Here is a 576,716-nt window from a genome sequence, read left to right as displayed (position 1 = left end):
TTTCAACTCAGGGTAAGTTACCTTGGTTCATACAGAGGTGGCAGGGTTTTTCTTGAAAATTCTGGTTTTTCATCCAGTAGAACACAAGTAGAACAGCAGACTGCCAGAACAACACATGCATTTAACAGCTATAACAATTGCTTGGGCTGTAATGAAAAATAACTCTACCAAACTGTTTATCTGTAAAGGTGTGAAGTAAAAGAAATTGCAGAACAAAATAGTAAAAAAAAAAAAAAAAAAACCATTGCAATGTGATGTGTGGCCTGAAATACAAGCTGTCTAGTTTTCAAATTTGTTGTCATTAAGAGCTATTTAATGGAAAATCAGCCAGTAGTTCATTGCTCACTTTATCACCAACAAATTCAGTTTGATGATTTTACTTAGTATACATGTATACAGTTGTTGAATCCAGTCAATTTTCACTTGTAAACTCATAGGGACCAAAGGAATTGTGTGTTAGAAAAGTTTGCTATATTATAGCAAACTCCAGATTAGTTGATAATGAGACTTGGACTAGAAATTTACTATAGTAACAATAGTGAGCAAGTTCAATATATCACTGTTTGGTATGGTGACAGTTGCCTGCATTTAAAAGTATTAATAACATGAAACTTTTGTGTTGATGTCTGTGCTTAGCTATTTAAGAGAAAATTTCTTAATTTTTATAGTCCTATAATCAGTTTTGTCTTAATAATATTGGTCTTTGGTTACTTAGGAAAGAATTGTAAAACATATGTAACTATTGAAGTGTATAATTGTTATTTTTTCACTAATTTAATAAAATTAATTCAATATTTATAAGATATATGAATCAGCTAGTACAGTTAATATCCTAGAAAGTACAGAATGGTCTGATGATTTCAATGGAAAAATTGTTATACATTAACTATAATTACATATTTATAATTATATGCAAATATATAATTTATAGTTTTATATTATTACATTAACTAGTTATTTATATTTTGTATTTTTCTGAGTGAGGTGAACTCTAATTCATTGTAAGAAATTAAACATTATTCCTGTACATATTATATAATTTTATAAAATTATGCAAATATCAAAACCAGTTTTGCTAAGGAAACGTCCATTGTAAAACACAGTGGATGTGTTTTGCAATTAAACTAGACGAATAGTATTTCAAACTAGACGCTTTGTATTTCAGTTCTCTTATTTTCATTACCTTTGGATTAACCTTAGCTGATGGCAGTAATGGAAGGAAATGCATAGTTGCATGTTGAGCCAACATAACCTTCACAGCTTTAATCATTTCTTGATTACCATAACAAAGTTGTCATACAGTATAATTACCGTCTTAAAGTACTTTGGAATAGTAAAATGAATAATTAAATTTATCAGCCACAGTTAACTATTGCTTTAAGTGTGGATCAGAAGCATATATAAAAAGACATCCAATGGGATCTGCACCATTGCCTGAAGAAGAGTGCATGTTTCAGTATTAAAAGAAAAAACCAAAGTGAGTGCATGCACAAATTTATCTTGAATTTTCCAACCCTAACAATTTGACATAATTTTACATACAGATATCTCCCCTTTCCCGCTATCCAATGAGGATGCATTTCTGAAAAGCACGATAGTTATATCAGAGCAGATGTTTCTTGTAAAAATGAATGCAAGAAAAGGAGATGTGTTTATGAACATTAAAAAAGTATATAATTTAAGTGAATGATCATTATTGCAACCTAAAGTGTAATTTTTTTCTTTTTTAAAATCCATCATGAAATTTTCTCATCATCCCATATCTACCTAAGGTAGAAGTCTACCATGGCTTTTCAGCTTGTCTGTTTTAGATTTTGTGGGAGGACATTTGAATCCAACTATTTTCTTGATATTTCTGTTCATTTCCTTCTTTGCCCTTGAGCAAGTTCCCCCCCCCCCTCCCTTTTCTTTGCTGTTTTTGAGAATTTATAAAAGCTCTTCATTGGTCAGTCTGTATACACAGTCATATCACTGTAATTATTTTTTCTTATGCTTCTTGCTATTCTTGGAATATAATAGTTCAAATTCTTTTATTTTGTTTCCATTTGAGTCCACACATTTTTTTAAATGTGTGTATTTTTCAATTGAATATTTAAGTTTAGTTATAGTAGACAAACTTAGATTTTTAATAGTAAATTATTTAACCTATTTCCTTCCACTTCAAAGTTATATACTTCTCTCTTTCTCGATTTTCATTGTTTTGATCTAACTAAAATTTATATAGATTTTCCATCATGAACATTTTCCTTATTGTCTTATATATCACTACATATTTTATAACTCAATCATTCTAAACTTTATTGTTGCAGTGGTATTTTGATAATACCAGTGTGTGATACTGACGGCTTTATCCTCTTTTATTTTTTGTTTTAATATTTCCAGCAATTTATTTCAGTGAGTCAAATATCAATTGAAAGTCTATAAGGACATTTAAATACATTTGCCAATAAATATTTATCCCTCTATATTGTGCTATAGATTCTCTTTCCTAAACCCCATTTGTTCCATATTTGTGTTTTATATAATTCATGTACATAATTTATACTTATTTCCTAATAATAAGGTTATTAGTCTACAGTTTGCACGTTCCTGGATGCAACCTTCTTTATGCATGGGGAAAGTTTTTAAAAAAAAGCAATTACATTAAATAAATTTTTAATTGTATAATTTTCATATATGTATCTGGGAACAACTAAAAAAAAATTGGAACAACATAATACAGTTAACAAAAAAAAAAAAAAAAACTAATGTCATAATGTGTCATAATAGCTTTAGTAAGATAAAGGAAAAAAAGTCAACTGTTCCTAATTTATCATTATTTTTAAAATTAGTTCCTAATTTTAAAAACAATGATAAATTATTCTTTTTAAATACTTTTTTCAATCTGCTAACTTTTCCTATTTCCTATAAGGGAGATAAACTTAGGTTTTCAGATCTGTTTAAGTTTGGATAATATAGTAACACTTCTCAAGATTCCTTATAAAGATGTTCCATAAGGAATTTGCTCTTGTGTATGATTTTTGTCTTGTTCCACAAGACTCTGTGGTTAGTAGAGAGGGCATGATCAGCAATACCAGATTATTCAGGTTCAAAATACCTCACATAAAATTTATGTTCCTCATGACAAGCATCTTCCAGATTGTTCAAAATAAGAGGCCAGAAGAGCAAGGGATCTGGTAGACACCTGAAAAATAAATGAATTGGCTTTTGGTGAAGAGCGAAAGGCAGACATTTTACTGACAGTACTGTGACAATCTAGTTGTGAGTGCCCTGATAGTGAATGAGTTTAAGGACAGATATGATATGGCACATCTTGGAAATGGGGAGGTGGTGGGGAAGAGGGTCTAGAAATGAGTGATTAAGCTTGTGATAGGTCTGTGAGGATAGATTTTGAAGGTACATGGGTTGCAAAGTCTAGTTGATTGAAGAGAGGGGGGGGGGGGGTGACATGATAGAAGTTACTAAAGGGGTCCTTACAATTGATACAAGAAAATTTACAATACATGAGCACTAGAGATCACCCCTGTAAGTTGTGTGGTTAATAAGGGTGTGCACACTAAATTTTTTGCTTGGAGAGTGGTAAATGACTAGAATATATTGCCAGAGGTAGTTGTGAGTGCCCTGATAGTGAATGAGTTTGAGGGATGAGATGGATTTTGTGTGAATAATGGTTAGTATGGGTCTTCTGGCTTAATGGAGATACCTCTAAAATAGTATTAATAACATTTGCAGAGTTGCATATCCTCCTGTCAAATTCAGACTATTAAGACCGTAATACATCATGCTTAATGTTCCACAGATTACTACATAAAGAATTGCATAACATCAAATTACCTTTCTTGATAAATGGTTTCATTGAAACCTCTATTAGCAAAGCTTTCAACAGCTGTAAGATTCCTCCCTCTTCTACTCAAGAAGAAATAAATCTTATTCCACTTCCCTATGTTCAAGGAATATATGAACACATTTCAAAAAATTTAGTCTCGACATCCATGTGGCATTTCATTTTTGTCAGAAAAAATGTCCACCTTTCTCTTTTTGCCAAAAGACAAGCTTTCTTCACTTAATTTTCCAGGTGTCTATTAGATTCCTCGCTCCTGTGGCCTATCTGTTTTGGACAGTATAGAAGGTCTGCCTTTGTCTCTCTTGAGGAATGTAAATCTTACACCAAGTATCTTATACCTGCACAGTCCAGCCTTGTTGAACACATTACTAAGCACAGAATTCAATGCCTAGTAGAGATGATATGATCATCAGAATCCTAAATAATAGCAGATTGTTATGGAACATCCTTATAAGGAATTACTTTGAAACTTGTGAAACATTACTATATTGTCCAAAGGTAAATAGATGTGTATTTGTCTCTCTCTCTTATGGACAATGCTACTTTTTCAGTCTGCTAATCTTTCCTAATTTTTTTAAATTTATTTATTTCTATTTTGTATTGTTTTAATTTCTTTTATTGTTTTATTTTTTATTGTTTTTTTTTTTGTATTGTTTTCTTTTAATTTAAGAATTGACTATTTGTTACCTTACCTAAAGCTATTGCTTTTAAAAATCTTTGTTAATTTTATATTATGCTGTTCCTTTTTAATTTATGCCAAAGACGTCTTAGATACTTATACAAAAATTGTACCATTAAAAATAAATGTACTGTATCTCATGTGAGTTATTCTTTTTTTTTTCTTTTTTTTTGTCTAGTATTACACTTGTGTTTTTCCTCCAATTCTAAGACAGGTAAGGATTATTCTTCCTTATTTTCAGTCATTGAGATTTCTCAAGAGATGGGCTTATTTGAACAGTACTAAATAGTTTCTCATCCCATACATCAAAATTTTATTTAATCGAGGAAGAGACGAAATCCAATATTTCATATCTTTCTTGAGATTTATCTGTTTTTACACTTGTGTAATTATTTCGGTAACCTCCATGGAGTCAACAGACTCATCATGGGGAGGCCCATCCAACCAGCAACATATCTCTTATAATGAGCTTTGAAGTTATTTACACTACTTACATTCACAATGCACTCCAGCAATGCATTCCACTCACTAACAACTCTCCACATAAAAAATCTACTCCTCACATCCTTCTTCACCACATTTTTATTCAACTTCCAATGATGGCCTCTAATTTTTCCCATCTTAACATCCACTCTTTTTATAATTCCTTCTGTATTAATCTGATAGAATCCCTTAACTAACGTATCATATCTCCTCTTTTCCTCCTATAATCCAACCTCTGTAATCCACGTTCTCTCAAGTTCTCTTCATAACCAACACTTCAGAGTCCTGATTTGTATTTTTACCCTCTCTAGTGTTTCCACATCATAATGAAAACTAGGTGACCAAATCTGGGCACAATAGTCCATATATTTGGTGACCAATGCCTTATATAGAGGCACCACCATCTCCTTATCCCTACATGTCAATGCACTTTTTATCATAGCAGCAATACAGTGTAGCCTTTGCAATGTTTGCGATGTGCCATCACAACTTCAGTCCACTTTCTATCATCACTCCAACATCCCGAATCTCATCCATCAATGCAGTGTGTAGCCTTATATCTCTGTGTCCCAAAATGTAACGCCTTGCATTTATTAATATTAAAACTGCAACCCTACTTATTTGTCCAAGCTAAAAGTTTGTTCAAATCTTCTTGTAGAGAATTAACATCAGCACTACTCCTGATACAGAATTATCATCATTGGCAAACATTTGAGTCAGTCCACATGAGTATTTCCTCATTGTTATCAAACTTTTTCACAATATTTAGTGTTAGATTTTTTGCAAAAATTTGTCTAAGGTAAACAGCCTATAACTTCAGAATTTTTTTTTTACATTACCTCTCAGATTTCCTCGTATCTTTCATTTTTGATGCCATAGGTTTATATGCTTCTAAAGTTCTTTTATTGTACTATATACTAATTTATTTTCATGAAGTGCATTCTGACATATACAGCTTTTTTTAACTATTTTAAAGCTCTCTTGTAAATAATCTGTGTTCTGAATAGTTTTTTCCCTTTTATCTTCTTTTGATTCCGCAGATCCTTTATTTCAGAAGCAGGTTATTACTATGTCTCTCTCTTTCTCACTTGTAATATTTGATTTATTATATTTTCTTTCTTTGTTTGCAATGATCAAGGCAGCTGTCTTATATTTCTTCAAACACACAATGGGGTCTTCAACCTTTCAGATAGTGCGGGCCGCATTAAAAATTTCAGCGAAGCCCTCAGGCCACTAAGCTATACTGCGGTGTTTAGAATTGTAAGATGCTTTCCAGATTCGCAAAGAATGCTGTGCATTTGTTACTTTACATAAAATCCTATAAAAATAAGCAAACTCAGCTTTAAGAGTGTAGATAGTAGTCAGGTTCATGATAAGTAAATACAATCAATACTTGAAAAAAAGATAATTTAATGAAAATATTCATTTTTTACAATGTCAATGGGCAACTTGGCAATGTTTTTCCTTGACTAGCTTGTCAATGTTTTTCCTTGACTAGCTTGTCAATGTTGGAAGTTGTGATGCTCAGATAAACAAACTCAGCTTTAAGAGTGTAGATAGGAGTCAGGTTAATACAATCAGTACTAATGATAAGTAAATACAATACGATCAAAAAGATAATTTAATGAAAATATTCATTTTTTACAATGTCAATGGGCAACTTGGCAATGTTTTTCCTTGACTAGCTTGTCAATGTTGGAAGTCGTGATGCTCAGAGTATTCTCGAGATGTTGGTCCGTAATCTGAGTTCTTGTCTTGGACTTCACATGCTTCATTCTGGAGAAGAACTGCTCACATAAGTATGTGTTTCCTAACAAAGTGCACATCTTCAAAGCATGCCAGTGAAGATTAGGGAATGCATCCTCAGAAATGTAGTCTTTGTAAAATGTAAGCAAGGGCACATTGAATAATTTTTCTCTCAAAGAAAAGTTGTTTTGGAGTTCAAGCAGCTCCATTTGACTGAGCGTGGCATTTTGGCAGCATTGACATGGAATGGCATTGAAAATAAATCTAAAGAAGACTGTTGGTTACAAAAATGACTAAATCTCTCTTTGAACTTGCTTCACAACACGGCTAATTTTGTAGCGTATTCATCAGTTGGACTCAGCGAGAAGCTGAAAATGAGTAAAGTCTTTTTTTGCGAGTTGTGCCTCCCAAAGTTTGAGCTTGGTCACAAAAGCATTAATGTGATCAGAGTGTGCACCAGTTGATCTTTGGATTGTAGCCGCGTATTTAGGTCATTCATATGCAATGAGATGTCAGTCACAAAGGCAATGTCTGTCATCCACTTCGGATCGTTAAATTCTGCAATTGGATTTCCCTTGGTTTGCATGAACTGCTGTATTTCGCTCCTTAAGTCAAAGACTCTTTTAAGAACCTTCTCTCTGCTCAACCAACGCACATCAGTATAATAAACCACATCGCCGTGATCTGCTTTGCACTCTTGGGTCAAAAACTCTTGAAATTGATGGTGATTCAATCCTCTTGCCCTAATATTGTTGACAACAGTCACAATAACTTTCATGGCATTCTCAAATCCAATTTTCATGCACAAATTCTCCGGGTGGATGGACGAAAGCTTCTAGTTCTTTTCGTAGCAGCACAACAAACCCTTTGTTCTTTCCCACCAAAGCAGGGTACCATCAGTTACCACACCCTTGAGGTTGGTTAAGCTGAGGTCAAAACACTGGAACGTTTTCTTGGCGGCTTCAAGAATATCAGCGCTATCAGTTCTTCTGTCACATTGAATTGTTGATCAATGCCACAGACAAAGATAGCCAGTTGTGCTGTATTATTCATATCTGTGCTCTCATCTAAAGCAAGTGAATGTGACGTAAATTCAGACGACCGTTTTTTTTTTAAAGTTCCTTCAGTGTTATTGGCAAGTTCTTCGACATGTCATGCTACAGTTACCCAGACAAACTCAGTTTTTTAAACACTTCCTTATTATTTGGGCACAGAATAACTCCAGCAGCAATTAGACACTCTTTCACACAAATTCGCCATCCAAGAAGGCTTTTGATTTTTTAGCAATTTTTTCAGCTAGTACATAACTTATTTTGATGCACGCTTCACTTTCTTCCCTTTGCCTTTTAAGTGTAACCTGCTGGCATTTTAAATCAATTTGGAAATGGTTTACTATGCCTACACGAAGCCGCCCTTGAAGGTGATCGAAATTGGGCTCATGCTTTGTCTCATAGTGTCTTTTTATATTGTATTCTTTTGATAGTGACACTGACTCACGACAAATTAAACACACTGGCTTATCGTCGATCAGCACAAAAAAGTACAAATTGGTCCACTTTTCATTAAAAACCCAACAAGAATCACTTAATTTAAGCTTTTTACTCGTAGACGCCATAGCGGTGGAAGGTGAACCCAAAAAATGATCCAAAATGGCCATGTAATGGTTATTATCCACTGAATATGTCTCACACTAATGAAAATAAGTCTCACAATATAAAACCACAATAGGCTATGGCTGACACAATGAACCTGCGTGCACTTATACACGAATATCACACTTATGACTGACTGTGGATGAGATACTCTTGTATTTATTATGAAAATAACGAAGTATCGAGAACCTTCGAGATGTATCTGGAATACACTAGACAGCACACTCGAACTACTGCTTAGCCATCTATCTGCGACATTACTACTAATACTTAAGTACTGCTTGGCGCTGGTAGATGGCTGAAGAAGCATGTTTATTTAATATTTATTTTTATAGGAATTTATGTAAAGTATCAAATGCACAGCATTCCCTGTGAAACTGGAAAGCATCATACAATTCTAAATACCGCAGTATAGCTAAGTGCCCTGCAGGCTTCATTGAAATTATTTTTTTATTTAAGCGTGTTTTAATGTTAAGTAGTTATTTTTTCAAAATGGCCAGTGGGCCACGGCAAAGAGCTCTACGGGCCATGCGTTGAAGACCCCTGACATAATGTATAGGAGTCTTTTTACTTTCCTTGAATTTAAACTTTATTTTTGCTGATTACAATCTAATGATTGGAATCCAGATCTATTTTCTTTAAAGTTTTTACATTTGGAATTATGTTTTCCCTCCTTATGTTGACTAGGATATAATAATCAACATAGTATCCACATTTGTCATCTATCTGAAAGTGACTGGGTGCATGAATTGGAAATTTTTTTTTTCTGCTTTTAATCTTAGTGAAATTAACCTTCTGGTATTGAATTTATTAGATGCTTTTTTAGTATGATTGCATTCCTTCTCAATATATGCTATCTTTTCTTCTTTGATGAAAAATTGTTACTCTTTTTTTTTTTTAGAAATATATAACTTTCATGCATCTATCGAGCTTCTGGCATATAACTACTATGTTTCAGTTAAATTGTTTTACTGATTTAAGCTTTCTGATTTTAAATAATGTTCTTACATTAAGTTTTGACATGTTAGTAATATTATTTCCTTCTCCAGTTCTCTTGATTCTCATAATTACCTCTGGGTAGATGTGGTATCTCCCCAAACAGAGAGCTAATAAGTCTGTTTTTTTTTCTACCACATACAAAAGGTTGTAAGCCTGTAGTACATTAGTACCATGAGTTGACTAAGAATTTTTTTGCATTATTATTGATTTTTTATATAGTCTGGAAACACTGCTGTAGAGACTAAACATTAAGCCTCCAGCAAGCAGGGCATTGGTTTCACACTGGGCAATGAAATTCATCTTTCACCTAAAGACAATCACAAACATCCATACTGTTATGACCTCTTTGGGGGCCTGTGCTTCCTGCAGTATTGTGAAGAATAGTATGAACACAAACTTGTATCGTAATTAAGTTTAGAAAGGTCTACTCCTGTTTTTCTGGACAATTGGTATAGAAATGTATCATAAATTCAGGAAAGGACACAATTATTAATAACAATAACAGTTTAATAAGAAAGCAACAACTGTGCATGATAAGTAATGGCTAATGATGGCCAGCTGTCTTACTAGTTTAAATGAATCTTCAATTAACTGAAAATAAATATCTTATTATGGTAAACAAACAGATTGGAAGCTTAATACAGTTAATTACTTCTGACACATGATCTGAGTAGAAAATTTAAATCACTTACCTCTAATTTTCATTTTAAACATAGTAACATCTAAAGTCCTAAGTAAACTAAGACAGAGCAAATTATACATTACTGTAGTTTTATATACACTGGATTTCTTTTTGTGGGAAGTCAGCTCTGAGGTGCAAGCATATATTCACATACACAGGAAAAATTGGCTAAATCCTGACTGGATTAGTAGGTTACCATGTTTCCATCAGTCCCTTGAATAGTTCTGGCATTCTTCACAGGACGATAACTCTTCTGGCCTTTTGTATAAGCAATTTCTGGGCACTGAGAATCTAACATTCCAGATGACTGAATTATTGAAAGCTTAGAGTAAATATGTAAGGATAACTTTCTAGGAGAATTAATTCTCTTCAAGCATTCTTTCTTCTTTAAAGGTTTTTTGAAAGTTAATAAGTAGCAAGGGCAGATTCATCATTTTGATATTCCAACAGCTGTCATTATTGACTTTTTTTTGTTTTTTTAGCACTTCCTGTTACATTTCTACTTTCTTATCCATTTTCTCTCTTGTGCGTTCTGCTGCTTTTTCCATACTTCTCATGCTTCCATCATTCTAGAGAGTCCAAATTTTGTCATGGACTTTCCCAGTTCTTAGTTTTAGGCTCATGAGATGCCCTATTGCTCCTTCTTCTGCCTTCGCTCAGCTTATTACTCACTTTTGTTTTATAGAATGCTTTCAAATGATGTAGCATATTATGCTACTCAAAATTTGAATGTTTGTGAGAACTCAGTTGGAGGGGGGGGTAGTCTATATCAGTGCTTCCCAAACTTCTGGATGTCAGGGCCCCCTTTGGAAAAATTAAAATATTTCATGCCCCCCCCCCCCCCCCCGGAAGAAAAATCGTAATATAGACATATATTATTATAATATTTATCGTATTTATATTCAATACAAAACATACACAGCGAATATTGCAAAAATCAAATGAAAATATTACATTTTTAGCATCTTACATACACATTTGACATGGCATATTATCTCATATTTTTATGTAGATTTCAATGAACACTTTATTGGAGTATTTCATCCTAGAGGAGTCAGTTTTAATGCTAGAGGGGGATAGGGCAAGTTCGAGGTTTAGAGGTACAGGAGGAGAGTGTGTTTCAGATATTGAGTACTCTGGATGTCAGTAAAGCTTTGGGACTGGATGGTATTTCACGAGTTTTTAGAGAATGTGCTAGGGAACTGACAGTGCCTTTAACCTGGCTTTTCAATGAAAGTGCGGGAAAGGTGCCCAGGGAATGGAAGGAAGATAAGATAGTGCCATTGCATAAGGGTGGTAACAGACTGAAAGTGCCTAATTATAGGCCAGTTTGTGTGTCATCAGTAATATTTAAGATCTTAGAGAAAGTAGTAAGGGATCGTATACAGCAATGGGCAGATGAGGGTAATGTTATCTGTGAGAGTCAACATGGATTTGTTGACAAGGTGTGCTCAAATAGTAATATGCTAGCCTTTTATAACAATGTTACAAGAGCAGTAGATGAGGGAAAGGCATATACAGCCATTTTCTTGGATTTAGTGAAGGCATTTGACAGGGTGCCACATGATAAGCTGATATTTAAGTTGCAGCACATGGGTCTGGATGTCAGATTGGTCAACTGGATTCAGGATTGGCTGTCTGATAGGTATCAGAGAGAGTAGTGTGTGGTGGAGCAGTTTCAAGGAGGCAGAGGGTTACAAGTGGGGTCCCACAGGGCTCGGTACTAGGATATATAATGTTTAACCTTTATATCAATGACATTGCAAGGGGATATTCAGTTGTTTGCAGATGATGCGAAGCTGGGAAAGATTATTAGTAATAGTGCAGATGTGGTAGCCCTGCAAGAGGATTTGAATAAGTTAGATAGATGGGCAAATGAATGGGGGGTGTCAGTTTAATGCAGCAAAATGTAAGGTCTTGAGGTTTGGGAAACATCGATGGGATGCTGCATACTCTATGGGAGGAGTTATGCTGGAGGAAGTAGGGGAGACATGAGATCTGGGGTTGATGATTGATAGAAACCTGAAATTTAGGGGATATATTGCAAAGGTGGTGAAGGTAACACAGAGGATTGCTTCAATTATGAGAAGGACACTGACCTGCAGAAATAAAAGGGTTATCATTCCATTGTATAAGTCTCTGATCAGACCACACTTAGACTATTGTTCTCAGATTTGGTCCCCAGGATTTGAAGGGGATAAATTAACTGTGGAAAGGGTACAAAGATGGTTTCAGGACTGTACAATTTTGAGCATCGGCTGAGGGAATGTGGACTGCAGAGTTTGGTGGATAGAAGAAGGAGAGGTGATATGATTGAGACTTTTAAACTGTTGAGAGGTGGTTACAGGGTTGACACTGGGGAGTTCTTTCGCTTGGTTGAACAGTGGGAAGGAGTGATGACAAGAGGCCATCCCTGGAAGTTACGAAAGGAAACTGTGAGCAAGAGGGTGAGGAGTGGTTTCTTTGCATGGAGGGTGGTTGAACCGTGGAATGCATTGCCTGATGGAGTGGTGAGAGCAAGAACGGTCAACGAGTTTAAGGAGTGGTATGATAGACTTTGTGTTTCTTAGTGGGGAGGGACCTCCCCCTTCGATGCGTCTTGACAGACTTTATGTTCTTAGAAAGGACCTCCCACGATGAGTCTTTTGACTCCATGGAGGCCTGAATAATAATAATATATTGTTATTGTACATTTGCAGTACAAGCACATGAAACTTAAAATGATTAGTAATAAAGAAAGAATTAAAAACATAAAAGAAGTTTAATAACATTTTAATGTGATGGATGTGTTTCAATACTGCTACACTAATATCAGGTGAATTTGAAACTGCAATTCTTAGATTTCTGCTTTGAAATGAAACATATGAATAAGCATATATTTACTCATGTTCATTAAGCGGCGAAATACGCAGGAAGCAAAATTTGTGAACCAACACCAATGTGTGATTTTTTCCATTAAAATATAAAAAATGACAAAAAAGAAATAATAAAAATTAAATACGTTTCTTTTAAGATAAAAAAAACTACTTAGTCTTAAAAGATTTTAGATTTGTCTTCATTATTTCACGGCTCCGTCAACAAAACCTATGGCCCCCAAAGGGGCCGCGGCCCACAGTTTGGGAAGCGCTGGTCTATATGACCGAGTTCTAACACATAACCACAGAGGAATTTGAATCAACAACCTGTTTGGTTGGAGAATGGACTAACCACTCAACCAACCAGGCTGGCAATATATACCTTGCTTGACAACTCAATTATTTCTGATGTGTGTGTGATACTTTTATGCCATCTGCATTCATGAATTCAGATTATTATTCAGTGAGGGCATTCTTCTTTTTACTTAGTACATAGTGATATAATTTTCTTGAATTTCTTGGTTCAGCTAACTTCTTTTTCTAATCTGATTTTTGCCTTCTCGTTATGGCCATCACTCTCCTAATCGGATCTTTATTAGTCTTGTCATCACCCTTCTAATGATATTTGATCCATGTTATCCACTTTTTATGCAACTCCTGCTTTAAAGTGTTACACATTCATTTAACTCCCATATGATTAATCTTCATAGCTCTGAAGATGCTGTAGAATTTAGCTTCCTTTAGGCATCTTCTGATGATCATGTACTGTTGATTCTTCTGCCTGCAGCTTCTACTGCCAAGCCACTATCTCATGTTGACTTCTTATTTTTATTATAATCACCCACCTTATAGTTCTACAAATGCCTTCAGTCAAAGCCCTTACATACATTGTCATCTACCAGATCACGATTGCATGATCACTCTCACCAATTGGAAGCATAATGGTCAATTCATTTGTGGGCAAATTCTCAGCTGTTACTAGATCCAATGTGCTTATATTGTAAATCCCTTCCATCACATGCTACTTAAGTTAATTATCCCTAAATAATTCTATGAACTCATTTTCTTTCATCTTGCATTCATACTTTCCCCTCCATCTATAGCCACCTGGTTGAAACCACCCATAATGATAGTCTTCCTTATATCCATAAGATTTCTCTGTCTATGCATTGCATGGTCCTCTTAAGATGATTCTGGTCTGTATAGCACCTGATTGTGTATCATGTCCTGTTGAGCTCTCTCACACACACACAAAAACACCTTCACAACCACTTCCTGTATTACTCATACCATCACCACCATCATTGAAGATTTCTATTTTGGTTGGTTTTAATTCCTCTGCAGTCATTAGTAGCATTTTCCCTGCTCTTCTTATGTTGTTTGTTCTCCCTGAGTAAATTGACCACATCAAATAATATCCTTTCCTCACAGTGCCTATAATTTGTATGTTCAATACATCTAACAATGCTAAGAATGCTTCTCCTTTATTCCTGATGCTTCTGGCATTAGTGTATATACATGACAGTCAGCTATTGAACTGATGAGTTGAATTTTGAACCAGATTTCCTCCCTCTATTTCCACAGTTCACACTTCTTTCTTGGCAAAACTAGCTCTGCATTTCTTGGGGTTGTCCTCAAGCTGTCATTATGCTCACAATTTTTTACCACTTAATTGAATGGACATATCCATACTTTCATGTAATACCCAGAGACATATCTACTTTCTCTGACACTTCTCTTTCACCAAAAAAAATTCTAAAAAATTCCAACTCAATCATTCAAGTACAAACCCATCTTGCAGGCACAAATGGTGTTGCTCATGAAAGTTACTCCATATATCCACACATTGCCAACCATTTCTCCTACACAATATACTTACTGATTTGCAATCAGTTCTCCTTCACACTCACTCATACCTGCAATGGCAACAGACTTGGTCCTACTCATCTTTTTCACCTTGCTTAACTCTTTCACATCTTCTCACAGTTTACTTAAAATTTGGGAGACAGTCAATTTAAGACCAGTTCCAATTCAACAGCTATAAATTTTTAAACCAATATTAAGAGAAGGCTAAGCTCTTTTGCCTGTTACAATTTGAATTGCTTTTAGTACTAAATATTGTTATTGCTTATATACTGTGACAAGTGTTTGTGCTCTGAAGATTCTGGTTTGAAATTCACCAGAATATTTGCTACTTATTATCTTTTCGAGTTAAATACTATCAAAAACAAGATGAATGTGAAAACACTGTTGATATGTAATTGTACAAATTAATCCCCTCATACAAGAATCTTCTTAATTATGATGCATATCTGTTAGTGTTGGTGGAATACATAAAAATTCATATTTATAATTCAGTAAGAGAAAGCAATATCTCAAATAGTTTAAGAAATGGGGTTAATGATGGTAATGGACAGATAGCAGAGTATACTTCTGTTTCAGTAAATCTAAGAAATGAAGTGCATTAAAATAAGTCCTACAGTTGGTTGGAATTTATTTATTTTAGTTATTGCTTAATAGAAGCTTGGAAAAATTCTTTGTTTGGGTTTTGTCTTTCCTTCTTTCTTTGGAAGATTCTCTCATATCTAACCTGTACCTCACTTGTGATGATGTGCTTGTAGGTTTCCAAAATTTTTTGTGGTGCATGTTCCTTCATTATATTGATTTTTTTAGAAATTTGTTAATAACATATCGGTTGCTAATATTACAAAAAGATACATGATGGACTCCTTTCCTTCAGGAAAATTCTGCATGCATCACTGAAGTGATTATTATTATACTGACACACTAATATAAATAGCCAGTGTGAGTGGATAAAATTTCCACTTTGCAACATACAAATTGTGGATTTGAATCCCACTATGTCACAGAAGTTGAATGTCTTCAGGGGTAGATTCATTGCATCGGAAGGTGAGTTAGCCAGCTGGATTTCTCCTTCCAGAAATGTGAGGTTTTCATCCTGCAAAAACATGCAAATTGACCAGAAGAACACACACGCAGCTTATGAACACAACAGTTGCTTTGGCTGTAATTCCATACAAACACAATTTCATTGCCCAATATGAAACCACACCCCCTGTTTATTTAGAAACATGAAATCGCTTGGGGGGGGGGGAGACCATGTTTTTAGGTTTTGAAAACAGGGTTACTGGATTATTTAATCCTTAGCCCACAGAGGATGTGTGTGTGCTAGAGGTTTCTAACATTGAGAGTGGGATTACCATAAAAAAATGTATACAAATTATAATAATGAATTATATATAAATGTATACAAATTATACAAGAAACTGAATTATTAAATAGAACACCTAAAACTTTGCTGCTCTGATTATTCACATTGAGTAGTGCAATTAAATAAATACAGCTGCTTGTATAACTTAGTTTGATTCAAATTGTATTTCTTTGACTAAAATTTATTACTAAATTTACAATTGCATTCTGCTGAAAACAAATTTTTTAGGAGTTAAATATGTAGGTAGATAGGTGGATAGATAAATTTATAAATAATTAACACTATATATTTCATTTATCTGAAATGTAGTAACCAAGTTTAGGACCAAATATTAAGATATGTGAAGAAGGTTAATGTATAACAATGTCTTAGTCATTATATTATTTGAAATGCATTCATTTTTGAATAATATAACTAAGTTAATCCCATGTAAGAATGTTAATATAAATTAAAGATGCCAAGAAATTATATTCTTGGTCTCATCCTTTATCTAAGTGTAAGCAGACAAAGTTTGCACTTGTTTAATTTAAACACGTGAAATTAAACAAAGTTTAACTTCACGACTGGACTACCTGTGTATAGAGGCTAATGACTTCACATCAATTGCCTTAGTATCCTTACAGACATTATAATACTATGCATTATGGAAAGGGCCACTACCCAGACTGGTTGCGACCTTTATTGAGGTCTCATCAGTGGGAGCCAGACCCAGAAGAAATGCAGAAATCATACTTCCATACACAAGTAGTCAAAAGGTGTCGTACCTTATCACTAAAATACTGTCCATTGGAGATAGATGTTGAAAGTTTTTTCAGTTTCCTGGAGTACTATTACATCTATATGGTATGCAGCTTGTAATTTTTTTCATCCCAGAATGCATAAGTTTACATTTTTCCACATTAAACTGGCATCTATTATCTTTTATCCATGTTGTCAGCCTGTTTAAATCCTCCTGCAATGCCTTAACTGTTACATTAACCAATTTTCCATTGTCAGCAAACGACTGAATATTTCTCTTCAGCTCATTTCCTATATTATTTATGCACAAAATGAAAAGTAGTGGTTCAATCACAGTGCCCTGTGGCAAACTACTAGTAAACCTGCTTTCTCCTGAACTCTACTCCTGAATATACTATTTGGTATCTGATCATCAGCCACCCTACTATCCATATTACATGATAAACATATTTTAAAAAAAAAGCATCTAACATCTTATATTCCCCAGAGGTAGTAGCCAAGGCCATTTAACCCTAACTAACATTTTGAAGACTAGTGGGCAGCTAGCCTCTGCATTTAGCCAATCACAGAATAGCTGGCCCACAACTATCAGTGATATTAATTGGCACCCAAGGAGGAGATTACAGCAGACAACTGCTGCCATTTTGTGGTCGTTAATCCTACAGGGTGTCTGAAAAGTCTGTAACCAATGGAAAAATATTTTTCTTTACAGGTGAAAAATGGCATTAACACTGGAAGAGGGAGTGGAGGTAGTCCATAGTGATCATCAGGGATGGATCCAGAGGGAAGTGGTAGATAAATTTAATGCCAGGCTTGTCGGCAACAGAGCCTGTCTCTTTAAGTTTCTTCACCAGTTTCCCAATTGTAAATGACTATCTCCACTCTTTCATGCTATAAAAAAACTTAAAAACGTTTTTATGTTTTGCTTTACAGTTTTCTTTTATCAGTGTAAGCAAACAAAGTTCATGCATGTATTCTCACAGCTAAGCTACTTGTATATAGAAGCTACCAATGCAATTAATGTAAAGACATTTGCTTGTACTACATACCTGTACGTATGTTATTGTCTGAAATAGCTGTAGAAAGATTTTTCACTTGATTATAATTTAAATTACACTTGTCATCCTTCATCCAAATGTAAGCAAACAAAGTTTGCACATGTATCTTGACAATTAGGCTACTTGTATATAGAGGCTAATGCCTTCATATTAATTGTCTTAGTATCCCTCTGTTAAGGCTTAAGTTGGGAAAAATTCATGATAAAAGTTTAATGGAGTGAAACCACACAAGAAGTGATTAAAGTGGTATTTAATGCTTCTAATATTTCGTCTTGGTTACAGAGACATCATCAGGAGTACAAAATGGGACTTGTAACACACACAAAGGCAGCACAAAACTATCTAAAACACATGGATGAAAGACAAGAATCCTAACTAGGTGGGATGTCTCTATGGACACCTGTCGACAGCATTGGATGTAAACTGGGATCTCAAAATATTAGTGTTTCCCATATTTTTGGAAGTTTGAGGCAACTATATTTATTGAAATTAGACCGATTTTTAAGAGCAGCATCAGATTCTAAAAATAGTCCTAAATTTGCTCTGATGGAGCATGGTCTTTTTCCAATTGATTCTGTGAGTTGTATCCAAAGCATGGTCCACAAGGCAGGATTGATCATAGTCATGACTGCAGGTGTATTTTTTTATGTTCTTCCATTTAGATGGTAGCTGATCTTCCTGTCTGTCCATAGTAAACTAACTTGCAGGAATAAGGAACTCAATATACACTTGGAACTTAGAGAGAAGGGAATTGGGGAGGGGTTGTGAATGTATCTGTGTGAGAGTGGGTTTCCTATATACTGAAAAGGACAGGTTACCATTAGGTATGCTGATAACCAAGGTATCTAGAAAGGCAGACTATTATTAGTTTCCTTTTCCATAGTAAATTGGATTCTAGGGTTGAAGGCTATTCAGGTGACATAGAAAAGTATTGAGTCGGGCCATTAGACCATATAGAAAAGACATCATCTACATTTCTCAATCAGATAGAGGTTTTAGAGGGGCTGAGTCAAGAGCTTGTTTTTCAGAATCTTCCATAAAAAAATTGCAGCAGGTGTGATATGGGAGTACCCTCTGTTTATAAAATTTGTTCTTCCAAAGAAATAACAGGAATGGATAGCAAAGGAAAAGAGGTCGATGATCATCATCAAATTCCTGCCATGTACCCTCAAGGGGTGTACAGGATATGATAGTATTACATGAAAAATTTACATCATTACTAACTTCCTATTTTCCTCCAAATCAGTATATTAATTGTCAAGACTCAACATTATCAGATCTTATATTTCTATCGTCTAAGGCACTTTCTACAGTATCAATCCACCTATATCTTGGTCTTCCTCTGGGTCGTTTTCCTGCCAACCTGGCAGAGAACACTTGTTTTGCTAATCTTTCCTCACCCATTCTATTTAAGTGACCATACTACCTGAGATTAGCTCTGCTAACGTATTTCTGGATGCTGACAATGTCAAGTTCTTTCCTATTATCCACATTTTTAATATGATATTGCCATTGATGCCATCTGTTCATGCCTCTAATCTTTCTCAGGACTCTCATATCTGCGGTCTCTAGTCTTTGGTCAAGTGTTTTACTTCTGACCCAGCTCTCAGATCCATAAGTTAAAACTGTTTTGAACACTGTCTTGTATACATCTAATTTAGTGTTCCGACTAATTTCTCTCTTATTCCATACGAATTTATTCAATTGGCTTCCTATCATACGAGCTTTGTTAGTTCTGTTGTCTATTTCCATATGTAATTTACCATCTTCACTAAAAATCATGCCTAAGTAGCTGAAATGCTTTACTTGTTCCACAGGTTCTCCGTTCATTTTCAGTTGACATTTTCAACGATTCTGCCTATTTTCATTGTCTTTGTCTTTTTATTGCTGACTTTCATACCATATCTATTACAACAGTTATTCAATTTAGTCAGGGAATCCTGCAGACTTGTAGCAGATTTATTTAGAAGTATAACATCATCCACATAAAGCAAAGAGCTGACATTAACATCTCCAATTTTGATATCAGGTTTAATACCACATTCCTTCATAATGTGATCCATATAGATAATGAATAACAGAGGGGATAATGTACATCCTTGTCTCACACCAGATTTAACATTAAACCATCTTCCTGTACTTCAATTCTAACTGCTGACTTACAACTCAAATAAAGACTAAGTATTGCTTGATATAATGCCCCATTGACACCTATATCTGTAGCGTATTGAATAGCTTCTCTCTTGGCACCTTGTCATATGCCTTTTCCAGATCGACAAAACTCAAATATAGATACCTATTATATTCCCATGCTTTCTCGACTATTTGTCGTAAAGTGAAGATCTGATCCCGACAGCCTCTATAGGTCGATGATATCAAGGGGAAAATGAGGTGGACGATTCTTTAAATAACAGACTTTTTTTTTCTTTTCTTTTATTTGTGACTCCCACCCATTAAAATGTGTAACTTTATAGTACATTAGTTCTGTGAATAGGCTAAGCATTATTTTTTCTATTTTTCTTAATTTTTATATATATTTACATTGTCCCAAAAACTCCTCTAGAGACCAAATATTGAACTTTTTCAAGTCACTTCAAGCCTCTATTAAGTATCATAAGCAGGGTTGCAGTCTCACACCAACCAATAAAATTCATTTTCACCTGAAGATAACGAACATCTATGTCATGGCAGGATTCAAACCTGTAGTCTGTTAGAGAGCTGATACACCAACCACTTAGCCAGCATTGGGAACTTTCCGAAAAATTTTCCTCTTATCCCAAATAAATTAAGGGGAAAATGAGGTGGACGATTCTTTAAATAACAGACTTTTTTTTTCTTTTCTTTTATTTGTGACTCCCACCCATTAAAATGTGTAACTTTATAGTACATTAGTTCTGTGAATAGGCTAAGCATTATTTTTTCTATTTTTCTTAATTTTTATATATATTTACATTGTCCCAAAAACTCCTCTCTAGAGACCAAATATTGAACTTTTTCAAGTCACTTCAAGCCTCTATTAAGTATCATAAGCAGGGTTGCAGTCTCACACCAACCAATAAAATTCATTTTCACCTGAAGATAACGAACATCTATGTCATGGCAGGATTCAAACCTGTAGTCTGTTAGAGAGCTGATACACCAACCAATTAGCCAGCATTGGGAACTTTCCGAAAAATTTTCCTCTTATCCCAAATAAAACCCTGATATCCTGAAATATAACTGCAATCTAGTTATCTGAAAATGTATTGCCATACCTTTAGTGACCTAAGTAAAAATTGAGAATTGTATATAAAAGCAGAGCTTTTATATACAGAAAAAGGAATCCCCCCCCCCCTTCCTCTGATAAAAGGCTATAACAATTACATAATAACAAGTTGTTGGTTTTTATGGATATTTTCATGCATGGTCAGTGTCATAATATTAACTGTCTTTTTGTGTGTGCGGTTAGCCTAGTGGCTATGCACTATAACCATATGCTTGGGGAAGGAGTGTCCTAGGTTTGATTCCCATCGATGACGTGAAGAGCTTAAGGATCTTTCTCAGCCACAGCCAAGTTAGCCGGTCTTGGGCATTTGCAGAAGCCCCCCCCCAGTTTATCTGGGGGTTTTCATCTCAAAAGCAGACAAACAGGTTACAGTCATAGGATGTAGTACTTAATCCCTCATTAGGAGGGCTCAACCAGTCCTAAGGGGTAGTCGAGGAACGGGGAGAACCCCACACAAATAAAATAAATAAAACTATCTTTCTGTACATAAAAATTAAGTATCTCAGCTAATGGCTGGGGAATGATGCATTGGTTTTTAAGATATTGCCTTTCTCACTCTCATCCTAGGTTTGTAGGATTGACCAGCTAACACTTAACCTATGAACATTTGTAGAAGTTAGGCTGAATTCATTTGGTTGGTCCTGTCATCTTGTTAAGTGTTGGTGATAAGTTGAATCAAGAGCAATAAATCTGGTAGATAGACTTATACGTTGGTTACTCATAACTATTATTTTTTCTGAAATAACATAAACTAAAATATTAATTATAAAAAACTTTAATTAATACTATCCTATATTATAAAAAACTTTAATTAATACTTTCCTGTATTTTGACAGTGTTACATTGCCATCATCAGAGATCATAAAAAACAATTATGTGCATGTAGGCACTAACACTGGCCAAATGAGGCTGAAGAAAGGCAACTGAAGTCAGGCCAGAGTCCTGAATGGTACCCCTTAGTGGGCTAAATTGGATAGTCTTGGCCATTGGGCTGAAGATTTTAGAATGAATGCTTCCCAAATTTGGGCAGTCTCATGCACCCAAATTTGCTAAGGTTTGGAAAGTTTTTCTGGGCTAAGGCAGATTCGAAGGATAGCCTTTCATGTTTATATTTGATGTGGTGTAATAGTGTCTTCCAGCATATCCTGTGGTGGGTGTCCAAAGCATGGTCAGCAAATCCTGAGTGGTATTGGTGGAACCGGCTGTAGTCCTTGTGTTCAGATATTCTGATATTGGCTGTCCTGCCTGTTTGGCCATAGTAGGACAGTTTGCAACAAAAATTTTTAAATGCAATCAAGCCTTTTTTTGCGAACTCCATTGGGCTAACAATGTGAAAATTTACAAAAACATCGACAAATGGAAGATATGACTGAAGAACAGAGAATTTCCAAACAAGAATGAAAATTTATAAAAATTCTAAGTCGTAGTGATTGGTGAAGCAAGCACAGCAGTTTGGGGACCCTAGATTTCGATTTTCAGTTCAAATACAAGTGTTATTTTGGGATATACATCATCATTAAATTCCTGCCATATATCCTCAAGATGTGTACAGGATATGATAGTACTACATGAAAAATATACATCATAACTAACTTCCTATATACAATTTTCCTCCAAATCAGTCTCTTACCTGTCAAGACTCCAACATTATCAGATCTTTTATTTCTTTCTTCTAAGGCACTTTTTACTGTATCAATCCACCTATATCTTGGTCTTTCTCTGGGTCTTTTTTCCTGCCAACCTAGCAGAGAATAATTATTTTGCTAATCTTTCCTCTCCCATACTGTTTATGGGATATACATAAATGTGTTAAATCATTTTCTGCATTCACAAATATATATCTGCGAATGTGGTGTAATCATTATTTGTTTTTTAAAATGTGACTAGTTTCTGCTACTATTTGGAGTCAAACTTAATTTTGCTGCCAGCACAGTAGATAGCAATTACTAGTTGTCTATTTCAATTGGTTTCTGACTCTACAAGGTAAATGAAATGCTGTGTTTACAATATCCAGACACCTAAGGATGGTGAGAATAAAGCAGTAATTTGTATTAATATGGCCACTTTGTGTTTATCTGCATTGCAGTGTGTGTAATGCAGATAAACAATTATTGAACAAAATGTTGATTTCCTGTGAATATTTAATAGGTTAAATTTAATGGACAGCACTGTCAGTAGGGGGGAAAAAAGTAAACATTTAATAGAATTTACTTCTTGTTAAACATTTTCAGTGAAGAGTAATCATGCTAGACACCACAAGACAGAGTAAGGTTGCAAAATGTTTAAACCAGCATCAGAATGGCACCTTATAGATACAGCCGTTTACTAGGCTGTAGTGTAGGTCTATGCTCACGCGTACCTACACTTTTTTTTACTGTGTAGGCATTTAGAACCGAATCCTGTGGAATAGGTTGGCTACTTCTTATTCCTGGAACTATGCTATGTCTGTAGAAGTGTGTGTTCACGGGGCCAGTTTGCCTGCTTGCAGAAGGATAAACTGAGGAGAAAAAACCTGTGGTCCACGTCCAAGACTGGCTAGCTTGGCTATGTCTGAGAAAGATCCTAAGTTCTTCACATCAGTGATGGGAATCGAACACTGTATACTGATACTAGATACTGTATACAAATGATATATAGGATCTGCTAGTAAATTATACTTGACAAGAAATTACATTCACTTTTATATTCCTTTTAATTTATCATTTATAGATTATATTCCACTTTATTATAATACCACCTGCTTAACTTGTATGTTAACAATATTGGGTACTGTCAATAGAGGAATATCCAATCATATGTTGATGATACAGAGTTGAGTTTGTTGGCCAAGTGGGTAGCATATTCACTCTCCAACTAACAGGCTGTGTTCGAATTCTGCTTTGGGCATGGATGTTTGTGACTGTCTTTAGGTAGATGATCAATTTCATTGTTCAGTGTGAGACCTCTGTTCTACTTATTGGGGGCTTAAATGACTTGAAAAATTTCTGGTTTTAAGAGCAAGGTTTCCAGACTATCTAAAAAATAAATACAAAAAAGTATAAAATTAATAAAATAGGAGCGGAAAAAATCCTTTGCCCACCCATGGTATGAATATACTATAGGTTTTCAAGAAACCTTTTGTGAGTGAGAGCCACAAAAAATTAAGTGTCTGTTTGATGTTGTTAGTGCAAGGTTATGCATTTCAGAACTGAAGACAAGTAATCATGGTGATGCACAATATGAATACGTGTAGCAAATTCCCATTTATATTAATGGAATTTGCTATAAATGGGTTGATTGTTATTCACTGCCCACCATGACCCCTTAAAGAGTTAGATATAATAGTTGATGTGAGCCAAAATTTAGAGGCCACATTCTAAGGTGGTTAAATCATCATTTCAGATAACTAGTGTCGAGGAGAGCACTAATAGGAATAAGAAAGTTATCCTCCCAATTTACACGGGCTTTGATAAGAACACATCTGGGTACCTGTGCTCAGATATGGTTCCATGGAGATGAGTAAACAGTTGTAGCACCGGCTAACTAGCCGGTGCTACAACTGTTTACTAGTTAAGTGCCATAGGCCACATAACTAGGATGTTATGTGGCCTATGGCATTGTGCATATATGGACATGCTGAGGAATGTTCAAAGTTTGAAAGATAGATAAAAGAGAAGGAAATATTATAGAAACAAAAGTTATGAAGTGGGATTTTGCAGCATATAGCTAGTGGAGGAAAGAAACTCAAGGTCATCCCTGGAAGATGATTAATAGCATGTTCAGAAAATTTGATGTCCAGTTTCCTATCACTTGTAAGTGAATGGAGTAAGCTTCCAGTGGATATTGTGAGTGCGTCTTCAGTGAATGTTTTCAAGGAGAAGTGATATTGCCTTTGGAGAGCTTACTCATTGAGTCCCTGACTTCCTAGAGGTGACCACATAATAGTAATATGTTCATCCTTATTTCATACAAGTGAACAGACAAATAACATGAAAAATATCTTCATGACTGAACTAGATACTTATATATAGTGGCAGTTGCTTTTATATCTCAAGTGTGTCACTGCAAGTGCAAATCTGATGTCATGGGTAATCTGTAAAAACATCTGAATTGCAGTATGGGGGAAAAAATAAGGTTAGCTTACTTTGCACAGTGAAAAAAAAAACAAATTTCAAAACATTGCAACTGGCTATCCTTGCTGTACCCAGAGGATGCAATCAGTATACACTAATGCATCTTTCTCTACTATGTTATGTATTTGAATAGTCTTAAAAATTCTAATTTAGAGTTAATAGAAAGTCGTGAAATTCCATCTCATTGCCTGTCTTATATATATCTAGTTTAGTGTTTTGATTAATTTCTCTTATTCCATATAAATTTATTTAGTTAACTTCCTGCCATACCAGCTTTGCTAATTCTCTTGTCAATCTCCACACTTTATTTGCATCAACAGATGGCATCAATAGCAGAACCATATTAAAAATTGAGGATATTAGAAAGGAACTTGACATTCTTAGCTTTCAGGAATGCATGATTAATTCTAATCTAAGGTCTGTATCACTTGAAAAGATGAAAGATTAGCAGAACAATTGTTTTCTGCAAGAAGGTTAGAAAAAAAAACAGAGTGACTAAGATTTGGATGGATTGATGCTATAAGAAGTGGCTTTACATAGTCATCTTATATTTCAGTCTAAATACCTTAGATTGAAATATAAGATCAGATGATATTGGAATCCTGACAGATAACAGATTGATTTGGAGGAAAATTGTCAGCAAGAAGTTGGTAAGGCAATGACATAAAATATAGTACAATCATAATATCCTGTACAGACCTCCCCAATGATGCATATTAGTAATTTTATGATAGAATATTGTTAGCATTTTTTTTTTATCCAAATGTTCATCTGTAACAATTTATTATAGCAACATTTTCTGTTGTTATAATAGACTTCTGTTATATTTCAGTTAGGGTTTATAACATAATTAATCACTTGAATTTCAATAATTTGCCTATAGTTATGGAGGCATTGTCAAGTAGAATCTGCCTTTCTTGTGAAGGATGTGACTTGGTTTTAGTGTGTTTTAATTAAAAAATAGTGCATTTTAAATTAAAACTACATTGTAAATTTAATTTTACTAGACAGATTTTATCTTAATTTTTCTTCTCTTCCCTACTGATAAGGAATATGATAGCATTCTTTAATAGTTTAAAAATAAATAAAATAAAAAGGTAAACAATGCTGAGTCATTCATCAAATCAAAACATGTATACTGGTTCCTATAATCTGCATTTAAGTGCTTGTATCTGAAAATTCATACTTCTGTTCATTGGTGTTCCTAGATTTTTGTCTGGCTTTGGTGTTATATATTTATTTATGTACTGTTTTATGTAATATATAATTTCTTTTAACTTTATCATTTGTTAAATATGCCCTTAAAGAATTCACATCTAAGGAATAAAGTTTTGAATCAAAGTTACATCATGATTTGTAGCTAAGCCATGCATTAAACACACACAAGGATAGAATATTTTGTGAATATTAATCCCTCCTTAATTGATATTCATACTTGTAATTAGCTTTGAGCTAATATTTGTTTATTACTTTATCTTTCTAACAGTTTTGGTTTAAAATTGTTAGAAAGAAAAATTATATAAAATTGTTTAAAACTCTATCTCTGCTGTTTAATCAAAATGTCTGAGTTATAACATAACATCATTCATTAGAAGTGTAAAGGAGGTGCGATTAAAATGTTCAAATAGATAGGCTTACTCCATGTGTCCTAGCAAACTAGTGCCTTTCTTCAACAAGGAGTGTATGCAGAAATTTGAGTTCATTCATCTACAGAACATGCAGGTTTGGAGTAATTTATTAGGTCACTAACTTTTGATACATATCTCTCATAATGTCAGTAGAAGATAGAGTTTGTGATGTAATTAATACAACCTGATATTATCTGTGAGTATAAACTTGTTGAAATTTGTACTCTTAGAAATAACTCGTTTATACTTGTTTATACTCATTTCATATTGGATTAATCGCCTTTTATTACAATATTTTGAGATTATAGGTTTACTTTATTTCATTCTGTGTGGTTAGCTGAAAAAATGAAAACAGGTAAAACTTATTCCAGTTGTCTGTTCTTTATGAGTAGTTTGTTTGCAAATAATCTTATTTATTTATTTATTTTTCCTGGTATGCTGTCTAGTGCTAAATCGATCCATATTTTATTGAAACAGACTTTACTGAAAAAGCTTAAGTTATAAAGTGAGTTTTAGAGGATAGATCTGTCTAGGATATTAACTATAAGTGAATCTGCCCATTATTACATTTTGGTGTGTCACTTTGTTTCATTGATACAAAGTGACAGGCATATCATGGTTTGTTTCATTGGTATGATTGAGACTTTTAAACTGTTTAGAGGTGGTTACAGGGGTTAACACTGGGGAGTTCTTTTTTGAACAGTGGGAAGGAGCATGACAATGGGCCATCCCTGGAAGTTACGAAAGGAAACTGTGAGCAAGAAGGTTAGAAGTGGTTTCTTTGCATGGAGGGTGGTTGAACCATGGAATGCATTGCCTGATGGAGTGATGAGAGCGAGAACGGTCAATGCATTTAAGGAGTGGTATGGTAGACTTTGTGTTTCCTAGGAGTGACCTCCCTCGATGAGTCTTGATAGACTTGTGTTTCTTAGAAAGGACCTCCCGCAATGAGTCTTGACTCCATGGAGGCTTGAATAATAATAATAATAATAATAATAAAGAGTGGACTCAGCACTGCAAAATACATGCCACGTCCTCCATTATGTAAAATCAAATTTAAAAAACATGGAACTAAAAAAAAAAAGAGGAACATTAAATAAATATTAGCATTTCATTCTAATAGTTTTTAGTAAATTTTGTATTTCAAATAACAGACTTGTTTAATTCGAATTTTTATGTCTGGTATGTCAATATATAAGTCTCCATTTTGTTTACCATGTGTCCTTATTGTACAAATTGTTTGTTTCATGAGTGAGTCTTGTGTTCATGCATATAGAATAATCTTGTTTGAAACCTTGTCTGATTTTCTTTAAAAAAAATTATTTATACATTTTTATTTACATTATTTTTTGTGTGTTTTTGTTTAAAAATAGTTGAATGAGTTTTGATAGGTACTATGGAGAATTTGAAATCTCACTGAAGAGATTAAAAATATTACATTACATTCATTTCAAATGATAGGTTATAATATGAGTAGTATTGATGTGTAGTTTTTTTGGAAAAGAATGGATGCCTTACATCTTTTTTTTTTTTGCTTTTCATGACAAATAATTTAAGCCTTACAACATTTCAACTTACTGCTCAATTTGATATCCATCCTTGTATTTAGTCAGAGAGCTATTTAAATATATTATAAATGTATTGATTAACTATGAACTGTACAGAAACTGCCAGTATATTATTTCTATGTATTCATTATAAAAAAAAAGAAAAAGAAAAAATGTAATGTGTAATGTTACAAAAACTTGTCTTTTTACTATTCTCATTGGAATAACTCTTTTGCTATGATTCAGGATATGTTCTTGTTGATAAAATACTTTGAGCTCAAATTTGCCTCTGTATAGATTTTTTTTTTTTTTTAAATCTATATACCTTGCCTGTTGATCTTCAGACTAGCTGGTGGATTAAGGGTTTGTGTTAAATGATGCCTATTCTAAAGGAATACTTCTAAGCGCAGAGTTAATTTTTTGCACAAACTTGTGCTGAATGTACTAATTTCCTTGACAAAAATAAATAATAATGTTAATAAATTACCATTCGAATCAGGTATATTGAATTTTCATGTACCTTCACTGAAAAGATAAAGAAATATTTTGCAAATGTAAACATATTTTAATTTGTTTTGGTTTACTATGAATATTTGTGTGTATATAAATATATATATATATATATATCTATGTATATGTGTAAATTTACATGCACACAGTATGTGCCATGAAACCGGGGCTTCTCCTCGGATGTCTTCCAGTATATTTTCCCTTTAAGTACATACTTCTGTACATTAATCACAGCTATACCATAATAAAAAGCTGAAATTGTACCACTGAAAGAATTTCTTTAAGGGTCTTCTAAAGGATAATATATGTGAACATGATAAGAAGGGTATTAAGGCTAAATTTAAGGTATCATACTCCCAGCAAGAAAAGCAGTATTATGTAAAATGTTATATGCGAAGATATATTATGATACACAAATGTATAAAGGATATTGGTAAAACATATGACAATTTATACAAAACGTATGTTGTTTTGAAAAAGAGGGAAAAATGCACTCAAGAAGAAAATTGTATTTGAAATTAATATGAATTGTGAAGTATTTTTGTTAAATAAATATGCCAAAATATAGTGGACTTTGTATGTTAAAAAAAAAAAAAAAGCCACAAGTTAGAGTTTGGAAATTTCCGAAGAGAAATACTGCTTGTGATTCTTAGCTCTGGGACGACTATATATAAATATATGTGTGTGTGTATATATATATATACATACATACATGTATGTATATGTATGTGTGTATATATGTATGTATATGTATATATATATATATATATATATATATATATATATATATACACAGTATAATTTCTAGGCTTCTGTGAAGTCGCATGACTGATTGTAGGAGGCCAAACTTTTTTGTATACCACAGTATATATATCATGTAAGATCTTACTTTGAATACAATTTAGCACAGGTTGGTGCATTTACTGCCTACCTTGCAGATGTATTTTACTTATTGACCTTTACCTTTTAGGGAAGATCCCTTGTTTCCCACTACTTGTCACCCTATGCAGTAACTTTCTAGTATCTCATTGGTTTGTCTTAGTCATTAATCTCTGGATCTGCCTAACTACTTGAGTTCTCTTGTAGCAAAAAAAGTACATCAGAGTTCTGTGGTATTACCTTCCCTATTTCAACAACAACTGAAAAAATTTAATACCTCTTCTCAAACCTTGAATATATAAATTAATAGCACCTCAAACAATATACCACAGAACCCTGTGGCACAATGTTTGTCACTCTTTTCTTTTTGAGGCATTACTCTCTCCTCTCATACATAATTTATTATCTTCTTCCAGCTATTCCTGTATTTAGGCTATCAACTTATCAATTGCAGCAACAGTGTTTTGTGATGGTATATTTAACACCTTTGCAAATGCTAGAAAAATAATTGGTAGGCATTTCTTCCATCTGATATAGTGGTTACTCTGTTATAAAATGTAACTGGGATACCTAAACAAGACTCTCCCCTTAAATTCAAGATACCTATACCCATCATCTTTTTTTGTTCTACCTCTATTCAATCTCCACTACTCCTGATATACAAATAGTCTCAAGTTTGCCGCCACTTTAATGCTTCTCTTATGCAGTGGTACTCTTTTCCACTCCTTCCTCTCTTCACAGAATTTTGCCAGATTTGTTAAACAACCAAGTAATGGGTTGTTTAACAAGTCTTAATTCCTTTGCATATTCCCTTAATACACATAGTGATATCCCATCTTGTCTCACAGCATTATAGGCATCAAGTTTATTTAAAATTCAAAATAGTTTGCATTCATGGATGCTGGTATAATCTTCATTCCCAATTGTATTCAGTGCTACATCTGGCCTCCTCCTAACATGAAATATACTGATAAAATACTCACTGAACATTCTACTATATCTTTTGTGAATATAACCCATATGCCATCAGCAACAGCTAAAGCCAGACTGCCACACTTGCCCTTGTTTCTACTAACCACATATAGAATTCTAGAGGAATTTGCTTCTCTGTCTCAGCCAGTTTCTTGCTATATGTCAATTTTGTTCTTTCATTACACTCATTGGCCTATGTCTCATACCCCATCCCTTGCTTATTCAACTCATGCATTCCTTAGGACAGGTAGAGGCCCCTGTTTAGGTACGAATGAATTACTGCAGCTGGCAGATCACTCTTCTGCTGCTGCATCCTGTAACCCCCACCCCTTTACCTTCCCCATAATATTCTTTTCATAATTCATCCCCACTCTTATTTATTATTTTAACTGCAGGGATTAAAATTCCAATAAACGTTCAAAATTGCCATCAGTACTTGATCTTAAACCAGATTCTCCAGAGGAGGAAACTCAGTAGAATATGGTTCAAGATTAAGTACTGATGCAAAGCCACTAACTGTTTTCTGAGTTCATCCTGATCTCCTACTCTGTAATTCCACACTTCTCTTCAGTGAAACTTGCATATCTAACAGCCTCCCTCCTGTGTTGAACCGTGATCACTCATTAGCTAGTGACATGGTGAGGTTTTTTCTTATCACCATGTTGGGACATCATCAGATCTGATCAGGTTGCTTCTATCTGTAGTATACTCATATTATTATTAGTTGCTGTCACATATCATTGTCTCCTTTGCAAAGATCTCAGCATTGCTACTCTCCTATAACATCCTAATAAATATATACATGCTTGCTCTGCACACAACTTCATTTACTTCCATTACTATTTCCTTGACACCTCGTAGGTGTGAAGGAAAACTCCATGATCATCACTAATATCTCTGTTTTATATAAATTTATTACTTATATATTAAGCCAGGGGTCGGCATGCGGCCCATAAAAGGTTAACCATACTTACATGGCATATGGCCCGTATGTTGAATTATTTAAATAATACATTTTATAATATGAATAAATTAAAAATAATTTTATACCTATATTTCTTGATATCGACGTGCAACTTGGTGTGAGTCACATGTGATCATGTTGTGATCCATCCGACAACAACCGAGATTTTGGCGCACATTATAGAATGCATTTTCGTTAGAAAATATCCAAAAATTTTATCGATGCTTGCCAAAAAAAGCAAGGAAACACATATTGTGATGCACAAACTATATTACTTTGTTTTTACATGATAATTTTTCATTGAGTTTCATTTTCATGCTTGTTTCATACCTCGTACTTTAAATATTTCTGTTTTTTTAAGATTGATATAATAAAAATTGATAACTCAAATATTTTTTCATTTACTATTTTCGCTTAATTAAACGCTTGCGGCCTGATTATTAAAAATAAAAGTTGAATGTGGCCCGCGAGTCTGAAAAGGGTGCTGACCGCTGTATTAAGCCATTGACTCCAGCTGCTTTTTCTACCTCCAATACTAAAATTTAACCTTCTAGATATTTTCTGCTTCTGTTGCTTTAAACTTCCACAATTAGATTCTCAAGTGTGGAAGAGTAATTTTTTTTTTTTTTTTTATAATTCAGGAGAGTATAAGCAAGGAGCGATTCCTTCGTGGCTATTATTCTATATATATTACATGGAAGGCAACAATACTAATTTATAAATAATACACATCTGTGTGTATATACCATACAGTCATTTTATATATAATATACACACACAGCTTGGAAAGAAGTCAATTGACACCATAGTGGGAGATACAAATAGCCATGGCACCCAGCTTAAGATGTCGGATCTCTTCCGTTTGCTGTGATGACTGCAGCAATCCTACAGGATATAGATATATGTTCCACAAGCATATGATAGGAATCAATAAGCTTGTGGACCATTATCCTGTAGCCATGTAATGAGGTATACAGGTTGTTGTGGACATCCATCTCCACAACAACCTGTTGTGAGATGGATGTCCCTTGACCTCACCCAGTGCTCCAGTTCATCCCACAGATATTCAGTGCAGTTTAGGGTTCTGTGGTGATCAGGTCCATAAACCACACAATTTCAGCAGCCTTGTGACATGGTGCACTGTCTTACTGACAGATGATCAGTTTCATAGGAAGCATTGCATTGTCCAAACTTTAGATACCTCTCGGAGTTTGATGTTTGTGGCATCGCAAACAGCTGTGAGACCAAGAGGACCATACCATCACACTGCCACCTCTGAATTTCATATTTGAGGTTATACACTCTGGTAAGAGACAGATATTGGGCATCTGCTTGTAGAGGGTATAGCATTATTCATTGCTCCACAACACAGCTTTCCATGTCCTGCTATACTATACATGCTCTTTGCACTACTGAAGATGACACGGCATGTTGCAATCCTACCATTGAAACCATGTGATCCTTGGTTCCAAATGGTTTTGTGCAGATTCGTATTCCAGTCAATGCATGGAACACCCGACAAATGGTGGTTTTTTTACATATCTTTCATAGTACCCAATGGACACTTTTTGTGTGTCCTCTTCATGAAGAATTAGTATTTTGTTTAATTTTATTAATCACGTGAAGCCAGGAAACGGGGGAGTCATTAACAGGAATAAATGCAAAAATATATATTGGTTCATTCATTTCGTATGGTGATTCAATGGCCGTGAGCCCCTTTTACGGGGAGGTATGGTACCACCTCAATCCCTCCTATTTTTATCCGGGCTCGAGACTGGCATAGCTGAAAATGCAGACCTATGGCTGGAGGGATTGTCTTAAGTATTCCTGACTGTATCTGTGTGTGTTCATGGGGACGAGTTGTCTGCTTGCAGGATGAAAAACCCCCAGATAAACGTGGAAAAACCCTGCTGTCCACGCTCAAGACCAGCTAACTTGGCTATGGCTGAGGAAGATCCTTAAGCTCCTCACGTTATCAACGGGAATCGAACCTAGGACACTCCTTCCCCAGGCATATGGTTGCGAAGTGCATATCCACTAGGCTAACAGCGCGGACATATCTGAGAAAAGAGAGAATATTCAATGTTTTAATTCTGGAAGCCATGAGTTTATCTAGTGTGATTTGTCATAATCTGTCAGTCTGTAGTGAATAAAACACTTCTGTTTTATTCACTATAAAGGACTGCAGTACAAGTCCATTTCAGGAGTACCTTACTTTATTGCTGTTTTGATGATTATTCCTGAAATAGAAATGAGCATATTGTTGTACAGTTTTCTTTCATGTCTGTTAGCATCTTAAAACCAATTCACTAATTTTATTATTTTTATATAACTAAAATAAACTTAGTTGAAATGAAGTACTTGGCTAACCAGATCGTAATCTAAAATAGAGCGATGAATATGGCTAGAAGTGATAGTGCTTCTTAAAATTGAGAAGCCTTTAAATTTAAATATTAAGTTCTGTGAGAATTTTTTGAATTATTTCACAAAGAGCATAACTTTGTGAAGGCAGCAACGTTATAAGGTTTGCTGCTAGAAGCAGACAGCATCTTGTATATTTCTTTCATAAACTCTGAATTCTGATTGGAAGAATCGTAAGAATCTGTGTGTAAGAGTGACAGTGTTAGGTAACTGTGTTAATGGTGATAATGGTTATTATTATGGAAAGGATTATGAAGAGAGAGAGAGAGAGAGCGATTCTGTGTTAGTCTAGTTCAGACCTATCAAGCATGTGTAATGGTTATACGAATTAAGTGAATATTAAATCCAATATTTCAAAGCTGACAACAGAAACTAGAGAAGGTGTGCAAAAATTTGTTGGTCTGCACTGCACACCAATAATAATATATTGAGTTCAGTATTAATTTTTTGCACAATACTGTGCATGTGTGTATATATATGACTTCTGCATTACCTCAACCTTGGTATCGCTGCTGGATCTTGCTCCCACTGATGAGACTTCAGAGGTCGAAACCAGTCTGGATAGTAGCCCTTCCCATTATGCATTGCATTATACATGCCCAAAAATGGTATGCTTTGCATTATGGGATACATACTAAGGCAAGTGATACTAAGTCATATCCTCACATCAAGTTAGCCTCTATATACATACAAGTAGCTTAGACAATATATTTCATGCACAAAACATTGTTTTTCTTACTTGGGATAAGGATTAAAAACCAAGTATAAAATTTCTTGGTATCTTTAACGTGTGTGTGTGTATAAACAAATATTTTGATTTTCCACAATACTAACCACAAAAGGAATACAGTATTAATGTGTGTATTACACACACATAAAAATTGATGCCTCCTTTCACTCACTTCTCAGCAATAACAGCTAGGCTTCTTTAGCTCTTTAAGAGGACTGTTTTGTAAGATTTTCGTTGAACAGCTTTGTCAATGGTATTGTCACTTCCTTATGAACAATGTGATGAAATCACACTTTGCTGGCATTCACACAGCAATAAACATATTCACTTATAATCCATTTCAATCATGCTTGCACTCACAACCACTGATACTATCTATGACCCACCCATCAGGGTCGTCATTCCTTCTACTTACAGCATAAAAGAATTTTGGATTTTCTCTTATGCTGGTCTCCTTATAATAAGCAGATTTTATTTATTCCCTTATATGTAGGGAATAAATTATAGGCGCCTATAATTAGGCCACACCCAATTATAGGTGGCCACCAATGGAGACTGGCAAACAAGTGCTGCCATCTCTTGATACTTAGCACATAAACTTTATAGGAAAGTTTCGAATATTATGCTATTACCATAACTTTTACCATTTGCAATTTCTGTTTGATTTTCTTAGTCATTCATTTTACTTCATATCTTTCTCACTGTATGTGAAGAAGGTATCGCTTTGGTAATACTGTTAGCGAATATTTCTTGACTAGTTTCTATACACTTGATATCTCTTCAAATTCTTCCATTCACAGAATTACATGAAGTTGGTTTCTAAATGTACTATAATCATGTGCAGAATGTGTAAGCAGGGACAGTATACAATAGTACTGTCATATTTGAATGGAATGAGAAATAATTAGTAAAAAAAAATTTAAGGGATCAGTAAAAAAAGACTGATGAAGACCAGGGTGAACATGCTGTTAGCAGTGTGTAGAGCGAAATGCAACATCAGATCTGACAGATTCATTTGGAAGAATCCTACATCTTCCCTTCATTCTCACCTTAAGATTTGGTGAGGGTGGGAGTGAGAAATTGTCCAGCCTAAGAGAAATATTTGAGCAATGAAGTGGTGGCTTCGAAAAATTCCATTTAGAGATTTGATCTTGGATTATTGTCTAACCCAACTTATGTGGTTAAATTATTATTAAGAGCCTCATCGAGGGAGGCCAGATACTACACACACACACCAGCTATCATACTTATTCTTGGATTCATTCACGCTGCTTGCACTCACAACATCCATTTCAATCACGCACCACCCTGTGAGAGAAAAATCTAGCCCTCACCCCCCCCCCCTTCTCAGCTTCCAAGGATGTCCTTTCCCCACCTTCCATAAATTGAAAATTTTCATCAATTGAAATCCTCTTTGACCCTTTTACTGGTTTGTAAGTCTCAATCATATCATCCCTCTTTCTCCCTTGTGTCTGCAGTCTACAAATTCTCAATGTCTTCATAATCAGTATTCCACAATCCTGATATCATTTTTAACACTACTCTCTCCAATATATCAGAATCACAACAGAAACAGGAGACCAGATCTGCACACAATAGCCCAAGTGAGGTCTTATCAAGGCCTTGATAAGACCTTACCTTTACATTTGAACGTTCCTTTCAGCATTGTAATTATCTTTTGAATTGTATTTGCCACATGGTTACTGAACTTCAACTTCCTATATCTATTAACACTGCAAGATCCCTAGCCTCATCAGTTTCTTCTATTCTAATCCCACCATTAAATATATGACATTGGATATCTAATCACGCTGAAGTAAATGACTTTACGTTTACTGACATCCATTTTCCCAGGCTCAAAATTCCAGCCTATTCAAATCATTTTGCAAGTACTGTATATCAGCAGCATTCCTGATTACCCTACCTATCTTTGCATCATCAGCAAATAGCTGCATGAGTATGATGTTTATCAAATCCTTCCCAATGTTATTAATGTACAGACTGAATAACAGTAGACCAAGCACTGATCCTTGTGGTAAATTATCATAAAAAGAAAATATCTGCAAGTAAGAAGGATACAAAAGCCATGTCATTTTGGGGAGAAATTTATGCAGAGTGCTTGGTGGCAGCAAGAAACAAATCTGCAGCACCAGTTCGTGTTTAGGTTTATATTCATGGCTTGATTCAGAACAACTGAAAATGTAATATTCGATGTAATAAAGTCCTTTGGCTTTTATCCAAACAGAATGCAGAGTTTTTTCCTATCCCAAACAGAAAAAGCGGTTTCGAGAACATGGTTAAAAAGTATAATGTATTAAAATTGCACTATTTACCTTATACATAATTCAATAAAAGTGAAAAACAATGAGGATAATGCACTTGTGTAGAAAAAATGTGTTCTGCAACAAAGAAGACAGTTGCTTTGTGAACATGAATAATCTCAGAGGTTTTTTTCCCCCCCCTAAGATCCTGGCATACACTTTGTCAGTTTCCCTTGTGCTATCAACAGAAGGTGTGTGTTTTAAATCCATATTCAGATCTTGTGTGAAAATTGTTTGGCATAATGTAAATGAAATTCCCAACTGATCAGCACACTCATAGATAGTTCAAGCATCTCCTTTTACCTAATTTGGTGATCCAGATGCTACGTTTGCTTGTTTGTGTTCGCTGCCAGCTTTCGATATTCAGCCTTATTATACAACATGAATGTTTATCAGGTTTTTTTTTTTTTTTTTTTTTATGATTCTATCATTAAATTCCTGATATGGACCCTTGGGGTGGTTCACAGGATATGATAGTGCTTCCTATCTACAATTTTCTTCCAAATTCATCTACTTGTAAGAATCCCAATAGCTTATATTTCCTTCTTCTTCCAAGACACTTTTTACTGTCCACCTACATCTAGGTCTTTTTTCCCTACCATCCTGGCAAAAAATATATTTTGCTAGCTTTTCCTTTTTTTTATATTCTGTTTAAGTTACCATACCACCTGAGATTAGTCCTAACAATACCAAGTCCTTTCCTGATATCCTCATTTTTGATATATTGCCATCTGTTCAATCCTAATCTTTCTCAGAAATTTCATATCTGCGATATCCCGTTCTTAGATCATTACTTAAAACTGGTTTCAACACGGTTTTGTATTACTGTTAGTGTTTTCTCTCTTATCTCATATAAATTTATTAAGTTGACTTCCTACCATACCAGCTTTTCTAATTCTGCTGTCTATTTCCATATTTAATTTATTATCACCAGAATTGTGACTGACTAGCTGATATGCATTATTGTCCTATGGATTGACCATTCAATTAATGTTTTCAATATTTCTGACTACAGTATTTTAATTTTTATTGCTGATTTTCATACCAAATTTATCACAGCAGTTAATTCAGTTAGCCAGGAAACCTACAGACTTGCACTTGATTTATTTAAAAGCATGGCATCATCAAATTCCTAATAACCACTACATGAAAAAGTCATACCATTACTAGCATCCAATCAACAATTTTCTTCCAAATTAATCTGCTAAGACTCCAATATCAGATTTTATTCCTGGCAACGGGGGGTGGCTGGTGCATAGGCCCAGCGGAGCTGCAGCACCCCCGATTTTTCTCAATATATAAATATATTAATTTATTAATATTTGCTTGTAATATTTAATTTTATCATCAACAATCCTATACAATTCTCTTATTTTATATAAAAAATAATAAAAATCGATATCGTACTACTTGGGGGGGGGGTGAAGGACGCTAGCAGCACTGTGTCATATTGCTACATGCACAAGCACGTCATAGTGAGATGCGAGCTATTAGCATAATGCGGCACTGTCCGTCGCGCAGTTCCACTGTTTATTTTATTATTATTCCTGATACCTCCAAGGAGTCCGAAGACTCATCGCGGGAGGACACCTACAACTGTCTCTACACCTAACCTCTACTACGAATCATCTTCAACGCCATCTACCGCCCACCTCCAACACCACCACAACTAGTAATTTTTGTCTGTAAATTGCGTGTGTTCTGAAGGGCCGATTTGTATGTATGCGGGATGAAAAACCCGAGTTTCCGGGAGAAAAAAACCCTGCTACCTCCGTATGAGATCGGCTAACTCACCTTCGATTGAAATCGACCAGATAAAGATTCCTCCCGTCGCGACGAGAATCGAACTTAGGCCTATTGCAATCGAAGGGCGCAATGTACCGTTGTTCTTCCAATTGCGCTACGGAGGCATTATATTTATATGCACTTTGGGTCAGTAGTAGTGTTCGTAGTGCTTATCGTGTTTATTTTTCTCTTTAAATATTTGAACATTACAATTAAAGACATAGCATTTGTTATAGTTTTTATTTTAGAACATTATTGGGGTTATTGACAATTATGACCTCAGAGTTTTTAAGTAATTTTGAATTATACTAAAGTATAATTTTATCGATAATAAACAATATTTTTTCATGAAACAAAACAAGAAGAATATATTTTATTTTTAAGTAATATTGAATTATACAAACTATATAATTTTATAAATAATAAACAATTTTTTCATGTTTATTTTTTTTTACCATAATTTTGATATTTTATCTAAACACGTATACATTGTACTTACAGTGTGTATGTATACTTCAAAAGTTGCAGCACCCTCACGATTTCAAGCCCAGGCCGCCACTGCCTGGCAAAAAAAACTTGTTTTGCTAATCTTTATATTTCCATTCTGTTTAAGTGATCATACCATTTGAGATTGGCTCTGCTAAAATATTCCTTAATAATCTCAGTGGCATATTCTTTCCTAATATCCTCAGTTTTAATATGATACTGCCATTCATCTCACCTGTTCACTTCCCTAATCTTTCTCAGAACTCCCATATCTGTGATCCCCAGTCTTTGGTCAAGTCTTTTATTACTGATCCAGCTATCAGATCCATCAGTTAAAACTGGTTTAAAAACTGTCTTGTAGACAGCTAATTTAGATCCATATCAATTTATTTGGCTGACTTCTTATCATACTAGTTTACTAATTCTGTTGCCTGTTTCCATATTTAATTTGTCATCTTAACTATTAACATTACTGGCTTAACGGGTGAAGCAAAAGCTTTTCATATTCCCGGCTATCTTAATAGAGACTGTGAGTTGAAAGAGTTTATGAGCTAATTGCTCGCCCTGAGTAGGCTAGGAGATTAATCCTCAGTTTTGGGGTTGAGGATGGCTTTAGGTCTTTTGTGCTTAGAATAGTTCATTGCATCATAATCAGCAGCCAGTTGGATCAGTCTGTTAGGATGCACAGTTGCTTTTGAGAAGAATTTGGTTGCTATAGTCTGCATGAAAGTATAAATATAGGGGATCTCCATGTCCCGGTGCAGTTGGACAGTTCGGATGAACCATGGAGGGCCCAGGATCATTCTAAGACACTTGTTCTGAATGCGTTGTAATTTGATAATATTCGAGTTTGAAGTATGGCTCCAGGCCGGTATTGGACGAACCATCAGTTTGTATATGAGAAGTTTGATTCTGGTGCTCAGCTTGCTGTTTCTGTTGATTAACAGGTAGAGCTGAGCTATGATTTTTGATGTGTTTGCACAGATAGTCTTGATATATGAGTAGAAAGTCAGTTTTCTGTCCAGTACTACACCAAGATATTTGATCTCTGTTTTTCACTGAATTTTTGTGTTAAATAGGAGAATATCTTCTTTAGGAAGCACTGATCTAGAGAATAGGACGGCTACGCTCTTCAGAGAATTGACCAGGAGTCGCCATTTGGCAAAATATTGTTCAATTTGCAGTTTCTTGATGGCTAGGTGAGGCTTTAATGATCTGGACAATATCGCTGTGTCATCAGCATAAAGAGCTTTAATTGAAGATAATTGGTTGTGTGGTATATCATTCAAGTATAAGGAGAATAGGATTGGTGTTAGTAAGGATCCTTGTGGAACTCCGGCCAAGATGTATTTTTGTGTAGAGACTGCTCCACTTATAATGCCAAACCTTGTCAAATGCACTGGCTAAGTCTAGGAGAACAGCCCCAGTGCATTGACGCCAGTTAAAACCTGTAATGATATGCTCCACCAATCTGTGTATTTGTTGTGTGGTGCTATGCAACTGTCGTAAGCCAAACTGCTCCTCAGGCAGGATACTTAATCGGAGTACAGAATGTCTAGTAAGAATTACCTTCTCGGCAATTTTTCCGAGATTAGAGATGAGACCGATTGGTCTATAATTTTGAGGCAAAGTGGGATCTTTTCCAGTTTTATGAATTGGTATTATGTATGCCAATTTCCAGTAGGAAGGAAAATATTTGTAGTGAAGAATGGAGTTAATTATAATTATATTTGTCAGATGGACAATAGCTTTACGAGGTAGAAGTTTTATAACTGTTGGAGATACCATCGGTTCCGGGAACCTTTTTATTCTTGAATTTCTGAATAATAGCATATATTTCAGCAGGTGAGGTGGGTGCAATTTCAGTGGAATGTGTGAGAGCTGAATTGAGCGAATATCTGACGTTACGTCAGATATTCATATCTTGTAGATATGACTAATATCAAGGTGGTCGTATGCGGGTTTGCATTGTTTTTCAAGATGATTTGTTATTGCCTCAGCTTTATCAGCATCAGTGTGGATGAGACCTGAATCTGTTTGAAGAGGTTTATTTCTGTTTTTAATCTTTCGGATAAGATTCCATACAGAGTGATTGTCAGTGGAGATGGAGGTCAGTTTTTCTTCCCAGAGTTGAGTTCTATGAGCTGTGAGTGCATCTCTCACTGCAGAATTGAACCTGTTTAAGATCCGCTTGTGTTGTGGCGCCCTGGTGTTGTGGTATCTTTTTCTAGCCTTATTTTTTTCTCTAATCAGATTCATAATATCTTCAGGCAAGTGGTTGGATTTGTGGGTAGTTGCAGAGGTAGCAACTGCTGCACAGGCTGTTGTAATCTGTTTTGTTAGATTTTTGACAGCTGTTTCAATTTCATCTTTTGATTTAATGATGGGAACAGGACCAATATATTTTGGAAGCACCTTGGAGAGCCATTCCCAAGGAATAAATGAGTGAGGGGGTGGGGATAATTTTTCAAGATTTCCTAATTTTAACTGTATTGGGTTATGATCTGATGATAGAACATTGATTGTCATTAAATTGTATTGGAGTCTGATGTGCTGCAGTATGGCTATGTCCAATACATCAGCCCTACCATAAGTGTTGTGATGGGTGGGATCAGCAGGACCTATTACATGAAGGTTGTTGAAATCAGCATAGTTCTGTAGTATCTGTCCATTTTTGTTGGTGGAATGGCTATTCCAGGGAGAATGCTTGGCATTTAAATCACCTGCCACAATGGTAGGCTCTGCAGTATCAAATAAGGCGTTCAAATCCGAAAATAATAATTAAAAAAATTTTTAATTTGCCGACAGAACTCGTGAGAATCTCAATGCCAGTGACCTCAAGATTGGAGGTAGGAGGGATGTTTGTGGAGTGATGAGAGATAAAATTCTTGATTAAAATTGCCATGTCTCCACCACTGTAGGTTGATCTGTCAGTTCTGTACGATTGATATCCATAAATTTTGGGATTATCTGCCGGTCTTAGGTGCGTTTCATTTAGTAAAAGGACATCTGGCTGATGTCTCTGGACAAAATTTTGAAGTTCTAGGATCTTATTTCTCAAGCCGTTTGCATTCCAGGCTATTATCTCTAGGGAGTCTGGTTTTAATTTTTTGCTGTTCATTAGTGAGCGCTGAAATGATGACTTGGGTGTCTCTTAGAAATCTATTAGAACTTTGTGAAGGATTAGATCTGCTAAAATCTAATAGCATATTTGCCAAGGAAGCGGTAATTATAGCTCAAATTTGGGCGTGATGCTGACTGTTCTAGGGATGTCTGTTTAGGGCGGGTTACATCCGCATATGTCCTAGACTGCTGTTTTTGAGTTGTTTTTTGGGGGGGCCTCAGTTTTCAGCAGATGGACTTCTGAGTCTTTATTTTGAACTTTAGGAGGCTGTGAAGTAGTCGCTGATGTAGAGGAGCTAATAGAAGAAGAGAATGTTCCTTTTTCAGATTTTCTATTACCTGGATTATGCAAACATCCTCTGTAGTTGGCATTGTGAGGACCGCCACAGTTGGCACATAATTTGTCATCTTCAGTAAAAATCGTGCCTAAATAGTGGAAATGTTTACTTGTTCTATAGGTTCACCATTCAGGATACAGTTGTAGTTTTCAATGTTTCTGATTATTTTCATTGTTTTTGTTTTTTATTGCTGACTTTCATACTAATTTATTACAACAATTATTCAATTTAGTCAGCATATCTTGCACAGGAACTGGATTTTTTCAGAAGTATAACATCACCTTCATCAAGCAAAGAGCTAAGATTAACATCAGCAATTTTGATGTCAGATTTAGTACCACTTTCCTTCATAATGTGATTCATATAGATAATAACAGTGGAGATAATATGCACCTTTTTCGCACACCTGATTTAATATCAAAACCATCTTCCAGTGAAAAGTGCCTTAGAAGACAGAAATATAAGATCTGATAATGTTGGGGTCTTGACAGGTAACATTGATTTCGAGGAAAATTGTCGATAGGAAGTTAGTAATGATGTAAATTTTTCATTTAGTACTATCATATCCTCTACACCCCTTGAGGGTACATGTCAGGAATTTGATGATGATGATGATCATCTTCCAGTACCTATGTAGAGGTACAGGAAGATGGTTTGCTTTTTAAAATGTCCTATTTACACCATATAACTAGTGTTTTGAAGAACTTTCCTATTAGTACCTTGTTATATTCCCAAGATTTCTCAACTATATCTCTTAAAGTGAAAACCTGATCCTGACAACTTCTATTTGGCCTGAATTCAGTTTGTTCTTCAATCTTCCATTCCGCAATTGTTTTCTGCCGTTTCTCAAGTATATCTGCATAAATCTTACCAGGACACTAAGTAGGGAAATACCTCTGTAATTCTCACATTCGATTTTATTTCCCCTTTTATAGATGGGTGTTATGAGAGCTCTACTTGAATCATTTGAAATTCGACCCTCTTACCAGACTTAATGAATTATGCAGTGCAGCTGCTGTAAAACTTCTATTCCAACACATTTCAGCATTTCTGGTCGAATTTCATCTATTGCAGCTACCTTTCTACATTTTTGGTTTTTGATTACTTTTCTTATTCAGATATGGATATGAATTCCTGTTGGATGTATTCCACCACTGTGCTGACACTGCTTGTTTCATTTAGCACTTATAAAGTTATTACTTTATAGTGGTGCTTAAGGGTCAAAGCTGTATAACTGAGCGGAGACATTCACATAGTATTTAAAGGAATGCGGAGAACCGACTATGGCTTCTGACCTAATGTCCAATCTTCACCTTCTCGTGGCGCACCCTGTTGGGTATCTACTTGGATACTGAACGAACAAGGATGGACTGTCAATTTGGGATTTAGACGACCAAATTGTATTCTTATTGGTTAAACCAAAATACAAAATCATGGTACATGATTAAATTTCATGTCGGGTGGGCGTCGCCCGGTTAAAGAAGCCTCCCCCCGCGTTGTTTTCGCCAGGGAACCAGGCCAAACAGCGAAAACTCAGCTACTGGAACAAATCTGAAAACACATCCCAACTCAACATCACCACAATGAAAGATCGGTACTATCAATATAAGAAGCCTGAATGGCAAAGAAATGGAGCTACCTGAGGAATTAGGTAAGTATGAGATGGACATAATAGGGGTGACTGAAACATAAAAAGACAAAAACTGGTGAGATATTTTGAGCAATAAATACAAAATGTTATATTCATTCAATGACAATCAAGGAAAAGGAGTAGCCATAGTATTCAACACTAAATACGAGGCTAATCTTCTTGAATGGCAGGCATTCTGAAGGTGTGATGTAAGCAAATATCAGAATGAGGAACTGGACAATGAAGCTTATTTGTGCCTATGGTTCTACTAAGGTAGAAGTGGAGGAATTGTTTGAGTTTTTAGAGAAAGCAACTGACACAATGAAAAAGGAAAAGTTGGTCCTTGATCGGGATCTAAATAACAGAGTAGGAAATGAATGTCAAACATACAAAAATATTTTGGAAAAATTTGGAGAAAAGAGAAAAGCTAATAATGGCAAATACCTGTTGGATTTCTGCTCAGGACATAGACTGGTTATTACTAACACCATGTTCCAACATAAAAATGTGCACAAATTCACATGGAGAGAAGAGGCAAAGAATAAAAAACGTCTCATTGACTATGCTATTGTTGATAGTGATATTTTCTCCCTGGTGCAGGACACCAGAGGATTTGAAAATTTGACAAAGGATTTGAAATTGGAAGCGATCACTATTTAGTCTTGAGCAGGATAAAATTGAATTTCATATTGAAAAGAATAACATGTAACAAAGTTTTAAAGGGAATAAAAGTTGCGCAGCTGTCTCATGGGAACTGTAGACTGAAATACACAAAGATTATTGAAGAAAAAATGAATGGGTATGAGAACAGGAACCAAACCTTGGAGATTCTGTGGCAAGCCTTGAAGATAACCGTGATTGATTCAGCCAGAGCGGCGTGTGGTAAAGTTGTCTGCAAGGATAGAAAAATCAAAACTCCATGGTGGACACAATAAGTTAAAGAGGCGGTGAAGGAAAAGAAGAAAGCATATCAAAAGTTCCTGGAAAATAAGTCAGCTTGTTCTCTTAGAGAATACAGAGACAAATGTAAGAAAGCTAAACACTTTGTAAAACTTGCTAAACAAAAGTCATGGGAGGACTTTGGCAAGAACATAGAAAATAAAAATCAAGAAGGTGGCAAAATATTTTCTTCAAAAAATTTGTTGAAGAAGCTTAGAATGGAGGAAATAGTGCTGTAAAAGGAGTTAGAGATGAAAACTGGAGAAAAAGATATCCTTGAATTATGGAGTAATTACTTCGAAAAATTGCTAAATAAAACAAGCAGTGATATTACAGTGGTAAAAAACACTCGACAGGCATACAGTCAGGAATACAATTCTATACTTGAAGTAGAAAAAGTCATCAAATGCTTGAATTATGGAAAAGCAGCAGGAGTAGATGATATTCGACCATAAATGCTGAAGTGTGGTGGTATAAAAGTCTTACAGTGGCTGCACTGCATAGTTCAGAATGCCTGGACAGAGGTACAAATTCCAAATGATTGGAGTAGAGCTCTCATAGTACCCATATATAAAAAGGGAAATAAAACTGAATGTGAGAATTACAGAAGTATTTCCCTACTGAGTGTACTGGCATAAATATTACCAGGAACACTCAGTAGGGAAATACCTCTGTAATTCTCTCTGTATGCATTTTCCAGATCTGTATTTAAGTTTTGTCGATCTGGAAATGGCATATGACAGGTGTCAAGAAAGAAGATATTCAATACACTACAGTTATATGATGTCAATGAGGCATTATATATCAAGCAATACTGCTGAGTTGTAAGTCAGCAGTTAAAATTGAAGTACAGGAAGATGGTTTAATATTAAATCTGAAGTGAGACAAGGATGTACGTTATCCCCTATGTTATTCATTATCTATATGGATCACATTATGAAGGAAAGTGGTATTAAACATGATATCAAAATTGGAGATGCTAATATCAGCTCTTTGTTTTATGCGGATGATGTCATACTTCTAAATTAGTCTGCTACAAGTTTGCTAGATTCCCAAACTAAATTGAATAACTGTTGTAATAGATATGGTATGAAGGTCAGCAATAAAAAGACAAACACAATGAAAATAGGCAGAATCGTTGAAAATATCAACTTCATTCTGAACGGAAAACCTCGGAAGAAGTAAAACATTTTAGCTACTTAGGCACGATGTTTAGTGAAGTTGCTAAATTAAATATGGAAATAGACAACAGAATCAACAAAGCTGGTATGGTAGGAAGTCAATTGAATAAATTCATATGGAATAAGAGAGAAATTGGTCGGAACACTAAATTAGCTGTATACATGACAGTATTCAAGCCAATTTTAACTTATGGATCTGAGAGCTGGGTCAGAAGTAAAACACTTAACCAAGGACTAGCGACTGCAAATATGAGAGTCCTGAGAAACATTAGAGGCATGAAAAGATGGCATCAATGGCAATATCATATTAAAAACGAGGATATTATGAAAGAACTTGATATTGTCAGCATCCAGGAATGCATTAGCAGAGCTAATCTCAGGTGGTATGGTCACTTAAACAGAATGGGCAAGGAAACATTAGCAAAACAAGTGTTCTCTGCCAGATTGGCAGGATAAAGACCCAGAGTAAGACCAAGATATAGCTGGATTGATACGGTAAAAAGCCTTAGAAGATAGATATATAAATATCTGATCTGACAATGTTGTAGCTTTCACAGGTAACAGATTAATTTGGTAGAAAATTGTAGGTAGGAAGTTAGTAATGATGTAAATTTTCATGTAGTACTATCATATCCTGTACACCCCTTGAGGGTTCATGGCAGGAATTTGATGATGATAAAGTTATTACTCCAGACAAATAAAATATATTTTTATTCTGTTTTTATGTCACCTGTATCATCTCTGATTGCTTTTTACAGTACGTTTTCTTCATTTGTAGGTCTTTTCAATAGTCTTCAGAATATTTGCCACCTTCGTGATAATTAGTTTATTTGCTTTCTTACCAAAGTCTTCCAATGAATTTTGTTGTTGTTATTGTTATTATTATTATCAGCAGGGCCGACGGAAGCGAGCATGTGGTACATGCGGGCGCCGCCGCCAGGGAGCGGTTCATAAGTTAATTTTAAGAAAAAAGTTTTCTCATAAAAACAAAAAATTCTTAGAATGATCAATATTAAAATAAGTAAGGCCGGATACACCGAATAAAAATTTTTAAAAAATGTATATTGCCGCCACTTTGATCAGCCGGCTGTTTACAGTTTGCAGCTAGAGCAGGTAAATGCTTGCCTGCAGAATGTTGTGTCTACTGCAATCTATCTAAAGTGAAACGATGAACGGTTTTTATGCTCAGAAACAAAGTTTCGTACAAAACATTTGTTGCTAGTTAACCATCTCAGTAGCCTACTGACAGTAGCGCAGTGCCGACTATTGTTTCGTCTCTGTGTCGTGTTATGTAATAATTTCTTGTGGGTATAAAATAGAAATGGAATCAAAAATTTAAAAAAAAAGTTATCCAGTGCACAAAATCGTAAGTGTCATGCTGCAAAAGAAGCAGATGTTAAGAAACAAACTTGGGCTCTTAATAAATTTGTTAAAATATTAAAATATTCTAATGCAGATTGTAACCAACTCGATACATCAGAAATCAGAGTTGAAGAACCGTGCACATCATCCAGTTTGCATGAAGGTACTATTGCAACTCTTGAACAAGATAACAAGACGCAGGATTTAAGTGAAAAACAGGAGATTTAGTTGTAGTTGACTACGAAACTAACACATTGTTAGTCTCTGTAAATTTAGAAGATCCAGGTGAATGGGGAAATATTGATGAAAAATTACGAATTATTTTAATTGAAATGGGGCCTGTTCAAAAGAAAAATATAATATATCCCAGAGATACATATGGTCGTAAATTTGGCGACACGTATTATAATAGAAAAATTGGAAATGGTGAGCTCGTGCCAAGAACATGGCTCATTGATTCCGAAACTTTAAATTCTGTTTTTTGCTTTTGTTGCAAACTTGTCGCACCTACTAAATCAACTGAATCACCCACTGAGTCTTGTAGAAGGTTATAACGATTGGAGAAATGTAAGTACAACTTTACATAGACATGAGACTAGTTTAACTGACATGAAAAATTTCTTTAAATGGAAGGAACTTGATAAAAATTAAAAAAAAAAAAAAAACTACTATTGATTTCCAGACTCAAAGCATGTATGAAATGGAAAAGAAACATTGGACGAGTGTTTTAGAACGCTTGATTGAAATTATAAAATTCCTTGGTAGCCAAAATCTAGCTTTTCGCGGGTCATCTGATGAATTATATGAAAGGAGTAACGGCAATTTTTTAAAATTAGCCGAACTGTTTGCTATGTTTGATCCCGTTATGGAAACTCATGTTGAAAGGGCCCTTCAACGAATGCAATAGGGTACACTATTTGAGTAAAGACCGTCAAAATGAAATATTGGAAACTTTTAGTAACGCAATCAGGGATACAATTTTATTATCAATTCGAAAATGTAAATATTATTCCATAATTTTAGACTGCACACCTGATCCAAGTAAAACAGAACAAATGACCATTATTATTCGCTTTGTTTCCTGTGATAATGGAATTGTCAAGATCAGGGAAAACGTTTTAGGTTTTGCAGATATATATCAGATTCGAACGGACGTGGTTTATGTGCAACAATAATGGAACAACTGGAAAAATGGAACATTCCCATTAAAGACATGCGAGGTCAAGGGTATGAAAATGGGGCAAATATGAAAGGGGGAAAATATGGACTCCAAAATTTGCTTTTGAACAAAAATCCTCGAGCATTTTATGTGCCATGTGCTGCTCATACTCTAAATTTAATTAACGATGCAGCCAAAATGAATGCAGATACAATTAGTTTCTTTGCAATTATTCAAGAAATATAAAATTTCTTTTCATTCTCTTACAAGCGTTGGGCAATCCTTTTAAAGTTCGTAAAAAAATTAACATTGAAACAGCAATCAGAAACGCGATGGGAAAGTAAAATTAATGCAATCCGCCCTCTACGATATCAGTTAGGAGAAATTTATGATGCACTTTTTGAAATTTTAAATAATGAAAATTTTAATAAAGAAACTCAGCATGAAGCACAAACATCATGTGCTAAAATAAAGGACTACAAATTTATTTGCTCTCTTATAACTTGGCGTGATTTACTTAACAGAATAAACCCTGTGAGTAAAATGCTTCAAGACAAAAATATGAACATTTCACTTGCTTTACAATCTATCGAAAACCTAAAAATATTCTTACAAGAGTATCGATCAGATACTCTTGTAAATAATGAAGAACTGAGTGAAGAGGTGGATGGAGAACAGGAATTTAAAACTAATACGGAAGTTCGACGAGGAAAGAAGACACGACAATTTGACTACGAGCTCATGATGAAACGCCACAATCGCCAGAAGATAAATTTAGAGTGAATGTTTTATACACTTATAGACTTTGCAATATGTTCGTTAATAGAACGTTTTGAACAACTATAAACATATTATGATAATTTCAATTTATTGTATAGATTACTACAAATTAATAACGAAGATTTACGAAAAAACTGTGACGATTTAGAGATTCTCTTGAAGGACTGCGACAATAAAGACGTAAATGCAATAAAACTATATGACGAGTTATGTGCTTTCCGGGATATTTTTTGGAAGGATAATTTAAATATTCAAAAGCCCTTTCGATATTCTTAATTTTATTGTGTCCAATAATTTATCTTTCCCTAACTTTTCAATTGCTTTAAGAATACTATTAACCTTACCTGTTAGTGTAGCGAGCGGTGAATGTTCCTTTTCCAAGTTGAAATTAATTAAAACCTACTTAAGAACAAGTATGTCACAAAAATGGCTTGTTAGTTTGGCGTTAATAGCTATAGAAAATGATATATGTGCGGAATTAAACGTTAAGACCGTTATTTCTAATTTTGTGAATATGAAATCAAAAACCTTGAAATTTTAATTGAAAAAAAATGCAAGTATATTTATGTAATTTAATTTATTTTCTGTTATTCTGTAAAGATGTCATTTTTTGAATACTTATATTAAATGTTCTAATTATTTCTGAATTCTTTTCTTATTTTCTCATCTATTTTAAGTTTCTTTTATTTTTCTAAAAGATATTATTATTATTATTATTATTATTATTCCTGATACCTCCAAGGAGTCCGAAGACTCATCGTGGGAGGACATCTACAACTGTCTCTGCACCTAACCTCTACTACGAATCATCATCTCTATCAACGCCATCTGCCGCCCACCTCCAACACCACCACAACTAGTAATTTTTGTCTGTAAATTGCGTGTGTTCTGAAGGGCCGATTTGTATGTATGCGGGATGAAAAACCCGAGTTTCCGGGAGAAAAAAACCCTGCTACCTCCGTATGAGATCGGCTAACTCACCTTCGATTGAAATCGACCAGATAAAGATTCCTCCCGTCGCGACGAGAATCGAACTTAGGCCTATTCCAATCGAAGGGCGCAATGTACCGTCGTTCTTCCAATTGCGCTACGGAGGCGCTTTAGTTAGGAGGCGAGATAGTTCCACTTATAAAAATTATTAAAATATTTTTACAAGTTACTAACAATTTAGTAACTTGTAAAATGCAAGAATTTTTTAAATTTTAGTACAAATAAATTTTAACTTTAATTAAAATTCATTTTAATTTTGTTAGCGATTCGGGTCAGTGAGGATATAATCCCTGTATATTCAACGATTAAAGTGAAGTGGCTTTATTAAAATTTACTTAAAATTTTGAGCATTTTTTGAATATTCTGGTTTTTAACGATTATCCTGCCTAGCCAACATACCCGGTTCGTTACATTTAGCGAACCAACGTGTGGCTGTTCGGTCAAAATTTATTTAAGAAATTTCAAATAATTAAAATTTTTATTATCGTAAAAGAACCACACTCTCCCGGATCGTTACAGGAGCGCTTAGATAGAAATGATAGTATGTCAACAAAGAATGCCGGTTCTGAATATTAATGCTTTTTTCTGGCGGTACGCAGTACCGGCACCTTTTTTCTTAAGTTTTTAAAAATTTTGCAATTTACTGACAGCTAAATGTATTATAAATATTTCGGTAGATTGTTCTGTGTTGACGAATTGAATTTTCAGTTTTGATTACTCATAAGTTGGTACCCTGCTTTGCTGTTTCATACGCAACTGGAAACGGGAAGTTGTGTTCACTTCCAATTGCTTCCAATTTCAGTTTATCATTTCTATATTCACAATGCAAAAGCCAGGTGTTCACGTGAGTTTTGAATTAATCTAAGTTAAATCAGTGCAATCATTGTTTATAATGAGTAAAATAAGTAGTTATTTTATACCAATGAGTAAAAAAAAAAGAAGACTGAAGAAGCAGAAATTATTGAATCTACTCGTGATCCTGTAAAACAGAAAACTAGCGCCGAAAATATATTTCGTAAAGAGAATCACGAAACCAAGACCGAAGATCCACGTGGGCAAAACGAAGCAGATTCTTATTGGCTCGAATGTTGGACACTTTTGCCGAAAAATGACTTCTGCGAGAGAAACGAGTGGCTGTATGTCAAGAATCAAATGTTGGGCTGTAAAGTGTGTCGTGATGTCGGAGGTCTTGCCGTCGATAAACACATGGAAACGAAAATTTCAGCGGAGTGGTCAAATGATAAAATCAGTCATTTTGGAGAATCTCGCAAACAACAGTTAATGTCATTAAGAAAAAAGATTTACGATCATAAGGAGAATGCAGTACACAAAGCATGCCAAAAAAAAAAAAAAAAAATCTGAAGCCAAAAAAAAAGAAAAAAGAAACAGAGAAAGTTTTCCTAAATACTTTGTCTCATAATAAAGACGTAACAGGAAAAGTGTTTTTTCGAACCGCTTACAAAGTGGCGAGGACAAATCAATCATTTAACAACTTTCAAGACGAAATAAATTTACAGGAACTTAATGGCCTAGACATGGGATATATTCTTCATTCCGCAAATGCTTGCATTACCATTGTGAGCCATATCGCAAATGAAATGAGAAAAACATTAATAAACAATATAGTGAACTCCAAGAACAAAATATCGTTACTTATTGATGAATCGACAACTGTGAGTAACACAACAGCATTAATTGTTATTGTTCGTGTAGTTCTTCCTGAACTTTCGGCTCCTGTGAGTCTTTTCCTAGATTTGATCAAATTATTAGATGTACCTGCTAGAGGAAGTCTAAACTCTTTAATTAGTCATCTCGAGTGTTTGGGATTATCTGAAGATTACTTAAAGGAGTATTTATTGTCTCTAACTTGTGATGGTGCAGACGTGTTGTTTGGTGTGCGTAATGGTGTAAGGAGGCTAATGCAAGAGAAGTTTCCTAGTGTTATTTTCTGGCATTGTGCTAGTCATCACATTGAATTGTCTGTTAGTGACACAGGAACAATGTGGCAGGAGGTGAATCACTTTAAGAGTTTCATGGACAAACTTTATGTGACTGATCATGCTTCACCTAAGAATGCCAGGGAACTACAGGAATGTGCAGCGATTTTAGAACTTCAACTTCTTAAAATTGGCAGAATTTTAAGCACTTGCTGGGTTGCATCTAGCTTCCACTGTTCCTGAAGTGTGGCAAGACTTTAAATCCCTTGTCCATCACTTTCTGGAGGCACAAGAAGACAGCAGAAGCTAAACAGATCACCTTTTTTATGAGGACCGTTTAAGTAAAACGGTCCTCGTAGCGTCATACGAGTTTGTTCTTGATTTGGGCCTTATGTATGAGGCCCAAATCAAGAAGATTGTGAACTTTAACTTTTTGAAGAAAGAATTGAAAATCCTGGTCCGTACTACAATATTTCTCTTCAAAGTCAGAATAACATGAAGTTCAATGGGATTGAGCTCCACAAAAATGAAAGACACAGTCCTGCAATAAGTTCATCTGCTCTTTCTATAAGACTTCTGAAAGAAGCTGTTGGAAAGCGTCTACTTGAAGGAGATGATGCTGATTTGCCTGAATGTGCTATATTCCAAGTTTTGGCCAGAAAATCTTGGGAAGCATCTGACATCTGGTGAAGCTGAAATTAAAAAGTTAGTATGCAAATTTTGCTTAAACGAAAGAGAAGCAGTTCGTGGTTTCCGTGAATATCTTCAAGAAAATAAAGTCCTGGATATACTACTTCCTCTGAAGCACACTTTGGGCACAATTGCAATATCTTCCAGTGAATGTGAAAGGGGTTTCTCTCAGATGAATCTTATAGTAACTTCATCTAGGTTATCGCTGCTTGCACGGACAACTTCTGCACTGATGTTGATCAGGATAGTAGAGCGTCATCTCACTAAGTTCAACCCTATCAAATATGTGGACTTATGGCTGCTCCGAGGTCGTCATTCTACAGTTGAAACCGAAAGCAAGAAGTGATCTAGAGACGATAGAGACGACGAGGATTTATCGGAGGATATGTTAAAAGTGCGGAAGTTGTTATAATATATTCATGGTGAGTACCGGCACTTTTTTTTTTCAGAAAAAAGCACTGGTTATTATTATTGTTATTATTAAAACAGAACTCCATGGATTCAAGAGACTCATCGTGGGATGTCCCGCTGTATACTCTGTCTTGAAACTAGTGAGAAAACATTGCTATCATAGTCAATGAGACTTTTTGTATTTCTTGCATCTTCTCTTCATGTGAAATTGTACACCTTTGTATGTTGGGACATGGAGTTAGTAATAATTACTACATGTCATGACCAAACATTCAGCAGTAACTTACCATTGTTATTGGCTTTGCACTTTCTACAAGTCTGATAATCCTTCCCTGCTCTCGTGTTTAGATCTCCAACAAAGACTAACTCTTCCTTTTCCGTTATGTCAACTGCCTTCTCTAATGTCTCAAAAAATTCATCAATATCTTCCTTAGCAGAACCTTCTGTGGGGCCATAAGTCTCATATCCCTATTCTGATATTTGTCCACATCACTCTACTTGATATTATCAGCCATTCACAGAGGCGAATTAACTGGGTGTCACACCTGGTGGCTGCAGGGCCAGAGCTATGTGAAAAAATTAAAAGATCTATAAGAACGACATACTGTAGATATTACCTTTCGATGATGAAATGGAATAGTTTCTACTATTTTTAAAAGATAAAGACAAATTCAACATTGCCACGCAAATATACTAGGCCAGTGGTTAAATTCTAAACGAATAAGTTCCGTGGCGTTATACAAGATAACCAATTGTATTTACCTTTGAATGCTATCCGAGGAAGCTCCAAACCTCCCCGTCCCTTTCATCACGCATACGTAGTCAGGCGACTGTTGATATTAACTTTATATACACTTTCAAAACTGTAAACAATTGTTGAATAATAGCCAGTAATTTATCCTTTACAGTAATTACATAATTACTGTAAAGGAGAAAAAGTCACAAAACTGAAAAATCTTCCTAAAAATAATCAATTGTATTTACCTTTGAATGCGATTCACTAGTCGAGTGTCCAGTAAGTCAGCAAATCTTTCCTTTCGTTCAGCGTATTAATATTATCGCATTGCAACTGATGGGGATTCTGTGTTTCTGTGGATTCGTTACAGATATCTTTCTCTTCAGAAACTACATACAAACTCATTACAAACTCGTTTTGTATTATCATTGTCATCCGAGATATTTTTCCGTTTAAAGGAGGTACCAATGTACTTATCCTTAATTGAAATACATACTTACTCAAATATAACTCGCAACCCTGATTTTACTTTTCGAAAAAAGAAATTAAAAGGTTTCGCATATACCTCGCACATGAAAAAAAAAAAGTTAAATACGTTCACGTCGGGGTATAGTAACTCGCTTGCAGCAGTAAACAACACACCCTCCCAACAGCCACTGTGCTGCAGAGGCAAGAAAAACGTGTACTTTTATTATGTCAGTGAACAAGGTATGAGCAGTCTGTGGAATATATTTCTCAACAATTAGTGCAATTAGAGGCAACTGGGATAAAAACGACACTAATTAATGAATCATATGTCCCTTTCAGCAAAACCATATGTTGCACCGGCAAACACGGTATCTAACTAAAACCTATTGTTATTAATGTGTGTGAGTTCGCCTGCCAAAAAGCAGCAATAAAATTCAACCAAACGTGTTAAAATTCGTAAACTTGTTAAAACTAAGAAATATATATTATAGTGAATGTTATTATGGCAGTTTCACATATGGAATTCGATTGAAGAGAGTTAGCATTTCAACTCAATTGTCAGCTATGCTTTTATCTTTCGGTCGCGCGATCTTTTGTTAATACCGCACCAATCACATGCACATCTTAATACAATGCCATTGCTGTCTGTTTCGCTTTAGTCTTAATTATCGTAAAAAGGGAAAAGTCACAAAAAGAAAAATATTCTGGGTCCAGTGCATAAAAAAGTCACCAAACAGAAAATGGCCCAGGTCCGGTGCATAACAAAGTTTCAGGGCCCGGCCCCTGGCTGAATTTAACCACTATACACTAGGCTGCAAGAAAAATGACAATTTTTCAAATGTAGAAATTTTAGGGCTGGGAAATTTTACTGCCAGGGCTCCCGGCCAGCTTAATCCACCCCTGGCCATTCAAGAAGATCATCCCATCATTTAGTGTTGAATACTATTGTTACTTTTTTCCCCCTAATTTTTCTTGCTTGAATATATAACATTTTTTACTTGTTGATTAGAAAAATCGCACGTATTTTTTGTCTTCTTCCTTTCAGTCATGTTCGATATGTCGATCTGGTACTTTTATTATTATTGTTACGTGACACCTCCAGGGAGCCCAAAGACTCATCCAATTCTTATGCTAGTTCTATTTCTTTCCATTCATGCTTCTTATATTGATAATACCAATCTTGAATTCTGCTGATGTTGATTTGGGATGGGAATTTCGGTATTTGTTCCAGTAGGACTTTTCGTGTTCACCCTGATTCCCTGCCGACAATAAAGGGTGCCTTTATTTAATCGAGCGACTTCCCATCTAGCATGAAATTCTGTCATGTTGTGCCATCATTTGGTATTATGGTTTAAGCCAATAAGAATACAGTTTGATCGGCTAAATCCTAAAAATTTTCAGCTCAGCCTTGTTTATTCAATATCCAACTAGATACCTAAGACCACGAGAAGGTGAGGATTGGACATTGGTCAGTTCCTCCCCATCTTCCGGTCGATTCTCCGCGTTGCTTAAAAGGATACATGGAGATCTCATAGTTATGCAGCTTTGACCCTTAAGCATAACATTCGAGTTCTTTAAAGACGTTTAATAGAAGAACAGCACTACCATAGAAGTATTGTATAAAAAGAATGGTGAGAATCAAAATCTCATCCCATGTGTTTCATGACATAATTAGTAAGATAAGGTTAGAACTAAGCCTATCACGAGAGAAAGAGATTATCAATTATTCAAATTGCCTTTGGACAGAAAAAGTTGCATTTTAATGCACCACCTCAAAGTTTTCACAAAAGTTCCAACTTTGAACTATCAAAGTTGGAACTTATGCAGGGTAGTCAACTGAGATGGAGAAAAGTAGAATATCAAGACAGAGATAATTCCATTTAGACAGACAAGCTATTAATGTGGAGTGATAAGTGTGGACCAGGAAAGGAGTGTGATAAATGTCAATACAAGAAAAGAGCGTTGAACTTGTCTGCAGATCTGGTTATTAACAAAGGTGACACAAGGTGAATGAAGATTCCTTTGTAAGAAAGAATGTAGAAGTATTTTTTATAGCAGTGGAGGTTACAGAGCTATCCCATTGATTAATGGTTTGGAGATCAGTTCCTAAAATAGGTTGCAGAAGATCTTGGCAGGCACAAACATTTAAGTTTCAAATTGGTGAAATGAGTAGGAGGGATGGAAGATATTATCATCAATGAAATTATGGGCAGGGTGATGGATAGTAAGTGATTTATGTAGAGAAGAAATAGAACGCTCAATTTAGTCCTTAAAATAACTCGTACATCGGTGGAGAGGTTCCAAGAAAGGAAACTAACCGCTATTACATGCAGTGAACTTCAGAGGCAAAGTTATTGACGTCTGGTAAGATAATTCGAACCGCTACTCCAGAAACCAAAAACGGAACTTTAAGTTGCCTGAAAAATCCAATAAAAAGCTAATGATCTCACACTAAACAATGAAATCATCTGCCATCAGAAGTTCTAGTCTATTACATCTCCAAGCCATAGTGAGATTGGAACCAATCGTTTTAGGGTGGACATATTTTCTACACAGCCTATGTGCCCTCTACTTTATATCAAGATGCCAAGCTTCTGTGACGGATAATAATGTGATTGCACATGGATATATCTGTCGTTATTGTGGGTTTTCTATATAAATAGAGATCTTCAATTTTTCTTTTTAAAAATACTATTTACAAACAGGAATTCAGCTGGGCCATTGGCTACCCATTATCTCCTATATTAGCAAATATATATTTATTTAGAAAAATTTGAGGGAAAAAATAACTAATTCCTTCCCATTAAAACCAAAGCTATGGAAAAGCTATATTGATGACATTTTCTTAATTTTGAGTCATGGACCAGATTCTAAAGTAGTTTCTTAATAATCAACACCCAAAAGTACAATTTACTCTGAACTGGAAATTAAGTGTTTTCTCTGGTTCCTTGATGTAAAACTCAATCGTGTATCAGAAAAACTTAAGATCTCCATTTATAGAAAACCCACACATACCTACAGATACTTTTAGATGCAATCACATTATTATCCTCCCCAAAAGATTGAGATCTAGAACTGGAGGGAAGAGTTGTGGAATCAAGAGAAATTGTCCTCAATTTGGGCCATCATAATAATATCCTAGGAGCCTGTATAGCTCAGTGGATGTGGCGTTTGCATACCACCGTGCTTGGCCGCACGAAGGAAGACTTGATTTCGAGTCTAGTCGGCGACTAGAGGAAATTTTTCTAAGCCTTTTTTCGACCGGTTCCCGAGTTAGTCGATATCTGGCACGGGCAAGCAGGTTTTTTCTGCCGGAAACTCGGGTTTTTTGTCCTGTAAACTCAAGAAAATTGACCGTAGAACCCACATTATTTCAGACATTAAATATATTGTTAGGGTTAGGGACCACGAGATGGCGGCACATTTGAGTCGTCTCTCTTCACTGCGTACCGCTTAATTAGTGATAGCCTTAGGCCATCTGTCTCTGATTGGGTACCAGTGGAGATTGAACTGCCCACTCAGTCTCCAAAAGTTAGATAGGGCTACATGGCCTCGCCTACTCCCGTATACGGGAATAAAAAGGTGTTAGCTGATTTTTTTTTCACTCATCAGCTGTCCTGTTTTGTCGTACACGAGATCATGCCCGCATAAAGGTATCCAACAATATTCTGGCATCCAGAACAGCTTCAAATGTCAGCAATACGTTTGTAAGTTAATTTTTAGCTTCTTGTGATGTACAGAATAATTTTGTATTTCTCTTTTCATGTTATACACCTGATGAAGTTTAGGAAAACGGAACTAGTTGCCCATCAAATAAAAGCATTTTTTTCTATTTTGGTATCTCTAGGCTTGTAGTCATTAAATTTATTTAATTGTCTTATAGCAGCGTAAATTCGTTGTGTATATGTATATACTGTATATATATATGTATATATATATATACACACACACACACTATCCACCAATAATTGTCCAGACACTTTAGCAATTTACAATTGATACTAGCAAGCGAACCCTAATATCGGGTTCGTCCACCTTTGGCTTTGATCACTTCTTGCACCCTTTTAGGAAGGCTTTCCACCAATGTGCGCCAACATCAGGTGGAATTTTTTTCCATTCTTTCATCAAAGCACCACTGAGTTCAGCGACAGATCGAGGATGTGCTGCTCTCGACCTGAATCGCCACTCCAATTCGTCAAGAGGTGTTCGATGGGGGTTGAGATCAGGACTCTGCAAAGGCCATCTCTTCATACCATTCCATAACAGCTGCAGCTGTTATGGAATGGTATGAAGAGATGGCATCCATTCCATAAAATATCCACAGTGTAGGCAGCACCTGATTATCTAGCATATCTAGGTACTGAGCTGCCTTCATTGAACCACGGACAACGACCAGTGGTTGCACTCCAAACCAGCTGAATGCATCTACGTCATGACTCCACCACCACCAAATTTTACAGTCAGTACAACACACTGTGGTAACAAGCATTTACCAGGCTGCCTCCACACCCTGCCATCAGACTGGAAACAGGTGAACCTTGATTCATCGCTCCAGAATACCGTTTTCCACTGGTCAATTGTCTAGTTCACACGTTCTTTGCACCAGGCCAGACGAGCCGCCTTGTTCGTTTTTCGAGGTGATGTTCGGCTTATGTGCCGCTGCTCTTCCTGGAAAGTCAGTAAATGGAGTTCTTTTCGTACAGTATTAGTGCTCACTATGGTGCTACTGGGGCTCTTGAACTCATCATGGAAGGTTCATGCCAGTTGTGGCAGGTTTTTACATGCCACCTGTTTCAACAGCCTCCTGTCTCTGCCAGTCATTTTCGACGGCTACCATGGGTGTTTTCCTCCGCTAATGATGCCAAAATGTCTTTATTTTTTGATCATATCACCAACCTTTGATTTTAAATGCTCCAGTTGAACAGCAATGGCATGTAGAGACATGACATCAATGTGACAGCCCATGATGACACCTCTCTCTCGAAGTGGTATGGTGGTGTTGTCATACCCTGTTTCATCTGCTACGATGAAATACTGCATCCTACTATCTGTATACCAGTTTTTATGTTATTAACAAACTTGTAATGTTCCATAACTTCAAATAACACGGGGAGGTGTTATAACATGGCGTCTAGTGAAGAGAGCCGACTAACAAGTGCCGCTATCTTGTGGTCCCATATCCTACACTATGTTTACTGTCTGAAAATATTGCGGGTTCTAGTCGATTTTCTTGAGTATACGGGATTCCATACTATTGCTGGAAGAAAAAGGAGAGAATAATTCGAATGAAAAAAGAGCTGGCTTTTAGTGGACGATTCCGGAATGCTACAGAAGATTCTATTATGCACAATGTAACAATGTAGGTGATATAAGAATGTTATTCGAATATGTTTGCCTGGAGCTGGACTAAGTGATCTAAATAAAGTCTCGTTACGGAATCAGATGTATCCATGCTAATTGGTACGAATAAGATGACTTAGGTTTGTTTAGAAGAATATATGAGGAATTTTGAACCATATTAGCAAATAGAAACTTAAAATGCTAATCTCATTAATATATATAATATAATATAACGAAATCAACACGTTTGGTAACGAGGAATTCACGGTCAGAGCAATGGAATTCTATCATATTTTAAATCAACTAATCAGTGTACATGACTATGGCTTTATTAATATTAATTTATTGGATCAGTTTGCGAATGACGCAAAATGTTTTTGTGGAGAATGTATTTATGATCTTGATAGTAGTGGACTCGAGTTCAGGAGACCATAAAATATGCAGCATTCTTAAACGATTTAGAAACGAAATCAAAGGAAATTTATAATAATTAATTTAATTTGGGATATTATAAATGAGAGCAACAGGAGAGGGTAATCACATTAATGGAAGGGGAAAGTCAACCACACCTTGAATGGTATATGAATGGAGCCTAAACTATAAGCTATGCTGTTTGAATTATTAACTGCAGATATTAATCCATATGTTAAGGAAAAGAAGATAAAACAGAAAGGAGATGTAACTGCTTATCAGGGACGTTTAGGCTATGAAGTCGGTGATATACCGAATTCCTCTTCAGTGGAAGAAGTGTTCGACCCAGTGTGATGAATAACAAGCAATGAGTTTGTACTGTTGAGAGCAGGATGCATTGCCGTAGCTGAATAATAATAAGTCATGATACTATTGGACAAGTACTTAAAAAAGAAGGAAAAAATAAGCATTATTAAATTTTTGGTCTCTCACTCAGTATTTCTGATGGTGAGTGAGAGATTGAAACATCTCATAATATGGACAGTAATTTGGGCACAACTTTGTAATAATCATACGAGGGCAAGATCTGGATTTCTAATATAAATATTAGACGAATTAGTGATCGATTGTATGAGCCTCCGTACCTCAGCCAGTATAAACGAAGACCGTTGGTCGATAAGGCCTGGGTCCAACTCCCATGCCGTGAGGAACTTTATCTGGTCTCTTTCGACAAAAGGTGAGTTAGCCAGTCTCATACAAAGTTAGGGGTTTTTTTTTCAACCATAAACTCGGGTTTTTCGTCCACAAGAAAAGGCAAACCAGCCAGTAGAACACACACAATTTACAAACAAGAATACTTAGGAAAAAAGAGGTAACTGCCTTATCCCCATATTATGGTTGGGAAATCCAAGGATACTTGGAAGGCCATGGGTGCTTAAGTGCCTGTTAAAAGCTACTGATGAATGAATAGTGCGATTGTATTTATTACTCATATCCCAGATGTGAAGGTGATAATTCGATCCTAGGAGGGAAATACTACATCCATCAGAGTGGAATTTCATAAAAGTTAATTTTGAGAATATGAAAAAAGAAATAAAAAGTATTAATTGATAATACTGTTGATTGATACTATTAATTGATAAAAGAATATGTTAACGCCTGTTGTATCTAAAGGGAAGTAGGCAAGACTGTTCGGTTGTAACTTTTAAAAACTGAGGGAAAGTCAAACTGTACCATTAGCTAATCGCAGAAAACGGGCATAACACTCAATGTCTGTAACGAGCATTCGGGAAAGAGCACAGTAGACAACATATACAGTGGTAGGTGGAAGTTATCTAAATATAGTGCGAGTATGGTTTATTTTATTGAAATGTGGAATTAAAAAACCTGAGTTTCTAAGAGGGAAAAACTAATGGTCCTTATTAGAGATCAACTCAATAAATGGTCAGAGAAAACTTAGGAAAAGTTGGTCTTGTCAACAACTAGAATTGAAGTTAGAACGGCAGTTCTTTATTGGCTTTTTTTTTGTTACATTCTTCAGGCATCTCAGTGTTATGGAAAAAAATAAATAAATAAAAAATCTGCCAACGCCTATTTGTTCCCATATAGAGAATAGGCGGAGCCGTTTACCCTATCTAACTTTTGGAGACTGAGTGGGCAGTTCAATCTCCACTGGTAGCCAATCAGAGAGATTGCTGGCCCAAGGCTATCACAATATTTTTAAGGTCTGAAAATAGTCTGGGTTCGACGGTCGATTTTCTTGGGATGAAAAACCCGAGTTTCCAGGAGAAAAAACCCGCAAGCGTCGTAGAGTGCAAACGCCACTTCTACTGAGGCTCTTTTTAAAAAAAATCAGCTAACTGCCTATTTGTTCCCGTATAGGGAGTAGGCGGGGGCCATTTACCCTATCTAATTTTTGGAGACTGAGTAGGCAGTTCAATCTTCATTAGCCAATCAGAGAGATAGCTGGCCCAAGGCTATCACTGTGGTATGGATGTAAAAGTGGGTTTGGTGTCTTGCATAATTTAATGTCTTTTTTTTTTTTTTTTTTTTTTTATATATGTATAAATAAGTTTCATATTGAAGCTTTAGTCAACTTAATGAATAATTAAATCCTTAAAGAAATAAGAAATACATTGTAAGATAAAACCATGGAAAGAGTACAATAGTAAATTGGCTAATATCTAAATGTTTACATTCACTAAATTGCATTCACTAAATGTTTAATTAGAGACCATACAAATTTGAATTATATCTGGCTAGGAATCATTGATAAAATTAATCTGAAAAGTGTTACAAGTATGGAGAAGTGGAGCAGAACTGAATTAAATATTAACACTTTTTTTTGGAGGGGGGGAATGACCCAGCTGGTTACAGAAGAATTGATAAGTATTTGGGGTACTTGTGATCACTGGTCAGTTAAACCAGGAGGAGAACATGCTGATATCTTAAAATGATTTGGGATAAGGATGATGGAAGACAAAATGTTTCCCATCATCCTTACCCCAAATTGCTTTTCTACAAAAGCGCCTTCCTGACAAAGTCATCATCTCTCTTCCTTCCATTAAAAAAAGACCACCAAGAATGTTCACTGAAATGGTTGCAACACCATCCAACAGTATTTCTTTTGCCACAACCCACATTTTGGCTGGAAACATGCATGATGAACTTTGAAAAAATGTTTTATAGAATGGACTGATTGGAAGACAAAATACGGTTTAAAACTGAGCTTAGTTTGACCTCTCCTCTTTTTTTGTTCTCAATGTTGAGGTATTGGGAAAATGGTTCTCAATAGTTTTGCATATGTTGCTCTTAATTTGGTATGTGGTAACTTCTCAATGCTGTGATTTTCTTCTATAAACCGGTATCCTTCAGCCATTTCAGTGAACATTCTTGGTGTTCAGAAAATCAAAAAAAGATCAAAGGAAAAGAGCTGACGACTTTGTCAGGAAGGCAATTGCATACCTGTGGTATTTATTGGTATATGATTTATTTTACAGCAGTTATGACTCTGATTATCAATGTTTTAAAAAAGAAATCAGCTAACACCTTTCAGGGAGTAGACAAGGCCATTTTAGCCCTATTAACTTTTGGAGACTGAGTGGGAAATTCAATCTCCAGTTGATCTGCCCACTCAGTTCTCAGCCCAAAGCTATCACTAATTAAGCAGCACGCAATGAAGAGACGACTAACATGTGCCACCATCTTGTGGTACCTAACCCTAACACGATTTTTTTTTTTTTAATGTCTGAAAATAGTGTGGGTTCTACAGTCGATTTTCTTGAGTTTATGGAATGAAAAATGCGAGTTTCCAGGAGAAAAAATCTGTTTGCCTGCATTCCTCTCACTTCACATATGACTAATCAATGTGTGCTTCAATGGTTCACCTTATCTGATTTACAGTCATAGTGTAAATGTCTAGAAAACTATTCATAAAATTAATAACTGCCCCAAAATTATTTCTTCATGCATTTCCTAGGTATGTAGTGCACACCCTGAAAATATTCTCCTGGTTAAGACTTGAATTCAGGAATGGGTGGACAGAAATATGACTTCATGAGAAGAACCAAATGTGAAAATATAGCATTTTTAAGGAAGACAGGGGGTAAGAGCAATATTAACAATAGCAGTATTGTGACTAACAAGAGGCCAATAGTGTTTTGAGAGAGAAACATCTGAGTTATCCATATGAGACAGAGAACACAAGGTACAGTATGTGGTTGGGCTGTTATAAGTCTGGAGATGTGCAGAAGATGAAAATATGTACATACATGGTACAGAAGAAAGATGGCACATGGGAAGATGGAAAAGGAATTTATTGATACTGAGGGATAATTACTCCAAATAGCATGCGAGAGAAAATAGATGATCTACCACAACAAAGATAGTCAAACTTTGCCTCCTGCTTGGAAAAGTGACCATGTGATGTTGAGAAGAGGCCTGGCACATGGAGTTTGTGATTAGGAGTGAGTGTGTGTGGAAAACTACACAACAGATTATAACAAACTTAGACGACAGAATGATGTCTAAGTTTGTCATAGAAAACTATGATGTCAGAAAGTATTATAGAGAGAATAGCAATATAAATATAAATAAAGGAAATAATCAAGGGTATCTGTGGCATTAGAATTAAGAAGTTAAATGAGTGAAAACAATGAACAACAGTCACATAAAAATAATAACTGTGGAAGAAACAGAATAAAAATATAAGTTATTCATGAGCCATATAAAGCACATGAGCAAAAGAGAAATTAGCTGAGCAGATCAAAGTAATCCTATTATTATTTCACAAGTAAAAGAAAGAATGCTTATGAAAGGATAACCAACAAATACAGAATGCAAGAAAGTACAAGCAGTAGTAGTAACTGAATTGCTGAGTAATTATATTGCCACAATATTCCATCAAGGCCAAGACGATACACTGTTTGATGTGACTGGATAGATGAGATAAATGCAGATGAACTGGAGGTACTTAATATGGCAACAGTGTTACGTGGAATATTAGTGTGTGTGCGTTAAAGGGAATGGGTAGAAATGGTAATAGCTATGAATAGGTTGTTTAAGCCTTAGCATTGGTAAGAAAATGAAAAGAGGGCAAATTGGTTTCATCAGATTGGAGGATCTAAAACAGCATTTGCAAAGAGTCGACTTGCTTTGTATGGAGAGGGAGTTAAGATCTTAAAGAAGTTGGACAGAGCTCAAATTCAGGAATGGATGGATAGGAATATGAATCTTTATGGAAAGAGGGCAAATCATGCTCTAATTCATGATTATTGGTAACATAACAAAATCTGCTTACTGTAAAGGAAATGAACTAAACTAATGACTATGATGTGATTTATTTGCATTTCAGCAAAGCCTTTTCACACACTGCTGATCAGCTTTAATTATGAGAAATTGGTTGTCAGACAGATAAGAGAAAGTAGTGTTTAGTTTCAAGGGAGTTTTCTAACAGCCAGGAAATTAGAAGTTCTGCAAGCCAGTTTGGTTTTGACACTCTTGTATTCAATATTTCATAAAGGAGCTATCTTTAAATATTAAGAGTCAAATTTCTTTATCATTTTCAAATGAGGTCATCTAGTTTCAACTGAGTAGATGACTTAGTTCTTTGATATTTATAATAAAGTGATGCAAGCAGTTAATCAGAAAAATGCATATATATACAGTAGATTGCTATTTTTATGAAGTAACTGGTTTGTGAAAAACTGTTGTTAAGTAAGCTGTTATAAATCAGGTCCTAATTTCCAGTAGTGCAGTTGTCATGAATTTAGGTTATGTTTTCTTGGACACATAACACCATATATGAACTATATAATACCATACTGAAACAATCACCCAACTAAAATATCACACTCAAATAATGAATACTAAACATTTCTTTAATTATGCACAAGTGAAAACTGAACTAATGAGTTTTTTCTTTTCATAATAAATTTCCTTATATCATGACAAAAGCATTCCTGATGATGGTTGAGTCCTTAAGATCATCAGTTTCCAAATTTTTTATATAAGAGTTCAAAGTGTCTGCAAGTCTTTGTAATATAAAAGTAGATAGAGTCAGGCACTCTCTAGTTGCTTCTTCCTTGATAACTTGTGTGATCATTTCAATCTTCAATGGGAGGCTCCTTTTCATGCAGGTTCAGCAATTAGTTTACATCTTCAGTAGACTTTTACAGCCAACTGATTTGAATTCCCAACCAGAGTCATTGATGCCTTTTCTAAAAAAGATTTAAAGTCTTCAATTGAAGGATATTGCATTCCTACTGTGACACTTCTGTGGCCTGCCATTTCATACAGTCATAACAGAAAATTTATACCAGTCATAAAAGTGAGGGGGGGGAGGTTTGTAAAGCAAGGGTCTACTGTACTGTAATATTTCTGGATCCTGCAAAAACAATTTTCAGAGATATTGTTATTTAAGTTGCAACATATAGGTTCAACCAACAATACATTTGCCATCTTATCATTGTAAGTAAATTGAAACCAAATGCTACCCTTGACAAATCCATGATGACCATCACAGAGAAGCCTATGCCCATCAGCCAAATCCTGTATTCTATTCCAAACAAACCTCTCCAGCACCTTAATTACAACTGCTAATATAAAGATTGATCTATAACTGAAAACTTCTATCCTAGCACCATGCTTTTGGAGTGTCACTATTTTGCTTTCTTTCCACTCCTTAGGAATTTTTCCAACTGCAAAACTACAATTATTATACAACCAGGTCAGGACATAGCTTACTCTTTTGCATATTTCTTTCCCCACAGTCATAAAAACATCTAACCCAACCAACATGATACACTTCTGATTCTTTCATCTCTAATCCCTCTGGCATTTGTCTCTCTTCTTAGTGTCACATAGCACCATTTACACCAGTATGATGTACAGTGACAAAATGCTCATTAAATACTGTAATTCTACCACATCTTTTGCCATAACCATCCACCAATGTTATCCTTTTGTAATTATTCTTCCTCTTGATTGCCATATAGCAGAAGAATTTCTCTCTTTGGCCTGACTGGTGAACCATCTCGCATATAGCACCATGCTTTCTTTACTATGCTTATCACTTTTCTAGCTTGCATTTTATACTTCATTATGCATCATATCACTGCTGACTGTCTTGTACCTCTTCTATAACACCTTTTCCTGCATTACCTGCCTGATTTCACTGTTCTTCCTACTTCACTCTTACTCTATTTATTTTCCAACTCTGGTATCTTTTTGTCAAATGTGTCATAATCAATTCCTGCACTGTGTCAAGTTTCTTTTTTCCACAGCTCACCAACCTACAGTATTTTTGCTAGTTGATTACAAGACTTCCCATAATCACCCACCTCATAATTTCACATATATCCTGTCTTGACAGTAATCTTCTCTGCTTAACCACTTCCCAAACAAGTACCATGTGACCACTCTTACAAACCTATACATGTACTGTAAAGGCAAAGACTATGACTTTGTATAATTTTTGGATTTTATGCTGCTGGCACTCTAGATGGATGCAGTTTCCTAATTGAAGACCAGAATAATAGTAATACTAATTCTTTACTTATTACCTTTTGAATCATTCATAATGGAACACTTTCTTTTACACTTGCTATTTTGTACTGACTTGTATACTATTGTTCTTTCAAAATTTTTGTGTATCTGTAGCACAATTGGAAGAACAATGGGACAATATCCCCTTCAAGTGGAAATGATGTAGGTTGAAACCTCATCATGATGTGAGAAATCTTTAGGTGGAATTTTTCAGTTAAAGGTGAGTTAGCCTATCCAATCTCAATTATGGAAGTAGTGGTTTTTTTTTGTTTTTTTTTCCCTCTCATTCTCCTCCTGGAAACAGACACAATAGCCCAGAGAACACATGCAATTAACAGACACTACATTAGTGGGCAGTAGACAGTGTAGAGTGAATGATGGATTATGCAGGTGATGGTAATTCATGTGGTAGTAACAGCAGCGTTAAGTGGCTACCACAATGAGTCCTTAGACTGAAAAAGGTAGCATGCAACAATTTACAATAATTATTTCATGATGATTATGTGTATATTGCACATATTAACCTTCCTTTTCCTGGCTAATGCTTTTAAAATTTTCAAGTGACATTTTTTTTTTTTAATGTGACCACCATCTAAGAAAGATTTTTGAAAACCTAGAGTACATTAGTGCTGTAGAAGGGTGAAGGATTTTTTAAATTAAATTTTTTTTGTATCCATTTTTTACATGTTATTTTCCTGACCTCTACAGAGTCACGAATTGTCATATTCTAGAAGCTTTGCTCTACAAAGCAGAGCTTCCAGAATATAATGACCATGAGGATATGGTAGAACTTATTCAAGCCAGTTTAGACCTCCAATAAGTGAGACAGTGGTCTCATACCATAATGATGAAATTCTCCCACCTGTAGACAGGAAAGGAATGGGATGACCTGGGACCAAGAGGAAACAGTTGGAATTGAAGAGGGTTCTAAAATGAATAAGCAGAAAGAGCAAGGAGAGATCACATTGAATGAGTGGTATCAGTGGAACTAGCTGTAGATCCAAGAATGAGCTGTTGTGTTTATATACAAATGCTAGAAGTGTAAGAAACAAGGCATATGAAATGGTTGCTATAATCGAGTCTGTTCACCCAAAAATTGTTGGAATAAGTGAGACATGGTTAGATGAGGACAGCATCCTGACAGGAAGGGATGGAAGGGTATGATGTGTTTTGTGAGGATAGAAGGGATAAAAAGGGAGGGGAGAGTGCTATTGATAGAGATAGAGTTATGTCCATACAAAGTAGAGATGCAAGAAGGAAATAGTGCCAGTGATTTTGAGGCAGTATGGTGTGAGATAGAGGTAAATGGAGTGAAATACTTGGTTGGATGTTGTTATAGACCAGGAAATGTGGATGGCAATAGTGACTATGAAATGTATAATCAAATTAGCCAAGCAAATAAGAAAAGAGTGATCATTATGGGCAATTTTGATTATAGCAATATAGACTAGAATGATGAGATAGCAACTGGAAGTAAAGAAAATGAGTTTCTTGAGTTTTTGAGGGATAACTACCTCAGACAGTATGTAACAGAGGGCACACGAGGATTGAGGGTCTTGGATTTGGTCATCTCATCAGAGGATGTAATTATAAATGAAGTGTCAAATCACCCACCAATTGGTGAGAGTGACCATGAGGTGATTACCTGAGTGGTTGCCAGCAGTGTGAGGACCTCTGTAAGAAAAGGGTATATGTGGAACTACAAGGGGGGGGGGGGGTGATTATGAAGAGCTCAGGAGACAGCTTGCAGGTGTAGCATGGAATGAGGAGTTAGCTGGAAAAGAGATCAATGCAGCTTGGGGGATTTTCAAAAACTATCTAGTAGATGCAATGTCTAAATGTATTCCAAGGGTGAGAAGGTTAAATAAGGTAGGTGTGAAATGGATGAATAAAGAGATTAAGTATGCGATACAGAGAAAAAGGACATTATGGAGACAGCGTAAGAGAAGCAGAAATAGCCAATTCCATGAGGACTACAAAGACCAGGCAAGGCAGGTGACTTGGTTGGTGAGGGTAGCTAAAGAGAGGTGTGAACAGCAGTTAGCTAATGAAGCCAAAAGAGTTGACGCCAGCCTTGACATAAATTTTAATATGAGTCTTGCACTGGGTCAAGTTCCTAAGGAGTGGAAGGAGGGCAAGATTGTGCCACTTCATAAAGGTGATAGAAGCATCAAACTATAGGCCTATCTGTGTGTCAGGTGTTGTAGTTAAGTTGTTGGAAAAGTTTGTGAGAACCGGGATTCAGAATTGGATTGACAACAATGATATTATCTTTCATGGACAGCATGGATTTACTAAAGCTAGGTCATGTTTTAGTAATCTACTTACTTATTACAATAAGGTGACTGCTTCCATAGACAGAGGAGGAGGATACACAGTAATATACTTAGATTTTGCAAAGGCTTTTGATAGATTACTGCATGATAAGTTGACAGTCAAACTAGAGCAGATGGGTTGGATATTAGATTAGTGCATTGGATTGGAGACTGGCTATCTGATAGGTGTCAACAAGTTATGTGGGAGCGATATCCAGGAAAAGGAAAGTTACTAATGGTGTGCCCCAGGGGTCTGTTTTAGGATCATTGCTGTTTAACTTGTATATTAATGATATTGGTGAAGATTGGGATGGAGATATTCAGTTGTTTGCAGATGATGCAAAGTTGGGATGAACCATGAAGAGTAGAGAAGATATTGTGGCCTTACAAGAAGACTTGAATAAATTGAGTGATTGGGTATGTGAGTTCAATGTCGCAAAATGTAAGATTTTAAAATTTGGAAAACAAAAATGGGATGCAGAATTTATGCTTGGTGAGGATATGTTGTCAAAAGTGGAGGAAATAAGAGATCTGGGGGTGATAGTGGATAACGATCTGAAATTTAGGGGGCACATAGCCAAAATCGTGAAGACAACACAAAGGCTTCTGGGAATGATGCTGAGGACACTGACTTATAGAAGTAGGGAGATTCTTGTTCTATTGTATAAAGCTTTGATTAGGCCACACATGGACTATTGTGCCCAAATTTGGTCACCTGGTTTTTCAGAAAGATGAAGAGATGTTGAAAAGGGTCCAGAGGCAACTGACTAAGGTAGTTTCTGACCTCTGGAATGTCAAGTATGAGGAAAGATTGAGAAGATGCAACTTACAGTCTGGTGGAGAGGAAGAGGGTATATATGATAGAGACATACAAGTTATTAAGGAGTTGTTATAGGATCAATGCTGTAGAGGTTCTACAGAAAATAGTGGGAGATCAGGGAAGAACCAGAGGTCATCCCTGGAAACTGTATAAAGAAGGTGTGAGTAGAGGGGTGAGAAGCAGGTTTTTTTTCATGCAAAGTTGTGATTGACTGGAATGCCTTGCCTGAGAGTGTGGTGTCTGCAGAGAATCTGAGTGTGTTTAAAGCACAGTATGATGAGCTGTGTATGATAAAAGGACCTCCTAGATGAGTCTTTGACTCCATGGGATCTTGGGTAATAATAAATACAATCATAGTGCAGATAAATGCTAACCATGTTATGTATTTCTGTTATATCTTAATTTTTTTTCATTTATTTCAAAATTGCCTTTAAACACTACTCGTTACCTTCTATAATTTAAAAGTGATTTTCAACTAAATGTGAAGTAATCAACCTCAGGTAGAGGTGGTAGTATCACTATCAATTCTCCACAATAAAAATAAATAAATAATAATAAGAGAATGTGTACAACTGATAGATGTAATAAGCTCCCTTTATTCCTTTAATTACCTTGCATACATATAAATAAATACAGAAAATAGTCTCAAACTTATACCAATTTTATTTTTAAAAAAATATATGAAACATCGTAAATTATAAAGAACACATATTTTGTTAAATAGCTTCAATTATAAGTATACATACTGTATATTCCAAATCATTAATTATACATTTAAAATAATAAAGAACTGTATAGCACAATTAGATGCTGTTTCAATTAGAATTTTCTGGAGTCTTATAGGACATTAGTTAAAGTGCTCATAAGTCAAAAGCATTAAAAAATAAGTTGTGATTCTAATTTGCTGTTAATAAAATTAACAGTGTGATCCACAAAATATATATGAGGCTGCTAAGGTTAATAGCAGTCATACAGATAACAGGAACTGCTTCCCTCTCCCTTCTGTTACAAGCATAATAAGATAAGCAGTAACATAATAAATTTTCACTGTGTTCATTTACAGGTTAGCATGCATCCAAACATGAAAATATCTGACAGTGATGTTCTAAAAATCAAAAATATGATCATCATAAGCAATTTGTTATTGCTTACAGCGATCACAGTCTAGTTCATTTCCACCAACAACTGCTGCAAAGTGTGTGTGTGATCACTGTAAGCAATAAATTCTAAACTGAAGAAACAATTCCTGATAATTACTGATTATTTTGGAGTACAAAGAATCAAGACCAGATTTATGATTGTTATGGTTCCTAAGATATAACTTTTATGAGCCTTTTCCCTCCTCTATTAGGTCTATAATCCATCCCCAGTAAACAAAAGGATCACTAAAAGGGTTCTTTGCTAGAATGGATAACTTACAATACAGAAAATGAGAATCCTAGGTAATTCATTGTTAGGCTACTGAAAGAACTTGTACCATTTTTGCTGACATTAACATTACCTTGTAATGTGAGGCACCATACTGTAGCTTGACTAAATTTATGCATAAATCTAGCACTGCACAGAATATCCAAATGTTTGCCTAATGTCAGCAAAAATGGCACATTCTTTCAGTAGCCTAACAATGAATTAACTAGGATTCTCATTTTCTGTATTGTAAGTTATCCATTCTAGCAAAGAACCCTTTTAGTGATCCTTTTGTTTACTGGGGATGGCTTATAGACCTATATAAAAACCATTTTCATATATTTTAGCTATAGTTACAAATATATTCATCCATTAAATATATAGTACTTGTACAGTAAAAATATTGAATTTGGGGACATTTAACCTAGATGTTTAAATGTATTGATATCTGATTGATTTAGTTTGTACTTCATATATTAATAATACCATTAAGCCAAGATTTTATATAATTCAGGTATTCTCCTCTCACAACCAAAAGATGGTTGCAAACATTTTCATATGGTTTTACATATCGTGAACAGGGTGGTGGTCTCACACTCATGGATGAAAATCATATACCCCTAATATACAACTTTCTAATCATTAGATAATCTTTGTTTAACCAACCTGTACAGTGGAAAATGGTTTAAAGATGTAACAGACAATAGATAATATATTTGAAACTGAAGGAGTGAAAAAATACTATAAGCAGATAATTTGGATTCTATGATACATGGCACAGAACATATTCTCACGCAACCAAGTTATACGGCATAATTCCTTGAGTATTATTATTATTCTTTTCGACGTTTAATCGCAATTCACTTCTTGTAATGTTTAATTTTTCTATTACATTTACACAGTCATGATGTCAAAAATATTTTAACTTTACCTAATCCTTTCTGGCACGCGGACGCTTAATGTTCTCCTAGATCTTACTGCTGGAGTCGAAATTCGGGTTCGTTCCTGTAGCGATCGAGATCGGGTGATAGTTGCAACTCGAATTGGATAATATTCACCTTTCTTTAATATTACTTGGGAAGGCTCTGAAGTGTTACCTATGCTTACGGGTACCTGAGATTTTGATCCTCCAAATACTTTAGAAAAAAATGAGACTGAATTTGTGGGCAAAGCTGTTTCGGAATCTGATGAAATCTGTACATGACTTGTAGAATATTTTGTTTCAGTAAAAAGAAACCGATCCAATACTTTTCTTAGAGACGAACGTCTCTTTACTGGGCTTCGTTTCTTTATCGTAAACGACTTTTCGGCAACTTGCTTTAAATAGTTGGTACTGGAATTCACACGATGAAGACGTGTAGCTTTTCCTTTATATCTGTTATAAGGTTTGTGCACATTTTGCTTCCTTGGGGAAGTCGAATAATTTGGATCGTTGTTGTACGATATTTCTCTTTTAAACAGAGGAGTAATCTCACGTTGAACATCATCTTGCCTTTTGATAGGTCTCAGATTTAATGGTGGTTTAGTTTTGTTAAACGTATTACTAGCACCAAAACTAGAAACTTTATTAGAATAATCCTTTTTCAAATGACAAGCTTCTGCTAAGTGCCCATTTTGAGATTTTCTTCTAGAAGTGTTGCCCCGAGATTTAACGACTGGCTTCCGCAACTTGCCGCTCTCTGAAGAGCGAAGTCTTCTAGATAGAGCACGAAACACACCACCGATTCTCGATTTTCGACTACTGCTTGATAACTCGCACAAATTTCCTTGTTTAAATGGTGTATCATTTTCTTTATTTTCATGCATGTCAATAGTTTGTACAGCCACATCACTTACCTCTACAGTTCTATTCGGTTTGTTTGAATTTTCTTCATCAATGCTGCCGTTTTCATATTTATTCTGATCATTATTGCACTGTTGATGAGGATCATCGCATATTGCATTATTACTACTTTCGATCCTTTCTGTTGGTGTCATCTGTTCAGTCATCCATATCTCAGTTTGAGTACGTAAAAAATTGTTAATGAGCACACGCCTTCGTAAGTCGTAAGGACACGAGCGATGTACTGCACGATACTGCCTTTTATGCATTATCCTTTCTTTGTAATAACACTGACTCTCTGGTTAATACTATATCAACACACAAAGCCGCCTAAGAAAACACTTTTTTATTTAAAACTCAAAAAAAAAAAAGTCACTGATATCACAATTACATTACCTAGCTAGGAAATACCTCCTTCCCAGTTCTCCCAAAATGCTCTCTTGTATTTGAATCGACACACACTGGAAGCCAAGAGCTCATCTTTCTGTATTGGTGCAAAACTTGTCTAGTGTGGTTTGAATTAACCAATGAGAATTCATAAGATAAAAACTCCTTTAATTGTCGAAATTCTAGCCAGTGGTTGTAATTCAAAATTAAACTACTGTACAAATAACAGAATGTACCGAACAAGCATCACTAGCGGCGGTGCGTTAATTTTCACGTTGAATAACCATGATAGCTGAAAAAGTAGACATGCCAACCGACCGTAAAATGTATGGACTGTTCGTGAAAATACAACAGAACTGCGCATTCTCAATGATTGCGCTTCTGTAAAATACCGCGTTAGTCAAAGACTCTACGGGGATGATTGTGAAAAACTGCGGCTGTTCTTGCAAACTTGCAGTGAGTTTTGGGATGATTGTGAAAAACTGCGGCTGTTCTTGCAAACTTGCAGTGAGTTTTGGGATGATTTTGTATAACAAGCGATCTACTATAACCAGTCGCGAGGGATTGTATTAATATATGTATATATAGCTAATGCTGAGTTGTTGATAGGGCATTCAACAGGTTCAAAAATCAACTTAGTAGGTAAGTCAACCTTTTTTCAAAACAACGGCGATACGCTAGGCTTACTGCCATCAGCATCGCCATTGTTTCATTGCGTCAGCTACTGCATTAAAAACTGTCTATTATTACAATACTGTGGAAAAGGAAAGTCATGTCCTGTTCCACAGAACAAAACGTGGGTCCAACCATAGATGCTTATGAGCTCCTGGCAATTTTCAAGCATATTGGAAATCTGCTTCACACAAAATGGCCCGATAAGGTAGTAGTTCATGAAATACAAGAAGTTGATACAGACGACGCTCAACTTTTAGAACTACTTCAAGACAGCGCTACTGAAAAAGCAACAACGGCTGAAGATCATTCCCTTACTGACCACACTGATTATCAGGAGGTTCGCGCACGCAAAAAGCGCAAAACTGCGACCTCCGAACCACCAAATGTGGATGTAACGGAAGATGGCTCTGTCCCAGACTCTCCTACCTCCTCAAGGGAAAAGATCCCCCCGATTATTCTGCGTGAAAAGAATAAATGGATGTCACTAAGGAATACAATGAACAACTTAAAGATCTCTTACCACAATGCAAAGAATGTCACAGATGGTGTTAAAATTCACCCCAAGACTGTTATGGACTATCGTCGGTTAACATCTGAATTAAATACCAGAGGAATTCAGTATCATACATTCTCACTTGGTTCTGAAAAAACCTCAAGGTAGTGATCAGAGGTGTACCTGAGGATGTATCCACAGACGAAATCACTACAGATCTGCACCTGAATGATTTACCACCAATAAAGGTCAGCAGAATGACCAGGAGGGACAAGACTCCAATGCCACTAGTGTTGATTGAAATCAGTCAAACCTACAAACACATATATGACTTGACGACCATCTGTGGATTGAAAATCTAGGTAGAACCGTTAAGGAAGAGAGCTTCTACTGGGCAATGCCATAGATGTCAAAAGTTTGGGCATGCCCAGAAAATGTGTAGAGCCGAATTCAAATGCTTGACGTGTGGGGTCGGTCACCCAACCAACACATGCTCCAAACCAAAATCTACCCCGGTCAAATGTGCCAACTGTGGCGGTCCTCACAATGCCAACTACAGAGGATGTTTGCATAATCCACATAATAGGAAATCTGAAGAAGGAACATTCTCCTCTTCTATTAGATCACCTACATCAGCAGCTACTTCACAGCCTCCTAAAGTTCAGAATAAAGACTCAGAAGCCCATCTGCTGAAAACCAAGGCTCCCCAAAAAGCAACTCAAAAACAGCAGTGTAGGACATATGTAGATGTAACCCGCCCTAAACAGACATCCCTAAAACAGTCAGCATCACGCCCAAATTTGACAGCTATCATTACCGCGTCCCTGGCAAATATGCTATTAGATTTTAGCAGATCTAATTCTTCACAAAGTTCTAAGAGACACCCAAGTCATCATTTCAGCGCTCACTAATAAACAGCAAAAAATTATAACCAGACTCCATAGAGATAATAGCCTGGAATGCAAACGGCTTGAGAAATAAGATCCTAGAACTTCAAAATTTTGTCCAGAGACATCAGCCAGATATCCTTTTACTAAATGAAATGCACCTAAGACTGGCAGAAAATCCCAAAATTTATGGATATCAATCGTACAGAACTGACAGATCAACTCACAGAGGTGGAGGCACGGCAATTTTCATCAAGAATTTTATTTCTCATCACTCCACAAACATCCCACCTACCTCCAATCTTGAAGTCACTGACATTGAGATTCTCACCAGTTCAGTAGGCAAATTAAAAATTTTTGAAGCATATCATCCCCCACAAAAATCATTATTATTTTCGGACTTGAACGCCTTATTTGATACTGGAGAGCCTACCATTGTGGCAGGAGCATTTACATGCCAAACATTCTACCTGGAATAGCCATTCCACCAACAAAAATGGACAGATACTACAGACCTATGCTGATTTCAACAACCTTCATGTAATAGGTCCTGCTGATCCCACCTATCACAACATTTATGGTAGGGCTGATGTATTGGACATAGCCATAATGCAGCACATCAGACTCCAATACAATTTAATGACAAGCAATGATTTATCATCAGATCATAACTCAATACGGTTAAAATTAGGAAATCTTGAAAACGTATCCCCCCTTCACTCATTTATTCCTTGGGAAAGGCTCTCCAAGGTACTTCCAAAATATATTGGTCCTGTTCCCATCATTAAATCAAAAGAGGAAATTGAAACAGCTGTCAAAAATCTAACAGAGCAGATTACAGCAGCCTGTTCAACAGTTACTACCCCTGCAACTACCCACAAATCCAACCACTTACCTGAAGATATTATGAATCTGATTAGGGAAAAAAATAAGGCTAGAAAAAGATACCACAACACCAGGGCGCCAGAAGACAAGGGGATCTTAAACAGATTCAATTCTGCAGTGAGAGATGCACTCGCAGCTCATAGAACTCAACTCTGGGAAGAAAAACTGACCTCTATCTCCGCTGACAATCACTCTGTATGGAATCTTATCCGAAAGATTAAAAACAGAAATAAACCTCTTCCCCCTCTTCAAACAGATTCAGGTCTCATCCACACTGATGCTGATAAAGCTGAGACAATAGCAAATCATCTTGAAAAACAATGCAAACCCGCATACGACCAACTTGATATTAGTCATATCTACAAGATCCACCGTGACGTCAGATATTCGCTCAATTCAGCTCTCACACATTCCAGTGAATTTGCACCCACCTCACCTGCTGAAATATATGCTATTATTCAGAAATTCAAGAATAAAAAGGCTCCCGGACCCGGTGGTATCTCCAACAAAGTTATAAAACTTCTACCTCGTAAAGCTATTGTCCATCTGACAAATATAATTAACTCCATTCTTCACTACAAATATTTTCCTTCCTACTGGAAATTGGCGTACATAATACCAATTCATAAACCTGGAAAAGATCCCACTTTGCCTCAAAATTATAGACCAATCAGTCTCATCTCTAATCTCGGAAAAATTGCCGAGAAGGTAATTCTTACTAGACTTCAAGATTCTGTACTCCGATTAAATATCCTGCCTGAAGAGCAGTTTGGCTTCCGACAGTTGCATAGCACCACACAACAAATATACAGATTGGTGGAGCATATCATCACAGGTTTTAACTGGCGTCAATGCACTGGGGCTGTTTTCCTAGACCTAGCCATTGCATTTGACAAGGTTTGGCATTATGGTTTACTATATAAACTAATATCATCTGGTGTACCAATCGGAATCATTCAACTCATCAAGGCGTACCTCTACAATAGGCGCATGCAAGTGAGATTAAGTGGAGTAGTCTCTACACAAAAATACATATTGGCTGGAGTTCCACAAGGATCCTTACTAGCACCAATCCTATTCTCCTTATACTTGCATGATATACCACACAACCCATTATCTTCAATTAAAGCCCTTTACACTGATGACACAGCGATATTGGCCAGATCATTAAAGCCTCAACTAGCCATCAAGAAACTGCAAGAAAACCTACTGCAAATTGAACAATATTTTGCCAAATGGCGACTCCTGGTGAATCCTCTGAAGAGCGTAGACGTCCTATTCTCTAGAAGATCAGTGCTTCCTAAAGAAGATATTCTCCTATTTAACACAAAAATTCAGTGGAAAACAGAGATCAAATATCTTGGTGTAGTACTGGACAGAAAACTAACTTTCAACTCCCATATCAAGACTCTCTGTGCAAACACATCAAAAACCATAGCCCAGCTTTATCCATTAATTAACAGAAACAGTAAACTGAGCACCAGAATCAAACTTCTCATATACAAACAGATGGTTCGTCCAATACTCACCTACGTTTCACCGGCCTGGAGCCATACTTCAAACTCGAATATTATCAAATTACAACGCATTCAGAACAAGTGTCTTAGAATGATCCTGGACGCCCCATGGTTCATCCGAACTGTTCAACTGCACCGTGACACGGAGGTCCCCTATATTTATACTTTCATGCATACTATAGCAACCAAATTCTTCTCAAAAGCAACTGTGCACCCTAACAGACTCATCCAACTGGCTGCTGATTATGATGCAATGGACTATTCTAAGCACAAAAGACCTAAAGCCATCCTCAACCCCAACACTGAGGATTAATCTCCTAGCCACTCAGGGCGAGCAATTCGCTCATAAACTCTCTCATCTCACAGTTTCTATTAAGATAGCCAGGAATATGAAAAGCTTTTGCTTAACCCGTTAAGCCAGTAATTTTACTAGTTACTAGTTATTACTAGTTACTAGACTCTACGGGGAAAAAAAAAAAAATTGCACAAAATAAGTAACTATTGGTGTTTTAGAGGGCTCATATATCACAAACACAAATATATATATATATATATATATATATATATATATATATATATATATATATATATATATATATATATATATATATATATATATATATATATATTGAAAGTTTTTTTACCTTGGCTATATACTATGTTAAAGATACCAAGCAATTTTATAAGCTAGGTTTTAATCCTTTTTTTCCCCAAGTAAGCAAACATAGTTTGCGCCTGCAAATATTGCAAGTCTGAGGCAACTCGTGGTAAAGGTGGCATAAGCTCCGATCACTTTCCTTAGTATTTTCCCCTAATGCAAAGCACATCCCCTTGCGGAGATGTATGATGCTATGCATTAAAGGCAAGGGCCACTACCGAGACCGGTTTCGACCTTTATTGAGGTCTCATCAGTGAGAGCCAGACCTAAAAATACCAAGGTTGAAGTAATGCAGAGCTTATAAATTTTACCTAAACAAGTTGCCACAAGGTGCTTTGTCCTTATTAAATAAAAATCTCAAGATTTTTATTTAATAAGGACAAAGGACAATAACACACACACACATATATATATATATGATAAAGGGGCTACACCGCCTTGCCGCCTACGGCGCCCTACCCTCCTCCGAGTTCCGGACTGGTAGGGTGGTTCTCCTTGAATTCTGATGACTCGAATTTTGAAGACTCGAAAGGGGGGGTTTCCTCCCCCCTGGCGCCTACTGCACCCAACCCCCCCGAGTCCGGATTGGTAGGCAGGTTCGCCTTGAATTCTGATGACTCGAATTTTGAAGACTCGACAATCAGAGTAACCCCTGAGTTTGAAAACGTTTCAAATAACTTGACAAAAACGTTACACAGAAACGTTACATAAAAACGTTACAACAAAAAAACGTTTCAAAAACCTTACATAAAAATTTCAAAAAAAAAAAAGTTACACAAAAATGTTACAGCCCACATCCGTTTCAAGCCGACGTCATATTTGTTTCCAATTTCAGCTTATCATTTTATAGTATAGAGTAGATAAGAGATGAAAGAAGAAATATTCAGAGTCAAAATTCGCAAGTAAAACAGTTCCTTTGCATAAAGGAGGCTCTAAGACTGCGGTAGCAAATTATAGAACAATTACCATCTCGGGAGTGGTGGTAAAAGTATTGGAAAAGTTGGTTAAAGACAGAATTCACGAATGAATGGATAAGAATATGATACTCTATGTTTGTTTGTTTTTAAACAAAATCAACATTTTGTTTATTAACATTTTATAATAGAGTGACAGCTGAGCTGGACAAGGGGAATGGCTACACTGTGATACTTCTGGATTTTGCTAAGGCTATTGCCAGGATACCCCATGGAATACTGTTGTGCAAATTAGAACAAATGGGGATGGATATTAAACTAGTGATGTGGATAAGAGAATGGCTCATGGAAATACACCAAAAAGTAGTGTATGGAGGAGAAGAGTTCAGGATGAAACAGGTGACCAGTGGTGTGCTCAAGGCTTATAAGGCGTTCATGCGTCCACATCTGGATTACTGTGCTCAGGCTTGGTCCCTGGTTCCTTGGAGATGAGGAAGTGGCAGAAAAGATTCAGAGGTGAGTAGTGTAAGGAATGCTCCCTACATTGATAGATTGAGAGTCTGTGGATTACAGAGGTTGGTTGATAGGCGGAGAAGAGGAGATATGACAGAAACATTGAAGTTACGAAAAGGTTTCTATAAGATTGATGCATGGGAAATATTTCAGCAGTGGGACAACGGTGGAAGAACAAGAGTTTATCTCTGGAAATTAAGAGTGTGGTTAACAAGGGTGTGAGGACTAGATTTTTGCCTGGAGAGTGGTGAATGAGTGGAATGCGTTGCTTGACTCAGGTGTGAGTGCTTTGTCTGTAAATAAGTTTAAGAAGAGATATAGATATTGTGGATAGTTTGGGTGTCTCCCGTGATGAGTCTTCGGGCCCCATGGAGATACCAATATAATAATAATAATAAAATTGTTATGAACTATATACACACCCAAGCGAATATCACCTTATCTTCTATGTTTCTTCTCTTGAAAGATTACCACAGAACATTAAGTTCTATTGTAATAGTAAATTCAGCTGTCTCTGGTATTTTTGCTGACTTTTTCAATTTTGCCATTATGAAAGAATATTTGAAAAGGTTAGAAGATAGAGCATTTTATTTAATAGACTTATTTTTATTAGTATTAATATTTTATTAGACTTATTTATAACTTTTAAAAATTTAGACATGAGACATGAGTCTCAATTTGCACTCTTGTCCCGGGTCCCGCAATGTTACGGGAGGATATGCGACGCATAGCCAATCCCACAACAAGGAAAGAAGCATAAAATGTCCATGAAGCGATTCTTATGAAAGAAATTATTGGTGCAGGTAGTACAGCTCCACTTTGCAAGATGGGTTCGAACTGCATCATCATCATCATTATTATTATTATTACATATGGACACCTCCATGGAGCCTGTCGATTCATCATGGGTGGTCCGTTTCAAAAATATTATTCAACAATTATCAGTACATGTACAATATCTGCCAAATTTTGTCTTGAAATCATTCACGAACAAAGCACGCACAACTGACTCTGGCAATCTATTCCACTCATTCACCACTCTCCAAGCAAAAAATCAGTTTCTCACTCCCTTGCAAACGCCACTCTTATCAATTTCCATGAACGATCTCTAGTTTTCCCCTCACAGAAGAGAATTCGTGTTTATGAATAAAATGCTTTTGAAAAGAACTGTATTCAGAGTTGACTTTCTTGTGTTAAACAGCATTTTCATGCGTTTTAATGTATCAAATTAAATATTAAACTCAGCAACCTTAAACTTGAAATGGCAATAGCTGTATTGTTCCTTTAAAGAAATAAATTAATGATAAAAAATGAAGCATTATTGTATGAGCACATACTGAATTTAATGTCAGTGGTGTACACAATGATATAAAGTCAACTTCAACAATATTCTGCTTCACGTTTCCCCGTTTAACGCTGGTAGTTTATAGCTCTCATACTTACTCAGTAATACTCTAAGAGTGGTCATTACCCCTTCATTATTAGCATTCAATTAGTTATTCAGTGGGATTCCTGAAGAAAACATATACGCTGTCAGCTACTGTGTTAATTGTTGACATATGCAAAGCTTCTCCAACTACCAACACCACCTCATTAATACAACCAATGGATAGCGAAAAAGTCCTAAAATAAAATACAGTATAATTACTGACTTTCATAAAAAAATAGCTTAATAAACGTTATTGTATTTTCATCTAATTAATAAAATATATATTATAATGACCCTGTTTAGCTAGTTTGGTTAGTGCTTCACATTCTAGGGACGTATCCTTAGTGCTAATTCAAGTATGCAAAATTACTCATCAGTTTAGTCAAAGGTTTGTGAAACGTTAATAAAATAAGTTAGTATTGTTCCATTTAGTCGGTTGCTGTTGTCAGTTTCTGTGAAGAGAGTAAATAAATCATTCCTTTTGCTATGGATTCGAATTTGGCCAAACTATGGATGTTTCAAAACCGGAACATTACTGTTGCAGAGGATGAAGCTTATCGCTTTTTATACTCCCCGTTGTCTGATACCTAGGAAGCAGTGATGGCAAAAAATGTATGATCATTTAGCTCCCCCCCCCCCCTGTGAGGGCGAGGGCTAGGAGATACATAGCATCATTGGATATTAAAATTAAAATGGCTTAGGTCTTTCATGCTTGCAGAGGTCTTTTTCATTGTAGTTTGCAGCTTGTTGTATCAGTTGATTAGGGTGTGTAGTCGATTTCGAAAAGAATTTTGCTGCTAGAGAGTGTAAGAATGGGAAGTTATATGGGATATTTGTGTCTCGGTAAATTTGGACATTTCTGACGAACCATGGAGCATTTAGTATCATTCGTAAACATTTGTTTTGCATTCATTGCAATTTACATATATTAATATTGGAGGTATGGCTCCAAGCTGGAGCGAGATGTGTAATTATAGGACGAATCGCCATCTAGTAGAGTAGCAGTTTGTTTCTTATGTTTAATTTGCTGTGTCTAATAGTCAAGGGGTAGAGTTGGGCAATGGTATATATTCCTTTGCACACGTGTTCCAAATATGGTTGTTGAAGCATAATCTTTGGTCTAATAGTATTCCGAGGTATTTGGCTTCTATTTGCCATGGAATTTTGATATTAAACAGAACGATGTCCCATTTGTGGGGATGCTAAAGTGAAGAGTATAGCTGTACTTTTCTGTTGGTTAACTTGCAATCTCCAGTCAGAGAACCATTGTTCTGGTTTTGGAATGCTATCTTGAAGTTTTTTGGTCACAAAGTGTGGATGAAGTGATCTAGTTAATATTGCGGTGTCATCTGCATAAAATGCCATAATGGATGACATGGGGTTATGTGGGATATCTGTCATTTAGATTGAAAATAGAACTGGGGCCAGTTAGGATCCTTGTGGAACACCAGCCAAAATTCGACATTGGGTAGACTGTACGATTAATCTTGACCTGCAGCTTTCTGTTCATGAGATATGATTTGATTAATTGTATCATATTCAATGGAATGTTAGAAATGATGAGTTTATACAGCAGCCCGTAGTGCCAAATTTTTTCAAAAGCCTTTGCGATGTCAAGGAATACGGCATTAGGGTGTTGTTTCCGGTTGTATCAGTGATAATATATTCGATCAGCCTGTGAATTTGTTGGGTGGTGGTATAATATCGACGAAAGCCAAATTGTTCTTGTGGAATGATTTTTAGATTGTTAACTGGTTCTCGAATCTGGAAAGGATGATTTTTTCAACAATTTTTTCTAGATTTGATAGCAAGCTAATGGGATGATAATTTTGAGGAAGATATGGATCTTTGCCCGACAATGTCAGCAATTTTCCAAGGGGGAGGAAAATATTGCATTCTAAAGATTGCATTTATAATGCTAGCAAGATGTACAATAGCGCTACGGGGTAATAATTTGATAACTTTCTTTGTGATGCCTTCAGGCCCTGGAGCTTTTTTATTATTGAGATTTCCGCTGGTGAATTAGGCATCATCAGGCTAACATGGCGACGAACTTTGTATATATGGTTGATATTTATGTTTTCATATGCAGGACTGCACTGCTTTATCAAATTCCTTGCTATGGCCGATTTTTCAACATCTGTGTGTACAAGACCCTGATTTAACTGGAGAGAAGGATGAGATTTACGCTTGTTTCTGAGATTTTTTTAGGAGTATCTGGAGAATAACAGATGATAACTTATTTTCCCATTGCTGATTTCTGTGACATTTAAGAGCTTCTCTGACTGAGCTATTCAGTTTATTCAGGAGTTTTTTGTCTTGAGAGGCACGTGTGTTATGATATCTTTTCATAGCTTTATTTTTCTCTCTAATTTTATTTATGATATCTTCTGGAAGACGATTGGGCATGAAAGCAGTTGTAGTTTTGGTGACTGCTGATAAAACTTTCTTGATTTGATTGGTGAGATTTTCAATTGTTATGTCAATTTCTTCCTTTGATCTTATGGAGAGTATAGGGCTAACATATTCAGGGAGTACTTGAGATAATTTTTCCCAGACTATGAAAGAATGGGAGGAGGGTAGTTGTTCTTGATTTCCTAAATGAAGCATTATGGATCTGACGATAACTTATTTAATAATTGGACGCTGTACGGATATTTAATATTCTGAAGAATTGCAATTGTATGACAATCTAGAATGTCAGGTGCGCTAGTAGAACTGTGATGAGTTGGGTCGCCACAACAGCGTAGCTAGTTCCTGTGTAATTGAAAAGGATGCTGCCGTTTTTGTTGGCAGTTTTGCTATTCCAAGCCGGATGTTTGGAATTCAGATCCCCAGCGACGACGACAATGATGATGGACTCCGTTACGCCAATGATGGCGTCTAAATCAGCAAATAGTAAAGTTCTTGTAGGTGAGTTGTAGGCAGTATAGATTTTAAGCTTACCAGCTGAGTTGGTGTATACTTCGACGCCTGTAATCTCTAAGTCTGTGGTTGAAGGGTTGGCTATTGATGTAGTTTCTGATAAAAATGGCAGTACCAACGCCTTTGTAATCCAGTCTGTCATTTCTGTGGAGCAGGTATCCTCTTAATTTTGAATTATCTGCAGATCCTAGATGGGTTTCATTTATTAATATAATGTCTGGATTGTATGTTTGTGAGAATTCTTGGAGCTGTAAAATCTTGCTAGTTAGTCGCCGTTGACATTCTTCCAAGCAACAATTTGGAATGAGTTTGGGAAAAGATCATTTCTGTTCATTAATGAGTGCTGTTAGAATAGAATGTGTTCCATGAAGGAATCTTTTTGTAGAGGTTAGTGATGGGTTTGTTTTGCTAAAACCTTGAAGCATGGTAGCAAGAGAAGCTGCAGTTATTGCAGTGAGATTAAAATGTAGTTGGTTCTAGTGTGTTGCCATCATCGGGTGAACCATCTCAGCATAGGTTATCTCAGCGGTGGTTATCAATTTTCTTTACCTTTTCCTGAGCTTGTGGAGATTCTGCTCTCTTTTGTTCAGCGTTGTGACGTTGGGGAAACTTTGCTTCCATTACCTGCACGCGAGGTTGAGAGGTGTACTGCCATCCTGTTCTTCGTATAGTTAGATACATCCCCTATAATTGGCAGGGTGAAGGCCACTCCATCTGGCATATTTGGCCGCGGTGGTTTTAGGCTTGGTGCAGGTGTTAGTGGGGCGGTTTTCACCACATTTTCATCATCTATAGTGAGCTCTGCATAGCCTTTGAGCATGACCACATTTTTGACATCTGTGTCACTGACCCGATGAAGTGTGTTTCCTCGAAGGTTCAGGGGTGATCTTGAGCCCACAGTTCGATGTTAGATGATATATATTTTTGAAGGAGAATCTTCACAACAACTAGTGGCATCGGGCTCTTGTCAACTTGTAACATTCTGCTGACCTTAACCAGTGGTTGTTCATGGTAGCAGAGATCTGCTGCTATCTACTCACCTCAGTATTAATGTCTTCTGTTACTCCTCCGAGCACGACCTTCAGCTTTCTCTCCGAGCTGAGGGAGAATGTGCGGTGTTGGATATCCAGGGCATCAACTGTTTTAGTGATATCTAGGTCATCAACTGTTTTAGTTAGGTGACGAAAATACCCACCGTGGCTGGCTGAATTTTAATGCCCTCATCAACATTCTTCGTCCATGAGTATGCTATTTCTCTCTCTCTCTCTCTCTCTCTCTCTCTCTCTCTCATATTTGATACCAGAATCGCCCACTTGTTCTTCTCCTCCGATTTATAGATTTATAAATTTATATGTCCTCCTTTGTAGAGCGTCTCTATGCTTCTCTACTGTTTCGCGCTTCTTGCATACATGCACCTCTTAAGAATCTTTAGAATCTATGGGTGGGGGAATCACCGAGTATATTTTTTCTTTCCCTGGTCCCATGTCCATGGTCTTCCCCTTCAGTGTCATCTGCTGTCATGAAATTCAGGATCAGAAATCTTGGCCACTCGTTCTCGAACTTCTTAAACAATTTCTTGGGCAATTCTAGAGCTAGTTTTCTCTCTAAGTTCTGATTAAGATCATCTAGGCCAATGCTGCTCATTTTTAATTAGCTTACCTAAGTATCCGCAATTTTTTTTCTTTGTACAATGCTAAGTACAACGTCTCCGAATCACAGATTATATAAAACTACATCACTCCATCCTATCTGTTTGAAAACGTTTCTAGCTTTGAAAATTTATTAGATTCCACCACACCACCTAATATATGTAATATATATTAAAAAAAAAAAAAAAAAAAGATTTTCATTGTTCGAACCAACACCATCTTGATTAATTAAGGCCATAAGTGGTATTCAATTTTTGGTCCTATCTGACCTTTACACTGTTCTGGGTATCAATGAATCATGAGTACAATTTGCCAACAATGTTACTCTTCTGTTGGAAAGGCGTTGGGTTGAATCCCGTTTAGGATGCGAAGAACCTTTATAAGACATTAACTTTTTGATGTGAAAGTGTTTCATATCATACTGGGAAAAGAGGTTTTCATTCCTCAAAAACAAGCAAACAAAACAAACAAACAAAAAAAAACAGTTTATTTCATTAGTATAGAAAATAATAATAATAATCCTTTTTAAATCTGCAATATTGTAATTTTGTAACTGTGATTATATTAAAATGAAAATGACTATATGAATGGTAAGAAAACGTTGTATTTCATAAAATGTAAATTCTATTTTCGTTTTTTTATTTTATTTTAAAATATTAAACCGAATGCAAAACGCAACTAAAAAGGAGAGGGGGTTATTCCCACTTTTTTTTTTAAAAAAAAGAACTACTACCGCTTTGCTACGGATGTGAATGAAATAGTTAGATATGTAGATGGATGAGCTGGAGGTAGCAATAATATTACTGGGTGTTACTAAATCAATGCGCTTTTCAGTATCACAATATGTTATAAAGAATAAGAAGAGAGCCATAAGGATAAAGTCAAAACAAGGTAATAAATTCCAACCTGATTTCTGATCTCTCCAGGTTCACTGGTTCGTGGTTGATATCTCAATTTAAAGGCATCTTTAATTATTTGACTTATTGATCATCACTGACCTGAAAAAATTTAGTCACTGATGACGGATAGGTAGGTTACCTAACTACACTCCTATCGTGGCCATTGGCATATTAGGCAGAACTACATCTTCTCCATTTACGCCTGTGTTTTGCAGTTAATTCTACTTCTCGCCAGCTTTCCCCATTTTTATTTCTTTTTCTGTCAATACTTTGCTAAGTTAATTTAGGTCTTTCCCCCTTTCCTTTCGGGATTCATGTCAAAGCTGCTTCTTGGAGTTTCTCCTCTGTCCATTCTCAGTACGTCTGTAACCCATTTCCATCTGTGTGTTTTTATTTCGATGGTGGCACTTTTTTGGCTCAATATCTTTATATAACTCATCATAATTTATATACGTTATGGGCAAAATATTTTTAATATTTTACGCAAATATTTTTGTTTGTAAATGATTTAATTTGGCTTCCTGTTTCTTTGTCAGTTTCTGTATCTGCGATCCATATAATAATATGATCTTCACAGTGCCATTGATGATTTTTATTTTGCTTTTATTATGATGTGGGTTACTTCCATATAGTCTTTGTGTCATATCCTTTTCAGTTCCACCTCCGATATCAACACTAGCTCGTAGGTATATAAAATTGTATAATGGTTAATTTTAATTTCATTCTCGAGTTTGTTGTTCGATTTAAGAATTTCTTTAAGAATAAAGCAATGCTTCTTGCATTGCTTTATTCTTAAATGGATTCTCAGTGGAAAGCAATGCTTCCACTGAGCTACACAGGCTGGCCAGGGGACAGCCTGTGTAGCTCAGTGGAAGTGATGTTTACATTCCTCAGCGCTAAACAGCCCGAAGAAAGAGTCTCACGAGTTCGATTCTAGTCAACGACTAGGGGAACTTTTTCTAAGCCTCTTCTCGACCGGCTCCCGAGTTAGTCGATCTCTGGCACCGTCGTTCTCTCCATCTCTTCACTGTGTGCAGCTTAATTAGTGATAGCCTTGGGCCATCTATCCCTGATTGGCTACCAGTGGAGACTGAATTGCCCCACTCAGTCTCTAAGAGTTACAAAGGGCAAAAACGGCCTTTCCTACTCCCTATATGGAAATAAAAGGCATTAGTTTGGTTTTTTTTTTTGATAGTCATCTAGATTTTCTAGTTGTGGAGTGAGATTCTGTTTTATTCCTCTCCTAATATTTGCAACCTTTTTCATAATCCAATCAATGACTATGCTACAAAGTAATCCAGATATTGCTCAACTCGCTCTCACACCAGTCCTTATCTCAAATTATTTTGATTTTTTTTGCTGTGCAAATTTACAATCTATAAAACGTAACTATATGGAGGTTATCAGGGGCAGCTTGTGCATAGGAACTGCAGAACTGCAGCATCCCCCGTTTTTCTCGAAATATAAATATATTTATTAATTCATTTATATTTGCTTGTAATATTTAATTTTATCATCAACAATCCTATGCAATTCTCTTATTTTATATAAAAAATAATAAAAATCAATCTTGTAGCACTTAGGAGGGCAAAGGACCCCAGCAGCAGTGTTTTTATGACAGTGTCATATTGCTATGCACGCAAGCATATGCACGTCATAGTGAGATGCGAGCTATTAGCGTAAAACGGCACTGTCCGTCGCGCAGTTCCACTGTTGTTTATATGCATTTGCGCCAGTAATATAGTGTTCGTGGTACTTATCGTGTTTACTCCGTCTCTTTAAATATTTGGACATTACAATTAAAGACATAACGTTTGTTATAGTTTTTATTTTAGGACATTATCGGGGTTATGACAATGCATTTTATTTTAAGTAATTTTGAATTATACTAAACGGTATAATTTTATCGATAAGCCAGCCTGTGTAGTTCAATGGATGTGGCGTTTCCACACCACAACGCTTGGCCGCATCAAGGAAGACTAGATTTTGAGTCTAGTCGGCGACTAGAGGAAATTTTTCTAAGCCTTTTTTCGACCCGTTCCCGAGTTAGTCGATCTCTGACACGGAAAAGCAATTTTTTTTTCTCACGAAAACTCGGATTTTTTTGTCCCATAAATTCGAGAAAATCGACCGTAGAACCCACACTATTTCAGACATTAAATATATTGTGTTAATGTTAGGGACCGCTAGATGGCGGCACTTATTGAGCAATTCTCTTCACTGCGTGCCGCTTAATTAGTGATAGCCTTTGACCAGCTATTTCTGATAGGGTACGAGTGGAGATTGAACTGCACACGCAGTCTCCGAAAGTTAGATAGGGCTAAACTGCCTCGCCTGCTCCCTATACTGGAAAAAAGGCTTTAGCGGATTTTTTAAACAATATTTTTTCATGAAACAAAACAAGAAGAATATATTTTATTTTTAAGTAATTTTGAATTATGCCAAACTGTTTAATTTTATCGATAATAAGCAATATTTTTTCATGTTTAATTTTTTTAAAAAAATTTTACCATAATTTTGATATTTTACCCAAACATGTATATACTGTACTTACAGCGTGCGTGCGTGTGTGTGTGTGTGCGTGTGTGCGTGCGTGCGTGCGTGTGTGTGTGTGTGCGTGTGTGCGTGCGTGCGTGCGTGCGTGTGTGTGTGTGTGTGTGTGTGTGTGTGTGTGTGTGTGTGTGTGTGTGTGTGTGTGTGTGTGTGTGTGTGTGTGTGTGTGTGTGTGTGTGTGTGTGTGTGTGTGTGTGTGTGTGTGTGTGTGTGTGTGTGTGTGTGTGTGTGTGTGTGTGTGTGTGTGTTTCGAAAGTTACAGCACTCCCAGGATTTCAAGCCACGAGCCGCCACTGGAGGTTACATACTCTATGCTTTGATGATGATATAACTTAAGGTAAAAACGTGATGTACAGCACTTCCACTATCTGCATTGGTTATAATTATGCCGGTTAATTCTAGAAGGTTTTGAGAAAGAACCAACTGAACTACATCTATATGAGACTGGTAACATAATTCAGTTATGGAAGAGTAAAATTGTTGATGTCACAAGAAACAACAACAATAATAATAAATAATATCGAATGGTTTGAAAGCTTCGTATTTTCACATAAGTGAAAGATGAGTGCTTTACACAAGTTTCAAAATTAATTACCACTTTTATGAGTGGGAGAATACATGCATTGTATTCTCGGACTCATTTGGCTGTTTTGCAGGATGAAAAATCTAAGTTATCTAGAGAAAAAACTCGTTCACAACCATATGAGATTAGCTAACCTAAGTTCAGTTGAAAAAGTTCTCATAAGGAATCCTAGTTTCTCATCAAAAAGGACAAATGTGGTAAGATCATCGCAACTACTTTACGGTGGCACTGTTACAAGAACAGATTCATGTAACTTCAGAAGGTTTGGGTATCAGGATAAGTGATTAATAAATTATTCAGCAGGAAATGGTCCAGTTTTAGCTACCTGTGCAGTTCAGTGGAAGTGATGCTTGCATCCTTTGTGCCAGACCTATTGTTGTCACCTATTGTATGCCCTCACTTCATAGACCCGAGCTTGGCAATGTGCCAATAATAGTCAATTCATACTGAAGGGGGGAGGGAGAAATAAAGGATGTACGAATTGGTCACCAACATGCGAAATCAGGTGCTTTTTACGTACCAACTGTTGTACAAGCAAAATAGTTACCACTTTGAGAACTAGAATTTTCATAAAAGAAAAGCTAATTTTCCGACGTATAATAATAATAAACACTCATCCCACTAACGTATTGATTACTCTAATATCGAAATGGATTCTCCTTCTTCTGACATGCACAAAAGTTTCGATGGGTCTCGCATTTGTGGCCGTACAGTACGGGAGGAACTTTTTCTAATCCTTTCTTCAACCAGTTCCTGAGTTGGTCGATCTCTGAAATGGGCATACGGGTTTTTCTTCCGTAAACTCAAGAAAATCGACCATAGAACCCACATTATTTCAGAAAATAACTTATCCTGTTAGAGTTGGGTACCAAGAGATGGCAGCACTTGTTTTCCCACCTCTTCATTGGTTGCCGCTTATAATTAGTGATGGTTATGGACCAGCTATCTCTGATTGGCTACAAGTGGAGATCGAACTGCACACTCAGTCTCCAAAACCTAGATAAGGTTAAAAGGTCTCGCCTAGTTTCTGTAAGAAAATAAAAGGCGTTAGCGGATTATTTATTATTATCAGTCCAGTTTTATGAAAACAGAATGCTAAAAATTATTCATCAACACTATCATCATGTATAGCTTTTCTGTCATCTTCCAGCATATTGATGCAAACAGCCAATGATTTTTTAGATTTTGATATTCTTCAGGAAAGAGATTAGGTCAATTGGAATAATTCGACAGTAATTGGAAGTGCATACAGTAACAATACTAGATCGTAGCTTATGGTTGTAGTGTTGAATTAACTCAAAATAAACAAAAACCCCTGCACCGCCATGCTTTATATCAACAGCAAATTTCGAAGTCACTTTTTCAAGTAGTCTTAGATGTGAGTAGTGACAACTCCTCAAATGAAGCTAGAAAGGTTTAGTTCCTCGTTACGCATTTTAGTATTTTTGATTTACTTTTAAATTTTGTCCTACTTATATTTCATTTATTTTCATTAATGTTTTTGATCCTTTATACTAGTAAAAAAAAAAAAAGGAGTTAAACTTTCTGTACAATCTATTAATAAGTGTGTGTGATCTTACTATGTCGTGAATGCCTCTTATTCTTATTCAAGTATTCTGAATTTAGACCGTTTGAAGATATTCAATCTTCGCACTTAAAGTTGTCATGTGCCGAAGTGAATTATTTATTTAATTATTTCTCGGCCAAGCTGTTAGTATGCGAACATTCTACGAAATGTGATGTGATGTGTGTGTGTGTACAGTTTTTTGGTTTGTTGTATAACCGCACCTTTATCAACAGTGATGTGTGACATACGGATATAATGATATTTACATTTTTTACTTCATCTACTCTTAAGATATTTGCTATATAAATATTTTTATATAGTGGCTATATAAAATTTTTACTAACAATTATCCTACACAGTCTACTTATTTTTTATATACATGTAATAAATTTATGCTTAATAAACTGTGCGTGCTTAATTTGATGTTCTTATTCCAAAAAATATTCGTTTTCGACAATTAAGAAATGGGCTGTCGAGATTAAACGTGGCCGTCCCAACCTTGAAAATGATCCACGTGTGTCGAAAAAGTGTAACAACACCAGAAATCATTGATCAAGTGTACGATATGTTATTGGATGACCGGTGAGTCAAAGTGCGTGAAACTGCTGAGACTATAGGCATTTCAAAAGAACGTCGGATATATTTTGCATGAAGAATTGCAAATGAAAAAGCTTTACGGAAGATGGGTGCCATGCTTGCTCACAGCAGATCAAAAACGCACTCGCATGAAACTCTCTGAACAGTGCTTGGAGAGTTTTAACAAGAATAAAACTGATTTTGTGCGTCGATTTATTACTATGGATGAGACTTGGATTCACCATTACACACTATAATGCAAACAGCAAGGCAGTCACCAGATTAGATCGCGCCTCAGGGCGCGATCTAATCTGGTGACTGCCTTGCTGTCAATATAAGAAAATAATATAAGAAAAGTCAACAATATAAGAAAATCTCAAATTGCAATTTTGTTTTAATTACAAGATAAACATTAATGCAAAACGATTACATAATAATATTAAGTAAATGTTTGCTCTTCGGGGATATCGCACAATAAAACTGTTTATAAACTCTTCTATGTTTAAATTATAAGCTATATCCGCCTCTATCGATAGAGTTGCTAGACCGACCAATCTTTCTTGGGTCATTGCCGTTCACAAATAATTTTTGATCAGTTTAAGTTTGGAAACTTCTTTCCGCACTTGCTACGCTAACAGGGATTGTTAGCGTAGCGATGGTACAATATGGCTGAACGAGAGCTATTATTAAGCCACGCCGTGAGGCAGGCTGCCTCTATGCTACACCTTGTCGACAGTACTGCCAAACAGCACTCAAAACAGTGGACAGAAGCCGGTTGTTCAGATCCAAAGAAGACAAAGTCGGTTCCATCACCATGAAAGGTCATGCATCTGTGTTTTGGGATGTTAAAGGCATTTGGTTTATTAATTATCTTGAAAAGGGTAAAACAATATCCGGGGAATATTACTGCAATCTTTTACCCAGACTAGACTGAAAAATTTGTGAGAAAAGGCCCAGTTGGCAGAAGAAAAAAAAATCATCTTTCATCAGGACAATGCACCTGCCCACAAAGGTGTTTTGGCAATGAGAAAATTAAGGGATCTGCACTATGAATTGTTGAACATCCCCAAATTCCCCAGATTTCGCTCACTCTGACTTCTATCTCTTCCCAAAACTAAAACTCTTCCTCGCTGGTCAGCGTTTTTCTTCGAATCAAGAGATGATTGCAGCTGTAGAGGGGTATTTTGCAGCTCTTACTGAGAACCACAACAGGGACCGGATAATGGTGCTGGAGCATTGCTGGAATAAATGTATTATTCTTAAGGGAGATTATGTTGAAAAATAAAAATAATTTTGAAATTATCAATTCGTTTTTCCATTGTCAGGCTGAGAACTTTTCAGTTTGCTTTTATATCCAATATAAAATATCCAATTTTATATCCAATATATATCCAAACTGCTAATATCCAAATTGCTTTATATATATATATTAAGGTTTTTTTCCTGATCTCTGAAGAGAACCAACAAGTTTGAAATAGTTGTGAGGTCAGTGAAATCTTATCAAAATGGACTAATAAAAGCCGAATATAGAAGCACTAGGGCGGCGCCTGTGTCTTCTTAGTGGTTCACACTAAGGCAACTCTGGAGTGCCGAAGAGTGTATTCTCGTAAGCTCTCTGGTCAACTTACCTTACGAAACTTTCATAGTTTCTACATTCGGCTTTGAAATAATGCTGAATCTAATATCCACTTTGCTCATATAATTTTACTTCGCCGAAACTGAAGCCTTTTAGATCTTTATTTTAGTTTTTTTTTTTTTTTTAGTTTTCTTTTCATATCCTTTTAAATTTTTAGCTTTTCTTGGTGATATTTAATGTATATTAAATGTATTATTGAATTAAATAAAATGGATTATACAACTTAAATATGGATTACACAGTTTGTATCTTTTATTGATAAATAATACAGTGAATAATTATAATCACACTCCTAATTAAGTAGAAGTAGGACGTATGATCGTTTTTCTTTCGATTGGCCTGCTATACTGGAACTTAAAAAAAAAAATGAATGAGTCACAGTAGCTCTCATAAAGACCATCTGTCCATTGTTGAAACGGAACAGTTGAAATCAGGATCGCTAAATTGCTAAAAGACGAAATCAATATTTTATTCACAGTTGTGTTACAGGTCCTAGTTTATGAAATTAATTTTTCCTTATTTATTATTATTATTTCTTTTTAATTGTCTAGTTCATAAAATTCGGATCTTTGAGACATCTTCTAGAACTCAACATAAGGGATAAGGATTCCGAGACTGTCTCAGGTAAAATTGATCTATTGACCACTCGAACCTGAACTTTTATTCTTTTATCGATATTACCATTCTGACATGACTTTTCATCCTCTTGGGTAAAGCAGTCAAGAGGATCACATTTGCCTTCTGTTAGAAGAACATGGATTAGAATCCCGTTTAAGATAAAACATTTATAAGAGCATTTCAAGTGAGTAAACCTGTCTCATAAGGAACTGAAATGATTTTATTTTTCTAAGAATCTATAGCATACTGGTGAGTTATGTAGATTTAAGATACAAGGAACCTACCTACTGACATTTTTCTTGATGAGATGGAAAGGTATTGGGAAATGTTTTGTGAGAAGGGCTCTTCTAGAGGATAAATGGAATGAAACCGGATGCACTGAATCTGAAATGACAGTAAAATGAGGTTGGACTACTGATAATGCTTATTTTGATAGGTTTACTAGAAAACAGAGGAATGATGGATGGCAGTTCAGTAAAGCAGCCTTCAAAAATACCTAAGAAGATATAACGCTGAAACTGACAATCTGTGAAACAGAGGTTGATGTCTTGAGAGATTAAGACCAATTATCTATCTATTTACAAAAGTCAGAATTAAAAGAATGCTGCCCACTCTCTCTACAAAATTAAAGGGCATTAGGCGATTTCGTTTACTGTTTTTATTAAGTAAGTAAAAAGGCTTCTATAAAATAATAATAATTCTTTCTGTAAATATGGACTTTTTATAAGCTTTCCCTTGTGAGGATGCTTACTCTGCAATTCATAACTACCTGACGGGAAAACATCTTTCAATGAACCCATATAAACTCCAAGGTCTCCATCACAGATAATAGTGCTGATCCTATCGTCCAGGAAAAAGGAATACAAAGACATTTCTCTATTATTGAGTAGAAAAAACACAATCATAGACATTCAAAACGAAAATCTCTCTCTCTCTCTCCCTCTCCCTTCTTCAGATGTCCCACAATTCCCGTTGCTATTACGATGTTTCTGTGCTTTTTTTTTTAAGCAGCATAGTGTGTGTGTGTGTGTGTGTGTGTGTGTGTGTGTGTGTGTATTCTTCTAGGTAGTTTGCCTATTTTTAGGAAAGAAAAACTAGTTTACGGAAGAGCAAACCAACCAACACACTCCATGAAAAAAAAAAACCACATTTGACGTCCGTAGACGCCATATGGTCACTTTCGTACCTCACATGGTTTTGACAATAATGTACTCTGCTAGAATGAGTGGTAGGGTCGCAGATTCATTTTTCACACAAAGTTTGTAGGACAATCACAAACATCCATACCCACGCTGGGATTCGAACCCACAGTCTCTTGGTTGGAGAGCAAACACGATAACCGCTCGGCCAACCATTTTTTTTTAGCCTCTTTATTATCAACTTTTGCAATTATTTACGTCATAATGAATTACATACAATATATACATCGAAATACAAATCTTATACCATCATTTCAATATCGAATTTTCATGTTATATTATATCATTATGTTATGATGTAGTTGTTACATTACTGTTCCCTTAAAATGTTTTGACTTCCTTTATTTATAAACAGGGAATCTCATAACTGGTAGTTACATATACATTACTTTATATTACATCAATTAAGGTACAGTGCTATCTCGCTAATCCGAACTAATAAAAACCGTGCGCGTTCGGATTAGCGAAAAGTTCGGATTATCGAATTTTCTCCCAAGAGACAACAATAACTAGCGTTTAAGACAAAATAATCAGATTTTAATGGTGCATCAATTTAATTCTGTAAATTCTGTAAATAAATGCAATAACTGATAGAAAAAAGCTACTGTACTGTAATGTAAAACAAAAAAAAATAATAATAATACAGTACACCAGTTTATTTTAGTACAAAATTTAATTTGCACGTACCTGTACTGTATTGAGGATTCTAATTTAATAAAATTGCATAGTTCAGTACTTAACTTAATTTGCGTAAAAAAATATCCCTTTCTTGTACACAACACAAAAAAAAAGTTTCACAAAATAACGCAAAAAAAAGTTTTTTATTTCTTTGTAAAAAAGTCACTAATTTTCTTTTGCTTCTTGGAAGTTAAACTTTTTTCGAATGCTTCTTCTCGGAGCTGCATCAGCAATAAAAATTTTGTGGAATGGCGTATCATTCTTCTTAACACATTCTATACACATATTAAAACTGTCAACTGCCTCTTCATGTTTTACTTTTTTTTCCTTCGAGTTCTTCTATATACATCATATATATATATATATATATATATATACATCATATATATATATATATATATACATCATATATATATATATATATATACATCATATATATATATATATATATACATCATATATATATATATATATATACATCATATATATATATATATATATATATATATATATATATATATATATATATATATATATATATATATATATATATATATATATATATATATATATATATATATATATAGAACACTCTTTTTCCTGCGGTAGGAGATCTGTTCCAAGTGACTCAGGCGCTGTTTCCTCTGATGGAGGTGGATAGCTAGTATCCTTCCGATTTTACTTCAGATTTACCCCATTTCCACTAGAGAGTGATGCAGGTGTCGTTGTGTTGTTGGTTGGAGGGTTCGTCTGCTGTAAGGTTTGAGGTTAAGTGTGCCCCTTCTTCTGTAGTCATTCTTCTAGACTGAACTGAATTGGTCATCTCCTCCTGGATATAGTGGTGTAATTTCGATATGGTTCCGGGACTGTCTTCTCTTCCATACGCTTGGTCGCACCTGTGAGCCCAAATTGCGTACATCGTTAGGATTAAAACAATTGTTTGCACCCTGTTTATATGTTTTCCTTTTTAATATTTCCTCGTTGGTTAATTTGATTTCAGGAAGCCATCTTTTAACGGCTTTCCAAGTTACTTCTGCTTCCTTGCAATATATCATTAGGTGGTATAGTGTTTCCGGATCCTGGCAGAACTGACATGTTGTATGCCCTTCAAGAGATATACCTTTAGCCACTATCCACATCTTGGTTGGTAGGCATGCATGATGCACTTTAAAGAAAAAGGTTTTATGCCTTGGATGTATTGGGAGCTTGAAGACATTGTTTAATACCGGACTGAGTGTGATTTGTCCTCTTCTTAATTCTCTGTGTTGTGGTATGGAAATGGTTGTTCTGCTTTGTAGTACCAGTGAGACCAGTTAATCGCCATCAGTTGAAAAAATCCCTATAAAGATTATTCTGGTCTGGATAGGATTTAAATTCAGATCTTTCTTGCCAAAGGAAATCGACTGAAACCAATATTACGAGTCCAAACCAACCTTCAGTAACACCCTCAATAACCCCACCCCACCCCCCAGTACTAAACTGAAATAGTCACTATTACAAGCGTATTTTTCATATACTATTAGTTGCATGTTTTTAGTGGTTTCCATTTAGTAAAGATATAATGCTTGATTTTTTTTTCTTTTCATGCTCATACAATTTCATAAATTACGGAACAAAGAGAAAATCGCAACAACTCGGGTGGAAGAGAAGGAAAAATACATATGAAAGTCAAGCACATTATGTAAAAAAGTAATAAACCTGAGTGCAGTTATCGTATACGTGGTGCTGTCGGCGGTATATACAAATGAAGCACGGCATAAAAGCGGGCGTTTGAGGGTTGCCATTTCGTGGCCAGAGCGAGAAAAAGACATTTCGTGATAGCAAAATTCTTGGATTTGGCTGCAAGACATCATTTGAAGAATTGATGGGGAGTCATTGAAAAACTAGAGGCATGCCAAAGGCAGGCGGATGTAGACAAATACAGTAGTTGCGTGTGAGTCGTTCGGTGGTTCATGGACTGTGGAACCAATTTCAACAGTTACAAAAGGCGTCCCAGAGATAGCAATTCAGTGAAGGAAGTCCACTAGTTACAACAGCAGTGGGTGACCGAATCTCCGATTATCTGCTAGCCAAAACGAGTGCTACCACGAATCAGATACTATCTTACAGCTATGCTCTCCCATTACTGTCAAAAATAATAAATAAATAAAAGGTGATATAAAATAAAAGAAATAATAAAACTAAGTAAATTTACATACAATAAACCCGGTAACACTCAATGAAACCAATTTAGATCTCCGTGAACGCTTGCAATAACTTTATAACTTAACTAGAGTCAGATACGGGTACACTATTTGTGTTACTAGTCTCTGGATCGTGAAATATCTGTATTTCATTCTCCCGAATCGGACCTATTTTAATATGGCCTTTTTTGCTTAATATCATGGAATCAACCTCTGAAGTCTGGTGTATTTCTCATACGGCACTTTATATAATATAATAACATAAAATATATTAGCATTGTTTGTGTATCAGATTATTAACCGTTATAATGATACAGAAGACTTATCTGACTGTCAAAGAGCAGGTCGATCAGGTTGCGTTCGGAAGCAACAGCTCGTGAGGGCTGGGCTGTAAAGGCACTCCTTTGCCATAATCCTATGAGAATGCAGAAAGTGATGTCGCGAGAGATGAATGTTTTGCAAAGAACGATGTCACGAGTGCTAAATGATGACCGATACTCGATATAACTGATGACCTATAGGTGAGAGTCTACAGCCATTCTGCTGGACACTTCCTAACACCACAAATTATGCTTCAGAGGGGTGATAAAATCAAAGGCACTTTTCCGGCGGTACGCAAACAACAGACATAGAGATAACCCTCTTCACGGATGGGAAGATTTTTACCATTGAATAGTCGTTTAGCCGCCAAATCGATCGAATAAATATCCCGGATGTTCGCATAGCACGTGCCATAGCAGCCAGGACTCAGAGAGGTCATCATGATTGGTCTGTTTGGTGGAGGGATGATGTATCAGGGGGGATGTTCAAGTTGCATTTCTGAGAGAAAGGGATCAAACCACCACAGAGTGTATCAAGACACTGTGCTGGAACCCTTGGTATGGCCCCTGAACAACACCTTGTTTCATGGTAGGCAGTGGACCTTCCAACAGGACTCAGCCACTGCACATAAGGCGACGACCATATGATTGGTCTGGAAGTCCCGATCTGAATCCGTTGGACTTGTGGTCGGAACTTGAGAGAGAGAGAGAGAGAGTATTCTGCAAGAAACAACATCCCCAGTATCGCCAGCCTGAAAGGTGTAAATAATTTACTGATAGATTAAAGGTTTATGCGTTGTTCAAGTTTTAACAGTATATATGACTAGACTAGGCACAGTAATTACTTGAAAAGTTACGATTATATTAAATAAATTTATCTCTTTTTTTCTTCTCTTATTTACTGTTGAGCATCTGAACTATTGGGATCTTTACACTTTTTAACATCATCAACTTTTTTTCCGCCGCCGTCCCTCTCCTACAACAACAACAAAAGCTTTTGCTCTCTCTAAAATTAATTTCTTTGCTTGTCGCCATGCTCTCTCTCTCTCTCTCTCTACTAATGCTAACAATTGAAGACTTTTTTTGGGGGGGGGAGATTGGAGGTTCGACTAATGTAAGTTACAGACAATGAGTGGATATGATTTTCAAACGCAAAAAACTGTAGCTCAGTGGAAGGGGCGCTTGCATCTTCTGCACGAGGCCGCCCGAAGATAAACTTCAATTCAAGTCTAGTCGCCGACTGGAGGAACTTTTCTAAGCCTATCTTCGACCGGTTCCCGAGTTAGTCTATCTCTGGCACGGGCATGTGGGTTTTTCTCCCGGAAACTCGGGTTTTTCATCCCATAAACTCAAGAAAATCGACCGTAGAACTCATATTAATTCAGACAGTAACTTATCCTATTAGAGTTAGGCAGAGATGGCAGCACTTACTTGCCAGTCTCTTCATCAGCGGCGACTTATAATTAGTGATAGTCATGGGCCAACTATCTCTTATTGGCTACCGGTGGAGATTAAACTGCTCACTCAGTTTCCAAAAGCTAGATAGGGTTAAACGTCCTCGCCTACTCCCTATAAGGGAATAAAAAGGCATTAGCTTATTATTAATATTATATATATATATGAAAACATTAGTTTGAATGACTATAATACTGAGAATAAAAAGAATAAAGTTTAATGCTGAGATACTACTAGTTTCGTTGAACAAAATTCAACTTCTTCAGGTATCAAAGACAAAGAATTATGTAAAATACCATAGACATAATAAAATTACATCAACAGAACTAATATAAAAGACTGAAATACAGTTTAAAACAGGAATGCATGCTGGAATTCCAATTAAAGTTGACTACATGTGAGAGTTGTCATGAGAGTGCTAGTATTGGACAGTGGCAATGTGTGCATCAGAAAGATTGTAGCTAAGGCTGTTGTTTATATGAGATGAGTCAAGAGATATTTCTTTAGATTCGACTATCTTCCTTTCGGGCTCATCACCACACCTATGAATATTAGAAGTCTGTGGCCAGTCTACGAGGTGTTGAAGGCCATCATCCGAGTTAATTGAGAAGAGAATGTGGCTTGAGAGAGCGCTGGCCCTGGTCCTATTGTAGGATATGTATCTTCTGTGTTCCTCAATATGTAAAAGGATGGATTTAGCCATCTGACTGTAATATGGTTTGCCACATTTACACAAGATCTTGTAGACTCCTGGATACTGGAGAGTTAGATGTTTTATTTGAGGTCTCCTTAGTATTGATCGAATTCTAATGTTGAATTTCCTAAGAATTTATGCCAATTTTGGGTAGAGAGAGCTGATGTATGGTAAAGATACGAATGCTCTTGGGGAAGAAGAATCTTCAATAGTAGGAGAACGATGGTGAGAGATAAATTTATCAATTTTATTAAGAGAGAAACCATTGTTGACAAAAGTCTTTTTTAATAAATTAAGCTCATTTTCAATCTTTGTTTCATCTGTTAGTAAAGATCTGGCGCGATGTGCCTGTTTTGAAATAATTCCAAATTTCTGCGGAGGGTAGTGATGGGAAGAAGCATGAAGTCGCTGTGTGTTGGTTTTCTAAAAATAGAGATTTTGATGTTATCAGTGCATCTTGTGAGTTTTAGGTTCTAAAAGGAAAGACAGTTGTTGGATTCCAGTTCGTATGTGAAATTGATATTCTCATGAAACTTGTTGAGATGGTCTATAAAAATATTGAGGTTATTTAAGCCGTGTTCTTAAATGAGGAATACATCATCTATATAATAGTACCAGATTTTGGGTTTCAGTGTAGAGGAATTAATCACCTTTTCTTCGAAGTCTCTAAGGAATATATCAGCAAGAATCGTAGAGAGCGGACTGCCCATATCCAATCCTGAGTTCTGTTTGTAAATCTTATTTTCGAATTTGAAGTATCTTGAATTTACACAGTGAGAGAGAAAAGAAAAGAATTTCTTGGATAGTTTGTTCTTGAGAAGATAGAGGACCTCTTGGGTAGGTACATTCTGAAGAGAGAAACTATATCAAAACTTGCCATTAAATCCGATTTGTTGAGTTTGACGTATTTGATTTTGGAAACGAAATCAGCTGAATTTTTTATATGAGAGAAGGAATCACCAGATAGGTTTTTCAAGAAAGAAGCAAGGTATTTAGATAGGCTGTAAGTAGGGGAGTTTATGCCCTCAACAATTGGTCTAAGTGGAGAGTTCAATTTATGGAACGTTGGGAGTCCATATAATCGTGGTATTAGTAAATGAATCGATCTCAGTTAAAGATGGATGTTTTTTGGCAACTCTGAGGTGGTTTTCAGTAAATTGTTGGTCCTATTGTGTAATTCTCTTGAAAGGTCACTATTTAATTCAGAGTAAGTGTCAGTTTCTAGTAGTTCCAAAATTTTATTATGATAATCAGTTTTGTCTAAGATGACAGTAGTATTCCCTTGTCTGCAGAGAGCATTATAATATCATTATTTTTCTTTAAGTTTTTAATAGCCGATCTTTCAGAATAAGAAATGTTATCAGTTGGCGTATTGCATGATTTATGGTAAAAATAGCCTCCATACGTAGAAGGTTTGCTTCTTGGTTTGGAAGTGAGGATGCTGCTTTTCCTATCTCAATTAAGATTAGTTCTTTAGGTGTGGAGGTAGAAGCGATAATTTAGCAAGTATAGTTTCTTCTGCCGATGAAAGGGAATGGGAAGAATTATTTATGACAACTTTTTTTAAATAGTTAGAATTATAATGGATGAGGGACGATCCTGTATACATTATAGAGCTTCGAATTTTCTAATGAGATTACCACCACGCATTCCTGTTTTAAACTGTACTTCGGTCTTTTATATTAGTTCTGTTGATGTAATTTTATTATGTCTCTGTTATTTTACATAATTCTTTGTGTATATATATATATGTGTGTGTGTGTGTGTGTGTGTGTGTGTGTGTGTGTGTGTGTGTGTGTGTGTGTGTGTGTGTGTGTGTGTTTCCTTTAGTTATGCTTGATCCCATATTCTAATGATATATATTTGTTTTAAAAATAAGAACAATTTCAATAAATAGCCAGTTTTTAGAGAATAACCCTTCGAGGCAATGAATGCATTTTAAAATATCAAAAATCATATTTAAAACATAAATCTTTTTAACACTTTGAACATTTTTTAAAAATATATTAATCAAAATATATCTTACAACTATGGAGATATATACAATTCATAGTTAGCATGCAATATACAGAAAAAAAAAATCCTCTAATGTCCTAAACAGAATAACCCTTCGCCAAAGGGAGTAAGCAGAGATCCGTTAAGCCTAACTTACTTTGTTTAAAGTGGGGCAGCTAGTCTAGATCCTTCACGCAGTTGAAGAGTTATCCTGAACTATCAATAAATCAAAGCCTTTCAAGAGAGAGAAGATGGACATCTAGTGTCCCTAAATCCTTACCACTGTTGCATTAAGTGGCCCTAAATTCTAACATTCGCATTATTATTTGTAGCAGCGTGAATTTTATGGTCGATATTTTGAGATCCAGGGTTAAAATCTCGAGTTTCCATTAAAGGGAGACCCTACTTGCAAGACTAGATAGACTAACCGTATAATAATTCGGAAAAAAACCTATAAAAATTTCATCTAGTTGGATAATAGAGGATATCGAATAGAAGTTCTTGTCAGGCATGGCCTAAAAACTATGGGTGCAAATACCATTTATACAGGGTTACACAGGCACTTGTACCAAGAATAAAAGAAAAAATAATTTTCTCTTCAGAAAAATTAATCAGTTGCTTTATCTATTGATATAAAGTATTCTAAATCATTGGAAAAATAAGCATTAATTTTAAAAAAAGGTTTTGGAGTAGAAATGGCACTGGCTCTTTAGAGTTAGTGTTCATTAGAAGAAAACCCGTTGTTGGATCGATTCTAGTTGCCGACTATATGAACTTTTGCTAGGTCTTTCCTAAGCAGATCCTGATTAAGTTGAAATATGGCACAGGTAAGTAGAGTTTTTTTCTCCTGGAAACTCCAAGTTTAACTCAACAAAAAAATCGACTAAAAATCAGGATGTATTATTCTAGACAATAATACATCCTGTTAGGATTTAGGAGCATGAGATGATGGCAGTTGTTGCCTTCTACCCGCTTCCCTAATGGAATATCACTGATGGCCAAGGGACTTGACACCACTGCAGGGCCACAGTGGTGCACTCAGGATTTACTCTTTGGGGGCCAAGAACTCATGATTTAATCTTAGGGGAGAGTTGAATAGACGATTTGAGAATATACACTACACATTGCATATGACCTATGACTGAGCATCTGCAGTGATTGCCAATACATGATCTCCTCTGGCAAATGAAGTAGCGCTCGGTCTTCCCGAGCACTACTTCGTTCGCCTTGCGTTCACAGCGGCGAACGTGATTCCCGAGAACTATTGGGTATTCCCACCTTATGTGACCGCTAATTCATAAGTAGTATAGAAATAGAAGACACAACGCAACATAAATAAAAAAAAGGAATTTTAATTAGGAAAAGACTTTTGGAAATTTTTCTGGTGTTTTTCCTTTTTCTTTTGAGGGAAGGGCCTTTGGCCCTCCGGGTGCGCTGCTGCATGGCCGTGCTTAACTTTTCTCGAGCCTTGCGAAGCCCGAGGCGTAGAGTGCTTCAGGACCCCCTCACTCATTGTCTGGGGCTTTAAATTAGTCCTAATTTTTTTGGAGCCACAAGCTAGAGCCTTGTACACCTGTGCATAAGTTCGGCCCTGCATACCTGTCTAATTCCGAAACAGCATTAAACACAAAAGATCCACCTTCTCCTTTTGGTAATTTCCCAAAGATGTAAGTGAGATTTATTATTTCATATCTTAAATTTTCGAGATATAAATTCAAGATATAAACTCCAAACACACAATATGAAAAACACACATAAGACAATATATTATAAAAATAAAAAAAAATCAGCTAACGCCATTTTATTCCCGTATACGGGAGTAGCCGAGGCCATTTAGCCCTATCTAACTTTGGAGACAGAGTGGGCAGTTCAATCTCCTCTGGTACCAATCAGAGATAGATGGCCCAAGGCTATCACTAATTGAGCGGTACACAGTGAAGAGAGACGGCTTAAATGTGCCATCTCGTGGTCCCTAACCCTAACACAATATATTTAATGTCAGAAATAATGTGGGTTCTACGGTCGATTTTCTTGAGTTTACGGGACGAAAAACCCGAGTTTCCGGGAGGAAAAACCCGCTTGTCCGTGCCAGAGATCGACTAACTCGGGAACCGGTCGAAAAAAGGCTTAGAAAAATTTCCTCTAGTCGCCGACTAGACTCGAAATCAAGTCTTCCTTCGTGCGGCCAAGCGCCGTGGTTTGCAAACGCCACAGAAAATATATTTGATTTTATAATTGTTATTTTTAAAATCCAAACACATACACACTGTAAGTACAGTGTGTATGTGTTTGGATAAAAAAAAAAAAAAAAAAATCAGCTAACGCCTTTTTATTCCCGTATATACGGGAGTAGGCGAGGCCATTTAGCCCTATCTAACTTTTGGAGACTGAGTGGGCAGTTCAATCTCCACTGGTACCCAATCAGAGACAGATGGCCCAAGGCTATCACTAATTAAACGGTACGCAGTGAAGAGAGACGGCTCAAATGTGCCGCCATCTCGTGGTCTCTAACCCTAACACAATATATTTAATGTCTGAAATAATGTGGGTTCTACGGTCGATTTTCTTGAGTTTACAGGACGAAAAACCCGAGTTTCCGGGAGGAAAAACCTACTTGCCCGTGCCAGAGATCGACTAACTCGGGAACCGGTCGAAAAAAGGCTTAGAAAAATTTCCTCTAGTCGCCGACTAGACTCGAAACCAAGACTTCCTTCGTGCGGCCTAGCGCGGTGGTGTGCAAACGCCACATCCACTGAGCTACACAGGTATCTGTGTTTGGATAAAATATCAAAATTATGGTAAAAATTAAAAAATAAATAAATAAACATGAAAAAATATTGTTTATTATCGATAAAATTATACAGTTTAGTATAATTCAAAATTACTTAAAAATAAAATCCATTATCATAACCCCCAATAATGTTCTAAAATAAAAACTATAACAAATGTAAAAAACAAAAAAAAATCAGCTAACGCCTATGTTGTTCCCGTATAGGAAGTAGGCGTGGCCGTTTACCCTATCTAACTTTTGGAGACTGAGTGGGCAGTTCGATCTCCAGTGGTAGCCAATCAGAGAGATAGCTTGCCCAAGGCTATCACTGATTCATCGGTACGCAGTGAAGAAGGTGGCAAGCTAGTACCGCCATCTTGTGGTCTCTAACCCTAACACAATATTTTTAATGTCTGAAAGTAGTGTGGGTTCTACGGTCGATTTTCTTGAGTTTCTGACATTTTTTGTATTCAAATTTTGTATGAAAGTCCCTTGTTATATTATATACGGTTCCTTAATTTAGATTTACTTGGATAATCGGTTATTTGATTATAGCATTAGCTGAGTTTTGGAAGCCATGAAATATATTATTATGTTATATATGCCACAAAAATCTGCAGAATTTCAAAAACAGCAGAAGAAATGTATATTGGTGTAACCCTCATCTCTGCAGCCACAGAACAATTGTGAGATGAAAAATGCAAAACTAAAGTAGAATAAGGCGATATGTAATCATAAGTAACATAGCCTGACATTTGTGTTGAGAACGACTCTGGTTGGAAAACATCAAACAATAAAGTAAGAGAGAGAGAGAGAGAGAGCAAAATACATTCCATTTCTCATAAAGTAGTCTACTTAAGCGTTAATATAACTTTACAAATTTGTGAACAGGATTGATATATTTTACATTTAGGTGGAGTGTGTTCTCATCATCTTTTTTACGTATAATCACGAGGTAGCAATTACATAAATTTGTCATTCCTTTTATTGGATTTACATGTACCATCCACCGAATTAGAAACGTTTATTTAATACCTCGTTGTACCTCCTTTAGCCCGAATTACAGCACATATGCGGTTTAACGTAGATTACACAAGGTGTCGGATTATATCAACATCTACAGCATACCAGGCGTTCATCAGGAAGTATACTTTAATTGGCTAATATTTGACAGAAGAGGACTTTTCCTAGATCTTTTTTCTAACATGTCCAATGCATTCTCAAAATGAGGTTCAGATCCAGGCTTTGTGTTGGACAAGGAAGATGGTGGAAGTTGATGTCGTGCTCGCAGAACCGCTACTGAACAATTCTTCCCCAATGGACAGTAGCATTATCGTCCATTAAGCAACCATCACCTGCTGGATAAAAAGTCAACATTGTAGGATGGACTTGATCGGCAACAATGTTCATATATTCCTTGCAGAACACCCCAACCTTCCAGCAACATCAGGGGACCTGTTCCATACCAACAGAACATGCCCCACACCACCTCCAGAACCTTGAGTTGTATTTAAAAGGCAAGCGCGGTTCACTGCTTCATGGGGCTCCCGCCAACTCTCTGCCTACCGTCTGTATGTAGTATACCGTGCCTCGAACCACATGGCTTTTTTGCAGTCTTCATCATATCACAAAAACTAGGGATGCAATCGGTTCACTAACATTGACAGAAATGTCAAGTACAAGCAAAGATCTAGACATTCAATAGCTATCTGATAAAGCTATATGATATCAGATAAATAGCTGATATCCCTAAAAATCAAAACGATAAAGAAAAATTGAATTTTCAATTAAACAACAACAAAAAAAACTAGCTTACATAGGCTTCAATAACTTTTATTATGCTAAGTCTAGAAAAGAAAACATTTAGGTTTGATTATAGAGAAATAGGCTTGCAGTCTTATGTGCCAGTAGGCATAGAAAGATTTGATGATGATAATGATAGAGAAATAGAGGAATTTTTTTAATCTATAAATTGTATCCATAGGCCGCTCTAAAAAAAGAGCCTTTATAAGTTCGATTCTAGTCAGGTCCCGCTCGCTCTACCGACGATACAAAATGTGCAATTGCATGGGGTGTCAAGTTTTTTTTTTTTTTTTGGCGGTAAAATTGGCATGAACCATACAAAAAATAAGGCGGAAGGGGCGACAAAATATGCTAATGCACGGGGAGACAAAATTCCTAGGGGGTGGCCCTGATTCTAGTGGTCGACTAAAGGAATTTTTCTAGGCTTTCTTTAACCTGGTACCCGAGATAGTCGATCTCTGACACGAAGTAGGGTTTGCCCAACAAGAGATAGAGTTTTAACTCTGCATATCAAAACAATCGACCGTATGATTCACACTCTTATGGATAATTGCCCGAGTGTTAAGTTTAGGACTACGAGGTGGTGTAATAGTTGTCTGCCATACTCTCCTTCCTGAGAACTTTAGATTCATTGATGAAAAGGACTCACTATTAGCAAATGTTTGAAGGATGGAGCCTAGTTATCTCTGTCCTCAAAATGTTAGTTATGGCTAAAGCAGCTCCGCCTTCTTCCTTTGAGAAATAAAAGGCGTTGCGAGATTTACTCTTTTTTTTTTTCAATTGTGTGTGTGTACATGAAAATTGGATGCAAAAATGATAACGATCAAATATGAATATATGGATATTGGACTAAAACGCTAGAGGTCTTCTCAAAATTAGGTCATTCAGCAGGCCTCAGAGCGAGTCGCAGAAAAATTGCTAGTGAACTGTCTCTGCATTGACAATTTCTGTGATGATTATATTTATGTATCTATTAAATTTATCTATTTTTGAAACAAATGGAAATGTCCAATTAAAATTTGTTATCTGTCTGGATTCAATATAGAAGTAGGTTTAAATTATTATAACTTTAATCATAAAGTTTATAACCTTATGTGTTTTTTCATTAGATCTAGATGTCTAAGAAACCGCGTTTTACACGGTTTTTTAGATGTTATACATAATTTTTAGATGTTATACATAATACACAAGGTATACGTAATTTTTGTATCTAGAAGGAATGAAAGTTGATTTCTTTATTATAACTTTCTACATATTTCCGGCTACCGTGAAACCCCCAGAAAACATTTACTTTTCGGATTGGTGCAGTCATGACTTCTGTCATTCAAGATGCATTTCACCAAAGAACTCGCAGTTCATTACTTTTGAGTTTTTTGATTAAGTATTTTTTTCGTAATGAAATTTTAGCGAAATTCTTTGCTGGTTAAATCCGACAAGCGAGGAATATTTCGTTTATTTATTATTTCAATATGTATGTCAAATATTTAAAGGTAATATTTACAACAGTTCTGCACTGATAATACTTAAAATATTTTGACAAAACAGTACTTGATATATCATATAACCACATATAGTGCTTTGCCTGGCTTAAAAGAATAGTAGGTAGAATATTTGAAATTCTTTACCGACACTCGATAGGTAAAGTCCATTTTTTAATCCTTTACCCAGCTATAAAAAAATATTAATTTGTTAACGAAGAAATTAAAATATGTAATATCAGAAACCATGTATTGTTATTATTTATTTTATTTTTTTCGAAATTCATAAATAGTAGCAATTTGTTAAAATATACACTTACTTTTTCCAGTCCATCTTTTCTAATAGTGAGAACAGCATGCTTGGATATTTTAATGTTCATAGCTATGCAAGCAGGTAGAGATACCAAGTCTTCTTTTCTTCAAGGATTAGGCATTTGCCTGTTCTAGCTTTACTGTTTTTTTTCTCTCTCTTTCTTTTCCTTTGGGCTATATCTATCCATTTCTTATGGTAGCCAATATCTTTCCATCCTAAATGGATGTTCTTTCCATTTCTCTCTGTATTCCTTGATCTTTTCATTTACATTATAAATATCTAGTTCTTTTCTGATAGCCATGCTATTCTCTTTTTGGATAATATATTATTCATGTAGCAGTGATAGGAAAAAGGAGTACATTTCTTATATAGTCCCATTTTGTGCATCCTTTTATTGCTCTTAAAAATCTCATCTCTGCAGCTTGTATTTTACTTTTGTCTTTCTTAACTATGCCTTGGAATTATATATGTGAAATATTAAAACAGATCATATATTACTCGAGCAGCTTTAAATTTTAGGCAAAAATTTGATTTTTTATTTTTTTGATTAAAAATCCGTACTATAATTTTTAGATCGCATTCCAATTAGTTATTTATTTCTGCCTATCTTGAATGGGTTGGTAAATTTGAAGAATATAGATCACCTATTCTGTTCTGTTTTACGCTGGTGTGTAGACCTACCCGTGCAATGCAAGCTTTCATTCGACACTTGATCCGACAGCACAGGCACAGGGTGATTAACATGTTTCTGAACCATATAATTTAGTGGAAGTGGCCATTACTATGTAAAATTTTAGTTGAGTTTCTCGTTTTTTTATTTTTATTTTTATTATTCATTGTCCATTTAATTGTTCTGCAGATTTTCTTAAATTTCTTTATTTTTTCATCTGTCTTTAGCTTTTAGATATGTTATTATGCAACCTAAATAATTAAAATAATTAAAAATTCATGTTACTTTTCTGTTTATTCTAAAACTTGAAATAGTTATAAATAAATTTTTTAGCATGGACTGAGGCATGCAATAACAATGCCAAGTCATTTGCTATAAACAGTTATTTTACATAGATTCTTCATATACCTATCAGAATACCAAACTAACCACTCTTCAAACATTCCATCTCTTCCTTTATTGTGATTTTTCTAAGTATAGTCTGGATGTGTTTGTCTTTTAGCAATTTTCAGACCTTAATGTGATTGACATCTCTTATTGAATAATATTCGTATACAATCACTCTCATCGAAATATTGTCTGGTATTATAAGAATGTCAAGCAGAGAAAGAGAGAGAGATGCTCTTGATTTATTTCCATGCTTCATTTCTTTGGATTTGCTTTCATTTGTTTTATTCAAATATTTGCACTAAACACATTCCTGACGCATCTACTGCAAATGTTTAAAAAAGGAAACATTTCTTACTGGTATGGAAACATTATTTTCTCATTTTAATTGAAAGTCTTGTCCTTTTATTGAAATCTTCATTTAATTTTTCTGTTTATTCTAAACCTTGAAATAGTTGAAATAAATTCTTTAGTATAGACCGAGGCATGCAATAAATGCATTAATCCGTTTTTGTACCAGCCTCTTTTTTGTTGAACAAGGCTTGGAAAATGAATGGGAATTTTGTGTAGGAATGAAGGCCCTCATGCCAGCAAAGATAATTTCTGTAACTGTCTCAGAGCAGGTGTTTAAATTAGTAAAGCAGCAGTAGTCTGACCATGGAAAGGGTGAGTAAATTTTTTGAAGGCTATCCCACTTGGTACCTTTGTAGTTCTAAAGGCACGAGATTAGGAATATCTTGATAGTGGGCATTCTATGAGAAAGGAAACTTGCACGAGATTGTAGTGCGAGTTGCTGAGAAGAAAGTGACCATTACACTCTCCAGTTTAGAATTAGCAGTTAAATATCTCCTCTCTAACCTTGAACTATATCATTGATCTCCCAATAATTAGAACACAACTCTGGTACACTGGTTGCTACCTGTCTCTTTCTAGACATTGTAAGCACCCACAGAACTTGTTGGCATCCCTCAGCCAACTGTTCTTGTATCCAGCCCATTGATTTCAACAGTGGTTTGTCATGTGGTATTCTATCAATTGTCGTTGGAAAAAAAATGTGTAACCATCTTTGTCTAGTATAGTTGCCATTCTGTTTTAAAATGTAACGACCTTAAGAAAGCCATGCTATTCTCTTTTTGGATAATATATTATTCATGTAGCAGTGATAAGAAAAAGGAGCAGCTGTACAATACTAGATACCAAGATAAAGTTTAATGGCCAAAATTTCAAGTACTGTGATTTAGGTTAATTTCAAAATGGCAAATTAAGGGGATTTATTTGTTCCTGTGTTTTTACAGAAGGTAACATAAAAAATAATAATAATAAAAAAAGGAATTGTAGCCTCACTTTAAAAACTCTTGAAGTGAGGCTAAACAGCGGTGTTAGGTATAAATTTCAAATGTTTAGAAATGTTTTCAGAGAATGTGGAGAGTATAGAACTAATAATATTTATAGTACCTGCTGAATTTCTGTTCAAGACATTGACTATTCATCATTAACACCATGTTACAACATGAAAATGTGCATAAATTTACTTTTTTAATGTCAGTCTCACCTGTGAGTGGTTGTAAAATTGTATTATTAATATGAATGGTCCCTACTGACAGCACTTTTCTTATTACTTGTGGAGAGAACACAAGACATAGAATTGTTGGATAATGTGTGGATAATTGGGTGGGTTATGTTATGTGAAATGTCTTCTTGCAATGAATCTTTGGACTCCATGGAGGTGATCACATAATATTATGTTATCACAAACACTTGATAGTGATATATTCAGACTGGCTGAGGATAAAGAGCATTCAGGGGATTTGAAGGTGATCAGCATTTAGTTTTTGGCAGTATAAATATGTGTATAACATTGAAAAGAAAAACATGTACAAAAGTTGAAATAAAAGAAATAACCACAGTAAACATACTTTACTGAGATTATACTGTTAAATTATAATCCACTCATAAAAAATAATGGAAAATTCAAACACAACAAATAAAAACTGTGTGCTAGGTTATCATCTCACATGCAGTTGTGAGTGTGCCAGATTGTAAACTATTATACTATTAGATTAAAAAAATTACAGCAGCTAGTAACAGTTTCCCAAATTTTTGACACCAATAGTCCATTGTTGAGGTTAAGATGAAACAATGTAAAAGAACATAAGCACTCTCTGAAAAGCATTGAAATTTTTAACTGTATGGCAGCTTTGCATCCTTCTGAAGGATCTTTGTCTAGTGTTGTTAATTCCATATTTTCAAAGGCTGAATTTGTGACATTTAATCACTTGGATATAAGATTGGTGTTCTGAAATGCATTTTAAAATAGAACAGATCCTTTGGAGTGATGCAAACATGCTATAGAGAAGATCTACACATTTAAATAACTTTGTGAAGAGAATACTGAGATTATTCTGTGTGTTCCAGTCTTAATATCAGCAATGGACCATTCATTCTCAAAATTTGGAAAATTGGCACTAGCTTAGCAACTGTGTTTCATGATGTTTTATTTTTTTTTTATTTTTAGGATTCTGAATAGTATAATAATTCTGACATCCTCGCAGTTGCACATGAGAAGATAACCATTGTTTATAGCACAAAGTTTTAATTTGTTGTATTCAATTTTTCCATTCTTTATTCTTTTGCACTGGAAATGTTTTCTGCCATACACACTTGAAATATCTATAAATTACAATATAATCTTGGTAAAATACTTTTACTATGGGTATGTGTTTTCTTTGATTTCAGTATAGAAGTTTTAAAAATAATAAAATAATTCAAGTTGCAGCTTTCTAATGTAGACTGTCAATGTGGATTCAAATATATAGATATTATGGGAGAAAAAATGAGTTTGAAAAGAACCACAATACTTTAAAGAGACGATGACAAAAGCTGAAGAAAACATTGATCACTCAGGCAGCATTTTTTTTTTTTTTTTTTTTTTTTATCTCCTATGAATTCTACCCAGAAAAGTTGTAAACCTATCATATATTAGTATCAAAGCTTGGTTTAGATAATTGAGAAACCCTACTCTCAAGATAATTGCTGCTGAATGAAATTTGGCTGTTACCTAAAACCATTCACAACTATTCATGCCCCTAATGGAATTTAAGCTTGCATTATGCTATCCATTTGGCAAACCAAATTAAATTGTGTGAAATTGTCTACTGGAATAGACAAAGTCAATAGAAAAGTCAAAGCTTCATGGCAGAATTAAGAAATTAAAGCAACCGTTCTGATAAACAGGAAATCTTATTAAATTCCTGGCAATATGTCAAGTAAATTGATATATGTACTTAGAGAACACAGAGCAAAAATGTAAGGAAACATGTCAATTAAATTGATATATGTACTTAGAGAATACAGAGCAAAAATGTAAGGAAACTAAATTATGCAAAAACATAGTTAAACAAAAATCATTGGAAAAGTTTGGGAAGAAGATGAAATGTCTTCTGTTAGAAGAACCATCTATTCTATAAGTATGTTTTTGCATGGAGACTGGTAGTTGGTTGGAATGCATTGCCTTAGAATGTGATTGCAGAGATAGTGAATGCAATTAAAGCTCTTTATGATCTGCATGTGTGAGAGTGGGACCGCCTACGATGAGTTTTTTGGATTCCATGGATGTCTGACAATGAAGATAAAATATTCTGGAGGCTATTGAAGAAAATTTAGAAATGGAAACTATGAAAGGAATTGCAGATCATAAAGATTACATAAAAGTTGTAGTTTAAGTGTATTGTGGATATATTTTGCAATTGTTCTAAGACGGAATGCAGTCCTGAGTACATTTCAATATTATTGGAGATAGAAAAATATCACAAATCAGAAATGTGAAAAGGCAGGCAGAGTAAATAATATTCAACCTGAATTGCTGAAATGAGCAAATACCCTTGTACTCTTATAGAGTACGGTGGTATATATAATATACCATATATAATAGAGATGGTATTATCTCTGCAATCACTGTAGAGTACGGTGAGTGTCTGCTTGCTATCCACAATGAGTCTTTTGACTTCTTGGAGGCCTGAATAATAACAATATGATTAATTGGGACTAAATTTATCAGCAAGCAAGAGACCAGTTTTTTGTTTGTTTGTTTTTTCCCTCTTATAAAATTATCTAAATGTTATTTTGTTACCATTACAGTGATACAGCATACAGATGGCATACTAGTAAAGAAAAACATGTAAAACTGCTTTTGTGACCTTTTCTTTTTCAAGGAAATATAGATGTTAAAATAACTCTAAACTGCAATTTGATTTTTTAAAAAGTGTGAAAATTGAAAAAAAAAATCAGTGCAAGATATCTTTTGTTTGGAAACTTGCTCACAAAACAAAATATAATGAACATAAACACAACTCACAACTATTCATTACCTTTTCATAAAAATAATAATGAAAAAAAGCTTTTTTTTGGCAACCTGTTCTAAAACAAAACACAACCCAATCATTGTAATCACAGTTTAATTCAGTAGTGCTGCACCCTCAGCAAGACAGGTCAGCTGTGTTTTTATTGGATGTTCTTCATCATTTCTGAAGGTTGCTTAGGTTCAGTATTGCTCTACTTATTTTTTGGAAAGAGAAAGTCAGGGAACTTTCCTACTCTGATATCATCAGTACAACAAAAAATAAAATTTTTCTGGATGCTTGGTATGGTTGGCATTCTTCTTTTCATCTGTTTCAGTTTTGATGTGTCATTCAGGATAAACATATGGTTCAAAATCAGAATCAGTTCCTAACAGCCTTTGAATGCTCTGTCCTGGTCAGAATCACATGAAGGCAGTCATGACTTCATATTGTTTCTTGTGTGTTCTTTTGTAGTTTCTGTATATACAGAGGACATTCTTCTAAATAACTGCCAGATATTATATTCAGTAAGTAATGATAAGGAAAAAGGAGTAGCTATAACATTCCACACTAAACATGAGGCTAGTCTAGAATGGTAGGCAACTTCAAGTAGTAATTTGAGCAAAAATCAGAATGTTGAATTGGACAGTGAGACTCGTATTGTCTGTGGTCCTACAGAAAGTTTTACTAAGGAAGATAGGTGGAGAAATTTTTTGAGTTATTAGAAAAGGCAGGTGACATAAAGACAATGTTGAAGATTTTAAACATCAGAGTGGGAAATGAATGCCAGACAGGAGTTTTTGTTCAGGGTGTGATAAGTATGTCCTACACCCCCCATGGACATTCATGAAGAAATAATTTTTGAGCAGTTATTTGTTTGAAATAATTAATTTATTTATTATTTATATCAATTATTTATTTGACATAGTCTGAGTTATTACAGATGTTAAGACATTTACGGTCTAACTGTAAATCAGATAAGGTGAGTGTTGCGAAACATGCATTGATTACATATGTATATTAATGTAAGTAAAAATAAGGAAAAGGATGGAGTAGCTATAACATTCCACACTAAACATGAGGCTAGTCTAGAATGGTAGGCATCTCTCTCTCTGTGTGTGTGTGTGTGTGTGTGTGTGTACACACACGAGCAGTTGAATTAGAGATACCTGCCTAGTGGCGGGTAGTACCCCCTTTTGCCTTGATGACGGCGGCGTGGCATGGACTCGACAAGGCACCGGAAGCATTGGGGAGCCAAACTGACCCATGACGCTGCACAGCCTCCCACAATGCACAGAGATTGGTCGGAGCCGGATCCAGGGTGCATATATCTCTCTCAACAGCATCCCAGATGTGTTCAATAGGATTGAGGTCACGGGACCTCAGGGGTCCAGCCAAGCATCCTCATGTCCGTGGAATGTTCATTCACCCACCCGGCCACAATTCGGGAGTGGTGGGCCGGTGCATTGTCTTGCTATAGGTACAGATCTCCTGCAGGGTGCTGTAGGTGCAGAAATGGGTGCAGTGATCTGACAGCAGGTCCCTGTATCGTTCGCCACTGAGGGACGATGGTAGATGTGCCAGGGGACCAATTTCATCCCACGTAAACAGTCCGCATACGAGGATACTACCACCACCACCAGCCTGAACTGTACCCTGCTGGCACAAGGGATTCATCACTTCATGTGCTTGGCGACACACTCGTACCCTGCCATCAGCATGTACCAACGTGTACTACCTTGACTCATCAGTCCATGTGACCATCGAGGGTCCAATGGCAGTGTTTCTGCACCCATATGCTAATCGCTGTGCCTTGTGACGTGCGGTGAGCAGGGGTACCCTAGTCGGGCGGTGGCTTCTGTACCCCATAGCGAGGAGATGATGTTCCGGATGGTGTGGTTGCTCACACATCGTTGTTGTCCAGCATTGAATTGGCGAGTGATCTGCGGCAGTGTGGCCCGTCTATCCGCTGTTACCATCCAAGCTAGCCGACGGCATCCCCTGTCATCAACACGTTGTACACCACGGAAGTTTTCTCTGGTGGCTGTGGTTTTACCCGATTCCATGTACTCATGATACACTCTTGACACAGTGTCCTGTGAAAAGCCCAGCGCCTGCACGACTTCAGAGATGGAGTGTCCCATATGTCTGGCTCCGACTATCTGGCCGCAATCGAATTTCCTGAGATCTCATGTCTTCCCCATTTTGTGCTCGACTATTACTTAGACGGTCAGTACAAGGTCTGACGACATCCGTGCCACATGGCACTATTCCATTCACCGGGGCAACATTTCGCCAACATGGCAGGTATCTCTAATTCAACTGCTCGTGAGTGTGTGTATATATATATATATATATATATATAGAGAGAGAGAGAGAGAGAGAGAGAAAGGATAATGTGGTTCTCTATGTGAACCTGCTACATTGGATCAATGTGCATTTTTAATGGCTAAAGGCAAGCTGAAGACCAAGGAGGTAAGTGCATGTACACTGACTACAATGCATGGGAATTGAAGGCATGTATTGCAGGCTTTCAGCATTATAGGTAACTTAGTTTTAACCAACTGATTACTTGCTGCCAAGAAGTGAAGGTGCAGTTAGTTATTCCTTGTGGTTTCCTGTTAGATAACTGTATTTTAAAAAAATTTTTTTTTTTAAATATTCTCAAGAATAGGAAATGGTGAAGATATTTTGTGTACACTTGTTTCAATGCAAGAACATAAAGTCACACTTGAGATAATAAACTGTGCTCACCTCTTCAAAATTTATAGAGCATATACACCAGGTGGCACACTCTTCCAGCTTAAGATAATCTATAAGAGATGAGATGTGTGTCAGATGGCAAAATACAATCAAATAGGTAATATGACCATTAACCAAAAGTGCCAAAAATGTTATCAGCATTTGAAATAAGTACTGCTGATACTGGATCAGATAAACATCTAATAATTGGATCTATGCAGTTATGTATTTTAAAAAATAAGCAGGAAAACGATTAATGGGTACAAATTTGATACAGTATTGTTAAATTACAAACTGCTGAAGTCTTGGAGTTTAAGATCAAGTTAAAGGAAAATATAGTGGTAATTTGGGTGGACGAGAGAATATGAGTAATGATGACAAAGTGAAAAGTCCTTAATTGATGAATTGGAGCTATTTAAGATATTGCAGAATCTGAATGCAAATACAGCTGTGGGATTGGATGGAATATCAGCTCACATTTTAAGAGAATGTGCAGGGGGAATTGATGATGCCTTTGACTAGGCTGTTTAATTTAAGTCTGAGTTCTGGCAAAATCCCAAGAGAGTGGAAGGAGGACAAAATAATTCCTTTGCATTAAAGCGGATCTAAGTCTGTGGTAGCAAATTATAAACCAATCAGTATTTCAGGAGTGGTTGTAAAAGTACTCGAAAAGTTAGTCAAAAAGAGAATTCAGGTATGGTAGAATTAGAATATGATACTCTATAAGGGCAGCATTGCTTTGTGAAAGGTACATCATGCCTTAGTAATCTATTAACTTTTTACAATATGGTGACAGCTGAGTTGGATAAAGGGAATGGCTACATGAAGATACTGCGGGATTTTGCAAAGGCATTTCACAGGGTACCACATGGAACTGTCATGCAAACTGCAACAAACGAAGATAGATATGAAACTGGTGATATGGATAAAAGGATGGATGATGGACAGATACCAAAAAGTAGTATATGGAGGAGCAGATAACTAGTTGTGTGCTGCAAGGCTCTATAGCACACAGCTGCTGTTTAATTTGTACATAAATGATATAGGAAATACACTCATGAGCAGTTGAATTAGAGATACCTGCCTAGTAGTGGGTAGCACCCCCTTTCGCCTTGATGACGGCAGTGATGTGGCGTGACATGGACTCCACAAGGCACCGGAAGCATTGGGGAGCCACACTGATCCATGACTGCCGCACAGCCTCCCACAATGCACGGAGATTGGTCGGAGCAGGGTCGAGGGCGCGTATATCTCTCTCTTGACAGCATCCCAGATGTGTTCAATAGGATTGAGATCAGGGGACCCCGGAGGCCAGCCAAGCATCCTCATGTCTGTGGAGTGTTCATCCACCCACTCGGCCACAATTTGGGAGCGGTGGGCTGGTGAATTGTCTTGCTGTAGGTACAGGTCTCCTGCAGGGTGCTGTAGGCACAGGTCTCCTGCAGGGTGCTGTAGGCACGGAAATGGGCATGATCTGACAGTAGGTCCCTGTATCATTCGCCGGGGAGGGACAATGGTAGATGTACCAGGGGGACCCATTTCATCCCACGTAAACAGTCCCCATACGAGGATACCACCACCGGCCTGAACTGTACCCTTCTGGCACAGGGGATCCATTGCTTCATGTGCTTGGCGACGCACTTGTAACCTGCCATCGGAATGTACCAACGTGTGCCTGCACTCATCAGTCTAGGCGACCTTTCTCCATGCATCGAGGGTCCAATGGCGGTGTTCCTGCACCCATATGCTAATCATTGTGCCTTGTGACTTGCGGTGAGCAGAGGTACCCTAGTCGGGCGGTGGCTTCTGTACACCATAGCGAGGAGATGGTTCTGGATGGTGTGGCTGCTCACGTCGTTGTTGTCCAGCATTGAATTGGCGAGTGATCTGCAGCAGTGTGGCCCGTCTATCCGCTGTTACCATCTAAGCTTGCTGGCGGCGTCCCCTGTCATCGACACGTTGTACACCACTGCAGTTTTCCCTGGCAGCTGTGGTTTTACCCGATTCCATGTACTCACGGTACACTCTTGACATAGTGGCCCATGAAAAGCCCAGTGCCTGCACGACTTCAGAGATGGAGTGCCCCATACGTCTGGCTCTGACTATCTGGCTGAGATCTCGAGTCTTCCCCATTCTGTGCTCGACCATTACTCAGGCGGTCAGTACAAGGTGTGACGACATCCCTGTCATGTGCCACATGGCACTATTCCATTCGCCAGGGCAATGTTGTGTGTGACAGCACCATTTTGCCAACACTGCAAGTATCTCTAATTCAACTGCTCATGAGTGTAATTTGAAGTGGGATATTCAGTTATTTGCTCACGATGCAAAGTTAGTTAATCATGGTGATGTCGAGAGCTTGCATGATGATTCAAATAGGTTCACAGTATGGACAAAATATAATGGATGTCAATTTAATGTTGAAAAGTGTCAAGTTATGTATACAATGATTACAAGCTGTCTACATTGAGGGAACTGTACTCCAGGAAATTGATGAATCTACTGATTTTGGGGAGGGAGATAGTAGTTAAAAGATATATTCCTAAGTAGTCAGGGTTAAAAAGATAAGGGAGTTATCATTTCTCTTTATAATGCCTTAATACCACCACATCTGGGTATTAAGTACCAGCAGATGTTTAGAAGGTTTGTGGATTGCAAAAGTTGGTTGATAGACAAAAAAAAAGGGGGCGGCATGAAAGAAACATTTAAGTTACTCAAAGGATTTTATAAGATTGATTTAGAGGAAATGTTTCAGCACTTGGCTAGAGGGAGCAGAACAAGAAGTCATCCCTGGTACACTGTTACCCAGAAGTTGGTTAAGAGTGTGGTTAGCAAGGGCATGAGGACTAGATTTTTCTTTTGGAGAGTGGTGAATGAATGGAGTTGGTTGCCTGAGTCAGTTGTAAGTGCTTTGTCTGTTAATGGTTTCAAGGAGAGGTACGATGTTGTGTTGATAGTTTGGGTCTCCCACAATGTGTCTTAGGACTTCGTGGTCAAATTTGGACAGACTGTATCTATATTATTATATGGTAGTGAATTTTTCCCAGATTTCACTACTATATAATAATATAGGAGCCTCCATAGCTCATTCGGTATAGACGAAGCCTTTTGGTCAGAAAGACCTGGGTTTGATTGCTGTCTATGATGTGAGGAACTTTTATCTAGTCTCTTTTGACTAAAGATGAGTTAACCGGTCTCATATGGAGGTAGAAGGTTTTTTCCTCCTGATAACTCAGGTTTTTATCCCTCAAAACAGGCAAACCGGTCCTGTGAACACACGCATGGCTACAGTCATAAAATATATACTATGGCAAGGAAGGCACTGGGAAACCACTTTGCTCATAATCATCTCCCTAGTATGGTAGCATATAGCTACCCCCACCAGCTGTATGGCTGAGGGAATAGGATAATAATATAGGTACTACTGAAGTATTATATTTTTAGTTTGTTTCTTTTTATACAAAATTAGGATTAAGAGTTCTGTTATCAGACCTGTAAAAATGTTGAAGTGTTTAATTGAATGTGTGTTTCTCCTTTCTATAAACTAGCTTTCTATTCTTCTCACCTCCACTCTTTTGTATTTCTTACTTCTTTCTCTCTCCCTCAGTGCTATTAGTGCAGTTTGTGAGAGCAAGGGGGGGGGGTAATTCTTTCCTTTCAAACTAGTTTTCACTACTAAAACCGCAAGCCTATTTGCTCTAAGGCAACAACCCCACCACTAGGATACTAATCATACTAGTAACTTGACATAGGGAAACAAATATTGCTTTCAAGTCTGAAAGAAATCTCACCTAGACGGAAAACATGATAAAACACTATAAATTGAAAAAAAATTAAGAATTCTTGAGTATAGTACAAGTAATAAATTATATTTATGCTCCTTAAACATTTGTAATTTCAAATGATGATCAAGAATTATGGTTATTGCTGATTGTATTTTGATGTATTATGTGCAGCAATTTGATCTGCTATAAACATGGCCATCATTGATACATTACTGAACAACAAACTATTTTAAGAAATTTTTATAAATTATAAGTATTCTTATTACTAGTTATTAAATTAATAAGAATGTTGAATTTCATCAAGGTAAGTTTGTAAAATGTAATATTCTGTACACATTTATTTGAAATGATTCATTTTACAATCTTTCTTTCTTCCTTTGAGGTTTTTTAATTATCTTGGGATTATGCCTGGACTGGTAGCTTTTAATCGTAGATGGAGAATTGGAAGTGATGATTTGGTTTTTCCTGGCCTGATTGAATTAGGAATCCATATTATTTGGCAAGTTCTCTTTTAAATGTTGCTTATTTTGCTTGAAATTTCATAAATAAGTGGGTGAAATATATATATATATATAAACACAGTTAGTTTCATCTTCTTAGAAGACTTCAAATGAAATATATATGGAGTATATTAAATGGCTGGAAGCCAAGAAATAAATAGAAACACTATTATTTATTTAATTAAAACACACAGTTAGTTTCATCTTCTTAGAAGACTTCATTGGATGCATTATATGAAAAGAGAAATACAAAAAAATATTGCTAGAGAAAAGTCATAAACTAAATTGCCAATGTAATTTGAATGTGTTCCCATGTTGGGCTTGTATGCATTATCGTGGTCTCGTGAACACTAAAGTTAGATAGCAGTGTGATGACAGTCAGAGAGATTATAGCTCTGGCAAGTCAGTGTTAAGATATGTGATGGATTGAGGACGATTTCCTTAGATGAAACAGTTCTTCTTTTGAGTTCATCATAGCATCTAAAGATGTTATTTGATTTGTTCCAGATGGCTGGATGAGTGATGGAATTTTCATCATTAGGATCAGCAGAATTAAGGACGTGATTGATTTGACAATGTGCTGGCTCTAGTTCTGCCATTTGTGATGTGTCTCACATATTCTCCCAGATGTCATTCAATCGATTTGTTTAGGTGTACTGAGTAAGGAACAGAGCTTGGGTAGAGGAGTGAAAGAAGTCGTTTTAAATTTCTGGAGAACTTTAAATATCAGTAATGAGCTGATATATAGCCTTTTACATTATTCCTATCTTCAATATAGGGAGGAGGTGGATTAAATAGTAGCTTTCTAAGTGTTTGTTTTGAATAACCATAATTTTGAATGGTTATAAGAAGAAACTAGTTCTTTGCTGATGTCCTCTTCTTCACAGAGGAGGGAGCAAGCATGTTTACCTAATGTAGAGATAATGCAAAGTTTTCGAGGTGGATAATGATGGGATTGTGCATGAAGATATTTATGTGTGAGTGGGTTTTCTATAAATGGAGATTTTTAATTTTTCAGATACACGAGTGAGTTTAACATCCAGAAACAGGAAAGAGCCATCAACTTCTAATTCCAATGTGAATTGCATTTTTGGGTGTTGACTGTTGAGATGGTTTAGAAACTCCTTTTTAGAATCGGGTCCATAACTCCAAATTGAGAAAATATCATCTGTGTGTGTGTGTGTGTACCTATCTTCCATAACCTAGGCTTTTAAAGGAAGTTCTAACTCTTTTAAGGGATAAGTTATCCTTTAAAAAAGTTATGTTTCTACTGATCTGTTGCATTAATTCTAGTTATTTTCTTTTTAAAGATACTATTTACAAACAGAACTTCAGCTTGGTCTTGGGCAATCCTTTATTTGTCATACTTTCAAATTTATACTTGGAAACATTTGAGAAAAAAGCTATCTCTTCATTCCCATTAAAGCCTGGGTTATGGAAGAGATACCAGGAAGAGACTATGAGACAAGTAGAAAAGATGAGGAATGCACTTTGTCTTTTCTTTTCTTTTTCTTTGTCCTACTTGTAGAAGGAATGAGTTATTAAAAGTATGGAGGGAAACAGTTAACAAAAAAATCATGATTTCTGAACATAATATTTAAAGAAGAATTCCATAGCTCAGTTGTTATCGATGATGACCATTGGTTGGAAAGATCTGGGTTTTGAAACCTTTTCTGAAATATGAAGAACATTTCTCAGAGTTTTCAAGTGAAGATGAGTTAGCTGATTCTCATATGGAGGTTGCATGGTTTTTTCATCCTGTAAAAGAGGCAAACTGACCAGGTGCACGCACAATTGACAGATATAGGAGACAATGCGGTATTCAACTTATTGAGCTCATCCAAGGATGCACTTCCTCTGCTGGCCCACCCTAGAGTATACCCTATTCGTTGCATCCTTAATTTGCCCTATATAGGTGAAACAGGATGCACAATTCCTGTCAGAAAAAAAGGAACATAAATGGCACATTAAATTTAACAACTATAGTAAATCTGGCCTTTCTGATCATTATTATTATTATTCAGGCCTCCATGGAGTCAAAAGACTCATCGTGGGAGGTCCTTCCTAAGAAACACAGTCTATCAAGACTCATCGAGGGGGAGGTCCCCCCCCCACGAGAAACACAGTCTATCATACCACTCCTTAAACTCATTGACCGTTCTCGCTCTCACCACTCCATCAGGCAATGCATTTCATGGTTCAACCATCATTCCCTGAATACTCTACATAGAATTGACTGGAAAGGTCAATTCTATGTAGAGTTTACATCACACCAAAATGTGATATGAGTGTAAATTTAAGGTGGCCTGTGAAATTCTTGATCTAAAAATCCCACCCCAAGATTATGGATGGCACATATTCTACCCATATAACCTTTTGGTCTAAGAGTTAATTATAATTCGGACTGTAAGTAATCTAGGATCTTAACTCTAATATAACAACACTCATGTTAAATTATGGATTAGGCCATGACTTTTGCTGTATTAAAACTATTTATGTGAGTTTATTCTCTGATATTATAAACAGAATATAGCTTTGATGTATTTTTTTTTTATTATTTATTTTTTATCTTTTTTCACTAGAGGCCAGTAGAATAACAGTTTTTTCAAGTAGTTTATTTGAAAAAAACTGTTATTTTACTTGAAATGTAATATAGCTTGTCTTTGTATATATATATATATGTGTGTATACTCCAGATGATTACCTTACTATGAAGGTCAAAATGTTGGGAAATTAAAGTAATTATTCCTACCACAATTGTAGTCTCCATAATTTTACTGAAATGAATGCAGTAGATTCAATGCCCTATCATAAGCAGTAATGAAGTTTCTAAGATACCATGTATTTGGTATCTTAAATACCAAGATTGGGTGGATGTATTTAAAGAAAGAAAAATACCAAAAACCTAATACCAAATTTCCAAGAATAAATTTGCTTTTTTTTTTTGTACCATTAAAATTTGTTACAAAAATGATTGGAAATTTAATAATTGATTAAATTATCTGTTATGCAAGAAGAATTTGAGAAAAAAGCATTAGTAGATGCACAATTGGAGCAAATAATAGAGAAACTATTAGAACACATTATCTTTACATGTGTTTTATAGATTTAACTAAACCATTTTATAGTATACAGTTAAGATATAACAACATTTAAAAATAAGAAAAATAATGAAAACAAAATTTATAATTAAGAACACACACAATACCCATAGCACAGTTGAATGGGTATTGTAAAATAATTTTAGTTATCTGGTACATCAGATAACTAAAATTATTTATCTTATTTTAATTAATTAAAATTAATTATTTATAAAATTAATAAAAAAAGGAAAAGAGAGTTCAGAAAGAAACATTCATGACCTTCATTGGTTATGATAGATAAAGCCTTTAATAAATTAATAGACAAAAGTTTAAAATATTAACTGATCTAAATATATCATACCAGCTATCTTTATATAGTTTATCATGTCTACTTTTTAATATATATAATTATAACAATCTGGAAACAGCATAACCTATTTGCTATACAAATAAAGATGGATAAACTATTATTTGCAGATGATCAGATTATATTAGCTATATGGTGACTTGATGAGTCCTTGACTCCCTGGAGGTCTCAGATAATAACAGTAATATATCAGAAGATGATTTACCAAGATCAGTCAAGTCATTAAATAAAATTTCAGAACAATATAATATGAGAATATCTAAAGTAAGTAGAATAGTTAAAGTAAGTAAAGTAATAGCTTTCAAAAGAGAAACCCCAATAGGAAGTAAAATAGTGATAGATAATAAAATATTAAAATAAGTAAATACTTTCAAATACCTGGGATGCGACTTATCATATGAAGATGAAAGAGATATAGACATTAAAAAACAAATTTTGTTAAAGTAAACAGCATAATAAATAATATATTTAAGCCATCCCCGGTATACAAAAGCACACGAGAATCAGACTATAACATCCTGTCAAAACCAGCTTTATTATATGGAATTGAAACATGGACCATAAAAAATGAAGAATGAAAAACAAATTCAAACAGCAGAAATGAAATTTCTGAGAGAAAAACAGCTGGATAGATCAAGTGGGACCATAAAACAAATTAAAAAATTTCACATCCCTGAATATAAAACCAATTTACTAGTATATAAGTAAATACAAATACAAACAAAAATGGTTAGAACATCTAAATTGAATGAACAATAGTACACTGCCAAAAATACCACATGCATATAAAATAAATGGAAAAAGAATTCGAAGACCAAGAAAGCAGAGACATGAGATTGATAAGATGAAGGAGAGAGAAATAACTTGTGATAAAATACAGTATGAGAGAGAGGATATGAAAGGATTCTAGGCAGTGACGAGTGACAAAGTGAAAATCCTTAGTATATTACCAAGATGTGATAGTGCAGAATAAAGGACTACAATGATAAACAATTTGAAAAGCCATGTAGAAGGTATGATTGTGAGATTTTGGATATGATGAGTGAGTTTCAGGGAAGAATAGATTCATATGAGAGAGCCTGTGCTTGAATGCATTTGGTATCTGGAGTCTGCAGAACCGATTTATTGGTATAAGAGCTACTATAGAGAGTCAGGAAAAATACACGTACATCATGATGGGATAGCGAGAATCTGTGCATAAAGAGAAGTTATGCAATGAAATTAATATTAGGAATATGCTTAATCATGGAGGTGATTATGATGAAAGAATGATTGTATATTCATCTTGTTTGGACTTACGAAGTATATGCAAGATTGTCTGCATAGGTATTAGATATGAATAAAGATCTTCAAGTTGTCCAGTTGGGTCATACAGACTAAGAGGAATGTTTGCAAAAGAGCCTGAAAGTAACTTGCTATGTCTATGTATGAATACTAGGAGTATCAAGAATAAAGAGATAATTATTAATATAAATATAAAGAGATAGTTATGAAACTTATAAGGAACAGACTAGAAGAGTTGTAAGTATTATATGGAAAGCTAAGTCTGACTATTTAGAGAAAGGCTCTGCAAACTAATGACAACACAAATTAATTCCATTATTATGCTGCAAGTAAAAGAAAGAATTGGTTGAAAGAATAACTACTGAATGCAGATGGAATTTTCAAGGTGACATGCTGAAGAGGTTGCTCATATAATGAGTGTCCATTTTTCTAAGCGTTATCAACCTAATATATATCACAATTGAGCTTATTGCTGTCTCTTCACTAAATGAAAAAACTCAGGTGCATGAGGAGGAGGTACTAGAACTGTTGCATAAACTGAATAAGAATTTGGGAATATGTACTGATATCAGTACAGATGCTACAAAAGTATTCCATAGAACCGTTGATCAGCTGTATAATTTGAGTCTCAGAACAAGTAATGTTCCACATTAGTGGAAAGAATGTATGATAATCTCATTGCACTAGGGCAGTGATGGCTAACCTTTTTACCCAGGTGTGTCAAACAGCTTTTTTTTTAAATATTAATGTTGTTGATGTGCCACTTGCATACATGCATTATAAATTTAACTGCATAATCATAGATGGTGACTTATACATATCATATTAGGCTATTTATTTAATAGGACATTGATATAAAATCTATGAATTCATATTATACAATTAATTTAATAAAGTGAAATTACAAACTTACATTACATTTAATGACTTTTCTGTTGCTGAGTACTGGAAGAAAGTTGCTTTATAGAAGGGCTATAGTGTGTACATTTTAATGCTACACAGGCAGCGCTCATATCATTGCTCAATCTATTTCTCCCTTTCGATTGGATATTATTTAAGGCAGAAAATAGAGTTTCACAAGAGTGTGTAGAAGAGGTTTAGCTCTAACTACAAAATAAAATAGAAATAGGCTAACTATAAAATATAATTCTCTCAATGAACTGAAACCTATCTTCGCCTTAACTGAGAGCTATCTTACACGATTTATTGCAATTTTTTTCTCAGAATACCAATATTTTTCAACATCCAAGGTGTGTCACCTGAAACCCTCAATTGTCTCAGTGCTGACACGCGTGTCATAGGTTCGCCATCACTGCACTAGGGTGTAACTTTCGACTTATCAGTATGTCAGGAATGGTGAAGGTTTTGGAAAAGTATCTAAAAACTTACATACGGAAATGGATTGACAGAGAGTCTCTACTTTGCAGTGAACAACATGGGTTTACTAAGGGAAAGTCATTTTATATTAATGTTACCACTGAGCTAAACAAGTGGAATTAATACACTGTGATACTTTAAGGCTTTAGACAGAATATAGCATGGAAGGTCATTGCATGAGTTGCAAACGTGGGATTGGAAAAGATTTTTTTGTTTTCTGGTTATATAATGTGCCAATAATTAAGGGAAATTCTGTAATTGTATTTTTAAATTTCTAAGGTGTAGGTAATTATATATTTCAATCCACATTAATCAGATATGAACCCTTTGCATATGACTGGTACATCTGAGAGCAAGAATAGACATGAATGCAAATAGATTTGTACATTCGTTATGGTACAGTCAAAGGAATGTACAGTAATTTACAGTTGTGGTGTTATGGGTAGTAGAATAAATTATGCTGGTAAGGAATCAATTATGTCATACTACTAATTCTTTGTGCATGTGTGAATTTATGCAGAGTTTCATTTAAAAAAAAGTGGGAAGTAGTTTGTTTTGTGGAAAAAAAAATAAAAAACTAACCAAAAATAGTTTTTGTATATAATCATTAGCTTGTTTAAGAAGTACATGGAGAGAGGCAAATCCATCAAATTATTATTATTATCTGAGACTTCCAGGGAGTCAAGGACTCATCAAGGAGGCTGTAAATCACCTTGCATAGTATAGCATGTTTGTCTACCCATTCCTGTATGTGAGTTCTTACCAACTTCTCTAAAATCGTCACTGCCACATCAGAGATACCGACAGGTCGATAGTTAGACACATCAGTTTTTGCACCACCTGTGTACAATGGGATTATCATACATTCCTTCCATTCCTCTGGTATCATCCCTGAGCTGAGACTCAAGTTATACAAACATGTGAAAGGTGTAGCCAATTCGGCTGAGCATTCCTTTAGCAAACAGGCTGATATTTCATCTGTCACTGTAGACAAATTCTTATCCAGGTTATGCAACAGCTCTTCAACCTCATTTTCATGAATCTTTAACTCTTCATCCAATGTAGCAGTAGCACTTTGCACCTGCTTGATATATCTTAGCAAAGTGAGCACTTATTAACTGAACAATCTCATTAGCTTTCGACGCTCGAGTACCATCTGCATTCAATAAAGTTATTCTTCCACATTCATTCTGCAAGCCTTTAGCTTGCATGGTCAATTTCTTTTTATACTCCAATTTAGCTTTCCTCATAATACTTGTTACTTTTCTGGCCTGAACTTTATATATTTCATAACTCCTCTCACTCTTATTCTCACGATATTCTTTCCACATCATCTTCTTCTTGTGGATCTCTTGCTTAATAAGATTGCACATCCATTTCACTCCCAACTTATTTATTCTTCGAACACTAGGGATACATTCAGATATCACCTCATGTAAGCACTTTTTCAAAGATTCCCATGCATTGCTGACATTTTCTCCATTCAGTAACTGATATCATGGGACCAAAGATGGTATTCTCCTAAGTTGGTCATAATTTCCAGGCCATAACTTGTTTTAATTGGAGCATCAATACAATTAGATACTTACCAAGAAAATATAGTATGATCACTGTCGCCAATTGGTGGTAAAATAGCCATATTCCTGACAGAGACCCCTTCTGACGCTATGAGCAAATCCAACACTCTTTGACCTCGAGTTCCTTCTTTTACAGGCTGCTTGAGAAAGTTGTCTTGCAACAATTCATAAATTCCTCTTCTTTCTTTTTATGAAATTTTCTTCTACCCGATGAATGTTGGGAAAATTAAAGTCACCCATAATGATCATTCGTTTGGTAAGGCTAAATTGGGAATGCACTTCTTCATCCCCTGCAACTGAGCTGCCAGGTCTGTAGCAACACCCCATATATTTCATTCTTTTTTAAACCTCCATTTCACACCAGATAGACTCAAACTCATTGCTACATGGGACATTGTTACCATCATTGTTTTCTTGTGTTTCCTAACTAGACTTAAGTCATCTGATATCATTAGTAGCACTCCTCCTTCTCTCCTATCTATTCTGTCATTCCTAAAAATAGTATACCTATTACACTCGATTCCACTTACCATTCTGATAGCAAGATTTTACTAATGCCAACAATCTTAGGCCACATTGTATACAATAAAGTAACGAACTCAACCCCTTTGTTTCTAATGCTCCTGACTTAAGTCAGGAGCATTAGAAACAAAGGGGTTGAGTTCGTTCTTATAATTAGATTCTTATAATTAGATATGCAAATAGATTGCATATCTAATTATAAGAATAGGCTAGGTGGTAATTTATTATGTTTGTATAGACATAATAAATTACCACCTAGCCTATTCTCATAATTAGATATGCAATCTATTTGGTCTTATTCTAGAATTTTCTCTTTTCCCTTCCCAGACATACTTAAAAGGTCTGAACCCAAAGCATATATTTACACCCATTCACCACATACATAACTATGTTTGAAGACATTCATATCTTTATCACGTTTGCATACCATAGCTGAACTTTCACACACATTTTTCCTATTCCTCCCTTGATGATCTAGTTTCCCTGACTCATTGCATTAGGTCTCATACCAAGAAGTAATTTCATTAGCTTTCTGATGCCAAATGAATTCAATTATATTATTATGTATAAGAAGGATAGAATTCAAATCAATCCCATTCTTCTTATACAAGTCTTTTCTACCATCAAACTCACTCCACACATCTAAAAACTTCATCCATTTCTTCTACACAGCCTGCACGTGAATACAATTGCTATCATCACCTTCCTTCTTAACTCAGTGCTGTCATATTTGGGTAGTAATCCTACAATTTTTACTCCCACATTTCTTTCTCGCTTTCTCCAACAGACCTTTCATAAATAATGACATACTATATTTGTCATTATTTAAATTATTAGTACATACCAGAACTACCATCTCTTTTACTTCTCTTTTTTGGTTTTCAATTACATTTGTCATATTTTTTTCACTCCTGGGAAACTAGAAGTGGTGACTCCCTCGGCTAGCGAAAATTTTAAAATTGAGTCATCATATGGCCAATCGTAAAAGATTAGCAAGGCTTACCTTAATTTTGGAAATCACATGAAGAAGAAACAATAGTGAATTGAACAAGAATAAACAAGATTAAACAAGAATATATAAAATTTCTTGGCATCAAGAGAAATAAGCATTTCTCTTGATGTTAATATATTCTTCATTCTGTTGAAGGTTGATTTTTCAATATCTGTTTCTTCTCTTAATCTCTTTGGCATTCTCTGTTGTCTGTAATTAAGTGTCCTAAATAAGTGTAACATTTGACTTGGTTGTCTGCTTTAATTTTTTAACTTTAGGGTATATTTTTCTCTTCTTACTTTCATAACTTCAGTTTTTTTGGAATTTAATGTTAGCCATTTTTTTACTTTGTGCTTATTTGCTCTGTTAACTTCTGAAAGTCTTTCTTTGCAATTATCTGCATAACAAAAATTATTTATATTTCTCCCTTCAGTTCTTCCATACTTTCAAAAATTTCTTCGTTGTAGAGATTGAACAGAAGAGAAGAAAGCATGCACCTTTTTGTATTAGGAAAGTTTCTGACAGTACATTGTTGATTTTTATGTTTGCAGTTTGATTCCACTATACTACAATATAGTGGAACCAAACTGCAAACAGTCTTATGTCATTCCTGCTTATTCTTTACTTTATTAATTTCTTCATGGCAAACCATCAAATGCTTTATTATAATCTATAAAACAGAGATAAACATATTTCTGCATTTAGAAGTGTCTTTCCAGAATCATTCTGATATTGAAAACACCCTCTCTTGTTCTTCTGTTTCATATAATTTGTAATACTAATTTTATTACATGCCTCATTAGGCTTATTGGTCTGTAATCTTTACATTCAACTCTCCCAGATTCAGTATACTCTGCTTTTTTTCTGGTAAAAAAGGTGCCGATACTCACCATGAAGATGTTATTACAGCAACTTCCACACTTTTAACATATCCTCCAATATACCCTTGTCATCTCCAGATCACTTCTTCCTTTTGGTATCAACTGCAGAATGACGACCTCGGAGCAGCCATGAGTCCACTTATTTGCTAGGGTTGAACTGAGTGAGAGGAGGTCCTGATCAACATCAGTGCAGAAGCTGTCTGCACAAGCAGAGATGACCTAGATGAAGTTATTATAAGATTCATCTGAGAGGAAACCCTTTTCACATTCACTGGAAGATATTGCAATTATGCCCGAAGTGTGCTTTAGAGGAAGTGCTATGTCTGGTACTTTATTTTCTTGAAGATATTCATGGTAACCACAAACTGCTTCTCTTTCGTTTAAGCAAAATTTGCATGCTAACTTTTTAATTTCAGCTTCACCAAATGTCAGATGCTTCCCAGGATTTTCTGGCCAATACTTGGAATCTAAAATCTTAGCACATTCAGGCAAATCAGCATCATCTCCTTCAAGTAGACGCTTTCCAACAGCTTCTTTCAGAACTCTTATAGAAAGCAGATGAACTTATTGCAGGACTGTGTCTTTCATTTTTGTGGCGCTCAATCCCGTTGAACTTCATGTTCTTCTGACTTTGAAGAGAAATACTGTAGTATGGACCAGGATTTTCAATTCTTTCTTTGAAGAGTTGAACTGTATTCTTTATCTTCCTGTCTGCTTTGTACAAGTCAATATTTCTCTCTTGACTTGTACTAAGTTCTTGGAGAGCATCACATAAGGCCCAACTCAAGAACGAACTCGCATGACTTTATTTTACTTAAAAGACCCTCATAAAGAAAGGGAACTGTTTTGCTTCTGCTGTGTTCTTTTGCCTCCAGAAAGTGATGGACGAGGGCTTCAAGGTCTTGCCACACTGCAGAAACAGTACAAAAGCTAGATGCAAACCAGCGAGTGCTTAAAATTCTGCCAATTTTGGCAGAATTTTAAGAACTTTTTTTTAAGAATTTTCCACGAATTCTGCCAAGTTGAAGTTCTCGAGTCGCTGTACATTCCTATAGTTCTCTAGCATTCTTAGGTGAAGCATGATAAGTCATATAAAGTTTGTCCATGAAACTCTCAAAGCATTTCACTTCAGACAATTCAAGGCGATGGCTAGCACAATGCCAGAAAATAACACTAGGAAACTTCTCTTGCATTAACCTCCTTACACCATTACATACACCAAACAACATGGCTGCATAATCGCAAGTTACAGACAATAAATGCCCCTTTAAGTAATCTTCAGATAATCCTAAACACTCGAGATGACTAATTAAAGAGTTTAGAATTCCTCTAGCAGTTGCATCTGATAATTCGATCAAATCTAGGAAAAGATTCACAGGAGCCGAAAGTTCAGGAAGAATTACACAAACAATAACAATCAATGTTGTTGTATTACTCACAGTTGTCGATTCATCGATAAGTCACGATATTTTGTTCTTGGAGTTCACTATATTGTTTATTAATGTTTTTCTCATTTCATTTGCGATATGACTCACAATGCTAATGCAAGCATTTGCAGAATATATCCCATGTCTAGGGCATTAAGTTCCTGTAAATTTATTTCGTCTTCAAAGTTGTTAAATGATTGATTTCTCCTCGCAACATTGTAAGCGGTTCAAAACACTTTTCCTGTTACATCTTTATTATGAGACAAAGTATTTAAGAAAAGTTTCTCTGATGTTTCGATTTTTGTTTCAGAATTTATTTTTTGGCACGCTTTGTGTGCTGCACTAATATTTTGTAATTGTAAATCATTTTTCTTAATGACATTAACTGTTGTTTGCGAGATTCTCCAAAATGACAGATTTTACCATTTGCCCACTCTGCTGAAATTTCCCATGTGTTTATCGACAGCAAGACTTCCTACATCACAACACACTTTACAGCCCAACATTTGATTCTTGACATACAGCTACTTGTTTTTCTCGCAGAAGTCATTTTTCTGCAAAAGTGTCCAACGTTCGGGCTAATCATTATCGGAATCTGCTTCCTTTTGACCATGTGGATCTTCGGTCTTGGTTTCGTGATCCTCTTTACCAAGTGTATTATTATTATTATTATGCCGAGTCCCTATTTATTATTATGTGACACCTCCAGGGAGTCCAAAGACTCATCGAAGGAGAGTGTGCCAACAGCATCGAACGAATAATCCCTTCCAACTACTAACAGCACTCAAACTTGCTTAACTTTTTGCTAAGCCATTAGTAGCAGAGAATTTTCAGGGCTAGTTTTCTGTTTTACAGGATCACAAGTAGATTCAACAATTTCTGCTTCTTCAGCTTTCCTTTTTTTACTCATTGGCATAAAGTAACTACTTATTTTACTCATTTTGAACAATGATTGCACTGATTTAACTTAGATTAATTCAAAACTCAAATGAACACATGCCTGTTGCAGAGTGAATATAGAACTGATAAACTGATATTGGAAGTGAACACAACTTCCTGTTTCCGGCTGCATACCAACCTATGAAACAGAAAAGCAGGGTACCAACTTATGAGTAATTAAAACTGAAAATTCAATTCGTGAACACAGTACCATGTGTGTTCAATCAGTATATTTATAATGGAGATACAATTCCTGAGTTCATTAGGAACATACCTGCTTTCATAAATATGGTTGAATAGTTTCCTTAACTCTCCTGTTCCATTTTCTTCAAGGGCCTTTAGCATTTCTGTATGAATGTCATCATTTGCTCTGTAGTCTATATCTCTTAATATTTCTTCTTTTAGTATTCAAAGAACCACCTTCAAGACTGTTAAACTCTGGTATTATTTCTCTCTCTACTCATGCCTGAAAAAGATCTGAAATGTATTCACCCTATCTTTTCTTAACTTCTGTTTCAAATAATATGTTTTTGTAGATAACATCCAGTGATATATACTTGATATATACACTTCACTTGGTACAGAAACCAATCTATTTATGCCATGCATAATATTTTTAAAAGTGAATGTTATATATAACCTCAAAATAAGACAACTGCTTTTGAAATATCTTCTGTAGCATGAAGACATTTCACAAATACAGTAAACTCTCGATTTAACGGACTAATAGGGGGTTAGGGGTGTCCGTTAAATCAAAAGTTTTGTAAAAACTATCAAGTTTTTTGAACTTTTGAATTCTGCTTTTTTTTTATAATTAACTCCCTAAAATTACGAAAATGTGTGTAATAAAACTGCAAACAGAAAGTCACGGCACTCGACAAAGTATATAGAGTACCTTGTGCCTGTAAACTGGCTTACTTCGGACAGATAGGCAGATCAGCAACCATCCAGTTAGAAGAGCACAAGTTATACATCTGCAATCACGATTATGGTCAACTGGCCTTGCAGACCATGTTTTGGATACAACCCACAGGATCTCCTGGAAAAAAACCACCATGCTCCATTGTAAATTCAAAAAAGAAAGACTGTTCTCTGAATCTGCATCTTCCCTCAGGAATCAACCTAATTTAAACAAATATAGTTGCATTAAACTTCCCAAAATTTGGGAAACATTAATTATCATAGATCCCTCTTTACATCCTAGGCCACCTGCAAATGCCCATAGAGGGCACACCACCTAGATAGGACTTTAGTTTCACTCTGTATTGTATTTGTGTGTGCGTTGTTACAAAAAGTTTTTTGTAATCCCTGAAGATGTCTCTGTGACAAAATATTGGAAGTATTAAAATTAGTTTTAATCCTTTCTCAGTGCGTATAATATTCCATTAAACCTCCAACATGACTCATTTATTTATAATAGGAAATTAATAACAAAAAATAACCTGTTAATTTGATTATAAGCAAATCTTGGTTAAAAGGATTTTAAAATTAACAGGGTGTTAATTTTCACGTGACATACAGACTGGAAATTTTGTTCGTTAAATTTAGAGTCTGTTAAATTGAGGGTTTACTGTATTAGGTTTACATGGAAAGTCTTGTTCTGGCAGAATGCTTATACATTGGTCATCCATAATTGATAACCAATGTATAAGCATTATAAGTATTAGTTAAGGTAATTAATACTGTATAATTTTTATTAATAGCCCCCGTAGCTCAGTTGGTATAGACGGAGCCCTTTGGTAGGAAAGACAGGTTCAATTCCCGTCCAAGACATGAGGAACCCTTTATCTGATCTCTTTCGATGAAAGGTGAGTTAGCTGGGTCTCATAGAGGTAGGGGTTTTTTTTTTTCACCCAGAAACATCTCCCAGAACAGGCAAACTGGCATCATGAACACACGCATCTACAGACATAGGACACCGGGAGGCATATTGCCAACCACCTTATCCTTGAATTATGATCGAGAAGTCCAAAAAAAATTGGAAGGTTGTGGGCACTTCAGTGCCTGTTAGAACCACTGATGAATGAATACTATTAATTAGAAAAAACTTAATTAAAACTTCCAGTATTTTGGAAAGTGTTGAGAGCTTCAGAGCTACATCATCAACATAGCCAGACAGATCTGTGGTGGTGGTGGTGGGGGAGAATAGGCTTTATTTTCAAAAGTTTCCATGGAGTATTTTGCTGGGGGGGGGGGGGATACCTGATGGCTGTCCCTCTCCATTTGTTTGTAGAATTTTCCTTACCAAATGAAATAGCCCAAGTTCATAGTGAACTTAAGGCTGAGATAGATGAGGACGACATCCTGACAGGAATAGAGATGGAAAGGTATGATGTGTTTCGTGAGGATAGAAGGGATAAAAAGGGAGGGGGAGTGCTATTGATGATAGAGAAAGAGTTATGTCCATACAAAGTAGAGATGCAAGAAGGAAATAGTACCAGTGATTTTGAGGCAGTATGGTGTGAGATAGAGGTAAATGGATTGAAATACTTCGTGGGATGCTGTTATAGACCTGGTAATGTGGATGGTGGTGATAGTGAAATGTATAGTCAAATAAGCCAAGCAAATAAGAAAAGGATGATCGTTATGGGTGATTTTAATTATGGCAGTATAGACTGGAATGAAGAGATAGCAACTGAAAGTAAAGAAAATGAGTTTCTTGAGTTTTTGAGGGATAACTACCTCAGACAGTATGTAACAGAGGGCACACAAGGATTAAGGGTCTTGGATTTGGTCATCTCATTGGAGGATGTAATTATAAATGAGGTGTCAAATCATCCACCAATTGGTGAAAGTGACCATGAGGTGATTACCTGGGTGGTTGCCAGCAGTGCAAGGATCCCCTGTGATAAAAGGGTATATGTGGAACTACAAGGGGGGTGATTATGAAGAGCTCAGGAGACAGCTTGCAGGTGCAGCATGGAATGAGGAGTTAGCTGGAAAAGAGATCAATGCAGCTTGGGGGATTTTCAAAAACTATTTAGTAGATGCAATGTCTAAATGTATATCACAGGTGAGAAGGTTAAATAAGGTAGGTGTGAGATGGATGAATAAAGAGATTAAGCATGCGATACAGAAAAAAAGGGCATTGTGGAGGCAGCATAAGAGAAGTGGAAGTAACCAATTTCATGAGGTCTACAAAGACCAGGCAAGGAGCGTGACTTGGTTGGTGAGAGTAGCTAAAGAGAGGTATGAACTCTTCATAAAGATCTTTCAATCTTGTGAATGTGACTTCATGGAGAGATTGAGAGCAGTTGATGATGGGGAGGAGAGACTGACTGTAAGTGAGCAAGAGGTGTTTGGGGAGTTAAGTAAACTAGATATAAATAAGGCTGTGGGACTTGATAATATATCACTGCGTATTCTGAAGGAATGTGCCAGAGAGTTGACACCTGCCTTGACATATTTTTTTAATATGAGTCTTGCACTTGGTCAAGTTCCTAAAGAGTGGAAGGAGGGCAAGATTGTGCCACTTCATAAAGGAGGTGATCGAACTCAAGCATCAACTTATAGGCCTATCTCTGCGTCAGGTGTTGTGGTTAAGTTGTTGGAGAAGCTTGTGAGAACTAGGCTCCAGAGTTGGGTTGACAACAATGGTATAATCTTTGATGGACAGCATGGATTTGCTAAAGGGAGGTCATGTTTTAGTAATCTACTTACTTATTACAATAAAGTGACTGCTTCCTTGGACAGAGGAGAAGGATACACAGTAATATACTTGGATTTTGCAAAAGCTTTTGATAGAGTCCCTCATGATAAGTTGACAGTCAAACTAGAGCAGATGGGGTTGGATATTAGATTAGTGCATTGGATTGGAGACTGGCTATCTGATATTTATCAACAAGTTGTGTATGGGGGGGGGTGCGATATCCAGGAAAAGGAAAGTCACTAGTGGAGTGCCTCAGGGGTCTGTTTTAGGACCATTACTATTTAACTTGTATATTAATGATATTGGCGAAGATTTGGATGGAGATATTCAGTTGTTTGCAGATGATGCAAAGTTGGGACGAACCATAAAGAGTAGTGAAGATGTTGTGGCCTTGCAAGAAGACTTGAATAAATTGAGTGATTGGGCAAGCAAATGGGGATGTGAGTTCAATGTTGTGAAATGTAAGGTTTTAAAATTTGGAAAACAAAGATGGGATGCAGAATTTATGCTTGGCGAGAATATATTGTTGGAAGTAGAGAAAATAAGAGATCTGGGAGTGATAGTGGATAAGGATCTAAAATTTAGGGGACACATCGCCAAAATTGTGAAGACAACACAAAGACTTCTGGGAATGATGCGGAGGACACTGACATGTAGAAGTAGGGAGATTCTTGTTCCATTGTATAAGGCTTTGATTAGGCCACACATGGACTATTGTGCCCAGATTGGTCACTGGGTTTTCAGAAGGATGAAGAGATGTTGGAAAGGGTACAAAGGTGACTGACTAAGGTAGTTTCTGACCTCTGGAATGTTGAGTATGAGGAAAGATTGAGAAGATGTAATTTGCAGAATCTAGTGGAGAGAAGGAAGAGGGGAGATATGATAGAGACCTACAAGTTGGTAAGGGGTTGTTATAAGATCAATGGTGGAGAAGTTCTACAGAGAATAGTGGGAGATCAGGGGAGAACTAGAGGTCATCCCTGGAAACTGTATAAAGAGGGTGTGAGTAGGGGAGTGAGAGGAGGTTTTTTTCATGCAGAGTTGTGAATGATTGGAATGCCTTGCCTGAGAGTGTGGTGTCTGCAAGGAGTTTGAGTGTGTTTAAGACACGGTATGATGAGATGTGTGTGTGTGATAAAAGGACCTCCCAGATGAGTCTTTGACTCCATCAGGTCTTGTTTAATAATAATAATAATATATCGGAAAAAAATTGTGCTTTGATGAAATTCAAGGCATCCTTCAAAGGAACATTAATGAATAGAGAGGAGACATCAAAACTGATCATTGTGTCAGTATGTTGGAGTGTAAGGTTTTCTATACTGGCCCTAAAAGTAGGCAAGTTTTAATGTGTGAGGTGGTGTTACCTATATATTAGGTAAGCACTTTGGCTAGTTTGTATGCAGGTGAATCAGTTCCATTCAAAATAGGGCATAATGGCACATTCTGTTTGTGGATTTTGAGGCAGTAGGTATATCTTGGGGGGGCAGGTTCTGGAATTGTATAAATTAAGTTTATTTGAAATCTCCACAGGCCAAGAGGTAACTTTCTTTTTAATTAATATGTAATATACATTGTTAATTTCCTTAACAATGTATAGTTTTGAAAGTGGTGTGTCATATATTGCTGACTGCATATAAATATGCCTGCCTGTCTGAAACAAAAGAGATATGTTACAACATCAAGCAATAATATTCCTTTAACATTGTAGGCTGTGTTTTGCATGTATTACACATAATGTTTTTTTTTTTTTTTAAGAGTTGCAGGTTGTAGTTTTGGGAATACTTCTTGAGGAAGGCTGTTCTGGAGGATGGATGAAATAAAAGAAGAAAAAGAGAAGCAGATTTGGTATGTTTGCAGTTGCACAGTAAAGGGATGCTGTGTATTAAAAGATGCAACAGAAAGTGGAGGAATGATGCTTGCCAATTCACTGGAGCAGTGACCATGGAAATACCTGTAGAATAGACAGTACTGAAACACTGCACCTGGGAGATAAAGGTTGGAGCGAATCTGTAAGAGGGATAATCTATTAGTCTAATTTACTACCTCTGGGAACCATCAAATTTTAAGGGAAGTTTTAGGTACACTATCTCCAACATGTGGATGAATTTGTATATAGTTAAGAGTTGGTTGGATGTAAAATAGAATCTTGAGTGAAAAAGATTGCCTAGTTTTTTTGGATGCTGAAGAAACTGTTGATGTGATGTGTATATCAGGAGACTGGAGGTAACCATTAATCCAAGCAGAGAGGGATCTGCTATTGATTTGTGTATTACTGAGGGTAAGAGTAGATGGGCTGAGATCTCTTTAGCAAGAGAAAAGACTGTGTTTTGGTGGCATTGAACATGACAAGGTTGTCCTCGCCCTATTGAAGGATAGTATGTAGATCAGTGGTACAGGCATTAGATGTAGATGATCTTGTAGCCTGAGATGTCAGAGTACTGCATGGTTTGTTGAATAAGTAGGATGAGTGTAGAGTACTATCATCTACATCTAATCTGGTTAGGATTAGTGGTTATTACAAGTAGGTCATTTATGTATAGGAGAAAGAGAGTAGGTGATAGGAGAGAGCATTGGCGCCGAAGCTGAAAGAGAGGGGAGACATTTACCATGGCTTGCAGTGAACAACCAGGAGAAAGCTGACTACTCGATTAAAGAAGATGGCAATTTGTTTAGTAGGCCTCGATTTCACACACAGTCGAAAACTTTGGAAATGTTAATGATGACAGAACAAGTTTCTCCAAACCTTTTCATGGTACATGTCCAGTGGTGAGTGATATAAGCTATGAGATCAGCTGTGGATCTTGAGTAGCAGAATCCATACAGGTGGTCCTCTAAGTAGCGAAGGAGTTTGCTATTGATGACTTTTTTCATTATTTTTTGGCCTTCATGAAATCAGATTTGGATCTGTTGATGACTGATTTGCATATTCTATATGCTTTGGTATAGGCAGAGTATAAAGCTGGAGTTCTTGAAGCAAAGCCACGTACAGTAAGCTTTTTTTTTTATATATATATATATATATATATATATATACACATTTTCTGTTGAACCGGGGCTTGGAAAGCAGATGAAGATTATGGGGCAGGGCGGGGGGGGGGTGATGAAGATCTTCATACCAGTGAGAATAATTTCTGTGACTCATTTGCAGCAGATATTAGGGTCAGGTGAATGAAAGCAATAGTCAGACCAAGTAAAGGAGGAGTAGAAATCCCAGAGGTCATCTCAATTGGCTCTTTTGTAGTGCCAGAGGATGCAAGGTCAGGAATGGTTGAAGGAGGGGATGTTCTGTGAGACAGGAGACTTGTACAAGGTTGTGATCTCAGTTGCCAAAGGAGAGATGACTTCTACGGTGTATCTGGAAGGAGAACTGGTTACAAAGAGATCCAGGCTATTTGGAGAGTGAAGACAGTTACCAGGTCTCCTTCCAGATACACTATAGAGGTCACTGCTCATCTTGTACGATTTGTGTTAGGTCATTACTTATAGCAAACACTTCTGCTTCTCGTCCTGCTTGTTCAGTGATGTTAGAGTAAGGGAACCAGTTGGAATTGTAGACATTGAAGTTGCCCAGGAAGATGACTTCGCTGTTTTTTGGATTGCAGGTGGTCCAGTTTCATGGAAAGGAATGTAAAGAGGTCTGAGTGGTCATCAGTGTTTGGAGACCAGTAAATACAACAAATGAATGTTACTAAATGGGACAAGGAAACCTTCAACCAGAGAAAGTCAAAAGCAGGGAATTCTAAATTAGCTGTTCTCTAACAGACTATGTCAGATTTCACAGAGGCACATGTGACATCCTTGCATTCAAAATAATTGTGAAGTGCATAGGTTGGGCTGGACGGTAGTAGATGTAGCTGCAATCTTGGTTTCTGTCAGGAAACATTTCACATCCACTTTACTAAAGGATGTTAGTAAAGTGGATGTGAAAATGAGTTTTTATTGAAGAGATTCATTGGCATAGTTTCTATGTTGTGACTTTTTTTTTTTTGTTATGGGAACAGTTTATTATTATTATTATTACAATTAAGAGAGACCTCCAGGGAGGCCACATACCACACACACACACCAGCAATCATACTTATTCTTGAATTCATTCACACTGCTTGCATTCACGACATCCAATGGCAATCCATTCCAATCACACACCACCCTATGAGGAAAAAATCTAGTCCTCTCTCTCTCTTCTTAGTGATCTTCATTCCCAGCTTCCAAGGATGCCCTCTCATCCTTTCCCCACCCTCCATAAATTGAAATCCTATGACCCTTCCAGAAGTTTGTAAGTCTCAATCACATCACCCCGCTTTCTTCTGTTTGCTAGTATCTGTCTTCATAATCACTATTCCACAATCCTGATATCATTTTTTAACACATTCCTTTCTATTCTTCTCTCCAATATATATCAGAATCACAACAGAAACCAGGAGACCAGACCTGTGCACAATAGTCCAAGTGAGGTCTTATCAAGGCCTTCTAAAGAGGCAAAATAACATCTTTATCTTTACATGTGAACGTTCGTTTCAGCATTGCAATTATCTTTTGAGTTGTATTTGCCATATATCCCCTGAACTTCAATTTCCTATCTATTAACACTCCAAGATCCCTACCCTCATCAGTTTCTTCTAGTCTAATCCCACCAATATAATACAACATTGGATATCTAATCATGCCAAAGTGTATGGCTTTACATTTACTGACATTGAACTGACACACATTTTCCCATGCCTATAATTCCAGCCTATTCTAATCATTCTGCAAGTACTGCATATCAGCAGCATTCCTGATTATCCTACCTATCTTTGCATCATCAGCAAATAGCTGTATGTCGCTTGTCAAATTCATCCTAATATCATTAATGTGCAGATTGAATAACAGTGGACCAAGCACTGATCCTTGTGGTACCACTAGTTACCTTAAATCTTGCAGACTCAGATCCCCCGTATACCACTTTTTGATATCTGTCAGTCAGCCATCCTCTTATCCATGCTAATATTGTATAACCCAAACCCATTTTCTCCAATTTATGTAGCAGTCTATCATGCTGTATTCTGTCAAAAGCCTTAGCGAAATCCAAAAGTATCATGGTTTATCCATTCCCTTGTCTAGTTCAATGGTAGCATTGTTATAGAATGTGAGGAAGTTAAAAAAAAAAAAAAAAAAAAAAAAAAAAAAAAAAAAAAAAAAACGTTGTTCATTGCAAAATAGAAATTCACTGTCAACCCATTTCTGAATGTGAGCCCTAACCAATTTTTCCAAAAATTTTCACCACCACTCCTGATATACTTATTGGTCGATGGTTAGGTACATTGGTCTTTGCACCACCCTTGTGCAATGGAATTGCACAAGGATGGTGCAAACTCTTACCATACATTCCTTCCATTCCTGCAGAATCTTCTCTGTTCTGTGACTCATATTAAACAGCCTGGTCAAAGAAAAGAGCAATTCAACTGAACACTCTTTCAGCACACGTGCTGATATCCCATCATTTCCTATTGCTGAATTCTTATTCAATTTGTACAACAGCTCTAATACCTCGTCCTCCTACACCTGCGTTTCTTCATCTAGTAAAGAAGTAACAGTGAGCTCAATATTGCGTACATCAGATTGATAGCTTTTAGCAAAATGTGCACATTAACTGAACAGCCTGTACTTCATCTGTAACCCTTATGCCATCAGAACTTTTAACTGGCAGCTTATCAGTAGAATTCTTGTGGGTTGTCTTTACCACGCAGAGCCAGTTTCTTTTCATACTCAGACTTTGCTTTCCTTACAACAGTTGTGACTATTCTTGCCTGCTGCATATAATGTTCATAACGGACATCATCCTTATGCACACGGTATTCCTTCCACATTGTCCTTTTTCTTACGAATCTCTTTCTTAATAAGATAACACATTCATTTGACTCCTACTCTATTTATTCTTTGAACTCTCGGGATACACTCTGATATTGCATTGTTTAAGTACTGTTTAAATGCTTCCCATGCACTGTCGATATTCTTTCCATCCAGCAACCAATCCCATTCACTGAACTGAATATACTCCTCAGTTGGCCATAATTTTCTGCTTTGTAGTTCAGCATGTAACCTTTTCTGAATGGAACATTCATAAACTTAGTCACTTCCCAAGTGAGTACTTCATGATCACTGTCACCAACTGGAGACAGAATAGTTATGTCTTTAACTGAAACGCCCTCTAACACTATAATCAAATGTAACACTCTTTGCCTTCAAGTTCATTCTGTCACATGCTGCTTTAGGAAGTTGTCTTGCAACAGCTCAATAAATGCATTTTCATTCTTATCATGAGATTCTACTGCTACTCAATCAATATTTGGATAATTAAAGTCTCCCATTATGATTACTCTTTTCGTACTCATCTTTTCTATTTGGTGATGCATTTCTTCATCACTAGCAACTGATCCACTAGGTCTGTAACAACACCCCACTATGTAATTAGTCTTGTTAGATTCCACCTCACACCAGATAGCTTCAAACTCATTGCCACATGAAATAATGTTAATAATATTACTACAATCATAGGTCTCAACTCTAACTGGATTCAAGTCATCCAATATCATTAGCAGCACACCCCCTCCTCTCCTATCCTCTCTTTTCTTCCTAAAAATACAAAAATACTGTACCCTTGGACTCGAGTGTCAAGGGTACAGTATTTTTGCCACACGTCCAGTTAGTAGGTCTGATTCTGATAGATTGTCAAAGGTATAGTATTTTTGCCACACATCCAGTTAGTAGGTCTGATTCTGATAGCCAGGTCTCACTAATACCTGCAATCTGAGGTCACAGTATATTGACTAAGGCAACAAACTCTATCCCTTTGTTTCTGTTACTCCTAGCATTCGTGAATAGATATAATAATCTACCTGTTTGTTCTTTTGTATTGTCTTGTCTGTAGCCTGCCTGACACAGTTGGACAACTTGCAGATCTCTATCATTCTCTAATGCCTTACACATGTAAACATCTTTGCACACATATGATGGGTCCAAACCAGACGAACACAAACCCGAAATCGTTCTCTCCTCATCAACATTTCCATGACAAAGCCCATTCCCGTCATTAACACAGTTATATAACATTGTCGTGCTTACACTTACATTCACACCATTCCTCCCTTTATAATTTAGTTTCCCTCACTCTCCATGTTAGATCTCATACTAGTTAGTTTTTCTAGACTCCTGATACCAAATGCATTCAAGTGTAAGCCATCCCTCTTATACAAATCCATTCTTCCCTAAAACTCACTCCACACATCCAAAAACTCGCATCCATTCCTTCTACATAGCCTACGCATTGAATCGTTTGGCATCATAGTCCTTCTTCTTAATTAATTTTTATCATAGTGAGGTAAAATATTAATGATGTTCAGTTTCTCACTTTTCACTCTCACCTCTTCCAACAACCCTTTCATGTCCTCTTGCTTACTTTTCTTTTCTGTTTTTGAATTGCTTCCTTTATATTCTTAATTTTTGCTCCAGGAAAACTCGATGTTATAACTCTCATCTGTAGCATGTTTTATTATAGATTCACCATACCAAATAACTGCTTTCTTTTTACGAACATTGTCACTTATCTGATTTCTGTTATTTCCTGACTTACCTGTTTCCTTACTTTGTTGTTTCTTATTTTCCTGTTTCATTTTCTTTTTCGCCCTCTGTTCATTTAAACGCCTCTCGACGTTTTAATTCCCGCATTGTCTCTCTCTCTGATGATCTGCTTGAACTTCGCTATTTTGAGGGTTAATTCATTTTCATTAACGTTAGCGTTAATGAAAATGTAGCATTACATTTTCATTAACGCCTGTGTAGCATTACATTTCTTGCACTTTTTTTGACATCATTCAAATGTATGCTAAATATTAAAATATCTAATAAAAATATGCGATTAAATGCTAAATACACTGAAAACATTAAAATCTACACTGGTATACTACAAAACACTAAAATCTGCACTAGTATACTACAAAACACTAATTTTCTAAGGGAGAACACAATTAAAACAGACAAAAATCATCAATTTCACAGGAGCACCAAATTCACCAACCAACCACAATCAAATTATGAGGACAATTTATTTTTGTCAATGTACCACTGTCATTGTTTGTGAGAGTCTTCATAAGTTTAATTAGACGAAAGGAATATAGTGGGGACATGCAGTGAGAGAAGAGATTACAAGAAGAAACTAGCCGAGCAGACCAAGGGAAATCCCGAAGAGTTTTTTTTTTTCACTATATGGCAAGTAAGAGGAAGAATGACTGTGGCAGATTAATCTTAATGAGTGCTGATGGTTGCAAGGTGATAGAAGCAGATAAAATAGTGTGACCACTTTCCAGGGTATATCATCCAAATGAGGTTATTGCTGCTTTAACATATGTGACAAACACTAATGTGGGAACAGAGGTGAATGAATTGGAGGTTCTTAGGATATTGCAGAATCTCAATGTGAATATAGCTGTGGGATTAGATGAGGTATCAGCTCCCAGTTTGAGGAAATGTGCAAAAGAACTGGCAGTGCCTCTGACTAGACTCTTTAATTTATGTCTCAGCTCTGGTAGAGTTCCAAGAGAATGGAAAGAGGGCAAAATAATTCCCTTGCATAAGGGAAGTTCTAAGACTGCAGTAGCAAATTATAGACCAATCAGTATCTCAGGTGTAGTGGTAAAAGTAGTGGAAAAATTGGTCAAAAAGAGAATTCAGGAATTAGTAATGATATTCTATGAGGAGCAACATGACTTTGTGAAGGGTCGGCATGCCTTAGTAATTCGATAACTTTTTTATAATGGAATGACAGCTGAGTTGGATAAGGGAAATGACTACACAATGATTCTGCTGGATTTTGCAAAGTCATTTGATTGATTACTACACGGAACTCTTTTATGCAGATTAGAGCAAATGGGGATGGATATGACACTGGTTATATGGATAAGAGGGTAGCTGCACTGCTGGACAGATATCAGAACGTGGTATATGGGGAAGCAGAATCCAGGCAAAAGCTTGTGACTAATGGTGTGCCATAAGGTTCAGAGCTAGGACCACTACTGTTTGATTTGTACATAAATGATATAGGAAATAACCAGAAAAAAAATATTCAGTTGTTTTGCTGATGATGCAAAATTAGGTAGAGTAATAGTGAATCAGAATGATATGGAGAGCATGTAGGATGATTTAAATAGGCTGCCAGTATTGGCAAAACATAATGGATGTCAATTTAATGTGGAAAAGTGTTAAAGTTATTTATTTTGGATAAATAGATTAAAAGCTGTAAACTACATTGATGGAACTGTATTCTAGGAAATAGATGAAGCTAGGGATTTAAGGTTAGTGGTAGGCTGAGAGTTGAAGTTTAGTTCACATCTGGATTATTGTGCTCAAGTCTGGTCTCCTGGGTTTCTTGGGGATGATGAAGCAGTGGGGAGGATTTAGAGGTGAGCAACCAAGATGGCGAGTGGTCTGTGCAACTTTCCCTATGAGGATACTTGAGGGTGTGTGAACCAGAAGCTGGTTAATAGGTGAAAAAGAGGGGATATGATAGAAACATTTATGCTGCTTAAAGGGTTTTATAGGATTGATGCATGAGAAATGTTTCAACACTTGGCTAAAGGTATCATCCCTGGAAATTTAATAAAGATGTGGTTAGTAGAGGCATGAGGACTAGATTTTTCACTTGGAGAGTTGTGAATGAATGGAATGTGCGATCAGTCAGTTGTTAGCATTTTGTTAATGGGTTCAAGGGGAGGTAATGATAGAATGCATGGATAAATTGATTCTCCCATGATGAGTCTTCAGACTCCGTGGAGGTGTCTGTATAATAATAATACAGAGAGATACCAGTCTCTGTGCCATAACATGGCCTTGATAGTGCCCTCCAGATACCACTACTAGCACTCCCTCTCCAGACACAACCTCGCAAAGTATGTATCAGCAGAATTATGCATCAGTTGATCGGGAAACCTCCTGACTCGTTACTGTCGTGTTTGGGTCTGTGCACTAACTGGAAGCCAGCCAGAAGCACCACCGTTTTAACTAACATACCCTCAAATATGGAGAAGGTTATAGGTGTCTTAGTATGTGTATTATGGCTTTGAAGGGCATCACTCACACTCCAAGGAGAAGAGAAAGCAGAATCCCTGCTCTGGAGATCAAACATGGCATTAGCCACCTCATACCTCCAATAAGCAGGGCAATAGTATCCCCTGTGATTAGTGGCCCACTCACGTAGGAGTGAGGAAGACAAAATCACATTATGAAAAGAAGCAAGCTGAACATGCCAAAGGAAATCCCAGAGAATTAAATCTCTGTGTAGAAAGTAAAAAGGAAGAATAGCCTTAATGAATTCAGATGGTAGTAAAGTGTCAGATACACCAGAAATAGCCGAGTTGTTAGGTGTGCTTAAGTTGTGCTTTATTGAGATATCTATTCTAGGCAGCCCCATTAGATCTCTGGCTGCTGGGCAGGAACTGGATGAAAGAATAGAGGTTGATGAGTTAGAAGTATTAAATCTGTTACAAAAGTGACTCAAATCCAGCAGTTGGACTGGATAAGATATTGACATGAGGTACTGAGGTGTGTAAAAGTTTGTAATGCCCTAACCTGGTTCTTCAATTTGAGTCTCAGCATATGCAAGATAATGAATAGGAGGAGAGCAAGATAATTTCCATTATCCAAGAGTGGAACTAAGACTGAAGACACCTTTTGGCAACTCGTATAGGTAAATATGACTTCTCCATTACTTCCATCTCTGGGTTGGCTCCCACTGATGAGACCTCAATAAAGGTCGAAACTGGTCTGGGTAGTAGCCCTTCCGTTAATGCATAGCATTATACATGTCTGCAAGGAGATGTGCTTTGCATTATGGGAGATACTAAGACACGTGCGAGAGCTTAGTCCACCTTTACCATGCAAACTTTGTTTGCTTGCCTTGGATAAAGGATTAAACTAAATTTATTATAGAATTATAAACCGGTTAGTATCTTAGGTTTTGTCATCAAGTTATTGGAGAATTCATCAGAAATTATATCTGTAGGTAGATAAAAATGAATAAAAAATACAAAAAATTATAAAAATTAATAAAAAAAAATCTCCAGCCCACCTATGGTACTTCTTACTTTGTCATATTAAAAAAAAGGGGGGCAGGGATTTCCCCTAGTTCTCCCATCACCAGACTTGTTTGGAAAAATTTGCTCTGTATTAATCTTGTATAGTCCTTTCAGTAATTTGTTTCAATCATATCACCCCTTTTTCTGCCTATCAACAATTTCTGTAAGCTACAAATCTTCAACTTATCCTCATAAGGTGCTTTCCATAGACTTGCCACCATCTTGATAATTTGCCTCTGGATCCTCTCCACCTCCTCATCCCCAAGAAACCCAGGTGACCAGATCTGTGCAAAGTAGTCAAGATGGGATCTCACCAAAGTCCAATAAAGAGGTATAATAATCTCTTTATCTCTGCTCATCAGAGTGTTCTTCAGTAACCAAGTAATCCAGTGAGCTGTTTCAGCCAATTTTGTGATTTGCCCCCTAAACTTAAACTTCTTATGACCCCCCCCCCAATCCCTGGATTCATCTGTTTCCTGGAGTACAGTACTATCAAAATAAACTGGTAAACAGGTGGTAATTTTTTCCCCTCAAAATGCACAACTTTACACTTTGCTGTCCTGAACATTCATTCTCCTATACCACCAGTTTATTTAAATCATCATGTAAAATTATAACATCTTTATTGACTATTGCTCTACCAAATTTGTATCACTGGCAAACAACTGAATAGTTCCTCTCAGATCATTTCCTATATCGTTAATGTACAAATTAAATATCACGTGATAAGTTGGTATTTATGTTTCAACATTATGAGTTTGGATATCAGTTTAGTGGATTGGATTGGTAACTGGCTTTCTGATATCTGAGTCGTATATTGGGAGAGGATGTCAGACAGTAGGAAGGTTATAACTGTGGTTCTACAGGATTCAGTACTAGGACTGTTACTGTTCAGTCTAATATCAGTATTGTCACACTGGACCTTACATTTAGCTTCATTAAACTGATTTCTCATTCATTTGCCCACCTTTCAAGCTTATTTAAATCCTCTTGAAGAAGGGGGGGGGAGAAACACTGACATAATTACTAATAACTCTCCCAAGCTTCACATCAGATTATTTGCAGATGATGTGAAGCTTGGGAGAGTGATTAGTGATTGATGTTATTTCTTGTGTCAGATTAGATGTCAGTTTAATGTGACTAAATGTAAGGCTTTGAAATTTGGGATCCACAGATGGAATGCTTCATACCCACTTTTCGGTATTATATTGGAAAAGTGGAAGAAGGATCTTGGGGTGATAGCAGATAGAAATTTAAAGTTCAGAGGATTTATTGCAAAGACTGTGAACACAACCCAGAGAATTACTTTAGTACTGAGGAGGAGTCCCATTGTATAAAGCTTTGATCAGACCACATCTGGATTACTGTGCTCAGATCTGTTCACTAGGATTTGAAGTGGTTTGAAGTAACCTTTGAGAGGGTGCAGGGGTGGGTAAGAAAAATTTTATGTGTACTCTATGATGTTGGTAATGAGAATAGACTTATTCTCATTAGCTATTACTTAGGTTCAGTTTCAAATAATAAGAAATAAATTTGTTCAGCTAAGATCCATATTTCAGTCTTATTTGTTTAGTATATTTGTGTGCTTACAAACAGAAACACGATGGAAAAGTGATGATTAGTGATTTGTTTAGATATTTTTGTTGTGTTCTTAATTCCAGCATCATCCAATCAATGCCACAGATAGGTCAGAGAATCCTTTAATAATATAACTATTTAATGTTTGAACAACATCGATAATTTTCAAAGCTATTAGTTTTCGACTTATTGAGAAAAACTATGAACAGCCATACCAAGATCAAGCCATTATTTTTATTGATGGGCCAGAATTTTATTAGGACACTTTTTGAATGACATGCCATATTATTATTATTATTTGACACCTCCAGGCAGTCCAAGACTCATCGAGGAAGGGCACCTACTCTACAACTCTGTTTCCCCACTCAACCTCATCCACCAACCACATCGTCTTACACCAATGCAATCTGCTGTCCACCACTAACACTACTATTTTCACAGAAAATCACAAACAGCCATGCCCACGGCAGGATTCGAACCCGCAGCCTTTTGGCTGGAGAGCAGATACGCTAACAACTTGGCCAACCAGGCCAGCATATAAATTTGATTCCCTTATTAAATCCATAATAAATATGTATATAGAGTATCTTTTTTTAAGTAGCTTCTCCAATTTGAGGTTACCAATCATAGTATACACCAGAGTGTTCGATCCTCTGCCATTCTTCATCATCATCATCAAATTCCTGCCATGTACTCCCAAGGGGTGTACAGGATATGATAGTACTACATGAAAAAAATTACATCATTACTAACTTCCTATCTACAATTTTCCTCCAAATCAGTCTGTTACTTGTCAAGACTCCAACATTATCAGATCTTATATTTCTATCGTCTAAGGCACTTTGTACTGCATATCCACCTATATCTTGGTCTTCCTCTGGGTCATTTTGCTGCCAACCTGACAGAGAACACTTGTTTTGCTAATCTTTCCTCGCCCATTCTATTTAAGTGGCCATACCACCTGAGATTAGCTCCGCTAACGCATTCCTGGATGCTGACAATGTCTAGTTCTTTCCTAATATCCTTGTTTTTAATATGATATTGCCATTGATGCCATCTGTTTACACCTCTAATCTTTCTCAGGATTCTCATATCAGCAGTCTCTAGTCTTTGGTCAAGTGTTTTACTTCTGACCCAGCTCTCAGATCCATAAGTTAAAACTGGTTTGAACACTGTCTTTTATACAGCTAATTTAGTGTTCCAACTAATTTCTTTCTTATTCCATATGAATTTATTCAATTGACTTCCCACCATACCAGCTTTGCTGATTCTGTTGTCTATTTCTATATTTAATTTACCATCTTCAGTAAAAATCGTGCCTAAGTAGCTGAAATGTTTTACTTATTCCACAGGTTCTCCATTCACAATGCAGCTGATATTTTCAATGCTTATGCCTATTTTCATCATCTGAAACAAAAAAGACCAAAACTGGTGAGATCTTTCTGAGCAATAAATACAAAATGTTATATTCAGGCAATAACAATCAAGGAAAAGAAGGAGTAGCCATAGTATTCAACACAAAATACGAGGCTAATCTTCTTGAATGGCAGTCAGTCTCAAGTAGAGTAATGTGGACAAATATGAGAATGGGGAACTGGACAATGAGACTTATTTGTGCCTATGGTCCCACAGAAGGTTCTACTAAGGTAGAAGGGGAGGAATTTTTTGAGGCTTTAGAAAAAGCCACTGACACAATGAAAAATGAAACGTTGGTCCTTGTTGGGAATCTAAATACCAGAGTAGGAAATGATTGTGAGACATACAAAAATATTTTGGGAAAATTTGGAGAAAAGAGCAAAGCTAATAATAATGGCAAATATCTGTTGGATTTCTGCTCAGGACATGGACTGGTTATTACTAACACCATGTTCCAACATAAAAATGTGCACAAATTCACATGGAGAGAAGAGGCTAGGAATAAGAAAAGTCTCATTGACTATGTTATTGTTGATAGTGATGTTTTCTCCCTGGTGCAGGACACCAGAGTGTACAGAGGATTTGAAATTGGAAGTGATCACTATTTAGTCTTGAGCAGGATAAAATTGAATTTCATATTGAAAAGAATAACATGTAAGAAAGCTTTAAAGCGAATAAAAGTTGAGCAGCTCTCAGATGTAAACTGTAGACTAAAATACAGAAATATTATTGAAAAGAAAATGAAAGAGTTTGAGAACAGGAATCAAACCTTGGAGATTCAGTGGCAAACTCTGAAGGAAACATTGATTGATTCTGCCAGAGAGGCATGTGGTGAGGTTGTGTGCAAAGATAAAAAAATCAGAACTCCCTGGTGGACACAGGAAGTTAGAGAGGCAGTGAAGGAAAAGAAGAAAGCATATCAAAAGTTCCTGGCAAATAAGTCAGATTTTACTCTTACAGAATACATAGACAAATGTAAGAAAGCTAAACAGTGTGTAAAACTAGCTAAACAAAAGTCATGGGAGGACTTTGGCAAGAATATAGAAAATAAGTATCAAGAAGGTGGCAAAATATTCTGGAGGGTGTTGAAGAAGCTTAGGAATGGAGGAAAGAGTGCTGTAAAAGGAATTAGAGATGATAAAGGTGAAATGAAAACAGGAGAAAAAGATATCCTTGAAGTATGGAGTAATTACTTTGAAAAACTGCTAAATGAAACAAGCAGTGATGACAGCACAGTGATAAAAAAAAAACACTGACCAGGCATGCAGTCAGGAATACATATCCATACTTGAAGTAGAAAAAGCCATCAAAGGCTTGAAATGTGGAAAGGCAGCAGGAGTAGATGATATTCGACCAGAAATGCTGAAGTATGGTGGTATAAGAGTCTTACAGTGGCTGCACTGCATAGTTCAGAAAGCATGGACAGAGGGACGAATTCCCGATGATTGGAGTAGAGCTCTCATAGTACCCACATATAAAAAGGGAAATAAAACTGAATGTGAGAATTACAGAGGTATTTCCCTACTGAGTGTTCCTGGCAAGATCTATGCAAGTATACTTGAGAAACGGTTGAGAAGAATTGTGGAAGAAAAGCTTGGTGAAGAACAAGCTGGATTCAGGCCAAATAGAGGCTGTCAGGATCAGATCTTCACTTTACGACAAATAGTCGAGAAAGCATGGGAATATAACAAAGATCTGTATTTAAGTTTTGTCGATTTGGAAAAGGCATATGACAAGGTGCCAAGAGAGAAGCTATTCAATACGCTGCAGTTATATGGTGTCAATGGGGCATTATATCAAGCAATACTTAGTCTTTATTTGAGTTGTGAGTCAGCAGTTAGAATTGAAGGAAGTACAGGAAGATGGTTTAATGTTAAATCTGGTGTGAGACAAGGATGTACATTATCCCCTCTGTTATTCATTATCTATATGGATCACATTATGAAGGAATGTGGTATTAAACCTGATATCAAAATTGGAGATGTTAATGTCAGCTCTTTGCTTTATGCGGATGATGTTATACTTGTAAATAAATCCGCTACAAGTCTGCAAGATTCTCTGACTAAATTGAATAGCTGTTGTAATAGATATGGTATGAAGGTCAGCAATAAAAAGACAAAGACAATGAAAATAGGCAGAATCATTGAAAATATCAACTGTGTTGTGAATGGAGAACCTGTGGAACAAGTAAAACATTTCAGCTACTTAGGCACAATTTTTACTGAAGATGGTAAACTAAATATAGAAATAGACAACAGAATCAGCAAAGCTGGTATCGTGGGAAGTCAATTGAATAAATTCATATGGAATAAGAAAGAAATTAGTCGGAACACTAAATTAGCTGTATACAAGACTGTGTTCAAACCAATTTTAACTTATGGATCTGAGAGCTGGGTCAGAAGTAAAACACTTGACCAAAGACTAGAGACCGCAGATATGAGAGTCCTGAGAAAGATTAGAGGCGTGAACAGATGGCATCAATGGCAATATCATATTAAAAATGAGGATATTAGGAAAGAACTTGACATTGTCAGCATCCAGGAATGCGTTAGCAGAGCTAATCTCAGATGGTATGGTCACTTAAATAGAATGGGAGAGGAAAGATTAGCAAAACAAGTGTTCTCTGCCAGGTTGACAGGAAAACGACCCAGAGGAAGACCAAGATATAGGTGGATTGATACGGTACAAAGTGCCTTAGACGATAGAAATATAAGATCTGATAATGTTGGAGTCTTGACAAGTAACAGACTGATTTGGAGGAAAATTGTAGATAGGAAGTTAGTAATGATGTAATTTTTTCATGTAGTACTGTCATATCCTGTACACCCCTTGAGGGTACATGACAGGAATTTGATGATGATGATGATGATGATTGTCTTGTTATTGCTGACTTTCATACCATATCTATCACAACAGCTATTCAATTTAGTCAGAGAATCTTGCAAACTTGTAGCGGATTTATTTAGAAGTATAACATCATCCACATAAAGCAAAGAGCTGACATTAACATCTCCAATTTTGATATCATGTTTAATACCACTATCTATATGGATAATGAATAACAGAGGGGATAATGTACATCCTTGTCTCACACCAGATTTAACATTAAACCATCTTCCTGTACTTCCTTCAATTCTAACTGCTGACTTACAACTCAAATAAAGACTAAGTATTGCTTGATATAATGCCCCACTGACACCATATAACTGCAGCATATTGAATAGCTTCTCTCTTGGCACTTTGTCATATGCCTTTTCCAAATCGACAAAACTTAAATACAGATCTTTGTTATATTCACATGCTTTCTCAACTATTTGTCGTAAAGTGAAGATCTGATCCTGACAGCCTCTATTTAGCCTGAATCCAGCTTGTTCTTCACCAAGCTTTTCTTCCACAATTCTTCTCAATCGTTTCTCAAGTATACTTGCATAGATCTTGCCAGGAACACTCAGTAGGGAAATACCTCTGTAATTCTCACATTCAGTTTTATTTCCCTTTTTATATATTGGTACTATGAGAGCGCTACTCATTGGGAATTCGTCCCTCAGTTCAGGCTTTCTGAACTATGCAGTGCAGCCACTGTAAGACTCTTATACCACCATACTTCAGCATTTCTGGTCGAATATCATCTACTCCTGCTGCCTTTCCACATTTCAAGCCTTTGATGGCTTTTTGTACTTCAAGTATGGATATGTATTCTTGACTGCATGCCTGGTCAGTGTTTTTTACCACTGTGCTATCATCACTGCTTGTTTCATTTAGCAGTTTTTCAAAGTAATTACTCCATACTTCAAGGATATCTTTTTCTCCTGTTTTCATGTCACCTTTATCATCTCTAACTCCTTTTACAGCACTCTTTCCTCCATTCCTAAGCTTCTTCAACAACTTCCAGAATATTTTGTCACCTTCTTGTTATATTTATTTTCTATATTCTTGCCAAAGTCCTCCCATGACTTTTGTTTAGCTTTCTTACATTTGTCTCTGTATTCTCTAAGAGCACAAGCTGACTTATTTGCCAGGAACTTTTGGTATGCTTTCTTCTTTTCCTTCACTGCCTCTTTAACTTCCTGTGTCCACCAGGGAGTTCTGATTTTTTTATCCTTGCAGACAACCTCACCACATGCCTCTGGCTGAATCAATCAATGTTTTCTTCAGAGTTTGCCACTGAATCTCCAAGGTTTGATTCCTGTTCTCAAACTCTTTTATTTTTTCTTCAATAATCTTTGTGTATTTTAGTCTACAGTTCACATTGGAGAGCTGCTCAACTTTTATTCGCTTTCAAACTTTCTTACATGTTATTCTTTTCAATATGAAATTCAATTTTATCCTGCTCAAGACTAAATAGTGATCACTTCCAATTTCAAATCCTCTATACACTCTGGTGTCCTGCACCAGGGAGAAAACATCACTATCAACAATAACATAGTCAACGAGACTTTTCTTATTCCTTGCCTCTTCTCTCCATGTGAATTTGTGCACATTTTTATGTTGGAACATGGTGTTAGTAATAACCAGTCCATGTCCTGAGCAGAAATCCAACAGATATTAGCTTTGCTCTTTTCTCCAAATTTTCCCAAAATATTTTTGTATGTCTCACAATCATTTCCTACTCTCCTATTTAGATCCCCAACAAGGACCAACTTTTCCTTTTTCATTGTGTCAGTTGCTTTTTCTAAAGCCTCACAAAATTCCTCCACTTCTACCTTAGTAGAACCTTCTGTGGGACCATAGGCACAAATAAGTCTCATTGTCCAGTTCCCCATTCTCATATTTGCCCACATTAGTCTACTTGAGACTGAGTGCCATTCAAGAAGATTAGTCTCGTATTTTGTGTTGAATACTATGGCTACTCCTTCTTTTCCTTGATTGTCATTGCCTGAATATAACATTTTGTATTTATTGCTGAGAAAGATCTCACCAGTTTTGTTCTTTTTTGTTTCAGTCACCCCTATTATGTCGATCTGGTACTTATCTAATTCCTCAGCTAGCTCCATTTCTTTGCCATTCAGGCTTCTCACGTTGATAGTACCGATCGTTAACTTTGGTGATGTTGAGTTGGGGTTTGTTTTCAGATTTGTCTCTGCCATTCTTTTGATCTCATAATAGCTCTTGTTACCCATCGATTTATTTACATCATCAGCCCAAGAAGTTTTTGGCCTTCCAGGAGATTTTCTCCCTTTTAATCTTTCCTCCAGTACTTCCAAAGATGTTTTCCCTGCTAATCCTCTTGATTTGTTCCTGCCATCTTGCGTTTTTGTCTTTATAAGGTTTTCTGAGTGTTCTTTTGGTTCCCATTAACTTCAATACCTCTTCATTAGTTTTTTCTCATTCCAAGAAATCTTCAATGCTCTCCTATAGCATCACATCTTAAAGGTGTATAATTTCCTGATTATGGATTTTGTATCTGTCCACATCTGGCATCCATAATTCAATGTGGACCATACATAGAATTTTATTATTCTTATTTTAGTCTGTTTATTTATAAATTAATGATGCCAAGAAATTATATACTTAATTTAATCCTTTATTCAAGTGTAAGCAAGTTTGCCTGTGAAGTCAGTTCATGACCAGTCTTGTATATAGAGACTAATGACTTTACATCAGTTGCCGATAATGCAACACACATATCCTTACAGACATGCATTTTGGAAAGGGACACTACCCGGATAATACCAGCTACCCTGAATAAAGTGTTTGACCTTTATTGAGGTATGTTTAAGTGCAGGAATACCTCTCCAAAAACTCGTGCAATCTCTCAGATTACCCAACATTGAGTGACCCAAGGGATCATTTAACTGAGCAGTAGTTTCATTTAGTGACAGGCTCACCCTGCCATCGAGAAGAACCCTCAGCAGTGGGTCTGCCCAATGGTAGGCTTATCCCACCACTGAGCAGAGCTACTCATATCTAAGGGAAAATAACCATCAGTCACAGAATACCAAGGTTGAAATAATGCAGAAGTCATATTTCCATATACAGGTAGTCAAAAGGTGTCACACCTTAATACTAAAATACTCTGGATTAGAGATAGATGTTGGAAGTTTTTTCATTTGGTTATACTATAAATTAAGGATGCCAAGAAATTATTTTCTTAGTTAAGTGAAAAGGGACACTACCCGGTCTCACAACGGCTGAGAAAGTGTCACGGATGTGACACTTTCTCAGCCAACGGCTACCCCCTCCAAAAAATCCAAAAAATACTTAACCCAGTTATCCACAACCCGCCACCCCCTCCCCTTCACAAAAAAGATTACTCTAAATCCATCACTATTCCCTACATCAGAGGCACCTCAGAAAAAATCAATAAAATCTTAAAAAAACATGACTTGACCACCTGTTACAGACCACATAAAAAACTGGCATCCCTTATCCGCTCCACCAAAGACCAACCACTTCCCCTAGACCTACCTGGTGTATACCAGGTCCCTTGCAGCTGTAAACTGTCCTACTTTGGCCAAACAGGCAGGACAGCAAATATCAGAATCTCAGAACACAAGGATTACATCCGATTTCACCAGTACAGCCACTCTGGGCTTGCAGACCACGCTCTGGATACTCGCCACAGAATAAGATGGAAGAAAGCCACAGTAATACACCGCAAGTTCAAGTATGAAAGACTATTCATGGAATCAGCCTCGGCCCTTAGGAACATGCCAAACCTCAACAAATTTGGATGCATGAAACTGCCCCAAATTTGGGAAACTTTTATCAAAAGAACTTCAGCCCAAAGACCAAGAACTACCAATATAGCCCGCCAGGGGGCACCATCAGGACTTTAGGAAAACGCTAGCGTCCTAGCCTCAGTCTCATTTGTTGTATTAGTCCTTGTGTGCACGTGTCTTTTTAGTAAGTTCCCAAGAAGATGGCAACGTGACGTTCGCCGAAATATCGGAAAGTGTATATTAAAGTTTATTTAATCTATATTTCCAGTATACGCTGTCAATTCCTTAAATATTAGTTATTATCTTAAATTTGTGTTTTGTTGCCATTTTTACTTATTACCATATACTTGGTTTTTGCTGTATTTAATACTAAGTCATAATTCTTATTCTTTTTGATTAATATTTCAACCATATTTTGTAACTTTTTTTATTTTGCTATGAACACCAAATCATTCAGCAAATCTAATATTGTTAATTCTAATGCCATTTATTTTTATTTCCATTTCATTTTCTTCATATTCCTTCATTATCATTTCACTGTTCACATTTCAATATATCACTGTATATATTGAAAAGTATGGGGGATATTATACAACGCCCTTGTCTCACTCCTTTTTTGATATCTGTTGTTTTATTATTAATGTCATTTATAATTTGTGACTTCTGATTCCAGTATAATTCTGTTATTATTCTGAGGTCTTTTGTATCAGTTTGAATGTCTCTTAATCCATCTATTAACTTTTCATGGCTTACTGTGTCAAATTCTTTTTAAAAGTCTATAAAGCAGAGTTATATGTTATTTATTTTTATTGATCTTTCAATAATAGTTTTTAATTCATAAATTGGTCTGCATGGTTAGCCGAGTGACTATGCACTTCGCAACCATATGTCTGAGAAAGGAGTGTCCTAGATTCAATTCTCATCGCTGACATTGAGGGGTTTAAGGATCTTTCTCAGACATAGCCAAGTTAGCTGGTCTTGGGAGTGGACAACAAGGTTTTTCTCCCCAGTTTATCTTGGGTTTTTCCTCCTGCAAGCAGGAAAACGGGCCCTGTGGACACACTGGGAGGCATAGGGCTAGCCACCTTATCCCCGGGACAGGTACGGCTTAGAAGGGCTAGAGATAGCTCTGTAACAGGCCACTAGGCTTAATACCTGAAGGGAAGAAGAAGAATTCATAAATGGCATTAATTGTACTTTTTCCTTGCATGAATCCTTTTTTTGTTGTCCACTTATATGGCATTTAATTCTAGAAAACATTCTATTTTTTTATTATTTTCAATAGCATTTTTGAAGTAGGATATGATACTAATTATTCTAAAATCATTACATTCTGCTGCTTTATTCTTTTTTGGTATCGGAATGCAAATAGATTTTATGAAGCCTTCTGGTAGTATGCCTGTATCATATATATTCTGTATTATTCCAATTAATAAATCTTTTCCTTTTCCCCCTATCTCTTTTATTAACTCAGGATGATATTCCATAACATCCAGTCATTTTGCCATTAGGTAGTTCTTTTATTGAGCTTACTGTTTCTTCTTTAAGTTACCTGAATTTTTTTGAATGAACACTGATCGTAGGTTTGCCAGGCCTGTGGTCATTATGCAGTTCTGTTAGGGATTTTTTCCATCTTTGTGTCTTGTGTTCTGGATTTATAATAACATTCTTATTCTTATCTTTTAACTGTTGGCTTGTTATTTTCTTTTGGTTATTAATAAATTTTATTTCAATGTAACTCTATAATTTTATTTTCTTTATCTAATTTTTCTACTTCTAAGCAATTATTATTGATCCATCTTATGTTTTTCTTCTTTACATTTATTTCTTATTTGTCTATCTAATCTTTTATATTCTTCATTTCCATTGGGGTTTCTAGCATCTCTTCAGTAATCCATATTTTGTTTTGTTTTTTAATTGACTCTTTGTATTTACAATATATTTTTCTGCTGCAGTCAATATTGTTTTTTTTTTTTTTTTATCTTGATTCATTTGTTGGTGTCTTCTTTCTTTTCAATATACTGTGCTATATTATTCTGAAATAAAGTCTTGGTGTTACTGTTATTTATTTGTATTCCACTTGAATGTTCAAAATCTGTTAGTTATCTATTTTAGCTTTATATTTATTGTAATTCTCACAAGTCTGTAGTTTGATCCACAGTTGGCACTTGGCATCTTTTGCATTTGTTATTCCATATCTATATCTCTGATTGATCATAACAAAATCTGCTTGATTAGTATATGTACCATTGGGGTATCTCCATAAAAACTGTTTGCAATTATCAATTTATGTTTTAAACAAAATTCAATCTATCTATCACCTCTATCATTTCTTATACCATATCCATATGGACCTACAACAGAACTTATTCTTTCCTTTCATATTTTTTCATTCCAATCATCCATAATGATTAACACCATGTCTTTCACTCCTCCAGTATCTTGAATAGTTTCCTCTATTTTCTCATAAAATTCTTCAATTTCTTCATTATTTTCAGATGTGGCAGGCACATAAGATATATACACCTGGTGTATATATCTTATGTGTATATATCATAGGAAGTGCTGAGGGCCAGCCAAATCCCATTGCAAATTCTCCTTATATCTCTCACTTACCACAATTCAATACTGGGGCTAATACTGTAACTGGGCCTCAAGAACCAGTTAAGGTGGGACAAGTACCCGGGGAGAGAAGGCAGACTCCCACTGTGCTTAGTATAATAAATTCAGCAGTATAGAAAAAATTCACTTCTAGTCCTCGATTACTCTAATAGCTTCAGAGAGGAAAATGAAGAGGGAAGAAAGAGAAGTTGGAAAGAAGAGTAGGGACCAACCTACAGATAATAGTAAGGTTTCTGTTATTTGAAATAAGGTGTAGTCCAGCATCAGGTTCCCTGGGGGTGTAAGTCCCTGAGGACATATGGAGTATACATGTTATAATGAAATGACATTTTAATACCTTTATAACAATCATTGGCTATTTTTCTTATCCATAAACAATAGTGTGAAGAATTTTTATTATTTATTATTATTTTTTTTTTTTTGCATTGTTTTCTAGATAATATATTTTGATCACACTGGCAAGGTTTTAATTTTTGACTTTTTTGGGATACAACCTTGTTTGCATACTCCCATCCTAAGAAGAGATAATATGGAAAATCAGGAGAGTATAGAAAAAGTTATGGGACTAATACAGCTTAATAAAAAAAACACCATTTTCAAGGGAAAAACTTTAAATACAAATTGTTGTTTAATGCAAGGAATGGAACTATTTGTGACAACACTAAGGCAAGAATTTAATAAAATTAATATAAAAAAAAATAGAAATGACTTGAATATCATCTCTTTGTACTTTTAATGTTAAGTCTACAGTAGCACACTTTTTAATTATCAAGCAAACAACACGACATGTATGAATTGGCATGTTTGTTGTACATCTGTTTTTCCAGTTGATCTCATATGCCACAGGATGATGGAAGCCTTGGATACCATGAATCAGTTGCTGCAGCACTTGCATTGGAGCAGGAATGGGAATGTGACCATATGTATTAATATATTTGGCATTAACACATTTTTATGTATTAATTCCTTATGGTTTACTGAATACTTAATTTACCCATTAGAATAATTTCTAATAGGTAAATGGGTTAATTGCTAATGGGTTAAAATATTTATACTTTAATTTTGCTAGAAAAGTTTAGTAAAAAGCCAAGTAAGGTAATTGCTTTTTTTTTTTCATCTTAATTCCTATTAATATGTTGTATTATCTGTTATTCTAAAAGTTTTTGGTTACAATTTTTGCAACCCAAAAAATTGCCCATATAATTGCTTTGACAATTAATTTCATCTCTTTGGAATTTTAGTGATTTATTTTTGCTGCATGCCAACTGAAACTTACTACATACCACCCACTTGTACAAGTACCATATTTTGAGAAAAACACTGCCCTAATTTATATCATAATAGATTCATCTCTTCACCATACTGGTGGCAATGCAATAACTTGACCCACTCATCCACTGAAGCATCTTCAGTGATCTTGCTTTACCCTTCCTTATTTATCAGCCATTTTCTGCATGTTCTTAAAAAAAACTTTCCTTCCACTCCACTTTTCTCTGTGCTAAACTTTTGTTATGCTATAGAGATTTAGCTATTTTTTAAATGTTATAGTTCAAATGTCTCTTTGGAATTGATCTTAAGAATACCAGTTAGATATTATTCTTGTCCTCATGTTGGAGGTTTAATGAAGTATAAACAGCACTAGGAAAGGAGTAACAACTATTTTAATTTTTCCATTATTTCATCTCAGTCACTGAAACATCTTCAGGGAGTACAAACTAACACTTGTATCATGCTCAAATGCAAAAAAACTAATTTAAACATGTGGATGTAAGACTATCTTATTTCCATGTTTCATTTAGATTTGAGTGTGTGTGTGTGTGTGTGTGTGTGTGTGTGTGTGTGTGTGTGTGTGTGTGTGTGTGTGTGTGTGTGTGTGTGTTACAAATCTTAGTTTGTACTCTCTATAGATGTCTCTGTGACTGGAATAAAATAATGGAAAACTTAAAATAGTTTGTAATCCTTTCCCAGTGTTGTTTATACTTCATTAAACCTCCAGCATGATGTTCTCCTAGCATAAGCTTTAATGTACAGATACTGTTTATTGTTCATTTTTAAGCATAGCTTCTTGAAGTATATTCTACTCATTACCACTTTTGGAAGATATCCTCAGAGAGCATATAACGTATTGCAATAGTGCAATATTATAATTAGACTTTCATTGATATTTTACCTACTTGTGCTGTTTTGTAATCCATCTCTTTAGGGCTTCTTTTGGATCTTTTCTCTGCTACTTTGCCTTCAAATATCTGCTTTTTGTAATCTTATATTCCCGTTCTGGTTAATGACTATGCCATCTTAGATTGGCTGTGCTTATAATTCTTGAATGCTCATGCTAAGTTTTTTGCCAACTTGCCTGCTTAGCTAGAAAAGCATAAATCATTTTCCTCTCTCCAACCAAGTGTCTGGTTTGAATCCTGCTGTGAGTATGAATATTTGTAAATATCTTTAAGTGATTTTCATCACAATATGAGACCACTGCATTGTTTTGTTGGAGTGGTGAAGTGACTTAAAAAGTTTGGTGCATCTTCTTTAAGAAGATCACCACATTGTAACAAAATTTACCTCTGCAACTGTGTCCTTTAGAGGTGTATGGTGTCAGCTAAGTTTTATGGACCTGCTAAGCTTCAGACTCCAGTCTGATATCAAGATACTTTTGTGTGCCTTGCAGGACACACTAGTGGAGTAGATAATTTGCCAGAAAATAACTACTCGATTTCTCAGCTCTGAAATTGGATAGCACATGATATTGTTGTGGACTCTGGTCCTACAACAGTATGTAGTACTGTTGTCAGTGTAAAGTTAGGAAAATAAATAAAAATTTACAACCTTTTGTGGATTAGATTCACATATTAAATTAAAGAAATGTACGCATAAGACATTTAGATTTTTTTGTATGTATTCTGTTGTTGTAATCAAATGTTGATCATTTTAAATGCTCCTTTAGCTTTATTTATTATTATTATTTTTCATTATTAGACTTTAGATCAACAAGAAAACCCTCTGATTTGTTAAACTCATGTGCTGAACCACTTCAAAAAAAAATCTCAGCTGCAGATTTGTGAGTAACAATTTGACATCAGTAACTTGTAAGAAGTGCCCTTTTAGTTATTATTGTGCTCTGTTGTAACTAGCAAATGTTGCTACTACCAAAAATTTTAAAGCACATCACTGATGTCATTAATTACCTTGAATTCAGAAATTATTTTAACCATGAGGTATTTTGGTAATAAAAAATATTAATATAACCCTTATCTTAATTGCTTGCAGGATAGTATTGTTATTATCACAAAGTATATTTGAGCTATTATGATTGATGATTATTGATAATTTGAATTTATATATTTATTTTGTGTTTTTTTTTTTTTTTCTTTCCAGGTCAGTTGCAATTCTAGCTCTCTTTTTAAAAAATAGGAATAATCTTGGCTGTGCTGGTGAAAATCTTCTTCATACGTACTTGATAGGATTACAGATAGCACAAGCTGTTTTTATTATTTTGAATTGTTTTACAGTCTGGATTAGCACAAGAGGAACAATTACTCAGGTAGATAGTCTACTAGACCATATTTAACTATATAACCTTCTGTTTATCTTTTTGTCATTGAAATATTTTCACTGTTATCCCACAAAGAGAATTCTGTTCTGTATAGAAACTGCTTTTTGAAATGACACAGACTGATAAATTCATATAAGACCTAAAGTATGGGCATATTGTGTTTAAAGGGGGTGGGGGTTCATGCAACTATGATTTTTATGAACTTTGACTGTTTGTTGTTATGAATTAAAGTGTGGTAATGGGATACAAAAAGTAGTTGATGATTGCTGAAATTGTGAGGAAATGATATGGAACAATATATTGTTTTTGGTGGGATCCAAAAATTTTATAATGTAGAATTCTTAATTTAGAAATCTATAAGATTTGGAATAGATGGAGGAGTGGCAGGAGTAGATGATATTTGACCAGAAATGCTCAAGTATGGTGGTATAAAAGTCTTACAGTGGCTGCACTGCATAGTTCAGAAGGCCTGGACAGAGGGACGAATTCCCAATGATTGGAGTAGAGCTCTCATAAGGGAAATAAAACTGAATGTGAGAATTACAGAGGTATTTTCCTACTGAGTGTTCCTGGTAAGATTTATGCAAGTATACATGAGAAACGGTTGAGAAGAATTGTGGAAGAAAAGCTTGGTGAAGAACAAACTGGATTCAGGCCAAATAGAGGCTGTCAGGATCAGATTTTCACTTTACGACAAATAGTTGAGAAATCATGGAAATATAATAAAGATCTGTATTTAAATTTTGTCGATCTGGAAAAGGCATATGACAAGGTGCCAAGAGAGAAGCTATTCAATACGCTATAGTTATATGGTGTCAATGGGGCATTATATCAAGCAATACTTTGTCTTTATTTGAGTTGTAAGTCAGCAGTTAGAATTAAAGGAAGTACAGGAAGATGGTTTAATGTTAAATCTGGTGTGAGACAAGGATGTACATTATCTCCTCTGTTATTCTGTTATTCATTATCTATATGGATCACATTATGAAGGAAAGTATCAAAATTGGAGATGTTAATGTCAGCTCTTTGCTTTATGTGGATGATGCTATACTTCTAAATAAATCTGCTACTTTGCAAGAGTCCCTGACTAAATTAAATAACTGTTGTAATAGATATGGTATGAAGGTCAGCAATAAAAAGACAATGGCAATAGGCAGAATCATTAAAAATGTCAACTGCGTTGTGAATGGAGAACCTGTGGAACAAGTAAAACATTTCAGCTACTTAGGCACAATTTTTAGTGAAGATGGTAAGTTAAATATGGAAATAGACAACAGAATCAACAAAGCTGGTATGGTAGGAAGTCAATTGAATAAATTCGTATGGAATAAGAGAGAAATTAGTTGGAACATTAAATTAGCTGTATACAAGTTTTAACCGGATCCATAAATTATAACCAGTTTTAACTTATGAATCTGAGAGCTGGGTCAGAAGTAAAACACTTGACCAAAGACTAGAGGAGACCGCAGATATAAGAGTCCTGAGAAAGATTAGAGGCATGAAAAGATGGCATCAATGGCAATATCATATTAAAAACGAGGATATTAGGAAAGAACTTGACATTGTCAGCATCCAGAAATGCATTAGCAGAGCTAATCTCAGGTGTATGGTCACTTAAACAGAATGGGCAAGGAAAGTTGACCAAAACAAGTGTTCTCTGCCAGGTTGGCAGGAAAAAGACCTAGAGGAAGAACAAGATGTAGATGGATTGATACAGTAAAAAGTGCCGTAGAAGACAGAAATATAAGATCTGATAATATTGGAGTTTTGACAGTAACAGACTGATTTGGAGAAAAATTGTAGATAGGAAGTTAGTAATGATGTAAATTTTTCATGTAATATTATCATATCCTGTATACCCCTTGAGGATACATGGCAGGAATTTGATGATCATAAGATTTGGAGTTCCAAGTTGATATAAACTCTTGCTTAGCAAGCCTTAGACAATAAACTTTTTAGTGATTTTAGAGCAGTGATTTTACTCTTAAACCTTCAACTTTTACATCAGAAAACAGTTTCATCTTTGTAAGAAAATTTTCAAACACAATAAAACTTGATTTTAGAGCAGTTTTCTAATTCTCCAGAATGGACAGTGATTCTCTCCATTCTGGAGAATGAGAATTACTAAAGAATCAGAAAACTGTTCTAAAATTAAGTTATATTGTTTGAAAATGTTCTTACAAACATGAAACTGTTTTTTGATGTAAAAGTTGTAAAAGTTGAAGGTTTAACAGTAGCAGAGTACTAATTTGTAAAATTTCATCTTTCTTAACAACAAACATGAAATCTCTGTAAATATCTATAACATGGTTGTTATAGATATCTATATATGGAAATTTTCAGTTAAAATTAGGTATCTTTGAAACTGCAGAGCCAGTGATTACAACGAATTTATACAACAGCTTGGAACAGTGCCATGGCATAGAAGCTGGAAGATGTTCGAAGTGCATGGAAAGTAGTCAAGGTATGTTTAAGAGAAGTAGCATCAGACTATATGCCTAGATTAGGAGGATTAGGTAGGAGTTAAATATATGGCATCATTAAGCAGAACCTGTAAATAAATAAATAAAATAAAAAGTAGAGAGAATATAAAATTACCAATAAGCAATGAGCAGTACAGAGCATAGGCAAGAAGGATAACCACAATGATAAGGCAAAATCAGATTATAAGTGGAAATTAGCTGAGCAAGCCAAAGGAAATCCCGATATGGATTTTCTTTTGTCTGATAAAAATGTGTGGCAAAGGTATGTGAGTTCAGTGGTAAAAGCAGTGTCATTGGAACAGGTAGCTCTCTCTCTGTGTGTGCGCACATGTGCACACACACTTTTAGGATATCATTTTGTTGGGTTGGATGATTGTGTGGTTGTTTGTGTAAATATCTTCCAGTGCATGTGTGTATTTGGCTTATAAATAGAAAATATAATGAACTATTTGAAAGGTAGGTGCTTGTAGGATGGACACAGTTATTTGATTTTTTTTCTGTTATGTAATGGATTTTTGAATGGTGGCTGTTTTTAATGCACTAAAAATGTATCTAATGTGTCTGGACCATGTGAACAAATAGCAAACACATCTTATACATATCGCAGCCAAACCACATGTTGGAGGGTGGCTGCGGTTCTCTAGTTCATTTAGAAATTGGCTACAGGGCCCATTGCGGTTCCATCCACTTTATATATTTTTTCTTTCCATATATTCACAGCAAATCCCAAAGATATACAGAATGCTTAATAAATATAAGCTCTATGCCACATGCAAACTGTATATCAAAGAAGCAATGTGCATCTTTTTCACCTAAAGACAAACTATCTGTTATTGCATCCAGGATCACATGATGTGCTGTGTACTTATGACCTGGCTTACTATGGACATACAGGAAGATCTGTTGACATCCATCTTGGAGAACATTAAATACATTGGCCACTGTTGCTATGACAAGTTGAGACTGGCAAACTTGCTTTGGACATCTCTTCACACAGGATTTGATGGAAAAACCAAAGCACTACATACAAGTCATTACAGATCGACAGGACTATTTTTGAAGTCAGTAACAGCTGTTAGACATTCCTCAAACACCAATAAATATAGCTGTTTCAGTGTTCCAAAAATTTGGGAGAGTCGTTTTAATTGTGACAGCAGGAGATCATTAGCTAAATAATTAAATAATTATTTGATTTATTTTCTTTGTGTTGTGAATTAAACTGCAAAAAATCAGTCCTTTCTTCTTGGTTGAAAAAAGATCCCATTTCCTGATCTTCTTCTAGATCGGTGTTTCTCAAAGTGTGGTACGCGGACACCGGGGGATCCGCGAAAGGTCTTCAGGGGGTCTGTGGCAATTTTTGGCTATGCATCATTAATGCATGGAATAAAATTTAAGTTTGAGATCGTAAAACGTTTTCCTATTGTATCACTGAATAAGGTACAGAGACATCTGCAGGCTGTGTAATATGTTTCTCAACAAATAGTGCAATTAGAGACAACTGGGTAAAAACGGAACTAATGAATCGCATGACCCCTCCCACATAAAATGCTGTATAGTAGACAATCAAAACCATATGGTTCACCGGCAACATATGGTTTTGTTTGAGTGAATGTGTTTCAGATATTATATAAGGCATTCGGTTGAAGAGAATTAGCATTTCAACTGAACTGTCAGCTTGCTTTTGTCAATTAGTAGCACGATCTTTTGTTAATACCACACCAATCATATGGACGTCTTCATAGCTGCTTTATCTCTACTGGCCTACCATTGCTGTCTGTTTCGAGTTCCGCTTTCACTAGCCATTTGTTGAAGGACTGTTCGTTAAATACAGTTTTTTTTTTTTTTTTTAGCTTTCAAATTCTTAAGTATGGATCACTGGTTAAAGACTGGATTTTTAAAATGTGCAAAAGAGAGGAACATACTAGATACAAGTAGCTGTCAGCAACAAGAAAATGTTGATATTGTATCTGGATCAAGTGAAATTGATGTGTGTGTCGTCTGACATCTCTAAAGAACCAACTAGGAAGAAGATGAGAAAACTTTGTAAGTACGATATAAATTACTTGAAATGTGGATTTTCATGGACGGGAAATGAAGAGGAACCTATTCCATTATGTGTAATTTGCGGTGAAACTTTAAAAAATGAAAGCATGAAACCATGTAATTTAAATCGCCATTTTGAATCGAAACATAATGAATGCAAGGACAAACCTGTCGAATTTTTTCAAAATAAACTAAAAAATTTAAAAGAATCTCAAAAAGAGGTGAAAACATGAAGACTTTAGAAGCTTCATAGCGTGTGTCGCTGTTAATAGCAAAAAAGTGGTGCAGCGGAAACAATTGGTGAAACTTTGGTCAAGCCTGCAGCAAAAATAATAGCGGAAATTATGATCGGAGATAATGCAAAAAGATCTTTTGATCGGATTTGCCTTTCAAATAGTACCATTCATCGAAGAATCACTGAAATGGCTGAAAATATAAAACAAACATTGTTATCCGATATACGTAAGAGTCGTTATTATGCGTTGCAGGTAAATGAATCCACTGACATTACAAATTTTGCAAATCTTCTAGTGTTCATTAGGTACGAAAAAAATCAAAAAATTCAGGACGATCTTTTATATTGCCAACCCTTGCCAGAACATACAACAGGAGAAGAAATATTCAACAGCATAAATACCTTTATGCATCAAAACAAACTTGATTGGAAAATTGTGTTGGAATAAGCACGGACGGAGCGAAATCCATGATCGGATCTAAAAAAGGGCTTGTTTCAAGGATTCAAGCTGTTGCACCAAATGCAAAGTCGACACACTGCTGCATACACAGGGAGGCTTTGGCTACACATATGATGTCTACAGGCCTAAGAAAAGTTCTTGATGAAGCTGTAAAAATCATAAATTATGTTAAAAGCCGTCCTCTAAATGCCAGACTTTTCTCTCAATTTTGCAAAGAAATGGGAAACAACTATACACAACTTCCATACCGATGTTCGTTGGCTTTCTCATGGAAAAGTTCTTACTCATTTATTTGAACTTCGGAATGAACTACAAGTTTTTCTTGATGAAAAGTTTGAATTGAAAAAGTATTTACATAATTGGAAATGGCTCAGTCAATTAGCATACCTGGCAGATATATTTACTGTATTAAATAGTCTTAATTTATCTTTACAAAGCAAGGAAATTTCTATATTTCATGTCCAAGATAAAGTGAACACCACGTTGGCAAAAATGAAGTTATGGCAAAAGCGGGTTGGTAATGGAGAATTTGACGCATTTTCATCGCTTCATGAATTGCTCGCAAGTTCAAATGAACAAATTGATGAGGATGTGAAAATTACTATCATGCTTAAAAAACTTGCAAATGAATCTAGAAAAGTATTTCCCTGAATTGGACATTAATATTGAGTGGATAAGATACCCTTTCAATAAAAACAAATTTATGCCAAAGGGTCTACGTCATTAGAAGAACAACTTTTAGAACTAGCTTCTGATGGTTTCCTAAAAAATAAATACAGTGAGAATACGTTATCATCATTTTGGCTACAAATACAGAATGAACTTCCTGAATTAACAGATAAGCTGTAAGGTTCATTTTTCTATTTCCAAGTTCATATCTGTGCGAAGTTGGATTTTCGGCCCTTGTAGATATTAAGACGAAGAAAAGGAATCGCATTATAGATTTCGAACCGCATCTGAGATTGAAATTAACAACTATAGAGCCAAATTTTGCTGAAATTTATCTCACCATAAGCAATTTCAGTTGATGATAAATTATTTCAAGTAAGTAAAACTTTATAGTATGTATATTATTTCTGGGAAAACACACCCCGCAGTTAGACAAGGCCATCATAGTAGACAGACAAGACAATGAAGCAATGCTCAGAATATCGGAAACAATAGCTATAAAGTGTGGCACGAACTCTATCAACGTACACAGGCCCTACATAATCTCCGAGGTATGGAAGCTTCACAACATAAAATTGAGGTCACAACCCCGACCAATTGGCGACAACACAAACACTTCAAAAGCAGAAGCACCTACCCGACCTGACATAGCATCCACTTTCCCAATGTGTTCAGATGACGACCACGAATAGTCGAAACGGACTGCACCCCGTCAACCACCTTCCCCTTCCCCCCTCCCTATTTTAAAAAATCAACCCTTTCACCTTTTCCCCACCCTATATGATATAATATATATGTTTATATATATTACGGAAAAAAACCAAGGTTTTTCTAACTTAATTCTACCAAATTGCCTACCCCCCCCCCCCCACTCAGTAGTTTTTCGACATCGCAGAAAGAGGAAAAGCCGCAACACCCAGAAAAAGGTCTGTGTAAATTTCTATTCCTTATGCTACATATACTTTTTGGTACATTTACACTCACAATGCCCTAAGAATCCATGAGTAAATAGCCAATGACATTTAAACAGGGGCACTCCTAAACTGAAGCAGGCAAAATAGCTGTAATTATAATACTTTATAGTATCTTTGTAAAGTTTGTTCTATTAAAAATAAATCATATTTTTTGTTTACATGAACATATAAATTCAAATAAAATAGATATTTAATTTTTTAATATTTTAAATTAATTTATTCGTTTTAATTAATTTATTTTTGAATTAATTAGGGGTACTTGGTAATAATGAAAATTTAAGAAGGGGTCCGCAGATATCTGAAGTTTGAGAAACACTGTTCTAGATGATCAGATCTCTCTCTTTTCAGCCAGTGTATATCTCAAGGCTTTCTTGGCATGATACTAATTATCCTATTGACTTCTCTTGGTTGTATACTGTATGCTAATAGGATAGTATAGTGTTATCTTCTTAAATATGTATGCTTATCTAGCGAAGAATAAATTCAGAAATACTGTGTTCCTAACAATTCTGGCTCTATTGATGATGCATACAATCTGCAAACTGATCATCTTTCTCTTCTAGATTTTAACATAATCATGAATGTGTTGTTTTTAAGAATAATATTCAACTCAGTTATGTTTTTTTCAGAAGATTGACCCATCCTACAGTTAGTAAAGTGAATTATCACAGTTTGCTGGTTTCTTTGTTATAAGTTTTTATTTCTATATATTCTTTTATTTACTCATGAAGATAGCCCTAACACAAAGGCTGAAATGTTGAGTGTGGTGATTTATTTTTGGTAATAAATATTTATTTGTTCTCTAGATGGTAGTTTAATTTGTATTTTCCACTTACAACATTAGTTCTCTTCTGTACAGCTGTACAAAAATTCCAGTTTCTAACCTTAGATTACTATTTGTGTTGAGTGGGGCACTAACCTTTCTAAAAATTCTCAATTCCATACAGTGGAGGGGCAGTTCAGCCAGTTAATGACCTTTCCATTAGTCTCGTTCCCATCTTGAGCACATAATCTATTTTATGTATTCTCTATATTATGGATACTGTTCATCTGAACTGACATCCAACATTCTCCTTCTTTCCCCTAAACCTATTAATATATGCATAACAGCTGCTCACAATCCTTGTAAATCACTCTAAATTAAATATTCAAATTAGTCTGTTCTTCTTTCATTCTTTCTACTTCTCTTTGGAACATCCTCACCCTCATCTAGTGTTTCCAAATTATTGTAACATGCAGTAATTCAAAAAAAAAAAAAAAACCTCTATAGTTGGTTTTTTGTTTCTGTCATTTCAAGCCCCTGCATTATACACATAATCATAATAATGTACTACATTATGCAACCTCTGTGTGTTTTGGATGGGATTAATATATGCATATCATAAAATTCCTGATATGCACATGATACTATGATTGTACCGTGTGATTAAGTTTGTTATCACCAGTTTCCTATCAACATTTAGTTCCAAATGAATCTATAATTTATCAAGAGTCTGTTGTGAACAGATTTAACATTCAATCAATCCATTAGATCTGGGTCTTTTCTGCCATCCTTGCATTAAACACATGATTTGCTAACTTATCCATTCTGTTTAAGTGACCACGCCACCTTACATAAGCTTTACTCTCATGTTTTTGAATGTTAACAGTGTCAAATTCCTTTTTGATAGCCTAATTTCCATATGATTCTGCCATTGATAATATCTTCACTTCCCTAATTTTTCTGAATTCTTATATCTGTCTGTCATATCTGGTATTTGATCAATTGTTTTATTTCTAATCCATCTCTCAGATAAACTTGGTTTGAATGCTGTCTTGTATATTACTAGTTTAGTGTTTTGTTTAATTTTTCTCTTTCGGTAAATAATGGAAAAATCAAAACTTGATGGTATTTTCTATTTTGTTATTCTTATTCTGTGTTCTGTTTCCATATTTAATTAGCCATCTTCACTTAAAAATTGCACCTTAAAAGCTGAAGTATTTTGCTTGTTTGTTCTCCATTGAGAATGCAGTTGAGATTCTCCATTAACATGGAAAATCTCCATTTATCCTCTATCTTAGCTTTTTCCACCTTCATAGATATTTATCTTCTATGTTTCTTAACTTAAATTTCCCAATGGATTTTATTTTGTCAGTTTTGCACATTAGATTTTTTACATTTTTTTTTATTCTCTTAATCTGCAGACTTACTTGCTAGAACTTTCAATATGCTTTCTTCTTTTCCAAGACTAATCCATTAACTGTTTGAGTCCACCATCACATGGTTTGATTTTTCTATATATTTGCAGACAACTTCACCACATACCTCCTTATTTTAATCATTGGTTTCTTGAGATTTTGCAACTCTCTCCAAAGTTATAAGTTAAGGGGATAAAAATCCCTTATTGTTTTTCAGCCAGTAAGCGAAACTAAGATCGAAAACTAGGATCTGTAACGTTTCATGCCGACAAACTGTCGGCGTATCCAAGCGTAAGTGACCACTTGGTAGTGCCACACCACGGCAACTCGTTGCAAAGGTGGAGCAAGCTCCCTCACTGTTCTTGATATTTTCTCATAATGTAAAAACACACAGCTCTTAGGAGATGTAGTACTGTCTTTACATTATGAGGAGAAGTCACTGATGTGGCACTACCAAGTGGTCACTTACGCTTGGATACGCTTGGATATCTTCGTCGGAATGAAACGTTCGCTATCCATTTCCAAACCTGGGGAATTGAAAAGTCATTCTCAGGTAAGTTTGCTATGCTGCCAGTGTACTGTGCAAGAAATCTAAATAAAATATCTTGAAACTACACATAAGTGTTAGTATTGTGAATGGACTAAGAATTAGATAATCCAGAAACCCTAGCCTGGAGACCAAACATAGAACTTTTTCAAGCTACTTCGGTCCTTCAGTAATCAGAGTGGTGGTCTCACACTGGACATTAAAAAATCATCTATCACCTAAAGACATTCACAAACATCAATATCCATAGGGGTTTCGAAACCATTATCTATTAACTGGAGAGCAGACATGCTAGCTAGGTCAGCTAAGATGGCCTATCTTTTATTTACTTTTTCTAACTTTTGCTTTTGTATCATCTTACAGAAACTCATACTTAATTTAATCCACTTGTGAATATCAGTAAATAATCATTCTAAATTCATTAAATTTTTATTTGGAGGTGTGCAGGATATTATAATAGGATATAATAAATGGTTTCATGAAAAGTAGGTGCCCTCCCTCAATGAGTCTTTGAACTCCCTGGAGGTGTCAAGTAATAATAATGATTACTAACTTCCTGTTGACAATTTTCCTCCAAGAGCCTGTGCAGCTCAGTGGATGTGGTGTTTGCACACCACAGTGCTTGACTGCACGAAGGAAGACTTGCTTTCAAATCTAGTCGGCGACTACAGGAAATATTTCTAAAATTTTTTAGACCGGTTCCCGAGTTAGTCGATCTCTGACACGGGCAAGTGAGTTTTTTCTCCCAGAAACTCGGATTTTTCGTTCTGTAAACTCAAGAAAATCGACCGTAAAACCCACGTTTTTTCAGATATTAAAAATATATTGTTAGGCTCATGGACCACGAGATGGCGGCACTTGTTGAGCCATCTCTCTTCACTGTGTGCCGCTTAATTAGTGATAGCCTTGGGCCAGCTATCTCTGATTGGGTGTCATTACAGATTGAACTGCCCACTCAGTCTCCAAATGTTAGATAGGGCGAAAACAGCCTCGCCTACTCCCTATATGGGAATAAAAAGGCGTTAGCTGATTTGATATGATAATCTTATCGATCAGAACGCCAGTTTTTCAAATCTTACGAGGGTGCGTGTGCTGAAAAGTTGTTTTGTTTAGTATTTTGGCTAATTTCAGGTTATGAAGAGAACAGGACAGAACAGTTTATGAATCTAATTTTTGTCTCTACTGACGACTCAATTTATGAGGTATGGTCTGGCCTAATACCCTCTCTAGTTTGTTACTAATAATGAAGCAAAACTAAAACATATAAAATATAATGATATGAGCTGAATAATATTTTAAGCATGGTAATTTTCATAAACTGTCCCATTACCATATCAAGTCAAAAAATTATGTGGGTAATTTGTAACAAATATTGAAATATGTTATTACTGCTTCAAGCAAAAATTATTGTGTTCACAAGATTTTTACAATTATATTTAATCAAAATTTGATTTTTCTGTTTAACAAAGAATAATAAAGTCACTTAAGTGTTAGTGCTGAGAGGAAACCTCCACATAGACTGCAAGGAATGTGAAGAAACAACTAGAGCTTCTGATCTAGTGTAGATTGCAGAGTTTGGTAGATAGGAGAAAAAGAGATGATATGATGGAGAACTTCAAGTTAGTGAAGAAATTTTAAGAGCAGATGGCTAGATGGGAAGAATGAGAAGCCATACATGGAAGTTATATAAGATGTGAGGAAGGATACGAGTAGTAATTTTTTTTTTTTACATGGAGAGTGATTGATGAGTGGAATGCATTTGTGAATGCAGGGAGAGTGAAGATTACAAGTTCAGTATGATAGACTTGTTGCTAGTTAAGTGGGCCTTGCACAATGAGTCTACCGACTTCATGGAGGTTACTATAATAATAATGTCTAGCCATCACCTTCACATAGTGCACCCTGTTACTAGGTATCCACCTGGATACTGAATGAAAGTAGATGGGCTGACAATTTAATATTTAGCTTACAAAATCCTGTATTCTGTATTGGTTTAAATGAGAAGCAAAATTGATTTTACAAAATGATGACATACCACACGAGGCACTGATAAGTTAAATCAGGTCCAACTGTTTTTGTCCGGGAACCAGGATGAATAGTGATAATTTAACACATTATAGGATTTAATGGAATTAAATACAGCATATATAAATAAACACCACATTGAATCACTCCTATATTTCTTCTTAGTCACTGAGACATTCTCAGGAAGCAATATTAAAATTGCAAAAACACACAAATTTGCACAAACAATAAGTGGAAATGATCAGATTGAAAGTTTGAAGTTCTATGAAGGGCACTCTCTATGGGTGCTGTTGGCTAGCCTTAGCTGTGTTGGGAGGGAGGCCTAAGAATGAAGGTTTCCCAAATCTTGGAAAGTTTAATACAACCATATTTATTAAGATTAGGTCATTTTTTAATTTTGCTGCTTATTCTGAAAAAAAAAAAAGTCTTTCAAATTTGTATTTTTTGTGGTGAAGCATAGTAGTTTTTTACATTTGATTCTGTGCAAGGTATGGTCAGCAAGTCCTGACTGACCATACTTATGACAACAAATGTATTTTTTATGTTCTTCTAGACAGATGTTAGCAGATCTCCCAGTTTGTAAGCTGCAGGAACAAGGAACTTTATAAACACCTGGAACTGATAGAGGAGGTAGATGATCCTTTGGAGAGCAGATAAGGGTAGCCAGCTTTAGATAAGGTTTGAATGATGTGCAGAGATTGTACTTTTTTTTAGAGTTCTGGCTATTTTATTAGAGGTGCTATGGATGTATGGGATGATTATAGCATTACTGTAGTCTGCATGTTGAGAGGAATGCAAGGAACAATTAATTTGTTGATCTTTTTGGCATTATAGCCATTGGACGGGCAAATAAAGGAGAGTTCAGCAGTAAGATTAGCCTTGATAGAACAGAAATTGGAGGCTCTGAAATTCATTCTTCATATATTAAAAATTCCATTCATTTCAAATATTTAATCCAAAATTAATTTTAGACTAATAAAGATATCATAATAAGCTTTGATGCCATCTCCCTTTTTTATCAATATCTCTTTTTCTTAAACCCTTAATTTACTAAAAACTGTTTTCTCCCCAGATTGATCTTTTTAATTTTATCATTCATTCTACAGCTTGAGGGTATAGCCCTGGGCTCTCTATCCAATTATTATATGGAGCATTTTGAAAAACATATTCTTGATACTGATATCCCCAAACCTTTTAGCTGGCTAACGTATATTTGTCCTCAAGGGCTCACTTTAGTGAGTACGGGCATGGCAAACCTGAGGTACCTGATGCTGGACCATGCCTTACTTCATGTAATATACATCTGTTATATTATCTGTAGACTGGTCCCTCCCCTTTTTTCTTTCCTTCTTCCTTTTCTTCTTGATACCTTCCCCCCCAATGCTATTATTCGAGGGCTAGGGGTGAATCTTTCCTATTTTGCTATTTCATCTTATGTGGAAAGGGCCTCTGCAACCCTACCACTTTCTTCTTGCAGTGACTTCACTCCAAAATGCTACTATGATTGTGCCTAATAATGCATCTCATGCTGCATTGGCTGTCGTGCAGAATAATCAGAGCCGCGTTCAGGGCTTAGGCAGAGGGTCTTGTTCGAGAAGTATATTACAGTCTCCATCAAAAGTCAGTGATATCGTGAATGAGCAACACAGAATGTATAAGATTAATCTTAGAAAGGAATTTTACATAGGTACATGGAATGTCCGGGGTTTACAGATAGGTACTCTTGAGATTGTCTGTAAAGAGATGGATAGGTATAAAATTAACATCTTGGGAATTACAGAGACCAGATGGAATGGAGAAGGTCACTTCAAAAGACAGGATGGTAAGCTAGTTATTTACTCAGGTGGTGACTCAAAACATCATGGGGTAGCTGTGATACTCAGGCAAGAAGCCTTCTTGGTTATAACCCCATTAATGATAGGATACTCTCCATTAGACTTAAGGCTCAGCCTACCAATGTATCAATTGTGGTAGTTTATGCACCCCACACAGATAGGCCTGAAGAAGAGAGTGAATTCTATGAAAACTTACAAACTGTTTTGGACTTCCTACCAAGGAAAGACATACTGTACATCTTAGGAGACTTAAATGCAAAAGTGGGAAAGAGTGTGAAAGTCAGGCTGGAGTGTGGCATGTTTGGTCTGGGTGAACGTAACACCCATGGTGAAAGACTGTTGGAATTTGCCCGTGCTAACAGATTAGTTATTACCAATACCTGCTTCCAGAAACATCCACGATGGACCTGTACTTGGACATCTAACATTGATAGGTCAAGGCACCAGATTGATTACATCCTGGCTCTCCAGCAGTGGAAGACAAACATCTCTGATGTGCATACTTGTCCTGGAGCTGATTGTGGTACAGACCATCAGCTGGTAAGAGCCAAAGTAAGACTAAGACTCCGAAAACTTCCAGGTCAGGCACATTCCACTAGATTGGATGTTAGAGTAATTCCTAGTGGATTCACACAAGAAACATCAACTCGGCTGGATGATTTTTTTGGAGACCAATGAGGAAATCTCACCAGAAATGCTTTGGGAAGGAGTCAAGATGATAATACAGGATACAGCGAAGACGTATCTCGGCTCAATAAGAAAACCAAGAGACCCATGGATATCAGATTCAACATGGGAACTAATCAAAAGAAGGCGGTTGGAAAAACAAAGAGACACAGGGACCGAAGAACACAAGAGATTACATAGAGAAATCAGAAGAGCCATCATGCAGGACAAGGAAAGTTCTATACTAATAAATGTGAAGAAATAGAGTTCCAGATGAGAAGGCATAATTATAAAAGGATGTTTTATTTAGTTCGTGACGTAAAGCACAAGTTTAAGCCTAAATTGAATGTCATCAAAGACAGGAATGGATCATTACTAACAGAAGAGTTGGAAATCAAAAACAGATGGAAAGAATACTGTGAGGAACTGTGCAACAGAGTGAATAAAGAAAATGTGGAGTCCTCCGGCAAAGAAAATTTTGATTTGGAACCTCCTCCACTTAGGCATGAAGTTGAAAGAGCAGTTAAGCAACTCAACAGCAATAAGGCCCCAGGTGCAGATGAAATCCCAACAGAGTTAATTAAGGCCACAGGGGATAGAGGGATAAAAGTGTTTCATAGATTGATTACAAGGATATGGGAGACTGGAAGAAGTCAGTTTTCATACCACTACACAAGAAAGGTGATAAGAAGGCATGCAAGAATTATAGAACTATTAGTTTGATATCTCATGTAAGCAAAATTTTATTAAAGATCATGCTAAATAGAATTGAGGCCAAAGTTGAGGCAGAGATGCCCGAGGAACAAGCAGGTTTTAGGAAAGATAGGGGCACCAGAGATCAGATCCTTTGCCTTAGACAGATGCCCTAACCCAAATGCTTCCCCTCCCCACATCCGAGACCATCCCATTCTTTACTTGTCTGTTCACACATTCACTACCTATTTGAAAATAAGCCTTTCACTTTTCCATTCATAAGCACTCCTTCAATCTCTTCATCCTTACTTTGCACTTATTATGCTCCCTTCCAGTAGCAGCATCTCCAGATGACTCGCACCAAAACCATTCATATGGGATGAGTTTATCAAACTCATCCCATACATATTCACAAACTGTACTTCTTTCTCTTCATATATTTCCACTAACATACCATTAATATTCTTTGCTCTCTTTAACTCATCACTGCCATATCTGGGAATACACTATTTACCATTAATTGTCTGTACACTTTTGCAATTTATAATTGATACCAGCAGGCGAACCTTAATATCGGGTATGTCCACCTTTGGCTTTGATCACATCCTGTACCCTTTGAAGGAGGCTTTCCACCAATGTGTGGCAATCAGGTGGAATTTGTCTCCATTCTTCCATCAGCGCAGCACTGAGTTCAGCAACAGATCAAGGACGTGCTGCTCTGGACCCAATATCTGCTCCAGTTTGTCCTACAGGTGTTCGATGGGGTTGAGGTCAGGACTCTGCACAGCCAGGGCTGTCATTTAACAGTCATCTCTTCATACCATTCCATAACAGCTTCAGCCATGGGGCATTGTCGTCTTGATAGTTACATGGGTCCATTGCATAAAATCTCCACGGTGTAGACAGCATCTGATTAACCAGAATATCAAGGTACTGAGCTACCTTCATGGAACCACGGACAATGACCAGTTGTCCTACTCCAAACCAGCTGAATGCATCCCACACCATGACTCCACCACTACCAAATTTTACTGTCAGTACAACACACTGTGGTAACATGCATTTACCAGGCTGTCTACACACCCACACCCTGCCATCAGACTGGAAACAGGTGAACCTTGATTCATCACTCCAGAGTACTTTTCCACTGGTCAATCGTCCAATTCACATACTCTTTACACTAGGACAGAAGTGTCGCCTTGTTTGTTGTTGTGATGTTTGACTTGTGAGCTTCTGCTCTTCTGTTGAATTCCAGTAATTTTAGCACACTCCTCTCCTTTCCCTGTGAGTCATTTTTGGTGTCCACCCTTTGTGTTTTTCTCACTAGTAATGATGTCAGAGCTTCTCCATTTGTTGATCATATTGCCAACCATTGATTTTGGATGCTCCAGTTGAGCGACAATGGCACATATGGACATGCCAAAATTTGTGACAAGCCCATGATGACACCTCTCTCGAAGTTGATGAGTTCACATCGTGTTGCTATACCACCTGTATTCAAATGCTACAATGAAGTACTGCTTCCTACTAACTGTACACCGGTTTTTATGTTGTTAACAAACCTGGAATGTTCCATACCTTCAAATAACAGGTGTGTCTGGATAATTATTGGTTGATAGTGTATATTGACTACCTTTCTTACAATACGATTTTATTCTTCTGAACAACTTTTAATATCAATTCTTACATTCTCCTTGTATCCATGCTGAATGTCATTTTCTGATGTCATGCTGTCAGAAGTGGAAACATACATTGGGAATAAGACTATTACACTTTTTTTATAATCTTTGTCAAGTAGCTTTATTTTATCCTCCTACATGTTTCACCAATCTTTTTCTATTGGCTTCCTCAGGGAATACAAACTAGTAAGCTAAAATGAAGGTTACAGACTAGGTTATAACTGATAATTCTAATTCATACAAAAAATTGGTATTGTGCATGACAATGTGCATGTCTCGTTAACATGATTTATTCGTTATGGCTCATTACGTAATTGTTATGAAAGTTCATTTCTTTGATGTTTAATGATCTGATAAAAGTTTTCCAAATTTCTGGTAAAATTAGACCTTGATTCTTGTTTAGGTTTTCAGTTTTACGGGCGACTGTAGCTGCTTCTTTAAAGGTTCTTGAATGGTAGTTATCTTCTATGTATGGCATAAGGCTCTTATCCCACTCAATATGATGGTTAGTAGAGGCAAAGTGGCATGAAAGGCCTGAAATGTCTTGTCTGTTATTTCTGACATATCCTATGTGTTCTTTTTTTCTCGTTTCAAAGCTTCTAGAAGTCTGACCTACGTAACTAATACCTTTATTTTATCCTCCTACATGTTTCGCCAATCTTTTTCTATTGGCTTCCTCAGGGAATACAATTGAACATAATAGAATACAATAGAGGTCTGACCTACGTAACTAGTTACGTAGGTCAGACCTCTAGAAGCTTTGAAACGAGAAAGAAAGAACACATAGGATATGTCAGAAATAACAGACAAGACATTTCAGGCCTTTCATGCCACTTTGCCTCTACTAACCATCATATTGAGTGGGATAAGAGCCTTATGCCATACATAGAAGATAACTACCATTCAAGAACCTTTAAAGAAGCAGCTACAGTCGCCCGTAAAACTGAAAACCTAAACAAGAATCAAGGTCTAATTTTACCAGAAATTTGGAAAACTTTTATCAGATCATTAAACATCAAAGAAATGAACTTTCATAACAATTATGTAATGAGCCATAACGAATAAATCACGTTAACGAGACACGCACAATACCAATTTTTTGTATGAATTAGAATTATCAGTTATAACCTAGTCTGTAACCTTCATTTTAGCTTACTAGTTTGTATTCCCTGAGGAAGCCAATAGAAAAAGATTGGCGAAACATGTAGGAGGATAAAATAAAGCTACTTGACAAAGATTATAAAAAAAGTGTAATAGTCTTATGAATAATTGTCAAGAAAAAATTCAATACATTGAGAATGTTTGTATTGTATACCAGAAGGCACTAGATTTCTAACCATCTTCTGAAGATGCTGATTAGAAATCCAGTAAAGTATTAGTAAGTCGGTAAGTTAAATTTATTTATATTTGGTGTTCTGATTAGCAGTTAGATAATTTGTGTTAAATCATTACTAATGACAAAAAGTTTCTCTTCCACTTTGATATGTGGAGATAGAGAAGGGAAGCTAGGTTGAGACATGAATATTGAAATTTTCAAGTAAGATGATCCCACTCTTTAGGTAATTAGACTTCAGAAGATCAAGCTGCAGAGATAATAAAAAAAAGATATCAGAATATTAGAATATAAAGAGCAGTAAATACAATAAATGACAGTAAAATACAGTTGTGTTGCTGGTATTCTTACCACATAAAACTGCTGGAATTTAAAATAGTTTAATTACTAACCACCTTCATGTGTTTCACATCATTAAGAGAAATAAGTGAATAAACTAAAAATGAAAGTCTTCAAATTCTGAAAATCATGTTGCTCCTATATTTGAAATTATACAAAACAAAGCTATTTTTGGTAATGGAGCATCCCCTTTTTTTAAGAATTATCCAACTAGGATAGAGAGATTCTGAAAAATTGGATTATATTAAATAAGGATTAATAATTTGACATATCTGTGTGCATTTTTGAAGATAAGGATGAAGCAGTACTTTGGACCAGGATGTGAGGAGATTGAGTTGATATGTAATTAGAAGGTGTTAAAGATGAAGAACTGATAATCTGATTGTAGATATACTTATCAGATAGCCAAAAACATGAATAAACCAATAACAAAGAAATGAACTAAAACTAAGAATTTTAAAGAACTGAAAATCAAAAATAAAAAGGAACTTAAAACCTGTTATGCACATGGCAAGTTAGCAACATGATGAGTGCTGGCCATTTCGTTTTAAAACATCAGATATGGAACAAAAGTAACTGTATGCTTGCCACGTAATTTAAGGAAAGGATATATTAAGAGGAGTTTATATGGATTGAGAGTATTGGAGAGTTAATTGGTTTGAGAGTATCAGAGTGTTTAATTGATGTGAGAGTTGTGGGGATTAATTTATTTTATCTAATTGCCACATGAGGGAAAGAGAGAGTATATGGGGGGGGGGGGGGGTCTTTTCCATTTATGGCATACTGAGTGGTATGCTAAAATACCAAAATGTATGGTGTGTCACATATACACTATCTACCAATAATTGTCCAGACACCCTTGTTATTTGAAGTTATGGAACATGGAATAGAGATTTGCAAGTTGGCCAACTGTGTCAGGCAGACTGCAAACGAGACAATATAAAAGAACAAACAGGTACATTATTATGTCTGTACACGAATGCAGGAGTATCAGAAACAAGGGGATAGTTTGTTGCAACCACAGATATGTAATTCGATATATATGTAATACTGAGACCTGGCTATCAGAATCAGACCTACTAACTGGTATCGAGTGTCAAGGGTACAGTATTTTTAGGAAGGATAGGAGAGGAGGGGTGTGCTGCTAATGATATCAGAGGTCTCAACTCTAGGTGGATTCACTTGAATCCACGTAGAGTTGAGACCTATGATTGTAGTACTACTGTTAACAGTATTTCGTGTGGCAATGAGTTTGAAGCCGTCTAGTGTGAGATGGAATCTAACAAGATCAATTACTTTTGGGGGTGTTGTTACAGACCTGATGGATTGGTTGCTAGTGATGAAGAAATGCATCACCAAATAGAAAAGATGAGCACAAAAAGAGTAATCATAATGGGAGACTTTAATTATCCAAATATTGATTGGGTAACAGTAGAATCTCATGATAAGAATGAAAATGCATTTATTGAGCTGTTGCAGGACAACTTCCTAAAGCAGCATGTGACAGAAGGAACTTGAAGGCAAAGAGTGTTACATTTGATTATAGTGTCAGAGGGCGTTTCAGTTAAAGACGTAACTATTCTGTCTCCAGTTGGTGACAGTGATCATGCAGTACTCACTTGGGAAGTGACTAAGTTTATGAATGTTCCATTCAGAAAAGGTTACATGCTGAACTACAAAGCAGGAAATTATGACCAACTGAGGAGTATACTGAGTTCAGTGGAATGGGATCGGTTGCTGGATGGAAAGAATATCGACAGTGCATGGGAAGAATTTAAACAATACTTAAATGATGCGATATCAGAATGTGTCCTGAGAGTTCGAAGAATAAATAGAGTAGGCGTCAAATGGATGTGTTATTTTATTAAGCAAGAGATTCATAAGAAAAGGACGATGTAGAAGGAATACCGTGTGTGTATAAGGATGACGTTCATTATGAATGTTATAAGCAGCAAGCTAGAATAGTCGCAACTGTTGTATAGAAAGCAAAGTCTGAGTATGAAAAGAAACTGGCTCTGCATGCTAAAAACAACTCACAAGAATTCTCTATTGATATGCTGCAAGTAAAAGAAAAAATGAATATGAAAGAATAACTTCTAAATCCAGATGGTGTTAGGGTTACAGATGTAGACTAGGTTGTTCAGTTAATGAGTGCCTATTGTGTTGACAGCCATCAACCTATTGAACGCAACATCGAGCTCACTGTTACCTCTTCACTAGATGAAGAAACACAAGTGTGTGAGGCCGAGGTATTAGCGCTGTTGCACAAAATGAATAAGAATTCAACAATAGGGACTGATGGAATATCAGCATGTGTGCTAAAAGAGTGTTCAGCTGAACTGGCCATTCCTTTGACCAGGATGTTTAATATGAGTCTCAGAACAGGGAAGTTTCCTCAGAAATGGAAGTAATGTATGTTAATTCCATTGCACAAGGGTGGTGCAAAGACCGATGTATCCAACTATCGACCAATTAGTGTATCAGGAGTGGTGGTGAAAATTTTGGAAAAATTGGTTAGGGCCCGCATTCACAAATGGGTTGACAGTGAATCTTTACTTTGCAGTGAACAACATGGGTTTACTAAGGAAAGGTAATGTTTTAGCAACTTGCTCACATTCTATAACAATGTTACCATTGAACTAGATAAGGGGAATGGATACACCATGATACTTTTGGATTTTACCAAGGCTTTTAACAGAATACGGCTTGGTAGACTGTTGCATAAATTGGAGAAAATGGGTTTGGGTTATACAATATTAACATGGATAAGAGGATGGCTGACTGACAGATATCAAAATGTGGTATGTGGGGGATCTTAGTCTGCAAGATTTAAGGTAACTAGTAGTATATCACAAGGATCAGTGCTTGGTCCACTGTTATTCAATCTGCTCATTAATGATATTGGGATGGATTTGACAAGTGACATACAGCTATTTGCTGATGATGCAATGATAGGTAGGGTAATCAGGAATGCTGCTGATATGCAGTACTTGCAGAATGATTTGAATAGGCTGGAATTATAGGCATGGGAAAATGTGTGTCAGTTCAATGTTATTAAATGTAAAGTCATTCACTTTGGCATGATTAGATATCTAATGTTTTATTATATTGGTAGGATTAGACTGGAAGAAAAGGATGAGGCTAGGGATCTTGGAGTGTTAATAGATAGGAAGTTGAAGTTCAGGGGCCATATTGCAAATGCAACTCAAAAAGATAATTGCAATGCTGAAACGAATATTCACATGTAAAGATAAGGATGTTATTTTGCCTCTTTACAAGGCCTTGATAAGACCTCACTTGGACTATTATTTTCAGGTCTGGTCTCCTGATTTCTGTTGTAATTCTGATATATCTTCTTGTTCTTCTTTGGCACTACAGCCCCATGTAGGGCCTTGGCCTTTCATTTTTGGGTTTCATAACTCACTATGAGGTGGGGTTGTTACCTCCATTCTCAACCATGTGTAATTGTCTGTGAAGTGTTGTGTTCTTAAGTCTGGTTTGCCTGCTTTGCTGGAGGAAAAACCCTGCAGTCAACGCCCAAGCCCGGCTAACTTGGCTATGTCTGAGAAAGATCCTTAGCTCCTCACGTCAGCAATGAGAATCGAATGCAGGACACTCCTTTTACAGGCGCATGGTTGCAGAGCACGTAACCACTCAGCCAACTGTGCGGACCATTCTGATATATATATTGGAGAAAATACAAAAGAGAGAGTGTTAAAAATGATATCAGGATTGTGGAATAGTGATTATGAAGGCAGATTGAGAATTTGTAGACTGCAGACACTAGCAAACAGGAGAAAGAGGGGTGATATGATTGAGACTTACAAACTTCTGGAAGGGTCATACAGGATTTCAATTTATGGAAGGTGGGGAATGAACAAGAGGGCATCCTCAGAAGCTGAGAATGAAGGCCACCAAGAAGGGTGTGGGGACGATTTTTCTCTCAGAGGGCGGTGCGTGATTGGAATGGATTGCAATTGGATGTTGTGAGTGCAAGCAGTGTGAATGAATAAGTATGATAGCTTGTGTGTGTGTGTGTAGTATGTGGCCTCCCTCAATGAGTGTCTGACTCCCTGGAGGTCTCTCTTAATAATAATAATAATAATAAAATTCCAGGTTTGTTAATAACATGAAAACTAGTGTACAAATAGTAGGAAGCAGTATTTCATTGTAGCAGTTGAATACACGTGGTATGGCAACATGACGTGAATTCAGTGACTTCGAGAGAAGTGTCATTGTGGGCTGTCACATTGGTGACATATCCATACGTGCCATTACCACTTAACTGGAGCATCCAAAATCAATGGTTGGCAATATAATCCATAAATGGAGATGCTCTGGCATCGCTAATGCAGGAAAACACCCAGGGCAGCTTCCAAAAATGACTGACAGGTACAGGGAAGTGTTAAAATGGGTGGAACGCAAAAAATCTGCTATGATCGGAACAGACAATCCATGATGATTTCCAGTGCACCAGGAACACCATAGTGGGCACTAATAACTGTACAAAAAGAACTCCATTTACTGGGTTTCCATGGAAGAGCAGTGCTACACAAGCCAAACATCACAACAATGAATAAGGCTGCTCATCTGGTCTGGTGCAAAGAGCTGTGAACTGGGCAGTTGACCAGTGGAAAATGGTACTCTGGAGTGATGAATCGAGGTTCACCTGTTTTCAGTCTGATGGCAGGGTGTGGAGGCAGCCTGGTAAATGCTTGTTACCACAGTATAGGGGTGCATTCAGCTGGTTTGGAGTGAGACCATTGGTTGTTTTTTGTGGTTCCACAAAGGCAGCTCAGTACCTTGATATTCTGATTAAGCAGGTCCTGCTGCCTACACTGCGGAGTTTTTGTGGAAAGGACCCATGTTACTGTCAAGATGACAATGCCCCTTTCTACAAAGCTGCAATTGTTATGGAATAATATGAAAAAATGTGTGTTAAACAACTGCGCTGCGCAGAGTCCTGATCTTAACCTCACCGAACACTGTGGGACGAATTGGAGTGGCGATTGAGGTCGAGAGCAGCGCGTCCTTGATCTGTTGCTGAACTCAGTACTGCTTTGATGGAAGAATGGAGACAAATTCCACCTGATGTCTGCCACACATTGGTGGAAAGCCTCTCTCAAAGGGTGCATAAGGTAATCAAAGCCAAAGGTGGACATACCCAGTGTTAGGGTGTCCGGACAATTATTGGCAGATAGTGTATATACCACACTTTTTATGGTGGGAATATAGTATAATTGTAATTATACTGTAGAGTATAATTTGAATAGCTGAATTGGAAAGTAGTTATTGAGTCTGTAGTTTGAGATACTTTGAGAAATAACAGATCAAATTTTGATGCATACATATAATTATCATCATTGTTATCGTCAGTATACTTTCATAGAGTTTCATTGTGTAAGATTCTGCTGTCACCTGCATGCCTTAAACTTATTAACTGCTTGCACACTAACAGATAATGCATTCCACTTATCAGTCACTCTGCATCCAGAATGCCTGCTTTTAACTCCATTGTTCACACCTCTTTTTACAACTTCCAGGAAATAGCCTCTTGTTTCATCCTTGAACTACCTCACCGTTCTGTGAGGTAGTTCAAAAAAATTCCTTCCATGTTAATCTAGTAACAATCCCTTACAAATATGCTTCTCAATCATATCTCCATTTTCCTCTCCAAGATACTGTGCAAATTGTATTTCCTCAGTTTTTCCTCATGGCATACATTGTGATGTTCTCAGATTTTAGCTATATGTCCCTTAAAAATTTAGGTTCTTGCCAACAGATCCCTTGTTTCACCACATCCTATAACATATTCCCACCAATTTATATAATCTGCATCATATCTTATCCTGGCTTTCCAAATTTTAAAGCTTATCAACATTGAACTGTCCACTCTTTCTCACAGGCTATTCCATTCCTCTTTTAAAGCATAGGATGTTCTCTACTCCTCATAGTTCATCCCAATTTTCATCATCTGCAAAGAACAGCATATCTCCATTTAAATTTCTCCCAATATTGTTAACATACAAGTTAAACAGCAGTGACTCAAAACAGGCTCATGCGGCATACCACTAGTGATTTTTTTTCATTCTGGGAAGCTGCTTCCCTAATATCACTTTCTGATACCTGTTAGCAGGCAATCTTCTATCCAGCTTGTTAATTTATTATCTAACTCCATCTCTTCTACTTTAATTACCAACTTGCAATGTGGTAGTTTATCAAAGACCTTTTGAAAATCTAAATATTTCACAGTATATGCATCTTTCTTGTCCAATGCACTTGTTACCTTGTTGTAATACATAAGTAGATTGCTAAAGCATTATTGCTCTTAACAAACCCACGCTGTTGCTGTTATCAACCCAATTGTTTTCTAGCTTTCCCTACCTCTCCAGTACCTTAACTATAACTCCAGACTAGACATAGTTATCTGCAATTCAAAGCTTCAGTCTTATCATCTCCTTTGTGAAGTGGAACAGGTTTGCTTCTTTCTATTCCTTTGAGTGTTTCCCATTGCAATCCTTGTTAAATAAATATGTCAAGGCTATATTTAACTCACTGGAGCATTCCCTCACAGTGGTGATAATGATAGTGCCCATTATTTATGCCGTGACATAAGAAGCTACATAGAATGAATGTCATTTGTGTATGGGAAGCAGTAGGAATTGTTTGAGCAAGGCAGTATCACACTGCATACCCAAGATTAGGAGGATAAACTGGGCAGGGATTAAGTAGATAAGTAGCAACATAAAGCAGGAGCTGCAAAAAAAAAAACATGGAAGGAATATAAAAAAAAAGCGATCAGCAGGCTCGTGAACAATAAAAAGCACAAGCAAGAAGGGTAACAAGTATGGTAAAGAAGGCTAAATCAGATTTTGAGAGAAAATTAGTTAAGCAGGCCAAAGTAAATCCAAAAGAGTTTTTTTTTTGCTGTGTAAGATTTTTTTGCACTGAGTAAAGTTATGGAAAGATAACTTTACTCAGTGCTGATGGTAAGAAAGTGACAGAAGCAGAAGAAATAGTTCATTTCCTAAGTGATCAGTTTGCAAGGGTATATTATCCAGATGATGATTTTGCAGTTACTGATGTGACAAAGACTGATATTAGAATTGAGGTAATGAACTATAGGTACTTAATGTATTGATAAATATCACTGTGAATAACACAGTCGGCCTGGGCCATGTCAACTTATGTGCTGCTAGAATGTGTAAATGAATTGGCAGTGACTCTGATGAAGTTCTTTAATCTAGGTCTCAGCTCTGGCAAGTTTGACACCTTGAATTCAGGCAAGACTCAGGTTCAAGTAACAAAATATGTTTATTAATGCTAAAAGACAGGTACATTAAATCTTGTATTAAATTATCAAACTTCTGAATTACTAGCTAAGTGCATGTCTTATGCTAAGCTATACAAGCTGTTCAATATTAATCTAACCTTCTTACATAAACTGACATGCAAAATCATGTATTACCAATGGATAATTAAACAATGTCACACTCAAATTGAGTTCCTTCATTCACATTTTACTTTAAAATAGATAATTCACAACTCATTTCTTTCTTAGTTAAATTTACTCAATTAACAAAGGGTCTTCACTACTTCAATCATATACAAGTTAGAGATTTATCCTATACAATTCTTTGTCTAATAGAATTGGCTGCATTAATTACTCTATCCTGTCAAAGCTCTCTAAAATGTCCTCAGTCTTGTTTTATTAAGACTCAAATTCTACCTTCTAACAATTTCAAGATATAAAACAAAAAGATCTTTACTTTACCAAATCCCTCTGAAGGTCTATTAGCTGCCACGTGTTGCTCGGGTCATCCTTCGTCGTGGCTGTTTCTGGATCAGGTCTCGTGACTGAGTTGTTCCGTTCTCTGCTACCGGACACAAATCAGTCAATGGCTGGAACTACGAGCCTTCTCTGCTCGCTCGCACGATCCATAACTTACATCGCCCTTAGGTTGATCCCCTGCTTTCCCTTCTTGCTATTAGGTGTTGTTTTCGAGGAAAGGCGCTTATGTCAGCCTTCGGTGTTACAACAGGCACTTGCAGCTTAGACGTGACCTTTGATCCTATTAGTCATTTCTTACCTGGCGACTTACGATTTTTTGGATAGCTTAACAATACATAAATCAAGCCATTATTCCTTTACATGTAATTCTAATCTGACATAATTCCTGATTTTAGCTTTCTGTTTGACAATAATTCATTCATACATACACTTTCTGATATACACTTTCGCATACAACAACTTAGGTGTTTCTCACCTTCTGCTGGTAAGCAGGTATTATGTAAATTTCTTTGTTATTTTGTAAAGCTTACATGTTAGATCCTGAATGAATAACTTGTCAAGAAGTTCTCCATTCAATATCTAACAGTGGTTAAAGTATTGGAAAAGTTGTTCAAAAGTAAAATTCAGGAATGGGTGGATAAGCATATGATACTCTATAGGGGATAGTTGATGAAAGTGATGTAGATATCTTACAGGTTGATTTAAAAAATTGGCAGTGTGGGCAAAGGTCAATGGTTGTCAATTAAAGGTTGTAAAATGTAATGCACTTTGGAATGAAAAGATTACACATTTTGCATCATACTGATGGTACTAGTTTACAGGAAATTGATGAGGCTAAGGATCTGGGGATGATGTTGGATATAGATTGAAATTCAGAGGACATATTGCAAGAGTTGGCAAAATAGCTCAGTGGATTACTTGGATGCTGAAGAATATACGGAAAAATAAAGATATTGAAGTTATTATCCCTCTTTATAAGACTATGATTTGACTACATGTTGACTGCTATGTACAGATTTGGTCACCTGTGTTTCTTGGGGATTGGATGGTGGTGGAGAGGATTCAGAGATGAGTGACCAAGCTGGTGACAGATGTGTGGAATGTTTCCTATATGGATAGATTGAGGGTATGTGGGTTCCACAGTTTAGCTTACAGGTGGAGGAGAGGAGCCATGATAGAAACATATAAGTTACTAAAGGGATTCTCTAAGATTGACACAAGAAATTTTTCAATACATGGGGAGTAAGGGAGGAAAACATGGGGTCACACTTGGAAGTTGTCTAAGTGTGTGGTTAGAGGGTGTGCAGACTAAGTTCTCTATTTGGAAACTGGTGAATGTGTGTATTGGATTGCCAGAGGCAGTTGTGAATGCTCCAATAGTGAATTTAAGGAGATGTCTGATAGGTATTGTGTTAATGGATAGTGTGGGTCTCCTACAACAAGTCTTTTGACTCCATGGAGTATCCATATAAATAATATTTAAGTCCTGAATGTTGAAGTGGAGGTCAAGGTATTAAAATATTTTAATACAGTATAACTAAATTATTTAGTTCTATTAAAGTTAATTATTTAAATTAAGGGGATATTTAATCCCACATTATTTCAAAGCCGAATAAGAATACTCTAAGATAGAAATCAAAGAGTTTCATGCCGAATATAGCAAACTATACAAGTTCGGCGAGTTCAAGCATGAGCAAACACCTGGGTGGTACAATACCGGGCAGTTCGTTGTAAAGGTGGATAAAACTAGGATCGCTATTCTTAGTATTTGCCCTAATGTAAAACTCATCCACTAGAAGATGTATGTTGTTTTACATTAAGGGAGATAGGTCACTACCCAGACCGGTTTCAACCTTTATTTGGTCTACCTACTCATGATGAGACCTCAATAAAGGTTGAAACCGGTGTTTGCTCATGCTTGGACTCGCCGAACTTTTATAGTTTGCTATATTCGGCATGAAACTCTTTGATTTCTATCTTAAGAGTTTTCTTATTCGGCTTTGAAATAATGAGGGATTAAATATCCCCTTAATATAAATAATTTTAACATCGCCGAAGTGAAGCATTTTGGCTCTTTATTTCATTTATTAACGTTAATATTTCTCTGGTGCTACACTAACATTGTCAAAGCTTTAAACAGTGATTTTGTATTAAAGTGTTGGCTCACATCTTCCATACGAATTATTGTTTTTTTTCAGTTTAGAAGATATATCTGTGGACCCTATCATCTATCTAACCAGAAATGTGGTATTATGAAACTTGTGTGTCGGTCCATTTCTTTTGTTCAGGCATAGGTCTTTTAGTCCAAGAATATGAATGCCCAAGGACTGATCTCTTTTTTCAGATGCTTATTAAATGCAAGAAATTATATTTCTTCGTTATAATTAATATAAATTTGCCAGATTGTTCCAAGTCAAATGAAGCCATTATATTTGAGAAAGAATAACTGTCAGTTTTCCATTTGGGAAATAGTCATCTGGACATCAACTATATATATATACACAGGGCCACTGAGAGAAATTTTCGGGCCCATGACAAATCTGTGGTCCGGGCCCCACTTAAAAAGGTGCATCACTTTTGTTTAATAAAAAAAGTCATATAAAATATTAAATATTTATTTAAAAAAATGTACAATAAATTCAAAATTCAATACATTACATACCATACAAAATACAAACATTAAATAATTCAATTAAAAAAGATAATTTTTAAATTTTTATTGCCTCATCCACTTCCTCACTTTATGGTTAGCGAAATCTTTACTCACCTCATCATAATAAATTTTCATTGCCAGGTCATGTTCTATTGATAGGCAAAGCTAGGCTGTTTAATCTTTCCTGGAGCATTGATGATCTACTGAAGCATTTTTTCCTGAAAGTTTACTAAATGCTCTTTCACCTTCGGCAACTGTTACTGGTATTGTGCAAAAAATTCTGCATAATTCAGAAACATTACTGTGAATGTAATTACTAGCTAACGCAGCCGACTGCAACAACCGAACGCCTATTGATGTCATCGTCCGCTATAACTACAGCGATCTGTGCGGAGAGAATCAGTGTCTTCCAGACACTCATGGTGAGCTAAAGAGTGTAGCCGTCTGTCTAAAACAAAACACAGTATCATAAGACTATTACACTTTTTTATAAAATCTTTATCAAGTAGCTTTATTTTTATCCTCCTACATGTTTCGCCAATCTGTTTCTATTGGCATCCTCAGGGAATACAAATCAGTAAGCACAAAATGAAGGTTACAGACTAGGTTATAACCGATGGTTCTAAATCATACAAAAAATTGGTATTGTGCGTGACAATGTGCGTGTCTCGTTAACGTGATTTATTCGTGATGACTCATGACGTAATTGTTATGAAAGTTCATTTCTTTGATGTTTAATGATCTGATAAAAGTTTTCCAAATTTCTGGTAAAATTAGACCTTGATTCTTGTTTAGGTTTTCAGTTTTACGGGCGACTGTAGCTGCTTCTTTAAAGGTTTTGAATGGTAGTTATCTTCTATGTATGGCATAAGGCTCTTATCCCACTCAATGTGATGGTTAGTAGAGGCAAAGTGGCATGAAAGGCCTGAAATGTCTTGTCTGTTATTTCTGACATATCCTATGTGTTCTTTCTTTCTCGTTTCGAAGCTTCTAGATGTCTGACCTACGTAACTAATACCACATGAGCAAGGAATATTATATACTCCAGAGTATTTGTAGAATGGGTGAGGATCTTTCGGTGATCTTAAAAATTTCCGAATAGTATTGATTGGTTTTAAAAGGTTAGCTAATTTTTTGGAAAGGTTGTTGACAAAAGGAATTGTAATTGTACTGATGTATTGGACGTCATCACGTTGTCGATGTGGTATATCAGTAAATAGAATCTTGTTATAGAGTCTTTTAGGGTAACCATTTAAAGAAAGTTCTCTGGATATTGTGGTTAATTCCGTTAGTAGGTCATCCTTGTCTGTCGTATACTGTATAGCTCTTTTCTTGAGACTATGGATATGGACTCTGTTTACTAACAATCCAGTGGTTGAAGTCATCAACATCTTAGACAAATTGTTCCCAAGAAACATCACTACTTTGTTCAATCACTGTTTAACTTCTAACTATTTCATTTGGCAAGAAACAATCTACAAACAACTCACTGGATTAGCTGTGGGTAGTCCCCTCTCACCTCCTTGTGCTGACTTATTCATGGAAGATCTAGAGAAAAAAATCTTAACCCAGATCTTTCCAAAACCGAAAATTTGGTACAGATATGTAGATGACATCTTTATCATTTGGGATCATACAAAAGAAGAACTAATGAATTACCTCAACTAAATCAATAGTTTCCACAATTCCATCAAATTCACATTAGAAATGGAAAAAGATAAAAAACTGCCATTCCTTGACATTTTAATAAAGAAACAATCCAATAATAGTATCAACCTATCTGTATACAGAAAACCTACAAATACTGGACGTTACCTCCATTTCAACTCAGCTCATCACATAGCTCAGAAACTTAGCATTATCCATAGTCTCAAGAAAAGAGCTATACAGTATACGACAGACAAGGATGACCTACTAACGGAATTAACCACAATATCCAGAGAACTTTCTTTAAATGGTTACCCTTTAAATGGTATATCAGTAAATAGAATCTTGTTATAGAGTAAAAGACTCTATAACAAGATTCTATTTACTGATATACCACATCGACAACGTGATGACGTCCAGTACATCAGTACAATTACAATTCCTTTTGTCAACAACCTTTCCAAAAAATTAGCTAACCTTTTAAAACCATACAAGATCAGAGTGGCATTCAAACCAATCAATACTATTTGGAAATTTTTAAGATCACCGAAAGATCCTCACCCATTCTACTAATACTCTGGAGTATATAATATTCCTTGCTCATGTGGTATTAGTTACGTAGGTCAGACATCTAGAAGCTTCGAAACGAGAAAGAAAGAACACATAGGATATGTCAGAAATAACAGACAAGACATTTCAGGCCTTTCATGCCACTTTGCCTCTACTAACCATCACATTGAGTGGGATAAGAGCCTTATGCCATACATAGAAGATAACTACCATTCAAGAACCTTTAAAGAAGCAGCTACAGTCGCCCGTAAAACTGAAAACCTAAACAAGAATCAAGGTCTAATTTTACCAGAAATTTGGAAAACTTTTATCAGATCATTAAACATCAAAGAAATGAACTTTCATAACAATTACGTCATGAGTCATCACGAATAAATCACGTTAACGAGACATGCACAATTTGTCACGCACAATACCAATTTTTTGTATGATTTAGAACCATCAGTTATAACCTAGTCTGTAACCTTCATTTTGTGCTTACTGATTTGTATTCCCTGAGGATGCCAATAGAAACAGATTGGCGAAACATGTAGGAGGATAAAAATAAAGCTACTTGATAAAGATTTTATAAAAAAGTGTAATAGTCTTATGAATAATTGTCAAGAAAAAATTCAACATAAAACACAGTATCATTCTCAATATGCATTTTTCCTTTATCATTGTTGTATTATTATGAGAATTAAAACCATGCATTATAAACACAGTTACTTCAGGGCCCAACGGTCAGGCCCGTGACAAAAATCTCAGATGTCACCCCCCTCTCGGCAGCCCTGTATATACACACACACACACACATACATGCACAGTTGACTCGTGAAGAACGCGTTTTTGAACTGTGCAGTTCCACTTATATGCAGGTTTTTTTAATAGATATATTGGAAATTTTTTTGGATATTTGCAACAATTTAAAAAAAAAACTTGCATATGAACTGCATAGCCTAGAAATATCAAAAAAAAAAAAATTAAAAAAACGTTAGGTATGTCATAAATACCTAAAATATATGTAGATATTAATCTATTTTATCATTGTCTACTATAAAGTATACATAAATCTATTATAAAAAGTTAAAATTTATCAAAACTTATGCACACAAACACTTACAGAACGTACATGGCCATTCACAATCGAGAGAAATGTAAACTAATGTAAAAATGCAGTATTAAATCAGAACTGCATAAAATTAACTGTTATTAATTAGTTAAATTAATTAATTAGCATGAAATAAAAATTTTATAACAATTCATTTGTTGTTGTATAGGTTACCACAAAGCAATCGTATCGATTGCGCTAAGCTTCATAAAATAATTGTATTGCTGCTTTTTCGTTATCAATGCATGAATTGTTATACGATATATGAATTTCTTTTTCACATTATCTTTTCATTTTTGATGTCTAGTGTTAGTAATACGTATAATGTATAAGTGTTTGTATCATATAAGACAACATTGATGTAGGTACTGACAGACATACAATTCATCTTGTAAACAGATGATGTAAACTTACGGTATTGATAAATACAGTACTGTAAATGTATTTTCTCTTCCTTATGATTTTCTTAATATTTTCTTTTCTCCAGCTTACTTTATTGTAAGAATACAGAATATAATACATATAACATACAAAATATGTGTTAATGGACTATTTATGTTATCAGTAAGGCTTTCGGTCAACAGTAGGCTATTAGTAGTTAAGTTTTTGGGGAGTCAAAAGTTGTGTGGATTTTCGAACAATGCGGGGAGTTGGTGCTCCTAATCCCTGCATTGTTCAAGGGTCAACTGTATATTTTTCCTCCTTTCTCAGCATGGTTTACATGTTTCTGCTTAATTTATATGTTACTTGCTTTGACAATATTAATGTAACACTAGAGAGATGTTAGTTTTAATAAAAGTTTATATTTACTTAAACTATGTATTTTATCAAATAGTACAGTAAAATTAATAGGTTGCTAGATTAAAGGCATTTCACATAAGTGGACAGTGACTAAGTAAGAAGGGCTGGTAATGTGATTTATGAACAACAGTTGTATATTAGTTTTAAATAGATTCCAGTTTTTAGTAACTGGATATAGAAATGTAATTATTTTGTATATCCTGTCATTTTTTTCTTTTATGTATTTAGCATAGATTTCTATAACTAAGTTAAATTGGCTTTATAAACTTCACTGCTGCTGGACAAGACAGTTAACGTCATCTCCATTGTCTGGTATACATGTTTATCAATAGGCATGTTCTCTGGCCAGTATTTCTGTTTTGTAGGGAGGTAGATGAAAAACACAAAAAGTTCTACCAGGGAAAAGCCCTTCTAAAGATTATTTCACTTCCGTTCATTTTTGAAATTATGGACTTTACAACCATGTTATAAATAACTATTTTAATTTCCCAATTTTTCGACCTTCATATTAAGGTCATCATCTGGAGTATATACAAGTACAAGCTGAGTTATATTTCACACAGTATACTAAAGAGACAATGATTTGATCAACAGTTATTCTACTGGCATGACCTCTAGTGAAAATATAATATATATAAAATATAAAAAAAAACAGATAAAATTGATTATTTAGAAACTACCTCAAAGCTAAATTCTATTTAAGATAACATAAGAGAAACATTCTTTCATATAGATAGTTTTCTTACAGTAACAATGATGTCCTAATTTAACATGACAATTGTTATATTAGATTTAAGATTTTATATTATCTACAGTCCTGTTTATAGTTAACTCTTAGAGAGAAAGGTTCCGTGGGTAGAATATGTGCCTTCCATAGGCTTGGGATTTTTAGACCATTTTAGACCAATTGTTCAGATTGGGGGTGATTGATAAGAATCTCACAGACTTCCTTAAATTTATGTTCATACCATATTTAATCTAGCAACCTATTAATTTTACTGTGCTATTTGAGATAAAATACACAGTTTTAGTAAATATAAACTTTTATTAAAGTTAACATTTCTCTCTCTAGAATTCTTTCTTTTCACATTGACATTGTCAAAAGAAAGGATTATTTTACTTCCTAAATGGGATTTAGACTTAAGTATATCTAATCAGAAGTTATCATACTTATTAGCCAATTTTGAAATCATGATAATTATTATTCTTAGTGCTTGTTAATGTATTAATTACCTTTGAAAAACAGTAACTGTTCTTTTTGTGTAAGAATTTTATCCACATCTTTAAAATGGGGGGGGGGGGTACAGTAAAAAAACTTATTTAATATGTATCTAGACTTAATCTGATTTTCTGTTTCAGACTCAACCTAGAAAACATCTGCCTAAATTGTTGTACATTAGATTACTACTAGTAATTCCAGAAATTGTGTGGAATGGACTTGGTACTAAGTGGGCTTTTACTCCTGGGGACCATAGTTGTGAACCTTTGGAGGTTGTCTTTATAGTTCAGGTAAGAACACTAGAATAATCCACTCTACTTCATTTAGTAGTAATTGAGATGTAGAAATTTGAATTATGTACAAGAACAAAGTGATGACTAGAAATGTTCTCCTATACTGAAATAATCAAATCTTCTTCATTAACAGCTTTCTGTTTCATCATTAAAAGGTGTAAAAAAAAAAAACAGTAACACCTGTCAAAATGTTTTCTTTCTTAAATTTCCTAAATCTTGGCTAGGCTGCTAATGAACAGACAAAGTGAAATATATAGCCTCTGTTGGTATGGTCATTCCCTTCTTTTCTTTCTTTCTTTGTGAGGTGTGTGTGGTCTGTTTTCACCACTGGTGCTCTGAGTATGAAGAAAATACTAACCAAGGGGGAAAAATCTTCCATCATCTTTCTCTAATTCAGAGTAATTTAATAATAAGGTGTGACACCTTTTGGCTACTCATATATGAAATTATGACTTCAACATTACTTCCAACTTAGTATCACTCTGGGTCTGGCTCCCACTGAAGAGACCTCAATAAAGGTCGAAACCGGTCTGGGTAGTGACCATAATGCATAGCATTATACATGTCCGCAAGGGGATGTGCTTTGCATTATGGGATACTAAGGAAAGTGATGAGAACTTTGTCCACCTTTGCCACGAGTTGTCCCAGTCATGAAGATACTTCAGGTGCAAACTTTGTTTGCTTACACTTGGATAAAGGATCAAACTAAATATATAATTTATTGTCTAACCAAGTGGGGAAAAAAACTTCCACCATCTTTCTCTAATCCAGAGTAATTTAATAAGGTGTGACACCTTTTGGCAACTGGCATATGGAAATATGCATTCTGCATTGCCTCAACCTTTATATCATCTCTGGGTCTGGCTCCCACTTAAGAGACCTCAATAAAGGTCAAAACCGGTCTGGGTAGAGACCCTTCCCATAATGCATAGCATTATACATGTCCGCAAGGAGATGTGCTTTGCATTATGGGATGGTGATAAGAACTTAATCCATCTTTGCCACAAGTTGTCCCAGTCCTGAAGATACTTCAGACGCAAACTTTGTTTGCTTAAGGGATCAAACTAAATATATAATTTAAAATACCAACTAATTCAATGCTTGGATATATTTAGTTTGATTCTTTATCCAACACTTGGATGGATATGAACTAAATCAAACTAAATATGTAATTTAAAATGCCAACTAGACTTGCTACATGGTAGATGACTTTCATTGCAGTGAGACACATCCATCTTGCTTATTGGAAGCCAGAAGAAGGATAAGAAGGATAATTTGGTATCCTTCAAATAGCAGATAACAAATTATCCTTCTTAGACATCCTTCCACTCACCATCAGGTTATTTAACTACATCTATTTACAGAAAATGCACTTTTACTGGACATTACATTCTCAAGCAATCTGCTCATCATCCTTGTCAAAAGACAGGAATCATTAAATGTTTAATTCAACGAGCTAGAACTAATTGTTCAACTTCCCAACAGTTACAGAAAGAACTTTCTACCTATCAAACATTACATGAAGTTAAATGGTTTCTCCGAAAGGACTACACAACATCTGTTCGAATCCTACAAACCAAAACAACAAAGAATCTATACATTGAGTTCCAATACCATATATCTCTGGAATTTCAGAACCAATTTCAAGAATTCTGAAGAAATATGATCTAACAGTTACTTATATTCCTATCAATAAAATATCCACCTATTTTTTCCCATCGTCTAAAGATAAACACTCTACTATGTCTCTTTTCTTTTATGTGTCTTTTCAAATTGAAATATCTGGCAACTTAAATAATCTTCTTGTGCTAACATGTTGATCATTCTTAATTTCATGTCACAAGTTTCTCTCAAAAACAGAATACTTCTCCTATCACTGAACTCGCATACCTTCACCACATTTTTTTTTAGCTAATGGCTATAATCCTCCTTAAAAAATAGATAAAATACAAAATGTCCCCTTCCCTAAATCCATCTACCTTCTCCTCCACATGAACATATCTATAAACGATATCCAGAGTGTTTAATGAATATAATCTGTACATACGTTTAAACCATACACAATATGCCCGTTAAAAACAAGACAAAATTCATATAAAAATAAAGAGCAACTATGTGAAGAAGAATCATTTATTTGCAATATAATCTTCCTTTGACTCAATATAATATTTATATCATTTATACAAATTTCCATTTCACACAATTTTTGAAACTGTTAAGCGTCTAAAGGTTTAGCACTTAGCTCGGATCACAATCTTCTCGATCATCTCTGTCTAATTAGTGTTCTTTGTTTGTAGCAACAGCCATCTGTTTGTTTGGTACTGCTCTTCTCTCTCTCTCTTACTCATCTCATGCATTGATTCAGGTGTTGCATAACACCAGGATAGTACTGACTCTTAACCATTTGATCCTCTGGAACAAATTCGTTATGAACAATTCCATGAATGTGAAAGAAAAAGAATCGGCATTATTTTGAATTGAGTCTTCTGCAGTCAAGCTTTTTGCTGTTTTGAAGACATCAGTAATTGCCATTCCATACTTTGCCAGATCATATCTGCCAAAGAATGTGGTACAAATCATGAACAAATCTTTTCCCTGAACTTTCCAGCGAGATTTCATTGGCTGCTCCCTTTCCAATATTTAATTTCTGCACAATCATCTGAATGATGATTTAACGATTGCTATTGAGCTCATGAACCTTTTCCACATTTTCATCAACCTGAACTGAGACAGGCATCTTGAAATAGTGCGAACCACTCAAAAGATCATGTATGTGACAGGCAGTTATTCTTATTGTTTTTAGGTTAATTATTATCATTATTAATCATTAAATGTTCAGTTTAAAATTTAATCACTGCTTGTTCCTTTTCAAGTTTTGACACTAGGCACTAACACCATCTAACTCAAAACATCTGCACAAAAACTAATGAAGCTTTTGCAATGTGTATCTTCTTTTTAAGAGCACAGTCATCATCATCATCATGTTGTACCATTTTATTTTGTTGAAATGGTTAAAATGATATATTATTTTGCTCAGTTCTATTTATAATGTACCCATTATAAAAAGGAAAAATCTGTCTCATTACTTAATAAGCACACAGTATGTCATCCTCATCTGTTCACCTAAGGACAAACTGTATTCTTTATCACATACAGGAATATATGGAGCGCCCTGTACTTGTGACCTGGCTTACTATGGACAGCCAGGACAATCTGTCAACATCTGCCTTCAAGAACGTAAAAAACACATTTGCCCATCATTATGGCAAGTCAGGACTGGCTGATCATGCTTCAGACATAGTGAATCAACATCACTATAAAACTTTCTCCAAACCGCAACAAGTATGGCTATATCATTTGATCAAAAATCTGAGAGATGGTCATTTTAGGGTCAAATTAATAGTTGCAGATCTCTCTTTATCCAACAATAGATAGTGCCAGTTAGTATTTTAGTTCTTTGTGTTGTCTGTTACAATTTTCAACCGTTCCCACTATTAACTGATTGTTGCTGTTTGTTTACTGTGATAAACTGTTTGTGCTCTGAAGATTCTGGGTATAAAACGAGAAAAATATTGCCATCTAAGTAAATATATTTATTTTCTTATTACTGTCTTGTGAATTAACTACGCTACTGGCCAGGACGTATATACACGTCCACATTTCTGTGGATGCGAAGTACATATTAAAATTGTAATACCATTGATATTACATTGAAATTTATGATTGATATGAATCTTTTGAGGGTGCGTATTTGATCTTTAATGGCCGGTAAGGTGGTTAAACCATTAAATATCTCAGATGACCTGTCAACACATAATCCTTTCTACACATCAGAAGGCTTCCTAATATGCTAATACATAATCCCAATGCCACCTATTCTGCTATACTGTTTGTGCTCTGAAAATTCTGGGTATAAAACAAGAAAAATATTGCCATATAAGTAAATACATTTGTTTTCTTGTTATTGACTTATTTTTAGAGGTACCTGTGGCATAGTATAATTATTAAAAAACACATAAGTCCACAGTAATAACTTTAATTAATAAATAAGGTACAGATATTTCATACTAAAACTAATAGTACATCTTCAGTGTTACAAAAAGATAGGAATGTAATACAAGTAACGAACATTCGGTTGATCACCTATTAAAATACAATGTTGTAGCGAGCTAGGAAATAAAAGAAATTAATAAATAATTAATATTTAAGATAATTGGTTTTTTAATGATTACATAAAATCAAAGTCTCCCAGATCTTCAAGAGAGAGAGAGGCAATCATTTCGATTTAAATTCGGTCGGTGTAAAATAGCTTCACAACTTTCTTTAAAGAGCCGTTCATATTTGAACCTGCATCTAAGAAGGAGAATAGCTTTATCGCACTGGATATTGTGGGTAATGTTAATACTGTGTTGTGCTAGACCAGACTTCTCAGGTTTGTTGTAATCAATATAATATTGATGTTCTTTAATTCTTTTTTCCACAGAATGGCCAGTTTGTCCAAAATAAGAAACATCGCATTCACATGGTATTTGGTAAACGCCAGCCAAAGATAGAAATGACTGTTTATCTTTTGTAGAAGGTAATAAGGAAGAAATTTTGTTGATTGGAATATACATGGGAATCAATTGGTACTTTTTTAAAATTCTACCTATAGGTTCTGAGATTCCTGGAATGTAGGGGATTGGAACTCTGCGGACCATTGAAGAAACCTTAGGTATTGGAACATAAGATTCAATTATCTGTTGGATTAGATTCCATTAACTTTTTAATGATGGAAAGTTGTTCTTGTTGTGGAGACAAAGGGCTACCCACGGCAGTACCCTCAACTTGTTTGTAGAACTTGTTTTTCCAACTAAAATAACCTGAATGGATAACAAATTCGAAAATCTTTGCGACAAAGGGCTACCCAGGGTACTGCCATGGGTAGCCCTTTGTCTCCACCTTTGGCTAACTATTTTTTGAAACAATTTGAAGAGACTATGTTTTCATCCATTCACCCTCAATCATCTTTTTGGTATCGTTATGTCAATGATGTTTTTGCCATTTGGTCACATACTGAAGATGAGCTTTCTACAACAGATAAATAGCCTTCACCCTCATATCCAATTCACCATGGAAAAGGAAAATTCTGGTACTTAACCATTTTTGGACATCCTGCTTACTCGAACTTCTTCTGGTACCTTATCTACAAGCATCTTTCGAAAGCCAACATTTACTGGCAGATACATTCATAAAAAGTCTGCTCACCGCACATCTCAAAAATTTGGCATTCTTAAATCTCTAATTAATAGGGCACATAAAGTTTGTTCTTCTCCAGAAATCTTACAACAAGAACTTTCCATCATTAAAAAGTTAATGGAATCTAATAATTACCACCCTAATCAAATCCAACAGATAATTGAATCTTATGTTCCAATACCTAAGGTTTCTTCAACAGTCTGCAGAGTTCCAAACCCCTACATTCCAGGAATATCAGAACCTATAGGTAGAATTTTAAAAAAGTACCAATTGATTCCCATGTATATTCCAATCAACAAAATTTCTTCCTTATTACCTTCTACAAAAGATAAACTGTCATCTCTCTATCTTTGGCTGGCGTTTACCAAATACCATGTGAATGCGATGTTTCTTATTTTGGACAAACTGGCCGTTCTGTGGAAAAAAAGAATTAAAAAACATCAACATTATATCGATTACAACAAACCTCAGAAGTCTGGTCTAGCACAACACAGTATTAACACTACCCATAACATCCAGTGGGATAAAGCTATTCTCCTTCATAGATGCAGGTTCAAATATGAACGTCTCTTTAAAGAAAGTTGTGAAGCTATTTTACACTGACTGAATTTAAATCGAAATGATTGCCTCTCTCTCTCAAAGATCTGGGAGACTTTTATTTTATGTAATCATTAAAAAACCAATTATCTTAAATATTAATTATTTATTATAATAAATTAGTTTAATCCTTTATCCAAATGTGAGCAAACAAAGTTTGCACCTGAAAGTATCTTCAGGACTAGGGTAAGGTAGTAGAACACCAGGCAACTTGTTGCAAAGGTGGAGCAAGCTAACATCACTCCTATCTCAGTATCTCCCAAAATGCAAAACACATCTCCTTGCGGATATGTCTAATGTTATGCATTAAGGGAAGGGCCACTACCCAGACTAATTTCGACCTTTATTGAGGTCTCTTCAGTGGGAGCCAGGCCCAGACATGGAGAGTAGTGGTAGTCTGGGTAGTGGCCCTCCCCTTAATGCATAACATTATACATATCCACAAGGTGATGTGTTTTGCATTTTGGGAGATACTGAGATAGGAGTGATGGTAGCTTGCTCCACCTTTGCAATGAGTTGCCCGGTGTTGTACTACCTTACCCCAGTCCTGAAGATACTGTCAGGCGCAAACTTTGTTTGCTCACACTTGGATAAAGGATTAAACTAGTTTATTATAGTCTAACCAAGTGAAAAATAATCTTTTAATTATTTATTAATTTCTTTCATTTCCTACCTCGCAACAACATTGTATTTTAATAGGTGATCCACCGAATGTTCGTTACTTGTATTCCATTCCTATCTGTTTGTACATTGAAGATGTACTATTAGTTTTAGTATGAAATTTAGTATGAAATCTGTACCTTTTTTATTAATTAAAGTTATTACTGTGGACTTGCATGTTTTTTATTAATTATTGACTTGTGAATTAAACTATTAAATATCTCAGATGACCTGTCAACACATAATCCTTTCTACACATCAGAAGGCTTCCTAATATGCTAATACATAATCCTGATGCCACCTATTCTGCTATACTGTGCATGTAGGTAGAATGCACTGTTCATTTCATATTATGGCCAGTTCCTGGCCATAATGTGGATTCAACCTTTTTAAAACTTTTAAAGTTTTAACTTGAAACTTAGTTTTGAAAATGGATTAAAAACATAATAGAATGCAGCTATGCTTGAATTGCCTTTGTGTCTGTCAAGACCTGTATGTTTACTTTGTATCCATTCTTTAGATTAAGGTTTCACTGATCAGTTTCAAACTGTTGGTTGTCATCAGACCAGGCAGAAATCCTGTGAATAATCATGTCATGTTTGCAAAGCGTATTTTCCATAAGTGAGATTGCAGTCAGTGTATAAATCATAAACATTGAAGAAAAGAGCCAGAAAGGCTTCAACATTGAAAATTGTTAAACAGAGACATAGTAAATATGTTTTATTAGTTTTATATTAGTTTACATTTTGAAACTTTAAAAGTGTTAATAATGATTGAGAACATGTGACAACACAACTTGTGTGGTTCATTGCTTGATATGGTGAAGTAAGGGATCTTGGTGTAATGGTAGATAGGAATTTGAAGTTGCAAATGCAACTCAGAAGATAACTGTGATGTTGAAGCTAACCTAGACATGTAAGGATAAGGAAGTCATTTTGTTTCTTTATAAGGCCTTCATAAAACCAAGACCACACCTGGATTATTGTGCACAGATTTGGTCTCCTGGGTTCCAAGAGGATAAAGAAGCTGTGGAAAGGGTGCGAAGAAGAGGTTACAAAGATTATATTCAGATTATGGGATTTAGATTATGAGGACAGATTGCAAGTATGTAGATTATAGATTCTGGTTACAGGAGAAAGAGGGGGTGATGTGATAGAGGTCCACATACTTTTGAATGAGTGTTATAGGATATTGTCTGATATTTTTTTTATATAGAAGGTGGGGAGAGAACACAGGGGCATCTGTGGAAATTAAGTATGTTCACAGTGAAGAAAGGGGTGAGAGCTAGCTTTTTCTCTCTCAGAGCAGTGAGTGAGTGGAATAGTTTGTCTTTAAGGGTAGTGAGTGCATCTAGTGTGAATGAATTTAAGGGAAGGTCTCTGACAGCTGGTTTGTGTGATTTATAGCCTCCCTCATTGAGTCCTTGAATCCCTGGTTGTCTCAGATAATAATAATAATTATTATACTACTTGGGATTGAATCTGTGCAGAAACTTATATATTCATCTTTCACTGCCCTGATAGTAGTTTCAAACTGTTATTTTTCATCAGTGACGAGGTAGATAGCCAACAAGAATTAGCAGTTTTAAACAGATCTGAGGCAGTAATATCATAATAAAAGATGAATTTCCAGATTCCTTGACAGGCTATCTTGTAATTAGTGCATTATGAAGATGACTCATGCCAAAGCTTATATTTTTGTAGCATTTGATCAATCAAAACACTCCAAGTTTTAAAGAGCAAACATTGTTGCCTTTTTTGGCTGTAAAATATTAATGGATATTTATCATTTCTTTTAATTAATATTTTAATATCTATTCTTATGTTAATTTTTTTAAAAAAATTATCCAGATGTGCCTATAAGCTCTTTGATAGTTATCAGGTGACTACACCAGTAATCATTTATTATAACTTGATAGAGTAATATTGCATTTCATACTATTTTACCCATTAGGTTAATTAATTGTGTGTGGTAGGAGGGGAATCATTATTTGTATTCTTAATGTTAAGGATACATAAACCTCTCTCTCTCCTCCTGAGCTTATGTCAATTTATACATATATATTTTATACAATATTTGTTTCAGGCAGTAGCAATATGTGAATGGCTTCTAATCGGATCTATCATGTTTGGAATTTTTCTCGTATTTGATCCTGTTGGTTCTACTAGTCATTATCGTTCAGGACACAGAGTTGGAGATGTAGAAAGAGGAGAGCCACAACCTTTGTATATTAATCTTAGTACCTCAGAAGTTGCTAGAACTAAAGAGATATGGGAATTCAGGTAAGTTTTATTTATTATTATTTTCTATTATTATTATTATGTAACACCTCCAAGTACTCAGATTCGTGGGTGAGCACTCTGCACAGCCTACCACTTCTGCTACTTAATCCTCCATCTACACACAATGTTGTCTGCTACTCACTAATGGTATTTTTTGTCTGTAAACTGAATGGCTAGTTTGCCTGTATGTAGGATGAAAAATCCAAGTTTCTGGAGGAGAAACCTGCTGCCTCCATATGAGATCATCTATCTCACCTTCAGTTGATAAAGCATATTTAAAGTCACAACAGGAAACAAACTCAGTTCTTTTCCAATCAAAACAGGAAATGTCCCATCGACCTTTCAATTGTGCAATGGAGGTGCTTGTTTTCTACCTTTCTGACAGTTCTACTTTTTGATTGCACATCATAGGACTTTTGGATCTAAAACTTATGTAATATGGCTGTTTCATTTACCAGCATGTTGAATATTGGAAATTGTTTTCAGCATTCATATTATCTTTGTAACCTCCTAGAATTTATTATAGGAGTTAATAAATTCTTTAACTTTTTACATGTGTTGACTTATGTAATTCTAGATATTATCAGATACTCTTGGAGAGAATTTTGCCAAAACTTTGGCAGTAACTTCTTATCCCCTCCTATCCCCACTTCCAAAATCTTGTCCTAAGAAGCAGAGCAGAGAAACATTAAATTCTGTTTGCTTTGAATGAGCCATTTAAGAAACAAGAATTGAAAGATGCTTTACTTAGTTATCAACTGATTTAATGTTTAGAGAATAGATTATTAATCCCATTTGTTATGAGATTATCTCTATAAAGATTTCTTTTTTTATTCCAAGTATTACACAAGGGTTCAATTCCGATTGGTGCAATGACTTGTTAATTGTTCCTCAAAATCCGGAAAATCACTGACTCAAGACCAAATACAAAAATATACACATTTAATAAAACTAAAACAATATATACACCTTAGATAAAATTACATAACTACAAAATACTGGATCCAAAGCCTTCTAAAATAAAACTACACTTCAGAGATTTTCTTATCCAAAAATATTAAAATCACCTATTCTCTGACTCATTATATTACTGGATTGTTTAACATATACTTAATCGCATCTACCAGACCTTATTTTCACAACAACAAAAATGTTCATATTCAGTTTCTTTGTTAGGACATTTTCCGAAAATATAAACATTTCTTCTTCTTTTCCATGGGATCCTTTCTTATTACCCTTATGTAGTATATAATGTTATTCCTCACTGAAGTATAAATATTTCTTACCTTTTGCAGTTCAATTTGAAGCACAATTTACTAATTTTGTACCAGAGAAAAAAGTTTCTTCTACTACTTCAAAAACATCATATCTAAGTTGAGCTAATTCCATCACCCTTTCCAGTAGAAATAAATATATCCGGCGTCCTTAAGACAGATGAAACTTTCCAATCAGTGTTTCCGTGACTTTAGAAAATCTACTATTAATATTCTTCCAACTGTTACATAAAACTAAATAAACTTCATAAGAACAAAATTCCTCTGGTCTCCGTTCTTAAACTTCCATTAGCTCTATCTTGTTTTTCTCAATACCGAACTCTCTCTCTGTCAGCTGTCAATCACGCATCAAACTCCTTGGCAAGCAAGAAGTTAGATATAATGGCTGACATGTTGTCTCCTCCATTAGCGTAATGAGAATGTTTTTATAAAACACAACGCTTAACAATTTTAAACTACAATAAAATTTCTGAAAGTAACACAACTATCCAAATCCAGTAGGTACAGAAATTTTCTAAATGCTTTACATTTTTATTTTGAAAAATAACATCAATAAGGCACATCGCAAGTGCGATGTACGTGTTATGAAACCAAAACTAATAATGTACTAACATAAACAATTTGTAAAAATATTCAGAATTTTAAATTATGATTATTTTTACAGTAGGACTAGGTGATATTAGGAGATGATTAAACATCTGTCACCAGCTTCTGTGGATCAACTACTCTGCCTTTTTAACCCTCCAGCTGCATATCTTGCGATGTCCATGGATAGCTCCAATATCTTAACTCTTGTGATCCTGCAATTTCCACAGAATGGCCTCTATTTTGCTTCCTTCTACTGAGGATCCCACGTTTTCACTGTGCAATGCTTACATTTGTTGAATATATTACTTCCACCTATTTCTAATTTTCTTTAATAGAGGGCAGTTGTGATAACCTTCAGTGATTGGGATAAAGTTGCAATTTTATGTGCAATCTCTGCCTCACTTGAGTGCTTTATGTTGCAAGTTGAGATACCTTCTAAAAAATACTTAAATGTTTTTGATAAACATTATTGATATTATTTTTACTATTGGAATCACAGTTGTGAACTGGTCAGTTATTTGTGTAGTTTGTAATGTATTTCATATCTTGATTCTTTTTATTTTTTATATATTTTTGTCATCATCATCATCATCATCAAATTCCTGCCATGTACCCTCAAGGGGTGTACAGGATATGACAGTACTACATGAAAAAATTACATCATTACTAACTTCCTATCTACAATTTTCCTCCAAATCAGTCTGTTACTTGTCAAGACTCCAACATTATCAGATCTTATATTTCTATCGTCTAAGGCACTTTGTACTGTATCAATCCACCTATATCTTGGTCTTCCTCTGGGTCGTTTTCCTGCCAACCTGACAGAGAACACTTGTTTTGCTAATCTTTCCTCTCCCATTCTATTTAAGTGACCATACCATCTGAGATTAGCTCTGCTAATGCATTCCTGGATGCTGACAATGTCAAGTTCTTTCCTAATATCCTCATTTTTAATATGATATTGCCATTGATGCCATCTGTTCACGCCTCTAGTCTTTCTCAGGACTCTCATATCTGCGGTCTCTAGTCTTTGGTCAAGTGTTTTACTTCTGACCCAGCTCTCAGATCCCTTTAGTTAAAATTGGTTTGAACACAGTCTTGTATACAGCTAATTTAGTGTTCCGACTAATTTCTTTCTTATTCCATATGAATTTATTCAATTGACTTCCCATGATACCAGCTTTGCTGATTCTGTTGTCTATTTCTATATTTAGTTTACCATCTTCAGTAAAAATTGTGCCTAAGTAGCTGAAATGTTTTACTTGTTCCACAGGTTCTCCATTCACAACACAGTTGACATTTTCAATGATTCTGCCTATTTTCATTGTCTTTGTCTTTTTATTGCTGACCTTCATACCATATCTATTACAACAGCTATTCAATTTAGTCAGAGAATCTTGCAGACTTGTAGCGGATTTATTTACAAGTATAACATCATCCGCATAAAGCAAAGAGCTGATATTAACATCTCCAATTTTGATATCAGGTTTAATACAACATTCCTTCATAATGTGATCCATTTAGATAATGAATAACAGAGGGGATAATGTACATCCTTGTCTCACACCAGATTTAACATTAAACCATCTTCCTGTACTTCCTTCAATTCTAACTGCTGACTCACAACTCAAATAAAGACTAAGTATTGCTTGATATAATGCCCCATTGACACCATATAACTGCAGCGTATTGAATAGCTTCTCTCTTGGCACCTTGTCATATGCCTTTTCCAAATCGACAAAACTTAAATACAGATCTTTGTTATATTCCCATGCTTTCTCGACTATTTGTCGTAAAGTGAAGATCTGATCCTGACAGCCTCTATTTGGCCTGAATCCAGCTTGTTCTTCACCAAGCTTTTCTTCCACAATTCTTCTCAACCGTTTCTCAAGTATACTTGCATAGATCTTGCCAGGAACACTCAGTAGGGAAATACCTCTGTAATTCTCACATTCAGTTTTATTTCCCTTTTTATATATGGGTACTATGAGAGCTCTACTCCAATCATCGGGAATTCGTCCCTCTGTCTAGGCTTTCTGAACTATGCAGTGCAGCCACTGTAAGACTCTTATACCACCATACTTCAGCATTTCTGGTCGAATATCATCTACTCCTGCTGCCTTTCCACATTTCAAGCCTTTGATGGCTTTTTCTACTTCAAGTATGGATATGTATTCCTGACTGCATGCCTGGTCAGTGTTTTTTATCACTGTGCTGTCATCACTGCTTGTTTCATTTAGCAGTTTTTCAAAGTAATTACTCCATACTTCAAGGATATCTTTTTCTCCTGTTTTCATTTCACCTTTATCATCTCTAATTCCTTTTACAGCACTCTTTCCTCCATTCCTAAGCTTCTTAAACAACCTCCAGAATGTTTTGCCACCTTCTTGATATTTATTTTCTATATTCTTGCCAAAGTCCTCCCATGACTTTTGTTTAGCTAGTTTTACACTGTTTAGCTTTCTTACATTTGTCTCTGTATTCTGTAAGAGTAAAAGCTGACTTATTTGCCAGGAACTTTTGATATGCTTTCTTCTTTTCCTTCACTGCCTCTTTAACTTCCTGTGTCCACCAGGGAGTTCTGATTTTTTTATCTTTGCACACAACCTCACCACATGCCTCTCTGACAGAATCAATCAATGTTTCCTTCAGAGTTTGCAACTGAATCTCCAAGGTTTGATTCCTGTTCTCAAACTCTTTCATTTTCTTTTCAATAATATTTCTGTATTTTAGTCTACAGTTTACATCTGAGAGCTGCTCAACTTTTATTCGCTTTAAAACTTTCTTACATGTTATTCTTTTCAATATGAAATTCAATTTTATCCTGCTCAAGACTAAATAGTGATCACTTCCAATTTCAAATCCTCTGTACACTCTGGTGTCCTGCACCAGGGAGAAAACATCACTATCAACAATAACATAGTCAACGAGACTTTTCTTATTCCTAGCCTCTTCTCTCCATGTGAATTTGTGCACATTTTTATGTTGGAACATGGTGTTAGTAATAACCAGTCCATGTCTTGAGCAGAAATCCAACAGATATTTGCCATTATTATTAGCTTTGCTCTTTTCTCCAAATTTTCCCAAAATATTTTTGTATGTCTCACAATCATTTCCTACTCTGCTATTTAGATCCCCAACAAGGACCAACTTTTCCTTTTTCATTGTGTCAGTTGCTTTTTCTAAAGCCTCACAAAATTCCTCCACTTCTACCTTAGTAGAACCTTCTGTGGGACCATAGGCACAAATAAGTCTCATTGTCCAGTTCCCCATTCTCATATTTGCCCACATTAGTCTACTTGAGACTGAGTGCCATTCAAGAAGATTAGTCTCGTATTTTGTGTTGAATACTATGGCTACTCCTTCTTTTCCGTGATTGTCATTGCCTGAATATAACATTTTGTATTTATTGCTGAGAAAGATCTCACCAGTTTTGGTCTTTTTTGTTTCAGTCACCCCTATTATGTCGATCTGGTACTTATCTAATTCCTCAGCTAGCTCCATTTCTTTGCCATTCAGGCTTCTTATGTTGATAGTACCGATCTTTAACTCTGGTGATGTTGAGTTGGGGTTTGTTTTCAGATTTGTTCCAGTAGCTGACTTTTCGCTGTTCGCCCTGGTTCCCTGGCGAAAACAACGGGGGCCTTGTTTAACCGGGCGACGCCCCAGCCGGCATGAAATTTTGTCATGTTGTACCATCATTTTTTATTTTGGTTTAACAAATAAGAATACAATTTGGTCGGCTAAATCCCAAATTGCCAGCCCATCCTCGTTCGTTCAGTATCAAAGTAGATACCCAACAGGGTGCACCACGAGAAGGTGAGGATTGGACATTAGGTCAGAAGCCCTGGTCGGTTCTCCGCATTCCTTTAAAGGCTATGTGGAGGTCTCCTCTCAGTTATACAGCTTTGACCCTTAAGCACCCCATATATTTTTGTTTGTTTTTTATATTCTTATATTTTATATCTGTTATATTACACCCATATAATGGCAGTGTAATCTGATTTTGATGAAGAATACATACCAGGAAATAACTTAGATGTCTCGGATACAGAATTTCCTGGCGTGGAAAAGGTTCAATGCTATGAAGAGGGCCTGTTTTGGAACTGAAATTTTTTGTGCTTTTGTGAAACATAAAGTGGCTACATTTGATTTTCTTTTGTAAAGAGAAGGAAAAGGATCAGTATACATCAAGTATGAAGCTTGACCAGTTAGCACTAAAAGTGTTCTTCACCTCATAGACTGTTTTTTTTTTTGCTAAAGATTACTGTGTCATAGTGGATAATCGCTATATGTTACCAGATCTTGCAGACTTACTTGTAAAAGAGAAGATGGACATTTATGGTACGGCGAACAGTAACAAAAAGAGTCTCCCAGAGGAAATTAGAAAAGATAAGTTGAAAACTTGCAAAGTATTACATATTGTGATGTTAAAAATGCTTCAATAAAAATATTTCTCAATTTTATCAAAATCTGCTGAAAGAAAAAAAAAAGTACATTTTTTTTATACTATGCAGATCAAAATTTTACCATACTGGAGGGTTAAACAGATTTTTCTGTGGTTGATATAATGAATTTCTGGATTCCTGGAAAAGGGTGATTATCACTTTTCCAAAGCCAGACAAGGATCCAAAAGTTCCAACAAATTACCTTCCTCTAGTTCTGACTAGCTGTCTGTGCAAGATCTTGTGAAGTGGGGGGCTGTTAACTTTCATATTTTATTTCCTAGAGAGTTATAGAATTTTTTTTCCCCCAAGAAAAAAAATAAACATCTTTTATTTTATCACTAGATCAAATCTAATTAGATTGGAAACATCCATAAAAGAACAAGCATTTGTTGTCAATTTTCTTTGTCATGGAAAAAACATATACAAATGTAATTTTAGTCGGAATATCTCATTTTTTAATCAGAGACTTTCTGTCTAACTGAATAATATTTCAGGTCTGATGGAAACCATATGTTCTTGATTATTTTTTTCTAGAGGAGAGAGTCCAAGTGCCAGTTTTTGAGTGTAAGGCTAGATTAACACATAAGCCAATAAGCTACATCTTAGAACTTCAATGTCTCATCATCAAATTCCTGCCCTCAAGAGGTGTACAGGATATGATAGTACTACATGAAAAATTTACATCATTACTATCTTCCTATCTACAATTTTCCTCCAAATCTGCCTGTTACTTGTCAAGACTCCAACATTATCAGATCTTATATTTCAATCGTCTAAGGCACTTTCTACAGTATCAATCCACCTATATCTTGGTCTTCCTCTGGGTCGTTTTCCTGCCAACCTGGCAAAGAACACTTGTTTTACTAATCTTTCCTTGCCCATTCTATTTAAGTGACCATACCACCTGAGATTAGCTCTGCTTACGCATTCCTGGATGCTGACAATGTCAAGTTCTTTCCTAATATCCTCGTTTTTAACATGATATTGCTATTGATGCTGTCTGTTCACGCCTCTAATCTTTCTCGGGACTCTCATATCTGCAGTCTCTAGTCTTTAGTCAAGTGTTTTACTTCTGACCCAGCTCTAAGATCCATAAGTTAAAACTGGTTTGAACACTGTCTTATATACAACTAATTTAGTGTTCCAACTAATTTCTCTCTTATTCCATATGAATTTATTCACTTGACTTCCTACCATACCAGCTTTGTTGATTCTGTTGTCTATTTCCATATTTAATTTACCATCTTCACTAAAAATCGTGCCTAAGTAGCTGAAATGTTTTACTTGTTCCACAGGTTCTCTGTTCACAATGCAGTTGACATTTTCAACGATTCTACCTATTTTCATTGTATTTGTCTTTTTATTGTTGACCTTCATACCGTATTTATTATAACAGTTATTCAATTTAGTCAAAGAATCATGCAGACTTGTAGCGGATTTATTTAGAAGTATAACATCGTCCACATAAAGCAAAGAGCTGACATTAGCATCTCCAATTTTGATATGTTTAATACCACTTTCCTTCATAATTTGATCCATATAGATAATAACAGAATAACAGAGGGGATAATGTACATCCTTGTCTCACACCAGATTTAACGTTAAACCATCTTACTGTACTTCCTTCAATTCTAACTAATGACTTACAACTCAAATAAAGACTAAGTATTGCTTGATATAATGCCCCATTGACACCATATAACTGCAGCGTATTGAATAGCTTCTCTCTTCGCACCTTGTCATATGCCTTTTCCAAATCGATAAAACTTAAATACAGACCTTTGTTATATTCCCATGCTTTCTCAACTATTTGTCGTAAAGTGAAAATCTGATCCTGACAGCCTCTATTTGGCCTGAATCCAGCTTGTTCTTCATCAAGCTTTTTCTTCCACAGTTCTTCTCAACCGTTTCTCAAGTATACTTGCATAGATCTTGCCAGGAACACTCAGTAGGGAAATACCTCTGTAATTCTCACATGCAGTTTTATTTCCCTTTTTATATATGGGTACTATGAGAGCTCTACTCCAATCATCGGGAATTCGTCCCTCTGTCCAGGCTTTCTGAACTATGCAATGCAGCCACTGTAAGACTCTTATACCACCATACTTCAGCATTTCTGGTCGAATATCATCTACTTCTACTGCCTTTCCACATTTCAAGCCTTTGACGCCTTTTTTTACTTCAAGTATGGATATGTGTTTTTGACTGTATGCTTGTTGAGTATTTTTTATCACTGTGCTATCACTTGTTTCATTTAGCAATTTTTGCGAAGTAATTATACCATACTTCAAGGATATCTCTTTCTCCAGTTTTCATGTCACCTTTATCATCTCTAACTCCTTTTACAGCACTATTTCCTCCATTTCTAAGCTTCTTCAACAACCTCCAGAATATTTTGCCCCCTTCTTGATATTTATTTTCTATGTTCTCGCCAAAATCCTCACATGACTTTTGTTTAGCTAGTTTTACACAGTGTTTAGCTTTCTTACATTTGTCTCTGTAGTCTCTTAGAGCACAAGCTGACTTATTTGCCAGGACCTTTTGATATGCTTTCTTCTTTTCCTTCACTGCCTCCTTAACTTCCTGTGTCCACCATGGAGTTCTGATTTTTCTATCCTTGCAGACAACCTCAACACATGCCTCTCTGGCTGAATCAATCAGTGTTTTCTTCAAGGCTTGCCACTGAATCTCCAAGGTTTGGTTGCTGTTCTCAAACTCTTTCATTTTTTCTTCAATAATCTTTGTGTGTTTTCGTCTACAGTTCACATTGGAGAGCTGCTCAACTTTTATTCCCTTTAAAACTTTCTTACATGTTATTCTTTTCGATATGAAATTCAATTTTATCTTGCTCAAGACTGCATAGTGATCAATTCCAATTTCAAATCCTCTGTACACTCTGGTGTCCTGCACCAGGGAGAAAACATCACTATCAACAATAACATAGTCAATGAGACTTTTCTTATTCTTTGCCTCTTCTCTCTCTCCATATGAATCTGTGCACATTTTTATGTTTGAACATGGTGTTAGTAATAACCAGTCCATGTCCCGAGCAGAAATCCAACAGGTATTTGCCATTATTATTATTTTTGCTCTTTTCTCCAAATTTTCTCAAAATATTTTGTATGTCTGACAATCATTTCCTACTCAACTCTTTAGAACCCAACAAGGACCAACTTTTCCTTTTTCATTGTGTCAGTTGCTTTTTCTAAAGCATCAAAAAATTCCTCCACTTCTACCCTAGTAGAGCCTTCTGTGGGACCATAGGCACAAATAACTCCAATTCCCCATTCTCATATTTGCCCACATCACCCCTACCTCTACTTGAAACTACTTGCCATTCAAGAAGATTAGCCTCGTATTTAGTGTTGAATACCATGGCTACTCCTTCTTTTTCTTGATTGTCATTGCCTGAATATAACATTTTGTATTTATTGCTCAGAAAGATCTGACCTTTTTTTTCCTATTATGTCAATCTGGTACTTATCTAATTCCTCAGCTAGCTCCATTTCTTTGCCATTCAGGCTTCCTATGTTGATAGTACCGATCTTTAACTCTGGTGATGTTGAGTTGGGGTGTGTTTTCATATTTGTTCCAGTAGCTGACTTTTCGCTGTTCACCCTGGTTCCCTTGTGAACACAACACGGACCTTGTTTAACCAGGCGATGCCCCAGCCAGCATGAAATTTTGTGATGTTGTACCATCATTTTGTATTTTGGTTTAAGCCAATAAGAATACAATTTTGTTGGCTAAATCCCAAATTTCCAGCCCATCCTCGTTCGTTCAGTATCCAGGTAGATACCCAACAGGGTGCACCATGAGAAGGTGAGGATTGGACATAGGTCAGAAACCCTGGTCAGTTTTCCGCATTCCTTTAAAGGCTATGTGAATTTCCTCTCGGTTATATAGCTTTGATCCTTAAGCACCCCAAGGACTTCAATATAGATGACTTATTATTTATCCAGTAGAGGGGGGCCTCTTAAATGTTATAGGTTAGGTGCCACAACAATCTTAACTCTGGCTCTGTTTGTGTCGCACTATTTTCCGTCAAAGTAAACTTGATAACAGGACGATTTTCTCCTGTTGTAAGCATCTTCTATGTAGATCTATGCAGAACATCTGTGGCATTAACACAAACATAAATGACGTTCACCACCACTTGTAGTTTTCTTGACCAGACATCCTATTCCTGATCGAAACTCAGATTGAACTACATCTCATATTGTCCACATCCAGTGCCCAAATTATACACTTCCATTATTATTTTTTCCACATTGGTGGCAACTGCCTTTGTGAAATTCAACCTTGCCTTCCAGAGAATGGCTAATTGAGAATCACCTACTTTTGACATTCTTGGGCTCCCCCATTTAGTAATTCATTTGTTGCATTGAATTATCAAATACTGATAACCAATAACCATCCTAACCTCTTTTCATTCCTTTCCAGAAACTCAACCATCTACAATCCCACTATCCAAATAGTAAGGTCATCTTCCTGAGCAACCTCAAGTCCACAATTCCAACTAGCTCTCCTGTTCCAACACTACTTACCACGCTGGGTTAGAAGCAGGTCTTTGCCATAAGTAATGACCTAACACAAATCATATATCTGCCTACTCAAATTCCTGATAACCTGCTTCACTTCTCCAAATACTGTGGATATTTTTTTGACCAGTTCTCTTTCCAGATACACTGTACAGGTCATCTTCTCAGCATCTCGGATCACAATCTTGTACAAGTCTCCTCTCACATAAAACTGTCCACTCCCAATCTCATGTCCTCTGGCACTACAAAGGAGCCAAGTGGAATGTCCTCCAAAATATTTACTCCTCCTTTCCTTAGTCTGACTATTGTTTCCACTCATCTGACCCTAACATCTGCTGTGAACAAGTTACAGAAATTATTATCAGTGGCATGAAGACCATCTCCAATTCAAAGCTTAATCTGCATCTGCTTTCCTAGCCTTAGTTCAACTAAAAGTGTACCAAAGCAGTCGGAAAAACAAAATACAGCTTACTGCAAATAGCTCGCTCCAAGAACTCCAGCTGCAGCTCACTTATCAGCAGATCCAAATCTGAGTTCATAAAGGCCAGCAGCAAAGGACTTGCCTCCTTTCCAAATGGAAGTCATGCCTTCTGGTCCCTTGATAAGGCTATTGGATGCAACTTCTGCTCTCCTACACTTCCACCCCTCTCATCCTGATGGCACCACTGTTACTTCACCCAAAAATAAAACTGACCTACTGGCATCACTCTTTTCCTCAAACTTCTGCATGGATGGCTTATGGAAATAATCACCTACAATACCGGCATCTAAACATTATATACCTTCTTTACTTCTTTAGTTTTTTTGGCAACAAGAAATCAGGAAACTAAAAAAAACTTGGTTACTAAAAAGTCTTCTGGTCCTGGTGGCATCTCTCCTACTGTTCTCAACCGTGTTCCAGAATTAACAACCTTCCTGCATCATCTCTATAATTTATTATACATATCTGGTACTTATCCCAATGCATGGAAGCAATATCATATTCATCCTGTTCCAAAAACGGGTGATAGAAATCAACTTTCAAACTACTGACCAATTGCCATCACCTTAGTCCTCTCCATAATAGTGGAGAAAGTCATCAATAGCAAACTTCTTCATTACTTAACCCACCAATTAATCAGCAACCACCACTACAGGTTCCACTATTCAAGATCGACAGCTGTCTTGTAGCTTACGTCACCCACCACTGGACATGTGCCATGGAAAGTTTCAGAGAAACTTGTGCTATCTCCTTGACATTTCCAAAGCCTTCAACCATTTGTGGCATTGTGGCCTGCTCAACAAATTGCTATCTTTTGGTCTCCCTGCCACCCTCTGTAATTGGTTAGTTAGTTTTCTCTCTGGTCATTCTCTACAAATCATGGTAGATGTCTCCCTCTCTTTGAGCTTTCGTGATCAGTGCTGGAGTGCCTCAAGGCTCAGTCCTGTCACCTACTCTCTTTCTCTTGTTCATAAACAACCTACTCGCAATCATAACTAATCCTATCCACAGCTTTGCTGGTGATAGTACTCTCCACTCATCCTACTCATTCAACAAACCATGCTACAAGATCATCTACAACCAATATCCTAAACATTGATCTTCATACTATCCTTCAGTGGGGGGGGGTGAGACACCTTGTCATGTTCGGTGCCTCAAAACGCAGGCTTGTCTTTTCTCTTCTCTTGCAAAAGAGATCTCAGTTCACCTAGACCTATCCTCAGTAATATGCAAATCACCAGACAAGATCATATCTCTCTTTTTCTTTTTTTTACCTAATGTTTACCTCCAGTCTCTCCTAACATAAACACATCACATCAATAGCCTCCATAGTATTCAAGAAAATAGGTATTCTTTTTCATTCAAAAGGATATTTTATACTTAACCAATTCTTAAATCCAAAATCTACCCATGCCTAGAATACTGCTTACATGTTGGGAGTGGTGCACCTAAAACTTCCCTTAAAATCCTTGATGCTGTCCAGAGGCAAGCAATTAGACTCTCTGATAACTTCTCTTACAGAGTCACTTCATCCTCTTTCTCACAGATGCAGTGTTTCAACACTGCATCTGTGAGAAAGAGGTTTGAAGTACTTCCATGGTCACTGTTTCAGTTGATTGGCAACTATCATTCCTTCACTTTCAGTTGCATCTTAATACAAGAGCAGCTGCCCAGCATCCTTTTACTGTGCAACTGCGAACACGCTGAAACTGCTTCTACACTTCATCTTTTATTCTGTCCATCTGTTTTCCGGAACTGTTTCCTTGGAAGTATTCCCAATCAATTATATCTTGCAGCTCTTCGAAAAAAAAATAAACATCGATAAACTTCTCTCTCTGTATCATCTGCATCCCACATATCATTGATGTGCTTTTTTTTACTGCATGCTGTCTCAGTCAGTTAAACTTAATTTACCAGTTTTAAAAAAAGGTTTCATATTCTTACAGGTAGTAAAGTATTACTTAAATTTACTATTTCAACTACTTATATGCCCTTTTTTTTTTTACCATTGCCACATAGTCAACATCGGTCGAAAACTAGAGATACTTTACCAGCTAGGAAAAGTAATTGAATCAGTCCTATTTTCTATATAGCAAGTGTAGTTTCTAAGAATTCCGGTGTATGACATTTTTGTGAGATACTTAATCAGCCAAAACAAACATATTTATTTCTCTCAAGGTATCACAGTTAGTCAAAGTGGACACACTTTAACATACTGATGCAAATTATCAAACAAAATGACACAAGACACTTAAAATTACTGTGCAAGACATTTAAAATTCAAATTTCAAACTATCACAACTTTGAATTCTTCTTCTTTAGCCTCTTTCCATCAGTTCCTTTAACTTTCCAGTTCTGTTTGTCTTTAGTCAGTGTCCTTCTCTTGGTATCTGATTAATTCTTAATTTTGTCCACCTTTCATCTGGCAGTCTACTAATATGGCCAACCCATCTCCATTTACATGCTTTACAAAACTTCACAATATCTTCTACTCTAGTCACCTCTCTAATTCTGGTATTTCTTATTCTGTTCCTTTTTGTTATTGTTGTTGTTATTATTATTATTTGACAAATATTCCATCAAATGACCACAACTACACCGTCATCTACCACCGACCACCACCACTAACATTTCCACAGACAATCACAAACATCCATGCCCATGGCAGGATTCGAACCTGTAGCCTTTTGGCTGGAGAGCAGATATGCTAACCACTCAGTCAGCCAGTCTGGCCAAGTTATGTTGGTTATGTTGAGCATTCTTCTCTCCAAGGCCCTTTGGGCCACGTGCAACCTGTCTTTCTGTTTTTAGTTCTTGCCGGTGTCTCACTTCCATAGGTAAACACTAGAATAATAATGCATATATTAAAGAGCTTTCATTTTAGACATCTTGGTAAACCTACTACCAGATAATCTTTATACACCCAAAATGCTTTGTTTTCTTTGTGTGATTCTTCTACTTATTTCTTTAGCTTGCTTTTTTTAAACCTAACTGACCAAGATAAATATAGTCCTCCACAATTTCATTATGATTATCTGTTAATTTTAGTTTGGTTTGATCTGAATTTGTCATCAGTTTGATTTTAGTTGGATTAATCTTTAAACTTTTTTTCTTTTTTCTCTGTCATGGTCATTTAGCATTTCTGAGCTTCTTCCTTATGTTTTGCTAAAAGAACAATGTCATCTACAAAACTTAAGTGATTGAAATTTTTTCTATTCATGCTAATTCCATAGTTTTCCAATGAGATGTTCTTAAAGATTTTCTGATGTAGCAAAAAACAATTTGGGTGGTATATACTTGTCTTGCTCCACTCCCAATAATCACTGACTCAAGACCAAAAATACAAAATAAATACATTTAATATAACAAAAACAATATATACACACTTCAAATAAATATTACGTAACTACAAATTAATTAGATACAAGGCCTTTTAAAAATAAACTTACACTTAAGACTAGACTAAACACTTTGTTTGCACAATCACAAAATGTTCATAGCCAGTTTCTTTCTCTGTCAAGGCCCTTTTCCAAAGATATATGACTTTATTCTTCATTTTCCTTGGATCCTTTCTCATCACTCATGTAGCACACATTAATTCTTCCTAACTCAATTCTGTCTCTTTTTAGTAGAAATAATAGTTAGATCCGGCGTCCTTAATACAGATGAAACTTCCTAATCAGAATTTTCTCGAACATTCCTTTAGAACGTATATAGAATTCTTCTTTTATTCACTAAATGCTTATTGACAGTCTTACTCTTCCAATCAAAAAAACTTACGGTTCTACGATTCCCTTTTCGGAACCTACTATAAATCTTTCAATTAGTATTTCCTCTGATATTCCATTTAAAACGGATATAGCAATAATTTCTATTATTTATCCACATACTTATTCCATATTAAAACGTAATAGTTCCACGATTCCTTTTTCGGAATATACTATTAATTTTCCTCCAACTGTCACATAAAAAACTTAAGTTCCTCCGAACCTAAATATCTGCCGGCCTGTGTTCTAAATTCCTTCCGAACGCTATCCTTGTTTACTCTCCCGTTGCTTTGATACCGAACTTGTCAGCTGTCAATCACACATCAAGCTTCTCAGCGAGCATGCGCACTCCATGAAACTGGTAAGTAAAAAGTTAGGTATAAATAAATAATGGCTGACATGTTGTCTCCATTAGCGACAAGAGAATATCCTCATAAAACACAACTTTTGATAATTTTAAATTACAATAAAATTCTTGTAAGTAATACAAATATCAAATCTGGTAAGTACATCAATTTTTTAACTTCTTTACATATCATTTTTGACAAAACAATTTCCATAACGGGCACATCGCAAGTGCCGACAATGCGTGTTATGAAAACAAAACTAATAAACACACTAACATAAACAATACGTAAAAATATTCAGAATTTTAAATTATGATTATTTTTACAATATGTTCAGTGCATCAGTGAACTGGGCCTACAGCTTTGAGAGAAAATCATCTTTTCATCTTTCATTATATCACTCCAAAACTGTCAGAAGATGTAGAACACAAGATTATGGAGAACAATTTTGAAGCAGTAAATGCTCTTAGTTAGTATACTTTAATATGTAAATATTAGTTTTTGGATTTTATTAAAACATTTAAAAATTTTAATCAATTTAGTTTAATCCTTTATCCAAGTGTGAGCAAACAAAGTTTGCACCTGAAAATATCTTCAGGACTGAAGTAAGGTGGTACAACACCAGGCAACTCCAAGCAAAGGTGGACCAAGCTCTCATCACTCCTTGTCTCAGTATCTCCCATAATGCAAAGCACATCTCCTTGCAGACATGTATACTGCTATGCATTAAGGGAAGGGCCACTACCCAGACCAGTTTCGACCTTTATTGAGGTCTTGTCAGTGGGGAAAATTTTTAAATTTTCATGTTATCTTTGTAATTTTTCTACTTTATTGAATTGGCACCCTAAACATATTTTTACTGTACAGTAAATATCATGTTGGAGGCTTAATGGATTGTATACAGCACTCAGAAAGGATTAAAACAGAATTTAATACTTCCTGTATTTCATCTCAGTCACTGAGACATCTTCACGGATTACAAAAAAAACTAATGTAACATATACACAAATATACAAATACACATGGGTGACTCTAGAGTCCTATCTAGGTGGAGTACCCCTCAATGAGCAGTTGTAGGTGGCCTGGAATGTAAGGTGGAATCTCTGATGATTAGTGTTTCCAAAATCTTAGGAAGCTTAATGCAACCATATTTATTAAGATTGAGGTGACTGAGGAAGGAGTCTAATGTGTCTTGGCCATGAGGCCAAATAGAGAACACATCATCTACATATCTTAGCCAGATAGAAGGTTTGAGAGGGATCTGGCTAAGATATGTAGATGATGTGTTCTCTATTTGGCCTCATGGCCAATACACATTAGATTCCTTCCTCAGTCACCTCAACAGCCTACATCAAAGAATCCAGTTTACAATGGAAAAGGAAAAGAACAATAGTTTACCTTTCCTAGACACCTTAGTTATATGCTTTCCTAATGATACACTTTCCTTCACTGTACACAGAAAACCTACGCACACAGGCAGATACATTCACAAACTCTCCCATCACCACCCCGCTCAACAATATGGCATTATTAAAGCTCTAACCAAGAGAATCCACAATCTTTGTTCCAGTGGAACCACCCTGGCAACTGAGTTCAACCACATACACAACACCTTCCTCTCCAATGGCTACAGCAATCATAATATTAAAAAGAAACATCAGCTCATTCCCCAGCCATCTCTTTAGAAATGCCATCACCATACCCTACATCTGTGGCACATCAGAAAAAATAGCCAAGATTTTAAACAAGTACAACCTAGACACAGCATTTAAGCCTCACTGCAAACTTGCCACCCTTATCTGTTCTACAAAAGATCAGCTCCCTCTTCTCTCAGTGCCTGGAGTTTATAACGTACCCTGTTCCTGTAAGCTGGAGTACTTTGGACAGACAGGCAGATCATCAACCATCTGCCTAGAGGAACACAGGTCATACATCTGCAACCACGACTATGGTCAGCCAGGCCTGACTGACCATAATTTGCATTAAGCTTCCTAAGATTTGGGAAACACGAATCATCAGAGATCCCACCTTACATTCCAGGTCACCTACAACTGCCCATTGAGGGTACTCCACCTACATAGGACTCTAGTCACCCACATGATTGCTTATTATGGTGTGGTATTTGTGTATATGTTACGTTAGTTTTTTTTGTAATCCCTGAAGATGTCTCAGTGACTGAGATGAAATATAATAAAAAAAAATCAAATCAGCTAATGCCTATTTGTTCTCATATAGGGAGTAGGCAGGGCCGTTTGAAGTATTAAATATATATATATATATTTATATTAGGGTCACCTTTCAAATTCAGATGCGTAGTATTGATATACTTAGTTTTGTATAGGTGAATATGATAATTATAATTTCTTAGATTGAAAAAATTAATAAATAAAAATTGTATGTGTTATGTGTGAGAGAGAGATTATTATAGTGCATTAAGAAGTTTGTGATTTATAAATATTTTTCAGGATGAAACTCCTTTGTTGTTGTGCATCATCTGATGAGCATACCAAAAGTGCATATTCTGAAATAGCAAAATTATTCACAAATTATTTTGATGTAAGTATTAACATTTAATAGCAGTTTGATGTTCAGATGAACTGTTTGAAAACATTCACAAACTATATTAATTGAACTGATGCACCATCCAACTTTTAAAACTATACTTAGTGTGAAAAAAAAATTAATATAGTTTGTGGAAAAAATGCATTAAAATATGCATGTTCCTCTTCTGTCACTATAGTATGTATGTATGGACGGAAGAGGATAACTTAGTTGCATCCATTATCCTTCCATTCTTTATGCTGCAATATAGTATATTTCCAAGCTTTTTTTTAAAATTGACAACACAGCATTTTGTATTTCCTAAATGTTCTCAGAATCTAAGAAATAATGACATATTCAAGTGGGACTTTAATTTACTGTAAAGTTTATATTATTATTGAATGTAAAAATGTCAGGACAAAAAGAATAGATCTAAATAACTATAGACCTTGTTTATACTGAAACTCCAAGGAATTGAAAATTATCATTTTGAATTGAACAGCAAACTTCAGGTGATTGTACTTATTCAACTCCAGCTGTGACTTTAAAGCATATCACTGGAAAAAAAATTCATGCTTGGCTTTTCATCCCTCCAAATACTTGAAAAATTTTGCCTCGAAGTAGTTAACATTCTCTATAATTAAGCAAAATTTGAGATCTGGTTTTCTTGTGACAATAGCATGATGATTAATATGCATAATCTCAAAGAACAGTACAGATTTGTATATCCTAATATCCTAGACTCGGTGCATAACTGAGTGTATTTTAAGTTCAAGATAAAACTTGAGATTTAGGCACAGAATGGATATTAAAAACATTCATTTCAGTCATTTGTAAAAATCGAGGATAGATTCCATGCCAAGAGATTAGATTATAATACCAACATATTGTATAATTGAATATAATTACAGTGTATTAAAATTAACTACTGATAATACAGTAGAACTCGGTTATAACGATCACGGTTACAGCAAATTCACGTTTATAACAAATAATTTTGAAGGTATATTTGAATTACATTTGATTTAATGCACGTATTTCATGTTTATTACGAATTCGTTTCACGGGACTAATGAACGAATAATGCACGTTAGTCATTCGTTTACTGACATTTCGTACGTACGCATTTTCTGGTTGTGGAAAAATGTCGGGAGTCAAATAGAAAATTTTATCGGTTTCCGAAAAAGTAGAAATTATACGGGAGATGGAAAGTGGCTAATCAAATCTGACAGTAGCAAAGAAGTATGGTTTGTCCCCATCTACAATATCAACAATTTGGAAGAATCGCGAGTTGACTCTGAAAGCTTTTGAAAACAATTTATCAAAGTGTAAAAAACTTAAAAAGTGTAATAAAAGTGACGTTTATGAGGCACTTCTTTCATGGTTTAACATTGCCAATATAAATATTACGCGCCGTTTCACTGTGGCTGCTATACTATTCTGCTTAGAAACTTGACAGCGACGTCCACGCGATAACGCGTGATCGGCCGTTTGGTGAGGCCTTGCATCACACGATATCGCGTGATTGGCAATGAACGTGTTAAAGTGCAAAGAATCGCTGGCTTACCTATTAGCGTACCAATTTTGAAAGTTCAAGCCAAAAAATTTGCTGTTCAACTTGGTTATAGCGATTTTAAATGCAACAATGGGTGGATTGATCACTTTTAAGAACAGAAACTATATTGTCTATGGAAAAGTAAGTAGCGAGGCGTTGTCCATTGACAAAAACGTTGTTTCTAACTGGATCAAGAATGTATGGCCAGACATCAAACGAAGGTATGGATACAACAACATTTATAAATGCAGACGAAGCAGGGGTTTTTTATAATTTAACGCCCGATAAAACTTTTTAATTTAAAAACGAAAAGTGCATTGGCGGAAAACTTATCAAAAATAGACTCACAGTTTTAGTTTGTGCAAACATGACCGGTAGCGATAAAAGAAACCATCTTGTAATTGGAAAATCGGCAAAGCCTAAATGCTTTAAAAACATAAAGAAACTTCCCGTTGATTATACAGCGAATAAGAAGGCCTGGATGACATCTTCAATTTTCGAAAATGAAATTCGCAAATGGGATAAAAATCTTCGCAGTGAAAACCGGAAAATTTTGTTATTGATAGACAACTGTCCTACCCATCCTGTAGTGGCTAATTTAACAAATATAAAACTTGTTTTTTTGCCATCGAATGTGACATCTGTCTTGCAACCACTTGATCAAGGCGTAATTAGATGTTTTGAATCCCATTTTGTCGTCTGTTAGTCTTGGAACTGATAGAACGCAGAGAAAAATCTGCGGAAAATGCTTATGCTTACGACTCGAAGATCAGTGTACTTTACGCAATACGTTTAATGAGTGATGCTTGGAATTTGGTGTCATCGTCTACGATACAAAACTATTTTAAGAAAGCCGGTCTTGCGGAATAAGAGTGCGAATCTGAAGAAGATGAAGAGGATAACTTACCGTTATCAGCGTGTTTAAAAGTGCGAAACTTGAAAAATTTTGAAACGTGCGCAGAGATTGATAATTTTATAGACATTAATAATGCCGTCGCAACTTCGGGTATAATGACAAACGCTGACATCTTAAAACAAATCTCTCATACACCAGAAGAAGATAATAGTAGTAGTGACTCCGAGGAAGAAAATAGCAATGATGAGAAAATCGTTACCTGGTGTGAAGCAGAAAGTGCTTTACATATTTTAACAAGATTTATGGAATTGCGATCTGTAAGTTCAGACGATACATTCAAGCATCTTAGTGGTATAAGGAACAATTTCAAACGTATGAAATATGCGTCTTGTGCAAAGCAAAGCACGTTTGATGATTTTTTATGTAAAAATGTGAAGTTTTAGAAATAAATTTTTGTTCTTTATATGTATGTATGCACATATGAATTTATGTTACCCAATATACCTAGCTGAGAAAAATCTGAAAACATTTTTAATTCGCTCAAATTATGACCTTCTTGGATATAACGAATAAAGGTTATTACGAACAAATATATGCGGTCCCATGGAATTCGTTATAACCAAGTTCTACTGTATTTGTCACAGGAATTTTTTTTTGATCCCCCTCTATCAGTGTCAGATTTCCTCCAACCACCCTGCAATTTTTTTTTTAAAAAAACTTCAAAGCTTTAAAGGTAAAACTTTAAACCTTTTAAAGTTTCTGAATATATATGCCTACACTCCTAGGCATTTGAATGTCTGCGGGCAAAAACTGACAGCAAAATTATATAATACCAGAAGTATGATGCTTACGAACAACTTTCCCATAAGCACTCAGAACAAACATGGTTAATGCACGCTTCTTAGAAAATAATGCTTCCTTCCAATTTTTGCTAAAGGTTAAAATAAAAAAAACACTCTGGAAATAGCATCTGCTTCCTTAGTACTAGGCTACCTGAAGGAAGATTCTAGTCACTGACTAGAGGAACTTTTTCTAGGCCTTCTTTTGGCTGATTCCCAAGTTAGTCATTAAGACTAACTTGAGAATCTTGGATTGCTGACTCTGCATTTCAGAAATTGACCATAGAACTCACACTATTACAACAAATAATTAGGGTTTAGGGTTATGAGATAGTGGTAATTGGCTGTTGTACTCCCTCTTTCTTCTGAAAGCTTTGGTTCATTGATAGTTTGAGCTCACTCACTAAATGCTGAAAGATGGAGACTGGCTGCCTGTCTGTCCTCAAAATGTTAGGGCTAGAAAGCTTTGCTTACTCCCTTTGGGGAATAAAAGGTGTTAAAGTGAGGATTTATGTCACAGGCTGTATTTAATTTATTTTTTGGAAAGTGGTGGTGGTAGTTTATCGCTAATGAGGTTCAGCTGCTTCGAAACACAAACATACTGGTTAAAATGTTCCAAGTATTCTGTAATATTTCCCCCCTCCCCATCTTTCTTTCACTCTCTCTCTCTATCTATCTATCTATATATTGGCTTTCAAGGAATTCAAATACACTGATTACTAAACATTCCTAAAGATCAGTAATATGACTCAGTGTACAATATTGCAGGAAAGAAAACAATAGGATTATTTACAAGGTAATCTCATCTCATCTTCCTTTTACCGTGCATTGTTGAGGGTTTATTAATCAGCAAACCTCAAACCGTTCACAGGATAAGGTGGTCAGCCCTATGTCCGTAGTGTTGAGTTCTCAAGGCCAGTTTGCCTGCTTTGCATGAGGAAAAACCCCAGGATAAACTGGGAGAAAAAAACCTACTGTCCATGCCCCAGACTGGCTAACTTGGCTATGGCTGAGAAAGATCCTTCAGCTCTTCATATCACTGATGGGAATCGAACCTAGGACACTCCTTCCCCAGCATACGTTGCAAAGCACACAGCCACTAGGCTAACGATGCAGACTTACAAGGTAATTTGGATAAGTTTCCCCTCCTCCCCCTAGAATGTCAAAACATTAGCATTGCTATAATTGGAAGAAAAGTTCTGCATTTTGGATGTATTTTCACATAGATGCTTCATTCAGATAGGACCTTTTTCTGTTTGCATCATTACAGATAGGCAAGATCTTGTCTGAAATTGAAAATTATATTATCAAAATAATCTCTTTTTATCTTTTAAATAATCCAGTTCATCGACAGTTCTAAACAGAATTACTCTAGTTTCCATGTTGAAAGTTTTTCCACTTGGTTATATTATAAATTGAAGATGCTAAGAAATTATATTCTTGGTTTTACCCTTTATCCAAGTGTAAGCAAGCAAAGTTTGCAAATGAAGTAACTTCATTAAAGGGCAACTCATATATAGAGACTGACTTCACATCAATTGCTTTAGCATCCCATAATGCAAAGCACATATCCTCTTAGACATGTATAATGCTATGCATTATGGGAAGGGCCACTACCCAGATTGGTTTTGACCTTTATTGAGGTCTCATCAGTGGGAGCCAGACCAGAAGTGATACCAAGGTTGAAGTAATGCAGAAGTCATATTTCATAAACAAGTAGCCAAAGGTGTCACACCTTATTATTAAAATACTGTGGATTAGAGAGAGATGTTGAATACAGGGGTCCTCGAGTTACGTCGGAGATCCGTTCCTATGGACCGACGTAAGGCTATTTTCGATGCAAGTCGGAATTACCATAGCCTAAGTTACTTACCTAACCTAAAACATCCTAAAATCATACACATGTATCAAGAAACAGAACTTCAACGCACGGCCAATGTTCGTTGGCGTTTCTCCCTTTTTTGCCCTTTTAATAATGTCTAATTTCACTTCTAATGTAATGGCTTTCCTTTTCTTCGACACACTGCCATCGGAAGAGTCTGCCTTATGTTTGGGAGCCATATTGAAGGGTAAAAAGTCACAAAAAAACACAAACACAAAAGTGAGAGAGAGAGAGTGGGTATAAACAAAGCACACGTTACCCAAAGAGTGTATGCTGGGAGCCAAGCAACGCCACCTCTCCCAAATAAACGCTGCATAACGGCGTATTCTTCCGGTGCACTCACAAACAAGTTTGCCCACGACATTTGAATTTTACGTCGCGCTACTTCAAGTCTAAATTTATTTTTTAAATTATTTATGGGATTATCGCCGTAAAGTCTAAATGACATAGGTCGAGGACCCCCTGTATATGAGTTGCTCTGTCATAAAATTACTTTATGCACAAACTTTGTTTGCTTACACTTAGATAAAGGATGAAACCAAGAATGTAGTTTTTTAGCATCTGTAATTTATAATATAACCAAGTGAAAAAACTTTTTACATCTATCTCTAATCCAGAGTATTTTAATAATAAGGTGTGACACCTTTTGGCTACGTGTATATGGAAATATGACTTCTGCTTACTTCAACCTTGGCATCATTTCTGGGTTTGGCTCCCACTGATGAGACCTCAATAAATTTCGAAACCAGTCTGGGTAGTGATCCTTCCCATAATGCTTAGCAGTTGCATTATGGAATACTAAGGCAATTGATATGAAGTCATTTGTCTCTATATACAAGTTTTCCTGTCATGAAGTTACTTTGTATGCTTACACTTGGATAAAGGATTAGTCCAAGAATATAATTTCTTGGCCTCTTTAATTTACTAGTTTCCATAAATTAAGGAACCAAGAGAAAATCACTATAACTCAGGAAAAAGAAAAAAAACAAAACGTGAAAGTCGAGTACATTATGTAAAAAATAACACTGAGTTTGGTTATCATATACAAATGAGTGGTGCAGTTGTGTGAAGATGAGCCATAGCATAAAAGCAGGCAGTTTGGAGTGGTTTTCCATTTCACGTCCAGAGTGAGAACAAGACATTTTATAGCAAAATTCTTGGATATGGCTGCAAGACATCATTTAACCGATGAATTTAGAGGGTGAGTCATTGTAAGGCTAGAGGTAGCCAGATGGTTGTATGAGAGTCGTTCCATGGTTTACAGACTGTGCAATCAATTTCAACAGTCACAAACAGCATTCTGGAGATACGGTGAAGAAAGGTTACTGGCTACAACCACAGTGGATGACCAATATCTCTGATTATTTGTGTACCTAAACAGGAGTGCTACTCTAAATCAGCTATGATCTGACCTCACATCAGCTACAGGAACATTAGTATCTGCTTTCACTGTGTGCAGAAGGCTTCTCAAAGGTAGTCTGTATGCTACTAGTAGTTGTCATGCTCCTATCCCCATCCCACAGAAGTGAACAGTTCAAATAGACCAGGCTTCACATTAACTAAACACAAGACCAATGGGGTTCGTTATTCTTTACAGACAAATCTCAATTGTGCTCTACAAAGTGATACCAGGTATGCTTTAATCTGAAAAGAACCTGGGACACATTATCATCCCTATAATATCCATGAAAGGGGTGCTTATGTGATTATTTAGGAAGGCATCTTGTTGGATGGATGCACCGACCTGTGTGTACTTCCTAGTGAAGTATGAATACTGCAACTTATAAGACAAGTTCTGGATCCCTATGTTCATCTGTATCCAGGATTTGTCTATAAGTTGCAGTATTCATAGTTCATTAGGGAGACCTTTACCCTGCAAGATAATGTTCATCCTCATTGAGCAAAGCTCATGTTTCAATATTTTAAAGAAGAGACTATTGTACATGTGGAATGGCCAGTCAAATCTCCTGACCTTAATCCTATTGAGTATGTCTGGGATGCTCTAGGTGGACATGTTGCTGCTCTTAATCACCCCCCCCCCTTTCCCAACACCTTGAGGAACTTAGGACAGAGTTTTTTTTTGCAGGAGCAGTGGTTTTTATTACCAACCGAATTTCTGGACACCATTATAAACAGCATGACAAATCATTGTGACACTGTATTGCTGTGAGAGGTGACTACGTTCCTTATTGAGGCACTGTGACAATCTCATTTTTACCTCTTATTTTTGACCATTGTCTTCATCTCTTCATTCTAGTTAATATTACTGTAATAAATATCATCCATAATGATCAACTTTTTCTTGCTCACTAAGCCAGTTTACCTATGCATTTCTTTGTCTCTACTTTCCACATTCTCAGGCCTATAGCAACATCCAACTAAATATCCCATTCTATCAATGTCTGCCCCACACATACCACTTCAAAACGACTGCCACTATTTTTCCCTTGTATTTCAACCTTGTTAGACATAATTCTCCCTTCTATCATCAGCAGCACTCCCCTTTCCTTCTTGTTTTTCCTGTCGTGACAAAAAAAAAAAATCGTTATACCCTTCCATTTCTATTCTCATCAGGATATCAATCTCATCCAACCATATTTCACTTATTCCAACTATTTGTGGCCAAATAAACTTAATCATTGCGACAATTTAATCTCCCTTATTTCTGATACTTCTGGCATTCATAAATGAGCAAAGCAATTAATTTCTTTCTCTGTAATCAATCCTACCCATGTTATCCCTCATCTGTGACTTTTTCTCACCTTTTCCTGTCTGTTCACCTCTATAACTAACCCTTTATCCCACATATGGCAACCCGCGGGCTGGATCTGGCCCTCTACTTCTTTTGATCCGGCCCTAATCTATTTCAGCGAAGTTTGTCTGATTCATGGTGGGAGAAAACATGGTGTGTTCTACTAACTCACATTAAGCTGACATCATATGACTTGCGCAAAACACACTATGTTTTCTCCAACCAAGTCTCTTTCTCACTTTGACTAGCGCTGTGTGCGAACATGTTACAACGTGTCAGTTCGGTACTTGCGTTGGTGTTGTGTTTTGTTCAGTGCTTGCGTTGATGTGTTTTGTTCAGTGCTTGCGTTGATGTGTTCTGTTCAGTGCCTGTGATGTTTGACAGTTCTGAATATCGCTTATAAATTTGGGGACAATGTCAGGGGTTATTGCAAAAAAAAAGAAAAGTAGATGCAGAGAATCGTCAATTTCAAGACAACTGGACGGAGGATTATTATTTTATCCTGAATAAAGGTTTGCCTGTATGTTTGCTGTGCAACGAATCCATATCCGTCAACAAAGAATACAACTTGAAGAGACACTTTACTTCGAGACATGCGGATCACCCAAAAATTGATGAACAACTACGAAAATTTTGAAATACAGAAGTTGAAGAAGAACTTGGATACCCAGCAGCAAATGTTCAACAAGCAAAGAACACAGCACCATAGCATTGTCAAAGCCAGCTTTGTGGTAAGCAAAAAAATCGCTAAGCATTCTAAGTCATTTGGTGAAGGAGAATTTATCGAAGAAAAAAAACTTCGAGAATATTCGTTTGTCGAGACATACTGTTGTCCGATGGATAGAAATTATGGCTGATGATATCAAAAAAAAGTTTAAAGGAGAAGATTGCTAAATTGGAAGCATTTTCAATTGCTTTGGATGACAGCACCGATGCCTCCGATACAGCACAACTAGCAATATTTATTCAAGGAGTTGATGCGGATTTCAACATCACAGAAGAATTATTGGTGCTTCGGCCGTTAAAAGAACAACTACTGGTGAAGATATATTTGAAACAGTCAACACAGTCTTTGAGAGATTTGGGCTTAAATGGAGTTCACTATATGGCATATGCACTGATGGAACCCCTGCAATGGTTGGTGCACAGAAGGGATTTATTGGAGTAGTTCATAAAAGAGCAATAGAACTACAGATCCATCCAGAAAATTTAACAAATTTTCACTGCATTATCCACCAACAAAATCTGTGTGCAAAATCGATTAAATTCACAAATGTTATGGAAGTTGTAGTAGCCAGTATTAACTTTATTAAGTTTTCATGTGCACTTAATCACTGCCAATTTAAGGAGTATTTGGCAGACCTGTTTTCGGATTATGAAGATGTGTAAAGATGTCTTATTGTGAAGTGAGGTGGTTGAGTAAAGGTAAAATGTTAAAACGATTTTATAACCTGAGATAAGACATTGCAGATTTTATGGACATAAAAGGAAACACAATTAACCAAGTAAAAGATGATGAGTTTGTGTGTGATTTAGCATTCCTTGTAGATGTCACTGGATACCTAAACGAACTGAATCTTAAATTGCAAAAACAAGGACAATTGGTTCATGAACTGCATGGACATGTCAAAACTTTTTGTAATAAACTAAGATTGTTGAAAAGTCAGCTAAGAGCTAAAAATTGTTATAATTTTCCTACTCTAGCAACTCATAAAAATATCCCTTATAATTGTTATGGAGATGAACTGAAGGCACTAATAGAGCAATTCGATACAAGGTTTGCCGACTTCAAAAACAAAGACTCCACATTCACTATATTTGCTCGTCCGATGGATGCTGATGTAAATAATGTGCCAGAAAACTTACAGATGGAACTTATTGAGCTTATTGTTACAGATGGAACAGATTTAGTGCTAAAATCACAAGTTAACAACATTGCTTTGACAGATTTTTATGAATTTTATTTGGTCGAAGAAAAATATACAAATTTATGCGCCTTTTCAAGAAAAATCGTTTGTCTTTTCGGCAGACATGTGTGAACAGTTTTTTTCGAGGATGAAATACAATAAATCAAAAATTCGGACAAGAATAACGGATGAAAACCTCGAAAATTCTATGCGATTATCCTTAAGTAATATTAACGTCAATATTGATAGTCTTGTAGTTGAAGTACAAGGCCAATTTTTACATTAAATTGTTATGTCATTCATTATATTATAAAATTTATGTAAAGCTTTATACCAAAGCATTATATTATAAATAAATGAAATATGAAGTAGCAACTTGTTTTAATTCTTTTAATATTAATTTATTTAATAATTTGGTCTGGCCTTTGACTCGGAGACAGAATGATAATTTGGCCCCTGAATTAGGAAAGGTTGCTCATGCCTGCTTTATTCCATATATCATCCCAGATTCAAATACCCATTATTATTTGATGAAGTATATTATTTATCTGAAGTATATCTCTGCTTTAGATTTAAATGGGAAAGAGGTTAATAAGAAAGATGAAACATATTGAACAGCTGGAGTTTTTAGTCCATAGGGAAATACAAGGTGGTATGGAATGAAAGAAGATAAGTTTGTTGGCTAAGTTTAAAGCAGAACTGTGAATGGATGTTGGCTGTTTTTACAAGCTTAGAAGAAAGTGGAAGAATAATGGAAACCAGTTCAGTAGCATAGCACATACAAAAAAATTCCTATAAAACAGGCACATTGGAAACAGAATAATGAAATTAATATGGGGTACTGAGCTTGCAAGATGAGAGAATCAAATGTTTTTACAGATGGATTTGAGTGTTAAAGTGATAGAGATATTCCAGTTGTCTGGAATAATTACTTTGAGAGATTGCTAAATAAAGCAAGCAGTGACAGCTAATCTCAGGGGGGTATGGTCACTTAAACAGAATGGGAGAAGAAAGGTTAGCAAAACAAATGTCCTTGCCAGGATGGGCAGGAAGAATACCCAGAGAAAGACCATGATCTGGTGGTTTGATACAGTAAAAAAAAGTGCATTAGAAGATAGAAATATAAGATTTGATAATAGTAGAGGTCATGACAGAGATTAATTTGTAAGAAAATGGGAAGTTAGTAATGATATAACTTTTCATGTAGTATTATTGTAATATTCTGTACAGTCAGGAACTTGATGATGGATTTGAGTGCTGTTTAGAATTAGTAGAAAAATGGTATTATGAAAAAAAAAAGGGATATTTGGAGTCTAAGAATGCAGTATTTTTGTACAGTGCAGAAATGAGAAAATCAGCTTGAGAAAAGGAAGTAGAGAGAGAGAATTCTGATCTTTTCTAGAAATTGCTAGTTTTCATAGGTATGAGGAGAGTAAAGTTTTCTGTATGAATCTACTCACACAAAGTTATATATCTGTAGTATATTGGCATTAGTACCATGGGTGAGATAAGGTAATCCAGAAACTCTGCCCCTATAGACCAAATGAAAATTTTCAAGCCAGGCATCTAATGAACACAGTGAAATTTGTTAACTTAAAAGATTTAAACGAGCATCAGTGCCCAGAGTGGGATCCGAACTTACTCTGTATTAATTGGAGAGTCGATGCACAATTCACTTGGCCAATCAGGCTGACAGTGATATGCTATCAGAACATAGTTGTTATTTTCAAGAAAAAAGAACTGTGTTTTGTAGCATTGACATTGCCAAAATGCTCTCACCCAGCTGGAAAATTGTTAGATCAGTGTTTAAGTTATAGAAGATCTTGAAATGTTTAAGTGCCACCTGATTTGTCAAATGAATGGGGGGGGGATATACTGTCATTAGATAAACTATGGATTAGATTAGATTCATGCATGAGAAAGGCACAAGTACTGACCAAATTATTTAGAATAATTAATGCTACATGGATTTGATTGGCACTTTTTTTTGGTCTCACAACTACAGGCTGTCAGAGGGCTGAGGATATTTTTTTGATAATTTTTTTATTACTTCATTTACTTTTTTTTGTTTTCTAAATTATTTTTTACATAGTCCTCAAACCTTGCTCTACAGGTCAAACACAGAACATTTTTCAAGACACTTTAGTGCCCTGTAATCATAGGGGCAATGCTCTCACACCAGACAATGAGATACATCTCCCAACTAGATAGAACAGAAAGATCTATGAATTATGATCTATGAAAGATATAGGATTTGAAACTGCAGCCTATTGATTCAGGGCAGATGCTTTAATTACTCAACCACCAAGGCCAACATGGTATAGCATGAGAATTCATTATAGTTCACCATAGTGAGAATTAATCATATATATTTTTGTTCACCTAACCAAAGGTAGGTAGGTTAAAAAAAATGCAGTTTTTTATTTTAAAAAATTATTTATTTTTTTATTTTTTTACAAAGGTGGTCGAAAAGTTCTCGGCCTTCGCCATAGATGGCAACACTATCGGCAAGATTTTTTTTTCTAAGTTGGTGCATCTGTCATAAGTATCCATGTGAAATTACAAGTCATTCTATCAAGTAGTTTGTTTTATACAGCTGTCTGAAGCAAAAGTATTGTCTGTATCCCTTGAAATAGATAATATTGAGTATCATGCGGTTATAAAATTCTTTGTAAAAGAAGGTTTAACGCCAAAAGAAATTCATTCGAAGTTCATAAAACTTTATGAGCACTCTTCTCCTTCGTTTTTGACAATTAAGAAATTAGCTGCTGAGTTTAAACGCAGCCGTATCAGCCTTGAAGATGAGCCAATTGAAGGATGTGCAACAACACCAGAAATCATTGATCAAGTGCACGATATGGTATTCGATGACCGGCAAGTCAAAGTGTGTGAAATTGCTGAGACTATAGGCATTTCAAAAGAATGTGTAGGATATATTTCGCATGAAAATCTCTGAACAGTAATTGGGGTTTTAACAAGAATAAAACTGATTTTGTGCATTGATTTATTACTATGGATGAGACTTAGATTCACCATTACACACCAGAATCCAAACAGCAGTCAAAACAATGGACAGATGCCAGTTGTTCAGCGCCAAAGAAGACAAAGTCGGTTCCATCAGCAGAAAAGGTCATGGTATCTGTGTTTTGGGATGCTAAAGGTATTTTATTAATTATCTTGAAAAGGGTAAAACAATAACCGGGGAATATTATTCCGATCTTTTAAGCAAACTAGACTCAGTGGATGTGGCTTTTGCACACCACGGCGCTTGACCGCATGAAGGAAGACTTCCTTTCAAATCTAGTCGGTGACTAGAGGAAATTTTTCAAAGCCTTTTTTCGACTGGTTCCCGAGTTAGTTGATCTCTGGCACGGGCAAGCAGTTTTTTTTTTCTCCCAGAAGCTTGGGTTTTTCGTCCTGTAAACTCAAAAAAATCTACCGTAGAACCCACACTATTTCAGACATTAAATATATTGTATGGTAGGGACCACAAGATGGCGGCACTGCACTTGTTGAGATGCCTCTTCACTTCGTGCCGCTTAATTGGTGATAACTTTGGGCCAGCTATCTCTGATTGGCTACCAGTGGAGATTGAACTGCCCACTCATTCTCCAAAAGTTAGGTCTAAAACAGCCTTGCCTACTCCCTATAGGGGAACAAAATGGCGTTAGCTGATTTTATTTATTTTATTTTTTTAGAAAAATTTCGTGAGAAAAGACCCAGTTTGCAGAAGAAAAAAAATCATCTTTCATCAGGACAATGTACCTGCCCACAAAGGTGTTTTGGCAATGAGAAAATTAAGGAATCGGCACTGTGAATTGTTGGAACATCCACCCTATTCCCCAGATTTGGCTCCCTGTGACTTTTATCTCTTTCTAAAACTAAAACTCTTCCTCGCTGGTCAGCGTTCTTCTTCGAATCAAGAGGTGACTGCAGCTGTAGAGGGGTATTTTGCAGATCTTACTAATAAACAGGGCGTGATAATGATGCTGGAGCATCGCTGAAATATATATATTAGTCTTACTGGTCAGTGTTTTTCATTGAATCAAGAGGTGATTGCAGCTGTAGAGGGGTATTTTGTAGATCTTACTGAGAACCACTACAGGGATGGGATAATGGCACTGGCGCATCACTGGAATAAATGTATTGGTCTTAAGGGAGATTATGTTGAAAAATAAAAATAATTTTGAAATTATAAATTAATTTTTTCATTGTTAGGCCGAGAACTTTTTGGACCACCCTTGTATGTTGAGCCCATACATGAGAGATCGGTTGATCAACCTATTATACATTAGCACCATGTATGGGTAGGTAATTTACTGGTAATATGAAGGTTTGTGTGTTGATGTGCAGAGGTTAGAATTATTATTATTTTACATTAATAGCTTAATGTTTAATAATTATAAGAGAATGACATGCCTAGTGAAAGTTATTTGTTGTTTTTGTTTATGCAACAGCAATTTTGCATAAACATTTCTGCTAACATAGAAGTAAAAATGCACAATTTAAATAATTTATTGTATTCTAAGAAATTTTGTAATAAATGTCATTATCCTTTGTGTATCTTTTACAGGACACATCTAACAGTCTTTCATGAATTTTTTTTTTTTGCTTTTCTTTCCTGGTCTTTTCAACTCACTTAGCTGATTTCTCCATCTCCATCCTAGATTGGAGATGGAGGGAAAAAAGATAACATCCAAGAATGTTATCTTTTATTTATAAATATAGATAGCCTATATTTTAGTATCTATGTTGCCTTCTCATTTCCAATTTGATCTCTTGATATGTTTGTATGCATAATTACATTTAGTAAAATGATTATCTCACCTGAACAAAAGAGGAGAAAAAAATTTTTTATCATACAATGAAAAAATGCTTTCTCTGTCCTTTATTCACTTAAAAGAAATCAATAATATGATCTACTTCTACAATGTGTGTTTTTGAATTGCTTTGCTTGTGCCAAAATGCTTTCTTCATAATTTATTTCATTTCAAGTAATAAAGTATTTGATAACCTATCATATGATATATTTTTTAAATTTAAATAAATATATGTCATTTACTGATCAGATATGATTTCCCCTACAAAAATGAAATTTTAATTCATTTTAGGATGTGGATTTAGTTCCATCTGATATAGCAGCAGGACTGATACTGCTTCATCAGAAACAAGCAGCTGAAAGTGCAACTAGAAGATCTACTTCACATCACTCAGAAACTATGTCTGCACAATCTCCAGATTCATTGACTAGTACAGGTAATGGCATTTGATAACTTTTAATTTTCTGATTCAGTCATCTGAGTCAAAAAAAGTTATTGGCTACCAGTGGAGATTGAACTGCCCACTCAGTCTCCAAAAGTTAGGTCTAAAACAGCCTTGCCTACTCCCTATAGGGAACAAAATGGTGTTAGCTGATTTTATTTATTTTATTTTTTTAGACGAAAAAATTCGTGAGAAAAGACCCAGTTTGCAGAAGAAAAAAAATCATCTTTCATCAGGACAGTGTACCTGCCCACAAAGGTGTTTTGGCAATGAGAAAATTAAGGGATCAGCACTGTGAATTGTTGGAACATCCACCCTATTCCCCAGATTTGGCTCCCTGTGACTTTTATCTCTTTCTAAAACTAAAACTCTTCCTCGCTGGTCAGCGTTTTTCTTCGAATCAAGAGGTGACTGCAGCTGTGCTGCAGTTACCTCTTTCGAAGTTAAAACGTTAAAACCTTTCATCAGGTAATAGTCTAAAAAATTAAGACTGTTATATCTATATTTTCTTCTACTTTGTATATTCCTATCGTTGTTATTGTCTTTACCACTGTTATCTACACTCTCCCATACAGTAACTTCCTTTCTGGCTTCTGTAATAGTTTTCTAATAAGTTAAATAAATCAGCTATCAGTTTCTTTTTCTTAAACAAACCATGATTCAGGCCGCTCCCAAAATTTTGTCACGTGTAATCCTTTCATTCATTAGGGCTTTGTCTATGTATGGGACAAGGCCCTAAATTTATGTCCTCTGAGACAGTCTGCCTGTTAAATATTGACGAATTTATTTTTATGCTGCGCCAGCCAATACAGTGGATAGATAACTGTTATCCAAGGAGGCTGTCTGAGAATAATACACAGTAATAAAATTTCAAACACTAATCTAGCTATTCTCACTTCTCTTTGTCTTACATGCAGTCGTGGCCTGAAAGATTAAACTACCTTCATATGTCCCTCCGCTAGGTTTGTTAGTAATTTTTATGAGTGGCTATTTGAATTCATAAAGTAGGCTGGATTCAGGCAGATGATATAAAACATATTTATTAAGGCTTAAGAGATATACAAGAAAAACATGAGGTACAAGATTAACTTAATCACCTTCCTAGCAAAATTCTGATATCAATACTAACGCTATAATGCATAAATCCTAACTTGGGCCATAGAGCTCCTATAAACCTACAATTTTTCAGCTTAAATTATCTTATCATTAATCACCAAGGTCACTAATGATCTCTCACAATATATCAAAGTTATTTCACATACAGATCCTTTCTAGGGAAACATTCTTCCAAACAGGGACAGGTTACTGCCAAATGGGATTATCACTAAAGTTCTCTACAACTTGTCCATTCATAAATTAACCTACAGAGTTTACTCATATTTTTAATTGGAAATCAGATACGTTAACATTCTACGTTACCATCCCATGGAATGACTTTCTGTTCTGTCTTCAGCCTTGTCTGGACATCAAGGCACCTTTGTAGGCTACCGTTCTTCAGGTCACTTATAATAGCAGCACGATCAGGTTCTCCGAGTCGATAAGGCGATGTGCCGTTCTGGTCTTTCTCTGGAACCGCAGGAACACATCTATATCATCGGTCACTCAATATAGCTTAGCTATTCTGTTATGAAGAGATAGCTATCTCTGCCTCACGAACCTTGATAAGCCTTTCATGACTTCTACGGCCGACCCGGAATCATCCCATTGGCGGAGGTGGAGAGCCGACGTCCATGAGTGCAGGAACCAAAAAAGCCTTGTGTGGGGGGAGCTTGACCCTTATATTTTCCCTCTCTTTCTCGGAGATTCTCGCGCTTAATTACGTTGATTACTGCACGGCATTCATTCACTTGTGCGTGCCGTTCTAGCTTCGCTTTCCTTATAAATTCTCCTTCCCTCAGGCCATACGTTGTACTGGACGGTTAAAGTGTGATCCTTGGACTTTAGCTTACATTCAACTTGCTTTCACACAATACATAGAATGGGATAGTTTAATTAAATAATAATCTTAAATAAATTCCTTCATTTGACTCTGTACCAAACGGGTTAAGTCACACATTTCTTAGACTAGACATTTCTTCAGTTTTGCCATAAATTATAATGTACATTTCAATTTCCATACCAAAACACAACATTCTCTGCCTACAATTGAAGGTGGTTGTTCCTGAATACTTTAAATTTTTTTATTTTCAATTTTTGATTATTCAAGACGCGACAAGACAATTCTGCATTTATTTAAATGCAAATTAATGTCTATATAATTATGTTAAATCCTCTGAGATTTTCCAAGAGTTTTATTTAGAAAATATGTTGTGGCATATTTCTAAGTATTTCCTGGGATGAAAATTTTTCATCAGCAATAATTCACAAATCCAGAACCTGCTTCTTCTTTTCCTATGTTTTTGATGTACGTTTTGAAGATTATTCCTAATGCTTTTTAAATTCTGTCTATGAACAAAAAAAAAAAATAAATAAAATAAGTGTTGAATTGCTACTAAAAATATATTGATGAAATCGTGATGCTCATAAAATTTGATATAAACTGAAAAAGACAAAGCTATTTTAGTAATGGAACAGCTCCTTTTTTCCGTCAAGGAGTTTTTGAAGTTAAGGATAACGTGGTATTTGGAACTGAACATGATTAGAGTTGAGATGGTGTGTAATTAAGTGTTGACAATGAAGAACTAATAATTGAGCATAGAGATACTTATTAGGTAACCCAAAAAATAAAAATAAACAAATTAATTAATTAAAAGAATAAACTCTCCTGATCTAAAATAATGTAATAGTAATAGGCCACTATGGGTCAGTGATCGCGCAATATACAGCCTCCTTCAGTCAAGTCAACCATGCCTTCTTGTGGTGTAGCCAGTTTCTACTAAAGGGTCTCTGGCAACAGTGAGTATTCCTGCTGTAAAGGGATACCTTCCTGGTTGGAGTAAATGCCATCTTGTCTTAGGTGGTAGATAGCTTTCATCATCCTGTGAAATACCACCACCTTGCTTATTGGGGGACTTGAAGTGGTTACCACCACTAAAAAAGGGTGGCACACCATTTGGCAATTCCTATAGGTAGAGATGACCTGCTAATGCTTCTGCCTGGTATCTCCACTTGGGCCTGGCTCCCACTGAAGAGACCTCAATAAAGGTCGAAAGTAGTCTGGGTAGTGGCCCTTCCTTTAATGCATAACATTAGACATATCCGCAAGGAGATGTGTTTTGCATTATAGGAGATACTGAGATAGGAGTGATGTTAGCTTGCTCCACCTTTGCAACGAGTTGTCCTGGTGTTGTACCACCTTACCCCAGTCCTGAAGATACTTTCAGGCGCAGACTTTGTTTGCTCACACTTGGATAAAGGATTAAACTAAATTTATTATGGTTACCACCACATTGGGTTCCCAGAGCAAGGGTTCGGTTTCCCCCTCTCCCAGTCTTATATAGGCAATAAACAGAACTTCAGAACTGCTTTATTGCTGTACTGACCAAACCAGATGTAAATGATTCTTTTAGAATGCTTCCTGATCAAAAGGTGAATGATCTCGCTGCCAACTACTATCCAAGGTCTTGTCTGGAGGGAGAAACTGGATACTCTCTGTATGGGTGACTTGTTCAAGAGTCTATTTTCTCCCATTGCATGTTTCCCATCCCTTTCTCTTCTTTTTGTATCATTAAACATGAAATTAAGTCTAAATAAGTATAATACTGTTATCTCTGCAGTTCAACAACAACAACAAAAAAAAACCTCTTTCTGAAATTCAAAACAAATTTAAACTTAAAAATCAAAAAAAAAATAATAATAAAAATCTTTCATATTACTTTACCAATATCTGTAGCATCAACAATAACTTAAATAACATGCGTCATCATCCTCAGTCATCTAAACCTAATGTTTCTGACAACCTCAAATTTCTACTAAATCAACTACAGCTTATCTTAACTGTCAAAATTATTACTTTTGTCATAATTTGGACAGTCATAAAGTACCTCCTTTGTGACTCCTGTCATAAGGGAGGTACTTTTGCTTTTATGTGTTCTGATATTCCTTGCCAAAGGATGTCTAACCTAGAATCTCACCTTTTTGACCTCCTGTGGCTTAAACTTTCTCTGCCACATTTTTCATTCATCTGCTGCCTCTACTGTAACCCCAATTCTGAAAAGCATTCTGACCTTTTTTGACCTATCTTTAAAGCTTGATTTCCTACAGTCAAAATTTCCAAACACTAAAGTCATCCTTCTTGGTGATTTCAGTGTTCATAATTCTAATTGACTTCCTTTTTCAAATTTCACTGACCAAGCTGAAAGAGAGGTAGGGATTTTTACTATAAGCAATGACTTAAAACATGTTATCTACCTATCAGAATTCCTGACAATCCTCTTCACTCATCCAAGATTCTAGATATTTTGTTAACTAGTTCTCCTTCCAGGTACTCTGTTCAAGTGACTGCTCCTCTTACATTTCTGACCACAATCTTATCCGAGTTTCATCTCTGCTGGAACATCCTTCCTTCAGCCATTCACAACCTCGCATGCTCTTGCATTACAACAATACCAAGTAGAAGGACTTGCGTGATTTTTTCCTCCTCTTTTCCACTCCATGGTCAGACTGCTGTTTTCATTCTTCAGATGATACCTATTGTGATCTTGTTACAGAAATAATCCATTTTGATTAGATTGTATGGTCTTCCATAAGTTCATAAACCAGGTATTCCGTTAAGATCTATACAGTCTATAAATCCCATTTATAGACTGTATAGGTTGTCCCACTTATAAAATTTCAAAATTTTTATCAAATTTACTCACGTCTTCAACTAGAAAAACAGCTACTTATATAAAAAATACTTTGGATTTCAAAAATAAAGTTTCGGATCTTCATTTGAAAGCTTTAGATATTATGATTAGTTTAGATGTTGTTTTATTATTTACTAATGTTCCTTTATCTGACAGCATTGAATTACTACAACAAGAATTTCCTTCAGACATTGTTAAAATATTTTGATTATTCTGTAAAATATTACAGAATCATAATATTATATATTATGATTTTGTAATATTCTGCTTATTTTACCTTTAAAAACAAATCTAAGGAACAGCAATGGGCAATCTTATTTCTCCTGCTATCACCAACTTCTTTATGGAGCACTTTGAACAATGTATTTTTGACAACATTTCACCTAGACCTACTCATTGGTTCAGATATGTAGATGACATTCTTACTATCTGGAATGGATGATGAGGAAGAGGAAGTTGGACATTTTATGTGTGCAGGAGACAAGGTGGAAAGGGGGAAAGGCAAAGGAACTGGGAGACGGATATAAATTGTTCTACTCTGGAGCGAATAACGAGGGAAGAAATGGTGTAGGAATTGTGTTGTGTGGCAGAATGAAGGGCAAAGTACTGGACGTGGGTAGAAGGAATGACAGGATCATGTGAATGAAATTGGGTCTTGGAGAAGAGCGGGTGGTCGTATTATGTGTATATGCCCCGCAAGTTGGTTGTACAGCAGAGGAAAAAGATGAGTTCTGGAACGTGTTAGATGAAGAAATGAGGGAATTGGAAAAAAATGAGATGGTGATTGTCGGAGGAGACTTGAACGGGCACATAGGAAGACAGAATAGAGACTGTGAAAGGGTGCATGGTGGCCACGGAGTGGGAATGATGAACCAGGAAGGAGAGAGGGTTGTGGACTTTGCAGTAGCGTTTGATCTGGCAATTGTGAACTCGTTTTTCTACAAGAGGGAAGAACATTTGATAACATTTAGGAGTGGTAACAACAGCTCACAAATTGACTACATTTTGACCAGAAGAAAATATCTTAAGGTTGTGACAAATTGTAAAGTAATTCCAACAGATCAAGTAGCACAACAACACCGACTGCTGTGCACAGACTTTAAAATAAGATCGAAGATAAGAACTTCTGGATGCCATGGGATGAAGACAATTAAGTGGTTTCACTTAAAAGAGGAGAATGTGAGGAATCGTTTTAGGGAGAGGGTGTTAGAGAGGATTTCGGATGGACTGGAAAGTGTACAAGATTGGTGGAAACATAATTCAAAAGTAATCCTGAGCTGTGCAATCGAGGTGCTTGGTGAGACATCTGGAAAGATTAGAGAGCAGAAGGAGGGTTGGTGGTGGAATAATGATGTACAAGTGGCAGTGACAGCTAAGAGGAAGGCAAAGCAGAGGTGGGATGAGTCGAGTGGAAGAGGACGGAGAGGTGCATAGAGAGAGAAAGCAAGAAGCCAAGAGAGTTGTGGCACAGGCGAAGGCCATGGCATATCAAGATCTGTATGATCAATTAGAAACAAAGGAAGGACAGAGAAAAATTTACCAACTAGTGAAATGTAGAAATAAAGCAGCAAAAGACATCTTACATGTGAGGCAGATCAAAGATGCTGAAGGAAGAGTATTATGGAGGGATGTGGACATAAGAAACAGATGGAAAATATACTTTGAGGGACTTTTGAATGAGGAAAATGCAAGGACTCACAGAGGAGATGGGCAGCCTTCTGAGGGGATGGTGCAGAACATCAGTAGAATGGAAGTGACGGAGGCCATGAAGAGGATGAGGAATGGAAAATCGGCGGGCCCCGACAGAATTCCAGTGGAGGCATGGAAGGCACTGGGGGAAGAGGGAATTGACCTGCTGTGGGACCTGTTCATGAAAGTTTGCCAACAGGAAAATATACCTGAGGAATGGAGGGAGAGTACTCTTGTTCCCATCTACAAGGGTAAAGGGGATGCACAAGACTATAAAAATTACAGAGGAATAAAGTTGATGTCCCACACAATGAAGATCCTAGAAAGGGTTCTTGATGGTAGATTGAGGAAGGATGTGGAGATTGCAAAGGAACAATTTGGCTTCATGCCTGGTAGATCAACAACAGATGCTATCTTTGGGTTACGACAGATGATGGAAAAATATCGAGAGAAACAAAAGGAGCTACACCTGGTATTTATTGATCTGGAGAAAGCATACGATAGAGTACCAAGGCAAGAAGTATGGAGGTGTCTGAGGGAGAAGAAGGTGCCGGAGAAATATGTCAGGTTGATGCGGGAAATGTACAGAAATGTGAAGACAAGTGTTCGGACCTGTTTGGGACAGACAGAAAGTTTTCAAGTAACAGTTGGTTTGCATCAAGGATCAGCATTAAGTCGGTTTCTGTTTAATATTGTGATGAAGGTGGTAACAGAGGAGGTGAGAGAAGATGCGCCTTGGACAATGTTGTATGCAGATGACATCTTGCTGTGTGTAGATTCAAGAGAAGAAGCAGGAACTAAACTGGAAAGATGGAGAAAAGTACTGGAAGAGAGGGGTATGAGACTGAACAGAAGTAAGACAGAGTATATGTGTTGCGCAGTGGGTGGTGGTGGCCAGGAGACAGATCTGGAGCTGGAAGGAAATGTCATCAGAAAGGTGAGAGACTTTAGATACTTAGGTTCAACAGTGGAAGAAGATGGAGGAGCTGAGAAGGAAGTAGGATGCAGGATACAAGCGGGTTGGAGGAACTGGAGAGAGATGGCTGGAGTGTTATGCGATAAGAGGGTGCCGATCAATCTGAAAGGCAAAATTTATAGGACAGTAGTGAGGCCAGCTATGACATATGCTATAGAAACTGTGGCCCTGAGGAAAAATAACATCAGCAGGATGGAAGTAGCAGACATGAGAATGCTTAGGTGGATGTGTGGTGTGACCAGAAAGGATCGTCTGAGAAATTACTATGTCAGGGGAACAGTGAAAGTTACGAACTTAGGAGCGAAAATACAGGAGGCAAGGTTGAGATGGTTTGGTCATGTGATGAGGAGGGAGGACGAATATGTGGGAAGAAGGGTCATGCAGATGGATGTGCAAGGAAGGCGGAAGCGTGGGCAGCCAAAGAAGAGATGGAGGGAGCTGGTAGAAGTGGACTTGAAGATGAAGAACTTGGATGTGGTGACAGCCCAAGACAGGAAGGTGTGGAGGAGACTCATTACAAACAATGACCTCACTTAAGTGGGAGAAGCTGCAGAAGAAGAAGAATAAGATTTTTACTATCTGGAATGGCTCTTCTTATGAATTACAACAGTTTCTCTCTAAATTAAATGCACTTCATCCAAGGATCCAATTCACCTTAGAGGATGAAATAAATAAGCAGTTAGCCTTTTTAGATCTTTTAATTCTTCATCAACCAGATGGTAACCTACATTTCTCAGTTTTTAGGAAGACTTATACTGGCCATTATATCCATGCTGAATCTCATCACCATTCAAGTCAAAAGGCTGGAACTATTAAAACTCTGGTTCATTGGGCCCATTCCTTATGTTCTTCAGATGAGCTATTACAGAAAGAATTGCAACATATTTCCATGTTTTTATCTAATGGTTATAAAAATTCTTTCATCAAAAGAGCATTGAGGAGTTTTGGTATTATCTCTACCTCTTCAAATACAGAAGAAATAACTAGTATTCCTATTCCTTATGTGCAAGGCATTGGTGAATGCATAGCAAAAGTTTTAACACCACTGAGTATTTTTGTTGTCTTTTACCCCATCAGAAATTTCCACCTTTCTCACTTTTCCAAAGGACAAGCTTACACATCTCAATTATCTAGATGTTTACCAGATTCCTTGCTCTTGTGGGTTATCTTATTTCGGAAGAACACAAGTCTTATATTCAATACCTTGAACCTGAACAGTCTGGACTTTCAGGGCATGCTATCAACACTAGACATAGAGTTCATTGGAACAAGGCAAGAGTCCTTCGCAAAAGTTGCTTCGTCATGGAATGGCTTTATAAAGAAACGTGAAACTTTACTTCACTCTTCTAACTTAAACAGATCCGATGGTCTACATCTATCCCCTTTGTGAGAGATAATACCTTTTAAATCAGCTAATCTTTCCTTACTTTTTTTGTAATTGTGTGTGTGTGTGTATATATATATATGTATATATTATTTAATTTTTTCTTTATTTTTTAATAAGTTAGGAAATTTCATGACCTTTTTTAGTTATCTTACATTAGCTACTTAGGCGGTGCCTTTTGGAATTGTCAGTTATTGTTCTATTAGCTTTGTACTGAAGATGTGTTTGATACTCAGGCGAAAATTATACTAATAAATAATATTTTATGTGAGTTAATTCTGGTATTATAATTTTTTTAAATAACAACACTATTTCATGCTATCAAACAATATTGTAAAAATTCATTCCAGCCTTACACCTTCTTAAGGGTCTTCATGTATTTCTTTTCCTTTTGGGTGACATGTCATTCACTTGGCAAATCCATTTATTTCTGTAATTATTTATCAAATAAAAATAATTGATTTATCGAGAAAGAAAAAACTTTTAGGACTAAACTTGAAATCTGAGTTGATTAAAATTATAAATGTTATTAAATGAGACCATCTTCTTCTTAAACCCATCCATCCCTTAGTAGTGAGTATAGTCACTCCTCTGCTGCATCCCCCAAGGGCAAGTATTTATGGCTTTAAATCTTTGTGTTCACAGGGCCAGTTTACCTGTTCTGAGGGACAAAAAACTTGTTCCTCAGAGACTTTTCTGAGACAAAAAACCCTCTACTTCTTATCGGTCTACTCACCATTTGATTGAAAATACCTGAAAAAGATTTCTCATGTCATAGATGGGATTCAAACTTTAATTTGAATCCCATCTATGACATGTATGATGTGACATATATGAGACCATACAGGTGTTAATTTCATTTCTTTTCCTTGTGAAATTGAAAGTATTTTAGTTGCTTAATTTTGTTGTCTATAATAGAAGAGTTTGTCAGATTAGTCATCCTGTTGAGTCCTTGATATGTACATGGTGTTATCAAAAAGTACAGTGAATGTTAGAATTTAAAAAAAAGTTTATTAACCTAAATACAAATATAAAGTAATCTCATTCAAAAGTAGTCTCCTTAGCTTGCCACAGATGTCTGAACGTTCCAGCCACTTTTTGAAACAGTTCGGGAGTAATCTTTCTTTAGTTCTTTCAGGTGCATTGTCATAACCACTTCGGTTTCTTGTATTGATGCAAAAACTTTCCCTTCTTTGTTGACTTCAACTTTGGAAAGTGCCAGAAGTCACAGGTTACTAAATCATACAAATATGGCAACTGTAGGCACACAGTAATTTTTTGTTTGAGAGAAACTGTCAAATAATAAGATGTGTGGCATGTGCATGGAGCATTGTGGTGCATCATGAAATCATTTGCCCATTTCTGTGGTATCTTTTCAATTCACATCATTCCACAAACATTCCAGAACTCCTTTATAATATTCAGAATTAGAGGCATTGCAATTTGTAACTAAAGACATTACAGTTTACTATAATGCCTCTAGTTACAAACTCTGGCTACACAATCCCCTTTAGATCGAAAAAAAATATTCAACAGGACATTGACATTGGATTTTGATTGATGCATTTTCTTTGGCTGAGGTGAGTTGGGTGTTTTCCATTGTGAACTCTGAGTCTTGGTCTCAGGATCATAACTGTACACCCAAGATTTTGTCTCCTGTTATGACGTTTTGGAAAAAGTTTTGATGTGAAGTCACACAATCATGGAATTCCAACAAAATTGCTCAACCCTACTCCTTTTTGTGATAGTGATGTAGAACACAGGTACACAAAAACTACAACTAAGTGAGCAAATTCACCAATTTAACTCATCATATGACTGACAGGCAAAAATCTCAGCTCTGGCAAAGTCCGAAGGGCGGATGGATGGCAAAATTATTCCTTTGCATCGAGAAGGATCTCAGTCTGTGGATGCAAATTATAGACCAATTAGTATCTCAGGAGTGGTGGCAAAAGTACTGGAAAAGTTAATCAGAAAGAGAATTCAGGAATGGGTGGATAAGAATATGATACTCTGAGGTGCAACACGGCCTTGTGAATGGTCAGTCATACTTTAGTAATTTACTGACGTTTTATAATAGAGCAATGGCTGAGTTGGATAAAGGGAATGGCTACAGGATGAGTCTGCTAGATTTTGCATTGATAGAACACAGTGTGTAGAGGCTTAAGTGCTGTGAGAACATCGAGTGAGCAAATTCATACCACATTGAACTCTGTTATGCAAATTGTAACAAGTGGAAATGGCTATTGAACTGGTGATATGGATAAAAGGGTAGCTGATGGACAGATATAGTTCACCCACCGTTTGTAGATCTCTCCTTGGCATTTTGCAAGAATAGTCAACACTCATGCTGAAGGGGAAAAAGAAATGAAGGATGTATGAATTGGCGCCAACATGCAAAATCACATGCTTTCTTGTCTGTCGCTGTACTAGTACTAGCTTGATTTTTGTTGTCGCTTTTTTGCATTATTTTTTTATTATTAATTTGTATGATGGATCCAGTACAGTCAACAAGTTCTGTTGTTAAACGTTTCAGTAGCTCTTGCAAAAGAATATTGAATAATGTGCTGGCATTCTGTGAAAAAGAATCGTCTCCTTGTTCCCCTTTCTCAAGTCATAAAACGTGCAAGTGCAATTGCGGGCGTATCAGGGTCGACTGTTAAAAGAATTCGTAAGGAATCAAACAGTGAAGGTAAGCCAAAACCTAAATCTCCTAAAAAAAAAGCACCAGAGGAAAGAAAACCATCGAAACCGTAGTTTTGAATGATTTTGATGTAGACGTTATAAGAAGAACTATTCACAAATTTTACGTGGTCAAGAAAAGAGTGCCAACTGTTTCGAAATTGATTCCTGTGCTTAAAGAAAAAAATTAATTTTCCTTGGAAAAGAGAAACTTTAAGGAAAATACTTCATGAAATCGGATTTTGTTTTAAAAAGTCCCAGAATAAAAGGAAACTTATCATGGAGCGAAGTGACATTGTTTTATCTAGAACGCAGTATTTGAGAGCAATAAGACCTTTCAGGGAGGAGAAAAGACCGATTACACAGTCCAACACAATTTTTGCTGACTTTTATATGAGACTTGTTTTTTACTAATTTGGGTGCTCTGATTTCAAATATCAAACCCATTTTTCTCTATCATGTCAGGTTTTTCTCCTCTATGGCATTTTCTTTTTGCTAATTTGTAAGTTTTTGATAGTTTTAAGGAGGCAGTACTATTTAGAGGATCAAAAAAATCGATTTTTTAATATTATTTTCTGAAAGTATGTACTTTTAAAAATCTGTTCCTAACTTTTTATCAAGAAATTCGAAAAATTCCCGAAGATATAGCCTATTATTCAAAGCGGTGCGCAGATCAGAATCGGAGCGCTCACCGCTCTCGCTTGTTAGTAAACGAATAAATGCATAAGAACCTGCAACAGCACGTACTGGCGCTTTGAATGCGAGAGAGGCCGATAATTAGATACATAACTACTTAACAATATTCATTAAAAATTACAAGAATATTTATAAAAAAATAACAATTTTACTTACACATGAGTTTCAGGGAATAAATTTTTGTTTGTAGCAATTTCTGCTGTGTGTTCTGTTTTGGCAATCCCTTTAAATACTCCAACAGTAGTCGGCCATCATGTGAGAATCCCATCTTCCTTGGTACCAATCTTCCATAGTTTTTAAGTCTTGATGAAATCTTTCGCCTTGTTCATCGCTTACAGCACCTAAATTCTCGGGAAATCTATCAAGATGACTGTATAGGAAATGAAGCTTTATGCTCATGTTGCAACCTAGGCGCTGGAAATTTTCAAGCATTGTTTCCACTAGATCTTTGTAACTGCATGCTTTTTTGTTTCCAAGAAAATTATTCGCAACCATCGTAAATGAAGTCCAGGCGTCTTTCTCAATTTCGTTCATAGAGTTGATGAAATTTGGGTCTCTCATTAAAGTTCTAATTTGCGGTCCATCAAATACACTGGCTTTAATTTTTTCATAACTAAGTCGTGGAAATTTTTCACATATGTATTGGAAACAGTCACCTTGTAAATCTAAAGCTTTAACATACTGCTTCATAAGACCTAGTTTGATGTGTAGAGGTGGAAAAATGATTTTTTCTCTGTCGATTAAAGGTTGATTTATAACATTCTGTTCTCCAACATTTAAGGATATTCTAAGAGGCCAATGTTTCTGACTCCAGTGTTCGTTTTTAGCTTGACTATCCCAGAAGCATAGAAAACATGGAAACTTTGTATATCCTCTTTGAAAGCCAAGTAAAAAGTTCACCATTTTAAGATCCACACAGATGATCCAGTTATGGTCTCTATATTTTAATAACTTCAGAACCTTTTTAATGTCCTCATATGTTTCCTTTAAGTGGACTGAATAGCCAATAGGAATTGAGCCATATACATTCCCACTGTGCAGTAAGACACACTTGAGACTTCTGCTTGAACTGTCGATAAATAAACGCCACTCATTTGGATGATATTGTACAACATTCATTTCAGTTAGTAAACCTGACACATTGTTACAGTAAACAAACCCACACTCATGTTTAAAATATTGTACAAGATTACTTTCCCTGCTACGATAAAAAAGTTATCTTCGTATCTTGCTCCAGTAAGTTTTTTTCATTTAATCTTGAAGCTAACAATTCCGATGATTCCTTTGATAGCCCCAAATCTCTTACTAAGTCATTCAATTCCACTTGAGTAAAACGTTGCGGTCCAGAACTAGAAATTAAATTTTCATTGTCTAAATCAACATCTGGGTCTTGCTCCTCAAGAACATCTGGCTTATCCCGATCATGCTCGTTCTCAAGTAAAGGAAGTCCTTTATAAATTGGCACAACTATTTCATTGGAATGAGCAACTGGCCAAATTGCTGAGTCAAGATTTGGATACACAATTTTTTTCTTATTCTTCTTCTTATAAGCAGAAGTCTGAACTAAACAAAAATAGCAATCATCTACGTGATTTTTCGGTTCACGCCAAATCATTGGAATGCCAAAAGCTAATTTTTGGCATTTTCCCTTGCTCCACTGTCGTAAATTTTCTACATATGACTTACACACTTTATTTGGAGCCAATGACTTGTCCTGATCTGCAATTTTTACGTCCAAAGTATGCAAAGTACACTTTCTTAACGAAATCAGTGATATTTGTCCTTTGACTGGGAACAGTAAAGCTGCCACAAATGTAGCAGAAGGAATCTACACTATCGACACAATTTCGAGTAGTAGCCAACTAACATGCAATTAACAAGACAAAAAAAAACAGAGACTTTATTGAAACGTTATAAGCGTTCATCATACTTTCACGATCGATTAATGATTGACTGATTTTGATCATTCTTTGTCCGCTATGACGCATATAGCATTCATTTGTTTTAGGCAGTTGTCATCGCCTACTTTTCATCACCTAAATGTATTAGGTCGGTTATTGGCCTCTCGCATTCAAAGCGCCAGTACGTGCCATTGCAGGTTCTTACGCATTTATTCGTTTACTAACAAGCGAGAGCGTTGAGCACTCCGATTCTGATCTGCACACTGCACAATCATTTTGGTTCACGCCATTTTGGTTCACGCCAAATCATTGGAATGCCAAAAGCTAATTTTTGGCATTTTCCCTTGCTCCACTGTCGTAAATTTTCTACATATGACTTACACACTTTATTTGGAGCCAATGACTTGTCCTGATCTGCAATTTTTACGTCCAAAGTATGCAAAGTACACTTTCTTAACGAAATCAGTGATATTTGTCCTTTGACTGGGAACAGTAAAGCTGCCACAAATGTAGCAGAAGGAATCTACACTATCGACACAATTTCGAGTAGTAGCCAACTAACATGCAATTAACAAGACAAAAAAAAACAGAGACTTTATTGAAACGTTATAAGCGTTCATCATACTTTCACGATCGATTAATGATTGACTGATTTTGATCATTCTTTGTCCGCTATGACGCATATAGCATTCATTTGTTTTAGGCAGTTGTCATCGCCTACTTTTCATCACCTAAATGTATTAGGTCGGTTATTGGCCTCTCGCATTCAAAGCGCCAGTACGTGCCATTGCAGGTTCTTACGCATTTATTCGTTTACTAACAAGCGAGAGCGTTGAGCACTCCGATTCTGATCTGCACACCGCTTTGAATGATAGGCTATATCTTCGGGAATTTTTCGAATTTCTTGATAAAAAGTTAGGAACAGATTTTTAAAAGTACATAATTTCAGAAAATAATATTAAAAAATCGATTTTTTTTGATCCTCTAAATAGTACTGCCTCCTTAAAACTATCAAAACTTACAAATTAGCAAAAAGAAAATGCCATAGAGGAAAAACCTGATGTGATAGAGAAAAATGGGTTTGATATTTGAAATCAGCACACCCAAATTAGTAAAAGACAAGTGTCAGATCATAATCAGCAGGAAAAAAAAAATTTTTGTTGGCTAGTGTTATGTATCTAGATGAAACTTAGATTGATAGTAATTTAACTTATGGAAAATGTTGGCAGTCTAAAGAAGAATGTGGAGTGCTACAAACCGGCACATAATAATTTTGTGTGCCGGTGGAGAAATGGGTTTTTACCAAATTCAAACTTACTATACAAAGTCGATTACCATAGGCAAATGAATTCTACGATCTTCGAAAAGTGGGCTGAAGAAAAACTGATTCCAAACCTTCCTAAAAATGCTGTTGTTATAATTGATAATGCTTCATATCACTCTCTTCGATTAAACAAAGTTCCAAATTGGTTTAATAAGAAGCAAGTTCTTATGGATTAGCTCTCTGCAAATAACATTTCTCATTCCCCAGATATGCGAAAAATTGAATTTCTTAATTTGGTCCAAAGAAACTCGCCCGCAACTAAACTATTTAAATTCGATACGATACTCAAAGAGCATGGATTTCTAGCTTTGAGACTACCACCATATCATTGCGATATTAATGCTATTGAGTATGTTTGGGCAGAAGTGAAAAGTTTCATTCGCCATCGCAACGTAACTGGAGATATTGACATGTCGAAACCTTTTAAGCTTTCAGAACAGGCGATTGAAAGTATTACAGTTCAAAACTGGGGAAAATATTGCTTTCATGTCACCTCATTGGAAAATATGTATTTGGACAGAGACGGAATTATCGACAAATCATGCGAACCTTTGGTGATCAGTTTAAGTGAAAGTGATGCCGATTTGGACACCGATTCAGATGACTATGAAGATTACAAGGATTTGATAATGGTATTTTTTTCCAACCTTTTTTTGCATGATTTTGTTAAAAGAGTCACAACATCATAAATAATTCATCGGTTTAGGACATTAAAGTGTCTCAGTTCTCTCAACTGTAAGTTTAGAATATCTAAGTTCATTTGAAAAAATTTCTGTTTTTCTGTATAATTATTTTTATTTTATAGAAAACTTTCTTAAAAATAAACTTAGTTAAATTTTTGTTTTTTGTTATACCGTTTTTAATTTTGTTAATACTCTACGTACATTTTTCCAACTGTTATACAAGCAAAATAGTTACACTTTAAAAACTACAATATTCGTAAAAGAAAAGCTAAATTTTCCGACCTGTAATAATAAACAAACACATCCCAGAAGACAGATTGATTACCCTATTATCAGAATGGATTCTCCTTTTTCTGACATGCGCAGAAGTGTCGAGGGACCTCTAATCGATGGGCGAACTATACCAAAAAGTAGTGTATGAAGGCACACAATGTGCTTGGACCACTGCAGTTTAATTTGTACATAAATGATATAGGACATAGATGGGCGAACCTATGGCACGCGTGCCAGAGGTGGCACATCCGAGAATTTTGCTAGCATGTCAACGATTTACAGGTGATATCCTTTTATACACTTATAAATTATTCAACCTTTTTTTTTAATTGTTAAAATATGTACAAGTTAAATTTTGTTTTACACCAAAGAGCAGCTATGAAGATGTGCATATGATTGGTGCGGTATTAAAAAGGATCGCGCAACCCAAAGACAACCTACAATTGTTGAGTTGAGATGCTAATTCTCTTCAACTGAATTCCATAACATGTGAAACTGTGATAACAACATTCACTATATATTTCTTAGTTTTTATATTCACGACGGAGTGTCGTTTATTGTTCTGATGGAACTTCTCTTTATTGGTGGGCTCAACTCACACAAAGTTTCAACCTTTGGTTGAATTTTATTGCTGCTCGTTTTTGTTTGAGCTGGCACAGGAACTCACACATGGAATATTTCAATTCGTGGTAGAATTTTATTTGAAGTTAGCACTTGTGATCTGTCATAATGACATCGAGAATTTCAAATGCAATAAAACAAATACTTATTTCATGTAATTGAAAAATTGGACAATAGCTTTAGTTAGATTCTATGTTTCCAGTGCAACATATGGTTTTGCTTGAGTCTATACAGCATAGTTTCTGTGAGAGGGGGACATGTGATTCATCAGTTAGCGCGGTTTTTATTCCAGTTGTCTCTAATTGCACTATTTGTTGAGAAATATATTACACAGACTGCAAAAGCCTTCCTACCTTAATCAGGGATACAGTAAAACTTTGTTTTCTTGCATCTGCAGTATAATAGCTGTTGGGGAGGGTGTGTTGTTAACCGCAGGGAGCAAGTTACTATACCTCGACATGAACATGTTTAAACACTTTTTGATGTATTTTTCATAAAACAAAATTAAGGGTGCCAGTTATGTGCAATGATGAGTTATTTTCGAGTGATTATGGTAAACGTTTCGGTGACAAGTTGACACCCTTCTGCTGCTTCCCTTGCTCAGCTAACTTCGATGGTGAGTTACAATGCATAAATATTTTTCTCACTACTGTTTTTTTTTTTTTTTTTCATACCAACATAATGAAACTCAATTTAATAATACACTAATCAATTTTACACTGAATACCATTGTAAATTTATATCATCATCAAATTCCTGCCATGTACCCTCAATACAGGATATGATAGTACTACATGAAAAATTTACATCATTACTAACTTCCTATCTACAATTTCCTCCAAATCTGCCTGTTACATGTCAAGACAACAACATTATCAGATCTTATATTTCTATCGTCTAAGGCACTTTGTACCGTATCAATCCACCTATATCTTGTTCTTCCACTGGGTCGTTTTCCTGCCAAGCTGGCAGAGAACACTTGTTTTGCTAATCTTTCCTTGCCCATTCTGTTTAAGTGACCATACCACCTGACATCAGCTCTGCTAACGCATTCCTGGATGCTGACAATATCAAGTTCTTTCCTAACATCCTTGTTTTTAATATAATATTGCCATTGATGCTATCTGTTCACGCCTCTAATCTTTCTCAGCACTCTCATATCTGCAGTCCCTAGTAGTGTTTGGTCAAATGTTTTACTTCTAACCCAGCTCTCAGATCCATAAGTTAAAGTTGGCTTGAATACTGTCTTGTATACAGCTAATTTAGTGTTCCGACTAATTTCTCTCTTATTCCATATGAATTTATTCAATTGACTTCCTACCATACCAGCTTTGTTGATTCTGTTGTCTATTTCTATATTTAATTTACCATCTTCACTAAAAATGGTGCCTGAGTAGCTGAAATATTTTACTTGTTCCACAGGTTCTCCATTCACAATGCAGTTGACATTTTCAACGATTCTACCTATTTTCATTGTATTTGTCTTTTTATTGTTGACCTTCATACTATATGTATTACAACAATTATTCAATTTAGTCAGAGAATCTTCAGACTTGTAGCAGATTTATTTAGGAGTATTACATCGTCCACATAAAGCAAAGAGCTGACATTAACATTTCCAATTTTGATATCATGTTTAATATCACTTTCCTTCACAATATGATCCATATAGATAATGAATAACTGAGGGGATAATGTACATCCTTGTCTCACACCAGAATTAACATTAAACCATCTTCCTGTATTTCCTTCACTTCTAACTGCTGACTTACAAACTCAAATAAAGACTAAGTATTGTTTGATATAATGCCCCATTCACACCATATAACTGTAGTGTATTGAATAGCTTTTCTCTTGGTTGTCATATGCCTTTTCCAAATCGACAAAACTTAAATACAGATCTTTGTTATATTCCCATGATTTCTCCACTATTTGTCGTAAAGATCTGATCCTGACAACCTCTATTTGACCTAAATCCAGCTTGTTCTTCACCAAGCTTTTCATCCACGATTCTTCTCAACCGTTTCTTAAGTATACTTGCATATATCTTATCAGGAACACTCAGTAGGGATATACCTCTGTAATTCTCACATTCAGTTTTATTTCCCTTTTTATATATGGGTACTATGAGAGCTCTACTCTAATCATTTGGAATTTGTCCCTCTGTCCAGGCATTCTGAACTATGCAGTGCAGCTACTATAAGATTTATACCACCATATTTCAGCATTTCTGGTCGAATATCATCTACTCCTGCTGCCTTTCCACATTTCAAGACTTTGATGGCTTTTTCTACTTCAAGTATGGATATGTATTCCTGAATGCATGCCTGGTCAGTGTTTTTTTATCACTGTGCTGTCATCACTGCTTGTTTCATTTACCAAATTTTCAAAGTAATTACTCCATACTTCAAGGATATCTTTTTCTCCCGTTTTCATGTCACTTTTATCATCTCTAACTCCTTTTACAACACTCTTTGCTCCATTTCTAAGCTTCTTCAACAACCTCCAGAATATCTTACCACCTTCTTGATATTTATTTTCTATTTTTTTGCCAAAGTCCTCCCATGACTTTTGTTTAGCTAGTTTTACACAGTGCTTAGCTTTCTTACATTTGTCTCTGTATTCTCTTTAAGCACAGGCTGACTTATTTGCCAAGAACTTTTGATATACTTTCTTCTTTTCCTTCACTGCCTCTTTAACTTTCTGTGTCCACCATGGAGTTCTGATTTTTCTATCCTTGCAGACAACTTCATCACATGCCTCTCTAGCTGAATTAATCAAGGTTTTCTTCAAAGCTTGCCACTGAATCTCCAAGGTTTGGTTCCTGTTCTCAAACTCTTTCATTTTTTCTTCCATAATCTTTGTGTATTTTAGTCTACAGTTCAGATCTGAAAGCTGCTCAACTTTTATTCACTTTAAAACTTTCTTACATGTTATTCTTTACAATATAAAATTCAATTTTATGCTGCTCAAGACTAAATAGTGATCACTTCCAATTTCAAATCCTCTGTACACTCTGGTGTCCTGCACCAGGGAGAAAACATCACTATCAACAATAATATAGTGAATGAGACTTTTCTTATTCCTTGCCTCTTCTCTCCATGTGAATTTGTGCACATTTTTATGTTGGAACCTTGTGTTAGTAATAACCAGTCCATGTCCTGAGCAGAAATCCAACAGGTATTTGCCATTATTATTAGTTTTGCTCTTTTCTCCAAATTTTCCCAAAACATTTTTGTGTGTCTGACAATCACTTCCTACTCTGCTATTTAGATCCCCAACAAGGACCAAGTTTTCCTTTTTCATTGTGTCAGTAGCTTTCTCTAAAGCCTGAAAAAATTCCTCCACTTCTACCTTAGTAGAACCTTCTGTGGGACCATAGGCACAAATATGTCTCATTGTCCAGTTCCCCATTCTGGTATTTGCCCACATCACTCTGCTTGAGACTACCATTCAAGAAGATTAGCCTCATATTTTGTGTTGAATACTATGGCTACTCCTTGTTTTCCTTGATTGTCATTGCCTGAATATAACATTTTGTATTTATTGCTCAGAGAGATCTCACCAGTTTTTGTCTCTTTTGTTTCAGTCACCCCTATTATGTCGATCTGGTACTTATCTAATTCCTCTGCTAGCTCCATTTCTTTGCCATTCAAGTTTCTTATGTTGATAGTACCGATCTTTAACTCTGGTGATGTTGAGTTGGGGTGTGATTTCAGGTTTGTTCCAGTAACTGTTCGCCCTGGTTCCCTGGCGAAAACAACGGGGAGCCTTGTTTAACCGGGCGATGCCCCAGCCGGCATGCATGAAATTTTGTTATGTTGTACCATCATTTTGTATTTTGGTTTAACCAATAGGAATACAATTTGGTCGGCTAAATCCCAAATTGCCAACCCATCCTCGTTTGTTCAGTATTCAGGTAGATACCCAACAGGGTGCACCACGAGAAGGTGAGGATTGGACATTAGGTCAGAAGCCCTGGTAGGTTTTCCGCCTTCCTTTAAAGGCTATATGGAAGTCTCCTCTCAGTTATACAGCTTTGACTCTTAAGCACCCCTCATTCATATCAAGGATTAAAGCCTTGCATGATCTGTTCCGGCCTTAGAAGTCATCGTTGAATCGTTTAAGAGGACGTCTCGGTTTTCTTTTTCCTAATGGCTTGTACTTTAAGGCTTGTTTTGGTAATCTTTCTGTTTTCATTCTTTGAATGTGTTCCATCCATTTATGCTTATATTTTTTAATTTTTTCTATTACCTCTTCTTGGTTTAATTCTTTCATAATTTTTTCGTTTCTTTTGTGATCAAATAGAGTATACTTTGCAGTTTTTCTCATAAACTTCATTTCTGCTGTTGTTAATCTTTGTCTTTTTGTTTTATTGTCCAGATTTCTCTTCCATACATTAAGACCGGTAAGGCTAATGTATTGTATACTTTTAGTCTGGTTTGTTTTTGAACTAGGTTTGGTTTAAATATAGAGTTAATTACACCTGTTATTTTTAAATATTTTGCAATTTTTATGTTTATATCTTTTTCATTTTCATATGTGATCATACATCCTAGGTAATTAAATGAATTCACCTGTTCTAAGATCTTGTTATTCTATTACTATTTTTGTTCTTGCTGGATCTTGTCCTTTAGAGGCCATAGTTTTTGATTTTTCTGTTGATATTATCAAGCCATAATCTTTAGATATCTCATTTAGATCTAAAATAGCTTCTGTAGTTTATCTTCAGAATTTGTAATTATTATTTGGGCATCGGCAAAGAGGAGAGTGTTTAAGTTTACGGTAGAAGAAAGTTTAATTCCTTGATGTAAATTTTTATTCCATTTTATTATTATTTCATTTAAGTAGATATTAAAAACAGTTGCTGAGAGGAGACATCCTTGTTTGGACCCCTTGGTTTATCTCTCTCGTATATGATAGCTCGTGATTTAATCTTATTTGTATTTGATTATTTTCATATATACTTGTGATAGCTTTTAGGATATTATTTGGTATTTGTCTTTCTTCTAATATGTTAAATAATATGTTTCTTTTAAGTTTGTCAAATGCTTTTTCAAAGTCAATAAATGTAATATGTGTTTCTAAATTGTATTCTCTTCTTTTCTCTATTATTAATTTTAGGCAAATGGCCAGGTCTATACATGATCGTCCTTTTCTCAATCCATTCTGTACTTATAAAATAAAGTTTTTGGAATATTTCATTAGTTTGCTATTTAAGATTCTGCTATATATTTTGTAACAGGAATTTAGTATACTGATACCTCTATAGTTTTTAGGGTCATCTCTATTACCTTTTTTAAAGATAGGATTTACAATTGCTTTTTTCCATTTTATTGGGGGTGGGGGGGGGTATAAAATATTATTTATAAAATTTTATAAATAAATATATATATATTATAAATGTATAAATAAATAAATTTAGATTAATTTTCTATTAATTTTTCCCCTATTAAAAACTGTTTGGCATGTCCGCAAGTCGATTGCTAAATTTTTGGCACGTGCCGGCACGTCAGCAACTCGATCTGTAAATTTTTGGCATGCGCACATAAAAAAGTTCGTCACCACTGATATAGGAAATAATTTGAAGTGAGTTATTCAGTTGTTTGCTGATGATGATGCAAGGTTGGGTAGGGTAGTAGTTAATCAAGTGATGTAGAGAACTTGCAGGATGATTTGAAGAGGCTGATAGTATGGGCAAAACATAATGGATGTCAGTTTAATGTGGAAAAGTGTTGTATGCATTTTGGGATACAAAGTTTACAAGCTGTGTACTACTTTGAAGGAACTGTACTCCAGGGATTTGGGTGGTAGTAGATAGAGAGTTTAGTGGGCATATTGTTGAAGTAGCCAACAAGCAGAAATAAGGAAGTTATCATCCCACTTTCTAAAACCTTCATATGATCACATCTGGATTACTATGCTCAAGTCTGGTCACCTTGGTTTCTTGGAATGAAGAAGTGGTGGAGAGGATCTAGAGACAAGTGACCATGATGATGATGAGTGGTTTGTGGAATGTTTTCTATGAGGATAGATTGAGAGCTTTTGGATTCCAAAAGTTGGTTGATATGTGAAAAGGGGAGGAGTGATAACGATACAGGGGAAATGTTTCAGCACCTTCGCTGGAAGGGGCAGAACACGTGATCTTTCCTAGAAGTTGGGTAAGAGTGTTGTTAGCAAGGATATAAGGACTAAATTTTTCACTTGGAGAGTGGTGAATGATGGAATGGGTTGCCTGTCAGTTGTGAGTACTTTGTCTGTTAATGGTTTCAAGAGGTAGATATTGTGTTGATAGTTTGGGTCACCCACAATGAGTCTTTGAACTCATGAAGGTGTCTGTGCAATAATAATTCAAGTACAATCCATTAATCATATAAATGATTTGGTCCATTAAATTCATTTCCATACATTCACAACCTGCACACCATTCTTCCTGCACAATTTTGCATTCATTTGTTTGCAGTTATGGCCTTTCTTCTCAATTCACACCTGACTGTCAATTCTTTGACTTTCTCTCTTTGCATCTGGAAACAGTTGCATCCAGCTCTCTCAAGCATGATCCTTATCATTGGATCACTGTACAATTCTGTTGTTACCCACCTTTCTCTACCCTCTCACTAGATGCTTTGCCAGTGACTCATGTTTGTGCCCTCATTAAAGATCACATAAGCGCATTATTCCACTCCTTGCAGCCACCTTGCCATTCTACTGAACTTTCGTTTTCTTGTTATCTTTCTCCTTACCATCTCAATCATTCATATTTCATTTACCTTCACTCTTGCTGTTGCAGCTGAATTCTTATCTGCATTCTGCATTTGTTATTGATTCACCACTCTGTTATCAGACTTTTGATATGACTTACACTTTTTCCACTTTCTAAGTGTTCTTTAGAAGATTTATGACATTCTCTCTAATGTTATAACAATGAAACTCTCACTGTTGATAAGAAATACATTGTGCATGCTGCATCTCACAACCTCTTATTAAAACTGAACCTTGACATAAACACTATAACCAAATTATTAAACAAGGTGGATGTCATCTTCCCAGACCTCCACACTGATAGCCTTCTGCCATACACGCTTAGACAAGTTTGGTATCGAAGCAACGGGTATAAACAAGAGAGCGTTCGGAAGGAATTTAGAACACAGGCAGGACAGACATTTAGATTCAGAGGAACTTAAGTTTTTTATGTGAGTCGGAGGAAAATTAATAATATATTCCGAAAAAGGAATCATGGAACTATTAAGTTTTAATGTGGAATAAGTATGTGGATAAATAAAAGAAAATATTGCTATATGCATTTTAAACAGAATATTGGAGGAAACGCTAATTGAAAGATTTATAGTAGATTCCGAAAAGAAGAAGTTGCTATTTACGTTCTAAAGGAATGTTCGAGATAACTCTGATTAGGAAGTTTCATCTGTATTAAGGACACCGGATCTAACTATTATTTCTACTGGAAAGGAGACAGAATTGAGTCAGGAAGAATTAAATGTGTGCTACATGAGTGATGAAAAAGGATCCTGTGAAAATGAAGAATAGAGCCATATATATCTTCGGAAAAGGGCCTTGACAGAGAAAGAAACTGGCTATGAACATTTTGTGATTGTGCAAACAAAGTGTTTAGTCTAGTCTTAAGTGTAAGTTTATTTTTAAAAGGCCTTGTATCCAATTAATTTGTAGTTATGTAATGTTTGTTTGAATTGTATATATGTTGTTTTTGTTATATTAAATGTGTTTATTTTGGTCTTGAGTCAGTGATTATTTGGATTCTGAAAGAATGAAAGAGTTAAGATCATTGCACCAATTGGAGTGAGCCCTTGTGCAAATAATAACATATAGGTACACTCGGAATTAAATAAATAATTGTTAGAAACAGATATTATCTCTATGGTAGGATTAATATTAAGATAATATCTAATGAATATTCTCTATATAAAAATCCACCAATTATTAACAATGGCACGGTTGATGACAGGATTGGTTATGACTTAACTTTATTTTTAGAATCCAGAAAGTAAATCTTGACTCAAGTAAAATGGCTACAGGAGATAGCAATTTTAGTTGTGAAGCTTCTTCAATTAAAGATGAGGAATTTTTTAGGTTAATTAATCCAACTTTAGTAATACCTTCTTTCTCAGGAGATAGTAGTGAAAGCGTAGAAACATTTTTTGGATATGCTGAAAAAATTAGAGATTTAGGAAAATGGTCAGATTTTCATTTGTTGATTATACTTCGTAATAAATTGTTACGAATAATGGGTAGAAAAATAGGAGATAATGTAAAAATGTGGAGGAAAGATTTCAATATTTAGGTAGCTGGATCTCAGAGAAAGGAACTTCAGAGTTGGACATTAGAAATAGAATAGGCAAAGCTAAATCGGCATTTATGGAAATGAAGAGAATTTTAATAAACAAGAACACTAAAATAGGCGTTAAAATTGGAATAGTTAAAGCAACAATTTGGAGTATTGCAAGTTATGGAAGTGAGTCATGGACACTCAGAAAGAGAGATATGGAAAGAATTAATGCATTGGAAATGTGGTATTATAGAAAGATGGAAAAGATTAGCTATACAGAAAGAATATCAAATCAAGAAGTTTTAAGACGAGTTGGGATGGAAAGAACACTGCTAAAGAATATTATGCAAAGAATGACCAGATTTTCAGGACATCTTTTGAGAGGTTCTTCGGGACACCTGACAAGAACTATATTACAAGGGAAAGTTGAGAAGAGAAGATGTGGAAGACCAACTAGAGAGTGGTTTAATGATATCGTGGAATGGACTGGTTTAAGAATGATGGAAGCGACAGACAGAGAGAAATGGAGAAGAGCTGCTCATCTGCTGCAACCCTCTTGCTAGAGGATGCTACCGGATGACGAATAAATTGTTGGGCAAAGCCAAAACATTCTTAAACACATCTCCTTTACTAAGAGACACTGACAGTTATGCAACATTTAAAAGTTTGCTAATATCAGAATTTTCAAGTGTAAGAGAATTAGGGCCTAACATTTGGAAAATTCATCAGTGCATTCAAGGTAGTAATGAGTCTGTTTTCAGAATACTATCATAGACTTTGGTGTATTGCTCATGAATTTAATGTTTCATCTGAAGAGAAATCCTCTTTAGAATGGTTGCTGTTTAATCAATTTAGACATGGCCTTAGAGATAATTTGAAAGAAACAGCATACAAAAAAAAGGTTAAAAATCTTGAACAGTGTTTTGAAATTGTTAAGGAAAGGGAAGAGAGACTTAGAGATATATTTCATTCCTCAAACAATAAACAGGTGAACTCTTTTCAATATAATGAAACTCATTCTCCTAGCATTGTGACTACAGATAAAGTGAAAGAAGGAAAGTTTTAAAAATATAAAGGTACTAATAAAAAGAAACAGTCTAAGGAAACTTCTGTGAATTTCACTGAAGATATTGCAGAATCTGAGTCCAAGGTACAATTACGTGATTTGGGAAAATTAGAGGAACTGAAAACATTTCTTAGTGAAGAAATAGAAAGAAAACAGAGACCAAGAGTACAAGGACAGGAACTTCTGTTTAAGATGATATTTGATTTAACAATATCTAAGAATACTACAGATAATCAATCTTTCTTTTGTAAATCTAATGGTATTGACAGGAATAAAACATCTCAAAGAAGATATGTTCCAAAATGCTTTAGATGTAATAAACCTGGTCATTTTGCTAAAGACTGTTATGTTAGGGATAAATCTTGTTTTCAACATAAGAAATCTGAGGATAAAAGTAAATCTGGAAATAATTATTATTCCAATATCATACTGGCAAGGACAGAAATGTCAAACTACTCATTAGACATGGGTAAAGCTAAAGACAGCTCTAACCTTAAAAGAGAGTTTGATGAGCGTTAGCTGTAATCCTTTGACAGTTCTACAAGGATTTATCGAAGATGTGCCTTGTTAAATCTTACTTGACACAGGTGCACATATCTCATTCATTTCTTATAGTTTGTTTAACAAAATTAAATCTCTAATTCCAAATGACATTTCAGTTTTAAGTTGTCCAATTAAATTAAAGGGTATATTTGAATCAGAAATTTTAGCTGATAAGTAAATAAATGCTTTTATTTCAATTCATTGTTTTCCATTGAAAGTTTGTCATTCATTAATAGCTCTTCCAGAATCCTCAAATCCAAATGTACAAGTAATATTTGGAATTGATTTTCTGAAACGTCATGGTTTTGCATGTAATTTTGTTGATAATACAGTGTCCTTGTGTGGACTAGAATGCGTTTAGACAAGACATCAAGTTACAATGGAAAATTTGAGCAGTCTCCTGAAGTTTTTCAAGACCCTGATGATAATGATCAAGTGTTTAATATTGAGACTGTAAAGAATAAGGAACCTAGTTCACAAATTTGGGAAAAAGATAAGATTGTCCATGCTCAGAAAGATGATCCCATACTCAAAACTATCTATGAAGCAGTATTGAAGGGTGAAACTCAACTGGATATATTCTTAAACCTGGAAAACTTATATTTAGATAAAGATGGGTTACTCTTATCTAGACAAATGGAAGATGGAAGGTGGAAAGTGAAAATATTGGCACCAACTGAAATGATTCCTTGGATTATGTACACTTTCCATGATTCTGACTTGGCAGGACACCAAGGATTTTCTAAAACTTGGGAAAGAATAAAGGATTGTTACATCTGGAAAGGTATGAAGAGTGACATACTCACATATGTCAAATCATGCCATAAATGCCAAATAAGATCCCCTTTCAGGGGAAAAGCTCCATTACAACCATTTCCGATTCCAACTAGACCTTTTCAGGCTGTTGCTATTGATGTGGTAGGTTCACTGCCAATTACTAAAAAAAGGCAATAGGTATATTCTAGTAGTCATAGATATGCTAACTAGATTTCCTGAAGCAGTGTCAATGAAGGATCAAACTGCAAAAACTATTTAAAGAAAGTTTTTGAATATGATAATTTGTAGATATGGAACTCCTCAGACCTTACTTTCAGATCAAGGAGCAAATTTCACATCTGAACTGTTGTTACAATTATGTAAATTAATTAATGTTAGGAAGATTTTTACTACACCTTACCATCCACAGTGTAATGGTATGTGTGAAAGGCTGAATAGAAATATAAAGCAAATACTTTCCAATCTGGCAAACACTAAAATGAATGATTGGGATACATATTTCTCAAGCATTATTTTCATATAGATCTGCTTTTCATTTTGCTATCAAAGAAAAACCATCTTTTGCTTTATATGGTTTTGATCCAATTTTTCCTAATCAGTCATTCCTAATACAGGATATAATGACATAAATGAGTATCTGGAGACAGTTGTAGATAAATTTTCCACTACTCATAGATTAGTAGGTGAAATAAGTAAATTAAGTTCACAGAAAACTAGGCAGTATATAAAACGTTTTAGAAAGTATAAGTCATTTGCACCAGGAGATTTAGTATTGTTAGATGATAAATCTAGTATAAAAACAGTTGGGAAATTAGGAAGGAAAGCTTTAGTTCCATATAGAATTTTAGACAAATTTTCTTCTGTGAATTTTAGGATTCAAGATGTCAAAAATCCTAGTAAAATTTTAAGTGTACACTCTGATAGGTTAAAAAGGTACTTTTTGGGGAATAAAAATTTAGTTACATTAGGAGACAATATGAATAAAATATTGAAAGATGAGGGTTGTTTTCCTAGCACTAATTGTACATCTCATTCACAATCAAATAATGGGAAAGGGAATAGTTTAAAGCTCATGATTCAAATACACAACAAAGGAGAAAATTTAATTTGGGTAAAACAAAATCTAATGCAGGAAATTTTAGAAATCTCAGGGTACATAATTCAGATAATGTACAATGTAAGAGTGGTGATAATCAAACTGACTCTAACATGATGGATGAAATAGTAGCAGAATATCATAGGTTAGTTAATATAGAGTTAAATAAGCCAGAGGAATGTGAAAATACCTCTGATTTAGTTAGTAAGGATAAAGAATCTCAGACACCTGTAGAAATTGATTCTGATAGTGATGATTCTGTAGATTTAGAGCATGATTCAAATAGTTTAAATGAAATATTTGAGAAATATAGAAATGAGATTTGTAAGTATAGTAAATTGGAAGAAGAAAATTCAGAATTATCTCTAGCATCAGATGATTCTGAAATTAGTGATTCCGATTGTGTAAATAATGATGAGCAAGAATCACGTTATTTTTTAAGATCTAGGAATAAGCATTAAAAGTTTTGTTAGATGTAGGTTAAATATTTTAAAAAAAATTTTTTACAAAAAAAAAAAAAAATTTAGAGAAAGATGAAACTGATGTAAAAATAATCATAATTAAAATTCTGAATATTTTTACGAATTGTTTATGTTAAAATGTTTATTAGTTTTAGTTTAATAACATGCATTGTCAGCACTTGCGATGTGCCCGTTATTGAAATTGTTTTGTCAAAAATGACATGTAAAGCAGTTAAAAATTGATGTACTTACTGGATTTGATATTTGTATTACTTACAGGAATTTTATTGTGATTTAAAATATTAAGTTTTGTGTTTTTTTGAAGACATTCTCTCTTTATCGCTAACGGAGACAACATGTCAGCCATTATTTATACCTAACTTCTTGCTTATCAGTTTCATGGAGTGAGCATGCTCGCCGATAAGTTTGATGTGTGATTGACAGCCGACAAGTTCAGTATCAAAGCAATGGGTATAAACAAGAGAGCATTCGGAAGGAATTTAGGACACAGGCTGGGCAGACATTCAGATTCAGAGGAACTTAAGTTTTTTATGTGACAGTCGGAGGAAAATTAATAGTATATTCCGAAAAAGGAATCGTGGAACTATTAAGTTTCATTGTGGAATAAGTATGTGAATAAATAAAAGAAAATATTGCTATATGGGTTTTAAATGGAATATTGGAGGAAACTTATTGTAGAACTTATTGAAAAATTATTGTAGAACTGTAAGTTTTTTTTTAAAGTGGAAGAGTCAAGACTGTCAATAAGAATTAGTGAATAAAAGAAGAAATTGCTATTTACGTTCTAAAGGAATGTTCGAGATAACTCTGATTAGGAAGTTTCCTCTGTTTTAAGAATGCCGGATCTAACTATTATTTCTACGGGAAAGGAGACAGAATTGAGTCAGGAAGAATTAAATGTGTGTGCTACATGAGTGATGAAAAAGGATCCTGTGAAAATGAAGAATAGAGCCATATATATCTTCGGAAAAGGGCCTTGACAGAGAAAGAAACTGGCTATGAACATTTTGTGATTGTGCAAACAAAGTGTTTAGTCTAGTCTTAAGTGTAAGTTTATTTTTAAAAGGCCTTGTATCCAATTAATTTGTAGTTATGTAATGTTTGTTTGAATTGTATATATGTTGTTTTTGTTATATTAAATGTGTTTATTTTGGTCTTGAGTCAGTGATTATTTGGATTCTGAAAGAAAGAAAGAGTTAAGATCATTGCACCAATTGGAGTGAGCCCTTGTGCAAATAATAACATATAGGTACACTCGGAATTAAATAAATAATTGTTAGAAACAGATATTATCTCTATGGTAGGATTAATATTAAAATAAAATCTAATGAATATTCTCTATATAAAAATACACCAATTCACTTTCACACAGACATGTCATTTAGAATCAGAGGAAAAACTAAAACGACTCATGGAAAGAGTACATTAGTGTCTTAACCAATTATTATGGATACAACCACTAAAAACGTGCTCTACAATGAGCTGTGGATGGGCATGCAGACTAAAGGCATATAGGCCTACTTATTGCAGACATCTTGCCACAGTTTGTCGAGATATTCACATACCTGTGCTCAAATGGAGCTGACCTACTGTGATGGATTGGTATCATTTTGCTGTTAGAACCAAAAATTTGTCCTAGCTCAGTAGTGGAACTAGGGTGATCTCTTAGCAAACGTCTGAAACACATTCCATTGATTTGAAATGCTGCAGAGAGCCTGGATACAATGCTATGTGAGATTCCAAATTCTCTGCTGCTTTCTTCAAGCTTTCCAATAATTTTTCCCCATGTGAAATCATCTAGATGATGTCTTAGAGACATTACAAGACATCCAGGTTTGCAACTTTATTCCTTCATGAAATAGCTTCCTTCATACACAGTTCCCTTAGCATAGCCTTTTGTCTTTTATCCTGTGGAGTGCTACCACATAACCTCTTTACGCATGGTTTGAAAATTTCAATGTGTACCTGCTGTCTACTCAGTCATCAGTTATACAAATTGCCACAAGCTGATTCATCTGAATATGTGTAATCTTCAGAAATAATGTTCGTCCTTAGGTTTTGGACATCAGTGTTAATATAGATGATCGCTTGTGATGATGACTGCAAGGAAAGTTGTATGCTTTCACATTCCCTAGGGCCAACATCATATAGAAATTTGTGATGATGAGATGTCTTTTGAAATATCAACAGTGAGTGTTAACTTACTGAACTTGTAATTGTGTGAAAACTATGGAGGAGTTTTTGGTTCATTTCAAGGGGAAAAGTTGATTAAATTAAAAACCTATAATTTCACTACAAAAAGCCAGTTTGAGTTTTTAAAAACTTAAAATGAAGACATCACCTCTTCTGAGTGCATTATTTTAGACAATTTGTCAGAAAACTACACCTTATGTGATTTAAGATGAAGTGCAGTCATTTCAAGTTGTGCAAATACACACGCTACACTGCATCCATTTCTGGTGTATTTAAAAGAAAATGATTGTTTAAAATCTGAAATGCTCTGTGTGAAATATCAGTGACTGTCTGCACGACTCAGTAGCAATTTGTGCCTCTTCAAGAGTTTTGATAAACCATTTGAACGAAAAACTTCCAACTTTAAATAAGACATTATTTTAGTTGAAGGCTTTATCCGTTCACTAATAGAATAGAAAGAACTTTTTACCTGGTTAATCACAAGATGATTGTGGATTATTTGCAGAACGGCACTTTTTTTTTTTTTGTCATCTCACAATGGCCCATTGATGGTGTAGGAGAACCATTTAAATGTTTCAAAAGCATACTTACATATTGTCACTGCAAATTATGTTTGACTTCTGTTCTAGCAAAATTGCTGGAATAAAATTCTTTTTTGAATTCCAGTGAAGACATTGAACATAAAGGTAAGCTGCTTAAAGAAAAATTTCAAAAAAGCAGAGAAAATTAACAACACAATGTATCACAGGTATGTTGATGAAAAAAATATTGCTGTCTTCCACTATTACGCTTTATGGAGCTTTGAAGTTGTAGCAGTTGTTCAACCATCAAAGGTTACTTCACCATTACTGAATGATTGTCAGATGTGTTTATGATGTTAACTATTTAAAATTATAATTGACTTATTTTAAAATCACTATTAAAATTGACAACAAGAATTTTTAATTTAATTTTAATTTTTTAATTTATTTTTCCTTTGGAAAAATAAATTACACTTAAGTGGTGAACTCAGTATTAGTTATTTTTATTACCCCACTAATCTGGTATGGATGCTTAGATGTTGATTGTTATTATTACAGAGATCTCCAGGGAGTCAGAGACTTATTTAGGGAGGTCACATATCACTCACACCACGTCATACCTTCTCTTGTACTCATGCTGTTTGCACTCACAATCTCCAAAAACAAGTTATTCCCTGCCCAGCACTCACTCCTTTATTGAATGCATTTATTCTTACCTTCCATGGATGCCTTCTTTTCCTGTCCTCAGTCTCAATAAAACAAAAATTCCATCTACTGGAATCCTGAATGACTGTTTCAGAAGTTTGTAGGTGTCTATCATATCACTCCCTCTTTCTCCTGTTTGCTATCTCTCTCTCTCTCTCTCTCTCTCTCTCACACACACACACACACACACACACAATCTGCATTCAAAAGACTCAATATCATCTTTCACACTCTTTTGTACTCTATCTGTATCACCTCAGAAACCAGATCTCTGCACAATAGTCCAGATGAGATTTTATCGAAGACTTGTAAAAGAGGAAAAATGACTTCCATAATCCTACATGTCACTGCTTGTTTTGGCATTGCAGTTATCCTCTGAGTTGCATTTGCAGTTTTTGTAATATGATCTCTGAACTACAACTTCCTGTCTACTAAAATTCTAAGATCTCTAGCCTGGTCACTTTTCTCTAGTATAATCCCACCAGTGTAACATATAATCAAATGATCATCACACCAAAGTGCATAACTGTACACTTATTAACCATGAATTGACAGCCATTTTCTCATACCCATCACATTTCCTGACCTGTCTTGCATCATCAGCAGACAACTGTATCCAAAGACATTGGATAAAATCTGAGAGGAGTCAGATTTTATCCAGTGTCATTACTGAATTGACTGAATAATAATAGACCAAGAGCTGATCATTAGGATACACCCTTGGTTATCTTTAATTTTATAGACTCGCATCCCCAATACACAACTTTTTGAAATCTGCCAGTCAGCCATTCTCTTGTTCAAACTAGTAATTTATAATTCAGTTCCCTATCCTCCAACTTATGCAACAACCTGCTATGCTGAATCCTATCAAAAGCTTTAGCAAAGTATAAAAGTATACTATACCTTCTCTGTCAACCCATTTCTGTATGCAATCTCTTACTAACTTTTCTGAAATCTTCACACCACCTATCAGCGATACTGATAGGTGGTGTGAAGATTTATGCACATAGTCTTTTTTCTTAAAAATCTCTTTCTTAATAAGATTGTACCTCCATTTTGCTCCCACCCTGTTTACTTGAACTATAGGGACACAATTCAATATTGTATCATTGATGTATTTTTTAAATACTTCCTATGCAGTGCCAGTATTGTTTCCATCTAGCAACTGATACCATTGGATTAAACCTAGTATTCTACTCGGGTGGTCATAATTTCCCACTTTGAAGTCAGCATGTAAGCTTTTATAAATGGAATATCTGTACACTTCTACTTCCCATGTGAGTACAGCTTGATCGCTGTCATCACCAACTGGAGGCAGAACCGTCATGCCTTTTGCTGATTCCCTCCCCCTTCCTTGACACTAATCAGGTATAACATTCTTTGATATTGAGTTCCTTCTGTTGCAGGAGGAACTCAATGTCAAGGAAGTTGTCACACTGTAACTCAATAAACTTGACTTTATTCTTGTCATGAGATTTGACTGCTACCAAATCAATGTTTTGAAAATTAAAGTCACCCATGATCAGCTGCTGGTGATATATTACATTGTTGCAAGCAGCTGATCACTAGGTCTGTAGCTCCCCACCATGTATTTGATCTTGTTAGACTCTATTTCACACCACATTACCTCAAACTCACTGCTGCGTGGAAAACTGTTACTAATTTTGCAGTCATAGCAATCTCCCATAGCTGGACTCAAGTCATCCAATATCATTAGTATCACATCCCCCCCCCCTCTTCCCCTCCTTAAAAATATCATACCCTTTACTCTCAGTGCCATTTAGTATCTGCCTCTGAGAGCCATGTCCAACCAATAATGTGAGGTCATGACATATTCATAAGACAACAAACTCAACTCCTTTTTTCCTTATACCTCTGGCATCTGTGTATAGATATAAGTTTCCTTCGTGCCTTTTTGCATACTTTCCTTTGTGGTCTGCACAACTCAGTTGAATAACTTTCAGATTCCTGTTCATATGTAATGCTTCACTTAAACAGACATCCTCACACATAAGTCTGAACCAGACAAGCATATAATTATCTTTTCATCATAATCACCTCTGGTATTGATCACATTTGTATCATTAATAGTTTCATAACTTAAGTCTCTCTCTCTTACACAACAGATTGGCATTATTCCTCCCATCATAATCTATTTTCCCTGACTCTCTATATTAGGTTCTCAAACCAATAATTTCTTGAGACTCCTGATACCAAAATATTCAAGTGCAGGCCTCTTACACAGAGCCGGTGCTAGGGTCTTTGCTGCCTGCATGGAATGCCTATCTAAGTGTCCCTGTAACGATCCAGGCGTGTGTGGTTCTTTTATGATAATAAAAATTTAAATTATTTGAAATTTCTGAAATAAATTTTGACAGAACAGCCACACGTTGATTCGCTAAATGTACCAAACCGGGGGTGTTGACTAGGCAGGATAATCATTAAAAACCCGAATATTCAAAAAATTCTTAAAAGTTAAAGCAAATGTTGATAAAGCCACTTCACTTTAATCGTTGAATATAATGATACAGGGATTATAGCCTTCTCACCGACCCGAATCGCTAACAAAATTAAAATGAATTTTAATTAAAGTTAAAATTTATTTGAACTAAAGTTTAAAAAATTCTTACATTTTACTAACTTTCTTAGTAAGTTGTAAAAATTTTTTAATAATTTTTATAAGTGGAACTATCTTTTAGGAAAATAAAAGAAACTCAAGATAGATGAGAAAATAAGAAAAGAATTCAGAAATAATAATTAGAACATTTCATTAATATTAATATAAGTATTCAAAAAATAAAATCTTTACAGAATAACAGAAAATAAAATTACATAAATATACTTGAAATTTTTTTATTAAAATTTTAGGGTTCTTGATTTCATATTCACCAAATTAGAAATTATGGTCTTAACGTCTAATTCCGCACATACATCATTTTCAATAGCTATTAACGCCAAACTAATAAGCCTTTTTTGTGACATACTTGTTCTTAAGTAGGTTTTAATCAATTTCAACTTGGAAAAGGAACGTTCACCGCTCGCTACACTAACAGGTAAGGTTATTAGTATTCTTAAAGTAATTGAAAAGTTAGGGAAAGATAAATTATTGGACACAATAAAATTAAGAATATCGAAAGGGTTTTGAATATTTAAATTATCCTTTCGAAAAATATCCCGGAAAGCACATAACTCGTCATATAGTTCTATTGCATTTACATCTTTATTGTCACCATCCATCAAGAGAATCTCTAAATCGTCGCATTTTTTTTGTAAATCTTCGTTATTAATTTTCTAAAATTATGGAATAATCTATACAATAAATTGAAATTATCATAATATGTTTTTAGTTGTTCAAAACGTTCTATTAACGAACACATTGCAACGTCTATAAGTGTATAAAACACATTCACTCTAAATTTATCTTCTGGCGATTGTGGCGTTTCGTCATGATGCTCGTAGTCAAATTGTCGTGTCTTCTTTCGTCATCGAACTTCCATACCAGTTTTAAATTCTTGTTCTCCATCCACCTCTTCGCTCAGTTCTTTTGCCGTTTTTAGAACTTCTTTAAAATTTGTATTTGATCGATACTCTTGTAAGAATATTTTTAAGTTTTCGATAGATTGTAAAGCAAGTGTAATGTTCATATTTTTGTCTTGAAGCATTTTACTCACAGGGTTTATTCTGTTAAGTAAATCATGCCAAGTTATAAGAGACCAAATAACTTTGTAGTCCTTTATTTTAGCACATAATGTTTGTGCTTCATGCTGAGTTTCTTTATTAAAATTTTCATTATTTAAAATTTCAAAAAGTGCATCGTAAATTACTCCTAACTGATATCATAGAGGGCGGATTGCATTAACTTTACTTTCCCATCGCGTTTCTGATTGCTGTTTTAATGTTAGTTTTTTTACGAACTTTAAAAGGATTGCCCAACGTTTGTAAGAGAATGAAAAGAAATTTATATTTCTTGAATAATTGCAAAGAAACTAATTGTATCTGCATTCACTTTGGCTGCATCGTTAATGATTAAATTTAGAGTATGAGCAGCACATGGCACGTAAAACCCTCGAGAATTTTTGTTCAAAAGCAAATTTTGGAGCCCATATTTTTTCCCTTTCATATTTGCCCCATTGTCATACACTTGACCTCGCATGTCTTCATTGGGAATATTCCATTTTTCCAGTTGTTCCACTGTTGTTGCACATAAACCACGTCCTGTGGAATCTTATATATCTGCAAAACCTAAAATGTTTTCCCTGATCTTGACAATTCCATTGTCACTGGAAAAAAGCAAATAATAATGGTCATTTGTTCTGTTTTACTTGCATCAGGTGTGCAGTCTAAAATTATGGAATAATATTTAGATTTTCGAATTGATACTAAAATTGTATCCCTGATTGCATTACTTAAAGTTTCCAATATTTCATTTTGACTGGCTTTACTCAAATAGTGTACTCTATTGTTTCCTTGTAGGGCCCTTTCAACATGATTTTCCATAACGGGATCAAACTTCGCAAACAGTTCGACTAATTTTAAAAAATTGCCGTTATTGCTTTCATATAATTTATCAGATGATCCGCGAAAAGCTAAATTTTGACTACCAAGGAATTTTATAATTTCAATCAAGCCTTCTAAAACACTCGTCCAATGTTTCTTTTCCATTTCATACATGCTTTGAGTCTGGAAATCAATAGTAGTTTTGTTTTTTAAATTTTTATCAAGTTCCTTCCATTTTAAGAAATTTTTCATGTGAGCTAAACTAGTCTCATGTATATGCAAAGTTGTACTTACATTTTTCCAATCGTTATAACCTTCTACAAGACTACTTGATTCAGTAGGTGCGAAAAGTTTGCAACAAAAGCAAAAAACAGAATTTAAAGTTTTGGAATAAATGAGCCATGTTCTTGCCACGAGCTCCCCATTTTCAATTTTTCTATTATAATAAGTGTCGCCAAATTTACGACCATATGTATCTCTGGGATATATTATATTTTTCTTTTGAACAGGCCCCATTTCAATTAAAACAACTCATAATTTTTCATCAATATTTCCCCATTCACCTGGATCTTCTAAATTTACAGAGACCAACAATGTGTTAGTTTCATGGTCAACTACAACTAAATCTTCTCCTAACTGTGTTTCACTTAAATCCTGTGTCTTGTTATCTTGTTCAACAGTTGTAATAGTACTTTCATTCAAACTGGATGATGTGCACGGTTCGTCAACTCTGATTTCTGATGTATCGAGTTGGTTACAATCTGCATCAGAATATTTTAATATTTTAACAAATTTATAAAGAGCCACAGTTTGTTTCTTAATATCTGCTTCTTTCGCAGCATGACACTTACAATTTTGTTCACCAGATAACTTTTTTTTTAATTTTTGATTCCATTCCTATTTTACACCCACAAGAAATTATTACACAACACGACACAGAGACAAAACAATAGTCTGCACTGCGCTACTGTCAGTAGCCTATTGAGATGCGTACTGTTATAAATCTGCTGTTGCTATCCTGTCATTACTGCGACATTGTAAAATTTTATTATTATTTTAACTTTGTATACTTGTAACTTCTATTAATTACTTGTGATGTCTTTTTTCTTTACTTTATACTTTATTCTCCATTATTCTAATGTAGCTGTGCGCGCTTTCTCTCTTGTTTATATTATTACGTGCTATGTTTACAAGAAAGTCAAATAACATTTATTTACATTACTATGAAATGTACACAATTTAAACATTAGGGAAATTGCTTTCTCTATCCTTCTATAAAAACTCTTTAGCAAAATTTAGTACCTTTTTCTTCAACTTTAAAATACTTTCTTTAACACAAAACGTTGTCTACTCTCAGTTTACAAATTTTACTTATTGAACTCCAAGCTTACTCTCAATGAGGTTATCTAAATCTCTCTGTTAAGTTATCTTTACAAATTTGATATCAACTTCTAACATGCCAATTGATTCTCTTAAGGACACTTCTTAACCTTATTAAACATATCTTAAAAGTCTTTCTAATACAACTATAAGAGGAATTATATAAAAGTTTTGAACTTAAAGGCTCTGTATCTCACAATTAGTCAAAAGTCTTTCACTAAAAGTTCTTTGGCAATTCTTTCATCTCAGATCTTCATCTGGAATTTTGGCTTCAGCTATATCAATTGGAAATGTAGCAGGACTCGTGCAGTTCCGGAAAAATGTTAATCTCCCACGGCGAAAAGAAAAACTTACGAGCGAACGTACTTTGGGAAATTTGCCTCGCCTTTTCTCCTCTACTTGGGCTCACCGAAAATGCCTGGATGACTGCCGTCTCAAGTAGCTTGAATTGCCGTCTCTAAGAAACTGAAAATGCTGCCTCCAAGAAAAATGAAACTGTTGTCAACTGTCAATCAGGATCCCTCTGGACTGGAAACTTTTCTCTTCTACGGTGTTTGGGACTTCTTCTTTTGGCAATTTGAAAGCCCTGTCTGTGGCCTAGAAGTCGTTTCTCTCTAGCGACGTCTCAAACCGAGACGCACCTTTCTGGAAGCGAAAAACTCCTCTCTCAACCAACGTCTGGATCTGGGATGCTCTCTGACGATGTCTGGAACCGAGCTGCCTCCTCTTTGACAGCGTCTGGAACCGGGCAGCCTCTCCTGTCTCTCTGTGGACATCTCTGGATCCATGCAGCCCTTTCTGTTTGCTTCAGTCCCGTTTTATTATACCTCCTCTGAGACCTTGCATGAAGTTTAGCAACCCCCAAAGAATCAGTATGATTCATCTTAAGTTTCAAGTTCGGCACGCCTTTTGTTCTCCTCCGTTTTCTTTTAATTGTAAGTTGCCACCCATCAGAAAGTTGTTTGAACCTTTCTGACTGACTTAGCAGATGTTTGCACTTACAGCCTGCAAGCCTTTCTCATACAAACAAATTTTAATAACAATCTTTCTAATGCCACCATGTTGATCTATTACATGCAGCTTCGGCGATATAAGCATTGCCTTTGTTTTTAACACTCTAACATATTCTTATTAAAGCAGTATAAACAGTAACTTCCAGAATGTTATTTACAATAACATCTAAAACAAACTATACAGAGACAAACAAAGTTTGTCTCTGTATAGTTTGAAACACTGCCTGTGCATCAAATCGTTTGCTATCATAGCTGTTCTTTTTAATTCCAGCAAGAAGGCAAATGAGGATTAATCTCCCTGCTGGTGGCCTGCTTGCACATTCTGAGTATTTTTTTTGTGCCCAGTGCTTGATGACGAGTCGAAATATTGGCTTATAATCTAATTAGCTAAATAAATTTAGTAAGTTGATTATTATTTTTAGACGTGTTTTCTCCATTGAACATTAACATGAGAAATTACCCTACTAATTGGTTAAAATGGAACATAATTTTATAAGAACTTCAAACTGCACTGCCCTTGTTTTTACAAACCCTAGTGATTACGAAATTACATTGCCCACATAGCCAAGTTATTGGTATAAAAGTGAAACAAAAAAAAATATTTTTTTAAATGTTATTCCACTTTTATATTAAGTTGGTGATGCGAAACCTCACCAGGTAATTATGTATTCCACACCACTCTGGAGAGGACTAAAGATTGTAAGGGGGTGTATTAAATACACTGAAAGATGAAACAAAAAAAAATGCAGTTTTCATTTTCAAAGGGCCATTTGGGCTGAATAAACGAAAATAATAGAATAGTACAAAATTTGTTTTATGACTACCTCTATCAGGTATCTCTCAAAAAGATTTCAAAATTTTATTTGGCCACCCACATAACATTTTCAGTCTTCAAAGTCTGCAATTTTTAATTTTTTGAAACTTTGTGGCAAAATTTTTCATAGGTGAAGTACTTCAGTTCAGGTGATTGGGATGTACATGTTCCAGTACATTGATAAATGAAACACAGAAATCTGAGTTTTGGATTAACACAGGACCTGCAGGGGTTGAGTACAGTATGGTGAAAAAGAATACTCAGAACACTTAAAGCAGGTGGATGCAATCTCAAAAAAAAAAAGTTTTTTTTCTCTTAAAATTCAAATCAGATATTAAAAAACCATACATCTTGAGCATTAAAATGACAGTAACAAAATCAGCTATTGGACAATATGAAATTAATCCATAATTGATTTTAAAACCCTCTGAAATTGTAAAAATTTTGTGTATCTACCAAATAAAAATGTCACCACAGTTAATAGGATGCCAGAAAAAGCTAAAAAAAAAAAAAAAATTCTTTCATCAATCTTGGAATGACCCATCATTGCAATCATAAGTACAAATACCAGGTTTTCTTTTCCATTTTGAAATTTGTCTACATCATTCAAGTGAAAACTGCATCCTTTTCAAGATCTTTATTTAATTAAAATTATAATTGTTTTGGTTACCTTTGTAGCTCTGTGGAAAAGTGGCATTTGCTTTCAGTGCACTATACCACCCAAAGAAAATATGTTAAATCCTGGTTGCCAGTTAGAGGCACTCTATTCCCTAGGCTTTCTTTCAACCATTTCTCAAGTTAGTCACTCTTTGACAAAGACAACTTAAGATTCCCCTCTGGAAACTTGGGTTTTTAATCCCACACATCAGAAATCAACCATAGAACTGACTCTGTTACATTAATGACAGACAGTGAAAGCTAAGGTTTAGGACTGCAAGTTGGCAATAGGTTCATGCCTTAGTCTCTTCCCCTCCTCCAATAAAGCCTTTATTCGTTGATAACTTGAGCTCATTAGTGAAGGCCAAAGGATGGAGGCTCACTGCCAACTTGTCTTCAGACATATTAAAATTAACTTTCATGGTTTACACACATAAAAAAATTATATAGTATTTTATTCAAAAACTCCATTTTTGTTACATGTGTAAGCTGTGAAAGTTATTTTAATGTTTAGTGCAGATGTTCCATTAAAACTATTTGTCTTCAGATAGTTGGGGCTAAAGGAGCTCTGCCTACTCTTTGTAAATTGAAAGGCATTAAAGGATTTTTTTTAAACTATAGTTGCTATCCTTTTTTTCTGATTCTTAATAGCAGCATAAATTGTTTTATAATTATTACGAGTAATCTCTTCTGTTTTAGCTTGTTTCTGTAACTGCAGTTTTAAGATTGGTTTTACTTAAACACTTTGTCTCTTTTCCAGTAATGCATTATTATCTGAGGTATTCTTATTTACTGATTTCTTACTGTTCACCTTCCTTGATTAAAAAAAAAAAATTGAGTATGAACTGTCATACAATATACATCTGGTTTTCACTATTGATTTGGTTTGTTTGGCTAATTACCAAATGGATACTCTATTCTTGCTTCATTTGTCATGTTAGTATGTTCTAACGAGATGAATAAGCCATTTGAAAGTGAGGAATGGTGATTTGATCATAATACATGGTTTTCTGTAGTTGATGTCAGATGATAAAAATTCATCTACCACCCAGGATAGTGAAATTTAACCCCCAGCATTTAGTGACAGGCAGAGGCTTTACCCTGCTTAGTCAGCAACGCAACAGGGAGTTGTGTAACATATTAATGAACTGTATGTAACTTAAGCACTGTATTGGTCATGTCTTTATTTTTCCATTTATGTTATATAATAAATATTCAAGAATTAAACATGCATTGTGCAGTGTAATTGTTCAGGTGAAAATGCAAACGGAAATTTCTCAGAAATGTAGGAATTTATTGAGTTTGATATATAGTGGCATTATCACTTTATATTCTGATAGGTGGAATCCAAGGAAGTGTAATCTCTAGTCCAGGTGTATTTACTCCTCCTGCTCATCAGTTTTGGATGACTGCTGAGATGGCATGTCATTTCATGAAATTTGCACGAGGCAGTTATGGATGGCCAATGTTTCTCTATTCCAACTGTCCAACAGGATTGTGCCAACTATGGAGCCAAGTAAAGTAAGCTAAACTAGTACTTTGAAAACACTATGTTCTGGTTTGCAGAACACACTATTTCATGAGAAAAAAAATCCTTCACTGTGAAAAAATTGATATTTCTAATAGTTTATTCCCCTGTAGTACAATGTTTTAGAAGGATTTTCTTTGTTTTTAATCATATAATAAAATATTTTTGTAGGAAATGCAGAATAGGGTTTGAAAAGTTATGAATTGATTAGAGATCTTTTATTCGTGTGTTGAGGCTTAAGTGCTGAGAACATGTTGGAGGTTTAATGGAATATTTACAGCACTAGGAAAGGATTAAAAACTAATTGTAATACTTCCAATGTTTCGTCTCAGTCACTCAGACATCTTCAGGGATTACAAATAATTCTTATAACACACTCAAATGCAACACAGTACTAAGTGAAACGTGGGTGACTCTCTAAAGTCCTATCTAGATGGTGGTGCACCCTCTATGGGCATTTGTAGGTATGTAAAGTGGGACCATACAATTGCCACCAAAATTTTTCATTCAAAAATATGAATGAAAATAAGACATAGTTTAATAATCATACACACTCACACTTATAGCAGATTTGTAGGGATCAACGAATGTTTTTTTTTCTATTGGATAGTTTGCAATGTTGAATTTTCATTGACATAGCATTGCTGTGGAGTTTTGTTTTCAGTAGTTTCTTATGGCATAGTTCTGAGGGGGGAAAAAATGAATTTTTAGGACAAGAATTTTGCATAAAAGAGCTCAAAAATAAGCTAGTTTTAAAAACACAAGTATACAAATACAAGACAGCAAAATTTTTTTAATATTTGATTTTGATGTTTTAGAAATTATTCATTTGAACTAATATCTTTTTTACAAAGCACAGGAGGAAAAAAAGTAGTCCTTGTTACTTTATCTTCAGACTGGTTTAGGATGCAAGAGATTTGAAAGAAGAATTGACCACCATTTAGTTCTGAACAAAGTGAAAATTACTATCACAGTGAAAAGTTGGATTTGTGGAAGACTTGGAAAAAAAAATCAAAGTTAAACAGTGTAAAGATATAAAAAAAATATGTAAGGTACATACTATAAAACAAGAAATAAACCTTAGAGAATGAATGATAAAATCTCAAAATATGGATTGACTCATCCATGGAAGCATATAGTAAATTGTGGTAAGGTTATCTGTAAAGAAAAATAAAAATTATCTGGTGGAGTTTAGTAGATAGAAGCTGAAGTTTAGAGGCCATATAGCAAAGACTGCAAATACAACTCAGAGAATAATTGTATTGTTGAAAAATATACTGATGTGTAAAAACCAGAAGACTAGATAAGCAGCAATAATCCAAGTGAGGTCATATCAAGGCCTTGTCACTGATCTGGTCTTCTAGTTCCAAGGTGATGCAGATACAGCAGAGAGAGAGAGAATACAAAAGAGTGTGTTAAAAATATCAGCAAAATGAAATATAGATTCTGAAAAGAGGTTGGGAATTTGTGAATTGTAGACACTACTAAACAGGAAAAAGAGGGGTGATGTAATAAACCTGCTAACTTCTGAATTAGTCATACAGGATACTAGTAGATGATATTTTTCATTATATAGAAAGTGCGGAGAGAATGGGAAGGCATGCATTTGTAGAAGTTTAGGATGGGGTGAGAGCTAGATTTTTCTCTCATAAAGTGGGGCGTCATTGAAATGGCTTGCCTGTTGAAGTGGTGAGTACAGTTAGTGTGAATGAATTTAAAAAAATTATAAAAGCCTGATTAGGTAATATGTGGCCAGGGAGGTTCCTGACTTCCTGAAGGTTTCTGATAAACACTTTTACAATATGTCCTCTGTACTTCAACTTGCCATCCATCAGCATTCCAATGTCCCTTACTTTGCATTAAACTCGTAACCACTTTCCTTTTTGCTCATTAATACCACCAGTCTGTTTAAATCATCCTTCATGATCTCATTATCAACAACTGAGTATTTCTCCTCATGTTATTTCTATATCATTAATTTATAAATTACATAGCCAGAAGCCATGTACATGGCCTTCAGACACTACTAGTCACAGACCTTCTGGACTCTGAATGATTAATATCATTCAGGAATAATCATCCTTGCAAGAATGATGCACCATTGCAAAGTGATCACTCAGTAATTCAACTATTTTGTCTGCTTCAGTCACCTTTCCATCATCAGCATTGTTGATGATGACGTCAGAATTATTCTGCTATAATCATTCTTCTTTTCACTTGCTACATATTGAAAGAACTGTTTGGGATTATCTTAGCTTTCACAGCTAATTTCTTCTAGTACTCTAATTTTGCCTTCCTTACCATAATGGTCACCCTTCTGGTCTGTACTTTATACTATTTTCATGTGCTTGATGATTCATGTTTCTCTTTAAATTACTTGCACAAACTTTTCCTATTTTGCAGCTCTTGTGTAGTGATGCTACTCATCCATTTATGTCTCACTTGATTTCTCCTCCTGACTCTAGTTTGCTACCAAAAACACCTTGTTTACCATTTCCCATGCACTGTCAACCAAACCTTGCAGTTTCTTATACCATGGCATTGCTCCAAGCAGTCTATAAAAATAGTTTGCCATATTACCAGCTTTGTAGTTCCATATATATCTCCTCTTAATTGAAAATTCCACACATTTAACCGCCTAGGTTAAAACTGCGCAATCACTCTCACCGTTGGCATCAATGTAGTTACATACAATTCCTCATTACTGGATAACATGCCTCAGCTAATTATCCCTTAGCAACAGCATAAATTCTATTTTCTTCTATCCATGTGTTCTTTCTTCTTAGTCTATGTTCTCATAGTTTGAAGTCTTCCAAAATAATTACTTCGCCTCCACTCCTCATTGAATTTATTTGCCAATGTATACCATCTACTTCATCCTTTCATTACCCCCCCCCCCAAGCCAGTAGCAGCGATTGACTGTGTATTTTGTCCTAGCAGTCTCTCTCTCACACACACACACACACACACACACACACTCACATCAAATGGCATCAAATCAACCTCCTACTACCTTTTCTCTTTATCTTCTCTGAAAATACTATACCCCTCGTATTCTATCCCACTGATTATGCCATCTTCTGACTATCGTATTCTGTCTTGTTACCTACAATACTTCAACATTTATTGTTCACTTATATTAGATTTTTCATCCATTGAACCCATGCCACACATCTGCAAACTGCATCATTCCTCCTGCATTTGACTATTTGCAATCTTACCCTTCTTCTCGACTTGCCCTCTATTACATGCAGTACACTAACCATCTTTATTCTTTTCCCTTTTTACTCCCTCAGTAACTCTTTCATTCCCTCCTTCATACTATACATGTCTTCTCGGTTTCAGAGCAAATGGTCCAAGATTTTTTGTCCGAGGGAACACTCGTCCAGTCGGACATTTCGTCCAATCTCAATTTGTCCTATATATCACTATGTCCAACCTAGATTTTTCCACTCAGCAGTGAAAACGCAAGAGTGATTCTGAGCCACTTGTTTTAATTTGTACAAAGTTCTACAAGATATGTATGTGAGCATTTAATTATAACAAATCAAATAAGGAAACAACAGAATTAATTCGGAAATTGATGTGAAAATGATGAAATCTGTGGAGATTGGAGAATTTAGTCTTCCTCAGCTGGGTTCACCTTCAAACGATAAGCGATTGACCGCAGATACATGTTGAGTCTGTTTTCAGCACAACAATATCCTTGTACAGCGGATATTGCTGTACTAGGGAGAAAATGCGTTTTGGTTATTTAGGTACTGGCTATTCACAGGAGCCCTGATGTTTCTTTGACCTCCATGGAGGCGTATTATATCTTGTTCGTTCTGCCTCTGCTCCTCCTTCAGGAAATCGATGAACCTACAAAGTGATGGATTTGTGGCGACATTGCAGAAACGAATAAACCAGTAGATTATACGGGAATTGTGGTGAATGAAGAGGAGGTGAGTAGTCTATTGCATAACCTCAATGTCAATACATCTGTGGGATTGGATGGTATACCAGCTCGTGTAGTACGAGAAGCAGCTAAAGAATTGTCAGTACCCTTGACCATTTTGTTTAATTTGAGTCTCGGGTCTGGGTTAGTCCCAGACTTCCCAGGGAAAATAGTTCCACTGCATAAAGGTGGTTCCAAGACTGCTGTTGTAAATTACCGACCGATTAGCATATCAGGAATCATTGTCAAGGTCTTAGAAAAATTAGTCAAGAAAAGAATACAGGATTGGATAGATGAAAATGGGATATTGTATGGGGGACAACATGGTTTTGTGAAGGGTAAATCATGCCTCAGTAACTTGCTCACGTTTTATAACACAGTGACGGCTGAACTGGATAGGGGTAGTGGGTTTACAGTGATACTACTGGACCTTGCCAAGGCCTTTGATAGGATACCACATGGAAACCTAATCAGTAAACTGGAGCAGATGGGGATGGATATAGGTTTGGTGAGATGGATAGGAGGGTGGTTGAAGGAGAGATACTAGAGAGTGGTTTATTCAGGAGTGGAGTCTAAAAGATGGCTTGTGACTAGTGGTGTGCCACAGGGCTCTGTTCTTGGACCACTGCTTTTCAATTTGTTCATCAATGATATTGGAAAGGATTTGAGAGGGAGTGTTCACTTGTTTGCTGATGATGCAAAGTTGGGTAGAGCAATTGTGAGTGCACAGGATGTCAAAATTTTACAGGATGATTTGGATAGTTTGGAGGACTGGGCTAGGAAAAATGGATGTCAGTTTAATGTGGCAAAGTGTAAGGTTATGCACTTTGGGGTGAAAAGAATAGCAGCAGTATATCGCATTGGTGGAACCGTACTCCAGGAGATTGATGAGGCCAGGGATTTGGGAGTGCTGGTGGATAGGGAGTTGAAATTTAGGGGGCACATTGCAAAAGTGACTAAAACAGCTCACCAAATCACTTGGGTTCTGAAAAATACTTTAACATGCAGAGACAAACAAGTTGTTGTTGTTCCTCTGTATCGAGCCTTGATAAGACCCCATCTGGACTTCTGTGCCCAGTTATGGGGCACCAGGATTTCTTCATGATGGGGAGGAAGTGGAGAGGGTCCAGAGACGAGTGACCAAGATGATAGCAGGTCTGTGGAATGAACCTTATGAGAATAGGTTGAAGATTTGTGGGTTGCAGAAATTGGACGATAGGCAAAGGAGGGGTGATATGATTGAGACCTTCAAATTACTGAAGGGTTTTTATAAGATTGATCCAGAAGATATTTTTGAAAATATGACTGGTGGTGGGAGGACTAGGGGCCATGCATGGATGCTGGGCAAGAACGTGGTTGACAAGGGTGTTAGAGCTAGGTTTTTTACTTGGAGAGTGGTGAATGAGTGGAATAAGCTTCCGGTCTGTTGTGGGTGCTACGACCGTGAATGAGTTCAAGGCAAGATATGATAGATACTGTGTGAATGTTGAATAGTTGTTCCAGACATGATGTTAGGGCCTCCCTTGATGAGTCTGTCGACTCCTTGGAGTTTCCCGGAACAATAATAATAATAATGGATGGTACACCATCAACTTTTGGAATTTGTTATGCCAACCTTCTACAGAATTTTTGGTTCTCTGTGTCCCATTGATGACCAAATCATGGACATTCCATACCTCAGGTGGAAAGCGAGGGTTTTCTGCCCTCTAATGTAAACATGTTCAACATACTCTGTCATTCCTTCCAGGTCTTCTGAAACACTCTTTGTAATGTAGTCAAATACCTCAAGTATTTGAGGTATTTGACTACATTGTCAAATACCTCAAAAAATTTGAATACGTTGTCGATCGGCACGAATGGCAAGCCGAACAGCATTGATGCTTCGTCATGTATAGGGCTTCCTGCAACTTTATACTGCTGTGACAGACCCAAAGCCACCAAAGGGCCTGAGAAAAGTGAAATAGACAACACTTTATATTTGCATTAGGAAATATCTCCCGTGCAGCATTCATATTTGCCAGTTTTCGAAATCCATCATTATAGTATGTGGATTCACGGTCATTCCTGCTTGTTTTGCAGTGTTGACAGCATGCTGGTATATTGACTGATATGTAGTCTCAGTTCTTTCGGGAGTTAGAGTGTACACCAGAGGCACATGGCATGCTCTAGAAATATTCCATGCATAGTAAACAACTGAGCAAATTGTCAGGGCACGGTTTTAAATGTGCCATCGGAGAAGATAATGTCACTCGCTCCAAGTAATCTTACTTTCTCCATTGTGGCAAAAACAAGAAGACAATCCTTGTCCTGTACCAGAATCATAAAAAATAAATCTGTCATGATTTGATGTTACTTGATATTCTTCCGATATCTCATCTCCAACCAAACTTGTGAGAGTATGAGACCTCGTGGTGTTCTGCCACCTAATGACTTGCCACAGTAAACTATTCCTCTCCGGCAACATAAGTAATACTTCATCTTGCTGAACTTGTCCTATAACCATACGCATAATGTGTGAGGGTGGACCATGCATATTGTCTTGCACCCTTCTCTTTAGATTATTTTTAACTTTCCTAACCTCTTCATCCTTGCCGTCTTTGTACACCACGATGTTGTCTAAACTGACAGTTGTGATGCACCTAGCATTGCAACTGTCACGAACCTCGCATCACCAGTACCGTGTAGTCTTATTCTTGTTATAAGAGTGAAAATGATAAGAATAATTTTGTAGATAAAGCATTGGTTTACCCTGTCACACCTCACAATTTCTGCCATATTCAGCACTGCCAAATTTTAAGGATAAATTGCAAAAAAATTGTAACGTCAACTGACTATTATTAACGATCACAAATTACTTATAACTCCTTGGACTAATATGAAGAATTGGGTAAATAGGATTGGACGAATAACCTCAAACCCAGGTGCTTTCAGGGCATTTCATCCAATTATTTTCAATTGGACAAAATGTTCTACTGGACGAGATTTTGATTGGACAAACTGTCTTGAAACCATCTTCTCCCTTCAAATTATTCATACCTGCCAAAACAATCAGTTCTTTCACTTTGCCTTTCTTTTCCTAATTGCATCACTAACATTTGTTAAACTTTGCACCTGGGAGTATGATTTCATCACACTCTTACTGTGGAATCACAGTAGAAAATTCTCTCCCTTACTTAGTTAAACATTCCTTTCTAATTTTCCACACTTCTTTCTATTCTTGCTGTACCACTTGAGAGAGGTTTTGCATTCTCTCGGGCTTGTTCATTTCTTGTAAAGCACTCTGCATAAGTGCACACACACACTCTCTCTCTCTCTCTCTCTCTCTCTCCCCACCTCCCCCCCCACACACACACAAATGTAACTTGTTTCTGTGTATGTATATGTGTGGGTGTACACGTGCACGCGTGCACTCTCTCCCCACAGTGATCTTAATATGAAGGGCAAAATGCAGGAAATTAAAATTATTACTCCATCACAGTAGTAGTAGTAGTATTCTCTGTAAGGAATGTTGATGTTTATGAGCAACTGGAGATTGGGGTTTCATGTATGCTGTTCGACATCCACAGTGAGTGAATATCGAACACTGTACATGAAAATATCTGTAGAAGAGACACAAAGCAGAAACAATACATCTGTGGTGAGATAGTGATTGGATGGAGTTAGTCTGAGAGAAGGGTCACCAGTTAACCGAATCATCCCTTCTAAACAGCATCAAGCATTTTAAAGAGGGTCTTGGTTCTGCTTTTATACATGTAAAAAGCAAAAAACGATGAATAAAACTGTTTTTTAAAACTCCGTTAACCAAAATTTTCCCCTTATTTACACTTCTAATATATAAGAAATCCATCTTAATATTATATTTTTAAAAATGTAACAAAATTATTATTAAATTTATATTTATATATATATAAGCATAAAAGTTTTCTAAGCATTCCTTACTTTTGAATTTTGATATCGGCTAGAAAAGAGAGTGTGGCAAAGTTTTCTTTGAATCTATTGAAACCGACCAACATCAACCTAATTTGTTAAAAAAAAAAAAAAAAAAAAAAAAAAAAAAAAAAAAAAAAGATGGGGAGTCATTCATTCCATTTAAAATATGACCACTATTCTTGTAGTACCCCCCCCCCTTATTACCAGAACTATTACTACATTGCATGGCATCTATTGTATAAGATGTTTGGATGTTGCAGAAGATATTCTTATAATGTTGTTGGGATTGCTTTTCATAGATCTTTGAGTTTGGAGTGAAGGATTCAAAAGCCTCGATCCACATAATTATTATTACTATTATTATTATTATTGTTAATTTGACACCTGCAAAAAGTCCAAGGGACTCATCGAGGGAGGGCACCTATTCTACAACTCTCCATCTCCACCAACTATTGCGAATCACATCATCTACACCAGTGTTTCTCAGATTTTTCCTACGATGGAACACTTAACAAATCCTGAAATGTTCACGGAACACCTTGGTTATTTTGTAATGTATTAATAATTAATTATGTCATAATCATAAAGAGTATTAGTACACTTATGTATACGGTGTGACATGTTGACAAATATAAAATTACATTTCAATCAGTTATCAATCACTGGACTAATTAAATCTTGTAGCATATTGTAGTTTCCTCAGGCCAACATCATTAAATTGATTTCTGCTGATTTTCATTGACATATCCCATTCTGATCACCAAAAATTTATAATATTATAAATACTTACGAGTGAATGCGGACTTTCTCCTGTGTGCTGGTAGTTTTCCCCTCCTTTTGTATATCCTGGAGATCGCTTTTCAGACATTTTTTCATTTATTTTTATTTCATTATCTTTGTATATATTCATTATTGCATGTAGTAAACTATTGGGTATATTTATTCTTTGTAATATATCAAACAGTCTATATCTTTTTCAAATGCTTTTTCGTAATCTATAAACAAAAGATGAGTTTATTAATTAAATTCTCTTATTTTTTCTATAAGTAGTTTTAAACTTAAAAAAAAGCTGCATTTTTTAAACTTATAAAAGTTTTAAAAAGCTGCATCCAGTTGATAGGCTGGAGGTGGATGAATCACTATCTGTTGCATCACAAACACCTTCAATAAGAGATTTCTTAACTTGTTCAAAATTAAACAGTCCTTTGTCTCTTATTCATATTAAAATTTAAATCTCTAGGCCTATTACTTTTAAAAAATCATCGCACTACAGTTACGAAACAAGCACTTTCACCCTACAATATGAACTTGCAAAGAAAGCATTCAGTATTACTATATTTGAGAACCAGATACAAACTAACTTGATCTTCAATTTCAGTGGAAAAATTTTCTTTATACTTCCTTGCTGATTCTAAATAATGATCACTAACATTTGCAACACAGATGTTATTTCATTCAGTTTTGAGAACAGAGGATATGCCACATTGTTGTAATCGGCTTGGAGGCAATTTTTATGGCTGGTCATAAACAGCGGTATTCCCTTTCCCGAATTACTTCCATGTTTAAAAATATGTAGCTTGGTCACTGACATCACGGAACTTATTCACTTTCCGCAGAACACAATTTGGGAAACCCTGATCTACACCAATGCCATCTACTGCCCACAGCAGGATTTGAACTTGCAGCCTTTTGGCTGGAGAACGGATATGATAACCACTTGGCCAACCAAGCCATTGTTGTTGGTCGAGTGGTTAGCAGAGATGTTCTGTGGAATTCTATAATTCCATAGAATATATTCTATAATTCTATGTTCTATAATACAGAGATGTTCTCATCATCATCATCATCATCAAATTCCTGCCATGTACCCTCAAGGGATTTACACGATATGATAGTACTACATGAAAAATTTACATCATTACTAACTTCCTATCTACAATTTTCCTCCAAATCAGTCTGTTACTTGTCAAGACTCCAACATTATCAGATCTTATATTTCTATCATCTAAGGCACTTTGTACCGTATCAATCCACCTATATCTTGGTCTTCCTATGGGTCGTTTTCCTGCCAACCTGGCAGAGAACACTTGTTTTGCTAATCTATCCTCGCCCATTCTGCTTAAGTGACCATATGACCTGAGATTAGCTCTGCTAATGCATTCCTGGATGCTGACAATGTCAAGTTCTTTCCTAATATCTTCGTTTTTAATAAGATATTGCCATTGATGCCATCTGTTCACGCCTCTAATCTTTCTCAGGACTCTCATATCTGCGGTCTCTAGTCTTTGGTCAAGTGTTTTACTTCTGACCCAGCTCTCAGATCCATAAGTTAAAACTGGTTTGAACACTCTTGTATACAGCTAATTTAGTGTTCCGACTAATTTCTCTCTTATTCCATATGAATTTATTCAATTGACTTCCTACCATACCAGCTTTGTTGATTCTGTTGTCTATTTCCATATTTAATTTACCATCTTCACTAAAAATTGTGCCTAAGTAGGTGAAATGTTTTACTTGTTCCACAGGTTCTCCGTTCACATTGCAGTTGACATTTTCAATGATTCTGCCTATTTTCATTGTCTTTGTTTTTTTATTGCTGTCCTTCATACCATATCTATTATAACATTTATTCAATTTATTCAGAGAATCTTACAGACTTGTAGCGGATTTATTTAGAAGTATAACATCGTTCGCATAAAGCAAAGAGCTGACATTAACATCTCCAATTTTGATATCATGTTTAAAACCACTTTCCTTCATAATGTGATCCATATAAGTAATGAATAACAGAGGGGATAATGTACAACCTTGTCGCACACCAGATTTAACATTAAACCATCTTCCTGTACTTCCTGATTTACAACTCAAATAAAGACTAAGTATTGCTTGATATAATGCCCCACTTACACCATATAACTGTAGCGTATTGAATAGCTTCTCTCTTGGCACCTTGTCATACGCCTTTCCCCAATCGCCAAAACTTAAATACAGATCTTTGTTATATTCCCATGATTTCTCCACTATTTGTCGTAAAGAGAATATCTGATCCTGACAGCCTCTATTTGACCTGAATCCAGCTTGTTCTTCACCAAGCTTTTCTTCCACAATTCTTCTCAACCGTTTCTCAAGTATACTTGTATAAAACTTGCCAGGGACACTCAGTAGGGAAATGCCTCTGTAATTCTCACATTCAGTTTTATTTCCCTTTTTATATATGGGTACTATGAGAGCTCTACTCCAATCATCGGGAATTCGTCCCTCTGTCCAGGCTTTCTGAACTACGCAGTGCAGCCACTGTAAGACTTTTATACCACCACACTTCAGCATTTCTGGTCGAATATCATATACTCCTGCTGCCTTTCCACATTTCAAGCCTTTAATGGCTTTTTCTACTTCAAGTATGGATATGTATTCCTGACTGCATGCCTGGTCAGTGTTTTTTATCACTGTGCTGTCATCACTGCGTGTTTCATTTAGCAGTTTTTCAAAGTAATTACTCCATACTTCAAGGATATCTTTTTCTCCTGTTTTCATGTCACCTTTATCATCTCTAACTCCTTTTACAGCACTCTTTCCTCCATTCCTAAGCTTCTTCAACAACCTCCAGAATATTTTGCCACCATCTTGATATTTATTTTCTATGTTCTTGCCAAAGTCGTCCCATGACTTTTGTTTAGCTAGTTTTACACAGTGTTTAGCTTTCTTGCATTTGTCTCTGTATTCTCTAAGAGCACAAGCTGACTTATTTGCCAAGAACTTTTGATATGCTTTCTTCTTTTCCTTCACTGCCTCTTTAACTTCCTGTGTCCACCATGGAGTTCTAATTTTTCTATCCTTGCAGACAACTTCACCACTTGCCTCTCTAGCTGAATTAATCAAGGTTTTCTTCATAGGTTGCCACTGAATCTCCAAGATTTGGTTCCTGTTCTCAAACTCTTTCATTTTTTCTTCCATAATCTTTGTGTATTTTAGTCTACAGTTCACATCTGAGAGCTGCTCAACTTTTATTCCCTTTAAAACTTTCTTACATGTTATTCTTTACAATATAAAATTCAGTTTTATCCTGCTCAAGACTAAATAGTGATTACTTCCAATTTCAAATCCTCTGTGCACTCTGGTGTCCTGCAAGGGAGAAAACATCACTATCAACAATAATATAGTGAATGAGACTTTTCTTATTCCTTGCCTCTTCTCTCCATGTGAATTTGTGCACATTTTTATGTTGGAACCTTGTGTTAGTAATAACCAGTCCATGTCCTGAGCATAAATCCAACAGATATTTCCCATTATTAGTAGCTGTGCTCTTTTCTCCAAATTTTCGAAAAATATTTTTGTATGACTGACAATCATTTCCTACTATGCTATTTAGATCCCCAACAAGGACCAACTTTTCCTTTTTCATTGTGTCGGTTGCTTTTTCTAAAGCCTCAAAAAATTCCTCCAGAGATGTTCTATGAAATTCAAATATAATGAATTTGGCAGCCATAGTAACACCTGGAAGCCACTCTCAAATGATATTGCCAATGTGTTGCAAGCTGTTATCTGTAGAAAGTACCTGAGCGATCTGGAAAGAGACCACAGTTTTTTGTGTATGGGTAGGACAGGCTTGCATTCATGAGGCATAGACCTCATCTTTACTTGTGGCGAATATTCCCATTGGTCCAGCAGGTACTGTTATGCTCAATTCTTCTGCTACTAGAATCTTAATTACCACCTGTAACTACACCACTCTGTGAATAGCCTACAGTATTGCCAATTTACAGGATATTGCTATATTAAACCACTCCACTGAAACATTCCTTTTACAAAATCTATTATTATTATATGAAGTAAATAACTCTAATCAGATCACATTCCACCGTGTTAATCAGCAACTTGAAATGAAAAGTATGTTGCACACCTGTAATAAACATGGTAATGACTGCTGCATTGAGGATGAAAGAAGCGCTTCTGCCACCTATATTTATGCCTTTAATATTTAATGCATTTAAGCAGTTAAAATATCATGACCACAGGTGTGGTCATGATATTTTGACTGCTTAAATGCATCTTAAAGAAGCAGGGGAATTATACTACTTTGTATTTTCCTGTATATAATATTTTGACTGCTCAAATGCAGTTAAAAAACCAAGGGATTAATAAAGTGTTCTAGTATAATACTGGACACAAGGCATATTCTGGTAATTGGACCACATTTTTTTTAGTAAGCTAAAAGCACAAAGAAATAAAACCCGACAAGTTTCATAAGTCGTTTGACTTACATCTTCAGGGGTAAAAGGTAACTGAAAGTTAAAACAACAACAAAGATAAATTAATAGTTCATACCATACAGTTGTAGCTGTCTGACTGTTTATAAAATTAAAAATCAGAATGTTTAAACAATGCTGGATGATGCCACGTTCTGTTGTTCACGATCATAATGTCCGCAGTCTGATTGAGGTATATTTTTTATCAAGGCTGACCAAACTTGGTGTAGAATTAAGCCTTGGTTTTTAATTGCATTGTGTTGGAATTCTAAGCATGTTTGCAGCTTCTTTAAATTTCCTTATGTAACAGTTTTTTTATATAAGACATGTTTGTTTTCTGCCAGAGTACATTGTGGTCGGTGGAAGTGGTATGGAAAGCTAGACCTGATTTGTGTTCTCTTCTGTTTTGTACATCCTTTTGGTGTTCGTTCATGCGTATTTCCCTCTCCGGCTTTAGCTAACGTATTTATGGAACATTTTGAAAATAATGCTTTAATCAATTATCATGAAAAACCAAAAATTTGGCTATGCTATGTAGACGACATTTTCATCATTTGGCCAGGAACAACAGATGAACTCATTGCTTTCGAAAATTACCTGAATAATTTACATAAGAATATAAAATTTACTTTAGAACAAGAAGAACTTAGAAAACTTCCTTTTCTTGACATCCTATTAGAAGTCAATGAAAAAGATAATAAAATTTCTTTCTCAATATATAGAAAACCCACCAACACAGGAAGATTTCTTAATGCGGCCTCACACCACCACCCTTCGCAAAAAATAGGTCTAATAAAAACCCTGAGGGACAGAGCTTATAATATTTCCAGCAGAGAAATGAAGAATTGGAATATTTAACACAGATCCTCAAAAAAAAACAGGTGTTTATAAAATTTATTGTTCTTGCGGCGTCTGCTATGTAGGACAGACAGGAAGATCTGGGGAAATATGCATGAACGAACACCAAAAGGATGTACAAAACAGAAGAGAACACGTATCAGGTCTAGCTTTCCATTCCACTTCCACTGGCCACAATATACTCTGGCAGAAAACAAAAATGTCTTATATAGGAAAAAACTGTTACATAAGGAAATTTAAAGAAGCTGCAAACATATACCTCAGTCAGACTGCGGACATTATGATCGTGAACAACAGAACGTGGCATCATCCAGCATTGTTTAAACTTAGCACTGCTTTGAGTCAGCTACAACTGTATAGTATGAACTATTAATTTCTCTTTGTTGTTGTTTTAACTTTCAGTTACCTTTTACCCCTGAAGATGTAAGTGAAATGACTTACAAAACTTGTCGGGTTTTATTTCTTTATTGTGCTTTTAGCTTAATAAAAAAAATGTAGTCCAATTTCCAGAATATGCCTTATGAACTTCTAAACCACAGAAACCTCCACTTATATAATACTGGACACTTTTTTGTGTAGTATCATATAGTGTTTGCTGTTATTCCCAGTATTATACTGAACATTATTGTTTATTTTTTTTTTTGCCTCTTTAATCTGCATTTACACTGGTTGATATGAATTAAGTGACTCTAATCAAATCATATTGCATGGCCAAAAATTAAACTTTGTGTTTGCTATGATTAATTCACAAGCCTTTTGATTTGACTTAGTTGGGAAGACTAAAATTGAGATCATCATCATAATGCTAATTATGGATATAGACCATTTTGGTCTGTTCCAGTCTCATTATCCATCTAATATTCTTTTTTGAGGTCTACCTGGCCTTCTATTTCCAACTGGATTATATTTTATTATTTGTTTAGGATATCGGGTGTATGCCATTCAGTTTACATGTCCTATCCATTTTTGTTTATAATTGTTTAGTTTTTCTTCTGATGATTTTGTTTTTAGTTCTTTCAAAATATCTTTGTTCCATTTTTGTTCTAATAATGTGTATTTTGCAGTTCTCATAAATCTCATTTCACTTGTTTTTATTTTTTGTTTATTGCCAAATTTCACTGCCATATGATAATGTGGACACTGCTAAAGTATTGTATATTTTTCAAGCATGTTTCTTTTTGTACTATATTTGGATTGAATGTTCTATTTATCATAGACCTCTAATCTGTAAAAATTTTGAAGTTTTTAATTTTGTCTTTTTCTCCTTCATATGATATTTCACATCCAAGATAATGAAAGTATTTATCTATTCTATTATTTTATTATTAATAACTATTTTACTTCTAACTGGAGTTTGTCCACAAAATGACATTGTTTTAGTTGTATCTGGATATTTTCATTCCAAACTGTTCTACTGTACATTTAAATTATATATTGCTCTTTGTAAAATTGTCTTCCTTATCTGATATTATTACCTGATCATCTGCAAATAATGGCGTATTTATTTTATTATTCCGAGAAATTTCTATACCTGGATATTGTTTAAGGTGTTCCACTGTATTAATATTTCATTAATATAAATATTGAAAAGTGTTGGAGACTGAGGACATCCCTTACTGCTTGGTTTATAGATTGTTTTTCAGACATTTTTTCATTTATTTTTATTTTATTATCTTTGTATATATTCAATATTGCATGTAGTAAACTATTAGATATATTTATTCTTTGTAATATATCAAACAGTCTATATCTTTTTACTTTGTCAAATGCTTTTTTGTAATCTATAAACAAAAGATGAGTTTCTAAATTAAATTCTCTTCTTTTTTCTATAAGTAGTTTTAAACAAAAAGCTGCATCCATTGTAGAGCATCCTTTTCTAAATCCATGTTGACATTCTAATAATATTTTTTCACTGTATATTTTCAATTTTTCATTAAGTATTCTACTATATATTTTGTAGCATGTATTCATATTAGACTAATACCTCTGTAATTAGCAGGTTTTGTTTTATCCCATTTTTAAAATATAGATATTACTATATTTGTATTCCATTCTATTGGTATATGTCATTTGTATATATTTTATTTAAAAATTTTAATAATCTCCGATTGAAAGTTTTTTCTGCAAATTTATACAGTTCGGAGTTTATCCCGTGTTCTCCTGCTGATATGCCATTTTTTTATTTTACTTAAATTGTCCTTTAATTCTTTCATTGTTATTATATCATTTAAAGCATTTTGTAAGTTATTGGTGTAATTTTTTTTATGTTAGTATTATCTGTCCAAAGATCTGTGAAGTAATCCAAAAATTCTTTTACATCTATTTCACAATTTATATTTGCAGTTTCTTTTATATCTGCATTCATGCGTTTTAGTATTTTATGTGCATTGGGTCTTATTTTGTATATGTCATTTTCTAGATATGATGCCTATTTTTCCCAGCATTCCCTGTGTCTCTTTCTGGTTTCTCTTTTGGCTATTGCTTGTCTTTTTTTATATTCAATTTCATCTTCTTGTTTGTTTGTTTTTTTGCTATTTAACCATCTTTTAAAGGCCAGTTTTTTATTTTTAATTATTGTTTTTATGATATTTTTTGTGTGTTCCTAGACTTTCATATGCTGCCGATGTAATAATTTCTTTTATATTATTCCATTCTTTCTTGATGTCTTTATTTTCTTTTATTTTTTCTAAATAGTTATTAATCCTCTGTTGGTATAAATTTCTTATACTTGAATTATTTAATAGTTATTAGTATCATTTAGTAGTTGAATCATTTAGTAATTACTTTGTAATTAGATTTTGTTTCTCTGGTTTATTTATTTATTTTTTTTTGTATTTTTTGTAACCAGTTTAGTTTTGCCTGCACTAAATAGCGATCTTTGTCAATTTCTAGCCCTCTTATGACTAACATCTAGTAAGAAGTTTGCTGCTTTTCCATTTGCTAGATTTGTCATCTTGCACAGCATGTATATTTATGTATATTTTTATGTTTGTAGAATGCATTCATTATTTTTAAATTGCTGATCTCCAAATTTTTCTATATTATTATTGATTTTTTTTTCATTCCTATTCTGGCACTAAGCTCTCCGGCTGTAATTATATGGTCTGTTTTATTTAATTTTTCATATATTCCTTTAAATTTTCTTTATTTAACTTTAATCGCACTTCTAAATTCTAGTATGTATAATGAGTTATTTTTGCTTTAGTTGATATGTGGATTTAATCATTATACCAGCTTTTGCACATATTTGTTTGTCCACTCCACTATATATGATATGATAATCAGTCATTTTGTTCCTTTAAGTTTCTTTTTTGTTTCTGTAAGAACTGCAATTTCTATATTTTCATCATTTAAAATTTTATCTGAAATTTGTCTCCATGATGGGAAAAAAAAGAAATGCTGCTGTTGTTAGATCATCCAGAGGGTGCCACAAGGAGATGACAGTCAACTAATTACCTTTAATGAAAACCCCAAATACCTTGGAGTTACTCTGGATTCATCACTAAGCTTCAATAAACATATCAACAATGTTGCAGTCAAAGCAAAAAGAAGACTAAATATGAAAAGTATCTCAGGTAAAGAGTGGGGAGTCGATGTTAAAACCTTAAAAGTCACATACACCTCTATCATCCGACCTATAATGGAATATGCTTCACCTATCTGGATGCAAACATCACGAACCAGTTTAGACAAGCTTATAAAAATTCAGAAAAAGCTAGAATCATATGTGGACTAAAGAATACAACCCTTGGAAAAATAGTAGAATTCGAATCCAACCTTGTTCCTTTAAAAATTAGGTGGAAAAAATAATATTTTTTCTACAAATTTAGTAAGAAAATATCACTAAATTTGTAGAAAAAAGAGCCAACCTTGCACATCATAGAACAAGTGAACTATTTAAAAATTGGCAACCAACAAACAGAGTAAAGAAAAAATCAACAATGCATGAAATCATGGAAAATAAAATTCCCTTGGATTGTCCAAATAAAGTAGCCAACTACCCAGCATTTCCTTCAAATCAAGACAGAAAAAATATAGTTATCAACTTTGAAATAGGAAACATAAGAAAAAAGCCTAGAAAACTCTGAAATCTTGAGATCATTAGCTCTTTTCAAAAATAATGGAATATGGACCTGACTATAAAGATCTACACAGATGGCTCCAAAATTCCAAATGGCAATTCTGAAAGTGGCATACTCATCTATGGCTCTCAAAATATAGAACTAAAAACAACTAACAGTATTGAATGTATGCATACCATGCAGAATTAATAGCCATTAACACAGCACTGCCACATTTGGATAAACAAAACCCAAAGGGGTTTTTATTTTTCACCAATTCCTTAGCAGCCCTTCAAGCTATTAAGAACTTCCACACTAGCCATCAAGAAATACTTAGAGAAATTGCAAAAAACATAAACAAACTACATAAGAATTCCGAAATAATTTTCCAGTGGATCCCATCCCATGTGGGATTAAAGGGAAATGAAACTGCAAATGTAGTAGCAAAAATGGCTGCAACATTAAGTGATACCACAGATTTCAATCTTTTTAAAACCACCCAAAAAGAAAACATAAAAAGAATGATTCTCCGGGACATGAGTCACCGTTGGTATTCAGCTGAAAAACCAGGAGCTACCATCAACTCTAAGTTTAATTGCTGTGCCACTACCATGATCTCTCACCTCAAGACCAGCCACACAAGACCAATCAAGTTTAGCAACGGCATAAAAGTCTTCCCCATCTGCAAAATCTGTAACATCGAGGAAGCATCGGCAATGCATTTACTAAATTATATGAATATTTTCAAATGTGAACTTTATAACAACCCAGAAAAGGTGCTGTATAAAGTACACGAATTTGACCTCTATGAGCTGGTGTAATAATACCATGGGATGATTAAAAATATTATATCTAATTCTTCTTTATGTGCTATGCTTCTAATGTTCCATGTATCATATTTCACCACATTTTTCTTTTTCCAAAGTTTCTTAGCCTTTTCCCATGTATTCTGTCCAGTTTGGATTTTGTTGCGACTTGAAAGTAATGTGTTTCCCTATGTCAAGTTACTAGCATGACGATAGGTATCCTAGTGGTGGTCCTATTGCCTTAAGATGGTAGCCCATCTTAAGGCAATAGGCTTGCCTTTTTTAGTAGATAGTCAACTGCAGTTTGAGAGACAAGAGTCACCCTCTCACCCTCGAATTGCTGTAATAGCACTGGGGAGGGTGAAGAGAGAGTAGAGGAAAGAAGAGTATATATGATATACCAAGGGTATATTGTAGGAAGTAAGATCAGGTCTAGCTCGGGTATCTTGGGTTTTCCTTGCCCGTACTCCCCAGTGTGAGCCCCTTTTGATTTGACTGATTTGGGAAGACTAAACTTGAGATAGTTATAGCATGTGTTTTAACTGGATTAGAATTACTTGACAAGAATATAATTTGTTATATATAATATAAAAATACTCTACTCTGAGTTAATTTCACCATAATTACCTGAATGGCATGAACATTTCTTTGGCATTAAACAAAAACCGTTGGAACATTTAATGCATCTGCCATAATGCTTTCTGAACATTTTCCTATTTCTTTCATGATATATATATATATATATATATATATATTTTTTTTTTTTTTTTTTTTTTTTTTTTTTTTTACATTTCAGTTTTTAATTACTAGAACAGCAGTTATGAGCTTTGCACAAAATTTTAACCAAAATTAAATTGATGATGATTATAGGTGAATAAAATATAGTGTAAAATCAATATATAGTGCCAATAGTTTTGAAATCCGGACAAGTTGTTCTAGTACTAATGAAGACCAAATCACGTTTGGTTTTAAAAAAGCAAAAATATTTGATTAGGTTGTGAATGGAAGAAGCACCATTAATAGTTTGGTAAATATTATTATTATTCAGTCATTAAGCATTCTGGAAATTATTATTCTTTTGAATTATGTATGATAACATTTCACATTTATCTGATCCTATTAATCAGTATATTGCATATGCATGCAACAGGCTTAATTTTACAAATTTCTTAGTTTTTGTGTAAGAGAAAACAAAAGCAATACTGTGCAGTCTTATTTTATGTGATTTTGGAAATAATATGCCCTTATAGTATAAGTAATAGTATTGACAATAAATAATATGCAGGTTATAGTTTGACATTTATAATAGTTATACATTTACATGCGTAATTATTCTAAAAGTTAAAACGATATGTTTTTCATGAAGGGTCAGAATATATTTTTACTATACTATATGGTTATACCCTGCCTTGCAACGATTCGCTCATACAATGGTTTTAGTGATGTGACATTGTCTTGAATCACCTGATGTATAGTTAGTGAAGTTGTGAACTCATTTTATTGCTGTTAATGTTTGCAGATAAAATTCATAGTAAGGATGTTGTTGCTTCAATGAAAAGAAGATGCATAAACTTAGCATTACATGCAAAGATTAAAATTATTAAATTTAGTGACTATGATGTAATTGAACACAGATGCTGCACGCTAAACTGTGTAATAATAATAAAGAAATAGTTCAAGATACCTCAGTACTAAATCAAGTAAAAACAGGAAGTGACACTGATTGGCGAGATCCAAAATTAAAATAAACCCCAAATTGGAAAGAATAAAATGGCTAAACAACAAAAAATCAAGAAGTTTTGTCTTAAAACCTATCAAAAACAAGGATTACTAAGAAAAACTCAATCAAAAACTAGACTTAATAAATATATTTGAAAAAGAAGACATAAATAAAATAAGCAAAAACCTAACGGAAGTAATAATCTCAGCTGCCAATGAATTCAAAAGCAACAAACAACAAAAGCACCATAAACTTTCAGAGGAAACCATACAACTACTAAAAAAGAGACAAAATATGAAACAAGACAAAAACTTCTTAATTTCTAAAATAGAATATGCAGAACTATGCAAAACAATAAGGAAAAAGATGAGAAATGAAATAAGATCTTATAACAATAAAAATATAAAAATACTAAGAAAACATTTATCAGTTGGCAAAAGTCAAATAACTGCAATAAAAGATAAGAATGGGATACAATAAGGAAAAGAACAGATCTTAAGCAGGCTAGAAGAATTTTATAAAGAACTCTATATTGATCCTTCAATAGATAAATCAAATATAAATAACTCTTCTCTGTTGCATATAGAATTCATCCCTCCCATTCACTTCAGATGAAATAAAACAAGCATTAAAACAAATGAAAAATGGGAACATCGTAATAACTAGAGCAGATAAAGGAAGTGCCACCGATCTAAACCGATCCACTTATTTAGAAAAAATGAATCTGCTAGTCTTGGACAATAGCACATACCAACTTGTTAACTATGACCCAACCAATAGAATAAAAAAGAAAACAGAGAAAACCTCTATCATTGGCTGGCATTTACCAAATTCCATGTGAATGGAATTTATCCTATTTTGGACAAACAGGCCGTTCTGTGGAAAAAAGAATGAAGGAATATCAATATTATATCGAATACATGAAACCTCACAAGTCTGGTCTAGAACAACATAGCATTGACACTAATAATATCCAGTGGGATAAAGCTCATCTTCTCCACAGATGTAGGTTTAAATATGAACGCCTGGGGGGGGGGGTGGGGGGGGGGGGGGGTGGGGGGGGGGGGGGGTGGGGGGGGGGGGGGGTGGGGGGGGGGGGGGGTGGGGGGGGGGGGGGGTGGGGGGGGGGGGGGGTGGGGGGGGGGGGGGGTGGGGGGGGGGGGGGGTGGGGGGGGGGGGGGGTGGGGGGGGGGGGGGGTGGGGGGGGGGGGGGGTGGGGGGGGGGGGGGGTGGGGGGGGGGGGGGGTGGGGGGGGGGGGGGGTGGGGGGGGGGGGGGGTGGGGGGGGGGGGGGGTGGGGGGGGGGGGGGGTGGGGGGGGGGGGGGGTGGGGGGGGGGGGGGGTGGGGGGGGGGGGGGGTGGGGGGGGGGGGGGGTGGGGGGGGGGGGGGGTGGGGGGGGGGGGGGGTGGGGGGGGGGGGGGGTGGGGGGGGGGGGGGGTGGGGGGGGGGGGGGGTGGGGGGGGGGGGGGGTGGGGGGGGGGGGGGGTGGGGGGGGGGGGGGGTGGGGGGGGGGGGGGGTGGGGGGGAATAGTTGTGCCAAAAGTGCCATTTGGAATATGGCACCTTTGGCACATATTGTGTGCCAAATTCCATAGCGCATTCCCTCAAGACGGTGATATATTGTCAAATCCTATTACCTTATTAATTAATAATGGAACACGTATAGACCACAGTAATAACTTTAATTAAATAAAGGTACAAATATTTTGTACTGAAAATAATAGTACATCCTCAGTGTAGAACAAACAGTTAAAGGAATGAAATACAAAGTACAGAACAGTCGGTGGATCACCAATTAAATTGTTGCCGCTTGCTAGAAGATTAATTACTAAAATATTAAATAATTCTTTAAAGATAATTATTTCATTGATGGTTACATAAAATAAGAGTCTCCCAAACTTTTGGGAGAGAGAGACAGTCATTTCGATTTAAATTTGGCCGATGTAAGAGGGCTTCACAACTTTCTTTAAAAAGGCGTTCATATTTAAACCTACATCTGTGGAGAAGATGAGCTTTATCCCACTGGATATTATTAGTGTCAATGCTATGTTGTTCTAGACCAGACTTGTGAGGTTTCATGTATTCGATATAATATTGATATTCCTTCATTCTTTTTTCCACAGAACGGCCTGTTTGTCCAAAATAGGATAAATTCCATTCACATGGAATTTGGTAAATGCCAGCCAATGATAGAGGTGACAGTTTGTCTTTTGCAGATGGCAACAAGTGAGAAATTTTGTTGATAGGAAAATATGTGGAAATAAGATGATACTTCTTCAAAATTCTGCCTGTAGGTTCTGAGATGCCTGAAATGTAAGACTCTGCAGTCTATTGAAGAATCTTGAATTGTTGGAACATAGGAGTTGATTATCTGTTTGGATCTGATTAGGGTTGTAACCATTAGATTCTATTAACTTTTTTATAGTGAAAAGTTCTTGTTGTAAGGTTGATGGAGAGGAGCACACTTTATGTGCTCTGTTAATTAACGATTTGATAATGCCAATTTTTTGAGAGGTGTGATGAGCAGACTTTTGATGAATGTATCTGCTAGTAAAAGTAGGTTTTCGATAGACACTTGTAGACAAAATACCAAGGGATGTGTGTGTGTAAGGAGGATGTCCAAGAATGGTAAACTACCAGACTTTTCTTTTTCCATGGTGAACTGAATGCGTGGGTGAAGGCTATTTATCTGTTATAGAAATGTGGTAAGTTCCTCTTCAGCATGTGGCCAAATCGCAAAAACATCATTGACATAACGAAACCAAAGAGAGGGTTGGGGATGAATGGATGAAAACAGGGTGTCTTCCAGATGTTTCAAAAAATAGTTTGCCAAAGGTGGAGACAGAGGGCTACCCATGGAAATACATTCAACTTGTTTGTAGATCTTGTTTTAACAGCTGAAATAACCTTAATGTATAATGAATTCAAAAATCTTTGCAATATCCGGAGGGTAATCATCATATAGTAAGTTGACCATGTCCGCTAATGGAATATTGGTAAAAAGGGAAACAATATCAAAACTGACTAATTCTTACTTAATTCCTTATATACTTCCTGCTCATTCACCATCAGTCCCTCCTCCACCATACTCTCTACACTTTAGCTTCCCTTGATATTGCCAATCATGAGGATAAAATACACTGATAAACTGATCATTTAATATCAACTCTATCCTCTGCATTGGTTACCAATTTGCCAGTATCATCCTCCCATAGTAATTTTTCCTTCTACTTCCCACATATTGAAAGAAATTACTAAGATTTTTCTTAGAATGATTGGCCAACGTATTCTCCTATTTTCCTTTGGTACCATTACCAACAGAATTTCTTTCCTGGCCTGCTCACTGTACTCTTCATGCAACTAATCATTACTAATATTCATCTTGTGTTGTCTCCACAGTGCCTCTTTCTTCCAGATTTAATGCTTAATCTCTTCATTCATCCATTTTACTCCTACATTATTTAGTTTTTCACTTTTGGGATATACTTAGACACTGCTGCTGTTAAACAGCTCTTGATCAATGGCTACACAGAATCTGTATTCTCTCCCCCTCACACACACTCAACTCCTCTTTTCCCATTGTCTCCTGAGCTTCTCATAATCACCAGACTTGTAGTTTCACATATAGCCCTTCTTTATAGAAATTTTCAACTGGCTGCTGTAGCAAAGGTAATCATTTCATGGTCACTCTTGACAACTGGGAGAAGATTAGACACTCCATTCACAATCATATCCTCTGATGATATAACCAGATCTAAGATTCTTAACCCTCATGTGCCCTCCATTATGTACTGCCTAAGATTTTTGTCCCTTAAGAACTTGAAAAATTTATTCTCCTTATTCCATGATTCTCTTCATTCCAGTCAATATTGCCATAGTTGAAATTACCCATAATGATCACCTTTTGCTTGCTCACTAAGCCAAGTTGCCTATACATTTCTTTGTCTCCACTTCTACATTAACCGGCCTGTAGCAACACTATACCAAATATATCATTCTATCAGCCTCCACACCATACTACTTCAAAACCACTGCCAGCTTTTTCTCTTTCTATCTCAACTTTGCATGGACATAATTTCCTTGCTATCATCAGCACTTCCTCATTTCCTTCTTCCCTTTCCTGTCTTCATGAAAAACATCACATCTCTCCATTTCTGTTCCCATCAAGATATCATTCTCATCCAACCATGTTTCACTTATCCTCATCATCAAATTCCTGATATATCCTCAAGGAGTGTACAGGATATGATAGTACTACATGAAAAATTTACATCATTACTAACTTCCTATTTACAGTTTTCCTCCAAATCAGTCTGTTACCTGTCAAGACTCTAATAGTATCAGATCTTATATTTCTGTCTTCTAAGGTACTTTTTACTGTATCAATCCACCTATATCATGGTCTTCCTCTGGGTCTTTACTTAAGTAATTATACATACTTCAAGTATATCTTTTTCTCCTGTTTTCATGTTACCTTTATCATCTGTAATTCCTTTTACAGCACTCTTTCCTCCATTTCTGAGCTTCTTCAGCAACCTCCAGAATATCTTACCACTTCTTGATATTTATTTTCTATGTTCTTATCAAAGTCCTTTGTTGCTTACAGCTACTTGTATTTGCCATATTGCTCTCTTTTGTGGGTTTTATAAATCCGATCTTTAACCAATGATCCATACTTAAGAATTTGAAAGCTAAAAAAAGTACCTTGTTTACTCAAATATAACTCGCACTTTTTTTTCCCAAAATTATAGCTAAAAAATCGTGGTGTGAGATATATGTGTGGATTTTTGGAAACTAAAGTTTTCAGGGAAAAAAACTGCAAATGGTTAGACTTACCAAGAAGTTCCTACTCGCTATCGCTACTTTTGAGGCATCGAGAACAGTTTCCTTGTTTGCATCGTCAAAGTCATCTACCCAAATAGTTTCATCTTCTTTCCCATTATTTCAAGCAAAAATTACCAGTAATTTACAAGATTTGAGATAGGTAGAGCAGTTATGAAGAAGTGCATATGATTGGTGTGGTATTAACAAAAGATCGCGTGAACCAAAGACAAATTAGCATTTCAACAGTTGAGTTGAAATGCTAATTCTCTTCAACCGAATTCCATAATATCTGAAACACATTCACTATAGATTTCTTAGTTTTAACACATTCACTATGAGGTGGTGTCAAACAAAACCTTATGTTGCCAGTGCAACATACGGTTATTATTAATATTATTATTATTATTATTCGTGACACCTCCAAGGAGTCCGAAGACTTATTGCGGGAGGATGCCTACTGTACAACTCTCCGTCTCTGTTTTGCTCGAGTCTATACAGCAGTTCTGTTGGAGGGGAGATGTGATTCATTAGTTAGTGCTGTTTTTATCCCAGTTGTCTCTAATTACATATAATATAATGATTCCATGCGTTAATGATGCAGAGCCGAAAATTGCCACATACCCCTGGAAGATCTTTTGAGGAAACACTGGAATAAAGCATTCAACTTTAATAGCCAGATATTTCAACCTGAAAATTTGAGGTCATCATCAGGGGCATAAGGCTAGTGAAGTACAAGGTAGAACACAAAAAATGATTTATTTAAAATAGTAAAAGCTGTTGGGATGGGATGGAGGTTATAAACTAAGCATGATGATGAAAGTAAAGTTTGTGTAATAATATAGATGAAAAGAATAAATAGAGCAATGCAAGTAGTTAACAGAAGAAGCATTAGATTATTCCCCCCCTCCCCCAACAAAAAAAAAAAAAAAAATTCAGGAACTCTAGAATTAGACTTTCTGATATCTTTGGGAAGGAGAAGCAGTCATTCCAATTCAGGTTCGGAGAATGCAGCAAAGCTTCAGCACACTCTTTAAACAAACATTTGAATTTGTGGCATCACTGATGGAGTATGCATATTTCAAAACAGAGAATATTGTGGTTGGTATCAGTTCCATGTTGTGCTAGGCAAGATTGGTGTTGTAATCTTTTGTACACAGAACATCCAGTTTGTCTGAAGTAGGAAAGGTGACAAATGCAGGAACTTGGTAGATGATAAGATGAAAAGGAGAGGATCGTTTATCTTTAGAAGATGGGAACCAAGAGGAGAATTTGTTGAAAGGAATAAATGAAGTCGCTGGATTGTATTTTTTAAGGATTCTTGAGATTGGTTTAGAGATGCCAGAAATGTATGAGATCAGAACCCTCTATATTGTTTCATGGTTGTTTGAGATAGGTTTGTAAGAATCATAAGCACACATAGTTTGTTCCAAGAAGCCATTCAGTTGAATAAAGTGCTTAATGTCCAGAAATACGGTCTAGTACAACACGGAATTGATACTGACCACAATGACCTCTGTTCTGAAACACACTTTATGTGCCATCACAAATTTAAATGTTTATTTAAAGTGAGTGCCAAATCCTTGCTCCATTGTCTGAACCTGAATTGGAGATAGTCTTATTTTAATCAGAGTTCATTAATATGTGTGTGTTGCGTGTGTATTTATTTATTTTAATAATATAATGCTTTTTCTGTTAACCACTTGCATTGCTTAAATTCTACCTTATGCCACTGATAATAACCGGTAATTTTCTGGTTGAAATATCTGACTATTAAAGTTGAATGCTTCATTCATCATTATCCCTCTGTTCTTATATTATTTTGTTCTACATTTATGGTATAAGTATCTCTAAAAATACAGTATTTGTATTAAAAAAGAAAGCATAGCTAATCATTCTGAAAATACTGAATGATTAGGTATGATTTGTGTAAAGAAAACTGAACAGCAGTATGATTTTTAATTAGTGATACTTCTGCAAACTAAGTAAAGAAATGCCATTTCTGAATCTAAAACTGTTCTTTTTTATATATATTACATTGGGTCTTACAAGCAAAGAAATAGACAAAAAATAATAGCTAAAATAGATTTGATTTTTGTTTAATATCAGATGCATCTTTTAAAAGCTTTAGTTGGTTGAGAAGCAGAATGCCAGTAAATGTACTGCAAATAATAAAGTAGACAGGGATATCCTACTCTGGTTTTCTTTCTGCCTTGAATGCATTATGTATTTGCATATTTTAGAACATAAAATGCTTGCATTAAATATTATTCATTAGTTAGGTACTGTTTAGTTGTAACTAAGTAAATATTACTTATTTAAGAATATTAAATATAAAAAAAAATTCTTTACACAAAAATATGGTTTCATTATTTTTATTACAGCTGTTGTGTCTGTCTCAGAAAACAGCCTAGCTATAATGTTGATGATAATTGTTGTCAGTGTCATACAGCTGCACTTAAGCTTACGACTGGGCTAACAGAAGAAGATTTAATATATGTTTCCTTCCATAATCGTGTATATGAAGTGCCATTTTATGTGGCAGTTGACCATCAGACCTGCTCTATTATTGTAGCTATACGCGGTACTCTCTCATTGCAGGATGCATTAACTGACCTTACTGCTGAGTGTGACTTGCTTTGCACAGAAGGATGTCCACAGGGTGCACAGTGTCATAGAGGAATACTGCGAGCTGCAAATTTTGTTAAAAGGAGGTTGGAAGAAAGTCATGCATTAAGTGATGCATTTGCTCTCCATCAAAGTTATTCACTAGTCATTACAGGACACAGTTTAGGTGCAGGGACAGCAACACTTTTGGCTTTTCTATTAAAACCTATTTATTCAAACCTCAGATGTTTTGCTTTTGCCCCCCCTGGTGGACTTCTAAGTTCTGAATGTGTAAAGTATTCAGAAGACTTTGTTCTTTCAGTAGTTCTAGAGGATGATTTGGTACCAAGATTGAGTGTGCCAAATATGGAGGATATGAAAAGAAAACTTCTGAACTGTATCCTAGACTGTGATCAACCAAAGGTTAGTTCACCAATCAAAAATCTTCCTATCAGGTATTTTAAACATTTTTCATATTACTTAAATTATGTGGGTTTTTTTGAATGTTATAAACTAGTTAGAAGAGTTGAACCATTATTGGTTGATTGTGTTTATCTGTTTTAGGTAAAACAGATAAATACTCTCAGATAAATAAATGAAAACAAAATAAGTTTTCTGTTATTTTAACTGTTATATTATTCATCTGCAGGATTTCTACATCAAGCCACCTATACTAAATCTGTGTTCTTTTAAATTTACATGAAAAATATAATCGATTATTTCAAAGAAATATAATGTGCATAGTTCTTGTATAATTAGTTCTTCCTTTCCCCGTCTCCTGCTTGTGACCAGTGCAAGGGGTTTCAGAAATATATTGGTCCATAGTGGGTGCAAGACCTATAACTGATGCTTTCTATAAGTTTCTATCTACTTAGAAATGCATGCAAGTGGGTTAGTAGCAAACATGTACCATGAGGGGGTGAAAGTTGTAAAAAATTTAATGAGATAGAATTCAAAAATATGGAACTACTCATAGAAAAATGGAGTTGGTCTTTGAAACACTGTATACAATAGTTGGCAGACTTGTGCATGAAATTAATATATTATTATCAGATGAATAATCTTAAAAACTGTTTTTGTTTACTTGCAAAATTTAGAAATTGTTAGTTATGCTATTTTTAGTGATTTTTAGTAATATTAGGAAAATTTTTATAATGAGCGATGTTTGAAAATCAACTGGTTGCTCGTTGCAAATACTAAGAAGAAGAACCAAAAAGCTTGCTTTTTTTTTATATCAGCAAATGTACTTTGGTTACTTAGTGGGCATTATGAAGAAATATTGTGGGGGTGATTATTGTTAGAGGTTATTCACCAATTTGTTAATATCTCACTCTTGAGTTTACCAACAAATTGGTGGATAACCTCTCACAGTACTAATCAGAATCTTATTCCATCCACTTCATGACTCGGCTACTTGTATATAGAGGCTAATGACTTTCCATCACTTGCCTTAATATCCCATAGTGTTTTCAGACATGTATAATGCTATGGATTATGAGAAGAGCCACTGTAAACAATGAGATCTAAATGTGTTATTGTAGATGGGGATATTAACTCTTTATTCTAATTAACAGTGTGCTTTTGCTTTCATAATGTTTCTTACTTATTCTGTTGCGTACTATGTTTATCCACCTTTCTCATTTACTAGTCGTATACCTATGAACACTGAAAAATTTATTTGTTAAGACTGCACCACCAGTATTTCTATATATCGGCATAAGACTCAGTAATACATCCGGTAGATCTCTCTCTTACTAGCATACATTTCATCAATGGAGTTTACATAAAGAGTCGTGGTTTCTCAAGTACTTAGACTATGCTTTTAATGCCTTAGTTGTTTCCCGCTCACAGATCTGAGTTTGTTTAGGAACAGTGCATTGTAAAACAAAAGATAATGCGCCACTCTATTGACATATAATTAAAACACATTTATTTACATTAATAACAAAGTACATTAATTAAACGATAGGGAGGTTACTCTCTCTACCTATCCATTAGATTTTTAGCATAAAGAAACAAAATTCCCCTTTCAATACTAAATAACTATTCGTTATAATTACTCAATTACTTCTCTGCTTATTAAATCAAACTATTGAAACTAATATACTCACAAAATGGTTAGCTAGCTATGTCAAGTTATCTCACAAATTATATTCCAATTAATAACAAATCAGAGGACTCTCTTATAGACACTTCTTCTTACTATTTCTTATCAGTCTATCTATAACATATCTCCTAGATTACAAAAGGAATGTACAACAACAGATGGAACAAACTTACGAAGGCTCTGTGTCGCACACTCGTCCAAAGGTCCTGCACTAAAGTCCCTATGCTTTTCCTTTCATCTTGGGCCTTAGGCTTCCATCTAGAGAGTCTTACTTCAGGGGGCATTTTGTCAGGATATTGGCAGGCTTTAGACTACAATTTTCTGGTACACAAAAAGCTCAGGCAAGAGGTTTCAGCATACGAGCTTGAAGATCGCTCTACGGCTTTTGGCTTCGGTTGATCTCCCACGGCAAAAAGACATCAGACCAACACTTGGCTTGGGTATTTACATCGGATGGTCTCTCGTCATTCCCATTCTTCTCCTCTGGCATGGGCTCACCATAACATCTGGTCCTCTGGATCCTACTCCCGACTTTTCTGCCTCTAACTGCCCACCCCCATTGTTCGGCTCAGTCCCTTTTTATTTCACGTTCTCCGGGACCTTGCATGAAGGGTTGTAACCCCTGAAGAATTCGGCACAACGCCTTGATCTTCTGTTAAGACCGACCCATTCCTTCTTCTCCTCTGTGCACTCCTTTAATCCTATCTTGTTAGACAGCGGAAACTTGTCTGAACCTTGCTGATTTCTTTGACACTAACTTTGAAGGTGTTTATATGCAGAGCTTGCAAACAACTTTCTCATACACTTAAATCGTAAACAATTTTCTTATGCCCTTACACAGAGCTATTATACAAAGTTCCGGTGGCAAAGCATTGCCTTTGTTTTTGACATTCTAGAAATTTTTGTAAAAGCAGTAAATACAGTCAATTCCCATAAGGTTATTTACATTAATATTTAGCATAAAATACGTACAGACATACAAGGTTATTTTTGTAACAATCTCATGAGACTTGACCTCTGTAAAAATTGATGTAAAGCGCTTTGGTATTTCCAAGCTACATCGAGATTTACACCACTAACCAGACTGGTCTTGACCTTTATTCAGGTCTCATCAGTGGGAGCCAGCTCGATGACCAGCTGCTTGTGCAAAAAATCCCAGAATACAGTCTGGCTTCCGAAAATATTCTACTACTGATCATCTTATGTTAGAGGCTTCCATTAGAGATACCTTCCTAAAATGTGGGCATCTAGTATTGGTTTTCTTTGATATGGGATCTTTCGAGTCTGAGTGGGCACTTCCCTCTCCTGACCTTATAATCAAGAGAAGGGAGTCCCACAAGGTTCAGTTTTAAGTGTCATGCTTTTTACAATCAAGGTCAGCTCGATAACCAAACTACCTCCCGCTGTAAGTGATGCCTTTATATGGATGACTTTACTGTCTTCTATCATTCATGTCATATGAAGACCATAGAAAGACAGCTGCAGCACTCCATTTACCACCACTCAGATGGGTGCTTGCAAATGGGTTCAGATTTTCACAGCAGAAGACAATTTGTGTGCACTTTTGCTGCAGACATGGTCTTTATCCTGACCCAGAACTCCAATTAGGATAATCACTAATCCCAGTTAAACCAGGAGCCAAATTCTTGGGACTGATATCTGACAGCAGACTCATGGCTCCTTCACATACATCAGTTAGAAGGCAAACACAGTCTTGTAAAGCAACGAACATTTTATGCACTTTTTCTTCCACACATTGGAGTGCTTACAGATGTTCTTTGCTTCATTTGTACAGGACATTAATAAGATCAAAAATTACTACAGGTCCCAAGTCTATTGAACCAAATGAACCACCTTTGTCACTTCAACATCAACAGCAATCTCTGTTATATGCAAAAAAAAAAAAAAAAAAAATCCTGCCAGACCACCTGAATGTGGCAAACTGCCTTTCATCCACATTAGGAGAATTGTAATAACACTTGACAGACTGCCATAAAACCCTTTGGTTTGAGGATAAAAGCTCTCCTACAAGCTCTAGAGATAGCAGTACACCACACCACCAAATACACTTTCACCACCTTGGCAATCATATCTGCCAGCGTGTAGCTTTTCTTTTAGCAGGTTACCAAAATTGTCCACCCAACCTGTAGTCGACCAACAGCTCTTCGAAGCTCATAGAACTGAATGCTTTGATTTTGTACCCAGTATCCTAATGGGATCTTTTACTATCTTTCTAGACTATATTATGTATGAGGGTGGTCTGAAAAGTTCTCAGCCTAACAATGAAAAAACTAATTTATAATTTCAAAATTATTTTTATTTTTCAACATAATCTTCCTTAAGACTGATACATTTATTCCACTGATGCTCCAGCACCGTTATCCCATCCCTGTAGTGGTTATCAGTAAGATTTGCAAAATACCCCTCTATAGCTGCAATCACCTCTTGATTCGAAGAAAAACTCTGACCAGCGAGGAAAAGTTTTAGTTTTGGGAAGAGATAGAAGTCAGAGGGAGCAAAATCTGAGGGTGGATGTTCAACAATTCATAATGCAGATCCCTTAATTTTCCCATTGCTAAAACACCTTTGTGGGCAGGTGCATTGTCCTGACAAAAGATGATTTTTTTCCTTCTGAAAACAGTGTCTTTTCTCACAAATTTTTTCGTCTAGTCTGGTTAAAAGATCAGAATAATATTCCCCAGTTATTGTTTTACCCTTTTCAAGATAATTAATAAAATTAATAAACATCGGTGTTTTAAGATGCCTTTAGCATCCTAAAACACCGATGTCATGACTTTTCCTGCTGATGCAACCGACTTTGTCTTCTTTGGCGCTGAACAACCAGCTTCTGTCCACTGTTTTGACTGCTGTTTGGATTCTGGTGTGTAATAGTGAATCCAAGTCTCATCCATAATAAATTTATACACAAAATTAGTTTTATTCTTGTTAAAATGCTCCAAGCACTGTTCAGAGATTTTCATTCAAGTATGTTTTTGATCTGCTGTGAGCAAGCATTTCACCCATCTTGCGCAAAGTTTTTTCATTTGCAGTTCTTCATGCAAAGTATATCCTACACGTTCTTTTGAAATGCCTATAGTCTCAGCAATTTCACGCATTCTGACTCGCCGGTCATCCAATACCATATTATGCACTTGATCAATGATTTCTCGTGGTGTTATACTTTTTGGACGTCTTTCACATGGATCATCTTCAAGGCTGGTATGGCCACGTTTAAACTCTGCAGCCTATTTCTTAATTGTCGAAAACGAAGGAGAAGAGTGCCCATAAACTTTTATGAATTTCTTTTGGCTTAAACCTTCTTTTATAAAGAATTTTATAACCGCACGATACTCAATTTTATCCATTTCAATGGATACATTGAAATGGATAAATTACTTTTGCTTCAAACAGCAAAAATAAAACAAACTACTTGATAGAATTGCTCGCAATTTCACATGGATGCTTATGACAACTGTACCAACTTAGGGGAAAGAGAAAATTTTGCGAATAGTGTTGCCATTTGTGGTCAAGGCCGAGAACTTTTCAGACCACCCTCGTATGCACAAATCCCACTAGTGTGTAACAGTTTTACAGCTGAGTTGTACATGATTGAGATTGCACTAAAATATAAAAGTTTTTAGATCTATGGAGGCTGTTCAATAAGTTATAAGACTATATTTATACAGAAAACAGATTACCTTTAATCATCATCATTTACATGGTCTTTTTCGAAGTAACTACCATGAGACGCGATGCATTTGTCCCAACGTTGCGTCCACTTCTTAAACACATGTGAAAGTCCGTTTTTTGAGAGTTCTTTCAAAACTTCCTCCGCAGCTTTTACACATGCTTTGTTGCTTTCGAAATGGCAGCCTCTTAGTGGTTTCTTGAGCTGAGAAAACAGTCAGAAATCGCACGGTGCGAGATCAGGACTGTATGGAGGGTGTGGTAGGATATCTGTGTTGTTCCTCTGCAAAACGTCCACTACACAACCAGCAATATGTGGCCTTGCATTATCGTGGTGCAATAAGAAGCCATTCTTCAGCAATGGACGCTTCCTTTTGATGTGCTGTACCATTGTCCGTAAAACATCTGCATAGTATGAGCTATTTACAGTATTCCTGGGTTCTACAGTGTGTTGGTAAACAATGCCTTCGTAGTCAAAAAACATTATGGTCATAACTTCACCAGCCGATTTTACAGTTTTTGCTTTCTTGGGGATAGGCGAAGACGGATGTTTCCATTCACTGCTTTGTTGTTTCGTTGTATGGTCATAGTGATACAACCAAGCTTCATCTGCTGTAATGATGCATTTTAAGAAGTTGTCACCTTCTTGTTCCAGTCTTTCTTTCCATTCTGTGCACGCATCCACTCGATGCTGCATTTGCTCCGGTGTCAAGAGTTTGGGAATTCATCAGGCGCAAACACGTTTCAGTCCCAAATGTTCAGCCATGATTGAGTGAACACTTCCCACAGAAATATTCAGGACAACATGCAGCTGGAGTACTGTAATTCTGCGATCCTCCTTGATGATAATCGCTGCTGTGTTGATCATTGTCTCTGTGATGGACGTTGAAGGTCTTCTCTCACGTTCAAGATCTTCCACATTTTGCCTTCCTTCCTTAAAAGTTTTATGCCAGCGAAAGACACCTGCCCTGGACATTGCTTCATCGTAGAAAGCTTCGCATATCATGTTAAAAGTGTCTGATGCCGATTTTTGCAAATGCACACAAAATTTAATCGCATAACGCTGTTCCAAGGACGCTTCCATTTCGACGACTGGTCGCGGCTCGTAGGTGCGCAGAAACAAGCTTGCGTTTAGTCACGTGACACTCTGGCACATCAGCCCGTATACGCCATCTATCAACCTCTTTTGTAATACAGACAGCAACATTTCTTTATTCCACAGAAATTAATATTGTGATGAGTGGTTTCGTGACAGTAAAATTAGTATTATTACTTATTGAACAGCCCTCGTATATAGGCCACTTATTTATTACATGTGTTCTTTTTAGCATGACCATAGATATTCTTAACCACTAAACCAAAAAAACAAACAAACAAAAACAGTCTTCACACTTCAGTTCATTCCTCAATCCTACCAGTTATGTTCTACTATCCTCACTCACGCTCATATTTTTCCTACTAGCTTGTAGGAAAGATATGATTTCACTTCCACTTCACATTATTTAAAAAAAAAAAAAAAAAAAAAAAAGATTGCATGGAGAGAATTTTTCCTTCCTAAAACAAGTTTTTCATCCACAAAACAGTCATAGACTGGTCAGAAGAGCACATGTAATTAACAGGCATAAATACACTGGACTTCACAGCCTATAATTAATTCAGCTGTGATTGTAAATAACTCAACCAAACTATGCAGGTAACATGACTCTAGTCAGTTCTTATAGCCAATGTTCCATGTCCTGAAATTCTTTTTGATATTCACCTGTGTACACTTCATACAAGGCATCTTTATTCTCTCCAAATCCCAGTAACCAGATCTGAGCATAATAGTGTGCAGGTATGGTTTTATCAGGGCCTTATTCACTGGAACCAAACCACTTCCTTGTCTCTGTTGGTGAATGTTTTTTTTTATTATTATTACATGAACCTCCAGAGAGAGTCCAAAGACTCGTCGAGGGAAGGCACCTACTCCACAATTCTGTCTCCATCACTCAGTCCACCAATTACTTTCATCATCTGCACCATTGCCGTTGACTGCCGACCACCACCACTAGTATTTTCAAAGACGATCACAAACATCCATGCCCATGGCAGGATTCGAACCCACAACCTTTTGGCTGGAGAATGGATATGCTAACCACTCGACCATTCATGCTGTCAATGTACTTTGAGGAATCCTCTGAGTTGTCTGTTACGTAATTAACCCAGTGTCTGCATTACAAGAGTAACCTTAATTACATACATTGGTTAATACAGATAGAGAAACAACCATCACAGTCCAGTTGTATTATTTATATTTGCTTACATGCAAACACAGTTATTGTGATTTCAGGTTGATAGACTTGATTGTAAGATAATCAGCTAGAAATACAAGAAGGGTTGCTGAATAGAATTGATAGCAGTTTATGCAGTCTCCTAAAAGTAGTGCACTTTTATAATTCACTCATAAATATGAGCATTCTCAGAGAACATCTTGTCCATTCCAGTGAACAGTTAATAGTTTGATATGCTAAGTAAAATTTGCAAATGTTGTCTGTTTATTTCTTTTTTATTCTTTTTAACTCAACTTGAGTGTACAGGTAGTTGTCGACTTACGACAGCTACTGCATCTCAGATTTTTCTACTACACTCGCACGCCCTATCCGTGTGGTCCCCATAGCCCCGAAGCCTAATGGGAACGGTTGTGCGTGTAGCGTCAGCCCACTGCCCAGCAACGTGTGTTTGGCGCGATTCATGCGTCTCGATCTCTGTTTGCATACATATTACGTTCACTCTTTTTGGTTAAGTTTTAATTTATGTTACAATTAGCAATTTTTAAATATCTCTAAGCATGTCAACCAAGAGGAAAGTGCCTTTGTCTACTCCTAGACCATCCAGAAAGCAAGAAAGGCCATTGATTTAGACACAAAATTGAAAGTGATTAAGCAGCATGAAGAAGGGAAAAAGGTGAACGCGATCGCACGTGATTTTAAGTTATCTCATTCTACAGTGTCGATGATTTTGAAAGACAAAGAAAGGATTCGTGAAGTTGTTAAAGAATCGGCACCCATGCAAGCAACAGTAATAATGAAACAATGTACAGGGCCCATCCATAAAATGGAAAAATTGTTTCTTTGGATGGAAGATCAGATGCAGAAGCGAACACCCTTAAGCCTTCTTACAGTGCAGTTGACGGCTAGAAGTCTCTTTCAGACGCTGAAGGAATGTGCCGGAAAAGATTACACTCAGACATTTATAGCAAGTACAGGATGGTTCAAAAGATTCAAAAGAAGATTCAACCTTCATAGGGTGCGATTCACTGGAGAATCAGCAAGTACTGATGTGGAAGGAGCTCAAGAGTTTGTTAAAAGTCTGGATGAAATAATTACAGAAGGAGGGTATCAACCAGAGCAGCTTTTCAATGTGGATGAGACTGGATTGTTGTGGAAAAGGATGCCAGAACGCACTTACATTCACCAAGAAGTCAAAAGCATGCCTGGTTTTAAGGCACTTAACGATAGACTGACTTTGCTCCTTGGCAGGAACATCGCATGTTTTAAACTGAAGCCGTTTTTTAATTTATCATTCTGAAAATCCCCGTGTGTTCAAGAATGTAAACAAGCACATTATGCCTTATATACTTCCTTTCAAACAAAAAACCTGGATGACTCAAACATTGTTTGAAGAATGGTTTTTAAATTGTTTTGTACCTCAAGTTCCTGAATATTGCTTCGAGAAAGAAATTCCTTTCAAAATTGTATTAATCTTAGATATTGCATCCACCTCACCTAGACCACCTCCATCCAAATGTAAAAGTTTTTTATTTGTTGCCAAATACAACTCCACTCGTTCAGCCTATGGACCAAGGGGCGATTGCCACATTTAAGGTGCACTTCCACTTTCGCCCAATCTATAGCTGCAACAGATGCTGACCCAGAACTATCTTTGTGAGCGTTTTGGAAACAGTAAGATATTTATAAATGCATAAAAAATATTGCAGCCACGTAGGAGGCTGTGACAAAGAAATGCATGAATGGAATTTGGAAAAACTGTGTCCAACGTTTTGTTAATGATGAATTTGATAGTGAACGTGAACTTGAAATGCTTACGGAAAATATCGTAACACTGGCAAATAGACTTTCTTTAGACATTGAAGTGGAAGATGTTGAGGAGCCGCTATAGCAACAATCTGGAGAACTTACAAATGAAGAACTTATCACTTTGGAAGAAGAGAAAAATGAAGATGAGGAAGAACCAGAAAGAAACTTCACCACTAGAGGGTTATCTGAAGGTTTTTCTCTAATAAATAAACTTCTTACACATTTTGAGGAAATGGACCCAAACATCGAATGATTTGCAGGGATTGAACGAATGGTACAAGATGCTTTTCGGCCATACTGTGAAATTTATGAGCAGAAAAGGAAACAAACAATTCAGACAAAAAATCAACATGTTTATGAGAAAAACAACTCCCACTACATCAAGTGGTGGCATTGATGACCCGCAACCAAGCACGAGTGGTAAGTAAAATATTTCTTATCTATTTTCTACATATGTTTTGTTTAGTTCTTTAAGATAAAATATTTTTTAGGTTTTATACAGTATTTGATATCTTTTTCATAATATTTTTTATTTTTGTAAATAGTAAATCAATTGTGTTGTACACAGTGTCTGATTTACCTAAACTGGTCCAACTTACGTCCAGATCGCTTTACGACTGGTTGGTCGGAACCTAACATGGTCGTAAGTCGACAACTACCTGTATTCAAAAAATAGTCTGTTTTAGCACATAAAATTACAATTATTACATTTCAATTATTAAAAAATGTGTTATTTGCTGCATGTTTTAGAAGTGTGCTTCTGTCTCTTTTCAGTCAAGCTGCTCATTGTATGTTGCAATAGTTTTTCTCTTATAGCTAGATATCCTATGATTCTACCATATAAACAGCCTGCCAATCTCACCAATCCACATTTTCTAATTCATGTCCTAGTCATAGTGTTAAATAAACATTAAGTATTGTGATTTGCTATTGTAGGCCAAAAAGCGGGAAAAGCTTTGGTTACCTTGTCTGCAGCCAAAGCTTTTCCCGATCATTTAACTATATCAAAGTTTTTATTATTATTATTATTCAGGCCTCCATGGAGTCAAAAGACTCATCGTGGGAGTCTTGATAGACTAGGAAACACATCCCTCCTAGGACACACAAAGTCTATCATACCACTCCTTAAACTCATTGACCATTCTTGCTCTCCCCACTCTGTCAGGCAATGCAATCCACAGTTCAACCACCCTCCATGCAAAGAAACCACTCCTCACCCTCTTGCTCACAGTTTCCTTTGTAACTTCCAGGGATGGCCCCTTGTCATCACTCCTTCTTGCTGTTCAACCAAGCAAAAGAACTCCCCAGAGTCAACCCTGTAACCACCTCTCAACAGTTTAAAAGTCTCAAATCATATCACCTCTCCTTCTTCTATCCACCGAACTCTGCAGTCCACATTCCCTCAGCTGATCCTCATAACTAACATTTTACAATCCTGAAACCATCTTTGTTATCTGCTTCTGTACCCTTTCCACAGTTAATTTATCCTGCTTCAAATCCTGCAGACCCAATCTGAGAACAATAGTCTAAATGTGGTCTGATCAGGGTCTTATACAATGGAATGATAACTCTTTTATCTCTGCAGATCAGCATCCTTCTCAGTAACTGGTAATTAGCTTAAGGAATTAACAATCCATATAACAGATATTAATTGAAGCAAACTTTAATGAATACTTTCAATATTTTGGCAACGTCACATTGCAATCTTTAGGAACATACAAATATGGTATGTGCATGCAGGCACTAACAAAAGCAAATGAGGAAGAATGCAAGAAACTAATAATGTTCCTAAAGTCATAATGGTGCCCCCTAGTGGGCTAATTGGGTTGTCTTGGCGTTGGGCTGAAGTTCTCATAATGTAGGTTTCCCAAATTTGGGGTAGTTTCGTGCACCCAAATTTGTTGAGGTTTGGAACGTTTTTTAGAACTTCTGATGATTCCATGAATAATCTTTCGTACTTGAACTTGCTGCGGTGTATTATTTTAGTTTTCTTCCAACGAATTCTATGGCAGGTATCTAAGGCATGGGCTGCCAGCCCAGAGTGGCTGCATTGGTGAAACCGAATGTAGTCTTTGTGTTCTGAAATCCTGATATTCGCTGTCCTGCCTGTTTGGCCAAAATAGGACAGTTTATGGCTGCAAGGGACCTGGTATACACCAGGTAGGTCTAGGGGTAGTGGTTGATCTTTGGTAGAGTGGATAAGGGATGCCAACTTTTTATATAGTCTATAACATGAAGTCAGGTCATACTTTTTCAGGATATTGGTTATTTTCTCAGAGGTGCCTCGGATGTAGGGTATGGCGATAGATTTAGTGTAATCTTTATTGTGGAGGGGGTTGTGGTTTACTGGTTTTAGTATTTTTTTGATTTTTTGGGGGGTTGTAGCCATTGGCTAAGAAAGTGTTGAGGATGTGGTTTAGTTCAGTGTTTAGGGCTTTGTGATCTGAGCAGATTAATTTTGCCCTATTGAATAGTGTTTTTATAACCCCACTAGGGGGGGGCTTTTCCCCCTAATGTCTACTACCCCCCAAGTTCCAGACTGGTAGGCTGGTTCTCCTTGAATTCTGATGACTCGAATTTTGAAAACTCGAGAGGGGGGGGGGGAACTGTCCTCCTGGTGCCTACAGCACCCAATCCCCCAATTTCCAGGCTGGTAGGCCAGTTCTCCTTGAATTCTGATGACACAAATTTTGAAAACTTGAAAGGGGGGTTCCACCTCCCTGGTGCCTGCAGTGCCCAATCCCCCGAGTTCTGGACTGGTAGGCCGGTTCTCCTTGAATTCTGATGACTCGAATTTTGAAAACTCAGAGGGGGTACCATCCTCCTGGCACCTACAGTGCCCAATGCTCCCAAGTTCTGGACTGGTAGGCTGGTTCTACTTGAATTCTGATGACTCGACACTCAGGCTAGCCCCTGAGTTTCAAAACGTTTCAAATAACTTGACAAAAAATGTGCCACGAAACCATTACAAAAAAAAGGCTTATCATTTTATATTATAGAGTAGATATTGTTGTGAGGTGTGTGTGTTGGGGGGAGGGGGGGAATGCTGGTGAATGTATCTGCCTGTATGGGTGGGTTTTCTATAAACAGAGAAAACCAAAGATCCATCAGGCTGGCGAGTGATTAGAGTGTCTAGGGAGGGGTGTTGTTTTCCTCTTTTTCTAAGGTGAACTGGACTCTGGGGTGTTGGCTGTTTAAGTGTATCTGAGCCATGTGGCCAAATAACGAACACATCATCCATGTACTGAAGCCAAATAGTGGGTTTTTGTGGGGCAGAGTTTAAGGCTTTCTCTTCAAAGGTCTCCATAAAGAAGTTGGCCAAGGGTGGGGAAAGTGGTGAACCCGTGGATGGTCCCCTCTATCTGTTTGTAGAATTTTCCTTGCCAAATGAAATAGCCTGAGTTCATTGTGAACTGAAATAGGGCTGAGATATTGGGAGGAAACTTGGCTTGGATGAGGTCTAGGGTTTCCTTGAGTGAGACATTAGTGAATAGGGAGGAAGCTTCAAAACTGACCATTATGTCAGTGTGTTGGAGTGAGAGGTTTTCTATACTGGCTTGGAAGTGGGCTGAGTTTTTTGTGTGATGGTGTGTTGCCAGTATAGTGTGTGAGCACTTTGGCTAATTTCTATGTATGTGACGGAATCAATGCCATCCACTATGGGACGTAATGGCACATTTTTTTATGTATTTGTTGGAAGTCCATATAATCGGGAGGGTCTAGAGTTGTAAGGTTTTAGTTTGTTAGTGACTTCCACAGGCCAAGAAGTGACCTTCTTAAGGAGTCTGTGGAGAGTTCTAATCTGAAAGCTGGTGGGATTATATTCAGTAGGGAAGTAGGTGGTACAGTCTAATACTAAAGCATTAAGTTTACCTGTATAGTCCTTTTGATTGAGAACCACAATGGTGTTTTCCTTATCTGCTTTGGTAATTACTATTTTTTTTGTTTTTCTTCATTTCTAGTAGAGCTGCATATTCGTCTTTGGATAAGTTGGATTTTGGAGGTTTTGCTTTGGTGAGAACACCGACTACATCCAGTCTGACGTTGTTGGTGATATGGTTAGGAAAGTTGCGAATCCCACGTTCTATTTGGATCATGATTTCCTCGGCAGGTATTCTTTTAGGAGTTAGGGTGAAATTGTGGCCGAGTGAGAGTGCAGTGAGTGCTTCAAGCTTTAAAACTGCGAAGAGAGATTGACAACCGTGTTGAGTGGTGGCTGTGGTAAGGAAGTAGAATTCTTTATCAAGTTCTCATATTTTTTCAAGTGCGACTACGTATTTTTTGAATTCTTTTGTTGCCGAAGCGTGCACATACCATATTTGTATGTTCCTGAAGATGACAACATGATGTTGCCGAAATATTGAAGGTATTCATTAAAGTTTGCTTTAATTAATATCTGTTATATGTTAATTCCTTAAGCTAATTACTAGTTATGTATGACCAACGCATAAGCCTTGCTACAATTACGATCATCCACGGAGATTCCATCGCACGAAAGGCCCGCCAATATGGCAAAATGAGGTTGAAGATATCGAGACAACTAAATCGTATGACCTTCCTAAAACGCTGCCGGGATAACAAGGTAATCCCAAATTGTGTTAAATTGAAGCACTGTTTTACTTCACAGAAAACTCTCCGTATTTATAACTGCACTAGTTTCGCCTTATTAAGAAAACAAATCACCGCGATGCGCGTTCTCCTTGCCGACAAAAACAAAACCTTATGGGTGCTAGAAGAAGAGCTTTCAGATACTCTCGGCCATGATCTTTGGACGAGTCTTTATGACGTCTCATGCGCTTCGGCAACAAAAGAATTCGAAAAAATACGTAGTCGGCACTTGAAAAAATATGAGAACTTGATAAAGAATTCTACTTCCTTACCAAAGCCACCACTCAACATGGTTGTCAACCTCTCTTCTGCAGTTTTAAAGCCTGAAGTACTCACCACACTTTCACGCGGCCACAATTTCGCTCTACCTCCTAAAAGAATACCTACCAAGGAAATCATGATCCAAATAGAACGTGGGATTCACAACCTTCCTAACCATATCGCCAACAATGTCAGACTGGATGTAGCCGATGTTCTCACCAAAGCAAAACCTCCAAAAACTAACTTATCCAAAGACAAATATGCAGCTCTACTAGAAATGAAGAAAAACAAAAAAATAGTAATCACCAAAGCAGATAAGGGAAACGCCACTGTGGTTCTCAACCAAAAGGACTGAACAGGTAAGATTAATGCTTTAGTATTTGACCGTGCCACCTACCTTCCTATTGAATATAATCCTACCAGCTCTCAGATTAGAACTCTCCACAGACTCCTTAAGAAGGTCACTTCTTGGCCTGTGGAAGTCACTAACAAACTAAAACCTTACAACTCTAGACCACCCCCCACCAATTATATGGACTTCCAAAAATACATAAACAAAATGTGCCATTACGTCCCATAGTGGATGGCATTGATTCCATCACATACATACAAATTAGCCAAACATTTAGCCAAAGCGCTCACACACTATACTGGCAACACACCATCACACAAAAAACTCAGCCCACTTCCAAGCCAGTACAGAAAATCTCTCACTCCAACACACTGACATAATGGTCAGTTTCGAAGTCTCCTCCCTATTCACTAATGTCCCACTCAAGGAAACCCTAGACCTCATCAAGCCAAATTTCCTCCCGATATCTCAGTCCTATTTCAGTTCACAATGAACTCAGGCTATTTCATTTGGCAAGGAAAATTCTACAAACAGATAGAGGGGACCATCCACGGGTTCACCACTTTCCCCACCCTTGGCCAACTTCTTTATGGAGACCTTTGAAGAGAAAGCCTTAAACTCTGCCCCACAAAAACCCACTATTTGACTTCAGTACTTGGATGATGTGTTCACTAATTGGCCACATGGCTTAGATACACTCCACTCCTTCTTAACACACTTAAACAACCAACACCCCAGAGTCCAGTTCACCTTAGAAAAAGAGGAAAACAACATTCTCCCCTTCCTGGACACTCTAATCACTCGCCAGCTTGATGGATATTTGGTTTTCTCTGTTTATAGAAAACCCACCCATACAGGCAGATACATTCACCAGCAATCCCACCATTCCCCTTCACAACAATATGGGGTTATAAAAACACTATTCAATAGGGCAAAATTAATCTGCTCAGATCACAATGCCCTAACCACTGAACTAAACCACATCCTCAACACTTTCTTAGCCAATGGCTACAACCCATAAAAAATCAAAAAAATACTAAAACGAGTAAACCACAACCTTCCCCCCCCCCAATCCACAATAAAGATTACACTAAATCTATCACCATCCCCTACATTCGGGCATCTCTGAGAAAATAACCAATATCCTCAAAAAATATGACCTGACTTCGTGTTATCGACCATATAAAAAGTTGGCATCCCTTATCTGCTCTACCCAAGACCAACCCATCCCCCCTAGACCTACCTGGTGTATACCATGTCCCTTGCAGCTGTAAATTGTCCTACTTTGGCCAAACAGGCAGGACATCAAATATCAGGATTGCAGAACACAAAGACTATATCCGGTTTCACCAGTACAGCCACTCTGGGCTGGCAGACCATGCCTTAGATACCTGCCATAGAATTCGTTGAAAGAAAACTAAAATAATACACCGCAGCAAGTTCAAGTACGAAAGATTATTCATGGAATCATCAGTAGTTTTAAAAAATGTTCCAAACCTCAACAAATTTGGGTGCATGAAACTACCCCATATTTGGGAAGCCTACATTATGAGAACTTCAGCCCAACGGCCAAGACAACCCAATTAGCCCACTAGGGGACACCATTAGGACATTAGGAACAATATTAGTTTCTTGCCTTCTTCCTCATTTGCTTTTGTTAGTGCCTGCGTGCACATATCATGTTTGTATGTTTCTGAAGATGGCAACGTGACGTTGCCGAAATATTGAAGGTATTCATTAAAGTTGGATTTAATTAATATCCGTTATATGCATTGTTAATTCCTTAAGCTAATTACCAGTTATGTATGACCAACGTATAATCCTTCTCAGTATTGCAGCAATCCTCTGGGTTACTTGAATTCACCACCTTGGTAATATGTACCCTGAATTTGAGGTTTCTATCAGTCATCAACCCAGATCTCTTGTCTCCCTACTTCCTCCAATAGAGTGTGCAGCATCCCATCGATGTGTCCCAAACCTCGAAACCTTACATTTTGCTGCATTAAATCGATTCCCCCCATTCACTTCCCCATCTGTCTAGCTTATCAAATCCTCTTGCAGGACTACCACGTCTGCACTATTACTAATAACCCTTCCCAATTTCACATCATCTGCAAACAACTGAATAACCCCTTACAATCCACTGACAATGTCATTGATATAAAGGTTAAACAATATAGGTCCCAGTAGTGAGGTCTCTGGGACCCCACTTGTAACCTTCTACATCCTTGAAACTGCCCCATCATACACAACTCTCTGATTCCTATCGGACAACCAATCCTGAATCCAGTTGAGCATTTTGATATTCAAACCCATGTGCTGCAACTTAAATATCAGCTTATCATGTGGTACCCTGTCAAATGCCTTTGCTAAATCCAAGAAAATGGCTGTATATGCCTTACCCTCATCTACTGCTCTTGTAACTTAATTATAAAAGGCTAGCATATTACTAAAATTTGAGCACCCCCTTGTCAACAAATCCATGTCGACTCTCAGATAACATTACACTCATTTGCCCAATGCTGTATACGGTCCCTCACTAATTTCTCCAAGATATTAACAACTACTGATGACACACAAACTGGCTTTTAATTAGACACTTCCAGTCTGCTACCGCCCTTATGCAATGGCAATATCTTACCTTCCTTCCATTCCCTGGGCACCTTTCCATACCCAGACTTTCATTGCAAAGCCAGGTGAAAGGAGCTGTCAGTTCTTTAGCACATTCTCTCAAAACTTGTGGTCAGATATCATCCAGTCCCACAGCTTTACTGACATCTAGAGTACTCAGTATTTGGAACACACTCTCTTCCTGCACCTCTAAACCTCAAACCTGCCCTATCCGTCTAGTATTCAAATTTACTCCTCCAGGTTCATTGAACAATTCCACTCTGTCCTCTACATCAGTCACTCTTTTTCCCATTTCTTTTCCACAGTCATTGCTCCTCCTACTGGCCACATAGCTAAAAAATTCCCTAGGATTTTCTTTGGATCTTTTGGCCAATCTCTTCTCATATTCCAGTTTCACCTTCCTTACCATTCTAGTCATTCTCCTGGCCTGTGTCTTATATTCTTGATGCATCTGCTCTTCACCTTTTTCCTTATATCTCTTCCATAGCCTCTTTTTCACATGCAGTTCCTGTTTAATATTGTTTGTCATCCACTTTACACCAAATTGTGTCCTCTTCTTTACTTGTGGAATACAACTTACTATTGCTGCTAACAAATATTCCTTCACAATTTCCCATGCACTAATGATATCCTGGCCTTCCATTTCCTTCATGAAACTTTCTCATGTTGATATCTAAGACTATTATAATCACCTGCCTTATAATTCCACATATGTTCCCTTCTCTTTGATACTCCTGCATGTCTATTTATCTTCCAAGTCAAAACCACGTGGTCACTCCTTCCAACTGGTGGGAGAGATGTCAAACAGTTATTATCAACTCTTGTGATGCTATAACCAAATCCAAAACTCTTGAACCTCTTGTTCCCTATATTACATGTTACCTAAGACATTTTTCCCTCAAGAATTCTAGAAATTCCATTCCCTTATTGCTAAATGCATCTTCCTCTCCCCAATTTATACTGCTGTAGTTAAAATCTCCCATAACAATCTTGCACTTGCCAAGCTCAACTGTCTAAACATCTTCTGGTCCCCACCCTCTGTGCTCCTTGGTTTGTAACAACATTCCACTAAATTTCTTGTCTTGGCCACCTCTACTTCGCACCACATGCTTTCAAAATCATTAATATCACTGCCTTCCAAAGCCTCCACTCTTGGAGGACATAAGTCGTCACTTATCATAAGCAGTACTCCACCACCATGCTTTCCCTTCCTATTCTGCCGAAAAATGCTGTACCCTGCTACTTCTATTCCTGTTATTATAACCTCTTCTGTCAACCATGTCTCAGCGATCCCAATAATCTTTGGCCAGGCTGATGCTATCAACGCCACCAATTCGTCTCCTTTATTTCGGATACTCCTGCCATTAGTATAAAGCATAAAAATGCCACTGTTTCTATACTTAGGATTATCTCCTCTCATTTGCTAACACAAGATGACAGCAAGCATCTTCTGCTGCTCCAGGAGAATCCATTTTGTTTCATGAAAATATAATTCTTCAATACCTGATTAGATGTAGTTTCAGTGATACTTGTGCCATATGGATTAAGAAATTAACATGATAACACAAATATCATGTAACTCTATAATCTGTTGTTTGTGTTCTGTTTTACTTAGTTTATATTCAAATTGTCTGAGATGCCACTAATGATGACCTGTAATTTTCAAGTTGAAATATTTGGCTTTTCTTGTTATATTTATCTTGTTATATTTCAAGTTGAAATATAACAAGATAACTCATTAAATATATTATTCAATGAGTTATCTTGTTAATTTGTTAATCCTGATTAGATTAATATTAAATCTAACTAGTTTTAATGAAAATATAATTTCTAAGAATTTCATTCATTGCTTAAAATAAAACATGAAGAATGAGATTTTGTTTACTTCGTTGAATTTAAAAAGAAAGGTTTCAGATACAAAATACTGCAACAATATATTATAAATCTATTCAACTGCATTGAATTTTTAATGCAGTTATAATTTTAATTTGTAATCCACATATAAACTATTTAATCTGCTGCAACTATAGTAATAATTCACTCATAGTTGGAATGAATTGTAATCTCAGCTGCTCACTTAACTAGTAATAGATGGAGGAGGGGAGAAAACACGACTTACTATTAAAGCCTCTTCCATTACTTAACAGGGTATATGAAAGTGGAAAAATTCATTATAACGGGAAAATAAAAATTCTTTGCCTACAAATTGTGATTTCAGTTAGTTAAATGAACGATGTCTCCAAGTGATAAAGAAAGCATATTATTAACTGAATAAATACAAGAACTTGGATACCAAGACCTACTATTGGTGTGTGTGAATGCGGGGGGGACTTGAGATTACATATTTACTGTGTGTTATTAAGAAGAATAAAAATGTTATATATTTCATAATTTAAAAAAGTTGGTATATTCAGTGGCATAGAAATAAAACTATTGTGGGGAGGGATTCATTACACCCCCGTTTAGAATATTGCTTAGCTCTCACACATACCTGCAAGTTTGGTGAGTTCATTTCACATGACATTACATTTTCCAAAGAACCAAATAGAACAGGGATTCTCAAACTTTTTAAATTTTGTACCACATAAATAAGAATCAAAAAATATATGTACCACCATAAAAGCATTTCCCGATTAAAAATCAATACATCCCAAATGGAGTGTTTATAATCAAAAAATAAAACATTTTAAATTTATGTTATTTATTTATATTCGTAAATGAAACTTTTACATTATAATGAAATATAGTAAATATATATTTAAACATTTTGTGTAAAAATTGTACCACCAAAAATAACGTAATGTACCATTAGTAGTACGTGTACTACAGTTTGAGAAACGATGAGATAGAGCATATGACATTGTTATGTTCAACATTTTGAAGAGCGTTGCATTTTATATTTCTTGTTGTTGAACCATTTCTGAGCTGCTAGTTTCTTATCCTTTTCACAGAACAATCAAATTAAACATGAAGATATTGAAAGGGAAGAATTAAATAAGTTTGGAAGGTTTGGTTTTCCAAAATGAAGGATGTAATTCTTTTAGGAAACAACAAGAATGGCAACTCTTGTTGTGATAACAAAAAAACAAACTGATATGTACTGTAAAAATAAATAAAGATGCTGTAGTGTGAGATATGGAATTTGAAGCACATCGTAGTTTTAGTTTTGTGAGAGAGAGAAAGAAAACTAGTACTAGTAGTGAATTTTTGCATGTAACAGGCATAAGTATATGCTATGCTATGCTGGAAATAGAGAATCTAGTGAGTGAAGATGGTGTTGTGTCCCATTCTTGTTTAAATATATATTTTCCTTAAACTTTCCTTTCCTTTATATATCTTATCCCTTTTCTCTGCGTATCATCACTTCCGTACTAGAAATCTAAGCCCTTGCTCCTCTTAGTATCCTAAAACATTTATTTTTTAAAGCTGTGCCATTTAGGACATTTAGTTTATAAAGAAATTTAAAACAATAAGCAACTCCTGAATAAGTCTAGAAGTGAAATAATCATGCAGTCATAACCTTAATCTCGTAACTTAACTTTTTTTTCCCCCCTGCACCTAGGTTTGTACGTAATTACAAGCAGTGCATTGAATGGGAATTTCAGACAACTGATTATTTGATAAGCAAAAGTTTATTATTAAATTCATAAACACAATACAGTACATTAAATTCTAAAACTTACAATTCAATACTAAGATGATACAATGTTAATAAATAAAGCAAAATACAAACATTAAAAGTTTCACACTAGCACGTGGGATAAACTATTATGCCTCCACAAAAACTCTATGCACACAAGATAAAGAGGCTTTCCCATCAATAATTAAGTTGGCTTAAATCTTTCACCCTCTTAAGCACAATAATATGACACAATAATTCAATTAGACACAATTAGATTATACACATTGATTTACAAGAGTTATGTGAGCCTGGCAATTCTGTTGCTACAATGAACGCCACATTCAGTTCTTTTGACTTTTCTCAGTTAAGTGCAAATTACATATACTAGTATCAATTGATACTAGTATATGTAATTTGCACTATCGCTCATTCAGTAACACTGATAAACTAGTTCCCTCTTTCTCTATACTATTAAGTGAGCTAAAGTCCTAGTTCATTTAATAGTATAGATAAAGAGGGAACTGCCATATATTATCGTGTATAATGTGAACTAGAAATTTTGTTTGAAAACTAGCCCTAAAATGTCATGTCCACGTATAATGCAATCTGTTAATCTTGTTCCATAACATTATAAATAATACAATACGAATTAACGAAAGAAATATTTATTTTAAAACAAAATGTCAAAATCCTTTGAATTCTTCTTCATCTTTTGAGTCGTCAAACATTTCATTTATAAATTCATCTGTAGGGATTGCGTCATCAGTGTAGCAGTTGTCATCATCGTCTTCATGCTCTCCAATTTGTTGTGAATCATCCTCACTTTCGTATATGATGTGATTTTCAGATCCATCCATTGAATTACTTATTCCGCATTTAAGAAATGAGTGATGATATTATGATATTCAGATGATATTCGATACCATCTGATACTTTCAGATGGTATCGAATCCCATGCTTCTTTAACCCAGCTGGTGACTAGGGTGATCTCAGGCTTCTGAAAATTTCCACCCTTTGTCATCTTAACCAAACCAGGTGACATCCATTCTCTCCATTTTTCACGTAAGTGATCTTTAAATGGCTTATTCAAGCTGACATCAAGCGGCTGCAAAATGGAAGTTATACCACCCGGTATGACTGCTAGGTCTGTACGTAGCTCACGTGCTTTCTCTTTGCTTGCCTCTGTTAAATGCGCCCGGAACATATCCCAGACTAGCATGCTTTGTTGACGTAACAAGCTACCTGGACGTATGTTCCATATTTGATCCAGCCACAATTGTACACCTTCTTCATCCATCCAACCTTTTTGATTGGCGCGAACAATTACACCTGGTGGAAATTTCATATGCTTCGGAATTTTCTTCCTTTTAAATATCACTGTTGGCTTTAATTTGGTTCCGTCTGCCATGCATGCTAGAACAATGGTAAAATGCGTTTTTTCATGTCCCATTGTTTTTATGAGACACCCTTTTCACCAACTGAGTTTACTGTTCGATTCCCAGGCATATCAAAGTACATGGGCATCTCATCCATATTGCCAAATTGGGAAAGTTCATATCCATGACACTTCCGTAATTTTATGATAAATTTATGGAAGGACTGCACTTTTTCTTCAAGCTGCTTTGGTAACTTCTGCGCAATTTTTGTTCAGTGTCGTAATGTTAATGCTTTGCATTCCATAAATTTGTTGCACCACCCAGGCGAAGCAAGAAAAGATGAAATAACTGATGTGTCCTTGAATTTACCATTCTTGAGTTGTAGAGCTCGAAAACGAATTGCATTTCTTGTTACTATAATGCCATCTTGTCGTTGCATCAAAATCCATTCATTTAGCTCTTCTTCGAGTTCTAGAAAGGATGCTACATCTCCACGACGGGCACGTTTCGTTTTGAGGATTTTTTCAAGACTGTCTTTTTGCTTACGGCAAAGTCTAATATTACTCTCTGCTACACCAAATTCTCTCATAGCAACACTGTTATTATATTCTTCTGCAAACTGCACGACACGCAATTTAAATCCTGCTTCAAAAGATGAATGTTTACGTTTCTGTTGGCTCATTTTCAGGCTAGGTTTGTTTAACGGATAATATTTAAAATGAACTGTGGTTAAACCGATATACCTAACTGTGCTCTATCATTCGGCGACGGAGAGCGCATGGCAGATACGATGCGTGCTCGGTCGCCGAATGCGAGTGGGTCAAGTAGATTTGGTTGTATAGGCATTAGGTAGTATATGTTGTGTGTGCAAGTCTAATAAGATGTTATATTTTTTAGGATCCGCATATAATGCAAACCCCTAACTTTAAGTAGTATTTTTTACCATAAATTTTTCGCATTATACGCGATAATATACAGTAGTTAATCAGTGTTACTGAATGAGCGATAGTGTGTATTGATACTAGTATATGTAATTTGCCCTTAACTGAGAAAGGTCAAAAGAACTGAATGTGGCCTTCATTGTAGCAACGGAATTGCCAGGCCCACTTAACTCTTGTAAATCAATTTGTATAATCCAATTGTGTCTAGTTGAATTATTGTGTCATATTATTGTGCTTAAGAGGGTGAAAGATTTATGCCAACTTAATTATTGATGAGAAACCTCTTTATCTTGTGTGTATAGTGTTTTTATGGAGACATAATAGTTTATCCCACGTGCTAGCGTGAAACTTTCTATGTTTGTATTTTGCTTTTCTTATTAACATTGTATCATCTTAGTATTGAATTGTGAGTTTTAGAATTTAATGTACTGTATTGTGTTTATGAATTTAATAATAAACTTTTGCTTATCAAATAATCAGTTGTCTGAAATTCCCATTCAATGCACCGCTTGTAATTACGTACAAACCTAGGTGCGGGGGTGGGGAAGAAAAAAGTTAAGTTACGAGATTAAGGTTACGACTGCATGATTATTTCACTTCTAGACTTATTTAGGAGTTGATTCTTGTTTTAAATTTCTTTATAAACTAAATGTCCTAAATGGCACAGCTTTAAAAAAATAAATGTTTTAGGATACTAAGAGGAGCAAGGGCTTAGATTTCTAGTACGAAAGTGACGATACAGAGAAAAGGGATAAGATATATAAAGGAATTTAAAGTATACATTTTTGGTCGTTTTTATAATAGAAATACAATTTTATTAATACAGACCAGTATTTTACAATAAACATTTATTAAAACCTACCAGTTTCGCCAGCAAACTGTCTGGCTTTTTCAAGGCATAACGGAGATATGAAAGTAAATGCAAATTAAACGGAACATAAAAAAACGTTGTAAACCAAACTAGTATCTATGGTTACACGTTTCGCATGACAGAGATGGCTTATTGTTCTTATTCATTATCACGCATGAGTGTTTGTTGTAGACTTGTAATGTGATTACTGGCTAGCTGTAGTTCAGATTGATTGAGAGAGAGGATCAAGTTTTTCCACGAACTGTTTAGAATTATACCCTGATTTCTGTTGAGGTTTCTGCCGGTTATTAGTACTATTGTGGCTTCCTTAAATACACGATGTCTGTAGTCGTCATCTAGATATGGCATGGAGCTGTTTTGCCAATCTATCGTGTGGTTCCTCACCGGCACTCAGGAAACTCATAAGGTAACCTCCAAACAAAAACTGGCAAAAGACCTCGTGGGGGGGAGGAGTTCCTAACCCTTTTATATTATGACCCTACCAGCACCTCGTGCAACTAAATCCTCCCCCGCGACATTTGGATACGTTTATCGTAATCTGTTAGGGCGGCATCTCCCTGCTGAAACTTCTATCTTTTGTGGGCCATGTGCACGCAACTGACCCGTGGCAATGTCTAAATCAGGAACTGCGACCTTGGGCTTTACTTTGATTCTAGTTAATCCCATGATTTAGCTTTATCAAACTCTATCAGCTGACCCAAATTTTCTAAGGATTAGCATAACTTATAATCTCTAGTTTCAAGTGTATAACAAGCAAACCTTTTACATGCAAAATTCTTATAATCAATACTGTACATTAATTATCTTATTTTTCTAATATTATACAATCAATGTTCTTATATGAGTTAACAATTATTTCTTTCAATATATTTATTTCATTTCATACTAAGTGCAAGCACTATTTTCTTTCTCATTAAGGTTTCTACTTGTTAAATTGTGATCAAGTAAATTTTCTTATGAAGTTTACAAGGATTACAAATTTAACAATGGTAAATTTAAGTTAGGTGATGCATTGCAAAGATGAGAAAAACATCGAATAACTGCAATATTGTGAAAATTGTACTGACTGATGACTTAATCAGACCACATGTTGTCCATTATTAAAAAAATTATGGAAACTACTGTTATAGTAAAACTTCAGTTTAATATAAGCCAAAATAATCACCCAATGTTTCAACATATCAAGGTCATCATCCAAAGCACGCACATATATATACAAAGAAACAAGCTATGTTACAATCCACATAGTATGCTAAAGTCACACTAATTTGGTCAACTGTTAACACTACTGGCTTGACCTCTGTTGGAAAAAAAAAAGAGAAATTAGCCAGAACACTAAATTAGCTGTATACAAATCAGTTTTAACTTATGTATCTGAGAGCTGGGTCAGAAGTAAAACACTTGACCAAAGACTAGAGACTGCAGATATGAGAGTCCTGAGAAAGATTAGAGGCGTGAACAGATGGCACAAATGGCAATATTATATTAAAAACGGGGATATTAGGAAAGAACTTGACATTGTCAACATCCAGGAATCCATTAGCAGAGCTAATCTCAGGTGGTATGGTCACTTAAACAGAATGGGAGAGGAATGATTAGCAAAACAAGTGTTCTCTGCCAGGTTGGCAGGAAAACCAAGATATAGGTGGATTGATATGGTAAAAAGTGCCTTAGAAGATAGAAATATAAGATCTGATAATGTTGGAGTCTTGACAAGTAACAGACTGATTTGGAGGAAAATTGTAGATAAGAAGTTAGTAATGATGTAAATTTTTTATGTAGTACTATCCTATCCTGTACACCCCCCCTTGAGGGTACATGACAGGAATTTGATGATGATGATGAAAAAAAATGCTTCCAGGAATGCAGAAAGTCAGGATAGATTGAGGAAATCTACAGAATTTCAGGGTAATACACATACTGGCCACTGAATTAGAAACCTTTTTTGCAGATGTACATAAACATCACTTATGCAATGTATATCAAAATACTTGGCCATGTAAGTCACCATGTATTCTAGACAACTATTTAAGAATGCTGCTGATCAGTTATCATCAATAGTGTTGATCACAATGGGGAAAAAAAACAAAAAATCTTTCAGAGTTTGATAAAAGGTTTATTGTGGATACCTGTCTGACTGGACCCAGGATTTTGGAAACAGCAGAGCTCCCTAGTTTCTGAAAAGGTAAGATATACCAGGTACTTAATCAGTGGAAAAATAATCCACTTTGCTTGTGCACGTGGCATAACTGTAGTCCTAAGACTATTAGTCCTAATAGTCTGTCAGGAACGAGACTGCCATCATCTGAGAAGGCTTATGTGGACAAACAGAACTTCCTATGCGCAGCAATTGACTGTAGCTTTTAAAGGCTGTTCATGACTCATATCTGTCTCACCGAACTATGCACAGGGAATTAAAAAGGATCAGTACTGGCAGTCGCCTGCATATATGTAAAATAAAAGTTTCTAATTCAGTTGCCATGTGTAGAAGGGGTGATGTGATTGAGATATAATGTTAAAAGATTGTTGTCAGGTGGACACTGGAGAAGATCTTTTAAGAGCAGAACATGGGGAAAATATGGGAGACCACCATCTTTGGGAATTGCAAAGGGGAGAGAAAGTTGCACAGGTACGAAAAGGTTTCCCCCTCCCACAGAAAGTTGCAGTCATAAGGATGCACTCCTCATGGCAGCGGACGTTAAGAATGGTACAATAGACTTTGTGGCACCTAAATTAGACTACTTGCAATAACTATCAGAACTTCATGGTGCAGGCTACTAAAGAGAAGGTCGCTCTCTCAGTCTTTTTTTCCAATAGCTGGAAAAAAATTGAAAATATAGTAATTATTTTAGTTTTGCACTTTGTCCTTGTATTTTGTATGATTTTGAAAAAGTTCATTGCACATTCTTGTATATGCATCAGTTGTGTGAAAATGAATATAAATTTAATTCCACCTTTTAGGGAAATTATTGCCAAAAATTATTTTTCTTGTTACTTAATGCTTGAATTTAAGTATAATTGTACATATCTGCAATTATTCAGTAATAATTTTGGAAAATGTATTTTTGAAATAATAGTAAGTGCCATTTTATTAATTTTTCTACTACAAGAGTTTCAAAAAATAAATCTGTTTCATAATTGGGTAGAGTGATGCAATACAAAATGGTGCAGATAATAAGAATATGAATGAAAATCAGAGTTTGGATCAGGGAAGTGGGGATGGTCAGAAGGAAGAGAGAAGGGTTCTGTAGCAGAGAGAGTACAGAGTGATTGTGTTGATGAGATGGTCTCAAAGAGTGAATTGTTGTGTTTGTGTAACAATGTACGGAGTATTAGAAATAAAGGAACTGAATTTGTAACATTGATGAAATCAGTATGCCCAATGATAATTGGCATAAGTGAAACTTGGTAACTGAGGATGATCACTGTCAGGATTTGAAATGGTAGGATATAGAATTTTCTAAAAGGATAGAAAGGGAAGCGTTGTTAATGATAGCAAAGGAATTGTGTCCTTCAAGAGTAGAAGTGGAAAATAGTAGCACTTGTGAAGATTTTGAAGCTGTTTGATGTGAAGTTGAGATCAATAGAATACCATATTTAATAGCAATAAAGAATGTAGAGTACTGATTGTGAAATGTTTATACAAATTAGATGGTTTGCTAGATGTTAAACATGGGTGTAGCTTATCTCCAACTCTATTCAATATACACCACTTGGAAAGAAGTCGACAGACACCATAGTGTGAGAAACAAGCAGCCATGATGCCTACCTTAATAAGATGCAAGACCTCCTTTGGTCTTGCATCTTATTAATCCCTGCAATGACTGCAGCAATCCTACGGAGTGTTATACAAACATACGATAGCAACCAATGAAAATTTTGTACCATTCTTGCTATAGGCATGTAATGAGGTCCTGGACAGACATCCCTTGACCTCACCCATTGCTTCAGTTCATCCCACAGATGTTCAGTTGAGTTGAGATCAGAGCTCTGTGGAGGCAGAGCTCTGATCTTGCTATAGGCATGTAATGAGGTCCTGGACAGACATCCCTTGACCTCACCCATTGCTTCAGTTCATCCCACAGATGTTCAGTTGAGTTGAGATCAGAGCTCTGTGGAGGCAGTCAAGTGTGGTGATGTTCAGGTCCACAAACTACACAGTTACAGCAGAAGCCTTATGACACGGTACATTGTCTTGCTGAAAGAGATAATAGTCAGTTCTGAGAAACACCACAAATTAGGAAGCATTGCATTGTTCAGAATGTTCAGATACTTCTCAGAGTTCATCGTTCATAGCACCACAAACAGAGGTCCGAGGCCAAATCAGGACAAGCAGGACCATACCATCACACTACCACCTCAGAATTTCATAGTTGGGATTATGCACCAGTAAGAGATATTTACCAAGCATGATTCATCGCTCCATAACAGAGCTTTCCAAGCTTTCACATGCTGCTGTAAGTGCTCTTTGTACCACTGAAGACGATGCTGCATGTTGGTTTGGGTAATGTGGGGCTTGCATATTGCAATCCTACAATGGAAACCCATGTTGTGAGCCTTGGTTCTGATTTTTTTTTTTTTTTTTTTGCAGATTTGTGTTCCAGTCAGTGTTAGGAACTCTGTTATATGAGTCGGCCAACGAATTGCATTCTTTACATATTATCCTTTGTAGCACCCTACAGGCATGTTTTGTGCGTGTGGTGGGTAGTCCACTGTGGGTAGCACTTGCATTTCACTCTCTGTGCTTCCATGTCAGTATAGTATAGTATCACTAATTGTTAACCTGAGATTGTACAGTTTGTCAACAATTTGTCAAACAGATAGTCCTTCAACATGACATCCTATCACAATGCCTCTTTCAAAGTCTGTCAGTTCCCTTCTTGCAGCTATTTCACCCAGACACAGTTGTACTGACTTGGGAGCATCATATTTGTCCAATTTATACAAACTACCAACATGTAACTCATCACATGGCGCGATGCACCTTGCCCACAGGAGTGTCCATTGACTTCTTTTCAAGCAGTGTATATATATATATATATATTGATCAGATTATTCAAATATGGAAAACAACAATGAAACAAGGTATCTGGTTAACCAAAAGAGCTATTATCAATACAATGCTATATGTAGATGATCAGATTACATTACAGGACAATGAAGATGACCTTAAAAAAATCAGTTTATGAATTAAACAAAATAAGCCAACAATACAATTTAAAAATTTCACAAAGGAAAAAAGGGATGGCATTTAAAGGTTGAGATCATGTTAGATCAAAAATAGTCAGAAAATAATAGAATAGAACAGGTGACACAATTTAATTATTTAGGCTGCATAAAATAACATATCTTAAAGATAAAGATATAGATTAAAAATAAAGAAATTTTAGAAAATCTATGGAACAATTAAAAGGACACTGAATAAAAAAAAACAAGACAAACTCAATAAAATGTTATAAAGTAATGGCCACTCCCACTCCGTTATGTGGTTCAGAAACATGGACTGTTAAAAAGAAAGATGAAAGTAAAATACCGGATATCCGAAAAAGAACTCTGGGGTTTCTAACACAAGTATTTTCTATTTGGACCACCATACGATGGTATGGTGTGTCTTTACAAGTATATTCAGGAAGCCACAACCAGATAGCAGCACTGACAGACCAGATAGCTGTACATACACGCTCTGCTGCAGTAACGGTGTTGCCACGTTAGAAAGCACAGTGCATATTATGGTTTACAGAAATCAAGTCAGTGACAACTCTCCAAAGGAATTTCAGGCAGGTGTACAGTAGGAATGCTCTGAGTGACAAAAGCATCTGTAAGTGGCATCAGTAGTTCTTGCTTCAAAATGTCAAAATAAGTTTCATTCAAAACCCCCGAGTTCTTATTTGGACACCCTGTACAAGCTGCAGAAATGAGATTTTTAAGAGCATTTAATGGATGCATAAAATTTGGACCATATAAAAAATGAAGGCTCCCTTCAGATGTCTTTTACAACATAAAAGACATCAGAAGAAAGCCTTCAAGATTTGCATTGTAAATATCTTTTAGAAGATTATTTACAACATAAATAAAAAAAAAAAAAAGATCAAGGAATATAAAGAGAGGAAAGAGCATCTATATAGGATGATAAGATATTGGCTACCAAATGAGGTGGATAAATATAGACCGAAAGGGGAGGGGGGGGCATGCAGCTACAAGGTGGAAAGACCAGTGAAGTCAGAACATAAAATACCTAATCGTTGAAAAGAAGAAGAAATATATATATAATTTTTCTTTACTTGTAAAGCTTTTGTTAACAATATCTGTTCATGGCAGTGAGCTCAAACACTATTTTGACAGCCGAAATAATAAAGATGAACAAAACTAGGGATAAATATGAATGAAATAAAAGTATCTAGTATTTAGATTATTAAAATTACAGGTAACCCTCGTATAACGCGGATGTTAGGTTCTATAGAAATGACGCATTATATAAATCGTGTTATGTGAGACTCAGATCACATACAAAAAGTAGGGTTATATTCCGAAATTGTTTTTTTTTTTTTTAATTATATAAACAACAATGACATATCCAACAAAAAAATATTTTTATTTAATTCAGGTAATTCATGTAAGTTAAGAAAACATATAAACTATGACACAAATACATAGTATAAAATTATAAAAATTACAAATTGTAATTAAGCTTCATTGCACATAATGCATAAATGTTTTAGGCAAAATAAAAATAAGTGCATATTTTAATTTTTCATAGTTCATAGCACGAGGATTTGAGGATCGGTTAATAAACATTAGTTTTGTCATGCAATCACCTGATGCATTACTACAAAACAGTAGTGTCTTTGGAAACTTTTAATCCAGTTTTTTTTTTCCAATATAACCCGGATTCATCAGCATTGAAGACCTGGTCTGCATTATAAATGTTTATAAACTTTGAGAGTTTTTTGTTTAATAAGATTTCCATCCAAAGGAATTTTCTTTTGAGTGCATCTTCTTTCCAAATCATTAGAGATTTCTTCATTTTTCTCTTAGAAAATTGCGTACATGAGCAACGAGCTTTGCACTCACTGTTGATCCAGCAATAAACACTTTCTCGGATTTTATGTTAATTGTGTTTGATTGTTGATTCAATTAAATTCAAAGTCCTTACAACAACTGGTTTTTCTCCATTTTTCAACCGATCCATGATTTAAAATTTTTTTCTTCGAGGCGAATTTTCTTTTCAATATTCATTTTTTTTCCTTTCAATGCAATTTGTGGCCATTACTATAAAAATAATTTTTTTACATAAAAAAACATTACATATTAATTATGTATGTAACTCACCAGAAAATAAATGCTCAGCTTGAGATAACACACTTATGATTTTTAATGCGCTTTCCTGGCAGAAAACGAAGACAATTTTCAACAATAAACACTTTATATGGTATACAATTGATGTACATGCATGCTAAAGGGTGTTTCCCCTAATATAAATTCATTACTTTTAACACGTTCGCTGCCAATTACGAGTATACTCGTAGTGGGTAAACCTGCTTCACAAGCCAGCTACGAGTATACTCGTATGACGCTTACCGCCGGGAACGAGATTATTGTAGTGACCTTGAAGAAGTGAAAATGCTTGGCTTGTGGGGCTAGTATCAAAACTGTGTATTCTCATAGATCGTATATGCTCTGTACAAGCCAACTACGAGTATACTCATAGGACGCTTACCTCCGGTAAGGAGATTATCGTACTGACCTTGAAGAAGTGAAATTGCTCGGCGTAGGGGAACAGACCATGCCGAAGTAGCGTGGCAGCGAACGTGTTAACCACTTGAGCAATACCGGCAAACACAAATTTAATGAAGATAAAATTTGATTTTTAAGTCGTGTGGTGAAAAATATATGAAAAGATAAAGGGTTACTACAATTTCTAGACTGTTTTTTAAGTACTGCGTTGAACAAGGGTTACTACAATTTCTAGACCTCGTTATATTGAAACCCAGTTATAAGAGGGTTACCTGTATACTGTAATTAAATATTTCTAATTCTTCAAATTTTGAAATGTCAGAATTAAGCTGGCTAATAATGTTCATAATAATGCTTAATTCTGACATTTCAAAATGTCAGAATTAAGCGATATTTATTTATTTTATATATGCATGCTATCCACAAAATGTTGTATACCTATCATACAGTTATTACTGTGGGTGCACCAAGAATTAGATAATACAGGGAAACCCTGCTCTAAAGACCAAACATGAACTCTTTCAAGCCTCCAAGATGTCAGTGATGGCAATCATCAGACTGGGTGGTGAAAATCATCTGCCATCTAATGATATTCACAAAAAGTCATTACTTGGTTGCATTTGAACCTACAGCCTGTTGATTGGAGAGCAAAGATACTGTCCACTCCTACATCCTTCTTCCTAGCATTGTGTCCTACTTGGTGCAGAGTTCACTGAAATCTCAATTGCAGGAGGGATGGGCTACTTCTCCCATGGCGACCACTCCATCTTGGGAGAGTTTATACATATTTGTCTGGATGAATGTATGAAAGTGAAAGACAATCGCAACCATCCATGCCCTAAGTGGGATTTGAATCTTCAGCCAAAACATCTGATAACAAATATATCAGTATACATATTTCCTTTACTAACACAAATAAAATTTTGAACATTTAAAATCTTTTTTCTTTGCAGTTTAAAATATTGCTGCAAGGTATTTGGCCCAAGTTAGCTAGAACTCAGTCACCATCTTCTACAGAATCCACAGAATCCTCAACAGGACAGATGTCACGTCCCCTCCTTGAACACCTTGGTGGTGGTGGTGGTGGTAACAACTCAGGGAGTAATTATGTTACAAATAGCTCACAGGTAATAATCTCTAAACATTGTTTTTATTTTCATTGCTGGCCATAATAAAAATAGCATATACCCTTCACAAATACTTATTTGAATATTATTTCATTTAAATATATTTTAATAATGAAAGAACTGATATTATCAGCAAAATAAGTTTATTTATATAAAATCACTTAATAAAAAGAAAATTCAAAATTGAGCTGTTCATGTTTTTAAAGTTAGAAGTCAGCAGAATATCAAATATTCTGTCGTGTAGTCATTTAACATTATATGAAGTTCTTAGCATATAATGTAAATATTAGGGGGGGGAATCAGCTAATGCCATTTTAGCCTTAGCTAACTTTTGGAGACTGAGTGAGTAGTTCAATCTCCACTGAAAGCCAATCAGAGATAGCTGGCCCAAGGGTATCACTATAAATATCAGAGTAGAAGGAAAATAATAAATTTATAAAAATAAATTCACTTTTTTACATAGTTGACATAGATGCCATTATCAGTCATTTAAATTACAAAAATAAGGAAACGGTTTAGATATCTTCTTCACTGAACTGTCTTTTTTTTGTTTGGTTTTTTTTTTCAGAAACAATAATACATGGAGTTTATTTTGAACTTGAGAAAAATTTATAATTTTACTTGTAGTGAGAGCCTCCATAGCTCAGTCTGTATGGATGAAACCCTTTGGTCGGAAAGACCTAGGTTCGATTCCTGTTCATCATGTGAGGTTATAACCTTTATTTAGTCTCTTTTCATTAAAGATGAGTCAGCCAGTCTCATACCCATTCATTTTTTTATAAGCAATATAGACATTTACTATTTGTCTCGCAGCAGGATCCCTTTTCACATTTTGCTGCATCTGTTTACCACCTGGTGTAGATATATTCCAAGATGAATTTGATAATCTCATCTTGCAGTTACCATCCATATACTCTTTATGAGAGAGATTTAAATGGTCACAACACTTTGTGAGATAAGTGAAAGCACTGATGTTAGGACAACTATTGTTGAATGCATGCTCAATAATAACCTTTTCCTCCTAAACACGGGTAGTAACACCTTCCACATACCCTGTGGATTCATTACTATTAACTACACAGTATGTTCTCCAATTATCTTCACTGCCTCATACAGAGTTGGTTGTGAGTTTTTACTTTTCTTGGTTTTGGGCATTTCCTTTTTGAAGGACTTTTTCATCTTAGAAAGTCAGGTTTTTCATTCTACAAAATGGACATACTGACCAGAAGAATTCCAGATAATAGTCTTCCACTATTTAAGTGGGAATTAGAAAACATTTGTGGGAGTGATCATTTTTCTGAGATATCCACTCCTTTATAGTCAAAAATGGATCTTGCTGACTAGCATATGTTTCATCCTTAGCAGAATTTGATTTTACAACGGTCATCTCCTCTCGTATCAACAACACAGTGACTCATGTTGCAGAGTTATAATCTACAGTGTTTAATCTACGGTGTAAATTATACAGTGTATAATTTACAGTCTATCACAGTGGCAGTACCCAAAACATGAAGTAACTTTCTACCTTTCCTTAAACACCCAAATAGCTACATGGATGAAATATATTAATAATATAAGTTCTGTATTCATGGTATTACAATAGTATTACAAATGTTATATTAACTCCCATGGACACTTTGCATTCATGTAATGATTGATGTGCATATACATCAAGCCCAGTTAAATATGGTGGAATGTATAATATGCACAATAGCCAAGAAAGCTCAAAACAATTCTTGGGCTACCTTCCACAGATATCTCTAGCACACAAAACTTAATTGCTTTCAAACTTGCTCATACTTGAGCACAACATGCCTGTTGTCAGAACCAAAAGGACGTATGGATCAATTTACATCTTCTATAACCAGAACTCCACACCAAAGTGATCTGGGACAAAATCTGGGAAGTGAAAGGCAAGCATAACCACTTACATACTTTCATTTCTGGAACACAATTACTGCCCCCCCCCCCAAAAAAATAATTGCAGACACTCTCGAAGGGAGTTTTGCTGAAATATTTCATATCTTTACCCCCCCCCCCCCCAAATGGAGGTAAGGGTCAAAGATGTATAACTGAGGGGAGACTTCCACATAGCCTTTAAAGAAATGTGGAGACAAACCAGAGTTAATGTCCAATCCTCAGCTTCTCGTGGTACACCCTGTTAGGTATTTACCTAGAATACTGAATGAGGATGGGCTGGCAATTTGGGATTTAGCCAACCAAATTGTATTCTTAATGGCTTAAACCACAATATAAAATGATTGTACAACATGACAGAATTTCATGCTGGATGGGGCATTGTCTGGTTAAGCAAGCTCCCCCCTGTTATTTTTGCCAAGGAACCAGGGGTGAACAGCGAAAAGTCTGCTACTGGAACAAATCCTAAAAGACACCCCAACTTAACATCGCCAGAGTTCAAGGTCGGTACTATCAACATAAGATGCCTGAATGGCAAAGAAATGGAGCTAGTTGAGGAATTGGATAAGAACCAGATTGACATAATAGGGGTGACTGAAACAAAAAAGACAAAAACTGATGAGATCTTTCTGAGCAATAAATACAAAATATTATATTTAGGCATTGACAATCAAGAGTAATGATGTAAATTTTTCATGTAGTACTATCATATCCTGTACACCTCTTGAGGCTATGTGTTAGGAATTTGATGATGATACTCTCTGAAATTCATTTCAAGCCAACTCTATTATTATAGAGTTCATCTAAAACTCTATAATATGCCACTGAAGAAAAAAAAGAACTGAAAGCTGCTTCAGAGCTGAACAAGCTTTAAGACTAGGTGACATGCATTACAAGATAGTCAAGTGTCTGCCACTGATCACCGATGGATCTACTTCTGCAACAGAATCTTCTGTTAGGATGAATTTCTCATTTCCTGGCTGAGGACAATAATGATTGCCTTTCCAAAGCCGAGTAAGGATTCAAAAATTCCAGGAAATTTTGTTGAATAGCTACCAGATGCTCGTGCAAGATCCTGGGGAAAAAATAATTAACTCTAATCTTTTATGGTTTCTGGAGAGCAACTTTTTTTTTCAAATTTAGCATCCTAAAATATTCAGCGAAAGAAAGAAAGAACCAAATCGTATCAGTTTTCGTTGACAAAAAAAAAAAAAATAGTACTTGACACAGCTTTGGAAGTTCAGTTCAGTATACTTAAAGACTTACACAACTCAAATCTTAAAAGGAATCTCCCTCCTTTCAATCTAACAGATAAGCTTAGGTGTTGATAGTTATTTGACTTATTTTTATGACTCCCTCCTTTCATCAAAGGAGGGAGTCATAAAAATAAGTCCTTTTTGCTATAGTGAACCCTCCAAGTGGAATGTACTCTCTCCAAACCTTTTGTCCAAGAGGAGGAAATCCTTCAAGGTTCTGTATTAATTCTTTGTTAACTTTTGACAATTGTTTGCTGTCAAAATTCGCTTTTTTTTGCTTCAAGTGTCAAAAGTTAACTTCCAGTTACTGTTTTTTTCCCCAATCCAAAACACCTTTTCTGACTTGCTGGAATGAGAGCTTTAATCTCCCACTCCATAAACTCTTATCGCTATCCAGGATCTAATTTTCCAACATTGAACAGCAGTTAATGATAAAAGTTGGATATATCTCAAGTTCAAGTCTGCAGTATATGGCTACCATTAAAACATCAAGAAACCTATATCCAATTTTTAAAGGACTAAAACATTTCCCTAGAATAAGACTGACCTCCTAGCCTCACTCCTCATCTCCAACTCTTGTAATTGAAGATCACCAAGGTAAATCACCTCCTGCTATACTGAAAGCAACTCAGTGCATACTTCCTTGCCTTTTTCCAAAAATTAGAAAAATTCTTAATAGCTTAGATACCAACAAGTTTATTGGTCCAGATAGTATCCATCTTCCTTATTATGCTTAAAATTTGTACTCCAGAATCCAGAACACAGCATCATCTATTCAACAACATGGAAATGAGCCTATATATACCTGTCTGAAAAAAAAAAAAAAAGAGAGAAATAAAAGTCATGCATCAAATCATCATCCCTTTTTCCTTGCCTCAGTTCTCTCAAAAAACACTAAGGAAGATCATCAACAGCCATCTTCGTTATCTGGGAGCTCTCCAGTTAATTAATGATAACCAAGGGAGAGAGAGATTCCACTACTGTCACTATCAGCAGATCTCCTAGCCAACATATTACCACTTACCCACTACTCTTTGGACAAAAAGGTTTGAGAAAACATGGTCACTCCTGACATTTTAAAGATACGTATGATTGGGTGTTGCACAGAAGCTACCATCTTATGGTCTTTCTCCATTCTGAAGTAGAGTTGTCAGTTTCATTTCACTGCATAGCATGGTGGGTGGTTTTCTCTTTGGATTTCTCTCTCATTGCTTGAATAACCCAGGCTTTTGCACATACTCTTATGTGTTAATGACCTTCTCTCACTAACCTTAAATCCTATTCATAGATTTGCTGACAACAGTATATTCCATTCCTTTTCTTCATTCAGCTAACCATATAGTACTCAACCAACATCTCAACACTGATACTAATGTCAGGAGTATCCGGAATAAAGGAGAGGAATTGGTGGTGCTGATAGCATCAGCCTGGCCAAAGATTATTCGGATCACTGAGATGTCATTGACAGAAGAGGATATAATAACAGGAATAGAAGTAGCAGGGTACAGCATTTTGCGGCAGGATAGGAAGGGAAAGCATGGTGGTGGAATACTGCTTATGATAAGTAACGACTTATGTCTTCAAAGAGTGGAGGCTTTGGAAGGCAGTGACACTAATCATTTTGAAAGCATATGGTGTAAGGTAGGTAGAGGTAGGCATGACAGGATATTTAGTGGGTGTTGCTACAAACCAAGGAGCACAGAGGGTGGGGACCAGGAGATGTTTAGACATTTGAGCTTGGCAAGTGCAAGAAGAATGATTTTTAAGAAAGATTTTAACTACAGCAGTATAAATTGGGGAGAGGAAGATGCATGTAGCAATAAGGGAATGGAATTTCTAGAATTCTTGAGGGACAAATGTCTTAGGTAACATGTAATATAGGGAACAAGAGGTTCAAGAGTTTTGGATTTGGTCATAGCATCAGAAGAGTTGATAATAAATGTTTGACATCTCTCCCACCAGTTGAAGAGAGTGACCATGTGGTTTTGACTTGGAAGATGAATAGACATGCAGGAGTATCAAAGAGATGGGAACGTATGCGGAATTATAAGGCAGGTGATTATAATAGTCTTAGACATCAACTTGGGGTAGTTTCATGGAGGGGGAATTTGGAAGGCCAGGATATCAGTGCTTGGAAAAATCTGAAGGAATATTTGTTAGCAGCAATAGACCACAAGTGAAGAAGAGGACACAATTTGGTGTAAAGTGGATGACAAACAATATTAAACAGTAACTTCATGTGAAAAAGAGACTATGGAAGAGATATAAGGAAAAAGGTGAAGAGCAGATGCATCAAGAATATAAGACACATGCCAGGAGAGTGACTAGTATGATAAGGAAGGCGAAACTGGAATATGAGAAGAGATTTTCTTCTCATATTCTTTGGCACTAAGATCCAAAGAAAATCCTAGGGAATTTTTTAGCTATGTGGCCAGTAGGAGGAGAAATGATTGTGGACGAATGACATTGTGGGATTAAAATGGGAATAAAGTGACTGATGCAGAGGATATAGTGGAATTGTTCAATTAACACTTTATTGGAGTATTTCATCCTGGAGGAGTAAATTTTAATACTAGAGGGATAGGGCAGGTTCGAGGTTTAAAGGTGCAGGAGGAGAGTGTGTTCCAAATACTGAATACTCTGGATGTCAGTAAAGCTTTGGGACTGGATGGTATTTCACCACGAGTTTTCAGAGAATGTGCTAAAGAACTGACAGCTCCTTTCACCGGGCTTTGCAATGAAAGTCTGGATACAGAAAGGTGCCCAGGGAATGGAAGGAAGGTAAGATATTGCCATTGCATAAGGGCGGCAGCAGACTGGAAGTGTCTAATTAAAAGCCAGTTTGTGTGTCATCAGTAGTTGTTAATATCTTGGAGAAATTAGTGAGGGACCATATACAGCATTGGGCAGATGAGGGTAATGTTATCTGTGAGAGTCAACATGGATTTGTTGACAAGGGGTGCTCAAATTTTAGTAATATGCCAGCCTTTTATAATAAAGTTACAAGAGCAGTAGATGAGGGAAAGGCATATGCTACCATTTTCTTGGATTTAGCGAAGGCATTTGACAGGGTGCCACATGATAAGCTGATATTTAAGTTGCAGCACATTGGTTTGGATGTCCAGTTGGTCAACTGATTTCAGGATTGGCTATCCGATAGGTATCAGAGAGTCATGTATGGCCAGGCAGGTTTCAAGGAGGCAGAAGGTTACAAGTGGGATCCCAAGGGGCTCAGTGCTGGAACCTATATTGTTTAACCTTTATAACAATGACATTGTCAGTGGATTGCAGGGAGATATTCAGTTGTTTGCAGATGATGTGAAGCTGGGAAGGGTTATTAGTAATAGTGCAGATGTGGTGGCCCTGCAAGAGGATTTGAATAAACTAGACAATGGGCAAATGAATGGGGGTGTCGGTTTAATGCAGCAAAATGTAAGGTCTTGAGGGTTGGGACACATCGACGCTGCATACTCTTTTAGAGGAGCTACACTGGAGGAAGTAGGGAGACAAGAGATCTGGGATGATGATTCATAGAAACCTGAAATTCAGGGGACATGTTGCAAAGGTGGTGAGGGTACACAGAGGATTTCTGCAATACTGAGAAGGATACTGACTTGCAGAGATAAAAGAGTTATTCCATTGTATAAAACCCTGATCAGACCACACTTAGACTATTGTTCTCAGATTTTGTCCCCAGGATTTGAAGGGGATAAATTAACTGTGGAAAGGGTATAAAGGCAGATAACAAAGATGGTTGGACCGTTCAATGTTAGTTATGAGGATCAGCTGAAGGAATGTGGACTGCAGAATTTGGTGGATAGAAGAAGTAGAATTGATATGATTTGAGTCTTTTAAACTGTTGAGAGGTGGTTACAGGGTTGACATTGGGGAGTTCTTTCGCTTGGTTGAACAGCAGGAAGGAGTGATGACAAAGGGCCATCCTGGAAGTTACAAAGGAAAATGAGCAAGAGGGTGAGGAGTGGTTTCATTTCTTTGCATGGAGGGTGGTTGAACCATGGAATGCATTGCTTGATAGAGTAGTTAGAGCGAGAACGGTCAATGAGTTTAAGGAGTGGTGTGATAGACTGTGTTTCCTAGGAGGGACCTCCCATGATGAGTCAATAGACTTTGTATTTCCTAGGAAGGACCTCCCGTGATGAGTCTTTTGACTCCATATGGAAGCCTGAATAATAATAATAATAATAATCTCCATACCATTATCCAATGAGTTGAAGATAATCTGGTAAACCTGTAAGTTATCAACACAAGCCTCCTCTTATTTCTCATAAGAAAGATTCCCATTACTCCACTTTCCCTAATGTTTGAAAAAACTAATATCCCCTGTGAAGTTCAGATTTCTCTTGGGCTGATTTTCACCTCTAGTGTTTTCTGGAAAAGTACATCACATATCCATAGCCTCTAAAAAACTTGTTGTCCTTTTCCATTCAAGATGTAATATACAATGGTTTGCGACCTCTGCACGATCTAACTTCCAATGATCCCATTTCTTCAAAATGATTACTCATTTGTCGCAGTGCATATGGAAATAGTGGACTTCATCAACATTTATTGGCAATGAAATTCTCAGAGTACAGCAACAACATTGCATTTGTTTAGGTAGTGCAGCTTCATGAACAAAGCACATTGTTACAAGGTTAGTGTCGTCACTGGGGATGGTATTAACCAAAATGAAGGGAAAATCCCATGCCCATCATTTTAAACCCTCCTGGCACCTGCTGAGTTTGTGTGATATACAAATTCCATGCATTTGATTATGAATTTTGAAACTACTTTTCTTTCCTCAGATATCACTTCTGCATGATGCTCAGTTTATTTCTGCAAAGATTTACAGCATTTGGATCACTGTATGGTGTTCTATGAGGCCTTAAACAGAGATACTTTAATTTTGATCATGCTATATTTGCGACCTTTAATGACATTTATAATTAAAAAAATAAAAAAATTGTGTGTATTTGTATATATATTTATTATTATTATTAAGAGAGACCCTCAGGTAGTCAGGAACTCGTCAAGGGAGGCGTATATTCTCACCAGTTGTCATACCTGTTCTTGAATCCATTCCAAACATGCACCATTCTATGAGAGAAAAACCTAGCCCTAACGACCTTCTTGACAGCATTCATTCTCAACTTCCATGGATGCCCTCATGTCCTTTCCCCACCCTCCATAAAATGAAAAATACTGTTTACTGAAATTCTATATAACCCTTTCAGAAGTTTGTAAGTCTTAATCATATCACCCCCTCTTTCTCCTGTCTGCTAGTGTCTGCAGTCTACAAATTCTCAATCTGTAGAATACTTCATAATCAGTATTCTACAATCTATTTCTGACACTCTCCTTTTCACTCTCTCCACTGTGTCAGAATCACCACAGAAAACCAGGAGACCATACTTGCATGCAATAGTCCAATGAGGTCTTATCAATGTAAAAAGGCAAAATGACTTCCTTATCTTTACATGTCAAGGTTTGTTTCAGCATTGCCATTATTCCCTGAGTTGTATTTACAATTTTTGCTGTATGATCCTTGAACTTCAACTTCCTGTCTACTAAAACTTCAAGATCCCTAGCCTAATCCCATCAATATAATACAACATTGGATATCTAATCATGCCAAAGTGAATGACTTTACATTTACTGACAATGAAATGACAGCCGTTTTCACATTTCCACAATTCCAGCCTATTCAAATCATTCTGCAAGTACTGCATATCAGCAGCACTCTTAATTACCCACCCTGTCTTTGCCATCATCAGCAAATACCTGTATGTCAAATCCTTCCCAATGTCATTAATGTACAGATTGAATAACGATGGACCAAGGACTGATCCTTGAAGCACACCACTGGTTACCTTAAATCTTGTAGACTCAGATCCCCTGTATACCACTTTTTGATATCTGTCAGTCAGCCATCCTCTTATCCATGCTAATATTGTATAACCCAAACCCATTTTCTCCAAATATGCAACAGTCTAACATGCTGTATTCTGTCAAAAGCTTTGGCAAAATCCAAAAGTATCATGGTGTATCCATTCCCCTTGTCTAGTTCAATGGTAACATTGTTATAGAATGTGAGCAAGTTGCTGAAATATGACCTTCCCCTTAGTAAACCCATGCCATTCATTGCAAAGTAGAGATTCTCTCTCTCTCTGTCAACTCATTTCTGAATGTGAGCCCTTACCAAATTTTCCAAAATCTTCACCACAACTCCTGATTTACTGATTAGTTGATAGTTGGATACATCAGTATTTCCACCACTCTTGTGCAATGGGATTACCATGCATTCTTTCCACTCCTGCGGAATCTTCCCTGTTCTGAGACTCAGATTATATTGCCTGGTGAAAGGAATAGCAAGTTCAGCTAAACACTCTTTTAACATTTGTACTGATATCCCATCAGTTCCTATTGCAGAATTCTTACTCAGTTTGTACAACAGCTCTAGTACTTCCTCTTTATATAGTGAAGAGGAGTGGTGAGTTCAGTGTTGTGTGTACCAGGTTGTTAGCTGTTAGTAAAATGGCTACTCATTAGTTGAACAGTCATTTCTGCATTAGTCACCCTGCAAACCATCCGCATTCAGTAGAGTTATTCTTTCAAATTCATTCTTTCTTCTACCTACAGCATAACGATAGAATTCTTTTGGGTTGTCTTTAACTTGCAGAGCCAGTTTCTTTTTATACTTAGACTTTGCTTTCCATATGACATTTGTGACTCTTCTGACCTGTTGCTTATAATTATCATAACTGACATCATCCTTATGCACATCGTATTTCTTCCATGTAATCGTTTTCTTACAAATCTCTTGCTTAATTAGATTGCACATCCATTTCACTCCTACTTTATTTATTCTTCAAACTCTATGGACAATTCTGATATAGCATTATTTAAGTATTTTTAAACACCTCCCACGCACTTTCGATATCCTTCCCATTCAAAAACTGATACATTGGCACAGAACCAGCATACTCCTTAAGTGGTCATAATTTTCTGCTTTCTACTTCATGTAGTTAAGCATGTAACTTTTTCTACATGGAATGTTCAGAAACTTAGCCACTTCCCAAATGTGTACCCAGGGCCGGCCATCTCGGGGGGTGCAATGCACTCAGGCCCCACGATCGAGTGGGCACAATCGGTACTCATTTGCAGAAATGTATTATATTTCGAATGTGTTTTTTTTTGTTTTCCTGTGCCAAAATCATTTGCAGGTAAGAGGTTTTACAATACATTTATTTCGAATCCTTTAATTTTTACCTTTGAAAAATATTTTAGGGCCCCAAAAGGTTTCTTGCACCCGGGTCCCTTTATAGAGAAGGCCAGTCCTGTGTGTAGCACATGATCACTGTCACTGACTGGAGGCAGAATAGTTATGTCTTTAACATAAACTCCCTCAGACACTATTGTCAGATCTAACACTCTTTGACTGCAGTTCCTTCTGCTGTATGCTGGTTGGAGAAAATTGTCTTGCAACAGCTCAATAAATTTAGTTTCTCTCATGTAGTTTCACAGCTACATGATCAGTGTTCAGATAATTAGTCCCCCATTATAATTACTTTTTTTCACACCTATTGTATTTATTTGGTGATGCATTTCTTCGTCACTAGCAACTGATCCACTAGATCTGTAACATCACCCTACTATGTATTTAATCTTTTTAGACTCCACCTCACACCAGATGGCTTTAAACTCATTGCTACATTAAAAATTGTTATTAGCATTGCAGTCATAGGTCTCAACTATGACTAGATTCAAGTCATCTCGTATCATTAGCACGATGCCCCTCCTCTTCTATCCTGTCTATTTTTCCTAAAATACTGTACCCTTTGCACAGTATACTAACATACTAACTGACATATCAGTTAGTATGTCTGCTTCTGATAGCCAGGTCTCACTAATGCCTACAATATGAGATCCCAGTATATTAACCAAGGCAACAAACTCTGCTGCTTTGTTTCTGATAATACCCCTAGCATTTGTGTACAAACATAAGTTACCTCTTTTATATACTGTTGTCTGTGGTCTGCATGATAAAGTTCAACAACTTGCAGTTCTCTCTTCTTATCTAGTTCCTTACTTATGCAGACATCTTTACACATGCTTGATAGGTCCAAACTGGAAATGGTGGCTTCTGTACCACACCCAATCATACGTGCCTTTAAAATGTCAGGAGTGACCATGTTTTCTCAAGAGAACATAGAATCATTCTCTCTTCTTAATTATTTCAATAATAATTACTATTCCCATCATTAACACAGTTACCTGACATTGTCACACTTACACACAGGTTCTTACGAATCTTTACATCAGAATTCAGTTTTCCTGACTCTCCCTCTCTCTGTTAGGTCCCATATCAGTTAATAATTTTTCTAGACTTCTGATGCCAAATGCATTCAAGCGTAGGCCACCCCTCTTATACAAATCCAATCATCCCTCGCACTCACTCACTCTACATATCCAAAAACTCGCATTCATTCTTTCTACACAGCCTATGATATCGAATCATTTGCAATCCTAGCCCTTCTTCATAATTCATTTCCATCATACCTAAGTAATATACTAACGATTATTACTTTCTCACTGTTCACTCTCACTTCTTCCAATGACCTTTTCTTATCATCTTTCATACTGAATTTATTGTTAGTTAAGTTATTGGTACTTACCAGAATTACGATCTCTTTTGTTTTTCTTTTCTGTTTTTTAATTGCTTGAGTTATGTTTTGATTTGCTCTGAAAACTTGACCTTATAACCTGCTCATCAATGGCATGTTTTATGATAGTCAACATACCAAATAATTCCTCTTTTTACAATCAACTTTACTTATCACATATTTGTTATTATGCACTAACTTACCTGATTCTGTTTTGTTGTTTTCCATTTTGCAGCTGAACGTTTTTAGTCTTCCTATGTTTTTCTAAATGCTGCTTGACTTTCTGTAATTCCTTCTGTCTGATAATCTGCTTTAGCCTAGCGAAGAAAATTTACTTGTTCATTACTTTGCTGTTCTTGTTACCGTTCCCTTTCTTCTGCGTTTTTGGTGCCATTTTACAGCTGTATTTAATATTACAATATCACAGTAAAAATATGTTATAAAGACACTACATACAATATGAAAATCTACCTTAATATACTATAAAACACTAATTTTCTAAGTAAAAAAATAAAATAAAACAGGTAAAAAATCACCAGTTTTACACAAGGCACTAAATTACACTGACCACTCACAATATCAATCCAGTACTGTAATTTCTGATTTATTAGTATTTTCTTAAGGTGTAAAGGAATTAAATTTCTTTCACTTTTTTGTGGCATTTTAGGAAGGTTCTTCAGAAGGGAGCAGTAGTAGCAGCCAAATAGCATCTAGACAGCTTTCCCATATTCCACTTTATCCACCGGGTAGACTGTTACATGTCATTCAATCTGAGACAGGGTAAGAATTTTTCTGTTGTATTTTTTAAAATAAATGCTTAATTTTCACTTTCTGATTACTTCAATAAAAGTTCATGACTGTTTATTTTATCATTATGTTTCAAATTCAAATTACTCGTAATATCCCACTTTGCAATTTTTTATTGAACAATGTCATAAATAATTACTCTTGATCCTATAGAGGGAGAGAGATTTTTATTTTAAAAAAAAATGCATATTCAAAAATTTGAATATGCATTTTTTCAAATTTTTGAAAAAATATGTATTTTTTCAAAAATGCATATTTTTTTTACTAAGAACAAAATTTGAATTCTACTAAGAACAAAATTTGAATTCTCAGACCAATTATTTGCCAGTTTTTCACTTAAGGCTTGTGTGCTTGCATATTGTTTTGCTTCCAATTATTCATCATTTTCATAATTATTTTTAATCTCTAATATCTCAAAATAGAAAATATTGTGGTAAAATATCTATCCAATCATTCTGGATAGATGTACTGAATTAAATTAATGTTAAAATCATTGAACTGAGAAAATGCAGATCATTCTTCAAATTTTGTGTATAACTATGGCATGTACATTTTGCCATTCACGACTGGTGTTATATTCGAGGATTTGAATATAGAAGAACTAAAAATCCTTCATCTTTTCATTTCATGTTTAGTGTATTGCAGTAAAATTAAATAAATTTTGAATATGAACTTGCCATGAAATTAAAAGCTTTATTTTCTGGGCATTAACATCATATTCAGAAGGCGATAGAGCTCAGACTTAATAGTAAGCTTTGACATCACTTCACTATTCACAAATGTACCACTAATAGAAACCCTCAATCTACTGAAGTCACACTTCCCCCCTGATATATTTGAACTATTCAAATTCACAATACATGCAGGATATTTCACATGGAAAGGGAAAATATACAAACAAATTGATGGGACAGCCATGGGCTCCCCCCTTTCTCCCCCCCCTAGCCAACTTTTACATAGAACACCTGGAAAAACAAGCAATCAATACAGCCACTCTCAAACCAACACTTTGGCTACGCTATGTTGATGATGTGCTTGCCATTTGGCCACATGGCCCTGAGACATTGAAAACATTCTTAGCACATTTAAATAGCCAACACCCAAAAATCCACTTTACTATGGAACCGGAAGCCAACAACTGTCTGCCCTTCCTGGATACACTCATCACACGTCTCCCAGATGGTTCCTTATCATTTTCAGTTTTCAGAAAACCCACACATACAGGCAGATACTTACACAAACAATCACACCATCATCCTTCTCAACAATATGGCATATTAAAAACGCTAACCCATAGAGCGAGAGCAATCTGTTCAAATGACAAGGCTCTTACTGCTGAACTGACTCACTTATGCCACACCTTCTTGGCCAACGGCTACAATCCACAAAAAATAAACAAAATACTAAACACTCCTAAGAAACCCCTCCCACCATCCACCACAGAGAACTACAACAAAACAGTCACCATCCCTTACATTAAAGGCACATCCGAAAAGATCTCAAGAATTCTCATTAAACATAAACTACGCACTACATTCAGACCATGTAGCAAATTAGCCACCCTCATCCGCTCACCCAAGGACAGCATTCCTCCTTTATCACATCCAGGAGTCTACCAAGTACCCTGCTCATGCAATCAAGCCTACTACGGTCAAACAGGAAGAACTGTGAATATCCGCATCAGCGAACATAAACGATACGTCCGGAAATATCATTATGGGAAGTCGGGCCTAGCAGACCATGCTCTGGATACCCCTGCACACAGGATCAACTGGAAAAACACAAAAGTACTACACAGAAACCCATATAAATCAGAGAGATTGTTCTTAGAGGCGACAGAAGCCCTAAAACACACTCCAAATCTCAACAAATATGGCTGTATTAACTTGCCGAAGATCTGGGAGACAGTCATATTAAGGAAAAACTAGCACTTTTCTAGGACTCTAGCAATATATGATAGCGGTTTTTTTTTTTTTTTTTTTTTTCAGATAGAGGGCGCCAAAATCAGGACTCTAGTCTTTGTGTTGCTGCTACAATTTTGTTAATGTACACCATGTTGTTTTAGTCTCGCGTATTGTGACAAACAGTGTTTTTGTGCTCTGAAGATGCTGGTTATAATACCAGCGAAATATCAGCATCAAGTTAATAAATCAATTATTTACTTAGTTTCTGTGTTCTATTATACCGTTAAAATAATAAACAATATCATATTCAGAATTCACTTTTATTGTGACATCTTAAAATTTTTCTTTCCATGGGTAGTAATGTAGTACATCAAATCTTGTACTGAAGTTTAATGAAAGGTCCAAAAGCATTTACAAAACTCAATAATTTGAGGGGTTTTTTTGAATATATATATATATATAATATTGATCTTGTACACAAGAGGTCAAGTGACCTATAAGCACATAAGTGTTGTGGAGGGGGGTAGATGAGAACTTAGATAATGTTTATTGATGTGCTTTTTTTACAGATTGTAGTTGTTTAGGAATACTTCATGAGGAAGGCTGCTCCAGAGGACAAAGGTGGGTGGAATAAAAAACAGAGGAGGAGTTGTATAGTAAAGGGATATTGGGTAGCTGCTGCCCAATTAACAGGTGCATGCAGCAGAAAAATGGAAGAATGATGGTTACTAATTCATTGGAGCAGTGACCATGAAAGTACCTGCAGAATAGATAAATATTGTACCTGTGAGGGAGAGGGGGGGGTTGAAGCGAATCTGTAAGAGAGGGGATCATCTATGAGCCTAGCTGTTCAACTCGGCACAGCATTAAGGATCTTGAGGGAAGTTTTAGGTACACCACCTCAAACATGTGAGCAGTATTCTAAACATGGACAGATTAGAGATTTCTATATACTGCAGTTAAGAGTTGGTTGGGTGTAAATCAGATTTTCTTCAAAATTTCTTGGATGTTAAAGAGGCTATTGATGTGATGTGTTTATGCCAGGAAAGGCTGGAGGTAAATGTTAGTCATAGCAGAGAGAGAGATCTGATCTTGTCTGGTGATTTGTGTGTTACTGAGGGCAAAGGTAGGCAAGCTGAAATCTCTTTTGTGAGGGAAAAGGTAAGACTGTGTTTTGGTGGCATTGAACATGACAAGGTTGTCTGCTCCCCATTGAAGGATAGTATGTAGATCAATGTTTAAGGCACTAGATGTATATGATCTTGTAGCCTGAGATGTCAGAGTACTGCATGGTTTGTCAAATGAGCAGTATGACTGTAGAGTACTATCATCTGCAAAACTGTGGTAGGATTAGTGGTGATTGTGAGTAGGTCATTTCTGTACAGGAGAATAAGAGCAGGTGAGAGTACAGGGCCTTCAGATACTCCAGAATTGGTGAAGAAGCTCAAAGAGAGGGAGCAATCTACCATGACTCACAGTGAATGACCAGAGGATGACAATTTGTTTAATAGGCCTTGATGCCACACATGGTTGAAAGCTTTGAAAATGTCAAAAGGCAACAGCATAAGTTCCTTTGAACCTTTCCATGGCATGTGTCCAGTGCCACCTCTGGACACATGCCATTGAATGGCAGAATCTGTACTGGTGGTCGTTGATTAATTGGTGGGCCTCTAAGCAGTGAAGAAGTTGGCTATTGATGATTTTCTCCATTATTTTGGAGAGAACTTGTGATGGTTTATGAGATTCCTTCCATGCATTGGAATAAATACCAGATATGTATAGTAGACTGTAGAGATGATGTAGGATAGAAGACTTTGTAGTATCCAAGCTATTTAGTAGTTTTTCTGATATCTTTTTGTCAAACTATAGGAGGCATATGGTGCTTGGATTTTGGTATGGTAGGTGGTGATTTCCCTTGTTTATATATGCAGGAGTTTGAGAAAAAGAGTGATGCCAGGAGGTTAGCTATATCTTTAGGTGAGTTAACAGTGGTGCCTTCAGAAAGAGAGAGAGGAAGTGCAGAAGAGTAGAAGTTTCAGCCAATGGCCTTAGCAAGGAAACCAGAAGGCACGGCTTCCATTTGGACAGGAAGCAAATTTTCTGCTGTTAACTTTAATGAAATCAGATTTGGATCTGCTGATGACTAATTTGCATATGTTGGAGTGCTTTGATATAGGCAGAGTATGAAGCTGGAGTTCTTGAAATTGAGCCACTTATGGTAAGCTGAATTTTTTTTTCTTCAACTGCATTGATATATTTTTGGTTGAACCAGCACTTGGAAAGTGGATGAAGATTATGAGTTGAATGTGGGATGAAAACCTTCGTAACAGTGAGAATAATTTCTGTGACCCATTTGCAGTAGGTGTTAGGGTCAGATCAGTGGAAGCAATAGTCAAACCAAGGAAAGGAGTAGAAATTCCAGAAGTCTCCCAATTGGCTCCTTTGTAGTGCTAGAGGATGCAAGGTCGGGAGTAGTTATTAGAAGGGCATTCTGTGAGAAAGGAGTTATACAAGGTTGTGGTCAGTTGTTGAGAGGAGTGGTGCCCTCTACGGTGTATCTGGAAGAACTGGTCAAAAAAGATTCAGATTATTTGGAGAGTGAAGAGAGTTATCAGAATTCAAGTAGAGAGACTTATAATTGGTGTTAGGTCATACTTATAGCAAATGTTTCTTGTCTTGCTTGGTCACCTTTTTTTTTTTTTTTTCACCTGGAAACTTGGGTTTTTTTGTTCCCCAGAACAGGCAAACTGGTTTGAATGAACACACACTTCTAGAGACGTAAGACATTCCTGGAATATTGAGTAACCAACCTATTCCGTAGGATTTTCGGTTCCGAATGCCTAAACGGTAAAAGTGTGGGTCTGCTCATGAGCATAAGTTAGGATAGGATTAGCAAAGTATATATACATATAATTATATAAATACAACATAAAAAAATTTTATATTAAAACAATAGTCACCTTTTACTTACTCTCACACATACATTCCTGACCTTAAAATATTGGGTCCTCTGGCATTAAATACAAGATATCTACAAGGGTAGAAGTTAACATTTAGTCAGAGACTTAAACAGACATTTGCAGAAAACTTGGCACTCTTGCTCTGGAAAAATCAAACCATAAGTTTCTCATCAATCCTTAAGTACTAAAGAAAACAGCAGCAACAAATTTTCTTGCATATAATCACACAGGAAATTATAACTCATATCTGTCTTTGAGATATGCCTTACATCAAGCAAATTGAGTTACAACTTAATTTAAGTAACAAAAAAGATTAACAGTTTACATCATAAAATTCAGCTATCCAGCACTCAGGCAGAAAACAACATATGGAACATTCCAGCATTTTTATTTCACAACTGTCAGTTCCACAAACAAAGAATAGCTTTTCATCTAATCTTCATTCAAGAAACCAAATTACAATGGTCAAGACACATAAACTTTCCAATAGAAACCTGAACATATAAAGAATCCACAAAATGCAATTATTAATTCCTTGTATTTTTCATTATTTCTTAAAGGGAATTATTTCCAACTCTCCTTTATGTTTTTCTATTTGCTCCATTTTTTTGTGTGTATGTGTGTGTGTGTCTGTCTGTCTGTCTGTCTCGCTCTCTCTCTCTCTACATATAAAATGTATCTTCTCTTTTGTGTCCATCAGCTGTTTGCTTCATTCTTGCTGCATTCTCTCAGTTTGCAACTACGTAAATGATGTCACAACAGTTGATTATCTGCAAAGAGAAGTTTTTTCGGTAACGGTGGACTGGGTATGTTTATTTGCAGTGTGATGAAATTTCTTTTTCTCTTGATGAATATTTCAGTTCACTCACTATAAAAAAACATCTATATATGGGTACACCTTTCTGGCAATTCGTATAGTAAAGTATGCAAGTTCGGTTCACTTAAACCTTGGTATTATCCAGGTCTACCTACTCACTGATGAGACCTCAATAAAGGTCAAAGCCGGTCTGGGTAGTGACCTTTCCTCATACTGTAAAACAGTAATACATCTCCTAGGAGCTTAGTTTTACATTATGAGAAAATATTAAGGACAGTGATCGAATCTTGCTCCACCTTTGCTCCAAGTTGCCCTGGTGTTGTACTACCAAGTGTTGACTTGGACTCACCGGAAGTTCTTCGGCATGAAACTCTTAGATTTCGATCTTCGAGTTTCTTATTCAGCTTTGAAATAATGAGGGATCTATTATCCCCTTAAACTTAATTTACGTCACCGAAAAAAATAGCCTCTTGGCTCTTTATTGTAGTAATAATATATGGGTACACCTTTATGGAAATTCATATAGTAAAGTATGTAAGTTCAGTTCACTTAAACCTTGGTATTGGCGAGCGGTTGGTGCCTTCAGTCCTTTTTAGGACTTCCAGGGTAACAAATGGCAATGCTGTAGCCAATGAAGTTTTAACTGAGGTTCGGCTATTGCCGTTACCCAGCCATGACTAGAGCTTTCTAGCTCAATAACAATCCATCCACACAGATTTTCTTCATTCAGATGATGGGATAAAGAGTCAAGGACTCAGTCCATCGCCCAGTTCTTTTAAGAACTTTAAGAACCTTGGTATTATCCAGGTCTACCTATTCACTGATGAGACCTCAATAAAGGTCGAAACCGGTCTGGGTAGTGACCTTCCCTCATAATGTAAAATAGTAATACATCTCCTAGGAGCTGCGTTTTACATTTGAGAAAATATTAAAGACAGTGATCGAAACTTGCTCCACCTTTGCTCCGAAGTGCCCTGGTGTTGTACTACCAAGTGTTGACTTACACTTGGACTCGTCGGAAGTTCTTCGCATGAAACTCTTAGATTTCGATCTTCGAGTTTCTTATTCGGCTTTGAAATAATGAGGGATTTATTATCCTCTTATGTATGTACTTCTTGCAGATTCTTGGTGCTGCTACATGATAAGCTTTATGTTGGAGGTTTAATGGATTTTTTACAACACTCAAAAAGAATTAAATTAGAATTTAACACTTCCTATATTTCATCCTAGTCACTAGGACATCTACGGGGATTACAAAAACATTAATGTAACATGCACACAAAAACTTATAATACTAAGCCCAACCACGTGGGTGACACTAAAGTCCTATCTAGGTGGAGTGCCCTCTAAGGGCAGTAGTAGGTGGCCTGGAATGTAAGGTGGGACCTCTGGTGATGATTGTTTCCCAAATCTTCGGAAGCTTAATGCAACCGTATTTGTTGAGATTTGGTTGGTTTCTGAGAACTGCTGCTTCTAAGAAAAGTCTCTCTTTCTTGAATTTGCTGTGGTGGAGCATGGTGGTTTTCTTCCATGATACTCTGTGGGTGGTGTCCAAAACATGGTCAGCCAAGCCTGAATGGCCATAGTTGTGTTTAACGATGTACGACTTGTGTTCCTCCAGGCGGATGGATGCTGATCTGCCTGTCTGTCCAAAGTACGTAAGCCCAACCACGTGGGTGACACTAAAGTCCTATCTAGGTGGAGTGCCCTCTAAGGGCAGTAGTAGGTGGCCTGGAATGTAAGGTGGGACCTCTGGTGATGATTGTTTCCCAAAAAAAATTCATATAGTAAAGTATGTAAGTTCAGTTCACTTAAACCTTGGTATTGGCGAGCGGTTGGTGCCTTCAGTCCTTTTTAGGACTTCCAGGGTAACAAATGGCAATGCTGTAGCCAATGAAGTTTTAACTGAGGTTCGGCTATTGCCGTTACCCAGCCATGACTAGAGCTTTCTAGCTCAATAACAATCCATCCACACAGATTTTCTTCATTCAGATGATGGGATAAAGAGTCAAGGACTCAGTCCATCGCCCAGTTCTTTTAAGAACTTTAAGAACCTTGGTATTATCCAGGTCTACCTATTCACTGATGAGACCTCAATAAAGGTCGAAACCGGTCTGGGTAGTGACCTTCCCTCATAATGTAAAATAGTAATACATCTCCTAGGAGCTGCGTTTTACATTTGAGAAAATATTAAAGACAGTGATCGAAACTTGCTCCACCTTTGCTCCGAGTTGCCCTGGTGTTGTACTACCAAGTGTTGACTTACACTTGGACTCGTCGGAAGTTCTTCGCATGAAACTCTTAGATTTCGATCTTCGAGTTTCTTATTCGGCTTTGAAATAATGAGGGATTTATTATCCTCTTATGTATGTACGTCTTGCAGATTCTTGGTGCTGCTACATGATAAGCTTTATGTTGGAGGTTTAATGGATTTTTTACAACACTCAAAAAGAATTAAATTAGAATTTAACACTTCCTATATTTCATCCTAGTCACTAGGACATCTATGGGGATTACAAAAACATTAATGTAACATGCACACAAAAACTTATAATACTAAGCCCAACCACGTGGGTGACACTAAAGTCCTATCTAGGTGGAGTGCCCTCTAAGGGCAGTAGTAGGTGGCCTGGAATGTAAGGTGGGACCTCTGGTGATGATTGTTTCCCAAATCTTCGGAAGCTTAATGCAACCGTATTTGTTGAGATTTGGTTGGTTTCTGAGAACTGCTGCTTCTAAGAAAAGTCTCTCTTTCTTGAATTTGCTGTGGTGGAGCATGGTGGTTTTCTTCCATGATACTCTGTGGGTGGTGTCCAAAACATGGTCAGCCAAGCCTGAATGGCCATAGTTGTGTTTAACGATGTACGACTTGTGTTTCCTCCAGGCGGATGGATGCTGATCTGCCTGTCTGTCCAAAGTACGCAAGCTTACAGGAACAGGGTACTTTGTAAACTCCAGGCAGAGAGAGAGGAGGGAGCTGATCTTTCGTAGAACGGATAAGGGTAGCAAGTTTGCGGTAGGGCTTATATGCTGTGTGTAGGTTGTACTTTTTTAGTATCTTGGCTATTTTTTCCTAAGTGCCTCGGATGTAGGGTATGGTGATGGCATTTTTAAAATCTTGTTGACTAGAGGGATGGGGAATGGGGGAGGAATTGATTATTTTTTTGATACTGTGTTCACTGTAGCCATTGGAGAGGAAAGTTCTGTGTATGTGGTTAAGCTCAGTGTTGAGGGCGGTTCCACTGGAACAAAGATTGTGGGCTCTCTTGGTAAGGGTTTTAATGATGCCATATTGTTGTGAGGGGTGGTGGTGGGAGAGTTTGTGAATGTATCTGCCTGTGTGTGTGGGTTTTCTGTATACAGTGAAGGCAAGTGTATCATTAGGCAGGCGCGTGACTAAGGTGTCTAGGAAGGGTAAACAATTGTCCTTTTCCATAGTAAACTGGATTCTTGGATGTAAGATGTAGGATGAAGGAGGAACACAAGTCGTACATCGTTAAACACAACTATGGCCATTCAGGCTTGGCTGACCATGTTTTGGACAACACCCACAGAGTATCATGGAAGAAAACCACCATGCTCCACCACAGCAAATTCAAGAAAGAGAGACTTTTCTTAGAAGCAGCAGCAGCAGTTCTCAGAAACCAACCAAATCTTAACAAATACGGTTGCATTAAGCTTCCGAAGATTTGGGAAACGCTCATCACCAGAGGTCCCACCTTACATTCCAGGCCACTTACTACCGCCCTTAGAGGGTGCTCCACCTAGATAGGACTTTAGTGTCACCCACGTGGTTGGGCTTAGTATTGTAAGTTTTTCTGTGCATGTTACATTAATTGTTTTTGTAATCCCCGTAGATGTCCTAGTGACTAGGATGAAATATAGGAAGTGTTAAATTCTAATTTAATTCTTTTTGAGTGTTGTAAAAAATCCATTAAACCTCCAACATAATATCCTCACAGCACTTAAGCCTCTACACAAGAATACATGATAAGCTGTTTTTCCTGATGTCATCGCCATGAGGTGCAATTAGGCTTAATGTCCATGCTAGTTAACTGCTAATAACAAAACTACAAGCACTGCTACTATTCTTCTTATAGTAGAATATCGTTTTAAGAAATATTTTATCAGCATAATGATATTTTTTACATCTTTTAGTTCACTTCCAATTATCTAAAATAACAACACTATTACTTCTTCAGCTTCATTCCCACTCAAGTTGGGTCATTGCAGTGGATCATGGATCAACCTCCTCCACTCAGTTCTTTCCAAGGCCATTTTCTCCTCTCATTCGAGCCCCCCCCCCCCTTAAGCTGTCCAGCCATTGTTGTTTTGGTCTCCCCTTACTTCTTTTGCCTAGTGACTTCATCTTCAGCACTCTCTTCCCACATAATTGTCGTCATGCTATAACATGACCGAACACCTCATCCTTGATTCCCTAATGTTTCCAAATACTGGGGTTACCCTTCATTGTTTCCCTGATCTTGTTTTTGATTTGTCCAGTCTTGTTACACCACTTGCAAGTCTCAGCATTCTCATTTCATCTACATATATCCATTCTCTTCACTCATCTCTTGGTCATCTGCCAGGTCTTCTCACTACTATACATCACTGCAGTCTTACTACCATTTTGTAGATCTTTCCTTTTAATTTGCTAGACACTTTTGTATCACACAAGATACCTGAAACCTTTTTCCAGGTATCCATCACTTTGAACACGTAATCTTAGATATGTGAACCTAGACACTTGTGACATCCTACAGTTTTCCTCCTTTGTTCAAGTCTTCTTCTACTTACTGCTCAGACTTTGTGCAAATCACCACATCATCTTCCAGATAAATTTGGTTCTTACTGTCTCTGTCAACACATCCAAGAGCAGAAACAAATAATTAGGGACTCACAAAGCTAACAAATATGAAGGGACTCAAAGCTGACCCTTGATGAACCCTGACTTTTACTGGGAATGCTGCAGTGGTTCTTGCTCCACATCTCACCCTTGTTTACTACTGTTATACATGTCTTGTATGATGGTAGTAATGCTTCCTCATGCTTCTCCATATATCTTTTCTTGGGACTTTAGCAAAGGCCTTTTCCAAATCAATGAAGACCAGAAAAAGTTCCGTGTTACTCTTCTGGTACCTTTCTGCGAGCTGTCTTAGAGAAAAGATGGCATCAATTGTTACCTGACCAGGCATAAACCCAAATTACTCTTCGCTAATTGATACCAAGTCTCACAGTATCTTCTCAGTTACCCTTTCCTATACCTTCGTAGTGTGACTCATGAGTTTAATTCCTCTGTAGTTACTACAGGATATCACTTTTGTTCTTATATATTGGAACCAGTATTTTCTCTCTCTCGCTGTCTCCATTCTTCTGGCATTTTCTTAGTTTCAATTATTCTGTTAAAGGCATCTGTTAATAGAGTCATGCCCAATTCACCTAGACATTTTTATACTTCTATGTGAATGTTATCATATCCAACTGCTTTCCCGTTTTTTCATCTTTCTCAGTCCTTGACTTCCATTCTTGTTATGTTAGGAATTGGCCCTATGACGAGATCTCCTCCATCCTTTTTTATATCCCTATTTCATTCATTAATATCTCAAAATATTTTTTCCATCTATATAACACATCCATTTCTTCATGCAGAACAATACCATCCTCTTCCTGGCTTGGTATATATACCTTGGTATATACCTTTCCACTCTTTCTGCCTGGCTATCCTGAGGGCCCTTTTGACACCTTCATTATCCAGACTTTCATACAGGTTAGTATAGGCTTCAGCTTTAGATCTTGCTACTGCTCTCATTGCCTTTTTCTTTGCTTCTCTGTCGTCTATTCTGCTATTCTTGTCACCTATTCTGTCCCACTTCTGTTTGACCATTTTCTTTTCCCTAATACACTTTTATACCTCGTCACTTCACCACTGCATTTCCTTGTCCACCTTAATATTTCCTGTTGCCTGGCCCAACACTCATTTCCCAGTATTACAGGAAAACAATGGAATAATGAAAAACAAAATGTTTTCCCATATCCCATTGGTTCATTTTCATCAATCATTACTTGTACCTTCTTGATGAACACTTCTCTAAGATCATTTTTTCCCAGTTTCCACCATCTTGTTTTGGTGATTCCTTTTGCTTGCTTCAATTTTACCTCTTTATTTCTACTTGGCAGAGTAGAAGCCTATGCTTCTCTGCCACTGCTTCTCCTGATATTACTTTACAATCATTTATCTCCTTCGTATATTCTCTTCTACAGAGTATATAGTCCACCTGAGAGTGCCTTTCCCCTGTGCTATATGTGTACCTATGGTGGTTTGCTGTAGAAGGGGTTCAGTATAGCAGAATTCCCTGCCATTGCAAAATCAGATCCAATCATCTTCATTGCAGCTATCACCAACTCCATATCTTCTTTGTATTGTCTCACTACCTTCATTACTTTCACTTAATTTTACATTTTAGGCCATTAAGGTCTAAAATAACAATACTATTTTCTGTAAACAAAATTATGCTAAAATATTTAAATAACTTAACAATTGGCAGTGGAAGTAAAGACTTCAGTTGATAAATCATCTCAGGCTGCTTATTTGAATCAGTCAGATTCAAATAAGCAGATTCTAGCATTAGTGAACATGCATGTTCACTAATGCTAGAATCATCAAGGAATAATTATAAGTGATAATTCTTAGCATTGGTAAATGATATGAGGACTAAAAATTATTGATGTTAGTAGAACCTAGCAGACAGAAGAGCAGGCATGGGATGTGATGGGCAGGCAGGATAGAAAGCTGTGGGAGTTGGGGAAGATTGTATTGCTAATCATTGGTTAAATATAGCCAGAGTAGAGATCCTAAATGATGGTGGCAATGGATTTCATCTTCATGCTGTTTGATGTGTGGTAAAGGTTAATAGAACAAAATGCATAGTTGCATGCTGCTACACCTTACGCTCTTCTGAAATGAAGTGGACTGTGAACTGCATAGACAGAGAAACCTTATATGCAGCATAAGAGAATTATAGTGTTATTAAGGAATAACGACCTGGAGTAGCATGCGATGGTACCTCTGGAGCCAAGAATAGTGGATCTAGCAATATCATCTGAGAATCTGTATATAAATGAGGTAGCTGTTTTGCCTCCAGTTGGAGAGCATGGTCATGTAGTTTTAACTTAGGAGATTGCAAATCATATGAATGCTTTGAATAATAATAATAATAAAAAAGGATATATGTTAAACTATAAGGAAGGTGATTATGATAGAATGAACAGCAGCTAAAAGCGGTGCCTTGACATGAAAACTATAGTAGAGGAATAAGCAGTACACAGGAAGTGGTCAAAGAATGCCTGAAGGAACCTGTCACCAAACGTATCCTTAGATATAAGTGAATAAATCCATGAAAGGATGATGATTCATTCGCCTATCTCTAAGGATATGTTCGATGACAGGTTCCTTCAGGCATCCTTTGACCACTTCCTGTGTACTGCTTATTCCTCTACTATACTTTTCATGCCTGTTCCAACTAGATTCCATCTTTTCTTGGTTGTCCCTGACTTCTGCCTTAAAAACTAGGAAGTATTTTGGATAGTCTTGAATTGTCTATTCTTTATGTTCAGTCCATTTCTATTCGTATTTGTATTTTTTTGTCCAGTATTCAGTCTGTGTTTAGCTCTTTGTGCATTTCTGTGCTTTGTGGGGTTGGGGAAGATTGTATTGCTAATCACTGATTAAATACAGCCAGAATAGAGATCCTAAATGATAGTGGTGGCAGTGGTTTTCATCCTCATGCTGTTTGTCATCATCATCATCAAATTCCTGCCATGTACCCTCAAGGGGTGTACAGGATATGACAGTACTACATGAAAAAATTACATCATTACTAACTTCCTATCTACAATTTTCCTCCAAATCAGTCTGTTACTTGTCAAGACTTCAACATTATCAGATCTTATATTTCTATCATCTAAGGCACTTTGTACCGTATCAATCCACCTATATCTTGGTCTTCCTCTGGGTCGTTTTCCTGCCAACCTGGCAGAGAACACTTGTTTTGCTAATCTTTCCTCTCCCATTCTATTTAAGTGACCATATCACCTGAAATTAGCTCTGCTAACGCATTCCTAGATGCTGACAATGTCAAGTTCTTTCCTAATATCCTCATTTTTAATATGATATTGCCATTGATGCCATCTGTTCACGCCTCTAATCTTTCTCAGGACTCTCATATCTGCGGTCTCTAGTCTTTGGTCAAGTGTTTTACTTCTGACCCAGCTCTCAGATCCATAAGTTAAAACTGGTTTGAACACTGTCTTGTATACAGCTAATTTAGTGTTCCGACTAATTTCTCTCTTATTCCATATGAATTTATTCAATTGACTTCCTACCATACCAGCTTTGTTGATTCTGTTGTCTATTTCTATATTTAATTTACCATCTTCAGTAAAAATCGTGCCTAAGTAGCTGAAATGTTTTACTTGTTCCACAGGTTCTCCATTCACAACACAGTTGACATTTTCAATGATTCTGCCTATTTTCATTGTCTTTGTTTTTTTATTGCTGACCTTCATACCATATCTATTACAACAGCTATTCAATTTAGTCAGAGAATCTTGCAGACTTGTAGCAGATTTATTTAGAAGTATAACATCATCCGCATAAAGCAAAGAGCTGACATTAACATCTCCAATTTTGATATCAGGTTTAATACCACTTTCCTTCATAATGTGATCCATATAGATAATGAATAACAGAGGGGATAATGTGCATTCTTGTCTCACACCAGATTTAACATTAAACCATCTTCCTGTACTTCCTTCAATTCTAACTGCTGACTTACAACTGATATGAGGTAAATGTTAACAAAACAAAATGCATAGTTGGATGCTGCTGCACCCCAGGCTCTTCTGAAGAGGACTGAACTACATAGAAAGAGAAACCTTATATGCAGCATAAGAGAATTTTAGTGTTATTAAGGAATATAGTTTGCTGCTCTTTGTAGCAATTTCATTTCACTAGTTTGAAATGAAATTTCGAAGTGGGCAGTTCAATCTCAGTGGAGATTGAACTGCCCACTCAGTCCCCCAAAAGTTAGATAGGGCTAAACAACCTCTCCTGTTCCTTATATGGGAACAAACAGGCGTTAGCTGATTTATTTATTTTTTTTTTTTTTAAGTGCTTTGCTTAAATGTCGCCCAGTTTCTCACCAGATAACATTCATTATGACATGAACAGTAGCTGATCCATGGCAATGGTGATAGATCACTTGCTGTCTCTGTTCAGATAGAATTTTCTGTGAGAATGTGTTTCCAGATTGGCAGAAGGCAATTATTATTGCCTTTCCTAAACCAGGGAAGGATCTGTAATCCCCCAGTGAACTATCAACCAGCTGCTTGTGTAAGATTCTGGAAAAAAACAGTGTCTCTCTTTTTTTTTTTTCCTTTTTTTTTTTTTCAGAACACAATCTGCTTCGGCAAACATCATTCAGCAACTGATTATCTAGTCCAATTGGAAGCATCTATGAGAGATGCCTTCCTAAAATGCAACCCCTAGTTTTGATTTTCTTTGATATGGGGGGGGAAAAAGCATATGACATTGCCTTGAAGAGTTGGAATATTGAAAGACCAACACAACTTTGTATTATCCTCCCTCTTTTTATCAAGACCTGTTTATACAACTGAATCTTACAAGTCCAGTAGAATCCTCTTTCCTGAGTGTATATCCAAAAGGGAAAAAATCCTCTAAGGTTCAATTTTAAGTATTGTGTTTTTTTGCTATCGCGGTTAACTTGATTACAAAACAACTCCCCCACTTTACCCACCCCACTCCACCATTTGTGGTCGACTTTTAACATCTTCTGTCAATTGTGTAATATGAGAATAATAGAAAGATAGCTGCAGCAGCCGTTGACCATCTTTCAAAATGGATGTTTACAAATGGGTTCAGGTTTTCCCAGCAGAAGACCGTTTGTGTGCTTTTTGCCAAAGATGTGGTGTTCATCCTGATCCAAAACTTAGACTAGAAAAATTTTAAGCCAAGTTTGGGATTCATATTAGTTTCCTCCCTGACATATGCCAGTTTTGTGATAAATATCTTACAGCAATGAACATCATTTGCAATCTGTCTTTTTCCTCTTGGGGCTGCTAGATGCCCTTTGCTCTGTTTGTACCATTTTTTATTTATTTGTATGGGGTTTCCCCTGTTCCTCCATTGTCTCTTAGGACTGGTTGAGCCCTCCTAATGAGGGAATAAGTATATATTTTATGACTGCAGATCTGTGTGTGACTGCCAGTCTGTCCAAATCATTCTGCAAAATTTTAACATCTTTATTAACTATTGCTCTACCCAATTTTGCATTATTGGCAAATAATTGAATACTTCCTCTCAAATCCTTTATATGCTGTGAAAATAAAATTGCTATCAGACTAGTCCATATAACCAACTATTTTTTGGTGGGAGATTCTATACAATACCCACCCTAATATCTAGAAGCTCTAGATATTAGGGTGGACAATATTGCACAGATGTTATCAAATACACTTCTGCTAGTGATATTCATATATATCATCATCAGATTCCTGCCGTGTACCCTCAACGGGTGCACAGAATATGATAGTACTACATGAAAAATTTACATCATTACTAACTTCCTATATACAATTTTCCTTCAAATCAGTCTGTTACTTGTCTGTTACTCCAACATTATCAGATCTTATGTTTCTGTCTTCTAAGGCATTTTTTACTGTATCAATCCAACTATATCTTGATCTTCCTCTGGGTCTTTTTCCTGCCAACCTGGCAGAGAACATTTGTTTTGCTAATCTTTCCTCTCCCATTCTGTTTAGGTGACCATACCACCTGAGATTAGCTCTGCTAACACATTCCTGGATGCTGACAATGTCAAGTTCTTTCCTAATATTCTCGTTTTTAATGTGATATTGCCATTGACGTCATCTGTTCATGCCACTAATCTTTCTCAGGATTCTCTTATTTGCTGTCTCTAGTCTTTGGTCAAGTGTTTTACTTCTGACCCAGCCCTCAGATCCATAAGTTAAAATTGGTTTGAACACAGTCTTTTATACAGCTAATTTAGTGTTTTGACTAATTTCTCTCTTTTTCCATATAAATTTATTCAGTTGACTTCCTACCATACCAGCTTTATTGATTCTGTTCTCTATTTCCATATTTAATTTACCATATTCACTAGAAATTGTGCCTAAGTAGCTGAAATGTTTTACTTTTTCTATAGGTTCTCCATTCAAATATCAACTGCATTGATATGCAGTTGATATTTTCAAATGCATATATATAATTTCAAATGCATATATATATATTATGTGGTTCTCACCCACAAAAGGGTGAGAACCACATAATATATTCTTACTGTAGGTATTTTTTTTATTAAGTTTTTGTATTTGTTTACTTATTTAATACGTAGTCTGGGAACCCTGCTTTTAAGATCGAACATGGAACTTTTTCATGCCACTTCACACCTCCAGTGAGCAGAGTGGTGGTCACACACACTCAGAAATTCATCTCCCACCTAAAAACAGTCGCAATAACCCATGCCCATAGCCAGTTGGTTGGAGAGCAGATATGCTAACCATTCAGCCAACCAAGCCATTATGTGTGCACACACACACACACAAGCATACCAACACTATCATTCATCTTTTCTTCACACAGGCTACTCAAACATTTCTCCTCCTCCTCCTCTCCTGTTGTCTATCACCAGCACTTTCAAGCCCATAGAAAGGAATATTCTGATTTTATGCCTATTTACTATTAATAGCATAATAGCCAGAATGTGTCAGAAGAGAGGATTGGAATATGTGGATGCTTGGAGGGCATTTTAGGACAGAAAGGAACTGTATGTGAGAGACCGCTTGCATTTGAATGAGGAAAGACATAGACATCTGGAGTTCACCTACCATCCACCGTGGGAACTAGAGTTCCCAGGGTGGATGGTAGCAAGGTTAACCTCTTGGGGGAAGGGGGACGACATCAGGTAACACTGAGTCCAGTGGGGTCTGGAGAGGATAATGATAAATATAGAAGCAGTGCATTTTTATGCTAGTGGCAGGAGTATCTGGAATAAAGGAGATAAATTGGTGGTGCTGATAGCATCAGCCTGGCAAAAGATTATTGGAATCACTGAGACGTGGTTGGCAGAAGAGGATATAATAACAGGAATAGAAGTAGCAGGGTGCAGCATTTTTCGGCAGGATAGGAGGGGAAAACGTAGTGGTGGAGTACTGCTTATGATAAGTGATGACATGTCCTCTAAGAGTGGAGGCTTTGGAAGGCAGTGACTAATAATTTTGAAAGCATATGGTGTGAGGTAGAGGTGGGCAAAACAGGATATTTAGTGGGGTGTTGCTACAAGCTGAGGAGTACAGAGGGTGGGGAGCAGGAGATGTTTAGGCAGTTGAGCTTGGCAAGTGCAAGAAGAATGATTGTTATCGGAGATTTTAACTATAGCAGTATAAGCTGGGAAGAGAAAAATGCATGTAGTAATAAGGGAATGGAATTTCTAGAATTTTTGAGGGACAAATGTCTTAGGCAACATGTAGAGAGAACAAGAAGTTAAAGTTTTGGATTTGGTCAGAGCATCAGAAAAGCCGATAATAACAGAGATGACATCTCTCCCACCCACCCACTCCCAGTTGGAGAGAGTGGCCATGTGGTTTTGACATGGAAGATGAATAGACATGCAGGAGTATCAAAGAAAAGGGAACATATGTGGAATTATAAGGTGGGTGATTATAATAGTCTTAGATATCAACTTGGGGCAGTTCCATGGAGGGTGGAATTGGAAGGCCAGGATATCATTAGTGCTTGGGAAATGGTGAAGGAATATTTTTTAGCAGCGATAGTAAGCTGTATTCCACAAGTGAACAAGCGGACACAATTTGGTGTAAAGTGGATGACAAACAATATCAAACAGGAACTGCAGGTGAAAAAGAGATATAAGGAGAGGGGGTGGAGAGCAGATGCATGAAGAATATGACTCAGACTAGAAGAGTGACTAGTATGGTGAGGAAGGCAAAACTGGAATATGAGAAGAGATTGGCACTAAGATCCAAAGAAAATCCTAGGGAATTTTTTTAGCTATGTGGCCAGTAGGAGGAGAAATGATTGTGGAAGAATGACATTTTGGGATAAAGGGAATAGAATGACTGATGCAGAGGACATATTGGAGTATTTCATCCTGGAGAAGAAGGTTTTAATATTAGACGGATAGGGCAGTTTAGAAGTGCAAGAAGAGAGTGTGTTTCTGGATGTCAGTAAAGCTGGGGGGATGGATGGTATTTCACCACAAGTTTTGAGAGAATGTGCTAAAGAACTGACAGCTCCTTTGACCTGACTTTGCAATGAAAGTCTGGCTATGAGAAAGATACCCAAGGAATGGAAGGAAGGTAACATAGTGCCATTGCGTAATATCTATAATTTATAAGTGTCTAATTATAGGCCAGTTTGTGTGTCATCAGTAGTAGTTAAAGTTTTGGAGAAATTAGTGAGGACTATATACAGCATTGGGAAGATGAGGGTAATGTTATCTGTGAGAATCAACATGGATTTGTTAAGAGGTGCTCTCGCTTAAGTAATATGATTGCCTTTTATAATAAAGTGACAAGAGCAGTTGATGAGGGAAAGGCATACACTGCCATTTTGTTTTGATTTTGCAAAGGCATTTGACAGGGTGCCACATAATAAGCTGATATTTAAGTTGCAGCACATAGGTTTAAATGTCAGGTTAGTCAACTGGATTCAGGATTGGCTGTCTGATAGGTATCAGAGAGTTGTGCATGTTTGGGCAGTATCAAGGAGGCAGAAGGTTACAAGTGGAATTCCACAGGGCTCAGTACTGGGTCCTGTATTGTTTAACCTTTATATCAATGACATTGTCATGGATTGCAAGGGGATATTCAGTTGTTTGTAGATGATGTGAAGCTGGGAAGGGTTATTAGTAATAGTACAGATGTGGCAGCCCTGCAAGAAGATTTGAATAAACTAGACAGATGGGCAAATGAATGGGGGATCGGTTTAATTCAGCAAAGTGTAAAGTCTTGAAGTTTGGGATACATTGATGGGTGGCTGCATACTAGATTGGAGGAAGTAAGGGAGACAAGAGATCTGGGGAGTCATGATCGATAGAAAACTGAAATTCAGGGGGCATATTGCAAAGGTGGTGAAGGTAACCCAGAGGATTGCTGCAATACTGAGAATGCTGACCTGCAGAGATAAGAGTTATCATTCTGTTGTATAAGATCACACTTAGACTATTGTTCTCAGATTTGGTCTCCAGGATTTGAAAGGGATAAATTAACTGTGGGAAGGGTGCAGAGGCTGATAACAAAGATGGTTTCAGAACTGTATTCATGTTAATTATGAGGATTGGCTGAGGGAATGTGGACTGCACGGTTTGGTAGATAGAAGAAGGAGAGATGGTATGATCGAGACTTTTAAACTGTTGAGAGGCAGTTACAGGGTGGACACTGGGGAGTTCTCTCACTTGGTGGAGCAGCAGGAAGGAGCGATGACCAGGGGCATCTCTGGAAAGTACGAAACAAAGCTGTGAGCAAGAGGGTGAGTAGTGGTTTCATTTCTTTGCATGGAGGGTGGTGGAACCGTGGAATGCATTGCCTGATAGAGTGGTGAGGGCAAGAATGGTCAATGAGTTCATGGAGTGGTATGGTAGACTTTGTGTTTCCTAGGAAGGACCTCCTGCAATGAGTCTTGACTCCATGGAGGCCTGAATAATAATAATAATTTACACAGATTGTTCAAATTCTTTTTGCAATGGGTTTTTGCAGCTCCCACTAGAACAGTGTTTTCAAACTTTTCTGAACACTATCCACAATATCCCAAGAAGTGATAGAAGTAGTAAAATACAAGAGAAGTGTGAAAATGGTGGAGCACAGTCCAAGCACTTCATTGCCGATGGGACTCATTTTTCTGATATTAAGCTGATAAGAACAGCAATCATTTTGATTTATGCCAAAAGGCTAGCATATGAAAAAATTAGTATTTGTTCTTATCAGCTTAATCTCTGATACTGAACTATTTGTTTGGTACATGCTGTATATTTTTAAACTTTGTAAAAATGCATCCACTGGACATGTAAGGGAGATAATACACCATGAAGTGTGAGTTCTTGCTTAAAGTGCAATACAGAATGTGATACTGCCTAGCATGAACATGTGACAGCTACCAAATCTGTGATATGCACTCTGATATTTTCTATTCTATTTCATTAATGAAAAAAAATGGGTTGTGACAACTTTGCTGTTGAGCATATGCAATGGAAATTTTCTTAAAATATATAAAATGACAATGCTATCAAAAGTTCATTATATAAACAGATTTGCAAAGCTCTTTATAGGCAATAAGAAGCCTAGAGCTTCAAGAATATCCAAGATAGGGTTCTCTTGCATCCAACATGTCCTCTCTCAGTTATGGAAGCTACATTTCATAACAAAAATTGTTATACAAACTCAGAGGGATGGGCAGACATGTGACATGGATATGGGAGTGGTGACTAATAGGTACCTGAGTAATGTGTGGAAGTGCTGAGTCTGAGAGAAGAGTGACCCTATGGAATACCACAGGGTTTGTAATTTGGACTATTGTATATTAATATTTGGGTTGGTCTAAATAGTAATATACAGTTAGTTGCTAATGATGAATTTCCAATACATAATTCTTGCAGACTGATCTGAACAAAAATTGGTTCTATGGACAGAATCACAATGAATGTTGAATGAAGTTCAGTGTTGATAAGTGCAAAAGCATTTTAGAACTGAGGTCATTGAAGTTAGTGGGGATGGTGATTTAAAGTTTAAGGACTACATCGCTAAGGTGATTAAGTTATCACATCACATATCTACAATGTTAGAAGAGAACACTTACCTGTAAGAATAAGGAAGCTGTTCTTTACCTCTACAAGACTTTGATAAGGGGCATATCGTCTACAGTGCTCAGCCACCTTGGTTGAGAGGACATGAGAAAACAATTGAAAATATTTAGCAGGTTAACCAAGATGATATCTGGCCTATGAAATTGTGCATAATGAGAGAAGACCAAGACCCCATTCAGGTCTTGATCTTCAAAGATGCTTTCCTCATCACCCAATCAATAACAATCAGATTGTTGGGGAAAGTATACATCCTTGTTTGTATACAAGGATGTATACAAACAAGGATGTATACATCCTTGTATAGTTTGCCATTATTTATTATTTGGATTTTGTATTTTTCATGAGTTTTCTTTGTTATATTTATGATTTTCTGAGGAATCCTGTAGTGCTTCATTAACTTCCATATAGTCTCTCTGTCTATGCTATTAAATGCACGTTCAAAGTCGATGAATCCCAGATATAGGCTACTCTGCCACTCTGATTGTTCAACGATTATTCTTAATGTTATTATCTGTTTAGTTTCAATTTCTTGTTTCATTCCTTCTAGCAATATTCTAGTAAATACTTACAACATTTAGAAGTGAAATCCCTCTCCAATTTTTACAAAGTGTTATATCTCCCTTCTTTGGCAGTTTAACCAAGAGTCCTGTATTCCAGTCTTCTAGCCATTCCTCCTTTTCCCATATTTATTAAATAGTGGGTGTAGCATTTCAACAGTGGTGTTTATATCTGCTTTAAGTAGTTCAGCCTGTATATTGTCACTCCTAGCTACTTTATTGTTTTTTGTTTTCTCTGCTGCATGAATTATTTTTAGTTTAATTATAGTTCCTGTATTACTTCTGGTATTTCTTGGAAATGTTCTACCCATCTTTTTTCTATGTCTGCTTCATTTGTATGTAACTTTCCTTGTTTATTTTTTACAGGCTCTTGTCTTTTAAAACTCTTCCCAGCTAACTTTCTTGTTATCTGAAACAATCTCTTTGAGTCAAATTTACTTGCTGCTGCTTCGGCCTCTTTACACATTTCCTCCAGGAAAACTCTTCTGTCTTTCCGTGCACTTTTTTATCTTTCATTTATCCTATTTCTTTTGTTTTTCTCTGTACTTTGCAGAAGTGTATTCCATAAAGCTTTCCTTTCTTCACATAATTTGATGGTTTTTTCAGAGATCCATTGTTTGTGATTCCTACTCTGTCTTCCCAGAACTTCTTCAGCAGTACTATTAAATGTATTCTTTATTTTTTCCCAGTTCTCTTCAATATCTATTTCCTTATGTTGTTCTATGAGGCTTCCATGTTTATTCCTTAATGTTACTTTATATTTGTCTTTTGTATCCTTGTTTTTCAGTTTGGATATATTATATTTAATTCTTTGGTTCTTGCCTTTAAATATTTTTCTTAGTTTTATTTTTATTTTTGCAATCAATAATAAGTGGTCTGTAAAGTTGAGGTAGCAAAAGAAAAGAGTGAAAGAGTTAGAATGATTAGTCTGTTGCCACGGTATGACAGTGAAATGTTTAAAAGGAGGGCCATAATTGCGAATGACTTTATGCGTGGGTTATGTATGACGAGTGGTGTGGATGTATGGAGTGAGTTCGATGGGCGAAAGGATCTAAATAAGATGGATGGCTTGCATTTGAATGATTACGGTGTAAGGAGACTTGAGAAAGTGTTGCTGAATATAGTGGATGTGCAAATTCAGGGAAACTAGATTTATTAAGGGGGGAGGGTAGATATACAGTACTTAGGGAGGCATTTGAATGTATGAATGAATATAATATGCCTGAGCGAATAAGGACAACAAATCAGAGTGAGATAGTTAATATAAAGCATCAAGGTACGGTTGGGGCTAATAGGGGGGTCTTAAATTCATGTACACTAATACTAGGAGTATTAGGAACAAGAAGGAAGAGTTTTTGGCCATGCTTGGCACTTCCAGACCACAGGTTATTGGTATTAGTGAATCATGGCTGACTGTAGATGATATAGCTAGTGGGATTGAATGTGATGGGTAAGTGTGTTCAGGAATGACAGGGAGAATAAAATGGGGGGAGGAGTATTGTTGATGATAGCTGATGAGCTACAGCCAAGGAGAATAGAAGTTGAATTGCAGGATAGAGAAAAGAGCACATTTGAGGCCATTTGGTGTAAGATTGAAATTAGCAGAACAAAATATACAGTTGGGTGCTGCTATAGACCAGGTGATGGAAAAGATGGTGGTGACAGTATGCACAAGCAAATAGAAGAAATGAGTGGAAGGAGGGTAATTATATTGGGAGATTTCAACTATGGTCGCATTGATTGGAGTGAGAAGAGGACACACGGGAGGAAGGAATTGGATTTTATGCGGTTATTAAGGGATAACTATCTGCAACAGCATGTAATGGAAAATACTAGGGGTCAGAGAGTGCGTGACCTAGTAACTACATCTGAGGATTTGGCCATAACAAATATGACGATATTGCCACCAATTTGGTGAGAGTGATCATAGGGTCTTGAGTTGGGAGGTGGCTAAAGGTGTGGAATTTTCAATTAAGACAGGGTACATGTGGAATTATCGGGCTGGAAAGTATGACAAGCTTAGGAGTTTGATTGGTTCAGTGCCATGGCATGTACAACTGCAAGGACTAGAAGTTGATAGTGCATGGGAGGCAGTTAAGAAGTGTTTGCATGAAGCAATGGCTGACTGTATACCTAGAGTCCGAATAATAAATCAAGTAGGGGTTAAATGGATGAATAACACCATTAAGCTTGAGCTGCAAAAAAAGAAACAACTATGGAGGGAATTTAAGGAGAAAGGTGACCGACAGGCACATGAACGGTATAAAGCGCAGGCCAGAAGGGTAACGAGTGTGGTAAGAAAAGCAAAAAAGGATTACAAAAGAACATTGGCCATGCAGGCTAAAGAGAATCCTAAACAGTTTTTTAGATATGTAGCAAGTAAAAGGAAAAATGTACATGGCAGAATGATTTTAAAGAATGCTGATGGTAGGGAGGTAACCGAATCAGTTGATATAGTTGAGTTACTGAGTGAGCACTTTGCAAGTATATATCATCCAGGTGGTAACATTGCAGAAACGAATTAACCAGTAGATTATATGGGAATTGTGGTGAATGAAGTGGAGGTGAGTAGTCTATTGCATAACCTCAATGTCAATACATCCGTGGGATTGGATGGTATACCAGCTCGTGTCGTACGAGAAGCAGCTAAAGAATTGTCAGTACCCTTGACCATTTTGTTTAATTTGAGTCTTGGGTCTGGGTTAGTCCCGAGGGGGCGGAAAGAGGGGGAAATAGTTCCACTGCATAAAGGTGGTTCCAAGACTGCTGTTGTAAATTACCGACCGATTAGCATATCAGGAATCATTATCAAGGTCTTAGAGAAATTAGTCAAGAAAAGAATACAGGATTGGATAGATGAAAATGGGATATTGTATGGGGGACAACATGGTTTTGTGAAGGGTAGATCATGCCTCAGTAACTTGCTCACGTTTTATAACACAGTGACGGCTGAACTGGATAGGGGTAATGGGTTTACAGTGATGCTACTGGACCTTGCCAAGGCCTTTGACAGGATACCGCATGGAACCCTAATCAGTAAACTGGAGCAGGTGGGGAGTGATATAGGGTTGGTGAGATGGATAGGAGGGTGGTTGAAGGAGAGATACTAGAGAGTGGTTTATTCAGGAGTGGAGTCTAAAAGATGGCTTGTGACTAGTGGTGTGCCGCAGGGCTCTGTTCTTGGACCACTGCTTTTCAATTTGTTCATCAATGATATAGGAAAGGATTTGAGAGGAAGTGTTCACTTGTTTGCTGATGATGCAAAGTGGGTAGAGCAATTGTGAGTGCACAGGATGTCAAAATTTTACAGGGTGATTTTGGATAGTTTGCAGGACTGGGCTAGGAAAAATGGATGTCAGTTTAATGTGGCAAAGTGTAAGGTTATGCACTTTGGGGTGAAAAGAATAGCAGCAGTATATCGTATTGGTGGAACCGTACTCCAAGAGATTGATGAGGCCAGGGATTTGGGAGTGTTGGTGGATAGGGAATTGAAGTTTAGGGGGCACATTGCAAAAGTGACTAAATCAGCTCATCAAATCACTTGGCTTCTGAAAAATACTTTAACATGCAGAGACAAACAAGTTGTTGTTCCTCTGTATCGAGCCTTGATAAGACCCAATCTGGACTACTGTGCCCAGTTATTGGCACCAAGGTTTCTTCGTGATGGGGAGGAAGTGAAGAGGATCCAGAGACGAGTGACCAAGATGATAGTAGGTCTGTGGGATGAACCTTATGAGAATAGGTTGAAGATTTGTGGGTTGCAGAGATTGGACGATAGGTGAAGGAGGGGTGATATGATTGAGACATTAAAATTACTGAAGGGTTTCTATAAGATTGATCCAGAAGATAATTTTGAAAATATGACTGGTGGTGGGAGGACTAGGGGCCATGAATGGAAGCTGGGCAACAGCTTGGTTGACAAGGGTATTAGAGCTAGTTTTTTACTTGGAGAGTGGTGAATGAGTGGAATAAGCTTCCAGAGTCTGTTGTGCTACGACCATGAATGAGTTCAAGGCACAGTATGATAGATACTGTGTCAATGTCGAATAGTTGTTCTTTACATGATGTTAGGGTCTCCCTCTATGAGTCTGTCGAGTCCTTGGAGTTGCCCGGAACAATAATAATAATAATAAAGGCATCTGCACCTCTCCAAACTCTTACATCCATCAAAGAGGTTCTCCAAGGTTTGTTTATTAAAATATGGTCTATTTGGTTTTTGGATTTCTTATCAGGTGATATCCAAGTCTGTTTATTGGATGTCTTTCTGTTTAAATAAGGTTTCTCCTGTGATCATATCATTGAAATTGCAAGAGTCTTTTAGGATTTCCCCATTTTCATTACAGTTTCCTAAACCTTCTTTTCCCATTATTCGTTCATATCCCATATTACTATTTCCTACTTTTGCATTCATGTCACCTATAATTAAAAGCATATCTTTACTTTTTACTTCATCTACTTCTTTTTGCAGCATATCATAGAAGTCTTCTTTCTATTCTATTTTTGCATTATTTGTTGATCCATATATGTTTATTATAGTCACATTTCTGTATTTAGTTTTAAATCTAGCATTGTTAATTCTTTCAGAAACTGATTTCCATTTAATTTGTGCTCTTCTAGCATCTGTTGTTAGCATAAAAGCTACACCTTTGCTATGTGTCATTTTTTCTTTCTGGTTTCCAGAATATAAAATGTATTTGTTGTTAGTTGGATTTCTCCGCTACCATTCCATCTTGTCTCGTTTAAACCTAGTATTTCTGTTTTGTATTTGTCCATTTCTCTGGTTAGTAAATTAGCTTATCCACTTTCAGGCTTGGGACTGGTAATGGAGGAGTTAGGATCATCTCTTGAAACTAAGTAAAGATGTTGTTAAGAAGCATGTAAGGACCAGGGTTTTCTCATGGTGTGTGTGTGTGTGTGTGTGTGTGAAATGTGCGTATATCTCCTGTCTTCTTCTCTCCATGGTTTTCCAGACCACTCGATTTTCTGCCTCTCCCATCCATCTCACTCCTGCAACTTGTTCCAGTTCACCTTCTTCTTCGTCTTTCTCTTCATCTTGCTCCATCCATTGGTCTCCACTCTGTTGCTTTTCTAGTCCATCTCCCATCATTGCATCTGGCAATATGGCTATTCCATCTCCACTTAGCCTGTTTAATGTATTTTACAATATCTGTGACACCTGTTTGAGATCTTATCCAGGTATTTGTCTTCCTATCTCTTAATGTTATTTTTAGCATACTTCTCTCCATGCAATGTTGTGTTGTTCTCAGCTTTTTGTTTAGGGCTTCTGTTAAAGTCCATGTTTCTCCTATGTTAGGACATGAAGTATGCATTGGTCGAAAGCTTTCCTTTTTAGACTCATAGGTATATCACTCCTGAATATGTCTCTCATTTTCACATAAGCCATACATCCATGAATTCCTTGTTCAATCTCTTTTCTTTGGCAATCCTCAAAGGGATAACAATTGCCCAAATATACATATGAGGTAACTTGTTCCATTTCATGGTTTTCAACTTTGACAGTTCTTTATTTATTCACCATTATTTTTGTTTTTTCTCTATTTATTTTTAATCCAATTACTCTGGATGCTTCATTTAGCTGATTTAGTGTTTCTTCCAGATCTTCAAGATCGTCTGATATTAGGACAACAATATCTGCAAATTTCAGATGATGCAGCCTCATCATTATCAAATTCCTGCGTGAAGGGGGGTGTACAGGATATGATAGCACTACATGAAAAATTACATGATTACTAATTTCCTGTCTACAATTTTTTTTTCAAATCAGTCTCTTGTCAAGACTCCAACATTATCAGATCTTATATTTCTATCATCTAAGGCACTTTGTACCGTATCAATCCACGTATATCTTGGGCTTCTTCTGGGTCGTTTTCCGGCAGAGAACACTTGTTTTGCTAATCTTTCCTCGCCCATTCTGTTTAAGTGACCAAACCACCTGAGATTAGCTCTGCTAACGCATTCCTGGATGCTGACAATGCCAAGTTCTTTCCTAATATCCTCGTTTTTAATATGATATTGCCAATGATACCACCTGTTCATGTCTCTAGTCTTTGGTCAAATGTTTTACTTTTGACCCAGCTCTAGGATCCATAAGTTAAAACTGGTTTGAACACTGTCTCTTGTATACAGCTAATTTAGTGTTCTGACAAATTTCTTTCTTATTCCATATGAATTTATTCAGTTGATTTCCTTCCATACCAGCTTTGTTGATTCTGTTGTCTATTTCCATATTTAACTTACCATCTTCACTAAAAATCGTGCCTAAGTAGCTGAAATGTTTACTTGTTCCACAGGTTCTCTGTTCACGATGCAGTTGACATTTTCAATGACCCTGCCTGTTTTCATTGTCTTTGTCTTTTTATTGCTAACTTTCATACCATATCTATTACAACAGTTATTCAATTTAGTCAGGGAATCTTGCAGACTTGTAGCAGATTTATTTAGAAGTATAACATCGTCCCCATAAAGCAAAGAGCTGACATTAACATCTCCAATTTTGATATCATGTTTAATACCACTTTCCTTCATAATGTAATCCATATAGATAATGAATAACAGAGGGGATAATATACATCCTTGTCTCACACCAGATTTAACATTAAACCATCTTCCTGTACTAACTTCAATTCTAACTGCTGACTTACAACTCAAATAAATACTAAGTATTGCTTGATATAATGCCCCATTGACACCATATAACTGTATCGTATTGATTAGCTCCTCTCTTGGCACCTTGTCATATGCCTTTTCCAGATCAACAAAACTTAAATACAGATCTTTGTTATATTCCCATACTTTCTCAACTATTTGTCGTAAAGTGAAGATCTGATCCTGACAGCCTCAGTTTGGCCTGAATCCAGCTTGTTCTTCACCAGGCTTTTCTTCCACAATTCTTCTCAAACATTTCTCAAGTATACTTGCATAGACCTTGCCAGGAACACTCAGTAGGGAAATACCTCTGTAATTCTCACATTCAGTTTTATTTCCCTTTTTATATATGGGTACTATAGGGTATCCCAAAATTCAAACAAGATTTAAATTTAGTGCCATTTGTGCGGTAAAGTGTTGCCAACGAGAAAAAAAGACAGCGCAACAGCTGACAGTTCAGGGTTATTAAAAATGGAGCGCTACTCGAAAGAACAACGCATTTTCATTGTTGAGCAATATTTTAAAAATAATGAAGGTTTGGCAGCTACAGTTCACAATTTTCGTACAAAATATGGTCAGCATAGTGATTTCACTTTATCAACTGTGAAAAGATTAATTAAAAAATTCAAGGAAACTGGATCAATTAGTGACCTTATATTCTCTGGCCGTCCTTCAACAAGTCGTTCAACAGAAAACATCGAAGCAGTTTGTGAGAGTGTTGCTGAGAGTCCAAGACCATCAATTCGGCACTGTGGTTTTGAATTGGGGGCATTTCAAGAAGCTCTCTACAGTATATTCTTATGAAAGATTTGCATCTTTATGCTTACAAAGTTCAATTGACTCAAGAACTGAAGCCTACTGACCACACACACACAGTGAAGAGAGTTCGTTGAATGGATTATGGAACAACAACAAGTGGATGCTTATTTTTCGAACCAAATCATCTTCAGCGATGAGGCTCATTTTCATCTTGATGGCTTCGTTAATCGACAAAATTGTCGCATTTGAGGTTCAGAAAATCCACGAGTGATTGCCGAGAAACAAATGCATCCACAACGTGTCACTGTTTGGTGTGGATTTTGGGCTGGAGGCATCATCGGTCCATTCTTCTTCGAAAATGCGGCATAACAGTTAATGGTGCTCGCTATCGCGACATGATAATCCAGTTTTTTGTGCCTAAATTGCAAGATATGGATGTGGACGATATGTGGTTTCAACAAGATGGTGCCACATGCCATACAGCCTGAGAAACAATTCAATTACTGCATGAGTCATTTCCTGGTTGTGTAATTTCCCATTTTGGTGATCAGAATTGGCCGCCCAGATCATGTGACTTAACGCCGTTGGACTTTTTTCTTTGGGGTTTTTTGAAGTCTAAGGTTTATGCCAACAAGCCCATGACCACCCATACCTTGAAGGAGGAAATTGAGCGCTATCAATGAAATTCAGCCACATTTATGCAAAACAGTCATGGAAAATTTCGACAAAAGAGTGCGTATGTGCCAGCAAAGCCGTGGAGGCCATTTACCTAATGTGCTATTCCATGCATAACCCTATACTGTATACATTATGAAACAATAAGAAATTACAATTTTTAATTAAAAACCTGTGTTTTCTATCAAAATTACTTCTTGCGTGAATTTTGGGACACCCTGTATTAGAGCTCTACTCCAATCATCGGGAATTCGTCCCTCTGTCCAGGCTTTCTGAACTATGCAGTGCAGCCACTGTAAGACTTTTATGCCACCATACTTCAGCATATTCTGGTCGAATATCATCTACTCCTACTGCCTTTCCACATTTCAAGCCTTTGACGGCTTTTTTTACTTCAAGTATGGATATGTGTTTTTGACTGTATGCTTGTTGAGTATTTTTTATCACTGTGCTATCACTTCTTCTTTCATTTAGCAATATTTCGAAGTAATTACACCATACTTCAAGGATATCTCTTTCTCCAGTTTTCATGTCACCTTTATCATCTCTAACTCCTTTTACAGCACTATTTCCTCCATTTCTAAGCTTCTTCAACAACCTCCAGAATATTTTGCCCCCTTCTTGATATTTATTTTCTATGTTCTCACCAAAATCCTCACATGACTTTTGTTTAGCTAGTTTTACACAGTGTTTAGCTTTCTTACGTTTGTCTCTGTATTCTCTAAGAGCACAAGCTGACTTATTTGCCAGGAACTTTTGATGTACTTTCTTCTTTTCCTTCACTGCCTCTTTAACTTCCTGTGTCTACCATGAAGTTCTGATTTTTCTATCTTTGCAGACAACCTCACCACATGCCTCTCGGCTGAATCAATCAGGGTTTTCTTCAAGGCTTGCCACTGAATCTCCAAGGTTTGGTTTCTATTCTCAAACTCTTTCATTTTTTCTTCAATGATCTTTGTGTATTTTAGTCTACAGTTCACATTTGAGAACTGCTCAACTTTTATTCACTTTAAAACTTTCTTACAACTTGTTCTTTTCAATATGAAATGTAATTTTATTCTGCTTAAGACTAAATAGTGAACAGTTCAAATTTCGAATCCTCTGTACACTCTGGTGTCCTGCACCAGGGAGAAAACATCACTATCAACAATAACATAGTCAATGAGACTTTTCTTATTCCTTGCCTCTTCTCTCCATGTGAATTTGTGCACATTTTTATGTTGGTACATGGTGTTAGTAATAACCAGTCCATGTCCACAGCAGAAATCCAACAGGTATTTTCCGTTATTATTAGCTTTGCTCTTTTCTCTAAATTTTCCCAAAATATTTTTGTATGTCTGACAATCATTTCCTACTCTGCTATTTAGATCACCAACAAGCACCAACTTTTCCTTTTTCATTGTGTCAGTTGCTTTCTCTAAAGCCTCAAAAAATTCCTCCACTTCTACCTTAGTAGAACCTTCTGTGGGACCATAGGCACAAATAAGTCTCATTGTCCAGTCCCTCATTGTGATATTTGCCCACATCACTCTACTTGAGACTGCCTACCATTCAAGAAGATTAGCCTTGTATTTAGTGTTGAATACTATGGCTACTTCTTTTTTTCCTTGATTGTTATTGCCTGAATAACATTTTGTATTTATTGCTCAGAAAGATCTCACCAGTTTTGTCTTTTTTGTTTCAGTCACCCCTATTATGTCGATCTGGTACTTATCTAATTCCTCATCTAGCTCCATTTCTTTGCCATTCAGGCTTCTTATGTTAATAGTACCGATCTTTAACTCTGGTGATGTTGAGTTGGGGTGTGTTTTCAGATTTGTTCCAGTAGCTGACTTTTCGCTGTTCGCCCTGGTGAAAACAAAGGGAGCCTTGTTTAACCGGGTGATGCCCCAGCCGGCATCAAATTTTTTTCATGTTGTACCATCATTTTGTATTTTGGTTTAAGCCAATAAGAGTACAATTTGGTCAGCTAAATCCCAAATTGCAAGCCCATCCTCGTTCGTTCAGTATCCAGCTAGATACCCGACAAGGTGCATCACGAGAAGGTGAGGATTGAACATTAGGTCAGAAGCCCTGGTCGGTTCTCGACATTCCTTTAAAGGCTACGTGGAGGTCTCCTCTCAGTTATACACTTTGACCCTTAAGCACTCGCTTTCTCCATTTATGCAGCCTTTTTCCATTTATGTTTATTCCTTTTGTTTCCCAATCAAGGCTTCTAAAGACTTCTTCTAATGCAGCTGTAAATAGTTTGGGAGATATAGTATAGCCTTGCCAAATGTCTTTATGTATTCAAACTTTTCACTGTTTTTATATAATTTAATTGCATAAGTTGCGTTATTGTAAATATGTTTTAGTGTTTCAATATATGGTTTCTGAGTTCCCTGCATTTCAAGAGCTTTTAGTATTGCAGATGTTTTAACTGAATCAAATGCTCTTTCATAGTCTATATCAGCCAGGCATAAGGGTTTATTGTATTCAGTTGATTTTTCAATGAGCCGTCTCAATGTGTGAATATGGTCCAAAGTATTGTAATTCTCTCTGAATCCAGCTTGTTCACATGATTGTATTCTTTGAAGTTTAGATTTTATTCTATTATTTATAATTTTTGTGAAGACTTTATATATTGTGGAGAGTAGGTTTATAGGTCTGTAGTTTTTAATTTCTTCTTTATTGCCCTTTTTAAATATTATTAGGAGTGAATTTTTCCAATTTTTTGCAATTTTTCTTTGTTGTAGGCATTTATTAAAGAGTTTGACCAGCTGTTTGATGACAGGGCTTCCTCCCAGTTTTAAGAAGTCTACCATAATTCCATCTTCTCCTGGGGCCTTTCCATTCTTAGTTTCCTGCACTGCCATTTCCGCTTCACCTTGTAAGATCTCAGGGGCATTGTATTCTTTTTCACTTGAGTTATCCATAGTTGGTTCTTGGATGTCTCGGTCCTTGTCTTCATAGTGTTCAGATTAAAATTCCTGATTCCTGAATTCTTTGATTATTGCATCTCTATTTTTTTAACGTTCACTATTTTTTCCTCTTATAGTAGCTATTTCCTTTGGTCCAACTGATAATGTTCATCTCTGGACCTTCATATTACTGTTGTTTTCTATTGTTTCTTTAATTTTCCTAGTATTATACGATCCAATTTCATTTTTCATCCTTTTGCATATAGTTTTACAAATTTCTGAATATTCTACTTTATTGGTCTCATTCAACTCTCTTTTCATATCTCTTCTTTTCTTCATCAGATCTAAGGTTTCCTGTCTTAGTTTTTATTCTTTTTGGTGGCTTTTTACATCTCCTATTTCTAGTTCACAATTCAAGAGAGATTTTGTTAAGATTTCATTAGCATCATTGATGGTAGAGCTGATCTCCTGTAATGTAACCTGGTGGTGTCTAAATAATAAAATAAACCATGAAAGAGAATGTAAATCAGCTAAGCATTTCCTAATGCACACTCTTATTAACATGTATCAGGACAGTCGGTGTGGATCATAACACATATGGAAAAGAAAAGTTGGTTTGGGTTGTTTCGAATTATATCTTGAGCAGATAAGGTTAGGAGTTCCATATATTAGTTGCCTGTGTCCTTCTTAATTGTTTTGCAGAATAAAAAAAAACTCGAGTTTCTGAGACGGATTCCACTTACCGGCCTTCAGTCAAAAAGCTTTTGTAAAGGCTTTTTGCAATCCTCTACCTAGATGTTTACTGATATATGACATTGTCACCAACTGAGTTATGGAAGGGGAGGAGCAGATTGTTTTTTCTTTATGCTGAGCCCATGTACGAGAGGTTGGCTCTTCAACCTATAGTACGTTAGCACTGTATATATGGGTAGGGAAAGTAGAAACGTATAGCACATTCTTGAAATATAACTCTTACCATCTACCATATTCCTAATGATATTATATAAACTATCTAAAATATCTTAGCTGTTATTGTTTAGCTCAAATCTTCAAAGATTTGAACACAACAACCCTACACTAGGCATAGAGTTGGGCATAGGAGTGCCCAACTAAACTCTTCTCTTACTTTTAAAATAAGAGAAAGGCTGATCAGAAATACCTAGAATCTTGTAGGGAAATTAAAGTACTCACTCTGAGCTGTCTCTTAAGTATATTCTCCATTGTTCAGTGCGCCTCTGGTAGATCTATTTAAGAATGATCGACTGCTGCTGTGTTATGTATGGTATATTTATGGCACCTTGACATCATTTTTCCTTCAGAGAACTTTTCACCCTGGCAGAAAAGAATACCATATCAAAGAACACCAAAGCCTCTTCATTTAATTACTGTACTGATAGATCAGGTTAGAAATAATTGTATCTACATTCTGTGAATGAACAGTCTTGATTTTGCTGCTGCTGTAGGACCGTAGTATCAAGATTGATTTTTCACTATGCTCATTATAGTGTTATCATTTCATTATAATGGTGTTCATTGTAGTGAGTGCTTACCATATCTCCAAAGCTACTTTAGGAATAGTTTTTATTCCAGGTTTTGCAGGTTACAAGTATTCCATAATGAGCACCTCTGGTTATACAACAAATATCCAGACTGCATTTGAACTCTTGCAGTTTCTACAAAACATATCCACATTTACTGATGCAGTTGGCTTTGCAGATATATTCTTTCAGTTTAAATATTCTTGACAGAAGAATATAAACCTATTCTTTGTCACACCCTTATATGAAGAAGTCTGTGAAGGTAAGATCATCATACTCTCCTCTTGTATTTAAATGTTGTACTCCAGAGCTAACATCTGACCTCTGTCATCTCTTCAATCTTCTATATCCAGCCCATTCCAAAAAAGAGAGTCAAAAGCCTATCGACCAATTTCCATCACCTCAATCCTCTCCAAAATAATGTAGAAAGTTACAAATGGTCAACTTCTTTGCCATCTTGACCACTAGTATGGATTCTGCTAATCCAGATCTGCTGCTGATATTTTAGTCTTCACCACCCTCCCAATGGACGCATGCTATACAAAGGTTTGGAGAAATGTGTGCTGTCGCCCTTGACATTTCCAAGGCTTTTGATCAAGTTTGGCATCAAGGCCTGCTTTGTAAACTGCCTTCCTTCGGTCTACCTGCCACTCTCTGTATTTGGATAGCCAGCTTTCTCTCTGGTCATTTGCTGTATGTCATGGTGATGGCATCCTCTCTTCAAACTTTGCCACTAATGTAGGAGTGTCTCAGGGCTCTGTTCTCTCACCTGCTCTCTTCTTTTACATAACTGACATACAAATACTACAAATCTTATCCATAGCTTTGCAGGTTGATAGCACTCTTCATTCATCCTATTCCTTTAGTAAACCATGTAGTCCCCAGATATCCCTTATATCAGTGCCTTAAACACTGATTTTCATATCATCTCCTTCGGTGAGGCAAGGATAGCCTGATGACTTTCAGTTCTGTCAAAATGCAGTCCTGCCTTTTCTCTCACAAAAGAGGGTCTCAGCTCACTTTCCCTTATCCTCAGTGGTACACATATCACCAAACAGAATGAACTAGCTCTCCTTGAACTGACATTTACCTTCAGTTTCACTTGGCTCAAACACATCACATCAGTAGCTTCCTCAGCTTCTAAAAAAACTAGGCATTCTTTTCTGCTCAAGAAGCTATTTCACACTCACCCAGCTACTAACCCTATACAAATCCCAAATCTGTCCATCCTTAGAATACTATTCACACATTTGGGGATGGTGCACCTAAAACCTCCTTAAAAATTCTTGATGCTGTCTAGAGGAGAGCAATTTGGCTCATAGATGATCCTTCCTGGGCTCAGTTCAGCCTCTAACTCATAGATGCCATGTGTCTTTTCTACAGGTACTTGCATGGTCTCTGCTCCAGTGAATTGGCAAACATCATTCCTCCACTTCCTGTTAGGCCTATTAAAACATGAGCAGCAGCTGTCCAACATCCTGTTATAGTGCCTCTGCAAACCCATCAAATCTGCTTCTCCTTCTCCTCATTTATTCCATTTACCTGTCCTCTGGAACAGTCTTCTCTCCCATAACTGCAACAATTTCAACCCACAGTTCTTTAAGAAGAAGGTCAATAGGTTTCTTCTTTCTCAACCCTTATCTGCACTTCACACACACAGCACTGATGTGTTATAGGTTCTTGTACCTATCGTGTGGGATATTAAAAAAAAAAATTTTTTTTTTTTTAAATCTTTCCTCAGAAATAAAGGAATCAGCTGCACTTTCCCAGGCCACTATTTAGGTATCTAGTCATTGTCTATCATATTGTCTGATGGTAATGTGAAGGGCTTCATTTCAGTGAAATGATTCCTCTGTATGCTCTATTCATTGTAGTGCCATTAAACATTGGTATATTGTTGTGATTTTTTCCTGCATGACATCAACTGGAACGAAGGTGGGTATGATCATTTCAAGAAAACTAGCATTTTTGAGTCACAGTATAGTGACAGCATTCACATGCTGTCACTATACTGCAGTACTGTAGGGAGACAGGAGTATGTCTAGACATTTCATTGGGTCTGGCACAAAGGCCTGCTTGCCCAAATATACCATCTTATGGTCTATTCATCTTTTGCAACCAAATTATCGATTTCTCTGGTCATTGTGGATGGCTTCTTTCAGATTTCCTTATCACTGCATAAGGCTCTAAGTCTTACATTCTAAGGCTCTCTCTCTCTACTTGTGTTCATGTTCTTTCTCATATTCATAAATGAGCTTCTCTTGCTAACCTTAAATTCTGTTTAGCTTTGTCAATGAACAGGACTCTTTTGACAAATTTTTGCCATGCTCATATATCTCAAGTTGCAAGATCTTCATTAATACCTTAAACACCGATTTTCTTGCCATAGTTCAGTGGGGGGTACAATCTTCTTAATATCCATGCCACTAAAACACAATCCTTTCTCTTTATTTCATCAAGAAAGACCACACTCACTTTTCCTTAGCCTTTGATAATACTGAGCTTTCATGTAAGACAAATGTCTCTCTTGTCCCGATATCCCTAGCCTCTCCTGGTAGCTTCTTCTGCTTCCAAAGCACAGGTGTTCTTTTCTGCTCAAGATATTACTTCTCATTCTATATAATTGCTATAAATCTCAAATCTTCTCCATCCTAGAATACTGTTCTTATATATAAAAGGCTCATTGTGTGTGAATTATATTACATTCTAAAAATATTCATTTAAAAAGAGAGAGAGAGCGAGAGAATAAAATATTTTTTCTTATCATATAACTATAAATAGTAGGATGCATTTGCCAAAAGTTTCCTTGATGTTCATATAATTAAATTACATCATGTAACCTTGAAAATGCTAGTATTCTATGAAATATTTGAATAAACTAGGCTTTGAATAAACTAGACAGATGGGCAAATGAATGGGATATCGGTTCAATGCTGCAAAATGTAAAGTCTTGAGGTTTGGGATCTGTCGATGGGAGGATGCATACTCGATTGGAGGAGCTGTACTGGAGGAGGTAGGGGAGACAAAAGATCTGGGGGTTGTGATTGATAGAAAACTGAAATTCAAGGAGCATATTGCAAAGGTGGTGAAGGTAACTCAGAGGATTGCTGCAATACTGAGATGGATGCTGACCTGCAGAGATAAGAGTTATTATTCCATTGTATAAGACTCTGATCAGACTGCACTTAGACTCTTGTTCTCAGTGGTCCTCAGGATTTGAAGGGGATAAATTGACTGGAAAGGGTACAGAGGCGGATAACAAAGATGGTTTCAGGACTGTACAATATCTGTACAATGAGTTATGAGAATCAACTGAGGGAATGTAGACTGCAGAGTTTGGTGGATAGAAGGAGGAGAGGTGATATGATCAAGACTTTTAAACTGTTGAGAGGAAGTTACAGGGTAGACATTGGAGAGTTCTTTCACTTGGTGGAACGGCGGGAAGGAGCGATGACAAGGGGCCATCCCTGGATGTTACAAAAGGAGGCTGTGCACAAGAGGGTGAGGAGTGGCTTCTTTGCGTGGAGGGTGCTTGAACCTTGGAATGCATTGCTTGAGAGAGTGGTTGGAGCAGGAACGGTCAATGGGTTCAAGGAGCGGTATGATAAACTTTGTTTCCTAAAAACGACCTCCCACGATGAGTCTTTTGACTCCATGGAGGCCTGGATAATAATAATAATAATATTCTTTAGTTCATAATCAGTATTCATAGGAAGTATGAGATTTGTGACTTCTGAATTGCAGTCTACTCCTAACATAGCAGCTGGCTTAGGGAAGACTCCAGAAATATAAGCTTGTCATAATGACTGGTTATCATAGCAAGAATGGATCAGCTACTGACTTAGTGCTTTGCAGCTATCATGAATGATAATAATTACTTTTAGTGCTGAATCTAGAGCAGAAGGAATTTGAAATATGCATGGACTTTTAATCAGGATAAATCCAGGAAAATCTGATGGCTCGTTTTTTTTCATAGGTTGGGGGTGTGAGACATTTGGAGATCTGACTGATTGTATTCACTGACCATTTGTCTGTCCATCAATGCAACCTTTAGTAATTCCTGTAAACAGGAGCATGTAGTGTTTATCATTAATTTCCCCATCTGCAGACATATGTAGATTTTTGTAGATGGTTTAAAAAAAAAAAAAAAAACTTCACACTATGAACTATACAAACTATTTTGTGCAAGTAACATCTGAAAGTGTTTTTTCCCCTGATGTAAATATCTCCTATAGGTTTTTTCTTGCATTCGTGGTACTGATTTTGAATTTCAGTTGTCACGGATCCTCAGAACTACAGCAGTGATATAGTAATAATGTCAATAATTTGTTAGCTAATAACATTTATTACTAGAATTTTAGATCAATATGATTAGTATACATTGTTCTTTGTGAACATACTAAATAGCCTTACTGTTTTTGAGACTAAAACAGATCACAAGAAGGTATAGACCATCTCTGAACATTCCATCACCTCTTCACATAAATTAGTTATTGTGTGATTTGTTCACAAAGAATAATATAGGAGCACTCATATCTAAAAACCTAATAACAGATGTTATTTATTATCTAACAAATTATTAATACTCTTGCTCATATTGAAACTGGAATTCCATTTTGCAGTATAATGACTCAGCTTAGTTAAGATAGTTTGATCTAAATATAAGACAGTTTCTGCATATAGACCTTTGAAATAAAAGAATGGGTTGGGAAGGGCTCATGTATGTGTCTGTGTACATGCCTTTCATTCAGAATTTTTCTAATTCAAAATAAGATCGTGAGGGCCTTATACAAGCAACTTCTGATTGATCTAAGTGACCTAATAAACCATCTTCAAAATGATTCTTTCAGTGAATTGTTATAAACTTTATTTTCAAAAAAATAAAAACTTCCCATCTCTGTATACATGTTTGCATACCACACAGTGTGTGAGAGGGTTGATTTATTTATTGAGAAAAAGGAAGTATTAGTCAAAACAGAATTTTGCTTGATTTGAAAATATTCATCTCAGTTTATAATAATTATAAATTTGAAAAATTAATGTAATGATAATTTCTTTTAATGAATGATTATTGTTATTTGTTTTAATAGCTTATTACTGCAAAGTTTTTTGTATATTATATTTTCACTGCATTTAACTTTTCTTTAGAGAATGTGAAATTAATTTAAAAACATAATAAATAAATCTTAAAAATCAATTTAATATTTTCCGTAAGAATAAGAAGGTTACTATTTTTTTTTTTTTTCCTCTAGTTTTAGAGCTCGTTGGGTGCCAGCTGATTATTTTGACCAGGTGATCATAAGTCCTACAATGATCTCCAGTCACATGCCACACATTCTTCATAATGCTCTCAAACAGCTAACACAGAATACTGGTAATTTCATTCCATAACTTATAGCCTTGACTAGGTAGATTGATTATAATTTTTACAAAAAATCGGAGAAACGAGATCACTGGTTATATAAGACTTGAAAGAAAGATTAACCCCATAAAGCTAATATTTTAATTGTAGAGAAAAGCTACTGACTTCCAAATTATTGTAATTCCAAGTTCATACAGAACTTTTCTGATCTGATGCATGAATTTTTTAATATGACCACTATTGTGGAAGGGAAAAAAATTAACAAAACCTCTGTCATGCCTTTACTATTTTTTTTTTCTGTGAACAAAGAAAAGCAAAGAATGGATAGCCCTTTAAGCCTCCAACAGATATACCATATAAAAATGTTTAAACTTGAAAATCACTTCTTAAGTAAACTGTTTATTAAGAAGTAGTTAAAAATATATCTGAACTGAACTGAAGTTGGTAGAATCATGATGTTAAATAGTAACAAAACATATTTTTACACTTTACAGATAGTTGACAATGTAATATTGATATATTTTTCCTCTGTATTTATATTGTTGAGGATTTCCATAAATGCAGTAGTTGATTTTGTGAAGTACTTGCAGACTATTTTTAAGTATATTGTTGAACTTTTAGGCATGTTATATTTTGAGATTTCACAAGCAGTAAAAATATCAAAAATGCAATTTATACATAAAACTTATTTTGAGTGTTTGATGTTTCTTTCATGCTTTTGTCATTTCAAATTTCATCAGTTTAAAATAAGAGGAGCTCCAGTAATTCTTAGATGTAGTTCTTTTTCTGCCAAATAAACAAGTGAATTAATAGCAAAAAAGTAAATTAACCTTATATGATGAATATTGAAACTGAAACAAGTTGTTGACCATTTTTAGAATTGTGTTTTAAAAGGTTTTCAAATTTTGTTTAATTGTCTTGAATTTATATTTTATTTATATGTATCGTTTTTTCAAAGTAGAATGACTTTGTTTGCATTTCTGATAATTAATATTTATAATCAAGTAGCAAATGCAATTACATAACCACTGATGTGAACTTTTTATAAAATTGCACTTTTTCTTTTTAAATGAAGTCTTATTTATGTAAAAGATATAAAGCATACCTATATATGTACATGTATGCATACATGAATATAAACTCACATCTATTTACAAAAGAAATAATTGTCATTTTATGCTGTTATTCAACTAATAATTGTGGACAAAAATCAAATATATATATATATATTTGATTTTTTACAATGCATGTGTGTTAGTATTATGTATGCTAAATTAATAAAAATCAAAATTTCTGCAGCTAAAAATCATGTTAGTAATATGCTTATCAGAATGTGCTAATGGAAGTTCGGTGTACTTTTTTTTAATTGCAAAATTGCATTTGAAAAATACTCTAATGGGTTAAAAAAAAAAAAAAAAAAAAAAGAAGCAGCAGCAGGCCATACTGTTAAGTTTCTATGTTATTTCACACAATCCGTCCTTACTGTTAGTAACACAGTACAATATAATGTTCTTTCATATTGAACAAAGTTTCCATAAAGTATATAGGAAATGGTATTTTCAAGTATATAATATCTTGATCTTGAAAACTCTATGGATTTGGTGAATATTTTTTTTCCCAGTGGGAAGCAGTACTGATAACAGAATTTTTTTAATAGGATATTAAGTTCAGATTCTAGGTAATTACAAAAATTCTTTCTTCTTTAGCTGCAATGGCAAAAGAGAGTACCTCCATTAAAATATTTGTTGTGTGTTTATAAAAGATTACCTGTAAACAAATGTGAACTTGATGAAATGGAACATGAAGAAATTATATGTAGGAAATTAACAAAAATAAATAAATAAAATTCCCACATGCCATTGTGGTTAAAGAGAAGAGCAACTTCAAGGATGTTTTGCACAGGTCTTGTGATCCTTCCTTTATAAACTTTTATGCCAAATTAATATTTTATACTGATACTGCATTATTTGTAAAAATTGCTTTTTAAATGTTTCCATTTCTTGCAAGTAGTCATGTTGCTATTGTAGCGCCTATAAATATTAACAAAATTATAGAATTTTAAGATTATTGTAGTGAGATACTTAAATATTTGCAAATGTAATGGTAACTAACCTGAGCACTTTTTTAATATTTAAAAATTCTTCACCAGTCTTTTTCTTCCACTTTAGTGGTTGTAAAGGAGTACTATTTGAATATAAATTTATTAGTTAGATAATAAAAATATAGCTCTTGATAGCATGTTGAGAACTTAGTTTTCTCTCGCTCAGTATATACTCTCTAGTCTTCCACCTGAGTGAAGTAACAATGTGGGAGAAAAATGCTCTACTATGCAACACATAAAGCAGTTTTATGACACTTGCTAATCATTTTATTGTTGAATTGCCTTAGGAATAGGCTATTTTAATTTTGTTTTAAATTACCTAGCAAAGTTGTCATTTTACTGTTATAAAGTTGCAGAGCCTTATTAATAACTGTGTGAAAAGTAATTTGATTACATTGTGTATAAACGTAAGCTCAAAATAATATCCTCTTTAACTTTGTCTTCATAGGATATATAATTCAACATTTCTGATATTCTGATTTGAAATTTTTAGTCATTTGTAAAGTAATAATTTTGCTTACAGCAATAGTGTTGTTGAAATGAAAGCATTTGATATGTTCTTTATTGGAGTTTAATAATTAGTTATAATGAGTGAGATTTTTTAATTATACTGATCATTCTAATTTTTAAATATATATTATTTGCACAAATTAAAAAAAAATTTTACACTCACGATTAATAAGAATTATCAATTTGGGGGGGGGGGAATATTTTGCAAAATGGCATTTGTTTCCTTTTGAAAAAGATGATTTTTGAAATGTATCTTGGTATTGTAATCTTGCTACAACTTTGAATTTCATATCTTTTCATTTTAATAAAAAATATTAATTAACATGAATGCCTACTCTGGGGAAATATTTTTAATTTATAGAATTCTGAAACTTAAGTTCATATAGCTCATTCCAAAAATTATCAAAAAAATAAGTCTCTAAATGTATTGAGTTCTCCCCTCCCCAAGTTAAATTCTGTATCTTCGTTCTGAACCTAAATCTAAGCTAGATTAAGCTTCCAATTGACATTATATTGATATTAATAATTCACCTGAAGATCTTCAGGATAACGTTATTAATCTATGTTAACATTTGCAGGACTCTAAAATCATAAGCTAGTCATATGAGCCTCTGAATTTATAGTGACGCCTTACAATCAGTGGCATAGCTAGAGCTTTTGTTGCCAGGGCAGTTCCTGAGTTTGCCACCCTTCTCAATACACACCAAAAATACTACGAAAATGTTTTGTGGGATTTTTGGTGTGTATTGAGAATAGTAAAAGGAGATAAATTAAAACACTGTTTATGTTTATTTTAGTTGTAAATATAGTTTTATTACTTAATTGTTAAAAACAAGTAAGTAACAAAAATTACTAACTTAACATAAATAAAAGAATCGTCAAAAAATAAAATTTTCTCACGTGAAAAGTGCCACCTGGGGCGGACCGACTCTCTGCCTCCCCCCCCAAATACACTGCTGCTTACAATGTATAGCACTGATTTTGGATAGGATGGAGTGAACTCAGACAGCTCTGTGCATCACAGGCATACTATTTTTCAGTATGTTTTTAATATCAGTCAATTTCTGAGTGTCTTTCTTCAATGAAGTTCTCCTTTGACAAAATGGAATCGAAACAGCTTCCTGTATATTTAGACTATTAGAATATTGTTTCAAAAAATGTTTGCTGTTTTATATGAGTGCTAAACAGCAATATTGATTACTGAACATTAAAATTAACATGAGTAAACAGGTAATGTTTAAGTTAACTGCATAATTTGTATTTTCATTTTTGTAGTTAAGTAATTAACTGGTTAATGAAGGCAAGATCTTTACTGACTTAAATAATTATGAGGTGTTGTTTTTATTTATGTTTTATAAATCTGTGATTCAGAATTACTTCTCTAGAAATGTCTGTTGCAATTATTCATTAAATACACCTAAACGAAAATGAGATCTAAATTCTTATATTATGCTACAAATTTTTAATGTTGTATTTTCAGATTCAGTTTACAATTTTCTGGAAATTGTGTATGATCAAAGTATTATATAATTTTTAGTGAGTTACTTTATCACAACTGTTCATTTTTTGTTTCCGTAGTCTTCTTCAAATTCTGTTTCTTTCACGGGTCGTGAAACCTGTGAAAGAAACAGAATTTGAAGAAGACTATGGAAACAAAAAATGAACAGTTGTGATACAGTAACTCACTAAAAATTATATAATACTTTGATCATACACAATTTCCAGAAAATTGTAAACTGAATCTGAAAATACACACTAAAAATTTGTAGCATAATATAAGAATTTAGATCTCATTTTCGTTTCTTATTTCTTGTTGAAGAGGGTGAGCCAACTTGTAGATACAGGGTGACCAACTCTTGATTAGCCAATTTCGGGGTATCGACTTTAAAAAATCAGGACATAAATATGACGCGTTATATAAATCGCATTTTGTAAGACTCAGATCACATAGAAAAAGTAAGATTATTTTCCGAAATCTTTTTTTTTTTTTTAAATTATATAAACAACAATGACATATCCAACAAAAATATATTTTTATTTAATTCGGATAATTCATGTAAGTTAAGAAAACATATAAACTATGAAACAAATACATACTATAAACTTATAAAAATTACAAATTGTACGTAAACTTCATTGCACATAATAATGCATAAATGTTTTGGGGAAAATAAAATAAAGTGCATATTTTAATCATCATCACTGTCTTCAAAACTAACATTTCATAGATGCTCTTTTCTTTATTTACGAGTGGCCAGATATCATCATCACTTGAAATCTCTTGAACATCATTTGTATAATTCTTATTGCATACTTTGGCTGGTTTAGTTATCAAGAAGTCAGTAATAAGACCTTGCTTACCACTATGCTGCAATTTTTTATTAAGTTCATAATATGGAACTAAACAAATATCCAATTGGTGCGTGGATTTTCTGGAGCGCTCCATCAAGGGATCATTATCCATAAAATAACTTCCTAACTTTCTTGCCAAGTCCAGTCCTACTGCTAATTTCTTTAAACTGAATTCTTTAAGGTTATCACAATCAGAATCTTCAGCAGAACTTTCCCTGCCATTTGGTTCAACTGTATATCAGTTCCCACTGCAGCACTTTTTTCTTCATAATAGCATATTCTGTTGATATAGGTGTGTTAATCATACCTATTCCAAACATGCTTTGGCATAGTATTTAAATTTTATTGCAGACCTTTTAGGCATGTTGTTAAATAAAGTTTGAAGAGAGATGAATGCTCTTACCTCTCAGTAAACTATTGAAAAAAATGTGACTGTATGATCTATAAAATTTTTTGCTTTTGTCTATTCATGTAAATTACACTTACCCTTATATAGTTGCATTTCTTATTGCATACCTGTAATGAAGACATCCCCTATCAGAATAAAAACTTGCAGCTTAACAAAATGTGCAGTGAGAATTTAAAATTTTTGCAATTAAAAATATTATACTACATACAAATATATTCAACAAATTCACAGTCTGACTTGGAATTTCAGAAACTTGTGAAGGGAAAAAAAGCTTAGAATGAGGTCTGTTACAACTATGCCATCCTTCAGTGTAACAGACACTGTTAGGATTTTTTTTTTTTTTTTGAACGGACTTTAGTATGTTACTGCAACACTTGTTAAGCATACTATGTTAAAAGTAAATAACATGGTATTTTATGAACTTAATTTTGGTAATAAGGTAGTTAATCCTGTTTTCTTAGTTGACTGTGTCTATCAGTATATATATTCTTTGGCCAGTTGATTGTTTTGCATGTGTGGGATGATGTAAATCGGGGGCTATTATTTTATTATTTATATATCTTACCTTATTTATCCTTTCTTATATATCTGCCCCCTTCTTTATATCTCTATTTGTATATTTTCCTTAATTGGCTTATCTTATTTCTGCATCCACTCTATATATATACATTAATGCAATAATTATGTACTTCTAACTATTCTTCCTTATCACTCTTTGGTATCTCTCTATGCTATGCTGCCTTCCGCATTTGCCTTCTTATTCTTTGAACACCAGAAAATTTATTTGATTAAATGCTGCGCCACTGATGTCCGTTTTCTAGTAACAAGAAGTGTTAAATGCATCCAGTAGTTTTCCCATTACATTCAAATTATCCCTGATTAATTAATATCTGCAGTCTTGGTCTACTATCTATTCTTTACTATCCTTTCTCCTGGGTTCCCGCTAATAGGATCTGATATTTTTTCGTAACAGTGCATCAAAGAATTAAATATCAGGCAACACTCTATTAACATTTAAACAACACATTTATTTACCACGAAACAATTTACACTATTATTGCTATAAAGAAAAATTTGCTTAGTTCAACAATTAGCTTAAAATGCCCTTTCAATTCATGAAAATTATGTCACAAAATTAACCACTCACTTCCAAATACAAGTTACTACCCTAAGCAATGGTACCTATTAACACGTTCGCTGCCAACTACGAGTATACTCGTAGTTCGTATATGAGCTTCACAAGCCAACTACGAGTATACTCGTATGTCGATTTACCGACCTCCTATGCCAAACACGAGTTATCCCTTTATATAATTACCTTAATTTGGACCCTTGGATTCTGAATAAAGCGGAGAGCATGTCTGGGGGCTTGGTAGAAGAGAAATAATTTCAACTAAAATATAGTATATTGTGTATATGCCTCAGATGCCAACTACGAGTATACTCATAGTTCGTATATGAGCTTCACAAGCCAACTACGAGTGTACTCGTATGTCGATTACCAACCTCGTATGCCAAGCGCGAGTTAATCCGTAGTATAACATTGTAATTTTTAAATCAATTTTAAACTCGGCTTTCCTCAATATTTTGTAAAGCATATAAATTGGTTTGTTCTACTAAAATTGTGAGAAAATCTTCAGAAAAGAAAAGTTCAACTAATCTTTTGATACTGAAATTTCCAGTGTCAATTTTAAAACCTGCAGTTTCAACAAAGTTAAATTGTGGGGGCTCTTCTTCTGAATTTTCCCAATAAGTTGATGTTGACGTATTTGGCTGGTTGCTATTCAAAAGTTTCTTCATCATCGGAGTCACTGCTAGAGTCATCTGTAGGATCATCTTCGGAATCAGAACCAAATATTTCATGAAATTCATCATTGCTCATATTAGCATAAGCTTCTACTTCTATATCATTAAGTTTTCTTTTACTGATCATGGCGAAATTGAAGGTTCTTAGAGACTAGAAACTAAAACTGAACTAGACGCAACAAACACTGGCGTCAGCACATGTAATATATAGATGGAAGTGATACGAGATTACTCGTAGTGACCTTGAAGATGGGAGTGATACGAGATAACTCGTAGTTGGCGTATGAAACAAAATTCTATCTGATAAGCTGGCTACGAGATTACTCGTAGTGACCTTGAAGACGCAAAAAGCGCTTGGCGTGCGGGAACAAACTATGACTGAGTAGCGTGGCAGCGAACGTGTTAATAAACTGTTACTTCTTAACTGTTATGCACATAAAAAATATCATTACACACAAAAGCTCTTTCCTTCCGATATTAAGATAATTCTATAGGTCAAATGCACCATTGACAAATAGTTGTCCTCTAACTGTTACACATATAAATTTCTATTAATTATTAAACATCTAATTTTCAACCATTAACTCTGCTCAATTTCATCAGCCTCAACTTAACAGTCCACTAATAAAGTTCTCCTATAATTCATGAAAATTCAATAAACGGATCAAATCACTTTATGACTGCTACCCACTGTGTACTTGGCTTCGAACTGGAGTCCTGACCATTTTTTCCCGAATCAGGTTTTTCTCTCCCCCTTTACGCTGGTGATAGATTTACTGATGCTTCTGGGATGCTGTCCTGCCACACTTCAGGTGAAGATTATTGGCTTGGCTTGTGGAATACTTCCATGTGTGTTGGACTAACGGAGCAATTTCTTTCCTCGGACAACAGCTCCCTGCAAAGATTTGTCAATTCATCATCAAATATCTGCTTTGCCTGGCGGATTGGCTCCCGTCATCTTTCTTTTAGATCACTGGCATGATTTCTCCTGAAGTTGTGTCCTCGTGGCTTACATCTGACAGACAACTGCTGACGACTTCTTGATAACGACCTCTCAACAACCGATGAGGAACTCTTGGAACCGATATCCCGACCTTCTGGCCAACACCTTTTATTCGCCTTCTTTCATATCCCTGCACGAAGATATGGGACTCCGAACATTTCGGTGCAGTCCCTTGTTCTTCCACTGACGCTGACCCTTTCTTTGTTCTTCTTGTATACTCCTCTAATCCTATTTGTTTTGGGCAGCGGACATTCGTCTGAAGTTTGTCGGTCCGTTTAACACTGACCTTGAGTATTTACAGGTGGATTTCACAAACCAATTTTATGTCCTTATAAGGAGCTAACATATACTTTTTTCTGGTGGCAAGGTATTGCCTTAGTTCAACACATTCTAGAATTTGTCTTAGGGCAGCAAGTAAGGACAATTCCCTCTGTTAATGTAAATAACAAAAAAGTTTGTTATTTACATTAACAAACTTTTAAATATACACAGACATACAGGTTATTTTTATAACATCCTTACAGGGCTTGACTTCTGTAAAAATTGATGTAAGGCTTTCTGGCATTATTAAGCTATATCAAATTTTTACAAAGGCCCACCCCTTCATGAAAAAATTTTAAACCATGAATATGGATGAAAATTTTTTAATACAGTGTTTCTGGGTCGTTGGTCATATATTCTCTGGGTCGGATTATTCTCAGGTTTGTTATCTAACTTAGAGCAGGAAATGCCATCAGTCTGTTCTGTGGGCTCTTTCTGGAGAGACTGGTGCTGTGATTTATTAGTTTCCCTCAGGCATTTTACCCTATTACGATACCCTGATCTCCTTCCAGTTCTTCTGGTGCCTGGGTAGTGGCTTCTACTCTTGCATATCTCTGTAACGTTTACATCTATTACATTCCTTATATTTTTCATTGTGGCCTCTGTATCCTCCTTTTCATCTGCCGCCACCTTGATACTCGAGATGTATATGATTTCTCTCCCTTCTACCTGTCCAGTATCTCTAATAGCTGGGGAATCAGGTAATGAATTTTCCTCATCCTTCTGATCCACAATCTTATTTTCCTTAGCTCCCCCCATTTTCTAGCTGGGAATGGTCGTTTTCTGTGTTGTTGACCTCGTTAAAACTTTTGCCAGCATGCCTCTGATTATCTCTCATCCTGGCACCCTGGTTGTATCACGATATAGAAATCTCCCCTTTTGAAAAATCACATGAGAACTGTGTTTCTTAAGAAAGTTTAGTGATACCGTCTGATACTAGGGATTGCAACTTCCTGAATAGAGATCTGGTTATCATTGAAACTTGGGAACCAGTGTCTAGCAAACTCTGCATTTTTCTCCTAATTACCATCATGGAGCTTTCCTGCTGACTTCTAACACTTCTTGGCCATCTCTTTTTCCTCCGTGTGGGATGGTGGTGAGTCATTACCATATTAGCCTCAAATCTTTTATTTCTGTCATAGTTTCCTCTGCTGTGAGAACAGTATCTGGCAATATGCCCAAATTTTCCGCATCTGTAGCACTGGGGTGCTCCTCTCCTATTTTCCTTTTCGCTGTGCGTTTGCTCAGAGTCTAAGTTCTCCAATGATGGTTTTGCTTTGATCTCCCCTAACTGATTGAGAATGGAGTAAGCTTCTCCATCAAGGGCTGCTGTAGCTTTTCTACCTCTCTTTTAATAAAGGCTTGTAGTTCTTCTCTTTTAAGAGAATCAGAGGTTGTCTGTATGTTGTGGTCTACTTCATATATTTCTTTAACCTTATCTCCCTCTTTTTCTGCCTTCTGTTGGTTTATTCCCTTTTCTTTAGGATTAGCATTCTTCTCTTTCTTACTCTCACTTTTTGATTCCGACACCTCTGATATGTTGTGTATTTGACTGGCACTAGATGCTGGATGTAGATCGCCTAACCTTTCTTCCCTTTCCTTTATTGCCGGATAGCAGTTTTCTAAATTATTTATCTTCCTATTATATGCTGTTTCTTTATATTCGTCTCTCACTCCTAGTCTGAATTGATGACCGCCCAATCAAAGTGGCTCTTTTCCTCATCCAGCTCACTCAAGCTATTTGCTAAGGTGAGCAGCCTATTGTAAAAGTCTGTGATAGTCTCTTTACTTTTCTGCTTGCATTTCTGTAGCCTCCACAGGTTCGGACCCACGCTTCTAGTCTTGGAAAACTGAGATATTAGGGTATTTTTAAACTTATTATACTCCAAAGTATCTCTCAGTATTGGAGAAGGGTACAAAAAGTTTTTAGCCCTGCCAAGCAGTTTATTCCTTAATATTATCAGAAGCTGGAAGTCCGACCAGTTTCTGACGTTCCTTAGCTCCTCTACAAACTTGAAGGACAACACATCATCGTGGTCCTCTCCAGAGAATTGAGGGATTAAGAGGTTAGGATTCACCGTTCTGATGCGGCATTGAAAATGGGGGGGGGGGGGGCTATTTTATTTATTTATCTTTATTATTTATATAACTTACCTCATTTTATCCCTTCTTATTTATATATTTGTATGCCCCCTTCTTTATATCTCTATTTATCTCTCTAATATATATATATCTCTTTAATGCAATAATTATGTACTTCTAACTATTCTTCCTTATCACTCCTTGGTATCTCTTTAATGTCTCTTTAATTATATTCCTTATTATTTTTTTTATGTCTCTATCTTATCTCTTTAAGCTATACTGCCTTCCGCACTTGCCTTCTTATTCTTTGAACACCAGAAAATTTATTTGATTAAAAGCTGCACCACTGATGTCCATTTTCTAGTAACAAGAAGTGTTAAATGCATCCAGTAGTTTTCCCATTACATTCAAATTATCCCTGATTAATTAATATCTGCAGTCATGGTCTACTATCTATTCTTTACTATCCTTTCTCCTGGGTTCCCGCTAATAGGATCTGATATTTTATTCAAAGAATTAAATATCAGGCAACACTCTATTAACATTTAAACAATACGTTTATTTACCACAAAACAATTTACACTATTATTGCAATAAAGAAAAATTTGCTTAGTTCAACAATTAGCTTAAAATGCCCTTTCAATTCATGAAAATTATGTCACAAAATTAACCACTCACTTCCAAATACAAGTTACTACTGTAGTTACTTGAGTATTTATAGGTGGACTTCACAAACAAATTTTATGTCCTTATAAGGAGCTAACATATACGGTTTTCTGGTGCCTTAGTTCAACCCATTCTAGAATTTGTCTTAGGGCAGCAAGTAAGGACAATTCCCATAGGGATTATTTACATTAACAAACTCTTAAATATACATAGACATATAGGTTACAATCTTACTGGGCTCGACTTCTGTAAAAATTTATGTAAGGCTTTCTGGCATTATTAAGTTGCATCAAATTTTTACAATGAGGAGCTAGAATTTCTGAAAGGAAAAAAAAAAAATTGAAAATCCCTTATAAATGTGCTTTACTACCTAAATCTTTCCAGCTAAATGATATCACCATAAATCTAAATCTTTCCAGCTAAAATTCACCATAAAGACAATATCTCTCTCTATATAATACATAAAAATGAAACAGCTCAGCTAATGTTTTTACTTTGAGTTATGAACATTTGCAATGGCTAGATGGGTTAGTGGGATTGACCCTCTCCTATTGTCGCTGTTAGTATTGAGAAGTTTAATCATGTATCAGCCCTTGGTCAGCAATGATGCCATTGTTGGCAATAAGAAAGACAACACTGTTTTTGTGAATCAGTTAGTCCAGAAGCATAAAATTAACCAAATGGCTGCAGAAAAAACAGACAATGGGTAGATAAATGCCAGTGGGAAATTATTTAAAAAAAAATGGGTATTGGTCAAGCAAACTCTTCATGGACAAGTCCCTTGGTGTGCATGTGCAATAATTTGCATATATATATGACATAAGCATAAATCAGGCTAGCATAAAACAAGCTAGCCATTCATCAATAGTTATCCTCCTATTGTCAAGAATAAAAAAATGCACAAAATTTTTCACTGTTGTTATCAAGATATGATAATCATGACTATTCTTTGTTAGTGACATTTGTTGGTCCATTTTTGAACATATAAATCCATTATTATGCTTTACTATAACAAAATACTGTTTGCAATTCTTGGCTGGTTAGCCTTTGACGAATGTGTGTACTGGCAATACTTTGAGCTCAGAAAATCAAACCCAGCATACAGTTGTTTGGTTTGTTCAATGTAAATGGCTATGTTCACATAGCTAAGTCCATAAAACACTGATTAGTCAAAATCAAATACCTCGCTTAAATAACACTAATATTTCATGTTTATGGTTTTACATATACTCCATAGTAGGACCAGTAAAATAATAATAATAATACATTGTGTACTGTAAAATGATTCAACTGCAATGCTTAGAAAAAGATTAGAAGGTTTTTATATATATATATATGTGTGTGTATGGAGGTTCATTTATGTGTGTGTGTGTGTGTGTGTAATGAATTACTCACTAAAGGTTATGAACCTATGGCACATTAGTATTATAGGTGAATAAATTTGAAGGATCTTTCCCAGTTATCTAACCCTTAGTTCTCAAGGCACTTAAAACCCCCCTCTCCCCCCCCCCCCCAGTAAGCAGGATAATGATCTCTTGATGGGGTTGTTAAACTTGCCTGCCACCTAAAGATATTCATAAACATTCATGTCCATGATGGGATTTCCCACAGCTTGTTGGTTAGAAAGTGGTTGTCTTGTTCAGCTGTTACATCACATGAAATATTGTATGTCAATAATGAAAGCAGTTAAAAAAATTGGTTGAGCACCACATATGTTTTCCTCATTAAAAATACTCATTTTACTCTTGGTTGAAAGTATATGTGTATTCTATTCGAATCCATTTACAAACTATAGATATCATATATTGTTAATAGAACATGAAATAAACCTTTGCCTTGATATTGTCTTTGACTATTTTATCAATTATGCAGTGTCCTCCAGAAAATACCATATGCACTGAGTTTGCCAATTGTTTTTCTTCCTCCTGTCATTGCATGGATTGTTTTTTTTTTCCCCCCCTGGCATTTTTGTAATTCTTCAAACAACATACTTTTCCGGTTTTTATTTGGAATTTTCTTTTATGAATACAACCACTATGACCAGCAACAGTAGATATTGTTGCATCTTTATACGAAGCAATTGCTGATATTTAAATGTCAGAATATCTTTTCTCTCCTGGACTTCTTAAAAAAGCACTTTCACCAATTTGGATAATACGGTTGTTGAGAACTATATTAACATGAAATCATTTGTTTTTCTTGTGGTTGCAGAACCCTTATATGTAAATTACTGTTCAGTCATTTCTTATGAATTTATTCATAAGAAATGACTTTATTATTCGTTATATGTCTAGAAGGTTTGGCTACATCTGTCTAGTGTAATTTCCTAAGCTTACTTTCCAATTTTTCTCTACCTTCCTGCTCTTGATGACACTATGAAAATATATGTATTTAATAAAGTACAAACATTTTAATTTACTTTATAAAATAATTAAGTTTGTTGCTGTTTGGCTTCAGGCAGTAAACTTGTTGATACCTCCTCTACTCAAAAATATTGTGTATTGCATCACAACCAAGAAATATAACAGTGTCCCTGACTTTTTGTAATAGTATACAATCTAGTATACAATATACTAGATTGTTACAATTCCTGATATATGTTAAGCGGTTAATTTCAGTATAAGATTTCACTAATACTTGCTTTCCATCTGTTAAGAGATGGAAGGCAAGTATTAGTGAAAGAATTAGTAAAAGAATGAAAAACAATTTGGCCTCCATTTCTTCATGTTATGGTGTCACAGTCCAAAGAAGAACAATGAAAGAAACATGTTTGTTCAAAGTTGTACTGAGTAATGATTTGTTATACAGTGTCCATAAGATATCCCCAACTCGACTTGCAATCATTGTGCTAATTTGCTAATGCATGTTTTCCACATCATTCCTTGTGTCCCCTGGCCTATAACAGTAACCAGCTGTATAATTCACATTAAATTGCCTCAAATAAACTACCAGTCACATTTCTCTCTTGATATCCTACTTTTTTTTTGGCTGCAGTTCTTCAGCTGTCATCAGCAATACTCCTTCCACTCCCATTCTATCCTCCCTGAAAATGCTATACCTATCACGTTCAATTTCAGTAACCACATCTTCTGCTGTCAGCCACGTTTCAATAATGCCTATAACTTTTGACAAGATTGCGCTGACTTATGCCAAAAACTCATCACTCTTATTCCGAATGCTTCTTGCATTAGTGTACAAAAACTGTAGATTCCTTTTGGCTCTTATACCACCTTTACACCTTATATACTTTCCAGCAATTTCAGTATTTTCAATAGCCCTAAACCGATTTTTATCCACTCATCCAAATTATTCACAATAGATGATCACCTGAAACATATCCCTTATAAACATATATAGCCCTTGCCCTCTTACTTTCATCCTTATCAATTCTAGATTCCCTGCCTAAATATTTCAATTTGTCAGAAAACAGCAACCTCCTCTTTAAATGCTTATGACCTTCCACTTTCAGATACAACTCATCTCTTGCATACAGCTTTCTTTTGACATCAAACACTCCAAACATCAACATATTCCTCTTTTTCTACACATTCTCACAATCATATCATTCATTATTACCACTCGTCTATTTAACTAATAATTATCAAAACAAGGCAACACACTAACTTCTCTTTGACACTTTTCTCCTTCCCAATATCTAATGTTGTTCTTAAATCTTTTGCCACCTGATTATTACTACCTCACAGATCATCCAGGCACAATTTTTTTTTTTTTTTTCATGCCGTTTATGTAATGAATGGCTTTTCGCATTTCCTGTGTATCAATTGAAAAGTTTAAGTCAGCAAACTATTAACCACTGCCACACCTGCTATTAATAACAATACAACACGACTGAGATTACTACTCCATTCATGTGATTGAGAGATTACATGATCTGAGTGTGGAATATACACAATAGCACAGCTATGCTTTTAGCACTCCTGGCAAATTTGTAGCTAAGGCCTTTTATAGTGTGCAAGTTTCAATACTTATTAAAACATCCCTTGGCAACTGTCCCAATGTCAAAGTGATCCTATGCTGATTTGTGACTACAAATTAGTAGACATAACTAAGATTTAAACATCTCTTACTCTGCAAAATATTGGAATTTTTTCCATTTCCATCATTGCATTGGAACAAAATCTCATTATTGATTAAAAAATCTCATTCAAAATCTGATTGTGTTAAGCAATGAAGAAATTCTCAGAAATAATTGTTTTTTTGTTATATTTATTGATTTTACATATATTTATTTACATGTACATTTTGCTTTTTGCTACAAAATTCTGTACTGAATTTTTCTGCATTTTTACTGAACAATTACTGCATTACACAGTGGTGAAATAGTAAATATATATACAGTCGATTCCGCTTAAATGGGACACATTGGGAATAATCCATTTTGGCCCAATTAAGCGGCTGCCCCAATTAAATGAACTAATAATAAATTCTAAAATAAAATATGTAACACGCAGGTAAATGAATAAGTAGGTAAAAAAATAATAATTAGGTACCTATTTTAATGGTTTATTAAACCAAAATACAGAAAATATTTGTACTATAAATTGTGCAGCAAAAATAATGCATACATGATAACTTTTACAATTTCGAATTTTAATTCTGCAAAAATGCATCAAGTGTAGTCTATCTTTTGCTTTTGAAATTTTGCAGTTCTACAAAATCAGCACAGATATTCAGTACAGATGTAGGGCTTCATTACCTTCCTGCATAAAATAGCGCTGTAACCCGACTATAAATTTTTTGGCCTCACGATTAGTTACAAGCACAGGTGGGTCATCATCCTCATCATTGCATTCGTCGTCAAATTTTTGACGTTTGGATTTAATGACTTCAACAATTGCATCTTCAAAGTTTTCATTTTCATCGTAACATGGTAAATTGTCATCTGTTGTTGAAAATTCTTCATTATTTATGATAGGAGCTTGCAGTATGTCTTCATTTTCATCACTACTCAAAGAACCTCCAAAGGTTTTAAACCGCAAACAGCAAAGCAGTTTTGTATTGTGCTGCTTTTTATAGCTTGCCAACTGTCAGAGACAAACTGTATTGCTTGCAAAATGGAAATTTTTGCGCTGATCTCTCTGGCTGTTGATGAACTTGTTAATAGGTTTTCATCAATGGATTCCAGTATGTAATTAACCAATTTTCCTCGATACAACGTCTCTAAATTTTTTATTATCCCCATGCCCATTGGTTGCACTAAGGATATTGTATTAGGATGAAGAAATTCCAGCCTTATATTTTTTAGATTATCTAAATGAGGGTGTGCAGCACAATTATCGAGAAGTAACAAAATTTTCCTCTGCTTACGTTGTAATTCTACGTTCCAACTCATAAGCCAGTTCTGAAAAATTTCAGAAGTCATCCACGCATTACTATCGGCATGGTACTCTACTGGTAAACTCTCTATTCTTAACCCCTTAAAGCATTGAGGCTTAGCATTTTTTCCTACGATTAGTAGTTTTCGTTTGTCCGTACCCGATTACACTGTTTTGCACAGCATAACACAGTAATGCGGTCCATTGCCCTTTTATACCCTGACAGCGCAATGTGCTTATAACATAGGGAGCCATCTGGCATAACACGATAATAGAGGCTGATTTCATTAGCGTTGTAAATATCATCTGAACAGAAATTATCTAAAAAAGTAAGGATTTTAGTATTTTACCATTGTTCAGTGCTTACATTGTCGGCACTGCCCTTTTTGCCATGCACTATTTTAAATTTGATATTGTGTCTTTGCCTTCAACACTGGGCTGCTGCTATTCATGCCTCACCTGCTAACTATAGAAAACCATTGATCTAATGCTTCTTCGACTTCTGGATCCTTTCCATCATGCTTTCTTTTGGATGTTCCTGGAATTTCTTTCTGTAATGTCCACTCCTCATGCAGTTGATTTTCTTGTTGTAGGAGACGTGCTATGGTAGATTTTGGTACACCAGTTATATCAGCAAGTCTACGATGGCTTGTATTTAATGGCTGGTTTTTAATTTTATCCAGCAAAGCAATTTTACTTGAAAGTGTAAAATCATTTCTTGGCATCTTGGCAAAGATTTAAAAATTTTAAATAAAATTGACACAATAAAATATCGCTAGGTACAATATATAGTAAGGGTAGATTCTTAAGCAGATGCACGACGAAAGATAACTGATTCGCATCACGTAAGTGTTGCCATATTTTCGAAAAATCCATAAAATATGTCAAAAATTATTAAATTCTTTTTCAGCTACTGTCCCAATTAAGTGAAAAGTTGTCCCAATTAAGCGTTTAAATTATGTATTAATATGTTGGTTTGGTTTCCGTTCTTTGAGATTTGGCCAAAAAAAACAGCTGCTCCAATTAACCGGTGGCCCAATTAAATGGAATTGACTGTACATGGAGTATTAGCAACTTACTCTGAACCTCATTTGTGCTTATCTAAGTAAAAATAAGCAATGTTTCAACATTTATGGATCTATAAATCTGGGCTGCACCTGCACCTCATTTCTAAGCTCTTTGTTAAGAGAATTAAAGATTCTTGATGCCAAAAATGTGAATTGGCTCTGAAAGATAATTTTTTGCCTGAGGTATCTGGAAAAGTTGACCATCTTGCCTAAGCATGCAGTGTTAATCAATGAGGCTAATGCAATGTTTATTTCTATGTAAGAAGATAAGTATGCTATAAAGGTATACTGTATATGCCTAACGTGGAGGAGGATTAAATCGCAGTTATTAACTGTAGTGTGATTAAAAAGGAAGATTTTCTTTAAATATTTTGTTGTGTACATTGTGTATAATATAGAACAGTGGCTCCCACCTTGTGTCCTGCAGAACCCTAGGGTTCTGTCGATAAAATTTGGGGTTCCGCAATAAAATTAGTTTTTGAGATCTAATTAATAGTTTAAAATATGTATGAAAAGTTTATTTAAATAATGAAGTTTCTAAATTTTCAAAAAAATTAAATCCGTTGAGTCAAGTGGATGAATGAATTGAATACTTGCGTTTGATTCCTCCACCTTGGTTGAGTCATATCCCTTGAAGAAATTATCTGTAGTGAGATGAGGTGCAGCAGTGCAGTATACTTGGGCATATCAGTCATAGATCAGTGGTATTTTGCACTGCAGTCATTTTGTGATGTCTTATGTACTTCTCATATAAAATTAGAGTGGGCATCTTATAAATTTATAATATTATGATTCTGTATACCCCAAATTAAAATATCATGGAATGTTTGTTGAGAGGAGTTTACTACTGAACAGCATCTGCTATTCAGCCAAAAGGCTATGAGTTCAAATCCTGCCATGGGCATAAATGTTTGTGAAAATACTAGTGGTGGTGATGGGCAGTAGATGGCATTGGTGTAAATGATGCGTAGACTGTACTTAGTGGATTGAGTGGTGGAAACAGTGGTAGAGCAGGTGCCCTCCCTTGATGAGTCTGGACTCCCTGGAGGTATTACATAATAATAAAATACATATTGCATTTTTAGTAAATATACAGGGTATCTACATTGGGCCTCCCTAGTTTCAAAGAACGGCAAAAAATCGAAATGTGAAAATATGTGAGGTTTGGGTTGTTCAAACATTCCAGAGATTACAAGTTTCATCCAGAATTTTTTTTTACAAAAACTTGGTGAGTGTTCCTTCTCATTTGTACAATTTCAACACCATGGTCCATACACTTAAGTATTATTATTACAGGTATCTCCATGGAGTCAGTAGACTCATCACTGGAGACCCAAACTATCAAAACAATATCTATTACACCTCTTCTTGAATTCATTTACAGATGAAGAACTCACAACTGAGTCAGGCAATGCATTCCACTCATTCACCACCCTATAAGCAAAAAATATAGTTCTCACACCCTTGTTAACCACACTTTTCCTTAATTTCCAGGGATGACCGCTTGTTCTTCCATCACTATCTCATCAATATTTCCCCTGCATCAATCTTTTAAAAGCCTTTTAGTAATTTAAATGTTTCTGTCATATATCCCCCCTCTTCTCTGCCTATCAACCAACCTCTGCAATCCACAAGCTCTCAAACTATCAATGTATGGAGCATGTTTTACATCACTCACCAACTTAGTCACTCTCCTCTGAACCCTCTCCACAACCTCCTCATCTCCAAGGGATCCAAGTGATCAGACTTGAGCACAGTAATCTAAATGTGGAAGTATCAACAACTTATAAAGGGGAATAATAACCTCTTTATCTCTGGATGTTAGTGTGTTCTTGAATAACCAAGTAATCCTATGTGCAATCTTGGACACCTTAGCAGTGTGCCCTCTGAACTTCATCTCTGTATCCACCAACACCCCCAAGTTCCTAGTCTCATCAATCTCTTGGAGTACCATTCCATCAATGTGGTACACAGCTGGTAATCTTTTAATCCCAAAAGTTTGCATCCTGCAAACTCTCAACATCAGCTTGATTTTTTATTGCACTACCCAATTTTGCATCATCAGCAAACAACTGAATATCTCCCTTCAAGCCATTTCCTATATCATTTATATACAAATTTAACAATAATGGCCCTAGCAACAGACCCCTGAGGCACACTATTGGTCACCAGCCTCATCCTGGACTCTGCTCCTCCATTCACTACTTTTTGGTATCTCTCCATGAGCCATTCTCTTACCCATATCACCAGTTTAGTATCCATCCCCATCTGCTCTAATTTGCACAGCAGTATTCCATGGGGGGGGGGGGGGGTATCCTGTCAAAAGCCTTAGCAAAATCCAGAAGTATCACTGTTTATAGCCATTCCCCCTTGTCCAGCTCAGATGTCATTCTGTTATAAAAAGTTAATAAATTGCTAAGGCAGGATCGACCTTTAACAAACCATGTTGGCTCCTATAGAGTATCATATTCTTATCCACCCATTCTTGAATTCTGTAATTAACTACTGCAGTCTTAGAGCCACCTTTATGCAAAGGAACCACTTTGCCTTCCTTCCACTCCCTAGGGACCATACCAGAGTTCAAACTTAAGTTAAATAACCAAGTAAGAGGCATCGGCAATTCCTTTGCACATTCATGCAACACCCAAGCTGATATTCCATATAAACCTACAGTAGTGTTTGCATTTAAATTCTGCAACATACTAAGTACCTCTGATTTATTAACTTCAATTCTCACATTAGTTATTGCTACAGGTACAGAGATATCCTCACTTGGGTGATAGACTTTTGAAAAGTGATCACACTCAGTAACTCTACTATTACATCTGAATTGGTCACCTCAATACCATCAGCATCCACTAAGGTTATCCTTACAAATTCATTCTTCCTTTTACTTGCCACATAGCAGAAGAACTCTTTCAGATTACCCTTTCTCTCCTTGGCTAAGGTCTTCTCATAATCTGCTTTAGCTTTTCTTACTATGCTGGTAACCTTCCTAGCTTGAACCTTGTACTGCATATGAGTGTACTGATTGCCTTTCTCCTTGTAAATTCTCCATAACATTTTCTTTTTTTGCAGATCAAGCCTGATACTACTACTCATCCATCTAATGCCTACCTTGTTTGTCTTCCTGACCATGGGAATGTATTCTGATATTGCCTTCCTCAGATACCTGCTGATTATATCCCATGCACTTCTAACATCTTTCCCCCTGCAATATGTTCTGCCATGGGATGGCTGTAAGCTCACTCTGAAGCTTATTATAATTACCTAACCTGTAGTTCCGTATATACCTCTTTTTAAGAGAGAAATCCACAAATTTTGCAATCTCCCAGGTCAATGCCACATGATCACTCTCACCAGTTGGAGGTAACAAGGACACCTTACTTATTCATATGTCCTCTGAACCTATGACCAAATCCAACACTTTCATACCATGAGTCCCTTCAGTTATGTGCTGTTTCAAGTAATTCTCTCATGCCACGTGATATTTCTTCCTTCCAATTGATATCACCATAATTAAAATCCGCCATACTAATCGCTAACCCTGCACTCATTGTTCTAATTTGCTGATTCAATATCAACCCCTGAACCCCTTGCCTATAGCAGCAACCAACTGTATATTTGGTTGTGTTGGTCATTATTTCACACCAGACTGCTTCAAATGAGCTATCATTCACACGTCTATCCTCTTGATATACTACTTTCTTTGGCTGCAACTCATCAGCTATCATCAACAACACTCCTCCCCCCGTTCTATCTTCTCTATCCTCCCTGAAAATACTGTACCCATCACATTCAATTCCAGTAACCACATCTTCTGCTGACAGCCAAGTTTCACTAATGCCTACCTTTTGGTGAGATTGCACTGACTAATGCCAAAAATTCTTCCCTCTTATTTTGAATGCTTCTTGCATTCTCTTCTCTCCTGTAGGCCTAAATGGATCATTGGGTCATTCATGGCTGGTAGGTAATATTCTTTGTTAGCCTCCTCCAATCATCTCAGTCTCTTGTTCTTGATGTCAGTTGAGAAAGGGAGAAATTGTCCATTTTTTGATGTTATCAGTCCATTTTTGCCCCTAACCCTTGGTCCCAGAACAATTCCTTCTAGTCTTGCTTTGGAATGCCATTAGCCCTCTCCACATGTCCAAATCATTTCAGCTATCTTCTTCTGATGACTGTCAGAATATTTTCCCTTCTTCTCCTGTGTATTGAATCAATCAGTTTTCGAACATTTTCATTGGTTTCATGAACGGTATAGGGAATTCTCAAATGCTTCTTGCATTAGTATACAAAAATTGCAGATTCCCTTCAGTTCTTGTACCAGCTTTAGAACTGATATATATTCTACTAATTTCAGTAGTCCCATGCCGATTTTTATCCATTCTATTCTTTAAATTATTCGGCAAAAAAGGATCAACAAACATACATTCATTGCATAAGTTTCTCCCTATTACACTCAACCTTTTCAATTTTAGTTTCCCTGCCTAATTACTTTAACTTGTTCAGATGCAACCCATCTCTTGCATACAGCTGTCTTTTGCCTTCAAACACACTCCAGACATCAACAAATTCCAGACCTCTTTTTTTTCACATTCTTGCAATCATATCATTCACTATCATCGCTCGTCTACTTAACTCATAATTGTCAAAACGAGGCACCACACATACTATCCTCCCTTTGACACTTTTCTTCTTCATGATATAACAATGTTCTTAAATATTTTGCTACCCGATTAATGCTACCACTCGGGTCATTTGTACCCACCATAACTATCATCTTTTCTACATCATGCCCTCTCTTTATTCCAAAATTACTCTCTCTCTATTGTTCTGCCAGACAAGCACTCCTCAGGCATACTGCTCTCCATACCCTTAATCATTGAATCACCATATATTATATCACTCATAACTTCATTCAAACCCAAACAAGCATCACTCACTTCCTCATTTTCTATACTATTCAGCATGATTCTCCCAGTTTTATTACTTTCCCTCAACACTCTTTTACTTACTCCCTCACTTTCACAACATCTCATTTCTTCTAGACCTCTTGTGCTTTAATTCTGTTGATTCCCAATCACTTGCATACTATTCATTACTTCATCATTCTCCAAAATCTCTCCCTTACTTAAGCCTGTTCTAATTACTTCAGCTGAAGTAATCTCCATAGTCTTAATTTCTCTATTCAACACATTTAACTCAGTCTTAATATCCTGAACCTCCTTACTGAGCACTTCCAGTTCCTCTTGCAGGAAATGAAGGTTGCTTTTCATTTTCACGAACTCCTGCCAAAGCTCTTCTGTTGTCCTGATGTTTGCTTCCATTCCTCTATCTAGACACTTTTCATATACATTAACGTTTTCACTCTTTTCATTTACCCAAATGGTCTACAGATCTTTCACATTTTTTGGTGCATACATATAGCAGTTTCCACAACGCATCCACTGCGAAAAATTCAAGGCAGAGCTAGACTTTCGTACAGGAGTCCGCGTGCCGCTCACATACGTTTCTTTATGGATGCCATCTTTAGATGCTGAAGTAGTGAAACAAACAAATAGTGAAAACACAATATAAACAACAACAGTTTCAATAATCACACCACTGAAGGACACTTGTATCCAACTGCAGCACAATTTGTGACAAAAAAGCATCACTATACTTTAATTTAAAAACATTTTTTCTAGCATAGCTCAAAATGACTGCTACGTTCATTTCCGACACTAGCACCACAATGACACACACAGACTCTAGGGAGGTCCAAATGTGGACACCCTGCATTAAAAAAAATAATAATTTTGAAGAAATTGTCACGAGTATATGTCATAAAACATAGATACTAGAATACTCTTTAGAATACTGTTATTCAGATTAAATAGAACATCAACATGTTCCATTATCAATTATCTTTCCTATGTCAATATCTCATAGGATGCTGACATAGGAAAGCTATTTGTTCTTATAATACAGTGCAAGAACAAATGTGACTTGCAGGTGCCATATAAATAAGACCCTTGTTATAGATTGTTGTGTACGGAGGGAAAAAAAATCCCATGTGTCATCATGGATCTCAAGATAAGGACTTCGTTTCTTTACTATATTTCATTGGGCTTCAAAAAGTCACAATCCAAAAGTGATTATTTTAGAAGTACTCTAGTCTATAGTCTTCTGTTCCTTGGACAAGGCTTATATATTACATAAGTCAGACTTAGGAGAAGTTAGGAAATTCTAGAAAGTTAGGCATTAGTTTTAGATGATGATTTGTTTAAAACCATATCTTCTTTCTTTATTTGCTCTGAGATTTTTACACTTGTTTTCTAGTTCATCTTGATAATAACATGTCAGTGTTCTATTTAATCTGATATTTTAAAGAATATCTATGGTATCTTAATGTTTTAGAACTATGTCATATGTATTAGAATGAACAAAATACCAGAATTAACAGATGGTTTCAAATTTTATTAGTAAAACACTAATAAAATTTAAAGCACTTCCACACTATCCACTGGTTAACTTGTTCATTTGGTAACACCTTTGATGTGATCCCCTCAATGTAAATCTGTCAGGAGATCCAAGGATTGGATCCCTCCCTTTATATTCAGCAGGAAGGAAATTTTTCAAAAATTCGTGGAGAGGAATATGATGCTTTACAGGGAGAAGCTTGGCTTTGTGAAAGGTAGGTCCTGCCTTAGTAATTAACTTTTATAATAAAGTGATAATGGAATTGGATAAAGGAAATGGTTACACCATGATAGTGCTGGACTTTGCAAAGGCATTTGACAGAATACTGCAGGGAAAACTATTACATTCAGTGATAAGTTGGAGCAAATGAGAACAGATATGACACTGATGGCATGGATAAGGGTTGGCCAACAGATGGTGTGTGTGTTGGGGGGGGGGAGTAAAATCAAGGCAAAAGAGAGGGAGGAGCTAATAGTGCTCCATGGGGCTCTGTGCTATGGCTACTACTCTTTAACTTGTATATTAATGATATAGAGGAAGATTTAAGGAGATATTCAGTTGTTTGCTGATGATGCAAAATTGGGAGGGTAGTTGATAAAGATGATGTAGATATCCTGCAGGATGATTTAAATAAATTGGTAGTGTGAGCAAAGGACAGTGTTTGTCAATTTAATGTTGTAAATTGTTAGGTTATCCACTTTGGGATAAAAGGTTACATATTGTGTATTACATTGATGGTACTGGATTATGGTAAATTGAAGAGGGTAGGGATCCTGGAGTGATAGTGGATAGAGATTTGAAGTTTAAAGGACATATTGCAAAAGTTGCCAGAATAATAATAATTATTAAGAGAGACCTCCAGGGAGTCAGGAACTCGTCGAGAGAGGCCATACTATTTGCACCAGCTATCATACTAGTTCTTGAATTCATTCACACTACTTGCACACACACACAAGAACCAGTGCCAATCCATTCTAATCACGCACCACTCTATGAGAGAAAAATCTAACCCTAACCTCCTTCTTGGTAGCATTCATACTCAACTTCCATAAATGCCCTCGCGCCCTTTCCCCACCCTCCATAAAATGAAAAATACCGTTTACTGAAATTCTTCATAACCCTTTCAGAACTTTCTAAGTCTCAATCATATCACCCCTCTTTTTCTTGTTTGCTAGTGTCTGCAGCTTATAAATTCTCAATCTGTCTTCATAATCAATAATCCACAATGCTGATATCTTTTGGACACTCTCCATTGTATCAGAATCACCATGGAAACCAGGAGACCAGACTTGTGCGCAATAGTCTAAGCGAGGTTTATCGAGGCCTTGTAAAGAGACAAAATGACTTCCTTATCATTACATGTCAAGATTCGTTTCAGCATTACCATTAAGCAATTTACAATGGCTTAATTGTAAATACAACTCCAGCGTTGCTTGAGTTGTATTTACAATTTTTGCTATACGACCCTTGAACTTCAACTTCCTGTCTACTAAAACCCCAAGATCCCTATCTGCAGCAGTCTGAACACGATTATTTACTATGTACTGAGCAGCCAATGCCTAGAATAGGATGAGACAAACTTCTTTGAATTTTTCTGAATATATTTTTCTTGCCTCTCCTATTTATTCCTCCAAAATTTGTATTGGTATTATCACCACAGTAACGTCTTTTTATCAATTTATTTCTTGACATTTTTCAAAAGATAATCATGCAAGATGTTTGAAGTTTCTTCTGGTACATTTTCAAAATGAAGTTTTATCTGAATCCCATGATTTAAAGTAAAGTACCAAACCACTATAGAGACTAGTTTTATGTCTTTATGATTTGAACTATCATTTGTTACAGTTACTTAACTAACAGTGTTTAAAGCATCCAACATTTCATTGAAAATTAATGGCGATATCGCATTTATAAATTTCGCTTCGGTTTTTGTGCGAGCAGCTGAAAATTTTGGTTCAAATAACTTTTTAATTAACTTAGGTGTATAGTGTGATGTCTTGAAACTGATTTCATACATTGCAGAATAAGCAAATAAAGCTTCTTTAGCAGCACATTTGAGGTCATCATCAGTATCATCTGTTAGTTTAAAATAAGCAGCAATATTAGAAGATGAAACACTATTTACTGCTCTCTTGTGTTTAGCACTTTTTATATGATCTTCTATATCACCTCTTATGTGTGACTTGCATGATCACTGTCATAAGAAAGTTTTAAAAACTTATGCTCAGCTTGCAACTTTTCATTGAAACTGCATTTTCTCTTCTCATAGTAAGTAAAGTAAGGAATGCAAACACTTAAAAAAAAAAAAAAAAAAGTAGCAGACTTTTCAGACATAAACATCAAACACACAAGGAGAATAATTATTAATCACTAAATATGTAAGCACCAGTAATTTAAAAATCCTTTTTTTTTTTTTTTTTTTTTTTTTTTTTTTTTTTTTTTTTTTTTTTTTTTTTTTTTTTTCAATCCTGGACAATTAAAAACCCGAGACTATGTGCTGGGCCAATCTCGAACGTCTGGTAACCCTACTTATTTACCAATTTCCAAGTAAAAAGTTCTTACACAAACACACACAACTTTGCTAACCACACTTACACAGCTTCCAGTAGTAATCCCTTATTCTCTACTGTCGAGTCATGTATTGGAAAATTTCTTAAGTTCTGCTTTATAAAATTAAAACCTCTTTAGTAATGTATATATTTCTAACACTTTTCTCATGTTACCAAAAAAAGGTCACTCACTTCCACACCCTCAAAAAACTCCAGTGAACAAATTAGTGCACAGTAGTCGACATTTTGTTCACTTTTGCAATCTGTCCATCATTATCCTCAATTTCTTGTAGTGCACAGTTATATTTTTTTCATCCTGAAATGCATAATGTGACACATTGGCAGCCATCTTCCTTTGCCTAACTACCAGTCTATTTAGATCCTGCAGATCTTGGATTCTGTGGAGATGAAGAAGTGATGGAGAGGATCTAGAGATGACTTACAAAGATTGTGGCAGGTCTATTAACTTTTTTAATTAATCTGAGAGCAGATTGACAGTCTGTGGGTTTCAAAAACTAGCTGATAGATGGAAAAGAGGAGACATGATAAATGCATAATTAAATAACTTCAAAGTTATTAAAAGTGATTTTATAGGACTGACACTGAAGTGTTTTTTTTTTTCAATACATGACAAGAAAGGAGAGAAGATCACAGAGGGATCACTAGTGGAAGTTTTGTAAGAGTGTGGTTAGAAGAATATTAGGACCAGATTTTGTGCTTGTAGGGTGGTGAATGGGTGGAATAGGTTGCTAGAGGTGATTGTAAATGCTTCATCAGTGAATGAGTATAAGGAGAGGTATGATAGATATTGTGTGAATAATGGATCTCTCTCAATGAGTTTTGACTCCAAGGAGATACTGTATAATAATAATAATAATCTCTAGCTAATTGTTATTAACTATTATAGCATCATTGGCAAACAATTAGATAATCATTCATGATCAACTGATAAGTGGGTGTCATATAAAACACTAAATATTATATTCTTCTTTATTATTTTAATAAAGCAATGTCGGGAATTATTTGAAAAAACCTGGGTTTTTTAATATATATATAATATTATTATTATTAAGGGTGGGCAGAGAGCATTTTGGGAGGGTGTGTGTGTGAGAGAGAAGGATTTGAAGATAGAAATTGTTTTTTGGCAGAAGAGGGGGGATTTATTGGAAAAAATCAGGGGTGGGAGTGATGGGGTGTTAGCCGTTTTGACAACTGTCATCTTCGGAACTCGTGGGAGAAGTGGATGCTATGTCATGTCGGTTAGGTGTTTCTGTCTTTGGTGTACTTGTGTTGTCTCCTATTGGTCAAAGTCGTGACCTAATTTTTATGTTGTGGAGCTTCCAACTCTCGGAAATTATGTAGGGTTGGTGGACATTTATTGAGTTTCTGTCACATTTTATGGCTATCATTTCCTATATTCTAAGCATTGTTTCGTTGTCTTGTATCTGATATTATGGCCTTGTTGATTTGCAAGGTAGGTTTTTGTTCAAGGGTGTGGACTGCTATCTCAGTTTTTCCTGTACTTTGTATCCTGTTTTTCTTTTGATTATTGCATTTTTTTATTGTTTAAATGTTCTGGAATAGGGATGTTACAGTCACGGAAGTGTTCTTGTAGTCTTGTCCATGAAGACCTAATGGTAGAACCTATGTAGGTGATATCACAGTCTTTTTGGCAGGGAAATTTGTAAACAACGTTGTGGTGTTCTAATATTTCTTTGTGTCTGTGAGGTTTTGTAGGTTTTTGAAGTGTTGTCAATTTTTGGTTTGTGGTGAACACCGGTTTATAGTCAGTGTGTTTGAAAACGTATTTGTAGGCTTTGTATGGCTGTTTGATCATTTTTTTTTGTGTTGGGGAGTTTGTTTTGGCTGTTACTTCATATTTATTGGTTAGAAGAAAATTAAAGGCATTATTGCTGTTTTCAAAATGCTTTACCAGTTCATCCACATTTATGAATTATATACTTTTTGCTCTTTATTTTGTAATTATAATTAAATAATTTAAATATGATCTTTAGATTATTTAAAAAAAAAAAAAAAAAAAGTTTAAATTGGTGAGACTAACACTATCACTTTGCTGCCAGTAGGCTGTGGGTCGTGTCAGTGAGTATGATAATCCCATTGTCATAAATGTATATCAAAGTATTAGATGGTAGACAGACTTCTTCACCTGGTGTGAGAATACTCCTCTTTTTACCAGAGGCCTACATTAGTAGGAAAAAAAATTCTTTGTTATCTACAGCAGTGTTTATGGATTATCTGATCCTTTGCCCAACTATAGTATTAATATATGTAACTGTGGTGTGGGATTGCCTCCTGCTTTATTTTGGAATTCTGAAGTGGTATGAAAAGACAGTCTTTAGTTCTTGGAGCATGTTTCCTTATTATTATTAAAATGTATAAAAAGAAGACTTCTTATATCACTACAACAAAATTCTGATCATTTTCGGCAAACTGACATGGACAATGTTAACTGCTATATTTTAATTTTTTTTTAAATAAATATTGGCACTTAAAATACCAGAATTCTTTTGTGGAAACCTTGTATATCCTTAACATTAAGGATGAATGTCCAGAGTAAAATACTATACAACATGACATAACAAACACCATTAAAACAAAACTCATTCACTTGAACAAACAACCAAAAATTCAAGACCAAATCCCTATAAGCACAATACTATTCTAAAAGAAATTCATTATAGCCAAAGACCATCTTCAAATAAACTATTTTGTTATTTGAAGATGGTCTTTGGCTTTGAAGAAAGTCAGCTGTACTAATGTAATAAAAAAAATACAGAAATTTCCTCACCTAGCTGATCCTTATTGTCTGCCATAATAATAATAATGTGCTATTCATTTAGTGATTTTTTTTTAACTAAGAATAATGATCAATGAACAAACACCTGAAATTTTTTAATGCTAGGTAAAATATTATTTATATTATGATGAAATATATCACTACTTTTAATTTAAATATATGGTTTCCATAAAAGACATCACAAATGATTGATACTTTGATGTGCTCATTCTCTTCTGATTATCAGCTGTAATGATGAGAATTGTGCAACAAAAAAAAAAGTAGTGAATATTATGGTTATGCAAAATTTGAGTATTTCATATGCAAAGGAATCTGTCAGGCTAATTTATCGAGCAGTGGTACAATCAATTTAAAGAAACTGACAATGTCAAAAAATTTTGGTCTGCATGGTACCTGAAAACATCTCAACATAGGTAGTTAGATAGAAAAAAGACCAATTTGAACTCCCCATTTTTTTTGAGTTATGATTAAAATATACAGATCAAACATGACTTCACTACAAAAACCAAATTAGCACATTATGTAGCTAAACTACCTTCAGAGATTGGAGCACAAGTGGCAGAAGCCACATTTAGGTTGAATGTATACCATACTATGTATGAAATATTATTATTATTATTTGACACCTCCAGGAAGTCCTAAGACTCATCAAGGGGGGGCACCTACTCTACATCTCTCCATCTCCACCACTCAACCTCATCCACAAACTGCATCATCTACACCAACGCCATCTACTGTCCACCATCGCCACTATTATTTTCACAGACAATCACAAACATCCATGCCCACAGTGGGATTCGAACCCTCAGCCTTTTGGCTGGAGAGCAGATATGCTAACCACTCGGCCAACCAGGCCAGCTGTTTCTTATATTTCTTAAAAAGTAAGTTATGTTGGTTATTCATATGTTATTTTTAAGGAAATTACAACATAGATTAATATTAATTACAATTAATTAATATTTCCTATATTTACCAAACTACCATCATCAGGAAACATAGCAGTATATGTGCACACAAGCATTGCACTTGGTAAAAGAGGCTTGAAGAATGGCATTTAATATTCCAGAATCTTTTGTGTAAAACCCTGTATATTCCTAGACGTTAATGATGGATTTCCAGATGTAAAATACTATACAATATGAAATAACACTTGTACCATTAATTATTTCACTATGCATCTTCCTTACACAATGTTTTCCAAGAGCCATAAATTTAATGTGCCATAAGCAGCACACTGTAGCTCTTGAAAAATAATATTTAAGGAATGTTATTCCAGAGAAAAGCAGTATATGGCTTTAGGATAACAAAGTTTGACTGAGTGTTCATGTTGACTAGCAACTGCATGTGTTCTATCAAGCTTAGTACAAAGTGGAAGAATGTTAGTAACTGATTCAGTAGAACAGCATCTGTGAAAATACCTAAAAAAAAGATAGGGCAGAAATATCTGAGAAAGTCATTGAAGTGAAGTCAGTCTGTGAGAATGGTAGATCATTTAACTGAATTGCTTTCTTGATGACATCAAGAATTTTTAGAAAGGTTTTTAGGTAGATTTTGAATTTGAAGGACTAGCAGTTGTGTAGATGAAAACTATCAATAACTAGTGGAAAAGAAAAACTTTTTGAAGTTGGAGAATTTATGAATATACTTGTTAGGAAAGGCTAAAGACTCACATGAAGCTATCAGCAGATATGTATTTACATAACTATTATTTCAAAAATACAACTGAATAGTTTTTTCATCTTGTTCATGTCATATTCATTAAAATAAAATGTTTTGTTTCCATCATAGGGTTGTGCTCCTTCACTCTTGCAGTTCCTGATATCAACTTAAATTTTACCTCTATCATTTACTTTTTTCAGTAAATATTAGCATTTAAAAAAAAACTTGTTATGGAAGCCTTGTATATTCTTTAACATTCTGATGAATGTTTAGTTTAAAATACTCTAGGATAACAAAGTTTGTGAAGTTATTTTGTAAGTTGAAGTTAGTGATATAATTTATGAATTATAACTGCTGTTTTCTGTCAAGGATGCAGGGAATATTTTCTAGATAATTTCAATCAAGGCCAAGTTAACCAATTGCAAAAACTTGGATATTTCTTTGTGCAAACAAAAACCAATCTGAAGATATGCAATTGAGAAACAGTATATGCTTCTAACTTCTGACCTTGGTTAGGTACCTGAATACCGAATCTAAGCAACTCAGCCAACTAATGTTAGCCAGTGCAGTATTTAGTTCTTTAGTTTTACTCACAGGCTTTACTGTGTATGAGACAGAAATCTCTCATTCTTAAGGTAGAATGAAAATTAATTTTTTAAAAACGCAAGGCTTTCATTTTTGTGTAAAGATTACTTTTTCCCGTTATATATGTATATATAAATACAGTAAAGCCTCAATTTAACGGCCTAATAGGGGCTAATGGGTGTCTGTTAAATCGCGAATTTTTTTAAATAAAAATATATGTAATATTATACTTCAATTTTATCAATATTAGCACTGTAATAACAAAAAAAATTGTTTTACACACAATTTTCACACTTGTAGATAAGTTAATGTTCGATATTGAGGTGCTTGGTTTAGGTAATCCTGCTTTTTTGAATTTTCGAATTCTGCTGTTTTTTTATAACTCCCTAAAATTACAAAAATGTGTGTAATAAAACTGCTGCAGAAGGTCACGGCACGTGACAAAAGAACCAATTACAGTGGGATTGGTGTCATTCTAATCATTCGCCAAACATTTTTATGAGCGGTGACTCATTTATGTTGGCTTAATTACTAGTGTTTTTCCAACATATGATGGCCTATTTGCCAAATTTGTTAAAAATAACAGGAAATTAATAACAAAAAATAACCTGTTAATTTAATTATAAGCAAATCTTGGTTAAAAGCATTTTAAAATTAACAGGGTGTTAATTTTCACACGTGACATATGGACCGGAAATTTTGTCCATTAAATCGAGGGTTTACTGTAGTACCAACAATGAAACTAAATGTGTACTCTAATTTAGATATGCGGTATTTTTATATGGCATAAAAATTACCCACAGGTACTTTCTTTTAAAATTTGTTATTTTCATATATGAAATTATTCCCCCCCCCCCCTTTTGAGGAGGAAAAAAATCATTCTCTTTAATTTATAGTTATTTGTGCATATCATGATGGAGATAATTTTGAAATTACTACTGCACTTTTTTAAGTTACATGCTCCCCATAGTTTCTTATATTATAATTTGATTGTTTCGTGAATTTTATAAATTTTGTTAATACCATACAACAGAATGGATAACATTTTTATATCCTTTCCATTAGAGTAAAGAAAGTGTTATATAAATTGTGGATTAATCAGTTCAGTAAAAAAAAATACTCATAATGCAGTCATATTATAATAATAAAAAATAAAAATAAAAACAGTAATGACAGCAATCAGTAGCTGAGTGTGCAAGCAAGCGCATCTTGAGGATTACCTTTTAATTATGCAAAAATATGTAACTATATTGTGATTAGTTCAAAGTTATTTTAAATTATACTGGTTGCATTAAAATCCATTGTGTACATAATTCCATTCTTATCACTGGAAAAGCCACTGAGTTAAATAAACTCAAAACATGTTCTCTGAAGTAGTTCATTCAGAATTACTTGAATTCTTTTTTGACCTTTACTTTATATGAGTTTAGTTATGCTGAATCAGCCATTTGAATTTTTTTGTTGTTGTTGTTTAATTGCTGTTAAATAAAATAAAAAAAAAAACTAATATTTTTTTTTAATTTTAGAAATTAAAATCCATGTAACAAATATAGCCTGAAGGCTGTTATTACAAGCATTGTAATATTAACAAGAGCACTATTTTATTCATAACGAGTACTTTTGGTAATTTTTTGCAGTCTCATAAACCTGTACTCTGGTCAATTTTCTTTTTGAAAAAGCTTTTGATTCTCTATATCAATCAGCAATAATAAACAGTTTAAAACAACAAGCCATTCCAGCAAAGTATATCTGATTATTAAAAACTTAACAGTCAGTATAAAGCTAGAACAAGGAAAGGAATTTGGTATTGGGAGAGGATTAAGGCAAGGGGATCCTATATTACCCAAATTGTTTTCTGCTACATTAGAAGAAGTCTTTAAGAACATCTCGTGGGAAAACTATGGAATAAGCATTAATGGGGAAAAAATCTCAATTACGTACATTTTGCAGATATTGTCCTTTTAGCAAAAAAAAAAATAATAAGGAAGAAGCTCAGGAAATGCTAAACAACTTTGAAAGAGAAAGCAGGAAAAAAAAAAGATTTAAAGATTAATTTAGCTGAAACCAGACTGATGACAAATTCAGATTGGACTGAACTAAACAGGTAATCATATTAAAACTGTGGAGGACTATATTTACCTTGGTCAATTAGTTAGTTTTAAGGAAAAGCAAGATAAAGAAATAAGTAGAAGAATCACACAAGGAAAAAAGCATTTTGACTGTATAAAGATTATCTGTTAGTAGATTTACTTATACTGCCTAAAAAGAAAGCTCTTTAGTATATGCATTATTTCAGTGTTTATCTATGGAAGTGAGACATGGGCAAGAACTAAAAAAACAGGAAGACAGCTTGTGTATGGCCCAAAGAGCCTTGGAGAGAAGAATTGCTCAACATAAAAGGAAGTGAATAAGAAATACTAGAATTAGAATGGAGATGGGCTGGCCATATTAGTAGACTGCTAGATAAAAGGTGAATAAAATTAAGCGTTGAGTGGATACCAAGATAAGGAAAGGTCACCAAAGAACAAGATGGAGGGATGATCTACAAAGGTTTGACATATGATGATCGGCACTGGCTAACGACAGACAGAACTGGAAAGTTAAAGAGGCCTATATCCAGCAGTGGATGAAAAGAGACCAAAGAAGAGAAGATAACTGAACAACAATACGGGGGAAGTAGAAAATGCTTGTGCACATACAGTACATTGACTAATTGTGTAGAAGGAATGAAAAAAAACCAGCAATTTTACAAAGAATTCCTGAGTGCTTATATCCCTCTTTGGAAGATAAATGCAGCGATATGTTTACAGCCAAGTTATATGAAACAAATTATTTCCGTGGTGATTATTGACAATTAAAGTTGACATAACATGCTTTATTGTCTTGCAACCATTCCAATTAATCGTACTTGCATTCAGTCATGTTTTTTTTTTCCTTTAGATGTATATTTAAAGAAATTTAAATGACACCTAAAGGAAACAAAGTTGTGTAATTATAATAGTTTAGAGTAAGAACCTGCTTTTAAAGTGGTTCACTCTGAAATGTTATAGGAATTCTTATGTCTAGATTTATAATAAAGACGAAATTATGATAAAGGCAACAAAAGCAGCAGAATTGCCACTCAAACACTGAAGGTTTCAGATATAGTGACAGATGGCTCAGTAAATGTAAGGCAAGACAGTGAATAACAATACATAAAATTCTAGGGAAATCTGTAACTGCAAGTAAAGAAATTCATGTGGCAGCACTCAAAGAATATCAGCCAAGAGTCAAGTATCTATAACTGATGAGTTAGCATTGTATTCGAAGTATGAATTCTGTTCAAAGTGCAGAATTTTTTTTTTTTTTTTTACTCAGTTCTCAATAAGATAATCTGTTTATTTAAATAAAAATTACTGCATTATAAATAAATGAATACATGAAATGAACTTTATGTTTTTGGAGGTTTCTCCACTTGGTTATACTATAAATTAAAGATACCAAGAATTTATATACTTGGTTTAATCCTTTATCCAAGTGTAAGCAAACAAAGTTTGCACTTGAAGTATCTTCAGGACCTGGAGCAACTCGTAAAGGTGGTATGACTTCACATCACTTGCCTTAGTATCCCATAATGCAAAGAACATATCCTTATGGACATGTATAATGCTATGCATTATGGGAAGGGTCACTATCCAGACCAGTTTCAACCTTTATTGAGGTCTCATCAGTGGTAGCTGGACCCAGAGGTGATACTAAGTTGGAAGTAATGTAGAAGTCATATTTTTCATATATGAGTAGCCAAAAGGTATCACACCTTATTATTAAAATACTTTCAACAACTATCTCTAATCCAGAGTATCTTAATAAGGTGTGAAATGTTTTCATAACATTCACTGTACCAGCAATCCAACGTTTGGTGGTGCTCCATCCTATATGAATATGGTAGAGTCGAGGCATCTTCACTGCTACAGTTGCAGAACAACAAAGTTGCAGAGCATCTCTCAATACCTAACAGCGGAGACAGTACAAGTCACTGGTCCTGTTGAGCGAAGTTCTTCAAACAAGTACAGGCCAATAATAAATGATGCAGTGAAACCACACCACACTGTGACTTTCGGGGAGTGTAAAAGGATCTGATGGAACACATGAGGGTTATTCACTGCCCAAATGTGACAGTTGTGTGAGTTAACACTACAGTTCAGATAAAAATGTGCCTTATCACTCCATAAAATCTTCCACGGCCATGCATCATCCACCTCCACTCGAACTAAGAACGTCAGGACAAACTGCAGCTGAGTTTTTGCATCACCATGAAGCAAAGCTTGAGTATTGAAGATCTTGTAGGAGAAAAACCTGAGCATTTGACACAGAATTTTCTACACACAGTCAAGTATGGCATGTCCAGTTGCCTTGATATTGCCCAAGCACTGCTGGACCCTTCTGCATTATTCATTCCATGTTTGACGATGGCAGTTGCAACTTTGTCAACTTGTGGAGGAATAATCCATTTGCTCCCTTGTCCTGGCCTCACTTCTAAAGATCTGCTATTTTCAAATCATAGTCATTTTTCTAAGATTTGTTATTGCCATTGGACCTTTTCTCCTATCCTTGAAACGCCAGAATTCTCTAAGTGCAACATTAGTGTTACTGTATTGTCGATAGTAAAGCTTGACTAGTGATGCACGTTCCTGTAAGATGAGATCCATAGCACTTTCAGTCTTGTCAGAATGATGTGAATCCATTTCGGTCTTCCTTGTATCCGTCAACTCATCAGTAGAAACAGTGAGATTATGCAAATATCACTCAATTCTAACACCGATTGTCCACTGGTTTGTACTTTTTGTTTTGTTTTTTTTCTGTAAATCAAAACTCCGTGTTCCAGAGTGTACTTACACCAAGTTTGGTTGAATTTCATCCAATACATTTTTTGCTATAAGGCTCTGAACACCTCCTCTTTAATTATGGCCTCCCTGCAGTTAATTTGTTTATCTGACCTTCAATTAACCGACCTTGCATGTCAACCAACTTCTCTGTAGCACACCATGTGATAGTACTTCAATTATCTGAACTTGCCATTCTGATAATTTGAAGAGTCTGATAAACAGTACATTACTGTATGTATCTTTTTTATTATCAGAAGATTAAAGTTAGTGTATTATCTGAGAGGTTAATTTAATTAGATTAAATTTACACTAAGTACCTTTAAGTCACAAAATGCTAGCAAAGATTGGTCGATTAGTAGAGCCTCTGCTACTAATGGCTCATGCAGAGTTAAGCAAGTTTGAGCGCAGTAAGTAGTTGGAAGGGAATCAATCGTTCGATCTGTTTGCACACTTTCTCTCTCTCGATGAATCTTTGGACTCTCTGGAGATGTCACTTAATAATAATAATATGTACTGCCTAGAAGTAATGGCTGTAGTTTTTCAGAATGTTTCTGTTGGAAAAGGTGTTATTCAGATTTGTCTCTAGTGTCATACACCAAATGATGTTTAGAATTGAGTGTTTAAAAAATGAAATAAATAAATAGAAATATCTAGTGCTCTATATAGACTGATAAATGAGTATAATGCCCTCACTGAAATTTGAATAAAATTGGAATAATGCATGTATAAAATATTCTGTTTTCTATTAATTGTCAAAAATTTTTGATATTAATAATTTTTTTTAATTTTAATGCTGAAAAATAAACACAAAGATAAGGCAGCAGTACAATAAAGGTATATCCTTACTACTATTGAACTAAGATGTGCAAAAACTGTATTACAGAGAAACTATTTTCAGGATTAACATGACCATGGTGTTACATGATATTAATGCAGAAGACATTAAAAAAAAAAAAAAAAAAGAGAGAGAGAGAGAGCCAGATACTATATAACAAAGAATATCCAGGCATTTTTATCATAGTACATTAATCCCTTGATTATCCAAGTACAGCAGAAAATTGGCTTGCTGGTTAATTCCACATGACTGTACCTTCATTTAAATGAAGGTACAGTCATGTGGTATCATACCAGAACTTGGTTGACATGCTAATCCATTCAAGATTCAGTTAATTGAAGTTCTGTTATTTGAATGAAAGAGATTACTGGATTATTTTTATTGTTAATCACACTTTGTTTTGCTACTTATAACTGATTGCTTTTTTTCAAAGTAATGCCAGTTAATTTTAAAAAAAATTATTTATTAAATAAATAAATACAGCTTTTCAACTCACTTCTCAAGCCTCTAACAAGATGGTAGTTTCACAACAAGTAATGAAAGTTGTCTGTGACCATAAACATACTCAACATTTATCCATACCTACCCACAGTGAGATTTGAGCCCACAGTCTTGGTTGGACAGCGAATTGCCTTATTGACATCAGGCTTACTTAATTCCTCATATACCTTCTGCTGGCTCACATTGTTCATTGAATACTTCAACTACATCATCTGCAGCCATTACCAATCTACCATCTTCATCCATTAACATCTTACCATAATCATTCTTCCTTCTACTTGTCACACACTGAAAAAATTCGAATGGATTTTTCTTGGCCCAATTTGCTAATTTCTGTCCTTACTATAGTTTTGCTGTACTTACCAGCTGAGTCATCTTCCTGCTCTTTATACTCTTCATGCAACTGATAATTATTACCATTATTCATCTTATGTTTCCTCCACAGCACCTTCTTCTTCCAGATTTCTTGCTTTATTATTTTCATTCATCCATTTGATACCTTCCTTATTCAGCTTTTTTGATCTTCAGAATACGTTCACCTACTGATGCTGTGAAATATCTCCTGGTCAGTGTACAAGCAGCATTTATCTCCTTCCCACTTAGCTTCTTGGTCTATGCTATAGCTCCAAGCCATCTCATAATCACCAGCTTTGTAGTTCCCTAAAGTACTCAGTGTTTTAGCTCAGTATAGGACATGTACCTATATGTTGCTAGGGCAATGTTGATAACCTCTGGCAGATATGCACTCACAAAAAGTCACCATATCCACTCACAAAATGAGAATCTTATGCTTATAAAGAAAAAGTTGTATTCTGTAACCTGCTACTTTAGAATATGGAATGATTTTGATATTTTTTTTTTTTTTTTTTGCTTATGATCATCCTACCCATAAGAAGTTCATCACATATGAATACCATGTGGTGGGAACCCAGTTCAAGAAATCAAACATCATCCTTTATCAAGGAACTTCAGGCCTCCACTAAACAGGGTGGCAGTCTTATATCAAAGTGTGATATGAATCCACAGCTTGTTGGTTACAAAACCGAAGAGCTATCCACTTGACCACCCAGAATTTTATTTATTTGTATGGAGTTCCCCCCCCCCCTCTTTCTCCTCTGTCCCTTTGGCAGAGATAGGTGGGTTGAGCTCTCCTAATGAGGGATTAAGTATATATATCTTATGACTGAGTCTGCTCACGGGGCCGGTTTGCCTGTTCTGAGGGATGGAACAACCCTCTACCTCCATATGAGACTGACTAGCCTTGTTAGATTTGTAAGGTCAGTCAGGATCTACATTTCCTTATAGGGAATTGTTGTGAATGTATATGACATTTACCTTCATCCTTGGAGACAGTTGATGAGGAGGGTATCCTGTCTCTCAGAATAATGAAAATATAGTTTGGATTGATCCAGGCAGTAAATTAAAGATTCTGCTCATCATAAGTACTACACTATTACTAACTTAATACTATTAGGATTTCTAGATTATCTAATATTTGACCTACCCATGGCAATAATGTGCTGATGTTTTCAGCTTCTTATGGTTACGATTATCATTCATCTATTATTGATCATCTGCCTTCTCTTCTTGCATAGTAGAATTTGCAAGAGAATTGGCATTGCCTTTGATGGAGTTGTTCAATCTAAGTCTCAGCTCTGTCAGGGTTCTAGAGGAGTGAAAAGAGGGTAAGATAGTTCCATTGCATAAAACTCCAAGACAGGGGTAGCAAACTACAGACTAATGAATATATCAGGAATGGCTGTTAAAGTGTTGGATAAAGTGGGTGGAGAGAGAGATATGATACTCTATAGTGGGCAGCATGGTTTTGTAAAAGGTAGGTCCTGTCTTAGTAATTTATTCACATTTTATAATAAAGTGGCAGTGGAATTAGATAAAGGAAATGGCTACACCATGATATTGCTGGACTTTGCAAAGGCATTTGACAGAATACCACATGGAAAAGCTATTAAAAAGTTGGAAAAAATGGGAATGGATATGAAGCATGAATGTGGGAGGGGTCTGACAGACAAGCATTAAAGAGTAGCATATGGTGGAGAATGGGAGTGACTAGTGGAGTACATTGGGGTTCTGTACTATAGCCACCATTTCATTTGTGTATCAATGATATAGGCAAAGATTTTGTGGGGGGAAGGGGGAGGATATTCAGTTGTGTGCTGATGAATGAAAAACTGAAGAGAGCAATAGTTGATAAAGGTGATGCAGATGTCCTGCACAATGATTTAAAGAAATTGGCATTGTGGGCAAAGGATAATGATTGACAATTTAATGTTGCAAAATATAAGGTTATGCAAGTTTTTTTTTTTTTTCCCCCACTTGGTTAGACTATAATAAATTAATAAATACAATACAAGGCAATGTTCAAACCAGTTTTAACTTATGGATCTGAGAGCTGGGTCAGAAGTAAAACACTTGATCAAAGACTAGAGACCGCTGAAATGAGAGTCCTGAGAAAGATTAGCAGTGTGAACAGATGGCATCAATGGCAATATCATATTAAAAACGAGGATATTAGGAAAGAACTTGGCATTGTCAGCATCCAGGAATGCGTTAGCAGAGCTAATCTCAGGTGGTATGGTCACTTAAACAGAATGGGTGAGGAAAGATTAGCAAAACAAGTGTTCTCTGCCAGGTTGGCAGGAATATGACCCAGAGGAAGACCAAGATATAGGTGGATTGATACGGTACAAAGTGCCTTAGATGATAGAAATATAAGATCTGATAATGTTAGTCTTGACAAGTAATAGACTGATTTGGAGGAAAATTGTAGATAGGAAGTTAGTAATGATGTAAATTTTTCATGTAATACATGATGATGATAAATTAATAAATTTTTGCTTACACTTGAATAAAGGATTAAACTAAATTTATTATAAGGTTATTGCACTCAGGTGGTTGAAAAGGTTGCATACTGCGTATCATATTGATGGTATTGGCAGTACCGTCTTAACAGTATTGTAGGCCCCTGGGCAAAGCACTGGGACCCCTTACCCACCCACCTACGGGAATAAAAATGTAAACAGTCAATAAATTAAGTCTATAGATTTATTGGTACTTTTAACAAAATCAATGTTTAAACATTAAAAATGCTGTAACACGAGGATTAATCAACACAAACGTTTGCTAAATTTCGTTTGCAGAGAATTGATTTATGATTGGCTTAAAGTTTTCAGGATGTCATTTTGCATGCACGTGAGTGAATGCCAGTTCAAACGCTGCTGCCTCGTTGTGCTGCAAAGTTGATTCTTTGTATGTTTCAATCTTGAAAATGGACGTTCCCCTGTACTGTTGGTCACCATCATGCACATGAACACTGAGTGTAATTTCAACATTGGGAAACAGATTTCAAGTTCTCCAAAATTATTTTTCTATACGATGCAGGGAGAGTCACAATTTTCATCAAGAACTATGTAGTGTTTGAGATGCTTGCATTCATTTAGGTCTCCATAATTAAGGTCTTTATGATACACATTTGCCAGATATTCACACTTTTTGTTTAGCTCATCAGAACCAATTGTTTTCGATTGACTGAAGAAGGGAAACAGATTTCCAATCCATGAATAAGCTTCTGCACATTTTGTCAGGTCAGAGTTCAGAGTCGAGAACAGGGAGGAACTTTTCACTTTTGTTTAGAAGTATTTCTTCTTCTGATTCATCATATCCAGTAAGACACACACTTCGCTTTCATTCCTGCTTCTTCGCATTGCTATAATCCGAATCTGGACATCTACTCCTGGCCTTCAGTTCATATTCACTAAATTTGTGTCTAATTTCATGAAGATACATTTTCAGAGACTCAAGAAGATTCATGGCAACAAGTATGTCCATATCTTTTGATTGCAGGACCGTACTTGTTTTGTTCACTCTTTCGAGAATGTCATTCCAAAGAATTGTTAGAAATATCTTTTCCACAGTCTCCATTTTCTTGCTCAATCCTGTTGCCTCTTGCCTTGCGTTCACTTCCTGGTCGGTGTCAGCTGATACAGAATTTAGTGCATGTTTAATTTTCTCAAAACCTCCATGCAGAGCATGAACAGCATCAAAATGTGACAACCATCTCGTGTCAGACACTTGACCACAACATTAATCTTTTCCTAACGATGCTGATGCCAGAACATTGCATCGATATGTAGAAGCCAAAAAAAAAAGGAATACGAATGCTGAACAAAGTCAAAGAATTTTATAATCTGTAGACAACACTCTGCTGCTTTTACTCCCACCAAATGCAGGCTGTGTCCAGCACAGGGGACGTAGATGGTGAACTCATTCAGTTGATGGATCCGTGTTTGCAATCCAGTATAGCGTCCAGACATATTTGAGGCACTGTCATACAACTGACCATGGCAGTTTGATAGCGGAATTTTGTTCTCATTCAGGAAATCCACAACAGTGTCTGCTAGATTCTTTGCCCTGTGAGAAAAGATGGGGATGAACTTGATGAAATGCTCCACAAACTCGCATCCTTGAATGTACCAAATGGCAAATGTCAGTTGATCAATGTGTGAGATGTCTGGAGTTTAATCCACACTTATTGAATAATACTTTCACTGTTTCATTTCTTCCAGAATTGCACAAACGGCATGTTGTCCCATTAATTGAATAAATTCCTCACAAATATTTGCTGATAGATACGATGGATTCCCCTTTACAGTATTTCCATACAGTTTGAGTTGCCCTTCCAAAAAAAGTCAAATTCACTCAACAGCTCTAGAATACCTAAAAAGTTTCCATTTTTTGTCGACCCAATAGTTTAATTCTCTCCACAAAATGTCAAACCTCTAGAGGCAAGAAAGTGAATGACGGAAACCTCATGTGTCAACACTTTATGCCAGTACTCCTGCTCTGAGCCATCGCTCAGAGCAGGAGCTTTGATTAATAAAGGATCTATTCATCCGATTTCTTTATGCCGAATCAAATATGTCGTCATGCACTTGTGATGTTCTCCATTTTCATGTTCTACAATAAGATTGCTGTATTTCCAGTCATTGAATCCTGATTAGCAAAGGGAGGTTCTTTCTTGGACAATCAACATGTAAAGCAATATAAACGACCTTGGGATGGTGAATAGAGTAGCCATTTGCATTTTACACACTCGCCATTCTGCAGTTCACGTTTGAACACTTTCTTTGGTAAAAGGCCATAATTTGGTCACCTGGGTTTCTTGGGAGGGGAGGGGGACCAGGAGGTAGTAGAGAGGATTCAGAGAAGTGACCAAGCTGGTGATAGGTCTGTGGAACACTTTCTATGAAGACAGGTTCAAAGTGTATGGGTTACAAAGTTTTGTTGATAGCAGAAAAGAAGGACATGATACATACTCATTAGATATTAAAGGAATTTTAAAAATTGATGCAAAGAAAATTTTTCAATATATGACAAATAGTCAGAACTAGGGATCATCTGTGTAAGAATGTGGTTAGTAGGAGTGTGCAGACTAGATATTTTTAACATAAAGTGGTGAATGAGTGGAATGGATTGCCAGAATTAGTTGAGTTCCCTGACAGTGAATGAGAGGAGAGGTATGATAAGTTTTGTGTGTATAATAGTTAGTTTGGGAAAAGACTGGTCTGTAGACTCCACTAAGATACCATATAATAATAACAATAACTTTATGTGTGACCTGAGGCACAAATAAGTTTCATTGTCCAGTTCCCCGTTTTGATGTTTATCTTCTTCCTCCTTCCCCACTCTACTTGAAATTGCCTTCTATTCAGGAAGTTATCCTCCCCTGATCACTACTGCTTAAATATAACTTCTTAATTATTATTTAGCAGGATCTGAGTTATGTAACTCACTTTAATGAAAGAAATAAGCACTAACTGTGCTTATTTCTTTGTTCTTAATCATTTAACTGTCCAGCAGTTTAATTTGGCTTACAACATTTATGCTATAAAAATATACCTTAATAGGGTACAAGTATCCATTATTTAATGTGGTTTTGCTTAACGCGGGATTTGATTAACAGCAAAATTAATTGCAGCAAGAGTTTTAATTAACGTGCCTTTAAATTTATCAAAATTCCGCCAAATATGACATCATTGCTACAACCCATGGATGTCATTGCAACTTTCAAAGCCTATTTTCTTAAAAAGACATTCTCGAAGGCAGTAGTTTCCAAGAATTTTGTAAAAAATTTTAACATTAAACATGCAATTGAAAACATTCATGATTCTTGGGAGAGTGTCCTCTAGCTGCATGAAAGCTGTTTGGAAAAATCTTTTGCAGAATGCTTAAGGTGATTTTCAAAATCCTGTGAACAACGTGGTTGAAGAAATCATTGCAATTGGTGAAGACCTTGGTTTTGATGGTGTTGATGCATAATATGTTCAAGAATTATTGGATTCAAATTCGAAAGATTTCAGTGACAACAATCTTCTTGAAATTGAACAACAACGTGAATATGAAGACAACGAACAAATAGAATGTGAAGATAAGGTTCTAAAGGAGATAACAATCAAAGAACTGGATGGAATATTTCGCAGTTTAGAATCATTTAAGCTGCAAGTAATGGATAGATATCCTCGATTAGCAGATATCCTCGCTAATCCCACCCACCTTTGGATGCAAGCTGAAAAGGCCAGAGAAATTCAAGTGGTCACTCTTGATATTTTCAAAACATGATAATTTGGAAGGAGGACTTCTCAGAGCAGTAATAGAAGGTAAAAGATAATGGATATGGATCCAGATGTTAATCGAAGAATGCTTATTTGCCGAGGTCTACAGAGTCAATTTGCTTGTTATCGTAGAATTTATGCTGATAAGAAAAAAACTAAAACTGTTCAAACTACTCTTGATAACTTCTTTTGATAAAAAATTGCAGTAACTAACGTAGGTACAAGCATTTTATTAAACATTTATTTTGCATTAATTTTTTTATCTTTCCTAAAAGAGTACCATATAAAATGAATTATTAATACAGTAATTGATCATGGACGAATTGTAATTTTTACCATTAATTATTATATTTGATTAACGCAATTTTGATATACGTCGTAACATCAAGGGATTAATTAATCAAGGGATACCTGTATTAGTTTCTTTCTGTTCATTTGCTGTATTATGGATAATTAGGGCTGTGAGATAAAAGGATATGTCCATCCTTTTGCATAAATAAATTCTTGATTGTTAAAATGTGTGTTTCTGGACATTTTTATACAAATTACTGACATTTTGGGATCCAGGATTTCTGTATCTGTTTCTGGTTATCAATAATATGAATTAGCACTATATAGTAGTTTTACAGACATATCACACCCATCTTATATCATCTCTTCAAGCTGTCATGCTCATTGGGCATCTTTTCAACAGCTTGGAAGCAAGCTTTTATCCAGCTTGTTCCCAAAAAAGGAGATACAATTCAAACATCAAACTGTTGCCTGTTGCTCTGACTTAGTATACTTTCAAAAATAATGGAATAGATCATCAAGAGCCAACTGCTTCACTACTTGGAGACTCGCCAATTACTTAGTGATCACCGGTATGTATTCTACCATTTTCATTTCAGCAGATATCCTCGCTAATCCAACCCACCTTTGGATGCAAGCTGAAAAGGCCAGAGAAATTCAAGTGGTCACTCTTGATATTTTCAAAACATGATAATTTGGAAGGAGGACTTCTCAGAACAGTTATAGAAGGTAAAGTTCCTGGAAAAAGAGGCAGGGATAGACCGTCAATGAGATGGATGGATGGCGTGTGTGGAGTGACTGATCTTCAGAGAGTTGAGGCTGCCAGAAAAGCGAACAACAGGACTGCATGGTGAGGCCTGGTGTGGGACATCACCGAGCATCGGAGTGACCATACAGTATCTGTAGATGCCCAATGAACATAGAGAGAGAGAATAAAATGGTTATTTTTGGCCACGAGAACTATAGGAGAGAATGACTACTATTTGGGTTTTTTTTGGTCAAATATATTTATTTTAAACTAAGTTATACCAACTAGTTTTGCCAACTGTAGCTGTTGGCTTCATCATCATCTTAAAAGCCGATAAAGGCAACTGTACAGTGATCTTAAATACTAGTGATTACAAAGATAAGATCGCCTACTTACTATCTGATACATCTACTTACCATGTTTTAGATTCAGATCCTTCTTTAAAGAATCACAATGATATCAACGATTTATTACATAATATGGATAGCTGGTCAACAGATTTAAAATGGAGATTGAAGTCTATTCATCTGCTAACGCTGAGACTATATGGTTCTCCAAAAGTCCATAAAAATGGAATACCGTTACGCCCCCATTGTTGATGGTATAAATTCGCCTACATATTTATTATCTAAACACCTTTCAGGTCTTCTCAAAGCACACATCTGCAATTCGGATACTTACATATGAAATTCACAACATTTCGTGGAGAAATTAAACAACATCTTGATCTCCAATACAGATCTTCTGGCAAGCCTGGATGTGATATCATTATTTACCAATATTCCAGTAGAGGAAGTGATCGACATTTTAGGAAACTTCTTCCCTCAAGACATTACTTCTTTGTTCCATCATTGTTTAAATTCTAACTTTTTCCTATGAAATAAAACTTTTTACCAGCAATTAACAGGCCTTGCAATGGGAAGTCCTCTTTCACCACCTTGTGCTGATCTCTCTATCGAGAAATTTGAAAATAAAATTTTATCTCAACTGGACCCTAAACCCACAGTTTGGTGGAGATATGTTTCATGATATTTTTTATTGTTTGAAAAAATACGGAAAAGAATTTGTTCAATTTCCTAAGTAAGATCAACTCTTTACATCCCAAAATTAAATTCACTCTAGAATTGGAGAAAGATAACCAATTACCATTTCTGGACATTTTAATTAAAAAACAAATAAATGGACGCCTCAGTCTTACATTTTATCGCAAACCTACCAATACAGGTTGATACTTACACTTCACTTCTTCACACCATATTTCTCAGAAACTTAGCATTGTACACATGCTAAAAAATAGAGCCTCTCTCATTACAACTGATGATAAAGACCTCCAAGATGAACTATCCCTGATATCAAATAATCTTACAAAGGATGGTTATCCTAGGAAATTGATCCACAAGATTCTTTTCTGTGACCCCCCCCACGAAGATAACTGGAAGATATACATTACAATTCTACTATTGTGATTCCATTTACAGGGACAGTTTCTAATAAGATTGCTAAACTCCTCCAGCCACATGGAATACGAGTAGCTTTTAAACCTTCACAGACCATTCGCCAATTCTTGAGATATCCAAAAGATAGTCATCCTTTTTTCAAATATGCTGGAGTTTACAACATACCCTGCTCATGTGGCTTAAATTATGTTGGCCAGGCTTCAAGAAGTTTTGAAATCAGAAAAAAGGAACACATAGGAGACGTCAATAATAATAGATTTCCACTCCTCCTCTAAGTAGGAGGAGTGGAAATCCTCCTACTTAGAGGAGGATTTCCACTCCCGAATGATAAAAGAAGCCACAACAGTTCTCCGTTCAAAAGAAAACCTAAATAGAAACCAAGGATTAATTCTGCCCGAGATCTGGAAGACCCTCATTAGATCTTTCAACATGCCAGAATTAAATTTTGCTGCCAACTACACAACGTTCCTACATAATAACTAGTAGATCATGCACGTGCTATACGTGTGATGTACGCGTTCTTTTGCTTTTATAAAAATGCAATTGTATTCGGTCCATTTATGATTTCAGTGCAAACAGTTTTTTAGCATTTAAGTGTTCTTACATTTATATAATTTTAACCCTGATGAAGCCAACAGCCACAGTTGGCAAAACTAGTTGGTATAACTTAGTTTAAAATAAATATATTTGACCAAAAAAACCCCAAATAGTAGTCATTCTCTCCTATTTTCAAAACATTTAATCGAGTCTGGCATCATGACCTTCTTACCAAGCTACCATCTTATTGTATTCTTCCTTTCCTTTGTAAATAAATTGCCAGCTTCCTCTCATATTATTCATTGAAGGACATGATAGATGATTTCTTTTCATTGGATTTTTCATTCAATGCTGGCATACCCCAGCACTCAGTGATTTTACCTACACTCTTCCTCCTATACATCAGGGATCTCTCTCTCTTTCTGACATCCAATCCTATTTATATCTTTTCTGATAAGTACTCTCCACTCCTCTTTTTCATTTTGAAACTTTACAGTGATCAGATAATTCACGCTACAAGATCTTCAACCAATATCTTAAACGCTGATGTCCTTGCCATTCTCAAGTGAGATGAAGATAACTTGTTGAATGCACCAAAACACATTCCTGTCTCATTTCTCAGAGGATAGACCATTTCTCACTCTCCCTTGCTTATGACAATATTCAGCCTGCCAACCAGGATCAGTTTTCTCTTTTACATTAATTTTCATATTTAACCTATCCTGCCACAAACCCATCAGAACCATAGCCTCTTCAGCCTCTAAAAAACTTGGTATTCTTTTTTGTTCCAAATAGGACCTCTCTTCTGCTCTTAAACACTGATTTGTCTATTGATACTACAACTTTGCCTGACCTTAGAATACTTTTATTTTTTATGTTGAGCCCCTACACGAGAGGTTGGTTGGTTGATCAACCATATAGTACATTAATACTGTATTTGGAATGGTGCACCTAAGACTTCCCTCAGAATGCTTGATTATAGAAGAGAGCAATTTGCTTAATTAATCCCCCCCCCTCACTGACTCCTCAGTTACTTTCCCATAGGTGTTTTGTTGCTGTATTATATCTTTTCTGTAGATATTTCCATGGTCACTGGCCACTAACCATCCTTTCACTTTTCTCTGTGTACAAACATGAGCAGCTACTTGTCAACATCCATACATTTCAAACTTATCAAACTAACTTCTCTTCCTCCTCCTTTGTTCTGCTCTTTGGAAAAGTCTTCCCCATAATGTTCTGATTACAACCCTCATGTTTTCAAGAAACACATCAACAAATTCTTTTTTTCCTTTCTAATCACTTGCTCACACACTGCACTGTCTTATCATGGAACCTTTGGTGTGTGTGGGCCCAGTTGATATATTAAAAAAAAAATCTCTGGTATGATATTTCAAACATTCGTATCAGCAGTGGTGTTAAAAATGCATGTATCACCTGTGCAGTTTCATATCTCTAATTGTTTGGGTGATTACTCATTCAATGCATCTCTAAGACCTATTAATGATAGCATAGAAAAGAAATTTTTATGCAATTGTCACTATTTAAATTCAATAAACATGCTGTTCAATTATTCATGAATCTGTCTGAATCTTAGAGCAATCATGTCTAATTTATAGCCAAACCATTGGCTGTAAATTTGGGAAATGTTAGTATATCTGTAACCATAACATGACTGATAAAATGTACTTTGGATTCATATAACCTAAACATGACTGTACTGTCCTCTGCATATCCATATACATTCTGGTTATTTGTATTTGATTCTTTCATCTGTTCTTTGGAAATTAAATTCAGTTGAAAATATAACTGTATGAACTTATGAAGATTTCAGTGGCTATTTCGGTGATAAAATATTGCCATTGCCTAATTTTAAAGACATTAAGTAATACTGTAGTTTTACCAAGTGAAATGTTTAGTGATGTGAGGTAAATGCATTAGGTGCTTATTGAAATTGATTATACAGTTCCTTCAACCAGAAAAAGATAGGATTATTATTTTTTTTTATGTATACTCTCATAGTTCATTTATTTACATGGTAGATCAAAATATATATATATATTTATTAGGGAATTTATGCAGATTGTTATTCTGCATCAAATTTAATGCAGAATAATAATTACTGAAATTAGTAGCAATACTTTAAGATCAAAATAGTGCCATTTATAATCCAAAGCAAAAATATGTGTATACATACATATATTTGTGTGTGTGTGTGTGTGTGTGTGTGAATCAAGTAATGTAATGGTTTATAATTTTTGTAATGATTATGATGTGTTGGATTTCTCTCTGTCATAAACTATATTTAATTTAATATAGAATCATCTAGTGTATTGGGGTTTCCTATCTAAATAATTTTCTTTTTGTGCCAGAATATTAGACATAAGTGTCAAATATTCCAGCACAAAACTGTTTAACTGCTTTCTATAATTCATTTTATTGATAACAGTTATGCAGGTTGCATTTAACAAAATATCTAAATTTTATAGATCAAGTCATTTTGAGATTCTTTCAATTCCTATCCCTCTTCCAGAATGAATATTTTTGTCTTTATGTGTGTGTGTATGTTAAGATTGTGTAAATGCATACTATTGGTCCATAAGAAAAGCAGAGCAGATAATGAAAGATATGGTATTTGATTAGCAGATTTCATGAGAGAGGTTGGCTTCTTTTATCGGTAGGAATGTGATTGATTGGTAATTTTGTGCCATTATATACTATAATAGTTATTGTAGTTTGTAATAGTGTTTTAGTAATATTTGTACAGCAAGTTAAATGATACTTTAATATGTATACTGTTATCATATTGCATCAAAATTTTTGTGATTCATATGACAGTTTAATTCTCTGTATGCCAGTAATGCTTAACTCGCAGCTTCAGTACTGAATTACTGTATGTTTTGCTTAATACTGAATAACAAGATTTGATGTATTCTTAACTATTAGTGTAATCTTCTTAGTTTATAAGAATATCCCATGCACTTGCTTTTTGCATGTGGACTTCAATTATATGTTTGGTCTTTGTCGCATCTATACTCATATTTATATTCTCTAACATTGAGACTGAAAGAAAAACCGAAAGGAAGCAAAGTTCAATAGCATATAAAATATGGCTGTGCATGAAAAATTAAATTTTTATGCATATAAACATGTAAATTCCCTCCTCTACACTAAGTAGAATATAGTTGATATATTAAGTATGTTTTTAAATTTTCAACTATTGCAGAAAAGTCGACAAGCAGAAATTAACTGTTCTTCTTGGTATACTTTGTGTACACAAATAGTTATATAAATGAAATTAACAAATTAAAGTAAGATATTGTAAGCACACTTTTTGCATATTTTACATAAATATGCTAATAGAGTGTTAACAAAGAAATTGACATTATCCGTTATTTTCATTCACTTTAATATGCAAAGTACCTGAGGTAAAGGCACACATAGGAATATACTGCAATTGCTACTTGTTTAGGCACCTGGCAAACATGATGTGCTAGCCTAAATAAACAGTATGATATGATAGCAAAACTGGGACAAAGGGGTAAATTTTTCTTATAATATTCCACTTTACATATCTTTGTTAAAATTGTTGGCATACTATTGCAGTAATTTTTGTGTAAGCATCAATATGTTTAAAAATTGATGTAGTGTATTATGTTACACTGTGTGATAAATGTATGAATTGTGTATTACATATGCCAGAAGAGACACTTAAGGATTGTTATAAAAATGTGTCCATATCTAGATGGTATGTTTAAAGGAAGAGGGAGTTTGTCAAATGTTTTGAAAATTCTTGACCAGAATTGATTGCTGTTTAACAATCTGATTTTGTTTATTTCTACAAATGTAACTGAAAGATAATTTTGGTATCATTAGGATATTGTGTTTCATGAGCAGATAAGTTCCTTATTTTTATTATTATAAAGATTGTAACTGAACATTTAAAGTAAAAAATCCTTGCATTATTTCAAAGCTAAAAGCAAACTAAAATATGCATTTGCACTGCTGAAACCATATTTTCAGTAACTGGCTGCCTTTCTCACTGCTTAGACCATATATCTTCTATGAATTGACATAGCATTCATTTTACTGTAAAAATCAGTAACTTGTTTCCCAAACATAAGTGCAGTATTATTTTTTTATCCTGCAGACAAATATATATTATGTTATACTCTTTAAACTGTTCTTAAAAATATGTTTGTCAGTGTTGTATTTGAAACAATTGATTAGCAAGCATGAACTGATTGACAAATTGTTCATGGATTTTAATGATATTGAGATGGAATTAACTGGAGATATGTAGGTGATGCAAAGTTAGAAAGAACTATGAAGGGTAGACAGATGATGTTGCCTTAAAGGGGGGGGGGGGGATCTGAATAGATTGTGTGGGTGGAGCTGCCAGTTCATTGTTGCAAAATGTTTCCTGATATTTGATAGGCACGTGTAGGATGCAGAGTATAAACTTAATAGGAATATTTTAAAGGAGGTGAAAGGGATGCTAGTGGACAGAGAATTGAAGTTTAAGGGTCACATTGCTAAAATTGTGAGATCAATAGATCACAGCAATGATGAAAAGAACCTTGACATGCAGAAGCAAAGAGGTTTTGGTTCCTTTGTATAAGGTCTTGATTAGGCTGCATATTGACTGCTATGTGCATATATACTCTGGTGCTTGATTTTCAAGGAGATGAAGTTACCTTATAGTCCAGAGAAGATTCATTAAGTCAGTGTCAGATTTCTGGAATGTGAATATAGATTGAAGGAATAGAAGGAGAAAGGATTGAGATATTTAAGGTAGTGAGGAATGTTACCAGATTAATGCGGAAGAAATTTTCCATAGAGTAGAGGGAAACAAGGATAGAACAAGAGGCCATCCCTAAAAACTATAAGGAGGGTATGTGAACAAAGAGAGCAGGTTCTTTGCATGAACAGTAGGTGGTGAGCGGAATGCATTGTGAATTGGTTTAAGCTGCTGTTCAGTGATCTTTATGCTTTAAAGTGTGAACCTCCTGTAATAAGTGTTTTGACTCCATTAAGGTCTGATGATGATAATTAGAAATTTTATCAGCGTTTACTGATTTGCGTATAATTCTATCCACACATGGTATTGTCGTGTCATATCAAACATGCATACTCCATTTCTTTTAACAAAAATGTTTAAATTAGATAAAAGTCCTTAAGGTTTAATCATGTATCTCCTTTAAAAAAGAACCAGGCTCAATATAATGAATTCTTAAAGCATTTTTATCAAGTGTGTGTATACATACATAGTTCCAGAGTATAATGGTTTGGCTCCTCATCTAACCTAGAACATTACAGTAACTCAGAATGCTTGCACTGGTAGAAATAAGAACAAAGCCACATTTTTTATAACTGGTTTTAGCTGATGATCAGTGCTGAAAGATGAAATTCTTTTGTTTTTTGTGTTTTAATTATTTAAGAAGTTAGCATACTAAAATTCTTTGTGAATTACATTTTATTTTTATTTTCTACTTGATTATTTTAAGTAATGAGAAATCTGCCATAATCTTCATTTCCTGCAATCTACCTGAGAAGTGTACATGTTACTATAACAGACTTTATACAATTCAGAACCAGTTTACTTATTAAAATTTTTTTTCCCAGACTGTTCTGTTCTTCAGTATCTCTGATTTAATCAACTCTTATTTCTAATAAGGTATTCCTAACAGCATCTATCCATATATCTATCATTTTATCTTGATCTTCCTCTCGACCAATTTTGCAAATCTTTTGTATCCCACTTTGATTATATTCCATTTCTGATGTTTTCATTTCCTTAACTTTTTTCAGCACTTTTACATTAGCAGTTCCAATATGATTAACTGATTTGTTTCTGATTTAGATCTCAGATTTATATGTTAAAACCTAGTTCAAATCAGTTTGTTCACTACTTAGACCTTTGCAGATCTGACTTGATTTTTATTCTACCCAACTTTTAAAATTAAGTAGAATGAAAATCTTTATTTTACAAACCAAAGCACTGTGATAAACAGCATGAAACAAATTATTGGTTGCTCTTGGTAATGCATTGCATCTGAATGGCTCTTCTCCTTTTAGATAGAAATTTTGAGAGAGACAAAATGCATTGCTTTTCATAATGTCTTTCATTACTACTACTCGTAACTCTCAAAATTGTAATAAAGAAAACAAAATCCTCCTACCTGACAAAAAAATAAATTTTCAAATATAGTACAATACTAGAATTTGACTATAGAAAACTGCAGGCTATCTTTAGACCAAAATCTGGATCCTCTAAACTCTATCATTTCCACACACTGTTTCATAAAAATTATCAGAATATCATTGCAGCCTGCTTAGCAGTGTAACTTCAGGTGATACACAGCAAAGAGAAGGTTATTCATTAATTCAAAATAGATACCAACAGTTCAACTTTTAATATTACATTAACAAGTAAACAGTGAAGCACAATTAACAAAGAAGATTGAACCATCTGAATCACATTGGCAGCAGACTGATCTATCTTCCTTACAGGCACTTGATGTAGGTAATCAAATTTTGCTTTTCCTGGTGATAGTTAAGGGAATATCCATTTCACTCATCTCAGTATGCATCCTGCAAATATTTTTATAGAATGATTACAATTCTTGAATTGCCTATAGCTCCTACATCTGTTTTTGCAGGATGGCAACATGGAGCATTTCCTTCCATGATAAAGCATTTGTTTCAGAAAATACTCTTCAGCGAGATATTTGGGGTTACCTTTCAACAAACTTTCTTCTTACCAAATTTCTAGTCAAAATTAATCGTATAGTTTTGTCTTCTCACATTTTTAAATAACTCTGACAGTTATTTATACTAGATATTTTCACTCATATCTACAGTGAATACACAATAAATAGTCTGGGTGTATGTACAGAATGCATAGAGAAACGTAAATATGAAAATTCCACTGCTGTTCTTGAATTAACATTAAAATTTCTCTAAATTTCCTTTGAGTCAAATGGGTATGGTGTAATGTGTCTATGGTAACAAAGTTCTGCACCTGTTGCCAGAATAGACAGTATCTCTCTCATCATCAAAACAGAAATAGTCACGATATGTGTTCATTCTTTGAAAATGTCTTGCATTTAAATCTCTACTCACAGCACTTATTCTTTTTATATTGTATTCTTTTGAATTTGGGGGGGGGAGACAAAGCTGATAGTTTGGTATATTGTACTGAAGGCTAGCAAAAGAATAAATTATTTCTATCACTATCATATTCTTTTAGTGAAAATTGTCTGTATTTTAATTTTAGAAGTAAAATGTTGAGAACCATAACTTTAAAATATTTAAAATTTTGTGTTCTGCACACTAAATACACACTTGCATGATATTTTAAGAAATATTTTTTGTGTTCATCAAAATATAACTGTTAAACCCAAAAGTTATAGAGAGAAATCTTTCCTATCTCCTGGGAATAATGAATTATGTCGAGAACATAAAATAACATATTCATTATTTTACCTTACTGAGGAATCTGACTAAATTAACATATTTGTTTTAAAAAAAAAACTAAGAGTACAAAATCAGCTGCAGTTTACCTTTCAGTGATTATTATTATTATTACTACCCAAGATCTCATGGAGTCAAAGACTCATCTAGGAGGTCCTTTTATCAAACACACAGCTCATCATACTGTGCTTTAAACACACTCAAATTCTCTGTAGACACCACACTCTCAGGCAAGGCATTCCAATCATTCACAACTCTGCATGAAAAAAACCTGCTTCTCACTCCCCTACTCACAACCTCTTTATACAGTTTCCAGGGATGACCTCTGGTTCTCCCCTGATCTCCCACTATTTTCTGTAGAACCTCTCCAGCATTGATCATATAACAACCTGTTAATAACTTAGTCTCTATCATATCTCCCCTCTTCCTTCTGTCCACCAGACTCTGCAAGTTGCATCTTCTCAATCTTTCCTTACTCAACATTCCAGAGGTTAGAAATTACCTTAGTCAGTCACTTCTGAACTCTTTCCAACATCTCTTCATCCTTCTGAAAACCAGGTGACCAAATCTGGGCACGTGTAGCCTAATCAAAGCCTTATACAATGGAACAAGAATCTCCCTACTTCTACAAGTCAGTGTCCTTCACATCATTCCCAGAAGCCTTTGTGTTGTCTTCACAATTTTGGCTATGTGTCCCCCTAAATTTCAGATCCTTATCTACTATCACCCCCAGATCTCTTATTTCCTCCACCTCCGACAATATATCCTCACCAAGCATAAATTCTGCATCCCATTTTTGTTTTTCAAATTTTAAAACCTTATATTTTGCAATATTGAACTTGCATCCCTATTACTGTGCCCAATCACTCTATTTATTCAAATCTTCTTGTAAGGCCACAACATCTTCTCTACTCTTCATGGTTCTTCCCAACTTTGCATCATCTGCAAACAACTGAATATCTCCATCCAAAACAGACCCCTGAGGCACATCACTAGTAACTTTCCTTTTCCTGGATATTGCTCCCCATACACAACTTGTTGATACCTATCAGATAGCCAGTCTCCAATCCAATGCACCAATCTAATATCCAACCCCATCCACTCTAGTTTGACTATCAACTTATCATCGTTAATCTATCAAAAGCCTTTGCAAAATCTAAGTATATTACTGTGTATCCTTCTCCTCTGTCCATGGAAGCAGTCACCTTATTGTAATAAGTAAGTAGATTACTAAAACATGATCTCCCTTCGGTAAATCCATGCTGTCCATGAAAGATAATACCATTGTTGTCAACCCAATTCTTAATCCTAGCTCTCACAAGCTTCTCCAACAACTTAACTACAACACCTGATACACAGATAGGCCTATAGTTTGATGCTTGAGTTCCACTGATTGATGATTGTGCCACTTCACCTCCTTTATGAAGTGGCACAATCTTGCCCTCCTTCTACTCCTTAGGAACTTGACCTAGTGCAAGACTCGCATTAAAAAAAATATGTCAAGGCTGGTGTCAACTCCCTGGTACATTCCTTCAGAATACATGGTGATATATTATCAAGTTCCACAACGTTATTTACATCTAGTTTGCTCAACTCCCCATACACCTCTTGCTCGCTTACAGTCAGTCTCTCTTCCCCATCATCATCAACTGCTCTCAATCTCTCCATGAAGTCACATTCACAAGATTGAAAGATCTTTATGAACTGCTCATTAAGTATCTCCACCACACCTTCTGCAACAGATTTTCTCCAATCAGTGTCATCCTTCCACAATCATTCTTTCTTTTGCTGGCTGCATATCGAAAGAATTCCTTAGGATTCTTTTTGGCTTCATTAGCTAACTGCTGTTCATATCTCTCTTTAGCTACCCTCACCAACCAAGTCACCTGCCTTGCATGGTCTTTGTAGTCCTCATGGAATTGGTTATTTCCACTTCTCTTATGCTGCGTCCATAATGCCCTTTTTCTCTGTATTGCATGCTTAATCTCTTCATTCATCCATTTCATACCTACCTTATTTAACCTTCTCACCCTTGGAATACATTTAGACATTGCATCTACTAGATAGTTTTTGAAAATCCCCCAAGCTGCATTGATCTCTTTTCCAGCTAACTCCTCATTCCATGCTACACCTGGAAGCTGTCTCCTGAGCTCTTCATAATCATCCCCCCCCCCACTTGAAGTTCTACATATACCCTTTTCTTACAGAGGTCCTCACACTGCTGGTAACCACCCAGGTAATCACCTCATGGTCACTCTCACCAATTGGTGGGTGATTTGACACTTCATTTATAATTACATCCTCTCATGAGATGACCAAATCCAAGATCCTCAATCCTTGTGTGTCCTCTGTTACATACTGTTTGAGGTAGTTATCCCTCAAAAACTCAAGAAACTCATTTTCTTTACTTCCAGTTGCTATCTCATCATTCCAGTCTATATTGCCATAATTACAATCTCCCATAATGATCACTCTTTTCTTATTTGCTTATGTTTTTAGCTCAATATTTGATATCGCAATGCAAGAAAGTGTTTTAGTGCTGCCCTTGCATCCCATAATCATCTATAATTATTAAAAAGAAATGGACTACTTTTGTTGATGTAAAAGATAAACCTTGATTGTCTCAATTATATTAATAGTAATTGTAAATTGGTGCTTTATTTGGATGATATATGTATAATACTGTCTACATACATGTATGTGTGTGTAGGTTGTCCTCATCCCTCTCTCTCATGCATTTGAGGTGGTAGATACCTATGATGTACAGGATTATTTCATAGATTATTATTATTATTATGTAACACTTCCAAGGACTCATTCTTGGAAGGGCTCTCCACTCCGTACAAACCACCATTGCCATTACCTAATCCTCCATCTACATACTCTGCCACCACTACATTCAGTGCTATCTACCGCCCACCAATAGTATGTTTGTCTGTAAATTGTGTACATGTGCACTCTTGGCCAGTTTGCCTGTATATGAGATGATGAACCTGAGCTTCCTGGAGGAATAACCCTACTAGCTTCGTATGAGATCAGCTAACTCACCTTCAATTGAAAAAGTCCATATAAAAATGCCTCTCATCATGGCGAGAATTGAACTCAGGTCTTTTCCATTTGAAGGGCATAGTATCCCATTGTTCTTCCAGTTGTGTCATGGAGACACTCATATTATTATTGCATTATGTAAAACTTTTTTTAACTTAAGTAACTTTTGACCGAAATACACTTTGTACAATGGTGCTGCATGCACATGCATACTGCATATATATATATATGCAGTTACTACCCTTCTAACTTAAATCCACTCTAGATTTTGAGTTGCCTTTGGATAATTTTACATTCATTTTAGCAAACATTTGCATATTTCACTTTAGTTACTTTTTACTGTTCTCCAAGTACTTCTGTGTATGTTGAAATATATGATTTTATTTTGGCACTTTGATTGCATTAAAAAAAAATTAGCAATTTTTTGGCATAATATGTAACTTGTATGTAAGCAATAAGCTATTTCAGTGCTAATTCGATTTTATTTTTGTATTGTTTTCATACTTCACACATAGAATAGCTTTAATCTTATTTTAGATTAAATGTGAAGACAAGTGCTCTTGCACTTCACACATGCCTTCAGACTGATGGGTTCTATTTTATAACATAAGTTGATATAATGAACAAAAATGAGTATATGTTTGTTTCAGTATTGGAATGCTGTGAGTTGGCATAATAATAACAAACTATAAAAACAGAGAGAAACTCATGCCAAAACTTATTTATTTATAGAATTTTTGGCTAAGCTTCATCTTCAGTACAGAATTACAGAACTGCAATCAAAAAATAATAGAAACTAAAAAAAGTACCCCTTTAGTATAAATTAAAGACACCAAGAATTTATATACTTGGTTTAATCCTTTATCCAAGTGTAAGCAAACAAAGTTTGCACTTGAAGTATCTTCAGGACTGGGGAAGCTTGTGGTATAACTTCACATCACTTGCCTTAGTATCCCATAGTTGAAAGCATATCTCCTTGCAGACATGTATAATGCTGTGCATTATTGGAAGGGTCACTACCCAGACCCCAGACTGGTTTCGACCTTTATTGAGGTCTCATCAGTGGGAGCCAGACCCAGTGAAATAACTAAGTGGAAAAACTTTCAACAACTACCACCTTAGTAGCAAATGTAAGATGACTAAAATGGTCAATTTCCTATCTGCCCCCCCCATTAGAAAATTGTTATACAAAAATTAAAAAACTATATAAGGTTTTTCAAATTAAAGTACCCTATTCGAAGCAATCTGTATAGACAAAATACCCTCGAACTGGTGGGTACCCTAGCCAGTTCATGGGGAAGAGATTTTGACATTAAAAATATTTTTAAAAAATGACTGATAGGGGAAATGTGGCACTTTGAGCAGGAAAAAATTACATTAATACTGTTCTGTAATGGTATGTGATTGTGAAATGATTCATCAGGGACAGATGAAGTCATTTGATGATTATTTCTCCTCATTTCATAAAATAATGTGATACAAAAAACATATCACATAGAGCTGACATGCTGCAAAACGCTGTCAAGGAGATCCAAATGATCAATGGAGTTGACAGTCAATGTGTTAGCCTTCATGCATAACCAATACCTGATACTGCCATGCAGTAGTCTGCAGCAGAACACAATGATCTATTGAAAGGTTTCGCATGTGTGATTTTGTCTTTCAAATCTATCAGGTGAAGAACTTTGCTCCAATAAACTATGCTTTTGAGGTAACCTCAAAGCCAAAATAATAACGCAATAATTGTTGAACTTCACATTCTATGTGGGGAGATTCTTCATCTTGCATCAGCATTGTTGTATTCGGGCACCCTATTTGTTGCAGTTGTGGGATGATGAAACAGCTCATCATGTCCCAATAATGCACAGCCATGACTGTGCAAATCCAGTCTGATGGATTTCTTCAAAGAAAAACAGCAGCCCAATAAGCAAATGTAAGGAAATTTGTTGAAATGCACAGGGATTCTTTGTAACCCAGATGTGGCAGTCTTGAGTGTTTACTATTCCACAAACATGAAAATGCGTTTCGTCCATCCATAGAATGTTTCAAGGCCAATCCTCAACCATCTCCATGTCTGCCAGAAATGTCAATGAAAATGTTTCTTGGATGCTGTCATCTCCCTTTTGCAATGCTTTATGCAAAGTTCTCCATACCATTGTGTATAGAAAATCTAATTGTCTTGCTATGGCATGCGCACTGCATGAACCTATAACATTCTCATTGTACTGCTCAATAATTGCAGTTGCAACATCTTTAGTCGTTTGCGGAATTTCTGAATTACGCTCTCTTCCTGGTTGGACTGTCATACTACCTGTCTCTTCAAATCGATGAACCAACATTGCACTGCATGTGGCCTTTTCACAAAGTCTTCAGGCATCTTTACTTGCAAAGTGCTGCTGCAGGATTTTTCCCATTCTATAGAAACACTTCACAATCAAGGCATGTTCAGAACAAAGTGAGACTCATCATGCAAGTCAAATATGTAGAATTAGTCTCACTCTTCCATTTGTATCACTTTACGGTTCAAATAGTATGCAAAATTCACTATCTTTTTTCTCTTATAGCACCAGATTTCCCTTATTCATCATCTTTTGAACTATTTTTTTTTTATTGTCAAAATCACTTCTCCATGATCTGATTAAAGTATCCACCAAGTGAGGGTATTTTGTCTAGTGATTCTTTCTACAGATTGCTCTGAAAAGGATACTTTAATTTGAAACACTGCGTATGCACACAAAGTTAGTACTTTTTAAATAATCTGCTAATATTTCCTATCTCCTATAAAGGGGGATAGATCGGTTCAAGTTAATGCAATGGAGTAATTTTTCTTTATAAAAGTGTTCTGTGGAGTTGTTTTATGAAGGATTTCTGTTTTGTTCCAGTGAATATTGGTGGAGATAGCATGCTCAATAAGTCCAGACTGTTCAGGCTTATGATATTTAATATAAGACTTATGTTCTTCAAGATGAATAAAAGCATATCTTCTAGTATGTCCAAAATAAGATAAGCTTCAAAAGCAAAGAATTGGTAGAAGCATGGAAAACCATGAGGCAGAATCTTATCCTTAGGAGATGGGAGAAAGGCAGAGATTTTTCTGATGGGGCATCAAAAATATTCAGTGGATTTAAAATTTTTACTGTGCATACAGAAACGCAGATAAAAGATAGATAGGAGAGTTATTTCTTCTGTATTAGAAGAGGGCAGAGGTTCCATAACTGTTAAATGCTTTTTTTCATGAAGGAATCATTAAGACCATTTGATAAGAAGGTAGATTTAATATGTTGCAATTCTTTCTGTAAAAGTTCATCAGAAGAACATAGAATGACCACAGTGTAATAAGTTCTTAATAGTCCCAGAGTTTTAACTAGGATGGTGTTGAGATTCAGCATGGATATAGCAGCCTGTTTGAATTTTCAGATATTGTTAAACTATTTGATTTTGTTATACTCTAGTTATTTTACCTTTCAAAACAAATGATAACAGATGGAAGGAACAGCTATGGATAGTCGTATTTCTTCAATAATTGCCAACTTCTTCATGGAACACTTTGAACAGTGTCTCTTTGATAATATTTCACTTAGATTTACACATTGATACAGATATGTGGATGACATTTTTGCAATTTGGAATGGCTCTTCCTCTGAGTTATAGCAGTTTCTTTCAAAAATAAATACACTTCATCCTAGGTTCTAATTCATCTTAGAAAAAAAAAAAATAGATAACCAAATAGCCATTTTAGATCTACTAAAATCACATATCCATTCTATATGCATTCTCCTATATATCCATTCTGAATCTCACCACCATCTTAGTCAAAAAGCTGGGACTGTTAAGACATTATTACATCGTGCTCATTCCTTCTATTCTTCTGACAAACTTTTACAGAAGTACAAAATATTAAATCCACCTTGTTATCAAATGGTTTTAATAATATCTTCATCAAAGAAGATTTAACAGTTATATAATCTCTGCCTCTTCTAATCCAGAAGAAATAACGTTACATTTCTGAACATATAGCGAAAATGTTAAATCCACTGAACAGTTTTGTTGGCTTTTTATCCCATCAGAAAAATCTCTACCTTTCTTGCAACTTATCTTATTTTAGACAAACTGGAAGATCTGCTTTTGCTTTTATTTATCTTGAGGAACTGAGACAAAAACGGGACAAGGGTTATGTAATATTCTGCATTCATGAAAAATTAAGACGATAAAAAAGTTTTATTACATAAACATATTGAGCTTACCTTATTCTTCAGTGACAGAACCTATGCAAAAATTTAGATAGACGGGGAGGTTGTATTTCACCACTATCTTAGCATGAATATTTCTCCGATGAAGCAAATTTCGGTCTTTCAACACCTTATCATAAAACTTCTCACACTCCATGATACAATTTTGTCTTACAATTGACATAACCCTCATTAGCTCAACACTTAATCTAGATTTCTCTTTTGACCACATACTGTTCATAACGGAAAATATTCTCTCAACAGGTGCTTTACTTTCTGGAATACAAAGAATAAACTCTACAATATTACAAAAGTCTTGAAAGTCTAAGTGTTTTTTGCTCATTTCAGAAAAAATCTGTATCCATCTATTAGAGATACAGGAATGGTTTCTTTATTCCATGTATCCACTGCCTCACAATTATAGATTTTGTGAGGGGTCCACTGATCGAATACACGAGTTTCTTCTGATTCTGTGCGTGTGATGAGTTCCTCTTTCAGAATGGCCTGTATTTCTTTCCTTTCAGGTGTCTTCCTTAGTAGCACCCACTTGAACTTCTCAGTGTTTCCTAAACTACACTTCCACTTGTTGACATATTCTAAGCTGGTTTCATAGAAATTCTCAACTACCTCAAAAAACTTAGCCTCATTAATTTCTCCTGAATCTACTAACATTTTCAGTTGTTTTTTGACATCGGTAGTTACAAACATTTCACTTTTTCTGGGCTCTAAATTGTTTACAAGATTTTCAATGTTCTTACTACTTCTATAGCTGAAATATTATCTTTTTCAATTAAGCTAATGTATGTTTGGAACATACACACTTGATCTCTTGCAAATGACAACCGCAATTTCAAACAGGAATTTTCAAACAGTTTCGCAACATAACAGACATTTTTCTCAAGAAAGAAAATAAAATCGATGCCCATCAAACATGCTTAAAATTCTGTCAGTTGATGGACCTAAGGACAAAAATCTTGTATTTCCATGTTCTAACAATTTAGCGTAATTGATTCCTGTGAAGTCACAAATGTTTTTCAGTTCTTTAACTCTGACTATGTGTACTCTTATTTTTTTTATTTTCTCTGAATAAATCACTGCAGATATCTATATTTAGTATCGAACAATTCGACTCTATAGTTATACAAATTACTGGTATCCATGATATTGATATACGATTATAGGTTATGAATAATAATTTATGATTGACCAATATTAAAGTATATTTATAGTTTTTTATTAAAAACAGGACAAAACTGACATTTTTATTAAAACGACAAGACAGCCGGGAAATATGAAAAAAAAACGGTACGTATGGTCAGCCTAATTAAATATCATGAGTCTGGACTTGCTGAACATGCTGTCTCCACTAAACATAGTGTTCACTGGAACAAGACAAGGATTCTTCATAAAAGTCGATTCCTCATAAAATGTTTGTATAAAAAAACGTGTAAAACATTACTCTGTTGTCTTAGACAGATCTAATGGTTATATAATCTCTCTGCCTCTTCTAATCCAAAAAAAAATAACACGTTTCTGAACATATAGCATTCAGAGTATAACATGCGGTCTCCCTTTTTATGGAAGACAGCATGTTTTAAATCTATTAATATTTCCTAACTTACATATATAAGTTTCCATAACGAGTCACTGGAGACGGCCCATTAATAATATATATATAGAGAGAGAGAGAGAGAAAGTTTTTAACCTGGGTATACTATATGTTAAAGTATACCCAGTATCTTTATTTGGTATTTTGAAATTTGCTATCCTACATTAGTTACTAAGTAACACTTTATAAAATTTTCTGTTATTGTTCGATTGCCTTTCTGCATTTCTGTACTGATGATGCTTATGAAATTTAGGCAAAAGTTCTATAAATAAATTTTAATGTGAATTTTCCTCTCTTTTTATAGTTTGATATTCATTATTAATAATATTAATTACTTACATAAACATAACTTTTTGTGTGTATAAATTTTATCTGCCAGTGTACCACAGATATCCTCAGTGTGATTTGAAAGATGGCCTACAACATAAACTTATATGACATAATAATTAATATCAGATATGGAATAATGGAACAATAGATATAGATTTAGGAATTGAAGTAGACCAGCACAGTTCTTATTATAGCCAAAGTTCTAGTGATGATTAAAAGGTGTATGTGTGTATTTATGTGATTGTGCGTGTGCACACAATGTTATGCAACACCATTTTCTGCAAAAGGACTAAACCTCGCCCATTGGATCTGTTCAGATTAGGATGATGTAGTAATGCTTCCAGTTTTTCTTAATATTTTTTCCATAAAGAACTTTGACTATGGAGTATGCTATTACCTCCATAAATACACCCATACAGTTTCAGATAGTGGTACATGATGTATATCTCTTGCTTACAAGACAAACTGTCACAGATCTCTTAGGTTAGCTAAAGTAACATAAATCACAGGTGCAATGGATCTGATCAGGAAATACCATTGCAGGAAGCTTCTCCTTTTGGAAAGTTTTCTTCATTTTTATGTTCTCTGAATGATTACATAGATCACTGCCTGTGTGGAGATCTGTGGCTGTTTTCATTGCAAGAAATAGAAGTACATTAAGTACCATGAACCAGAAAAGTCTGACTTGTGATGAAGCATGCAGTCATCTTTGCACATGGGGTTCAATAGAAAAAGTGTTGCATAAGAACAGGTTTCCTATAGAAAGAGAAGCTGGAAATCATGACTATTTTTCTTAATTGCAGGAAATAGTGTTGTTCTGTACTGCTCATCAATTTTTTTTTTTTTTTTTTTTGTACACTTTTATTGAACCCTTGCTATGACTTTAGTTATTGCTAGACTGTGTTGCTCTACCCACAGCCTGGTTGCTGAGTGGTTAGGCTACCCATTCTCTGACTGTGGCTTTGAATCCAGTTGCAGGCATGAATGGTTTGTAAATGTCATTACCTAGTGTTAAACTATCACTCCAATTATAAGAGACCTTCAAGTGCTTGAAAAAATATTCCATGTTTGGTCTCTAGAAGCAGGGTTTCCAGATTATCTAATCCTTTTATGTGAATCTCACCCACCCTAACACACCTACAAAAGGTGGAATTCACATGAAAAAACAATTCAAGATTCCATATGTATGGTTAATTCTTCTGTCATATATGCTTGTGCTGTTTTCTAGTCTTTCAGATTCTGCTGAAGATGTATATACCACATCAGGTGAAAATTCTATCTGTAAAGAATATTTTTATATAATTATTTCCTATTCTTGTTTGATTACATTGATACTTTGTTGTTTTAGCTGCCTGGTTTACTTGAGTGATTTTGTAATATTTGACTGTTCATTTCATTATATCCATATTGTTTAAAATACATTTAAAGTGAGTTAACATTGGGATAAATTTTAACTCATCATTCCTTCTTTCTACGGCCATTATGTTTGTGGTCTTTGCTCTCAGTTCAATACAGTACTTGGTAATAGTAGATTGCATCAAAGTAATAGGAAGTGTCTTTATGCATTTACAAATAAACAAATGAAATGTTAATCAGATTGACATTATGGAATGTTTCACCTCTCACAACTATTAAGTAAGTGTAAACCTTTAACACACTGCTAAGAGGTGATATATTGCCATGTATATTTTTCTTACTGTGATTATATTTGTTATATTTATTTTATTCTTAGTAGGTATAACTTAAATGCAAAAACCATTGGAAAACTAGTTCATGGTTTCTGTATTTGTTTGGTATACTTATGAACCAACTGATTCTTGCTTGTATTGCAGAACATTGTAGTGGCGTACTGTACTTTTCTTTCCTGTTTTGAGGAACAAAATATTTGATAAAAAATGAGCTTTTGTAAACAATGAAATGTTAACATATTAGATATGTTATTCTAACACCAAACTGCCTTGTTTTGTTTTATTTTTTTTTTAAATTGGGATTGTGTCATTGTAATGTTCTCTCTCTTTCTTTTTTAATCTGTTATATTAATAGCAGTGTATTTTATTCATTTTAAATGTACATATTTGTCATGTATTATTTTCATCAGTAATAATAGCAACCAAGCTCATTAAATCATGAGAGAACTCCGTATTATGAACTAATTAATTCAAATATTATCTTTGACATTGAGTTTTAAATTATTAAGTGTATTTTTGTACAACAAAAAAAAATATCATTTATTGGAAATATAAAAAAATGTACAAGAAATGTTTCTGCAACATTGGGATGACTTTTATTGTTTGTTTTTTAACATCAGTCAGTTTAGTAACAGCAAAATTGTAGACTATACTGCAAAACTTTATTACTTGTTTGTTCATCTGTTAACATCAGTTTCATGTATTTCTGGAATGTACCTGCAGTTTAGTGTCAATGTAAATAAGTGTAAATAAACACTTTATTTTAGAACATAATTCATCTCCATGTGGTTTTATACAATTGACAAGTTAATCACTAATAAAAAAAAATAAGTTGGATGATGAAATGCTCAAATTTGTTACTGTATTTACACATGTGTATGTGTCTTAAATTGGAAGTACTATAATGAAGTTGGTATTTAATCATAGGACATTTTACCCCCAGGCTTTTTTTTCAGTACTTAGTAGATAGGAGTAACATTTAGCTGTTTTGCTGATTCAATATATCTTTTTTTTTAATTGCCACATTTAAGATAGTATATTTATATTATATTTAAGATATTATATCCTAATAAATATTTCGTTCTGCAACAGTCTTATGAATACAGTATATGCTATTTGCATCATCATCATGCTTGTCAATGATTTAGGTCTAGAGTGGCCTGTTCCAGCCTTAGAAGTCATCATTGAATCTCCTAAGAGGATGTCCTGGTTTTCTTTTTTCTAGTTGTTTGTATTTGCATTGGATTGAAAAGCTCCCCATACACAACCTGCTGATACCCACGATAGGGGTATCAGCAGGTTGTGTATGGGGAGCAATATCCAGGAAGAGGAAAGTCACTAGTGGTGTGCCTCAGGGATCTGTTTTAGGGTCATTGCTGTTTAACTTGTATGTTAATGATATGGGCAATGATATGGATAGAGAACATTCAGTTTTAGATGCAAAAAATGATGCAAAATTGGGACAAACTATGAAGAGTAGAGAAGATGCTGTGGCCTTAGGATGAATGTACAGGAAATGTTTCTGCAACATTGTAATGACTTTTTTTATTGTTCGTTTTTTTAACATCAGTCAGTTTAGTCAAAACAAATTAATTGAATAAATTGAGCGAATGAGCATGGAAATGGGAATGAGAGTTCAATGTTGCAAAATGTAAAGTTTTAAAATTTGGGAAAACGCTTGTTGGAGGTGGAGGAAATAAGGGATCTTGGGGTGATAGTAGATAAGGATTTGAAATTTAAGGTACACATTGCCAAAATTTTGAGGACAACACAAAGAATTCTGGGAATGATGCAGAGGACTGACTTGTAGAAGTAAGGAGATTCTTGTTCCATTGTATAAGGCTTTGATTAGGCCACACATGGACTTCTGTGCCCAAATTTGGTCACCTAGTTTTTAAAAGGATGAGATGTTGGAAAGGGTCCAGAGGGATCTCTGGAATGTTGAATATGAAGAAGGGTTGAGAAGATGCAATTTACTACGTAGTCTAATGGATAGGAGGAAGAGGGATGATATGATAGAGATCTACACGTTAGTAAGGAGTTATAGAATCAATGTTGGAGAGGTTTTATAACAAACAGTGGGGGATCAGGGGAGAACCAGAGGTCATCCCTGGAAACTGTGTAAGGAGAGTGAGAAGCAGGTTTTTTGCATGCAGAGTTGTGAACGATCGGAATGCCTAAAATTGTATTCTCTTCTTTTCTCTATTATTAATTTTAGGCAAAAGGCCAGGTCTATACATGATGGTCCTTTTCTAAATCCATTCTGTACTTCCAAAATGAAGTTTTCAGAATATTTTATTAGTTTATTTAAAATTCTGATATATATTTTGTAACAGGAATTTAGAATACTTCTATAATTTTTAGGGTCATTTCTACGCTTTTTTTAAGGATAGGGATCATAATTGCATTTTTCCTTCTATTGGTGGACAATAAATTACACAATAACCACAGTAATTAATTTTAATGAAATGAAAGTACAGATATTTCGTACTGAAAATAACATCCATGTGTAGAAATAAGCAAATCAAAGGAATATAAATACAAGGTACAACAGCAGTCGGTGGTTTACCAATTAAAAACTTGCAGCATGCTAGATATTATTAATATTAATAATTTAAGATAATAATACTAAAAATTATTAGCTCAAGGCCATAACTTTGCTGTGGTGCCTAAATGCATCCCGTATCTTGATTTTTTGCATATTATCGAACGCAATCTGTCAGGACTTACTTTCCAGCGAAGATGCTAATAAACTACGCTTTGAAGTTTCTGCTAAACTTTTTAAAAGCAAATTACCTCCATGTAATTTATCTAGTGCTGAAAGCTGTGTGCTGTTTTTCATTAAGACAAAAGAGTAATGTACCTATTTTGAAAGCAGATAAAGGAAAAGTAGTAGTGGATAAGACCAACCATGAGAGGAAGATAGACTGCCTTTTACAGGATACTTCCACCTATCAAGAAATTGTTGTAGTTATAACCCTACAAAAATGCAAATTAAATAAGCTTCTTGATGAAGTTGTTAGTTGGGATCAAAATACTTTGGACAATTTGTGCGCTCATTTTGGAAGAACTCGTTTATTTATATGGCCTCCCAAAAATTCATAAAGAAGGTTATCCAGTAAGTCCCACCGTGAATTGTATTGACTCGCCCACCTATAGAATTGCTAAATTTGTCACATTAACTTCCCATACTGGACAATCCTGATCATTCATTAAGAATTCCACACATTTTCTTGAAAAAATCTAGGATATTCAAATACAAGAGTCGAATTTGTTAGTCAGCTTTGACGTTTCCCTCTTTACCAACATTCCATTATCTATCACTTAATTTACTATCTGATGATTAACCTCCTGATATTGCAAAGATTTTTGAATTTGTTATACAAGAAGGTATTGTCATGGGTAGCCCTCTGTCTTCACCTTTGGCAAACTATTTTTTCAGCCATCTGGAAGATACCTTGTTCTTATCCATTCACCCCCAACCCTCTCATTGGTTTCATTATGTTTCAGATGTCTTTGCTGTTTGGCCTCATTCTGAAAATGAACTTGCCACTTTCCTACAACAGATCAATAGCCTTCACCCATCCTTATGCGCACAGTCTGGTAATTTATCAACCAGTGTTTATCAAAAACCTACAGTTACTGGTAGATACATTCATCAAAAGTCAGTCTGCTCATCACACCTCTCAAAAAAAGGGTGTTATCAAGTCTTTAATTAATAGAGCACATAATCTGTGTTTCTCTCCCTCAGGCTTACAACAAGAACATCTCACTATCAAAATGTTAATGGAATTTAATGGTTACAGCCCTAATAAACCAGCAGATAATTGACTCCTATGTTTCAATACCTCAGGATTCTTCAACAGACCACAGGGTTCTAATCCCTTATATATCTGGCATCTCTGAACCAATTGGTAGAATTTTGAAGTATCATCTCATTCCCACATATTTTCCGATCAACAAAATTTCTCATCTGTTACCATCTACAAAGATAAACTGGCCCCTCTATCATTAGCTAGGTTTACCAGATGCCTTGTGAATATAATCTGACATACTTTGAGCAGACAGGCTGTTCTGTGAAAAAAAAAAAAAAAAAAAATATTAATGAACATCAATATTATATAGAATGCATGAAATCTCAAAAGTCTGGTCTGGCAAAACATACATTAAATACAGTATCCAGGGGATGAAGCTCGTCTTCCATAGAAGCAGGTTTAAATATGAACGCCTTTTCAAAGAAAGTTGCAAAGCCGTTTTACATCAGCCCAATCTGAATCAGAACGATTGTCTCTCTCTCTCCCAAAAGTTTAGGAGATTTTTATCTTATGTAACCATCAAAAATATATATCTGTCTGTATAGAAATTCTAATTTCAATTCGGCGTTTAATTTTACGTTATCTTTAGTATCTGTACTTAAATGTTTCAAAATATTATATACATTGGTTCTTATTTTATTATAAAACATGTTCTAAATTAGAAACAAATGTGTTCCATGAGTCTCATCTTTTTTCTGATTTCTCTTTTAGCTGTAGCTCTTACTCTTTTATATTCTATTTCATCTTCTAATCTTTGGCTGCTTAGCAATTTTTGATATACTTTTTTTTTTCTTTCTTTTTATTGAATTTTTTGGTCTTTCCTAATCTTTCATTTGCTGCTGTATTTAGTATCATTTTTATATTAAGCCATTCTGTTTCTATTTCTTCATTTCGTTTTATTTTATCAAAATATTGGTTAATTCTTTGTTCATGCAGCCATTGTATATTTGTGTCATTTTTAAATCTAGTTTTATAAACAAATATTTTAAATGTTCTTTCTGTTCTTGTTATTTGTAGCCAATTTGAGGCAGCGTGCCAAATTCTTAGCGTTCCAGTGGTTTTAAACGGCCCAGAAGACGAGGTGGGGTGGCGCTGAGAAAGAGCACCTAGAAGTGGTTAGTAGCTGTGATCAGGGATAGCTCTACCGACTGTGCAACACGTGCATTTGCACGGGGCCGCAAAATTGGCCTAAACTATTCGAAACGAAAAATAAATAATAGTTATTTATTCCTTCTCTGTTGAAACCAAGCTTCAGGATGTCGTTTCAGTTAAATTTTTACATAATAAAACTTCATTGTACTGTATATTTTTAAAAAAATCATAATCATTTAAAATAATGTAGTATTGTGTTGCGTTTAATATCGCACTGTCAATGTTAATATCAGACGACGTGACAATAGCAGAACACCTATCTTACATTTATTTCCGATTCCATTGTTGGCCGTGAGTTGACCTGAGGGTAAATCTCATTTAACCAATGAGATCAAACCATCATAATGAGTTAATTGGTTAAGAGTAAACCAATTAAAGAAATAGAATCAAAATACAGTTGTACAGTGATTGTTAATAATACTTTTTTTGATACAGTTATTAGGATTTGGCTTTTAAAATAATTTCAATATGTCTGATGAAAGAAAAAAACTATCAGGCGCAGAATATAGCAAACGAAAATCGGAAAAGAATGCGATATTCAGAAACAAAGCAGGACTTTGCATAAATATCTAAAAACTGAAACAGGTAATGTAGTACAAGAGAAAATAAGCGAAAGGACCGAAACCAAAAATTCTGAGCTCATGGCAAGTACTTCTCATTGCGATCCCAGTAATATCGACATTAATAAAATGAGAGCGAAAACGAAACTGATTTAACATCTTGCTCTTCAGAAAAATTAAGCGATGAAGTTGAAATGAAATGAACAGCATCAACATTGCGTTGGGAATCCTTAAGAAACATATTACAACTCTAACTCCCAAGCCACTAAGTACCACCCGCTGGGAATCTAGAATCGAAGCCGTTCGCCCTTTAAGAAAAGATATATTGAGAATTGTATGATGCTTTGATAGAAATTGCCGATGACGAGTCACTGACAAAATGGCGAGACACGAAGCCGAAACTCTTCCCTTAAGCTCAGAGATTTTAAATTTTTATGTTGTTTGCTATATGGCACTATGTTTTAAATGAAATTAATGTTCTAGTAAATTATTGCAATGCAATAATTTACTAGAACATTAATTTCTAGAATTCCATCCAGCAAGATGGAATCCCTCCTTAAGTGATGCCGAAAGACTGAAAATTTTAATGAAAGGTCCGCCGGCGAGACCAAAAAGTGAATTCGTTTTTCCGCGCAGCTCTAATGGGAGTAAATTTTCATTAAATCATTACACTAGGGAACTAAGCAATGGAGAACATATTAATTGGTCATGATTAGTGTATTCTAAAGAAAAAGATTCTAGATTTTGTTTCTGTTGCAAGTTGTTTTCCAGTAATAAAATTTCACTCACTGCTGATGGATATAACGATTGGAGACATATCTGTATGAACACGAAAAATCTAAAAACCACTTGGAGTCCCATAAGAAGCGGATTGAGTTGTCGTCTAGGCTTAAATTAGAACAGACGATTGATTCAACGCAATAAAAAATTGTTAAATGCAGAGGCTCTGCACTGGAGGAGCATAATAAAACGCCTAATTGCCATTGTTCAATTTTAACTCAGCAATGTTTGCCCTTTCGGGGAACATTTTATATAAATTGTATGTTCATAAAATAACGGCAATTTTTTAAGCTTGTTGAATTAATTGCCAGATTCGATTATGCTCTGTCTGAACATGTACTGAGAGTATCTCGTGGATCGGCACAACGTTATCTTGGGAAAAACATTCAAAATGAATTGATTTCTGGAGCCATAAAAAGAAAAATAATTTCTATGGTGCAGAATGCTAAATATTACAGCATAGGTAGAGACAGTACTCCTGACGTAAGTCATATTGAACAATTAACACTAATTGTAAGATTTCTTAATATGGATCCAGGTTATATCAATATCCATGAGCACTTTGTTGGTTTCATTCCTGTAGAAGCCACTACAGGTTCATTTATAACAATGTATTCTTAGAAGTTGAATGTATTCTTATCGCAAACATGAGTGGCCAGGGTTGCGACAACTGATCAAACACGAAAGGAAAACATTCGAGTTCAACAACGTATTAGGGATTTGAACTCTAGTGCTTTTTTATACCTTGCGCTTCTCATTCTCTAAACTTAGAGTTCAATGATACTGCTATGCCATCTAGTGAAGGGATTTCATTATATGAAACAGTTCAGAAATTGTATGTGTTTTTCTCAGCATCAATATATTGGAAATCCTTTAAAAACATATTACAACTCTAACTCCTAAGCCACTAAGTACCATCCGCTGGGAATCTAGAATCGGAGCCGTTCGTCCTTTAAGATACGATATTATATTATATTGAGAATTGTATGATGCTTTGATAAAAATTGCTAATGACGAGTTACTGCTGAAACTTGTTTTAAATGAAATTAATGTTCTAGTAAATTATTGCAAAGTAGTGGCGGCTCGTCCATAAGGGCTGCATTGAATGCAGCCGTTATGGATGAGCCGCCACTGTTATGAATATAAGGGCAGGAGGAGCCGCACTGTTGCAAATCATTAAAATGGAATTGTTTTACTGCCATATCTACTTTAAGAAATGTTCTCCAAAGCCTTGCGAATATCAGAAATGATGAATCATTTCAAAAATTTCTTGTAGATGCTACAACATTAGCTGAAAAAGTTGAAGCTGATCCTAATTTGAAACCAACATTTGTAAATACTAGAGTCGGCAGAAAAAATAGCATGATTATGAAGCAAAAGATGAGCCTATTTCTGATCCAAAAACTAAATTTAAAATTGAACTGGAGTGTTTTTTTATACCTTGCGCTTCTCATTCTCTAAACTTAGTTTTAAATGATGATGCTGTGCCATCTAGTGAAGGAGTTTTTCTTTCTTGATCTGGCAACGAGTTCTATCCACGAAAGATTTGGGCAATTGGAATACTACAGTTCGCATTTTTCGTTTATATATATATATATATATATATATATATAATTAGGGTTACCAAGTAATTTTATAAACTTGGTTATTTTACTCCTAATCCCAAGTAAGCAAACAGTTAAGTTTGCGCCTGAACGTAGTTCAAGTCTAAAGGTGGTGCAACACCAGGCCAACTCATATTATATAATTATATATATATAATATATAATATCTCAATTGAAATCTGAGGCAACAAATGAGCTTTTAAACAAATGTAAAAATCTAGAAAGTATTCGAATGCATCAAGAAAATAGCCATTGAGCTATTTGATGAATTGAGAATAGTTTACCACTTAGTACCAGAAAATACGCCGCCAATCGAAGTGCTATATTATATAGTTGAAGACAACTTTGCTCCTAATGGTTGTAGCCTTAAGAATATTACTGTCATTACCGGTACCAGTTGCGAGCGTAGTCTTTCAAAACTAGAGCTTATTAAAACTTATTTACGTTCTACAATGGCCGAAATCGATTGGAAGGTCTTGCCATGATTTTAATTGAACATGAAATCTGGCAGAAATTAGACTACACTGGCCTTATTTGTGATTTTGCGAATATCAAGCAAGAAAAGTTTCGTTTTAAACAATGTGTTTACATTTTAACAGTGAAATTGTAAACTAACTTTTGTTAAGACATGACACGTGTTCTAAAATCTAAAAAAAAATATATTTACCATAGTTACGTGTTTGTGATTTAGCAGTTCTTCATTCTACATGACGTGATGAGCATTACTTACATGTAAGTTAATAGTAACATATTATAAAAACAAGTTTTAGGTTGTGTTGATAGTATTTGTGATATTAATGAATTTTGGAGCAATAAAATTATTGATTTTTCAAATAAAATAGCTTTTAATAATTGTTATAATTATTTTTTTTTGAAAATAAAAAAAAAATCTGCTAACGCCTTTTTATTCCGAATTTCAAATTGGCCATCATAAATAGCGTAAGTGCTGTGTTCTTAAATTCAATAATATCTTGCTGTCTTTTTTGTGCAGAAGGATTCAGGTTGAGGGGGCTACAAAAACTATAACAACCCTGAAGATCGTCGACTAAAGGACGAATTACATATGCTACTGGCTTTAGCGTTTGTCCCTGTTGATGACGTTGTCGATGCCTTCAAGGAATCGAGAGAAGAGGTCTGTGATGATATCTTAACAATTTTTGATTACTTCGATTTGAATTATATATCTGGCCGAAGAGCACAGGAAGGAAGGTGTTCAACACACAAATGATTACTTTTTTGTGAATGGATTTGGTGTTCGGAGACTTCAAAAGGTGTTGTCGAATGTAGTGAATGTGAATGTACAGAACCAGGGAAACTAGAGTTATTAAAGGGGGGGGGAGAAGTAGATATGCAGATTTTAGGGATACAGTTGAGTATGTGAATGTGTGTAATATGCTCAAGCGAGTAGGAAAGACCACGAATCAGAATGAGATAGTATAAGGCATCAAAATAGGGATGGGACAATTCGGCTTCTGCAATTCATGTATACAAATTCCAGAAGTATTAGGAACAAGAGGGAAGAATTTTTGGCCTTGGTTGGCACTTCCAGACCACAGGTTATTGGCATTAGTGAAACATGGCTGACAGAAGATGACACAGCTAGTGGGATTGAATGTGAGGGGTATGGTGTGTTCAGGAGAGACAGGGAAAATAAATTGGGGGAGGTGTGTTATTGATGATTGCGGATGACCTACAGCCAAGGAGAATAGAAGTGGAACTGCAGGATAGAGAAAAGAGCACATTTGAGGCTATTTGGTGTAAGATTGAAATTAGCAAAACAAAATATACAGTTGGATGCTGCTATAGACCAGGTGATGGAATAGATGGTGGAGATAGTTTGCATAAGCAAATAGAAGAAATGAGTGGAAGGAGGGTAATTATTATGGGAGATTTCAATTAGGTAACATTGATTGGGAGGAGAGGACACATGAAAGGAAGGAATTGGATTTTATGCGGTTATTAAAGGATAAATATCTGCGACAGCATGTAATGGAAAATACTAGGGGTCAGAGAGTGCTTGACCTGGTAATTGCATCTGAGAATTTGGCTGTAACGAATATGACCATGTTGCCACCAATCGGTGAGAGTGATCATAGGGTCTTGACTTGGGAGGTGGCTAAAGGTGTGGAATTTACAATTAAGACAGGGTACATGTGGAATTATCAGATTGGTAAGTATGACAAGCTTAGGAGATTGATTGGTACAGTGCCATGGCATGTACGACTGCAAGGGCTAGAAGTTGACAGTGCATGGGAGGCGGTTAAAAAGAGTTTGCATGAAACAATGGCTGACTGTATACCTAGAGTCCGAATAATAAATCAAGTAGGAGTTTAATGGATGAATAACGCCATTAAGCTTAAGCTGCAAAAAAAGAAAACTATGGAGGGAATTTAAGGAGAAATGTGACCAGCAAGCACATGAACAGTATAAAGCCCAGGCCAAAAGGGTAACGAGTGTGGTAAGAAAAGCAAAAAAGGATTACGAAAGAACATTGCCCATGCAGGCTAAAGAGAATCCTAAATAGTTTTTTCGATATGTTGCAAGTAAAAGAAAAAATGTATATGGCAGAATGATTTCAAAGAATGCTGATGGTAGGGAGGTAACCGAATCAGTTGATATAGTTGAATTACTGAGCGAGCACTTTGCAAGATTATATCATCCAGGTGGTGACATTGCAGAAATGAATGAACAAATACAGATTAATAGAGAATAACTTGTATCATGATGATTCGTGCCCGCCATCAAAATAAGGATATTACGACTGCTGCCCAATGCTCCCTGAATACAGTAAAAACAATCAGGCATGAACTAGAGACTTGCAATGGTGACTACGAGGATGTAGCAAGAAGAAAGATCCCTAGCAGACGATCTGATTGCGTTCGTACAGCAGAATTCCTCGCAAATCTGCAGGAACAGGTGTTGAAGAACCCTGGCATTGGAATTCGGGCTTTGTTCGTGGAGTTTCTAACTGTAGTCAAGCCCTGGATAACAAGGGTAGCCAATGGTAGGCCGTATGTATGGCAGCAGGATTCGGCCCCTTGCCACACCTCTGGGAAAAGTCAAAAATGGTTGTCTGAAAATTTCTACGACTTCACCAGTCCAAATGTTTGGCCTCCAAACTCCCCAGACCTTAACCCCATGGATTATTTTGTATGGGGCGCAGTTGAAAAAGACACCAATCGCACTTCCAGTAATACAAAAGGGCAGTTAATGGATAAAATTAAAACAGTTTTTGCGGCCCTTCCTAGGGAGACTGTAGCATCAGCTTGTTCGAGGTTCCGAAGCAGAATTGAAGCTGTGATCGATGCTAATGGTGGTTATTTTGAGTAAATCTTGTTGATAGTATTGTAATTAACTCTGCCTGTAATGTTTTTTTGTCAATTCATTAAATTTAATAGATACAAAGAAGATTTTCTTTTTCCTTACGAAACTGTCAAATTTATCCCGAACACCCTGTAGATTATACGGGAATTGTGGTGAATGAGGTGGAGGTGAGTAGTCTATTGCATAACCTCAATGTCAATACATCTGTGGGATTGGATGGTATACCAGCTCGTGTCGTACGTGAAGCGGCTAAAGAATTGTCAGTACCCTTGACCATTTTGTTTAATTTGAGTCTCGGGTCTGGGTTAGTCCCGAGGGGATGGAAAGAGGGGAAAATAGTTCCACTGCATAAAGGAGGTTCCAAGACTACTGTTGTAAATTACCGACCGATTAGCATATTAGGAATCGTTATCAAGGTCTTGGAGAAAATAGTCAAGAGGAAAATACAAGATTGGACAGATGAAAATCGGATACTGTATGGGGGACAATATGGTTTTATGAAGGGTACATCATGCCTCAGTAACTTGCTCACGTTTTATAACACAGTGACGGCTGAACTGGATAAGGGTAATGGGTTTACAGTGATTCTACAACCTTGCCAAGGCCTTTGACAGGATACCACATGGAACTCTAATCAGTAAACTGGAGCAAATGGGGATGGACATAGGGTTGGTTAGATAGATAGGAGGGTGGTTGATGGAGAGATACCAGAGAGTGGTTTATTCAGGAGTGGAGTCTAAAAGACGGCTTGTGACTAGTGGTGTGCCACAGGGTTCTGTTCTTGGACCACTACTTTTCAATTTGTTCATTAACGATATAGGAAAGGATCTGAGAGGAAGTGTTCACTTGTTTGCTGATGATGCAAAGTTGGGTAGAGTAATTGTGAGTGCACAGAATGTCAAAATTTTGCAGGATGATTTGGATAGTTTGGAGGACTGGGCTAGGGAAAATGGATGTCAATTTAATGTGGCAAAGTGTAAGGTTATGCATTTTGGAGTGAAAAGATTAGCAGCAGTATATCACATTGGTGGAACCGTACTCCAGGAGATTGATGAGGCCAGGAATTTGGGAGTGTTGGTGGATAGGGAGTTGAAGTTTAGGGGGCACATTGCAAAAGTGGCTAAATCAGCTCATCAAATCACTTGGTTATGAAAAATACTTGAACAAGCAGAGACAAACAAGTTATTGTTCCTCTGTTTTGAGCCTTGATAAGACCCCATCTAGACTACTGTGCCCAGATATGTGCGCCAGGGTTTCTTCTTGATGGGGAGGAGGTGGAGAGGATCCAGACACGAGTGACCAAGATGATAGTAGGTCTGTGAAATGAACCTTATGAGAACAGATTGAAGATTTGTGGGTTGCAAAAATTGGTTGAGAGGCGGAAAAGGGTGATATGATTGAGACATTCAAATTACTGAAGGGTTCCTATAAGATTAATTCAGAAGAGATTTTTGGGAATAGGACTGGTAGTGGGAGAACTAGGGGGGGGCATACATGGATGCTGGGCAAGAATGTGGTTAACAATGGTGTTAGAGCCAGGTTTTTTACTTGGAGAGTGATAAATGAGTGTAATAAACTACCAGAGTCTGTTGTGGGTGCTATGACTGTGAATGAATTCAAGGCGAGGTATGGTAGATACTGTGTGAATGTCGAATAGTTGTTCTTGACATGATGTTAGGGCCTCCCTCGATGAGTCTGTCGACTCCTTGGAGTTGCCCAAAATAATAATAATAATATCACCCCTCTCGTCATCCATGCACTCTATGGAACAAATATGAGTCCGGTTTCATAATCAACAACGGACGAACAACCTGAGCGAAGGGTTACATAACCGCTTCCAGCAAGTAGTTGAAAAGCACCACCCCAGTTTGTATTCAACTATAACAGAGTTATAAAAAGAGCATGCTGACTCTGAAACATGATACGTGAGTTCAGTATGGGCAGAATAGTAAAGGTAGTACCAAAAAGGAAGTGGACGGTTGTTCAGAAGAGGATTTTAGCATGACTTTTATTAATATATTTTAGATTTCGTTATTTGGAATTGAACATTCGGAAAAATGGTCGGGAATCGTTTTTAATATATAAGTTTATATAAATAATTTATAACTTGTTTGCCCATATTTATAATGGGAAACAGTGTTGACATTCCATAGCTTTCGCGGATTGTATGATTATAGTCGAATGAGGTTGCACTTGTAAGTAAAACTAGTTATTTCAGCCATTCTTTCATTCAGTCCCGAAAAATAATAATTTCGCAAATGATTGCTTTTTCCTATTTCTGTGTGTGTTATATGTTTTATGTATTTAAAACTCCTATTAAAATTCAAGTTATCCGTGACTCACTCGAGTATATTTGCCACTGATAAATCTAATCTTACCACGAACTCTGTGCTTCTCATAAAAACGGCGTGCGGGAAGCATAGTTATTGTTCATTTGACCTTTATGCTTTCCATATTTAAAATTTTATTAATGGATAAATAGAGCCTGTGTAGCTCAGTGGATGTGGCGTTTGCATACCACGGCGCTTGGCCGCACGAAGGAAGACTTGGTTTCGAGTCTAGTCGGCGACTAGAGGAAATTTTTCTAAGCCTTTTTTCGACCGGTTCCCGAGTTAGTCGATCTCTGGCACGGGCAAGCAGATTTTTTTCTCCTGGAAACTCGGGTTTTTCGTCCTGTAAACTCAAGAAAATCGACCGTAGAACCCACATTATTTCAGACATTAAATATATTGTGTTAGGGTTAGGGACCACGAGATGGTGGCACAGTTGAGCCGTCTCTCTTCACTGTGTACCGCTTAATTAGTGATAGCCTTGGGCCATCTGTCTCTGATTGGGTACCAGTGGAGATTGAACTGCCCACTCAGTCTCCAAAAGTTAGATAGGGCTAAATGGCCTCGCCTACTCCCGTATACGGGAATAAAAATGCGTTAGCTGATTAATTGATAAATTAAAGTATTCAAAGTTATCCTACAGTTAATTGCATTGGACCAATTAAGATGCGCGCTGATGTGCTATGCACTCTTAAAACTTCCATACATCAATAAAAATGCAATCATAAAGTGAAATTAATGGGCATTTTGTAGCATCGATAAAAATGCAGTCATACGGTCAAATTGACGTGAATTTTGTAGCGCGGGTTGCATAAGGCACACGACAGCATGCCCAACCTAAATGGGCACGAGACGCCACTGGTAAAATTAGATGTAATCTTGGTGCTCTGTTATACAGATGTTGACTGTCCTGCCGTTTGTCCATAAGTAAGGTTGGCTGCAGGGTACCTGGTACTTATGACAATATGTGGAAGAGATAGGGTCCTCACCACATGTAGTCAACCATGAGTCACATCATGGTAGCCAAACCTCCTGGATAGATGACACATAAAGGGAAAGGGAAGCTTTTGGAGACAGAGTGGGCAATTCAATCTCCACCAGCAGCCAATCAGAGATACCTGGCCTACGTCTATCACTAATTTTAGGCGACAACCGATGAGGATACGGGAAAACAAGTGTTGCCATCTCTTGGTACCTAACCCTAACAGGATATGTTACTGTCTGAAATAATATGGGTACTACAGTCGATTTTCTTGAGTTTACGGGACGAAAAATACGACTTTCCCGGAGAAGAAGAAAAGAATCTATATAAAAGAAAATATGTTATTTATAAATAACATATATAAATATAATATAATAATATATAAATTTATATATCGATGGTAACACTGAGAGTGAGTTGGCAGAAGTTCAGAAGCACTTAGAAAACCTCAAAAGAAAGAACGCACATGGATATAGTCCTTCACAGAACAAAGTGAAAAATTGAAAGGATGCAGAAACAGCAAGAGATCAGTCGAACTGAGACCAGTAAAAAAAAAAAAAAAAAGTCCGAATCCAAAGAGAAAATATGAGAATAAACGAAAGCACAAGCAGATAATTTTTACGGATATTCTATGATAAGGAGAGTATTTCACGAGCGAAAGCGCTACAAAATCTTGTTTCCATAATTGCAAAAATCAATAAAATTAGTAATGTTGTTAGAATGCAGAAAGGGAAGGCGAAAGAATTGACTATTTTGGCTCGAACCAATGACCTAAGCTGTGAGAAAATACTGTCTGAGGGAGGATGTCAAAGCGTTGGAAGAAGCAAAAAAGAAGAGTGAGGTGAAGTTTGTGAGTCTTCAGCATGCTAGGATGGAGGCAAACTGAGAAGGACGGCGATGATGGCTAATGAATCAATATGCAGTAATGATGTAGAGTTCCTGGACCCATTGCCTGAGTTTGATGGACCTAAAGATTTGTATAATGTTGATGAACTGCACTTAAATGGATTCAGAGCGATGTGTCTAGAGAAAGAGCTTTGTTCACTGAGAATGTGTAAGCACAAAGTCAGGAAAATTAAAGAAATTAGGACGGATGCAGACAAATGTGTATGAAATGAATAAGTGTGTGAATGAACAACAACAAAAAAAAAAAAAAAATGCGGACTCTAGTCTCGGACAACAATATCGAATGGAGTAATCAGTTCAGGATGTAAAGGTCGTTCGATTAGGGGAATGCTACAATTTCTATATGCTAATACTAGAAGCATCAGGAATAAGAGGGAGGAACTGTTGGCAACTTCGCCAAAAGAATGGAGAGTAATGAGATATCGCTAACAGCAGATGACATCATTACAGGGAAAGAATGTGATGGATTTAGTATTTAAAGGGAGGATAGACTAGACAGGACGGGGGGGGGGATGAGATAATTCTGACGATAGCAGATGAATTGCAACCAACAACAGTAGGAGTCAATTGGGCAGACGCAATTCTTTTGAGTTAATATGGTGTAAGATCGAGGCAAATAGGACAGAAAATAAAATTGGTTGCTGCTATAGGACAGGATGTTTCAGGGATGATGTGGAAAACATGTATCAGCAGATTAGTACAATGAGTACAAATCGAGTAATTATTATGGGAATCTTCAGTTTCGGAGACATTGATTAGAAGGAGAAAATATCACATGATTGGAAGGAAATGGAATGTATACACTTACCAACATCCTTCAAGCAGAATATGACGGAGAGGACTTGTTCGAGAGTATTAGATTCTGTTATAGGATTAGACTTGTCCATAAGTAGAATGTCTACATTGCCTCCAATTGTTGAAGGTGATATGCGATCTTGACTTTTCAAGAAATTCCAGGTGATTATGGCAGGTGATTGTGATACACTTAGGAGGATGCAGTACCACAGTATAAAGATCTGCAAGCGCAGAATGTTCACAGTGCATGGGGGATAGTCAAGGAGTATCTGGAGGAAGCAATATCACACTGTATACCCAAGTCCATCGGAGACATTGAGGGTAAAACGGAGGGTAAATCGGGTAGGAGTTAGATGAGTAGTATCATTAACCATGAGCTGCAAATAATAATAATAATAATAATAAAATGTGCAGCAGGGTATATAAGGAGAAAGGTGACCTGCTAACTCATGAACAGTACAAGGATCAGGCAAGAAAGGTGACCATTAGTAAGGAAGGCAAAAGATTGGAAGAAGAAATTTGCTGAAGACGCAAAAGTAAATTGCAAAGCGTTTTTTCATTATGTGGCAAGTAGGAGGAAGAATGACTATGGAAGAATAACTTTAATGAGTGCAGATGGCAGAGAAGTAATGGAGGCAGACGAAATTGTTCAGCTACTGAGTGATCATTTTGCAAGGGTATATCATCCAAGCAAAGATATTGTTATGGCAGAGGAGGTGGGCATTGATATGAGGACAGAGGTTAATGAATTGGAGGTATTTAGGATATTTCAGAATCTGAATGTAAATACAGCTGTGGGATTGGATGGGATATCCGTTCGCGTATTAAGAGAATGTACATGGGAACGGGTGATGCCTTTGACCAAGCTGTTTAATTTAAATCTCAGCTCTAGCAAAGGCCCAAGAGAGTGGAAGGAGGACAAAATAATTCTTTGTATAAGAGTGGGTCTGTCTGTGGCAAACAATTATAGCCCAATCAGTATTTCAAGAGTGGGGGTAAAAGTATCCACCCATTCCTGAATTCTCAAAAAGAGAATTTAAGAATGGGTAGACAGGAATATGAGAGGCCGCACGGCTTTGTGGTGAGGTTTGTCATGTCTTGGTAATGTACTAACTTATTATAATAGAGTGGCAGCGGAGTTGGATAAAGGGAATGGCTACACGATGATACTGCTAGATTTTGCAGAGGAGTTTGACACGTTATCACACGGATCTCTATTATGCAATTGGAGATGGATATGAAACTGGTGATGTGGATAAAAGAATGGCTAATGGGCAGATGCTAAAAATAGTGGAGGATCAGAATCTAGGAAAAAGGCAGGTGATTAGTAGTGTGCCAAAGGGCTCAATATTTTGTACCACTCTGTTTAATTTGTACATATAAATGATAGGAAATATTTTAAGGGAGATATTCAGCTAGAATTGAGGCTTGAAAAAGAAAAGTATCATGTTTAGTAATAGAACAACAGTAGAACCAAATTTGTTAACTCTTATAGTCTTCCCACATTACTGAATGTACAACAATTTTATCACCTTTCATGATTGCGATTCCCTGGATACGATTATTACTGTTGGTATTAATTCCAAGATAGTAATGACAACATGAATGATTTCGAATCATTTTACCACTAAAAATAGTTCGATTTACACCAAAATTCCTAAATTTTTCGAACACTTTTCATTAAATTCCATTATCAGGGTAGATTTGTTTGTATTATTTCAAACCGTTCTGACGAATTTTGCCTCTAAATGTAATCGGATTTAAATCAAAATTTGGATCGCTCAGACAAATGTTGATAACGATCTGAAATATTAAATTTCATCAAAATCCATGAAGCTTGAATTAAGTGTTGTTATGTGCATGAGGAGGAATAGACATCAAAAGGCATAAGACATTTTGAGAAACTCACTCAACAACGCATTAATAGGAGAATCAAGAGAAGTTCCCATATAAGTTACTAACGTACCATAGGTTAATCAACCGACCTCTCATGTCTAGGCCCAACATAAAAAATAAATAAATTATGAGGGAAGGCATCAGTATGTTGGGCAACCTTTGTTAGCTACCTTAATAATACTATGTGGAATAATTTAAATTTTTGTATTTTAGCGCTGAAGACAGTGGCGGCCGGCGAGAATTTTAAGTGAGGATGCTGCATATACAAAATAAGAAAAAATAATTCATTTTTTACTAATCAGTAATCACTTTATTAATAAATAAATTTACATATTACAAAAATTGCTTTATTAAAAATATTTCACCCTCACTACAAACGCACATTCATTACAAAGTTTCGTACACAGAAATAGCGCGCTCAAGCATACAATATATCTGTAGAGACACTGCTCATAGAGCAGTGTCGGTTTTGACATTCTGACACTGCGTTAGATCGCAGTGCATTTGTTTCGTGTAAAGATAATTGAGAAAATATAATTCTTTTCATATTTTCAACAGTGACACTCGTCATAATTCAGCCTTGTATCTATAATAAATATATAATTATATGTTATTTTAATAGCATAAAATAAGATTTACTAAAAATATTTCACACACACACACACACACACACACACACACACACACACACACACACACACACACACACACACACACACACACACACACACACACACACACACACACACACACACACACACACACACACACCAATGATAAAAGTTTCGTATTTCACAGAAATAAAGCGGTCAAGCATACAATTTATCTGTAGCAACACTGCTCAACGAGCGTGTCAGATTCACTTGTTACGTGCCGTAACAAGTGCAAACGAATAACGGCGAGTCTAGCCGGAAACGACCGAACGTGATAATTCCGACACTGCGTTAGATCGCAGTGCATTTGTTTCGAAATCTAAAGCGTTAATCGAACAATTCCAACTATTAACTATTCAATCAATGTAGAAACACAAGATGTAACCTTTAATGTTGTATTGCATTTATATAATGTAAGCATTGTTATTATTTATAAACACAAACAAATTTAAAATTTTTCATTTTTTCCTTGGGGGTACTGTAGTGTCGCAGTGCTTATGTACGAGCCGCCACTGGCTGAAGATATAATCTAAATTCATTACTATGCACCGCATAGATTATCCAAGTCACTTCCAAAAGAACGCCTTTCTTCTTTTTTTTTCCCAGAAATCGAAGTATTGTAGTTTTGAAGATCCGTATTTGTATCACTCAATATGATGATCCTCCCCCCCCCCTCCGTTACGTAGATATGCTGGGTGAACCATCATTTCGCGACCTATAGTGATTGTTGGCTAATTTAGGCTCCCATCCAAGGTAGCCTTTCCTGGACGTTTACTACACTGAAAAATGTAATTAATTACATTTAAGTCGACCTCATACATTTCCTATTCAGTCATTGCTAAACTGATAATAATATAACTTATTATAGTACTTGGAAAGAGCAAGTAAATTCAATACAAATGCTTGGATTGGATAGAGGACTAAAACAATAATCAACCAAGGAAATGGAGCGTAATATAAATCACAAAAATCATACCAAATGGCGCTCTTATAATGCCAGACATCACATGAAATTAACACTAGATTTGGGTTAGAATTATTTAGAATAGTGGTGTCCTACCATCAGTCCCCGCGGCGGATATAGCTCGGGAATAATTTTTATACCAAAGAGCAAGGAAGCATTTTAAATTTCGTTATATCAACGTACATTCTACACTAATATAAGTGGAAATAAATGAATGCAAGAAACGATTGTGAAGAATAATGACATCGTTATATTAATTTATTCACCTTAAATGTCCTAGGTTCGATTCCCGTCGACGACGCGAGAAGCTTAAGGATCTTTCTCAGCCATAGCCAAGTTAGCCGGTCTTGGGCGTGGACAGCAGGATTTTTTCCACCACTTTATCTGGGGGTTTTCATCCCGCAAGCAGGCAAACCGGTCCAGTGAACACACGCGGATTACAGTCAGGAATACTGACCCAGCCAGAGGTCTGATTCGTCAGCTATGCCAGTTAAAAGTAAAAGTCTGATATTAAAAAAAAAAAGGGGGGGAAGAGTAAAGTAAAAAAACGAAAGTAAAATATTTTTTAAAAAAAAAAAATAAGTACGGTAAGTCATATTTTTAAACTTTTAATAAAAAGCTAAAAAATAATTACATGATAATAAAAACTACTTCCTTTCACATGTAAACAAGATATGGAAAATATAACACACTAATTTTTCTCCGAATCTAAACATTATAAAATAAAATTAAAATAAAACAGGAAAGCAAAACAATCAGATTGGCTGATTAAGAGAGCAACAGAAACAACAAATAAATCTTTGTAGAATGCGGGTAAGATATTTTTAGCCAAAGATAATTAAAAAAAGGAAATTCTAAGTTGGAAACTCTCTGACATCATATAACAGAGCGGAAATATGCACAAATGTCATCTTTGACACGAAAATAATCAGTAGAATACAGTGCTAGATTCGTTTACGAAGCTGTACATGTGAAGAATTTAACCAGTTCTTGTTCCTCAGAGTATTCCACCCTCTGTATGTCATCTTGGGGACTTCTTCCAGCCACACTTGGCAGAAATTATACTTACAATTTTTTCATAATTTTTAAAGAGTAGTGCGACATTACGCAATCCTGTCTCACTAGTTCTAATCGCAATCAATTCTGACATTTACTGTGCAACAATACGCACACTTTATCTGTTTCTTTCGTTATTCTCATATTAATCAGGAATTCCATAGCTTCTAAAAATTACGCATAATGTCGCTTATCAATATTGTCAAAAGCGTTGGCAAAAATCTATCTATATATATATATATATATTTTTTTTTTTTTTTTTTTTTCACGTGACTCTCTCCCACACAAAATGCATTTGTAAAGCTATAGTACGAGGTGCATTCCAGGAATTAAATTGTCACACTTGTACAATGAATGTGTTCTTCTGGACTGTTTGACTACTTTGAGAGATGAAAAACCTGAGTTTCTGGAAAGGAAAGCCCTTCCATAAGGTAAAAAGTAGGTAAATTTGATATCCCGCATTTTAAATCTAAAATCCCAGCTGCGCCATAGAAGTTTATTAAAATGGTGATACAAACTGAAAAGCAGCAAGTAATGTGGGTTGCAAAAATATTGGCCTCCAACAAAAATCTCATCTTATAATAAAAGTGGGACAAATAATATTCTGAAAGAGAGAAGTGCTTAGGAAATTTTGAGTATTCAATCTGATAACATACATCCTCCACTAATAACAAAATCGCAGTCAGAACTTGGTAAAATATTTGGTTCAACGTCATCTATTAATTGTACCATTTCCTCCTCATTATAAATCTGTTTCCCCATCAATTAATTCACTAATTTTGTTTTCAACAATATCGAAAAGCCGTCTAAGTGGTCATTACTACGAGTATAAAAATATTTTTTTTTTTTACATAAAAAAGCATTACATATCGCAGTGGTGTAGCTAGAGTTTTTGCCGCCCCTCTCAATACGCACCAAAAATACTACAATAAGTCAAAATAGTGAAATAAATTAAAACATTATGTTTATTTTTGAAGTAAAACTTTAATTTCAACATTCTAAAATTATTTTTCTTGCTTTTCCGTTAGCAAAATCATCGATGACATTGGCGAAGTCTATCACTCAGTTGCTGTTCTACAGACAGTATGGCAAGATTTCTAAAATGCAAAGTGCCGCCCTAGGCGGACAACCCCCCCCTCCCCCCGCTGCCCGCAGCTACGCTACTCCACTGCATATTGTATGTAACTCACCAGGAAATAAAATGCTCAGCTTGAAATATGCGCTTTCCTGGCAGAAAACGAAGACAACTTTCAGCAATAAACACTTTATACGGTAAACAATTGACGTACATGCGTGCTAAAGGGTATTTCCCCTAATACAGGGGTCGCCAAACTTCTTTGACCGTCGACCCCCCTTGAAGAGTTTCTTGATGTTTTATCGACCCCCTCTATTTTACTATTACGTAATTATAATAGGACAAGCGAAAAAGACGCTTATGTGAGTTTTTAGATTGTTTATTTTACAGTTACAGTGTTTATTGTATGTATAATATAGTATATATTATTATATTACTATTACCACTACTATTGCTATCACTAGTAATATCACTGGTATTACTAGTGATATTAATAAACTACTGGTATTAATATCACTGGTATTACTACCAGCCCTTCTCAATTCTTCAGCATAGAGAAATTTAGTTCATGAATGAATAACGATTGAATTATAATATGTATGTTGATGAATTTTAGAACATTAACGCTCACTTGTATGTTGATGACAAAAATGAGACTAGGATCGAATACGTGTAAGTATAAGTAAATAAGCAACCGCGCACGTGTTGCCATCTCGCTCCCGCCGCGCCGGCCGGGCGGGAACCACAGACATCCGTTTATTGGCCTACTTGATTGGCCTCCGTAACTATTTTCATGACCTTGCTCCATCTTACAGGTCTTATTCATGTCACTGTTCCTACGATTCACTCTTAATTGCGTTGTCATTCAGGATGGAGGTAATCCAAGTTAACCGAATTAAATATTACCCGTACAATGATGTCTTATATTTTTTCTATTGACCCCCCAATCAACCCCTCAGCCCGAATCGACCCCTAACAATGTTATATCGACCACTTTGGCGACCACTGCCCTAATATAAATTCACTACTTATAACTACATGCGCGATACGGGTAGATGCAAATTTAACGAAGATAAAATTTGATCTTTGCTTTTTTTCATGTAAAAAAAATTTTTTTATTATAATGGCCACTTAGAGGCTTTTGTGATATGGTTGAAAACGAAATTAGTTAATGGGGAAATAGATTTAAATGAGGAGGAACTGGTATAATTAATAGATGACGTTGAACCAAATGGCCCTCTCAACCGACTTAATGAGGAGGTGAATAAAAATAACATAATTCCGAAAGAACAATTTGGTTTCCGTACTGGACATAGCACTACACAGCAAATTCACAGACTGACTGAGTTCATCACTACAGGCTTTAACTGGAAACAGCACACAGGAGCTATCTTTCTAGATGTTGCAAAAGCTTTCGATACGGTCTGGCACAAAGGTCTCATCTACAAATTAATTGCAGCCAACATCCCTGTTTATCTTACCAAAATTATTAACTCCTTTCTACAGGACCGTAAAATTCAGGTTAAGTTGCGTGGAATTAGATCCTCACTGAAAAAAATCACTGCTGGTGTCCCTCAAGGCTCGCTGCTCTCACCGCTGCTTTTTAACATCTTTGTTTCTGATGTTCCTAGCACATCACTAACCACTATAGCTAGTTATGCGGATGATATGGCTATTCTTAGCAGATCTCTCAGGCCTAATATCAGCGACTACAAACTGCAGCAACAAATTTAGAGGACTGGTTCAAAAAATGGAGAATATCTGTAAATGCCGATAAAAGCACTGCCATTCTATTCACAAGAAGACAAGCATCTCACTTTGGAGAAGTTAAACTTTTTAACACAGCCATCCCATGGAGATCTAGCACCAAATATCTAGGCATTCAACTTGATAACCGTTTAAACTTTAACTCCCACATAGTTTATGCATGCAAAAAAGCAAATACTGCAATTGTACAACTCTATTCTCTCCTCAATAGAAGAAGTCAAGTCAGCACTGATAACAAACTACGGATCTACAAAACAATTATCAGACCATCGTGAACTTACGGATCGCCAGCCTGGGGTCACACTTCCCCCACTAACTTCAAAAAGCTACAAGTTATACAAAACAAGTGCCTCCGTATGATCTTCAACGCTCCGTGGTTTGTAAGAAATACTCTCTTACATCGAGATGCCGATATTACAGATATTCCCACTTTCCTCCATGACAGTGCTGCTGCTTATTTTGCCAAAGCAGCTGTTCATCCAAATCAACTCATTCAAGAGTCATCTAATTATGACGAACACGATAGGTGGAAACATAAGCGCCCGAAAGCTGCTTTGCTTATCGATTCTGGTACCTCCGTACAACCCTAAATAGGGTGAGCCAGGTGCTCGCTAACATTTAATACACGACTATTTCATACCGATTAAGGGATCGAAGTCCACGGGACTGTAATCCATCAAGCCATATCAGGTTATCAGGTTATCACCAAATGGCCGAGAAAGTTCTGCCGAAGTGGTGATTGTGATGAATCCATGAAGAATTCAGTTTAAAGAAATTAGCAGAAGGATTGGACTTGGCAAGAAAGTTAGGAAGTTATTTTAAGGATAATGATCCCTCAATGGAGCGCCCCGGAAAATTCACGAGACAATTGGATATTTGTTTAGCTCCATATTATGACCTTCATAAAAAATTGCAGCATAGTGGTAAGCAAGGTCTTATTACTAACTTCTTGATAACTAAACCAGCCGAAGTATGCAATAAGAATTATGCAAATGATGTCCAACATATTTCAAGTGATGATGACGTCTGGTCACTCGTAAATAAAGAACATCTACGAAATGTTGGTTTTGAAGACAGTGATGACGGTTAAAATATGCAACTTATTTTATTTTGCCTAAAACATTTTTGCATTATGTGCAATGAAGTTTACGTAAAATTTATAATTTCATAAGTGTATATTATGTATTTGTTTCATAATTTATATGTTTTCTTAATTTACATGAATTACCTGAATTAAATAAAAATATTTTTTGTTGGGTATGTCGTTATTTATATAATTAAAAAAAAAACGCTTTCGGAACATAACCCGACTTTTTCTATGTGATTTGAGTCTCGCATAACGCGATTTATATAACGCGGCATTTCTATGAAACCTAACATCCGCGTTATACGAGGGTCACTTGTACTATGTTTTTTCCTATACATACATACCTATGATAAAGTTTAATTTATAAATTAGGCACAGTAAGAGGTTAACAACAATAACTAATAATAAAATACCATAATTATAACAACATTCTGTAATAAAGTTACCTGAATGTGAATGGAATCTTAGTAACCTCATCACACTTCTTTTTTTTTTAAATTATTTATTTATTATTTTATAAAGTTGAGAACTTTCATCTTTTTACTTAAAAGGAAGCACTTTACGGCTTCTCTTTGGAATATTCGAATTGCCAACTTCACTACTGTTGCATTTTGCGGCCATTGGTAAGTAAAATAAGGGTTAATTGAACACAAGCACTGCGATACCGCGACAGTCAGTCTGATAACCGAGAACTGCTCAAAACGGTGCGCAGTTTCCGAAAGGTTGCAAGAGGCATGTAGCTTTCTCCGCCTTTGCAAAGAGTTGCCCTGGTGTTGGACTCCCTCTGGGATCAGTCGAATTGTCCATTACTAAACAAAAGAGCCATACGGCTTCATTTCGGCAATGTAAAATTACATCAGTAAAGTGGATACTAGATCCAACATTATTTCAAAGCCGAATGTTTGTAGAAACTACGAAAGTTTCGCAAGTTGATCTGAGAGCTTGCGAGAATACAATTATCGACATCCCCGAATTGCACAATACGTGACTTTAGTAGCTTAGGCAATTCGTAAATGCCAAGCCTTGCATTCTCGTAAGCTCTCAGGACAATTTACGAAACTTTCATTATTTCTACCGATATTTGGCTCTGAAATAATGTTGGATCTAATATCCACTTTGCCGATGTAATTATAAATTGTTTATTTCTGGAATTTTCCATTTAATATCTTCAGACCGGCGTTAACCGCGAAAATTTGAATTACTGGGTAGCGAACTCACATATACTGGGGGACTTAAGTATAGTCCAAACAGAATACAGTTTTATCTTTTCACAATATTTGCTCAAAATGTAAAATGTATTTATTGTTATTTCTTCTTGGAAATCGCACATTTCCTTATCCCAACAGCCAAAAAAAATATAATTTTTTTCCTATTTCAATCTTTCCTTACAATTCCTTACAATCAGGATTTTCATATTCTTTGAGAACACGCGGGAGCTCGCATCGGTAATTTTGCAGCGTTACTACGCGGTATATCTGAGAGATACATTCATTACTAGTATTCATTACTAGTATGTGTTAAATGCAATAAAACATAAAAAAAACCACTTCAAATATAGTACATGATGGTACAAATTAAGTGAATAATAAATCCAACATTATTTCATAGCCTAATATAGAAACTACAAGAGTTTCGTGCCGAATATATAGCATCCGCAACTCGTAGTAAAGGTGGAGTAGCGCCAGACCACTACTCTTAGTATTTTCCATAAATGTAAAGTGTATGACAAAAATAAGCCTTACGTTCTCTATATCAGTAATACATGATGGTTTACTTTTTTCAGTTACAATCTAGAAATTATTGAACAAAGAGTAAACAAAAAAACAACAACTAAACCACACTATACTGACATCGGAGGTCGCGGTATCTCTCAGATACAATTTACTGTCAAATATCACTAACCTTTACATAACATGCGTTAAACCAAACTGACAGCAAAAAAAAAAACAGTGCGGAATATCACTCGTAACATATGAATGCACAGCTACTCATGACCTCCAAGCTATACACTGAATTGTGTAAGAAATATTAATAATTTGTGAGTTCAACAAATCTTCATCATCGGCCTGTAGAGTAAGATAGACTGAGAGTCAGCAGATAGTAGGAGAGGAAATATAAAGATAGAGTGCATAGTAGTAGGGTAGGTAAAAGAGGCCTCAGTTGACCTGTTTTAGCTGTTTGCCCCCCAGGGGAGATTCTAAAACAGTCGTTGATTTTTCACTTTAGAAGAAAAAGGAAAAATCCTGAAAAGGAAACATGGCACAAAAACAAAAACATGAAGTACAGAGAAAAACTATATAGAAAGAACTGGAAACCAAAAAAAAAGATGGGGGAAAAAGGGTCTGGCCTAAGTGATGCTGCTCTCAAGAAGCTGCACCGCCTCACTGTAGGCCTTCGCCGCTCAGGTTCTCAGGCCCTCCCCCACCTGTTGGAACTAGAGAGCTATTGCTGTGGGCAGGAAACCATGGGATAGTTATTGTGACTGTCGCTTTTTGTGGGCAGTCATTATTCTTTTAGCCACCTCACCTCCCCTGGCCATGTCCAATTTGGAGAGAGCTATGAAGAACGCCGATGCCACCTCCTCGTCTATGTCCATGGCTAGCTGCACTTGCTCAGGGGTGATTTGGCTGATGTCTTCAACAAATTAGTCACCATATTTTGCACTAACTACGTTTGGACCATATTTCCCAGTGAGGAGGAGCTCGGGTTCCCCTATTCTCACTATTGCGTCTTGAAATTTTCCTGCCACCCCAGGGATACCTTTAACTAGATGCTTTAGAGTCTCCCCTGCTTTTGCATGAGGAGTTTCCAATTCTTCTGTTTCTGCTGGTTTTATTTTTTTCATCTCTTTTTCCTCTGGACTCAAAGGTCTTTTGAAGGGGGAGCTGCTTGCCTCCATGTTTTCTGTTTTATTTACTTTTCCTTCTGCAGTGATTTCATCATCATGTGACACAGCTTGTTTATTGGCTGTTTCTCGCTTCTTCTCTTTCTTGGGTGTGCAGGCTATGGTTTCTGTGGCGGCTGCCTTTTCTTCTATAGCCGTTATTTTGTCGTATGCCTCGTTTATAGTTGGAAAATCCGTGTTTTCCGACTCTTGTTCTGTAGTAGCTGTAGGCTTCTCTACTGAGGAGACTGTGACTGGTATAATAGCACCTCCCATCCTTTCTGCATGCGTTCTTGATGGGCAGGTGTTAACTTTGTGGTCTTTGCACCGGCATTTGAGGCATGCCATGAGACATTTGTCTAGTGAATGACTTGTCGTCAGGCAGTTTTTGCAAGTCAGTTTTGGGCAGTTCGCTCCTAGATGGTCGAAGGATCCACATCGGAAGCATTGCTTCTTAACGCCAAGGTAGTTTACCATTACCCTAGCGGATCGGATGCTGACGAAGTTTGGAACCGCTGTTTTCATCTCGAGCGAGATGTTTACTTCCCCCGACTTCCATTGGGGGTTGTCTGCATCGTTTAAGATTTGTATGTTTCGAACAACACCCCATTTCCCAAACACTTCGTGGATTATTTTTTCATCACATTGTATATATTCCAAGGGGAATCTGGAGATTTTGAGCAGTTTGATAATGCTACCCACCATGAACGGAAAAATTTCCTTTCCGTTACATTGAAAGCCTTTGAGCAACTTGTCCCTAGTCTCGGCGCTCCTAACTACAACTTGGTATCTGCCATTACCGAAAGGAGTGAATCCAAATATCTGGTCCGCACCGACGCAGTCAATCAGGGCTTTAGCCAAAAGTCGGGGTCTCAGATCAGCGTCAGTCTCGATGCCGAGAGTCCGCGTGCGCGGCAAAACATTGGCCATAACTGGCGAGGGGGGCCTAGCTATTCCCACCCCCAAGTGTTTATTATTGCCCCTGTCCGAGGTTTAGGAAGATCTGTAAATCTCCGTTAAATATATCGTGAGGCCCGATGGGACTCGTACCGATATCAACGGTTATGACAGATGCTCAGTTTGTTTCACGAAAAAACGCGAACTATACTACACACTTGATCTAAGCCAAAAGGCCGAGAATTTTGTAATATTAGTGACGCAGAAATTGCGCATTTTGTAAGAAATATTAAACATTTTGTAAGAAATATTAAACATTTTGTATGTATCTGTCCGATCGGATGCGTGCGCCCAAGTGCAAACCCGTTCCATTTCTTCAGTGAACCTTATTATGATTATGCAATCCAATAGTGTCTGAATTTCAGACACAGTTTCCTTATTAGTAGCCCTACTGCTAATTATATATATATATATATATATATATATATATATATATATATATATATATATATATATATATATATATATATATATATATATATATATATATATATATATATATATATATATATATATATATATATATATATATATACTGTATACACAGTACTTTGGTATCTGATTTTGTCCTGTTGACGTCTAGAAAATAGCTATAGAATATGGAAAATTGCAAACTGCCAATACTTTTTGTGCTCAGAAAAGACCTAGGAGTATTCTGAACAATTATCAACCTCTCAATATATTATGGAATTTTACAACAAATCTCTTTAAAATTAATTAAAACATATTTTCAGAATATAATATGAGCGTAAATTATAATCAAAAGGGAATTTTTAATATTTCTCCAATAAATAGAAAGATCTTAAAACTTTTATGGGTTATTCAAGTACACCATTTTATTATTTGTATAATTTTAATAGTGGCCATTTGGGCAAGAAAACGAAGCATACTTACTCAGCCATGACTAGAGCTTTTTAGCTCAATAATACTATATCCACACAGATTTACTTCATTCAGATGACGGGATAAAGAGTCAAGGACTCAGTCCATCGCCCAGTTCTTTTAAGAACTTTAAGAACGAAGCATACTTACCTGGCGCTGGAGTTAACTTTGATCCATAAGGAAGTTCTCCCGAGTAGAGGCTGTTCCATTGCACTACGGAATGGTTGACACTCGCCACTTTCCCAAACTGGGATAGATGGAGCGTGGAATTTTTGGTATTTGGGGACTGCGTTCGCGCTCTCCCTTTAAATTAAATTAAACAACAATAAGAAATTCCAGCTAGAATCTTCAACAACCAACTTATCTCGTATTTGTATATGAAATTTATTTTGTCAAGTTTTTCCTTAGTAAATTTAGCTAATCCCTTTCCTACTTTCGGTCCATTATTGTGACGTTCATGTTTACATTTTTTTTTTCCTTACTTCAGATTTTATTTTTTTTTTTAATATAAATAGTATATATATATATATATATTTTTTTTTTTTTTTTGCTCATTGCTATAAATAGTATATATATATATTTTTTTTTTTTTTTTGCTCATTGCTACAGCTAAATGTAATGGCGGGTGCTCTTCTATTAAACTTCATGAAGTCGAATGGCACCTCTCATATCGCGTGAGGGAGTCGAAGTTCAGTATCGGTTTTTTTTTTTTTTCGCCATACCATATATATAATATATATAAGATTTCTTCTATCATGAAGGCAGTTCATAGACACTAAGTTTACAAATGATTAAAAATTTAATCAAAAACACGCAAATTTGCTGCCAGTAAATACGACCGCTTTGTCGCGGAAGTAACGTAATATACCGTCAGGTCGTGAATGTGTTAAACTGAGAAATCTGTAAGATATATTTTGATCTATTTCTATTTCTTTTTTTTTTTTTTTGTTTTAATGCTGGACTTGACCCAATCAACTGTCCTGTCCCAATCAACAAATATCCTGACCCAATAAGGGTCAATAACCTGCAGTTTGAAAATACTCCTGACAGTTAATTCCCCTTTTATTAAGGCAAACTTCTCAGACGAGTCCAGGACAAGAATCTTCTGTGAAATTCATTCAGTTTTAGAACTTATTTTAAAGCTCCTTAAATTTAGTCATAATTAATTCAATGATTGCAAAAGAGCTAAAATAACACCAATCACCATTAATCTCTCACACAGTCCAGTACATAACATTATTTTCATTTGCGTCGAAAAATTAATGTTTTGGGAGCTTTGTCCGCCGTTTGCACGAGTCTCATTAACATGCGTTATGATTATTCCGATGTTTCATTTCATAGCAACTCTTCTAACGAACTTGATATATCAAACTATGACAATAAAGGTCGTCGAACTGTTAACAATAACATCCATACGACATGGTAAGTAGTATATGTCAAAATATTTCAAGCTCCAAAGAAATTAATTTTTGTACATGTATTTATATATTCAAAAATTTTACTATGTATGGCGCTTGTACCACCTTTTCTACGAGTCACCTTATTAAAATGAGGAGGAGAAAAAAATTTCTCATCCTCTTTGTTTATTCTTTCTCTGCTGGCGCCCTTTCGATATTAAAAACGTGAAGATTTTCCTCCATCTCGTATTAACGTACTTGAGCAACCTCTTCTGTATGAGATCAGAAAAAAAAAAAAATAATAATAACCGACATTTTTAATACTCAGTAATTTATTTTTATAAAAATGATCGTAATAGAAGATTGTATATAAAGGTATAACGATTAAGGAACATTAAGCTTTTAAATAAAAAATATATTAAAAAAAGCATTAGTAACAAATAACAAGTGAAGCTGTAAGTTTTGATACGTCACAGTTGCTTACAAAACCTTAAATCTTCACTTTAAAAAAAAGGATTCAAGAATTTGAAGACCATATTTCCTGAATGATGGACTGACAGGGAAGGGCTTTATTTTTGCCTGCTCGATCTCTGGATTTAACTCTTCCCCATCTTGACCTGGGCGAGCCCTTGCATTTGAACGTCGATTATTTTAAATGATGGAAAACATGCAGAGATTTAATAGTGTTTGGGAATAAACTTCTCTCTGCACTTGTTATTATCGTTCTTGCTATTCAATTCTAGGATCTTCGATTAAAAAAAAATATTTTTAGGACACCTTTATTTAATTACTGTACAAATACTACATAAAAATCATATACACACATATACAAACATAAGAGTTCTTCAAGAAACTAAGGTCGAATCTTTCTTTTTACTGTCCAGTTAACTTAATAAAATATTTCATGTATATAAAAGAAGGCACTGCATTCTGACAAACAAAACGATAGAACCATTGTAGAAATTCCTTACACAGAATAGGTGCTGACAACTCCTATGATTTCGCATTACTCTCAAACCCTCTGACGTTTAAAATACTCCTTAAACACCGTCCATCAAAATCACCAAGTACCCTATTATTATTTTTATGCATTGTCCAAGTCTCCGCGCCACAACTAAAATAAATTGACTATTACAAAATTTAAATCACGTTCTTCCTGTTATTATGCTAACTTTCCGAATTTCCCTACGGTTTTGAATATTCTGGGGCCATTGCCAATCTTGTATCCACTTCAATTCTCACGTGACTAGTTTCCATAATACAGTAAGCAACATAACTGAAGTGAGAGAACAGACTTGCTCTATCGTACATCTTTCAGGAAACACAGAAGATGATCACCTGTATTGCTAGTCTTGCTTTCTCGCCATCGACAATCAAACTTAGCCGACTCAGCATCCTCAACTGCATATTTGTGAATAAGGATAAATCTCCAGCATAACATACAATAGATATACTAAGATTTTTAGACCTTATAGCTCGAAATATTGTTCATCACAGAATCATGGCAGCACTAAATAGAAAAGGTGGCAAGACGTTGGTCATATAAAGCAGTTATAATGCTAATAAGGTTGCTACGAAGTCCTTAAGCGCTTACAATCTTCAATAAATTTCACCTGTGACCAGAATGGAAGCCCTTTTTGAAGTCAACAAAATAATACTGTCAACATTATTTATGAATTGTCTCACACTTCATTCTCTTCTCGTTATCCTCGTTTTTGTTTTTTTTTACATTTATTTGATATAAAAAATCTTTAATTTTGTAATAATTTCAAGAAATATTTAATATAATATTGTAACTTTTATATTGTTTTAGATATTCTTTAAAATTAGCTCGATTTTAAAATTTATAATAAAAGAACATCATATTTATTAACACACCTTAAATTATACAACATAATAATATAATAATAAAATTTAACTAGAAGCTGGTAATTCAATTCGGAAAATTCACTCACAAGAAGGTGAGGATGATTTCGTGTATCTGCTGGACCTCTCTAGCAGCAAAATCAAGAAAAAGAAAAAAAAACTGCGGTAACGGTGAGAATGAATCATTCAAATTCGTTGTCATTCTAGGTAGGAAGGCTACATCGAGATATGACTTTTTGGTAGTATCAAAGGAATAAAACAAACAGGCAATTACATATTAATCTAATATTTCGTATAAAACAATATATTTAATATTTCATATATAAAACTATATATGACATCACTGTCCATTGGTTCGATGCAATTTTCATCATTTTCCAATTCCATTCTGCTCATTGTTGGATGCCTCAAATCCTACAAACTCTTTCAATACCACTTCACATCATCTACTTACCATTGGCTTTTTCTGTTTATACTATCCATTGTGATGAAATTCAAGATTTCAATATTTCTGCTGTTATCCATCCTGCAGATGTGTCCAAAATGCTGTTTCTTTCGAATCATTTTCTCCATTATATTCTCTTCGCAGTCTACTTTTGTAAAAACCGCTTTTTTTTTTTTTTTTTTTACAGTAATGCTTTATTAAGTAGGCACTATGAGACTTGGAAAGTAATAACTCAGCGCCTTTTAAAATTAATTATATAAAAATAAATACGAATAATTAAGTATTTTTATTTAATGAACATTAGTTGCATATGATAAAAGCTTTAAAAAACTTTTCTATAACGTAATAACGTAACATATCCATAATATAAATTATATTATGGATATATAATAATAATAATAATAATAATAATAATAATTTGTGAGTTCAACGTATCTCATCATTGGCCTGTGGAGTAAGATAGGCTGAGATTCAGCAGATAGTAGGAGAGGAAATAAAGATAGAGTGCATAGTGGTAGAGTAGATGAATGAGGCCTCAGCTGACCTGTTTTAGCTGTTGACCCCCCAGGGGTGCTTCTAAAACGGTCGTTGATTTTTCACTTTTAAAAAGGAAAAATCCTGAAAAGGAAAAAAAAGGAGAGACTAGACAAACTTAACAAGTGTAAATAAATCTAAAGACTATGTGGAAGACAATTCTATAGAGGAATGAGTTTGCCGAGCAAACCCAGAACAGTATAACCAGGAAAAGAAGGGAGATGACCTGGCCCGGAAGACCCCGCCCTGAAAAGGGCTTGGGACCACCTCGATGTTGGCCTTCGCAGTCCGGGTTTGTTCAGGTCAACCCCAACCTGGGGACAGAAAAACTTTCAACTGTGAAAGGACTAGACCTACCTGTGGGTTAAACGCTGATCAGGAAGGAAGATCGGGATAGCGTCAACACCTACAACTTGAAGGTGTTATAGGTGCAGACACAGCCGGATTCCCCCCTGTATGATCTGGCAGATGGTTGGTGGATCGCACCATCTCCTCAGGAACCGCTCTTCTCCCCGTAAGTACCTTTCCTGCTCCAGGAAGCGGCGGAGGTAGGCTGAGAGACAGTTCTTAACACGGAGATAGATGCGATCCCCCTCGTTAAGAAGGTGTTTTTTCCTGGTTTTCCAAATGTGGTGCTTAATCACATTTATTAGGAAAATCAGGTGTTTCTTGTTTTTGGTTACTGGGGGAGGAAACTGTAGAAATACTATTTCGGGGAATGTGAGCGCTGGGATCGCAAGCACCTCAGCCAGTCTGTGCCAAACACGCTGTGCTGGCGGGCAGTGAAAGAAGAGGTGCCCTACGGTTTCTATCGCACCGCAGACGTCGCAGAAGGGGTTGCATGGTCGCGGGTTGTAAGCTGATTTTACGAGTTTCACCGGGAGTCTGCCGTAGGCGATTCTCCAGGCTAAGTCCCGGTGAAATGGTTGCCCCCAGCTGTTTTTTATGTTGGTGAACAGCACCTCTTCGTTTGTGCCCAGATCGGGTTTTTCCCAGTCAAAGCTGTCAAAAATTTTCCAGTACAGCTTGTTTGGGCTGAGCTGAAGCACTCGAACTCCATCCGTTGCCAATTTTTTAAAAAGTTTACATATTGTGTAGTACCACTCAGGCACCGTCTCTGCACATGGTCCGGCGTGGCCAGTAATCCCGAAGTAGGGTAGGAAAAATCCTAAGAAGTATTTCATCAGATTGCCGGAAGGGTGATTTGATGCCAGTGCTTTCCGTGTGGTCTGAGCAGCGTTGGTTAGGTGGCAGTATTTGAGGATTAGCAGGGCGAATCCCCCTTGTGTGGGGGGAAGATGGAGAAATGCCCTGCGCACCTCGTGTTTCCTGTTGTTCCAGAAAAAATTAGTGATATGTTTGTGAATGGCGTTGTCTTGGATATATAAATATATTATTATAAAAATATATTATAAATATAAATTATTATATATTATGGATAATTATTAACTTGATGCTTATGATACAGCGTGGTGTGGATTGCGATCACATGACCTAAATGTTTTCGAAATAGGTTAATACACTACAGAAAGCATAAAAGCAACGTGTATGCATTGCAATAAATTACTTTTCTTAAAGAACGCCTACCGAATTTTAAGAAAAATTTAGTGATATACAAAGCTGTAAGTTAACAGAATGTTTTCTTCGTCAGGGTTACGTCTTTCCAAGTATGGAAATTATCCAGAATGATGTTTTGTATTTTATTAATTTTTTATTCATTTCCTTCTCTGGAGTAGAAACAAGGAATTGTTCAAGCCACTTCACAACTCTAATAAGCCTCGCGGGAGTCGCTCATCGGACAAAGAAAATCATCCACTACCAAAACACAATCACAAACATCCATTACCAGCTTGAATCGAACTCGCAGCCTGTAGGTTTGGAAACGGAACCATAATCACTTGGCCTACCGAACCGGTTTCCTAATGAAAACGAGTTCACCTTGCTTAAGAAATGTGTTCAGCATGTTGAATATATATTAATTATGCATTGCATAATTTTTTTATTTTATTGCTACATTTTATATATATATTAATGTTTTATATAAAACATTTTACATATATTAATGTTTTATATAAAACATTAATATATGTAAAAGATTTTGATCAACTGTGATCGATTGACTGCAGCTAATTTATTAAATGCGTAATCTTCGTTTATTTATTTATTTTTGTTTGTTTTTATGTGATATGAAAACTCTCTAACTTTGTAATAATTTAAAGCATATTTAAGATTTCCTATAAAACAAGATTGATTTTTGGGTGAGGTTGCTAAGTCCATTATTTTCTTCGTGTGATTGATTCAAATGAATTAAGATTCTAAGTATGAGAGATTCATCGAGATAATATCAGAGTATTAATATGTACTACCTTTATATATATATATATATATATATATATATATATATATATATTTTGTGAGTTCAACAAACTTCATCATTGGTAGAGTAAGATAGGCTGAGAGTCAGCAGATAGTAGGAGAGAAAATAAAGATGGAGTGCATAGTGGTAGAGTATATATATATATATATATATATATATATATATTAAAAACTTTGTATAAATGTATCCCTTACGTGAACTTGTTAAAGATACTGTTATATTTTCTAATCTTTTTCATAATAATAATAATAATAATAATAATAATAATAAAATAGGTTCAGAGCCCCGAAACTGATTTCACGAACCAATAATCGTGACCTGCAGTTTGAAACACACTGTAGTACAATTTCTCTTAAATATTCATGGATTCACTAAGCAAGATAAATGAGTCTGAGAATATCAAACACGATGGTCAAACTATACATAAAATTATGTGCTTCCCAAATAAGATAACTAAATAATGAAAACGCACTACTGTTATTTGGTATTAAAATATTTATAACTTGCCTTTATTAAGAAATGAAAATCAACCATGAAAATTGAGAATTTAATTCCAGAATATACGAATGAATGGTGAACGATTTTGAAATAATAATAAAAGTATATTGAAATATCTAAGGCTCATTCGATTCAAATTGTTATTTTATTTTTTCGCTCGTGAAAATCAAAACCCACAGGTAGGCCACATGCAGCCCGCGGACAGTGCTTTGGTCAGTCCCGTTCTATGCTATAAAATCAAATAAGAGACTTTGCTAATACAGTTACTAAATACCATTTTAAAGGTATAAAAATATTTACAATTTTCTTCAAAATAAATATTAAAATAACTTTCTATATACATATATCTATATATATAATATTAGTTAGCTTAAATAATTTTACAATTTTAAATAAGAGAAAACCAACAAGAACGAGAGAGCGTTTTCCTTTCATACACCATTTTTAAATTTGTATACATTTTGTAGTATAGCTATAGAACGAAGGCTTGTAGCATACTTACCTGGCGCTGGCAAAACTTTGATCTTCAAGGAAGTTTGCCCAGAAAGAGACTGACCCATTGCACACACGGGTTGGTTGACTTCTGCCACTTTCCCAAACTGGGATAGATGGAGTGTGGAATTTTTGGTAGTGGGGACTGCGTTCGCGCTATCCCTCTTGTGATGCAATCTAAAATTAGTATTTTATCAATCCTAATTCGTTATTATATATTATATATTATATGATATTATATTATATTATTATATAACGAATTAGGATTGATAAAATACTATATATATATATATATATAATATATAATATAATATTATATGTTACAAGTATTATACGAAGAGTGTAATAATAGAGTATGCTTACGCTATTGCTATGCCGAAAGTTAGATAAATAGAATTTTGCAATTGTAGGTTTATGCCTTAAAAGTGTGGTATAAAAGTCTTGCGGTTGCTACACTGCATAGTTCCTGGACAGAGACGAATTCCTGATGATTGGAGTATATAATATAATATTATATGTTACAAGTATTATACGAAGAGTGTAATAATAGAGTATGCTTACGCTATTGCTATGCCGAAAGTTAGATAAATAGAATTTTGCAATTGTAGGTTTATGCCTTAAAAGTGTGGTATAAAAGTCTTGCGGTTGCTACACTGCATAGTTCCTGGACAGAGACGAATTCCTGATGATTGGAGTACAGCTCTAATATTATCCCATATATAAAAAGGGAATTAAACTGAAAATGTGAGAATTACAGAGGTATTTCCCTACTGAGGGTTCCTGGCAAGTATACTTGAGAAACGGTTGAGAAGAATTGTGGAAGAAAAGCTTGGTGAAGAACAAGCTGGATTTAGGCCAAATAGAGGCTGTCAGGATCAGATCTTCACTTTACGACAAATAGTCGAGAAAGCATGGGAATATAACAAAGATCTCTATTTAAGTTTTGTAGATCTGGAAAAGGCATATGACAAGGTGCCAAGACAGAAGCTATTCAAAACGCTACAGTTATATGGTGTCAATGGGGCATTATATCAAGCAGTACTTAATCTTTATTTGAGTTGTAAGTCAGCAGTTAGAATTGATGGAAGTACAGGAAGATGGTTTAATGTTAAATCTGGTGTGAGACAAGGATGTACATTATCCCCTCTGCTATTCATTATCAATGTAGATCACATTATGAAGGAAAGTGGTATTAAACATGATATCAGAATTGGATATGTTAATGTCAGCTCTTTGCTTTATGCGGACGATGTTATCTTCTGGTTCCCATCTGCCATACGGCCGCGGGAGGGTAGCTAAATGCTACCATTCTAGGGAGAGATGATTATGAGCAAGGTGGGTTCCCGTTGCCTTCCTTGCCGTGAGTATTTATGACTGTAACCTGTGTGTTCACGGGGCCGGTTTGCCTGCTTGCGGGATGAAAAACCCCAGATAAACTGGCGGAAAAAACCCTGCTGCCCACGCCCAAGACCGGCTAACTTGGCTATGGCTGAGGAAGATCCTTAAACTCCTCATGTCGTGGACGGGAATCGAACCTAGGACACTCCTTCCCCAGGCATATGGTTGCGAAGCGCAAAGCCACTAGGCTAACCGCGCGGACCTACTTCTAAATAAATCCGCAACAAGTTTGCAAGATCCCCTGACTAAATTGAATAACCGTTGTCATAGATATGGTATGAAGGTTAGCATTAAAACGACAAAGATAATGAAAATTTGTGTAATGATAAGGATTTTATGATTTTCTTGCATTCTGTTGGCGTGATTGGTGAGTCTATGTGTTCTGCTTCCTTGTCTGTGAGTCTTGGTAGTTGTGTCAAGAAGTTTTGTGTTTCTGTTTCGTCATTTTCTTTTTCAGAGAATGTATTCGTGTATTGTGAGTGGAAGAATCGGAGGAGATTTGCAACTTCCTCGATTTCTAACCCCTCGTGTTTTATTTTTATTAAATTGCGCTTTCTGCTTTTTTTTTTTTTTGCTCTTCAAAGAGCCTTTGGTCCTTCCTTCATCTTATTCCATTGTTTTTATTTTAGCGCGAACCCAGGCCCCTTCAAGCCTCTTTTATTTCAGTTTGTTTTAGTTTTGCTCTGAGTGCATTAATGGCTATTTTATTTTCTAGGAGTGTTCTGTTTGTTTTGTACTTCTGCATTAGTTCTTTAATTATGTTTAGTTTTTCTTTGTTTGTGTTGTATTTTTTTTTTGTTTCCCTAGCTTTATGGCGGCTTTTTTTTTACTTGTATTTTAAATTTGTCCCATGCCTCCGTTACATTTGTTATTTTTTTAACATTGTCTAGTATTTGTTTAATTTCCGATGTAAATTGAATTGATCTGTGTTAATAATGCTGTTATTTAGTTTCCATAGCAGGTTTTCTGCTAGTATTTGTGTTGCTGTCTAAGGTCTCAAGGGACAGTTTAGCCTTGACAAGTGGTGGTCACTAAAAGTTAATGGTGCATGGCAAACTTCCTTAACAGTGGACTTTAGATGCTGGCTTATGTATATTCTGTCTAGCCGTGAGTCATAGGTGGGGGGGGGGGAATGTGTATACTCCCTACGTGTAGGATATAGTATGCGAAATGTGTCCTTTATATGACATCGCTGTATTATGTGTGTGAAGTTGTTCTTTGTTGAAGTGTTTTTAATTTCTTTGTCTATATTGTTGTTTTCAGTAAAGTTCATGTCCCCGGCCGCTATGATATTTTTTATGTTTAGCATTTTATTTCCAAGTGTTTCCCAGAAGTGTTTTTTGTTGTTGTGATTAGTAGGGCCGTAGATGTTGATTAACGATACTATTTGATCTCCCCAGACCACTTCAACCTCGAGGGCTCTGTGTTCTCTTATGGTGCTGTGGGGTATTATTTGTATGTTGCTTTTTTTTCTTATGAGTGTTGATAATCCTGCGATGCCATTACCTTGTACTGGCTCGCCAACGATGTAGTAATGATATTGCAGTCTTCTGTGAAAGTGTTTCTGAGTCTGTGTTTAGTCTCGTGTCTTGTAGCATTACAATGTCTGTGTGGTTCTGATGTATCATGTTTCTAAATAATTTCTGTGACTGCTCTCTGTTTAGCCCATTACAATTAATGCTCACTATATTAGTTGGTTTCTTCATGATTTTTTAAATCAGCAGATCTTTCCTCTCTGAGTTTTTACTTTATCTTTTTCTCTTTTTGCTTTTACATTAGGTGTAAATTTCATTTTGTTCCTTCTATTTGGGGTGAAAGCACTTGGGCTTTTTTTTATTTCACCCCAGATTTTCCGGGACTTATAGTAAGCTCCTCTTTATCGTTCTTGGTGTATTCAGCGCAAGATGGCCGTTGACGAAAGAATGATGCCTAAAGATGTATATCAACTTTCTTAAAAGATAAAAATATATAAATACAGGTAATTTTCATATAATGTGAATATTAGGTTCAACAGAAATGCCACGTTATATAAATCCCGTTATACAAGACTCAGACCACACAGATAAAGTACGACTATGTTCCGAAATCGTTTTTTTTTTTAATTATATAAAAAACAGTAATTACATTTCCAACAAATTTTTTTGATTTAATTGAGGTAATTTATGTAAGTTAAGAAATCATATAAACTATGAACAAATACATAGTATAAACTTATGAAATTACAAATTTATTGTACGTAAACTTCATTGCTATTAATGCATAAATATATATATAAAAAAAAAATCAGCTAACGCCTTTTTATTCCGTATACGGGAGTAGGCGAGGCCATTTAGTCCTATCTAACTTATGGAGACTGAGTGGGCAGTTCAATCTCCACTGGTACCCAATCAGAGACAGATGGCCCAAGACTATCACTAATTAAGCGGTACGCAGTGAAGAGACGGCTCAAATGTGCCGCCATCTCGTGGTCCCTAACCCTAACACAATATATTTAATGTCTGAAATAATGTGGGTTCTACGGTCGATTTTCTTGAATTTACAGGACGAAAAACCCGAGTTTCCGGGAGAAAAAACCTGCATGTCCATGCCAGATATCGACTAACTCGGGAACCGGTCGAAAAAAGGCTTAGAAAAATTTCTTCTAGTGGCCGACTAGACTACGAAACCAAGTCTTCCTTCGTGCGGCCAAGTGCGATGGTATGCAAACACCACATCCACTGTGCTACACGGCCTCTAAAGCATAAATATATTAGGAAAAATAAAATAAAGTGCATATTTTAATCGTCATCACTCTTCAAAACTAACATTCAGCTTTGAAATAATGCTAGATTTAATATCCACTTGATGGTTTGGCTTAGATAAAGTGTATAGTTTCTTAACCGTTAATATCGGTACGAGTCCCACCGGGTTTCACGATATTTAACCGGATTTTTACAGAACTTCCTAAACCCCGGACTGGGGAAATATCAAACACTTGGTGGTGGGAATAGCTAGGCTCCCCCCATCTGATCATGCCCTCCATTCTGCCGCGTGTGCGTACCTTCGGAATTGAGGTTGACGCCACAATACCGGCAAGGGCGATGGGGAAAGCTATCATAGATTGCGTCGGCGCAGAGAACATTTTTGGATTTACCCCTTATGGGGGTGGAAGATACCACGTAGTGACCAAAAATATGGAGACCAGAGAAAGGCTTCTCCAAGGGTTTGACTGTGGTAAAGAAAAAGTTTCTCCCTTCATGGTTGGGAGCATCCTGAGAACCCTTAAGATACCACGATTTCCCCTAGAATATGCAGAGAACAACGATATAATTCATAGCGTATTCTCTAATTGGGGAGTTGTACGGGAAATGGAGGGTCACAATGACGCAGACAATATTGAGTGAAAGTCAGGGGAGGTAACCATCTCTCTTGAAATGAGGACCGAAGTTCCTAACTTTGTCCTCATAGGATCTACCAGGGTAATGGTAAATTACCCAGGCGTCAAAAAGCAATGCTTTAGATGTGGTGCCTTCAATCATCTTGGGGAAGACTACCCTCGTATAAAATGCAAGAACTGCCTAAAAATTGGCCACAACCAAGAAAAATGTGAGGCAGCTTGTTTGAAATGTGGGGTCACTGACCACAAAGTCGACACCTGCCCATCCAGAACCCTCACAGAGAGGATGGATGGTGCAATCACATCAGCAACAAAACCAAGTAATGAAAAGGTCACAACACAGGAAGAGTTTCCGCCTCTTGAGGCCACTCCTGATCATGCCGCCATGTCTAAGACAACGAAAAGGTCCCGTAATGGAGGGAAACCTACCAGAATTGCAAAGACCAGCAATACGATCCCAACAGAAGAGACTGACAATGCAGAAACCATCATGGTAACTCCCACGGACGAAAGCGGAGCTACCACTGCCAATATGGACATCGCCAATTCAGATACAGTAGAAGAAGCTGAAGTAGAGATGGAGACGAACACCAAAACTTCCAAATGGCCATTAAGTAGGCAGGAAGAAGAGCTGACAAATCTCAAAACAGCAAAAGTATCTGAAACCGAACACCCAGAAGTCCCTCCCTTATGCAAAAGCAGGGGAGACTCTAAAACATCTCCTTAGAGGTATGCCAGGGATGGCAGAAAAGTTTAAAGAGGCAATAGATAAAGTAGGAGAACCTGAACTCCTCCTCACAGGGAAATATGGACCTGACATCGTCAGTGCAAAATGGGGTGACCTCTTCGTTGATGACATCAGCAAAATCACCCCTGAGCAAGTAGAGGTAGCCCTGGATATAGACGAGGAGGCAGCTTCGGCGTTCTACATTGCTCTCTGCAAACTAGACATGGCCAAGGGAAGTGAAGTGGCCAAAAGAATCATAACAGCCCACAACAAAAGAAAGGAACAGTAACCACCTTGTGGATTTCTGTACTCAGCTTCACTGGTTTTTAGCTGTCACAGGTGGGGAAGGACCTGAGAACCCGAGAGGCGAAGGCTTACAGCGAGGCGGTGCGGTTCCTTGTGAGCTGCATCACTCGGGCCAGATCCTTCCTCCACCTCTAAGTTTACTTTTCCATTCCTTCTCCAGATTTATTCTCTCTTTGTTTTGTTACATGTTTCCTTTTTAGGATTTTTCCTTTTTTTTTTTTTGTAAAGTGAAAAATCAACGACCGTTTTAGAAGTACCCCTGGATGGCAAACAGCTAAAACAGGTCAACTGAGGCCTCTTTTACCTACTCTACCAATATGCACTCTATCTTTATTTCCTCTCCTACTATCTGCTGACTCTCAGCCTATCTTACTCTACAGGCCAATGATGAAATTTGTTGAACTCACAAAATATATATATGTTCTTTATTTACGAGTGGCAGGACGTCGTCATCACTTGAAATACGTTGGACATCATTTGCATAATTCTTATTGCATACTTCGGCTGGTTTAGTTATCAAGAAGTTAGTAATAAGACCTTGCTTACCACTATGCTGCAATATTTTATTACGTTAATAATATTGAGCTAAACAAATATCCAATTGTCTCGTGAATTTTCCGGAGCGCTCCATTGAGGGATCATTATCCTTAAAATAACTTCCTAACTTTCTTGTCAAGCCCAATCCTTCTGCTAATTTCTTTAAACTGAATTCCTTAACGGATTCATCACAATCAGAATCTTCGGCAGAACTTTCCCTGCCACTTGGTTCGACGTCATCTATTAATTGTACCAGTTTCTCCTCATTTAAATCTATTTCCCCATCAATTAATTCACTAATTTTGTTTTCAACCAAATCGCAAAAGCCCTCTAAGTGGCCAGTACTATAAAAATAAAATTTTTACATAAAAAAAAAGCATCAGATATTGTATGTAACTCACCAGAAAATAAAGTCTCAGCTTGAGATAAACACATTTATGATTTTTAATGCACTTTCCAGGCAGAAAACGAAGATAATTTTCAACAATAAACATTTTATACGGTAAACAATTGATGTACATGCGTGCTAAAGGGTATTTCCCCTAATATAAATTCGCTACTTATAACTACCTGCACGATACGGGCAGACGCAAATTTCACGAAGATAAAATTTGATTTTTAAGTCGCGTGGTGAAAAATATATGAAAAGATAAAGGGTTACTACAATTTGTAGACCGCGTTATAGCGAAACCGCGTTGAACAATTATTACTACAATTCGTAGACCCCGTTATATCGAAACGGCGTTGTACGAGGGTTACCTGTATATAAAGGTAACTTTTGTTGTTGTTGTTATTTAGTTTTCTTCTCCGCTACTCCACTGCTTTTCCGAGATATTTAAAATATCTAAGACGCATTCGATTCAAATGGTTATTTTATATTTTTGGTCATGAAAATCAAAACCCACAGGTGGGCCACACAAAATCTCACCGCGGATCGCATGCTATAACAGCCCTGATCTATGCTATAAAATCATATAAGAGACATTGCTATATAAAACAGTTACTACATACAATTTTAAACGTATAAAAATTTTTTTTTTCAAAATAAATATTATATAAAATAAATTTCTATATAATCTATATATATAGATATATATCTGATATTTGTTAGCTTAAATAACTTTACATCTTTAAATAAGAGGAAAAAACGAGATATTTTCTTCCATACACCGTTTTTTAATTTGTATACATTTTGTAGTATAGCTATAGAACGAAGGTTTCCAGCATACTTACCTGGCGCTGGCAAAACTTTGATCTTCAAGGAAGTTTGCCCAGAAAGAGATTGACCCATTGCACACACGGGTTGGTTGACTTCTGCCACTTTCCCAAACTGGGATAGATGGAGTGTGGAATTTTTGGTAGTTGGGGACTGCGTTCGCGCTCTTCCCGTTGTTACAATCAAAGATTAGAATTATCGGTTTTATTTTATATGCGATACGATCTGATTCGCCATATTAGAGGTATCCTTTTATTAGTGAAAATAGAAACGCTTATTATGCCGAAAGTTAGGTAATCATAGCAATGTCGACCACTTTTGGAATTGTAGGTTATGCCTTATGCGGGAGAACATTATTCTGTGTTTAAGCCGACAGAGAAAGGTAACGACTGAATCTATGGAAAAGGTAAAACGAAAATGGAAACGACAAAATATAAATGTAAATTATTCAGATAGATTTATAATTATCAAAATTGCATTATTAAAAGTAATGGAATAACAATAATAGAACAAAAATAGTAGTTATTAAGGGAGTGCAAGGCTCATTGAAAGACTCAAAATGCACTTTTAAATATAACTTTCCTTGGAATTCATACAAACTGCAGTCGCATATTTAAATAAACAACCAAGTATTTTAACAAAATTTATTGACATTTTTATTCCTTTCCTGGACGGATGCATTCATATAAAACAAACATGATTTTTAGGAAGCAAATGAATTGATTTCTTATAGCTTAAGGGCTACGAAACTGCAAAGAGCTCAACGGGTTAACGTGTTTTTGAATCCCAATAAAATAGTTCTCAACCAAAAATGCACTTGTATTTATTCATGAGTGAAGAAGTCAATAGGATATGAAGGGGGAGGAAAGAAACATTTTCCACCAAGTTATAAATTAAAAAAATTTATAATAATAATAATGATAAATAAATAATTTAAACAATCGGCCTTTTTAAATAATAAATATTCTTAATCGGCCTTGAACATGAAAAACGATTTGGAAAATCATAATTAACTATTATGGTCAGCAAATATTTTTGGCTGAATGAAAAAAATTTTCATAGGAAAAAAAAAAAAAACTTTTATTCTGTCAACGTTATTAATAAATATTAGATCTTTTTCAGAACCTTATTCAGTGAAAGACTCAAAGACCCACACAAGCAGTAAGAGAACTGCAACGTTTAAATCAGTTAAAAGTGACAAACTAGCTCCACTCCAATGAACTAAATCGAAATAACCAATAATAATAATAAAAAAAAAAACTATAGCATTGCGAAATGCAATACGCAGAATGAACTTTGCTCAAAAACATTGTTATTTATTACTAAAATATTTATAACTTATTTTTATTAAGAGATTAAATTAGCACGTATATAAGAATTTTAATTCAAGAATTTTATCTTCTACAGAGGAGAGAAAAAGTTCTTTAACTCAAGAAAATCTACCGCAGAATCCACACTGTTTTCAGATATATATATTTGTGAGTTCAACAAACTTCATCATTGGCCTGTAGAGTAAGATAGGCTGAGAGTCAGCAGATAGTAGGAGAGGAAATAAAGATGGAGTGCATAGTGGTAGAGTAGATTAAGGATTCCTCAGCTGACCTGTTTTAGCTGTTTGCCCCCCAGGGGCGCTTCTAAAACGGTCGTTGATTTTTCACTTTTAAAAAAAAAGAAAAATCCTAAAAAGGAAACATGTAACAAAACAAAGAGAGAATAAATCTGGAGAAGGAATGGAAAGGTCAACTTAGAGGTGGAGGAAGGATCTGGCCCGAGTGATGCAGCTCACAAGGAACTGCACCGCTTCGCTGTAAGCCTTCGCCGCTCGGGTTCTCAGGTCCTCCCCCACCTGTGGGAGCTAAAAACCAGTGAAGCTGAGTACAGAAATCCACAAGGCGGTTACTGTTCCTTTCTTTTGTTGTGGGCTGCTATGATTCTTTTGGCCACTTCACTTCCCTTGGCCATGTCTAGTTTGCAGAGAGCAATGTAGAATGCCGAAGCTGCCTCCTCGTCTATATCCAGGGCTACCTCTACTTGCTCAGGGGTGAATTTGCTGATGTCAACAACGAAGAGGTCACCCCATTTTGCACTGACGATGTCGGGTCCATATTTCCCTGCGAGGAAGAGTTCAGGTTCTCCTACTTTATCTATTGCCTCTTTAAACTTTTTGCTACCCCGGGCATACCTCTAAGGAGATGTTTTAGAGTCTCCCCTGCTTTTGCATGAGGGACTTCTGGGTGTTCGGTTTCAGATACTTTTGCTGTTTTGAGATTTGTCAGCTCTTCTTCCTGCGGACTTAATGGCCGTTTGGAAGTTTTGGTGTTCGTCTCCATCTCTACTTCAGCTTCTACTGTATCTCTGAATTGGCAATGTCTATATTGGCAGTGGTAGCTCCGCTTTCGTCCGTGGGAGTTATCATGATGGTTTCTGCATTGTCAGTCTCTTCTGTTGGGATCGTATTGCTAGTCTCTGCAATTCTGGTAGGTTTCCCTCCCTTACGGGACCTTTTCGTTGTCTTAGACATGGCGGCATGATCAGGAGTGGCCTCAAGAGGCAGAAACTCTTCCTGTGTTGTGACCTTTTCATTACTTGGTTTTGTTGCTGATGTGATTGCACCATCCATCTTCTCTGCGAGGGTTCTGGATGGGCAGGTGTCGACTCTGTGGTCAGTGACCCCACATTTCAAACAAGCTGGCTCACATTTTTCTTGGTTGTGGCCAATTTTTAAGCAGTTCTTGCATTTTATGCGAGGGCAGTCAGCCCCAAGATGATTGAAGGCACCACATCTAAAGCATTGCTTTTTGACGCCTGGGTAATTTACCATTACCCGGGCAGATCCTATGAGGACAAAGTTAGGAACTTCGGTCCTCATTTCAAGAGAGATGGTTACCTCCCCTGACTTCCACTCAGGATTGTCGGCGTAATTGTGAACCTGGATTCCCGTACATTCCCCACTTAGAGAATACGCTATGAATTATATCGTTGTTCTCTGCATATTCTAGGGGAAATCGTGGTATCTTAAGGTTTCTCAGGATGCTCCCAACCATGAAGGGAGATACTTTTACTTTACCACAGTCAAACCCTTTTAGAAGCTTTTCTCTGGTCTCCATATTTTTGGTCACTACCTGGTATCTTCCTCCCCCATAAGGGGTAAATCCAAAAATGTTCTCTGCGCCGACGCAGTCTATGATCGCCTTCGCCATCGCCCTTGCCGGTATTGTGGCGTCAACCTCAATGCCGAGGGTACGCACACGCGGCAGAATGGAGGGCATGATCAGATGGAGGGAGCCTAACTATTCCCACCACCAAGTGTTTGATATTTCCCCAATCCGGGGTTTACGAAGTTCTGTAAATTTCCGGTTAAATATCGTGAAACCCTATGGGACTCGTACCGATATTAACGGTTAAGAACAGAAACTATACACTTTATCTAAGCCAAACGGCCGAAAAGCGATCTGAATTATACTACACACTTGATCTAAGCCAAAAGGCCGAGAAGCTAACCATACTACAGAAATGATCCTGTGAAGTATGACCTTTATGTTAATAAAATTTGTGAGTTCAACAAATCTTCATCATCGGCCTGTAGAGTAAGATAGGCTGAGAGTCAGCAGATAGTAGGAGAGGAAATAAAGTTAGAGTGCATAGTGGTAGGGTAGGTTAAAGAGGCCTCAGTTGACCTGTTTTAGCTGTTTGCCCCCCAGGGGCGTTTCTAAAACGGTCGTTGATTTTTCACTTTACAAAAAAGGAAAATTCCTAAAAAGGAAACATGTAACAAAACAAACAAAAAAAAAGTACAGAGAAAAGCAAAAATTGAAAGTTAAACTTAGAGGTGGAGGAAGGATCTGGCCCGAGTGATGCAGCTCACAAGGAACTGCACCGCCTCGCTGTAAGCCTTCGCCGCTCGGGTTCTCAGGTCCTCCCCCACCTGTGATAGCTGAAACCGGTGAAGCTGTGTACAGAAACCCCACAAGGTGGTTACTGTGTCTTTCTTTTGTTGTGGGCAGTTATTATTCTTTTGGCCACCTCAGTTCCCTTGGCCATGTCTAGTTTGCAGAGAGCTATGAAGAACGCCGAAGCTGCCTCCTCGTCTAAATCCTGGGCTACCTCTACTTGCTCAGGGGTGATTTTGCTGATGTCATCAACGAAAATATCACCCCATTTTTCACTGACGATGTCAGATCCATGTTCTCCTGTGAGGAGGAGTTCAGGTTCTCCTATTTTTTTTATCGCTTCTTTGAATTTTTCCGCCATCCCTGGGATACCTCTGATGAGATGGCTGAGAGTCTTCCCTGCTTTCGCGTGAGGGACTTCTGGGTGAGCGGTCTCAGATACTTTTGCTGTTTTGGGCGTTACCAACTCTTCTTCCTGTGGGCTTAATGGCCGTTTGGAGGTGTTGATGTTCACCTCCATCTTTCCTTCTTCCCTATCTATATCTATTTCATCTGTATTAGTATCTATATCTATATTGGTATTGATGGTTTCAATAACGACTGTTTCTTCTTGTTGGATTTTACTGCTTGTGGAAGTTTTTTTCCCCTTTCGGTTTTTCTTAGACGTGGAGGTATGGATTTCTGTTATATTAGGAGCAGCCTCGAAAGGAGGAGAAGATTCCTGTGGTGTGTCATTTCCATTGCTTGGTGGAGTTGCTGGCGTAATTGCACCACCCATCCTCTCAGCAATGGTTCTGGATGGGCATGTGTCCACTTTGTGGTCAATTACCCCACATTTCAGGCAAGCTGACTCACGGTTGTCTTGGTTGTGGCCTGCTTTGAGGCAGTTTTTACATTTCACTCTAGGACAGTCCGCCCCAAGGTGAGTGAAAGCACCACATCTAAAACATTGTTTTTTTACACCAGGGTAGTTTATCATTACTCTGGCGGATCCAATAATAATGAAGTTGGGAACGGGCGTTTTCATCTCGAGGGAGATGTGGACTTCACCCGACTTCCATTTGGGGTTTTCTGCGTCATTTAGGACTTCCACCTTGTGTATAACGCCCCAATTCCCGAATATTTCGTGGATGATCTTTACATCCGTTTCAATATATTCTAAAGGGAATCTGGGGATTCTAAGTAATTTGGTAATACTCCCTACCAAAAATGGAACTATTGTTTTTCCATTACATTCGAATCCTGCAAGTAGTTTGTCTCTTGTTTGCTTACTCCTTACTACTACTTGGAAGCGGCCACCACCAAAGGGAGTAAACCCAAAAATCTGCTCAGCGCCGACGCTTTCGATGAGGGCTTTGGCCAAACATCGAGGTCGTACATCAGCTTCCACTTCGATTCCAAGGGTCCGCGTACGCAGCAAAGCCATGCTGGTGAGGGGGGGCCTAAGCTATTCCCACCACCGAGTGTGTTATTCTTGCCCCAGTCTGGGGTTTATTCTGTATCTGCTGCTGTAGTTTATTATCAAGTGCCTCTATGAGACGCTTTGCCGATAATAACTGAGCTAACATATACTATACTACAATTTGCGCTTAGCTAAACAATTTGCTAATCACTTATGAGGAAAATTCACAAAAATGAACTACATACTTGATCTTAGCCAAAAAGGCCGAAAGCGACCTTTATGTTAATATTAACACTCGGGAGCTCGAGGTAGTAATAGTAATTTTGTAGCGCAGGACGAAGTATATATCTGAGAGATACATTCATTACTAGCATGTGCTAAAATGCAAAAAAATAAAGAACAATCACTGCTAATATAATACTTGATGGTACAAATTAAGTGCATATTAAATCCAACATTATTTCATAGCCTAATATAGAAAATGCAAGTTTTGTGTCGAAAATATATATAGAAACTATAAGGTTCAATGGAAACAAGCATAAGTAGTGCAACTTTGGGCAACTCGTTGCAAAGGTGGAACAAACTACAGATGTCTTTCCTTAGTATTTTCCATAAATATAAAGCACATCTCCTAGAGAATATGTATGATAGAAATATGTATGGTAAATATTGAGTCCAACATTATTTCAAGAGTTTCGTGCCGAAAACATAGAAACTAAAATGTTATGTGCGGCGGAAGCAAGCCTAAGTAGTGCAACGTTGGGCAACTCGTTGCAAAGGTGGAACAAGCTAGTGCCCTTCTGTTTAGTATTTTCCATAAATGTAAAAGCACATCACCTAGAGGATATGTCTGATAGAAATATATATGTTAACTATTGAATCCAACATTATTTCAATATTATTTCAAGAGTTTCGTGCGGAAAATATAGAAACTAAAGGTTTCGGCGGACACAAGCATAAGTAGTGCAACTTTGGGCAACTCGTTACAAAGGTGGAACAACCTACAGATGTCTTTCCTTAATATTTTCCATAAATGTAAAGCACATCTCCTAGAGGATATGTATGATAAAAATAAGCCTTTAGCTCTCTATTTCAGTAATACATGATGGTTCATTTATTTTCAGTTACAATCTAGAAATTATTGAAACAAAGAAATATAAAGAATAAAAAATTTTGTTACAAAATAACAGCAACGAAAGTGCAAAATACCACTCATAATATACTCACGCGCAGCTACTCACGCGCAGCTACTACCTTCGACCTATACAATAGATAGGTTAAAGAATATTCATATTAACAATTACCATGTATCTGTCAGATCAGATTCGACCTCCTGAGTGTTAATATTAGAGTAATTAATATGTACTTCCTTTATTAATATTAATATCAATGGTGTTACATATTAATATTAATATCAGCGTGTTATTATATCATCATCAAATTCCTGACATGTACCCTCAAGAGGTGTACATGATATGATAGTACTACATGAAAAAAATTACATCATTACTAACTTTCTATCTACAATTTTCCTCCAAATCAGTGTGTTACTTACTCCAACATTATCAGATCTTATATCTCAATCGTCTAAGGCACGTGGACTTTATCCTGCCAACCTGCAGAGAACACTTGTTTTGCTAATCTTTCCTCTCCCATTCTATTTAAGTGACCATACCACCTGAGATTAGCTCTGCTAACGCATTCCTGGATGCTGACAATGTCAAGTTCTTTCCTGATATCTTCGTTTTTAATATGATATTGCCATTGATGCCATCTGTTCACGCCTCTAATCTTTTTCAGGACTCTCATATCTGCGGTCTCTAATCTTTGGTCAAGTGTTTTACTTCTGACCCAGCTCTCAGATCCATAAGTTAAAACTGGTTTGAACACTGTCTGGTATACAGCTAATTTAGTGTTCAGACTAATTTCTCTCTTATTCCATATGAATTTATTCAATGACTTCCTACCATACCAGCTTTGTTGATTCTGTTGTCTATTTCCATAGTTAATTTACCATCTTCACTAAAAATCGTGCCTAAGCAGCTGAAATGTTTTACTTGTTCCACAGGTTCTCCGTTCACAATGCAGTTGATATTTTCAACGATTCTGCCTATTTTCATTGTCTTTGTCTTTTTGTTGCTGACCTTCATACCATATCTATTACAACAGTTATTCAATTTAGTCAGGGAATCTTGCAGACTTGTAGCGGATTTATTTAGAAGTATAACATCATCCGCATAAAGCAAAGAGCTGACATTAACATCTCCAATTTTGATATCAGGTTTAATACCACTTTCTTTCATAATGTGATCCATATAGATAATGAATAACAGAGTGGATAATGTACATCCTTGTCTCACACCAGATTTAACATTAAACCATCTTCCTGTACTTCCTTCAATTCTAACTGCTGACTTACAACTCAAATAAAGACTAAGTATTGCTGATATAATGCCCCTTTGACATCATATAACTGTAGCGTATTGAATAGCTTCTCTCTTGGCACCTTTTCATATGCCTTTTTCAAATCGACAAAACTTAAATACAGATATGTTATATTCCCATGCTTTCTCGACTATTTGTCGTAAAGTGAAGATCTGATCTTGACAGCCTCTATTTGGCCTGAATCCAGCTTGTTCTTCACCAAGCTTTATTCCATAATTCTTCTCAACCGTTTCTCAAGTATACTTGCATAGATCTTGCCAGGAACACTCAGTAGGGAAATACCTCTGTAATTCTCACATTCAGTTTTATTTCACTTTTTATATATGGGATGATATTAAAGCTCTACTTCAATCATCGGGAATTCGTCCCTCTGTCAGGCTTTCTGAACTATGCAGTGCAGCCACTGTAAGACTCTTATACCACCATACTTCGGCATTTCTGGTCGAATATCATCTCCTCCTGCTGCCTTTCCGCATTTCAAGCCTTTGATGGCTTTTTCTACTTCAAGTATGGATAATGTATTCCTGACTGTATGCTTGTTGAGTGTTTTTTACCACTGTGCTGTCATCACTGCTTGTTTCATTTAGCAGTTTTTCAAAGTAATTACTCCGTACTTCAAGGATATCTTTTTCTCCCGTTTTCATGTCACCTTTATCATCTCTAACTCCTTTTAAAGCACCCTTTCCTCCATTCCTAAGCTTCTTCAACAACCTCCAGAATATCTTACCACCTTCTTATTTTCTATATTCTTGCCAAACTCCTCCCATGACTTTTGTTTAGCTAGTTTTACACTGTTTGGCATTCTTGCATTTGTCTCTGTATTCTCTAAGAGCACAAGCTGACTTATTTGACAGGAACTTTTGATAGCTTCTTTAACTTCCTGTGTCCACCAAGGAGTTCTGATTTTTTTTTTTTTTTTTCAATCCTTGCAGACAACCTCACCACATGCCTCTCTGGCAGAATCAATCAATGTTTTCTTCAGAGTTTTACCACTGATGCTCCAAGGTTTGATTCCTGTTCTGAAACTGTTTCATTTTTTCTTCAGTAATCTTTGTGGATTTTAGTCTACAGTTCACATCTGAGAGCTGCTCAACTTTTATTTGCTTTAAAACTTTCTTACATGTTATTCTTTTCAATATGAAATTCAATTTTATCCTGCTCAAGACTAAATAGTGATCACTTCCAATTTCAAATCCTCTGTACACTCTGGTGTCCTGCACCAGGGAGAAAACATCACTATCAACAATAACATAGTCAATGAGACTTTTCTTTTTCCTTGCCTCTTCTCTCCATGATGTATATTAATATGTTAGTACATATTAATATACATCAGTGTCCATGGGTTCTATGCAATTTTCACCAGTTTCCAATTCCATTCTGCTCATTGTTGGATGATTCAAATCCTACAAACTTTTTCCATACCGCTTCTTCACATAATCTATTTACTGTTGTGCCGAAAATGACGTTTCTTTCTAAAATCTCTTTGCGTTATATTCTCTTAGCAGCCTATTTTTCTATACAGTTCGTTTGTTATCGTAATCTTATTAAATCCATGCTGCTAATACAATGAAATAGCAGCATGGATTTAATAAGATAGCAACCAAAGATTTAATAAGAAATAATGAAAATTGAATAAATTTATTACAATTCTGCATACGAATAATGAATTAAGAATAAATGGCACATTCTTTGATCATGAAATGAAACAAAAATAATGGTAGCATACAAGAGGGCAAAAACCTGGATTTGATTATATTATAAATAAAAGAGAAGTCATGGAAGGAAACATTATTGATGATGTTTTGAAATTATCTGTCAAAGAATAAAACAAAGCATACAGAGAATAATAAAATCTAGAACAGAAATACGGAATGAAATCATGTGATATCTATGCTAGAAAATATTGATAGATAAACTGGAAAAAAACAAACAGTAGAAGAAAAATGGTCAGCTTTTAAAGACATTTTACACGAAACAGCAAAATAGTAAGAGAAAAAAGAATGGATATTATTCTATTAAGAAGAGGTCAAAAAATTAGCTGAAAATAAAAGAAAGAAGCCACATTTCTGAAATGTCTGAAGTCAAATCAAATACATTAGTGTATGAAGACTATAAAACTATACGAAATATATTAAAAAGTGAGATAAGACAAAATAAACGGAATACGAGAATAACTATTCCAAAGAATCATAACACGATTCTTATGGTACTCAAAAAAGAATCTGGAAAGCAATACAAACTCAAAAGAAAGAACGAAATGAAAGCATAAAAATAACAATTATTGGACTGGATAAATGGAAGGATTACTTTGTATAATCTATATTCAAAAAATAATAAAGATAATATAATCAAATAATTATATTTATGAAGAGGGTAACATAACTTTGGAATAACAGAAAAATATATTGGAAAAACCTTTAAAGAACTAAACAAAATAGAAAATCAACTGCTATCGATAAGGTATAGAATAAACTGTTAAAGTATAGGAAATAATTAGCAAAAGAAGTGAGGGATATTTATTCTAAATACAGTATTTAAAGATGGAAAATTACCAAATGGCTAGCAAAAGACAAGGTGACTCGTTCTGCCCGACTTTATTTAATTTAGTGATGAATGAAATAAAGAAAGAAGTAAACTAAATGGAAAGGTGTAGAAAAGAAATTATAAATGATTGGTTTCGCTGATGTTATAATAATCTTACTAGCAGAAAATGAAGATGGTACGAAGATTAATAAATACATTCAATAATGCAACAGAAAAGAAAAATTTGAAGATATCAATGAAAAAAAAAAAAATGCTAAACATGACAGTTGCCAGAGAACCCATGAGGTAAATTTGAAATTATACGGAAATAAACGAACGAAGTATTATTAAAAAACATTTAGGAATAGAAATAAATGACTTAGTATCGCACAAAATGAAGTACAAGAACAACTAGTAGAATATCTGGATGCCTCATCTGGAAGAACAAGTAAAGAAAAAATTAATAAGAAGAATCTCCAAAAGAGCAGTCCACCCAATTTGCAGTAGAAACAAGCGCAACTACAAAAATTAGACAAATTAATGAAACCATTGAGATTAAGACAATAAAAAAAATTGAAGGTTTACGTAACAAAGTAAACAAATTTAAGAACTCAAAAATCAGAGAAAATTGTAAAACATAGTCAATAAATCATTAATTCAAAAATTGGAAAGAAAATGAAAATTAATATTAATTAATAATAATTAGCATTAATTCATTTCCTTAAAATGCAAATAAATTCTTGGATTTTATTTAGAAACTACTAACTGAAAATTGTTGCATCACTTGCTGTTGTTGAAATACTTTTGTTTCATTTTGTTAACAATTAGCTATGAAATGACGTTCGTATAGAGATAAGAGATTCCTTTGACGTGAAATTATACTTTGAATCAAAAATCATGTTATTACAAAACATATATGTTTTTTTAAAATATAGCAGAAAGTAAAATAATTAAACAAACATTAGGAACAAGCGTGTCCATGTCTCCTATGGATAAATAAGATAGCACCGAATTTACACATATGCCAGTGTTTTTCAAACTTTTCTGACTACGACCCACAATAAAAATACATTTTACATTTCGATCTAGCACATATTTCATATATATATATGTGTGTGTGTGTGTGACGAGACCTCAATGGTCGAAACCGGTATGGGTAGTGACAATTACCTTAATGCAGTGGTCTCCAAACTTTTCGCCACATTGGGTACTTCAGCATACTATTCAGCGGGCCGTAGTAAAAAAAAAAAAAAAAAAAATCTAGAACTAGATATACGAGTTTTATTGAAAGCAGATAAAAACTGATTACAGAGTATGTGAGATTAAATTATCGTATATTAATGGGAACGCACTCTATCAGAAATTCTCATATTTTTATCACAAATTATAATAAAACCATTAATGTGAATGATGTAACTGTGTTTGTGTTTTTAAAATCTTATTAAACTCAGGTTCAAATTTTGAAGTGCTAATTACAAGTAGCGATTTCAAGTGTTCATCAGATAAATTTGCCTTCTATTTTCACTTGATATATTTCATTCGGGAAAAAGTTTGTTCGCAAAGATACGTTGTCACAAAAATAGAAATAAATTTACAAGCAAATTTCTTCAAATTTGCTTGTAAAATTTTGTAAACTTCGAATTTTACAATTCTCCATAATCCCTAAATCCCATTGATTAGTTTAATGCATAACCTTGATCTCAATTTGCTCACACGCTTTGAGCAACTCATGCTCTTCATTTCTGGTAATATCAGAAATTAATTAATTATCCTCGGTATTAAGGGTAAATGCAGAGGACATAGAACAACTGCATGTCCCTGGCCATGTAGTAGTGATCTGGACATAAAGGATTATGTTCTAACCGGCACCATCAGTGAGATCGTGTTGTACTTCAATCTTTATGTTTGAAATATTTGCTGGTTATTCTCTGTCCATTTATCTTACTTAACTGGAGGAGTCTTTCACCATTGTCATTGTAATTACCAATGTCTAATGGTCCAATAACTTCGGCCCAGTAAAAACATCCCCAAAGTAATTCCGAACCAAATATTTACTATTTTTACTTCTTTGCCGTTATCAATGTGTTTAGAAGAGATTCGGGAAAAAAATAATAATAACTAAAATAAAAAAATAAAACTTCATAAATTGCACGTTTTAATTTTTAATTAAAAATAACGTGAAAATACATCATCGACAACTAAACACAGTTCTATATTTTTTATGTAAAAATAATGTATTTTTATACATCATTTCATATGAATTTGTTTATCTCAAATGGCAATTGAAGTAAACAGCCTGTATCACCTTGACGCGAGTTGCCTTAAGATGCACTATTTTTTTTTTTTAAAGTACTGTAATGCTTTATCAAGCAGGCATTATGCTATGCGACTTGGAAAATAATAAAACAGTGCCTTTTAAAATTAAATACATAAAAAATAAATACAAATAATTGATTATTTTTATTTAATGAACATTAGTTGAACATAAGATAAAAGTTTCAAAATGCTTTTTCTATAACTATATTTATTATTATATATTATGGATAATTATTATCCTGATGCTTATGATATAACGTGGTGAGGACTGCGATCACATGGCCTAAAGGGAAATAGTCTGATAAATCGAAATAGGTTAATATCGAAAACATACAAAAGCAATATACAATAAACCCCGTCTCTGCAGTAGAAACATGGAATCCTTGAAGTCACTTCAGAATATGTTTACCAAGCTAAATATTAATACTTTATATAAAACAATATTGTAACTTTTAAGTACTTTCAAAATTTTGAAAGAACTAAATTTTTAAAAAATATTATTTCAAATAAATTAGATTTATTAATACACCTTTAACTCTATAAAATATTTCTTTATAATAATAAAATAAGTAGAATCGTTACTTAGAAATTTTGGACTCACCTTATATTGGATGAAATTGGTATCGCGAACCTGCTAGACTTGTCTAGCAGCAAAACAAATTTAAAGAAAAGAAAAACTTTTTAAGCCAGTCGATTTATTAGTTAGATATTAGTGAAATTGATTCATTCCAGGGAAGCAGATTTGCCGCCGTCATTCTGGGTAGGAAGGCGATATCAACATATGACTTTTCGGTAGTATCAAAGGAATAAAACAAATTGGCAATTAATTAATATACATCAGTGTCCATGGATTTGATGCAATTTTCACCAGTTTCCAATTCTATTCTGCTCATTGTTTGATGATTCAAATCCTACAAACTTTTTCCATACCGCTTCTTCACATAATCTATTTACTGTTGTATGCCGAAAATGACGTTTCTTTCTAAAATCTCTTTGCGTTATATTCTCTTCGCAGCCTACTTTTTTTTATACAGTGTTTTTTGTTTGTTATATACTGTATTTGCAGTTATTAGCTATATACAAGAAATAGCAGCATGGTTAATTCTATGTACAGTATATGCAAAAGATTTAATAAAGAAATAATGAAAATGGAATAGATTTATTATTACAATTCTGCATACGAATAATGAATTAAGAATAAATGACACATTCTTTGATCATAAAATTAAACAAAAATCATGGGAAAATACAAGAGGGCAAAAATCTGGATTTGATTATATTATAAATAATAGAGAAGTCATGGAAGGAAACATTATTGACAGTACCTCGACAGGGTGTAGCATGGAGGCTACATATGTCCTCCTCTATCGAGGAGGACATAGCTTGTAATTTAAATTTAGAAGAGCTTATAAACAGTTTTATTGTGCTATATTCCCGTAGAGAAACATTTAATTAATATTATTATGTAATTATTTTGCATTAATGTTTCTCATGTAATAAAAACAAAATACAATTGGGGATTTTCTTATATTTTTTCTTGTAATCCATCAGGGACGATATTTAATTGTTGACTTCAGGGCGCGATCTAATCTGGCTACGGCCCTCATTATTGATGATAAGAGTTTTGACACAGCTATCAAAGAATAAAACAAAGTATACGGAACAGAAATACGGGATGAAATCATGTGATACCTATTCTAGGAAACAGACATTTTACACGAAACAGCAAAATATTAATAGAAAAAACAGTTAGTATAAAAGGAAACTCAAGAATGGATATTATTCTATTAAGAAGAGGTGAAAAACTTAGCCAAAAAGAAAAGAAAGAAGCCACATTTCTCAAATGTCTGAAGTCAAATCAAATACATTAGTGTATGAAGACTATAAAACTATACGAAATATATTAAAAAGTGAGATAAGGCAAAATAAACGGAATACGGGAATAACTATTCCAAAGAATCACAACACGATTCTTTATGGTACTCAAAAAAGAATCTGGAAAGCAATACAAACTCAAAAGAAAGAACGAAAGCATAAAACTAACGGTTATTGGACTGGATATAAATGGGAGGATTATTTTTTAAAATCTAAATACAAAATAGAATATTCATGAAGAGGGTAATATAACTTTTGAAATAACAGAAAAATAACTTAAAAAACTAAAAAATAGAAAATCAACTGCAATCGATAAGATATAGAATGAACTGTTAAAGTATGAGAAATAATTAGTAAAATAGTTAATTACAGTATTTAAAGATCGAAAATTACCAAATGGCTAGCAAAACACAAGGTGACTCATTCAGCCCGACTTTATTTATTTTAGTGATGGATGAAATAAAGAAAGAAGTAAACAAAATGGAAAGGTGTAGAATACAAATTAAAAATGATTGGTCACGCTGATGATATAATAATCTTACTAGCAGAAAATGAAGCTGATTATTAAAATTAAGAGAGATTAATAAAAACATTCGACAATGCAATAGAAAAGAAATATAGAAGATATCAACGAAAAAAGAAAAAAAAACTTAAACGTGACAGTGGCTATGAGATGAATTAGAAATCAGAGGGAAATAAATGAACGAAGTATTATTAAAAACCATTTAGGAATAGAAATAAGTGACTTAGTATCGCACAAAATGAAGTATAAGAACAAGAAATAAAAACTACTAGAATATCTGGATGCCTCGTCTGAAAAAAATAAGTAAAGAAAAGAAAAAAAAAGAAGAAGAATCTCCAAAGGAATAGTCCACCAATATGCAGTAGAAACAAGCCAACTACAAAAATTAGACAAAGTAATAAAACCACTGACATTTCCAAAGTGAGAGTTCGAAATTCTTTCTCCAATCCTTTCTCCCGCCATTGAAATATAGAATATTTTCTTCGACCTCATCCCCATGGTTGTAAAATAACAAAATAAAATTAAAACATATTTTACATATTTATTGTAAATTAAATAAATAATAAATAACAATAAAATACGAGTCAACGCGGTTAGCCTAGTGCGCTTCGCAACCATATGCCTGGGGAAGGAGTGTCCTAGTTTCGATTCCTGTCGACGACGCGAAGAGCTTAAGGATTTTCCTCAGCCATAGCCAAGTTAGCCGGTCTTGGGCGTGGACAGCAGGGTTTTTCCCCAGTTTATCCTGGGGTTTATCATCCCGCAAAACAGTCAAACCGGCCTTGAGAACTCACCACTACGGACATAGGATACACCGGAGCGTAGGGCTGACCACCCTAACCTGTGAACGGTTTGAGGTCCGATGATTAATAAACTCTCGACAGCGCAAGGTAAAAGAGGGTATAAAGAAGATGAGATGAATAAAATACGAAGTAAAAAGAATATAAAAATAAATGGGCAGAAACTAGGAAAGTGATTAATTCCGTTTGCTAATCTTACAGTCAAATATAGAAATAAACTTGCAAGTTTCGAAATTTAAGACGTTAAATGTACATGCGGTGTGCGAAACAAGGCAACACCGTCATGAAAAGTATTCATTCTGATAATGTCCGCGCAGTTAGCCTAGTGGCTCTGCGCTTCGCAACCATATGAGTGAGGAAGGAGTGTCCTAGGTTCGATTCCCGTCGAAGACGTGAGGAATTTGAGGATCTTCCTCAGCCATAGCCAAGTTAGCCGGTCTTGGGCGCGGGCAGTAGGGTTTTTTAGCCAGTTTATCTAACGTTTTTCATCCCGCAAACCGGCCGCGTGAATACAGACACGGATCTACAGCCATAAATACTTAACCCCCCCATGAGGGGGATCAACTCTCCCCAATAGGGACGGGGGGAGAAAAAGGAAGGAAACTCCATACGAATAAATAAATAAAATTCTGATAATCGATGGTATATATTTATTCTCAAGAATTTATAACTAACTTTCTATTGTTTGAGTTTGCGGGGAGAGCGCGAACGCAGTCCCCAACTACCAAAAATTCCACGCTCCATCTATCCCAGTTTGGGAAAGTGGCGGGGATCAGTTAGTCCGTAGTGCAATGGAACAGCCTCTCCTCTGTGGTACTTCCTTCTAGATCAAAGTTAACTCCAGCGCCAGGTAAGTATGCTTCAACTGTTAAGTTTTATGGCGAAATGGACGTCAATCCCTTGGATTTTTGCCCCTTCATCGCCTAGGTTTTGATTATTTATTGGGAAAAATTTTGAGCGCCTGGTTCGTCCCAATTAGGGATGTGTAAAATCACTTTAATCGATGATCGGAGCTACCTTCGGGCGTTTGTGTCTCCATCTGTCGTTTTCATCGTAGTTTAATGTTTCACGAATGAGTTGGTTGAAATGAAATGATGATTGTGATGTCGATCAGATGTGATCTTGGAAACATACCGGCTGAATACACTATATTAGTATACAGAACGGATTCAACACACTCAATTTGTGTGAAAGAGAACCAGATGAACTATGGGAAGAGATTAAAGATATAATTAAAACAGAAGCAAAGCAGAATATGCCAACAGTTTGTAAGAAGAAGTTTAAATGGCTGTCAGAAGATGCCATCAAAACTGCTCAGGAAAGGAGAAAAATGAAGCCCACGGGAAATTTGCAGGAAGTGTGCAATTTGAATGCAGAGTTTCAACGACAAGCCAGAAGAGACATTTTAGAAACTTTCCTTACACAGAATAGGTGCTAAGAGGTGCTAACAACTCCTGTGATTTCGCATTACTCTCGAACCCTCTAACGTTTAAAATACTCCTTAAACACTGTCCATCAAAATCACCAAGTACCCTATCATTATTTTTATACAATGCCCAAGTCAATCCAATCTATCCACTTCAATTCTTACGTGACCAGTTTCGATAATACAGTAAGCAAGATAACTGTCGGCCTGGTTGGCCGAGTGGTTAGCGTATCCGCTCTCCAGCCAAAAGGATGCGGGTTCGATCCCACCATGGGAATGAATGTTTGTGATTGTCTGTGAAAAATACTAGTAGTGGTGGTGGGCAGTAGATGGATTGGTGTAGTTGGTGAATTGAGTGCTGGAGACTTCGATGAGTCGTTGGACTCCCTGGAGGTATCAGTAATAATAATAATTGAAGTGAGAGACATCTTTTAGGAAACACAGAAGATGATCACCTGTCTTGCTTTCTCGCCATCGACAATCAAACTTAGCCCACTCAGCATCCCCAATTGTATATTTGTGAATAATGATAAATCGTCAGCATAACATACAATAGATATACTAAGATAGTATAGTAAGATACCCTATAGCTCGACATATTGTTCATCACAAAATCATGGCAACACTAAATAGAAAAGTTGGTAAGACGTTGGTCATATTAAGCAGTTATAATGCTAATAAGGTTGCTACGAAGTCATTAAGCGCTTACAATCTTCTATAAATTTCACCTGTCACTAGAATGGAAACCCTTTTTGAAGTCAACAAAATTATCTACTGTCAACTGTCCTTGTTTATGAATTGTGTCATACTTTATTCTGTCCTTATTATTCGCTATAGCTCCGTCCAACATTATCTTCTGTCAACAAATAACATTGGCTCATCCATCAACTATTTCTGATTTCAGTTTTTCATGTGAATTCGATTATTCCAAATAACGATTGAAGTAAAGAGCTTGTACCACCTTTGCCGCGGTGCTGTAAGATGCACTATTTTTTTCTTTCTTTTTTTTTTTTTACGGTAATGTTTTAACAAGCAGGCATTATAAGACTTGGAAAATAATAACTAAGCGCCTTTTAAAAATAAATATATATAAAAAATAAACACAAATAATTAACGATTTTTACTTAATGAACTTTAGATGTGTAAGATAAAAGCTTTGAAGTGCTTTTTCGATAACGTAACACATTCATAATATATTTATTATCCTGATATGGATAATTATTATCTTGATGCTTATGATATAACGTGGTAAGGATTGCGAACACATGACCTAAACGGAAATAGTCCGATGAATCGAAATATGTTAACACAGTACAGAAAATTTATTGTAATATATGCATGCATTACAATAAATGTCTTTTCTTAAAGAACCCCTACAGAATGTTAAGAAAATTTTAATTTTAAATTTAGTAGTATGCTAAGCTGTAAGTTAACAGAGTATTTTCCTCGTCAGGGTTACGTCTTTCAAGTATGGAAATATCCAGAACGATGCTTTCTGTTTTTTTTTTTTCATTTTTTTATTCATTTTCTTCAGAAAACCACTCTGGAGTAGAAACAAGGAATTGTTCAAACCACTTCAGAACTCCAATAAGCTACGCGGGAGTCGTTCACCGGACAAAGAAAGTCATCCACTACCAAAACACAATCACAAACATCCATGACCAGCTTGAATCGAACTCGCAACTTATAGGTTCGGAACAGGAAAGCTAATCACTCGGCCAACCAAACTGGTTTCCTAGTGAAAACGAGAGTCCACCTTGCTTGATTGAGAAATGTGTTCACGAAGCTGAATATTCATTTTTTATATATATAAAAGATTTCGATCAATTGTAGTCGATTGCCTGAAGCTAATTTCTTACGTGCGAATCGTTTTTTTTTTACTTTAATGTGATAAAGAAATCTTTAATTTTGTAATAATTTTAAAGTAGATTTAACGTTTTATTTAAAACAATATTGTAACTTTTATATACTTTAAAATATTTTAAATAATTAGCTGTTTGATAAATATTTTATTAACTAAATAATGTTTTTTAATATACCTTTAATTATATAACATACCTATTGTATAATAGAAAATTAAGTAACTTTTTTTATTCGGAAAATTTGGACTCACCTTTTAATTGGGTGAGATTGTATCATGTGACTGCTAGATTAGTCTAGCAGCTAAAACATTTTTCAAAGAAAGAAACATTTCGGTCAGCGCATCAAATAAATATTTTTATTTTATATTTGTATGATGGAGGGCATAGTCTGACTGTCACCTCGTGGTGCCCTCTCGGTGACGACAGCAGCATTTCTTTTTTTCCCGGCATGGAGACAAATTTTAGTGATTATACCTATACTACTGTATGATGTCAGAGTTGAGAAATGAGAAAATCATTCCATCTATTATTACAAGAAATATTAATATCATCGAATGTAATTTAACCCTCGGGGACTCGCAGCTGATCGGACAGATACATGCAAAATGTTTAATATAAATATTCTCAAGGGAAACTTTGCCATCCTTTCGTCGTTGGTAGCATCTCTAAAAAGATGAGAATAGAGCGATTCCCTCTGGAATACCTAGAAGGAGGGAACGACATAATTAATCAAGTCTTTTCGAAATGGGGAACCGTACGAGATGTCCAAGTAGGCAAAGACGCTGACTATCCTGAATGGATGTCGGGGGAAGTCACGTTCTCGTTAACGATGAAAACAGAAGTTCCGAATTTTGTAATGATCGGATCGGCCAGGGTAATGGTGAGTTACCCGGGAGTAAAGAGGCAATGTTTTAAATGTGGAGCCCTGACTCATCTCGGGGCCCAGTGCCCGAAGTTAAAGTGTAAGAACTGCCTAACAGCGGGTCATACACTAGCACAGTGCCAATCGGCATGCCTAAAATGCGGCATTAACAGCCATAAAATAGACACCTGTCCGGACAGAAATCTGGCCGAAAAATTGGGAGGCACTATTACGTCCAACAAGGAAACAACAGCCCAAAATGTTATCGGCGCAGAACCGAATGATTTCCCCACCCTGAAGGCCGCGCATGAAGGAACAACAAAGAATCATGCCGCCACCTCCGAAACACTGCCAAGTACACCAGTGGAGAAGCCTGCAACCAGGAGAGATGAAGGGCAGGAGGAACTGGCCACCGATCAAGCCGCCACTACAGACGTAGCAACCGAAAATAACCAGCAGCACCAACAAAACGGAACTATCACTGCTGTCACAATAGACGAGGACACGGAGGCAGTAGATATGGAAATCAACAATGCAGAAACCACACAAAAGAGGCCAGCCAGCCCTGAAGAAGTAAATATTAAAAAATCGAAACAAGGAAGTCCGGCACAAGTTGGAAATATAAAGTCAACTTCAGAACCCACAAAGTTCCCTCACGCAAAGGCCAATGCACCTATATTGCATCTCTTAAAAGATTTCCCCGAGGAGGCGGCGAGACTACGAAAAGCAATAGAAACATTCGGAGACATTCAACTGATACTCACAGGACAAAACGGGCCAAGAGTCGTCAGTGCAAAATGGAACAACGTGTTTGTCGATAATATAAATGAAATCACTCCTGAAAAGATCATTGGTCTTATCGATGCAGAGGACGACGTGGGACTAGCACTGCACAGAGGCCTCTACATGCTAAACCACATCCGTGGAGACAAATTAGCAGATTTCATCATTAAAACCCATAACAATAGACAGCAGGAGGATTTAAACCTCGCCTAACAAGTCAGTCGACTCCTAGTATCGATCTGCCAGAGCGGGAAAAAAAAAATAAAATAAAATAAAAAATTCTGGTTTGTTTTTTTTCCTTCTTTTTGTCCTCTTTCAGATTAGAATTTTGTTGTAAAAAAAGGTCTATGTATATTCCACACAGGAGGGGGGGGTATCCTGAGAACCTGGGCTGCGAAGGCTTACACCGAGGCGGTGCAGCTCCTTGTGGGCTGCATCACCCAGGCCAGGCTCTTCCCCCGCTCTTCTCAGTATTAAACTAGTCATTCAGGTTGAATTTTCAGAATTTTCCTAGTTTCTTACAAATTGTTATATGTAATTTTTAATGTTATTTACTAGTTCCTCTTTTACATGTGGTGCTTCTTTCATTTGTTTTTCCCCACTTTCCTCGGGTAGATACCTGAAGAGGTGACTGGCCGGGGAAAGCTGAGAAGAACGGATGGAGGGAGATAATGTCGGAGATCTGCTTGGTGCTGACATTTAAGTCAGGCCAAGTAGATCGACTGAGGCCTCTTAACTATCTACTACTATCCACTCTATCTTTTCTCCTCCTCTCTCACTATCAAGCTGACTCTCAGCACAACTTTTTTTTAAATCTAAAGAGGCCAGTGATGAAAGGCATGAACTCCCATTCTACCTTTTAATTGGGTGAGATTGTATCATGTGACTGCTAGATTAGTCTAGCAGCTAAAACATTTTTCAAAGAAAGAAACATTTCGGTCAGCGCATCAAATAAATATTTTTATATTTGTATGATGGAGGGCATAGTCTGACTGTCACCTCGTGGTGCCCTCTCGGTGACGACAGCAGCATTTCTTTTTTTCCCAGCATGGAGACAAATTTTAGTGATTATACCTATACTACTGTATGATGTCAGAGTTGAGAAATGAGAAAATCATTCCATCTATTACAAGAAATATTAATATCATCGAATGTAATTTAACCTTCGGGGACTCGCAGCTGATCGGACAGATACATGCAAAATGTTTAATATAAATATTCTTAAACAATTTAGTGTATAGCTTGGAGGTCATGAGTAGCTGTGCATTCATATGTTACGAGTGATATTCCGCACTTTTTTTTTGCTGTCAGTTTGGTTTGTTTTTGTAGTTTTTCTGCTAGTAGCTAGGCTTAAGCTACAGGATTTGCTGGTAAGACTTGTTCTTACGGGATTTCTCTCTTTGCTTGTAAAACCTTTCCTGTCCTACGGTATTTTTACTAATCTACCACCACGATCCTACTCTTCCCTAGATCCTATATCTTTTTTTTTTGGCCGTGGCCAAACCTAAGACTGACATGTCTTCACTACTTCCTAGGGTGAGAACGGTCGGTTTTCAAACGGACCCATCCCTAAACAAAAGGCATATCTGCAAAGCACTTTGTGAGGCAGTAGGTTCCGAAAACATTTACGGGTTTATCCCCTTCGGGGCAGGGAGATACCAGGTAGTGGTAAAAAACACCACAACTAGGGACAAACTGCTGGAGGGTTTTAAATGTAATGACGTAGAAATCACTCCGTTCTTGGTGGGAAGCCTGTTAAGAACGGTAAAAATTGACAGGTTCCCCCTCGAATATATAGAAAATAGCGACGACGTCATCCACAAGACATTTGCTAAATGGGGCACAATTAAGAACATTAAACGGGGCACTGATGTCGACTACCCGGATTGGAAATCAGGAGAGGTCATCTTCACAATGGAGATGAAAACTCCTGTTCCGAACTTTGTCACCATCGGCTACGCAAAAGTCATGGTAAACTACCCAGATGTCACAAGGCAATGCTACAGGTGTGGCTCCCACGAACACCTGGGAGCAGAATGTGCCAAGGTCAAGTGCAGCAATTGTGGCGAATCTGGCCATTCCCTACCACATTGCACCAACCCCTGCAAGAAATGCCACCAAAAAGACCACAGTTACAATGTGTGTCAACACAGAACATCAGCAGAACGAATGGGGGGTGCGATACAACCACTTCCCGTTCCTCCCCCCCTTAACTCTGACAACACAGAACCACCAAAAATACCCACCCCGACCCCGCCACCGATAACAACAGCCCAACCCAAACGTGGCAAACAAGAGGGGTTCAAACAGGTATCATTGGGTAAAACCAAAAAGTACAGAAGCCAAAATTCAACAGCCAGCGTTCCCCCCACCACCACGAACACAGATACAACCACAGCATCTGCTATAGAGGAAATAGACACCTCTACAGCAAAACGTCAAAGGGAACAGGTAGAAGACGAACAAGCTTCGTTTAAAAGGTTGCCTATGGGCGGAAACCTTACTACCCTCCCCACGACAGGAACAGAATCCACCCCAGCACCATTCCCTAAAATAATTCCAGGGGGAGCTACTATTCTCCACCACGTCCAAAAAGACCAGGACGGGTTCGAAAGAATCCACAAAGCCATAGAGAAAAACGGCGAGCCACACTTCTATGCCCACTACACAAAGGGTTCATCAAAACCCTGTGTTGGCTTGGAATGGGACAAACTTGCCGTGCCAGATATTCTAAATGAGGAACAAAACTCCTTTAGGAACTCCATTCTAGCCGCCAATATGGGCTTACACGACAGCGACATCACAGGGCTATACCAAGCACTAACCAAAATAGTTACCGAAGAGACACTAAAATTCTAATTGTCCCTCCCTATAACTACACCACTAAAATGAACAACACTTTTCGCGTCGCCACTCTCAACATTAACGGTCTGCGCTCCGTCAACGCACAACGCGCTGTTTGGAGCCTAATCTTACTGCATGAGGTTCATGTACTCTTTCTTCAGGAGACGCATTTTTATCAGTACTGGGACATAGAAAACTTCTCCAGAAGCTTCCCCGTACAAAGCTTCTGGTGTTTCGGAGAGCGCTGTGCGAGGGGGGGTGGGAATCCTTGTTCGTCAGCCCATTCTAGGCTGGTTTTTCAATGTACAGAAAGATGCTACAGGACGTCTAGTCTCTATAGACTGGAAGTTTGGAGGTAAAGTCATCCGCTTCCTTAATGTATATGCCCCTAACAACGTCCACCAGCGATGCAGGTTCTTCACGTCCCTAGAACCTTATTTACACGGGGCTCAGTATATCATAGCCGGGGGGGACTGGAACTGCATCGCTGACGTAAGATTTGACAAAATTGGTGGCAGCAACAACTCCGGTACCGGTGGCTCTAGGGAACTGCAACTGTGCTGTGATAATGTCGACCTCATTGACATCTGGAGGGAACACAATCCAGACACAGTGGGTACCACATGGGCGAGAGGAGGAGTCGCAACGCGACTCGACCGCCTTTATATCTCCAGGAACCTAGGCCCACGAGTTGTTTCGGTCAGGCATATAGCGGTTGGTAGCTCGATAACAGACCATGAAATGGTTCTCATGAAAGTCGAACTACCCGAGGTCGTAGAAACATCAAGAGGACCTTGGAAAATGCCTCCAAGCCTCCCCGAAATTTATAGCAAGGATTTGCAGCTGCTATGCGAAGGAAGGAAAAAGGCCAACTGGGACTGGGACGCGTGGGCCCAGTTCAAAACCGAGGCAAAAGAGCTCTTCCAAAACATCTCCAGAGAAAGAGCTCACGCGCAAAGAAAAAAAATGAGAGAGCTGTATCGAGAGCTAGGATGGTACCGGGCTAATCAGAGAAACGGTATTCCTAGCGATTCGCTTATTAAAGCCGTGGAAATCGAACTCGAGGCACTTCGACGGAAAAAAGTCGCCGAGCTCGATTTTCGCGCCAGACTGTTTCTCCGGCAGGCGGAAACACCGTCGGCCGCCTTTTACAATCGCCAGCGCATAGCAGCACAAGACGAGAAAGTGTTTCGGCAAATTCACGCTAACGGGCAAACACTCACAACCACGGAAGACATCCTGCAGCAATTTTCCCAGCATTACACGAGAACCTGTTCCGATGAAGCTGAGGAGACAGGCGACTTCGGAGTGTGGAGCATTGACAACATGCCTGAACACCTCAGAACTCTTCAAAAGAGACCAATCACTCCGGAAGAGGTTACTCGAGCCTACAAACAGCTTAAGCTACGGAAAACCCCTGGCCTGGATGGGCTAGGCGTTGAGCTCTATCGCTCAGCCTGGAACTTCATCTTGCCTATCCTGGTCTCATTATTCAACAGATTCCTATTCACCGGTGACGTACCTGCTGACTTCGTTAGTGGGTACACAATTTTCATCCCCAAGAAAGGGAGAGACCTAAATAGCATGGGTAGCTGGAGGCCCATTTCCTTGACTAACACAGACTACAAATTATTCGCAAGAGTGATTTGCAACCGTCTGAAGATGGGCATTGGGAATGTGCTAACCAGCACTCAAGTATACGGAGTTCCGGGCAGATCGATGGAGCTCAACCTCTTCCTGATAAGAGACCTTCTCCGCCTTGTGACAAACAAGGAACTCCCACTTGCACTCGTATCAATAGACTTAGAAAAAGCGTTCGATAGTGCAAAGCACAACTTCCTGCACTATATCCTAGAGAAAGTCGGAGTGGTGGCCTGCGTAAGGGAAGCAATCAAAAGCATGTACGGTAAAACAACAACGCACATTGCGATTAATGGGTTTCTTTCAGAACCCATTCCCACACGCAGAGGGGTTCTGCAAGGCTGCCCCCTTAGCCCCCTTCTTTTCTCTTTAGTACTAGAGCCTCTTCTAAAAAAAATTGATGAGACGCGCGCAGTAAGAGGAATACCGCTGCCCTTAAGCTCCAAACAGAGCAAAACTATCGTATATGCCGATGACATCGTCGGAACCCTTCGGGATTCCGACTCGATTTACATCTTCTTCGGCATACTTCGAGAGTTCAGCATGCTCAGTGGTCTTCACACTAATCCCGAAAAAACAAAATCAAAATTTATGGGAAATTCGGCCATGCCAGTCTTCCGTATGGTCTGAAACCCACAACCGGCCCATTAACAATACTAGGAATTCCCTTCCTAGAAACCCCAGTGTTGCAAACCGAACACTTAATAGAAATGTGTCGCGAAAAACTCAAACCCTTCAGTCCCAACTACCTATCATTCGAAGGTAGAGCAACAATTATCAAAACAGTCCTAAAACCGATGTTACTGCACACCATTAACCTCACAAACATCACAGACACACAAGACAACGCCATTCACAAACATGTCACTGATTTTTTCTGGAACAACAGGAGGCACGAGGTGCGCAGGGCCTTTCTCCATCTTCCCCCCACACAAGGGGGATTCGCCCTGCCAATCCTCAAATACTGCCACCTAACCAACACTGCTCAGACCATACGGAAAGCACTGGCATCAAATCACCCTTCCGGCAATCTGATTAAATACTTCTTAGGATTCTTCCTACCCTACTTCGGGATCACTGGCCACGCCGGACCATGTGCGAAGACGGTGCCTGAGTGGTACTACACAATATGTAAACTTTTTAAGAAATTGGCAACGGATGGAGTTCGAGTGCTTCAGCTCAGCCCAAACAAGCTGTACTGGAAAATTTTTGACCACTTTGACTGGGAAAAGCCCGATCTGGGCACAAACGAAGAGGTGCTGTTCACCAACATAAAAAACAGCTGGGGGCAACCATTTCACCGGGACTTAGCCTGGAGAATCGCTACTACTGCAGACTCCCGGTGAAACTGGTAAAATCAGCCTACAGCTCGCGACCGTGCAAACCCTTCTGCGACGTCTGCGGCGCGGTAGAAACCGTAGGGCACTTCTTCTTTCACTGCCCGCCAGTACAGCGTGTTTGGCACAGACTGGCTGAGGTGCTTGCAATCCCAGCGCTCACATTCGCCGAAGTAGTTTTGCTACAGTTTCCTCCCCAGTAACCAAAAACAAGAAACACCTGATTTTCCTAATAAATGTGATCAAACACCACATTTGGAAAATCAGGAAAAAACACCTTCTTAACGAGGAGGATCGCATCTATCTCCGTGTTAGGAACTGTCTCTCAGCCTACCTCCGCCGCTTCCTGGAGCAGGAAAGGTGCTTACGTGGTGAGGAGCGGTTCCTGAGGAGATGGTGCGACCCACCAACCATCTGCCAGATCATACGGGGGGAATCCGGTTGTGTCTGCTCCTATAACACCTTCAAGTTGTAGGTGTTGACGCTATCTCGACCTTCCTTCCCGATCAGCGTTTAACCCACAGGTATGTCTAGTCCTTTCGCAGTTGAAAGTTTTTCTGTCCCCCAGGTTGGGGTTGACCTGAACAAACCCGGACTGCGAAGGCCAACATCGAGGTGGTCCCAAGCCCTTTTCAGGGCGGGGTCTTCCGGGCCAGGTCATCTCCCTTCTTTTCCTGGTTATACTGTTCTGGGTTTGCTCGGCAAACTCATTCCTCTATAGAATTGTCTTCCACATAGTCTTTAGATTTATTTACACTTGTTAAATTTGCTTAGTCTCTCCTTTTTTTTCCTTTTAAGGATTTTTCCTTTTTTAAAGTGAAAAATCAACGACCGTTTTAGATGCACCCCTGGGGGGTCAACAGCTAAAACAGGTCAGCTGAGGCCTCATTCATCTACTCTACTACTATGCACTCTATCTTTATTTCCTCTCCTACTATCCGCTGAATCTCAGCCTATCTTACTCCACAGGCCAATGATGAGATACGTTGAACTCACAAATTATTATTATCATGTGACTGCTAGATTAGTCTAGCAGCTAAAACATTTTTCAAAGAAAGAAACATTTCGGTCAGCGCATCAAATAAATATTTTTATATTTGTATGATGGAGGGCATAGTCTGACTGTCACCTCGTGGTGCCCTCTCGGTGACGACAGCAGCATTTCTTTTTTTCCCAGCATGGAGACAAATTTTAGTGATTATACCTATACTGCTGTATGATGTCAGAGTTGAGAAATGAGAAAATCATTCCATCTATTACAAGAAATATTAATATCATCGAATGTAATTTAACCCTCGGGGACTCGCAGCTGATCGGACAGATACATGCAAAATGTTTAATATAAATATTCTTAAACAATTTAGTGTATAGCTTGGAGGTCATGAGTAGCTGTGCATTCATATGTTACGAGTGATATTCCGCACTTTTTTTTTGCTGTCAATTTGGTTTAACACGTTATGTAAAGGTTTATGATGTTTGACAGTAAATGTTATCTGAGAAATACCGCGACCTCCGATGTCAGTATAGTATGGTTTAGTTGTTGTTTTTTTATTGTTTGTTCAATAATTTCTAGATTGTAACTGAAAATAAATAAACCATCATGTATTATTCAAATAGAGAGCCAAAGGCTTATTTTTATCATACATGTCCTCTAGGAGATGTGATTTACATTATGGAAAATATTAAGGAAAGTGAACTGGAGCTTACTCCACCTTTACTACGAGTTGCCCATAAAGTTGCTTATGCTTGCATCCGCCTAAACGTTTATAGTTTCTATATATTCGGCACGAAACTCTTATAGTTTCTATATTCGGCTATGAGATTCAATATCCACTTAATTTGTACCATCATGTATTATATTTGCAGCGTTTTTTCTTTTTTTTTTTTTTTTGCATTTTAGCACATACTAGTAATAAATGTATCTCTCAGATATACTACGACCTACGCTGCAAAATTACCGCTGCGAGCTCCCGAGAGTTAAATGGTATCGTTACTCCATCAAGCAAAGAAAAACTAAATGAACTATTACTACTAGCTGACAAACACGATGCTGATATGATATTATCTGCATCCAGGAAACCAAACTTCGACAAACCAGCAAACTAAACATTAAAAACTATGATATCATACGACAAGATAAGCCTACTGACCAAAATGGAGGATGGCTTCTGACACTAATCCGAAACTTGTCATATAAAGTTGTTGAGTTAGACATAGTAGCAAAAGGAACTGAAATAAATCCAAATACTGGAACCAAGTAAAAAGTCATTAAACATATTCAATTGTTATCATCCTCCTGACAAACCTGGACCAAATCTTTCCGGCCTATCCCATCTGATTGAAGAAAACTCCATTATCTTAATAGATAAATAAAATAAATATGTTGTTTCTTTCGAAAATCTCTTCGCAAATAGATTTTCGAAAGAAACAACATATTGGACACATCTGCAGGATGGATAACAGTGGAAATATCAAAACTTTGGTGTTTAGAACAAAGATGAGTATAAATAGAAAAAGCTAATGGTAAGTAGATGATGTGAAGAAGAATTGGTATGGAAAGAGTTTGTAGGATCTGAGTCATCCAACAATGAGCAGAATGGAACTGGAACCTGATGATAAACAGACCTCGAAGAACCTCTTTGATCGATGCAAGAGTTTGGAGAGGTGCAGATGCCTTTATAGATCACTTATTATTGATTGCAGAAATAAAAATGAAACTAAGAAAAATATTTAAAGGCAAGAACCTATTTAATGAAATGTGGGAAAAGGAGGAATGGCTAGAAGACTGGAATACAGCACTCCTGGTTAAACTGCCAAAGAAGGGAGATATAACACTTTGTAAAAATTGGAGAGGGATTTCACTTCTAAATGTTGTAAGTAAAGTATTTACTGGAATATTGCTAGAAAGAATGAAACAAGAAATTGAAACTAAACAGATAATAACATTAAGAATAATTGTTGAACAATCAGAGTGACAGAGTCTGGGATTCATCGACTTTGAACGTGCATTTAATAGCATAGACAAAGAGACTACATGGAAGTTAATGAAGCACTACGGGATTCCTCAGAAAATCATAAATATAACAAAGAAAACTCATGAAAAATACAAACTATCAGAACCATTTGCAACAAACACAGGAGTAAGACAAGGATGTATACTTTCCCCGACCATCTTTCTGCCTGTTATTGATTGGGTGATAAGGAAAGCATCTGAAGAAAGAATTGGAATTCAATTGGGATGGTCAAATAAAATCAGTGACCTGGATTTTGCAGACGATATATACCATTTGGCACAAAAATATCAACACCTCCAAAAGAAAATAGATAATTTAAACCAGGAAGCAAATAAATGTGGATTGAAAATAAATCATAACAAGAATAAAGTAATGAAGATAAACCCCAAACAAGAATTAATCTTTGAAATGCTAGGGAAAACACTGGAACAGGTAGATAACTTTATCTACCTGGGATCAGTGATTAGCACACAAGGAGGAACCAAACAGGACATACAAAATAGAATCTAGAAAGCACAGATTATATTCAGTATGATGAAGAAAATTTGGGGGTCTAGAGAAAATTAAAAACCAAAATTATGCTCTTCAACACCAATGTTAAACCAGTTTTACTATACGAAGCTGAGACATGGTCACTAACAAAGGAAAACAAATAAAATACAGGTCTACATAAACAAATGCTTGAGGAAGATACTAGCCAAATAAAATAAAAAACATAGAACTTTGGGAGAGAACAGGTCAAACCAGCATCAGAAATGAAATCACTAAAAGAAAATGGAACTGGATAGGTCACACAATCAGGAACCCAGTCAAAGAAATATATATAGCAAAAATTGCACTAGAATGGAATCTCCATATGGAAAAGAGAGTAGAAACAGAGACTTGGACGTTCCTGGAAAGAGATCAAAAAAGAAGTATTGAATAGAGTAAGATGGTAGTCCATTGAACATAACTATAATCGTACAAAACTTTCTTTTCCTTGAAATGTTCACCTGCTAGAGCAGTCTAGCATGCACACGATACAAACCTCACCCAGAAGGTGAGTAAGAATTTTCCAATTCACAAGTTTACTTAGTTTTTTTATTATAAGGTTAATATGTTATATAATTTAAGGTGTATGAAAACATCTAATTTATTTTATAGAATATTTATCTAAAGATTTAAATATTTCATAAATTCAAATTTTATAACAGTTACAATATTAATTTATAGAAAATCTTAAAATATTCTTAAACGTTATTACAAAGTTACAGAATTCTCAATCGTATTAATGTAGAAAAAAAATGAAAATTCCGCATTTAATAAATTAACTTCAGTCAATCGACCACAATTGATCGAAATATTTTATACATATATAAAACATTAATATTCATCTTCGTGAACACATTTCTCAATCAAGTAAGGAGAACTCTCGTTTTCACTAGGAAACCGGTTCGGTAGGCCAAGTGATTTGGGTTCCGTTTCCAAACCTACAGGCTGCGAGTTCGATTAAAGCTGGTCATGGATGTTTGTGATTGTCTTTAGGTAGTGGATGGCTTTCTTTGCCCTGTTCGCGACTATCGCATAGCTCACTGGAGTTCTGAAGTGGCTTGAACAATTCCTTGTTCTACTCCAGAGTGGTGTTTTCGGACGAAAATGAATAAAAAATTAATAAAATAGAAAACATCGTTCTGGAGATTTCCATACTTGAAAGACATAATCCTGACGAGGAAAATAACTTACAGCCTTGCATATTACTAAATTTAAAATTGAAATTTTCTTAAAATTCTGTAGGCGTTCTTTAAGAAAAGTTATTTATTAAAATGCATACATATGTTTTCTGTACTGCATTAACCTATTTCGATTCATCCGACTATTTCCGTTTAGGTCATGTGTTCGCAATCCTTACCACGCTATATCATAAGCATCAAGATAATAATGATCCATATCAGGATAATAAATATATTATGGATGTGTTACGTTATCGAAAAAGCACTTCAAAGCTTTTATCTTACACATCTAAAATTCATTAAGTAAAAATCGTTAATTATTTTTGTTTATTTTTTAATATATTTAATTTTAAAAGGCGCTGAGTTATTATTTTCCAAGTCTCATAATGCCTGCTTGATAAAGCACTACTGTAAAAAAAATAACATCTGAAGGCAACTGTGGCAAAGGTAGTATTATATAAGCTGTTTACTTCAATTGCCATTTGGAATAATCAAATTCATATGAAATACCGTATAAAAGTACCTTATATTTACATAAGGAATATGAAACTGTGTTTAGTTGTTGATGATGTATTTTGATTATATTTAATTAAAAATTAAAACGTGCAATTTATGAGTGGTGTTTTTTTCCGAATCTCTTCTAAACACATTGATAACGGCAAAGAAGTAAAAAAAAGTTATGAGGTATGTGATATGTGATCGTATACTATCCATATCCGGATCGCTTCTCGGCCTTTTGGCTTAGATCAAGTGTGTAGTATATAAGTTCTTTTTAGGACTTCCAGGGTAACAAGTATAGTTTCTGTTCTTAACCGTTAATATCGGTACGAGTCCCATCGGGTTTCACGATATTCAACGGGAAATTTGCAGAACTTCCTAAACCCCAGACTGGGGAAATATCAAACACTCGGTGGTGGGAATAGTTAGGCTCCCCCAACTGATCATGCCCTCCATTCTGCCGCGTGTGCGTACCCTCAGAATTGAGGTTGACGCCACAATACCGGCAAGGGCGATGGGGTAAGCTATCATAGACTGCGATGGCGAAAGCTATCATAGACTGCGTTGGCGCAGAGAACATTTTTGGATTTACCCCTTATGGGGGAGGAAGATACCAGGTAGTGACCAAAAACATGGAGACCAGAGAAAAGCTTCTCAAAGGGTTTGACTGTGGTAAAGTAAAAGTGTCTCCCTTCATGGTTGGGAGCATCCTGAGAACCCTTAAGATACCACGATTTCCCCTAGAATATGCAGAGAACAACGATATAATTCACAGCGTATTCTCTAAGTGGGGAATTGTACGGGAAATCCAGGTTCACAATGACGCAGACAATCCTGAGTGGAAGTCAGGGGAGGTAACTATCTCTCTTGAAATGAGGACCGAAGTTCCTAACTTTGTCCTCATAGGATCTGCCCGGGTAATGGTAAATTACCCAGGCGTCAAAAAGCAGTGCTTTAGATGAAGTGCATTCAATCATCTTGGGGCAGACTGCCCTAGCATAAAATGCAAGAACTGCCTAAAAATTGGCCACAACCAAGAAAAATGTGACGCAGCTTGTTTGAAATGTGGGGTCACTGACCACAAAGTCGACACGTGCCCAGCCAGAACCCTCGCAGAGAGGATGGGTGGTGCAGTCACATCAGCAACAAAACCAAGTAATGAAAAGATCACAACACAGGAAGAGTTTCCGCCTCTTGAGGCCACTCCTGATCATGCCGCCATGTCTAAGACAACGAAAAGGTCCCGTAAGGGAGGGAAACCTACCAGAATTGCAGAGACCGGCCATACGACCCCAACAGAAGAGATTGACAATGCAGAAACCATCATGGTAACTCCCACGGACGAAAGCGAAGCTACCACTGCCAATATAGACATCGCCAATTCAGATACAGTAGAAGAAGCTGTAGTAGAGATGGAGACGAACACCAAAACTTCCAAACGGCCATTAAGTCCGCAGGAAGAAGAGCTGACAAATCTCAAAACAGCAAAAGTATCTGAAACCGAACACCCAGAAGTCCCTCATGCAAAAGCAGGGGAGACTCTAAAACATCTCCTTAGAGGTATGCCTGGGGTGGCAGAAAAGTTTAAAGAGGCAATAGATAAAGTAGGAGAACCTGAACTCCTCCTCACAGGGAAATATGGACCCGACATCGTCAGTGCAAAATGGGGTGACCTCTTCGTTGATGACATCAGCAAAATCACCCCTGAGCAAGTAGAGGTAGCCCTGGATATAGACGAGGAGGCAGCTTCGGCGTTCTACATTGCTCTCTGCAAACTAGACATGGCCAAGGGAAGTGAGGTGGCCAAAAGAATCATAACAGCCCACAACAAAAGAAAGGAACAGCAACCACCTTGTGGATTTCTGTACTCAGCTTCACTGGTTTTTAGCTCCCACAGGTGGGGGAGGACCTGAGAAACCGAGCGGCGAAGGCTTACAGCGAGGCGGTGCAGTTCCTTGTGAGCTGCATCACTCGGGCCAGATCCTTCCTCCACCTCTAAGTTTACCTTTCAATTTTTGCTTTTCTCTGTACTTTTTTTGTTTGTTTGTTTTGTTACATGTTTCCTTTTTAGGATTTTTCCTTTTTGTAAAGTGAAAAATCAACGACCGTTTTAGAAACGCCCCTGGGGGGCAAACAGCTAAAACAGGTCAACTGAGGCCTCTTTAACCTACTCTACCACTATGCACTCTATCTTTATTTCCTCTCCTACTATCTGCTGACTCTCAGCCTATCTTACTCTACAGGCCGATGATGAAGATTTGTTGAACTCACAAATTATTATTTTACATAAGGAATATGAAACTGTGTTTAGTTGTTGATGATGTATTTTGATTATATTTAATTAAAAATTAAAACGTGCAATTTATGAGTGGTGTTTTTTTCCGAATCCCTTCTAAACACATTGATAACGGCAAAGAAGTAAAAAAAAGTAAATATTATGTTCTAACCGGCACCGTCAGTGAGATGGTGCCGGTGAGAACATAATCCTTTATGTCCAGATCAATACTACAAGGCCAGGGACATAAAAGTATATTTTGTTAGTTCCTTATTAAGAACAAGGTACAGTTGATCTATGTCCTCGCCAGTCACCGTTAATACTGAGGCATTGGGCAAGGCTGATATTACCAGAAATTTGCAGCATGAGTTGCTCAAAGCATATGCAAAAGTTATCCTGCAACGTAATGATGTAAAAAAGCGTGTGAGCTCATTGAAATCAAGGATGTGCATTAAACTAATCAATGTGATTCACGGATTATGGAGAACTGAAATCAGAAATAGTTGATGGATGAGCCAATGTTATTTGCTGACAGAAGATTATGTGCGACGGAGCTATAGTGAAAAATTAGGATAGAATAAAGTATGACACAATTCATGAACAAGGACAGTTGACAGTAGATAATTTTGTCGACTTCACAAAGGGTTTCCATTCTGGTGACAAGTGAAATTTATAGAAGATTGTAAGCGCTTAAGGACTTCGTAGCAACCTTATTAGCATTATAACTGCTTTATATGACCAACGTCTTACCATCTTTTCTATTTAGTGTTGCCATGATTCTGTGATGAACAATATTTCGAACTAAATTAAAGATACTACCAAGAAATTATATATATTATATATACTGTACTTGATTTAATCCATTATCCAAGTGTGAGTAAACCAAAGTTTGCACCTGAAGTATCTTTCAGGTCTGGGGCAACTCGTGGCAAAGGTGGTATAACTTCTCATCACTTGCCTCAGTATCCCGTAATGTAAAGCACATCTGAAAGATACTTGAGGTGAAAACTTTGGTTTGCTTACACTTAGTAATGGATTAAACCAAGTATATAATTCTTGGTATCTTTAATTTATAATATAACCAAGTGAAATACTTTCAACAATATTTCGAACTGTATGGTCTAAAAATCTTAGAATATGTATTGAATATTATGCTGGAGATTTATCCTTATTCACAAATATTTAAATAATTATTAAAATTAATAAATATTTCACTTACAAGCACATCCTTTTATTATTTGCATAATTTTTATAGTGCCAATTTGAGTAAGAAAGTGAAGCAACTTACCTGATGCTGGAGGTAACTTTGACCCAGAAGCAAGTACTCCTGAAGAAAGGCTTTGCACTAAGGAATGGTTGACACTCGCCACTTTCCCAAACTGGGATAGATGGAGTGTGGAATTTTTGGCGGCTGGGGACTGCTTTCGCGCTATTCCCTTAAAATTAAATTAAATATTAAATAAAAATGAGTTATAAATTCTTCGAAATAGACCAGTGATTATCAGAATTAAAATTCTGATTAAATTTATATTAAATAATGTTAGTTATTTTTTATTATTTTACAACCGTGGAAATTGCGGAGAAAAACTATTCGATATTTCAATGGCGACAGAAAGCTCCAGTAAGATTTGAGAGGATCAGTCATGTTGGTCTTCTCTGACACAAAGTTTCGATTGAATTTTATTGCTAATTGTTAGCGTGCTGCTTCCCCGTCGGGAGGACTCACACGCACATTATACGGCATGTTATTTCAATTCGGCGGTATAAGTTTATTTGAAGTTAGCCTTTGTGATCTATCTTAATGACATCGAAAATTTCAAATGCAATCGAACAAACACTTATCTCGTGTAATTCAAAATTTGGACAATAGTTTTTAGTTAAATGCTATGCTTGGCAGTACAACATAAGTTTTGCTTGAGTCTATACAGCATAGTTTCTGTTGGAGAGGGAACATGTGATTCATTAGTTAGTGTCGTTTTTATCCCAGTTGTTTCTAATTGCACCATTTATTGATAAATATATTACACAGACTGCAAATGTTTTTGAGTCCTTATTCAGTGATGTAAAATAAACTACTTTTTCTTCCATCTGCAGTATAGTGGCTATTGGGAAGGGAGTGTTGTTTATTGCGGCGAGCGAGTTACCATCTTCCGGACGTAAATGTGTTTAAACGTTTTTTCGTGTGCGATGTATGTATATTCGAAAGTTTTTAATTTCTTTTATCGTAAAGTCAAATCAGTGGTACGGGTTATATTCGAGTAAATATGGCACAAGTGCATTTTCTAACAAGAAGCGAAACATGCCAAATTATTAATAATTGAATTGATAATAATATTAATTAATAATTGAATCGATACACAGCGAATCCTGTCGGAATTGCGTTTTCCATTTAGTAATGCATATTTTTTTTTTTTTTTTGGTTATTCAAAACCGTAAGGTAACACTCGAGTCCAGCAGGCAGACACACCCGATAGATAGCCCACCGATTCTAGGTGGGCGGCCGGTTTGTAATCTTATATTTAAAAATTTTTAATATTCTCTGAGCATTTAAAATATAATAATAGTTACAATAGTTTTTAATATAAAATATTTTGGATTTCTTGTTGTGAACTAACATTCATTCTACAAAACTTTATTTGACACGGATAAAAGTAATAATAGTGAATTTTCCCTTTACTTCCTTTTTAATGTAATTGCATAAAACAGGCCAATTCTTCTGTTTCTCATCAATGATCTCGGATTAATTAATTATCCGTGGGCGGCCGGTTTGTCCTTATAAGGACTGGCTTAAAGGCAAGAATGCTTTTCATCTTTCATCACTGTCATCTACAGATCGTTATCTGTAGAGGACAGTGTAGGGATAAGGTGTTATCGCGCTTTTAAAGCTCTGATCATGGCAAGAGGGTAACAGCAATAGCCGAGCCTGAGTTAAAACTTCATTGGCTACAGCATTGCCATCCATTACCCTCCAAGGGCATTAATCACCGCATCTCACGGTGGATTGATCTCTTTCCGCACGCCGGCCGGGTTGTAATCTTATCCTTATAGTCCTTATAAGGACTGGCTTAAAGGGGTGAAGCAAGAATGCTTTCATCTTCCCCGTTATTTGTAGAGGACAGTGTAGGGATAAGGTGTTATTGAGCAATTAAAGCTCTGATCGTGGCAGGAGGGTAACAGCAATAGCCGAGCCTCAGTTAGAACTTCATTGGTTTTAGCATTGCCATCCATTACCCTCCAAGGGTATTGAATTGAATGAATCAATCACCGCATCTCACGGTCGATTGATTCTTCCTCTGTTTGTAATCTGACAATTGACATTTATGTCTTTGGGGGTGAAGCAAAATGCTTTTCATATTTCCCGCTATGTGTTGTGGCCACAGTGAGGGTGAAATTTACAAGCAGTTTGCTCGCCCTAAATGGGCATGGAGATTATGCATCGTTATAGGAGGCTAATATAGCTTTTGGTTTTCTATATTTGAATATGTCCGTTGGCTCGTATGCTGCAGCTTGTTGAACCAAATCGTTGGGATGTGTGGACGTCTTTAGGAAATACTTGGTTGCTAAGGATTGTAGAAAAGAGAGAATATAGGGAATATTTGTGTCTCTGTGGAGTTGGTTGTTTCTAACATACCACGGGGCGTTCAGAATCATTCTCAAGCACTTGTTCTGCACTCGCTGTATTTTGATAATGTTAGTATTATTAGAGGTGTGGCTCCAGGCTGGAGAGGCATAGGTGATTATAGGACGAATCGTCATCTGGTATAGTTGCAATTTGATTCTGTTGCTGAGCTTGCTATTTCTATTAATTAGCGGATAGATCTGAGCTATGACTTTAGATGCTTTTGCGCATGCAGACTTGATGTGTTGGTTGAAAGATAGCTTTTTGTCAAGAATCACACCCAGGTAATTTGTTTCTGTTTGCCAGGGAATTTTAGTATTGACTAGTAACACATCTCCTACAGGAGACATTGGCCTTTTTGAGAAAAGAACGGCTGAGCTTTTTCAGGGGGTTGACTTCCAATCTCCACTTGGAGAACCAACCCTCCAGCTTTAGAAGGGTTTCTTGAAGCTTTCTAGTAATGAAATGGGGTCTGAGAGATCTGGTTAGTATTGCCGTACCGTCCGCATACAGGGCCAAATTGGAAGTCATCGGATTGTGTGGATGTCTGACATGTATACAGAAAACAGCAATGGAGCCAGTAGAGATCCCTGCGGCACTCCAGCAAAGATATGGCGCTGGGACGATGTAGAACTGTTGATTTTAACTTGCACTGATCTATTCTGATCTGCTTCTTCGCTATACCAAGTATCTCGCTACCTACCGAGTAGCGAGATACTTGGTATAGCGAAGAAGAAGATCCTAATTCGATGCTAGATTCTGTTTTATTCTGTGAAGAGATGTCTCTTTCGTAAATTCTATATGTCGCGCTTTAGAACATTGATGAAAATTAGATATTTTTGGTGTTTGGAAGAAGTTGGCATTCAGATCGTAAGCACTTCAGCCAACCTCTGCCAAATGCAATTCACTGGTGAGCAATGATAGAATTTCCTTACCATTTTAATTCCGTGGCACAAGTCGTATACCTTGGACAATGATTTCACCAGTTTCATTGGGAGTCGCGCGTAGGCGATCGTCCCAAAAATGTTTTGGTGAAATGGTCGCTCCCTCCAAATGGTTTGGGTATCCGTGAAGGGCGCCTCTTGAACCATCCCGGGTCTGCCGTATCAAACAACAAAGAAACGGCTGAACCTGGGCATGGTCGAAAAGGTGCCCTTCACGAATACCCAATAGTTTTCAGTGCAAATTTGTCTCTTGGGTTAGCTGAATTCAGCGCTCAGACTCCATTTGCTAAAAGTCTTTTAAGTACGTTCCATTTAAAATAGCACCACCTCAACACACACACACACACACACACACACACACACACACACACACACACACACACACACACACACACACACACACACACACACACACACACACACACACACACCAGCTTAACCAATGTTCCCGAAAAAAATTCTCATTAATATTTTCTTGAAAATATGGATTTCAAGTTGTGAAGTGTGATTTGTTGCCAATGCTTTTCGCATGGTTCGAACCGTGTTTGTAAAGTATGAGTATTTTAATATTGGAAAGACAAACTTTTGTTCAGCAAGTAGGAGATGAAGAAAAGCCCTGCGTATACCTCGTGTTTTTTTTAATCAGTTACGTATAAATGATATTACCTTGTAATTCAGTGATGTTTGCAATGTTGCTGATGTGAAGCGACAGAGGAACTATAATTGTACTGATTACCTTGGCTTTCCCATTATACGACAAACAACTTAATTTGAAATGGGTTCTACTTTCTGGACAGGAACTGTGTACTTTTGGAGCAAGTAATAAGAATCGCAAGGAGGGAATTCCAAGCATTGGGACAGTCACCTTTAACTGATCAAACCACACGGATGACTGCTTGTTCAGAAAACTTTTATCTTAGCGTTAAGACCACTGACTTCACTAAACTGACGAAATATACCAAGAAAATGTAGATGGAGTCAGAATTTCAGTTGGTTAGGATGTCATCGTCAATATATGCGACGGGGTTGTTCTACGGAGCATATGGTGAACGGTACTCTTCTCGCCAATTAAGAATTCTCGATTTTTTTTTTTGTTGATGTATATATATAACATCTGCAACATACATACATATTGTTGATGTTATATATATACATCAACAATATGTATGTATGTTGCTGCAACTTTTCATTTATATATAACATCAACAATATCTATGTTATATATATAAAGGAAAAGTTGCAGCAACAATATCTATGTATGTTGCCGCAACTTTTCCTTTATTTATATATATTTGCTTATTATATGTATGTATGTTTCATCAACTTTTCCTTTATATATATAACATCAACAATATGTATAAATATATTGTTGATATTTATATATATTTGCTTATTATATATATGTATGTTGCAGCAACATACATACATATAATAAGCAAATATATATATAAAGGAAATTGCTGCAACATACAGACATATTGTTGATGTTATATATAAAGGAAAAGTTGCTGCAACATACATACATATTGTTGATGTTATATATATAAAGGAAGAGTTGCGGCAACATACATACATATTGTTGATGTTATATATAAAGAAAAAGTTGCTGCAACATACATACATATTGTTGATGTTATATATAAAGGAAAAGTTGCTGCAACATACATACATATAATAAGCCAATATATATAAATTTGCTTATTATATGTATGTATGTTGCAGCATCTTGTTATTGTTGATGTTATATATTTATTGTTGATGTTATATATATAAAGGATAAGTTGCTGCAACATACATACATATTGTTGATGTTATATATATTTGCTTAATATATGTATGTATGTTGCAGCAACGTTTCCTTTATATATAACATCAACAATATGTATGTATATTACCGCAACTTTATATATATCCTTATTATTACAGCTAGACATTATTGTATGTTGCAGCAACTTTTCCTTTATATACATATATATGTAATATCAACAATATGTATGTGTATATATATATATATGTAATATCAACAATATGTATGTATATATATATATATATATATCAACAATATATGTAATAATAATTTTGTGAGTTCAACGTATCTCATCATTGGCCTGTGGAGTAAGATAGGCTGAGATTCAGCAGATAGTAGGAGAGGAAATAAAGATAGAGTGCATAGTAGTAGAGTAGATGAAAGAGGCCTCAGCTGACCTGTTTTAGCTGTTGACCCCCCAGGGGTTCTTCTAAAACGGTCGTTGATTTTTCACTTTTAAAAAGGAAAAATCCTGAAAAGGAAAAAAAAGGAGAGACTAAGCAAATTTAACAAGTGTAAATAAATCTAAAGACTATGTGGAAGACAATTCTATAGAGGAATGAGTTTGCCTAGCAAACCCAGAACAGTATAACCAGGAAAAGAAGGGAGATGACCTGGCCCGGAAGACCCCGCCCTGAAAAGGGCTGGGACCACCTCGATGTTGGCCTTCGCAGTCCGGGTTTGTTCAGGTCAATCCCAACCTGGGGACAGAAAAACTTTCAACTGTGAAAGGACTAGACCTACCTGTGGGTTAAACGCTGAACAGGAAGGAAGATCGAGATAGCGTCAACACCTACAACTTGAAGGTGTTACAGGTGCAGACACAACCGGATTCCCCCCTGTATGATCTGGCAGATGGTTGGTGGATCGCACCATCTCCTCAGGAACCGCTCTTCTCCCCGTAAGTACCTTTCCTGCTCCAGGAAGCGGCGGAGGTAGGCTGAGAGGCAGTTCTTAATACGGAGATAGATGCGATCCCCCTCGTTAAGAAGGTGTTTTTTCCTGGTTTTCCAAATGTGGTGTTTAATCACATTTATTAGGAAAATCAGGTGTTTCTTGTTTTTGGTTACTGGGGGAGGAAACTGTAGAAAGACTATTTCGGGGAATGTGAGCGCTGGGATCGCAAGCACCTCAGCCAGTCTGTGCCAAACACGCTGTGCTGGCGGACAGTGAAAGAAGAGGTGCCCTACGGTTTCTATCGCACCGCAGACGTCGCAGAAGGGGTTGCATGGTCGCGGGTTGTAAGCTGATTTTACCAGTTTCACCGGGAGTCTGCCGTAGGCGATTCTCCAGGCTACGTCCCGGTGAAATGGTTGCCCCCAGCTGTTTTTTATGTTGGTGAACAGCACCTCTTCGTTTGTGCCCAGATCGGGTTTTTCCCAGTCAAAGCTGTCAAAAATTTTCCAGTACAGCTTGTTTGGGCTGAGCTGAAGCACTCGAACTCCATCCGTTGCCAATTTTTTAAAAAGTTTACATATTGTGTAGTACCACTCTGGCACCGTCTCCGCACATGGTCCGGCGTGGCCAGTGATCCCGAAGTAGGGTAGGAAAAATCCTAAGAAGTATTTAATCAGATTGCCGGAAGGGTGATTTGATGCCAGTGCTTTCCGTATGGTCTGAGCAGCGTTGGTTAGGTGGCAGTATTTGAGGATTGGCAGGGCGAATCCCCATTGTGTGTGGGGGGGGAAGATGGAGAAGTGCCCTGCGCACCTCGTGTTTCCTGTTGTTCCAGAAAAAATTAGTGATATGTTTGTGAATGGCGTTGTCTTGTGTGTCTGTGATGTTTGTGAGGTTAATGGTGTGCAGTAACATCGGTTTTAGGACTGTTTTGATAACTGTTGCTCTACCTTCGAATGATAGGTAGTTGGGACTGAAGGGTTTTAGTTTTTCGCAACACATTTCTATTAAGTGTTGTGTTTGCAACACTGGGGTCTCTAGGAAGGGAATTCCTAGTATTGTTAATGGGCCGGTTGTGGGTTTCAGACCATACGGAAGACTGGCAGGGTCGAATTTCCCATAAATTTTGATTCTTGTTTTTTCTGGGTTGGTGTGAAGACCACTGAGCACGCTGAACTCTCGCAGTATGCCGAAGAAGATGTAAATCGATTCGGAATCCCTAAGGGTTCCGACAATGTCATCGGCATATGCGACAGTTTTGCTCTGTTTGGAGCCTAAGGGTAGCGGTATTCCTCTTACTGCGCGCGTCTCATCAATTTTTTTTAGAAGAGGCTCTAGTACTAAAGAGAAAAGAAGGGGGCTAAGGGGGCAGCCTTGCCGAACCCCTCTGCGTATGGGAATGGGTTCTGAAAGAAACCCATTAATCGCAATGTGCGTTGTTGTTTTGCCGTACATGCTTTTGATTGCTTCCCTTACGCAGGCCGCCACTCCGACTTTCTCTAGGATATAGTGCAGGAAGTTGTGCTTTGCACTATCGAACGCTTTATCTAAGTCTACTGATACGAGTGCAAGTGGGAGTTCCTTATTCGTCACAAAGCGAAGAAGGTCTCTTATCAGGAAGAGGTTGAGCGCCATCGATCTTCCCGGAACTCCGTATACTTGAGTGCTGGTTAGCACATTCCCAATGCCCAACTTCAGACGGTTACAAATCACTCTTGCGAATAATTTGTAGTCTGTGTTAGTCAAGGAAATGGGCCTCCAGCTACCCATGCTATTCAGGTCTCTCCCTTTTTTGGGGATGAAAATTGTGTACCCGCTAACGAAGTCAGCAGGCACGTCACCAGTGAATAGGAAGCTGTTGAATAGTGAGACCAGGATAGGCAAGATGAAGTTCCAGGCTGAGCGATAGAGCTCAACGCCTAGCCCATCCAGGCCAGGGGTTTTCCGTAGCTTAAGCTGTTTATAGGCTCGCGTAACCTCTTCCGAAGTGATTGGTCTCTTTTGAAGAGCTCTGAGGTGTTCAGGCATGTTGTCAATGTTCCACACTCCGAAGTCGCCTGTCTCTTCAGCTTCGTCGGAATAGGTTCTCGTGTAATGCTGGGAAAATTGCTGCAGGATGTCTCCCGTGGTTGTGAGTGTTTGCCCGTTAGCATGAATTTGCCGAACCGCTTTCTCGTCTTGTGCTGCTATGCGCTGCCGGTTATAAAAAGCGGCCGAAGGTGTTTCCGCCTGCCGGAGAAACAATCTGGTGCGAAAGTCGAGCTCGGCGACTTTTTTTCTTCGAAGTGCCTCGAGTTCGATTTCCACGGCTTTAATAAGCGAATCGCTAGAAATACCGTTTCTCTGGTTAGCCCGGTACCACCCTAGCTCTCGGTACAGCTCTCTCATTTTTTTCCTTTGCGCGTGAGCTCTTTCTCTGGAGATGTTTTGGAAGAGCTCTTTTGCCTCGGTTTTGAACTGGGCCCACGCGTCCCAGTCCCAGTGGGCCCTTTTCCTTCCTTCGCATAGCAGCTGCAAATCCTTGCTATAAATTTTGGGGAAGCTTGGAGGCATTTTCCAGGGTCCTCTCGATGTTTCTACGACCTCGGGTAGTTCGATGTTCATCAGAACCATTTTATGGTCTGTTATCGAGCTACCAACCGCTATATGCTTGACCGAGATAACTTGTGGCCCAAGGTTCCTGGAAATATAAAGGCGGTCTAGTCGTGTTGCGACTCCTCCGCTCGCCCATGTGGTACCCACTGTGTCTGGATTATGTTCCCTCCAGATGTCGATGAGGTCGACATTATCACAGCAGAGTTGCAGTTCCCTTGAGCCACCGGTACCGGAGTTGATGTTGCCACCAACTTTGTCAAGTCTTACGTCAGCGATGCAGTTCCAGTCCCCCCCCCCCGGCGATGATATACTGAGCCCCGTGTAAATAGGGTTCTAGGGACATGAAGAACCCGTTCGCTGGTGGGCGTTGTTGGGGGCATATACATTAAGGAAGCGGATGACTCTACCTCCAAACTTCCAGTCTATAGAGACTAGACGTCCTGCAGCATCTTTCTGTACATTGAAAAACCCGCCTAGAATAGGCTGACGAATAAGGATTCCCACCCTCCTCGCACAGCGCTCTCCGAAACACCAGAAGCTCTGAACGGGGAAGCTTCTGGAGATGTTTTCTATGTCCCAGTACTGATAAAAATGCGTCTCCTGAAGAAAGAGTACATGAACCTCATGCAGTAAGATTAGGCTCCAAACAGCGCGTTGTGCGTTGGCGCTAGAATGGAGTTCCTAAAGGAGTTTTGTTCCTCATTTAGAATATCTGGCACGGCAAGTTTGTCCCATTCCAAGCCAACACAGGGTTTTGATGAACCCTTTGTGTAGTGGGCATAGAAGTGTGGCTCGCCGCTTTTCTCTATGGCATTGTGGATTCTTTCGAACCCGTCCTGGTCTTTTTGGACATGGTGGAGAATAGTAGCTCCCCCTGGAATTATTTTAGGGAATGGTGCTGGGGTGGGTTCGGTTCCTGTCGTGGGGAGGGTAGTAGGGTTTCCGCCCATAGGCAACCTTTTAAACGAAGCTTGTTCGTCTTCTACCTGTTCCCTTTGACGTTTTGCTGTAGAGGTGTCCATTTCCTCTATGGCAGATGCAGTGGTTGTATCTGCGTTCGTGGTGGTGGGGGGAACGCTGGCTGTTGAATTTTGGCTTCTGTACTTTTTGGTTTTACCCAGTGATACTTGTTTGAACCCCTCTTGTTTGCCACGTTTGGGTTGGGCTGTTGATATCGGTGGCGGGGTCGGGGTGGGTATTTTTGGTGGTTCTGTGTTGTCAGAGCTAAGGGGGGGAGGAACGGGAAGTGGTTGTATCGCACCCCCCATTCGTTCTGCTGATGTTCTGTGTTGACACACATTGTAACTGTGGTCTTTTTGGTGGCATTTCTTGCAGGGGTTGGTGCAATGTGGTAGGGAATGGCCAGATTCGCCACAATTGCTGCACTTGGCCCTGGCACATTCTGCTCCCAGGTGTTCGTGGGAGCCACACCTGTAGCATTGCTTTGTGACACCTGGGTAGTTTACCATGACTTTTTCGGAGCCGATGGTGACAAAGTTCGGAACAGGAGTTTTCATCTCCATTGTGAAGATGACCACTCCTGATTTCCAATCCGGGTAGTCGACATCAGTGCCCCGTTTAATGTTCTTAATTGTGCCCCATTTAGCGAATGTCTTGTGGATGACGTCGTCGCTATTTTCTATATATTCGAGGGGGAACCTGTCAATTTTTACCGTTCTTAACAGGCTTCCCACCAAGAACGGAGTGATTTCTACGTCATTACATTTAAAACCCTCCAGCAGTTTGTCCCTAGTTGAGGTGTTTTTTACCGCTACCTGGTATCTCCCTGCCCCGAAGGGGGTAAACCCGTAAATGTTTTCGGAACCTACTGCCTCACAAAGTGCTTTGCAGATGTGTCTTTTGTTTAGGGATGGGTCCGTTTGAAAACCGACCGTTCTCACCCTAGGAAGTAGTGAAGACATGTCGGTCTTAAGTTTGGCCACGGCCAAAAAAGAACACAAAAAAGGATATAGGATCTAGGGATGAGAAGGATCGTGGTGGTAGATTAGTAAAAATACCGTAGGACAGGAAGGTTCTACAAGCAAAGAGAGAAATCCCGTAAGAACAAGTCTTACCAGCAAATCCTGTAGCTTAAGCCTAGCTACTAGCAGAAAGAGAGAAAAAAATAGAGTGAAAGGAATCCAAAAATAGAAAAACAATCTTACCAACCACGATCGATCCGGAAAGAGCAGCTCTCATAGATGGTCGCGTCCGCTGAATCCTGGAACTTGTAATATCAACAATATGTATGTATATATATATTCCTTATTATTATTACAGCTAGACATCAGGGTAGCGGATAGCAATGCTGTAGCCAATGAAGCTTTAACTGAGGCTCGGCTATTGCCGTTACCTAGCCATGACTAGAGCTTTTAGTTCAATAACACCATCCATACAGATTTTCTTCATTCAGATGACGGGATAAAGAGTCAAGGACTCAGTCCATCGCCCAGTTCTTATTAGAACAGCTAGACATGTCCGTGATATTTTTTTCATGACGTCGTTGGAAGAGTCCGATTTTCGAAATTATTACAGCTAGACAAGTCTAGCCATACGTGATATTTTTTTCATGTTAACGTCGTTGGAAGAGTCCGATTTTTGGAATTGAAGTGCAAATTTGAAATTTATATTTGTATATACTATTTCTTATATAAAATAAAAGGTGTCCTTATTTATATGATGATTATTTAAACAATTTCATTTAATTAAAAATATTTCCATATTTTTTCTAATTGTCATAAAGAATAAATATATATTTTTGAAGACAATCATAGAGAAGTGAAGGTACAGGGGAAAAACAACTTCATTCCAATTTTTGTGAATTCAACCTAATGCTGCCATCTGTTGGGGATTAAAGGAAGGTTTCATCTCATAAATACGACTTTCTGCATAAACAACTTCAGTCCAGACAAATGAACGGAGGATATTTCTTAAACTTGGGAAGAACACCCTCAGTCCGAGAGGTTGTATGGAAAAACAACTTCGGTCCAATCACATCAACTATTATCACCATTGCATCAGCCATTATTTTGTTATCAGTGGTTTGTTGAATCACTACTAGTTTTGATTATAATTTGACTGCTTTGGTTTTACGAGTATTTTTAATTGTTTTTTAATAATAAAAAGTAGTGTGAAAATGATAAGTGATTATTCTAATAGTTCTAAAGAAAGTGAAGCTGATACTAAAGAAAAACTCACAAAGAAACGAAAAAAGACAGGTAGGACTAGAGATGTAATGAAAATTCTTCGCTCAACAACGCACGAAGTTGGTCCTGAGTGTTTATGCAAAAGGTATCTTTGTTTCGAAACTATTCCTGATGCCGAACGAAAAAGAATTATTCGTGATTTTAACTTATTAAGGAACTATAATGACCAAAACTCTTATTTAAGTGGACTAATTACAATCCCTCCCGTAATGAGAAAGCGTCCTAAAAAAGGAGGTGATGCGAGGGTGAACACGGCTTCATTTGCTTTTCGTGTCAGATTACTGCAAGGCGGCGACGAGGGGAATAGCGAAGATGTCAGAATTTGCCGTAAAGCATTTATTTCTTTGCATGGTATATCTGAAGAACGAGTGAAAAGGATTAAAAACTGTTTGATAAATACTGGTCAGTCACCTAAAGATGAGCGTGGCAAACACCTAAACAGACCCCACAAAATTTCAGAAGAGACTAAGAACAAAGTTAACAGTTTTATTAAAAGTCTGGGGGGACGAAAATCCCATTATTCGCTAAAAGAAACCCAAAAATTATACCTTTCAGAGGATTTGAATATTTCAAAAGTTCATTTAATGTACATACAAAATAACCCATAAAATAAAGTATCTTATGAAACATTCCAAGGAATTTTTGAAAATAACTTTAATATCTCTTTTGGTTATCCTAGAAAGGATAATGTAGCAGGTGTGACCTCTTAAAGGGGAAAATTTCCGTTTTGGAAGAAAAAATTAAATCTTGTGCTGATTTAGATACTTCGGAAGAAATCACAAATCAGAAAAAGCAAAAAGACACACATATAAGGTACATTTGACAAAAGCAGAATGTTTTTATTCCTTAAAGAGACTTTATCGCAAACGTTCACTTAAAAATTCAGCTCTCGATGCTGCCGCGATGGATTTTCAAAAAAATTTGCCTTGTCCAAATATTACAACCAACGATGTATACTACAAACGTCAACTTAGCTTCATAAGCTTTAACATCCATATTCTTTCAAATTCACGATCTGTATTTTATACTTACGATGAGTCAGTCGCAAAGCAAGGAACGGATGATGTTTGTTCAATGTTATTCCATTTCGTGTACAACATTTTGCCCTTAGATGTTAAAGAACTTGTAATCTTTTGTGACCCATGTGCTGGTCAAAATAAAAATTTTACTGTTTTCCGAATGCTTCACTTTTTAATAACAAAAAAAAAAGAAAGATTTGATGTTGTAAAGATGATATTTCCTATTAGAGGGCATTCTTACTTAGAATGTGATAAAAATATGTGGTTGTTAAACCAAAAATCTTACACTGAAACTCCGGACGACTGGAGAGAAGTTTTACGTATCAGTCGAGATAAATCTCTACCTTTTGAAGTGATTGACTGCGGAAAGGATTTTGATTTCCAAAATTGGACAGATCATTTATCGCCTTTGTATAAAGCGAAATGTCCTTTTCCCACGAGACCAATTCATATGCTGCAAATTTTAAATGACAAAAAACCTACAGCGATATTTTACAAGTCGGCTTATTCCGGGACGTGCTATTCTACTGTAAAGAAAACTATAAAGAATCAGAAGAATAAGAAAAGAAATAACAGAACTTATACACTGCCAAAGTACCCATAAAGTTAGCGAAGTATAACGACCTACTCCACCTGTCTCAATTTTTAGAGCGACCAAATTCAAAAAAAATTTACGAAGACTTGCTGTATAATGATGCTCCAGAGGGTGGCGATGACGACAACGTTGATGATCATCCAATAGATGATTGAAATAAATGATTATTTTAAAACTACAATATTTTACCTACTTAAATTTTTATTACTTTTTTACCATATTTCATTTTTTGTGTATTATTGCTTACTTAATAAAGAAGCACTTACCAACCTTTGTTAGTATAATTATTCCCTTAGTACCTATTATCTTTAAAACAAGGGATGCGATCTGATCATTATTTATAAATTAAATAATTAATTAATTAAAAAATCAGATATTACCAATCCGATTAATAAAAAATGTGCATAACAACCATTTTTTTTATATAGGCACCAACTTAGCCGGAATTTACCTGGGAAAAACCACTTCAGTCCGGCCATTTCGACATAAAGGCCATTATTTGCCATTTAGTTTTTTAATTTTTAAGTACTCTTTACATTAATTATACTTATTATACATGAATGTACCATATCTATTATTTTTTTATTTTGTTATGCTATGTTTACTTGCATTTTGACGACAAGGAAAATTTAATTGCGTTTTTTTCGGAAGTCAATATCGTGGACTGAAGTTGTTTTTCCCCTGCACCCTTCAGGTGATAACTCAAAGTACTGTAATTAGATTGTTATTATTACGTGACACCTCCAGGAAGTCCAAAGACTCATGGAGGGAGGGCATCTACTGTACAACTCTCTGTCTCTACCACTCCACTCAATACGGCAACTACACCAACGCCAGCTACCTTCCACCACCACTGGTGGGGGTAGCTGGTGGTGGTGGGGGGAAGGATTAAAACCTAGCTTATAAAATTCTTGGTATCTTTAATATACTATATACCCAAGGTAAAAAACTTTCTATATATATAGAGAAACACATATATATATATAGAGAGAGAAATATATATATATATAGAGAGAGAGAAATATATATATATATATATTTCTCTCTCTAATATAAATATATATATATATATATATATATATATATATATATATATATATATATTTACTAAAATAAAGAGTCAAAAGGCTTCAGTTCGGCAAAGCAAAATTATATAAATCTAGTGGATATATATATATATCTATCTATATATATATATATATATAGATAGATAGATAGATATATATAGATATATATAGATATATATATATATAGATATATGAGATTTATATATATATATATATATATATATATATATATGAGATTTATATATATATATATATATATATATATATATATATATATATATATATATATATATATATATGAGATTTATATATATATATATATAATATAAATCTCATTATATATATATTATATATATATATAAATCTCAGGTTTTTTTTTTTTTCTTTCCCTTGAAATATTTCAAGCATTCCCTTGAAATATTTAATAAATGGCGTGTATTATATAAATGAAAAGGTGTTGTTAATATTGTTTATATAAAATATATAAATAAAAATTAATAAATTATGTTTATTAGTAATTTCTAAAGTTGAACTTTATAAAAAAAAATTATATAAAAAAAGGATTTAATATTAATACAAATATTATTAGTTCCAACATCCCAGTCACACATTTTTAAATGAAAAGGGAAAAAAAACTTAATTAAATGGGTTTTTTACTAAAATAAAGAATCAAAAGGCTTCAGTTCGGCAAAGCAAAATTATATAAATCTAGTGGATATTAAATCCAGCATTATTTCAAAGCCGAATGTAGAAACTATAAACGTTTCGTATGAAGTTTGATCCACAGTGCTTACGGGAATGCACTTGTTGTCATTTACGAGTTGCCCTAGCATGGACCGTACAGAAGACATGATCGATGCCCAAGCGTCCATGTGATCGTTGCCCAAAACTTCGTACGAAACTTTCGTAGTTTCTACATTCGGCTTTGAAATGCTAGATTTAATATCCATTTGATTTATATAATTAATCAAATGGATTTTTTAAAAGTATAATACAATTTAAAAATTATGTTATCTGACACAAACAAACAAAAAGTACGATATTCAGTGTCCGTAGGGGAAAAATTGCAAGAAATAATTTTCAATGACAGCGCTAAAGAGTATTTCGAACATAGGGTGCTACCAATTAAAGTCAGAAGTTCCATGGGAGCAGTGTCAATTTATCTAAATTGATTACATATGCTGTACGTTATTAAGATTAATTCAAAAATTATTACTCGTATTTATATTTTCCATCGATTGTTTTATATTGTTGCAAAAACCAGATTCTTAACAATTGTAATTGTATTTCATAATAGTATGAATTCCTTTATAAAAATAAACAATAAATTATTCATTGGTTTTGTACTAGACTTATTAAATAATAGGTTAATAATTTTTTTCATATATAATAATAATAATAATAATAATAATAATAAAAGCCATACCCAATCAGGATGTGACATTACTTCATAAGTACCAAATGACATTTTAGAGCTATTATTATTATTTTGTTTTTGTCAGCTTTGTTTTTCGAGCTTTTGAAGTACCACTTCCTCCTTGTCATCGTGAACATTAACAAGAATTTTCAAAATTCGCCACAGGAAATGTGGTAGAAAGCTACAGCCGAATTTTCCAAAAAATTTTAATCTCAACTCTTTCTGGACGAGGCCTCAAGACGAACTGAGTACTCTGAGCTGTCGCAATATGCCGAAAAGAATGTACACGGAGACGGAATCCTGAATGTCTCTGATGACCTAGTCAGCATTCGCGAAGGTGTTCCTTTGATTTGTGCCTAAGGAGAACGGTACTCCTATCACGTGACGAGAGTCGTTATATTTTGTAAAAGAAAGAAAAAAGAAATGTCTCGGACCCATCGTAACCCATTAAGCAACACTGCCCAAGAGTGGCAAGTTTGGGGATTGCAAAATTGTATCTCAACTGTAAAATATTGTTTATTTAATTGTTTAATTTTGCATATTTTCTTATTCTCTGGAATTTAGGAGCGGCAAAATAGCGATAAAAAATATTACATTATCTGTACCCATATAGAAATAGAAAGAGGATAGGTTGTGTGGAGTGGAATAGGTCCTTTGAGGTGTCATGTAATAATAATAATTTATCGATGGGTTTTAGTTATGAAAGTGATAATGATTACCGAAACCTTTTAGGATTCGGCTTAATGAAATATTCACTGGTTTCTTCATGATTTTCAAATGAAACTTAAAGAATATGAAGATACATTTTTGTCTTATTTCCATAGAAATTTAAATGATTTATTATCAGCAAAGAATATTATGCGAAAAAGATGTGAAGAAAAAAATCTGCTGGTGAAATTGTAGTTGTAGCATCTTGTCTGGTATCTTCTAGTTTTCTCGGTGTATTTATAAAACCAGTTTGGAAGGTTTCTTGCTCTGTAAACACTTGTACCACAAACAAGTGGTCAAGAAATATTTGATTTCTTGTATCAATTTTGTATACAAAAATGGGATTGAATGGATGGATGTTTGCACGGACTGAGCAAAAGCAAAGACACGAAAACTGCTGGGGTTGTAGCCCACATTAACCTTTTAAAATCTATCAGTTATCATAGCCTGTAACATAGAGACGCTTTCGATTTGAAAAAAAAAAAAAACTTTGTAAACAGTATTAGACAACGCAAGTAATAGTGGTAATTTTAACAAGACTCCAGCTTTAAATTACAGATAATTATTTAAGTATTTTATATAATGACATGGGTAGCAAGTATGAATTTTTGCAGCATGCTTTGCGTAACTGCTTCACATACATACCTATGATAAAATTTAATTTATAAATTAGACACAGTAAGAGATTAACAACAATAACTAATAATTAAATAGAACAATTATAACAACATACTGTAATAAAAGTTATCGGAATGTGAATACCTCAGTGCATGTTTTTTTTTTTTTTTTTTTTTTTTTTTTTTTTTTTTTTTAAGGCTTCTCTTTGGCATAACCTAATTGTCAGCATCACTGCTCTTGCACTTTGGAGCCATTAGTCGACTGATAACCGAGAACTACTCAGAACGGCGCGCAATTTCAAATATTCCTGATTTAGGAAAGTCTGCAAGTAATATGGAGCTTTTTCCACCTTTGTAGCCAGTCGCCATGCTGTTGAACTGCCTCTGGGATTAGCCGAGTTATCTAATACTAAAAGAAAGAGTCACACGGCTTCATTTCGGCGATGTAACATTACACAGGCAAATTTGATATTAGATCCAACATTATTTCAAAGCCGAATGTTTTTAGAAACTATGAATATCCCGTAAGTTGATGTGAAAGCTTACGGGAATGCAATCCTCAACAATTCAGGTTGCCTTAGCTTGCACTATTTGAACACAACTCGGGTAAGCCGAGAATTGTGTTCTCTTACGCTCGCAGATCAACTCACGAAACTTTCGTAGTTTCTACAAACATTAGACTATGATATAATGTTGGATCTATGATCCAGCTTTTCGATGAAATTATAAATTGTTTATTTTTGGAATTTTCCATTTAATATTTTCGGCTCGGTGGTGACCGCGGATAAGGGGAAACTACGGTACCAAACATACGGGATTCTAGCTCGAGTTCGTTCTAGTAAGTGGTGGAAATCAAGGTATTTCCGGTACTAAATTCTTCTAACTCATAACCTCTGCAGTAAATTTCTAAACTTCGCAGATTCTTTCTATATTTAGCTATAAAATACGGATGTATCCATAATATTCTCCATTGTATTATCTTACATATATCAAATTAAAGGGATTTAGCTTTATACTTTAAGAAATGAATCAAACATTTTCAAATGAATATAAATCCTTAGTAAAAAAAATAATAAATGCACATTTTTTAAAAAAATACTCCCACAACGTGAGGCACAGCCTTGATTATAACAAATAAATGGCGAGTATGTGCAATGTGCTACTGCTCTCTGAATTCATAATAATAATAATAATAATATAAAAGAAAGTGCAAATATTCTCATTATAATAGCAAATTGCAGTAGTATTAGATTTGTTCATGATTAATCAAGAATACTGGATACCTGAGCAATTCCGATATTTTTATTTATGTATTACACAATAAGGTAATAATAATTATTATTTTATTATTCTTTGTGAAATTTGGATTTTCACAAATTTGTAAAACTGAACGATAAAAGAGAAAATTTTTAATTTTGAAGGAAAATTTATGTGAGAGAGGAGCAAAATCCTCTCATTCACGATTATTACGAGTTCCTTCTAGATACCGAATACTGAGGTAATTTAGAAATTGATGCTTCTATTCCCCCTCCCCTCAATACATTGTAATTGTCAGAATACTGCATTTTAATATAATATAATATAATATTCTTAATTTAAACTAAAGATCGTTAGACTAGGAAATTACTCCAGTGAAAAAGATTAAGCAAGTTAGCAGAATAGTGTGATTAAGATTAATAACTTAACCAAAAAAAAAAAAATATTATATTATATTTTAGCGACACAACAAGCCAGTCGCAAATATGCCTACATAAATAAAGAAAAATCTCAATCTATTGTTAATTTTTAGATTATCACCAGACTAAACCGGCGGTACTGGATATAAAACTCACCTCACGGTGAGCACCCTGTTAGTAACTTAAACGGCTTGTTGTGCATTATTTATATTTATAGCAAATAAGAAATTATAGGGTGTGTGAATATAACATTTATTATTTATGTTATTTCCTTAAATATTTAAACTATTTTGAAATATATTTCAAAGAAATATTATTTACAATAATATTTAATATACTATATATCTTATATATTTCTAATTAGTTTTACATTTTTGAGTAGTAGTAAATAAAGGATCTAGAAGAATACAACTTATCGCAGAACATGTGATGACATCAAAAACAAACGAGAATGCAGAGAGAGAGAGAGAGAGAGATATGAGAGGAAGAATGATTTCGTATATTCGTTTAAACACTAAGTTACGGCAAATGGATTTAGATAATTTATTAGTTGAACTGGTTAGCAAACTGGTTCTCTTTGATATGCATACTGTATTGTGTGTGTAGATGAGCAGGGATCACTGCTGTTTAATCTGTATTTTATAATCGGACCTCAAACCGTTCACATTATAAGGTGGTCAGCCCTAAGCCACGGTGTATCCTATGTCCGTAGCGTTGAGTTCTCAAGTATAATGACTTTAAAGTATAATTTATTTTTATTAATTTTAAAATTAATATAATTTTATATTTACTTTGTATAGTTTGTTATTTCTATGAAAATAACTAGCTCAGATATGAAGCCAATCAAAAAAAATAAAAAAATTAAAAACAAAAATGGGTGAGAGATATGACCACTTACCTACTAGTTTAAATTTATTTGGCAATTAGCCAAGAAAAAAAAAAATAGCATATAGCATATTTTAAGAAATCTCAATTAAGATTCTGCAATTAAATTATTATTATTTTATTTTATTATTTTTTTAATCAGCTTTTTATATTACGATAGTCTTCGTGTCAAAAGTTATCATTTATTACAAGATTATTATTAATCGGAGCAATGTTTTACAAAGAGAAGTACTAATATTTCTGCCTGGTAAAATCAACACGTTCATTTTGTATATCGATTAATTAATTTATGTCTAAAAAGACGTGGAATAAAATAAAAAAAAATAAAAAAAACCTGAATGGTTTTAATAACAAAGTTAAAGAAAATGACCAAATAAACAGAAATTATAAGCAAAGTGTAAAGACAACATACAATCTTAGATTTATCAGAGAATTCAGATTTTTCTATGAATGCGTATTTGCATAAATATCAGTACTCACATGTTAACCCTCGGGAGCTCGTAGCGGTAATTTTGCAGCTTAGTTGGCAGTATATCTGAGAGATACATTCATTACTAGTATGTGCTAAAATGCAAGAAAACATAAAGAAAAAACACCGCAAATATAATACATGATGGTACAAATTAAGTGGATATTGCATCCAACATTATTTTATAGCCGAATATAGAAACTACAAGAGTTTCGGGCCGAATATATAGAACCTAAAAGTTTCGGCGGACGCAAGCATAAGTAGTGCCATACTAGGCAACTCGGAGCAAAGGTGGAGCAAGATCCAGACTACTGTCCTCAGTATTTTCCATAAATAAAGCATATCTCCTAGAGCAGGGGTGTTCAACCCGTCGATCGCGGAGCGATTTTTGGCCGATCTCGTGTGTATTCCTCATTACACTTACACTTACAAATTTAATTAAAACTGAAAACATTTTATTTATCATTATTTTGTATTATTTTTAATTCGCTTTAAGTGTATTGGTATTGTTTATTAATTTTTCGTTAAAATTGTGAAATCAGTAATTTTCTTATAAATCCGGGTAAATGAATTAATTTGGATCAGTGGAAGTCAAACAGCGAGCCGAGTGAATACGATTATATTTTATTTATCATTATTTTGTATTATTTTTAATTCGCTTTAAGTGTATTGGTATTGTTTATTTATTTTTCGTTAAAATTGTGAAATCAGTAATTCATCGTCATCGTCATCGTCAGTGCAAAATGGGGTGATATTTTCGTTGATGACATCAGCAAAATCACCCCTGAGCAAGTAGAGGTAGCCCAGGATTTAGACGAGGAGGCAGCTTCGGCGTTCTTCATAGCTCTCTGCAAACTAGACATGGCCAAGGGAAGTGAGGTGGCCAAAAGAATAATAACTGCCCACAACAAAAGAAAGACACAGTAACCACCTTGTGGGGTTTCTGTACACAGCTTCACCGGTTTCAGCTATCACAGGTGGGGGAGGACCTGAGAACCCGAGCGGCGAAGGCTTACAGCGAGGCGGTGCAGTTCCTTGTGAGCTGCATCACTCGGGCCAGATCCTTCCTCCACCTCTAAGTTTAAGTTGCAATTTTTGCTTTTCTGTGTACTTTTTTGTTTTTGTTTTGTTACATGTTTCCTTTTTAGGATTTTTCCTTTTTTGTAAAGTGAAAAATCAACGACCGTTTTAGAAACGCCCCTGGGGGGCAAACAGCTAAAACAGGTCAACTGAGGCCTCTTTAACCTACTCTACCACTATGCACTCTATCTTTATTTCCTCTCCTACTATCTGCTGACTCTCAGCCTATCTTACTCTACAGGCCGATGATGAAGATTTGTTGAACTCACAAATTATTATTATATCAGTAATTTTCTTATAAATCCGGGTAAATGAATTAATTTGGATCAGTGGAAGTCAAACAGCGAGCCGAGTGAATACGATTATAAGCAAAGTGTAAAAACTCGATTGTAGCTTAAATATTAAATATTCCAAAGCATCTGTATAGTTTGTATTAGATGTTTTTGTAAATAACTCTTTTGAAGCAAACTGTATATACTGCTTTAATAAGAATATGTTAGAGTGTTAAAAACAAAGGCAATGTTTTTGTCGCCGAAGCTGTACATGGCGGCAGTAGAAAGATTGTTATTGAAATTTGTATGTATGAGAAGTATGTATGTATGTATTCATGGGTGTGCGAACTGCGGTGGCACAGGGCCCCCGCAAAGCGCAAAAAATTGAAATAAGAAAATCAAATAATTTTTTTAATTATTATATAAATTAATATTGTAATTATTATATAAAAAATTATTATATAGAAAAATATGTGTACAGTATATAATTTTACAACCAACCATTGTTGTTATAGTAAGCGAAATAAGGTCGCAGCGCTAGTATTTGAAACTACCCTAAGATATACTGTATAACAATATCGTACAACACAGTGTTAAATAGGGAAAAGTGCGTCAGGAGAAGAACGTCAATGTAATTCACTGTTTAAATTTATGAAGTTGAACTCATATTTGCTCAGATATATCAGTTGATAACGGAGTTCTGAAATAACTAAAACAGTTCTTCGGCTTCAACATTAATTAATAATGAGAGTTCGGAAATACTAAAAGGAAGCGGAGAAATGACACGTTTGGTCAAACAATGAGTGTGGAAGATCCTAAAACTGAGACAGCAGAGGAAGGTCAACTATTTACTATTGATGATCCACGAACATGGCCGAAAATTTTGAACAACGCAACACTAACACAAATTGTACAACGTGGTCCACCGTCTCCTCCGACTGAAAATGATTTTCCAAAAGATGACAACAAGAGGTTTTTTCCCACAGCTCACTATGTTAGGACAATAGCAAACGGAGAGAAACCAAACAGAAGATGACTTATATATCAGGAGCGAATGCTGGTCTTGAAATTCACGCTTGCTCTTTTTATCATTCAGGGAGTGAGAGGTGTGATTGAAGTCTGATTAGCGGAATAATGAATTACTGACCATTTAAAACTAAATATTTAGAAATGTATGTACATTTAATCATATAAATACAACATTTATTTTACAAATGATATTCTATCTTTTTCAATTTAGCTACTTGAATACAAATTCTACCCTACGGTTCTTCTTTATGAACTGGTCAATAACATCGTCATAAAAAGTTGGTTGTTACTTAATTTTCCCAAGCAACACGCACACTTGTGAAGGTTGGCTGAAGCTCACTGGCTAGAGCTACGTTGACTGCGTATGGCCTGTGTTTAAGCAATAGAGTGAGACGACGTTAAATGGTTATGCGCGCGCATGAAATTACAGTGCTGCTGCGAGGACCCGGAAGCTCCTACAACCGAGCAAGCCAAGGTAGCTTTGACTAGACGAGCAAGCATCGGCTTTCGATACACAACGCAAAGCTCAATTATTGCCGCGCAAGCTTAAGACGTCTTCTGTCTACAAAAATAAAAGCCTAAACGGAAGGCTTATAAATGCATGCATTTATTAACAAATAAATATTAATTCTTTCTCAGTTAATGAGCTTGCGCAGCAAGCATAGCAAGCATGAAGAATTCGCCACTGTTGTAAATTCAAACTCTTCCAACTCTATTTTTTGTTTTTGTTGCAAATTATTTTCTTCTGATGATAATTTTTTATCTAATAATGGCTTTTTTGACTGGCGACATGTAAGTGAAAGATTAAAGTCGCACGAACGAAATCCAGTGCACATGAAATGCATGTATTCATGGACACAAATGGAATGTAATTTAATCCTTTCTTTTAGGGTTACACGGTGATCAGCATTCATTTTAAAAATTTTATGGATTTTACTACCGTATTAAAAAACTTTTTTTATTATCCCGACGTTTCGATCTTCACATCAAGATCATCATCTGGAGCGTACATAAATATACAGGACAAGCTGAGTTACATCATTAACTGTAAGCTCAAATCATTGTTTCTCTAGATTACAGTTAATGATATAACTCAGCTTGTCCTGTATATTTATGTACGCTCCAGATGATGATCTTGATGTGAAGATCTAAACGTCGGGATAATACAAAAAAAAGGTTTTTTAACACGGTTGTAAATTCCATAAAATTTTTTAAATGAATGTAATTTAAAAAAATACAATACAATTGATCAGGCAAATCAAAATGTCATAAAATTTGAAGCAGATGGGTTAAGAAATGTTTTAAGACGAATAGTAGCAGCAATTCTTTATTTATCCGAACATAATTTAGCTTTTAGAGGTAATTTTGATACTTTGTACACAGTCCATAATGGTAATTTTTTTGGAATCATAGAATTCATTGCAGAATTTGATCCACTTTTAAATGACCATTTAATGCGATGTTCGGGAGAAAAAAATTATAGATAAGAAACAAAATTCGTATTTATCACCCATTGTGCAAAATTAATTAATGGTTGATATGGGAACCAAAATTCAACAAAATATTGTAAATATGATACGACAGGCAAAGTACTATTCAATAATTCTCGATTGTACTCCTGATGTTAGTCACCAGGAGCAAATTTCAGTAATTTTTAGATTTTTACATATATTTGAAGCAGATATTGAAATTTATGAACACTTTTTGACGTCTTTAACAACAACTAATGACACCACTGGTAAAGGTAATATGAAAATATAAAATCACTTTTGAATAAATTAAATCTTAAATTGTCAGATGGCAAGGGTGTGATAACGGAGCGAATATGGAAGGAGTATATAAGGGAGTCCGTGCTTACATTTTAAATGAAAACGAAAAGGCATTTTATACTCCTTGTGCCTGTCATAATTTAAATTTGATTTTAGGGGATGTCGCAAATTCATCAATTTTAGCAATAATTTTTTTTTAATGTTATACAAAAAATATATACATTATTTGCTGCCTCAACTTCACGTTGGGAGATATTAAAGAAATTTGTTAACCAATTAACTCCAAAACCATTATGTGATACAAGATGGAAATGTAGAATAGAATCAGTTAGAGCTGTACGTTTTCAAATTCACTAAAAGAATTATTTAAAATCGAATCAGATAATACTATTAAAGTAGAAGCGGTTTCAATATATGAACAAATAGATTCATTTGAGTTTATACTAAACCTTGTAATTTGGTATGAGCTTTTGTCAAAAGTTAATTTAGTAAGTAAAGTATTACAAAATGCAAAAATTCCCATAGACGTAGCAACTAAGCATATTAAAGAGTTAGTACAGTACTTTGAAGAACAGAGAATATCAGGATTTGATAGCTGTTTTGAGATTGCTAAAGAACTGTAAAAATCTATTAGAAATAGAAATTAAATTTAAAGAAAGTCGAGTACGTCGAAGAAAAGTATTTTTTGATTATGAAACCCGATGAATCACACATAGGTGATAAAAAAGATAATTTTAGGATAAATTTCTTTTTTGTAATTTTAGATAGTGCTCTACAATCTGTCAAAGATTGGAATTGTATGAAATTCCAATTTGGATTTCTTTATCAATTGAAAAATCATTTGGATTTCTTTATGATATGAAATTAATAAGAAAAATGAGAGAAAATGAATTAAAATGTTGATGCAAACAGCTGTATCAAAAATTAAATACAGATATTGATGAATCTGAATTTTACAATGAATTAATTATTTTTAGAAATATTGTTCCAGAAGATGCACCCATTAATATTTTAAAATTCATAATTAAAAATAAGTTGTCGGATATTTATCCAAATATTACTACGACATTTAAAATATTATTGACCAGTCCAGTTACGGTCGCATCAGCAGAAAGGTCATTTTCGAAATTAAAATTAATAAAAACCTATTTGCGATCTTCTATGTCTCAAGAACGTCCCTGGCAATGATATCTATAGAGCATGAAATTGCAAAAAATTTGAATTTTGATAGCGTTATAAATGATTTTTTTGATAAGCGCATTAGGTTAAATAAAATTTAATATATTAAGATTTCTGTTAAATCTTATAAGTTGTTATACATATATTTCATTCTTTGTAGTAAATTTTTTTTATTTTTTTATATTATTATTTATATTATTAAATAAATCATTGTTCTGGCGTATTTATATGATAATGTGTACTTACATAGTAAAATAATATATCATATCATATACATACAAACACATTTATTTTTTAACTAATTTTTTCCTTTTACTTAAATTGATGCTAAAGAGCATACTTGTTTATTTATGTGCATAAATATTTTTCATATTTGATTTAATTAATTAACAAGATATTCTTCCATTTAAAATTTCCATAAAAGTTACTAACTTTCAGGGGGCCCGCTTTTTCATTTCGCACAGGGCCCCGCAAAATGTAGAAACGGGCCTGATTAAAAGTGATAAATAAATTTTAAATACACAAATAAAGTTTTTAGTTGTGTAATTTTTTTAGTTGTTTATTTGTGCGTAATCAGATATCAATAATTTCAGCTACAATCTAGAAATTATTGAACAAAGAATTAAAACTAAAAATAAAATAAATAAACCATACTATACTGGCATCGGAGGTCGCGGTATCTCTCAGATACAATTTATTTACTGTCAAATATCACAAACCTTTATATAACATGTGTTAAACCAAACCTGACCGCATGAACAGTGTGGAATATCACTCGTAACATATGAATGCACAGCTACTCATGACCTCCAAGCTATACACTGGATATGTGCAAGAATATTTATATTAAATTAAATATTTTGCATGTATCTGTCAGATCAGCTGCGAGCCCCGAGGATTAAGTAAGTCAGCTTACAGGAATCCGACCGCAGGCATTTACGAGTCACCCTAGCACGGACCACCTTAGAAAATATGCACGCTGTCCAAGCGTCCACTTATTTGTTTTCTAATTTGGTCTATTTTTTAGGTTTCACTTCCACCTTCCGACGTTTTAAGTCCCTTAGTATTGCAAAAAAGTTTTTGCTCTTCTGTCTCATCTCAAATTAGAAAGCGAATATATGGGCGCCTGGACAGCGTACCTGTTTTCTAAGGTGGTCCGTGCTACGGCTACTCGCAAATGCCGGCGGGCATTTGCGAGTAGCCGTAGTAATATTCCCGTAAGTTCTCTGGTCAACTTACTTTACGAAACTTTCTTAGTTTCTACATTCGGCTTTCAAATAATGCTGGATCTAATATCCACTTGATTTTTTTATAAATAACATCCAAGTTTGTATACGTGTTTTAGTTGCTAATTATTTTTTATCATATTTACAACACACGTCGAATAAAAAGATCCATTTGGCGAATGGAGATGGAAGGTTAATGTATTTGAGTAGGAAGTGCTTCATTCGCAAAATATGTTTGCTTAGTCTAAGTAAAATGTGCATAAACACATTAATAAATGTTCTAATTAGTATACACAGTGGTTGGATTTAAGTTCAAAGTTGTCATAGATTTTTAAACTATTGTCCGGGTATGAGAAGAAGAAGAATATACTTTGAAGAATATGAATGTACGTTGAGGTATCAAGTGATAATGTAGCTTATTGCAGAACATGTGATGACATCAAAAACAAACCAGAATGCAGAGAGAGAGAGAGAGAGAGGGGGGGGAACAAAGAAGGTAACTTTGTTGTTGTTGTTATTTAGTTTCTTTCTCTGTTACTCTACTGCTTTTTCTAGATATTTTAAAATCACCAAGAGAACACACAACAAGCAAATACAGTCAGATCGCAGGACGTGCAAAACAAGAAGTGGTTGATTCGCTCACGTCACTCGAGTTCACCTCACACTGGTTTTTTCATTGGTTCGGCCCATCCAAGGTCATGAAAGAAAGCTCTCTTTAACTGATGAAAAACATTTTCATCGGTTAATTTTTGTTTAGGATTCTGAAACGACACGCAAACCTAATACAACACCTAGAATGTTTCCCCTAGTGCAAACATTGTAGGATTTTCTCTAATCTGAACAGCTACTACACATCTCTAGCTAAAAGGGTTAAAATCAGATTTCACTTCAGTGATGGATCCAAAAAAAGCGCGAGTCTCTTTGTAACATTGGGAGGTGGGGAGAAGAAATCAGTTAAATAGCAATAAAATAAACCAATAATATTTTTAATTTAAATGCAAATTGCAATTTTGAAACGAGAACGATCAGCGAAAAACTGAACTGTAGTGATTTATAACAGATGCAATAAATACTACTAAATATGTGAAAAACGAGTGAGATCATTCGGATGACGCATTTTACATGTCTTTTAATGAAACTTCATTTAAAAGATGTTAATATTTTCTTTTGCAGCGGAAAGGTATGCTTGCTGCATCCTAATCTATCTGACTTTTTAGTGCAGTGGCTTTCAACCAGTTGGACGCCCTAGGGGAAATGAGACCATTTCGGAGGAGGGAGGAAGAGTTGGTCAATTTTATTTTTGAGCACAACTCCCTCATGTACCCGATATTCTATCCACTTATTTCAATGCAATCTGGCATTAAAAACGCATGCAAGTTCCATGTAATTTCGTTAACATCGACAAAGTTAATGTTAAGTTACCTTTGCGGTTATGATTACAATAGTCACTACATCATCAGCACTAGATTTTATTTAAAGTCTAAGATTGTTATCAGATTCTTCGATGCCCATCTTTTCTGCACATTTGAGTTGTATGTCGTGAGTCTAATTGTGCTACGCCAACTACCCTTTGCATGCATTCTTTTTTTTTTTTTTTTTCCATTATCTGATTACAAATGAAACTGTTTGTTATAGCAGCACAATCGTGGAGAACTTTTCTAAAAGAACTCTCGATCATGCTTTATTCCAATAAATTACGAGTGTTAATACCATCGACACCTCCATATTTGAAAAATATTGAAAAAATAAGTGCTGAAAAATAAGCCTAGTCATCTGATTAAATATTTTGGTCATTAATATGCTGTCTAAAATTTAAAAAAGTTGTCATTTTTAAAATAAATATATCTGTGTAAGATTTTACTGTTACTTTGCTTTGAAGTAGAATTGTGTGTTATCCCAAAACTGTAAGAACACTTCAGTTTTACTAGAATAAAATACATGCGATAGGGTCTGAATGAAATCGTCAGGTACTATACTATTCATTACTGGTTTGCTGAGCGATGGTTGGTATTCCTTCTGGTGATGACATAGCGAGCAGCGGTTCCTGACGCGTAATTGTACTGGTGATTTACACTCCAAGCACACTCACATTCATCACTGCTCTAACTACACTATATCTATATCTATCCACTATATATATCTATAATCTTAAGATCTAATCCAAGATCGATCACAATCTCTATTGCTGTAATGCTTTGGTGGGGGTGTGATTGATGAATATGGCTGTGCCATATTCATCAAAAGTCACATCAAGCACAACTCAATACCAACCCTCCAACCCCCAACCTAGAGATCACCGGCAATGAAGTCCACACAAACTCAAACTTGAAATATACGCCGCCTACAAATCTCCCGCAAAAACTCTGATATTTACCGACTCGGATGCCGTGCTTGCCGTAAAAGATTCCATTATCGTCGCCGGGGACTTAAACTCAAAACATCCATCGTGCAACAGCAGAACTACCAAGAAAAAATGGCCACATCCTCTTCAGCTACACAGGATTAAACTATGCCGTTGTGATAGGACCCACTGAGCCAGTCCATCACAGCCCAACTGGCACAGTTCACTTCCTAGACGTCGCAATCCTACACAACATCAAATACCAGCACAGCCTCCAAACATTGAACAAATTATCATCAGACATAACCCCATTCTACTTCATCTAGGAAAACAAAAACTACCTTCCCCTTCCACTCCTGCATAGTCTGGGAAAAACTAACAAAAGTGCTTTCTGAATTTATTGGATCGGTTCCCTGCATAAAATCAAAAGAAAAAATAGACTAGGCAATAGACAATCTAACCAGCCAAATCAATAAAGCCATAGCAACAGCCACCATAACCACGACCGCCTACAAGCAAAACCGTCTTCCACAATAAATCACGAATTTAATAAGAGAAAAAAACAAAGCAAGAAAGAGATACCACAACACCCGCGCTACACAAGACAAATAACTCCTCAAAGAAAAGCCCTTAGGAACCACAGAAATCAATAATGAGAAAACAAGCTCTCATCTATTTCCTCTACAGATCACTCCACCTGGAAACTCCTAAAATACCTCAAAAACAAGCGTAAATCCCCCCCCCCTTCTCCAAACAGACCAGCACCTAGTGCACACGGACACCGATAAAGCAGAAACCATAGTAAGTAATCCAGAAAGGCAATGCAGCCCTGCACATGAAAACTAAACACCAATCATATATTCAAGATTCACGGTAAAGTCAGGCGCACTAAATCAACCTGACGATAAAGCATGCCCAATGACGCCCACCACACCCACGGAAATAATCGGCATCATCAAGCACCTCAAGAATAAAAAAAAGCTCCAAGACCCGATGGCATCATAAACAAAGCAATCAAAGCATTACCTCGCAAAGCTATTGCATATCTGGCCAATATCATAAATTTAATCCTCAAAAGCAGCACTTCCCTCCCTCATCGAAAATTGCTGACATTGTTCCAATTCACAAGCGGGAAAAGACCCACACCTATCGCAAAATTTTCGCTGATTTCCATCAGCCTGCTATCAAACCTGCGAAAAATTGCGGAAAAATCATCCTTACCAGACTTCAAGAATCAATCAACAAACTAAAAATCATTCCACAGCGCCTCCCAACAGATCCACAGGTTGATTGAATACCAACGCCGTTTTCCTCGACATCTCAAAGGCCTTCAACAAAATCTTGCACTACGGTCTACTATACAAACTTATCATCTCGAACTTACCATTCAACGTGATACATTTAATCAAATCATACCTCATAAACAGGAAAATGCAAGTGAAGATAAATGAAACAGTCTCAACCCAACGACAAATTTTGGCCGGAGTTCCTCAACGATCCCTGCTGGTCCCGATTCTATTCTCTGTCTATATGGCAGATATCCCATAGAACCCCACGACGATCACTCTAGCCCTCTACACAGACGAACACAGTTGTACTGGCCGGATCAATCCAACCGCACCTCGCTACCAAAAAACTCCAAGACACCATTCAAAAACTAGAGAAATGGTTTGCCGACTGGTGACTGCAAGTCAACCATCAGAAAAGTGCAGCTATTTCTCCAGCATCCCCGCGAAAGGACATTATTCTCTTTAATACCAAAATTCATTGGCAAACTGAAATCAAATACCTCGGAATACTACTCGACAAAAGATTATGCTTCAACAGCCACATCAAGAACATATGCACCAAGGTGTCCAAAGCTATCGCCCAACTCTACCTCTTGATCAACAGACATAGCAAACTAAACAGAAGAAACAAAACTCTATTCGATCAGACGATGATTAGTCCCACAGTTACATACGCCTCCCCAGCCTGGAGCCATAACCAGGACAAACATCCTCAAATTACAACGATTGCGAATCAAATGCCTACGAATGATCCTGGACGCCCCATGGTTCGTCAGAAAAGTATCTCTCATATCTCCTCACGATGACCTCTACGCATCCAAACCAACTGACACAGCAAGCTGCAAACTTTAAAGAAAATGATCATTGGAAGCACAAAAGATCAAAAGCTATCCTAACACCCCTCCCCCCTTCCTCCACAGGACGAACTAAAATAATCACAAAAACCTTTTCCCATCATTGCTTCTGAAACAGCAGACAACCGGGAATATAAAAAGCGTCGAGCTTCTTACACACACACACACTAAACTGAAACAAATGTTTCACAAAACAATGCATGCTCTTACTACATAAGTTAAAGTAAAAAAGGGCCGCAACAAAATGCATACGGAATATGATTTTATTAATATTTAAATACAACATTACAAAACTCCAACAATGCAAAAACAGAAATTAATGCAACGAGTTGTAATTATACGCCATTTGACATTTCATGTATCATTACTAAACAGTTCACTAATATTAATATATATATATAGATAGATAAAGATATATATATATATATATATATATATATATATATATATATATATATATATATATATATATATATATATATATATATATATATATATAAAGAGCTCTTCCAAAACATCTCCAGAGAAAGAGCTCACGCGCAAAGAAAAAAATGAGAGAGCTGTACCGAGAGCTAGGGGGGGACATGACTAATTAGAGAAACGGTATTCCTAGCGATTCGCT

At 35.9% G+C, this 576,716-nt stretch overlaps 1 protein-coding gene, 6 non-coding genes and 1 pseudogene across 7 annotated transcripts; 6 read left to right on the top strand and 2 right to left on the bottom strand.

The window, feature by feature from the left end:
- Window positions 1-109,863: 109,863 nt before the first annotated feature.
- LOC150097350 (diacylglycerol lipase-beta-like) lies at window positions 109,864-400,040 on the top strand. Its single transcript, XM_090407293.1, has 12 exons — window positions 109,864-109,999; window positions 123,047-123,163; window positions 166,023-166,188; window positions 200,272-200,421; window positions 209,005-209,201; window positions 227,113-227,203; window positions 242,091-242,235; window positions 284,644-284,824; window positions 312,595-313,240; window positions 346,037-346,210; window positions 358,714-358,826; window positions 398,796-400,040. Exons 2-12 carry the CDS (start codon window positions 123,069-123,071, stop codon window positions 398,932-398,934), a joined length of 2,097 nt encoding a protein of 698 aa, XP_090263419.1. The 5' UTR covers window positions 109,864-109,999; window positions 123,047-123,068; the 3' UTR covers window positions 398,935-400,040.
- Window positions 400,041-494,482: 94,442 nt separating this feature from the next.
- On the top strand, window positions 494,483-494,647 carry LOC150097349 (U1 spliceosomal RNA). Its single transcript, XR_016549768.1, has one exon. It is a non-coding gene; the product is annotated as a U1 spliceosomal RNA (small nuclear RNA).
- Window positions 494,648-501,951: 7,304 nt separating this feature from the next.
- Window positions 501,952-502,114, top strand: LOC150097348 (U1 spliceosomal RNA). The gene has a single exon (XR_016549720.1). It is a non-coding gene; the product is annotated as a U1 spliceosomal RNA (small nuclear RNA).
- Window positions 502,115-509,518: 7,404 nt separating this feature from the next.
- On the top strand, window positions 509,519-509,683 carry LOC150097347 (U1 spliceosomal RNA). Its single transcript, XR_016549726.1, has one exon. It is a non-coding gene; the product is annotated as a U1 spliceosomal RNA (small nuclear RNA).
- Window positions 509,684-512,771: 3,088 nt separating this feature from the next.
- LOC150097346 (U2 spliceosomal RNA) lies at window positions 512,772-512,961 on the bottom strand. Its single transcript, XR_016549729.1, has one exon. It is a non-coding gene; the product is annotated as a U2 spliceosomal RNA (small nuclear RNA).
- A 13,015-nt stretch (window positions 512,962-525,976) lies between these two features.
- LOC150097345 (U1 spliceosomal RNA) lies at window positions 525,977-526,141 on the bottom strand. Its single transcript, XR_016549745.1, has one exon. It is a non-coding gene; the product is annotated as a U1 spliceosomal RNA (small nuclear RNA).
- Window positions 526,142-541,481: 15,340 nt separating this feature from the next.
- Window positions 541,482-541,647, top strand: LOC150097344 (U2 spliceosomal RNA; annotated as a pseudogene).
- Window positions 541,648-544,814: 3,167 nt separating this feature from the next.
- Window positions 544,815-544,973, top strand: LOC150097343 (U1 spliceosomal RNA). The gene has a single exon (XR_016549749.1). It is a non-coding gene; the product is annotated as a U1 spliceosomal RNA (small nuclear RNA).
- Window positions 544,974-576,716: the final 31,743 nt, after the last annotated feature.

This window comes from Typopeltis vanoorti, chromosome 17, assembly GCF_054136105.1.
Source record: "Typopeltis vanoorti isolate ZY-2024b chromosome 17, IOZ_Tvanoo_1.0, whole genome shotgun sequence".
Taxonomy (NCBI): Eukaryota; Metazoa; Arthropoda; class Arachnida; order Uropygi; family Thelyphonidae; genus Typopeltis; species Typopeltis vanoorti.
Note: the sequence above shows the minus strand (reverse complement) of the source record. Positions and strands in the feature narration are given on the sequence as shown.

Coding starts and splice junctions, on each gene's coding strand:
- LOC150097350 (XM_090407293.1), top strand. CDS start 123,069: ATGCCTGGACTGGTAGCTTTTAATCGTAGATGGAGAATTGGAAGTGAT. Junction 166,189..200,271: donor CAAGAGGAACAATTACTCAG/GTAGATAGTCTA, acceptor TTTCTGTTTCAG/ACTCAACCTAGAAAACATCT. Junction 346,211..358,713: donor ATGTTACAAATAGCTCACAG/GTAATAATCTCT, acceptor GTGGCATTTTAG/GAAGGTTCTTCAGAAGGGAG.